Raw genomic sequence first — 538,760 nt, forward strand, 5'->3', positions numbered from 1 at the left:
AAAAGTTATATGTAGAAGAAGAAGAAGTCTATACTGAAATAGTAAAAAAGGCCTGGCAGCAAAGTGGGGGGCAGGGGCGGAATCCAAAATGGTGCAAGTAAAAGAAAGCTCTCTGTCACTAAGCAGTTTTAGGTACATAAAACCTGTTTTTTATTTATATTCTTAAAGATTTTGTAAAGAAGCTTGCCGGGAAATCCAGTCAAAAGCTCATCAAAATGGAGGTGTCACATTACAATAAGCCATAGGCACAGTGCAGTTTTAAATAACGAAGGATGCATTTCCAGAAAGCCTTTATATCGCAATTAAATTACAGTCGTACTTCTGGTTAAGAACTTAATTCGTTCCAGAGGTCCGTTCTTAACCTGAAACTGTTTTTAACCTGAGGTACCACTTTAGCTAAAGGGGCCTCCCGCTGCTGCCACACTGCCAGCACACGATTTCTGTTTTCATCCTGAGGTAAAGTTCTTAACCTGAGGCACTACTTCCGGGTTAGTGGAGTCTATAACCTGAAGTGTTTGTAACCCGAAGCATTGTAACCTGAGGTACCACTGTTATGATCCACCATCCAGTTTTCCAAATCATGCTTGAGTAGCGCAGATGACAGGAAATCAATATATAGGTACAGCAAAAAGTCATAAATACATCAAGATTTACATTATATGGAAAAGTAATCAACAGAAGGGTTGGAATTCACAAAAGGAACATGAATCGTACCACAGAGTGACAAATTTGAGGGGCGTAGGCCACAGGTGAGCAGAAGGTAGATCTGAATCTCCCGGAAGATCTCTGGATGATTTGCAGTAGATCCATAATGGTTTCCGACTCACAATTGTTTTAACATTCGCAATAACGAAAAGGTCTCTTTACCCAAGCCTGGCTGCCAACATGAAGGAATCTTGAGGGAAAAGGAAATGGATTTATGTGTCAAAGGAATGCAGTGATTCCTGATACTGAAATCACTCTTGTGGCTCAGATATGCCGGATTTTAAGTGGTTGCTCCCTCGGATCACTATTTTGCACTTGGTTTCTGGTGGTGAACCTTGGGGATCTATTAAAACACAAAGTATATTTTTCGCTCTCTAAGACGCACCTTTCCCCTCCTAAAAAGTAGGGAAATGTGTGTGTGTCTTATGGAGCGAATGCAGGCGGGAGGCTCTGCTCAGTGCTCCCTTTAAAGAGTCGCGTTTTCCTCCTAGGGGAAAAGCCCCCAAGAGCCTGACACACACTCCGCGCACTCTTTAAAGGGAGCGCGGCTCTTTTTATATATATATTTATTCATTTTCCATACCAAATTATACATTCAAAACATCTTATTTACATCCAAATTCTCCTTATTGACTTCCGTCATCCCGCCAGAAAATCCTTCCTAGTACTTACTTTCTCCACATTTCTTAAATTTAAATTTACACTACAATATTATTTAATTTATCTTATACTCTCATAATGGGACGCGGGTGGCGCTGTGGGTTAAAGCCTCAACGCCTAGGACTTGCCGATCAAAAGGTCGGCGGTTCGAATCCCCGCGGCGGGGTGCACTCCTGTCGTTCAGTCCCAGCGCCTGCCAACCCAGCAGTTCGAAAGCACCTTCGGGTGCAAGTAGATAAATAGGGACCGCTTACCAGCAGGAAGGTAAACGGCGTTCCGTGTGTTGCGCTGGCTCGCCAGATGCAGCTTGTCACGCTGGCCACGTGACCCGGAAGTGTCTGCGGACAGCGCTGGCTCCCGGCCTATAGAGTGAGATGAGCGCACAACCCTAGAGTCTGGCAAGACTGGCCCGTACGGGCAGGGGTACCTTTACCTTTATACTCTCATAATATTCTAATTTTTCTCTTCACAGAACTTCCTGAAAACTTACAAATGTTATCTGATTATCACTTAATTTTTGCATATATTCAACAAATTTTGTCCAGTCTTCTGTGAATCTTTGGTCACGTCGGTTCCGGATCCTTCCTGTTAAAAAGGGATCGCGGCTCTTGGGGGAGCCTTAGCCACACGCAGCCTCTCGCGGGCAGGGGGTGAAGGCTCCCCTTGCCCAGGAGACGCTGTGCGCTGCTAAACAAGAAGCCAGGGCAGCGAGCTGGTGGAGCTTTCATCCCCGTGCCCTGCGGAGGCTTCGTGGAGCTATCCAAAAGCCAGAACAGCTAGCGCTCCCTCTAGCTGTTCCAGCTTCTGGCTTAGCCGCATGTGGCTCTGTCCCTTCCCCCACCTCCCAGAAAAGCCCCCCAAGAGCCGCGCTCCCTTTAAAGAGCGTGCGGCTCTTGCGGGAGGTGGGGGGAAATCCAGTAGGCTTGCTTTCACTGAAGCCAGAAGGGCAAGAGGGATCGGTGCGCACCAATCCCACTTGCTCTCCTGGCTTCAGGGATAGCCCCGCAAGGCCTCATGAGCGAAGATGGAAGAGCGCTCCCTCTTAGCTCAAGATGCTTTGCGTTGCTTTTTTATTTCTTGTTTTCCTCCCCTAAAAACTAGGTGTGTCTTATGGTCCGGTGCGTCTAATGCAGTGAAAAATATGGTAGATTCCCACAGGCCTGCAGGACATTCACCCCGTTGTAGTGAATGCCACGATACTGCTCTCCTCCCTCTATATCAACCTAACAAAAATGAGTTAAGTTTCTCACGTTTATCCTCTTTGTAAATCAGTAGCTTGTTTTAATGTGTGCATACCAATGTATGCACTATTATGTGTACATTAATAAAGGATATTTTGATGCATGCCCTTATGTTTGTTTCCGTTGCAAAGACAAAAACATCTTATGAATGCAGGAAGAAAACCCTGCGGACAGCCGACATAATCCAGTTTCTGCAGTCAGTTGTCATTTGATTCGGCTGCAGGGTTGTACAGTATTGGTATGGTATTACCAGCATTCACAATTCTAATAATACTTACCATCAAATGCATTTTTTGCTGTCCATGTCATCTAAGTACTGTAGTTGGGAGATTCCCCCGCTTTCCTGTCTAGTGCTATTTGTTCGCGTACGAAAGGTACGGTATGTGACAAAGTTTCCCCCTAGTGGAAAAAAACGAGATCAACTTTGGTCTTCTGCAAAGCCTTGCACTTTCTGCTGAAAGTGCTACAAGCATATCTCTCAAATGTGCTCCTGGTTGTTAAAGAGGTCGGCTGACTGCTATAAAATCAAGCAATACATTCATTAATTTCAGCATATACATTTAGGTAGAATGTGGGCATTTCCATATTTGCGCTCATATTATCTGCTCAGACAACGCAAGTCGGATACAAAATACATCAGATCTGAGTCCTGGGGAACAAAGAACGTCGTCATTGTGTGAATGTCACTTATTTTCTGCTTCCACAAATATCCCCCGTCTGTTATGCAAACATTCATTCATACAAACATAAAAGGGACTTTGCTTCATGAATTGCATCCTAAGGAACATCATTTTTGTGTGTGTCAGTCTGCTGCCAGGGAAGAAAGCACTCTACTTGCCTCTAGATCTTTGCTCCTAGTTCTGCCACCAAAGCATTGTAGAATCACAGAATAGTAGAGATGGAAGGGACCCCAAGAATCATCTAGTCCAGCCCCACTGCAGTGCAGGAATCTCAGCTAAAGCATCCATGACAGATGGCCACCCATCTGGTGAAAAACCTCCAAGGAAGGAGACTCCACAACCTCCCGAGGGAGACTGCTCCAATGTGGAACAGCTCTGACTCATAAAGTTCTTCCTGAATTTTAGTCGGAATCTCCTTCCTTGTAACTTGAAGCCATTGGTTTGGGTCCTACCCTCCAGAGCAGGAGAAAACAAGCTTGTTCCCTCTTTCTTCCATGAGACAGCCTTTGAGATATTTGACGATGGCTATCGTATCTCCTCCTCCTCCCTGGAGGAGCCTCTTGAGAGTCCCATGGACTGCAAGAAGATCAAACCTATCCATTCTGAAGGAAATCAGCCCTGAGTGCTCACTGGAAGGACAGATCCTGAAGCTGAGGCTCCAATACTTTGGCCACCTGATGTTGGGAAAGATGGAGGGCACAAGGAGAAGGGGACGAGGGAGGACGAGATGGTTGGACAGTGTTCTCGAAGCTACCAGTATGAGTTTGACTAAATTGCGGGAGGCAGTTGAAGACAGAAGTGCCTGGCGTGCTCTGGTCCATGGGGTCACAAAGAGTCAGACATGACTAAACAACAACAACAACAACAACAACAACAACAACAACAACAACAACAACAGTACAGTGGTACCTCGGGTTACATACGCTTCAGGTTACAGACGCTTCAGGTTACAGACTCTGCTAACCCAGAAATAGCACCTCAGGTTAAGAACTTTGCTTCAGGATGATGTAAGTTAAGTGATGAATTAATATGTTAAAATACTTAATGTGAAGATTTAAGGATGTTAATGTGTAAGTTAATTTATTTTCAGAACTGTGATTTAGAAAACCGTTAAAAGGACATGCAATGAAATTCAACCAAGGGGAAACGAGGAAGTCACTTAACAATGTTGTTGTTGTTGTTGTTAGTCGTTTAGTCGTGTCCGACTCTTCGTGACCCCATGGACCAGAGCACGCCAGGCACCTCTGTCCTCCACTACCTCCTGCAGTTTGGTCAAACTCATGCTGGTAACCTCGAAAACACTATCCAACCATCTCGTCCTCTGTCGCCCCCTTCTCCTTAAGTGTAATTTTCAATAAGGCTATGATTTATGTTTGTTTGTTTTATGTGTTTGTTTATAATGTTGTGAAAACCAATAAAAACTTTTTTTTAAAAAAAGGTACCACAGTATTAGGTAAAATAGAAACATCACCACCCGACCCCACCCCCACCCATCTTCCCCCCTCCACCTCTTTCCCTCTTTTCTTCCTAATGTCTCAGCAAATGAAACTGATTTGTAAAAAGGTTACATGGGGAAAAATAATAATATGAGAGGCATTGCACACACTTTTGTAGATCAAGAAAATCTTTAATAAAAAATAACAACAACAATCATTGATGATGATGATGAAAGAGGCTCCGCACAGCAGCAGGATAGGTGCGAGGTCCCCAGTGGCATAGCGTGGGGGGTGCAGGGGGGGCCGGCCGCACCGGGCGCAACATCTGGGGGTTAGGGTTAGGGGGCGCAAATCCACGGGTTAGGGGACGCAAATCCACGGGTTAGGGGGCGCAAATTACTTGCCTTGCCCCGGGTGCTGACAACCCACGTTACGCCACTTGAGGTCCCTCGTCGCAGGAGGTGCTCGGCTTTAATTAAATAACAACAACAATCATTGATAATTATTATGAAAGTTGGAGACGGAGTTGTTGGATACTAAAGGTAAAAATTTATCTAAAATGTACAAGTTATTGTTGGAGTGGCATACAAAAGATGAACAACTTAAATCTGTGATGATAGATTGGGCAAGAGATGTAGGATAGGACATAATATAATGTTTGAGGATTGGGAAAGATTGTGGAAGAAAGGGGTCAAGTTCACCACATGTACTGTGTTAAAGGAAAATATAATGAAAATGATGTACAGATGGTATTTGACTCCTGTAAACGTAGCAAAGATATATCATAACTGTGACAATCTATGGACCTGCCCCAATGTGAAAGACTTCTGGGAAAAGATTCATAATCAATTGAAAAAAATGTTGAAATATACATTGATAAATAAACCAGAGGCCTTTCTTCTTGGACTAACCTGTTTGGAATTGCCCAAGAAAGATGTTAAATTATTTTTGTATGCCACAACTGCTGCTTGTATTTTGTTAGCTAAAAAGTGGAAAACGCAAGAATTACCAACAATAGAAGAATGGCAGATGAAGATGATGGATTTTTCGGAGCTAGCTGACCTGTATTGTTACTGACCTCTATTGGTCTGTCACCCCCCCCAACTGTATTACCTGGGTTATGAAGGTGCCCAAAAGATGTTAAAGCAAAGATTATGGGATAATGCACACAGTGACTTGCGATCTCGATCACACGCAGTCTGTAGTCCGCTGGCAGTAGGGGTACAATATGGGCATGCCTTTAAGTTAACATCTTACATTAAAAACCTGACAGTACCAAATTATCGAAGGCTTTTCACCAAAGCCAGACTAAACGTCTTTCCTTCTGCAGTGTTGGATGGCAGGTTGAGAGGAGTTCCCTACCAGGACAGATTTTGCTCGTGTGCCCAAGACATCGATTCCATAAAACACATTTTGTTGCACTGTGCAAAATATGAGCAAGCCAGGGCTGAACTGATACTACCCTTGCTGGTACCTTTCCCGGGAAATTCAGAGGCTCACTATGTCAGGTTCCTATTGGAAGACCGGACAAATGCTAGAACATTAGCAGTGGCAAAGTTTTTATCGGTGGTTGCAAGAACAAATAATCCCTATATTCTGAACAAAATGTTTGTTTAACTTGAAGCAGTGGCGTAGCGTGGGGGGTGCAGGGGGGGCCGGCCGCACCGGGCGCAACATATGGGGTTAGGGCAAATCCACAGGTTAGGGGGCGCAAATCCATGGGTTAGGGGGCGCAAATCCACGGGTTAGGGGGCGCAAATTACTTGCCTTGCCCCGGGTGCTGACAACCCACGCTACGCCACTGACCTGAAGGTAGGCTATATGAATTGTGTATTGCTTTGTAATGATTTGTTGGGTCTCTGGACCGTAATAAAGATTGATGATGATGTTACTGATTTGTACAAATGTTACATGGGGGAAAAATAATATGAGAGACATTGCACACACTTTTGTAGATCAAGAAAATCTTTAATTAAAAAAAAAACCAGCAGCAATCATTGATGATGATGATGATGAAAGAGGCTCCGCACAGCATCAGGGCAGGTGCGAGGTCCCTCGCGCGCCCGGCCCTCCCAGCCGCGCTCGTGCGGCCCTCGGCCGCTTCCGGCCGCTCCCCAGTGAGGCTGCGCGCTGGCGCTGGCATGCCGAATGGCTGAGGCGCCTGGCGCTGCTGCTGCTGCTGCTCCTTCTTCCCGCGACGGCAGACGGGCAGCTCCGAGCCGGGCGGGGGAAAGCGGACCCACTCCCTGCTGCTGCTGCTGCTGTCACCGGAGCCGCTCAGCGCCATGGTCTCCTGGATCATCTCCAGGCTAGTGGTGTGAGTAGCCCGCGCGGGGGTGTCTCCCGCCGCGCGCCCTGCGCTTTTGGGGAACCCCCAGCCTTTTTGCAAGCGTGGTGGGCCATAGGATTGCATGGGGTTTTGGGTGTCTCTGTCTCCCGTGCGCAACGCAGCTTTCCACCCAACGCGCCCCGGGCTAAGAATATCTGCCCATCTAATTATAGCCTTTCCTTCGCAGGCTGCCGCCGGTGCCTAGATTTTTTTCTTTTCCCTTTCTTGCGCTCAGCAGCAGGAGATCGGCGTGGGTTTGGGGTTGGTTTTTTTAAATACAGCAAAGGGAAGATGTCCGTTTTTGGGTTGCTTTTTAAAAAGCACCCCACAAAATCCTATATTGGCTTGGCGCTGCCGGGTAGGGGTAAAGCCAGGACGGATGCACGCGAAAGCGGGGTTGCTTTTTGCAGCGTTTCCCCTCTGCAAATGGGGACAAAAATCGAATATTGGGAAGGGCGGCAGGGAAATTGACGCTTTGTTGCTGGCAATACCTATTTCTGTGGGGTGGGGGCTCGCTAGAGGGCGCTGTCTGGAGCCATCCCATGGGAGGTGGGAGCAGAGAGAGAGGGGTCCTAATTTATTTTTTGGTTAAGCACTGTTTACCTTACATGATTAAAATGGGGGGGGGGAAGCATCTGTGGGGTTCCCCTGTCTTTGAAACCAAAACAAAAGAAAAACCCATAGCCTTTCTGGAAAAGTGGAGAATTCTCCTGCTTCAACATAGGCGTCGATGGTGATCTTCACATGTTATGGGGTACCCAGGCATGCGTACAGGAATCCCTGGGAAATTCTCCCCAGGAAGCAAACAATGGAGTCTGTTTCCATGACCATTTGCATCTAGAAAGGGAAGGGAGTCGGCCTACAACATGTGCCCGCAACATGAAACCGGTTATCTTCACAGATGCTGCTTTTGTAAAAGAAATGTAGCTTGCCAAAGTTAGGAGAGCAACAGAATGAACCCGAATGTGGATTTTCCTTGGGCTTCCTCTTCTAGGATGCTGAAGGCAATTTGTTGTTGGAGGCCCAGCGCCACCTTTGTCTGGAGAGATGTGCTAGGATAACGCCCGGTTCATCCACCTGGCTTCTGTCTCTGCCCACCAGTCCGAAAGATGGGAAGAGGGTGGGATTGATTTTTGAGCTTCCTCTCTGTGAGCCTTTTGATGGCGGGTCATGGCAAGGGTTGGAAGAACAGAAGCCGGCAAGTTATATGATCCTGATCAATCTGCAGCTGTCATTTTCTGTGGTTGAGTTTGCACTTTGCTAGGGTGAACCATGTTAAATATCAGATGGGTATTTTGCAAACAAGATAAGTCCTTTGCTGATCTTTTTAAAAAATAAGATGCCACTTTAAGGTTTTGTTCTGAAAAGCTGTGTTTTCTCTTTCTCTCTCCACATAATTTACATAGTATTTCCAAGTGTGTGATTGGCATAGTATTTCTAAGCTCATGTTTAAAGATGCTGTTCCACTCTTCTTTGTTTTGGGCATAATTTCGAATACAGTCTCTCATTTGACTTTTAAACTCAGGCTCATTTTTAAACGTCTAGTATTAATCTGTTTGCAGTATTTGCCTCCTCCCATCTTGTGGAGCTTTGTTGAAATAGTGTCGATTGGTGTGTGGTTCTGGAAAACAAAGGCAGCCCAAGGAACGGCCGTATTATGAGTGAGGTCATACATCACACAGTTTGAAAGGCGTGGGGTGCGGTGAGGAAGAGAACAGCATCAGTGCACCTACAGTTCTTTGTTGCACATGGTCTGCAAGCAGCAAAAGTATGACGCGACATCAGGACTTGTAGGAATAAAACACAAAGTTGCTTGACGGTGCAGAATAGCCCTCATTAAATACTACGTAGAGCAGGGGTCAGCAAACGTTTTCAGCAGGGGGCCGGTCCACTCTCCTTCAGACCTTGTGGGGGGCCGGACTATATTTTTTTTGGGGGGGGAATGAACGAATTCCTATACCCCACAAATAACCCAGAGATGCATTTTAAATAAAAGGACACATTCTACTCATGTAAAAACAAGCTGATTCCCAGACCGTCCGTGGGCCGAATTGAGAAGGTGATTGGGCCGGATCCGGCCCCTGGGCCTTAGTTTGCCTACCCATGACATAGAGGAAACGATTTCTTACAGTACAGACCACCCCTAGATTCCCTTTCTGAATGTGCTAGGTTGTGTGTTAATGGGGTGTGAAGGCAGTCTTCAGGTCATACAAATTTGGGTTAGGGTTTAAATGGAATTGTTCTGAAATATAAACATTTGATCGAAGTAGCCTCCCAAAGCCTGCTCCCCATTGCAATGAACATATGGCTAATTCAGAGCATGGCCATTTGAAGCAAATGTGGAAAGTTCCAAGGGAGGAATGCACAAGAATGCTAAAAGTTTAAAGTGCTCATTGAGTCCCAGCCAGGGTCTGTTGGCTCTGAAGCCTGATGTTGGGAATATTCTTAAAGCGGCAGTTGGGAGAAATGCAAAAATCAAAGGAAACTGTAGAATCATAGAATTGTAGAGGGTCATCTCGTCCAGTACCCCTGCTATGCAGGAATCTCAGCTAAAGCATAGCTGAGTTGCCCCACAAGAAAAAAACAAGGTCTTAAACAGACAATCAGCATAACTAGCAGCAGAGAACAGACATCTACCATTTCTGGTTGTCAGGAGTCCAGGTTCCCAGCCTGATAACACAGTAAGCGTAGGTAATTAAAAAGGAGGATTTATTGCAAAAACAAACAGATAGCTCCGGACGGTTCTAACAAAGCCTCCGGCGTCATCACTCAAGATGACCCTTCTGAAGATTTCTTCCGGTGTTGACAGAAGATATTGAACTTACAACTCTTACGTCTCTTGTTTTGCTTCCTGTCTAGTAGCCCTCCCATTCGCCGACTCTTCGGACTTATTGGTTTAGCTCTAACCTCTTCCTGTTCTGAACATGCTATCTGTGTGTTTGTTCATGCCTGTTTGAGCTTCCGGCAAGCTTTGACCGTATTCTATTCTGCTCTCAGCTACTGCCTTATCAACCTGCCCTTCAAGGTCAGGAAGAGCCAAAGTCTGCAGCTGCCGGCTTTCCCCTGCTTGTCTAACATCTAAGCCTCTCTGTTCTTGGCTGCCTTCTGCAGTTGGCTGCAAACCTTCGCTAGGAGCTGGCTCATTCCTGACACTGATTGACCTGGTAACGTAGCCATGGTGGGACCTGGGTAGTCCTGGCCTTTGAGAAACTTGTATTCCAGGTTTATCCCTCTGTTGCTTCTCAATGGCCAAACCTGTGGTCCATATGTTGGCAGACCTGGCATCAGGACAACATCTTCCCACTCACTGCTGAAAGTTATTTCCCAGCCTCCCTTCACCTTCTCCATCCCTTAATTCATTGCACTGCTGCTATAGTCAGCTACACAGCTCTCTTTCCACTGCAGTTCCCATAAAAACGAAACCCCAAAGTGCCAGGTTAACAATGCCAGACTACGCTTCAGGATTGGCATACACTGTCTCCTACCCATCTTCAGCAAAAACAACACTGGGTTACTTTTCTGGGCTGGCGTAACACATACTCTCTCAGCCACAGTCATTCTCTCTGCGACATGGGTATAGTAGCAGTGGACTTTTATCTGCATTGGCATTAACAGATTAATTTGTTAAATATTTATCAAGTCAAAAAGAAATCACATTTGGGGGGGGGGTAGGAAATAAGGCCTTAGCTAGAAAGAACACGAGTTCCTGACTTTGCTGCTACTTTTTTGTTTGGAGTCGACACACTGATTCCCTGAAGAAGAAGAAGAGTTTGGATTTGATATCCCGCCTTTCACTCCCTTTAAGGAGTCTCAAAGCGGCTAACATTCTCCTTTCCCTTCCTCCCCCACAACAAACACTCTGTGAGGTGAGTGGGGCTGAGAGACTTCAAGGAAGCGTGACTGGCCCAAGGTCACCCAGCAGCTGCATGTGGAGGAGCGGAGACGCGAACCCGGTTCCCCAGATTAGCAGACTACCGCTCTTAACCACTACACCACACTGGCTCCTGTCATAGCTACAATAAAACCCTAGATATTTGACTTGTTTTCTATGGAGCAGCTATCACTTCTCTAGTAGGGAAGACCAGCAGAATACAGTGGTACCTTGGTTTACGAACTTACTCCATTCTGGAAGTCCGTTCTTAAACCAAAACCGTTCTTAATCTGAGGCACGCTTTCCCTAATGAGGCCTCCGGCCGCCGGTGCCCTTCCACCGTTCGGATTCCGTTCTTAGACCGAGGTAATGTTCTCAAACCAAGACACTATTTCCGGTTTTGTGGAGTTTGTAAACCAAATCATTCTTAAACTGGACTGTTCTTAAACTGAGGTACCACTGTATGCTTAAAAGCAAAGCAAGGGTCTGTATTGGGCTTTCCTCTTCAGCCTTCCCTAATTGGCTAGATCTGCTTTCCTAAATCTTAGTCATTGCTATGGCTTCATTCATTGGCTAAAAACACTGAAAGGTGGAAGCAGACTGGTTTATCGCAAAACAAATGAGGAGGGTAAAGTGCCTGGACATTTTGCCTCAGATCTCAGGTTATGCAAATGCTAAAAGTTTGTAACTATTTTTTTAAATAAAAAAATGGGAATCTGGGGAATCACAGTCCATCTGATGGAGCAGAGCGACTGTGTCCCCCCACCAAACCCCATGGACATTCACGATGGCCACAGAATCCCCATCCTTGCTCTGTACAGATAATTAGGAGACAAGCAAGGTACTGTAACTGGAAGGAGCAGGAATTTGGCAACGCAGGATGGACACAAAGCTGAACAACTACATTGGGAGCTAGGAGCAACAATGGCCAAAACCAGACAAACTGGAAGTGTTGTTGTTGTTGTTGTTTATTAAATAATAAATAATAATAAATAAATATTAAATAATAACCTTGGGTTACATACGCTTCAGGTTACATACGCTTCAGGTTACAGACTCTGCTAACCCAGAAATAGTACCTCGGGTTAAGAACTTTGCTTCAGGATGAGAACAGAAATCACGCAGTGGCAGCGGGAGGCCCCATTAGCTATAGTGGTACTTCAGCTTAAGAACAGTTTCAGGTTAAGAACAGACCTCCGGAACGAATTAAGTACTTAACCTGAGGTACCACTGTAGTAATAATAATAATAATAATAATAATAATAATAATAATAATATTTATACTCAGCCCTCCCTGGCCACCCTTCATTTGAGGATCACAGGGCAGTTTACAATACAAAAACACAAAAATGCATAGCATAGTAACAAACAATAACAATATTACACCTCCACCCACAGTAGGAGTGTTGTTATGAGTCCTTATCTTTGGCTCTGGGCACCATATTTCCTGTCTTCGCTCCTTTTTCTTTTTTTTAAAAAAACCTGCTAACAGAACAACTGGACTTGCTGCAATGTGTATTGCCAGGGAGCCCTCCAGTCATCATCTGAATTTGTGAAGAGGCCTCATCCTGTATCAATGAGTAGAATAAGCAAATTTTGTACAAATTTGAATCACGGGCCATATAGAACCTTTAAATATCTAGCAGCAGCCCTGGGCCAAAGTAGGACGTTCTGAAGGGAGGAAAGACCATTTATGCCACCCACCAGTTGATTTTGGGAGCGTCTAGTCCAGCCTCCCCCAACCTGGCGTCCTCCAGATGGTTTGGTCATTGGCCAGGCTGTCTGGGACTGAAGGGCAGCCGTTGAGGGAAGGCTGATGTAGCCCCATTCAACCTACCTCAAACTATCCAGACCCTTGAGGTGCGGGGCTTTACAGGTTTTAGGGGTGAGGCTGTACGTAGCCAACCTTTCCGAGTTAGCGGGCACACTTGGAATTTTCATTATGGTTGCCATTAATTTGATTTGAACTGATTTTATAATGAATTGATTTTAGAATGCTGTATTATTTTACTGTTGTTAGCCGCTCTGAGCCCAGCTTTGGCTGGGGAGGGCGGGGTGTAGATAAAATTTTATTATTATTATTATTTTATGAAGTGGCGTGGGCGCCGGTCACAAAATGGCTGCTATGGAAGTGTGGCATCAAACAAAATGGCTGCCTCATCTAGAAGCAGACAAGAGAGAGCCGCAAGACAGTGTAGGCATATTCTCAGAAAAGGGGCAAAAAGGCACCTATTGCTGCCCTTACTCAGAGAGAGATACTCTTTTTTCAGAACAGAAGAAAGGGAGGGGGTCCAGTTCTGGAATTCAATGTCATGTGAACCGGTTTAAGGGAGTGTGTCAATGCGAGGCAGTGTCAACCATTGCACATGGTGGCTTTTTGAGGGGAAGTTCATTGAGACTACTTGTGGGTGTCAGAGGAGGTTGTTGTTGTTTAGTCGTTTAGTCGTGTCCGACTCTTCGTGACCCCCTGGACCAGAGCATGCCAGGCACTCCTGTCTTCCACTGCCTCCCGCAGTTTGGTCAAACTCATGCTGGTAGCTTCAAGAACACTATCCAACCATCTCGTCCTCTGTCGTCCCCTTCTCCTTGTGCCCTCCATCTTTCCCAGCATCAGGGTTTTTTCAAGGGAGTCTTCTCTTCTCATGAGGTGGCCAAAGTCTTGGAGCCTCAGCTTCAGGATCTGTCCTTCCAGTGAGCACTCAGGGCTGATTACCTTAAGAATTGATAGGTTTGATCTTCTTGCAGTCCATGGGACTCTCAAGAATCGCCTCCAGCACCATAATTCAAAAGCATCAATTCTTCGGCAATCAGCCTTCTTGATGGTCCAGCTCTCACTTCCATACATCACTACTGGGAAAACGATAGCTTTAACTCTACGGACCTTTGTTGGCAAGGTGATGTCTCCGCTTTTTAAGGTGCTGTCTGGGTTTGTCATTGCTTTTCTCCCAAGAAGCAGGCGTCTTTTAATTTCATGGAGGTACATAGGAGGTACTGGTGAGCATACTGGGGCCCTCAGACACCATACTGGCAACCTCTGCTCTGTGTTCACTGGGAAGAATGATGGTCTCCTAAGAGGAGCCTCCTTTAAGGCGATGAAAGGCGCTCACAGAGGCTGTGTGATGTGCACCACAGTGAGCCCCTCCCCACTCTGATTTTCCATTAGTTCCAGCACAATCGTTTTTGCATTTAATCACGTTCCTCTATATCTGCTTTCTGCAAATGAAAGCTAGCTTTTCAAATCTGTATCCTTGTCTGGGTTCTGCTGCATCGTCGGTCTATTCAAATATTGTGGAGACGCCGTAAGGAAATGTAGGGCAATCTGAGCCCCGTTCAGTTAAACTGCCTCTGTCTTTCTTTGTGTGATTTAATTTTTAATGTGTTCCATGTGTGCTGAGGTCTGGTCTTAACCTACACAGATTTCTGGTCTCTTCCATCCTGTAGCTGCATCCTTAATAAAACAGATCAGCTGACAGATGAACCAGAAACTGATTTCGGAACTATGGCTAAAAATTTATGTTTGCTTTGTTGGAAGTCTTTGTTCTATCTTTCTGAGGACTGCAGATTGCTTGTGGAGCTTATGGCAATTACTATCCTGTTCACTGAGCGATGGATTACGTTAGGTTTCCCTGAAGCATCTTTAGATTGGAAGTTGATAAGACAAGGCAGTCCCCATCATGCCATATTATGTTGACACAGCACATTCCAGCACCACGTAATAGTAAATTTAATCAAACCTACCCTCTTATGTCAAGCTTCTGTAGATAATTTCACTCGCAGCAGTGCCATTGCTTTTAATTCTAACAGATTATGTTCATTACATTACTACCCTAGTATAGATGTTAAAAGGATACAAATTTCTTCCATTTCAACCAAAGGTTTCTTGAGGTTTTGATTGATCTTGGATCTGAGTTTTCATATCATTCGAGAACCAGATGATAGGAACTGGGTAGGGGTATCATCTTTTGTCCCTTTCGGGAATTTCCTCATTCTTCATACATGCTTGTCAAAATCCTAGTCTTTTGTCAATTTAATTGCTCAGTGATGGATGGGAGGACCAGAAGGTGGAAGGAGAAAGGGGTGGCTCTTTCTTTTGTATTCTCAGCTTTGCTGCACACTCAACAAACTTCTGTCTGCTTCCCTCCCCAACTCAACAGCTGCATCAATGATGGGAATGGGTTGGGGCAAAGACACCTCCTTGTTTGGGGGAAGTGAAATACCTGAAACATTTGCCCTCACAACGTTGGCATTGCGTTCAGGAAGGACTGACTGTCTGACCTCCCAGTTGAACTATTGTGGTTCCTTATTCTCCCAAACCTAGGAGAGGGCCGGGACTAAAGGTAAACATAAAGGGACCCCTGACCATTAGGTCCAGTTGTGGCCGACTCTGGGGTTGCGGCGCTCATCTCGCTTTATTGGCTGAGGCAGCCGGCGTACAGCTTCCGGGTCATGTGGCCAGCATGACTAAGCCGCTTCTGGCAAACCAGAGCAGTGCATGGAAACGCCGTTTACCTTCCCGCCGGAGCAGTACCTATTTATCTACCTGCACTTTGATGTGCTTTCAAACTGTTAGGTTGGCAGGAGCTGGGACCGAGCAATGGGAGCTCACCCCGTCACGGGGATTCGAACCACCAACCTTCTGATCGGCAAGCCCTAGGCTCTGTGGTTTAACCCACAGCGCCACCCGCATCCCATGGGTCAGGACTAATGCGTCTCAAATAAATGTCTTCCTTGCCAACGAAGATCATGGAATGGAAGTATATTAAATTGGGAACAGGCCGTAGCTTCGTGGTAGAGCCCATGACTTGCACGCAGAAGCTTCTAGGTTAAACCCCTGGCTTCTCCAGCTAGGAAAAGGAATATTCCCTGCCTGTAACCGTGGGGTGGCCACTGCCAGTCAGTTGACAGTACTGAGCCAGGTAGGCCAATGGTAAAAGCCTGCTTTCCATCTCTTTGTAGGTTTCGGTTTCTTGCAATGACTGCAAATGCCCCAAGGGTGACAGAGAGCAAAAATGTTGATGGGGATGGTTTGTGTGTCTATGTATTATTTATTTATAATCTAGTTAATTTGGTGGACAGGGGAGAGGGGAAGAAGGGATGGGACCACCCACCATTTACGCCGCTCCGTATCCATCTGCTCTGCACGGACCATCTGTATCCCCCGCCATCACTCCTGTCTCTGTTGCCATCCATCACTGAAGTCATCGCTGTGGCTGGGGCAAGGGAATGCTGGGAATTAGCTTGATAAATATTGCATAGCCTGAGCTCCGTAGCACTATATAGCTTTCTGAGGAAGGTTTCAGGAGAGTGTTCCTCTTTACCCCCTCCTCAAATCCTTTTGCTCCTCTTCCCTTCCCCCTGGTAATCAAGTCCTCACATTTGGATCCGACTGTCAGCTGCAAGCAAGAATCCTTCAGTGCTATGTAGCACAACTGGAGTGGGTGGTGTTGGTTCAGGAGGGCAGGAAGGAAAAGAAGGTCTCCCCCCCGCCCTTTTTGGAAAACCAAATGTCCTGTAAATCCACATCAGGGTAAAGTGTTTTGGTTGGCCAAGTGATGGTAGCTCCATAATGTAGATTTCTTAAAATTTATTTTGCGCCAACCTTTTCTTTTCGTGTCACTGTTCCCTGTTGTTATGTACTGAGTGAATAGGATCCAAAATGCAGCCGTCTGATTGGTCCTAGAACAATAGGATTAAGAATGCAGCAGTCTGATTGGTCCTAGAACAATGCAGCAGTATGATTGGTCTGCAGGAGCCACCCAATCCGGCTCCAGATGGAAGTGAATCCACAACCTGATTGGCCTACAGGAGAATTCCGGAATTAGCCAATCACGTGCAGCCCATTGTGTAAATAATGTATATAAAGCAGATACTTTGAGGGGACATTCATTCCTCCTCACCACTATGAGCTGAATAAAGAGCATGAAATCCACTCTCGACTCAGAGTATATTTCACCAGGAAAGGAGGAGTACCTTCACCCATTATCAACTTTTCCTCACTTGGAGATTGTTTTCAGAAGACCTGCGCCTGTACTTGCCCATGAGACCTAATTAGTTTGGGTACCTTCTCAGTGGTAGCCCCATGCCTGAGGAAGTTAGTTCCCAAAAGAGGTTCTTCTGACCTCTTGTTGCAAGCCTGGAATTTATTTAAAAAATTTTATTATGCCTTCTGTTGGGACTTACAGATCTTGACGGATTCCTGAACGTTCTGGGGCATCTACCCTTGGGAAGAGCAAATGATGTTGTTGAGGATCTTGTCTCATTACAAAACGTTGAGATGCAGAGGGTTATTGATCACTCCTGAGTGCCCTCCCTGATGCCAAGGGGCCCTGCAATCCAAATTGTGTCCAAGGGAACTGTGGGTGTTGGACCAGGTTGTGTGACTGCCAAGAGTGTCGGTGGTATAGATCTCACTCCAAGGCTGACTGAGCATTGGTTAGAAGCCATAATTGCGCCTAACATATGGTAATAAGGGCAGTGAATAAGTCCTCCTTTGCTGACCACTGAGGCCAAGTAATTGTCCAACGTAACTTTTGCAGTTTGTCCAGAAATTGGTCTCACCGGCTGATAGGAGGTGAGTTGAGGCCTGATGCCATTGCTTGGTCCACCATTTTAAGGATAGGATTGCTCCGCTCTATGGTGATTTAGATATTATTGTGACAGTCCCAGCTGTAGTTCCAATGCTGCTTCTCACCTGACAGAAAGAAATATTACCCTTCCGTGCTGTGGATAATGAGAGCATCCGTTTTTGTCTTCTCTTTACCTTTGAATAGAATTTCAGCTGTGCAATTGACATATATATGCTGACTGAGAAGCTTTATTTTGTGTGTGTGTGTGTGTGTGTCACCCTAAGAAATCTCCCCCAAAGTACCATCTGTAGGGAGAACATCATGCTCAGCGATGATCTCTGTGTTCTGAGAGAGCCATGGGTTAGATTTTGTTTTTTTAAGTGGCTATTGTGTACGCGAGGTAGAAGCAGGGTTGTTGTAAAAACACAGCTACGTTTCCTAAGTTTTCATTCATCCCCGAGGAAAAAAATTGTGTACGCAACCGCGAGCGTGCTTATTGCAACATACTGGAAGAATGACAGACTCCCTACCAGAGTTGAATGGTTATCCAAATTGACAGAATATGCGGAATTAGCCTCTCTTTCGGAAAGAATCGGAGACAAGCCCAGACAGGAGTTCATTCTAGATTTTCAAAAATTATTTGAAAAGCAGTTGTAATCTAAACACGGTAGTTGCCTTTGAATGATTTCTGTCAATAATACATATGATGGAATATGATATCGAAATAGAAAAGAGATTTTTTTACAAAATAGTCATGATAAATTAAAGCAAGATGTTTGATATAAAGGAAAATACGGAGAGGATGGGAAGTCATAGGTTTGTGTAGAAAGCACATAGTTGAAACTGTATATATTTTTTGTGATATCTTTATTGGACTGACTGAAATGAAGATGATTATGTGTTGTGTATATATATGGAAAATGAATAATAAAGCATTTAATTTTTTAAAAAAGTTTTCATTCAGAAAAATAAGGAAAGTGGGGAGGGGAGAGGTTGCTTTCCATCAGAATAAGCCAACAGGCTTGAGTCGCTAACTGCTGCAAATGAAATAACCAGAATAACTGAGAAATGTATTCTTGGCAGCTCCACAAGTTTTTTTTTTAGTGGAGCATTAGAGGGAACATCATAACAATTACTGCCTTCCAAATGAGCGGCCTTCTTCCCAGGTGGCAGATGTCTCTCTGTGCCATGCACAAAACAATATCTGTTGCCTCAGGGTAGCTTTGGGGCTCTGCACCCATCTCCCTGAGAAGCGGATCCTAGTCCATGTGCAAGATTGTGCATGCTAGATTTTATTCACTAAAACATTCCCTTTTGCCAGTGAAGCAGAAGAACTGTCTGTTACTTTACTTTTTTGCAGTGCAAGGCCCATGCAACCTTTCTCTGAAGTCCTATGCTAATTAAGGCTTACTCCAAAGTAAATGCGCACAGGATTGCAGCTTTAACCTCTCTTCCCCTCCAGAGTGATTACATTACTCTAATTTCAGTGCTGCAGAGATAGCTTAGGAAAGAGAGTGAATATTTATGTAAAGGGGACGGAGCTTAATTGATTGCTTATGATCTCATCTTAGTGATGCTGCTTTTGTTAAAAGCGTTACTGGAAACTGCAAGGGAGGAAGAAATGGTCTGTAATTTTCTGCTACCCAGAAAAGCCTTAGAAACACCAGGTAGATGTACATTTTAGCACCAGAGGGGGAGATCTACAATGGTGTCTTTTTGTTTAAGTTCACAAACATTTGTTCTGGGGGTAGCTTTTCTGGTGTTCGCCATTGTTTTTCCTTCAAAATTTTAATGCATGATGACTTCCCTTACTGGAAAGGTATAGTGGGAAGCGTTCCGCTTCCTAAAAATGAAATGAAATGATAAATTATAGCCTTTGTAGAAAGTTCTCAAGATGGTATGAGCATGGCAGGGAAGAGGGTGTTTTTGGACCGTCTGAAAGGGTCAGGAACAATAAATCAGTAGATACCTGTGACCAGTGTTTTACTCTAAGGTAAATTCCAATATTGCAGATAGTCCCAAGGGCAACACTAGAGAGGAGTCGGAACAGTCCAATGGTCAAATACAGTACAAGGAGATACAGTGGTACCTTGGTTCTCAAACGCCTTGGTACTCAAACAACTTGGAACCCAAACACTGCGAACCCGAAAGCAAGTGTTCCGCTTTGCGAATTTTTTTCGGAAGCTGAACATGCTCCGTTTTGAATGTTACACTTCCGATTTGAGCGTTATGCTGAGGTCTGTCTGTTTTTGCTATTTATTTTGCATTTTGGTTTTTGCGGCTTTTTTGTTTTGTTTTTGTGACTGTGTGGAACCCAGTTCAGCTACTGATTGATTGATTGATTGTGACTACAGTAGATTGTTTATTGCTTTCATTTTATGGATCAATGGCCTTGTATAGATAGATTCATGTTAAATTGCTGGTTTTGGGGTTGTTTTTAAAAGTCTGGAACGGATTAATCCATTTTGCATTACTTTCTATGGGAAAGCGCGCCTTGGTTTTGGAATGCTTTGGTTTTGGAACAGACTTCCAGAACGGATTAAGTTTGAGAACCAAGGTACCACTGTAAGTTCAAAGTCAAACCGTAAGGCCAGGTTCCCATCTATGAAGAAGATCTAAGATTGGAATCCTGGGGTTATTCCTACATGGAGTAATTTAAACTAGATACTTTCAGTATTGCAGATTACTAGTGTTCTCGAAGAGAACTTGTGTGTTCTGTGTAGACTCTTCTTTCCACATCTTATGACTCTGCTGAAAGCATTTTATACAGAATTGGTAGCAAATGTAATAACAACTGTGAAATTTAATATCGAAAGGATGTAGAAACCAGTTGACGTTTTCACAATTAACCGTTTGTTGAGTAAGTCTTGGGAAGCTCTGCATACGGAACAGGATAGCTATGTTATGAAAGCTACAAGTGATGTAAATAAATCTGTTGAGGAAATATGGAAGCCATTTTAAAAGAAGTTTTGCAGTAGAATATATGGGGAGTAATGATATATCTGATACAAATCACAAATTATCAGTGCAATTATCAGTGCACCCGGGACGCGGGTGGCGCTATGGGTAAAACCTCAGCGCCTAGGACTTGCCGATCACATGGTCGGCGGTTCGAATCCCCGCGACGGGGTGCGCTCCCGTCGTTCGGTCCCAGCGCCTGCCAACCTAGCAGTTCGAAAGCACCCCTGGGTGCAAGTAGATAAATAGGGACCGCTTACCAGCGGGAAGGTAAACGGCGTTCCGTGTGCTGCGCTGGCTCACCAGATGCAGCTTGTCATGCTGGCCACGTGACCCGGAAGTGTCTGCGGACAGCGATGGCTCCCGGCCTTTAGAGTGAGATGAGCGCACAACCCTAGAGTCTGTCAAGACTGGCCCGTATGGGCAGGGGTACCTTTACCTTTAATGATATATCTGATACAAATCACAAATTATCAGTGCAAAATTACAAGGCTTTTCAAAAGTGCATTGTCAGTCCTGAGTACAGTTTCTAGACTTCAGTTTTTCACAGTTATTGTTAGTGGATAACACCCAGACATGCATTATGGATGCAGGGGTAAACAAAGCAAATTCTTTCTTTTTTTAAAGGACATGTTACCACCCTCTGGTGTCAACAGTATTCTTAATATTCCCAGGGTTTGTGAATGCAACAACTTAATTTTGTATCTTGTGTGTGCGTGTGTGTGTTTCATTTCAATTTTCATGCAATTGTATTGTTTTCTCTTTGTTTTTTGTTTCGGTATGTTGTTGAACTGTATGCTTTTGATTGAATTAGTAAAAAAGAAATATAAAAAAAGAAAAAGAAGAGAGCAGGCAGGCAGCCAGGCTAAAGCTGTCTGTGTATATCATGCCTGCACTGCTTTGACCTACTGAGCTGTTAAAACCTCTTGATTTTGCTGCCAACCTTGGATAAGGAAAAGACAGCAGCTGTTATGCACCTGGTAGGACACATTGCTGCTGTAGGGCTGCATTGACTGAATAACAAGTTGTGCAGGCCTGCTATTGATTAAACGTATTCTGAAGGATACCACACACACAAAAATGAATGCGGTGGCATTTGGCTTCTTTAACACAAGCTAAGCTCTATGGAAATAGTAATATTTGCTGCAGGAAGTGTGGAAAATGCTGGTGGTATTATTATTATTATTATTATTATTATCCTGCCCAGCCACTCTGGGCGGCTCCCAGCAGATTAAAAACAGAATAAAACATCAAATATTAAAAACTTCCCTAAACAGGGCTGTCTTCTAAAAGTCAGGTAGTTGTTTATTTCCTTATCACAGGGGTCAGCAACCTTTTAAAGCAGGGGGCCGGTCCACTGTCCCTTAGACCTTGTGGGGGGCCGGAGTATTTTTTTTGGGGGGGGAAATGAACGAATTCCTATGCCCCACAAATAACCCAGAGATGCATTTTAAATAAAAGGACACATTCTACTCATGTAAAAACATGCTGATTCCCGGACCGTCTGTGGGCCGGATTTAGAAGGCGATTGGGCTGGATTTGGCCCCTGGGCCTTAGGTTGCCTACCCATGCCTTAGTATCTGATGGGAGGGCATTCCACAGGGCGGGTGCCACTACCGAGAAGGCCCTCTGCCTGGTTCCCTGTAACCTCACTTCTCGCAGTGAGGGAACCCCCAGAAGGTAGAGCTGCTGGACTGTCGGGTTAGGTGGATCAGTAGAATTGTCTCACCTGGATAAGGCGACTTTGAATGTACAGTGGTGCCTCGCAAGACGAAAAGAATCCGTTCTGCGAGTCTCTTCGTCTTGCGGTTTTTTCGTCTTGCGAAGCAAGCCCATTAGCGGCTTAGCGGCTTAGCGCTATTAGCGGCTTAGCGGGCTTAGCGGATCAGCTGATAAGTGGCTTAGCGGCTTAGCAGGTCAGCTGATAAGCGGCTTAGCGGATCAGCTGATAAGCGGCTTAGCGATCAGCTGTTTAGCGGCTTAGCGGATCAGCTGTTTAGCGGCTTAGCGGCTTGGGAAAAGGGGGGGGAGGAGGAAAAAAACCCTGCAGGAACTCGCAAGACATTTTCGTCTTGCGAAGCAAGCCCATAGGAAATTCATTTTGCGAAGCACCTCCAAAACGGAAAACCCTTTCGTCTAGCGGGTTTTCCGTCTTGCGAGGCATTCGTCTTGCGGGGCACCACTGTATTTCCCAGTTTGCTTCCAGTTGTGGTCTCTGTTGCTAATGTCTGGAAGCACAGTGATCACAACAACAGTAATAAATGTGGTAGCAACGATAATGCACTCAGAGACATTTTGATTATAAGCGAGATTCATTTTGCTTAAATGTTGACTCTCTTGAAAGTTCTGCCTAGGGTCCTTGGAACAAAAAGCAGAAATTGATGAGGAGCCTCTAACCCCATGGTTTCCAGTGTGGGGCAATTTGATTTTTAAGGGGGGCAATTCGAGAATGAGTTATTAACAGTTAACGGCCTTTTAGGCTTCCTCCACGTGAATAGGAGTTCAGTTTTTGAATAATAAGAATGATATATCATGGGGGGTGGGATCAGGATTTTAGAGATGGGGCATGGCCAAAAAAGGAAAGGAGTTGCCTGGTTAAAAACAAAGAATGTTTACTAGTCTCCTGAAGACTGAAGATACAGACTTCTGAGGAAGGAGAGCACTTATGGGAAGCTCAACATTATTTGGAAATTCTGTTCACAAAATGCTTTTTTTTTTTAACCCTTCATCTTATTTAATTTTCAGGTTTTCTTTTTTTTTAAAATGCTTTTTATTGAGTTTTCTTTAACATACACAAACAAAATAAATACTCTAAAATTCAACAATCATACGTCTACTTATTTTCTAAATACTCTGTTGTGCACAGACTTCCCTCCCTCCCTTCAACAGGCTTTCATATTGAATTTCCTCTTTTTTCGCAGGTTCTTAGTAGCATCCTATACACATCACAAAATTTATTTTAATCCTACTACAGTCTTTAAGCTTCTATGGTTATTGCCTATATACTCAACAAATTTACTCCATTTTTGAACTTTGTTTCCTCTTGGTTACGGATCCTGTGAGTCAGTTTTGCTAATTCTACATATTCAGCCATTTTTGTCTGCCACTCCATTAGTATTGGTATTTCCTGAGTTGTCCATTTTGGGGCTACTAAGATTCTGGCGGCAGGCGTAGCATACATAAATAGTCTCTGATCTGCTTATTTCATCTCCTATCTCCTAGGAAGGAACTTTCAGGTTTTCTACATGACTGAAATGCAAATCTTGTTGTTAGGATTCTCTCCTACCTTTTTTGATCTTATATTTGGATTTATATTCCTATTATAATTTTTACTACGCATTCAAATTTTGTATTTTTATGTTGTGAACCACCCTGTGGTCTTCGGATGAAAGGTGGTATCCAATTTTAATTAATTAATCATAATAATATTAGTAATGAAAGAGAGTTGCTGTTTCTTTCAGAGAATTAATTAATTAATTATTATTATTATTATTATTATTATTATTATTATTATTTATTATTTGTACCCCGCTCATCTGGCTGGGTTTCCCCAGCCACTCTGGGCGGCTTCCAACAAAGACAAAAATTACACTAAAATGTCACACATTAAAAACTTCCCTTTTTAAAGGAAAGCTAAACAACATTACCGTATTTTTTGCTCTATAAGACTCACTTTTTCCCTCCTAAAAAGTAAGGGGAAATGTGTGTGCGTCTTATGGAGCGAATGCAGGCTGCGCAGCTATCCCAGAAGCCAGAACAGCAAGAGGAATTGCTGCTTTCACTGCGCAGCGATCCCTCTTGCTGTTCTGGCTTCTGAGATTCAGAATATTTTTTTTCTTGTTTTCCTCCTCCAAAAACTAGGTGCGTCTTGTGGTCTGGTGCGTCTTATAGAGCGAAAAATACGGCAATTTATGTGTGACAATTGCTTTCCTGAAACATTTAAAGGAGGCTGGGATTTTTTAATAAAGCTTGGGTGACGAAGAAGATGAGTCTTGTTTCAGGTTTGCTAGAGGCAGCCCTTTCCAGCAAAGAGGCTCTTCATCAGCTTGCTTTTAACCATATGTGAATTCTGGGGAAGGGTAATTCAATTCTCTGCTCTGCATAAAAGGCGTTGGGTTGAGTGGAAGCTAAGACGAGAAGCTTGGCTCTCAGATGTACTGGGAAGAACGGGGTGGGCTAAGGTCATTTCAGTGTCTATAACCTCTGAATGGACAAGCTCACCTGTTCGCCAGCGTCCAACAACTGATGTCCAGTCACTCAAGTCAGAATGATGCAGAGACCCCTTCTAAAAGACAGGTCTTGCTTCAAGACAGCCGTGGCTGCTTAAATTAGAAACAGGTTTCCCTTTCAGCTCTAGCTGGCTGAGCTTTTAGGGGCTAGGTGTCTGAAGCAGCTAAAGATTGTGTAAAGAAAAGGCAGATTTCTTAATTATTCTTAGAAAAAGAAATAAAATTCAATAGGGGTAATTTTTCGTGTAGAACAACTGCTTTAGAGTATTGGTTTTATTTGCAATAAATATACACCCCCCACCTTATTTATGATCACATCTTCTCTGAACTTCCTCCAGAGATTTTTATTGTGACTGCCATGAGGAATTACTGTAATTTTTTAAACCCTGTAATTAATTAAATGACACAGCTTTCTCCCATGTCCACATTGCTTTACAAACCATTTCATATTAGTTTTCTTTTACATTCTGTTAGGGTTGCAAGCTGATTTATGAAATATTAGTCACCATAATGTTGGTCAAATGATTGATCTATTTATATTTGCAAATATTCACACATTCACTAAACAGGTAATCCCCTCCCCCCTTTAAATAGCTCACATGTGCATATCTTGGAACATCATTCACTCACACAGACATATACACACACTCGTATTTTAAAGCAAAAACTTAATCTGAAGATTCACATTCCGAAGCTAAAGCAAAAGATCAAAGGACGAAAACTCAGTTTTTGTAAGGTTAGCAGCCTGTTTCAGTGCTTTTTGAACACTACTGTTCTCTGTTGCTGATTTTATTCTGATCTTGTTTTGATTTCCTATAAAATGTGGGTGGGACAGGAAAGAGAGTGTGGCTTTGAGATTTGTGGGGAGGAGATTTTAATTTATTTTATTTTTGACATTCTCATTTAGAGTGCTGTACAGTGGTACCTCGGGTTAAGAACTTAATTCATTTTGGAGGTCTGTTCTTAACCTGAAACTGTTCTTAACCTGAAGCACCACTTTAGCTAATGGGGCCTCCTGCTGCCGCTGCGTCGCTGCTGCACGATTTCTATTCTCATCTTGAAGCAAAGTTCTTAACCCGAGGTAATATTTTTGGGTTAGCGGAGTTAGTAACCTGAAGCGTATGTAACCTGAAGTGTATGTAACCTGAGGTACCACTGTATTCTTATTGGAGGAGCCTCCACTGCGCACACATTCCAAAAACAACTACTTCTGCTATGAACTTAAGAATGGTATCAAAGGAACCATCTCTCCCCCAAACTTGCCCAAGTTCTGAGATATCCAGGTGAGGCCGTTCTCACAGTTCTGTCGCCTTCACAGGCAATTCTGGTGAAAATGTGAGAGAGGGCCTTCTCAGTGGCTGCTCCCTGGCTTTAAAACTCCTTTCCTAGAGCAGCTAGACCAGGGCTTGGCAACATTTTTCGAGACCGGGCCAGTCCACTCCCCGTCAGACCTCTCAGTGGGCAGGAGTGTGCGTGCACTCAAGCTATTTCCGGCACTCTTCTGGGTCAGAAGAGTGTTGGAAATAGCGTGTGTGCATGCTCACGGGTGCTCCTCCGTCCCAGAAATGCGCCAGAAATAGCGCATACGCTATTTCAGGCACACTTCTACGATGCAGGAGTGCCCGTGCGCATGCACACACGCTATTTCCAGCACTCTTCCGACCCGGAAGTCGGTCCCTGCAGCAAGAAAAAAATGGTGCCACGGGGGGGGGGAGCACGGAATCCCTACGCCGATCCACAGAACAGCTGTGGGTTGGTTCCAGGAAGCTCATGGGCCGTAACCGGCCCATGGGCCTTAGGTTGCCAACCTCTGAGCTAGACTAACTCCCTTCTTCTTGTCCTTTCATTCTGTCAGGATTCTGGGAACTGACTGCTTTTAAGAAAATAACTCTTTAACAGTGTGCTGTACAGTGGAAACTTGGTTCCCGAACTTAATCCCTTCCGGGAGTCCGTTCCGGGAGTCTGTTCGATTCCCGAAACAGTTCGGGAACCAAGTGCAGCAGCTTCCTGCAGCCAATTAGAAGCCGCACCGGGCGTTCGGCTTCCAAAGAAAGTTTGAAAACCAGAACAATTACTTCCAGTTTTCGTTCGTTCGGGAGCCAGAACGTTTGGCTCCCAAGGCGTTTGGGAACCGAGGTTCCACTGTACCATTTCTAAAATTATTATTATCTGCATTTTAGTATATATGGCTTTCTAAACTGTTTTGATTCCACAGATAGATTAATTACTTCTTAACAATAATCTTGTATACATGGTTAGCTGTGTGCATTTTATCTGTATTTGTTTCAATTTTTGTGAGCCATGTTGAGTCCCAGTTTTAGGGGAGAGGCGAGATATAAACAAATTTAAATGGTACTGGTAATAGGAAACAGGGACTCATAGCTTGCCCCCCAGAACACAAATTGAAATATTGCACTAGCATTTGTTTAGATGAGAAGTTTACATCTTCTCTGTTCTGGTTTTGGGGAAACACAGTTTTGTTTTGCCAGGAACCTATGAAGAACTTGTTATCCCAGCAGTGCTGTAAACTTAGGAGGCTCTCAGAAGCTCAAATACCAAGAGGTTCCACCACCATGGCAACCAGGGAAGCAAAGCTCAGATGGGTTGCGGTGTCATTAGGAAAGCCATGAAACATTTTTTTAATAAAACTTACTTGGTTTAGTGATAATAATAATAATAATAATAATAATAATAATAATAATAATAATAATTTATTATTTGTACCCAGCCCATCTGGCTGGGTTTCCCCAGCCACTCTGGGCGGCTTCCACAAAGACCAAAAATACACTAAAATGTCACACATTAAAAACTTCCCTCAACAGGGCTGCCTTCAGATGTCTTCTGAATGTCAGGTAGTTGTTTATCTCTTTGACATCTGATGGGAGGGCGTTCCACAGGGCGGGCGCCACTACCGAGAAGGCCCTTTGCCTGGTTCCCTGTAGTTTTGCTTCTTGCAATGAGGGAACCGCCAGAAGGCCCTCGGCGCTGGATCTCAGCAGAACGATGGGGGTGGAGACGCTCCTTCAGGTATACTAGGCCGAGGCCGTTTAGGGCTTTAAAGGTCAGCACCAACACTTTGAATTGTGCTCGGAAACGTACTGGGAGCCAATGTAGGTCTTTCAAGACCGGTGTTATGTGGTCTCAGTGGTCGCCCCCAGTCACCAGTCTGGCTGCCACATTCTGGATTAGTTGTAGTTTCCGAGTCACCTTCAAAGGTAGCCCCACATAGAGCGCATTGCAGTAGTCCAAGCGGGAGATAACTAGAGCATGCACCACTCTGGCGAGACAGTCCGTGGGCAGGTAGGGTCTAAGCTAAGGTGTAGAATCCCAGTCAAATTTAAAACCATGTTATGACACAATTAAAGTGGTGCCTCACAAGATGAATGCCTCGCAAGACAAAAAACCCGCTAGACGAAAGGGTTTTTTGTTTTTTGAGCTGCTTCGCAAGACGATTTTCCCTGTGGGCTTGCTTCGCAAGACGGAAACGTCTTGCAAGTTTGTTTCCTTTTTCTTAACACCATTAATACAGTTGCGACTTGACTTCGAGGAGCAACTCATAGCACGCGGTGTGGTAGCCTTTTTTGAGGTTTTTGAAGACTTTGGTGATTTTTGAAGCTTTTCCAAAGCTTTCCCGACACCGTGCTTCGCAAGACGAAAAAAATTGCAAGACGACAAAACTCGCGGAACGAATTAATTTCGTCTTGCGAGGCACCACTGTATTTAGAATTTCTCAATGTGGAGAGAGTGCTGGCATTGACCATGACTTTTTTCTTTTCTTTTTGTTATCTATATTTTTGATAACTATATTCTGGTTGAACTTTCCTCATGAGATTGCAGGGCAGTAGCCTTGCTTTTTCTTAGGTTGGCACAGGTAAAATAATATTGTGTATTATTGCTGGAGAGTCTGTGAGAATGGTGGTTTTTAAGAACAGGAATTGTTCTGCCAAAGTTTACCGTTTCAGATTATTGGGTTTCTCTTCAACAAATCCTTTTGCATACATTGTGCTTCTGTATTTTGGTTAAGACCCCTTTGGATACTTTGGATACTTTCTGATTTAAAGTGCTAAGGGAAAAGCGACTGGTGTTCCTCTTAGCACAGCATCGCAGATTCTTCCACAAACAGGGAGTGGACTTGTATGAACGCCTATTCAGTGTGTTTCAGAAACGTTCCAGTAATTTGTTTAAAGCAAAATGTAATTAAATAGTGAATAATTTAATAATTGAAGAATGTTTAATTAGACGACCAATGCATATTAGCAGGCACTCTAGACTGGTGTTGTGAGCCATATTAGTAATCAACATCCCTGTTCAACAGAAGGAGACAATCTCAGCATTAAGCTTGCAGCTAGAGCAGTGGTGTAGCTCTTTCACATTTGATAAAGCTCTTTGAGGAGGCACAAAACAGACACACACACACACCCAGGAAAAATTGAAATGTACCCAAATCGTTTAAATTTTGTTTACAGCTTCTCTTTATTCTCCTTTGGCCCCATTTTTAATTGTTTTCCTTACAAGGTGATCCCAGGCAATCGAGGATAGTGAAAATGTGTTGACATAATGGGGCCGCATAACCATTCAGATACGTCTATGAGACAACATCACGGAGAAAAAAACCTTCACCTTGCCATCCCTCAGAATGGAAGAGGGAATGAATGCCGGTTGCTGTGACACTTTTAGGTCTTGCCATACTGTATTTGCAGTTTAGCATCCAACAGAACAAGAGGGAGCATTGGCCTGGTTGCTTTAACAGTGGGGCCGTGTTCATCCTCTCCCTGATCACACAGTCTCTTGTGACCCCGCCAAAAGTGACTTGGACACTGACGCATAGCGAGTGGGCCAAGCTAGGTTGTGAAAGCCATTGATGCGGATGGCAGAGGTGCTGCACCCAGGCCCCGATGCCAGGCTTGAACCTTCCAGTCAGATTCCCCTGAGAGGCCAACACCTTCACTGCCAAAGAGTTCACCCCAAAGCCAAAGCAGGCAATGCACTTTGCGGGAAATAGGAGATGGAGTGGTAGGCTCCAAGTGACAAGGCTACCCCTTTCCATCCTCAGGAAGGAGAGGAACATAGGAGGGGTTATACAGTGGTACCTCAGGTTAAGTACTTACTTCGTTCCGTAGGTCCGTTCTTAACCTGAAACTGTACTTAACCTGAAGCACCACTTTAGCTATTGGGGCCTCCTGCTGCCGCCGCGCCGCCAGAGTACGATTTCTGTTCTCATCCTGAAGCAATGTTCTTAACCTGAAGCACTATTTCTGGGTTAGCGGAGTCTGTAACCTGAAGCGTATGTAACCTGAAGCGTATGTAACCCGAGGTACCACTGTATAAGCTCTCCGTTGAGTGGGTCTCCTTGGAACAAGTTGTCTGCTTGCTGTGAACTGTCCACGGTACTGAAGAACCTGTGTCTGGTTGACATTGTTTGTCTAGTACAGCGGTACCTCTGGATGCAAACGGGATCTGTTCCGGAGCATCTGCTTGTGTGCAGGTCCCAATTTGACGCTTCTGTACATGTGCATGACATCATTTTGAGCGCATGCGTGAACGGTGAAACCCGGAAGTAACACGTTCCGTTACTTCCGGGTCGCCGCGGAGCACAACCCAAAAACCCTCAACCTGAAGCATATTTAACCCGAGGTATGACTATAGTTTATGGGTAGGCAAACTAAGGCCCGGGGGCCGGATCCGGCCCAATCGCCTTCTAAAGCTGGCCTACGGACGGTCTGGGAATCAGCATGTTTTTACATGAGTAGAATGTGTCCTTTTATTTAAAATGCATCTCTGGGTTATTTGTGGGGCACAGGAATTCGTTCATCCCCCCCCCCAAAAAAAAATATAGTACGGCCCCCGACAAGGTCTGAGGGACAGTGGACCGGCCCCCTGCTGAAAAAGTTTGCTGACCCCTGGCTCTAGTTCATGTTTACTGACCTAGCCTGCGCATTATTAACTGCCTTTGGCATCAATGACTAGACCACTTTTTGGAGCTGCTTTCTCCAAATCTTTCAACGTGCTCAGCCTCACCAGGATTGGGCCTGGCCTAGTGCAAAAAGTGTACCCTTTGTTTACTTAAAACACTTGCATGCCACATACAGTGGAGCCTCGGTTGTCAAACGTAATCTGTTCCGGAAGACCGTTTGACAACAACAGCGCAATTCCTTTTTAAAAATGGAGAAACGCACCTTGGAAGCTATTCGACTTCCGAGGCGCGTTCAAAAATGGAAGCATTCACTTCCTGGTTGTCGGCGTTTGGGTACTGAATTGTTCGGCTTCTGAGCCGTTCGACAACTGAGGTTCCACTGTATTTTTTAACCCCACAAAACTTTGAGATACAGTGGTGCCTCGCAAGACGAAAATAATCCGTTCCGCGAGTCTCTTCGTCTAGCGGTTTTTTCGTCTTGCGAAGCAACCCTATTAGCGGCTTAGCGGATTAGCGCTATTAGCGGCTTAGCGGCTATTAAAGGCTTAGCGGCTTAGCGGCTAAAAGGCTATTAGCGGCTTAGCGGCTTAGAAAAAGGGGGGGGAGCGGGAAAAAATCGCAAGACGTTTCCGTCTTGTGAAGCAAGCCCATAGGGAAAATCGTCTTGCGAAGCGCATCGAACACGGAAAACCCTTTCGTCTAGCGGGTTTTTCGTCTTGCGAGGCATTCGTCTTGCGGGGCACCACTGTACCTTACAACAATTAAGTAGCCAAATCCTTTCACGGTATCCTGAAACAGATTGCCGGGGGTGTGGTGTGGAAATGCCCACAAAACAAAAGGCCCCCTGATTTAACTCCTTTGCATGGCGACTTACCTCAAGTCCCCCTTGCTTGAGTGCTGTCCCCTTTTACCAGCTACACTCCTTTGCACTTTCCCTCTCATGCTATATTTTCTCCCTGACACAAACAGTATGCACAAACCGCATACACTGATATAGGGGTGGGGAACATTTTTCCTCTGAAAGACCAGTACGAATAACTCCCTCCTGAGGGTGCTGTATATGACAGAAGTCGCTTTTGAGCCATTGTTACTGCTGGGAAAGCAAAAGAAAATTGCATTGGAGTTCCAGTCACAGAATTCCAATGTAACATGTAGTCTGACTCTTAGAGACATATGTAAACACAGCAGGGAGCACTCCTCACACTTCTTCAATGGGAAACAGTCCAGGGCTTTGCCATATATAACCATTTTCCACAGAGCCTATAAATCCAGCTGTCTCCGTAAGGCCAAGTTAGTTTCTGTTGTTAGGATAAACGAAAGGAGCAAATGTTAGTTGTCAAACGCTGGAGTCTTATTTTGCAGGAAACAAGAACATGAGATAGCAACAAGCCAAGCTCATGAAGGAGAAAAATGAACTGGAAAAAAGTGTGGTACAGTTATAATTTAGGAGAGAGGGAGAGAGAGAAAAATCTGGTCAGGCTTTTTAGAGGCCTTTTATGCTTCTTTGGGGTGTAAGATTTTATTTAAACAAATGTTTGGGATAGATATTTCACTATTTAAAAAAAGGTAAAGGTAAAGGACCCCTGACAGTTAAGTCGGGCTCATCTCGCTTTACTGGCCGAGGGAGCCGATGTTTGTCCACAGACAGTTTTTCCAGGTCATGTGGCCAGCATGACTAAGCCGCTTCTGGCGAAACCAGAGCAACGCACGGAAACACCGTTTACCTTCCCGCTGAAGCAGTACCTATTTATCTACTTGCACTGGCATGCTTTCGAACTGCTAGGTTGGCAGGAGCTGGGACCGAGCAACAGGAGCTCACCCCGTTGCAGGGATTTGAACCGCCGACCTTGCGATCGGCAAGCCCTAGGCTCAGTTGTTTAGACCAAAGCGAGGCTAACCGTTCTTGGCAATGTCTCTGCTACGCCACAAACCCTCTTGTGTAACTTTGAATAAGTAGAACGTTTGATAAAACGTTCTTTTATTTTATATAAATTAATGCAGTATAAATATTTTACCACCACCATGCGTCTACTGACAGTAACTGACTCTGATTGAATTCTGAACTTTACTGACAACCAGGGTGGGCGAGAAAGATATCTTTTTGCTGAACTCGTACCAGATTGATTGTACAGCAAGGATAGCTAATCTGTGTTAAGCCGTTTTGAACATGCACCCTTAGGGCAAACTGGATGTGACAGAACTGCCACATTTGTTTGGTCAGATGTGCTTCTTCACATACCAAGTGAGGAGAGGAGTGTGCAGGAAGTAAGGAGGGAAGTAAGGAGGGGCTGATCCCTTTACCTCGGTGCATTCTGTTTAATAACTTTTCTCCCACCTCCCTTCCCGGATCAATTTCGGTATTGGAGCCAGGCTGGCGGGAAAGTGCCTGAAATGATGGAGTGTGGGGAGGTCAGGTCAATACCTTCACAGTCTTGTTAGTGCTAACCCATATATAAAGGTAATGGGGTTGGGGGGAATGGAGAAGAGAAAGTAAGGGAGCAAATGAATATAACCCCAGCTTTCTTGGTGTGGGCCAGAGTGCCCACACCTAGTGCCTACAATTGGTGTGGCTGCCTAATTGCAACATCAGCCACACCAATTGTGGGAACATGGTAACCCCAAAGATAGATTACTGCAATGCATTATAAGAAGAGTTTGGATTTGATATCCCGCTTTATCACTACCCGAAGGAGTCTCAAAGCGGCTAACATTCTCCTTTCCCTTCCTCCCCAACAACAAACACTCTGTGAGGTGAGTGGGGCTGAGAGACTTCAGAGAAGCGTGACTAGCCCAAGGTCACCCAGCAGCTGCATGTGGAGGAGCGGAGACACGAACCCGGTTCCCCAGATTACAAATCTACTGCTCTTAACCACTACACCACACTGGCTCTTATACACAGGGCTGCCTCTGAAGACGGTTTGGAAACTTCAGCTAATGCAGAATTCAGCGGCCAGGCTGCTCACTGGAACAAGACGGTTTGAGTATATTACACCGATCCTGGACCAACTGCACTGGCTACCGATTAGTTTCTGGGTCCAATTCAAAGTGCTGGTTGTGACCTATAAAGCCTTAACGGCTCAGGACCACAATACCTCAAGGACCGCCTCTTGCCATATGAACCTTCCTGGACCCTGAGATCATCCTCTGAGGTCCTTCTACATGTGCCTTCTTGAGAGGTCCAGAGGGTGGCAACATGAGAACGGGGCCTTCTCTGCAGTGGCTCCCCGTCTGTGGAATGTTCTCCCCAGGGAAGTTCGCCTGACACCTTCATTATGCACCTTGAGGCACCAGGCCTTAACTAGGCCTTTGACTGATCTGACTGACATTCTATGCCCTTTTAAAATGTGGTTTTTTATGGGGGAGCGGTTATTGGGTTGTTGTTTTTATTTTGATTATATATTTTGTGGTTTTATATTTTGATTTTGTTCTTGAGACCTCCGGGAATAGGATGGTGTATAAATTCAATAAATAATAATAATAATCAGTTTCTGCCTGCTCTTTAAGGGAAGGAGGACCTGGAAACGCAAGTCCTATGTTTCCACTCTTCAGACTGGCTCTGTCCTGCCGGGGACTGTGGGTTTTACCTATTCTGTAGCTGCGGAGTGATGGCGGCAGCAGCTGACAGAGTGCTTCGCTTCCACCCCTTTCTACCTTCTTCCCACCCGTAGTGCACATTCATTGTACAGTGGTACCTCGGGTGACATACGCTTCAGGTTACAGACTCTGCTAACCCAGAAATAGTACCTCAGGTTGAGAATGAGAACAGAAGTACCTCAGGTTGAGGATGAGAGCAGAAATCGCAGGATGGCGGCGGGAGGCCCCATTAGCTTAAGTGGTGCTTCAGGTTAAGAACAGTTTCAGGTTAAGAACGGACCTCCAGAACAAATTAAGTACATAACCAGAGGTACCACTGTACTTGCTGTAACATCTAAACAAGGCTCACAGAGCACTTTAAGTGAGTGACTGCTTCTGGTAAAGTCTGTACTGTGATTTGCATCTTGCTCCACAATGCTTAGGGCGAATTCCACGTATTAGCAACCTGCTTTCATTATACATATGTGTTTGGACGGGTTATTTGTGCAAAATTCCTTTTTCTTCCTGGTTCCTATTATAAAAATCCCCCCTTGTGTGCGTCCTATGAGGCCACAGAGAAATAGCCCCACACTCTCTACCCTGTCATCTGCGTGATGGGCTCCCTGGAAAGAGTTTTCACCATGCTATAGCTGTGTTGTGATTGGCTGCAGAGTTAGTCTGAATCCTGTGTTCCAGCATGATGGCATGAAGGGGCAGAGCAGTGGGTGTTGTTGTTTTTAGCTTGCTGTTGAATTCAGCGCTGTGGTCTAAACCACTGAGCCTCTTGGGCTTGCTGATCGGAAGGTCGGCAGTTCAAATCCCCACAACAGAGTGAGCTCCTGTTGCTCTGTCCCAGCTCCTGCCGAACTAGCAGTTCGAAAGTACACTAGTGCAAGTAGATAAATAGGTACTGCTGTGGCAGGAAGGTAAACGGTGTTTCCGTGCGCTCTGGTTTCTGTCATGGTGTTCCGTTGCGCCAGAAGCAGTTTAGTCATGCTGGCCACATGACCCGGAAAGCTGTCTGCGGACAAACGCCGGCTCCCTTGGTCTGAAGGCGAGATGAGCGGCGCAACCCCATAGTTGCCTTTGACTGGACTTAACCGCCCAGGGGTCCTTTACCTTTTACCTTGTTGTTTTTAGCTTGCTGTCGAATTCAGTGGGATCATTTTCCATTTTCCCATATTCAGCCCTTTTATTGGTGAACATTACACTGACATGGTGTCAAGAGCAAGATCTGAGGGAGTTTGGAATTTAGCATAAGCTTGCTCCTCCCCTGTAAGACATCCAGCATGGCTCTTCGGTAGCTTCTTCTTCTTCTTTGGCGATCACTTGTAGCCGAGTAAGATTGTCTTCCATAAACAAGGTTTTAGCAATGAGTCTGTAAGTGACTATGGAGGCCAATTCTGGACCCACACATCCTTCCACAGTGGGGATATTGGTTCCTGGGCGGGAGCTGATCACGGTGTGGACTGGAAATGGGAATAATCTGGGATAGCTTCGCACTGTAGTAAGTAGTCTAGTAAGAGTACTTACATCAAATCCTAAAGCACTCCAGCCAGCATTACTGAACTGTAGGATTGGGCAACCCATGGCTATGATTTCTCTAAAGTCAAAATTTTAGAATTTTTCATAGATTTCATGAATTAAATTTCTGCACAGTTTTTTTTTGCTTGCCTCATGTTGAAAAGAACTTCATTAATATAAACCTCTGAGGGATGCATCAACAAGCACCCTTCAAGCACATTTTAAATGTCCTGGAATGGTAAGTTCCAGGATAATATATGGCTTTCTGCTTTATTTACTGGAGTTTGGTCATATTTGGGCATTGGGATGCTGTTTTATTGCACTTACTGCCCAGTTTTAATGCAATTACTTTGTTATATGTTCTGTTCTTAAGTGTTCTTCAGTAATAAGCTATCAGTAGAACAGCAGAAACTGAAAAACAAATACTCTTGATCATGGCCATCAACTGGATTGCTGAAAGCAGTCAGATTCTAGAGCAGTGTTCCCCAACCTTCGGCCTCCAGCTGTTTTTGGACTACAACTCCCATCATCCCTCACTAGCAAGACCAGTGGTCAAGGATGATGGGAATTGTAGTCCAAAAACAGCTGGAGGCCAAAGGTTGGGGAACACTGTTCTAGAGCACTCATTAGCTGGCACGGAGCCAGTGTCTTGGTGTGGAGTTTGACCCCATTAAGAAAAGGCATGTGCTTTCTAGCCAGAGCTGTGTACAACTCAGCCACTATTAGTGTCTCCATTTTCCTGGACCAAGCTTAAATTTACGCAGTCTGTTGGTGACCTCAAGCAGTCATTCGGAGTGACGCTGCCTTACCTGACACAAAGAGAAAGAAGAAATATAACTGTGTGTCATCAGTATGCTGACCCAATACTGAAAGCCACCTAGATAGAGATCCAGGAGACTCAACCGAGTCACACCATCCCTGCCATTACAGGTACTCTACCAGATTGATCAAGTTGTGAATCCTGGCCGGAAGCCAGACGGAAATGAATCTAGACAATCACTTTCAGCTGAAAGCACTTGGAGCTGATTTGCCACGTCAGGCTTCAGCAACTTGGCCGGGAATGATTACTTAAAAGCTGGCCTATAATTCCCTAATACCACGGGGATGTGAGAATGCCTTCTTTAATGGGATTATGACTCCTCCTTGAAGAACAGCTGGTCTTCCTGGTGCAATGCATTAATGAAAGTCAAGTTAGAATTGGACTGATTGCCTTGGTAAGCCTTCAGAAACCAAGATGAACAGGGTCAAGCAGAACATCTGTACATCTAATATATATCTGTAGAAAAGGAGTGTTGGCAGCTTGGTTTAGTAGTGTTCTTCTCCTGATAAGTGCAGCTTTGTGTGTTATCCTTACTTGATCTCTCAGTGGCTTTTGATACCATGGTATCCTTCTGAGCCAATGTAGTGGGATGGGTAATGGACACACTGTTCTACAGTGGTTCTGATGCTATATCCAGGATCAGCTTCAGATAATAGCAGTGGGTGATGGTCTTTTGGCCTCCTGGTAGTTGTGCTGTAGGGTAGTTTTGTCTCCAGTGCTATTTAACATCTATATGAAGCCAATGGGAGTGGTCATTGGGAGAGATGTCAAGCAAGGTGTCACCAGCATGCTGATGGTCCCCAGCTCTACTTCTCTGCAACATCTGAATCAGGTGAGGCTATGCAAGGCCTGAACCAATGCTTGGACTCAACCGAGAACTGGATGAGGACCAGTATCCCGGCAAGACAGAAGCACTGTGGTTGGTTGGTTATTGAGCCAATTACTTATTTGCATGGGGTTGTACTGCTCCAGAAAGAGCAGGTTCATAATCTGAGGATGCTCCTGAAGGCCCAGGTGACCTCAGTGGCCAGGAATATCTTCTATCCACTTCAGCTAGTAAGACGACTGCAGCATTTTCTGGACCAGGGTAGCCTTACCACTGTTGTCCATTCACTGGAAGCCTACAGTCTGGATTACTGCAATGTACTCTATATGGGGCTGCCCTTGTGGAGGGTCTGAAAACTGTAGCTGGTGTGAAATGCAGTGGTGTGACTGCTCACTGCGGCAGGATATTGCCAACACATTACCCCACAGTCAAAATAATTGAACTGGCTATCAATTAGCTACCATGCTAAGTTGATTTTGTGTTGATTTTGGTGTATGATGCCCTGTACAATTTGGGACCAGGATACCCAAATAGATCATCTCACCCCATATGTATCGTGAGGGCCTCCTGCAGACGCCATCTTTATCTGGAGGTCCATTCTGCATAATGTAGGAACCAAGCCTTTAGTATAGTAGCACCTGGTCTTTGGAATTCCCTGCCCTTGAAAAATTAGACAGGAGCCATCTCATTTGCTGCACTGGACACTCGGGAGGAAGAGTGGGATATATTTTTAAAAGATGAATGAAATGAAATGAAAGGAAATACTTTAATGTCACTTGTACAACTTGTATACAGTGAGATTACACGAGCACCCCCCCCCCACTCAGCTCTCTTAGTCTTAATTCCCCTCGTTTACTGAGGCATACCCACCAAACCCACAAGTCAGTTGCCCTGTTGTTATCTTTTCATTCAGCAGCCTAACAGCCCACGGATAGAAGCTGTTCTTTACCCTGTTGGTGCGACTAATCAGGCTTCTATATCTTCTGCCTGAGGGCAGGAGATCAAGAAAGTGCCAGCCAGGGTGTGAATCATCCCTGAGAATTTCCTTCACTCTCCTGAGGCAACGTTCTTCTGCTATTTCATCCAGCGGATTCACGGGACAGCCCATAATATCTTGTGCTGTATTCACCACCCTCTGTAGGCATTCCTATCAGTTGATGTCAAACCAGCGTACCACACCGTGATGCAGTATGAAAGGACACTTTCTATTGTTGACCAGTAGAAGGAGATCATCAAATGTTGATTGACATTGTTCTTCTGCAGTACTCTGAGGAGAGAATTTAATTTAATTTAATTTAATCTGGATTCTACACGTATGTAGTTTTGTTCTCGCTGAAAGGAGTTAAACTGAGGCAGGAATTAAGAGTAAAATATTTCAGAGAAAATGTCCCTGAAGTGGCCATTACTTCTCAAAAAGATACATTTCCCGGTGGCAGAAAATGATCTTTGCTCTTTTCCCCCTTTTCCAGGCTTGTGTTTGGCACTCTTTATCCTGCATATTACTCATACAAAGCTGTAAAATCAAAGGATATTAAAGAATATGTAAGTATCACTTCTGGGATTATCAAGGTAAACCTAGGTTTCCGTTCGCAAAATGCCTCCCAGTGGATTTTACCTGGCTCTTTAGGCAGAATGAAGAACTTAACATGCTTCAGAGTTTCAGATTTGATTTCCCTATATATTTGGTGCTAAATAATCAGCGCACATCTTCCACCATTTTGCCTCACCTGAGAAAAGAAGAAATGTTTGTAAAAGCAAATTCTATATTAGCTAACCTGGAGACTATTTAAAAACACATATGCTAGGTATAAAGTCCCATTGAATGATGCTTTTGTGTAGCTCTTACATAAAATACCATTAAAAAACAAAAAGTAGTGGGAAGCCTGCATGACGTACATCTTTCTTGTATGCCTTCAACTCCCTACTTAAATGGTTAAATTCTGTATTCCCAAATTCAATTTAAATAGGGTCATCATGGTGGTTTAGGTAATTTATAGAGGTGTATTGGATGTTAAATGGGACGCGTAGATAAATAGGGACCGCTTACTAGCGGGAAGGTAAATGGCGTTTCCGTGTGCTGCGCTGGCTCGCCATATGCAGCTTTGTCACGCTGGCCACGTGACCCGGAAGTGTCTCCGGACAGCGCTGGCTCCCGGCCTATAGAGTGAGATGGGCGCACAACCCCAGAGTCTGTCAAGACTGGCCCGTATGGGCAGGGGTACCTTTACCTTTACCTTTTATTGGATGTTAACACCAGTGCTGAACACAATTTGGGCAGCCATTTTGTCATTAGTTAAAAAACAAGAACCGTCGATACAGAGTTCATGAACAGTTATTGCCTGTTAATGTTAATAAAATGTTATTAGCATGGCCCTTCCCAACTACAGTGAACTTAACTGCACCTCTTAGCATACATTTAGGCTGGTATACCCAACTCTAACCTTCAGATAGCAGGAATTAGGCATTCAGTAGCTAATTTTGTAGTAACCAGGTTCTGGGGGACAGTAAAATAATGTTTGCGAATACTGGGTGCAGTGATACAAAACCGATATGGGAATTCATTGAAATTGTGATAGTCGTATTTACAAGGCAAGGCTAGACTGAGGCTAAGTAGCTAAGCTGAAATGAATGAACAGCTAAATATTCTCAGTAGTTTATAAGAGAGGGGATCATAGAAATATCGTGCAATATGGAGGTATATAAATAGCAGGTGTTATGTAATATAAGGACTTATCCTTGTAACTTTTGCATAGCTGTCATTGGAGAAGTTTGGGGTTAATTGGGATTATCATATCCATTTCAGCATAAGAGTGCACAGAGAATATTCAGAATTGCAGACGTGATCGCTTGTGGCACCAACAAATGTTGTGGCCAGGAGCCTTACTCTGTGAACACTTCTTTTGGAGATGAGTTGCCTATAGTTTACTCCTTCTTGGAGGCATAAACTGTGTTCTGTTAGGCCCACACTTGTAACTGGAGATAGCTCCTAGTGCCCTCTTCCCATTCCGTCACTTAGGAATAAATCTAAAGATACTTCAAGACTCTTGTACAACTCTTGAATTACAAGAATGGCCAGGAATGCCTGCACTTAGTGACTCACTTGAACTGATGTATTTGTTATATAGTCACTGCATACAGTTTTTAGATACTTTCTAAAAACAGTTCTAGGCTAATAATGAAAACTCAAGTTCTTAATTTTTAAACAGTGTGAACTAACTATTAAGCTTAATAACGCATTACAAAATGAAACATTGGTTTGTACAAGTAACCTAGATTGAAATTTGGTGAATGGTGTGAGTTTGACCTCTCCTCCACAAGAACGTTGAAATATGATTTATAAATCTAAATGCAATTCAGTGCAATTTGAAAACAAGTTCAGAGCCTCTATTTCATCTATTTCATTTCCTATCAGTTTCTTGGGTCTTAGGACACATTCATATCATATAATTAAAGCGGTGTTATACCACTGTAACAGTCATAGCTTCCCCCAAAGGATTCTGGGAGCTGAAGTTAAGGGCCCTCAGAGAGGTACAATTCTCAGCACCCTTGAACTACATTGTGGTATTCAGCTAAGTGTTGCTCACAAGTAGACCCACTGAAATTAATGAACATGACCAAGTTCCATAAATTTCAGTGGGTTGTCCTTACCTAATACTTAGCTGGATACCACCCACAGAATTCTCAAGAGTCTTCATGTCTGTTAAGGGTATGAGAGAGCTCTAAATGTGTGCTGTGGGTGTGACCATAGTTTATTGTGCCAAATGACCCTTGTTCAAATCACTCTTTTTCATTTATTCCTAAGAATTGACATTTTGGTGCCCAAGGCAGAAAATCTGAAGGCACCTGTGCCTCATGCTTACAGAGTATATAGTAATAAAAACAATAATACTGGTGCCTCAAAATTTGCCGCCTGAGGTAAACCAACATGACTTGGCCCAATGGTAGGACTGGCCCTGGCCCTGAGGGAATGAGGCCTGGGAGAAAGAAGCAATACCCACAATCGTTAGGAAGTGCTAAACGAACATTTGCTTATAACCATTCTTGTGCTTTCTTCCTAGGTAAAATGGATGATGTATTGGATCATATTTGCACTCTTCACAACAGCAGAGACATTCACGGACATTTTTCTTTGCTGGTTAGTATCCCGCCCAGATGCTTCCTTCCCTCCCTCCCCAAAAAACAAAAGCAGGGAAAAACAAATGTTTTTGAAAGGAGCAAAAGTTCAAGATAATACTAGACGCTGCTCAATAGCACCAGGCGCACCAGGTGCTTATCTTAGAAGCTGGACATTTCCTGTCAGAAATGCCACATTAGTGTGGTACACGAGGGGTTTGGGGTGCGTGTTATAAATTGGATGGGAAATGCTGTGCAGGGAAATGGCTGCAAAGAGTTTAATGTGATGGGTCTGCTGTAGTGAATGGGAAGCTGCAAATCCAGCTGCCACATTTGGCTCTGAGTACTGGTACTGGAGGCACGGTACTTGGGACATGGGTGGTGCAGTGGGTTAAACCACAGAGCCTAGGACTTGCCGATCAGAAGGTTGGTGGTTCGAATCCCTGCAAAGGGGTGAGCTCCCGTTGTTCGGTCCCTGCTCCTGCCAACCTAGCAGTTTGTTGTTGGTTTTTTTAAATGATATTTATTAAAGGTTTAACAGTTACAGAAAAAAGAAAAAAGAAACAATAAAAAGTTAAACAAAACAACACCTTACAATACATCAAAAATGAAAACAAAAACAAAAAACAATACAGTAAAACTACAAAAAAATAAACAAAAACATTTAAAAACACATCCAATATTTCCGTATCTTTATCTTTCATTTACTTGTTTCATCAACCTCCTCACACCTCCCTTTTTTGTATTCTAGTTCAATTATTTATTTCAGCAAATCCTTTCCATCTTTCTCAATTTTTGTTCTATAATTTATCTTAACACAATCTGACCTTAAATTTTACACTTTGGCCCATTAACAATCTATTTTTACTTAATTCTTTATAACATTTCTGCTAAAACCATATAACTTCATTCCAGCATCCTTCTAACATACATTAATTTTACAATATTTCTGTAAATATACTTTAAATTTTTTCCAATCTTCTTCCACCGACTCTTCTCCCTAGCAGTTTGAAAGCATGCCAGTGCAAATAGATAAATAGGTATCACTGCGGCGGGAAGGTAAATGGCATTTCCGTGCGCTGCTCTGTTTCGCCAGAAGCGGCTTAGTCATGCTGGCCACATGACCCGGAAGCTGTACGCCGGCTCCCTCAGCCAATAAAGCAAGATGAGCGCCGCAACCCCAGAGTTGGTCACGACTGGACCTAATGGAGAGCACCCAGCAAAGTGGGTTGTGGAGGATTAGTTTTAAAAAAGGGCAAAGCAGACAAATTGAAAGTGCTCCACTCTGAGTGTAGTCATATGTGGAAGAGCATAACATTTGTCTGAGGCCGAATCTAGTTTCAAGAAGAAAAACTGAATCTATGATAAGAATAAATGAGAATGGAACAAAGAGGATGCAGAGTGCACACAGTAGAGAGAGGCACAGAAGATAGAATCTCCTCTCTGCCATCGGCAAACTCACTAGCGTTGCCCAAGGATGGTCCACTGTTGCATCTTACCATTCTTCAAGGCAAGAGCCCTCAGTGATGATTGTGGTGGAATGAAGAACTCAGATCATACTGTGGGGAGAAATAGCCAAACCAGCCCAAGCCGAGCTACTGGGAAGGAGATTGCCACCACCTTATTGCATCCCACTTGTGGCCAGAATCAGTAACCAGTCAGGGTGCTCTCTTCACAGCCACCCTTAGTTCTTCTTGATCCATTGACCTCCCAGGTGGGTGGGCTGGCAGTGACAAGGGAAGTTGGAACAGAGCCAGAAGGAAGAAGAAGTTGGCTGGGCCTTCTGGCTCATGTGGTGATCAGAGTTCCCCTTCTGACATAGCTGCAGTACACTTAACTTGTGTGTGCTTGCTTGCATGAATATGTGCTAAAAGCGTCAAGGAAGCAGGCCCTTGACTTTTCATGCCCCAAGCTTATAGTATTAGTTGGCCTTGGGAAAGTCATGGCAGGCTGTGGTGGAAGAGGAGGTGCTTGGGGGGGAGGAAAGTGGGAAGAGAACATGAAGAATCTGAAGTGGAGAGCAAGCAGGTTGCTGGCACTCGTTTGGCTGCAGGAATTGCCAGAGGGAGGAATACAAGGCGCCATCTTAGGGACTCCACTCTGGATTTCTGAAGGGTTTGCTCCCTAGCCTTTTCTTCTGCCAAAGATATCCCGCAAGGCAGCAGAAGTTTAGGGCCAGAGCTTTCCTTCTCCTAGATGGGCTACCTTCCCAGGTTGAGCTGGTAGAAGGAAAAATTCAGGGAAGTTTTTAATGTGTGACATTTTAATGTATTTTTAATCTTTGTTGGAAGCCACCCAGAGTGGCTGGGGAAACCCAGCCAGATGGGTGGGGTACAAATACAGTGATACCTCAGGTTAAGTACTTAATTCGTTCCGGAGGTCCGTTCTTAACCTGAAACTGTTCTTAACCTGAAGCACCACTTTAGCTAATGGGGCCTCCTGCTGCCGCCGTGCTGCCGGAGCACGATTTCTGTTCTTATCCTGAAGCAAAGTTCTTAACCTGAAGCACTATTTCTGGGTTAGTGGAGTGTGTAACCTGAAGGATATGTAACCCGAGGTACCACTGTAATAAATTATTATTATTATTATTATTATTTATTAGGATAGGGCTCTTGAAGAAGGAAGCAGGAGGGAGAAAAGGCGCAAACAAGGATAAAGATATTGTGCTTTTCGTCTGTGTGCCCTGTTTTCCATTCCTTGTTTGCCTGTACTTATTGAGTTAGTTTGTTCTCCCACCCATTTCCCTGTTGCGATAGACGTTTGAGTTTATTGGTGTGGTGGTGGAAACAGTCCGTGAAAACCACCACCAGCTGAACAAACTGGAGCTTCCTGTTTTCCTGCTCTTTCTTTCTTTTTTTTAATAATAATATTTATTAAAGTTTTACAGTAATACAAAAGAAACAAAAAGAAAAAAAGAAAAAATAAGATACAAAAAAACCCCAGAAAAAATAGAATAACAATTAAAAACAAATCAGTATTTCCATATCTTAACTTTCGTTCACTTGTTTCCCGGACCTCCTCACACCTCCCTTTTTTGCATCCCAAATCAATTAATTAGTTCAGCAAATCCTTTCCCTCTTTGTTCTTATCCTAATCCTTTTTCTTAGTATATTTTTACTTCAAATTCCCATCTATTAACAATCCATTTTTACATAAACCTTAATAACATTACTGCTAAAACCACTTTCCACATTCCAACATCATTCTAACATTCATTAATTTTGCAATATTTCTGTAAATAGTCTTTAAATTTCTTCCAATCTTCTTCCACCGACTCTTCTCCCTGGTCTCGGATTCTGCCAGTCATCTCCGCCAGTTCCATATAGTCCATCACCTTCATCTGCCATCCTTCCAGTGTGGGTAGATCTTGTGTCCTGTTTTCCTGCTCTTTCAAGCATGAGTTGAAGGCCTCCCAGATGCTGCTGGATTATAATATCCATCAACCCGACTGTGACCATTCTCCCTGGTCTCGGATTCTGCCAGTCATCTCCGCCAGTTCCATATAGTCCATCACCTTCATCTGCCATCCTTCCAGTGTGGGTAGATCTTGTGTCCTGTTTTCCTGCTCTTTCAAGCATGAGTTGAAGGCCTCCCAGATGCTGCTGGATTATAATATCCATCAACCCGACTGTGACCATTGGCCATGCTGGCTGGGGTTGGTGGGACTCCGACATCAGCTGCAGGGCCACATGTTACCCACCCCTGGCCTAGAGGAAGAATTTAACAGCCCTGCAGAATCTGATATATTTGTTTTTGTGCTGAGGTGCTTTGGCTGTACATTAGGATGTATGGAAATGATTTGTTGGCTTGTTGGCTTCCTAGACCTTTTAGAAATAAAATAAAAAAATGTATGGCAGGTCTGCAAAGTCAGTCTAGCACTCACAGAGGAGAGAGCTATAATTTAGATTTGTTATGAGACTCTGCAGTTGCATCATCAGCCAAGAAGGCCTGAATTGCTTAGAAGAAGAAAGAGAGAAATGGTGCTGTGAGGAACCTCGTTTTGTTGTTATTTGAGTGGGGATGGAGAACAATATGAAGAGATGACTGAACTTTTGAGATCAGTTAAGGGATTCTTGTTGGGAAGCGGGTGGCGCTGTGGGTTAAACCACAGAGCCTAGGACTTGCCGATCAGAAGGTCGGCGGTTCAAATCCCCGCAACTGGGTAAGCGCCCATTGCTCAGTCCCTGCTCCTGCCAACCTAGCAGTTTGACAGCACGTCAAAGTGCAAGTAGATAAATAGGTACCGCTCCGGTGGGAAGGTAAACGGCATTTCCGTGCGCTGCTCTGGTTGGCCAGAAGCGGCTTAGTCATGCTGGCCACATGACCCAGAAGCTGTACGCCGGCTCCCTCAGCCAATAAAGCGAGATGAGCGCCGCAACCCCAGAGTCGGCCACGACTGGACCTAATGGTCAGGGGTCCCTTTACCCTTTACCTTTAAGGGATTCTTGATTTGTCTAACAGAGTTAAAGATATTAGCAAAGGGGAGGGGGAAGGGGAGAAACTTCTAAAACAGGGATGACCAACCTTTCTTCAGGCAGTGGCCACGTTGACCAATGGACAACCCTCCATCAACCACGTGGGCATGGCTGAAGCGTGAAAATGGGTGCAGCCAAAACATAATAATAGGCAACATGGAAACCATAGTTCTCAAAGCTGCCTTCTGAAAGGCTTTCTTATAAGCTGTTTTACACTATTTTAAATCCTTTTTGGGTATCCGTCACTAAATTCAGATTTTAAAAGGACAGGGTTTTTTTTGGGGGGGGGGCCTTGGTGGAGCACAGTTCGTGGGTTAGCCACCCCTGCTACAAATGCATTTGGTCCCATCAGCAATTGGCCACGTAAAACAACAACCGTAATGCTGCCTTTGAAAGGAACAGGTCAGCACTTTTTCATCAAGTATCAATGCAGCTATCCAAGAAACTCACTGGCAATATATCCTCCTCTAGTTCCTGGCTCTCTCTCTCTCTCTCTCGATTAAGTGGAAGGATGGTTGCACCAAAATGTAACTTGGCACTCCAAGATTATTATTTTTAAAGTAATGCTACCATATTTCAAGACCAATGTAATATACTCCTATTTTTGACCTTTAAAGACCTTCACGGCCTAGGACTCTCGTACCTACGGGACCGCCTCTCCCGGTATGCCCCACAGAGGACCTTAATAAATAGCAACACCCTAGTGGTCCCGGGCCCTAAGGAAGTTAGATTAGCCTCAACCAGAGCCAGGGCCTTTTCAACACTGGCTCCAGCCTGGTGGAACGCTCTGTCCAGGGCCCTGCGGGATCTGCTTTCTTTCCGCAGGGCCTGTAAGACAGAGTTGTTCCACCTGGCCTTTGGCTTAGAATCAGTTTGACTCCCTACCCCTCTTTCTTTCTTTATTCCTTTCTCCTCCTGTGATGAGACTGCATTTTAAAGTTTTAATGTTGTATTTTAATCTTGTTTTTAAGTTGTATTTCAATCAACTTGTTTTATTATTGGTTGTTAGCTGCCCTGAGCCCAGTCTTGGCTGGGGAGAGCAGGGCATAAATAATAATAATAATAATAATAATAATAATAATAATAATAATAATAATAATGTATATCTATATCTCTATATCTAATGTGCTAGATTTTCATTCTGGATTATGCTCTGATTGTCAAGAGTGTTGATTCTTAAATGTTGGAGGAGGCCTAAATGTACAACTTCCTGTGGGTAAATATGCTCTTTTCTTTTCCTTCAGGTTCCCATTTTATTACGAACTCAAAATAGCTTTTGTAGCTTGGCTGCTGTCTCCTTACACAAAGGGCTCCAGCCTCCTGTATAGGAAATTTGTGCACCCCACACTGTCCTCGAAAGAAAAGGTAATTGCAACTGTTTCTCACTACTGTAGTTGGGGGTAGTGATTATTGCAGAAGAACAATTTAGGCTACAATTCCATCCATACTTATCTTGGAGTAAGCTCAATTGGGCTTGTTTCTGAGTAGATATGTCTAGGGCATGTCATTTTCATGTAATATTTCAATATTCTGCTATTCTCTCTTGATAAGGTGGTTCTTTCACCTCAGTCAGATTTTTGCATCTGTTTGTGTTGCTTTGCAAAGCTCAGAGCTGCTGAATCCAAAACTACTCGTTTCTCACAAATTACTATAAACATCGTTACTGAAAAAATTGTCCCTACTGAGATGAGGAAATGATGGTCAAATGTACCTGGAGCTATTGGACTTAAACACTTTCAGGTGGTCTGGTAGCTTGGTTTCTAATAAAAATAAAGTATCCACATATTGTTTTATTAGTTTAACAAATGTACAGGCCACCATTCAAAATTTCTCCATGGCAGCCATTTAATAGAATTAAAAACCACATAAAATAACATAATTATAATCATAATAACAGTAATAACATATTTCAGATCCTTGTATATCATTAATTAGTTTCGATATATCACAGCCAATCGGTAAAGCTGTAAAGAGCTTAAGGCCAGGATAGCTCAAAGACCAGCTCATTTCCTATGAACCAGCCCATAGACTGAAATTCTCTTTTAAGGTCTTGTTATATGTTCCACCACCAAAAGAGGTTCATTTGGTGGGAATCTGACTGGCTTTGTCTTGGCTATGGACTTCCCTCCCAAAGGAGGTGCAACTAGCTCCATCCTTTGTGACATGCAAGGCAGGTGGTAAAAACATCATTATTCCTTGTGGCTTTCAGTATGATTGGAGATTTTCAATTCTGCTTTTGTTTATTTTGATGTTTTAGTCATAGTTTTTGTCACCTGAAGGTGTTTGGTTTGGCTTTATTCTTTTATGTAAACCGCTCTGGGCCCTTAATTTTTTATTTATTTATAAATAAGCAAACAGCTTGGTAGACGTATCAGCTTCGCCTCCAGGGCAGGTGCCAAAACCTCTTCCTCAAGATAGGCTATAAGATTGCTCCTTCTCAGACTGGGCCTCAGCCAGGCTTGGGAGAATGCAAAGCCCCAGAGGTAGCCTTCTGATTTACCTGTATCTATACAGGCCCCAGGGACGCTTGTGGCGCTGTGGGTTAAACCACAGAGCCTAGGACTTGCCGATCAGAAGGTCGGCGGTTCGAATCCCTGCAACGGGGTGAGCTCCCGTTGCTCGGTCCCTGCTCCTGCCAACCTAACAGTTCGAAAGCACGTCAAAGTGCAAGTAGATCAATAGGTACCGCTCCGGCGGGAAGGTAAACGGCCTTTCCGTGCGCTACTCTGGTTTGCCAGAAGTGGCTTAGTCATGCTGGCCACATGACCCGGAAGCTGTACGCCGGCTCTCTCGGCCAATAAAACGAGATGAGCGCCGCAACCCCAGAGTCGGTCACAACTGCACCTAATGGTCAGGGGTCCCTTTACTCATGGTCAGATTATTGGCAAACTTTTTTTAAAGCTGCATTTAAAGTGTGTCGTTTCTAATGCTTACAACATATGGAAAACATGAATGAGGAGAGGTGAATTCTTTCTCATCTTCCCTTTTCCACACTCTGTTGCTTCAACAGCAGAGAGGGAGAAAAGAAGGTAGATTCGGCTCCCCTCACCTGCACACCCTTTTGCATATAAAAATCCCTCAACACTTTGCGTAGTAACTGGGGAGACACATGAATAAACAAGCATGGCTGCCCTTCTTGCAAGTGGTTCGACCCAGAATTGTCTCTGAAGGTGTCTGAGGACAGAGAATGAATGCAAAAGTACTTTGGAGGAGCCTCGAGGCGAAATCCCTTTTGATTGTGTTTTTATTTTATTTATATATATTTTTTGTCTTCCATGATAGGAAATAGATGACTGCCTAGTCCAAGCAAAAGATCGAAGCTATGATGCCCTGGTGCATTTTGGGAAGCGGGGGCTAAATGTTGCAGCCACAGCTGCTGTGATGGCAGCTTCCAAGGTAACCAGTGGGATAACGAAGGATACAGTGGTTGTGTTAACATCACAAGTCTATGTTCCTAGCCAGTGGCAATCAGTGCCTGAGACATAACGCTCAGGGCAGAATGCTCTTAATTCTTTAACTTTTTATGTACAGACCTCTTGTGACTAATAAACAGAGCAAGACTATAGAAATCTGGAATTGCACAATCTTGGCACCACCTGCACTATTTCAAGCAGGATTATACCACTTTATAATCAGTCACGGCTTCCCCCAAAGGAATCCTGGGAAATTCAGTTTGTTAAGGACGCTGAGAGGAAGCCCCCTTTCCCCTCACAGTGCTACAACTCCAAAAATTACCTGGGAAGAGGGTTTTATTGTTAAACCACACTGGGAATTGTAACTCTGTGAGGTGAACAGAAGTCTTCTAACAATTATCAGTACCTTTCAGAAACTGCACTTCCCAAGATTCTTTGAGGGAAGTGATGGCTATTTACAAACATCCCAGAGTCTCATTCAGACTTCTACTGACTTGTCCTTTTGGATAACTGGCAGCAAATGAGTTTACTGGGCTCAGAATTTATAAAGAGATATTTTACAGAATGTAGCCCAAATGGTACACAAATCCAACCGAGAAACACTTGGTTCTTTCAGAAACTGGAATCGATCATATGAACTCTTGTCTAACAATACTGGAGTATTAGTTACTTGATACAACTGAATTATTTTATTAAGATTCACTTATTGCACGTATTTATTAGTAATGACCTCTTACAATTATTGCAATTAAATATGATGCAACTGTGGTCCATTAAAATGGTCACCTGCTGGCATAAAGGAGAGTCTCCTCTTAATATGGCCACTTTGTCCCTTTGGCAAAGGGTGTTCATGCTTTCAAGTTATGAAACCTCAGGAAACATTAGTTTTAGCCTGAGATGTGGTGCTCTTTCTCGTCAATATTGTCAATGTAAAACAGAGAGACACTGTCACACCGAACAAGCATTCTAGGCAAGGTTGCTTTTGTCATTTTGATTTGCAGACTCTGCAAATGCAAAAAATTAATCTGAAGAATTTATGATATGAGGTAGAGGGCCTAAGGGTTTGATATATATCAGGGTGGGGAGCATTTTTTCAGGCAGAGAGCCACATTCCTTTCTGGGCAACCTTCTGGAGGCCACATGGCAGTGGTGGGTGGAGCCATAGTTGACAGTGAGAGGATCAACGAATGTAAACTTTGACTAGTAGGCTAGCCAATGAAGAGTGTGGCTTGGGGAGTCTTGAGGGTCACATATCGTAGGTCTTGAGAGCTGCTTTTGGCCCCTGAGCTTGAGATCACATTCATCCGGTGCTATACCAGCTGCACTGGCTCCCGGTGGAGTACAGGATCAGGTTTAAGGAGCTGGTTTTAACCTTTAAGGCCCTATACGGCCTAGGACCCTCGTACCTACGGGACCGCCTCTCCTAGTATGTCCCACAGAGGAACTTACGATCTGCAAACAAAAACATCTTGGAGGTCCCAGGCCACAGAGAGGTTAGGCTGGCCTCAACCAGAGCCAGGGCTTTTTCGGCTGTGGCTCCGATTTGGTGGAACGCTCTGCCACAAGAAATTAGGACCCTGCGGGACTTGACATCTTTCTGCAGGGCCTGCAAGACAGAGCTGTTCCGCCAAGCCTTTGGCCAGAGCACAGCCTGACTCCCTCCTCTGGCAATCTTCACAGAACGCTACCCAATGGTTGCCATCAATTTGATTTGAAGTAATTTTTTAATGAAATGATTTTAAAATCTTGTCTTATTTTATTGTTGTTAGCCGCCCTGAGCCCGGCTTCAGCTGGGGAGGGCGGGATATAAAGAAATTTTTATTATTATTATTTATTATTATCCCTGTTAATAGATTCGCCACTTGACACTGTGTTTAAGCTTTTTGTGAATTGTTACGAAGTGGAATTATGCTTTCCTATACGGAAACAGTTTGAAATTCTGGCCACTTCCAGGTTGCCACTATTTTGCGGGTGGGATTCAGTGGCATACTGGCAAATTCAGGTTGCACAGTCAAAGTGGATTTGGCCCACCTACTCCCTCCCCTGAAATGTGACTTCTTGTAGTAAAGAATGGGAGAGGAAAATGCACTGAAAATTCTGTGGTGATACTAGTTTGATGTGACATCTTACAACATCCCTGCGAACAAGGTGCTTCCCTCCCTTGCTGCCTGTGTCACCCCACTGCCGCCGCCAGAGAAGCTGCACAGACATTGGCACCGATTTCAGGTGAGGTCTCAAGAAATCGGGTGATTTCAGTGAGATCTCGCCTGAAATTGGTGGTGGTGCCAGTGCCGCTTCTCTGCCAGATGTGGAGGCGGCAGGATGTCCACGGGGGCACCGCCTTGAGGGCTTCCTCCACTAGAGGCAGTGGCTTCACCCAACCTAATGGCTGTGCTGGCCTTGCCTGTAAATAAACCAGAGTGGCTTCTCAATAAACAGGTCACCTGAAAGTGACCTGAGTCGGTTAGTGTTTGCAAATGCCTGAAGGTCCTTAAGTACTGTAAGTAGATATAAAGAGGTGGAGTCTCCAGTGTATTACGTTCAGCATTACTCTAAACCAGGCGTAGGCAAACTCGGCCTTCCAGATGTTTTGGGACTACAACTCCCATCATCCCTAGCTAGCAGGACCAGTGGTCAGGGATGATGGGAATTGTAGTCCCAAAAACATCTGGAGGGCCGAATTTGCCTATGCCTGCTCTAAACATTCTAGTGGACTACAGATAATATTAGGCCAAGAAAATCCGAGTGCAGAGCTACGCCACTGCCACACGAGCAACAGAACCTGGAATGATAGCAGCAAGATCACCCACAGTCTCTTAGCACCAAAGTCCACCTGTGACTTCGTTCACCTTTGCTGTGGAGTATTCTCAGAATTTCTCTGTGTCGTCATGTGTTGCCACAATGGGGTCTCTTTTTCACCTGCCAGATCTCCCAGCTCCTTCAGTTTCTCTTGTATTTGGACCTGAAAGAAGGGCAGGTAACCCTGTCAGTGTTTCTGTTAACTGCTAAACTAACCACCATGATTGGAAAATGTAGCATTTATTGCGTGTTGAGTCCCACAGTGCCACCCCAAAAAATTCACACTTCACACTTCAATTTTTTGTTTAAGGTTTTTGGCATAATTTTTGGCCACAACTTTATTCAATACAAAAATTGTGAGTGGTTGCTTAGGCATTGGTTATGACTATCTGTCCTTGCCCCCAAAGGACAGAGCTGGCACTTCCGGACACCACCAGAAGCCAGCGTGGGAAACAAGTATTGGGTGAGAAATGAGGCTGGGAATCAATCCAACACTTCTCACCCTCATGTTCCGGTGGGGCTTGCACGGCCCAAGCCCGGCTCCACGGACAGGACGAAAGAATGGCAAGCCCCTGGATTCCTTTAACGGAATTCCCTTTCCGCATCATTTGGAGGGATAGGCACTTACCCCTCCAAGAACCAATTAACCAATGCCTAACCGCCAACCTTACAAGTTGTGACGATTTGCTACGTAGTAGGCAAAAACCAAATGGCACCAGCCAATCAGCCAGATGGCAAAATTCCTACTAGGCCCCCGCACCAAGGCGGACGACCCCATGACAGGCAATAGCAAGGTCAATGAAACCATAAACCACCCTATAAAAGGGAGGGGGGGCGGGTGATCCGGTGCAAAACGGCCAAGAGGCCGTCCCATCGTCCAGCTCCTATATTTATATCCTCTGACCCCTCCTCCGAATTGCAACACTCAAAAATCCCCAGCAACCCAATTAACCCTATAAGAGTTTGGGTTCTAACAAATTTGCCTAGTCATGCGACAGTGGCCTGTTCCCCCAACCGCAACACGTGCTCTCTGCTAGTGAGAACACGCTTTACTAAACAACAACAACAACAACAAAAAAAGTGTTGTGGTTACTATTGGGACTAACTTACAGAGTACTGACTTTGGCTTAGTTTCCCTTCTGTGGCTTTTGTGTATTCAGCTTTAAAGTCTAACTCGGGTTTTACTAGCAAAAGCAAACCATTACTTCTATTCTGATCCAAAATACAGAGCTGGGGACAGCTTTCAATGTATGGCAAGAAGATCCATTAGAAATATTAGCTTACATTTAATTGTCTGTTGTCAAAGATGGTAATGTTCATTCTTCAACCCAGCCAAGGGTGCATTCCACATACAGTGGTACCTTGGTTTAGAAACTTAATCCGTTCCGGAAGTCTGTTCTTAAACCAAAGCGTTCTTAAACCAAGGCGTGCTTTCCCATAGCAGCAGGGAACTCAATTTACAAATGGAACGCACTCAACAGGAAGCGGAACATGTTCTGCTTCCAAGGCAAAGTTCACAAACCAAAACACCTACTTCCGGGTTTGCAGCGTTCTTAATCCAAGATGTTCATAAACTAAGCTGTTCTTAAACCAAGGTGCCACTGTATTTGATTTCCCAGGAGCACATGTGACTTAAGAAGAAATTCAAGTTTCATGAAGGTTTCCCTACTGAAGTGACTTCAGTACTGGGAGATTCAAGCATGGATTAAACTCAACAAGGAAGGAAGCCCTTACTTCACCTTGTGCTAAACACTGCATTTTTGGTTGGGGCCTCTGAGGACAATCCACCAGCAAGTTCTTTTGCAGAAGCCCCATTCAGTGCAGTGCCTGTTTTATAGGAGATTGCATAGAAATATATATATATATGCTATATTGTGCCTTTTGTGTTTTGTATCTGGTTTTAATCACAGTACCTTCAATGATCTTTGTTTAACATCAGATATCTTTTTTAATCCAAACTAAAATGTTAATCTAGATAAAAACACAGATCCAGAGGAAAAGAAGAGAGAGAAAAGATGGAGGTAGAGAGAGATAGAAAAAGAATTGAAAGAGATTTTTAAAAAATGAAGTTAAGAAACTGAAGAACTTCTGATTCTTCATCTGGCAGCTATATATAAACATTATTCAACTCATTCACTCCAATATAACACCCAGCAAGACTACTTTATGTAAACCAACATTATCTTCAACCTTCAAACCCAAATGTCATTAATTCATTTTCTTTTACACGCAAAATTCTATGAGAGGTTTCCAATCTTTAGTAAATATTAACAATGGCTTTTCTCTGAGTAAACATACCAATTTCACTATATCAGCTAAGCCCAATAATTTTAATAACCATTCCTCCATAGTTGACAATTAGTCTTTCAATCTTTGTGCATATTAAAATCTCACTGCTGTAATCATATATTGGAACACAACCATCTTTAGAGGTACCCCTAAAAAAATCACACCTCTGAATGCTGCACAAAATTTGGGCTGAATACTTTAACCCAGCACTAATATGGCAAAGAGTTAAGTACTATCCCAGGCATAAGGAAAAATAAGTCCTGAGGAAGATGATGTTGCTTTGTACAGCAACCCTCTCAGAACTGAAACTAAAGAAATTTCAGACACCTATTTCAGATGACAAAGAGTTTTGCACACCTTGAAAACATGCTGTTTTTCAGGAACAGCCTGGTAAGATAAGAAAAAGATTCAGAAGGCATCTGTGCCTGTTGGAATAATAAAGAGGAATTCATTGAACATGTTTTATGTTACCTTTTCAATTTTACCGTATTTTTTGCTCTATAAGGCTCACTTTTTCCCTCCTAAAAAGTAAGGGGAAATGTGTGTGCGTCTTATGGAGCGAATGCAGGCTGCGCAGCTATTCCAGAAGCCAGAACAGCAAGAGGGATTGCTGCTTTCACTGCGCAACGATCCCTCTTGCTGTTCTGGCTTCTGAGATTCAGGATATTTTTTTTCTTGTTTTCCTCCTCCAAAAACTAGGTGCGTCTTGTGGTCTGGTGCGTCTTATAGAGCGAAAAATATGGTAATCCAGGAAAAAATGGTCTGTCTCAGTGTAAGTCTGTATGTTGCTGATAGATTGATTGTCCTCTTCATGTTCTGAAGTTGTGCAGAAATGCAATAAATTAATCGCTTAAGGTACTCCGTGTCTCTTTGTCTGTTTTCATAGGGCCAGGGCGCTCTGTCGGAGAGGCTCCGCAGCTTCAGCATGCAAGATCTCACCACAATTAGGGGAGAGAGCAGCAGCAGCACTGTGAGTCCGCCACCTCCTGCCCCCTCAGTTTCAGCGCGGACAAGTAGCAAGCAGAGTCACCCCAAAACGTCCAAAAGTGCATCAGAAAGTATTGGACGCTCAGGTCAGTGCAAGAGTTGATTTCCCCCCTCTCTGCATCGGTTACCTAAAAGGAGCAAGAATTAAGCATGAGAACTGTAGAAGACTCCCCACATATCTCTGGTCTTTACCAAGGGTTTGAACTTTTTGCGTGGCAGCCCCTTCACCGTAGAGCTGCTTGCCAATAGAGGTTCCACAAGAGTCCTCCCTGTTTGTATTTAGATGCCCCATACACACACACACACGAGGGATGCGGGTGGCGCTGTGGGTTAAACCACAGAGCCTAGGACTTGCTGATCGGAAGGTCGGCGGTTCGAATCCCCACAACGGGGTGAGCTCCTGTTGCTCGGTCCCTGCTCCTGCCAACCTAGCAGTTCAAAAGCACGTCAAAGTGAAAGTAGATAACTAGGTATCACTCCGGCGGGAAGGTAAACGGCACTTCCATGCGCTGCTCTGGTTCGCCAGAAGAGGCTTAGTCATGCTGGCCACATGACCCGGAAGCTGTACGCTGGCTCCCTCGGCCTATAGAGCGAGATGAGCGCTGCAACCCCAGAGTTGTCCCCGACTGGACCTAACGGTCAGGGGTCCCTTTACCTTTACCTTATACACATACACACACACCGCACACATATACCTATACCTGTACCCATACACACACACCCTCTGTTTGTCAGACAGGCCTTTCAAACCTGAGATTCTTTGCCAAACAGCTTTCCATTGATACACCTGCCATTTTTCAATGGTTTCCCCTGGTTTTCGGGTTGGGATGTTTTAGCTGAATTGTGATGTTTTTGTCAGAATTTTAAAGACTGGAATAAAGTGGACCTAGAAAGTGCAATCTCCTACCATATTCACCTCTAGCACTGCCATCCTCCCCCTTTTCTACCCATTAACTGAAGACCCAAACTGTTCTCAGATATTAACTTTTGTAGTAAGTCCAAATAACATGTTTCCATTTTTACATTGTCATTCATTCCATTGGTTGTTGTTGTTTTTTTTTTTGGGTGGAGGGGGGCCTCGATGTTACCTACTACATAGTTGGGTACAGTATTATTGCTGCCACGAACGATGTTGGGATTTTTATGTTTGCAAAATGCAAAAATTGTTTAGTTGGATAATATTGTATTGGAGAGACATAAGGAAACTCTGTGTTTCAAATGGAATCTGTCAGTCGTCACCCTAGAATCTAGGGCATGGTTATAGGACTGAGGTGACCATTTGAGCAACTGCCACTTAAAATCTAATTCAATTAGAATTAATAAAAAGTAACTTTAGACTTTGATATTTGCATGTTTGCTGTTGCACATTGACTTACCCTGTCTTATCACAAAATTTCACTCTATGGGCTTGCAGCCATCTATTTCAGTATGCACTTAGCAGATCCGTAAGGGCTAGGGGGATGCAGTGTCGGGCCTCTGCCTCCTCTTCTATATTTATCATGTTCAGGAGACCTACCAAAGTAATAAATTTAATCTGGTCCAAGAAATAACATGCTCACCTGCTCTTTCTAAAATGTTATCACTGTTGTTCTGGGTCGGTTAGGGCTTCTGCTGCAGCAGAGCTGCCCTGAGATGTGCAGGTGAAGGGCGGTATACAAATTTTAAAAATAATACTAATATAATGATTCATATAGTGCCCACATTGTGCTTAGGGTGGTTCAGAAGTTTCTTTTTGCGTGGCGAGTTCCCGCCCCCCACCAAGGATAAATAAAGACACCAGACACCAGAATTAAGGTTAAATGGGTGAATTAGGCCACAACTTTATTGAATTCAGGAATGAGAGGCATTGGCTTAGGCATTGGTCCTATCGACTATCCGGCTCCAGCCCATTTGCTGGAGACACGGGAAGGGTTAGCACCATAGAGGGGGAGTCTCCTGCTGAGGCACGTCAACTGGGGGCTAGCCGGCAAAAGAGGGCGAGCCCTGGCCGCGCCGGCCCTAAATAGGGCAGGCCACGCCCCCCAGCCACCCGATTGGCTGGCTTTGTGGACGACGCGGCCGGGATTCCCCTGCTCTCGCGGGGTCTGAAAACCAGCTCACGTGGGGTGGGCGTGAAGCCCGCAACCCCACCTCCTGGCCAGGTCCGGAAGTGGCTTTGCCCAGAGACATCTCAACTGAAGAACTCCAGTTGCTGTGGACTGAAGAACTTGGGGATAAGGGTTGCTTTCTCTGTCCCTGGAATGAAAAGGAGCCGATGGTTTTGTGTTTGTAATGCAAGTTGCATTGGGCAAAACTACATGTAAATGGCACTTGATTTGCTAAATCCAGTATTTAGCAAGTCTAACGGTGACCTGAGTTGCAAAACCAAATTTACGGTGAAGCACCTAGTAATTTTAGGCACTCAGAATGTGACAAAGATGCTGACAAAACACAGACAAGTAGAATATACTCAATACTGTGCAGTAGTGACAAGCTCCCTGATATCCAGAAGTAGATTTAAAAAGTCACTGTCACTCCCCTTCCCTGGGTAGTAATCTATCTGAAGCCACAATAATTGGCTGACCAGGCTCATTGCAGCTGTCTTTCTGCCTTTAAAGGGAGTGTTAAATGTACAAAGCAACTGCATACAGGGTGCATTCAAGTACATCTGTAAACAAGACTAAGTTTCACTCAGAGCAGACCAACTGCAATTAATGGACATGACTGTTAGGTCCATTAATTGCATTGGATTTGCTCCGAGTAAATTTATAATAATAATAATTTTATTATTTATGCCCTGCCCATCTGACTGGCCTGCCCCAGCCACTCTGGGTGGCTTCCAGCATATATAAAAACATGATAAAATGTTAAACAATAAAAGAACCTTCCCCTATACTTGGTTGAATACTGTGTTTCCGAACTCTGTGGAGTGAACCCCACCTTAACAGTGCGTTGGCCATGTGTACTTATCAGGGATTTGAATGCTGATTCAGTCATTCTGTTTTGCTTTTTTGCTCCTGCCATGCTCTCTGCATCCCCTGAATGTTTATTCATTTGAATGTTCAGCTGTCGGTTTTGTTTTCTTAAAGAAAAGAAAGAAAAGGGAAATCCATCTTTTTAAAAAATTGCCAAACAACATGTGGAATAAGCAGAGGTGGAGGGTTTGTGGCATTGCTGGGGCCAGCCAGTCAGCTCATCCCTAGTGATGAAATGGTTTGTCCTTCTCGGTCCTGTGGTGGATATTCTTCTACAGCAGGCCTAGGCAAACTTGGTCCTCCAGATGTTTTGGGACTACAACTCCCATCACCCCTGACCACTGGTCCTCTTACCTAGGGATGATGGGAGTTGTAGTCCCAAAACATCTGGCGGGCCGAGTTTGCCTATGCCTGTTCTACAGCAGCCTGACTGCTCAGCTAATGCACGCTTTATATGGAGCCCAGGTTAACATTCAGAGGGAATAGATGCAGTGGGCTGTGAAATATTGTGCGATGATATCAATCTTCACATATCAACGCAGGCCACGTTTTATTATCTGTATGGGCAGGCAAAGATGAGCACACACAGCCTGTGCGCAGCACATTGCACTATAAGCAGCTCATACTATAGGCGCATGCATTGTTCCTATCACATACATACAAAATAGGTTATCTCTCCATATTATCTCACATTCTCCATAAGAGTAAATAGATAATAACCAGAAGCCTGTATCAAAAGAGTTAGCTGATTGAAGCATATGAATGGGTGGTGTCAGTTTGCTTGCACAGTGGGACTTTCAGTTTCTTTTCGGCCCTGCTCCGGCCCCCAAAATCTGATTCTTTAATGCCTCAGTTTTGTTACTTGCTGTAAAAAAAGAAAGAAAGATGGCTTTAACAAACAACTGCATTTTTTCTGGTATCCTGAGCAGACTTCTCTGAAGTATCCGGTGATGTAAAAAAATAATACCTGTGTGTGAGATAACATACACAAAGACTGCTTGTCAATGCCTTCAGCATAATCAAATGGTTATAATGTTGGGTAAAATAGATACTCAAGCAAGCCTTGCAGTTTGTGAAAGCACAATTATAGTTTTATCAATTAGGTGTGCAGTGCGGTACTCAGGGGGTCAATGAGCTTTATAGAGGCTTGCAGAATGAATTTCTGGGTGTGCTTTATTTTTGTGGCCGAATGGATGATAGAATTTGCCAGGGACTCTTCAATCAGCCTTGGGCAACCCGCTCCTTCTCCAGTTTGTTTTATTTGTGAATTGGTAATAATAATACCCATTGGCCTGCCCCACTTTGATAATTAATGAGATAATAATTGTATGAGTACTTTGTTGCCTTCTGACAAATAGCATCCTATGTGTGTGCACTTAACTATTTCCACTGTTAATTACAGTGGTGCCTCGCAAGACGAAATTAATTCGTTCCGCAAGTTTTTCCTTCTTGCGAGTTTTTCGTCTTGCGAAGCACGGTTTCCCATAGGAATGCATTGAAAATCAATCAATGCGTTCCTATGGAAACCGCCTTCAGACCAGGTCCGGGGACAGTCTGTCCCCCGACCTCTTCTGAACGCTGGGGGGGGGGGACAAGGGCTTTTCTTCCCACCCCCAGCATTTTAAAAAAACCCGGGACAGCGGAGGACTTCTCCGCTGTCCGGGGCGATTTTAAAATGCTGGCGGGCGGCAGCGAAGCCTCCGCTGCCGCCCGCCAGCATTTTAAAAAACCCCGGGACAGCGGAGGACTTCTCCGCTGTCCCGGGGCGATTTAAAAGCCCCCGGGAAGGCAGGCAGGGGGGAGCAAAGACTTTTGCCCCCCGCCGGCCTTCAGAAGAGGTCCTGGACCTCTTCTGAAGGCCGGCGGGGGGCAAAAGTCTTTGCTCCCCCCCGCCTGCCTTCAAAAGGCGTCCGGGATAGCGGAGAAACAAAGGCTGGCGGCGGGAGGAGGTGTCCCCGCCCTGCCGCCAGGCTTCGGAGGAGGTCCGAGGACAGTGGGGAAGATGCGCTGCGCTTCCCCGCTGTCCCGGAGATTTCCCTATGGGCTTTCGTCTTGCGAAGGAAGCCCATAGGGAAATTCGTTTTGCGAAGCGCCTCCAAAACGGAAAACCCTTTCGTCTAGCGGGTTTTCCGTCTTGCGAGGCGTTCGTCTTGCGGGGCACCACTGTACATGGGGCAGATGCTATGTATCCGTCTCTTATGTAGTTGAGTATATAAATGGAGCATAGCTTAACCTTATCTGTTCTTCGGCCTCCAAAATGGCTTGGGGGGAAATGAACTTAAGTGCTTTACCACCCCTCCCATCTCGGCATGATAAGCTCTTAATATATGGCTCCTTTTCCAGCGTGTGCATGTTGTTCGGTTTGCCGCATTGTCCAAGGTGAGTACTGGATTCCTCTTCTGAAATCCATGCGCCCTTTGTGAAACCTTAGTTCCCATTCCTTGCAGTTGCTGTGCCCTAACTGGGGGTTTTATTACTGACAACCAAATTTAAAATGTATGCACCTTAATGCATGTGGTTTTAATCGGTGCCCTTTGCAATGAGCTGTGTGCCTTGCCGAGACTTCGGAGTGTTGTAATTGTGTAAGCATTGTACAGAAAAATGGGGTTGTTTCATAAGGTATTTTAACACTGATGTTTAGTATGTGCTTTGCTTTAATTCCCGCTGAAGGAAGGATTACTCAGATTATCAGGTGCCATCACAAAGTCAGGGCTGGCTTGAATTTGGACGGTTCAATATTAGCTTTAGATTTTGCAGCCTCTTTCAGATTGATCCAGTCACAAAAACGGCCCCTGATAGCATGTGCAACATGTGCATCAAGGCGCTTGTTTGCAAAGGTTTCCAATGTTTCAAAATCCACTGTAGGACACAACCTTTATTGGGATGAAACAAGATGTCACAAAATAGTGAGCAAGCTTTCATCTTCTCCAGAACTCTTCCTCGGGCTGGATGTTAAACAAATTGTGTATGTAAGGGGGGAGGCTGTCTTGCTGTTAAAGTCATATATCTGCATCTGCGTACACACAATACCTTTTAAAGCACAGTCTTTCCCTCAAAGAATTCTGGGCACCGTAGTTCACTGGCACAGTGAAGGGGCCTAGATTAGGCCAGTTGGCATCAAGGATTGGAATCAATCCCCCAGTTTAAGGGGTTTCTGCTGGCTACTGTTGGCAGTGATACTGGCGCCAGTACCTTCTAAGTAAGGAAGAAAGAAGGCAGCGATGATTCCTGTTCCAAAGTAACCATCACAATCAGCACTGCTTCTGTTCCGCTGCAGTTCAGTTTCTGCCAAACACTGTGTTATTCATCTCGCTGTCCACTGATATAAGTTGCGTGACTTGCATGATATGTTGTGTAACTATTTACATAACTTGCTTAACATACGTTCATTTCAATGTAAAGGAAGCACTGAAAACATTTAAAAACAAAACGAAAAAACACCCCAGTCTCTAGTAATGTACCGTTTGCAGACTTAAAAAGAACAACGATGTGAATGAATGCCAGTTGCATTTGCCTGACTGATTTCTGTTCCTGACCGCAGATGAATACACAGACCACAGAAATTTCTGCTTCCTTTTTTGTTATTGTTGGAATTCCTATTTTCGTCTGACTACCATTTGGGTGGGCACATTGGGCGACTCCTCACTGGAGGCATTTGGCTAAGCTATGTGAGAGCTCTGTGTGTTTGAATGGAATGGGTAAGCGTGTGTTTCTTGGTGTTGATATAAAAGTGTGGGGTTTTTTGTGTGGGTTTGTTTTTGTGTCTGCAAGTACCGTATTTTTCGCTCTATAAGACCAGACCATAAGACGCACCTAGTTTTTGGAGGAGGAAAGCAAGAAAAAAAATATCCTGAATCTCAGAAGCCAGAACAACAAGAGGGATCGCTGCGCAGCGAAAGCAGCGATCCCTCTTGCTGTTCTGGCTTCTGGGATAGCTGCACAGCCTGCATTCACTCCATAAGACGCACACACATTTCCCCTTACTTTTTAGGAGGGGAAAAGTGAGTCTTATAGAGCAAAAAATACGGTAGGTGGTAAATATTCTAGGCACTTGATTCCTTGAAATGAGCTAAATTAGTTGTCATAATATGCATAATTTCCCTTGGTGTTCTACTTTGCATTGATATTGAGTTCCCTTCCATGTATCCTCTTGGTCTGCGACTTGGTTCTCTGCCTTGCATGACTTGCTTTGCATGAGTTTGAGTTCTTTGCCATGGATTCACTGCCTGTTCTTTGGAATGGAAGCTCTTGGTCTCAGTGGCACCCACCTGTAAAATGGTATCAAGGGACTTGTGCAAGCACATGTGTAATTTAAAGAGTTTACTGCTGAGCTGCACACTTTCACATTCCTAGGCTCTGCCCCTGAAGCTCGCCTCGATACTAGAATTTTCCATCTTTGCTCTTGCTTTTTGAAACAGGATGCCAAATGTGATGGACCTTGGTCTAATTCAGCAAGGCCATTATAAACGAGAAGCGTTGCAAAGGCTTCAGGAGGAATGATTAGATTAAATAAGGGCTGGAAAGTGAATCTGGGATTTAGCTCACATCAGTAGTGATTTTAGGAAGAGCTGCTCCAGTGGGAAAGTATTGGAAACCATTGCGCATTATAGCTGATGATTACTTCTGGATATAATCTGAATGAATATTCAGTTTAGGAATCCGTTTTTCAGAGTTCACTTGTGGCAGATATTAAGAAAATGGCCCAGCAATGTCCAAATGGACACCACCAGATTATAATATAAGAATGAGCAGCTATAAGCCCAATGGTAAATCTGGATCCCATCCATTGTTGTTAAAAGCCATTATATTTGAGACAAAACTTAGACAAGATTCATTTATGGGGAAGCAAATAGAAATATGATGACATCATTTCCAAACTTCTTTAGCCTTAAAATACTTTAGTGTTTGCTTAGTTTGTTTTGTCTAGAAACTAGTAAAGAGAAAAGATATTGTTGATAATTACGTAAAAGGGGTAACAGATTTTTTTAAAAAAACAGTACCATCTCTGTTTCTTAAGTAAAAACCACTTGTTAGAAGATGCTGGTCTCTACAAAGCATGAAGAGTGGTTTCATTTGCTTTCTTTGCACAAAATACAGACGCTATTTTGTTTAAAGTAATGCTATTGACTGTACTGGTGACTCCTAACTTAAATGTTTTAGCTGTTTAATTAATCCTCTACATTTTCTATTATTTCAAATGTTAAGGTACTGTAGAATGAGCTGATGAGAAATCTTATTGATAAGGCAGTGGCTAAAATAGTAAAATTGAGCTGACTTGAATAGTTTAAAAATGAATGCTATTTGTGGCCATCTCAAAAAAAGGGGGGGGGGGGAGACTATTGAGTTCAGTTGATGATGCTATTTCCCCTGCCAAGTACTTTCTATTTACTGTTTTTTCTTTCTTTCCTTATGTAAATATTTTGGGATATGGATGTAAGTGTTACTGGATTGCATGGCTTGGACAGACTTCCAAGTAAATAGTCATAGGGTTTGCACTGCTCAACTAAGAATCGCTTCTTTCTCACCCTTAATTTTTTTAGTAGTATATAGGTTGTTCCTAATTGTGTGCAGTGTGCCCGGAAATCCTTCTCTAATCACTGACTTTCTAGATTTTATTTTGTTCTAATAGATGGGCCTCATTTCATCTGACTGCTCTGTGCTGGCTTTTTGGCTTACCAGCAAAGCGGTTGTAGGCAAATGGCTTATGTAGTTTTCTTCTGATTAAAGTATATATTACGCTGTGTGAACCAGCAATGTTTGTGTAGCAATTGATGCTCGCTGTAGCCTAACTGAAGTGTGAAAATCTGCCTAGATTTTGTTTTTCTTGGCGACTTGAGGAGCAGAAAGCATGAGGCTTTCAAATGTGACTTACTGCTGCATAGAAATCCAAATGTAACACCTGTTTATAGTACCTGATCCCTTTACAGCCCTTTAGCTCCTGGATATGAACTTACCTACATTCATTAGAGACTGATGACATATAAAGCAAAGTAAGTCCTTCAGCCACACACAAGTGACAATCTTATATTACAGTAAATCCCTAAGAAGAGCTTTGCTGTCAAATCAAAGTTGCTCCAGCAACTTATTCTCAACAGTGGCTAGGCATATTGTTTACATGGGGTTTATTTTCATTAAAAATCATAGATAATAACTGGTCATACACCTGTCCTCCATTTTAAAAGTCATTTAGTTTCTGCTTTGTGTGGTAAAAGAACTTTATGTCAATTTCATGGCCGATTCTGAGATCAAGTTTTAAAGAAGGAAAAAATATACCTGTCTGCTTTCTTCACCCAGTGCATAATTTAAAAAAACCTCTATCAAGACCCCACTTTAATTGCCTTTGGCTTTCTAAAGCAAAAGCCCCAATCACTTTAGCCTTTCTTCCAATAACAGTATAATTCACCCAATGTGCGTTTCTTATACTTGCACTGAATCTCATTTGCAATTTATTGAAGTTTGAAGTGGAATAAAATGACGTTTCCCCCTGAATTGATACAACACACACAGCTCCAGTCTTGGTGTTCCTGGCAAATGTTCTCCCAGGGCTATGCTCCTTCTGTTTTCACAGCTTTTACACGGCAGAGAGCATTGGCAACCAAATTCTGCTTACCAGACTTACGATAATGCAAATGCACCTTCAGGCAGTTTGTGGATTCATGTCCACAAGCAACATTTTGGATTCTGCTTTGTAAACAGACACCGTGGTTCATGTACATTGTGGTTTACTTGTTTATTATAAGTATGCCTAAACCGGTTTTGTACAGCTGTGGTTGTGAAATTTGACTTGCTGGAAACTGACATTAATGCAGAACATACAGAACATTGCTGTGTTGAAGGATAGGAAGAGAGTGGACATTAATATTGTTCACCTTTTAGAAATAATATGCAAATCAGATTTTATCTTTGTAATGTTTGTGTGTTTCATTGGATTATTTAGAATAGAATCATAGAATCATAGAGTTGGAATAGACCACAAGGGCCATCGAGTCCAACCCCCTGCCAAGCAGGAAACACCATCAGAGCACTCCTGACATATGGTTGTCAAGCCTCTGCTTAAAGACCTCCAAAGAAGGAGACTCCACCACACTCCTTGGCAGCAAATTCCACTGTCGAACAGCTCTTACTGTCAGGAAGTTCTTCCTAATGTTTAGGTGGAATCTTCTTTCTTGTAGTTTGGATCCATTGCTCCGTGTCCGCTTCTCTGGAGCAGCAGAAAACAGCCTTTCTCCCTCCTCTATATGACATCCTTTTATATATTTGAACATGGCTATCATATCACCCCTTAACCTCCTCTTCTCCAGGCTAAACATGCCCAGCTCCCTTAGCCGTTCCTCATAAGGCATCGTTTCCAGGCCTTTGACCATTTTGGTTGCCCTCCTCTGGACACGTTCCAGTTTGTCAGTGTCCTTCTTGAATTTAGTTGTCTATGTTTCTATATAGGCCAATTTTGTGCCAGTTCAGTGGGTCTAGGCATAACAAAGATGGGCTGGTGCCAAGAAGGTTACTTGCCTATTGCCAAAAAACAGGAACAGCATCACAAAAAAGGACATTTGCATGTGTGCGTTTATATGCAAATTTAAGCAATTATTACTCTGATTTCAATAGGAATGCAATGCATTCCACCATAACTGGATAAACTTGTGGCTAGGTGGTCTGTGTGTTCGCTCAGTCTGCTGTTCAGCTGTTTGTTGATGGGCACATTCAAAGCCCCTGCCCTCCTTACAGCTCTTTCTAATTAAATTGGACGTAGATTGGATAGCTCTTCAAACAGAGGACTGAAAAGTATGGCTCAGGGCCACCCTGAGTGCTTCCCACCTCCCTGACCAGTCTAGGGACAGTGCTTCAGTGTTGGATAAGAGGAAGCGTTGGACACCTACAGTGTCTTCATAAATTTACGGGGTCTTCACAACCGGAAGCAAGCAGATTTCTAAATAGGAAAACAGCTTGTATCTAAACTCACACCAGGTTTCTGATGAACGTAACTCCACCCTAAGTATGTAATAACGCTCAGCTTTCTCTGCATTCCCTGACTCAAATTTCAATGAAGTGTTTCTTTGGTTCCCATCAGCAGAAAGGTAACACCCTCCAAAGTTAGGAGTGAAAAGCCAGTCAAGGAACATCAATGTTTCTTTATTGAAGACTCTGACCACCCAATGGTTGGCTTCAAGACAGCCAAACTCACAGCATTATTCTCAGTACCCATTGCTATGAGAGGTTAATCTTTACATTGTACGCAGAACACACTATTCAGAATTTGTTCATGCCATCAGGAACATTTTATAGCATTCTGTGTTTGTCAACAGTGTTTGCCTGGACTATAATTGAGCACCGATTTGGCAGGTAGGGATGGCATAAATATGCCCAGTGGCACTTTTTGTTCCACTACACTAGATTAGGCAATTATTCCTGATTAACTTTCTCAGTTCAGTAAACTATGCTCCATTTGGTTTTGTTATACAGGAACTAAAATTATTCAGATCTAGCCATCCCTATGACCCCCCTTTTAAATCCACAAATAAATGAAGGCATCTATAACAGTTAAGTCCTAAACATACCTGCTCAGAAGTAAGCCCATTGAGTCCAATGGAACTTACTCCCAAATTAGCACAGGGTGACAGCCTAAATTCATAATAATCATGGGTGTTGCATTGAAATCTTCTTAAGCAACTCAAGCTGACAACTAAAAATTGTTCCTGGTGTGTGCCTTTTAACCCCGCTTATATTATTAACCCCGGCAAATGCATGGGTGGGGCAACAGTTGGCGTTACTCCATTAGCTGACCACCATCTCTGACCTTTCCATCTCCTCTTTCTCTTCACCATTTAGATCTTAAATGGCTGTTCTAAGTGGTTGAACTAGAGGTTGAGGCAGAGAGTGAAAGGCCACCTGAGGCAAACTGTGAACCAACGGAAGTTGTGTTCTCAGATGATGAAGAGAACGACTCATTGGATAGCACATCCAAGGCTAAAACACCTAAAAAGAAGGATCCCGTCATTGAGGTATTTTCACATTGGAAATGGGATTAAGAACGCAGGTGCCTGACTTCCACAAATGCTATTTTCTTTTGCGATGGGACGGTTGTTGAGGCTGGCCCTGAATCCAATAGAATTATAAAACTGTATGTAGGTCATCTTAGGCCAAGAGTGAGGAACCTGTGGCCCTCTGGATGATGGAGAACTACAACTCCCATCACCCCCAGCAAGCATGCTGACTGAGGCTGATGGGAGTTGGAGTCCAGTAACATATGGAGGACCACAGATTCCCCACCCCTGTCCTAGACACATCTATCCAGAACTGGAATGTGTCCTTTGAATTATGGGAGTGGAATGTCCTCACATTTAAATAGTATAGAGACGTTTTAAAAAGGTGCATATTTATTTCTCAATCAACCAGTGTTCTAGGATTGGAAAACCTTCATTTTAAGGGAGAAACCTATTTCAAATCCACTCTCCCCACCACCGAAAGGTGTATAAACAGTTAAGGCTCTTGCCTTTCCTTATCGTCTGTGCCATGTAAGCAGCAAAGAAACTGTTCAGTGTCACAGATTATAAAGGTAAAGGGACCCCTGAGCATTAGGTCCAATTGTGGCCGACTCTGGGGTTGTGGTGCTCATCTCGCTTTATTGGCCGAGTGAGCCGGCGTACAGCTTCCGGGTCATGTGGCCAGCATGACTAAGCCGCTTCTGGCAAACCAGAGCAGCGCATGCAAACGCCAGTAGTTTTCCCCATAATGCCCCAATAGAGTAGCCTAAAACTGTCAGAGCAGCTAACAACAAACCTGTAATGTTAGACCGTTCTTCTCTTGGTTTGCAGTCTGTGATAACTCACTGATGGATCTCAGAACAGAATGTGTTCACCACCCTTTGAGGAAATGAACCAAACCATGGACTGCCACTGAAGTCACATTATGGGTTATAAGAGTCAAATAACTACGCTGTAGGAAACATATAGGGACGCGGGTGGCGCTGTGGGTTAAACCACAGAGTCTAGGGCTTGCCGATCAGAAGGTTGGCGGTTCGAATCCCTGCGAATGGGGTGAGCTCCCGTTGCTCGGTCCCTGCTCCTGCCAACCTAGCAGTTCGAAAGCACATCAAAGTGCAAGTAGATAAATGGGTACCACTCCAGCGGGAAGGTAAACGGTGTTTCCGTGTGCTGCTCTGGTTCGCCAGAAGTGGCTTAGTCATGCTGGCCACATGACCCAGAAGCTGTACGCCGGCTCCCTCGGCCAATAAAGGGAGATGAGCGCCGCAACCCCAGTCGGCCACGACTGGACCTAATGGTCAGGGGTCCCTTTACCTTTAGGAAACATATATACCAGGGGTCAGCAACCTTTTCCAGCCGTTGGCCGGTCCACCGTCCCTTAGACCATGTGGTGGGCCAGACTATATTTTGGAGAGAGAAAAATGAACTAATTCCTATGACCCACAAATAACCCAGAGATGCATTTTAAATAAAAGCACACATTCTACTCGTGTAAAAACATGCTGATTCCCAGACTGTCTGCAGGCCAGATTGATAAGGCGATTGGGCTGCATCTGGCCCCCGGGCCTTAGGTTGCCTACCCCTGATATATACATTTTAAAGATGGGGAATAAACACAGAGATGTATTGATCAGTATGAATTCTCTCAACTCTCCTTTGTGGAGGCCCTCAGTAAAGTGCTCACCAGTCGTCCCTCCCTACATGGGTGGACTTACCTGGCAGCGAGGGTCAGAGCAGCAGGTGGCCATTGAGTTCCCTCACATTCCTCTGGAGTGACACTATATATGTGGGGCATTGCGATAAATTAAAACTTACTTATCAAACCTTTATTAGGCATTATACAAATAAAACCATAGAAGAGAAAATAAGATATAAAAGCCTTAAAATATATATAAAAAGGCAGCAGTTGGCTACATACATATATATATATATGCATATAGAGTCAGTGGTTTTCCTTGTTAACCTGCTCCTTGGAGAACTGCTACCAAAAACTCGGCTACCCCCGCCGTTACCCTTTGGTCAACGTCGGATAGGCAGAATCCCACACATTCACCTTGCTGGGGTTCCGGACCACCCAAAAGAGGGGACAGCACGCGTTGACGGAGCGTACTGTACAATGGGCAATGAGAGAGAATATGCTCTACGGTGTCCGGGACATTCATAGAACATCTGCAGAATCTCTTGTTTCTAGGAATGTTTTGATATCTTCCCCTGACAAATGCTGAGGGAAAAACATTCAAACGGGCCAGCATAAAAGCCCTACGTTGGGCTGGGATTATTAATTTAGTGACGTAATTGGCTCTGCTGTCTAAGATATTTAAATCATAGAATATGGGGGAGCAAATTTTGTTTACAGCTGCCATAATATTTTGTCTCTCGACATCCTTTAGTCTAGTTAGGATATTATGGAAAATGTATTGCTCATTAGAATTGTACAGGGGCTCCAGCTCGATGCCTAAAGATTCAATCTTTTTTTCGAGGTACTGATACCATCTTGATTTATAGGAGTCTTTGAGCAAATCAGCGAGCAGACTTGATGGAGGGCAGCGAAAATGGCAGCGTAACCAGTACTTTATTGAGGTGGACCAGGCCCAATATTCCATTGTGTGTATGCCTATTTCTGCACACATTGTTTCATATTTGATCACAGCTGGGAGTCCAAGAATACGTCTCAGAAAGCTGGAGTGAATCTTTTTTAAATCACTGTTATATGCTTGGACCCATAGCGGGATTCCATAGAGTATCTGGGATTGCACTTTAAATTAAAACGGTGACTCACAGACTCAGACATCAGGGCAAGTGTCAGGTGTTGGCGGGCCCTGCCTGAGAGCTTGTGGCCTTGACAGCTGCCCAAGAGTGTCAGGAGCTGATGCCAGGCCTGGCAGCTCCCCTCCTTCCCTTTGTCTTACAGCTCATACGGGATGCTGCCCCCTTCCCCGCCTACCGGCTTCCGCTGCTGCAGTTTCTTCAGGACAAATAATTTTATTTTAGGAAGCAGGCTCCACGCAGCTTCCGTTTGGCAATCACACCTGCTGCATTACTTGCTCATACAGTGGATCAGTTTGCTAATAATAATAATAATAATAATAATAATAATAATAATAATAATAATAGAAGAAGGAACCTCATATGCAAAGTACTCAGCCCAGCCCAGCTTCATGCAGTCTCGCAGTTTAAGGGGAGTTAGAACAATAAAACAATAAAACAAAACAACAAATTAAAACAACAAAACGGAGCACAAAAAGGAATTAAAAAGTAAAATGGAAGAGGGAATAAAAACAGGTGCTAAGAATTGGTTATATAGCAGAGATTTGCCTTAGAGTTGTCCTTAGAGCTCTAAACACTGCTCCAACCACTTGGCAGCCATCGTGGTCCGTGCTCCTCATACGTTTTTGTAATACAGTGGACGCTCGGGTTGCGAACGTGATCCGTGCGGGAGGCACATTCGCAACCCGCAGCGCAGCATCTGCGCATGGGTGCATCATGAATCGGCGCTTCTGCACATGCGCAAAGCACGATTTAGTGCTTCTGCACATGCGCAAGTGCCGAAACCCGGAAGTAACCCGTTCCGGTACTTCTAGGTTCGGCGCGGTACACAACCCGAAAACACGCAGCCTGAAGCGTCTGTAACCCAAGGTATGACTGCATATAAGATTTTCAGCAGACCATTGATAGGATGGCCTCCACAGTAGTACCTCGAGTTACATACGCTTCAGGTTACATACGTTTCAGGTTACAGACTCCGCTAAACCCAGAATTACCTCAGGTTAAGAACTTTGCTTCAGGATAAGAACAGAAATTGGGCGGTGGCGGCACAGCGGCAGCAGGAGACCCCATTAGCTAAAGTGGTGCTTCAGGTTAAGAACAGTTTCAGGTTAAGAACAGACCTCCGGAACGAATTAAGTATTTAACCCGAGGTACCACTGTACAATAGTAGGGACGCGGGTGGCGCTGTGGGTAAAAGCCTCAGCGCCTAGGGCTTGCCAATCGAAAGGTCGGTGGTTCGAATCCCCGCGGCGGGGTGCGCTCCCGTTGTTCGGTCCCAGCGCCTGCCAACCTAGCAGTTCGAAAGCACTCCCGGGTGCAAGTAGATAAATAGGGACCGCTTACTAGTGGGAAGGTAAACGGCGTTTCCGTGTGCGGCTCTGGCTCGCCAGAACACTGCCCGTACATTTTGCCTCACATCTTGGGTCCCCCAAGTGCTAGCAATATTAATTTAAATGAAAGAAAGCTGAGGATCAAGGGGTTGCGGCTTATCCAGGGAACACAGCTGCCCCTCCTTGCAAGCACCCATGGTGGTGCAATGCTTCGCTAGTCTCATCTGATTTCCTACCTAATATCAGTGAGCCACAGCAGTTGTGCCTCAAGTGTGGGAAAGGGAACGGAATGTGTTGTGTGATACCATAAAAGTGTACCTGCATAGCTGCTTGGTTCCATTTGTGGGGGCATTAGAGTTGATATGATTATGGTGAGACTGTTGCTATGGACTTTGTAGGAGCGGCTATGTTAGCTCTCCATTCTGGTAGCATTATTATTATTACGCTTTGGCATTGTAGCTGGTGGGAAAGCCTACGATTCTAATCGTGCTGGTATAAGCCCCAGCACAGCAGCAGCTAATTGAGGTTAGATCATAGGATTGTCCTGCCATCTCATTCATGGGTAGGCAAACTAAGGCCCGGGGGCCAGATCAGGCCCAGTTGCCTTTGAAATCTGGCCCGCGGACGGTCCGGGAATCAGTGTGTTTTTACATGAGTAGAATGTGTCCTTTTATTTAAAATGCATCTCTGGGTTACTTGTGAGGCATAGGAATTTGTTCTCTCTCTCTTTTTTTCCTCTTCAAAATATAGTCCGGCCCCCCACAAGGTCTGAGGGACAGTGGACTGGCCCCCTGCTGAAAAAGTTTGCTGACCCCTGGTCTAATTCTTGATTTGAATGCTTGCTTTCAATAAATCTTTAGTTTAATAACAGGCCTTTGCTGTGCAAATTACAACTTGCCCCCCAAAATGTGATATCCATAGCATGGAAAATAACACAGGCACCAGTACCGTATTTTTCGCTCTATAGGACGCACTTCAAAAATGAAGGGGAAATGTGTGTGCATCCTATGGAGCGAAGAAGCCATAGCCCCGCGACCCTCTCCCAGCTGGAGAGGTGACGCGCGGCTATGGCAGGAGCCTCTATAGCCGCGCGTCACCTCTTCAACCGGGAGAGCGCGCGCGGGGCTAAAGAAGCCATAGCCCTGCGACCCTCTCCCAGCTGGAGAGGTGACGCGCGACTGGCAGCAGCCTCTCCGCTGCGCCTTTCCGCTTCTCCCCGACCTGCTCTTTGGGGCTGGTGGTGGGCTTCCCCCCGCCAGCCCCAAAGAGCAGGTGGAAAGGAACCTGAAGCCTGGAGAGCGAGAGGGGTCCATGCGCACCGACCCCTTTCGCTCTCCAGGCTTCCAAGGTAGCCGCCTGAAGGCGATTAAATGGCACCTTGTTTTAGAGGGGGAAAACCAAAGGGGCAAAATTCTCCCCCTCTCTCCGCAACGCCTCCTGCTGCTTCGCTGAAGGGGCGCTGGGCAGAGAGGGAGAGAATTTTTTTCCCTTGTTTCCCCCCCTCTAAAACAAGGTGCGACCTATTGTCTGGTGCGTCCTATAGAGCGAAAAATACGGTACCTCCCAAGAGCTCACAGTGTGGGAGAAAATTTGTTATATGAGTTTTAAAATGGTAATATGTTGATGGACAGGTTCTGCTCTTAGTGTGGCAAACAGGTTAGTCTGATGAGCCTTTCTGAATTAATATAATGGAATATTTATCAGAATAAAAGATTCTGATAAATGAAGCACCTAACCTAACCATTCAGTCTGCATCCGATTCTAATTAAGTAGCTGAAGACACCGTACAAACAAATGTCATATTTTGAGGCCTAAGGAACAAAATAAATACATTTTTTTCAACTACTCAGATATTAGTCTGTTTTCTGTTAGTGAATATTTATACAGTCAGAGATGTCAGCAAATGCCAGGTTAAGTTTCAGTAACGTGTATTCTGTTGTAATGAGACTTAAGGAGGGATTAGCTGACACTGAAAGCAATTCCTGAACCATTGCTATGTTAGCATTGTTTCATGAAAAAGTCAGCAACCTAAAATGGAATTAGTGTATTATGACGCGGCCTCATCAGATATGAGAAAATATCCATGTGAAAGTATATTGGAGCGGAGAGACAAGAAGTAAGCAAGCAAATGGGAGCAGGGGTGGTGGTGGTAGGAAACTGTACTACTTTTTGTACATTTGTACCATTTACAGTGGTAAAGGTAAGGGGACCCCTGACCACTAGGTCCAGTCGTGGCTGACTCTGGGGTTGCGGCGCTCATCTCGCTTTATTGGCCAAGGGAGCCGGCGTACAGCTTCCGGGTCATGTGGCCAGCATGACTAAGCCGCTTCTGGCGAACCAGAGCAGCGCACGGAAACGCCATTTACCTTCCCGCTGGAGCAGTACCTATTGATCTACTTGCACTTTGATGTGCTTTCAAACTGCTAGGTTGGCAGGAGCAGGGACCGAGCAACGGGAGCTCACCCTGTCACTGGGATTCGAACCGCCGACCTTCTGATCGGCAAGTCCTAGGCTCTGTGGTTTAACCCACAGCACCACCCGCGGTACACCACTTGAAAAAATGTGTGTGTGAGCTGCCTTCCCAGTTGCTCAAAACAAGATTCACCACCACCAATACATATTGCAGTTCTGGAAGGAAGCGAAGGCAGTCAATGGCAGGAATTTCATTTCTTTGGCCTGAGAAATCAATAACCCCAACTAGTTTATTATGGCTTTCACTCAAAGGCACCTGCTTATTTATCAAGTGCATGGATATGTTCTGTATACGTGGACTGAGGTACCGGGGAGAATAAAGCAAAATAGCAATAGGAAAAAAGTTCTGTGTTCCTTGCCATGTTGTATGATGAGGCTGAGGCTCACTGTGTTGGATTCTCTGCCAATATGGTGCTGAAAGGAGCAAATTTGTTAGATAATCAACAAGCTGTTAAGTCCACTCTCATCCTTTCTGCCGCTGGGAGAGATCATTAGGCGGGTTGAAATGGGTGTTTATCAGTTCGTGGATGATACCCAGCTCTACCTCTCTTTTAAATCAGAACTAGTGAAGGCGTTGAATGTTCTGTGTTAGTGTCTGGAGGCAATTGGAGGATGGATGGTGGCTAACGGATTGAGGTTGAATCTTGACAAGACAGAAGTACTGTTTTTGGGGGGACAGGGGGCGGGCGGGTGTGGAGGACTCCCTGGTCCTGAATGGAGCAACTGTGCCCCTGAAGGACCAGGTGCGCAGCCTGGGAGTCATTCCGGACTCGCAGCTGTCCATGGAGGTGCAGGTCAATTCTGTGTCCAGAGCAGCTGTCTACCATCTCCATCTGGTATGCAGGCTGAGACCCTACCTGTCCACAGACTGTCTCGCCAAAGTGGTGCATGCTCTAGTTATCTCCTGCTTGGACTACTGCAATGTGCTTTACATTGGGCCTACCTTTGAAGGTGACCCAGAAACTACAACTAATCCAGAATGCGGCAGTCAGACTGGTGACTGGGAGCGGCCACCAGGACCATATAACACTGGTCCTGAAAGACCTACCATTGGCTCCCAGTATGTTTCTGAACACAATTCAAAGTGTTGGTGCTGACCTTTAAAGCCCTAAACGGCCTTGGCCCAGTATACCTGAAGGAGCATCTCCACCCCCATCGTTCAGCCCAGACACTGAGATCCAGCTCTGAGGGCCTTCTGGCGGTTCTCTCACTGCGAGAGGTGAGGTGACGGGGAACCCAACAGAGGGCCTTCTCGGTAGTGGTGCCCTCCCATCAGATGTCAAGGAAATAAACAACTATCTGACTTTTAGAAGACATCTGAAGGCAACGCTGTATCGGGATATTTTTAATGTCTAATGTTTTACCATTTTTAATGTGCTGTAAGCTGCCCAGAGTGGTTGGGGAAACCCAGCCAGATGGGCGGGGTATAAATAATAAAATGATGATGATGATGATGATGATGATGTAGATGTAGCTCTGTTTATCAGCCTGACAAGATCCAATAAAGTATTCCACCCCCCATCTTTTGGGATGCCTTGGATTTATACCAGCGCAGAGGACATTATTTTGGTGCTAAACATTAGAATCGTAGAGCTGTAGACTTGGAAGGGACCACGACCGTTCGGGGAGGCCGGGGCAGCCTTACGCCTGTTCTGGAGCTGAAGATCCTCACTTGCTAAATTCCTGCACAAATTGACTCGCATCCCTGGTGGCTAAATGAATGGAAAGACTAACCAACGCTGCATTTTGTTTTCGACAGGCACCGCCTAGGACCCTTAGACCTCGTTTCAGGAAAAAAAGTACCTCATCCTCAACCACTGAAACCATGTGAGCGTGATGAGCCATTAGCACCGAAATCCACGGAATGTCTCTCTTCTGCCTTAAAAGATCTACTCCGTTAATAATGTAGGGGGAAAAACAGTGGTGAGATGGATGTGCTTTTGATACTGCGACGTTATAAACATGGCCTTTCTCGCTTCCCTTTCCATTTGCTGTGGGTTCCCTGACCGTTTCTGTGGCATTGCAAACCCAGAAGGCAAAAGCAACCCCCCTGGATTTCTTTGCAGAGTAGCAGCTCTTTCAGCTATGCTAGTGAGGCTGTACATTTGTAATTACTCCTTACATCAGCTTAGTTTTTAGCTCTGTGAGTGCAACCAGGAAAATAATTATTCACCCGTTCTAAATACTTGGATCCATCCTATTTATTTTGGGCTTCATAATGTATAGAGTGGCAGGGGCCACAGATTTTTCTACCCAAGCGTTCTCCATCATATCTTTATTACAAGACTGTGAATGATATGACAAATCATGAATTCTTTTCACTGTACAGGTGTTAGACATGAGCTTAATCGCCTTCCCCGCCCCCTGTAAATTTTATTTATTGTAACTCAGATACTGTGTGTACTCCTGAAAAAAATAGAGCCAGAGGATTTTAGAGAAGGAGGAACTCACAGATGCGTGCGCACACATACACACATGTACGTATTATCACAAGATATGGGAGCAGAGGCACTTTGGTTTCGACGACAGTGATTGGCTGAGGCTGGCATCCTAAGCATAATTACCCGGATGAAAGTCATGCTGAAATCAGTCAGACTTTGTAAACAGAATTAGGATTGTATTGTTAAGTATATTATGCATAAAAGAAACTAACGCTGTAACTCTTGGCCAACTTAATGAACATGCCTGCAGCATGGAGTCATAATAAATGCTAGGAGGTAAACCAGAATCACATTAGCAAAGTGTGGGTTGGCCTATGTGAAAGTCAGCCATGTCTACACATGGGATTTTAATCCTAACATTTTCCCACCAGGTGTGTAGGCATTTCTTTCAGAGAAAGATAGTGGAAGGCTGTAACCAAACTCCCTCACATAATGCAAAGATTTTGGCTGTAGTTAGCTTCTGGTAGAGTTCACAATAGTCTGTAGATCCCACGGTGCGTTTGTAATTTTAGAGAGGTACAAAATGAGGAAACAGTACTAGGATTTGTGTATTCGTGCTTCAGATTGGTGTCTCTTGTAAGTGTTGAGCATGTAAAATCTAGTTCTGTAGACAATTGTATGTGTTAATTAGAATATTTAATATTGTAGAATATAAAAGATCTTGCCACTGAGATCAGATGGGTAGACTGCGAATGATACTACTGACCTCCTTCATGTGTAGCAGGGATTTCTGTGGCTGTGTTTCAGGTTCCAAGATTAGCACTATGAAATGTCTGTTAAATATTTTTGTTTTGGGTTTAAGAATCCATATCCTAGCCTCCCTTCATGCTTCTTAAATGTTAATTTGGAACTTCTCAAATTTTTTGAAAAGCCTTAAAAAAATCCAACCATTGCATAAGCATGTATCAGCATGGTTACTGCCGTGCAAGAAAACAAAAACAGATGTCTCCAACAGTTACCATATTTGGATCCGATGCCATTTCAGTCAACAAATGAATAATTTAGATGGCAGCTAGAAAATATTCAGTTGTAGCAGAAAAGCTCGATTTTGGGGGAGTTCAGCTAGCATATTTGTTGAGCAGTTTTTTGAAGTCTGTATACATTCACGCACAGAATTCCAAGTTGTCTGCGACATCAGCAAAATGACATTATCTTGCAAGCAGATAACTTTTGCCAATATATACCGCTATGTGTGACAGAATAAAATGAGAAAGTGGCAATTTTGTATTTAATTATGCCAAAAAGACACATTTGTAAATTTCTCCTCGCATGCTCATTCTACCTAAAGCGAACCGACGTCTATCTGACCGGCTGTTTTACTGACAAGTATGACTGTTCTGGACTTCCTGTTGTTTAGTGCTAAGGTGAAACTCTCTGAATTGCCTTATCTCTCAAATTAAATTCACTGTAAGGAGAAAAAAAAAATCACTGGTAGTTGTGCTAATCAATCAGTTGAACTGTGTTATCTGTGTATAGATCAGTGAGAAACATGAATGGCTAAATAAGTGTAGCACTTATGTTCCATATATTTTTAAAATCTGCAATACAATGGAAGCAGGTTGTTCACAGCCTTGGCTGAGACATGTGCATCAAAACATATCAGCTTCCAGCATTTTGAACACTCAAGACTTGTACTCTCTACCAATTTACTAGGGCTATCCATTTTATTTTCAGTAGAAGGCTCCTATATAATTTAATTTCATGCACACATTGGGGATTAATACGCTCTACTGTCTTGCTTTGGTTCTCTAGTCTTACCTCCTCGGACCAATACTGGGGGTCAGCTTTGCATAGCCAACTTTAGCTTCCACAATGCTCTGTTTCTGCCAGTTTTTGCATTACAGATGTAAAACCATAGAACAGAGGCGGACTTTGGTACTCTTTGGTAACAGGGCGTCCTGCGAGAGCCCCAAATTTGGTGCCCCCAAGTGGTTCTTCTCAATTTTGTACCCACTCGGCTCATTGCCCTGTGTCGGGGAACTGCCTGCATCACCCCAAATCCAGTGCTACATAGAATCATAGAGTTAGAAGGGACCCCAGGGAGAGAACAGTGAGCCACACAAGGGGCAATGCAAGACTGTGGTTCCAGCACAATACTGCTTCTGTTGCTACAATTCTAGTATTGTAAAACGATGAGGAGGGTTCCCAAAGATGTAACTGTAAAATGTTCTTTATGGTAGGAAAATAGCCAACTTCACAAGAGAACAGGCTATTATGGCTTAGTTGCGTATGCCCATGTTATCAGTACTGATCTAATTACCAAAGTTTCTCACCCTTCACTATTCATGGGGATAGACCATAGTTGAGCACAAGCTTTGGTTCCACCTCCTACCTGCAGAAGGTACCCGTTTCAATCCCTGGCCCCTCCAGTTTATGTTCATGTGACATACCTCTGCCACAGACTCTGGAGAGCCGTTGCCTGCCAGTGTAGACAGTACTGAGTCTACTCTGGTATGAGGCACAAGGTCCGACTAGGTGACGCTCAGGGTCCTTTTCAACTCTATAGTTCTGTGACCATTGGCCTATCTAGCCAATGGCTGGTGGCAGCAGGAAAAATATTTCATTTCAATGTAAATCAGAGAACTTCAGTCACTTTTAAAACTAAAACACTGGGGGGGAAATGCTGAACATAAAGCTGGGATGCTCTCTAGCCAGTTGTAAACAACCTGCTACCTTCAAGCTGTACTCTGCAAGGTAATTGTACTCTTAAGTAGCTGATACATGTACTTGTGCCTAAATGCTTGTTAATTAGTCTCTTTTGCAGGTTTTTTTTGCAAGTACCTGCTTTGCACTTGGCACACTATTTGAAATTGTCAAGAGCACTGTATTTTAGAGAGTAACGCAAGTGGCCAATATCTGAGGCTGGTAACGGGGCACTTAATATTTATTTGTTTCCACTGATCCATAGCAAAGACATGCTAGGCTAGAACGTTGAAAAATGCATTGTAAGATCACATACTACAACAGTATTCCAAAGGTCAATGTTTTGTTATAATGCTTGATATACATCTTGAAAATAAAGTCTTAAATTTTTCTTTTAAAAAAAGGAATGGGTCTTCTGTTCAAAGTAGGCGAAACTGTTATAATCACACTTCTAATATTGCAGTATTATAATATTATTGTAGTGTTCTGATTTCTGTAGTTGTTCGTAGTGTCCTAATTCTTGTAGTTGTTTATCTCCACTATATGCTATCGTTGTAATGCATGAGTAGGCCCAATCGCCTTCTAAATCCTGCCTGTGGACGGTCTGGGAATCAGCGTGTTTTTACATGAGTAGAATGTGTCCTTTTATTTAAAATGCATCTCTGGGTTATTTGTGGGGCATAGGAATTCGTTCACCCCCCCTCCATATAGTCCGCCACCCCCAAAGTCTGAGGGACAGTGAAACGGCCCCCTGCTGAAAAAGTTTGCTGACCCCTGTTGTAAGGGGAATCTTCATAGATTAGCAAACTGATAGTCTACTACTGCGACATTGTTCTACAGTGGTGAGATTTTGGTTCCCCACCTCAAGCCAACAAGATTCACTGAGTGATTTTGCACCAGTCATTCTCTCTCAGCCTAGCCTATTCCATTGGTTGTTGTGGGGAGAGGAAAATCATGTATGTTAAAATTAAATGGAACTCCTTGTGCCTTGTGAATAATTGCAAGGCTACTTGAGGAAATGGCTGGGATTTGTTTGTCTTGATGGAAAGAAGGAAGACTTCATTAATCAGTAAGAGCCTTAAATTGGTAATATGACTGAAGATTTCTACTAGTATCTTGAATGATTCTGATAAATCATTTGAAACAGGTATCAAGTACATACATTCACACATTTTTGTGTGTGTGTCTATTTGTGTTCTCACATATAAATAAACCAACAATTAAACAGAAAAGTATAATATGAGACAACCATCAGTAGTGGAAATTTCATCATTTCCACGACTGCCCAAGGAGTTACAGCATCTCTCTTGTGATTTAAAAGTAATAATTACTGCAAAGCTGAATTTTTTTATAAGCCAGCCATTAATTAATCATCAAAGACTTTATCAGCTTGCCGCCTTTAAGACAATCCATGTGCTTAAATTTTGCACTTCTATTCAGCAGAAATAATTTAGCTGAGCAAGGTTAAATGCTTATTTTATACAGTCCCAAGATTTAAAACTGTAGCTATAACTATTTAAAACAGTTTTGAGGCATATAATTTATATTCCACAATCAATGAAAGTATATTTATGCATTCTGCAGCTATCACCCTTTGCTAATAAAACAAAAGAATTATGCAATCAATCTTTAGAGTAATCAGATCAATGGTTTATTTTGCACCAGTAATTTAACATAAACTGTTCATTTGCTTGTTAGACAGATGTATGGAAAAGTAATCAACCTGAACCATTAATATTTGGACTGGCATACAAAGATCTGCAGGTGTGCATTTGACAATTTATAACTTCAAGTTTGTACGATCATGGTATTTTTGGTAGGGGTCATCAATGTACCAGTTTCTTCTTTTCCAGAAGGAAGATGTCATTTTATCAAGGAGCTTAGACTGTGTTTTATTGCAGAACACATGTTGCCTCAAGCGCCTCCTCCGCCTATAATTTTTTTTCCACAGCCGTTTCTTGTAACCAGCCTGTCATCAAAGAGTAAAAGATTTAATTCTTCAAACATATGAATGGCTATCCACAAAATAAATACATAATCATCACACAAGTAGATTTTCATATAGCCTGTTCTGTCCTTCATTTTTTAATTCTTGTACTTTTCTAAGCTACAATTGCAAAAGCAGCACCTCTCCCACACACCGGCATATCATGCTGTCAAGACAATAACATTCAATGAAGAAAATGTTACCCTTCTCCTTAGCCAAAGGCCACAATGCAATCTGAGAAATCTGTGAATCACAGGTTTTACAGTTTTCCTTTTTCCTTTTCGCACGCCGAATTTGATGAGGGTTCTTACTTGCTGATGAAGGATACTTGGGAGCAGTGGTGTTACACTGAAATTTATAGGAAATCAAGAAAATATGAAGTTAGATCTAACAGCTGTGACCTGTTTAATTTAGCATTTGACTAATCAATGTCTCAATAGCACAGAAATCTTATCCCAAAATCCTTGAAAGGACAAAAACTAAACATCTCAGCAATGCTCCGTGAATAGCAGAAGTCACAAAAATGTTCAAATGTCTCCTTAAAATTACTTCTGTTATATAAGAATTCAAACTAGTGCACTGTGGATGAAGAGGATGTAACACACGCTCACCTCCAAAGTATGTTTGTATGATCACACCACAATATTGTTGTTGCTCCCATTAATTCCCACCCTGACCTTACCAAAGTGGCAGACTTTGGTACCCTGTGCAAAGTCAAAATTTGCCCACTTCTCTGTGATCAAACCCAATTCTATCCCATGTTGTTTCTCTCATGTTCCTTGAACAGTAGAAATGCGGGAAATTGCATGAGATACGGGAGGTGGGAGCATGCATCCCCATAACGGCTCTAGCATGCACATAGGGGAGAAGGAACTGGGATCTTACTTTGTTAGTACTAACACTAAGCCTCATCAATACCTGCTTCAGAATGCAAATTTGGTGCATTAATACATGCCTACCAACGGGCTAGTCCTACCCCCATAATTGGCTTCTGGCACAAATAACAACCCAATGGGCAAATGGGAGGGAAAAGAAGAAAGAAAATGGACTAATGCGTCCTTCCTTGTTTATGTGGCTTTGGCAGCTGCAGTATGAATAATATTGGAAAATGTACTTTTCCCAAGCTCCAGAAAGCAGAGATGGATTGGGGGGTGGGGGAGGCATCCTGGGAAAATAGCATTGGCCCTACCCCAAACGACTGAGGAACTGTAGTCACAGCTTAGCAACTACCAGGGCCTCTTAGGTAGGAGGTTTGAAGACTGGCAAGTACACTTAGAACTCGTAAGGGAAACATATATTTTCTTCAGTGTGTTGTAGTTTCATGCAAATTACTAATCCCAAACTGAATCAAGCACAGAGGAATCACCTCTAACTACTGTTAATATTTTGACATCTTAGCCAAAGTACACATATAACCTAATACAGTGGTATCTCTGGTTACGAACGTAATTCGTTCCGGAGGTCAGTTCTTAAGCTGAAACCGTTCTTATCCTGAGGCGCGCTTTTGCTAATGGGGCCTCCTGCTACACGCGCACCTCCGGTGCACGATTTCCGTTCGCATCCTGGGGCAAAGTTCGCAACCAGGAGCACCTACTTCCAGGTTAGAAGAGCTCGTAACCTGAAGCGTTCATAACCAGAGGTACCACTGTACACTGTGAAACACATGAGCAATACACTAGGAATCCTGTTACTACTATTAGTAAGGAAACTGGGGGAATAGGGACTTTCCCCAGCATTTTACACTACTATCCGTCGTTGTTCAGTCGTCTTAGTCATGCTCGACTCTCTGTGACCCCATGAACCAGAGCATGCCTTGGAATTTCTTCTCAAAGCTTCTCCTTTTGTCCATGGAGTGTTCATGGCAAAATACTGGAGCGGGTTGCCAGTTCCTTCTCCATAGACTACTATTATGCCTATATAATGGAACACATGGTGCTTTTACGGACAATCAAGCAAATACTAGCTCCAGCTCAAAATCTGTAAAAATCTAAATTTCAACAGTGAAGAGGGGAGAACATGCAGGATACAGTTACACATACTTTGACTTTTTTATGGTTGGGGACCAGGTAGAAGGGTTTAAAACAAAATCTGTATGAAGGATTAAATTTTGTTAAATTGTGTCTACCTGTTCAAAATTGAGACTGAATGTCCATAAGACCCACTTCCAACAGAGAGAAGAGGTTTTCTGGTGGAGATTGTTGATATCGTCCTGTGGCTGATGTGAAGTGAAGACAACCAAGAAATCGGGCGGATGCTGTAAGAACTATTACTGGCCAAAGGGACCAAAGGGCAGAAGGATCTTAAAACCCCTAGAGAAATAAGAGAAAACATTAAGAAAAGCAAGCAGACCATGTATCAAGAAATGGAACCAGGAACTGCCTTTATCTAGCTTCTCCCTGTTCTGGACTTCTCTAAGTGAGTGTTGATTATTATGAGACTGATGGAGCCAGGTGAAGACCCATCTCAGAGCTTACCAGCTTAATTTTCCTCTCACCAAGAGAGAGCAGGAGGCAGGCAAAGATTACCTCAGATGTCATACTTCACAGCCTGCTTCTCCTACCCTGCCACCCTAGAAGATTGTCTAGGGCAATCCTGGGTCACAACTCCCATCATTCCTAGACAGCATGGTCAGGGATGATGGAAGTGGCAGCTCAATAACATCTGGGGAGTTCAATAACATCTGGGGACCCAAGGTTGAGAAAGGATGGTCTGGGGCTGTCAACTGTCCTGTGGAAAGGATCCCAATGGCTTTTAATGGCTCATTGTGGGGTTTTTCTTTAATGTAGTTTAATGTTTCCTGTAAATTGCCTTGGAAGGATTAGAATCATGGAAGGCAGACTATAAATAAATTGATGAAAAGAATAATTAAAAATATATATTGGGGTGAAGAGTCAATGTGGAAGGGCAATCAACCAAATGAGTGTGTGCTAATAGGACTTTATTATTTAAATAATAATAAACCCACTACAAGACTTCATCAGATCAATGCCAGTTTTCTTTTGTAATCATTAATAATATGACTCAAAGTTGGTGAGATTTCTTGCTTACAGCATTTCACATTAAGCGAACTGCTATGATTAGTCAAAGCACTAACACTCAGACGCAAGGAAAGTGATGGTCAGTTTCCAAAAGCAGCATTGCGTCGCAGTTATCCTGCAAGATTTCATCACAACCCCCATTCCTGCTTGAAACAGCAGCAACCTTAAGATGAAAGTCTTCAGGTCCTACTTTTATTGCTGCTCATCATTTTAACCTGCTTCAGCCTCTGCTGGGAGCCAATGCTATTATACCTATAGTCTCCGTTTCTTTTTCTTTCTTTCTTTTTGCAATAGCTAGTTTAGGGTGACCTAGTGACGGCCAGCCTTTCTTCCAAATTTGGACCTGTGGAGGTAGCTCCAAAATCGGTTGGCAACTGTGTGGTCCGAGCGGGGTCAAACCAGCAAGTCCCCCATACCACCCTTTAAAGCCCTAATTGGCCTCAGTCCAGTATACCCGAAGGAGCTTCTCCACCCCCATCGTTCAGCCCAGACACTGAGGTCCAGCTCCGAGGGCCTTCTGGCGGTTCCCTCACTGCGAGACGCCAAGTTACAGGGAACCAGGCAGAGGGCCTTCTCAGTAGTGGCACCTGCCCTGTGGAACGCCCTCCCATCAGATGTCAAAGCGATAAACAACTACAGTGGTACCTCGGGTTAAGTACTTAATTCGTTCCGGAGGTCCGTTCTTAACCTGAAACTGTTCTTAACCTGAAGCCCCAATTTAGCTAATGGGGCCTCCTGCTGCTGCAGGAGCACGATTTCTGTCCTCATCCTGAAGCAAAGCACTTAACCTGAGGTACTATTTCTGGGTTAGCGGAGTCTGTAACCTGAAGCGTATGTAACCCGAGGTACCACTGTATCTGACTTTTAGAAGACATCTGATGGCAGCCCTGTTCAGGGAAGCTTTTAATGTTTAATAGGTTATTGTACTTTAATATTCTGTTGGAAGCCGCCCGGAGTGGCTGGGGAAACCCAGCCAGATGGGCGGGGTATAATTATTATTATTATTATTATTATTATTATTATTATTATTATTATTATTATTTCCTAACCAGGAGCTCCAAGTCCCACTGCCAAGCATCACCTGCAACAAAATAATCCGAATAATCAAATAGGGCCAACGATTTATTATTGGCGCTCTCTCTCTTCCTGCGTGTTCCTGGCTCGGTGCTAAAGCGAGGCAACCGCTAAAGCGGTGCCTGCAGTGCAGCCCAAGGGGGGATGCAGGAGCGTTGACTCTCTCCCCGCCTGTCACTCACACGACGACACCCGCCCCACCCCGTGCGACCCTCAGTCAACGTTGCTTCCCCCGACCCCCATTACTGACCTGGGAGCCTCCGCGCCGCAGCGAGCGCCGCCATGTTGGCTCCTCCGCCCGCCCGCTACGGCATCCACGGAGGGTCAATGCGAAGCAGAAAGCAAAGGCGCGCGCGGAGCGCCCCGCCCTGGCCCCGCCCCCTTCGCTGCCTTATCAAGGGAGGATCGGCTGGTCGTCGCCCGCCAAAGGGAAGCGTTCCCGGCTCAGCTCAGAAATGCTGGCTTTTTGCGGTTTTAGTTTGGGAAACGATAGACCCCGAAATCGAGTTTTGCGCGTGGCAAATTTGCTGCTGCTTCTTCTTTTTTCAATTTTTTAAAATTGTTTTTCACAACATTATAAACAAACACATAAGACAAACGAACATAAAACATAGCCTTATTGAAAATTACACTTAATAACATTGTTAGGTGACTTCCTCGCTTCCCTTGGGTCTGCATAAAAGGCGGATCTAGACGGATCCTCATGGATCCTCCACTTTTTAAAAATTAATTCCAACAAATGCAGTGTCAAATCACACCTAGAAGGCACCCCTACAAACTGGACTATAAAAAACGTGGATCCAACACTTTGCCGCGCTACAGCACCACAAAAACATGGATCCGAGGCACGGATCCTCATGAATTCATATGATTTTTATATTGAAACAAAATAAAAACACCATGCTACTGTAGACCACATCTTAGTCGGTAGGAGGAACCAAAAAAATCACGCATCCACTGTTTCGTGGCGCCGCAATGGCGCAAAAACATGGTTAAAAAACACGGATCCTCATGAATCCTCATGATTTTTGCACTAGATCAGCCCAAACTCACTGTCAAATTGTAGCACCCTGCTTGTGGTTAACGCTTAGCTGGAATGAAATATTCAACGCAGCAACAGAGAAATTAAAATAATAATTTATTTGTCAGACAAATAAATGTGAGGCACAGTGGTATATGATTACCAAGCTCTGGCCTGGCCTCCTGCCATTATGGCCAGCACTTATATTTCCTTAATCCAGCCCCCTTTGCTTCTCCTCTGGCTGCATCTGTCCAACCAGCCTGGTTGGAATTCCTATTGGCTGATTGGTATGACCAATCACAAAAATACACTCATTTCCTATTGCCTTTTATGGGAGACAAAGAGCTATATTTCCTTCCATTTATAATTGGCAAACAAGTATTAATATATCTTTACATGTGTCTCAACAAGGAATCTTAATTACCAGCTCACCTCTTTGCCCTCCTTGCCCTCTAAAACAAATGGTTAATCTTAAATTTTTATCTTAAACATATGTCAAGGATCTTGAGTTTCACATCAACATTGAAAGATCTACTTCATATGAAGGTTTCTAAACAAATGTCTGACAACCATATATATCAGAACTGCTCGGATGGCGTCTCATTTCTGGCAGGGGGGCTAGGCTCATCTGCCCCCCTGGTCTCCTACAGCAATATGACTCTATGAAATAAGAATTTAACATTTCTTTCTTTCTAGATCCTTTGCATAATTACATTTAAACCAATATATTTAAGATAATATATTTCATACATTATCATAGGTAACCTTTTAAAAGAATAAAGCTTCTCAAAGTAGAAGGGAAGGAACTCAGTAAAAAACAGCTTTTAAAAGGAACCTCTTCAGTTCACCCCCCCCTTTCACCCTCCTTTCCAGCCTCAAAATAAAATAGGAAATAAAAAGCCTCTTCCTCTGTTCATACTCCAGCTAGTTGTTTTCCATTAGCTCTTCCTCAAACTCTCTCAGTTTAAGAAAGAAACAGTTTTAAAAGACTTCCCAAAAATGCTTTAAAAAGACTTCCCAAAAAGCCTCTCTTTCTGCCAGCTAGATGCTTCTCCATTTGGTCTTGGCCTTTTAACCTTAGAAAGAAGATCTGGCTCAAGTTTAAGGCACATGGTTTTATTTTCCGTAACCTTGCTCTTTAACCTGTAATTCCAGCTTTTATGACTTTGAGAATTGTTTTCTGCTATAAATCAAAGGGGGGGCCCCTTGTCTTAGGAGAATGGCCAAGGTTTTCTCTATAAACAGTTGGCCTTCTTGCCTGGCATGAAACATTTGAAAATCTAAGCCCATTTAATTTAGGAACCTGATCAAATATAAGCCAATATATGCCTTGATTAAAAATGCAGTCTATATTCAGATGCCACATTCCCCCCTTTCAAGCTCAAGGACCTGGCTACAAAGCGTCCTTGATAGCTTGATCTTCCTAAGTTAAAGCTCTGTATAGGGCCATGATATGAGGTAGAGTTTCATTCGAAATCATCTTGCTAATTGTACGTCTAAAACATGAGATGATACATGGCATCATACATAAAACCATTATTACTACCGTCAAGAAAAACAAGCAAGACAATAGTATCCCTTTGAGTCCTGTGACATTAAGTAACCAATTGGTGAGCCATCCCATATCCCATCCTTCCCATGTTTATACTGGGACATGTGCTATATTCTCCATCTTTGTAGCCAACACACGGATTGCCTCACCATTATCAGAAATGTTAAAGCAACAGGCATTCCCTGTCAAGTTCAAGACTCCACATAGACCTCCCTGCTTGGCAAGTACATAATCCATTCCCATTTTCAGCTGCAAAATAGCGGCTCTACTTTCATCCAGCTGTTATGCAATAAGTCTCAAACTCTGGGCCATTGCATTGGTTACAAGTTCCACTACTGCTTGTAATCGAATTATTCTGTTTAGATTATAAATAGGATCCCGTGCCCCTTGTATGAGCTCACCAGGATTCCAGGAGGCAGGATCATAATAGGCTATAATGCGCTCTGGTGGCCAATCATTAGTACCGCTCCAACTTTGGGTACTTCCTCCTGCTATACGAGAAATATCAGCATTCCTTCGTGTTCGCTTAGCTGAACTAGTGGGCAAATCCACATTGGTGGTAATACCCATCCCAGGAAACAAGTCCCACTCCATTTGGAAGGGAGTTTCTTGTATGCCCATTCTCCACATATCCACCACAACCATCGGGTCTGAGGTTTTTTTGGTATGTGGAGTGTATAAGGCGAAATATCAAAAGGGGTATAGAGTTCACAGTGCAGTATGTTAGATTGCCTTTCTCTGTCACAGTTATGTTCCATACCACTTTCCATGCATGAATAAAAGGAGGTGCACAGGGCAAGGTATTCCGAGTTCGATAGGTAGTACCGTGTGCCCAGGTATGACTATTCTTAATATAATCCCAAGTATAGTGACAATGAGAAGAGCCTATCATGGTAGAATCAGCTGCATCTGATGATTTATGTACACAGAATTCCCCTTGTACAGGTATAGTTGAGTTCCATCCGGGGAAATTCTGTACTTCTGTTTGGTGTGGCATTTCGCTTACCATACCAATGGCATTTAATGGTATCAGTAATAAGGGCATACCTCCCTCTGAATCATCTGGCCCAAGAGAGCAAACAAGGCAATTGGTCCTATTTGCCACATTGCCTACCATTTCAGCTAAGCCTACCCACATATTGTGGTCATGGCTGAATCCATATTTAACAAATTTGGTCAGATTCAAGGACCCTTCCCCTTACCAAGGGATCAGGATTAATAATAAAATCATGTTGATGTCTAGCATATGCATTCCTTCCACAAAAGATTACCTTATTGTGATAGCATAAAACTATTAGTCCCAATATAATTCCCCCAGTGACAGAAATGGGGAACTACCAAGACCAAAACATATATCCCAAGGATCCCCAATGTGTAATATCTCTGATAATTGTTCCACAAGGGGGCAGTCAATCAATTGTATAAGAGAATCTTCCCGCTCACAGTCGCTGGTTCAGACGCTCCTCAAGCTTCAGGCGTGCGCAGGTCAGCCAGCTTCCAAGTTGTGGCTGCAGCAGGCCGGTCGTCTAATGTTGCCCGTGACCTAACCCGTTACCGGTAGGGCTAGATACAGGGGTTTTTAGAAAGAGTCAGTTTTAAAGGATTAGAGGGGTCACCTTTGCACGTCCAACTGCCTTCAGACTTCTTCAAACGAGAGTGATGAATCCAGGGGGTCACCTCAGCTACCTTCACCGCTGTTGGAGTAGAAAGCAAGACGGTGTAAGGTCTACGCCACTTAGGTGCAAGTGGATCACGTTTTCCACTCTTTCACCCATATGCTATGCCAGCCTGGAGCTGATGAATCGGCTTGGCAATGCTGCACGGCGTGTGCTTGAGGGCCCACCTGTTAAGAAAAAAACAACAACAAACAAACAAACACGGGAGAGAGACAAAAACACGGGAGAGAGATTGCACTTATCCCTGTGTCACATGGTCTCCTATTTGTTTGAGGTCAGTTGGAATATCCTGAACAAAGGAGGGCGGCCTCCCATACAGGAGCTCAAAAGGTGACAACTTAAGTCTTTTTGTGGGTGCGCACCGAACACGAAACAGTGTTATGGGTAACACATCTACCCTCCTGAAACTTTAGACACATTAGTGGGCTTCTGGCATGCCCTGCAAATACCTTGCACAAGCGTCTGGCGGTAGGTGGTAAGTCTGGCCAGGTGAATTGCATTGTTTGGATCCCAATTAGGATCTTCCAAGGGAAAGTTGTCTTGGAGATGACGGTCAATATTATAAATATTTCCCACTCTGGCCTGCTCACGCAAATATATCTGTGCCTTTTCAATTATGTCTCTCCTTTCCTCAGTGGTGAAGAGAGTATTACTATTGAAGTCACCAAGTCCATCATAGCCTGAGGTTTTTCTGCGAAAGATGGGGCGTTTTCCAATTCATCAGACTGTAGTTGTGAATGGAATACATTGCAGGGTCGAAGTTCGAGGTGGCCGTGGTCCAGGTTGCCCATTAACCAGCACAGGCTCCTCAAGTGCATCAAATACTCTTCTGAGAGGGGCTACTACGTGACCTTTTTCTTCACTTTGCTCTAGGGGCCTCAAATCATAGGGGATGGTATTTGTCCCAAGGCGTTCTTTTGGCAGCTCTATACGCCTAGCTGTATTGCTTGCTGACCGATTAAGGTCTCCCTGTAACTTCTGTAATAATTCTCTAGGACTTGGATGTACAGGGGTTTGGGGTAGGCAATCAGTTGTTCCACTAAAGGAGACTGTAGATGGAGTTCTACTGGGACTCACAGATGGAATAACCACTTCTGCTTGGGCTTCATTATAGGACTCCAATGCCTCCTGAAGATATTTATCATAATCTATCAAGGAATCAAGTTCTATGACTCCACCCCCATTATTCATTCCACTTTCTTGCCTTGGGGTTACAACTGGTGGAGGGTTTGAATTTGTTTGGCAAGATTCCTTTCCTAGCTTTGGCTTTTACAGCCAATAATTTGCATCGTTGGACTTTGCATTCCCTTATCCATGGAGGATTTTTATTTAATGTGCTCAGCCAGGAATCTATATATGAAAATTGTTCTGGGCACCCTCCAGTTTCTTTGGTGATGTTAGACCAAAGTTTGCTTACTAAATTTATATCAAAGGTTCCTTGAAATGGCCATTCAGTATTTTGTTTTGGCCATTCTAGTTCACATAACGTTCTCAAGCGCTCTGGCGTCCTTTTGACTCCATATGCCCCTGAGAAGGCTTTCTTAAAATTATTTCACATACATTCAAGAGGTGTATTTCCCCCCTTTGAACCCCCAACTCCCATTGTATGGCCCTGTGAAGTATCCACTCAGTCACTCACACACACACCTTACTGGGAAACGAAGTAGCACTCACTCCACACTTAGGTCAGCTACACATTGTACTTTCTCACACATGCAATGCGCAAGATACTTCACTCACACTCTACCTCCCAATCTTCCCTTTTGCCCTACACCAGATCACCATCTGATGTACCCAGCCACCTAGCGTACTCAGTTCCCCTTTACTGAGACGCAGAAGTTTGATCAGGACTTCTCTTCCTCCCAATTAATTGGAGGGCCAAAACCCTTTAGTGCACTTACCCTTAGCTGGTTCCGTTTCCCCCCGGTCCGTCGCCGTCGGTGGGCAGGGTATCAGACAGACGAGACTGCTGCGTTCCCCTGGAAAAAAATTTTCCATTGCGCGCTGAGTAGGCAGTGAGTGATCCTCTGTCTTGTACCCTGCTCAGTAGGCGAAGGGGCTGCGTTCCAGCAGACCACTTATCCGAGTCACAGGGCACCATAAAATGTAGCACCCTGCTTGTGGTTAACGCTTAGCTGGAATGAAATATTCAACGCAGCAACAGAGAAATTAAAATAATAATTTATTTGTCAGACAAATAAATGTGAGGCACAGTGGTATATGATTACCAAGCTCTGGCCTGGCCTCCTGCCATTATGGCCAGCACTTATATTTCCTTAATCCAGCCCCCTTTGCTTCTCCTCTGGCTGCATCTGTCCAACCAGCCTGGTTGGAATTCCTATTGGCTGATTGGTATGACCAATCACAAAAATACACTCATTTCCTATTGCCTTTTATGGGAGACAAAGAGCTATATTTCCTTCCATTTATAATTGGCAAACAAGTATTAATATATCTTTACATGTGTCTCAACAAGGAATCTTAATTACCAGCTCACCTCTTTGCCCTCCTTGCCCTCTAAAACAAATGGTTAATCTTAAATTTTTATCTTAAACATATGTCAAGGATCTTGAGTTTCACATCAACATTGAAAGATCTACTTCATATGAAGGTTTCTAAACAAATGTCTGACAACCATATATATCAGAACTGCTCGGATGGCGTCTCATTTCTGGCAGGGGGGCTAGGCTCATCTGCCCCCCTGGTCTCCTACAGCAATATGACTCTATGAAATAAGAATTTAACATTTCTTTCTTTCTAGATCCTTTGCATAATTACATTTAAACCAATATATTTAAGATAATATATTTCATACATTATCATAGGTAACCTTTTAAAAGAATAAAGCTTCTCAAAGTAGAAGGGAAGGAACTCAGTAAAAAACAGCTTTTAAAAGGAACCTCTTCAGTTCACCCCCCCCTTTCACCCTCCTTTCCAGCCTCAAAATAAAATAGGAAATAAAAAGCCTCTTCCTCTGTTCATACTCCAGCTAGTTGTTTTCCATTAGCTCTTCCTCAAACTCTCTCAGTTTAAGAAAGAAACAGTTTTAAAAGACTTCCCAAAAATGCTTTAAAAAGACTTCCCAAAAAGCCTCTCTTTCTGCCAGCTAGATGCTTCTCCATTTGGTCTTGGCCTTTTAACCTTAGAAAGAAGATCTGGCTCAAGTTTAAGGCACATGGTTTTATTTTCCGTAACCTTGCTCTTTAACCTGTAATTCCAGCTTTTATGACTTTGAGAATTGTTTTCTGCTATAAATCAAAGGGGGGGCCCCTTGTCTTAGGAGAATGGCCAAGGTTTTCTCTATAAACAGTTGGCCTTCTTGCCTGGCATGAAACATTTGAAAATCTAAGCCCATTTAATTTAGGAACCTGATCAAATATAAGCCAATATATGCCTTGATTAAAAATGCAGTCTATATTCAGATGCCACAAAATTACACATCATGTCCAGGGGCACAGCATCCACCACAGAAATCACGGATCCACGGCTTCCTGGCCACACCATGGCCCAAAAATGTGGTTTTCAAGAACGGATCCTCATGGATCCTCACGCTTTTTGCATTGGGCCACCCCAAACTCACTGTCAAATCACACATCATAGCCAGGGGCACAGCCTACACCACAGAAAACCCGGATCCACTCCTGCCTTGCCATACTGTGGCCCAAAAACATGGTTCCGAAGCACAGATCCTAATGGATCCTCATGATTTTTGCACTAGATCAGCCGAAAGTCATCATCAGATCAAACATCATGTCCAGGGGCACAGCCTGCACCACAAAAAACTCAGATCCACGGCTTCCTGGCCACTCCAAGGCCCAAAAACGTGGTTTTGAAGCACGGATCCTCATGGATCCTCACGCTTTTTGCATTGGGCCAACCCAAACTCACTGTCAAATCACACATCATGTCCAGGGGCACTGCCTGCACCACAAAAAACTCGGATCCACTGCTTCCTGGCAACGCCATGGCCCAAAAACGTGGTTTTGAAGCACGGATCCTCATGGATCCTAACTCTTTTTGCATTGGGCCAACCCAAACTCACTGTCAAATCACACATCATAGCAAGGAGCACAGCCTGCACCACAAAAATCATGGATCCACGGCTTCCTGGCCATACCGTGGCCCAAAAACGTGGTTTTAAAGCACGGATCTTCATGGATCCTCACGCTTTTTGCATTGGGCCACCCCAAACTCACTGTCAAATCACACATCATAGCAAGGAGCACACCCTGCACCACAAAAATCACGGACCCATGACTTCCTGGTAAATCCATGGACCAAAAACGTGGTTTTGAAGTACGGATCCTCATGGATCCTCACGCTTTTTGCAATGGGCCACCCTAAACTCACTGTCATATCACACATCATGTCCAGGGGCACAGCCTGCACCACAAAAAACTCAGATCCACGGCTTCCTGGCCACTCCAAGGCCCAAAAACGTGGTTTCGAAGCACGGATCCTCATGGATCCTCACGCTTTTTGCATTGGGCCAACCCAAACTCACTGTCAAATCACACATCATGTCCAGGGGCACAGCTTACACCACAAAAAACTCGGATCCACGGCTTCCTGGCCACTCCATGGCCCAAAAACGTGGTTTTGAAGCACGGATCCTCATGGATCCTCACGCTTTTTGCATTGGGCCACCCCAAATTCACTGTCATATCACACATCATGTCCAGGGGCACAGCCTACACAACAAAAAACTCGGATCCACGGTTATCTGGCAACGCCATGGACCAAAAACGTGGTTTCGAAGCACGGATCCTCATGGATCCTCATTATTTTTGCACTAGATCAGCCCAAAGTCATCATCAGATCAAACATCATGGCCAGGGGCACAGCATCCACCACAAAAATCACGTATCCACGGCTTCCTGGCCATACCGTGGCCCAAAAACGTGGTTTTGAACGTCGGATCCTCACGGATCCTAACGCTTTTTGCATTGGGCCACCCCAAATTCACTGCCAAATTACACATCATGGCCATGGGCACAGCATCCACCACAAAAATCACAGATCCATGGCTTCCTGGCCATACCGTGGCCCAAAAACGTGGTTCCGAACCACGGATCCTCGTGGATCTTCACGCTTTTTGCATTGGGCCACCCCAAACTCACTGTCAAATCACACATCATAGCAAGGAGCACAGCCTGCACCACAAAAATCACGGACCCACGACTTCCTGGTAAATCCATGGCCCAAAAATGTGGTTTCGAAGCACGGATCCTCATGGATCCTCATTATTTTTGCAGTAGATCAGCCCAAAGTCACCATCAGATCAAACATCATGTCCAGGGGCACAGCCTGCACCACAGAAAACTCAGATCCACGGTTATCTGGCAACGGCATGGCCCAAAGACGTGGTTTTGAAGCACGGATCCTCATGGATCCTCACGCTTTTTGCACTAGATCAGCCCAAATTCACCGTCAAATCACACATCATGGCCAGGGGCACAGCCCGGACCACAAAAAACTGAGATCCACGGCTTCCTGGCCATACCGTGGCCCAAAAACGTAGTTTTGAAGCACGGATCCTCATGGATCCTTACGCTTTTCGCATTGGGCCAGGCCAAACTCATCGTCAAATCACACATCATGGCCAGGGGCACACCCTGCACCACAAAAAACTCGGATCCACGGCTTCCTGGCAACTCCATAGCCCAAAAACATGGTTTTGAAGAACGGATCCTCATGGATCCTCATGCTTTTTGGAGCATCTCCACGCCCATTGTTCTGCCCAGACACTGATGTCCAGCACCAAGGGCCTTTTGGTGGTTCCCTCACTGTGAGGAGCAAAGCGACAAGGAACCAGGCAGAGGGCCTTCTTGGTAGTGGTGCCCGCCCTGTGGAATGTCCTCCCATTAGATGTCAAAGAGATAAACAACTACCTGACATTTAGAAGACATCTGACGGCAGCCCTGTTTAGGGACGTTTTTAATGTGTGACTTTTTAATGTATTTTTATTTCATATTTTTTTTGGAAGCCACCCAGAGTGGCTGGGGAAACCCAGCCAGATGGGCAGGTGTAGTGGTTTGGAGTTACTTGTGCGTAAGCCGACCCCGTTTGGGTGCTTGGTTGCCTGGTTTAACCCTTCGGACTGCACAGCCCATCTCCGCTTGACTGCCTCAGTCACTGGCAGAATCTGTCTGTGGGCGTTTCTTAAACCTCTGCCAGCATAAAAGCTGTTTGACACCTAATCGTCTCCGCCTCTCATTGCGCGGGAGTCTCCTGCGCAGGGTGGGCGTGGGTAGCGGGGTGCCTGGGCACTGACCTCCAGGGAAGAATCCCGGAGCCCTTCCACCTCCTCCTCCCCTTGCTCTCCTGGACTCTTGGTGTCACGCGTATTTCCTTCCCCTTCCACCAAGCTGAGTCTCCCCCTTGTGCTGGGACCTTCACCTGCAGAATCTGAGACCCTCTCCTTCTCCCGTGTCTCTGATGTCAGTTCCCTGACAGTGACCAAAATGTAAAAGGTCTGGAATCCAAGCCCTATGAGGAGAGACTTAGGGAGCTGGATTTGTTTAATCTAGAGAAGAGAAGATTAAGGAGTGACATGATAGCCATTTTTAAATATTTGAAGGGATGTCATGTTGAAGAGGGAGCAAGCTTGTTTTCTGCTGTTCTAGAGACTAGGATGCAGAATAATGGATTCAAACTATGGGAAAAGAGATTCCACCTGGGCGTGGTAATCCAGTCAGGGAAAAAGGGAGGCATACTATGTTTAGGGCACTGTTTCCAGCCCCTTCCCCTTTTCGGGGTGAGCATAGTGGATCCTAAAAAGGGCTGCTCAGTCATGGATACAGCTGCTGAGCTGCTCAACTGCCTCATTCCTTGAGTCAGAACGACTGAACGCCCATGTGTCGGTTCATGACTAGGGGCTTCACATTCCTGCCCCCATAGCCATTTAGTGATCGCCATGGGGGGAGGGTTTGGGGGGGTTGGGTTGGGTTTTTGGAAGATGCCTGTGCGTGAATTTGTTTTATGTGTGTAGATCAGTGCACACTGACCAATGCACAGTCTTCGCAGTAGGGCTCTGTTCTGATGGCATGAGTAGTCACGACGAACTGGTGGATCCTATCTGCTGCAGCCTTCATCTGCCTTCACAGCCGTTGTAACACACTGTTTGTTATCACCCGCCTGTTCTGCCATTGAGGACTTCTTGGATCATTCTTTGTCTAGCTCCTTCCCTGTTATGTACTAAGCTTGGATCCTAGAACAATAGGCAAGTAGGATCCTAGAATGCAAGAACTGATTGGCTTGCAGGAAAAGACCAATCAGGCTCCAGGAGGGAAGCAGAATCAGCCAGTCAGACGGGACTCATTGTGTAAATAATGTATATAAAAGCCTGAGGTTTTGGGGGAAATTCAGTCACTGTTTTACAAGCTGCAATACAGAGCATGAAATCACTACAGGACTCTGAGCATATTTAATTTTCTTTGACCTTACCACCTTGGGTGACCCTGCTGGGAGTACGAGATTCCCAACGGCTTCGCTCACAAGGGTCATAGGAATGTGCAAGCCCACTCACCATGACAAGTGAGAGAACTGAGATAGATTGCACTGAGCCCTGGTCTCATTAGACAAAGTGTTCCACCAAAATGGCTCTGGTTGAGGACAGCTGGATATGTTTTGGGCCAGGGACCACCAGTAGGTTGCTGTTAGATGAGCGTCACACTCATGGGGGTGTATTGGAAGATAATTCCCACAGATAAGAAAGGTCACAGACTGTTTAGGGCTTTAAAGATTAGCACCAAAACATTGAACCTGATTTGATACTCCACCTGGAGCCAATCCAGCTGATGAACAACCAACTGAATGTGGGCTCTCCACAAAGTCCAAGTAAGAACTCATGCATCTGCATTTTAGACCATTTGGAGTTTCTGGAGCAGTCTCAAAGGTAGCCCTGCATCTCTCTCTCTCTCTCACTCTCACTCTCACTCTCTCTCTCTCTATCACATTTATACCCTGCACTCCCCAGCTCAGGTGTACAGCAAGTTAAAGTAGTCTAGTACAGTGGTGCCTCACAAGACGAAATTAATTCGTTCCGCGAGTTTTGTCGTCTTGCGATTTTTTTCGTCTTGCGAAGCACGGTGTCGGAAAAGTATTGGGAAAGCTTCAAAAATCACCAAAGTCTTAAAAAACCTCAAAAAAGGCTACCACACCACGTGCTATGAGTTGCTCCTTGAAGTCAAGTCGCAACTGTATTAACGGTGTTAAGAAAAAGGAAACAAACTTGCAAGACGTTTCCGTCTTGCGACGCAAGCCCATAGGGAAAATCGTCTTGCGAAGCAGCTCAAAAAACCAAAAACCCTTTTGTCTTGCGAGTTTTCCGTCTTGCGAGGCATTCGTCTTGCGAGGTACCATTGTATGCAGGTGACTACTGCATGGATCACCATGGCTAGGTTGGAAAGGGACAGGTACAGTGCCAATTGCCTAACCTGACATAGATTCAAAAATTCCAGTTTGGCTACATTTGTGACCAATGCCTCCATAGAGACAGAAGCATCCAGGATCACACCAGGACTCCTGATGGCAGCTACAGGTGACAATTGCGCCCCATGAAGAGCTGGGAGCTGGCAAACCAAACTGAAATTATTCTGGCCCAGCCATTGGACGCCCATCCTTAAAGGATAGAGATTCAGCCGACTCCGTTTCCTCCATCCTAGCACACCCACCTAAAAATTGGCCAATATATCCAGGATAGCATCTGGCCAGGGCCATGAAGCAGTAGATCCATGATGTTTGTGGTCAGATCTGTGGTTATGTACAAGATATGTGAATAAAGGGTGAATTTGGGGTTCCCCAACGCAAAAAGTGTTATGATCCATGAGGATCCATCCTTCAAAACCATGTTTTTGAGCCATGGAGTGGCCAGGAAGCCATGGATCCGTGATTTTTGTGGTGCAGGCTGTGCCCCTGGACATGATGTGTGATTTGACAGTGAGTTTGGCCTGGCCCAATGTAAAAAGTGTGAGGATCCATGAGGATCCATGCTTCAAAACCACGTTTTTGGGCCACGGTATGGCCAGGAAGCCGTGGATCCGTGATTTTTGTGGTGGATGCTGTTCCCCTGGCCATGATGTTTGATCTGATGGTGATTTTGGGCTGGTCTTGTGCAAAAATCATGAGGATCCATGAGGATCCGTGTTTTTTAACCATGTTTTTGCGCCCCTGCGGCCCCACGAAATAGTGGATGCATGATTTTTTTGATGCTGTCTACAGAGTAAGACATGGTCTACAGTATCATGGTGGTTTAATTTAATTTGAATGAAAAAATCATATGAATTCACGAGGATCCGTCTAGATCCGCCTTTTACCTTTTTCCCTTCCCTTTGGTTGAATTTCTGCGTATCCTTTAAACGGTTTTCCAAATCACAGTTCTTATAAAATTTAACATCCTTAGATATTCACATTATGAAATTAAACATATCAATGCACCCCTTAACATAAATAAAATCCTAAGCCAATTAAGTATCTGCAAGCTGTTGTCAATTAATTTAACTTAACATGGCAAATTTGCTTCAGCTCGGAGCTATTTTTCGTTAAGAATTAGGAAATTATTTAACCACCCCCCTTCCCTAAATATGCTCTCTGTTACTGTTTTTGAAAATGCAAAAAAAAAATAAATAATAATAATAACAGCATCCTCCCTTCCTGAATCTGGCACGCTTAACTAAATCTGTACTGATGTTTTAAAGTACTGGATCCCACCCCCCACCCCCACTTAGATTTCGCAGCTTTATCTTTTTGTAAACCACTTTGAGGTTGCTGCTATTGTTGGCTTTTTACAATTATGTATACATTTTATGAAATACAAATTCGTTGTGAGATGGGGCAACTTTTCCCCACACTGTGTCTGGGCTGTCGATTTGATGTTAAAACAGTTTATGTATTTATGTATTTGATGTTATACCGCTCGATTGCAGAAAAACGCACACCCTCAAAGGGCACTTCACTAGTTGCAAAGTTGGAAAGGACCACAAAGGACATCTATAGCCCAACCTCTGCAATGCAGCAATCGAACCCATCACCCTGATATTAAGATTCCCATGCTCTACCGACTGAGCTATCAAGCGTCTTTCTTAAAATACTGGCAAACTTCCCCATAACCAGCAGCCACCGCCCCAGTCCAGCAGCAGGAGGAAGAAATAACACGGCCTCTTTTTTCCCCTAAGGACCCAGAAACACGCAGACACGAAAGGCTGCGCCTACTCTATCATCGTTGCTCTATATGCTGCCTAGGTAGGCGGGCAGATAGCGGCTCGCCTTCCGATTGGCCGCCGCGGCACAGAAGCGCTCCCTCGCCTGCTGCCCGCCCCCTGCATCCGGATTGGCGAGCCTCTTCAGGCGCTCGGCCTCAGGGCGGTTGCGCGCAAAGCGGGGCTGGGAAGAGACAGACGCGCATGCGCGCAGGCCCGCACGCAGCGTAAGGCCCGAGGCTCGCTTTGCCGCCGCTTTCCGTCGAGCGTCTCCCTCAGAGAACCGGCGTCATGCTGCGGGCCTGTCACCGCGCGGGGAGCACAGCGGCTCAGGTGAGGGGAAGGAGAAAGGCGTGAGGGGGAAAGGAAAGGGCAGCAGGAGCCTCCTCGCGCGCGTGACGGAGGCGAAGGGCGACCATGAGCCCGCGCCTGGCCCGTGAGGAGGAGGGAAGACCCGCGAAGGAGCCCATTGGCTGCCCATATTGGGGTGGGGGTGGGGGGCAGCCGGGGGCGTCGGCAGCCGGTACGACTCGCGTGGTTTGTCTTCTTTTCATGAATAAATTCAAGACTACATTTCCCATCATGCACTGCGGGACGCTTGGGTCTTGTCTCTATATCTATATTTCTGCCCGTATCTCTAGCTAGATGCGTGACTGCAAGTCTTACCGGGGCTTTCGTAGTTCTTCATTGCCTCAGAGGCGGGCGGAAGAGAGCGAAGCCGTGAAACGCTCGTGAGAACGCGTGCTCGCGTGCAGAGGCGGTGCTGTGAATGGGCGCTCCCAGTTGCCGTAGGAGGCTGCTGGGCAGGGGCGCCACCGGAGAGAGGGCTGCTGGGTCTTGTAGGCTCCTTGGATGTCACCTCTAAACCCAGAAACAGGGCCTCCACGGGTTTCCCTCACTACATGTTGGGGTTTTCACGTGAAGCAGCGAACTGGCTTCCAGGGGTGTGTCCTTTGGGAAGCAGCGCTGATCCATTTTTTTTAAAAAGCCGGCAAGTCCCTTCTCATAGCTGGTAGAAGGACATGACCTTGCTTTAATTATTCTGTGTCCTAAAGATTACACCGTTTAATATCTGCGGCGAGAAGTGTGCTGGAAAGTCTGCTTCCTCATACATATTAAGCAGGCTTTGGTGGCAGAAAACATTATGCACTTACTCTTGAGATGTTCGTTTGTTTTGCAGGCCACAGTGTCAAAAAGAGATTCTAGGGCTGAGCCTAGTTGCAGAGCAAGGCCTGGCTGCCCCACCTTCTTCTGTCATTATCCATTTAGAGATCTTGAAACTACTATTCTAATTAACTAGTAACAGTTTTGGAAAGTGTAGTGGCGTTGGAGCTTCATACTTGCTGGGTTTTTCTTCAAAGCTTAAAATTATTTTTTTGCAATCAGGTATACCTGCCATTTCTATCATGGAACTCAAGGTGGCTTTCAATGATAAACACGGGCTGTTTGCATTGTATATTTTATCATTTAAGAAGCAGCATCCAAAAATCCCTGTTGAAACAAAGTCTTGCTGGAAAGTGTGCAGCAGTTGGGCCAGATAAACTTCTGTCAGGGTAGGTTCTAGATTCTGGACAGCATAACAGCAAAAACAAAACAAAAACCCAAAAATTTCTTGTGCGCACCCACCACATTTCTAATGTTTGTGGGGGACTCAGAGCAGGGCCTCAGAGGTAGATCTTAATGCCTGGGGAGTTTCCTTTCTGATGGGTTATTATTGAAATAAACTGGTCCTAGACTTGTGCCTTCAAAAGTTAACAATAATAATTGAACTTTGAATTGAGCCAGGAGACAAATTGGTAACCAGTAAAGATGACGCTGGATCATTATAATATCACACACACACATTTTCTGCGGTAATGTTAATTCAGAGCACCTTATAAGCTTTAAGATAATGGTGAACAATAAAACAATGTACCTGTATTAAAAGGGGGGGGGGAACACATGAAAAAAATGCATCCAAAAGAACAGCTTAAAGTGGTAGTGAAAAAAGACACAATGGCACACTTAAAACTTTCCAAGATGTAAGCCCTGCTGAGTATAGTGGCACAAACTCCTGAGTAAACATATGTAGGATTATGCCGATAAAGACCTTGCCTTAAGAACACCCACTGAAATCAGCCCTGTTTCTAACATTCTAAAAATGGACAATGTGGTGCCCCATCAAGCAGTCTGGGCGCCACAATTGAAGAGCCCCACTTATTCCTGCCCACTGAATTCTGATGTTTAGATTAGTGGAGCAAGAGCTTTGGTGGGTGTTCTTAAAGTGTTCTTTTTGTGACTCCTGTTAGAAAATGGACTCAAAGATGAAGTTGGAATGTAGTCCCAGATTGCTTATTACGGAGTCGTTCTTTTTGATTTATTTAGAAAGAAAGAAAGCAAAAAGGGAAATTCAAAGAGACAGCTGTGAAAATGTCTGGGACTATGACCAAGGCTGTAATCCTATATGTACTTAGTAGCAGTGAGCCCCATTGAGCATAATGGGTCTTACGCCTGAATAAATATGCATGGGATTGTACTGTAAAACATAGCCAGTTTATACATACTTTGGTGTAACTCATGTTAAATGTTAGTGGGACTTCGGTAAATGTGCATGTAGCTGCATATGTTGAAATTTCTCACCTTCTCTAGAAAGTACTCAAAATATGTTTTTAAACACCTTAAGTAACTTTCATATATTTTGCTCTTGCTGTTCAATGACAAGACAATCTTACCATCTGGTCTACAGTTCAGCAGAGAGAGGCCTGTGCACTATAAAGTTGCATATAACTGAATGAATTGTAAAGTGAGATTATTGCGTTTCTGTATTCTAGGTTTCTGGGGCACCCTTGGGGTACATTGGGCTGGAAAATACAAGCTACTAAACAACAGAGCTTAGCATGCAGAGTAAAAGCCTTCACACAAATTGACCAAATACTTTATTGTGTGACTATTTTGAAGCCATTGAAGTCTCACAACTGTATGCCAATTCTGACCTTTTGAGCGTGGGTGTTCAAATTCTGGATGCCAATCTGTCTGGCATTTTCAAAGTTATGTTTTCAATTGATGGAAACTCAGTTAGGGTGTGTCATGGAACACAGACTTCTAGAGTTTTCTATTTCCTAACTTCACATATGGTTTTAATGAAGGTTTTGGGCATCTGTTCTTCCTGTGGAAAAACAGAGTTATGCCAACACTTTTAAAGCAGTATTACAGTGCTGTGGGGATTTTTTTAAAAAAAGGTTTTTCCACAGAAAGATATTTGCTTGTTAGTGGCAAACCTTTTTAGATATATTAAAAATGATTGCCAGAATATCAGGGGCTTGTGTGAATATTCTATATAACATTGCAGCAGCTCAGTGAAGGGAATTCTAATTTCAGTAAGTTGTTGCAGTTTTTAGCTAATTAAGTTTTAAAACTAACCTGTATCTGACTGAATTTAATATTGCTATTAATATTTAGATGCCGATATTTACAACCCACAACCCTGCAAGCTTTTTGTGTGTGTATCAATTTAGGTTCTGTAAACTGATTCCAATATTGTTCAGAGTGACTCAATTTATCAGTCGTTTTGAAAGAGATCTCTTGAAAAGAGATAATGTTAGATCATGATTGCAAGACTTCCTCTCAGTAGTAAATAAGGTTCGTAAGCTTTTTAAGATCATGAAATGAGGGATGAAGGTAATCTGCTTTTGTATAATTTTCAGTTAGCGTGTCTGGATCTGAGGCTACAATATTTCATGATCTTGCAATGGAGTTAGTTAGATAAATACGCTACTCGGTTTGTTTAAGTGTATTAATGCAACTGTATCAGTAGTCACTTGCTTGGTTACCTGTGGCAAATAAAAATGGCTTCCAGATGACCAGACAAGGTAGTTTTATTAAATAACAAGGACGTTAATGGTTGGTGTTCCTTCAGAGTGGGCCACAAATTTTCTGTATGGGTATGTGTTGGCAGAAGGGATAATGAGATAATGTTATTTGCAAGTCTCCTCTTAACAAAAAGCAAAGCTGCAGCAACAAAACAATGATTCCGTGGTTCTTTTTGAGCTACGTGGAATGGGTTTGTTAACCACAAGTTTCTTCTTTTTCCTTTAGACTTGTCTGTGTGGCAGAAGTTCAGTCCGTCCATTACGTCTGGGTCGTGGATATGCTACATCTGGAGAATCTGGGTAGGTAGATCTTTTTTAAAAAAAATAAATCCTCAGTAGGGTATTCTTTTTGCTAGATAAACCAGTGCCTAGCAAAACCTTTTTTGTTCATTGAGTCAAAAAAAGTGAACAGTAAATAAAATGTGAGACAGTCTTTTGCCACGTGATTGGGCCCCCTCCACATAGATCAGCTGAGGCCATTCTTCACATCATGTCACCAGCTGGTGTGAATGTGTGAAAGGAATTTATGTGCGGTAGCTAGATTGCGGAGCTGTGTGGCTTTTGCCCTGATGGTGCTTTGACAGTGGCTGGATACTATACCATTATTATTTTAATTACATTTATTTATATCCTGTTCTTCCTCCCAAAGGAGCCCAAGGTGTTAGAGAAAGCCCTTGGGCTTATTAAATGTACAAGGCTAAACATTATTATTTTATTTATTAACTCAATTTATATACCACCCTTTATCAAAGGATCTCTGAGTGGTGTAATGGAATAGAAACTGTAATAAGATCTTCGTCTTATTTACAACTATCCTGTCTATCGAAGTGTCTTGTATTAAATCCCTTTCTGCTTCAGCCTCCTTAATTAAAGGGCCAACATTATTTTAATTGGCTTAGAAAATATTAGACAGCTGTAGCTCTAGGTACTGAACATCTGTAACCCTTGATGCTTTCTGACTTGTACTATAAATTTATTGTTGTATATCAGCATGGATTTTCTTTTTAAACAGTGTCTCTGCAGGCAAAATCATAGGAGCCAGTGTTTTGTTTGTTGGTGGAGGAGTAGGCGGAACTATTTTATATGCTAAGTATGATCCACGCTTCAGAGAAAATGTAGAGAAGACCATCCCTTATTCCAGCAACGTCTTTGACATGGTTCTGGGTCCTTCTTTTAGTATTCCAACACCAAAGAAGCCAGTAAGTTTCTATCTTTGCTTTAATAACACACCTGTCATTTTTCCAATTCTTAAGTTGTGCTTTAGATTTTGCACACTGAGAAACCTAATTGATTAGAAAGTTGGATATCCTATTCACTGTCCTCAGGCTTCATAACCGTGATTCAACTGCTGGGGTCAGAGTTCTTGTTGTAAGCTTTTCATGGGTGTACTGAAAGAGGCTGTGATTTCATGGGTTATGAAGATATACTGCCATCTTACTTAAAATGTATGCTGTTTAAAGCTGCATTTGCACACTTCTATTCCTGATTCTTTTACTCCTATCAAAATATATTGCTTAACTGCCACACCTTTATAGCATTATACACATCTTCATTGGGATAAACTGGTCCTAGAATTGTCAGATTCCATTTCTGAGAGAGTGCTTGCTTATTAGTTTCAGAGGAGAAAGAATTTCACCAAGTGCCTTCTGTTCCCCTTGTAGTCTCGTGTTGACCATGAGTGCCCTTTGTGAGTGCCTTCACATGTGCACACGACCTTTCAGTGTGTTGACATGCTGCACAATGAAAGAAATAATCTAGCCTTGGTATATGTTGTCACTTTGAAATGCTGTATCTCTTCTGCTGCTTTTCTTACGCTGCCCCAAACTGCTTCTTCCATCTTGTGCAGGGTGGGACTGATGGGAGTTGTAATTCAGTAGCATCTGGAAGACCACAAGTTATCTACCCCAGTCTAGTAGATAATAGAATTTTTAAAAACTGTTTTCATTTAGGATTATTATATTCAAATCATTGTCCATTTTTCCAAATGTAGAGATTCATATGAACCTCTCGCTTTTAGGAGTTTTGCATATTTAAGTGGTATATCTGTCTTACAAGCATTCTTCATAGTATGCAATTCAATGAGATTTCTACCCCCCCACACAGATACAGTCGGGTCCATTGAAAATCTCCTCTGTAACAGAGGTAATGAAAGAATCTAAACAACCTGCTGCCAAAACTGCAAAGAGTAAAACAGAAGAACCCTCAACTGCTAGTGAGAAAAAAGAAGGTAAGATATGATACCTTATAGAAATATGCAGGAGGGGGCTGACTTGTTTATGAGCAACTTATGTTTTGGAACTTGAAACTACAGTCATACCTTGGAAGTCAAATGGAATCCGTTTCGGAAGTCCGTTCAACTTCCAAAACGTTTGAAAACCAAAGTGCAGCTTCTGATTGGCTGCAGGATTAAAGAATGTTCCTTTGCAACCTTTCCTTCCAAAAACTCACATACAGTTGCAAAATTCTGCGTTGTGTTCATATGGTGCACATTTATGGTGCAGAAAGCATGGCAATCTAAATTACTAAATTTTATACCTCACCCTTCCGCCGAAAGAAGCCAAGATGGCAAACATCTGCAATAAAAATACAATTTTTTTAAAAAACATGTAAAACATTGTAAAACCATTAAAAACTTCTAAAAACACAATGAAACATGTAACCAAATCATCCGTCTGGATAAGCACACTGAAACAAAAACGTTTTCAGCTGGCGGTTCTTATTGACACCTGTATTAAATAAACCATCCTCCTACAGTATTGACTCAGTATAGAAAATGAGGCCTGTACTGCTGCAGAGACTCCTATATCACCACCATCCACTTATGGAACAACTGAGAGAGAAATAAGCCAGTTAATTTGGACATTCACTTTTAATTTATGCCCAGCCGTTCTGTTTATAGCCTGGTGAGATTGACATGTGCTTGGCAAAATTGGAAGGGTTCTGGTCAGCATGGCATTTATCTTCATTTGAGGTGGGAATGCCCATGGGTAGAATTTTTTTGCGATGAGATACTATAGACATCAGCGTTGTAACTGGACAAACAACTGTTGAAACAGGAAAAATAATCCTTTTTCATTGTTTTATCTGTGGCCGTGTGATTATAGTACTTACAGATTTGATATTCATATCTGTCGCAGCCAGACTTGTGATAACATAACTGTGGAAGTGAAGTAGATCCCCTACTATAGTTCTTGGGTATAGTGAACTTTGGAAAATAGACACTGGGAAGCTTAGACATCAAATCCACATATTTGAAGGGATGTCTTTTTTGCAGAATGAAGTTTTTTATTTTTCATGCTAATAAGCCTGATAGTACAAGGATGATCCCAGCACCACATGACACATTTTGGAAAAATAATTAATGATTGGAGTGTCCAAGAAGGTACGATCATCTCATGTTGTTTGCATATTCCTTACGCATCTTTGTCTGATGAATACGATACTGATGAATTTCTTCTTCCATATTATACCTGCAATGACAGAGAATATTATGTTCCCTTGGTTGTCATATAGTTCTTGCTGTTATTTTTTTGTTTATGGGTGTTGCTGTTTGATACATGCAAACAGTTGTGGTTGTGAATAAAGTTTTTCAAAAATCTCAAGAAAGAAGAGTAAGGACCAAATAAAAGCAGTAAAAGAGGCTCAGAATCTTCAAATTGTTTCCTTTTTTCAAAAGTTACTCCATTCAGATGGTATGTCAGTTTATAAAATTTTTGTCATGGTTTTAATTTATGTTTGCATGCGGATAATTACAGCATGTTCAGAAGCGGCTCAGATAATTTCAGCAACAGGTGAAGCTGTTTCCGTTCCAGCTCCAGGCATGCAGGAGACAGAACAGAGCAAAAGTCATGCGCCTCTTGAAGGAAAACACAAACCTCCTGACCTAGGTATTGTTTGGTTCTTTTTGCAAACTCCTGGCTTCTTTACTTTTGAAATTCTGAAAGAAAAGAACTTTGCAAAACTAGAGTTAAGTTCTGATGAATCCCTTTGTTTGTTCCATTGTTCCCTCTGGTGGCCTTATCAAATTTTAATCAAGATACATGAAGGAAAAGAGAATATATTTGTAAGTGATGATAGAATTCAGCAGGGGTCCAGACATTTTGATTGGCTTCAATAGCCTTGCCAGAATCTCTGTTATAAGGACCTTCCTCCTGCCCTTCAAACAATCTTAATACAGTACATGTTTCTCTGGAAGAGAGTCATTTTTCTTTGCCCAATAAAGCTTACTCCCAGGTCAGGAAGTGACTGTAGAGTTGAAAGCACAGGTGGCTTCCTCATGCCTTGCCTCCATGAGATATTGAAGACAGTTTCTTCTCAGGTCCATATCTTGGAGATGGGAACAGGCAATCATTCTGGGCATTGACTAAGCAAGATGCCCTCAGCATCTTGGCTGCCCACCACAGTCAAGTCCAGTTTGCCTTCTGGGGCCAGAGGAAAACCCACCACCAAAATGGGCAGTCTCAATATATCCCTCTACCTTGAAGTGGGCAGGGATTTTCTCTTTTGTTAGAGCAACCCTTCAAAGGTCTGAATTGGTGCAGAGATGACCCCATTTTCGAAGCTAGAGAGGAAGGCTGGGGCTCTTTGTATTACACTTGTCAGAAGGCGAACAGAAATATGGAACATGGGTGGTTACGTTGTAGTGTTAAATTCTTGCTGATTTCTGAATGTAATGTCCTGGCCGAGCGCATTGTCACCTTTCTGAATTTATTATTGCTACCGTATTTTTCGCTCTATAAGACGCACCAGACCATAAGACGCACCTAGTTTTCGGAGGAGGAAAACAAGAAAAAAATAATTCAGAATCCCAGAAGCCAGAACAGCAAGCGGGATCGCAGCGCAGCGATCCCGCTTGCTGTCCTGGCTTACGGGATAGCTGCGCGCAGCCTCTCCCGGGCAGGGGGATGAAGGCTCCCCCAAGCGCCGCGCTCCCTTTAAAGCAGCTCTTCTCCCTCCTCGAGGAAAAGCCCCCAATAGCCGCACACACACACCGCGTGGCTCCTTAAAGGGAGCGCTGAGCAGAGCCTCCCGTCTTCATAAGACGCACACACATTTCCCCTTACTTTTTAGGAAGGAAAAAGTGCATCTTATGGAGCGAAAAATACAGTAGGTGGATTGGGTTAATCATGGAGCATGACCAGCCAAGGGATCAGTTTGTTGGCAAAATACACTTCTAGAACACTGACCTCTCGGCTGTTTCTTAACAGTGAAATAGCTGCCTCGTGAACAAACTTCTATCAATCTTGGTTTTAGTTTTCAGTGTTTTATTAAAATGCAAACCTTTATATCTAGGTGAAAAACGTGTAAAAGAGAGGCCAGCCGATGAGGTTGCAGCTCGTCTTGCAAAGCAAGATAAAGAGGAACAAGCAAAGGTTTCTGGTATGTAGGCAAACAGTATACCTTGGCAGTTTCAAGTTCGGCTTGCTTTTCAGCTGCAAGAGTAGCTGTGTAATAAAGGTGGCTAGTTTTTTTTGAAGCATTCTATCACTGAAAGCTGTTTTCATAAAATTTCACTTTGCCTTGTCAGCTTTGTTTTGGCATGAAAATGATCTACTTGGGGAGGGGTATACTTTGCCCATGTTTTCAGAAAAACCCTATGAAGAATGTCTGAGTTGCAGTAGTTTAAGCATTTTCCTTTGGAGCGGAACCATCTCTAACCATTTTTCTGCCCTCCCAGAATGTAACTGCAACTTATTTTAGTGTATAGATTTACAAATTATTCAATTCCTGCCCTTAACTGCTCTGCCATGTAAGCAGTAAAACCTGTTTTACAGTTTCACACCTTACATTCACTCGCAGCTTAGGGTCTGTGCAGTAATGCTTTCCCCCAGGTCTTTCAGTTGAAAGCCAATCAAAGCAAAAAAAAAAAAAAAAGGCTTCAATTGTTTCTGGAAAGTGCAGATAGTGGGCACATGCCATATCTCAACAGGAATGCTGTTCCACAAAATAGGAGCAGCTGCACTGAAAGCTCTTATCCAAATTGCTGTGGAGTGGGTTTATCATATTTTTGGAACTTGTGGGAGAAGTTCTCCTGCAGACTGCAATGACCTGGGTATATAGGAATAGCCTGGTCTCTTAAGTAACCTAGTCCTTAGCTGTACATGGTTATATGTGTGGCTCAGAACCATACAGTGGAACCTCGGTTCCCGAATGCCTCCGTTGTCATACGTTTCGGTTCTCAAACGCCAAAAACCCAGAAGTAAATGCTTCCATTTTCAAATGCTTTTCGGAACCTGAACATGTGATGTGGGTTCTGCTGAGTGCAAGAACCTCTTGCAACCAATGAGAAGCCGCGCTTCATTTTTCGAACATTTCAGAAGCCAAGCGGTCTTCCCGAACAGATTTTGTTTGGGAACTGAGGTCCCACTGTAATACATAAACTACCTTTCCCCATATGAACCAACCCAGATCCTGTGATCATAATCTCAGCCCCTTCTTTGTGTGGCTGCTCCGTGAGAGGTCTGGAGGGTGGCAACATGTGAACGGGCCTTTCCTGTGGTGGCTTCCCATTTGTACAATGCTCTCGCCAGGGAGGCTTGCCTACTGGTTTCATTACATATCTTTAGGTGCCAGGCAGAAATGTTCCTCTATAACTAGGCCTTTGTCTGATTAAAAAATCTGTGGCCTTTTTCAAAGTGTGGGAGTTTGTTTCTTTAATTTTGATTTTGCATTTTTATGCTGTAAGCTGCCCATTGATTTTCAGATGAAGGGTTGTATATAAATTTAATCAAGAAAATACAGTAAATTATATGTTGGCTCCAGCATCTTGAACTTGGCTTAGTAGCAGATTGGGCAGTCAATGCAAATGCACAAACGGGGTACTTTGCCCCCAGAAGCAGCCTAGCTGCCATAATCTGAGCCAGCGGCGTGGACCAGACGCGTATGGGAAGAAGGAAATACAAAACCGTGCTATGCAAGGTGAGAAGTGGACAAGCCAAATTGTTTTACTTCTTCTCTCACCAGCTCTTGCAGCGACCTTGGAAAGTGCTTTGAATGGCACTGCTCGTGCAACCGTGCATGCGATTACACTCCAGGAGGCTGCTGTGCAGGCTGTCAATCTTCATGCCCAGAAGTTAAGAGAGGCTATGGATAATTCTGAGGTGTGTGTGTGTTTGCTTAAGTACTTTAAAATGTGACTTATAATTAAATAAATCCAAAGCTACTCTGCTTTCTAATAGGAAAGTGTCGTAGTTATTTGTAATATAGGAAAGGAATTTTACCAGGACTTCACACAAAAAAAGTGTGTGTGAGTGTGTGTGTGTGTGAGAGAGAGAGATTTAAGATCTGTATGAATCTGCCAGGAGAAGTCATCCAGAGTTTTGGAATTGGGTATGTTCTGTATGCAGGCTTCATCCAGCTCTCCTTTTCATCTGACCCAAGTGTAGCTGTGCAGTGAGTAAATGGCTGGATGAAATCTGCCCCCTCTTTGCCAAGATTGCTCACAAGAGACCTGTCATTCGCTTTACCATACCACTCCCCCTTCATGGGATTAGGAACATGACTGTCAGGAAGCCCTTATTTATTGCAGCGATCAGGACTGAAGGAATCAACCCTACTTTGCTGTTACTATGATGTTTCTCCATGGGACAACTGTTGCCAAGAAGATTTGAACTGTTCTTGATAGATACCTATAGATAGGTGTCAAGCTGTTTACTGGCAGGATTCCTGTTATCCATGCTGCTACAATCACCCATGCTCCCTTCCTTCCTGTGTCCACTGTCTGACAATCCTGGGTATCTTCTGTCATCAACACTTGAGGATCCCCTCGTTATTTTGGTTCCAAGGACTGATGTTATGGGTAGTTCTTAATACTGTATCTGTGTCTTTATTTACCTTTATTAATACTAGCTTTTACTCAGTATAATGGCCTTCCACCTAATGCTGATCCCAGCCTCCAGTCTGACTTTGCCTCAAGTGCCTCCATGACCACCTTCCAAAGAAGGGTTTTTGGGAAACCTGCACAGTACCTGTGGGACATTAAGAATGTTCAACCTCAGGACTCTCGCTCTTATTTGCTTTAGTGCAACTTCTCTAACAAGACCTCAGCACCATCTGCAGATGAGCAGCATGTCTCATACGATGAGAATATGATGTTCTTTGAGAGAGAGGAAGATGGAGAGGTCTGGATCCATCACAGCTGCAGACATGACCTGGTGTCCTTGCCAGAATGATTGGTCTCAGCCATTAATGGATGTGGGTGCTAGTTAAGCCCTGCTGTCTTCCTATGACAGTTTTCTGTGATTATGATGGTTTCGTTTTGATATTTTCATATAGTGGTGCCTTGGTTTACAACCATAATCCGTTCCGGAGGTCCGGTTGTAAACCAAAACAGGTTGTAACCCAAGGTGTGCTTTCGCCAATTGGGCCTCCCCCCAAAAATTGGTTGTAATCCAAAACGGTTGTAATCCAAAGTGGTTGCAAACCAAGGTACCACTGTACTTGGTTTCTTCAACTATATCTGAGAAGGTGACTCTCATGATAACTGGAAATTCTTACTCACTGATGGATGGATGGAGTTACCTGTTTCTGTATATACTGCTTCATCAGAGCATGATGTAGGAGGTCTGATCTTCCTTTTCTGCTGCTTATGTTACATCATGCAGACTTATTTTCTGCTTGTGTAGAGAAACGTTTGTAAAAAATACACGTTGCACAGCAAATTTGATGGCAAACTAATCATTTTCCATGTTCTTTGTAAACGTGTAGAATTTATCAGATGAGGAGGCATCTGATAGATTTTTGGCAATTTGTGTAAGTGTGTGCTGATTTCTTAACAAGCAGTTAGAAACCTGAGAAATTGAGGACGATTGTGCATTTTGCTAGGTTCCAAGTGATAAAAAGGCAACTCAGTGGAGGACGTTGGAGGAAGCATTGAAGGATCGTAGAAGAGCTGTGGATGAAGCTGCAGACGTCCTTCTAAAAGCCAAGTAAGATTTCTTAGCTTCAGCAGTAATCCGGTAGAAAGCAAACAATGGGATTTTACGAAATTAAGTTGATAATAATAATAATCACTAAAGGTAAAGGTACCCCTGCCCGTACGGGCCAGTTGTGTCCGACTCTAGGGTTGTGCGCCCATCTCACTTAAGAGGCTGTCCGAAGACACTTCCGGGTCACGTGGCCAGCGTGACGAAGCTGCTCTGGCAAGCCAGCACCAGCGCAGCACACGGAAACGCCGTTTACCTTCTCGCTAGAAAGCGCTACCTATTTATCTACTTGCACCTAAGGGTGCTTTCGAACTGCTAGGTGGGCAGGAGCTGGGACCGAACGATGGGAGCTCACCCCGCCGCGGGGATTCGAACCGCCGACCATACGATCAGCAAGTCCTAGGCGCTGAGGTTTTACCCACAGCACCACCCATGTCCCTAATAATAATAATAATAATAATAATAATAATGACTAATAGAGCCTAATATGGGGCTATGCACGTAAAATAGCTTTTTATGCAGACATCAAGCTTGATGTTCAGTGGTTAGGAATGGTAGGCTCAGCCCTCACCCCAAAATCCCAAACATGCCATGGACTGACAGATTTTATATTTCACGTTTTTCTTTTAACAGACAGTGAATATTAATATAGCTAATTGGTGGCTTCTGATTCTGTTTAGAGAAGAATTGGAGAAAACGAAGGAAGTGATTGATGGTGCAAAGAAGTCTCAGATTCCTGGGGCCAAGCCTCATATCCAAGCTGCAGAAGAGAACCTTCGTCATATGATCGTTGATCTGGACAATGTGGTCAAAAAGGTAAACTTTGGCCAAATTAGCTTTAATGATTTCCAATTGGATGCTTATGAATATCCAGTTGGATGCTTATGAATATGATTTCCAGTTGTATGTTTATTCACATTAAGAATACAACAGAGTACTTGAGTACTTGTGAGATTTTCTTTGGGATATCAGAGCATCTGAGAACTAACCTCATCTTCTAAACTGTTGTATTTGAACCATAAGGAAGTAGAGAGTGGTGAAAAAGTTTTACGACTTTTTTACGTTGGCAGAATCTGTGACTTTGATATGAGTTGTACAGGGCTTGAGGCAATGATAGTCATTGGGTACAGCCAGTGCTTTTTTTTTCCTAAAAAAATGTTTGGGGTACTCTCATTTTCCTACCCATATTGAAATACTGCCCCTCAATGAGGCCAAACTTAGATCCACAAAATGTTTAGGGGTATGTGTCCTCCCAGAACAAAATCATTGGGTACAGCACATAAAGGCACAGCTATACTCAGAGATGGCACTATGCTGCTTTTTCTTGGCCTTGAGCCTAAGATTCTGGGAACCTTTTTGAGTACGGACAACCTCCCATTTACATATGTTCAATATGTGCGCAACTGTGCACACACTTATTGTGCCAAATTTGGAAGCGACCCCCAAAGGGGCATGGTGCGGGCAGAACAGGGTGTTTGCAGAATTTTTCAATTATATTTCATATAGACGCACTTGGGAGTTACCTGTATTTGCTCAGCTCTTTGTCACTCTCCTTAAGATATTTCAAAATCAGTGTTGTGGGCTGTGGCTTTTACAGCTGGTTGCTAATGAAGTATTAGTGACCAATTGTGATCTGGCACAGTAGCTCTCTCTGCATGACTCTCTTAAGCTTCTGGAAACAGGAGAGACTACATCTCTTTTTAGAACTGCTCTTTGTGATTTAACCTAGTAAGCTTGTTCAGGTAATCTGTTTATTAAGCTGAGAACAGCACAAGCCTTTTGCCTGTGCATGGAGCCGCTTTGCTCCTTCCTCTGCACCAGACAAGTAGGAAGCCTCTAATTAACCGTAACCCCCCATTTAACCCAAATTGGAAAACCATGGTTATCAGCTTTGGAAGAAGCTAATAGTAAACCTTAGTTGAATATCCTGGCTTGTAATCACAGAAGCCAGTAATCATTGTTTCCTGGTTTGGATGAAATGGGAAAATGTGGCTAATTTTGAATTTCCTGGTTTTATCACTGTCAAATATATGCAGGCAAGACTTTGTGCTTTAGCTGTTCTTATTTTGTAACTTTTTAAAAATGCATTTTGGTTCTGATTTTTGTAAAGTACCAAACAGAGTAAAAATGTTTAAACCAATGAACCAGTTAGTGGCTGTGCAGTAATTCAATGTCCCTGTTCCTTATCTCCTCTGTCTTCAAGAGGATAAAATGTCTGCCTGTATAGGCTTTCTGTTGAAATGTGATTCCTCTGCCTTTCTTTTATTAGATTCTCTATGCAATGCAAATGTAGTTGCCCTAGTTTGGGCCTTTCAAGTTAGAAAATAAGAAATATTTTGTTTCTGCTCTGAACATTCAGTAAATTCAGATGAGTATATTGTATAAAAGCCCCTGCAACTACCCCTCCCTGCTTTAACTACATGTATGTACAGTTAGACCTTTGCCCTAATTTCCAGCTGAGTATGTAATGCAGTGACTTCTGGTATCAGCAAAGAGTGGCTATTGAATTTGGATGAGTATTAGAATATTATTTCATTTTTAATCTTCATTGTGTTGCCAGCTAGAAATATTTGCAGTGCCTGCCTTCAGAATTTTTTTCCTTTTCTCTGTTTATTCCTTAGGTTCAAGCAGCCCAGTCAGAAGCTAAAATAGTAACTCAGTACCATGAACTTGTAACCAAAGCAAGAGAAGAATTTCAGAAAGAGCTTGATAGTGTTACTCCAGAAGTTCAGTCTGGTTGGAAGGGACTAAGTAAGTAATATGTTTAGTTGTGGTCCTGACCATCTCTACTGGTACGCCAAAGTTTAGAGCACTAAATAAAACTTTCATTGATTTCCCAATTTGGCCCAGGAGCCCATTCCTCACAAAACACACCTAACATAATATGTGATGTCAGGTGTGGGGGCAGGTACAGATAGTTACAAAGGAACAATTAGGAACTTAAAGGGAGCTCTTGATTGCTCCTTTGCAAGGAACTTTGATCAACTATATTATAGTGTTCCTTGTTTGGGAACTTACGGGTTTGGTGCACAGTCACACATATATTGGGCATGGCTAAAACGTTTGCTGCCTTATATATTTGAGCTTTTAATAAGCAGAGCGGGTTAGGGTCAAAAATTAAAATGGGTGAAAGCTAAAAGCATTTAAAAACCACAAATTAGAAGTAAAAGAAAAGTGTGTTTGTTAACCTAGATAAAGTCTGATTGTTTTACAGAAAAAAGGGAGGCGGGATGTACATTTCCTTAATAAATAGAACACATTGTTGTTGGAACAGTAGTTAAGTTATGAGAGTTTGTTTCCTTCACTCTGCTCTCATCTAAGTATTTAATAGAAAGGGTAAAGGAATAACAGATAAACTATGGCTGAATAATACATTTGAAGGGAGTATGTGCCTGTGCTCTCAGTTTATCTGAATTGGGGACACTAAGTTGTACCCTCTCAGAAGGGAGTACAATAATATTTTTAAGGTGGATATCAGCATGCACACTCTAGCACTGTTTGCACTTTTTAAAAAGTGCATGAAACCTGGGCTTTTTGAGTTTGGTGGGGTCTGATAAAGCTTTTCTGAAGGACAGAAGACCTTTTTTGGGGGGGGGACACCAGGCGCCCTTCGCCCTCACCAATTAATGGCTGTAATTAACTTAGATCACTGTAAGCCTCCACACTTCAGGATGGCCCAGATGGTTTTATGAAATGAACCATTCCATGCTGTAAAGGTAAAGGTAAAGGGACCCCTGACCATTAGGTCCAGTCGTGGCCGACTCTGGGGTTGCGGCGCTCATCTTGCTTTATTGGCCAAAGGATCTGGCGTACATCTTCCGAGTCATGTGACCAGCATGACAAAGCCGCTTCTGGCGAACCAGAGCAGCGCACGGAAATGCCTTTACCTTCCTGCCGGAGCGGTACCTATTTATCTACTTGCACTTTGACGTGCTTTCGAACAGCTAGGTTGGCAGGAGCAGGGACCGAGCAACGGGAGCTCACCCCGTCACGGGGATTCGAACCGCTGACCTTCTTATCGGCAAGTCCTAGGCTCTGGTTTAACCCACAGCGCCACCCGCGTCCCTTTTTTGAAGGTCCATGCTGTACTTTCAAGTATATCCTTTATTAATGATTGAATTGTCTGCTTGCACCTGTGTTCTTCCACTCCTGCATGCTTCTAACAGCCCGTTGATCTGCTTCTATAGACATGCTTTAATTTTTCCAAACCTTCATTTTCTCTTGCAGAGATAACTGATATCGGTGAGTTCTTTTCTCATTTCTGCTTTCTGTAAATGCTGTGTGCCTTGTGCATTTCTTCTTGGGAATGGGATGGCAAGTACATGTATCCCAGTTGCTTTAATTGTTTGGATTTTTACTTCTAAGAGTAACTAGAGGCTCTAGTTTGGTGTGCTACTAAAATGATGATGATCTGTTTTGACAGTCACAAGGCTATGAGTGTAGATAATCATCAGTGCACCTCTAGTCATATGTGATGGTGACATGAGTAAAAACATATCCCTAAGCTGTCTGCAGATGACTGTTTTACAGATGGCTGGAATGTAGGACTGAACGTAAAAAACGGTCACTGTTAGACCTATGCCACCAACCTTCATTCCCTTTGAGAAAATCTACTATAGCAGAAGAGTCAGCTATTAAAGCCCCAAAACATCTGTTTCTGCTTACACCAACCCTTCTGTGGACTAAGCAAATTGACCAGTGGGGAGCATGTTGCAGTAAATGCCCATCTTGTATATCACACATGCACATACTACACAAATACTATGCATCGGGTGGTTCGTGCTTCTCAAAGTTAAGTTGTAGCTGACATTGGAGAGAGGCTTGCTTAGGATAAACTAGATACTTGTGTGCTGTAAGAACCTCCAATATCAAACCTACCAGTTTTAACATGAATGCGTTTGCCGGCAGACTTCATCCTTTATTTTCATCCCAAAATATTTGCTGTAGTATTCTTTGCAGCTATTCCATTGTTTCATTTGGCTCTTTGAGAAATAAAAGTACAGTGCACAGATTTACTTCTTAACATTATCTTTTTAACGGTAGTTGGTTGACTCCATGAGACTGTTCAGAAATCCCTGATTTAAGCTCCCTCTCCCAAAGCAATTTTTGTCTTTTCTTTTTCACATGAATCCACAAAGCTCACTGTATATGCTATGTTTTTTGTTTTGTTTTGCTTGAGTTGATCTTTGGGTAAGAAAATACACTTGTAATGTATATTTTTGCTTTTATCTGGTTAGGTCAGTGGGCATCACTTTTTTCCTCCTTCCATTTAATACTAGTCCCAGGCCCCAAAAGCTATTCTGAAATTTTAGACTCAACACAGATGACGTCCTGCTTCTAGGTATAAGAACTATAATGAGAGAAACTTAATTTGGTGAACATTTTCTTTGAAAAACACAGAAACCCCTCTTGGGTTTCAGACCTGGTAGCTTTCTTTTGAATGAACAGCATTATCCTGTGTTCTGAACCAAGGGGAATATGCAGTCATATTTGACCAGTCACATCGGTTTAAAATATTGTCTATTACCTGCTTTGCTCATGCAGATAATTAGATTATAAAGGTCTGATGTCCTTTTTACAGTTTGCTGTATCTAACCGTCTTCTCTCTTCAGCTGGCAAGCTGACAACAGACGACTTGAACTCTCTCATTGCTCATGCTCACCGACGTATAGACCAACTCAACAAGGAGCTGGTGGACTTGCGAGTCCGAGAACAGCAGCACATTGAGACAGCCCTGGAAAAGCAGAAACTGGAAGATAAAAAAGCTTTTGAGTCAGCGGTGGCAAAGGCACTAGAACGTCATAAGAGTGAAATCCAAACTGAACAGGAAAAGAAGGTAAGCACTGTGCTTATTTTCCAGTCTTGTCATGATCGTTCTCTGGGCGTGTATGCATGCAGCTGCACACACAATGCTTTTAGGGAAGAACACAGAACGTTAATTCTGCTGAGTAATATGAGCAGATCTCCGTACAGCTTTGTACACTGTGGATCTGGTTCTTGATAGGTTTTTGGTACATACTTTCAGTTACTTGGTTGCACTGCCCAGGGACCCACCTTAGACACAAGATCCATCTACCAGCAGACACAGTCAAGGGAAGCATTTGGACCAATTAATAAGTGGCGCTGGCTGCAGCAACCAAGACAGCTAAGCAGTTGCTGTGATGCGGGTTGTTCAGAAATAAGGTGCAGTTCCTGGCCAATTTGTGGGAAAAGGCCATACTCTGTGCATCATCAAGCCAGTATGACCATGCACCATTCTAAAAACTCCTTTTAACTGTCTTCTTCGGTCACTAATGAGTCTTGTAAAAATCCTGAAAAAGTTGCTCCTTTAAGAAAATAATGTACCTGCATTTTATTGTAAAAGAAGGAAACATAAGAAAGTGCTCAACAGATTTTTTTTTGTATGCACTCCCTTTAACCTGCCCAGAATATTCACAATGAGACACCTTTTTTTCGCTTTTGCGACTTTTTCAATTAGACTTCAGAGGACAGATTCATTTTAAGCCTGTTTTGCTTTCAAAAGCACTCTTAGCTCTTTTTAAAGATGGGGAAGGCAGTCTGAAATTTCAAAATGGTTGTTGTAGCGACAAGTTCAGCACGTGTATTAGTTCACGTGACACAGCACTGTTTACCAGGGTTTTGTAGATCTCTTAGGGGATAGGACCCATTTCTTAGATAAAATTGCTCTTTGTCCAGTGGCTCAGGTGTGGGTATCTGTTCCTGTAAAATCAGCTAATTACATTGGCCCCTAATAGGCTACAAAGTGGTGACTGCTAGTGACTTTTTGGCAGGTTGAAGAAGCCAGAGAAGTAATGGAGACTGAAATGAGGACTCAGCTGCGCCGGCAGGCTGCTGCACATGCTGATCACTTGAGAGATGTGCTCAAAATCCAAGAGCAAGAACTCAAGCTGCAATTTGACCAGGTGGGATTTGTGATATGATTGTGAAGGGTCCGTTGGCTTTGAGTGTAGCGTTTTGCTTCACTATAGTCTCAAAAGACTTGCCTTTTTAATGCATTTTTAATCTTTTGTTGGAAGCTGCCCAGAGTGGCTGGGGAAACCCAGCCAGATGGGCAGGGTATAAATTATGATGATGATGATGATGATGATGATGATGATGATGATGATGATTATTGCCTACTTAAAATCTTGATCCCAGCCATGATAATGCAGAAGTGCCATTGATCTAAGCTGAAGTTGTTTCTATGTAAGTGCTCAAGATTGTGCATTTGTGGATTTATTTCCGCTGACCTCAGCTAACACATGATTTAATTCCAAGTATATGTGGGACAATATGTTTTATTACATACTCGATGTCCTAAATCTGATTCTAGGCACAAAGGTGGAAAAAATTCTTTGTTGTAGCATGGCCTTTTCTTTTCTCCATCAGGACAGGCTCTACCATAAATCATTTTAAATATTAATGGAAAAAAGACTGTTTCTTGATGCTACAAAGTACACGGCCCCGCTCAAATAGGCACTAAAAATCTGACATCTTTAGAAATGGTTCTTAAGAAGATGATTGCTGGTGTAGCAGCGTTTGAAGCTCCCATTGTTCTAGGTGTGTTTTGCGACAGGGAATTTCATTAATGTGAGCAGTTTCTGAGCTCTGGGCACAGTACTGCACTTAAAATTTCAGGAAACTGCCACTGCTGGAAGTCAAGAGGACCTTTTTCTGCCTTCTCTTCCAGCCACTCTCTGAAGACTGGAGAAGGGACCCTCATAACAATATTAAGGGGGCGGGCAGTGGAAGTATTTTTTTTTGCAGTCTTACAATGAGAACTAGACCATGTGAAAAATGAACATAAGATTTTAGCTGCAGTTCATTCATTTTCAGCTTTGTATTGTTATAAAAGAGTGCACCTAGACACTCCATTGTGGCACCCATAACCTAGGTTTAAGGTGCTGTTTAGCTCCTAGCTTTCATATCTCAGTTTTTAACATTGTGGTGTACTCACCTTGGGAAGATGATAGTGTTCATGAAATCTTATTTTGATACTGTGTTTGGTTTCAGGACTTGTCGGAAAAACTCAGTGAACAAGAAATGCAGTATAAACGCCTTACTCAGGAACAGCTTGACAATTTCACTCTGGACATCAACACAGCCTATGCCAGGCTGAGGGGAATTGAGCAGGCCGTTGAAAGTGAGTATGGGAAATCTGACAGGAGTGTGCTGTCTGGCTAATTTCGTTTTCTGATTGAGTAACCCTGATCTAGGGACGCGGGTGGTGCTGTGGGTTAAACCACAGAGCCTAGGACTTGCCGATCAGAAGGTCGGCGGTTCGAATCCCCGCAACGGGGTGAGCTCCCGTTGCTCAGTGCCTGCTCCTGCCAAACTAGCAGTTCAAAAGCACGTCAAAGTGCAAGTAGATAAATAGGTACCGGCCTGGCGGGAAGGTAAATGGTGTTTCTGTGCGCTGCACTGGTTTGCCAGAAGTGGCTTAGTCATGCTGGCCACATGACCCGGAAGCTGTATGCTGGCTCCCTTGGCCAGTAAAGCGAGATGAGCGCTGGAACCCCAGAGTCAGCCACGACTGGACCTAATGGTCAGGGGTCCCTTTACCCTTTACCTTTAACCCTGATCTATCATACTAGCTCCAAGCATGCCAAAGCCCTGGAACCTGGTGTGGTTGGTTGGAATGGTGAGAGGCAGTCCCTGTAGCTGATCCCTTTGTTGTGCACAAAGAGGCAGATGCTGCCGCTTGCACTGATGGTGGGAACAAATGGTGATCTCCCTCTGCTTCATGTGCGGCTCTCTGATCCTGATGGTATTCAACTACAGTGGTACCTCGGATTAAGAACTTAATTCGTTCTGGAGGTCCGTTCTTATCCTGAAATTGTTCTTAACCTGAGGTACCACTTTAGCTAATGGGGCCTCCCGCCGCGCTGCTGCCATGCAATTTCTGTTCTCATCCTGAAGCAAAGTTCTTAACCCGAGGTACTCTTTCTGGGTTAGCAGAGTCTGTAACCAGAAGCGTCTGTAACCCGAGGTACCACTGTGGTACCTCGGGTTACAGAAGCTTCAGGTTATAGACGCTTCAGGTTACGGACTCCACTAACCCAGAAAGAGTACCTCGGGTTAAGAACTTTGCTTCAGGATGAGAACAGAAATTGTGCGGTGGTGGCGCGGTGGCAGCCCCATTAGCTAAAGTGGTGCTTCAGGTTAAGAACAGATTCAGGTTAAGAACGGACCTCCAGAACAAATTAAGTTTTTAACCAGAGGTACCACTGTATGTTTTACTGAATACACCACTGACCTTATTGGACCTAACTTATTAGTTTCAGAGAGTTTGCTCCACACCAAAATTCTGGCATGACCCTTTTTGAATCGGGAGCGGACTGAAGGACTTTGCAGTGACGTGATACACTCAAGCTGAAAATGCTAGACCCAGATAACTCTGGTTCTTTTTCATTGTATGTGATGTATTCAGGGGAGGCCTCTAGAGTTAATCTCCAGCCACTAAAGAGAGAATTGCCAAACCAAATCAGCAGAGGCTCAGGCACACTTTCCCCCTCTTCTCTATGACAGAATGTGGCGGGAAGGTGCTTCCCTTCTGTAGATAACATCCATAGGTCAACTTGGAAAGGCCAGATCTCAGTAGATGCTTTGCTTGCTCCTGCAGGCTGCCAAATGACCAGTCTGCACAGCAGGATTTGCCAACCTGTTTCCCCCAGGCTTTGGACTAGAACTCCCATCAGCCACAGACAGGTTGGTGGAGCCTGCTATACATAAACAGCTTTAAGCAAACGAAGGCCCACCTTAGTTTGAGAGCTGGTGCAGCGCATGGGATACGAAATTTGAGTTGTGATGTCACTGGCTCAGGTGTATCCTGTTGCAAACCATCATTCTGTCCGAGCCATGCACTGAAGTACAGTGGTACCTCGGGTTACATATGCTTCAGGTTACAGACTCCACTAACCCAGAAATAGTACCTCGGGTTAAGAACTTTGCTTCAGGATGAGAACAGAAATCGTGCTCCAGCGGTGCAGCAGCAGTGGGAGGCCCCATTAGCTAAAGTGGTGCTTCAGGTTAAGAACAGACCTCCGGAATGAATTAAGTACTTAACCAGAGACATCACTGTACTAATCTTGCCCTATGAAGTTACTTCTGTTGGGGTTCTTGAGCTAATGTATGAGCCACTTAATCACTGTTTAAAAGTGGACTTGCTGTTAAGCCACTGTGGGATTTTTTGTTACAGGCCATGCTGTTGCCGAGGAGGAAGCCAGGAAGGCCCATCAGCTGTGGCTTTCGGTTGAAGCTCTGAAGCAAAGCATGAAAACTGCTTCTGGAGACAGCCCCACCGAGCCCCTGGAGAGTGCAGTAGAAGCCATCCAGGCCAGCTGTTCTGACAACACGTTCACCCAGGCCTTAACAGCTGCGCTTCCGCGGGAATCGCTCAGTCGAGGAGTGTACACGGAAGAGGCGCTAAGGGCACGCTTCCACACTGTCCAGAAGCTGGCGAAGAGGGTGGCCTTGATAGACGAAACGAGAAACAGCTTGTATCAATACTTCCTCTCTTACCTGCAATCCCTTCTCCTCATGCACCCTCAGCAGCTGAAGCCGCCTTCTGAGCTAGGCCCCGAAGACCTGGACACATTTAAGTTGCTCTCTTACGCATCCTATTGCATCGAACATGGAGACCTGGAGCTGGCAGCTAAGTTTGTCAATCAGTTGAAAGGGGAATCCAGGAGAGTGGCTCAGGACTGGCTGAATGAAGCTCGGATGACGCTTGAGGCAAAACAAGTGGTGGATATCCTGACTGCCTATGCCACTGCTGTGGGTTTAGGAACAACTCAGGTGGACTGATGCAGATGAGCTATGCAAGGCTGCCGTGTCTTCAGAACCACACAAATGCAAGATTCGTTAACAGTGCCGGGGAGGAAACCAAAGGTTTAGATCTAGGAGGTTTGGAAACCGTACCAGAGTTGTGATGTCACTTGGCAAGACGTGGTGTTCTGTCTCTAGTTTTCTTCTCACTTCGCACCGGTTGCATTTGTATCTCCCCTTCCCCCCCCCCCTCAGCCATTTATCATGTCTGGAATGTTTTTGGTTTTTTTGCAACTTGCATAACAAAATTTTAAGTTTCCAGGTAACTGATCAGGCTTGTGAGCCAACCAAAATAATGTTTATAACCTCTATTACTGATTCACCCACTTGGTGCACTTAAATAAATGGTGTTAAACCCACCACCTTGCTTTTCCTCCCCCCATTTCTGCTTAGATAAGTAATATCCTGAAGGAAAATACAGTGGTGCCCCGCAAGACGAACGCCTCGCAAGACGGAAAACCCGCTAGACGAAAGGGTTTTCCGTTTTGGAGGTGCTTCGCAAAACGAATTTCCCTATGGGCTTGCTTTGCAAGACGACAGCCCATAGGGAAATCTCCGGGACAGCGGGGAAGCGCAGCGCGTCTTCCCCACTGTCCTCGGACCTCCTCCGAAGCCGGGCGGCGGGGAGGGAACACCTCCTCCTGCCGCCCGGCTTCGGAACGATGCTCCAAAGCCGGGCGGCGGGGCGGGAACACCTTCTGAAGGCCGGCGGGGGGCAAAAGTCTTTGTTCCCCCCTGCCTGCCTTCCCGGGAGAGCGGAGAAACGCAGCGCGTTTCTCCGCTGTCCCGGACGGCTTTTGAAGGCAGGCGGGGGGGAGCAAAGACTTTCGCCCCCCGCCCGCCTTCAGAAGAGGTCCAGGACCTCTTCTGAAGGCTGGCGGGGGGCAAAAGTCTTTGTCCCCCCTGCCTGCCTTCCCAGGGGCTTTTAAATCGCCCCGGACAGCGGAGAAGTCCTCCGCTGTCCCGGGGTTTTTTAAAATGCTGGGGCTGGGAAGAAAAGCCCTTGTCCCCCCCCCCCCCCAGCCTTCAGAAGAGGTCGGGGGACAGACTGTCCCCGGACCTGGTCTGAAGGCGGTTTCCATAGGAACACATTAATTGATTTTCAATGCATTCCTATGGGAAACCGTGCATCGCAAGACGAAAAACTCGCAAGACGAAGAGACTTGCGGAACGAATTAATTTCATCTTGCGAGGCACCACTGTAGTTGCTCTTAGGATGTTTACTGGGTTGGTCTACTCCTTATAACTCTCATAAGGTGGAATGTGATAACAGGACTGTGAATTCTGAGTGCAGGAAATGTCGACATCTGGACAAAGTACTGTGAATAGATACTCTGAAGTGTGTAGTCAATCCTGGCTGAAAGCTAAAGGACTGGCTGATTAAGATTCCTGAGAAGGTCAGCAACTTTTTATTTCTTTTCTACCTAATGTAAATATTGCTCTTGGATAACTTGTCAGATACATCTTTTAAGGGTAGCATGCCAGAGCATGGTGCAAATGATGCTCTTGAGCACCTCCCCAATAAGGAAAGCTTACATGAGAGGCTTTTTTTTGTTTGTTTAAACAGGCATGATAGAGGTTATACAGGGTGTAGAAAAAATAGTTGACTTGCAGAGTGCACAGGGGTTACACTCTAGGAACTATGCGTATAACCAAAATCATATATAGTCAATGCAACCCTGGAACTGCCCCCATGTGAGCATCTCTACATTTTTGAAGCTGATGCACTGAGCAGGCCTCGCCTGCCCCCCCAATATCTTGCTTACTGGGCGCTGGGAGACTCCTGTGAGATCCCAGTGCGGAAAGTGCTTTTGCACCTTGCAAGTGTTTACTTTGTGCGATTTCAGCGATTGCCACCAAGCTTGTAAAGATCATGCAAGTTAAATGCACATAAGTTGCAAGTCGACTCGTTTATTTTTACTCCACCCTCTTCATCTTACGAAGCTGAACGGTGGGAAATTGAGAACACATGTACTATTTCACACAGCACATAAGTTATCAAATTAGACAGATTCATTAAGGATAAGGATATTAATGGCTATGCACTACCTCCTTTAGCAGAGACAACGTGCCTCTGAAATCCAGTTCTTGGAAAACACAAGCAGGGAGGTGCTCCTTGCCTTGTTTGTGACTTTTCATAACCAACAGACTGGCCACCGAGAAAGTGGGACTAGATTTGGTCAGATGCAGCACGACTCTTCAGCATGGCCCAGGAGCTATCCCCTTCCCAACAATGGCCAGGGCCTGCAGGGAGATGCTTCATGAATTGAACATTAGAACATAGGGGCTGGAAAAACACCGAGGGACACCCCCCCCCCAAAAAAAAAGGGACAGAGAAAGAACAAGGGGGAAGTACTAGAATAAAAGTAGTGGAAAAGGCAAGGAAAATAGCAAATTAAAACCAGAGCACAAGTCAGATCGAAGACAGCAACATTCACATCTCCTTTAGGCAGGTGACTGAAGCAGCAGGAGGAAGCCTATACAGATTTCCAAGACATGTCCCCACCTTGAGGAAACTGGAGCACAAAACCCTGGATGTCTCATACACCAGAATCCCCACCAGGTACATATTGCCGCACATTCTGTCAAGATCATAATCATAAATAGGAAGCAAGAAAACTGTATTACGCTTTATTTTTAACCATTTTTGTAGAGGCAATGGAATTACTGTCTTTTTGGTCTGCTCCTCTGTTGCAGGTAGGAAATTCTAGCTTTCCAGAGTAAGGTGACATGCAAAGGGGTCAAGTCTCTCCGACACAGGACATGCCTGAGTACAGATGCCCAGTATGGATTAGTCAGCAATCAGGACAGTGAATGTAAAACTAACAACCAGGCAAAGTCCAGTATAGCCATTTTGACTGCCACATGCCAGATCAGAGGCATCCCTTTTTTCAGGAAAGAGAAAGGGGTTCCTTCCCGGTATCTATTCACCATCACTGTTGTCACTGCTTTCTGCTGTCATATCAGCCAGAACTTTCCTGTAAGGAAAAAAGTACAGAGCTCAGAGATAAAATTGTTAAGTGGGTATTATAAAGCCCCATCAAATTACTGGCACAACCCTCCTGTTTCTGGCAGAGCAGTGTCTGATTAAAAATGGTTAGAGGCAGGAGCAATATAAGAGGCAGTTGGGAGTGAAGACTGGACATTGCTTTGAACTCAAAAGTGTTCATCCACAGTTTACCCACTTCCCGAAGCTCACCTTTGCTCTTCAGAGAGCTGAAATTCTTCCAGAGCTCTCCTGGCAAGCTTTGAAGTTGATTGTAAGCTGAAGTCTGCAGCAAACTTTACCAGGTCAAGGGCCTGACTTGGCTCTTTGCTTTGCTTAATGCAATTCAAGACTTCATCCATCACCAAATCACTGCATGAGAGAGAGAGAGAAAAAGAAGCATGGATGCTCCGATGGTATTCATGGTAAGGCTGCATTTAACACGCTATTTTATTCCCAGAACTACAATCTTAAGTGGGGGTGGGGGCAGGGGGAAATAAAAATTTCACAATTGTTTCTGACCCAGGGACTTCAGCCAAGTTTTTTTCATTTATTTCTTGACATATTTATATGCAAGTACCATTTGCTACCAGTACCAAATGCACCCCTTTGCCCCTTATGCAAGCAGAGGTTTGGTCTATCCAACCAAACAAAATGATACCTTCCTTTCTTAAGAAGCTCTGTATGAAAGCTGGGACAAAGATTATACAGCAAATCTGCTGGCAGGAACTCCCAGCTTGAGCTACGCTACTCTTGCATGCAAAGCTCGCTCATACAGTGCTAAGACATTCTTGCTTCAGCACTCAGATGTTTTGGTCTATACTATTGGCTGGAGCTAATGGGAGCTGGTAGTCCAGAACGACTTGAAGGCACCAGATTTAGAGAAAGCCAAGATCAAGGCTACAAAAACCCTAGGCATGAGGAAGTGGTTGTGGTTAGAAGAGCAGCAACAGTACATAATGGAATTTAGCTCTTTGTGCAGAAGGTGTTGGGACAGGAGTCTACTCTAGCTTTCACTGCAGTCTACTCCAGCTTTCACTTCCCTATGTACAGGGATTCTTAAATTCTTTTACAATTAAGTACTGGAAATAAGAGCTCACCAAATGTGCACTGTTTCAGATCCAAATATGTCTCTGCAAAGCACTCAAGATGCAGAAGTCTCTGCCTATCAGGTTTCAAGGTATTTAGGGGCAGATGCTAATCAAGGTGCAACATACAATTCTTCATACTCTTAAGTAGACATGTCAATTGCTGTTTTCACTTTCAGTTTGCACCACAAGCATACCAGGCAGTCAACGTAACACAAGCAACGTGTAAAGAAATACAGAATTTTTTTGATGCAGCAGCTGCAAACACCTCATTATAGTATGCTTGTGAACATAACCCAAGTCAGGAAAGCCCTTGATGGTGGGGTTTGTCCTCCACATGTGGCGGAGCCCAGCAGAAAGCACCATTCGGAGTTGCGGAAAGAGTTAACTAAGGGGAAAAAGGGCTGGGGTTTTTTAGGTCTTTTTGCGGGGCAGAAATAATGAAAGGGAAGAACAGGGACAGATTTAAAGTATCCCCTCTTTTATATGGTAAACAACAGTAGCATTTGGGCATTTAGGCAGCAGATGAACTTACCTGGGGATTCGATTGTGTTTCTTAAACAGCTCCAGCATGTTCCTATTTGAAGAGAAAAGTTCTGAATTGCACTGATTTTTTTAAAATTTCTGTTCTTAATTAAGGAGGGGATATGAACTGTTTCAGTCCTTAGATCAGACCTAACCCATTTCTCATCAACCCCTACTGCAAAAAATGCATTTGGTCAAAAAGGAACTATGCCTGTGAAACACAAATTCTGAACCTAATGCCCTTTTCAATTGTACACATCTTGAATTTAGCACTCAAGTCAAAAGAATGCAAAAGTCATGCTACTAAAGTAAAACATGATGCACTGAAGGTCCCTTCAATGTATGCAACATCCTTTTAAGTACTGAATCACATGGGTGGCCATGGCTTTCCCAAAATGGCCTAATATGTGTAAATAAACCATATGTCATAAAGACACTGCAGTCCCTGCTGTGCCTAATTGTTCAAAAGGAAACACAAGCGCCTCAAACTCCCTGGTATCTTTTCACCGCTCTGCAGATTTTGGGAGGTGGCAAAATCCAAGTTACCCAAGTTACAGACAAATTCTCAAGCTTGCAAAACTGCTACATTAGTCATATATTTCTAAACCAAAACAAAAAGCATTTAAACTACCTGCGACATACTTCCTGATTAATTTTTGTAGGGAATATCAAGGCAGTTAACACATGTCACTGGAGTTAAATATTAACTGAAACCTGAAATATGATACAAATAAGCTTACAAATGTTACATTGGTCACCAATGAATTACCCTTGCTTTACTTACCAGGCTTCCTGCATTCGCCCAGCCCTGGCAAACAATATAGTACAATTACCCAGTGAAGTGGCTGTCCATTCTAGGGTTGTTTGTCTCCTTTCCTGTGCCTCACAGAAAGATTTTATATCTGCAGCACAGTCAGCAAATGCTACTCGAGTCTGAAAAACATTAGACAAACCAAAATGTTTAAGCTCACAAAGGCAGAGGAAGCTATGCAAGCATCTTTTTATACTGTAGCTTTTAGAAGGCGACTCATCCAAGTAAATTCACTTTTTACCTAATGAATAAGTAGGGGGAAAGTTCCAAAGGTACTGGGAATACTGCAGAAAACATCTTCCCATTAAGCTTTTAGCAATAGTGACTTGCGGAGAGAAGCTACTGAAATATACCAATGGTATATTGGAATATAACCAGAGTTGCCTTTCTCCCAGACTCTGGTAAAAACCCACCTTTTTTGCTGGGCTTTTAGTAGCTGATTGGCTGAGTAACTTCACCGTTTTTTACTCAAGCTGCTTACGCAATTTAGGAGAACTGTTTTAATGCTTTTATTTTGTAGTATGTTTCAATACAGTGGTACCTCGGGTTACATACGCTTCAGGTTGCAGACTCCGCTAACCCAGAAATAGTACCTTGGGTTAAGAACTTTGCTTCAGGATGAGAACAGAAATTGTGCTCCGGTGGCAGCAGGAGGCCCCATTAGCTAAAGTGGTGCTTCAGGTTAAGAACAGTTTCAGGTTAAGAACGGACCTCCGGAACGAATTATGTACTTAACCCGAGGTACCACTGTATTACAATATGCTATTGTAAAGTTACGCTGTGACTATTGTTGGTCCAGATGAACCAACTCTCCACACCGCAAGAGTCTCACCTAGACTCACCTCTGGGGGCTGCTTATCTCTGGCCATGAGGGCCAGAACCTCTTCTGTCATAGCAGGTCTGCGGCCATGTCCAAGCTGCTTGATATCTGCAGGGGTAGGGTAAAAGGCAATCAGAAATGAAGCCACAAAAAGCGGCTTCCTGCCCATCCATCCCAGTGGTTTTGCTGTAGGCCACATTTAAAAACTCCTATTATTCTAGCAGTATTTGCATCCTGCTCTAATAACAGAGAACAGATGAACTTTAGCACTAAGCTAATGGAAAATTTTGAAGGTAAAGGTAAAGGGACCTCTGACCATTAGGTCCAGTCGTGACAGACTCTGGGGTTGCAGCACTCATCTCGCTTTACTGGCCAAGGGAGCCGGCGTACAGCTTCCGGGTCATGTGGCCAGCATGACTAAGCCACTTCTGGCGAACCAGAGAAGCGCATGGAAAAGCTGTTTACCTTCCCGCCGGAGTGGTACCTATTTATCTACTTGCACTTTGACGTGCTTTCGAACTGCTAGGTTGGCAGGAGCAGGGACCGAGCAACGGGAGCTCACCCCATCGCGGGGATTCGAACCGCCAACCTTCTGATCGGCAAGCCCTAGGCTCTGTGGTTTAACCCACAGCGCCACGCGCGTCCCATAATGGGAAATTTTGAAACTACCACCCAACTCATCTGAAAGTGCAGCAGCATCTGGGAGCAGGGATTTTTCTTTTCTTTTACATTACTATGCACAGTGTGGATAGAAATGTAGAAGTAATCCTTTTCGCTGCAAAAAATGTGATTGGAATTATCTTAAGGAGAAGCAAAGGGGATAACTTCCCCTCATCAGGCTGGTGACCCCAAACAGTGGCTCTCATCAGATCAGATCTTCAAAGTTTGGTGACTCTAGAAAAGTTAAAACCAACTAATGTATATTGAAATAAATAGAACATAAGAAAGTATTAACCTTTCCAAATCTGGGGAATCATTTCCAAATGGTTCGCTGTGTCCAGTGCATAAAGAAGATCCAGCATCCCTTGAGAGTTTGGGTAAAACATCTGATGAAACAAGCAAAATATTTTGGTCCACTGCAGTTTCAACATAAAAAAAAAAAAAGCTGTAAAGTCAACACACTAATACTTACTGATGGGACCATTTCTTTATACCACTTCATTACAACGTCAAGCTGTTCCATCATGCACAGCAAGGTAAAAAACCTTCCACTGTAGTGAGAGAAAAATAAAATAAGCAAAAACCCAGCACAACTTGAGATTTCAAAAGCTTAAAATACAGGATATGTAACAACCTCAACACTTAATATTAAGCTTATGTGGTTTGCCTATCCAAGTTAAAATGGGCAGCTCATATAATCTGAACTATTCAACTGGCTTGGTGGAACCAGGACGGCTTGATTTACCTTCTAGAAACTGGCAAATCAAGTCAGTTGTGATCAGGAGAGTGTTCCATGAGAAAGGGGGTTCAAAAGGCAACACTTTTCAACATTTCTTCTTCCCTGTTACAATTTCACTCTCTCAAAACAGAAGAGACTCAAAGTATGGCCTCTCCCATACATCTTAGGAGATGTAAAAGGTAAAGGGACCCCTGACCATTAGGTCCAGTCGTGACCGACTCTGGGGTTGTGGCGCTCATCTCGCTTTATTGGCTGAGGGAGCCGGCGTACAGCTTCCGGGTCATGTGGCCAGCATGACTAAGCCGCTTCTGGCGAACCAGAGCAGTGCACGGAAACACCGTTTACCTTCCCGCTGGAGCGGTACCTATTTATCTACTTGCACTTTTATGTGCTTTCGAACTGCTAGGTTGGCAGGAGCTGGGACCGAGCAACGGGAGCTCACACCGTCGCGGGGATTCGAACCACTGATCTTCTGATCGGCAAGTCCTAGGCTCTGTGGTTTAACCCACAGCGCCACCCGCGTCCCTCTCTTAGGAGATGAACTGGTTCCTATTATGTCCCCCAACGTATTATGCCCACATAAAATGCTTTCATTGCAAAAGCGAACATCTTCAACTGAGCCTAGAAGTACAATTGCATCCAAACTGACAGCACATATTCTCATCTTCCTGCTCCTGTAACCCCAGGGAGCACCAAACAATAAATACCAGTAAGTAGTCTGCTGGCCAATGTCTCCCAACATTTTCCTGTTCTCTGCTGTCTCCAGCATGTTATGTAGCTCATAGGCGAGCTGAATATCCTTGAGGTCGAGGCACTGCAATCAAGACACATAGCATGAGCACTCATATTAAAGACATGCAGCACCCTGCCACACAGTGCACCACACAAAAGCTCCCTGCACTTTCATCAGCAAGCAGAGATGGGTATTCCCAAAGCAAAGTTTTGCAAATGATCATGAAACGGCAAGACGTAACAGCCACCCCAAGCTGCTAGGGTAAGAAAGAAGATTCAGATGAGCTACAAGGAGCTATCTTTTTATTTCTTTGGCTCAGCAGGGCACCAATAGTCTAACAGGAATTTGCGGGGTATATTACCATCCATTTCCCAATCTTAACGTCGTGCATCAAAGGGGGAGGAACCGATATATATTTATATTTGGTTCCAAAGTGCCCTGCACTTAAGGCCAAATGATTGTGTTTGAAAAGCAATTGTGCTCCCACATCAAATGTGGAACATCAAAATATTTGTCGATTGTAAACTATATGCTGATCTCCGCCACAAATTTCTAGATCAACTCTATATCTCCAAATGGAAACCAGAGTCAGAGGTCATACAATTTCTATTGCTGGGGAATGATCAGGAGCTGACCAAGTTTGTGGCTAAATATCTCTTATTTGGTTTTTTGTCGTCGAAATACACTGCAGACGTTTGATCTCCCTGGAGACCAAGAGATGTGATGATAGACTGCTCTGTCTCCTTTCTTTTAGCATATGTTTTGTGCCACTGGGGAAGTGGTAATTCTGTACTGATTTGTTTTGTTTTGGATGTTGTAAAAGGTAAAGGTAAAGGGACCCCTGACCATTAGGTCCAGTCGTGGCCGACTCTGGGGTTACGGTGCTCATCTCGCTTTACTGGCCGAGGGAGCCGGCGTACAGCTTCCGGGTCATGTGGCCAGCATGACTAAGCCACTTCTGGCGAACCAGAGCAGCACACGGAAACGCCGTTTACCTTCCTGCCGGAGTGGTACCTATTTATCTACTTGCACTTTGACGTGCTTTCGAACTGCTAGGTTGGCAGGAGCTGGGATCGAGCAACGGGAGCTCACCCCGTCGCGGGGATTCGAACAGCCGACCTTCTGATCAGCAAGTCCTAGGTTCTGTGGTTTAACCCACAGCGCCACCCGCGTCCCTTTTGTATGTTGTATGTGATGCCAATAAAAGGTTTTATGAATACGAGTAAAATATGAAACCTGCTTTAGGTCAGTTTGATCCCAATTCCCACCATCCCCGTATAATCAAACTCTGCTACAACACTCCTCCATCCAATGTTTGGAAGCTGAATCTGCTCCATGTCCATTTAGGTTATTTGTTCCAATACGGTAAGTTAAAGAGCATGATGGAGCATCACAAGGAATAATGGTTTGTAAAATCAAACCAAAAACTTGAAGGAATAGAAAGAGGTATATGTGGAAGAATTGTGCAGCTGTGGATAAAGGGGAATCTGAGTAGAGATTTAGAGGTTTTGTTTTTTTACTATAAAATATTCAAGGGAATTCACAGGTAGATAGAAAGCCATTATAATAGACAACTAAGTGTTAGAAAGCAGGAATCAAATCCACTTACTATTTTCATGGCACTTGGAAAAAAGTTGCCTAAAAAGAAGAAATAGCAAACAATGTTAATCTTTAACATCTAGCAGTGCAGAAGATTAGCACATCTGTCAGGCTTCCTAGCATTACTGAAATAAATTTGAACAGCTAAACAAACCGCTGTCTAAACCTACAGAAGTCTGGTAAAACTGTTCTTTAAGCCAAGGTAATATCTAAGATCATATCTACATGGCAAACATACAAGCTTTATACTATTTTACGGCTTTGACCACAGAATACTGTCCCATCGTAGCTTGGCCAAGTGCTGAGAATTCAGTGTAAAAGAATCCTAATCCTTGCTCTCAACTATTACTCCCAGGTTTTCCTGGGAGGAGACAACTTAAAACTAATTTGATCATAGCGTAGACACCCCCTGCCACCATGAGATATATGACAACCTGTTAACGCTTAGCAGAATAACAAAGGCACAGTACATATGCAACTGCTACCCACCATGATGGCACTTTCAAAATGAGCAGCCTTCAACTAAGCTGGGTGAGATACGGTCAGGGAGCCAAGCCAGCAATAGATCACATGGGGTACGTGAAGTTGACTCTTCATTAGGAGAAACAAGGCCTGCTTAGGGGAGCCAGGCCTAATGAGCACAGCAACTCTTCTTGGTAGGTCTTGCCCCTTTGGGGCAGTTGTAGAGTCTAAAGATCCCTGCATTCCCACAGCTGTCCAAGTCTCCTTCTCTCCCAGGTCCTTTGAAAGAAACCTGAGACTACACCGCCTGTTCCTGCTCCTCCCTCTTCTTACCTCTTCTGGTCCTGGGAGACTGGGGGGAGGGGAGCTTGTCAAAGTAGAAGGGGGAGACCCTGGCTTCTTCACTGGCCCGGCTCATCTGCCTCTTAGCCTCCCTCCTTTCCTGCTTCAGCTTCTGAACTGCTCTCTGCCACAGACTCTCCCCGCTCACTAAACCCTGTTACCCCTTCAGCTTCCATACCTCTTCTTCCCAGTTTTCTCCCCCTGACCACTCACTGTCATCCCACCGCCACTTCCCAGGCTCTGAGCCTTCTTCCCTTGGGGGTTCCCCAGCTGGGGCCACCCACAATTCTTCTGGGTCCAGCCAGTCCAGGACAGATACTATGCAGAGTAAAGCAGGCAAGATGACCCAGATGAGGGCACCACAAGCCCACCAAAAAAATCACTGCATGATTGTTTAGTTGTTTAGTCGTGTCCGACTCTTCGTGACCCCCTGGACCAGAGCACACCAGGCACTCCTGTCTTCCACTTCCTCCCGCAGTTTGGTCAAACTCATGCTGGTAGCTTCGAGAACACTGTCCAACCATCTCGTCCTCTATCGTCCCCTTCTCCTTGTGCCCTCCATCTTTCCCAACATCAGGGTATTTTGCCAGGGAGTCTTCTCTTCTCATGAGGTGGCCAAAGTACTGGAGCCTCAGCTTCAGGATCTGTCCTTCCAGTGAGCACGCAGGGCTGATTTCCTTCAGAATTGAGAGGTTTGATCTTCTTGCAGTCCATGGGACTCTCAAGAGTCTCCTCCAGCACCATAATTCAAAAGCATCAATTCTTCGGCAATCAGCCTTCTTTATGGTCCAGCTCTCACTTCCATACATCACTACAGGGAAAGCCACAGCTTTAACTATACGGACCTTTGTTGGCAAGGTGATGTCTCTGCTTTTTAAGATGCTGCCTAGGTTTGTCATTGCTTTTCTCCCAAGAAGCAGGCGTCTTTTAATTTCGTGACTGCTGTCACCATCTGAGGTGATCATGGAGCCCAATAATTATTGTGGTGTGTGTGCGTGTGCGTGGACTAGACTGCTATTTTTATAGACCCACAACAAATTGTGAAGAACACAGACCTAATATTTTATTTTGCACGGAAAACCAATCATTAGCCCACCACTCACACAAAGTTTTAAAGGCAATTCTTTTTCCATTCATGTAAGTCTCACATAACGCAAGATCACCACAGAATATAGGAGGGAATTCATACCATCGTCTGGGTCCTGTGGGTAAAAACGCTTTCCCTTAATCTCATCCATTACTTCATAGATCATTTCTGTTTCGCCTCGAGAAGATGCCGCTGTAGAATAACAAGACACGCCATGGCGCCATTAAGAACACACATTCAGTAGGCAGATTCTACAATACGTAATCCGTATTTGGAGCTGAGGACTGCTGAACAGCTGGCCAAGAAGGAAATACTATACTTTGAGAATGCCAAATGAAAATGTGACTGCCGTAGCAACCAGTCATTCCACCTCACAAGGTTTTGGGACAGTCAAATGCCAAGAAGGCCCTAAGAGCTGCCAAAGTGCCTGGCAATCTCCCGCTAATAAGAGGGGCAGAATTATCAACAGCTTTCCCACTGCACCCTAGTAACGCATATAATAGTTTTATACCTTAATTAACAGTATTGACCAAATCCTCTAGAGAAACTAGTCTTCAGGAAGACTCCAATAAGACTCCAATTTCTCCAATAAGTGGTACAAACACCATACATTTTGGATGCAATATTTTTATTTAAAAAATTCAGCCTTGCGGCAGGGCAGCATCACTCAGATGCCTCTTTGGTTAAACAGATCTATGCTGTAGCTTAGGAAGAAGGGTCAGAATGCAGGAGTCATGTGGGGGACGTTTCCTGTGTTTAGTGCAAAGCCAGAAGGAGCTTCCACTGCAGCACTTTGGAGGGCTGCGGTTCAAACGTCAAAAGACTACAGAAACAAATTGACTAGATATTGTTCTAATTTAGGAATCACATACCTGGTTTATAAAAGATGCCAAGAAGATGGTCAAAGGTTGCAAGGCTAGGCTCTAAAAACAAACAGAGAGGCATATACTGAACCAGCCAATTCTGACGATGTGGCCAAGATACAAAAATCCATTAATTCATATTCTGCTCACTTGAGTACCCCTAACAGAAACTGAAACTGCTCCCAGAATTCCAGTTTTGTGGAGCAGGTAGTGTGTGTGTGTGGGGGGGGGTGGAACTACATGAATTGCGTATATGCAGTCCGTACATCAGGGGTCACCAACCTATGGCTCAGGAGCCACATAAGGCCTGAGCGACTTGTTTATCCAGCCTGTGGCGACCCCTGCTGCTGCCCGCCCTTACCGGTGTGGTGCGGTGACCCACTTCTGGGTTAGAGGAGCACTGGAAATAGCTTATGCACAGGCCTCCTCTGACCTGGAAGTGCATCAGAAATAGCTTGTGTGCACACATACGAGCGCACGCTCCCCAGCCCTCTACATGATCGTTGCTCGAGACACCGGCCCAAGGCAAGGAAAGCTTGGAGACCCGTGCCCTACATATTCACCACTTGAGAAGCTTTGTTGGGACAATCTTAACAGACAGCTGAGAACCTACCTATATTTAGTGCCTTCATCTCATTTAGTGTGCGAAGGGCCATACTCTTGCCAAAGGCACCACACCACCGTAGAGTCTTCAGGACAGAATTAAAAGTGAGCAGATTTGGCTGTATCTTCTGTTGAGCCATTTGGTTCAGCAAGTCCTATTAACCAAGATGAAACAAAGCAAGCACTGGACTGAAGCTTTTATGAAGATGCAGGGATTTCTCTTCCCTGCCACCCGCACACACACAAACCAAGAGTTGAAATTTAGGCCTTGAGTCCCACAACCACCCTGAATATTGCCTAATAACAAAAGGGCGGGATATAAATTCACCTAAATAAGTATTTGGCATGGTAAAGATACATTAAAAGCTCCTGAATTAGTTATTTCTTCTTACTTCAACAAGTTCCCATCTTTCAGTGTACTTTTCCCGTACTTCTGAAGCTGCGACGATTAACGCATTGAAGGTGTGCACATCAGCTGGAAGAAATGAAAAGTTGTGTTTCAAGCAACTGTACTGAACAAAATGTGCTTTCTTGGTATTTGGCTTTACACCCCACCCCCCGATTATTTGTAAGGCAGCTCAGTGTAAGGCGAAATTCTCTTGCAAGCCCGTTTCCAGGAAGCCAGCCACATGCCAGCGACGCTGGAACGCAGATAGCTCACAATCAGCTCCCATGATCTAGCTGAGGTCCGTACCCCTGCGCCAATCATCATTGCTGCAAACGGAAACCCAGTGTGTCAGAAAGGCAGGCGTCCATCCAAGCACCGCCCAAAGGGAGAAAAATGTATGTGCGTGAAATGTGGCCATATATTTCGGGTAACATGCCACGACACACAGGGGGAAGGGAATGAGAAGGAATGTCCCACTCATAATTAAAAAAATAAAAAAATATTTGTACCCCGCCCTCCCCGGTCAGAGCCAGGCTCAGGGCGGCTAACATCATAAAACTAACACAGTATACAAAGAACATAAAAACAGGCAATCAATTAATTAAAATACATCTTAAAATTAGTTCAGAGTAAATTAAAATCTGGACAGATGGCAGTCCATGGGTAAAATTGAGAGTGGTTAATATTCTCCAGGGCCAGCTGTTACCACTGGTCTTATAAAGAAAGGACCTGTGAGTGGGCCAGGAGGCCTCTTTAATGCTTGTTCTTATACAGAAAGAAAAGAATCAGACTGAACCCCGACCAAAGGCCTGGCGGAACAGCTCCGTCTTGCAGGCCCTGCGGAAAGATGTCAAATCCCGCAGGGCCCTGGTCTCTTGTGGGAGAACGTTCCACCAGGCCAGGGCCACGGCCGAAAAGCCCCTGGCTCTGGTCAAGGCCAGTCTAATCTCCCTGGGGCCTGGGATCTTCAGGGTGTTATTATTTGCAGACCTTAAGGTCCTCCATGGGGCATACCAAAGCATAGTAAGCTGGACACTGAGGTCCAGCTCTGAGGGCCTTCTGGCGGTTCCCTTCCTGCGAGAAGTGAAGATACAGGGAACGAGACAGAGGGCCTTCTTGGTAGTGGCGCCTGCCCTGTGGAGCACCCTCCTGTCAGATGTCAAGGAGATAAACTACTATCTGACTTTTAGAAGACATCTGAAGGCAGCCCTTAGAGAAGTTTTTCATGTTTGATGTTTTATTGTGTTTTAAATATTTGCTGGGAGCTGCCCAGAGTGGCTGGGAAAACTCAGCCAGATGGGCAGGATATAAATAATTTTATATTATTATTATTATTATTATTATTATTATTATTATTATTATTATTATTATTATTAATATGGGGTCCAGCTGGATCAGAACAAAGGCTATCTTGTTAGGATTTTTAACCACCCGTGCTGCTCCAGCAGCAGTGGCACAACGTTTGCTTATATCATGTGAGTGTCTGAGAGCGTGAGACACGAGTAAGAAAGGTTTCAGCAGGTATGGAAAGTTCTCCTTTTGAGAAACTGTTCCAGAGAAAATCTTCTTACAGGTTTCTGGGTCTCACATATGTGTAGAAACACCCCAAGGTACAAAAGGTGCACAGGGCATTTTCATGTGTTATGAGAAAGGTCAGTACAGATTCTGACGCAGTGATTCTTACTAGGAATGTAGAATGCACTACACGACAGGAGAGAGAGGTTCTCCACAGTTTCCCCATCAATGCCAACACAGATGTAGATTCTGACATTGAGAGTGACACTGAAAGCACCACTGAAAGTTCTAGTACAGATGACACTGTTGGGCATCCTGAAGCCAACTAAATGCCCATTTGTTGTTGTTGTTTAGTCATTTAGTTGTGTCCGACTCTTCGTGACCCCCTGGACCAGAGTACGCCAGGCACTCCTGTCTTCCACTGCCTCCCACTGTTTGGTCAAACTCATGCTGGTAGCTTCGAGAACACTGTCCAACCATCTCATCCTCTGTCGTCCCCTTCGCCTTGTGCCCTCCATCTTTCCCAACATCAGGGTCTTTCCCAGGGAGTCTTCTCTTCTCTTGAGGTGGCCAAAGTATTGGAGCCTCAGCTTCACGATCTGTCCTTCCAGTGAGCACTCAGGGCTGATTTCCTTCAGAATGGATTGGTTTGATCTTCTTGCAGTCCATCGGACTCTCAAGAATCTCCTCCAGCACCATAATTCAAAAGCATCAATTCTTCGGCGATCAGCCTTCTTTATGGTCCAGCTTTCATGGACCATAGAAATGCCCATGGAAAGCTCCCAAAAGGCATTCTTCCCACAGGCCATTTTCAGCATGTAGGAAGAATACTGCCTTCTGAAAGTCCATGAATTTGTCCAATCTTCTTTTCATGGAATCATAGAACTGTAGAGTTGGAAGGGACCCAGCCCAGCCCCCTGCAATGCAGGAATCTCAGCTAAAGGATCCTTTTTAAGCCATCCAAGCTGGTGGCTGTCACTACATCTTTTAGGAACAAACTCCATTATGTGAAGTACTTTTGTCTGCCCTGAATCTTCCAGCATTTGGCTTCAGTGGATGGCCCTGGGTTCCAGCATGAGATGGAAAAGCGAGACAGAGAAAACTTCTCTCTGCCTGATTTAAGGTGCTGGTTTTGACCTTTAAAGCCCTTCACGGCCTAGGACCCTCGTACCTACGGGACCGCCTCTCCCGGTATGCCCCATGGAGAGCCTCAAGGTCCATAAATAGCAACACCCTAGAGGTCCCGGGCCCTAAGGAAGTTAGCTTAGCTTCAACCAGAGCCAGGGCCTTTTCAACACTGGCTCCGGCCTGGTGGAACGCTCTGCCTCATGAGACCAGGGCCCTGCAGGATCTGATTTCTTTCCGCAGGGCCTGTAAGACAGAGTTGTTCCGCCTGGCCTTTGGCTTGGAATCAGTTTGATTCCCTCCCCCTCTTTCTTTTTCCTTTCTCCTCCTGCGATGAGGTTTCAATATTTTAATGTTGTATTTTAATTTTGTTTTTAAGTTGTATTCATTCAATTTGTTTTTATTATTGCCTGTTAGCCGCCCTGAGCCCGGCCTTGGCTGGGGAGGGCGGGGTATAAATAAAAATTATTATTATTATTATTATTATTATTATTATTATTATTATTATTATTTCTCCACACCATGCCTTATCTTGCACCACATGTACTACAAAGGCAGGACCGAGCCATTAGGTGTGCAGTTTCAACAATGTGATGCGTGGAATATATGTATATTTAAAAATCCTAGAACTTACCCTTAAGCCTGTTATTCAATAAGTCAGTGTACATGTCAAAAGCTTTTGCAGCTGCTCTATGCTGGAAAGATATGGAGGGGAAGGAGTTAAGATTTTTAGAATTAGAATAAACTTAGGAAAACCAATCTATTAATCTGGAGAAATAACAGAAGCAAGTGCGGAATAAATAATGTTACAACTGTACCTTCACCATTCCTCTGATCATTGTACAATACGAATGTGCATTTTTTTCTGGCATTAGGTTAAATATTCTTTCAGCGTTATTGTTCTCCCTGTTAAGTGGAAAACATTACTTGTATCAACGTGATTTATATCAATATACTTTTACACCTTCTCAAAAGCATGCACACTGTGTATTATTATTTTTTGGTAAGTGATATCAGTTTTTTATTAAAATCCAAACTTAGTTGGATTGCACCCATTGTTGCGCAACATACAATACGACCTTAAAATCAGGAACTGTAAAGACTATACATTTCAGGCAACATGGGTAAAAATCTGCAAATACATGGCACCAAATCTGCAAATTTAGACACCATGGCACAGATGGTCAATCAAGTATGAGTATAGACATATTTCTGCTGCTCTACCACGTACCTGAGGACATGAAACGGCTGTCCTGCTGTACACTCAGTACACACATTTTTATGAGTATATGCCAAACAGTCTTTCACAATTCCCCCATAAAAGTATCCTTAACACTCAGCTATCACATCTGCACCTCTAGGGCATTTCAGGAATGTTATACATGTTCTTTTTAAAAGTCTGCGCACATTTTGGTCACAGTTCCGTGCATCAGAATTGCATCTGATTGCTTGGAAATAAAAAAGACGTTTGCCAAACTTGCCGAACTGTCGCATGAATTTTATAGTTTTTACTTGCTATGGATTTTCCAATTTAAGTTGTATTGTTCCCACGCCATGAGATCTTTGGATAAAGGGAAGGCTATAAACATTTTAAACGAATGAAATTGAGAATTTACTCGGAGGATTAAACAGTACACCATGCTTATACTCAGCTGCCTACCACTATGTGGTCTGAATATTCCTGGCCCCACAATTAATCTTTTTTAAAAAGGGCTAAACGGCATAAAAAACATATTCTGGACTACCTAATAAGAGTACAGATGAAAATATAACAAGGAACTGGTGTCATTTTTCATACCGCCACTTAAGCCCACGGTTCCCATTCTGCCAGTTTCTCCTTTTTTTCCTTTCTTCTGAAGCTTCCTCCTGCAACAAGATTTCCAGGAGCAGTCTTACTAGCATGCCAGAATCACCTCTGCATTCAAAAGCTTAGAAAGCATTTTATCTAAGTTAGTATGCAGGACTGGCACAAAGAGTTATCAGACAGCTAGATATCTTGACAGCAGTTTTAATGTTCCCCCTGTTAGGATATTTCCGTTCCTCCTTAAAAAGGAAGCAGGCTGTTGTGTGTCACAAGCCCGCGTACTTCCTGCTAACAGGGAGTTTCCGTTATGTATATAGCTTTTGTTCCGTCTGTTGCCTCTACACGAAGGCAGGCAGTCATGTTTTTCCTTTGTTCTGACCAACGTTGAATAAATCTGTAAAATATGCTCTCCTGGGTGAATCTTTCGTTGTGGAAACTCTGCAAAAAGGGCGTGCACGAGTCCTGAAATGTGGACAGCTATTTCTGAGGCTCGTGTCGCTAATTGACTGATACTGTTTCCACGGGAGACGATGTGGAGGCATGATGGCCTATGTCTCCCTGGCAGTATCCCAACACCCCCCTCAAGTGAAAGTTGGCAGGAGTTCCTATGGAAACATGTGAAAAGGTGGGTGCTTTCTTCCCTCTCAAGCACTCCATCTCTGAGATTACAGAAACTACAGTAATTTAGAAATATCTTGATCTCATTTCTATTTTCTGTAATGTTATATACCGTATTTTTCGCTGCATAAGACACACTTTTTCCCTCCTAAAAAGTAAGGGGAAATGTCTGTGCGTCTTATGGAGTGAATGTATGGTGATCGCTGGCTCCCTTTCCGGACCCGCCCCCTCGCCCAGGCTTCCATTGTTGAATGTTCTGCAGATGGAGGCTGTTTGTTTCCCCAGTGACATGTGACTGGCTGATTGGATTATCTGTCTTTAAGCTGTAGAAATGGTTCCCTTTCCTTTCTTAAAGAAGCTGCAGAACTGTGAGTTGAACCCCATAAAAACTTTGAGCTGATCCTCAAAAAAATGGGCTTTTCCCCTTTGCAAAAGAAGCTGCACAACTTTGAGCTGATCCTCAAAAAACGGGGCTTTTTCCCTTTTCAAAAGAAGCTGCACAACTGTGAGCTGATCCCCCCAAAAACGGGGCTTTCCCCCTTTCCTCCTCTAAAAACTAGGTGCGTCTTATGGAGCAAAAAATACGATACTATCTGGGTGGAACAACATCCACCCTCTACCATAGTTGCTTACCAGTTGTTCCAATTTGCTGTTATTTTCAGTAGAGTTCAGCTGATCAGGTTCTCTATCGCCATAAAAACATAGGAGATCAAGAAGGCTGTTTGATGTCTCCAGTGATACAGAAGTTCCTGCAGATGGGGGAGAAAGTAAAGTGGAAGCCAGGATTCTAGCTAGCTCACATGTGCATTTACATCACTTGGCGCTCAATGTCTTTGAGCAGAACATGTGAACTGTCTTTATGGACAAGTATCAATTTTTATTTTTTTGGGGGGATCAGGCAATATAATGTCCTGTGATGTAACAGCTGCAAATACGATGCAGTTATCAACATATGGACATGTGTGTGAACTATCCTTCAGAGCGTGATTTTGGTAATACTGCTCAATATAAAATCTAAGCAGTTTACATAAGAATAAAAGTACAGCAAGGTTTAAAAATTGCCCTAAATCAGTAATCACTTTGAAATGCCTCTTATGGATCTACCCAAGGTTTCCTGGACTCTTAACTCTTTTTTTTGTCTTGTACAGTGCTCAGTTTTATTTGTGACATCCAGTTGTGTTGCGTTTTTATCTCATGTTAAATCTAGCTGATAGGAAATTTTATTGAATATCGTTAATTTTTTACTGTTTATGTAAACCACTTAAGAGATTACAGTGGTACCTTGGGTTACATACGCTTCAGGTTACAGACTTCGCTAACCCAGAATTAGTACCTTGGGTTAAGAACTTTGCTTCAGGATGAGAACAGAAATCATGCTCTGGTGGCACGGCAGCAGTGGGAGGCCCCATTAGCTAAAGTGCTGCTTCAGGTTAAGAACAGTTTCAGGTTAAGAACAGACCTCCGGAACGAATTAAGTACTTAACCCGAGGTACCACTTATTATATTAAGCAGTATAATCTTTGTTTATAAAACAGAGAAACGTGCATTTCCACCTAATTATCAGGTGGAACTGCATCTCTGCTGCAGAATCTTCTATGAGTCAGAGCTTCCTCCCTGGGCTGTTGGAGCTGACTTTCATAGGTTTCAGCTCTGAACAAGCTGCCTCCCTTCCTCCTCAGTTCTCAGATGGTGTAACAAATGAATTAGCCTTTTTGTCAGACCTAGTGTTTTGGAGAATTTTTAGCAGAAAATAATTCTACACCTCAGTATAGGAAATGCCAGCCACATTTCATAACAGCTTCAGCCAGGTGCTCTAAGTAATTTCACAGTGCAGTCCTATGGAGTTCAGTAGGCCCTTCTGCCAAGAAGGGTGTACAGGATTGTAAAAGGTAAAGGTAAAGGTACCCCTGCCCGTACGGGCCAGTCGTGACCGACTCTGGGGTTGCGTGCTCATCTCGCTTAAGAGGCCGGGAGCCAGCGCTGTCCGGAGACACTTCCGGGTCACGTGGCCAGCGTGACGAAGCTGCTCTGGCGAGCCAGCACCAGCGCAGCGCACGGAAACGCCGTTACCTTCCCGCTATAAAGCGGTACCTATTTATCTACTTGCACTTAGGGGTGCTTTCGAACTGCTAGGTGGGCAGGAGCTGGGACCGAACGACGGGAGCTCACCCCGTCGCGGGGATTCGAACCGCCGACCATACGATCGGCAAATCCTATCAGGATTGTAGCTTTAGCTAGTACCTGCTTGCATGAGTTGATCATACGTGTCCACCGAAGCTTTTAGTTTTCTGAAACGGATCTGATACTTAAGTGCATCCTCACCCACTTCTTCAAGTTGCAATGGCAACTGTGAGCTGATCCCCCCAAAAAACGGGGCCTTCCCCCTTTCTTCCTCTAAAAACTAGGTGCGTCTTATGGTCAGGTACATCTTATGGAGCAAAAAATACGATACTATCTGGGTGAAACAACATCCACCCTCTACCATGCTTGCTTACCAGTTGTTCCAATTTGCTGTTATTTGATGTACAGGATTGTAGCTTTAGCTAGTACCTGCTTGCATGAGTTGATCATACATGTCCACCGAAGCTTTTAGTTTTCTGAAATGGATCTGATACTTAAGTGCATCCTCACCCACTTCTTCAAGTTGCAATGGCAATTTTTCTGGCATGAGACACTAAAATAAGGGGGAAAGAAGGCAATTGTTTTCAGATGATCTAAAGAAAAGGGAATTCATCAGTGCTTCCTCTAGTGTCCAATAATCATTTCTTTGGCTCTACAACAAAAGAGCAACAAATCCACTCCACCTTCCACACATACCAGCCCCTTGTCTGTCTTGAAAAAAATGGAGGAATGATTGTGCCCTTTATTGCCTTTTAATTTGCTTTGTTTTCCGTTTAAGTCCAGATTAGCATTTATAGCCAACACAGCAATACAGTGGTACCTCTGGAGCTCCGGTACGATCCTGAGGAATTCGCAACCAAAGTTTCCTGTTGTGCACATGCGTGCGGCGCGGTAGAGAAGAGGAGTTGGGATTTGATATCCCACTTTATCACAACCCTAAGGAGTCTCAAAGCTGCCAACAATCTCTTTTCCCTTCCTCCCCCACAACAAACACTCTTGTGAGGTGAGTGGGGCTGAGAGACTTCAGAGAAGTGTGACTAGCCCAAGGTCACCCAGCAGCTGCATGTAGAGGAGCAGGGACGCAAACCCAGTTCACCAGATTACGAGTCTACCGCATAGAGCGCTTCTGCTCATGCGTGCACGGCAAGACCTGGAAAAATACTTCTGGGTTTGCCACGTTCGCATTCTGAAGGATATGCAAGCAGAGGTGTGCGTATCCAGAGGTACCACTGCACTTGATCAGGCAAAGGCCAGGGCAAGGGTGTGCATGATGCTCTCTATCGTACTCCTGTCACAACTCATAGAAAAAGGTTTGTCTATGCAGGATGCTTCTACAGCAGATTAAAGTTCAGTTCTGCTGTGTTCAAGACAATGGAATAATTTTACGAAATGCTCAGAGGACACAGACGTTTTTCTTAGAAACAAGAATTAACGTGTATGATGATAATAAAACCACAAAGCTTACCGGTACGTGAGGTTCAGCTATGTCAATCTCAAAAAGGTTAGGATGTTTGTCAAGAATATATCTGGCTGCATTTTCCCCAGATTCTTTTGATAAGGAAAATAAACGCTAGAAAAAGAATGTATCCATATTATTTTCTTTACTAAAAGTAGAAGTTACCATTCACGATACTGCAGTTTCATAAAACCTACCAAAGGGCCTCTGAATCAAATATATAGTCCTTTTCCTCTCTCATTCTTACTCCCATCAAGTCAAATTTCCAATTTAAAGCTTTTACCATCACATTTCAATCGTTATATATATATTGTTTTGCAGGAAGCAGCAGTGAGGGGGGGCCTTGCCTTATTGGGGGGGGGGGGCTTGCCACTAGGCCTTGAACCCTGCATCAGGGAATTTATTTTACATTTGTCGATAATGTTAAGAAAGAGTCTGTATGAGAAATGGGTTGGGTGCAGGGGGGAGAGAAGTGATAAATATTTCTAGGTAGGGAATTTAAAGAGAGCTATCACCCCACTGCTGCAACACAAAAGCAGTAATACTGGTTCTGTACCCAGTGAAGCCAGTTGTGATCTTTGTGAGAGCTGGACCATAAAGAAGGCTGATCGCCGAAGAATTGATGCTTTTGAATTATGGTGCTGGAGGAGACTCTGGAGAGTCCCATGGACTGCAAGAAGATCAAACCGATCCATTCTGAAGGAAATCAGCCCTGAGTGCTCACTGGAAGGACAGATCATGAAGCTGAGGCTCCAAGACTTTGGCCACCTCATGAGAAGAGAAGACTCCCTGGAAAAGACCCTGATGTTGGGAAAGATGGAGGGCACAAGGAGAAGGGGACAACAGAGGACGAGATGGTTGGATAGTGTTCTTGAAGCTACCAGCATGAGTTTGACCCAACTGCGGGAGGCAGTGGAAGACAGGAGTGCCTGGCGTGCTCTGGTCCAGGGGGTCATGAAGAGTCCGACATGACTAAACGACTAAACAACAACACCCAGTGAAGCTGTCCTGTTATGTTCATGGGCTTCTACCTGCACAATGAGACTTACTCTCCTCTTCTCTTCCCAAATCTGCTCCAGAGGGTTGAGGGAAAACCCAGAACTGGTTGGGAGGAATGTGGAGAAAGTCCTGTTGTACAGGCAGAAGTTCTTGTGTTAACGGGGTGACTTTGGTGGATACAAGCCTCTGAAAATATATCACAGATGTTTAAGGAGTATGACTTAATACACAAATATTATATATAATGTGCAGGACAGGCAGACAGGCTGCCTACTCCATGGACCTGAGGCCCCAAAACAACTTGTGCTGCCGTGTTTTGTTACATGAAGAGTATTTTGGGGTGGGGACTAATCTATGAAGTGATCTGTCACAGAATTCAGCACAAAACCAGCATTTCATCTTCAGACACAGCCCTAACAGTCCCTTTACTGTCAATTTGACTGACAAAACGGGAAGTCCCAACCCTAAAAACACACTTACAAGCATGTAAGTGGCAATGGAACCTTCCATGCATACAAAAGTGCTTGTAACTGTGGACCAGCCTACTAAACATTTTTTTCTAGCAAAATCAGTTTACTTACAAACTCAGTAGTGGTTCGAGGAATAAGATATGGGTCGTCTTGAAACATGTAGTTAGGAGCTGTGGGATCCTGAATAAAGGAGGATGAAGCATTTAAATTGTAGCTTTTGCACCGACAAGATACATGACAGATTAATCTTCCTGCATCGCTGAGGACTACTTTTACTATGCGTTAACCATACATGCGGTTTTCAACCTTTCTGAGTCCGCAGCTCCCTTGACCAACTACATTCTTTCTGCGGCACCTCTGTGGGGCTTGGGAGCCCAGTTATGTCACCCCTTGCCTGCAAAACTGGCAGCCTCTCACCCCTTTTTGAACATCCTGTGAAGTCTTCCCTCAGCCTCCTCTCCCCTCTCCTTGGAAGTCCTCTGGGCACCTGCTTCTGCCGCCCCTGGTCTCTGAGCTGCCCCTATGCCTCCAATAAAGGTGCCTCCTCACACTGCCCCACAGGGGCCTGGGAAGCACCCCCTGGCCAGTCCCAGAGGCACCATTCGCCTGCGGAGGTTGTAGCCAGGGCTGCTGCAACAAACAGCTGTGAAAAGCCTTTGGGAGGCAGAGACACAATAGAGGGAGGGAGGGAAGGAAAAAGGGACAGAGGCCAGTATTGCCCACGGCACCCCTGACCATCATTCAAGGCACCCCAGGGTGCCATAGCGCACTGTTTGAAAACCACTGCATTACACTATTTAGGGTGCCTTATTCATCCATAAAAATGCACCAATGCAGCAAGAAATTTTCCAGTTGGCACTATTCAAGGATTATCCTTCTATGCTGCTCTGTTACTGATTTTTGCAGGAGAGCAGAAAATACAGTGGTACCTCGGGTTAAATATGCTTCAGGTTACATATGCTTCAGGTTACAGACTCAGCTAACCCAGAAATAGTACCTCGGATTAAGAACTTTGCTTCAGCATGAGAACAGAAATCGCACAGTGGCGGCATCGCAGCAGCGGGAGGCCCCATTAGCTAAAGTGGTGCTTCAGGTTAAGAACAGTTTCAGGTTAAGAACGGACCTCCGGAACAAATTAAGTACGTAACCAGATGTACCACTGTATGAGCTCTTGTGTGCTCCAAGCACATCATTCTAAACTGGTGCAAAAATCCATTTGAGATCACTTTTGCACTCTTGATCTTGAAATTATTTTGTTGGAATAATATGCTTACTTCAGTTTGGATAGAATAATATGCACACATCATGCCCTCTATCAGACAGTAGAATTAAAATCAATATTTGAAAACTTGGCAGCAGGGTGGGGGGAGTGATTTTGCACTGCTGGGAGAGTTTTACATGGGGGGGACGGGACCAAGCAGTGTATCATTTCAAAAAAGCACTTACCCTCTTTACAGTTGATGCAAGAGCTTGAAGAACTGCTAACTTATCCCTAAATTTAAGAAAATTAAATATTCAGTTTACAGTACATAACTTATGATACTAAAGAGTTTCCACTATGAAGTAGTGAAGCACAGTATCTGTTCTGCATTTCCAGAAGGTGGTGCCTCCTTGGCACCTCCCCCATATTATCTTGCCGCCCCTGCTTTTTAGTATCTATGTCAGGGTTGGGGAATCTTTCTGACTCCACCGGCCATAACCTTTACAGACTCTGCCTTGTGAACCAAATGCAACAGATAGGCATGGCTCTGTGAATCTTCCCCTTCCTCCAATCCCCAATCTCAAGAGGCTTAAAAGAAGAACTGGAGGAGGCTCACAAAACCTTTTCCAAGGCACCTTGTGCTTTCCTTTTTTAGCCTCTGAAATCACAAACTAAAAGCGAGTAGGGGGCAGACATGGGAAAGGTTTCGCAAGTCTCCCTTCCGCTCCCCTTTTAAGACAGTGATGTCAGCTGAAGGGCAGATGGTCATGGTTTGCAGGGGGCAAATGGTCTTGCGGGCCAAATTGGGAACCCCTGGCAGGCCAAGTTGGTCCCCATCCGTTTTACAATAGCACACTCTGGTCAGTTACTGAAATAAATCAATTCATTTTACAATAGCTATACTTGTTTCATCTTAACTTCCAATAATAAGCGCTGCTTATTACCTTTGACTCCTTAAATGGTTTGGGAACAGGATACCCAAGAGATTGTCTCCTCCCATACAATTCTCCCAACTTGTTAAGATAGGGATGGGAACCTGTGGCTCTCCAGATATTGAAGGATTGCAACTTCCATCATTTTCTGGCCATGTGGCTGGGGAAAATGGAGCTGGGGTCCAATAGCATCTGAAGATTCCTCATCCCTTCTTTAAATTTCTCAAATAAAGCATTAAACGAAACTACTCACCAGGTTTTCTTTCTTGGAAGAGAAATAATTCCTTCGTCAACTTTGAAAAGAACATTATTACAACTATGTTAATAAAGGATACGCATATTTGAATAGACTGAAACTATGAAAGCCTTAATTCGGCAAACAATTATTCATATGCATAGCCACTTTAGCTGAAACATTGCCTATAACAAAATCAAACTTTCGACAAATAGCTTTATCCTAATTGCATTTACTCAGATAGAAGTCCAATTTTTTTTAGTGAAGACATTTCCCCACAGAAATAAGCTTTAAATCACACACTTTTCTCAAGGAAGCACAGTAAACTTTTCGCTGTCGCGAAGCGTTGTTTTTATGAGCTCAAAATTAGTGACAAAAATACTTGTACCTTCAAGATTAGGTGATTTTTTCTGAAGGGCTGCATTTCCTGAGCAGGGCCTACGGAAATCAAATGCATCCATGAAACATGGATTTTAAAAGCACACACACAGTCACTAACATTTTTGAACTAGTAGGCACATTTCAAATTTTCAGAGAGTGCTGGAGGTACCAGGCACAAAATGACTATCACGAAGGGTGTGTGGCATAACACAAAACTACAGAGACAACCACCCCGAACCTCATGCTTACTAAGGGAAGTCAGCAATGTCTTGTTGGTCTTTATTATGGAGATGACACTCTCTCTCTCTCTCTCTCTCTCTCTCTCTCTCTCTCTCTAACACACAGAGACACACACAATGATCCTAGAAACAGGGAGCATTCCTCAGCACCCAGAAAAATATACAAGATATATTTTTCACATTTCACAGAAATCACTGGTAAAGTACCTGCACATTATGCCTCCTTCCCAGGAGGGCTAGAAATTTGGTTCAAAGTTGTTACCGGCATCAATTTTTGTATCGGCAAAAGTGTATTGGATATTGCAGAGTTGGACTATATTAACCTCAGGGCCCCTTCCAACTCTGCAGTTCTATTATTCTAATACAGTGGTACCTCAGGTTAAGTACTTAATTCGTTCTGGAGGTCCGTTCTTAACTTGAAACTGTTCTTAACCTGAAGGACCACTTTAGATAATGGGGCCTTCTGCTGCTGCCGCGCCGCCGGAGCACGATTTCTGTTCTCATCCTGAAGCAAAGTTCTTAACCCGAGGTAATATTTCTGGGTTAGCGGAGTCTGTAACCTGAAGCGTATGTAACCCGAGGTACCACTGTACAAAGAAAGAGACCCCACCACAGAAAATACCCACACCTCTGAAGTTGCAGCAAAGAAATAAAAGATTGTTCAATTGCCCACTTCTTCTGCCCCTTCTCAACCCCAAAGCCCGCTAGATACAGACTCCCCTTTTCCCTGCATCCAGACACTTGGGGTGGGGGTGGCCTTATTATTTCAACATCAGAGCATGTGCCTTGCACGCAGCAAGGTCCTGGGAATGTCAACCCAGGGCACCTCCAGACAGAATCATAGAATCGGAAGGGACCCCAAGGGTCATCTAGTCCAACCCCCTTGTGATACAGGAAACACCAACACACAGTCCTGCACCCAATGTGAAACCACACCGGACCCTGCTCAAGTTTGCAAATACCCTAGCCTAGTAGTAGTTTTATTAATGGGTCACTAGGGGGGCTAAGGGACACGGGTGGTGCTGTGGGTTAAACCACAGAGCCTAGGGCTTGCCGATCGGAAGGTCGGTGGTTCGAATCCCCGCGACGGGGTGAGCTCCCGTTGTTCGGTCCCTGCTCCTGCCAACCTAGCAGTCCGAAAGCACACCAGTGCAAGTAGATAAATAGGTACCACTCCGGCGGGAAGGTAAACAGCGTTTCCGTACGCTGCTCTGGTTTGCCAGAAGCGGCTTAGTCATGCTGGCCACATGACCTGGAAGCTATACACCGGCTCCCTCAGCCAGTAAAGCGAGATGAGCACCGCAACCCCAGAGTCGGCCACGACTGGACCTAATGGTCAGGGGTTCCTTTACCTTTACGGGGGCCAAGGAGAGACTCCTGCCTGAAACCCTTGGAGAGCCACTGCCTGTCAGAGTAGTACGCAATGCTGAGCTGCACGGGCCAGTGGTCCGATTCACAATAATAAAACAGCTTCCTGCGCTCCTATGGGATTGTGGGTTTGAGCCCCACTTTGGACAAAAAGAATCCTGCATCGCGGCGGGTTGGGCTAGATGACCACCAGGGTCCCTTCTGACTCTATGCTTCTGGAGCCTGAGACTCTTAACCTCAAGGTCGCGGGTTCGAGCATCACGTTGGGGAACAAGAATCCTGCATCTCAGGGAGATGGGCTAGGTGACCACCAGGGTCCCTTCCGACTCTACGTTTCTGGAGCCTGAGACTCTTAACCCAGGCGCCCCCAAACTCGGCCCTCCAGCTGTTTTGAGACTACAACTCCCATCATCCCTAGCTAACAGGACCAGTGGTCAGGGATGATGGGAACTGTAGTCCCAAAAACAGCTGGAGGGCCGAGTTTGGGGGCGCCTGTCTTAACCTCAAGGTCGCGGGTTCGAGCGTCACGTTAGGCAAAAAGATTCCTGCATCGCAGGGGGTTGGGCTAGATGACCACCAGAGCCCCTTCAGACTCTACAATTCTGTGAGGGGTCGCTCCGGCCTCTCCACCCTCCCCGGGCGCTTCGTCCTCGCCGTTGCTAGGGCGGCCTGTCCGTTGCCAAGGAGGCCTTTCCGCCTCCACTTCCACCCCCTGCCCGTTTGCTTCCCGCCTCACCTGGCGCCCCTTCCCGCCCCCGAGCCCGGCTGGCCCGCGTGCGGCAGCGGCCTACGGCGCGGAAAGGCCAGCCGCCTCAGCCACCGCGCCGCCATGTCCACGCTGCGCCGCCCTTCGCGGGGCGGAAAGGGAGGAGAGGCCGGGGAGGAAGTGGCGCTTCGCTCCTGCTCCTCCTCCATCTCCTCCTCCCCTCTTCACACGTGCGGCCCTCGCCCTCAGGCTCCTTCCCGTGTCTCTCCTCCTCCTCCTCCTCGCAGGGGCGGCGGGCGGCGACCCCTCTTCCCGGGGCCATGGCGGCGGCGAAGGAGGCGCCGTGGCGGCGGCTGACGGGCCTGTCGTTCGGGATGTACACGGAGGAGGAGATACGGTACGCCCCGCGGCTGGGTAGCAAGACGGTTAAGAGAGTTGGAAAGGGACCCCCGAGGGTCATCTAGGCCAACCCCCTGCGAGGCAGGATACTTTTTTTTGCCCAACGTGGGTCTCGAACCTACGAGCCTGAGATTGAGAGTCAAGGGTGGTAGATGCACACGTGCTACGCGTGATCTGAGCCGAAAGGGCGAGAAGCGAGGATTGGAGGGGACCACGAGGGTCATCTAATAATAATAATAATAATAATAATAATAATAATAATAATAATAATAATAATAATATATTTATACCCCGCCCTACCCAGTCAAGATCTACTCCAATCCCCCTGCGATGCAGGAATCGTGTGCCCAACAACATGCCCAACTATGGGGTGCTAGTAGCATATCTGACTCTTTTTTGCACGGTGCTTTTGGGGAACCCGCTCCCCCTTTGGTTACTCTAGATCACTTTGTTTGTGCCACTGCAGATGTGCCAGCAGAGCTGTTGGTGCAGATATAGGCATTCTCTGAATGTGTTGTTTAGTCGTTTAGACGTGTGCGACTCTTCGTGACCCCGTGGACCAGAGCACGCCAGGCTCTCCTGTCTTCCACTGCCTCCCGCAGTTTGGTCAAACTCATGCTTGTAGCTTCAAGAACACTGTCCAACCATCTCGTCCTCCTTCGTCCCCTTCTCCTTGTGCCCTCCATCTTTCCCAACATCAGGGTCTTTTCCAGGGAGTCTTCTCTTCTCATGAGGTGGCCAAAGTCTTGGAGCATCAGCTTCAGGATCTGTCCTTCCAGTGAGCACTCAGGGCTGATTTCCTCCAGAATGGAGAGGTTTGATCTTCTTGCAGTCCATGGGACTCTCAAGAGTCTCCTCCAGCACCATAATTCAAAAGCATCAATTCTTCGGCGATCAGCCTTCTTTATGGTCCAGCTCTCACTTCCATACATCACTACTGGGAAAACCATAGCTTTGACTATACGGACCTTTGTTGGCAAGGTGATGTCTCTGCTTTTTAAGATGCTGTCTAGGTTTGTCATTGCTTTTCTCCCAAGAAGCAGGCGTATTTTAATTTTGTGACTGCTGTCACCATCTTTGAATGTAAAGGTAAAGGTAAAGGTACCCCTGCTCGTACGGGCCAGTCTTGACAGACTCTAGGGTTGTGCGCCCATCTCACTCTATAGGCCGGGGGCCAGCGCTGTCCGCAGACACTTCCGGGTCACGTGGCCAGCGTGACAAGCTGCATCTGGCGAGCCAGCGCAGCACACGGAACGCCGTTTACCTTCCCGCCAGTAAGCGGTCCCTATTTATCTACTTGCACCCGGGAGTGCTTTCGAACTGCTAGGTTGGCAGGCGCTGGGATCGAGCAACGGGAGCGCACCCCGCCGCGGGGATTCGAACCGCCGACCTTTCGATCGGCAAGTCCTAGGCGCTGAGGCTTTAACCCACAGCGCCACCCGCGTCCCATCTTTGAATGTAGTGCAATCCAATTCAGTTGGGGAAAACGTTTACCATAATTTGTGTACAATACTACTCAGCTATGGGAGAGGCACAACCTATACAGTTGTGCTGCTGTTAACAGCATATATATATATATATATGCAGGTTTTGGTGTCCTCGGGTGTCTTCCCGTGTAAAAGATGGGGTGTCTAGGCGACGTTTCGACGAGGTCTCACTCGTCGAAACGTCGCCTAGACACCCCATCTTTTACACGGGAAGACACCCGAGGACACCAAAACCTGCATTCCTGTACCCGTGAAAATCTACGAAAGCAAATATATATATATATATATATATATACACACACACACACACACGAATGTAAAAATGGGCTGTTAAAATTCATATTCCCCTGCTCCGTTTACATCTTGGACCACCTTTCTAGGTGTCAGAGTTAAACAGTAAAACATTGTGCCAGAAATGTTGCCTGCTTTGAGGCAATTGAAGAATAGTTCTGTGTCACATATCTTGTTGTGGTCTTCCAGCTGGGAGTGTTCCAGTAAAAAAGGCTATTGAATGGACAATCTTCTCTGTGCAAGCAGAATTCCACTAGTGCAGTGGGTCTTCTCCTTCCTCTCCTACCCCCTGTACCCTCAAAATCGGCTCCAGAGCACTGGGGGACAGCAATGTGTGATACAACCTAAAATCTTTGATAGCCGTTCTTATGGGTAAAAAGGTTTGATACAAGCAAAACTAGTACCATTCGCAAAACGACAAACATGTCATGAGAACTCTTTCCTCTCTCTCCTAACTTCACGATTAAAAAAAGTTAGTTGTTATCTCATGGAGTTCAGGGAAATGCAATCCAAAAATGGCTTTGATGCTACGTATCTAACTTTGTTTTTGTGTGTAGGAATCTGAGTGTAAAATCTATAACCAACCCCCTTTTCCTGGATAATGCGGGTACTCCGTCACCAAATGGACTGTACGATTTGTCTTTGGGGCCAACTGACAACAAAGAAGTGTGTGCTACTTGCACGCAGGACTTCAACAACTGCCCAGGTCATCTGGGTCACATAGAACTGCCCCTCACTGTCTACAATCCCCTCTTTTTTGATGTAAGTATATTCATGACATTCCTGATTTCTCATATTCTAGATTCTATGGAATGGGTGGTTGTGCTGCTTCAGGGTTGAAGTTACTGCAGTGTGAAGAATAAATGTATGGTGTGAACACTTCACATTGGTTAATTACCGTCTTTTTCGCTCCATAAGACGCACATTTTCCCCTCCAAAAATTAAGGGTTGCCTTCACTGAAGCCTCTGGAGCGCGGTGGGAGCTCCCGCAGTGCTCCGGAGGCTTTGCGTTCCTTTCGCTGAAGCCTGGAGAGCGAGAGGGGTCAGTGCGCACCGACCCCTCTCGGTCTCCAGGCTTCAAAGATAGCTGCCTCCAGAGCTCCCGCTGCACTCCAGAGGCTTTGGGTTCCTTTCGCTGAAGGGTAAGTGCCCCTTCAGCTAAGGCGCAGTGCCCCTTCAGCTAAGCGGGAGGAGAAATGGAAGGGGCTCCGTTTCTCCTGCCGCTTGGCTGAAGGGGCGCTGCGCAGAGAGGGGGAGTCCCCCCCCCCTTGTTCTCCCCCTCTAAAACAAGGTGCGTCCTATGGTCGGGTGCGTCCTATAGAGCGAAAAATACGGTATAGTCTTCTACCTTTCCGGGTTTTTGGAAGGATTTTAACAAGATTAAATATGAAAGGTGCTTTGAAACTTTAATGAAATATTTCGTAGTGCGATAATAAACTATTTTATCTTCTTCAGAAATTATTCCTTTTGATACGAGGTTCCTGCTTGAGCTGTGCCCACCTGACCTGTCCACGGGCTGTGATTCATTTACTGCTTAACCAGCTGAAGCTTCTAGAAGTAGGGTTGCTTCAAGCAGCCCATGATCTTGAGGCCATCCTAAGCAGGGTAAGTTTGGCTCCTCTTGGTTTTTGTCTGAGAGCATTCAGCATGTTTCTAATTCAATCTTTATTTTAGTTTTTAGATGACAATGCAGACGCACCAGGTGCAGATGTGGAAGAAGTGCTGAGTTTGCACACAAAGGAATTGCTCCAAAATAACCAATTCAGAGAACATGGTGCACATGTAAGTAAGACGAAACAGTATTATAGACCACTATTTATGGTGCTTTGAATAAGCAATCTGCTCTTGCTTCCATGTCTGAGGTAAAGGTAAAGGGACCCCTGACCATTAGGTCCAGTTGTGGCCGACTCTGGGGTTACAGCGCTCATCTCGCTTTATTGGCCGAGGGAGCCGGTGTACAGCTTCCGGGTCATGTGGCCAGCATGACTAAGCCGCTTCTGGCAAACCAGAGTAGCGCACGGAAATGCCATTTACCTTCCCGCCAGAGCGATACCTATTTATCTACTTGCACTTTGACGTGCTTTCGAACTGGTAGGTTGGCAGGAGCAGGGACCAAGCAACAGGAGCTCACATCGTTGCGGGGATTCGAACTGCCGACCTTCTGATCAGCAAGTCCTAGGCTCTGTGGTTTAACCCACAGCGCCACCCGCGTCCCTTTCCATGTTTGAGACAAGCTTGCAATTCCTCTTTATTAAAGTGCCTACCGTTTTGTGGTTATCTTAGGGTAAACACTCTTCTGGACTAGTTCTTGAAAAATTTGCAGTGGCAGATTTACTCAAATTATGTTAAATAGGAAATGAAATTAATAAAAGCATTGCTTTTTTTTAAAACTTCCTACACCACATAGTAATGCAACATAACGGCCGGCTAACAACTGTAGGAGACATATCTTGTTGCTTGTTTAAAGAAAATTAGCTTTTAGTAGAAGCCAAGTGAATTTTGGATTACTGTATCTCTTTCTCCTATTAACTCAGGTATGGTTTTAAAAATCATTTTCCATACCATTATCTCTTGAATAACTTTCACACCATAAGATGACAACATATTAAAGTGAAATATAGTTCATCTGAATTCTTATACACACTTACCTGGCACTTGCAAAGGATTGCATTGTTAGTAGGGCAGGTGAACAGACACTTGGGCTAAATCACTACAAACCTACAGGTAAGGATATACAAATTTGATGTTGCAGGGACTGAGTTGCTTAGCTAACAATCAGTCAAATGGTATCGTTGGATAAAATGATGAGGAAGGGGATAGTGAGCACAAGAGCTACTGTTTTTGTAATATCTCTGTAGTCAAATTGAGAAGATGTTGACTTCCCAATCTGGACAGCCCAGATCAGGCATGAACTCTGCAAAAATGATATACCTGGGAGACAAAATGTTGACAACAGGAACAAAGGCACCTTGGGTCCATTGACAGACCAGCGCATCAAAGAGAATTTAGTATATACTAAATGTACTAATGGGACGCAGGTGGCGCTGTGGGTTAAACCACGGAGCCTAGGACTTGCCGATCAGAAGGTCGGCGGTTCAGATCCCCGTGACGGGGTGAGCTCCCGTTGCTCGGTCGCTGCTCCTGCCAACCTAGCAGTTCGAAAGCACGTCAAAGTGCAAGTAGATAAATAGGTACCACTCTGGCGGGAAGGTAAACGGCGTTTCCGTGCACTGCTCTGGTTCGCAAGAAGCAGCTTGGTCATGCTGGCCACATGACCCGGAAGCTGTCTGTGGACACACGTCGGCTCCCTCGGCCAGATAAAGCAACCCCAAAGTCGGTCACAACTGGACCTAATGGTCAGGGGTCCCTTTACCTTAAATGTACTATGTGGCTAGTCTACTCAAGTAATTTCTGAGTATGCGTCAGTGCAATACATTTTTAGCCATCCTAGTCTTGTATTACTGTATAAGACTAGGTTTTTTTTTACCAAAAACTTAGGTTTAAAATTTGAACTCATCCAAAAAATACCCAGAAAAATACGGTATATTCTGGGCTCAGCATTCCAAACAGTGAAAAGAGTCTTCTGCATAAAAATTGTTTGGATCAATGTACTTGAGTGTAGTGACTGTGAAATGTCAAAACGTTTTTCAACCCAAGAACAAAAATGTTTAGTAATGGGATGTATTTTATGTGTTTTGAAACTTTTAAGTGCAATGAAATAAGGAAACTTGTACAGCCAAATATAATGTGTGAACCAGGTGATCACAGGTATGGTCAATAACCATTCTGTCATAATGGTTAGAATCATTGTTGCAATTGCACTAAATGGCTGGGACCATGATGGTCGAATTCTACATTACATTTGCTGGTGTTTGTGGAAGACTGCCACAACTACGTGAATGATGAATGTTTGAATTGAAAGTGATTAATATGTAGGCTACTGGGAGTTGCGCAAGCCAACAGTGAATTATGTAGCTGTTATTTCTTCCCTCTTAGGTAAAAAACGTATGCGAGTATAGAAGCAAACTTATCTCCCAGTTTTGGAAATCGCACATGGGTTCAAAGAGATGTCCAAACTGCAAGTAAGTATATCCATTTGATCAGAAGCCAATTAACCTTATAAGGCCTGTTTCTTTCCCCTCCCCAGCAATAACTGCTAGAATTCTGTATGCTGCTTTTAACAATTGCAATGTTGTCTTTTTTAACTCTTTCTTCAAGAGCGGGAAGATCGCTCGTCCGAAAAGAGCACAATAGCAAGCTCACTGTGACTTACCCTACCACAGTAATCAAGTCAGGCAAACAGGTGGTTGTGGAGGAAGCAGCAAGTACGTACGCCGATGCATTGAAATGTATTTTCAGAGAAAGTATTCTCATTTACTTTAAAAGCGTTCGATAAATTTTGAAACCCATTGATCGTATTAAGTTCTGAGGATGACCTGATTGTGTAGCATATCTGTGATAGAAAGTTCATGCAAATACTTATTTTTATTTACTTGGAGCTGTTCCTTTGTGACTGGCTATATCAAAGACCCAGTGGGTGGATGCATAGCTAGAATATTCAGAAGTTTTTAGCTTACCACTTGTGTGTGCAGCTTTCCGCTGGGATTGGCTGTAGCTGACTGCTGCTGGTATTGAACAAGTGCAGTTTTTATTAGTTTGTATTTCAATTGTATGATATTCTACAAATAACTTACGATGGAATTTTAATGGTTTTTTTCCAATAAACTTTAACTCCTTAGCCATAGATGAAACCCAGCTGGGAAAACGTGGCTATATGACACCTGCTATTGCCAAAAAACATGTTGAAGCCTTGTGGAAGAATGAAGGTAAGTGATTGGTCCTTATTTATAGTTGGTGCCCAGTCCCAATCTTGGGGTGTGTGTTGCGTCTGTCCATATTTATGGATACAGCATATAGAATCATTCCTGTTGTGGGTTTGATTTTTGTTACGTTTTGAGAATTCCTTGCTCTTGGCATCGAGACATCTCAGATGGTTGAGAGGTGCTACGTTTGCCTCTTCCAAATACTGCGAAAGGGTGTATCCTGTGACATTGGTATCTGGTCTTTTCTGTGGGTAGAAAGAACTGAAAATGTGACTCACTTCTCAAGTTGAGGAACTTGTGCTATATCTAAAATATTTACAGTGTACACCAGGGCTCACCCCAGATGTCGTCGTGCCCAGAGTAGAAAGTTCAAGAACTGCTGCTAATTAGCATGGCGCACAGTCCAACAGGATGCTTTCCTGAGCAGGCGTCATTAAAATAGTTGGGAGCTGTGCAAAAGTTGTGTTCCATGCAGCTTCCGTTTATTTCAATCCCAATGGATTTTGTCTTGTGTGCCAGATTTCGGTGTTGCCCAGTCTGCCAGCCATCATCTTATTTCACAGTTGCATGTGACCCTGTTGCCTTTTGGTTGTGGGTTTTTGCATGGCACTAGAAGATGTTATAAAGGTAAAAGGACCCCTGACCATTAGGTCCAGTCATGGCCGACTCTGGGGTTGCGGCTCTCATCTCGCTTTAATGGCCGAGGGAGCCGGCATACAGCTTCCGGGTCATGTGGCCAGCATGACTAAGCCGCTTCTGGCGAACCAGAGCAGCACACGGAAACGCCTTTACCTTCCCGCCGGAGCGGTACCTTTTTATCTACTTGCACTGGTGTGCTTTCGAACTGCTAGGTTGGCAGGAGCAGGGACCGGGAGCTCACCCCGTCACAGGGATTCGAACCACCGACCTTCTGATCGGCTCTGTGGTTTAACCCACAGTGCCACCCGCGTCACTTCAAAGGTTTTAGGAGGATATAAATTACCGTATGTCCATGCTCACAGCGATGAATACCCAGGAAACTATCAAATGGATTTGTTGAAAACATACCTTGTAGGTGTGTGTTCTGCGAACAGTTTGTATTAACACCTGTTTTTGTGTGTGACAGCTTTGACCTAAATGTAGCAAGGTGCTAATGCTTCTTTCTTCTGTTTTTAGGTTTTTTCCTTTGCAAGCTTCTCTCTGGCATGACAGCCATTGGCGATTCAAGTTTCAATCCTGATATGTTCTTCCTCGATAAACTTGTTGTTCCACCTTCCAGGTAACGAAGCACTTTTGGACTTTATTTCACAATGTGATCCTGAAACTGATTTACAGTTGTGATTTGTATCAGCTCTAGAAAGAGGGCATTGTTTATCTCTGGTTATAGATATCGTCCCGTGAATCGCATTGCAGACCAGATGTTTGCCAATGGTCAGACCGTGAACTTGCAAGCTGTGATGAAGGATGCTCTTCTGACTCGGAAACTTCTGGCTTTCATAGCTCAGGAACAGTGCCAGTCGTTGCAAATTGAAGAAGGAGACCTGAAGACGGTAAGGTCAGGAGGACCTGTTCAGTGTCCGTCGTATCAGTGGAAAATGCATGCGGTTAAAACCCAGTGAGGCTTTTTGACCTCAGTAGTTTTGTTTTGATGTTTCACAGATAAACACAGATAAACAGCCTGTGGAGCCCCTGGACCGTTCTGTCTTGGTGACAATCCCAGGGCAGACTACTGCAGATAAGCTTTACAACATTTGGATTCGTCTTCAGAGCCACATAAATATTGTGTTCGACAGCGACATGGATAAGTTAATGTCTGAAAAGTACCCTGGTGTACGTCAGGTGAGAGCTGCAGAAATATTCAGTGTTTGGTTGAGTATTCTGAAGTTGTTGGAAGGGGTTGATACATTGTGAACTACAGTCGTACCTTGGTTTTCGAACGGCTTAGTTCTCGAATGTTTTGGCTCCCAAACGCCACAAACTCGGAAGTGACTGTTCCTGTTTGTGAACTATTTTTGGAAGCCAAACTCCCAATGGGGCTTCTGATTGGCTGCAGGAGCTTCCTGCAGCCAATCAGAAGCCGTGCTTTGGTTTCCGAACGTTTTGGAAGTCGAATGGACTTCGGGAACGGATTCCATTCGACTTCCAAGGTACGACTGTATTCCTGACACTTATTTTGTGTATTTTAAAAATGCTGTTCAGCAAAACAGCTCCCAGCACAGGTCACAATGAAATATAAAGAACAGAATACCAAGACACTGTAGCAAAACAAACCAGTTCTAATAAAGCCAGCAATTAAGCAGCACTTAAGCTAAGTTAAGAGGCAGAATTTTAAAAGTCTGGGACAATGAAAGAAAACGGTCATTTGGAGCCAAAAAGATAGCAGAGAAGGCCTAACTAGGAGGGCCTAAGGAGTGGTGAGGGATTGTCATAAATGAGGTACCAGCACCAAAAAATAGGTCTGTCAAGTCACTACCCATCTCATCTCAAATATGTTGGGGAGCCCACCCAGATGAGAGTTCTCCACCAGTGACTTCAGGTGGGCTGGCTGATACGGGACCAGACTTCCTTCAGGTATCCAGGTCCCAAGCCATGTTAAGGCTTTGAAGGTAAGCAGCAATGTTTCAAAATGTGCTCTAAAACGAACAAGAAGCCAGTGCAGTTCTTGTAAGTGCTGGCGTGATAGGGTTCCAACTTTCAGTCCCAGTTAGTTTAGAATACAGCTGCTAGGCTTAAAACTAATTTGCAAGCAGCTTTTAAAAATAATGCATTGCGATATCCAATTCTGGATTTTTTCAGAGCATGGATTACCATAACCAATCTTGGCTGATGAAAGTCACACAATGATATACAGGCCACCTGAATCTCTAGTGACAAAGTTGGGTTTAGGAGCATCCCCAGACCTTAAGCCTGATCTTTAAGGGCATGGGAGTAGCCAATACGATGCTTTTGGATGTTGTTAGGCTCCAACTCCCACCATCGCTGACTGCTGGCCATGCTGGCTGGAGTCCAAGATTTGAGAGGCCAGAGTTCCCCCTATGCCTGCTTTAGGGGGAGTAAATCCTCATCTGCTGAACACCATTTCCTTGAGCAGACAAACCACAAGTCCACCGAATGTCCATTTTGTAAGGACTGAGTTTTAGATTATTGGCCCTCATCCAACAGTTCAGAACTTGCCCCATCTCACCTGACTTGAATGTAAATGAGAAGTTGAGTTAGGTGTCATTTGTATATTGAAGGCACCTCACCAGAGGACCTTCCCCAGCAGTTTCATGTAGATTTACTTGAACTTTGATGCTGAAAACCTAAATAGGCAAGAATGAACTGATCCACTGGGTCTTCTACTTTTTTCATTGAACTTTATGAGTTACTTTTGTTGAAATCTACAATTCAATACAATGAATAGTATATCTTATTTTTTCAGACGTACAGCCGGTTACGTCTTGTTTGTTTATTGAATATGTTTCACATAACCAGTGGTTTGTTGTTGTTTTTTGAAAACCTAAATAGGTCAAAATAGTGAAAATGTCTCTCTGTCTCTATCTCCCTCTCCCCCCCCCCCCCACATTTGTGATAAAGTTTCTGGAGAAAAAGGATGGCCTGTTCCGCAAGCATATGATGGGAAAGCGAGTGGATTATGCAGCTCGGTCAGTCATTTGCCCTGACATGTACATTCGGACCAATGAAATTGGCATTCCTATGGTAAGTGAAGCCTACTTAGTACAGAAGGTGGTTTATCATCATGGAGATTTTGGGGGTTGGCATTTTTATACCCTTCCATAATTTTGGAAGATGTTATCCTTTTTAATAATAATAATAATAATAATAATAATAATAATAATAATAATAATAATAGTTCTTGTACCCCACCCATCTGATTGGGTTGCCCCAGCCACTTTGGTGGCTTGCAACGGAATATACAGTGGTACCTTGGTTTACAAACTTAATCCGTTCCAGAAGTCTGTTCTTAAACCAAGGCGTTCTTAAACCAAGGTGTGCTTTCCCATAGCAGCGGGGGAACTCAATTTACACTCAACAGGAAGCGGAACATGTTCTGCTTCCAAGGCAAAGTTCACAAACCGAAACACCTACTTCCGGGTTTTCCAGCATTCTTAATCCAAGTTGTTCATAAACTAAGCTGTTCTTAAACCAAGGTACCACTGTACACAACAAAACATTTAGCATTCAAAGCTTCCTGAAACAGGGCTGCCTTCAGATGTCTATGAAAAGTCATATAATTGTTTTGCTCAACATCTGATGGGAGGGTGTTCTACAGGGGGCATGTAACTACAGTGGTGCCTCGCAAGACGAAAAGAATCCGTTCCACGATTCTCTTCGTCTAGCGGTTTTTTCGTCTTGCGAAGCAACCCCATTAGCGGATTAGCGCTATTAGCGGTTTAGCGGATTAGCGGCTATTAAAGGCTTAGCGGCTGAGCTGCTAAAAGGCTATTAGCGGCTTAGCGGCTTAGAAAAAGGGGGGGAAGCGGGGAAAAAATGGCAAGACTCGCAAGACATTTTCATCTTGCGAAGCAAGCCCATAGGGAAATTCGTCTTGCGAAGCAACTCAAAAACGGAAAACCCTTTCGTCTAGCGGGTTTTCCGTCTTGCGAGGCATTCGTCTTGCGGGGCACCTTACCAAGAAGGCCCTCTGCCTGGTTCCCTGTAACTTCACTTCTTGCAGTGAGGGATCCGCCAGAAGGCCCTTGGAGCTGGACCTTACTTCTAAAGCTGAGAATTTGTGTCTTCTTATATTTCCTCCGAAACATCTTGCAGTGATGATTGGTCAAGTAGGCTTCATTGGGAACACATAATTTTCAGTGACTATGTGCGTATCACCACCAATATACACAGCACTTTGCAAAGTAACACCAGCCAAAAAAAGGACCCAGATGGAGCCAACAAACTAAATGTACAGAGAAGGATGGACTGAAAGAGGAAGAAGAAGGAATGATAAAAGGGAGGGCCAGCTTATTTTGACCTTGCTGCAGTTGTGGGTGAGAGTTAAAGGCCTATGACAGCAAATAATATGTATCTCGCTAGTACACTGATTACTTAGTCTTAGTAAGGAGAATGGAAGTGAATCTCTGCTGTTGTGATACCACGGACAAGAACTTGATCCTTGCCTTTTTCTTTTTCTTTGCTTTTTCTTCGTTGTAGGTGTTTGCTACCAAGCTGACTTATCCTCAGCCTGTAACTCCCTGGAATGTTCAAGAATTGAGGCAGGCGGTCATCAATGGTCCCAATGAGCACCCAGGTGCTTCCATGGTTATCAACGAAGATGGGTCTCGCACGATACTGAGCACAGCCAGTCAGACCCAGAGGGAAGCCATAGCCAAGCAACTCCTGACTCCTTCCACAGGGGCACCGAAACCAGGGCTAAAAATTGTGAGTAGAGTTGCTTCACACGTAAGTTCAGGTTAGCCAACACGGTGCTCTCCAAATGGTTGGAGGTCCAGTGGTCAGGGATGATGGGAGTTGTAGTCCCATCATCCCTGACCGTTGTAGGTGGAGGGCATCATATTGGATAATGTCCCTGACCTAGAAGTTAGGATGGTGAGGTTAAAGAATTAAAAAAAAAAAAACCAACCCCCCTGGCTAGATGATTCAACTTGCATCATTGAAGATTACAGGACTTCTAGCAGTCCACTGCCAAGCTGGCTCCATCAGGTCCAAAACTTAGAGCAAGGGGTGCAGGATAACCTGGTCCCCTCTCAACACCTTCCCCAGTCGAGGGAACACATTTCCCTCCTTAGGCAAATGGAGCATTGCTTTCTGAAACCCCAGTATCAGTCTGAAGAGAAGGTACTGGACCACTAGGTGAAAGGCAGATTCTGGGTTCTCCTTACTTCTCTCTGAATTCTCCTTCCACTTTGGCTGGCTGTGTCCTTTTAAACATGCTTGTTTGGGGGTTGCTTTGTTGGTTTGTTTTCATTTTAATAGTGTATTTTGAGTTCTCATCTTGTTGTGAACTACCCTGTGGTACCTCGGGTTACATCCGCTTCAGGTTACATCCGCTTCAGGTTACAGACTCCGCTAACCCAGAAATAGTACCTCGGGTTAAGAACTTTGCTTCAGGATAAGAACAGAAATCGTGCAGCGGCGGTGCAGCAGCAGCAGCAGGAGGCCCCATTAGCTAAAGTGGTGCTTCAGGTTAAGAACAGTTTCAGGTAAAGTACGGACCTCCAGAACGAATTAAGTACTTAACCTGAGGTACCACTGTATACAGATTAAACAAACGAAACAAGTAACGGACTATGAATAAAAAGATTTCCTAGGAGGTTGTCGTAACAAGACTCCTTCTTCCCCTTCTGTCTCCACTGGCTCCAATCTCACTGCTCAGGTCTGCAATGGATTCCATGAGAGTCCTGTGCCCCATTAGTTTTAGTCAATAGATTCCACCATCAAGTAAGAAGAGGGGAGCGACACAGGTTGCAGCTTCTTAGCCTTTAGGAGGGAAGAAAGGCTTTGTGTCTCCTACTGTGTATTCAGAAAGGATCTTAACTCCCTTGGAAAGATTTCTTTTTTTATGTGGCTGAACTTGAACCTCTTGCAGGTGTGCCGCCATATTAAAAACGGAGATGTCCTTTTGCTGAATCGGCAGCCGACCCTTCACAGACCCTCCATCCAAGCTCATCGAGCCAGGATCCTGCCCGAAGAGAAGGTCCTGAGGCTTCACTATGCCAACTGCAAAGCCTACAACGCTGATTTTGACGGCGACGAAATGAACGCCCACTTCCCTCAGAACGAACTGGGCAGAGCTGAAGCCTACGTCCTGGCGTGTACTGACGAACAGTATCTTGTCCCCAAGGTGAACCGGGGAGCAAATTGTGTTGGACGTTGCTTGATTTCCCCCCTGCTTCCTTGGCGTTTTCCTTCTCTGTTTTTCAGCCGTGCGTTGATAGGAATGATAAGGTGCTTCATAACTCTTTATCTGCCAGTGGAAGAAACAGGATTGTGAACTTACAAAAAACATTGGCGGGCGGGCATTGCCAGTCTTTGGAATTCCCATTGGATGCTCTGGGAGGTCCAGCTGCAATCAATTTGCGTGCCAATCAGTGGAGCACAAGGCCTCTGAATGCAATTCAACTCTGGCTATGCACTGGGAGGGAGCCAGGGTGGTATAATTTTGTAACCGAGCTGTGGTACAACTCGAGGTGGGGTGTTTTTTGGGGGGTGGAGCTTTTGAAAATAAAATCTAAGGCAGCCACTGGCAAAGTGACCAGCTTTGGGATGGGGGTCTGATAATAATGTCCACCGTGGTCTTTTAAAGCATGGTTTTGTTGTTGTTTAGTCGTTTAGTCGTGTCCGACTCTTCGTGACCCCATGGACCAGAGCACGCCAGGCACTCCTGTCTTTGTCCATGGAGTTTTCTTGGCAGGGATGCTGGAGTGGCTTGCCGGTTCCTGCTCCAGGTGGATCACATTTGGTCAAAACTCTCCGCTATGACCTGTCCATCTTGGGTGCCCTGCTTGGCATAGTTCATAGCTTCTCTGAGATATTCAAGCCCCTTCGCCACGGCAAGGCAGTGATCCATGAAGGGGAAGGCATGGTTTAGCAATTGTAAAAATCCAGATGGTATATGTAATGTCTTGAAGGGAGGGGATGGCAAAGTTTATTGCAGTGGCATTGTGCGGGGTGGCGGTGGGAAGAAGAGCAGTTAGCCCAGGCTTCCTCAACCTCGGCCCTCCAGATGTTTTTTGGCCTACAACTCCCATGATCCCTACCTAACAGTGGTCAGGGATGATGGGAATTGTAGTCTCAAAAACATTTGGAGGGCCGAGGTTGAGGAAGCCTGAGTTAGCCCTTTTGCTGCATGACATTTTGAAGAGCAAAATTCCCTTTCTGAGATGCGTTGCAGTCTGGAGAGGCCTTTCACCTTTTTCCACGAGGGGGAGAAAGTGGGTGGTGGTGTTTATTGCAGAAGCAGCCTGTGGGGAAAGGGCTTTTCCTCAGCCTTCCTGCCATTAACTTTGCAGCCTCCCCTAGCGCTTATTTCCTTAAAGGGTCCATGCACTTTCATGCTTCTAAGCCCCAGGATGGTTGCGTTGCCTCACACTTGTAAGCCCCTCTGAGCCACAGTCTCGAAGCCTGTAGTGTGGTGATAATAACAGTGGGCTGCTGATTTTGTCCAAGGTCTTTTCCAAGTTACAGTGGTGCCTCGCAAGACGAAATTAATACGTTCCGCGAGTTTTGTCGTCTTGCGATTTTTTTCGTCTTGCGAAGCACGGTGTCGGGAAAGTTTTGGAAAAGCTTCAAAAACCTCAAAAAGCTTTAAAAACCTCAAAAAAGGCTACCACACCGCGTTCTGTGAGTTGCTCCTCGAAGTCAAGTCGCAACGGTGTTAAGAAAAAGGAAACAAACTTGCAAGACGTTTCCGTCTTGCGAAGCAAGCCCATAGGGAAAATCATCTTGCGAAGCAGCTCAAAAAACAAAAAACCCTTTGGTCTAGCGAGTTTTTTGTCTTGCGAGGCATTCGTCTTGCGAGGTACCACTGTAATTTGTAAATTAATCCTTTAAGTGCAGTGTTTAAAGGAGCTACAGAATTTCCCACTGGGCCTGCTAACATACTGCTTGACACTTCCTTTTCTGTCTTGTTTATTTCTCAGGATGGGCAGCCGCTGGCAGGTTTGATCCAAGATCACATGATCTCTGGTACCAGTATGACCACACGGGGCTGCTTCTTCACTAGAGAACAGTATGTGGAACTTGTGTATCAAGGGCTGGTAGACAAAAAAGGAATGGTGAAGCTTCTCCCTCCGGCCATTATCAAGCCGCAACACTTGTGGACAGGGAAGCAGGTAGGTTAACCAGTACGCCTTAAATAAAATAGTCTGTTCAGAGTTGAACAGTATGATTTAAGGCTTGCCCTTTCACTGAAATAATGGGCACATTTTGTGTGTGTGTGTGTGTGTGTGTGTGTGTGTGTACATATATACATATACGGTGATACCTTCGGTTGCGGATGGGATCCGTTCCAGAGCTCTGGTCGGATCCCGAGGTTTTTGCAACCGGAGGTGCCTGCTCTGTGCATGCGCAGCAGAGCGCTTCTGCGCATGTGTGCACGGCAAAACCTGGAAAAATACTTCCGGGTTTGCCGCGTGCGTATCCTGAAGGATACGTAACCAGAGGTGCTCGTAAGTGGAGGTACTACTTACATATATACATCTTACTTACATATATGCATACTTACATATACAGTGGTGCCTCGCAAGACGAAAAGAATCCGTTCCGCGAGTCTCTTCGTTTTGCGGTTCTTTCGTCTTGCGAAGCAAGCCCATTAGCGGATTAGCGGATTAGCGCTATTAGTGGCTTAGCGGGTTTAGCGGATCAGCTGATAAGCGGCTTAGCAGATCAGCTGTTAAGCGGCTTAGCGGATCAGCTGTTAAGCGACTTAGCGGATCAGCTGATAAGCGGCTTAGCGATCAGCTGTTAAGTGGCTTAGCGGATCAGCTGATAAGCGGCTTAGCGGCTTGGGAAAAAGGGGTGGGGGGGAGAGAAAAAAACCCTGCAGGAACTCGCAAGACATTTTCGTCTTGCGAAGCAAGCCCATAGGAAATTCGTTTTGCGAAGCACCTCCAAAACGGAAAACCCTTTCGTCTAGCGGGTTTTCCGTCTTGCGAGGCATTCGTCTTGCGGGGCACCACTGTACACATCTATCTATCTATCTATCTATCTATCTATCTATCTATCTATCTATCTATCTACATCTCTGGAGTTATTGGATTGTGGTTTTTGTTTGTTTGTATAATGCACTTTTCCCCTTGATAGTGTGAAGGAGCAATCTGTTAGCTATACACCTGATAGACTTGGGTAGAAACAAGAGGAATGAGTCTAGCTGGTTAAGAATATGCCCCATCCCTCCTGCTGCTCTTGGCTGTGTTGCTGCCTGCTGAAACGGGATTGGAGACTCCCCAGTTTTCCTTTTAACGTGCTGGACTTTTCCATTATGTTTTCCCCCACCCGCCCCCATTCTGTATTAAGTCCAGCTTCCTTCCATATTTTTCAGTCTTTTCTCCCCCGCCCATCACGTTTCCCCCCATTTTCCTCCAGCTCCCCTCGCCTTTCCCCCCTAGAATGCGATTCTGTAAGCAGGGGCTTGGCTTTTTTGTTTTTAAGCAGCACCCCCCTTTAGTACATAATAGGTGCTTACTAAATATATTTTTAATTGTTTTCTTTTATAAACCGCCCTTCATCTGAAGATCTCAGGGTGGTTCACAAAATAAAAATACAGGGCAAAAGCACAAAATGAAAAAGTGAAAACACAACAATACCCCACCCCCCCACACACAAAAAAACAATAAGATGGGTGAAGATGGCTAAAACACAGAGATCCTTTTGATAGGTTGCCTGCATCCAAGGCCTTGTTGTTTTTGTGCAGTTCAGCGTTGTATGTATGTGCTTCCTGCTGTTCTAGCCACAAAGGTGAACACACCATTTGCCAACAGGTAGGGGTAGGTAAATGCCTTGAAGGGACCAATTGCATATCAGAGTGAATGCCTTTTCCATTTATAATCGAACCTTGTATTCCATCGCAGGTTGTTTCTACATTGTTAATAAATGTAATTCCAGAGGATCACATTCCACTGAACTTGCTTGGGAAAGCCAAGATTGATGGGAAAGCCTGGATGACAGGCTCTGCCAGTAGAATTCATGGATCGGGTCTTGCCTTTATGTGCGAATCGCAGGTATGGTTCGATGTTTAATAATGTACGGGGTCGACAAGGGTCCCAGAGTTTTGGCTGGCTTTGCTGGCCAGACAGGACAGTCCTTATTGACATAGGAGCATATCCTGATCAATACAGGCAACTCCCCATTTATGCAGGGGTTATATTCCAAAGCACTGCATGTTTAAGTGACATTGTGCATATTTGAAACATCATTGAAACAGAAATAGCCTGCAAATCCCACCTCACCTCTGCCCTGTGCTGCCCCTTTTTGTGACTTTTTGGGTCACTTCTGGGTTCAGCGCGATGCACATATGCGCAGTTGCACACATATTGAACATGAGCAGATGGGGGTTGCCCGTACCTCTGAGGCTCCAGGCCCTGTCTGTCCACCCTGGCTTTATTATTACTATAATGAATTAAATTTCTATACCGTTCTTCATCTGAGGATCACGGAGCAGTTTACAGTATAAATGCAGGTCAAGGATCTGTGCTATTTTGGAAAAACCAAAATGGGCATCTAAAAGTGCACTAAAAGAGGAGGTTTCGGAGTGGGTGTAGTCAAGTCTTGACTTAGAAGTGTTTTATATCTGCCAGGTTGTCATCAGAAATGGAGAGCTGCTCTGTGGGGTGTTGGATAAAGCTCATTATGGTAGCTCTGCCTATGGGCTGGTCCACTGCTGCCATGAGGTCTATGGTGGTGAGACCGGTGGAAAGGTGCTCACAGCTCTGGCTCGGCTCTTCACTGCCTACCTGCAGTTCTACAGAGGTTTTACAATGGGTGAGTAATCCAGTTCTCTTTCCCGTTTCTCTTAAAAAGAAGCACACAGTTGTTTCAGCACCCAAAATATTAATGAAAACATCTCCTAGAATGACACTTCTGCTCTGATCCTTTGTTTGAAAGCAATCTGCATTTAAGGGACGCGGGTGGCGCTGTGGGTTAAACCAGACTTGCCGATCAGAAGGTCAGCGGTTCAAATCCCCGCGACGGGGTGAGCTCCCGTTGCTCGGTCCCTGCTCCTGCCAACCTAGCAGTTCGAAAGCACGTCAAAGTGCAAGTAGATAAATAGGTAACACTCTGGCGGGAAGGTAAACGGCATTTCCGTGTACTGCTCTGGTTCGCCAGAAGCGGCTTAGTCATGCTGGCCACATGACCCGGAAGCTGAACGCTGACTTCCTCGGCCAATAAAGCGAGATGAGCACCACAACCCCAGAGTCGGTCACAACTGGACCTAATGGTCAGGGGTCCCTTTACCTTTACCTTAAGCCAAGCAGAGCAGAAAGTCTGTCTGGGTTTAGCAGAGAAGAGCTTCCTTTCAGGGGGAAACCCCCCTGAAGAAACTGTTGCTGAATCTCAAGTGGGAGAGGGTAAGCACTCAGTTCTATCTTCTCATTCTAGGAGTTGAAGATATCTTGGTCAAACACAGGGCAGACCACAAGAGGCGCAAAATCATTAAAGAAAGCACCCGGTGTGGTACAAAGGTAAGCTGATACTTTTTTTGGGGGGGGGGTCTCACTTCTCCAGGCGCCTTTCATTGTTATCCCTGCCTTGGCCCTCAACACCGCCTTGTTCTTTTCAGGCTGTTCAAGCTGCGTTTAACTTGCCTCAAACCTCATTGGATGAGGAGGTCCGAGGGAAGTGGCAAGACGCCCATCTTCACAAAGACCAGAGAGATTTTAACATGGTCGATCTGAAATTCAAAGAGGAAGTCAACCATTACAGCAATGAGATTAACAAGGTTTGCATCAAGAAATTTGAGATCATCCTAACATAACGTTGGTTCATGTATTGGACCTCTTATCATTCCTGTGCAGTCCACAGAAATATAGATATAGATGCTTAAATACATTTGTTTGAGGAGCTCAGGGGCATATAATATACGAGTTCTCCCATTTTATGATTGGAGCAATTAAGTGGAGTGGGTTAGGCCCAGACCTGCCCAGTGGGCCTTATAGATAGCAAGGGGAGTGGGGGACTCAACCTTTCCTGGTCCTATTCCAGATTCCTGCCCACTTCACCACACTAGCTCTTAACAGACTAATTCATACTGCTTTTTCTCTAAAGAAATTGTAGTTCCAGTAAATAGAAAAGAGAGTTGGTTCTCTATTTTCCCCAATGATTTCTTATTTCCCCCCTGTTTTTTGGTATTGTCATCCTGGCTTAAACAGGATTTTATTCCCCAAAAACTGTAGGTGTGCATGCCTCTTGGACTTCACCGGCGTTTCCCAGAGAATAACTTGCAGCTGATGGTGCAGTCAGGAGCCAAAGGTTCTACTGTGAATACTATGCAGGTAGTGTTTTCAGACAGTGCAATTTAGCTGTAATCTTCAAAGCTGGATCAATATACCTTCCACGTCGTCCAGAATCTGACCCAGGAGTGCTGTGCATAGCCAAGTGATAGCAGTGATTTTGTGACCATTCATTACTACAAATTGTTCTGCTCTGAACATTCTTATTTTAGGACACCAGTGAAGATTAGCTAGCCACCACTCCTGTCTAGATGTTTTCAGTTCCTCTTGTTGGTATTTAAATGCATAAATATCAGAGAGAAATGACAGGGATCTTTTTAGATTATTCTAGTGGGATGAAAACTGCAGGTTACATGACAGAACTTGAATATAAGGAAAATAATAATAATGCTTTAACTCAACATATTTTTAAAGAGCTATAGTTTTATTTGAAGAAGTCAAAGAAGTAAGCTAGTTAATTCTGGTCTGATCTTGTCATTGTATCTCATTGTGTCTCTTTTGGCTTCTTAAAGATTTCTTGCTTGCTGGGCCAGATTGAGTTGGAAGGTCGAAGGCCTCCCTTGATGCCATCCGGCAAATCGTTGCCATGTTTTCAACCTTATGACTTTCCCCCCAGATCAGGGGGGTTTGTGGCTGGCAGGTTCCTCACTGGCATTAAACCGCCCGTAAGTTCTTCTGCCTTGACTCTTTTTCTCTGGGCTACATTTCTCTCATGTGATTTAAATGTACCTTCAAGCTGACATAATCTAATACCATTTTGTCTCTGTTCTGTTGGATATTGCTTTCTGGAGGGCCAGTTTTAAGCAGAGCCTTACGTAGCGTGCTGCTGCCTAGTTACGTGGGGCAAGAGTCCTTTTCTCACAGAGGTTATATTTGTGCTTTAGGAGTACTTCTTCCATTGTATGGCTGGTAGGGAGGGTCTAGTGGACACAGCTGTCAAAACCAGTCGGTCTGGATACCTTCAAAGGTAAGAGCTGCTTTATTACAGTGTTTCTGTTTTTACACTTACCGATGTTACTGCCTCAGGGAGTGGCGTGCAGTGAAATTCTTCATAGGGGAACAGTTAGGGCCAGGGGTGCCAGCTTGCAAAGGCGATTGGAACAGGGGCAACATTGCACACATGAGCAGCACATCTTCCTCCCTAAGGCTTTGGGAAGAAGGCGTCAGGATGCTGGAATTCTGCTGCCTCCTTCCCAAAGTCTACTTGGCTTTGGGAAGGTCTGGGAGGGCTTTTGGACCCTGTCGGAGCATCGTGCCTCCCTCCCTAAACCAGGCAGAAGCGTCCTGGGCTTTGGGAGGGAGGCACCAGACCTTAATACTCTAATTTACTGGGTTCGAATCCCTGCGATGGGGTGAGCTCCCATTGCTCTGTCCCAGCTCCTGCCTACCTAGCAGTTTGAAAGCACACCAGTGCAAGTAGATAAATAGGTACCGCTGCGGTGGGAAGGTAAATGGCATTTCCGTGCGCCCTGGCTCCCGTCATGGTGTTCCCTTGTGCCAGAATGCTGGCCATATGACCCAGAAAGCTGTCTGTGGACAAACGCCGGCTCTCTCAGCCTGAAAGCGAGATGAGCGCCGCAACCCCAGAGTTGCCTTTGACTGGACTTAACCATCCAGGGGTCCTTTATCTTTTACCTTTACCGGGAACATTTAGGGGACTAACCTAGTCCCCCTAGTCCACCACTGTACTGCCTATTTCTAATCAGCAAGGAGGAAACTATTTAGCCGTCTTAAATAAAGTATCTTTCGTGTCAAATTGATCATTAGCGAGCAGGCATTGGGCTGTGCTGTATCCAGTGGCTGCATTTCTAAAGTTTCTTAGTACATCTTTTAAAGACACTGACTTCAGGGTCCCCTAACATTCTCCTCCTCTTGTCACGCTAATCTTTGTGCAGGTGTATCATAAAACATTTGGAAGGGCTGATAGTTCACTATGACCTGACTGTGCGAGACAGCGATGGCAGCCTAGTCCAGTTTCTCTATGGAGAAGATGGCCTAGACATCCCCAAGACACAGTTCTTGCATTCAAAGCAGTTCCCTTTCATCACGGATAACCACAAGGTAGGGTTTTCTGCCTCCATTTATTTCCGTAGACTTTGGAGTGTATCTTCTTCTAAAAAGGACTTATTCCGAAAATGGCATGTTGGCAGGGTTTTCGGGAGAAATGAAATACCATATTTTTTGCTCTATAAAACTCAGTTTTTCCCTCCTAAAAAGGGGAAATGTGTGTGCGTCTTATGGAGCGAATGGAGGCTGCGCAGCTATCCCAGAAGCCAGAACAGCAAGAGGGATCGCTGCTTTCACTGCGCAGCGATCCCTCTTGCTGTTCTGGCTTCTGAGATTCAGAATATATATTTTTTCTTGTTTTCCTCCTCCAAAAACTCGGTGCGTCTTGTGGTCTGGTGCGTCTTATAGAGCGAAAAATACGGTATGTGCAATGGCTGCATAGCGCTGTCTGTCAGAAAAGGCCCTTTCATGGTATGTGACCAGTGTGCCATCCCCATCAACTGCTTTTGTATATTTCTTACAGGTGATAGAGAAATCAAAGCATTTGGATGAAGTGTTGCCGAAAATGGACCCCCAGCAAGCAAACAGCCAGTTCAGATCCATCAAGAGATGGCAGAGCAAGCATCAGCAGTCTTTGAGGAGGGAAGGAGGCTTTTTGCTGTTTTCTCAGGAAATGTTGGCTAGTGTAAAAGCACAGATCCCTGCAGGAGAACTTGTGAATGGCCGAGATCCTGCAACTCTGCAGGTAACTTTCAATACAGATGGGGCTTGTCAACCTAGGAAGGTAGCCCATCATGTTAGGATATAGTTCCGTTCCACCTTAAATGGTCAGGCGTGATTGTTGTGTGTCACATGCCTGTTTACTCCCAGCACTGTTCTCTCGGGGAACTTCCGTTTTGTATATAGCTTTTGTTCCGGCTGTTTTCCTGGACACGGATGCAAGCAGTCATGTTTTTCCCTTGTTTTGATCTACGTTGAATAAAGCTGTAAATATGCTCTTCTGTCTGGAGAAGGAAAATTGATCCTAAACTTCCAGTGCAGGCTTCCTCAACCTCGGCCCTCCAGATGTTTTTGGCCTACAAATCCCATGATCCCTAGCTAGCAGGACCAGTGGTCAGGGATGATGGGGATTGTAGTCTCAAAACATCTTGAGGGGCGAGGCTGAGGAAGCCTGCTCCAGTGCCTTGCAGGATATCTTTGGAAGAAGAAAAGGCTAAGGATTAAACCCTACACAAATCCAGAGTGGAGTCCCTAAGGGGGTTGGATGGCGTCTTGTATGCCTCCTTCTGGCAACTCCTGCAGCCAAGCTGGTGCCAAATGTATTGCTCTGCTTTCCATTGGACCACATCTGCAAGGCCGAGAGGGAGGTCTTGTCATCTGCGCAGCCCATGACCTCCATACACACTGCCCAGGCTTGCACCCCAGGGAGGTCATTTCAGTGCTGCTAATGTGGCGGTTTGACTTCACCCCTAGAGGTGCACTCTATTGTCTCTTGAGATGGATGCCAATAATATTTATATACTGTCCAATTGTCTGGGTGGTTTGCAGTTGATTGTAATGATTCATGAATCCAAAGGTTTTTGTGGTTTATGGTGTTTGTAGTTATAAGGGAAATACCGTATTTTTTGCTCTATAAAACTCACTTTTTCCCTTCTAAAAAGTAAGGGGAAATGTGTGTGCGCAGCTATCACAGAAGCCAGAACAGCAAGAGGGATTTCTGCTTTCACTGCGCAGTGATCCCTCTGTTCTGGCTTCTGAGATTCAGAATATTTTTTTCTTGTTTTCCTCCTCCAAAAACTAGGTGCGTCTTATAGAGCGAAAAATACGGTGATTTGCCTCTGTACCATGTTTTTTTAAAAATTGTTCTTTCAAGTGCAGGAAATCTGTGTACAATATGGGGGGGGGGGGACCTATGCTGCCTTTAATTCTGCTGCCTATTTCAGTTGTTAAAGATGTGGTATGAATTGAGCGAGAAGAAGCGGAGGAAGTATCAAAAGAAGGCAGCGAAGTGTCCTGATCCTAGCCTTGCTGTCTGGCGGCCAGACATCCATTTTGCATCGGTATCGGAAACATTTGAAAGAGAAGTTGAGAATTTCCTCAGAGAGTGGGACGCTCGGAACAACACGAGCTACAGCAAATCTGAACTTTCTTCTCAGAGGTAGCAATTTTTATTTTAAGGCATATGCAAGCACTGCTGCTTCTGTCTTAGGGTCCAGAATGCCTCGTCTATGTATTTAAGTATCTATTAAGCGACATCTTAGGTCTCTGCTTATTGTGAAGAGACAACTGATCGCATCACAAAGTTGCTGCAGATTGTGAACAGGTTATCAACATGTGAGTTTCCTTCGGCACGCTACAATAGTTTCCCGGTGTGGAGTTGAAATGTCTTTATAATCCTGAAAAAGAGAGCCTAAATCTTGAAGATTAACAGTGTTCTAATTCACGAATAGGGATGCGGGTGGCACTGTGAGTTAAACCACAGAGCCTAGGACTTGCTGATCAGAAGGTCAGCGGTTCGAATCCCCGCAATGGGGTGAGCTCCCATTGCTCGGTCCCTGCTCCTGCCAACCTAGCAGTTCGAAGATAAATAGGTACCGTTCCGGCGGGAAGGTAAATGGCGTTTCCGTGCGCTGCTCTGGTTCACCAGAAGTGGCTTAGTCATGCTGGCCACATGACCCGGAAGCTGTACGCCGGCTCCCTTGGCCAATAAAGCGAGATGAGCGCCGCAACCCCAGAGTCGGCCACGACTGGACCTAATGGTCAGGGGTCCCTTTACCTTTACCTTGCCAGGTAACAGCTGCAGAGAGAGTTAAGACGCTGCCACTGAATCTTATGTGGAGCTGGAAAATATGTGCGTATTTTAGAGAGAGGCAAAGAGGGATAGAGGAATGTGCAGCATGATACTCTGTAGGTCTGCTCAGAAGTAAGTCCTCCCAGATTCAATTGTACTTAGTCCTTGGTAATTGTGCATAGGAGTTGTAGTCTAAGTAAGGAGATGGGATAGATGAAGACAGGAATTGCTATTTGAATGATGCACCAAGGCCTTTTAAAGCCTTTACGCCGGCATAGGATGTGGGTGGGTGTCATTTTGACTCTGCTTTAGGCATCAAAACCAGAGCACCCAGATTATGAAATAGAGGACAGTGAAGGCTTTGCTTTTCCAGGGAGTTTTGTTAGAATGGTTGCCTCCTTGAAAGGTTAAAAAGGTAAAGGTACCCCTGCCCGTACGGGCCAGTCTTGACAGACTCTAGGGTTGTGCGCCCATCTCACTCAAGAGGCCGGGGGCCAGCGCTGTCCGGAGACACTTCCGGGTCACGTGGCCAGCGTGACAAGCTGCATCTGGCGAGCCAGCGCAGCACACGGAACGCCGTTTACCTTCCCGCCAGTAAGCGGTCCCTATTTATCTACTTGCACCCGGGGGTGCTTTCGAACTGCTAGGTTGGCAGGCGCTGGGACCGAGCAGCGGGAGCGCACCCCGCCGCGGGGATTCGAACCACGACCTTTCGATCGGCAAGCCCTAGGCGCTGAGGCTTTTACCCACAGCGCCACCCGCGTCCCTTCCTTGAAAGGTTAGTCCGGTGAAATTTGTCGTTTTGACATTTCTGTTTTATTGTAAGTAACTTTTGAGCACATCTTATACAGAAAGGCAGGATACCAAATTCATAAACCAGCTCCTTACTCGGGTGTCCTCAGGTTAAATGACTTGCTGCATTTGAAGTGGCAGCAATCGCTCTGTGACCCAGGAGAAGCTGTTGGCCTCCTTGCTGCTCAGAGTATTGGGGAGCCCTCCACGCAGATGACCCTGAACACCTTTCACTTTGCTGGAAGAGGCGAAATGAACGTCACACTCGGTATCCCGAGGTAAGATAATGTTGTGTTGTTTTGTTTTGTACTTTCTTCTAACCACTTCTCTCTCTAAGCTGTGCTGCACTGAATACAGAAGAAGAAGAGTTTGGATTTGATATCCCACTTTATCACTACCCGAAGGAGTCTCAAAGCGGCTAACAATCTCCTTTCCCTTCCTCCCCCACAACAAACACTCTGTGAGGTGAGTGGGGCTGAGAGACTTCAAAGAAGTGTGACTAGCCCAAGGTCACCCAGCAGCTGCATGTGGAGGAGCGGAGACGCGAACCCGGTTCACCAGATTACGAGTCTATCGCTCTTAACCACTACGCCACACTGGCTCTCAGATAGAAAAAGGCAGAGACTTGCCTTATCATGAAAAATTGAATATGCTAATTTTTTTTATTCTTGCCATTATGGTTCAGTCCCCCCACAATAACTTTAGTTTTCATTGGGAAATGAAAATAATTGCTTTCATTTTTTCCACTGCTCTGCCATCTTGAGTACTTCCTGCCTTCTGGGGAAATTTCAGCCTTTCCCTCCAGTCCCCAGAGGGCAGGAACTAGCGCAATGTTGAGTGTCTGTTCCACTTATAAAGAGAGTAGACTTTCAGCAGGTAAGAGCTCTCTTTTTTAAAAAAATGTTTCTTTAATATCCGTGTGTCTAAACGTTCAATAATTCTTTGCTATAGGTTGCGGGAGATCCTGATGGTGGCTACTGCTAATATTAAAACCCCGATGATGAGTGTTCCTGTACTTAATACCAATAAAGCTCACAAGAAGGTGAAGAGGCTGAAGAAGCAGCTTACCAGAGTATGCTTAGGCGAGGCAAGTCATGCTTTATATGGATTGATTGGTCGTGGAGACACTGTCATGAGCAGAGACTTTTGTGGGTGGGGTGAGCAGTGTGTATCTTCGCGTCTAAGTCTTAGACCTCCCCTCTCCCTTCCTGAAGCCTTTCCTTTCTGGTACAGTGGTACCTTGGGTTACAGACGCTTCAGGTTACAGACACTTCAGGTTACAGACTCCACTAACCCAGAAATAGTACCGCGGGTTAAAAACTTTACTTCAGGATGAGAACAGAAATCATGTGGCAGCAGCCCGGCAGCAGCAGGAGGCCCCATTAGCTAAAGTGGTGCTTCAGGTGAAGAACAGTTTCAGGTTAAGAATGGACCTCCAGAACGAATTAAGTTCGTTCTGGAGGTTAATTCTTAATTTGAAATGAATTAAGTTCTTAACCAGAGGTACCACTGTATTTTAAAGTAACAAAGGGATCATATTTGGGGCTGGTTGCACACCTGAGCATGAGCACTTGATTACTATATAGTGCAGCAAGAGAAGTGGTGTGGTTTTTTTTCTTCCTCTACCCCGTTTTGAAAACTCAGAATGTGTTTTGGATTTTAAAACAACAACAACAACACCATGGCACATATCCTTCTCCAGTGGACTGTAGAGGAGGTTTTTGGAGAGTGGGAAAGTGAAAATAGTTACTTTTTCCTTCCTCCTGAAGCCATCTTGTAAAGGGCAGGGAGGGAGGTTTCATGGTGTGCAACTCACTAACTGCAGCTGTAAAGGTAAAGAGACCCCTGACCGTTAGGTCCAGTCGCAGGCAATTCTGGGGTTGCGGCACTCATCTCGCTTTATTGGCCGAGGGAGCAGGCGTACAGCTTAGGGGTCATGTGGCCAGCATGACTAAGCCACTTCTGGCGAACCAGAACAGCGCACGGAAACGCCGTTTACCTTCCTGCCAGAGTGGTACCTATTTATCTACTTGCACTTGGATGTGCTTTCGAACTCCTAGGTTGGCAGGAGCAGGGACCAAGCAACGGGAGCTCACCCCGTCACGGGGATTCGAACCGCCGACCTTCTGATCGGCAAGACCTAGGCTCTGTGGTTTAACCCACAGCACCACCCGTGTCCCATAACTGCAGCTGTAAGGCACTTTCTAAATTCTCAAGACAATTGCTTTCTGTGCTGTGTGAAAGTTCAGAATCCCAATGGCGCTTCAGATTTGAAAGTCTGCTTTTTTCTGTGTGTGTGTTTTCCTAACGGAAGGTTCACATTCTTGAAAACGGAGCAGGCTAAAATTATTTAGAAAAAAACTTCAGTTTGAAAGAAGGCTAACCCTAGGGAAACTTCAATTGTACTGGCAGCAAGATGGCTTACAAAGATACAGACATCTTCCTAATAGGGTGTTAGAATTTAGACATTCTTCTTACTGTTTCAGGTTTTGCAAAAATTTGACATTGAAGAGTCTTTGTGTTTGGAGGGGATGGTAAGCAAGCATCGTATCTACACCATCAAATTTAGTTTCTTACCATATGAATGCTACCAGGAAGAGAAATGCGTGAAGCCCAGGGACATATTGCATTTTATGGAGTCGAGGTTCGTCCTTTTGTGTTCATTCCTTCTCAAGACTTTTATCTTTGGACTGCAGAGATCTTAAACCTCAAAGCTGTACTTTGCTAATTGTTTAACCATGGTTAGGCATTACTGAGAAGGAGATTGCTTTCCTTCATTCCAATTTTTGACCAGGCATTGGCTATGTACTCTCACTTGAACTGGATTTTCATATTTCCCCACATACTGGCTACCCCTAGTTCAGGAATTTTTCACTAGCCCTATAACCAGATTCTGCATTATTATTATTATTTTTTTATAAAATATTTATTGAAATTTTCAAAACAGAGAGAAAAGAAAAAAATTAAAAACACATAAAGTTTACATTCCTTATTTTCAATAACATCTTTCCCTGACTTCCCCACACCTCCCCTTCTTGTATTCCAGTTCCAATTGTTAGCTCAGCAAGTTCTTGTCCCCAAATTTCACCTTATTATATTTAATTCATTTTAATTAACCAATTTTAACTTATAAACCTCAATTTGTACGTCAATGCTCATTCTTAAAACCCTTTTCTAAGGTCGACCCAAGTTCCCTTCCACGAATTTCCCAATTTTTACACTGATAACAAAACAGAATAAAAAGAAACAAAGTATAATTGTACACCCTTTGGATTCCCAAAGCCCCACCCCCCCCTTTCCCGGTTTCGATCCCCAACGAATGTCCATCAGTCTATCAACTATCAGCCTGGAGACCTCACGTCCGAGGCTCTTAATTCTCTCTCAGTTCCTCTCTGCCGGTTTTTTTGATAGTCCTTTGTATTGAACACCAAATCTCGGAGAAGCCAGATTCTGCATTATTTGAGGCTACCCTCCTACTTATGAAATGAAAACTATAGGTTTCAGAATTACAATAGCTATATTAATTTTAATTATAAAAGAAGAAGAAGAAGAAGAGTTTGGATTTGATATCCCGCCATTCACTCCCTTTAAGGAGTCTCAAAGCGGCTAACATTCTCCTTTCCCTTCCTCCCCCCACAACATACACTCTGTGAGGTGAGTGGGGCTGAGAGACTTCAGAGAAGTGTGACTGGCCCAAGGTCACCCAGCAGCTGCATGTGGAGGAGCGGAGATGCGAACCCGCTCTTACCCACTACACCACACTGGCACAACTTGGCAGGGAAATTCCCTTTGAATTTGTCCTCTGACTTGTCTGGATCCAGACAGGAAGCATGTCCAGCATTGGTTGCAGTGATGCACAGTCTGGAATCCAATTTGAGGCTTTAATTGTGAATGTATTACTCCTTACTCCAGATTCTTTAAAATCTTACTTGAAACAATTAAGAGGAAGAGTTCTAAGTTGGCATCTTACAATACTGTGAGCACTCGAAGAGCAATGCAGAGGGACTTAGAAGGTGATGGGGAAGATGGCGTATCCCAAGAAAACCAGGTAAAAGTCTAGTCCTCTTGAGTCTACTAGTACTGTGAATCCTTGGTAAGGTAAAGGTAAAGGTACCCCTGCCCGTACGGGCCAGTCATGTCTGACTCTAGGGTTGCGCGCCCATCTCACTCTGTAGGCCGGGGGCCAGCGCTGTCCGGAGACACTTCCGGGTCACGTAGCCAGCGTGACGAAGCTGCTCTGGCGAGCCTGCACCAGCGCAGCACACGGAAACGCCGTTTACCTTCCCGCTAGAAAGCGGTACCTATTTATCTACTTGCACTAAGAGTGCTTTCGAACTGCTAGCTGGGCAGGAGCTGGGACTGAACGACGGGAGCTCACCTGTCACAGGGATTCGAACCGCCGACCACACGATCGGCAAGTCCTAGGCTCTGAGGCTTTACCCACAGCGCCACCCGCGCGCGTCCCACGTGAATCGTTGGTAGGCTTTGTAAAAAAAATAAACTCATTTTTATTTGCATAGTTTTGCTCCTGCAATTCATTCTTTCACGTATTACAGTGGTAAACTGCTATCTTAAGTACGCAGGAGTTATTTGAAGTGTCCAGGAATCATTTGTGTAGATATGTTATACAGTATAAGAATAGTTCCTTCTGCCCTTGAATCAAAGTCTTTTTTTCTTGAGCTTTCCCCCCTTGGAAATGTTTCATGCTGCTTTTAGGCACTCATACAGTTGTGCCCAAGGTAAAAACCGATTTAACAAAATGCTGGTCTCGGCATTGCAATTGATGAGAATGACCAGTTGAATTGTTGGTGATTTAAGATTGTTTTCCAGACCTTGGAAGGATCTTAGCTTTACTGCCCTAAGATTCTCCTAGTGGGTCTGCTTCCTCAGGAAGCAATAGAAAGCCTCTCAATTGCTTCCTGTATGATTCTGTTAAGTCATTAGACTGTTGAAATACCGTATTTTTCACTCCATAAGACGCACTTTCCCCCTCCTAAAAAGTAAGGGGAAATGTGTGTGCGTCTTATGGAGCGAATGCAGACGGGAAAAGCCCCCAAGAGCCGCACGCAAGCTCCGCGCGGCTCTTGCAGGCTTTTCTACGAGGTGGGAGAAGGGCAGCGTGTCACTGATGGGCTGCCCTTCTCCCACCTCGTAGAAAAGCCCGCAAGAGCTGCACACCCTTTAAAGAGCATGCGGCTCTTGGGGGCTTTTCCAGGAGGTGGGGGAAGGGACAGAGGGCAGCCCCTCAGTCCCTTCCCCCACCTCCTGGAAAAGCCCCCAAGAGCCCTGCTCCCTTTAGAGAGCCGTGCTGAGCGTGACGGGCTGCCCTTCTCCCTCCTTGTGGAAAAGCCCCCCCACACACACACACTCCACGCGGCTTGTGAAAGGAAGCGCTGAGCATACAGGCTCTGCTCAGCACTACCTTTAAAAATATATTTTTTTCTTGCATTCCCCCTCTAAAAACTAAATGCGTCTTATGGTCAGGTGCGTCTTGTGGAGCGAAAAATACGGTGATCTACCTTCTAGACCTTAACAGCGCTATCAAGTGTGAAATTAAGGAAGCCTTGCCCAGTGGAAGCTTAGTTCTCTGTGGATGCAGAGCGTTCTTATGCCTAGTATTTCTTTCAAGCCTCTCAGTGATATGTCCAAAGTAACCCATGTAAAAGTGTGAATCTTGGGACATGGAAAAGAGTTAAGAGCCTCGGACAGAAGATCACCAGGTTGATGGACCATATGGAATTGATAGAAAGGACTGACAGAATCTGAGACCAGGGAGAAGAGACGGTGAAAGAAGTTTGGAAAAAAGTTTAAAATTTATTTAGAGAAATATTGTAAAATTAAGGAGTGTTAGAAAAATGTTGGAATGAAATTACATGGCTTTAGTAGAAACGTTATAAGGAGTTAAGTTCAAATAAGTTTTAGTGTTTTAATGGTAAGATAAGGTTAAAATAAATCAAGACAATTAAATGACAGAAAACAGTGAAAGATGGAAAGGATTTGCTGAAATAATTAATAACTAGAATACAAAAAAGGGAGGTGTGAGGAGGTCGATGAAACAAGTTAATGAAAGACAAAGATATGGAAATATTGGATGTGTTTTTAATTGTTTTTGCTTTTGTTTTCGTTTTGATGTATTGTGTCTTGTGTTTTTTTTTATGTATTGTATTGATTTGTATTGTTTACTTTTTTCTTTTTTTACTTCTTTCTGTAATCTTCAAACTTTTAATAAATATTATTTTTTTTTAAAAAAAGAATCTTGAGGCCATTCCCCCTTGCAGCTTTTCTCTTTGTTTAGGGTGACGATGAAGCTGTAGGTGAGGAAGGAGGAGGTGGAGGTGCTCCTGATGCTGAAACAGGTGAAGGGGATGATGATGCTACAGATGCAAAAAGAAGAGCAAAGCAGGAGGAGGAGGTAATGATATACTGTTAGGTCCCAGTAGGCTCTGCTTGTTTCAGTAAGAGCCGACTAAGAAAGGCCTTCTGCTCAGGTCAGTTTCTGAAGCAGAAGGAATGGGAGGTGGGATAAAGGGAAGGGTCGAAATACTCAAGGAGCAATATTTTGTCCAAGTAATAAATCCGCTTCATTAAAGATTTGGCTTGCAGTGTTCTGTAATGAGTATATCTTGTCGAGAGAAGTATATGACTCAAAGCAGCTTTATAGGTAAAGGTAAAGGGACCCCTGACCATTAGGTCCAGTCGTGGCCGACTCTGGGGTTGCGGCGCTTATCTCACTTTACTGGCCGAGAGAGCCGGCGTACAGCTTCCGGGTCATGTGGCCAGCATGACTAAGCCGCTTCTGGCGAACCAGAGCAGCGCACGGAAACGCCGCTTACCTTCCCACTGGAGCGGTACCTATTTATCTACTTGCACTTTGACGTGCTTTCGAACTGCTAGGTGGGCAGGAGCAGGGACCGAGCAACGGGAGCTCACCCCGTCACGGGGATTTGAACCGCCAACCTTCTGATCGGCAAGTCCTAGGCTCTGTGGTTTAACCCACAGCGCCACCCATCTAAGCAGCTTTATACCGGTTGCCAAATGACAGCCTGTGTAAGTCATGTTTTTAAACAAGGCTTCACCTGCCTGCTTTTACTTTGGAGGGAAAGCATCCATAGGACCCTGTTCCAGAACCTGCTATTGCTCCAGGGGTCTCACAATTTTTTTCCTTCTGAAAATCACCCCCGAAGGTGCTGTTTGTTGGTTTTTAAGCAGAAAACTAGTGTGGGGTGCTGGTTGGTATCAGGACATTAGGATCAATGGAAGATTCTTTTCTATGGCCCAGTTGAAAGTGAAATTTGAAATTATCCTTGTACACTGGTTCTAGTATTTGGAGATGCAAAACTTGTTTAAACATTTTCCCCTCTCTTTTTTTTTGTTGGTTATGGTTCGCCTCTGGCTGAAGTGTATCTTTCTTGCAGGTTGATTATGAGAGCGATGAGGACAACGAGGTGGATGACGATGATATTCCGGATGAGGAAGAGACACAAGGGTTAGATGAGAGGAGCCCAGAGGGAACGGAATCTCAGGATGAGCATTATGCGCCTTCCTCTAGTCAACAAACTCGGAACAAGAGGAAGAACTTGGATGAATTAGCACAGCAGAGAATTAATGCTGTGCAGGAGAGCAGCGATTCCATAGAGAGTTATGCCTACGACATAAAAAATGAACTGTGGTGTAAGGTAAGGTGGTGGAAGTGTGTGCGTCCAAAAAGTGACATGTTCAAGCTGCGGAACACAAACCATAATGTTGCAATTGACCTATTTATTTGGTTATTTAGCATTTTAGCCCACTTTATCGCAGAGGCTTTAAAGTGGCTTGCAAATAAGAAAAGGTAAACGTTATTTACCAAATACAAACAAATATAGGCATAAAGCTCGAAAAGAAAATGACTAGCTAGTAGAAATCTTATAGAAAAATACTTACACACTATGATAAAATAATAGGAGGGGAAGTGACCATTTGCTTTGTGCAATACAGTGTTCCCACATCAATTTGTGGAGACCTCCTACTTTTGTCATGATTCCAAAAGAGGGTGAATCTCCAGACCTATTTGCTCTGAGATGTTTCAGGAGTGGAAGCCTAAAGGACAGCAGGTCCCAAAGCTCGGCTCACCAACTGCTCTAGCTCATTGGGAGGCTTGTTTTTAAATCACTGTATTAAGAAGTGGGTGTTGTTGTTGTTTAGTCGTGTCCAATTCTTTGTGACCCCATGGACCAGAGCACGCCAGGCACTCCTGTCTTCCACTGCCTCCCGCAGTTTGGTCAAACTCATGCTGGTAGCTTCAAGAACACTGTCCAACCACCTCGTCCTCTGTCGTCCCCTTCTCCTTGTGCCCTCCATCTTTCCCAACATCAGGGTCTTTTCCATGGAGTCTTCTCTTCTCATGAGGTGGCCAAAGTACTGGAGCCTCAGCTTCAGGATCTGTCCTTCCAGTCAGCACTCAGGGCTGATTTCCTTCAGAATGGATCGGTTTGATCTTCCATGGGACTCTCAAGAGTCTCCTCCAGCACCATAATTCAAAAGCATCAATTCTTTGTCGATCAGCCTTCTTTATGGTCCAGCTCTCACTTCCATACATCACAAAAGTGGGTGTTAGGTTTGCTCTTCTCAGTGGATCGAAAAGGCTGCCTTTTAACACAGGATTATATTGTGCCCCCTTCTAGGTCTCACTGAAACTTCCTTTAACGAAGCAGTACTTTGACCTTGCCTCACTTGTGACAACTCTGGCAAACAACACTGTTGTCCAGGAGACGAAAGGGATCACACGGTGTCTCTTAAACGAAACCAGCAATAAGAAAGGAGAGATGGTGCTCACTTTGCAGACCGAAGGGATAAACCTCCCTGAGCTTTTCCGATATGCTGACGTATGTAACGAGGAGCTGTTCTGTGTTTCCTATAGGGTGTCAAAGAAGGAAGGCAATGGGGGAGCCTGTCATGAGAATGGCCTGATATTTTTTTTAAGCTTACCTTACAGCATTTTCCTGGCGGCTTGAGAAGCTTATGCAGATCTCGGTCACACCAAAGCGAAGCGGATAATTGTGCCGCTGATTTCAGTGAGAAGTCCCAGCTTTTGCTTTTGAGTAGAGCGTTGCGATTTTGCCATTGTCAAAATAAAACCGCTTTTGACCTATTGCTTCAGTAGCTGTGAGCAGATTTGAGGAAACGTTTCCTTTTGTGTTTGGGCAAAGTGCCCTGGAAATTGAGTGCCTGATATTTGCAAAAGCTACTGTCAAAGGATAGTAAGAAGCCACAGAAATTCAGTGGAAAGTGGCTCACACTAGTCGAGAGGGGAACAGCACTGTCCATAAGGAGTTCAACCAATATGTGTTAGCATAACTCCAGCGGGTGCAGAATGCCGCAGCGAGACTCCTTACGGGGTCCTCGCTGTGGGATCACATTCACCCGGTACTATACCAGCTGCACTGGCCCCCGGTGGAGTACAGGATCAGGTTTAAGGTGCTGGTTTTAACCTTTAAAGCCCTATACGGCCTAGGACCCTCTTACCTACGGGACCGCCTCTCCTGGTATGTCCCACAGAGGAACTTACGGTCTTCAAATAAAAACATCTTGGAGGTCCCAGGCCACAGAGAGGTTAGGCTGGCCTCAACCAGAGCCAGGGCTTTTTCGGCTGTGGCTCCAATCTGGTGGAACGCTCTGCCACAAGAGCTAAGGCCCTGCGGGATTTGACATCTTTCTGCAGGGCCTGCAAGACAGAGCTGTTCCGCCAAGCCTTTGGCCAGGGCACAGCCTGACCCCCCCTCCTTTGGCAATTTTCTTAGAACTCTACCCAGTGGTTGCCTTCAATTTGATTTGAAGTTATTATTATTATTATTATTATTATTATTATTATTATTAAATGAAATAATTTTAAAATGTTGTCTTATTTTATTGTTGTTAGCTGCCCTGAGCCTGGCTTCAGCTGGGGAGGGCGGGATATAAATAAAATTTTATTATTATTATTATTATTATTATTATTATTAATAATTTCCTGACTCTTGCTGTGAAGAACTTAAGTGTTTTAAGAAAAATTAGAGCAAACTACTTGTAACGGTTTCTGGAATGGAATATGCAAATAATAATTGCAGCAAGTAGGTGTGGTCATGATCAGTCATGCAGTCTGCATCATACACAGCTCTGCCCTAAGTAATTGAGTCACATGCAGTCTGTGGTTTTTAAGGGGCATGTTTAAAATTAATCCCCCTCCGCCCCCCGGTCTGTCCAGCTGCTGCATTTTTATTTGCTTGTCAACAAGCTACATACACATTTCTTGATTAACTCTGTTCAAAAAGTAGCTCACCAGTCAACTGTCCCCTCTCTTTTAGATTTTTGATGTGAACCGGCTTTATTGCAATGATATTCATGCGATGGCTAATACCTATGGCATTGAGGCTGCCTTGAAAGTCCTTGAGAAAGAGATTAAAGATGTGTTTGCTGCATATGGTAAGATGGGGTTTTTTTTTTAAAAAAAATTATTTTTATTGATACAGCAAGAAAAAAAGAAAAAACACAAATACCAAATTACACACAGGAATAACCATAGACACATAATTTTCTTAACAAACAATAAAACATATATTGGTCTTAACACTAAAGACCCAGCCTCCCGTCTATTCCATATCTTGATTTCATATTACTGATTGCCGATACACACTTTTATCGTAATTAAACTTTTTTCTTAATATATCTAATTTCTTATATCTATCTTGCACCTATTACTGAAGTTCCTCGAATGCTGCAACAGTAAGATGGTTTTAGATTGTCAGTTGATCCTAACTGTAGTTGCAAAACATGGCCTATCCGATCAAGCTTTGGGGAGGAAAAAACTCCATTCTGCTTGTATTGGCTGCATTTCCCATTCTCTCATAATCAGTGTGCTCTTACAGGCCAAAGAGATGGTGAGGCTTTAGTAAAGATTTATCAGCATGACTTAAAGGAAGATATTGGAGGACAGGCTCCATTGAAGTCCCCCTTTCATCTCCCTCTTAACGTTTTAGAGAGGCAAAGCTCTAATCTTCCTCCTTGTTTTGACAGGTATTGTGGTTGATCCTCGGCATCTCTCTCTGGTGTCGGACTACATGTGCTTCGAAGGCGTTTACAAGCCACTCAATCGGTTTGGGATACAGTCCAATTCGTCCCCCTTGCAGCAAATGACATTTGAGACGAGCTACAAGTTTCTGAAGGAAGCCACAATGCAGGGTAAATAATCGGGGCAATCAGTGCTATTTCAGTGCCCTATCCAAACCAGATTGCCTGCAGGACCCAGATAATCCACTCTATCCAAGCATACCTGAAGCTACATGGCCACTACCATCACTGCCACCTTTGCCTCAAATAGAATAGTTGTTATCTGCCTAATTAGAAGCAATGGGGGATATGTGGCCTTCCAGGTGTTGGACTGCAATTTCTGTCATTCATGACCCTTGGCCATGTTGCCTAGGGCAGATGGAAAGAAGAGTCCAGCAGCACTGGGGGGTCAGAAGTTCCCGTTCTCTGCTATAGGCAGTTCTGTTATTCTAGAGAAAAAGTATGTATGCAGGCATAGATGATGTGCAAGATCAGTCCCTCAAATTATGAGCCTGGTCACCCTTATGAACACTTTGCATGGAGCTATTTACCTTTTAGGGGACGCGGGTGGCGCTCTGGGTTAAACCACAGAGCCTAGGGCTTGCCGATCAGAAGGTCGGCGGTTCGAATCCCCGCGATGGGGTGAGCTCCCGTTGTTCGGTCCCAGCTCCTGCCAACCTAGCAGTTCGAAAGCACGTCAAAGTGCAAGTAGATAAATAGGTACCGCTCCGACGGGAAGGTAAATAGCGTATCTGTGCGCTGCTCTGGTTCACCAGAAGCGGCTTAGTCATGCTGGCCACATGACCCGGAAGCTGTACGCCGGCGCCCTTGGCCAATAAAGTGAGATGAGCGCCGCAACCCCAGAGTCGGTCACGACTGGACCTAATGGTCAGGGGTCCCTTTACCTTTATTTACCTTTTACCCCAAGTTTAACTATTCAATGGTCATATCTGGTGCCTGCCCCCATCAACACTGACATTGGCAAAAAGTGACTAACTGATCTTGAAATAATAAGAATTTACCTGTCTTTCTCATGAATTTCGAGGTGGGGGTCGGGGAGCAAAAAAATTTTTTGGTTATTGGTTCATTTCCACATTTTATTTCGAAAGCAATTGTCCCTCAGGTGATCACAATTTCTACTGAACACTAGCTGTCTAAATTTGCATTGCTGGTGATAATCACATTTGTGATTTAGCATGAATGAGAATTCTGGGGGACAGTCTTACCACTCAACCGAAACAGGTGTCAAAGCTGGACTTCTTCTTTAAAGACAATTCCATTCAGGCGGAGTGCTTGTTTCTGGAAATAAAGCTTTGTCACCAGAATTAGGACTCCTAGTTAAGATCTCTTGTAACTAGCCATGAGTTGGCACAGTAGTAAAAAAAGACTGGGAAGGGCCAAATTCGCTGCAAGAGCCCACACATTCACAGAGTCTCACTAAGCCATAGTTTGGATTACCATGTCACTGGAACATGTCATTTGCTATCAAAGGATCATTGGTCCCTGCAATATCTGCAGTGTGAAATGGCCTTTGTAGTCTCCAGATCTAGTCAAATGATGTAAGAGGATCTCAGAAGAATTCCTTTTGGAGACCTGTGTCATCTCTGAGATATAGAATTTTTTTAAAAAATAAAGTAATAGCATCTTCTAATACTGTTTTTGGGACGCAGGTGGCGCTGTGGGTAAAAGCCTCAGCGCCTAGGGCTTGCCGATCGAAAGGTCGGCGGTTCGAATCCCCGCGGCGGGGTGCGCTCCCGTTGTTCGGTCCCAGCGCCTGCCAACCTAGCAGTTCGAAAGCACTCTCGGGTGCAAGTAGATAAATAGGGACCGCTTACTGGTGGGAAGGTAAACGGCGTTTCCGTGTGCGGCTCTGGCTCGCCAGAGCAGCGATGTCACGCTGGCCACGTGACCCGGAAGTCTCTCCGGACAGCGCTGGCCCCCAGCCTCTTGAGTGAGATGAGCGCACAACCCTAGAGTCTGTCAAGACTGGCCCGTACGGGCAGGGGTACCTTTACCTTTAATACTGTTTAAGCTTCTACTTAATTGATTTGATAAAAGATGGATCAGCTAAAATGAGATGGATCCTCAGTTTACATCCAACAGCAAGTGGCTATGCTACTCCTACACACACACACACACACACACACACACACACACACACACACAGCGCAAGCCAAGCAAGTGATCTTTCTTATGTCAGACTTCCAAGTCCCAAAATGATTTGTTTTTTATTTGTTTTTTTCCAGGCTCCCACGATGAACTTCAGTCTCCTTCTGCTTGCCTCGTGGTAGGAAAAGTTGTCAAAGGAGGAACAGGCTTGTTTGATCTGAAACAGCCTCTAAAATAGTGTGCCTGCTTTTGCTTAACTTAAAGACTATTAAACTTTTTTTTTTTCCTGGAAAGAAACATGCTGCTATTTTTCTTTGTTTGATTTGGGGCGTTTTCCAGCTGTCATTGAATGTAAATACTACTGTTGACCTTATTGAGTTGATAACTACTTGTGCCTTCTGATCTTCAGGAATTATATTTAATAATAATAATAAAGGTCTTGTGCCCTCAGTTTGTGTTTTTATTTACCTGTGGGTTCATAGACAATATGTTCTGGGTTTGAGATGTGTTACCAGACAGTCTGGCATGAAAGCTCCATGATGCTTTTCCAGCAGGAAGTGAAGGCTCCCTATGTGTTCCTGGTCCCAAGCCTTGCATGCCTGTTTCTGGTTGCCAAGGAAGAACCTTCCTCTGCAGTTTTTTTAGTATTTCCTGGCACCTTGACTTAAACCCCCATTTTTAATTCACCACCAAGGAAGAAGTGAAAATCTACATTAGGAACAATGGGAGAATAAAGATCTACATCAGGATCTGCTGCCCCTGTTGCTCAGTTGCTTGAGCACAAGACTCCTAAACTCAGGTTTGTCGGTTCGAGCCCTAAATTGAGTGAAAGACTCCTGCATTGCAGGGGGTTGGACTAGATGATCCTTGTGGTCTCTTCCAGCTCTGTGATTCTGCTGCCCAAGGCAGTCGCCTCACCTTGCCTCATGAATGGGCCAGGCCGGCCCTGAAAAAGCAGCCCCTTTTTAATTTGGATCTTACGGTAAAGGTAAAGGGACCCCTGACCATTAGGTCCAGTCGTGACCGACTCTGGGCTTGCGGCGCTCATCTCGCTTTATTGGCCGAGGGAGCCGGCGTACAGCTTCCGGGTCATGTGGCCAGCATGACTAAGCCGCTTCTGGCGAACCAGAGCAGCGCATGGAAACACCGTTTACCTTCCCGCCGGAGCGGTACCTATTTATCTACTTGCACTTTGACGTGCTTTGGAACTGCTTACTTCCTGCAAAAAAAAATGGCTACTTATAGATATGCAGGTCAATGGAGCACATGCAGTCGAGCGTTCCATTAGGACTGGGAGAATGAGAGGAAAACAAGTTTAAACCACACTGCAGCCTAACTGGTGTATCTCCTCCAACCTACAACGTAGTTTGCATTGGTAGGGCAATTTTCTTACATATATTAAAAAATTCTCTTGTATGTAAAATTTGGTATGCTTATGTTTGAGACTTAACCTTGATGGAAAAGCTTACCAGAAAAGGTAAAAGGAAGAAGACAACGTAAGAATCTACCAAATCTTTTACAAAACGTGTTTCATTTGCGACGAGGAAAGAAAATGCTTATAAAGCACCCCAAGACACATGAAACCTGTGGTCTGACAATGTTTTAAAATGGGCAGTTATTGAATTTATTATTATTACTATTACAACTGAATGCAGCTGTGGTTGCTATGCAATGGGGCAGGAACTGCCAATTGACTACATGTTTGTTCCTACAGTCAAAAAATTTTTATATCTATTTTATCTGTAAACTGCCTTGAGTCTCTGTCAGGGGAAACGGTGGGTGGTAATAATAATAATAATAATAATAATAATAATAATAATAATAATAATGTGGTACCTCGGGTTACATACGCTTCAGGTTACAGACTCCGCTAACCCAGAAATAGTGCCTCGGGTAAAGAACTTTGCTTCAGGATGAGAACAGAAATCGTGCTCTGGTGGTACGGCAGCCCCATTAGCTAAAGTGGTGCTTCAGGTTAAGAACAGTTTTAGGTTAAGAACGGACCTCCGGAACGAATTAAGTACTTAACCTGAGGTACCACTGTAATAATAATACCTCTATAATTATGTGTATACATATGCAGATTTCTCCTTTCTTTCACCCACCCTAAGCAAGAAATAAGAGAAAGAACATGAACTATATAGCCCTGTGTTCTTTGCCGCTACATATCCTACAGCCCAATTGCAACCGTTACACTATTAATAATAACAAAAAAATTACTCATTTATTGTATTTATATATCATCTCTATCTTACAAGGAGCTCGAGGAAGTACATTATTCTCACAACAACGACCCTGTGAGGTAGGTAAGGCTAAGATATGGTCCAGTGGCCCAAAGTCATGGCTTCGTGGGGATTCGAACCCTTGCCTCCCAAGAGCCATGGATTCCTCTCCGTTTACCCCGGGCAGTCGCCACTTCCGCCAAGCCGCAGAAAGGGCAAAGCCCAAAAAAGTTGGTGATGGGGAAGGACTGAAAGGAACCCGGAAGTCGCATCTGCATAGCCGAGCGTTGTCACTCTAGCATTTCCAACCCTTTCTCTATGGACGGCGCAGGGCTTTTCTCCGCCCCTTCCCTTCCCCAGCTTCAAAGCGGCAGCGGGTTACCTTGCGGAGAAGGCGCCGGGCTGCGACGTGAGCTGCGTAGCGCTGCGCCAGTGGCGTCGTTGGCCCCGCCTCCCCCTCACACACACACCGGAGACCGTTTCTTTATCTCTCTGGGCCGCTGAGGGGAACCAGCCGAGAGGGGTTGAGGTGAGTGAGGAGCGGCCCTCAGGGGGCTGAGTGAGGGCGGGAGAGGGCCGTTAGGGGCCGAGGAGGAAGAGGAGGCCGCGCGTGCCGCCCCCACCCCCCCTCAACGGTTCATTTTTCAAACGCGTGCCCTCCCTGCCCCGTCAGGGAGACCCTTGGGAGAAGAAAGGGTCTCTCGTCTGCGCATGCGCGCGCAACAGGGCCGGCCCACCCGTGAGGCCAGGTGAGGCGACCGCCTCAGGCGGCCGGGTCCTCAGGGTCGGCAGCTCCCGGCGTCCATCTTTTCTTACTCTCAGCCCCCCAGGTTCCTTGCCTCACGCTGTCTTCCCTTGGCAGGGAAGAAGGGGGCGCCCCATTTTAGGGGGTTCGCCTCGGGCAGCCAAATGTCTTGGGAAGGCCCTGTGTCAGTACGAGGGGGAAAACTAAGGAATAAAATGCTATAGAATACAGTGGTACCTCGGGTTACATACGCTTCAGGTTACAGACTCTGCTAACCCAGAAATAATACCTCGGATTCAGAACTTTGCTTCAGGATGAGAACAGAAATCGTGCTCTGGCGGCGCGGCAGCAGCAGGAGGCCCCATTAGCTAACGTGGTGCTTCAGGTTAAGAACAGTTTCAAGTTAAGAACAGACCTCCGGAACGAATTAAGTACAGTGGCACCTCAGGTTAAGTACTTAATTCGTTCCGGAGGTCCGTACTTAACCTGAAACTGTTCTTAAACTGAAGCACCACTTTAGCTAATGGGGCCTCCCGCTGCCGCCGCGCTGCCAGAGCACGATTTCTGTTCTCATCCTGAAGCAAAGTTCTTAACCTGAAGCACTATTTCTGGGTTAGCGGAGTCTGTAACCTGAAGCGTATGTAACCCGAGGTACCACTGTACATAAGCTGTGAGGGGTGGGAAGGAACGCTTAGTTTCATCCCTGGTAACAGATAAGCAACAGCAGCCTCAGGAGCGAAGTGGGTTCTGAAAAGAGGGAGACAGTTGGGGTTTGCCAACCTTTTTTTGCTCCTGCAGAGCTCCTGTGCTTTAGACAGTTGCATGGCAGAGCTTGCCCCAGTTGCAGCCTCGTGCTGGGTATTCCTTCGCCAGCTCTATCCTGGTCATCGCGCTTGCCAATAGCGCAGGATCCCTACCTGGAACAAATAAGATGAACAAGATGCATTTGAATTTGGGGAGAGGGGCGTGCAAGACATTTGCAACGTTTGTGCATTAAAAGTCTTGATTTTCCCCCTCCCCTTGCATACCTACGTAAGGTGCTTTGTTCCTGCATCTCCAGTTGTAGGGGCGCCGTAGAAGTTACTGTTGGGCATTTTGGTCTGGAGTCCTAAGATGGCATACCCATAGAAATATTGAGGAGGAGGAGTTTGGACTTGATACCCCGCCTTTCACTCCCTTTTAAGGAGTCTCAAAGCGGCTAACATTCTCCTTTCCCTTCCTCCCCCACAACAAACACTCTGTGAGGTGAGTGGGGCTGAGAGACTTCAAAGAAGTGTGACTGGCCCAAGGTCACCCAGCAGCTGCATGTGGAGGAGCGGAGACACAAACCCGGTTCCCCAGATTACGAGACTACCGCTCTTAACCACTACACCACACTGGCTAGCGTTAGCAAAACACTCTTCCTGTATGTGTTTTGTTTGCATAGTTCCTATCACCAGCATTCACATTGTGCTCTTTAAGTAATTAAATTTGGCTGATGTGATTTTTATTACTGCATGACAAACCCAGTGAGCTTTGTGACTGCAGAGGCATTTGTGTCTGGTGCTCCTGGATCTAAGCCCAGTACTTAAGCCATTGCACAGTTCCCACCACCTTTTGGAGCCCTGCTTATTTGGTTCATCCCATACTAAGAGTTTTCCTTTACCAAACAAAAGTACTGTTGGTTAGAATTAAGGTAGAAAGAGCCCATTTGTTTTACAGCCTTTTGAATCACTTTCTGCCCTTTTTTTGTTATTATCAGGCCTATTTTAACATTTCGTGCCTTTGGAGTAGCATTACCAAGTCTGGATTCCATGTCTTTCCTTGTAAGTAAACCCGAACGAATTAGGGTGAGTGTCAAACACTTTCACGATTCAATTAGCATTTCTCTGCACGTCCTTTCAAGGTATAGGGCTTGCTTTATGAGACAGAGCTGTGTTGACTTGGGACTCAGCTATACAGCTGCAAATAAAATGTTTTAAGTGTGTTGTAAAGTGCAGTGTATGAATGTGACACTAGATGGCGATGGTGAGCTATGGAAAATCTCATATTTTTCAAAACTTTTTTAAAAAGCATTTTCACAATGTTTTAAATATCTGTATAGATTCCACCCTGCTCACGTTTCCTTTTCAGAAAGCATCTCATCCTGTGAGGGTGATGACAGAAGTTAGGAACTGCACACATTGATTGCAATCCTAAGTGTACTTTCTGGGGAAGAAACACTGCTCTTGAGGAAATATACAGTTAGTTTCAAGCTGGAACTGCTAAGATCAATCGGTTCAAAATTATGATTTGGGTGTGAAGTGGTTCTTTTTAGGTGGACCGTTTTTGACAAAGCTGGCCACTGCTATCTTAAAGAAGATTCATAGCAATAAGCACAATGTCATGCAGTTTAAGCAGCTAGACTTTTTATTTTAATTACCTGCCTAAGCTTTTCTGTTGAATGCCTCAACACATGGGAATATAGGAAGGTGCCTTACTGAGTTAGACCAATGGTCCATCTCACTCAGTATTGTCTGCACTGGCTGGCAGCAGTTCTCCAGGGTTTGGGGCAGGCTTAAATCCCAGCCCTGTCTGGAAATGCTGTGGATTGAACCTGGGACCTTCTGTGCACAAAGCAGATGCTCTGTTACTGAGCTGTGGCCCTTCTCCACACTTCCAGATGGGAGGGCTCTTTGCGTCATTCCCCACCCCAACCCCCATAAAGTCTACAGCCCTCAAACTTCCTGCTTGCTGCTCACACGAATGAGTGGGAATTGGCCAGTTGAGAAGAAGGACTGGACCAGAACTTCTGTTCACAAACCTCCTTTGTTGGTGGTTTGGCAAATGGTCAAGCTTTTAATTACATATACCTTTAAAACAAATATTGCAGCAATGTTTCTAATTTATATGTAACCTTCAATTTGAAAAATGCTTTGCAATCTTCCTTTTGTTTGCTGCTACAGCAACACTGTGCAATAGTTCATTTTCCATTTTAGAGATGAGGAGCTGAGGAGATTTGAGCAAACTACTTTCTCAGTGCATGTCAAAGTTAATATTTGAAGCTGAGTTTTCCAGAACTAAGTGCAGCTCTTTCTTCATACAGGGAAAATTATATAGGCCAGTGAGGCAATGTGTGTTACACTTCTTAGCAGTTTTAAATCTCAGTAGTGTGGAAGTTGAAGCAGGGTAAATGTTTTGCAGTGGTTCAAATAATGTTTTGCAGTGCAGAGCTTTCTATTCAGTGATGTGGGTTTTCTAGAAAGTTTTGGATTGGATAATTTTTTATTGCTCTAAATTGACACTGTGCTGATTTAACATGTTTGTTTAACTTATTTTTTTCCTTTGCTTAATGTGTGTCATCTTAATTTTACATGCTATATAAATATATGAAAGTTGTTGTTTTTTCTCAAAAGTAGCTGTGAAATATTTGACTTGAACAATTCAACAACATACACTTAGCATGGGTTAAATGTTATATTTAAACAAATCCAGACATTTACTTGGCATTACAGTGGTGCCTCGCAAGACGAAATTAATTCGTTCCGCAAGTCTCTTCGTCTTGCGGTTTTTTCGTCTTGCGATGCACGGTTTCCCATAGGAATGCATTGAAAATCAATTAATGCGTTCCTAGGGAAACCGCCTTCAGATCAGGTCCGGGGACAGTCTGTCCCCGGACCTCTTCTGAAGGCTGGGGGGGGGGGACAAGGGCTTTTCTTCCCACCCCCAGCATTTTAAAAAACCCTGGGACAGCGGAGGACTTCTCCGCTGTCCGGGCGATCTTAAAATGCTGGCGGGCGGCATTTTAAAATCGCCCCGGGAGAGCGGAGGACTTCTCCGCTGTCCGGGGCGATTTAAAAGCCCCTGGGAAGGCAGGCAGGGGGGACAAAGACTTTCGCCCCCTGCCCGCCTTCAGAAGGCGTTCCCGCCCCCCGCCCCGCTTCGGAACAGCGTTCCGAAGTGGGGCGGCTGGGGCAGGTCTTCCCGCCCCCCCTCCCCGCTTCGGAACAGCGTTCCGAAGTGGGGCGGCTGGGGCAGGTGTCCCCGCCCCCCCTCCCCGCTTCGGAACAGCGTTCCGAAGTGGGGCGGCTGCGGCAGGTCTTCCCGCCCCCCCTCCCCGCTTCGGAACAGCATTCCGAAGTGGGGCGGCTGGGGCAGGTCTTCCCGCCCCCCCTCCCCGCTTCGGAACAGCGTTCCGAAGTGGGGCGGCTGGGGCAGGTGTCCCCGCCCCCCCTCCCCGCTTCGGAACAGCGTTCCGAAGTGGGGCGGCTGGGGCAGATGTCCCCGCCCCCCCTCCCCACTTCGGAACAGCGTTTTAAAATGCTGGGGGTCGGGAGCGAAGCGCTGCCGACCCCCAGCATTTTTAAATCTCCCCGGGACACGAACGCTTCGCTCCCGACCCCCAGCATTTTAAAATCTCCCCGGGACACGGGGATATTTTAAAATGCTGGGGGTCAGCAGCGAACGCTTCGCTCCCGACCCCCAGCATTTTAAAACCTCCCCTGGACATGGGGAGATTTTAAAATGCTGGGGGTCGGCAGCGAACGCTTCGCTCCCTCCCGCCAGCATTTTAAGATCGCCGGGGCAGGCGGGGGGAAGGCAGGCGGGGGGGAGCAAAGACTTTTGCCCCCCGCCGGCCTTCAGAAGAGGTCCTCTTCTGAAGGCCGGCTGTGGGCGAAAGTCTTTGCTCCCGACCGCCAGCATTTCCCTATGGGCTTTCGTCTTGCGATGCAAGCCCATAGGGAAATTCGTCTTGCGAAGCGCCTCCAAAACAGAAAACCCTTTCGTCTTGCGGGTTTTCCGTCTTGCGAGGCATTCGTCTTGCGGGGTACCACTGTAGTTTTGTTGGAGCACTTATAGGTATTTTAAGACATGGCAACTCAATAACATACACTTAACTTTATGTTATTTCGATGCGGGGGGGGGGGGGGATTAAAGCACTGAAAACTGTTACCATAGTAATTTTAGCTTGCCTGAAGAGTTATACACCTATATATGTATGTGCTTCTTAGAAATCACCTGAGGAAAGTTAATTGCAAGTTTGATTTTAGATTGGACTATAATTTTAACAATCCCAGTTTCCCAATTTAACTTGTATTGTGCTCATTCATTGTGTTACTAATTAATCTTAAGAAGCAATGCATTTCTAACAGGGGAAAAACTTCAACTCCACATTACAGATTCTTTTTATAGGCATGGGGATTTTTGTGTTTTTAGTAAGTTTGTTCCAAGTTGCCACAAAACGATTTTGCTGATTCAGTTAAACTTAGCCATGACTTAGCCTTATTGAAGCCAGTGGAACAAGTTAGACACAATTCAGGACCAAAATAGATGCAATGGGGCCAGCCAGGCTTGTTCACATATTTCTTTCACATACACAGTTTTAACATCAAGAGAAAAATGTGGGTGGGGGGGGAATGAATACTTTATCTCCCTTGCTTCACGTGCTGTTCTTTCTATCTTGGCTTTCCATATTGAAGCTAGGGTGGAATAAAAGTGTCTGAAATTAGGTAAGGGCAGGATGTTGTTACTAAGGAAAGATTTTTGCAAATTGCAAGCCATGAATGAGCAGTGAGAAATCATTCTCCCCTTTCACATAGCAGTTCCCTCCTCTGATCCTGATTTGAGGCAAACCATGTTTTACTGTTTGTCTGAAATGGCACACTAGAGCTTTTGCTTACACTGCATACCCTAGTGTGCTGGTTCAGATAAAACAGCAGGCTGCATGGGGGATTGCATGGGAGGCTTAGGTGTAATATCAAGGCATTATGTCTGAACAATCTCTTTGTTGCTGCATTTTACGTCAACAGAGGTTTTTTCTTTGGTTAAGTGCAATTAAAATAAATGGTGCCACATTAAGTTATGCCTTTGTGGGGTTTATTTTTCTAGCGGTGGATGTCCGAGAAGTTCATTTTTGAGGGCTTGAGGGAGTTGGAACTGTTTGGAGGTAAGTGCTTTAAATGAATCAATTATTTCCTTAGCTGTGCTCCATGTTTCTCAGTGCTGTGAAAGTATTGACAGCACATCTGTAGGTGTAATTTCAGTTCTGATCCTGGAGGAACCTCACAAAGACAAATGGTGTTGGGGAAGATGTAGCTCTTGGCTTAATTTCATGTGACCCACAGAGACAGGGTGGTACAGAGAGAGAGCTATATAATCCTACCGTGATAGAAATGCTGCTCAGTTGGCTTTGGCTCACAATTGGGTTTTCCCATGGGGCAAAGACAACAGGACAAAGGTTCTCTGCTCCTAGTTTACAAAATCTGCCCACTGTTTCATGAGTTGCAGTACCCACTAGGAGCTTCTCTAATGTGGATTGTGCTCTTACCATTTATTTTGACTGGATTTCAATGAGAGACATTTCCAGTGACTCTAATACATTGGTTTGAAACTGTACCTGTTCATGGGAACATTAAGAGATTTCCGCCACAAATTCTGCTTAAATACTCAAGCCTTAAGCGGCTATCATTAACCAGATACGTCCCTCATTCTGTTCTGCAGTAACAAAATTCTGGGTTAGAAATTAAACTGTATTCTTTGAGCCAATTCCAGTGTTCCATGAGCATGAGATTAGAGACCTCCCAAGCCAAACAAATACCCTTTCAGAATGAATGTGCCAGATTGCTTGTTTGGAAAACTAACATATCAAGGGAAAGGCTGGAGTAGAAGTCTTCTTGATATGTAAGCTTTGCCCATGCAGGCAGAATTTTAACATAGGGACACTTTCAAACTAGCAATTGCTTGTTCCCAGATTGCTTGTTCCTTCTCAACAAATTAAACATTAATATCACTGGGTCTGGAGAGCATCCATCAAATAAATCTAAAAGTACTCAAATGTGAAATTGCTGAACTTTAAACAAAAAAATACGTAACACCTCTAAAAGCTGTCTTCATGCCAGGTGATTGGAAAGTATTTTGAATTGCATCTCATTACAACTTACAAAAAGTCTCTAAATAGTAATGACTTGACCATTGAGCCCTAGTGAGTCATTGTCTGAATCTGTCCCAGGTCTCTGAAATTTTAGGGTGACAAGTTGTCTACTATGTCATGTTGCTTCTTTCATGGGTTTTGAGCCTCGTGTGAACCCTCTCCCTTTTTCCTCTTTTTTTTGCATTTGCATCGAGTTCTGATTTCAAGGCCATCTATTGAGCTGCCCTCCTTTAAGCTAGGCATAATTTGACTTTAGGGCAGAAGGCTTTTTTTAGATATCAGCACAAAACATCTATTTGCACTTAATCTGCCCTGACTACTGAATTCGGCCATCCAAACTTAATTTTTCTCCAGTGTTCTTATCACTGGTTCAGTAGGTTATTTCCCTCCCCATATCTTTTAGCACTGACTATTTAAAGTGATTTATTTACAAAAAGCAGATTCAGATGTGCTTGTGGATTGTAAAATCCCCAAATTTAAAGTAGACTCATTGAAATGGATGAGCTTGAAAAATCCATTGATTTCCATATGCCAACTGTGTAAGCTAGTTCAGAACTGGCTCCTGGCTCCAGTTTTGCAGTCCTCATATTTCCCTCTTGCTTGGCTGTGGTTGGGTTGTTGAGGCTCCAACTCACAATAGTGGAGCTGCAAAGCAAGGATCTCAAACTATTTCTTTTTTCCCCTGTGATGGAGAATTGGACACTATACAAATGGCGCTATGCCTCTTGAGGGAAGGGAAGTGTAGCTTGAAGTCTCTTCTCAGTTTAAAGCTGTTTATGTGGATAAGTTTTAGGGGAACAAAATAGCATAAATCAGATCCCCCAAACCAGCAAGGAATTCCTATTTTGTCCAGTAGCAGTGGTCAGAATGACACTAGTGTAGGTTATGATGCCCTTTTGAGGTTATTTGAATATCTCTTGTAAATGAACTGATTCTGGTTTTGTTCTTAATGGGTATCTATTTAAGAAAACACAGTTGAATGAATGATTGATTTCTTTACTCCAGAGCAGCCTCCGGGTGACTCTCGGAGAAAAGTAAGTGACCTTTGTAGGTTGTGGTGCTGTGGCCTATTGCATGGAGATTTGTGGACATTATGACATTTTTTTTCTCCATTTTGCCTTATTTATACATCTAATATTTTCAGCTCTACATTTGTGGGAACAAGGTTTCAACCTGGAAATAAGATTTTGGTGTGTGGCATGTAGATTTATTTTAGCCTTAAATCCTGGATTTTAAATGGTTGTTCTCACTAGTAATGTAAAATTATATGGCTGTTCAGCTGATCTTTTATTTTTTAAAAAATAAAACGATAAAATTACTGTTTAAAAAGAAAATCTGGAAGTGAGATAGTTGAACAGCTATTTAAAAATATTCGAAACCACCCTTTTTCTCAGCCTATGCTCAAATTCAAGAGTTAATGGCCTGCCAAAATCAATTTGCACTATCTTATCACATTTGTGGCCAGAGCTGGAAAAATCCCAGGGACCTGGCCAACTTGCTGACACCTAGGATTATTACTTTTCCATATCAATGGGAATATGTGGAACATCTAGTAGTCTACAGCTACTGTCCTATCCCTAGTTACCTAGATGAAAGCCTCACTGAGTAGACACGTATAGGATTACAGTGTAAAACTAATAATTGCCTGCCTGACTGCAACACACACACACACACACCATTTATTGAACTGTTGTGATGTCATGGAGTGTTCATAAATATTCTACCTCTTCAGGGTATATACATCAGCATTTACAAACTTGCGACAATGTGCAGCTTCTGTGAGAGAAATGAAAGGTCATTTTCACTGGGGGAAATCATGCTATTGAGCAGGAAGGGAAGCCGAGGCCTGTGAAAAGGGCCCAGAAAGCTGGGAAGCTATGACACATGGAATTGTTAGCCAGTGTAGCTAATGAAATGGAGCAGAGTAGGCAGTGAGCTGAGAAACAGGTTTGAGGAAAATAATACAAGAATTGACAGGAAGCTAAGGTAAGGAAGGGCCAAGGAGAAAAGGGGAATGAGGGATGTATTTTATGTGATCTAGCAGTAGAAGGGGCTATATATATATATATACTGTTGACAGGGAAAGAGGGAAAGATAAAGCAGTCAGGCAGGCTGAAAGCTGAGTGAGGATAAAGCAGAGAGAGATATTGGCTGAAGTAGGCCAGGCAGACTGGGTAGTGGAAAAAAATGGTAGAATCTGAGCATATGAAGACTAGTGAAGACTAAGAACTAGAGAAAGTGAAGCTGGGAAAATCTCACATGGGAGTCTAGGGATGGGGTGCTTGTGTTATATTGGTATGGAGAGAATGAACCAGGTAGTATTTGGGGGTTGTGGGCCAAGGATGCTAAAGAGATTGATTGGGAGAAGAGACTGGAGTAGGTGGTCAAATCTTGAGTTGCTAATTTGTACACAAGATTCTTTTTCCAGTCTTGGCTCTGTTTTTTCCAGTCACACTAGTAAAAGTACATCTGATTTTTCCAAACACATTTTATTAAAATATAGGTCCAGCTAAATTTAAGTATCCAAAAAGCCATCTGTTTAGAGGCTAGAGTATTTTATAAATTCAGAAGGAGAAGGGTTTTTTCCTTTCCTGTTTTCTAAATTTCTGCCATTTACACCAAAAAGCGGTCCTGTGTTGAAACCCTTGCAGGCAGCTGTATTTGTTTTTCTTGCAGGGGCTTTTTGTGTGCTGTACTTCACAAGTAGCATTTTAATTTAAGCTTTTTTACTTGTTTATAAAATACCAAGTTCAGTAGAGTTCCTCTGCATGGATAGAATTTTTCAACCAGTTGCTGTTTCTGCGTGGAGATGTAGAAAATACCTTAAGTTTTGGAAGAGGGGGAGGAAATGTCATAATAAACTGTTCTGGGGGAGAGGATCTTGATGTGTAAAAATAGCAGATTAGCTATTTTTTACAATACAAAACTTTATGCTTTACTAACATAACTGCCTTCATCTTAAAAGAGTTTTAGGCTGCAGTCATAAGCACACTTGCCTGAGAGTAAGCCCCATTGAATTCTGTAGGACTTCCTTCTGAGTAAACATAATTAAGGTTGCACTGTTAGACACACAGCTGCCATTATGCTGAAGTCTGACTTTTCCTGTTCATTTTTCATTTCCAGTATCTGAGTTTCTTTGCAGGTTCTCTGTTTTTATTATTACAGGCATTTTCCCATTTATGAAGCGCATTCAGTGTGCATTGTGCTTTTCAGGCAATTGAAGCACAAATAAGGGAAGTGAATAAAAAACAAGGGTTTCTCAGTAAGATTGCAAAGGAAATACAATGACTGTGCACCTTTTGGAAGCTGTGGTAGGAACATACGAACCATTGATCCATCTAGCTTAAGAGCCTTATTTGACTGACAGTGGCTCTCCACATTTCAGTCATAAGTCTTTCCTAGCCCTGTTTATTTCTTCTTTTAGTTAGAGGAGATGAAGATTGAACCTGAGATATTATGGTACCTCCTGTAGGGCGGAAAGTGGTGACAGGAAGTTTTGAAGTTGCATGGCACTTCTAAACCCAGATTTCAAATCTACATGTGGAAATGTTTGCATCTGAAAATTGTAAATTTCTTGGATTTTGATTTTTTGTGTGCTGGTTTTGAGGAAGCAAGCCACAAGGGTGTTCTTGGAGGGAATTTGATTATACGAGGTAGCAAAGGAGACCATACATAATAAGCTGTGAAAGCAGTGACATTTTTGAACTCTGAGCATGATCCTATACATGCCCCCTCTAAAGTAAGTTCCATTGAGTTCATTGGGACTTGTGTATAGTATCCTAAGGTTACAAAAGGCTATAAATGATATTTTGGAGAGATTCTCCAGCATACAAACCACATCCTTCCAATTTGAGTAATGTATATTCAAAAGCGTCATACAGAAAAGCTAATTTTGCCCTGTTAGTCTCTTGCATCTTACTCTTTTCTTTTCCAGACCAATGAAGCAAGCTCAGAATCTATAGCATCCTCCCCGAAAAGGGACACCATGAACTGTTATTTGCCTGACAGCAATTGTTATGAGTTACTGACCATAATAGGTAATGTTTTGACTTTAGTTTTGGGTGTTTCACTTTTCATAGTACTGAAGTTCTCCTCATTTCCTTAGTTGACTTTGTTTATGAGTTGAATAATGTTATCCTTTCTTGAGGTGCTGTTATTTTTAACAGCACTGATATTGGCTGCTGTTTTCTTTCTAGGCATAAAATGACAAATAATTATACAAGAAACATCCTCTTGTAATGCAGTACTGAGACATTAGGGAAACTGGGACACCTCTGGGTGGGTGGGTATTGGGAAGGAGGTGCCAGGCCATGAAGTCGCCCATCATCATCGTCACCTCTCTCATTCCAGGTTCAGCATTTTTGCTGAGTCTGGAGGAAGTTGTTTTGGTTCTTGGGCAATCAAATGCTGCCCTCCCCATGCTATTTCAGGTGAAGCTGGGATTAGGAGTCAGTGTGTTCTGGGGTGAATACAGAATCTCAAAAATGCAGAATTGGACATCTATCAGGTCACTCATACGTGTGGGGTTTGTCCTAATCAGTTGCTGTTGTTCACCTTCCATTCCCTTGCCATTTCTGATGCAGTACAGCAAAGCCCAATGCTCTTTCCACCTGTGCCACTTCCTAAATTCCTTCTAGTCACTTTGAATGGATAAGGTTTTATCATATCTGTCTTGCATTCCTTGCATGTTGAGAAGAACAGGTTCAATTTTTTGGGTAGGGGATATTGCAAGGTATTTATTGTATTCAAGATCCATTTGTGAAACCTGTCCTGCTCTCGTAGACACTGATAATTGTCCAGACACCTCTTCCCTCTTCCCAAACTTATCATGTCCTAAGATGGCAAATTCAGACTTCTTCTGAAGACTTGCTTTTTAAAAAAATTCTGAGCTGATTTTCCAACCCACTGTTTTCCAAGGTGGTTGTTTCACTTATCTTACTCCTTAATTTTATGCATCATACAGCTGCAGGAGTATAATAAATGGGATTAAGAAGTGTGACTACTTCTTAACATTCTGCAGTTATTAACCATGTGTATTACACAAACATTGCATCACCATGAAATTTGCTATGGAGAATTTCATTGGTGAGGTGTGCATTTTGTCTTAATTTCAGAAAAATTACATAGAAAAGGTAGCTTGAGTCATAGCAATTTAATTTTTTTTTAAAAATGTGCATTTGTATTTATTTTATTACATTTATATCCTGCCTTTTTCCCATCATGAAACTCAAGGCAATGCCCATCTGTTTCCCGGGTGATCACTCATTCAGTCACTGACTAGCAGCCCGGAATGGCTGGGGAAACCCAGCCAGATGGGTGGAGTGTTGTTGTTGTTGTTGTTGTTGTTGTTGTTGTTGTTGTTGTATCCAGACCTACTAAGCTTCAGCAAGGAGATGGCCTCCTGAATATTCAGATCATACCTTGTGATGGGTAACATCCTTCATGATTGTTTTTTATCTAATGATGATTTATCATGCAGTCTAAATCATAAAAAAGTGAGCTAGAGCAGGACTAAGTTAGTCACACATAGAATCCATTAAAATCAGTGTGAAAAGTTTGCCAGGACTTAAGTCCCATTGATAAAAGAACATTGTGATAGAATGAATGATTATTATTGTTTCCAGACATTGTTTACTGGCAAAAAATTTTTTTAAAAAAATTATCTTCTTAACCTCCAGGTATTCCACTGTGGTACGCATTTTGTTTGTTTGAAAATTTGTGTTGTAGAAGTTCAGCATTTCCATTTCATTTAACGGAGGGAAGTTATAACAAGCTGGTCATTTGCTTTGTTTTCTGCTAGCTGTTTCTTGGTTTGATTTATAATATAACAAGGCACAAAAAGAAAATGAGTAAGCTGTATATAAATGAACACTATAACATATTAACAAAATGAAATAAGTAGGAAGAAAACTGATAAATTCAGCTTTAGAACCTAGATTAAGATAGGTTTTATCTGAATTCTACCATAATTTCAAAAATAGATAACTGCCAGCAGGAAAATGCTTCAGTTGAGATTTTGTGGAAAGCGTTATTGTGACAAAGAATGCTTCTTATCTTTTCAGGCAAGGGCTTTGAGGAGCTAATGATAGTGAATCTTGCACGGTATAAACCAACAGGAGAGTTTGTCACTGTCCGGAGGATCAACTTAGAGGCCTGCACCAATGAGATGGTGGCATTTTTGCAGGTAGAGATAGCAATCTTGTGCAGTTAGTTTGCTTTGTCCTTAGTTGGAGATGCTTACCTTGGTTCAGTCTGAATTACTATGGCAAATGGCACTCCTTTGCTGACATTCCACTTTCTTAGGGCCCTATGATTCTATATAGTGTTGTTTCATCTGTTAGTGGCTGGGTTGTAGAACTGAACACCTGCAAAGTCTTTGTCTTAAGACTAGAGAGACCAGTGTTTCCCAACCTTTATCCCCGTAGCCCCCTTCCAAACTTGTTTTCTTTCTATGCCCCCCATGGGCATAGCCTAGGGGGGTGGGGTGGGCAGCTGCCCCCCCCATAAGTGAAAATCAATACAAATCTGAGATTCTGCCCCCTAACTAAAATCCTGGCTACACCCATGCCCCCCCCCCATCATACTGGTAGAAAGGTAGCTATTTAAATGTATTGCTTGTAAATAGAACATTTTTAATAATTTTTATAATTTATACAAAATACAATTGCATAAAATGATGAAAACATAATGAAATATTGTTGAAGCACATAGAATCATGGAGCTGGAAGGGACCCCAAGGGTCATCTTTCTAGTGCAACTCCCTGCAATGTAGGAATCTCAGCTAAAGCATCCATGACAGATGGCCATCCAACCTCTACTTAGAAATCTCCAAGGAAGGAGAGTCTAGAACCTCCTGAGAGATATCCGTCTTCCATGTATTATAAAAAGTAAACAACACTTATTTAACCCGAGTTATTTGATACAGAAGGGGAAACCTACAGATACAGTCCAAAAGGCACACAGGGAGTTCGGTATATATGGGGAAATTTTAAAAAGCAAGTGGTCCTCACTGACCTGCTGCAAAAAGATCTTGTCATCCGGAGGAACCCTGGCTGCCTAGATAAAACACTGTAGCCCCACACACCTTTACCTGGGAGTAAGGCCTACTGAACTCAGTGCAGCGTTCTTGTGAGTAGACAGTTATTTACTAGATGCAAGTCAGCAGCACCAGATGACCCACTCAGCTAGAGGCTGGGGTGAATTTCAGCCCGCGCCTTGCAGAGCTGGACAGATGCTGCCGACGGACCCTACGCCCCTCAACAACATCTGAAGGCCCTGATCCTCTAGGTGCTGGAGTGGATTGCACCCTGAACCTTGCAGAGTCAGGCCCAGGCTGCCCTCGGGACCAGCACTGGCGGCAGCAACAAGCAACTCTGGCTTGCCCAGCCACCGCACTTCCCTGACCTGGAGGTTCTGGATCACAGGCTCTGCTGGTCAAATGGGAGCCTCAGTGATCACCCCCTCCTCCTGCCAGAAACAAACCAGGACAGCTCCAAGAAACCACATGTGGCAGAAAGAAGCGCTAGGCCCTGGTAGGCTGCCCCCTTACCCTCTTGTGATAGCCAGCCGATCAGGGTTTTTTAAATGCTTTTCCCCCTTCACTTCTCATGTCCCTCTGTGGCCCCATAGCCTCGTGCTATGCCCCCTCCCCCCCATTTATGTGATTTTCACCTGTGGCCCTCTTGGAATATCCTGCCTCAGACCCCCAGTTGGGAAACACTGAGATAGACAACAAATTCCTGTCCTCCTGAACTTACAAGAAAGGCATTTCCATAACATCTTCCACTGCTAAATTGCTCTTACAGTTGGAAGATTTGGAGCATTAAATAGCTTCTTTATAGTGTAATCCTATGGATGTCTGCTCAGACATAAGTCCCTGGTAAGATAAAAATGACTTCATGATGTGGAGGGGAAGAGTTAGTAGGTGCCAAGCACCACAGAAAGACTCAATATTTTTGTTCATTTTATATTGTAGTTTATTGGTCTGCTTATAATGTAGTAATGCATTATGAATTGCACTGTATTCTCTGTCATCTGAAATGTCAAGTGGTCTTCAAGGGCAACTCCATGGATAGTATATTACAGTAATTAATCTTTGAGATTAACAGTGACCTATCTAACAAGTAGAGGCATTTGCTAGTTGTAGCTGATAAGAAAAGCTTTCATGATAATCCAGGAGCAAAATTAGGTCACGAAGACACTACGGACTGCAAATATGTTCTTTCAATATACTGGGATCCTGTTAACGTGGAGAACACATAGATAATCCATCATTGTCAACTATGACTTACATGGATTTAGTTTCAGATTGTTCCTAAGCACTGGTTTGGAATAGAACTTTATTACTTTTAAATGTTTAAAGGTGATAGCCAATGTAAGTCTTACCCACTGAAATCAAGGAGTTTGGTGTTTTTTTAAGTGCCTGTAAATGTTATATTTGAGCACTCAAGAGTTATACAGGCTGCAAGTCTGAATAAGTTATGAGGAAACTCCCCCGCCCCCCAGTTATTATCTGCCAGCAGCCTCACACCCAGTGTACTTTCCCAATAAACCAAAAATTTGATAGTTTTGAAAGAAGTGGTTAGAATGACGACGATTTTGAAAGGTTCAGTCCGCCACCTTGATTCAAAATGGTGTCCAGTTGTATCCAAGCATAGATGAAAACCCACTGTTTAATCTCAAGATCCATTATGAAAAATTGGGTTACAATATCTTAACAAGTGTCCAAATTCATAGTGAACAGTCAAGCAAGAAACTTTCCAAAGTATATAGTGTATGCATGTATGTATTTCTTTTCCTGTAAAAAGAGAGGGCACCTTCATTTAAGCTGATATCTTTTGATTCACATAATATGTTTTGCTGAGCTGTACCCCAAATATACAAAACACCTGGCCAGCAGAGCTAGTTATTTAAAAACAGTCAAGCTGTCAAGCGATTTACAAGTTTAAACAATAAAAAACCTTGATTAGCTTGTTTCCAAATATTACCTGCTGTATAAATAAAGCTAAGCAAATAAAATTACTAGCAAAATGCTGTTTTATTTCTGACCCTTTGGTTTGGTTTACTCCTGTTACAGTGCAGTGGTGTTTTTATTATTTTATTTGTCTCAGTGATTCATGTGGATTAAGTATTCAAATTCTGATTGTACCCTGAACTGGCAAAAGAAGCAATAAGCCATGATATAAGTTGTGAAGGGGTGTCAATTGGCCATTTGTTTTCCCCCTAGAGTATCCATACCTCTTGAAGTTTCCTTTACTCATTTGTTTTAAAAAAATTGTTGTCTTATAATTTTTTGCTTTCAGGGTGAGCTTCATGTCTCAAAGTTCTTCAGCCACCCAAATCTTGTGCCATATAAAGCAGCCTTCATAGCCGACAATGAACTGTGGGTTGTTACAGCTTTCATGGCCTATGGTAAGTAAAACTTGAACCTTCCTCCACCATTAGACAGGATATAGGTTTAATGTGAGGACACATTCAGACACCCATGATGATCCTATGCACTTAAGGTGCTGTAAATGAGGTGAGGCAGCTTCCTTTTTTTCAGTATTTGCTCTGCATGTGCTCTTTCCAGGAAAGTTTTGTGTTAGCCTCAGAGACAGAGTATTCTGTTAGGCTGTGGGTGGTGAAATTCCAAGTGAGGCCCTTCCCTCTCTGTCTCTCAATCATTTTGAGGTAAGCATAACCCTCAGGAAGGGAAACCTGAAAGCCTTTTAAAAGCAAATGAAGGTTTCAGAGCATCTTCTGCGAAAAAAATTCCCTGTTTGAGGAAAAAGAGAATTTTGTAATGATAGAATTTAGCTTTTGTACCAGCCTTTGGTTCAATCAAATTTAACCTTTCTCTCTACTGATGTCGTCTCTACAAGGGAGGAAGTTTTGTTTGGGGTGGGGTTCTATTAGAGAAAATTGGACCAGAAGTTACTTTAGTCTTCTCAAGTGTAGTTATATGTGCTTGAACCTATTCCCTCTGGCATCTGAAGGCAGGTCTGTGCATGTGTCCGTCTTCTACAAATAATGAGACGAGCAATTGTTAAAACAACTGGGTTTAGTTTTTCTGGAACCATTGAAGTACCTTGTGTTTTTTCTCCTTTTTGTAGGTTCTGCTAAAGATTTAATCTGTACACATTTTATGGATGGGATGAGTGAGCTAGCTATGGCTTATATCCTCCAAGGTGTTTTGAAGGCCCTTGATTACATTCACCATATGGGATATGTTCACAGGTAAGCCCTTTAAGCAATAGGAAGCAAAATTTAACTCTTCTGAAATGAGGCCTAGTATCTCAGCTTCCCACAAAGATTTAGGAAGTTGTAGTCATTTGAGTGCTTTTTTTTAAAAACCGTAGTCCATTGGTAGAGCTGTAGTTTCCTGGACTGCTTGTTTGGTAGGCATTACAGTCAAGTGGAGATGAGGCTGGTTTGAGTTTGTGGTGTAGACAAACAAGAAATGTTAAAATGTCATGGGACAGGAAGCATGATTAGGCAAAAGGAGAATTGACGTTGTCTTGCTCCTGCTTCTTGTCAAAGGGCACAACGCAAACTACCACTGGGGTTTACTGTGTGTTTGCCACATCAGCATGGAATCTATCATACAGAATCTAAGCTGAGCTGAGAGCCTGGTTCTCAATGTAGAAACAGCATGTATGCATGCAGACATTCTATCCTTACTGCTTGCAAAGAAATGTCCCCGTGAAAATTAGTTGTCCTTTTGTGCCATTAATTTTACCTTTTAGTTAGGGTTACTCTGTTAAATTGTGAACCAGGTAGCCTCTCTCTCAAGTCTAGTACAGTGGTGCCTCGCAAGACGAAAAGAATCTGTTCCGCGATTCTCTTCGTCTAGCGGTTTTTTCGTCTTGCGAAGCAACCCCATTAGTGGCTAAGAGGATTGGCGCTATTAGCGATTTAGCGGCTTAGCGGCTTTTAAAGGATTAGCGGCTAAGCTGCTAAAAGGCTATTAGTGGCTTAGTGGCTTTGAAAAAGGGGGGGGAAAGCGGGGGGGGGGAATGGCGAGACTCGCAAGACGTTTTCTTCTTGCGAAGCAAGCCCATAGGGAAATTCGTCTTGCGAAGCGCATCGCAAATGGAAAACCCTTTCGTCTAGCGGGTTTTCCGTCTTGTGAGGCATTCGTCTTGCGGGGCACCACTGTACATAGGTACAGTCTAGATTGCCATGTTTTCATTTGTTACTCCGCATTAGAAGCATGGACTGGACCCTGAACAACAAGTGTGCTCAGCTAGTCTTACTAGGTTTGGTAGGGAAAAGGAAAGTTTCAAGGCTTCTCCCACTTACAGAGAAATAAACATAGATATTGAAGTCTTGCCTCGACTCAGCAATTGCTGAGTATGATACATGACTTCCTATTTGCATATAGTATGTAGTGTTACAGTATACACTTGCATATACTTTAGATTTCCTACATATAAAATTGAGTAGGGTTGGATGGAGGTGTTGGGTGGGGGGTTTGTGGCTGCTTTCTCTCTATCCTCTTTGTATGCAGGAGCGTGAAGGCCAGTCATGTCCTGATTTCTGCAGATGGGAAGGTGTACCTCTCTGGCCTGCGCAGTAACCTAAGCATGATCAGTCATGGTCAGCGTCTCAAAGTAGTTCATGATTTCCCCAAGTATAGCATCAAGGTTCTGCCATGGCTAAGCCCAGAGGTCTTGCAGCAGGTATGTTAGAGTCTTTCTTAGTCTCGTTTACTTAGCCCTCGAGTGTACAGGACGAACGCTTGCCAAATGTGTCTTATTGATAAAACGAATTGTTCTGTGTAATACCCCAACTATGGTAGCTGTTCAGGTAACCTCCCACCTCACCGACTCCACTTTTCTAAAAGAAACACTGAACTTTTACACTGAGGGGCTTGAGCTTAAACCACAGATTAGGGGTGTCACCTCCTCCTCCGTTGAGCAGATCCTGGGGGTCTTTTTGTGTAACGTGGAAGTAGCACTGAAAGCACATATAAAATTGGTACAAGGGCCACAGCTTGGGAGTAGAGCATCTGCTTTGCATGCAGAAGATGCCAGATTCAATCCCTGGCCTCTCTAGGCATGGGTGTAGCCAGGGTGGGGGGCAGCTGCCCCCCTAGATCATGTAAAACAATAGAAATACTTAACTAACTAACTGACCAATCATGTCAGTTCTGCCCCCGCCCAACAAAAGTCCTGCCTCCCCCCAACAAAAATCCTGGCTACACCCATGTCTCCAGGGAGAGAACTTGTATCTGAAACCCTGGAGAGCTGCTGCCAGTCAGTGTAGACCAGGGATAGTCAACTTTTTTATACCTACCGCCTGCTAATACATCTTTCTTGATGGTAAAATTTCCTTACCACCCACCAGTGCTCAATGGAAGGAGGATTCAGCTTGTGCTGTAGAACCCCCTACCACCCACCTAGAATCCTGAAACGCCCACTAGTGGGCGGTAGGGACCAGGTTGACAACCCCTGGTGTAGACAGTACTGAGCTAGAAGGACCCAGTGATCTGACTCGGTATAAGGCAGCTTCCTCCGTTCCTAAAATATTGTCTTTTTGTAGGTAGCAGTGATAGATTCTTTGTTTAATTAATTTCCACCACAGTTTAAACAGGACTCACAATGGATTAAGCACCTTATTTTCATTTTATCCTTTTAGAATCTCCAAGGCTATGACGCAAAATCTGACATCTACAGTGTAGGAATAACAGCCTGTGAGCTGGCAAATGGCCATGTCCCTTTCAAGGATATGCCTGCAACTCAGGTAGGGAATTTTCTGCTCTACTTCAGCCCCCGCCTGTACTATTATCAGAGCCAGGAGGCTAAAAGTATTGCGGCAGTAGCCGTGTTACTGTAGGGCGAGCTTTTCTGCTATACCAAATGCACCTGCTTTCCCCCTCTCTTGTACTTCAGATGCTTTTGGAGAAGCTAAATGGCACTGTCCCTTGCCTGCTGGACACAACGACTATTCCTCCGGAGGAGCTGACCATGAAGCCATCGCGCTCAGGGGTTAGCACTGGGCTGGGGGAAGGCATGGCAGCCAGCAGTGGCAGGGCCTCTAATGGCGAGGCAGCACCACATCCATACCACCGTACCTTCTCGCCCTCCTTCCACCACTTTGTGGAGCAATGCCTACAAAGGAACCCGGACCTGAGGTATAGCAAAAACAAAGAAATCTCACTGACTGAGGAAGGTTTGAAAAGGCTGGTGATGTGGGAGACCTATGTGATGCTTGGTATACATTGAAGCCTTTTTCCTAATAGTATGCTAGTGGGATGGTAGAAGAAGGAAGACCATCACTTGGTAGAATCCATATTCTCTAACCATAACCTAGGTTCTGTCACCAGAACGTGGAAGGCCTGGAAACTCCCTGATTAGGGTGCACAGGGGGTACACTTGATAATTGTAAAGCGTCTGGTGGGGGAGACCGAGCTAAACCATCCCGCAGGGCTTGCTGAATGGATATATCAAAGTAGCTGTTTGCGTATACCTATAAAGCAGATTCTCATAGTGTTGGCTGGTAAAAGGGGAACATTCAAAGTCTTTATCAAACAGATCTGCTCTCAGAAGGTGCAAAGCGATAACAAAGTATGTAAATGTCCTCTCTGCTTGAATGTATTCACCTGTTCCAAATATGCAGATGTAGAATGGCTTTTGTGATCAGTGTTGATACAGTCAGGATAGCCGTTGATGTAGTCATACATGTAGCCACAGCAAGAAACGTCTTCGATGAACTACTAGCCCAGGTTAATAGAGAGGATGGTGCCTTTCAGGTGTTATCAAATGTAGTTGGAACAGGGATTGTATGTCCCTTGCAGTTCCTATTCCCCACTGTTCCTTCATTAACCTGGATATGGACGTTCCGAAACTTTTTCTCATTTGGGGCAGATAGGAAAGCCACAAACAGTGGGCAAGTGTTTCTTATAGCTTCACCATCCTGAAGCTATAAAATATAATATTTACTGCTCTCTCTCCATGCTTATTCCTTCTTGTACTGATACGCCACCCCTTCATGTTATTCTCTTGAACAGGCCAAGCGCAAGTACACTGCTCAACCATTCCTTTTTCAAACAGGTAACACTTTTGCCCCAGTAATATTCTTCCTTTTCCCCCATCATGCTGTAGCAGAAAGCAGAAAGTAGGCCTCCAGAAACCGGGGGGGACGGGGGACCCGTTGCTATTGGAACTTTCTCCTGTGATAATGGGACTTTTCTAGGGTTTTGAAACTCGGAAGCTGCTCTTGGTTTTTATTACAACCCTTGGGTGAATGAGGGCACTTTGATCTGGTGGCGGGCAAGAGGGCCAAGGGATTGCAAGGAACACAAAGCACACCTTGCTACATATGTGCAGTGAGCCAAGGAGATTGTTCCGGCAACTCAGGATTTTTGAGACTTTTTTCCTCCCTTCCTCACTGGCTGTGAGTTGCTCCAACACTATTCTGTCTCTCCCCCAAGCCTTGCTAAGGCTAAAGTATCTACCCCTTAGTAAAAGCACTGGCCCAATCCAACTCTGAAGGTTAGGAAGTTTTTGTTTTTCAGGCTTGTCTGCCTACTGAGAAAATGCATGTAATCCTGCTTATGTAATTGCAATGGCCTTGCTGCTGGCCACTAGCCTGAAACAAATAGCAGTGTCCTTTGGTAATGTCCCTTGCCAGTTATATCATTCAGGCTGTATACAATTTATCAGTGATACCAATGCATGATGGGGGTGGGTGGGGTGGGGGTTTTTTTGAGAGTTTATTTTGTTGTATTGTGCTGAGTTTAAACCACCCTGCACACCACAGCACTGTTTTTATTTTTGCTGACACTGCCGACATTTTGGGGAGGGGAGGGGAGAAATTTGCTTGGCTCCAGCCCAGACATTAGCCATCCCCTATACTAATGAGTTGTTGGATTTGTTTTGGATTACACTGTGAAACCAGATTACCAGGAAGTCAGGGAACTGTTGGGAACCCCCCCCCCCCCCAGTGAGGTTGTCATTCAGAAATGCTGCAAAAGGTGGGAAATGTATGAATATGAGGGTATATTGGAGGAAATAAGAGCAGTTGTGTTTGGATAGAACACCCAATACAAAATTCAACCTGGCTTGACTTTTCCACAAATGCCACCTCCTCGTCCCCTAACAGAAGAGGGCCCTGAGTGATCTATCTAGTCCACTGTCCTATTTCCAACACTGGGCAGTCAAATGCCCCAGAGACACTTACAAACAGGGCATGAAGGCAACAGCCAAGCTCTGTTTGTTCCCAGCAGCTATGGAACTAACGAAAGCCAGAATTCTATTTTATTATTTCAGTGGAGACCACAATAGTCAATGAAACTAACTTAACAGCATGTGCAGAGAATGTCCAAATATTCAAAGTGCAGTTGTATACCCTACCCCATGATTATAATAAGACTGGTGTAAGTTACACTTAACCTCATCACTCTAGCTTGGAGTTGTTAATTCTGCTCAAATTAGCATTTCCCCTTCTCCGTGTGTCTTCCAGATCAAACGCCGTGCCTCTGAAGCGCTTCCTGAACTGCTGTATCCTGTCACACCTATCACCAGCTTTGAAGGCATGCAGGCACAAGATCCTAGTCTTATTTTTGGACTGGTTTCCCATCTGGAGCAGCTTGAGATGGATGACTGGGAGTTCTAGACCTCCAACAGAAGGAAGCATATAAAGTGTAGAAGTTCTTGAGAGAAAGCAAGCTTTCTTCAGGCATGGTTTACTTATGTAACACCACCTCCCTTTCTCACAGAGTCGTGACGTTATACTGCAGTTTACGTCTTCCATAGGAAGGTGGTCTAGATGACACACTGGAGCAAGACCCAGGGAGTATAGACTTGTGGGAGTGCAGCGAGTGCAGTAAGGATGTGGTGCTAGTGACTTCTAGCTCAGCTTTTGGTATGTTTGCATTCAAAATGATGGCCCATTGAACCAGTTTCCCCCTGCCATATCTGTGCTGTTGCAAGAGCCTCCAGGTTTAGGGAGGGTGTTTGGGTGCTCCTTGCTGTAGCTTCCTAGTCAAGGGTTGCCTTTGAGAGAACTGGGAATCAGCTTGGATGGTCATATATTACTTGCAAAGCATTCTTACCCAATGGAAAACTCAACAGCTTTGCAAGACAAAAGTGAAGGTAGCATTTGCAACAGCTGCATCCCATGCTGAATATATCCCCCCCCCCTTTTCCTCCAAAGGATGATGGGAATGGTAGACTTAACCCTATGGTGCTAAAAGTTTCCAACAGCAAACCAGAAAGGCAGGACTCAGTCACTTTCTAGCAATGCCAGCATTTTCCCCTAGTGTAAGTATTGCTGTAATGGCTCACCTCCATCTGTGGATCTGAGTGCTGTGCACTCCTGTTTTTTAAAAAAGAAACACTTAAAATGTACTCTGCTGGAAGAGATGGGTAAGGAGTTTAAGAGATGCTGGTCCTAGCTGTCTCTCCAACACAGGTTGAACGTATTTAAAAAACTCCTCTGTACCTCTGCCAAAATTCTACCCTCTTTTTCTTAGGGGCATGAGTGTTCGTTGTTCACTGTAGCTTTTCATTCTAAAAATGCTTTGCCACTCCAGTTTTAGTTTTCACCTAGGACAAGTGCTGGTTGATGACAAAACTTGCAGAACCTTGAACACTTTCCCCCTGTCTACTACACACTTTGCTGTTCTGAAGTTTCCCCAAATGGTGTAGTGAAGCCTTTTCTTCCTATTTCTCTCCCCGCCCCCAGGGGAGCTGTTTTCTTCTTAATCATTTTCACTCAATCAAGCACTGAGCCAATGCTGCATCTGTCTGGTTGGAGCCGATGCAGGACTTTTATGTATGCCTGTGTGTCTTACACTGTACTTGAACCCCAGTCCATGTTTGCTCTTCTAGTTTTGTTGCCAATTAAAATTTTATGCACTCTTAAATGGTAGAACTTTTGTGTAACATAGCTGTCTTCCTGTTTTCGCTCTGCAAAAAAGATTTATGCACCTGTAATTGGAAGCACAGCTTCTGGGGATACAGTGGTGCCTCGCAAGATGAAATTAATCCATTCCGCGAGTCTCTGCGTCTTGCGGTTTTTTCGTCTTGCGAAGCACGGCTATTAACGGCTTAGCGGCTTTAAGAAAAAGGAAACAAACTCGCAAGAACTCGCAAGACGTTTCGTCTTGCGAAGCAAGCCCATAGGGAAATTCGTCTTGCGGAACGACTCAAAAAACGGAAAACCCTTTTGTCTAGCGAGTTTTTCGTCTTGCGAGGCATTCGTCTTGCGGGGCACCACTGTATGTAGAATGGGTGTCATGCCTAGCAGACTAAACCTATGAATTCTAAAGCCTGGTCTTGCTAACTTAACCAAGGAACTTTTCCTTCTTGTTTCTGCTGAGACAAAGTTCAGTTATTGAAGCAGAATGGAGGTAAGATGGAAAAGGTGATTCACTAAAGCAATGACCTTGCTTTTTATTATAATAAATAGGTCCTATGAAGTATAAACTGGCTTTTTAAAGATAATACATTTATTAGGACTAAGTAGACTATCATGAACTTAGGCTGGATGTTGTGCAGTACAAGAGAAGCCCAATATTGGAGGCTAAAACTCTCCACGCTACGAAAGCAGAACAATGGAATACATTCTTTGCTAGCTATAAAATGGTTTCAAAATGTGAAGGCTGCTGGGATAGAAACAATGCTCCCCCCCCCCCCCCGAATTGTTTTGTTTAACATAAAGTGCCGGGAGCTGTGTGTAGAGAAGCAAGCTAGTCCCTATCACACAGATTCAGTTTACCTGGAAGAACAATGCCTGATAAGCCAACTCATTTGTGTATAAGTTATTTATTCAGCCACAGAACTAGTTTCTGAAGGCAGGGAGGGGGGTGGAGAATGAGGGCTGAGCAATGTCACTGGCTCTTCCACATCATCTGGGAGTCCCTCTTCAGTCTTGCGTTTTTCCAGCTTTGTTATCAGCTCTAGAAAACAAAAGACCAAATATGGGTGAAGATTCCTAACACAAAAGGCCCAAGTCACAAAAAAACGAGTGGAAAACCCCTTTCTTTGGTGTTCACACACTGAATATAAATAATTCCAACCCACAGGATGACAAGACAGATGGGAGAAGCAACACTACCTAGAGTGCTCTTTTGCTTCCAACAGGATAGGCAAGTTTCCCTCAGCCCTAGAGGCCTTATTTTAATTAGTTACAAATATTTAAATTCATTTGAGTTGAGGGTAAAATTTACAGTAAGAGCCTCTGGTTTCTCTCCACCTCCACCCTTCAGGGTGAGGCATCTGTTGAAAAACACTTACTGCCAAGACAAACTACTGTGGTGGGGGAGCTACCTCTTGAGAAGTTTGTAGAACTTGTTGAGAAACAACTTCCTTCTAAAGGGAAGAGCGTATTATGAAATCCTACTTTGGGATAGAGTTCCCCTTTGAAGTGGGCAAATAGCCAAGGCCAGTACACGCACCACCCCGCTTGGAACACTGGTCTGCCTCAAAGGTCACTTGCTCAGGACAGATTGGTTTTTTACAGGAGAATTTCCATCTGACCTTCCCAGTTCTGTCATTGATTCCCTCTGGATCAGGATAGATCGTTTAAGTGTGAGGCAGGTGGCAGCGATGTTGAAAAACGTCTCACTTTAGTTGCAACAACAACATCTAAAGGGATAACTCACAGCGGTGGTAGAGAACCTAATTAGGCCCACAAGTCTGCTTTGGGCAAATCACACTTTTCCTTGTGCCTGACACAAAGTGCAGGGAACCAAAAGTCATGGCTGCAAAGGAATAATCATGCTTTGCGGCTGGTGCTTTTTGAATCTGGCACCCTGCATGGCAGCAGAGTGTGGCCCCAAATTCGAAATGCGCCAAATTAAAGCCATGGTTGCAAAGCATGACTCAGGAATGCATTCCTGGTTTTTTTTCTTTGCAAAGTGCAGCTTGAAGTTGAAAACACCTGATGCCAAGGGATTGACAGACTGGGGAGGCCACCCATCTATCAAAGTGGCTCACGGAAGGGTGGCCCCTTTGGAATCTGGCCCTGCAGTCAAAGGTGGTTCACTGCCCCGACTTTCAGCTTAGAACCAGGGAACCTGAGGGGCTGCTAACCTGTTTATTTTCTGTTGAGGGATTAATGTGGACGCCTCTGCCATTACCTGGGATATTCTGCATAATGCCTATCCATTACAAAACTTCTAAATGGCCTCTGGTTCATCCAACATGTAATTTTGCTGTAGCACAATCAGAATAATAGACCTTTCTACGCTGCACGCCCCACAATGTGACATAATCCAGCACAGGCTAGAGTACCTTTTGCTGGGTTGAAGACACCATTTGTTTGCTTGTCACATACGTAACATCGCTGAGACTTCCGATAATGCTGCAGGGCACATCTCTCACAGAAGTAATGTTTACACCTGAAAAAGCATAAAGCAAAGATAGTCAGCTCCAGCAGCTTTCTAGCAGCATGTCTTACTTGATATTTGTGCCCCACTTTTTGAGGTTGATTTTGTCTCAACTTCAAACAGTTGTACACTGAGAAAACCGCTATTGTGACTGGTTGATGCCAACGGAGTTTGCAGGATGTTAACTCCATGCCCCTAGGGACGTGGGTGGCACTGTGGGTTAAACCACAGAGCCTAGGACTTGCCAATCAGAAGGTCGGCGGTTCGGTGAACTCCCGTTGCTCGGTCCCAGCTCCTGCCAACCTAGCAGTTCGAAAGCACGTCAAAGTGCAAGTAGATAAATAGGTACCGCTCCGGTGGGAAGGTAAACGGCGTTTCCGTGCGCTGCTCTGGTTCACCAGAAGCGGCTTAGTCATGCTGGCCACATGACCCGGAAACTGTACGCCGGCTCCCTCGGCCAATAAAGCGAGATGAGCGCCGCAACCCCAGAGTCGGTCACGACTGCACCTAATGGTCAGGGGTCCCTTTACCTTTTAACTCCATGCCCCAATACAAAGAAGTGTTGTTTTTTCCTGCACTTTTATAGAATTGCAGAATGCTGGCACGCCAGCCAAGATCCTCACTGTGCGTCATCGCCACATTTCTTATTCCATTTTTAAAGTCCCCCGCATAGATCTATGTGGAAAGCTTCCAAGTTTAAACAAAAGGAGTGTCTGGCTCCTCCAGCCATCTTACTTGGTCACCACAGGATTCTTGAAGGAGCTTCTGCAAATGAAGCACTTGAAAGGCAGTTCTTCGTCGTCACTGCTCACCTCGTAGTTTTCATCATCTGCTCAAAAGAAAGAAGTATTTGCTTGGTTCTGCTGCTAACTATAACGGGATGTGACTTATCTCCTGCCCACCCTGTGTAGGAAGCTATATTGCCAGGAATAGGCAAGCCTTCAACATCTAGGCTCCTTTGAAGCCCCCAGCACATAGGATGAAAATATTAGGTTTAATGAGCTTATTAAACTGCCCACTCAAACCATCTGCTCCTGTTCTCCTCCCTCCCGCCCACCCTTTTCTATTAACAGACAGAGAAAGGAGGGGTGCCTTTGCTCCAGCAGTTTAACTAGGCAGATGCCTGGTTCCCAGTACTCTCACAGGCTATCATAAAAGCACAATCCTACTGAATATCTTCCAAGTTTTTACAACAGAAGAGGCCCCACAAAGGTCTAAGGGGGGGTTGTACAAAGAGAAGGCAACTCGTGACCCATGAGCCTTAATGGATGAAATCTTAAGGAGAACTCTGCAAATTGCCCATCTGAACAGCACCACAGCCATGACAAAGTACCAACAAGTAGCAGGAAGGCAACACAGAAAGGAAGCCAGCTGTGTTGCAGTCTTTGCACTTTTAATCAACTAAATGATCTTACAAGAAACTCGCACCAGCTCAAAACAACTGCTATAATCTTTTCATTCAAAGAAGAAAAGTAGCTGCTACTACAATACATGGATTGTTCCTCACTTTTTCCGATTTAATCTCTCACATGCAGTTTGAAACATCAGAAAAGCCTTAGTTAAAACTTGAGCGGTGACTGAAAAGCTTGCAGATTAAAGGGAGAAAAACAAATACTTAGTTCACTATGCCCCCTTAGCTTTGTAGTCTAGTATTGCTTGCTAATTCTGACTCGCAAATATCGCTTGTCCCAGATACCCCTAAACACTCCTTCAAAGTGACTTATCCATCTCTCTGCATAGCAAACTTAACGTATGCTAAATCACCCAAACAAGTTAAAAGGCTGCCTGACCCTCATTTATCCATTTACTTTTTAATCTTTTGAGGAGCTTTTGAACTAGAAGGGGCTATTCTGTTATGCTTTCTCCTGGTGTTGGGCACCCAACTTGAATGAATGAATGAATGAATCTTTATTTGCGTCAGCCATCAGCCATAGCAATAAAACAACAATACCATATACAAAGAATAGAAATAAAAAGTGAATTATATAAAATACATTTTAGGGTTTTGAATCAATAGCCAAATAGTGGATCTTATTCTGATTGCCCCAGCTAAAAATCTTGCAACCTTTGCTGTCATCTGCTCATCTTGATCTGCTAAGAGAAAGGACACTGTGGCAGTGGTTGGGCGACGTGGAATGGCACCCAACTTCCCATCAAACCCAGCCATCAGGTTCCCCAGCCTTGTTTTATACCAAAGTTTTAGGAGGAAAGCAAGCAGATGTTGAGGAAAAAGCAGTTCAGGAAGGCTGATCCCCGAGGGATAATTTTCCCAATGTCCTCAAAATCAGTATCGAAGTTAGACAAAACACGTAAGCATACTTGATAGAATTTAACAATAAAGCTTCAAAATTTGTCTCTAAGGCTTAGATGTCATGCACCTAGTTTATTCTCCAATGCAGCCCAAAGGTAGTATCGATCTTGCCCTCTACACCTCTAAATTTTGTGCCATGCAAATCTGAAAGGCCTATTTCCTAGTCCCTCATTCAAACATCTAAAGCTGAACAACTTCAGGCAAGAGAACAAGGATTGCTCAACATACCATTAACTCCATAGCGTCCCTCATCCAATTCTCGTTCAATCTGCCAGCCATGCTTGTAGTCCGATCGGTCATGGAGGAATTTGCAGCTGTCTATCGGAAAAGCAAACCAATACAACGTGTGAGCATTTTTCAGTGATTTCTGCACAATCTTAAGCAGGTATCACACAGATCCGCTATTAGGAAAGTATATGAAACAGCCATTCACCTCCAAATCCACAAAACCCGGTTTCCTTGTAATCCTTGCAGATGTCAGGTTGGTAGTCCCATCGCACAGTGGCCCTGAGATGCTCTGGGGCTCGTATGGGTCCCTTCCTGAAATGAAGAAGAAAGGCCTTAAAACAGCTGTCGGTGTGCTATGCAGAAGGAGATAATAAGTTGTGATGAAGGAGCAAGGAGAGGTTCAAGTGGTAGTTAGATGGGGAATGGTGAGGGTTTTTTTTAAGTAGGAAGATTTGAAGAACAAATCTGATAAAGAGAAAGGTGGCTTCACATGATATTTCAAAACCTGTTTTTCTTTAACACTGGCTTTTTAAAAAATCTGGAATTTTCAGGAAATCTGTTTCGGTCATCCTGCTATATTTCGGTGGTATTTATTGCTGGCATGTCAGCTGCATGTACTTCTTAGAACAAAGAGAGCATTCTGGGATGCATAGTGATATGCATGTTGACTCACCACAATACTGCAAATCTATGAAGAAGAATTACAGTGGTACCTCGGGTTACATACGCTTTGGGTTACATACGCTTCAGGTTACAGACTCCTCTAACCCAGAAATAGTACCTCGGGTTAAGAACTTTGCTTCAGGATGAGAACAGAAATCGTGCCCCGGTGGTGCGGTGGCAGCAGGAGGCCCCATTAGCTAAAGTGGTGCTTCAGGTTAAGAACAGTTTCAGGTTAAGAACGGACCTCCTGAACGAATTAAGTACTTAACCCGAGGTACCACTGTATACATCTTGGCTGTGAGTCCTGGGAGACTTGCTCCCTGCCTTGCATACGTTTTCCCACCTGGCCTGGGAGGGTGGGGCCCTGACTGACTTCAGCTACAAAAGCTGAGGTGTTGATCAGATTCTTGGGTTGAGGAGCTGTTTAGTTGGGCTTTGATGGGAGCGGGGTTGTTGCTGTTACTGATATTTTTTGTACCTCTATTTTTAGATCTTCTTATGATTTCATGTGGAAACTCTTCAATTTGGTTGTGTACTTTTTTCTGTATTTTATTTATTATGACTGTTTTTGTTATTTGTAATTAAGTAATTTTTTCATGTTGTAAGCTGCCTTGAGCATCATTTTAACACTGGAAAAGTGCCATACAAATTAAATCATGTATATGCAGAGCTTATGCATATACAAATCATGTATATGCATAAGCTGAGAAGTTCTCAACACCATAAGCAACTTAGAAATAGGAGCAGGATTTGTATTTGAAAAAATGCAATGTTAGAAAAAATCAGCCAGCTGGATTTTTCTGAGGCACAAAATTCACCTAGAGCCACCGTGCTGCAAAATGTTTTTCTTTGAGGGTAAGTTTCATGCTTTACTGTCTTACCTTACCATGCCTGAGGAAGCATTCCCCATGGACGTATCCTTTGGCTTCACATACTTTTGGTAATTATTGATCCCACGGTAAATCTTATCGTCTTCCTTCCCTTCAAGTTCCTGAACAGAGACAGGGAGGAAAAGCCACATCAGCAAAAGAGCTTGGTTGACACCAGAGCAGCAGCTTGCTCACATGAAACCAGCTTGAAGCAGCGGCTAAGAGGAGCGCTGGTGAAATACAGACCAGACAGCAGCAGGAAACAGAAACAAGAATAGAACTGAATATTTAAAAATAAATAAATATGTGATGTACCTGGAGGAAGAAATCTGTGAAGGGAATAGGAAGAGGATGGCTGTGATACAAGTGGCCAGAAAGATTATGCTAGCAGCAGTCTCTTGGGGGGAAATAAGGAAGAGGTGCAAAATAAAAATGAGAAATGCCACTAAGAAACTCTTGTCCATTTCTTGAAGGTGTATGAAAACTTGTAGTAAAGGAAGGAACCTTTAAATGGTAAATATATTCACCTTCTGTATTTGCTGGCTCCGTTCAAAAATGGCTTGTGCATCTTTCTCTTTCTCTGTGTCCAGCTCATATATAGCTGTTGCGCCCATGTCCTCCGGACCCACAGGTTTCTAAGATACAAGAATGTTATTAGCAGGGCAACATGGGAAATGAACAATACTAAGCTAGCATTAGACTGTTACTGGAATTAGCGGTTATTCTAGTGATTCATTCAAACAGATGCATGCTCTCTCTAATGCAGGGGTTTGCCAGACTTCAGACTTGGAGAACCTGATATTGATATTATTATTATCATCATCATCATCATCATCATCACAAGCACCTCTAACCAGAGTAAAGTAGTGCCTGGGAGAGGGTGGAGCCAACTGCTGCTGCACCTTATGAGCCTGTCACTGGGATAACCTACAAAGGCAAGTACAAACCATCCCTGGGTTACTTCATAGACCATGGAAGCTGTGAAATCAGCTATTGGCACAGGACAAATGACCGCTGGGAAAAGCGCAGAGAGAAGAAATGCCATGGTGCATCTGTAGCAGCATAATTGGACACCTTCATCTGCCCCAGCTGCAACAAAACATGTCTCTCCTGCATCAGCCTCTACAGCCACAACAGGTGTTGCAACCTTCCAACAGCTTGACCTCACTCCCAAAGAGGCACTCCATTGTCAAAAAGGACAGATGCCAGCAGGGAAGCCATGGCAGAGATTGACACACACACCCTTGCAATTTTACTTGCTATTATTCAAGTGCTTGGCATCAGAAACTCTTGCCAATAAGGTGTGCATCACCTAATGTTGGTTTCGCACACTTTAAACACTCGTACCGCAGATCTTGTAGACTTATATGCAACTCCAATTCTTTTAGACTTGCCCTCGTCATCGCTACTGCTGGACGCATATGAGGTGTGGTCTTTCATGCTTTTCTTGGTCTAGAAGATGGAAAAATCAGTGGGAGTTAACTAAGAAACATTCAAGAGGGGACGTATTCATGGGCACTTGGGGAAACTGCATCACCTTCTGAATCATGGGGTTGGAAACTTCCTTGCGTCTCTCCTTCCTGACCACCGTGCTGCCTTCATCACTGCTGCTCCCTGTTGGGTGGATGGACACAAGCATTATGAAAGTACTAAAACAGGCTGCATCTCCCATGAAAGACCTACGTCCCTTGTTTGGCTACAAGGCCCTCCCACCCCACTGAAATAAGTTTATGTTCCTATGAACAAAGGTAGCCAGCTGCTTTATTCAAGAGGCAATGGCTTACTTTTGTTCCTAAACAACAGCCTGCTAACTCTCTTTCCTATGGCAAAGAATATCCTACTCTTCTATGCCAGAGACAGAAAGAAAACACACACAAGTACACACCTGTCTTATATTGCCAGGGGGAGTAACTAAGAGCAGTGCTCACGCGTCAGTGGCTCCTGCACCTTTAATAGTTGTGCAGGAGATAAAATTTCAGCAGCTGCTAAAACTCCCAATAACTATATATATTTTTCATTAATTCTCAAAAAAAAGGTTATAGGAGATTATGAAAATAGCAATGTTATCCAATAGGATCTGGTGACAATATACATAGTCCATATACAATTATAGATCACTGTTGAACACACAAGAGACATAAAATAAAACCTAAATAAACGAACCACAGGTACATGGATGTGTGGAAGGCAGGGACTAGAACTATTTTTAACATGGACATAGTGGTTAAACAAGACAATTACAACCTACAAAACACTATTTAGAAGCCGGTCAGCTGTTTTTCTGAACGTATTACGTTTCCCCCTTGGCTTTTAATGTATCTGTACAGCATATGTGTTTGAGGGGGTTTTGTCCCTTTGTTTTGGTCTGTTGTTACGTTGCTTTGGGCTGCCCTGGGCAAGATAAAAGAATTCAACAAGTAAAGAAACAAGGCGGTCATTAAAAAAGCAAACACTGATAAAAATTGTGTGCGTGTGTGACACACGTATATACAATGCAAATAATTGCAATAAAAACAGTTCTCCGAGCGTTTTTCAATGGCAGCCCCATCATACAGTACAACAAGGAAGCTTAGCCTAGCTGCCGCCCCTTGGTCGACCCACCCCCAGCGCCGACCGGCTGGGTCTCTCACCGGGCTCCTGGTCGCTGCCCGGCCTTTTGCGCTGGCCCCTCCCGGGCGCGGGGCGACGCTTCTTGAAGAGGAAGCTGCAAACGGGCTGAGGGGCCGCCATCGCAAGTACGAAGCCTCACCGGAAGCGGAAGAGCTGAGATACCTCTCTATCCACCTCCTCCCGGACAGCGGCCAATCGGCCAAAATTCTACCTGGGCGTACGGACAGTGAGGCGGCGCTCTACCGCTCGTCAGCTCTATCGTTGTGACGTAGTGGAATGTGATTGTTATGATTTTTTAAACTAGACTCGCACGTAACTGAGAGCTTCCGAGTTCGCTTCGGGATCCTTCCCAATTCTCCTCTACCTTAACGATTTTAAGGCTTGCTGTGATCGGGGGGGGGGGGGGTGTGTCCTTCCTTACCCCCCACTTAGCAATAAATACACGATTCCCTGCTCCTTTAAACTATGGGTCATGTGGGAGAAATGCAGTCGTTCTGATGTTTTCGAACATTTGAACATGTTTTTATTGTAATTATTGTTATGGTTGGGTTTTTAACAGATCTTCTTAACCCTGATATTAAGAGTCTCATGCTCTACCGACTGAGCTATCCAAGTCAACTGTATATCTATCTCTTTATAGTTGTAATTCTATCAATGCTTATTTTTATTATTATCGTTTTTTCTATGTTTTTAGCTGTTCCTATTTTTATCTGGAAGCCGCCTTGAGTCCCGTCAGAGGAAAAGGTGGGACATTCTGGCATGCAATAGAGTCCTGGATCAGGGCAGGGCAGACAGTTATAAGTAGATTGCTGCATTCTTTATTTCGCAGGGAAGATGGATGGAAATCCAAGCCAGCCTGTGCTCCCCCTAATAGTTTGCAACAGTAACAACAGACTACGTAAATCACAGGTGGACTTTGGGCTCTCAAATATTTGCAGCGCCCTGTGTGATGCTAAAATTTGGCACCCCCCTCCTCTCGCACTCCATTCTACATCATTGGTGCAGCACACCCAGTGGCGCTAGTGCCCAGTGCAGCCAAACTGGTTGCACTACCCTAAAACCGCTTCTGTTTAAGTGCCCCATTCTCAGCCACCTCACAACCCCAACCTGCCCTGTGAGCTCAGAGGGGAGGCAGAAGCGAGCCAGCTCAGGCAAGAAGGGCTCCCGCTATTTGTTCCTGAAGGGACCCTTGAGCAGCTCGAGATAACACACTGCTCTACTTTTATAACATTTGCTTCTTTTAAGTATTGCTGTGAGCTTGGGGGGTTAGTCTGTATAATGCCTGAGCCTCTTCTAATTCCTGGGTTCCTGGATCCAGCAAGGGTTAAAATCTAATGGGGGATTCCATTGTTCAACTGGTTGGGCAAGTTTGTTTGTGACAAAATGGCCATCATTGTAATAATAATAATAATAATAATAATAATAATAATAATAATACTTGTACCCCGCCCATCTGACCGGGCCTCCCCAGCCACTCTGGACGGCTCCCAACAGATTATTAAAAACATGATAAAGCATCAAACATTAAAAAAAACTTCCCTAAACAGGGCTGCCTTCAGATGTCTTCTAAAAGTCAGATAGTTTTTTATTTCTTTGACATCTGATGGGAGGGCGTTCCACAGGGCAGGCGCCACTACCGAGAAGGCCTGGTTCCCTGTAACTTCACTTCTTGCAGTGAGGGAACCACCAGAAGGCCCTCGGAGCTGGACCTCCGTGTCCGGGCAGAACGATGGGAGTGGAGATGCTCCTTCAGGTATACTGGGCCGAGGCCATTTAGGGCTTTAAAGGTCAGCACCAACACTTTTAATTGTGCTCAGAAATGTACTAGGAGACAATGGAGGTCTTTCAGGACCGGTGTTATGTGGTCTCGGCGGCCACTCCCAGTCCCCAGTCTAGCTGCCGCAGGAAGTTGCCAATTAAGGGCCACCGTTAGAATTAAGGACCACCGTTAGAACTCAGGATGAAAGGGAGAAATGTACTAAGAGGAAGGCACGCTTGGCAAACCCTCACCGTGATCAACACCTGGAAACCTACGTGCCCACTGTGGAAGGACGTGTGGATCCAGAATTGGCCTCCACAGTCATGGACTCACTGTTAAAACTGTGTTCATGGAAGACAATCTTACTTGGCTATGAGTGATCGCCAGAGAAGAAAACCATTAGTATAACAAAATAAGTGATGGCGCCCTCTGACAAATGGGTGAGCCTCCCTTCCCTGCCCGTCTGGTAGTGAGAAAGGAAATAATCTAGAGTGTGAGAGAGGTGAGAACAGGCTGCAGACAGAAGCTGGGGGTCAGAGTCATGCCCGATTTCTGCTACAATCCAAGCCTGTGTCTATGCGAGAAGCAATAACCTCTTTGCATGTTAATGCTGTGAACCCCTCCATCTTAAGCTCAGGTTGTATAGATGTGTCAGTAAACCATATATCCTAAAGACACTGCAGTCTCTTCTGTGCCTCATTCCAAAGGAAATTGAGCTCTGGGTAAGTGCCTGAATTCCCTGGAAATTTGCCCCACTTGGAGTTCGGATGGCATGTAAAAGTATTTTAAATGTGGGAGCAAGCTCAGAAAGGTTGTATATTATATATCTATGTGCAAACTATGGTAGTGATTGACTGTTTTGGTTCTCAGAGCACAGTTTTTCATTTTCTCAAATTATATTTCAACCATTTAAATATTTTCAGATTTCTATATGAAGGATGGACATGAACTCCTGTCTTTGATGCTTACCTTGGGGGAATTCGCTGTTGCAATAAACACTAGACTTATAATAAAGAGATTATGTGGAACCAGTTTCGATAGATCTATATTACTCTCTCTTTTTTCCGGCCACTGGGGCAGAAATGAGAGTTGTCCGTAGACAGATGCAGGCTGCAGCATAAATACCGGTGTTCCAGCTTTTTCTTACTTAGATCTTATGCTATATGAAATATTTGATTTGTTTTAATATGTGTTTTAAAAAAAACTTTTTAAAAAACACAGTTTGCTGCATGCACATTAATGGAACATAGGGCTTCTGAATGCAGTTGAATGCTAGATTTAGGCTGGAAGTTATCTGGATTCACTTTTTGAGACAACCTCCTAGTTAAAAGCTCACTTGCCTTTCCACCCATCTCATCAGTCTGCTTCAAAAATAAAAGATGAGCCATGCCTCAAAGAAAAGAAGGCAAAGGTTCTTGTTTGGGCAGATTTTGCATAACAGGAGTGCAGGCCCATTTCCTCCTTTCCTAGAATCACCCATCCCAATCGGTACCACAGGAGAATAAATGTCTTTGCAATTCTGAGAACAGATACAACACCTTTAGTGAAAACCCTATGAAACCTCTGAAAAGCAAAGTGGACAAATAACAGAAACATGGGGAAGCAGGTATGGTACCATTCCTAACTTTTCTTCAGCATTCACCCTATGGTTTTGTAAACGAAGAATTGAGCGATAGATCTGCCTTTGAAAGTAGGATTGCAGACACTGGTGCCCTCAGGACAGATATTGGGGCTGGTAAGGGCCCCACTTTATTATTATTATTATTATTATTATTATTATTATTATTATTATTATTACTACCCCGCACATCAGGCTGGGTTGCCCCAGCCACTCTAGGCGGCTTCCAACACACACACATCATCATCATCATCATCATACATTAATAGTAACAATAAGATCCTATATAAAAAGTTATAATAACTTTAAAATAAACAACTTATACCAAATACAGCAATATGCAATAAACCGAATGAGACGCAGCAGCGTCTCCAAAGCATGGCAGCACTGGCTGATCACATTTTGAATTAAGTAAGTCAATGAATTAATCTTATCCTCTAAAAATGGCGGGGCGGGGGCATTCAAACGTTAAGTCCCAGAGTCTTAACATTACCTAGCAGCAACGCTAACTGCCGAGAAAGAGCAAATATATCCTACAAAGAAGAGAGAGAACAGATAAAGAGGAAAGGAGACATTTGAAATTTGCACTTTTTAACACTCCTCTCCCCACCTCACTAGCTCAGATAAACTGTTTCCATGACAATATTCCAATATCTAATTCTATATGTGACTAGCCTTTTGTGGAACACTTACAAGTCCTCAAGAAGATTTGTATAGTGCCTGCTCTCTCCTTTAATAAGCATTATACACTTGGAAGAGACCTGCAGGGTCATCTCTGCCAACCCCCTGCAATGCAGGGAGCTCAACCAAGGCATCTATGATAGATAGCTGTCCAACCTCTGCTTAATAGTGGAGTAGCAGAGCTGAAAACAATGCCAGTATATTTCACATATGGGAACCAATGGCTGTGCGGAATAGGAAGGCGGATGTAAGTGCAAGGGGTGGAATATTTGAGGGCAGAATTCATGAAGGTCTGAATTCAGGAACTCATAGGCTTGTCACGGGATGGAATACTCCTCTGCCTGTCTGGGAGGCTTATTCCATGCAGCAGAATGTGGAAGACAGCTGTATGAATCAGACCCCCGCTTTCACAGTTTAAATAGTGCAGCATGTTCCTACTAAAGTGTCAAAAGTGTTTGCTATTTACAGACCAAGGAACTTATTAATATAGAAAACGGTTTGCTGTAAACCATCTGGTACTCCTGATGTTTTCCTTCTCAGCTACTTCCTGTATTTATGGTGTTAGTAAAATTGACATGTGCCTTCATTTTATTTCTAACTACCCACATAGACCTAGTTGAGACGCTCAGGACACAGTTTTGATTATTAAATGATGGTTTGATCTTGTGTCCAGTAATTACTTTCACTTTTTTCCCAATGATTGTTCTTGGTCTTTAAAAAAAAAAGCAGATGGACATTGCAAAATGAGCAATGTGTCCTTGCTGTGCTGTGATTGGCTCCTGAGTTGATAGTCTAATCTGTGTGTGGCTGGGTGGTGATACCTATTGAAGTCCTATTGACTTCTACTTACAACTCCTCTCCCACCCTGTAATAATTTTTCAGTGGCAGGGGAAGATAAGATTCTGAAGATATGGTTACCAGATTTTTTTCCCAATGAATCCGGGGACCCTTTTTTTTTTTTTTTTTTGAAGCTGAGTAGCAACAGGGAGTCAGTAGTGGGGATGGTGAGTCAAAAGACCCTGGGCCCAAGCACACATGCATATTGTATAAAGGTGCAAAGCCCTTCTTTCACACCCTGTGAAACATAAATGTGCAGAGTTTTTAAAAAACTGGGCAATGGCTGCCCACCCACGGCTCCTGAGCCTCCCCTGATCTGTCAAAACAAAGGGGGAAGGAGATCAGAGGAGGCTCGGAAGTCATGGGCGGGAGGTACGCCGTTGCCCAGTTTTAAAAAAACTCTGCGCATTTATGTTTCACACGGTGCGAAAAAAGGGCTTTGCACCTTGCCCGGCAGAGAAACCATGCACCTTGCACCCTTCCTGGGCAATGGCCGCCCGCCCACAACTCCTGAGCCTCCCCCATCAGTCAAAACAAAGGGGGAAGGAGATCTGTACCGCCAGACGTCCCCGGCTCCCCTTCGGCAGTGGCAGCAGCAGTCAGCAGCCAGAGCCAACTGCCACGTTTTCTGGGGACCAATTTGCAAATCTGGGGACATTTCGGGGACGGAATTTGTCCGGGGACAGATTTGCAAATCCGGGGACTGTCCCTGGGAACCAGGGACATCTGGTAGCCCTAGAATAAAATCTCCAATCCTTCCCACCACAGCCACAAATCTGCCTCTTTCTGAAGCCCTTGTGTTGGCACTGTAGTTGTTACACAGCCTTAACATCTTGACTGTTATGATGTTGCTGTTATATCCTACTAAGTCACTGCAATATCCTAACTCCCCATGCTGACATGCATGGAAGATTTAGGGTGCAGTCCTTATTGCACCAGCTGCCATTAGGATGTGGAAGAGATCTGCTGTCCTAGCACATCAGTATCAGTTACACTGCTGCCACGAAGGATGCACTGGTGCAACTCCCCATATGGGCCTGTCAAATACTCCACTGTGCTGCACCAGTGAAGCTATGCTGGTGGAACAGCTAGAAAGGGAAAGAACACACCTATCCTGTATTCATTCAGGCTACGATCATGCCCCCCATTGATAGTGCAATGCTATACAGTGGTACCCCTGGATACGCACACCTCTGGTTGTGTATCCTTCAGGATATGAACGCGGCAAACCCAGAAGCATTTTTTGGGTTTCGCCCCGCACACATGCGCAGAAGTGCTCTACCACGCCATGCGCATGCGCAGAATAGGCACCTCCGGTTGCGAATTCCTCGGGATCCAACCGGAGCTCTGGAAAGGATCCTGTGCGCAACCAGAGGTACCACTGCACTGACCTCAGAGCTGGCACCATTGAGTTCAACGAGAGGAAAAGCAAATTTTAAGAAGTGTTGCTGCCCTCCAATGACTGCCCTATCTACATCACCATGACAGAGAATAGGCTATAGTACAAATTTGAAACTAATCACAGCACACCACCAGGGTATAAACTTCCACACAGGAAGTCTGCAACTTTGGTGATAGGATGTACTACAGCATTGGGCTATATTTTCATGGATGGTCTCAGGTTGTGCACGCAACACACACAATGGATTCTGGCAAGCAGAACTATGGAGAAAGGGCACTTTGTGCCACCAGGCTCTCTCCATAACATTGCAAGGAAATGGAGCACATTGGCGAATAGGATTGCCCTACTGTCGTAATATGTTAACTCCCTGACACAACTGCATGGTAAAGTGGAAGGAAATTAGTTAACTGAACTTAATTTAAATAAATTTGCACAATACTAAAACCTCAACATAGCTTTTTGTGATACTGATGGAAGCTTTAGATAACATAAATTAAATAAAGAAAGATTTACATGCAGTGTTAGAAGGCCATATTTATTTATTTTTAATCCCTGTTATTGTACTATACTAAAGGTAAAGGGACCCCTGACCATTAGGTCCAGTCGTGGCCGACTCTGCGGTTGCGGCACTCTTCTCGCTTTATTGGCTGAGGGAGCCAGCGTACAGCTTCCAGGTCATGTGGCCAGCATAACTAAGCCGCTTCTGGCGAACCAGAGCAGCGCACGGAAACGCCGTTTACCTTCCCGCTGGAGCGGTACCTATTTATCTACTTGCACTTTGACGTGCTTTCGAACTGCTAGGTTGGCAGGAGCAGGGACCGAGCAACAGGAGCTCACCCCATCACGGGGATTTGAACCGCCAACCTTCTGATCAGCAAGTCCTAGGACTCAGTGCCACCCGCGTCCCTGGTACTATACTAGAACACAATAATAGCCTAAATCTGTATGCCACAGCTAACTCACTGTTCCCCTTATTCACCTTTGCTTCTGTTCATAAATAAATTAAAAGTTGCAACTGATTATGCCAACGAAAGTATGCAGCAGTAGTAACTATATCTGTTTGTTACTAACCCAAGGGGAGGAAAGCAAGGGGTGTTGGGTTCCTGCAAGATAAAACTCAAGGTGTCCTGTTTGCGAAATTGCTCTAAATATATTGCATGTTAGTTGATATTATATCCCATCAGCCGGTGCTTTTTTAAAAAAAATAAAAAATGTTTAGGGGTACTCTCATTTTCCTACTCATAATGAAATACTGCCCCTCAATGAGGCCAAACTTAGATTCACAAAATGTTTAGGGGTATGTGTACCCCTGCGTCACCCCAGAAAAAAAGCACAGTAGAACAGCTCAACAACATCACAACTGGACTGCAGCCTTGTTCCGTGTGATATTGTTTCCATGCCTTATTGTAACTTCAGCCAATATCTAAGGCTACAGAATTTAAACGGAAACATCCACAAATACTTTCCTATTAACTCTGACACACACACACACCCCCTTTCCTCCCATGACTTATAATTATTGTAAGCTCCTCAGGGCAGGGACCTGCCCTTTTGTACTCTGCAAAGTGCCATGATCAGTGATGTCACTAAATAAATACAGTAACGATGAGGGTATTTAATGAGCCTGCCTTCTCTATTATTCTCTTGCAGTTCAGAGATATTTGGAAGTCTTGCAGATTTCTCCTCCCGTCCTCTCCAATCATTGAAGGCGACAAAATGCAAAAATTCCATTTGCACTGCACAACAATAGTGACTTTTAAAGGTGTACTGATAAAAGAGGCTCCTGGGAGGCCAGAGGTACACTGCTGGAACAACTCTTGGGTTGGGGAAACTGGCTAAAAAGTTTTACAATGTTTTAAATGGTTCTACGTAATTTTGGTTCCTCTATTTTTTTGTTGTTGGGTGGGGGTTGTTAAAATGTTTGGTTGGGGTTGGCGGTTATTTTAATTTGGGTATAAGTGTAAGCTGTTTGTTGTTGTTATCATACTCATCATTATTTTTGGTTTCTATTGATTTATTGGTTGGTTTGTTGCCTGTATGGGATATTCTGTTTTTTAATGTTTGATGTTTTGTTGTGTTTTTATATTTGCTGTTAGCCAGCCAGAAGGGATGTGGGTGGCGCTGTGGGTTAAACCAGAGCCTAGGACTAGCAGATCAGAAGGTCGGCAGTTCGAATCCCCGCAACGGGGTGAGCTCCCGTTGCTCAGTCCCAGCTCCTGCCCACCTAGCAGTTCGAAAGCACGTCAAAGTGCAAGTAGATAAATAGGTACTGCTCCGGCGGAAAGGTAAACGGTGTTTCCGTGCGCTGCTCTGGTTCGCCAGAAGCAGCTTAGTCATGCTGGCCACATCACCCGGAAGCTGTACGCCGGCTCCCTCGGCCAATAAAGCGAGATGAGCGCCACAACCCCAGAGTCGGCCACGACTGGACCTAATGGTCAGGGGTCCCTTTACCTTTTTAAGCCAGCCAGAGTGGCTAGGGAAACCAAACAGATGGGTGGGGTATATTTTTTATTAATATTAATATCAATATTAATATCAAAATAATTTTGTTATTATGGCATTGCAGAGTTGCAAGGGATCCCGAGGTTCATCTAGTCCAACCCCAGCATAATAAAAATCCATTGCATATCAGTTCAGTTTAAAAGTGAGGCGAATACGCAAAAAGCCAACATTTCCTGCCTTTTCGACAAACATGGAGAATTCAGTCTCACCCAGAAAGTTGGCTAAATGCATGCTTAGGACAGGGGGGAAAGGAGGCTTTTTCGCACATGGAACAACGGAATCGCCGCTGGGTGTCGCGATGGCCACACTCCGCACCCAGCGGTGGAGAGAAATCGGTTGCAAAGGGGCATCTGTGGTCTGGAGAGAGGAGCCAGAGCATCCGCGCGTCTAGACGCAGGGTAATCTCATTATGGCTTGCTATTCTTTCGCTCGGCGTTTCAATTTGCGCGCGCCGCCTCGCGCACCTCGACGGCGCGGGAGGCGCTTTGCAAATCACCCCGCCTGTCACCCTATATATATTTTGCAACCCCCAAATAGAACGGTTTGCTTGCAGGCACCCAGCCACCCCATGGATGCAGTGCGGGCGGGCGGGGGGGGGGGGGAGACAGACCTTCTCTTCGTGTTGGGGGGCGGGGGCATCCTTTGGGGGGGGGCACCTTTTGTCCCGATAGCGGGGGGGGGAGAGACTTTGCTTCCCCTCCCCATGGCTAGTCCTACCCCACAGAGCAAGAGCAGAAGACTCCCCTCTCCCCAAACCGCCCCCCCCCCCGCGTTGATGGAGGCGGCGGCAAGAAGGGAGATGAAAGGGGGGTGGGCGTCGGGGGCGGAGAAAGTGAGGGGGGGGGTTCGCTGCTGCGCGCGCACGCGGAGCACAAAGGAGACGCCGAGAGGAGGAGCGCCGCGCTTTGTGCGCCGGAGACCTCTTGAGGGGAAGCCGCCACAGGCAAGACACGCGCGCGCGCATTCACACGGACACCCGTACCCGGCTTGGGCCGCGCTGCGCCTACCTTCCTCCTCCTCCTCCTCGGCGGCCGAGAGAGAGAGAAGCTCCTCCTCGGGGAGCCCCTGGGTGGGTGAGTCCCTCGTCTTTCCCCCCCTCACGGCGGGCGGAGGCCGCTCCTCCGGGGTCGGCGGGCCGAGCGAGAGCTTTGGCCGCCTGAGGCGGAGCGGCCAAAGGGCGCCCTTCTCTCCCCGAAGCCAGCGCCCAGCCCCATTTCGGCACCTCAAAGGGAATGGGGGGAGGGAAACAAAGCACCCCTCCCCTCCCCACCCCAGGCAATTCTTCCATTCTGTGGAAAAATCTCAACGGTTTCAACGAGACGAAGGGACGTTGGCCGCCGCCTCACTCCTGCCTCACGGCAGGGCCGGCCCTGCCCAGCCCCGTTTGGAGGGGGCTTTTCATGGGAGAGGACCGCCTGCCCATAATATAACCGTTATTTCTGGGGTGAGGATGAGGCAGCTCCTAGGGAATGAGGTCCACCTTCAGCCACCTCAATAAAATATTCGAGGGGGTCCCCTCCCCCCAGTGGTGTAGCGTGGGGGGTGCAGGGGGGGCAGCCGCACAGGGCGCAACATCTGGGGGTTAGGGGGCGCAAATCCACGGGTTAGGGGGCGCAAATCCACGGGTTAGGGGGTGCAAATTACTTGCCTTGCCCCGGGTGCTGACAACCCATGCTACGCCACTGCCTCCCCCCCCAAAAAAAAAGTTGAGGGGGAATTCCCATCCAAATAGCATGGGTGCGCTACGTCATGGGATTGATGATGCGGGGTGGGGCTTACCCGGTCCCCCCCCCCCAAGTTGGCACCCCTGAGATGGGGTGTGTATTCAGGTAGGGTGGGGTGTTTTGCCTCCCCCTTGCAAAAGATGGGGAGGTGGCTCCTCTGTGCCTGAACACAAAGAGATGGTGTTTGGGGGGGCATTCCTGCTGTGTCTCTCTTTGTGCTGAGTGCCACAGGAAGGTGCTGGGTGCTGCACCTAGGATCCCGGGGCTTTGCACACCCCTTGTCCTGGGGAACTGCCCAGGATGGAGGCATCGAAGATAAAGGGAGCAGGGCAAATGATTCGGAGAGAAACCGCTGGCCTCCTTTGGGTGGGTTTAGCCTTTGACCTTCGGTCTTTGATGCTCGCTGCAGACGCAGCATCAGCAATGCTCCTTCTGTTTCTGTTTCCCACATTGCTTGGGGAAGTAGCTCCTCGAGCCTCTGTCTAGTGAATTTTGAGTGAGGAAGGGGTCTGGCTTGCTTCAGATAGGTGGTCACTTCTTTTGACTTGGAACCGCTCCCTCCTAGTTCCCAGGCCAGGCCAGCCTTGTGTGTGCAGCTATAGCCAGCCTGAGACAAGGAGGAAGAACACATTTGTATATGCAAAGAGGAGCGTGGTTCTTTATCATCACATGCGCCAGCGGTGGAAGCTGGTTCAAAAGTTGAATTAATTAGGACTGTCTCACACCCATTTTTAAAGGCACAAATATGCAAAGCTGCAACTTATTTGCAAGTGCATGATGGAACTTGGGTGGTGAAGACCACTAGCACCAGGTTGGACGAATTTTAGTGCAACTCCTCTAAGAGTTGCTTTTTTGCTTCTGCAAAACAGATTGAAAACAAACTGATAGGAGGGGGAGTAACTCAGGGATGGTATCCTCATTTCACAATTAACTTAGATCAGGTTTCCTCAACCTTGGCCCTCCAGATGTTTTGAGACTACAATTCCCATCATCCCTGACCGCTGGTCCTGCTAGCTAGGGATCATGGGAGTTGAAGGCCAAAAACATCTAGAGGGCCGAGGTTAAGGAAGCCTGACTTAGATTTTATGAATGTTGTGGGCATTTTTGGGGATTCCAGCTGGAAAGTGGAATGCAATTTGCAAATACACTTGGACATGTTCTCAAGCTTCTATCAACATGGTAAACCGTTCTAAGAGTTGAGGAATGAATCCTGGCAAGACCTTATTTGGAGTGTTCAGTTCTGGATATTGCAGGTCAGAAAAAGCTGTAACACAATTTGATTTTAAAGGGCAGATATGATGCGGAGAGGCTGAAAGAGTAGAATATATAGAAAAAATGACAAAAACAATATGCTAACAGTTTCCAAATATTTAATATTCCAGTCAAACTATAGGCAAGAAGAAGTGGCTTTGATCTTGGTTCAGTAATAGAAAAAAAATGTAGTGTAAGAAAGTGCATAGACAAGGCAAGATCTTCTTCCTTGGAGGTTTTAACACAAGGTTAGACAGGCGCCTGTCAGTAATACTATTTTGATGTCGAAGGGTTGGGCTGCAGGTATCTTGGTATCCAACTCTTTCTTTTGAGTGCTGCTATGCGGGTGGCGCTGTTGGTTAAACCAGAGCCTAGGACTTGCCGATCAGAAGGTCGGCGGTTCGAATCCCCGCGACGGGGTGAGCTCCCGTTGCTCGGTCCCTGCTGCTGCCAACCTAGCAGTTCAAAAGCACGTTAAAGTGCAAGTAGATAAATAGGTACAGTGGTGCCTCGCAAGACGAAAAGAATCCGTTCCGCGATTCTCTTCATCTAGCAGTTTTTTCGTCTTGCGAAGCAACCCTATTAGCGGCTAAGCGGATTAGCGCTATTAGCGGCTTAGCGGCTTAGCGGCTATTAAAGGATTAGCGGCTAAGCTGCTAAAAGGCTATTAGCGGCTTAGCGGCTTAGAAAAAGGGGGGGGAGCGAAAAAAAATCGCAAGACTAGCAAGACCTTTCGTCTTGCGAAGCAAGCCCATAGGGAAAATCGTCTTGCGAAGCAACTCAGAAACGGAAAACCCTTTCATCTAGCGGGTTTTCCGTCTTGTGAGGCATTCGTCTTGCGGGGCACCACTGTACCGCTCTGGCGGGAAGGTAAATGGCATTTCCGTGCGCTGCTCTGGTTCGCCAGAAGCGGCTTAGTCATGCTGGCCACATGACCTGGAAGCTGTACACCGGCTCCCTCGGCCAATAAAGCGAGATGAGCGCAGCAACCCCAGAGTCGGCCACAACTGGACCAAATGGTCAGGGGTCCCTTTACCTTTATGCACCAACAGGGAGCTATCTTTACACAGTCATACCTTGGATCCCAAACGCCTTGCAAGTCGAACGTATTGGCTCCCGAACGCCGCAAACCCATAACTGAATGTTCCGGTTTGCAAACGTTCTTTGGAACCTGAACGTCCGACGCGGCTTATGCGGCTTGCAGTTGGCCTGAGGAGCTTCCTGCAGACAATCGGAAGCCGCGCCTTGGTTTCCTAATGTTTTGGAAGTGGAACGGAGGTACGACTGTATGTTCTAAAAGACACAGATCTCTTAAAAAGCTCTCAAAAAATATAGGCAGACTGTAAGCAATGACTATGGTCAGAAGGCACTCTGCCCATACTTAGCAAAACTATCATCTTTGTCTAGATAATGTGCAATGTGGAACACTTGCATTGCAGATGCCGAGAATGGTTTCTTAAAGAGTTTTGGAAATTGACCAGCATTTCTCTGCAACGTTTGCTGAATCTATTGGTGGCTTTCTTGTCACCATGCTGGCTTGTGAAACTGTTTTGATAAAGCTGTGGTGAAGGAGGTTTCGTCTATCAATAGCCATCACCCTGTTTGCAGAATGGATGGAATTATTAGTCGTGACAGCCTACTGCAGGAATGGGAAACCTGTGGCTCTCCAGTTGTTTGTTGAACTACACTTCCACTCATTCTGGACCACGTTGGCTGGGAACTAGAGTCAAAGAGCATCTGGAAGGTCACATGTGCCTCATCCTTCATAGAGCATAGTACATCTCAGCATACTAGATGCTGGGGACAAACAGCAGGTATCTCCACCACCTTCATGTCCTGTTTGTGGGATTCCATAGGCAACTGGCTGGCTACTTTGGGAGCAAAATGCTAAACTAGTTTACCGATAGCAGGGCAGTTCTTAAGAAGAGACTTCTTGGTTTCTGATCCTCTTTGCATGCATGATTTCTTCTCTCTCCTGCACACCCTTTCCTCTGCCAGAAAGGAGGATGTGTAGCAACATCTTGTTTCCTTTTAAGTACATAATGAAATGCTTTCTTCTGTTCTCTTTCTGTGGCAAATAGTCCCATCTTCCCTTGCCCTCAAACTATTCATTTTGTACACCTTGCTTGGAACGAAATCCATTTAGTTGAATGTGTTTGGGTCTTGCTACTGTAGCTCAGTAGTTGGTGAGTTAGTATACTAATTATTGAGCAAATCCCAGTCTAGCTGTGTCACTTCATCAAACCTTGTGGCTTTCCCAGTAGCTCTCAGACACAATAGTTGTGTCTTACTTACAAATGGCTACACTTTGAGACTTATTAAGTGGCATGTTTTTCCGAGAGCAACTTTTCCTTTGGGCTTCTAGGTGCCATTTGGACCTGAAACAATTACAGTTCACTTTCTTAAGTTGAGTCAGGGAGGAAACATTTCAACTTGACAGGGCACTGCAAGGGACCTCCAGGTGGCCATAATGGAACATCAAAGGGAAGCTGCTGAATTATAGTTCATCAAGAGGTTAAATGCTTTCACATGGACTAAACTGATGCGACAGATTTTTATTATATGGTACTGGGGCTGGACTAGATGATCCTTGGGGTACCTTACAAGTCTACGATTCTAGGATTCTGTGTGGGTTAATTGGCTTACCAATGGCAGGGTATCTGTGTTATCAACACAACAGGTTTTTTTTGTTAATGGCACTGCTAAGAATGCAGTTATCACCCTCTGTAATTTTCTGCATTTCCTTCTGACCTCACTGAAAACATCTCCCTCCACCCTATTCACAGACACACACTCTGAATAACATGTCATGCACTTGATGAAATGTACTGTAGTTCACAAAAGATAATGCCCGGTGTTCAAAATTCCCATTGTTCTAGGCCAGGGGTCTGCAACCTTTAAGACAAAAAGAGCCACTTGGACCTGTTTCCAAAGGGGAAAAAAACTGGGAGCCGCAAAACCATTGCGACATTTAAAACAAATATATCTCCGGAGCTGCGATCTGACAGCGGGCGGGAAGGTGACGTCGGGACGGTGCGTGGCTAACGCACGCACCGCCCCCATGCGACGTCACAGCCAGTACAGCGCCCGCCACAGTGGGGAGTGTCGGGGCGCACAATGCGCCTCCTCCCCTCGCTAGTATCTGCCCCGGAGCCGCGGCAAAGGTGTAAAAGAGCCACATGCGGCTCCGGAGCCGTGGGTTGCAGACCCCTGTTCTAGGCGCATTTTGCGACAGGGAATTTTATTAGCACAAGCAGTTTCTGAGCTCTGGGTACAGTACTGCACCTAAGATTTCAGATTTAAACTGCGGAGTGGAAGGAAAGGAGGATCTTTTTCTGCCTCCCCACTTCCGGCTACTTTCTGAAGAATATTAGGGGCGTGGGCAGAGGAAGGACTAGACCATGTGAAAAATGAACATAATATTTTAGCTGCAATTCATTCATTTTCAGCTTTGTGTTCTTGTTATAAAAAAAGTGCTCCTAGACATTCCGTTGTTGCACCCATAACCTAGGTTTAAGGTGCCATTTAGCTCCTAGCTTTCATATCTCAGTTTCTAACACTGATAATGCCATAATAAATGTGTTAAGTCTTTAAGCTTCCACGGGACTCTTTGTTGTTTTATAACTTACTTTCGTAACCAAACCTTTATTAGGCATTGCAAATATAGGCCATCATAAAACATCCATATATAAAATGTTAAAATATATACAAATAAGCAGCCATATAAATATATGTAATAATGAGGATTTTCATTGGAGTATCTCCTGTTACATAGTTCACCACTCTGAGAGATACTATTTATTGATAAAAACTTAGCCACCCTTGCAATTACTTCCAGGTTAATATCAGACAGATAGAATCTGATATTTTCATGGTGCCGTGATGTTAGACTACCCAAAAAACAGGGATAGTACATGTTTGCATAGCTGGTTGTACAATAGAGTGTAGAAAATAATATGTTTTACTGTGTCCGGCACAGTATACTGTGTATACTTAGTTATGCACACATTGTCTCCTACTTGATTGAACTTGGAGCCACAGGATACTTCTCAAGAAACTTGAGTGCATCTTATCTAAATCACTATTATATGCTTGTATCCAGTTGCTTTATAACACGGTTACCAAATGCCTATGTGTCTTTAGGACCCAAACTGCAATACTGTCTTTAAACTAGGGATGGTTAACTTGTGGTTCCCTAGGTTTTGCTGGAGTCTAATTCCAAGAATGGAAGAGCTGTGTCTTAGTGGAAGAGCATATGCTTTGCATACAGAAGGTCCCAGTTTAGTTCTCAGTATCTCCAGGCATGGCTGGGAGACACCTTTGTCCGAAACCTTGGAGAGCCACTACCAGTCAGAGAAGAAAATTGTGAGCTAGATGGGTCAATAGTTTGACTCAGTATAAGGCAGGTTCCTGTTTTCCTAGACCCAGCCAGCATGGCTAATATTCAGGGGTAGTGGGAGTCCAACAACACCTGGAAGACTGCAGGTTCCTCACCCTTGCCTTAAACCCAAACCTCATTTCCAGTTAGTTCTTAAGGTCTGCACCAATCATGTATAAAGTGGACAGTTTGTTTTGAAGAACAAAAGGAGTGAAGAGTGAGGTGCAATCTCCTAACTGCTACCTAACTCTCTGCAGAACCTCGTCCTAGGCACCTTTTTCAGCTAGACTCTTCTTGTACTCTTAGGGAACAGGCTGTAGAGAGGTAAACCAGGCGTATTCCTTTGCCCCATATACTGTATTTTTCGCTCTATAAGACGCACCAGACCACAAGGCGCACCTAGTTTTTGGAGGAGGAAAATAAGAAAAAAAATATTCTGAATCCCAGAAGCCAGAACAGCAAGAGGGATCGCTGCGCAGTGAAAGCAGCAATCCCTCTTGCTGTTCTGGCTTCTGGGATAGCTGTGCAGCCTGCATTCGCTCCATAAGACGCACACACATTTCCCCTTACTTTTTAGGAGGGAAAAAGTGAGTCTTATAGAGCAAAAAATACGGTACACCTTTATACACAGAACTGTTACTGTCATGCAGGATTTGAACTTTAGTGCCTTTTAATGGTTAAATATTTATATAAGAAATATATACCGGTAACCTGGAAAAGAACAGTGAACGTTCAGAAGCGTTTATCTACTTGTAATAAACCCCTTGTGTTAAAAAGGATAAGCAGGCTCTGTGAAAGTAAAATGCAACAGAAAATGAGTTAAGGAAAACTTGACCTGAATAGCAGGTATGTCTTTTGTTTCATAAGAATCAAGAATGTTGAACAGCATGTGGTTGCCTTTGATTGCTATCACCCTTGCATGAACCGGAGGGGGAACGTGTTCTTTCTTTTAAGCTAACAGTTAATGGGCTATGAGCAGTGGTTGCGCCAGGTTATTTTGCGCCCCAGGCCAGGCTTACTACTTGAACTCCCCCCCCAAAAAAAAATGCTAACTTCAGTTTTCAAAAACAGATGTATTGTAGAAAAAAATGAAAAGCACAAAACTTGAAACTGCTACGTTTATTTTAAATTGCAAGAATTAGTAATAACAGCAGCCTTTGATTATCTTTCTCAAATACAAAAGAAAATGTTTTAGCACACAAATCATTGTGAATAGCCTTGTGAATTGTGACATTAAAAGTTAAATCTCTTTAAAGTTTCAGTTTCAAACACATCAGAATCTCACTTTGCATGACTTTTCCTTTGAAGATTTTGCCATCTGTTCCTTCAGGTCAAGTGCTGGTGCCTGGGCATGTTCAACTGATATAAGTTTCAGCTTTGAGAAACAGTGTACAGTGGTACCTCGGTTTAAGAACAGTCCTGTTTACGAACGATTCGGTTTACGAACTCCACAAAACCGGAAGTAGTATTCCGGTTTTCGAACTTTACCTCGGTCTACAAATGGAAAGCGAATGGTGGAAGGGCACCAGCGGCGGGAGGCCTCTTTAGGGAAAGTGCGCCTCGGTTTAAGAACAGATTCGGTTTAAGAACGGACTTCAGGAACGGATTAAGTACGTAAACCGAGGTACCACTGTACAACACTTGCCACCGACACTGGAAGTGTGAGTAGGATCCTTAGAACAACAGAAATGTTAGACCCATTATCCAGGAGTTTTTGTTGTAATATGAAAATAAATACTTCTTGTAGAAGTCTTTGAGCTATTGCTATAAGTTCACTGCACAGATCTTCAGCATTAACATCTTTGTTTCCATTGTGTAGCAATGATTTTTCCAAATTCTTGCAGGCCTTAAATACGTCTTCAGTAGATTCTTTTGTTGATACTTTATATATCATACAGGAAACAAAATAGGGAATTATATTGTTGAAGCTGTAAGAATACAATAGATTGTATGCCATGTCTATAGCTGGGCGATATTTTGATAAATTGTCTGAAACCAGTGTGGCGATCAGATTGTGATATGGATATGACTTTTTGAGCTGGCAAGACATCGCGGCTGGCTCCCCAGCTGCTGACAGCACAGCACACCTCACTCCCATCCGACTGCTTACCTGTGCTGTGCTGGGGAGCTGCAATGTATTGCCAGCTCAAATTGCTTGCAGATGGCAAAGGCGCAGGCAGACAGAACCTGAGAAGGCGCTCGCCCGGAACCTTCTCAGGCTCGGTTCGCCTGCCTGCCTCCACCGCCTCCTCTGCCCAGGTGGACTGCCTCTTTCTCCTGGTCAGTCACTCCATTGCTGCCCCTGGGCTTCTTTACCAGCATCTCTGCATGCTCCCTGCTGATACCCTTGGAATTCCCACTCCCCCCCCCCCAGTAGGTTATTCTGACTATGCAATAAGAGGAAATCCCAGAAGTGCCAGGGGTATTTAATCGTGTGGAAGAGAAGCATTTGTGTATTGCAGGGACAGTCAGAGGACAGTTTGAGGGCTATACAATAAGAATATTTATAGAGAGTTATTTTTTGGGGGAGGTGTAGCTGTTGTTTTGTATATTTTAGATCTTGTGATTTATGTGGAAATATTTCAGTTTGGTTGTGTGTGTTTTAATGTTTTATTTATTGTTTATGACTACTTTTGTTATGTTGCAAAGTGTTTTTTTTCATGTTGTAAGCTGCCTTGAGCATGGTTTGAGCTGTGGAAAAGCGACATAAAAATAAAAGCTCTGTCTGTATGGCCATAAATGTGTTCTTTTCAGTCTTCTTTTCCCAAGATTTAGCGAAGACGGTTAGAATATATAATACTGGTTCTTGCTTGTCAGCAGAAATGTTTTTCTTAACACAGTTCAACAAATTAAATATAGGATCTAAATAAATGCTTGTCTGAAACATTTCACCAATTGCTCCACCTCCTCTTCCAATGTTTTCTTGGTTTTTTGCATCTCTACAATATTTAAGAGGATATGCTGCCATATGTGGAGATGCTAGGATGTGTGAAAGATAAGCTAATGCGGCACATGTGTGAGAATGGAACAGCTGTGCGGAGAGGAAGGTTTTGGATATGTCTGTTTGAGAAAAAATGGAAGTTCTTAACAGAGAGGGTTGGTGTAACTTGAAAGTTTGCATCCTTCATTTTGAATAGGGATTGGTCTTAGTACTGCCTCTATCCTTTCTAAATTATAGTACAGTGGACCCTCCGGATACAAACTTAATTCATTCTGGGGGTCCCCGTTTGCACCCCAAAAATTACGTAAATAGAGGCGTGCTTCTGCGCACATGCACAGTGCGCTTAAACACTTCTGCGCATGCATGCGGCGCGATTGAGCGCTTCTGCGCATGTGCGCGCGGTGCATGGCTGCAACTCAAAGATTCCGTATCCAGAGGGATACGTAAGTAGAGGTACAGCTGTACATGGTGGTCCGTCGCTAATGCTTAAGAAAGCTTTAATTGTGGTGGCAGTAGTCACTGGCCTTGTTATGAGCCTCTTTTGCTCTGGACCTTACTTGATTGGCGAAATGCAGGGGACTTTGGTTTGGCCTCTCTTTTGCCCATGTGGTGTCTAACCCTGAGACCTTTGATCTTGTCATGACTGATTGTGTGACGTTTGAGCCATGCGGCTCAGCAGAGAGAGCAGGAAACAACAAGCCAACCACAGAAGGGAGCGGAAATGAATCAGATTTCTCAAGCAGCCTGAAAGTCTTGCAGAACAGTGCTATATTGTGAGGACCCAGGTGGCAAAGAGAGGAGGCCTTGATAATCTGCTTGTGAAGACTGGAGTGTCATCAGGTATGACAGTATACCGCCTTACATGTACCTGTGATGGACCAGTCAATAGTAGAGAGTCAAGTGGCAAGTAAGATGCAGGCAAAGTGAAACTAGGTAGGATGCTTCAGCAACAGTTTTACTGGAAAGGCAAGAGGCTTAACAAAGTGAGGAGACAGAGAGGAGCTCTGTTCTGTTTATGTGGTCGAAGGCGTAGAAATGGGATTTTGGGAAATGCTGTTTTTGAATAACGAAGTACAGGATACCATACAACTTTGCTCATTAATAGGCGTGATAATTCAGTTTAGGAAATTTTACTGCTCATGTTTTGATGGTTACTGTTTTATGATATGTTTTTGTAGGAGTAATTTATTAATGAATGAACTAAAATTAGATTACTTACATATTGATAGGTATGTATTTGAATGCTCATATGTTTGCATAGATACTGATGACTGCTTTATGTATTCTATTGCTCTATTTCAGACAAAATGCATTAAAGCTTGGAAAATAAATTAATGGCAGTTTGCGAACTGCAGAGCTTTCGTAGGAATGTCAGGGTGAACCAGATTCCTGGGTTTTGCAGCTCAGGATCAGAAGTATTGTTCCAATGCAAAGAGGCTGCATTAGCTGTTTTCCCCCCCTCCTAGGTATCGTGAGGCGCCAACTTAAGCCATACCAGCAGGATAGAATTGGCCAACTCAAGGGAGTGAAGCTGCAGACCTGTGTGGGGGAAACATAGAGTTATGTTCCAAGCCAAGGGACCAGCCAGTACAGCCTCCGCTAATGTATGTATTGTAATCAAGATTTCAGATTGAAGAGGTTGCTGCTACTTCCTGGGGGGGTGGGGTGGGGGGGTGGGTTGAGGGGAGATGACATGTGCCTCACAGTCCAATTCTATGCATGCCTGCTTCGAAGTAGGTACCCCTGAGTTCCATGAGATTTACTCCCAGGTAAGTGTGTAAGGGACTGCACCTTTGCTTATTCAAATTGGCAGGGGGTTGGACTCGATGGCCCTTGTGGTCTATTCCAACTCTATGATTCTATGAAATATAAAACTGACATGCTAGTCTGTTGCAGCAAAAGCACCCAAAAGATGGCACTTTAAAGTCTAGCAAATTATTATGGCATAAGCATTCACAGACTAGAATCTTAACTTCATCAGATGCATGGAAAGTAATCTTCCATTGGAAATAATATTTAACCAAAACAAAGGAGAAGGGCCCCAAGGATGTAACTAAAAACAAACAAAATCAGAGGAACCCTAAAAAGGTATAAAAGTGATTTACAAATTGACAAAACAAAGCAACATGCAAAGTGAACATATACAAATATAAGCAGTAGCCACTGTTGCATAACAATTTCTCCAAACACTTCAAGTTACGATAATCAGATTGCTTGCTTTGCATCCTGTTTCTCACTTCATCAGAACAAATGGAAAGTTTCTCACAGATAGCAGTTGTAGACTCCCACGCAAGGGCTATGTGTCTGGGACAATTTAATTAAAACTTAAACGTATGCAAAACAATCACAGTGACCATTTGCAGCAGCAGCAGCAGCAGCAGCGTTAATTAATGATAGCACAAGCTATGCATTGCTTGCTTGCTTGCTTAATGAACACTTGCTTGGGACAGGAACTCACTACAGTGGTACCTCGGGTTACAGACACTTCATGTTATGTGATTTCGGGTTACGCACCATGCCGAACCCGGAAGTACCGGAACAGGTTACTTCTGGGTTTCTGTGCCTGTGCAGAAGTGCTAAATCGCGCTTTGTGCAAGCGCAGAAGTGTCGAATTGCAGTTTGTAGCCATTTGGGCATGTTAGCAGTACTAAGATAACTGCTGTTGTGAACGGTCATTATGCATATTTTGAATTCATTTAAGCCCCAGACTGTTCTTTTTACATTTTATGGTCATTTCCTCCTTTCATTCCAGTTGATTAACCTTAAGCATTGCACCTGGTGAAAGTTTTTCATTTTAGAATTCTGCTTTATTTGTAGCACTTGACTGCATAGACACTTGGCTCAAGTTGATGTAATGCTCCATTTTGGATGCTTCTTGCAATAGGACTAGTAAACCTTGGATGTGAGAATCGTTAAAAATTATTAGTTCATTTTCTCATGTCTGTTCACCATATTTTAGTATGTTTTTTATGTTTTACTAATCAGGATAACTGATTTTTGTTACATCAATATTTTTGTGGGGTTCCTCTCTTTCTAAGGAGTCTGTTTTTCATTCGGCATGTTTGACATTTTTATTGATGTTAAAATATTGCAGAAAACTTTACAAAAAGAAATAAGTTTTACTTAATGTGAATTTGATATATTTTCTTATATTATTTATTCTATTTCTAAATAATTTGAAAAAAGATACAAATAATGATAACAATTAAAATTCATCCTAGAAACAGAAAACTACCTTAATATGGCTATTAATGTCTTAAAACTATCCTATTCATTCTGTTCATATACTTGCAGTGCCCTTGAAAAAGGAGTTTTCTGAAATGCACTGGACTTACAATAAATTGCATTTCTGTTCCCTGGAGTCCTCCCCACTCCACTTTTCTTCCTTTGCCAGTTAGTGATACTATCCAAGATCTGTGGTTGTTTTTACACAAAAGTTGATGTCATAATAAATTCATCAGACTGAAATCCTGTATCTTTTACTGGGGAGTCAGCCCATTGAATTCAAACTCAGTGGGACTTACTTCTGGGTAGACATGTAGAATATTGCACTGTCAGCCTTTAAGGTGCCAGAAGACACGGTTGTTTTCAAAATTTATGTTCACTTATCCTTCCAATGAATCCTGTGGATTGTAGTTTGTGGAAGCAATTATCTGTTCTTAAATTCTAGTATTCTTTGGAAAATCAATGTGAGTTAAACAGGACTCGCATAGTTACATTCCAACTCTAAGAAATAATCTCCCTTTAAGGGGGTTATTGAGACCTTGTTTATGGTAGTTGTCTGCCTTGAGCCCAAACAGTGCATTACATAATGGTCTAGGAAGAAAGTGTGAAATGGGACATAAATATGAAATTCTAAAACTGCTTAAAAAGTGGCAGTATCAAAGCTTACAATTGTGATTCTATGGGTTCTGCGATCTCTTTCTATTCCCCATTGTTTCTTAATGCAGATCATAACATGATGCTCTCTACTCTGTATAATTCTCAATTGCATTTTCCCTCTCCTCTTTCTTTAGGAGGCAAAGAGCAACTCAGGGGCATCCACCGTGCAGAGATCCAAGGTAATTACCACCCCAGTTTTTACCTTTGGGCATGAATGTTTCCCCAGAGGGTGTGGGGACAATCAAATAAAAACACAGCACAACAACCCCTGCAACTCCTCTTTGCTTCAGAAGCAGCCTTGTACCATCGCTGTAGAAAATGACAATTTTACTGGCCTCAGCATCCTTGGAACTTATTAACTGAATGTGCAATTCTTTTTGATCATTCTTTAAAGAAGCAAAAAAACCCTGTTATTGATTATCCTTTTTAGAGGCTTCTAAGGCACCTATTAGTATATAAATTGCTTTATAGTTCTTATCTCAGCTGCTGACTCAGTTGGATCTTTAAAGCTTTCCCATCACCTCATTGGTAATGAGGCAAACGGCTCCATCGCTGTAGCTCACGTTCCTGCATCCTGTTGTTGGGGTAACTTTGTTTATGGATCTTCAGAGGATGCACACCATATGCATGCGACAGTACCAAAAGCAAAATAATTCAGCTCCAGGCTCAAATTACACATTATGTAGTCTGCTGAGAATGTAACGCAGCTCGCGGGAGGGAGGGGTGCATGGAGAAAGAGGCTGCCTTTGCCTTTCCCCTCCGGTCCTTGCTCAGATTGTAATTGCACCCCTTCAGGGACAAACTAGAGAGGATATGTGAAATGCGTAAATGCAGCTACCACTGGTGGAGATTGGCATCAAAACCATGCCATATAGGGGTGGGAGGAGAGGTCTAACCATTCCCTTGCATGCTGCACTCCCAATTAAAACTCATCCCTCTTTCCCAAGTTGATCCCAGGAGGAAGCTTCCGCTGGCACAGACTACTTTGGGTTTGAAGCTCCTCCCCCTCAATAGAAACACAGAACTTCAGTTCTAACACGGAGAGGGAAGGGCTGTTGCTCTAGGCATGCGATCTCCAGGCAGGGCTGCGTGGGACTCCTGCCCTGACACCTTAGAGAGCTGCTGCCTTGATGTGGTGGACCAATACCCTGCATAAGGCAGCTTCTAATGCAGTTTGAGCTGCAATGTGGCAGCAATAGATAAACACTTAACAAGGTGGAAAGAACCAGCTGAACTTGCTTTTTAGTGTGCATTCACATGTTATGTTTTTGTGACGTTTTCTCCTTTTCATTATTTTTTATCTGCTGATAATTGGTCAAATGCCTGCTTTGGATGGGGCCATATTCCTCTGAAGGAGCAGATTTGTAGTCTGGGGATGCTCTGGATCCATCTAAGTTGCTAGAGCCTTTGGTGACCTCATTGACTAGGAGAGGTTACCAGCTTTGGTTAGTGAGAGATGCTGCAGCCATTCCTGGGCTGGGGTAGCCTGACCACCAATGTCTTTGTGCTGGGCCCCTCCACATTGGGGCTGTCCTTGAGGCTGACTCAGAAGCTAGTGCAAAATGTGATGACTCAGCTGCTGGATGGGGCAGAAATTAACCATATTACACCAGTGCTGAAAGAATTACACCAGCTGCCTATTAGCTACTGGGCTGAATTGATGGTGCAAGTACTGGTATACAGAACCCTTTACAGCATGGAACCAGGATACATAAAAGGATACATCTTAGGAGGTCCGCTTCACATTACTTTGGAAACAAGCCTTCAGTTTGGCAGAACTCCATCCCATTATATATCACTCGAGGATCATCTCTATTGTCATTTAAGTTAGGATTGAAGACTTTCCTCTCTCAACAAGCCTTCTAAGTGGAGTTTGTTATCTTGGGTGGTATTTGTATTGGATTTAAAACTGATTTTAGCAGTTGTTGTTTCTAGATGTTTTTAAATGCGTAGTTGTTTTATATATTTGGATATACTGTGAGATTACATTGTGCTTTTGCTGCTGTCACTCAGTCTTTCAGCTTGAAGGCCCAGGTGAAGGAGACATGCAGTGCCTGCCAGAAAACTGTCTATCCCATGGAGCGCCTCGTGGCCGATAAATTTGTCTTCCACAACAGCTGTTTCTGTTGCAAGCACTGCCACACCAAGCTCAGGTGAGAAGGGCAGGGGAAGCAAAACTTTGCAATTGGGGAAGGTGAAGAGGATTTGGGGATGGGAGGCTAGGTGGTTGGGTTCATGTCACACTCTCCCCACCAATCTCCTCTTTATGGTAGGCCTACTTGCACCCCAGAAAACCAGTGAGGAACTGGGGACAAGCACAAGACGAACCAGAAATGTTGGTTGAATAAGAAACCCATTTACTTCCTTTATGAAATTTCATGTTCTCCAGATGCTGTACTGAGGTTCACAGCAGTCTGTCCACAATGTGGGATTGAGGTAGAGGACAGTTTTTCTTTCGGCAGTGACAACTGCTCTGAAGTTTGAATCTTGATCAGAAGAGGGTGAGAGGTTTGGTCTGAAAGGCACATACATAAGACCACACTTTTTTGTTTCAGCTTTATGCAGTTGTGAATATTGACACAGATTTAAAGAGTAGGATGAGAGGGCACTACTCCTCCCTTTCCTGCTCTGCCAAGGTGATGAGGGCAAATTAAGGGATTAAACATACCTGTCTGTTGAAAAGTACCATTCAGTCCATTAGGGTTTACTCTCAGGTATGTAGATATAGGATTGTAGACTAAATGCCAAGTTTATGCAACTAAACACCCTTTAGGTCTTACAGTTAGGAGAACAGAAGTCATCACTTTGAGATTAGTTGGAAGGAATCTTTTTAAATTATGAAAACCTTGCCACAATGCAATCAATTTCTATAAATTCTTCTAAGGTTGCCTTTTCTTGCAAATGTGACTTTCTTGGACCAATTCATTTTGGCCACATTTTTAAGAGATGGTAAGCTTAAGAGTTATAGGGACCTCTCATTCTGATGAGATTTCCATGTAAAACAAAAACGCTGGTGTAAGCTCAGCCTTTTAACAAAGAAGGGGCAGTGGCAGGGACAAACTAGCCTTCATGCCTCATTCTCTTATGTTCTCTTCTGTTGTGTTTCTTCAGTCTTTTTCCTAGGTGGGCTTTAACATGTGCTTTCCCTTCCTTCCAGTTTGGGTAGTTATGCAGCTCTACACGGGGAATTCTACTGCAAGCCACACTTCCAGCAGCTATTCAAGAGCAAAGGCAACTATGACGAGGGCTTTGGGCGCAAGCAACACAAGCAACTCTGGCTGCAGAAAGAGGTGGAGAACGGGACCGATACAGCATGACAAAGCAGGCCCCAATTTCCCCACTTTGAGAGCCCTGGTATGGGGATGAACTGAGCTGATGGAAAGCAGTGGAGCTTGCAAGGGTTGCTGGGAGCAGGGAAAGCCAGGCAGAAACAAGAGGATGGTTCCAGTGTTGTGGGAGCAATGCTACCTGCATATCTGGGAACCCCAGACACTGTGCTCATGGAGGGGTGAGAGTGGAGGATCTTGAACAAATCATGTAAGAGCAGGCACACCAGCATGCTGGTGGGGGACAGGGGTTGCATGAATGAAGCAACAGATATTGGGGCTTGTATTTCCAGACTTCTTTAATGTGATTGCATCTGTGATATAAGCTCCTGAGCAGGAGAGATCCATGTTTACCACACCGTCTCCTGTGCACTACCATGTGGAATGCAAACTCTCCCCTCACTTGTCACACATCTTGCAAACTCAACTACAGATCCCATGAAACAGCCTAGATTGGGGAAATTGCCAGGTTACAATTTCCTTTGTCATAGAACCTTGGGCCAGAGAAACCTTTCCAACACGCTTTAGTTAATGCCTACTACACCTTATGTTTACAATCCAATCCCATCCCATCCAGTTATGGAGTGGCAAAGGAGAATGGCTCTATTAAAATATCTGGTTGTCTGGATAAACATGAATCCCGCTTTTAAAGGAAATTTTATGATGGGGCAGGGCACACAGTAAATGCTGACTATTAATTTGGCCAAAATTCATTTCTACCTCTCCCTTTATTTAAAACAATCCCAGATTAGCCTGTGCTTTTCCTGCTGGGAGACTGTGTGCTTCTGCTGCAGAGATCACACTCATAGATAGTCCTGTGAGGAAATATATGCATGCTAAGAAAGCATGGATAGAGAACATGCTGCTTTCCAGAGCAACCAGTTTTCTATTGTGACGAAAGGGAGGGAGAAGCAATCCTGGAGAAACGGAGGGCGAGTGTGGAGATAATGCAACAATGACTGAAATGTGCATACCAATCCAGTTTTGAACACGAAACAGGAATTGGATGGGATTCCAAACCTTGCACCTTCATTTTCATCAGCTCGGTTCTGCCCAAACATTTAGCCTTAAATCCTGGGGAAGCATTCAATGTCTATCTTTTATATTTGCCTTTTTCAGTGGTACGTGGTTAAGCTGAAGCACAAACTCGTGGTGGTGTGTCCAGAGTTGCGCTGTCTGCTGTCTTATTTTTGTAATATAAGTTTTCTGAACCTTTCTTGCTTCATGTTGTTCTGTGAAAGAGTTTGAGGTGGTGAAATTTACAACTTATCCCATTACATGCAAGTTTCCCTACTCAAATACTGGCATGAATTATGCACAGGAAAACAAAGCAGCCATTTTGTTTTATATATATTAAAAACAACTCAGTTGTTTCCTGATGTAAGGAAAGCTATGATGCAACACAGACTGCAATATGGAGGTGACCCAGCATTGACAAATTTTGCAGCGGCTGCTGGAGCAGAGAGAGGAAGATATAAGGTAGATGAAGTAACTTAACTGTGTCTGCATTCCACAACAGACAGAAAGGTAGATGCTCACAAGAGCTCCCACCACAATCCAGTTAGTCTATAAGGCATCAGATATTACAGAGACTTCTAGTGTTGAGACACTCATAAATTGCATTCCACTCCACTTTGCAGAAAAGGAATAGCGTATACCATGATAAAGTTGGGAAGGTTGATGGTGGAGGGAACGGGAACTCCTTGCCATATAGACAAGAGCAGAGACCTTTTAGCTGCCTCTAAATAATCCAAGCATCCAAACAACAGAGGTACTTACAAAACAGTACTAGCCAAAAATTTTATTTTATTGTAAATAAAAGTTATACTTTGGCCCGGCTTTGCACTGCAAGCCCCGGTCAGTATAGATATTTATAAAAACAGAAAGACACAAGTGGTTCAAGGTCTTCTGTACACTCCAGGTTCAGTTGATAAAACTTCACAATGCTGCTGCTGGCTTATGAGGCACACATGGTCCACTTGTTAAAAATACTTAAGTCCCCCCCCCTTTAGGTTTCAATAAATCAAACCACTTATTCCAATACAGACAATTTAAATCTATAGGGAATACTCTGGATTGCAGATCAGCAGATTGAGAAGCAAAATGTGCAATCTTCTAGTTTCCACATGGCAATTTCACAATCATGCTGCTGTGCTGTAGAGGCAGCAATCTTGGTAGAAGCAAACTCTGCAAAAGTCAGTGGGACTTCCTTTCAACTGCTTTGGACTATAATGTAATAAAGGTATATTCTTCTCTAAAACTTTACCCTGAAATCAGATATTAGAACAGCCCCCATATCACACATCCAAGAATGCAGCTGTTCTTCTAAAGGCCAATAAGAGAAGAAATAAAGGCTGTCTGGCAATGGTAGCTTTCTTCAATGCAAAAAGCTATTTTAAGATGTGTTTGAATCATTCACACCCACAGTAACTAAGACAGAATAATCCTGTTTAGCAGAACATTAAGAGGGTGAACCTGGAGGATACAGAATCGTCACGCCAAGCCCAAAACACCATTATTTTCTTTCCTCACATATGGTTACAATTCCATCTGGGAAAATTTGCAATTTATCCTTCAGCAACCTGTTTTCTCATCTGCACCCATGGGGACAAGAAACTTACTGAAAGCAAAAGTGCAAATGAAAGTATCAGGGGGCCACAAAGTGCTTGAAAATGAGTATGAACAGATTAATGGGGCTTTATACTACAGAAGGAATTTACTTTCTTACTGGAAATGGTTGGAGGGGGTAAGTTACTGGCCATTTTTTGGTAAGTGATTTAGCTGCAATTTTAGGGACAAATCAATCCTTCTAAATTGGTTTGAGTAGTAAATCAATCCATATGCAACAAGCCAATGTCAAATCCAGGTTGAAGACATCCAATAAAGGTTATGCAAATAGATGTGCCCATCCAGTAACTTAAGTAAGATTTACACTGGTGATACTGTGCGCTGCAACAATTTAATCAGATTTGTAATAAACCTAACCAGGTCTCCTGGAGAAAGCCTATGGATAGATTGCTCATAAAACAACCCATTCCAGATATTTTATTTTTGGGATCTATGCTATTTCTATGAAACGAATTCAACATTCCCACTGGCCCAATGGGTGCATGAGGAAACAAAGAGGTATTTTGGCTTAACACATTTTGTTATAAAACTATATTCAAATTTTCTGCAAAACCAGCTGCTTCTCTCCCCACTTTTAAAATTCATGAAGGTGTCAATTTCTTTCCCATCCCATAACAGTTGCTATACATAATCTATAAAAATCAACAAATACAGCATAAATAAAAAAAGATAAGAGGCACCATCATTTGTTTACATGATGTAAAAAGCATAACAAATAGGGAATGATATACACACATTTGTAAAAGTGCATTGCTGACCATACAAGTAATGCTTTGGCTTATTTCTTAGGCTTAATCAGAGGCTCTGGGTCTGGGTTCTGGAGTGTATCATACAAAGGTGGAGCCCAGCCAACATAATCACATTATTGGAGACAGGTGGAGGGAGAGCCTGTTGCCGGGCATTTGCCAAGTCACAGGATACACAGACCACAATTTGGGCTGAGGGTGGGCATGTTTCAGGACAACAAACATTTCAGGCCTCTCTTCAAGTCCTTCAAACATGTTGGCAGGTGAGATAAAGGGGGTGCGTGAGAGAATCACTGCAGGTTTTTTGAGCCTCCATTACCTGAAAGGAACAAATCACGCTATGTACTTCCTTAAATCCTGGATTGCCCCATCAGAAAACAGCATCCAGTCTTAAAAGTAGCATTGTGGAAGCCTTAAACCAGGCATGGCCAAACTTGGCCCTCCAGCTGTTTTGGGACAACAACTCCCATCATCCCTAGGTAACAGGACCAGTGGTCAGGGTCATGCCTGCCTTAAACAGAGCGGAGAAGCTACATTTACACCTTATCACTGCTACAAGGAAAGAACTCTTACCTTTGCTACATTTTATTCACATGGTGACTGCATTCTGCTTCAAATATACTGCTGCAGGTCCACTGGAAGCATTGCCTAGTACTGGCTGTTAACCAACATGTCAAGCTGGTAGGCTGCCAGCTTGTGATTTAAGTAAACATCTGTAGCCCTGTAAAAAGCTGAGAGATGATAGCAATCCTCAACTCTGCAGAGACGAAAACAGCTGGCTACCCTAAGACGGTGTCAATGTGCCTGTCGTAAATGACTCTTGGCTGGAAAGAGGAGGGATAAATTTTACCTCTTTTAAAGGCTAAGAACAGGTGATTGGAAGCATGACACAACAGAAGTACACATTCTTTTTGCAGCACAACACATTGGTCAAATTGCTCAGCTATCCTAGGAAGTGCATTTTTTGAAGCGAATATTTATGGAATGTGAGCAGGTCCTTACGTTACACGGGCCCTGTCTGACTGCATCTGGTTCCCAGTCCGAGGTTTTATACGGCAAAACAAGCAAATTTCCCTTCGCCGCTAAACAGTTAGTTGAAAGAGGATACTGCTTAGATTGCCTGCAATGACTTGTCATGACTTCCCCTTTAAAAATCCCCAGGATTCCTAGCCAAAAGATAATGCAGCATTTGAAATCAGGCCTTGTCCCTTTGTTTCACACAACTGCTAGATTAGATGACTCTATGAAAACACAATCACAAGTACAGCTTTTGCATAAATATCTCCCTCGCCTTTGCTGCTCAGGCATGTGTCTTCCATTTATAAAACTATTTTTATCCAAGATCACATGGAAACCTCAAAACAAATGTCTTTATTAGGCTTAGCAGCAGTCTTTCACCTTTCCCTGAAATAAGATCTTGGCAGCACTGGAAATATCTTTGGTTTGAAGGACTCGCAAAAAACTGAGTATGGCACCGGCGGCTGTTCTGCAGAAAATACCTGGGTGGAAGAAGACATCTAACAGATATAGAAGAGCCTGAAGCTTCAAAGGAACAGCATTTTCATAGGAAAGCTATTAACTGCTGCATGATAGGCCAGCTGTATTAAACTCCCAATGCAGGGCTCTTTCTCATCAGCTGCAAGCAATAGCTATCCTACAGCACCCCTGTCTATATCCAGCATGTGATACTCTGTGCTAAAACAATCCATAAAAATGTCACATTCCATGATCTCAATAAATTATGCAAATAAAGTAAAAATCTGTATATATTCTTGTTTTTGATGATTTATTTGGCTTTTGCTCTTTGTGCAAGGGCACTAAGCACATGCCACAACTGCTGTATCCTGCTCAGCCCCCTGTGACTTCTAAGAAGTCACCAGGCCCCTCTCAAACCCTCCACATTTAGAGTTTCTCTGCAGCCATGAAGACCAGAAACTTGTTTTGAAAAGAATTAAATTAAAATAAATAAAAGTTAGAAATACTGAATCTTAGGATGCTGATTTTTGTGCCAGATAATAAATCCTGTGTTAGCACAGTTATTGCATAGACACAGTCCTGAATTGCACCTTCAGACAGCCCTGTCAAAATGAAGCTCGATTCCCTCGTTTCATTCAGGGGCCACTGTTGTGTAGGCCTCGTTGTGCTTGTGTTCCACTGTAACCCCCATCTCATCATCCAGAAATGTGGATAGGAGAGAGTTAAAAGGCAAACAGAAAGAAAGTACAACTCTGCCTCCAGCTCCTTGGGTTTGTCATTATATAAAAAAACAACACTATTCACATATTCTTCTAAATCAATATTTTCTGAACACTTTCAGATGCTGAATACTTAATAAAATATATAATAATTATTATATATAATAACTGAGTCCATGTTCTCTGTGGCACTTGACAATAGTCCTGGGGAACTGAAACACAGAATGCTAGCCAACACACATTTTTGTAGCTTTTAGAAGCTATCACAAGTTCTGACACCACAAGCCCCCTTCCACTTTGGACCAGCTTCTGATACACAGCTACATTCAAGTGAGGTGGTTCCTAAGCCGCTCCCGGCTCATGTGCTTGTGGGAAGCGTGCCACTAAACCTTCCATGGCGGCAGCACAGGTAAGGACAGAGATGCAGATGTAGGTTGCACAGCTACTAGAAGCATCAATCCAAAGAAGAATCTATCCAAATAAAAGCAACTGACGTCCCTGCCTTGCTCCTCAAACACCAACCGGCTCTCTAGGCAAATAAGACAGCTGTGCCAGCACTTATTTGGAGCTGCTGCTCAGATAAGGGCCACAGCACAGCATCCTCCCAAGGAGAAAATGCTAAAAGCCAAGGAAGAAGTACTGTTTCTGGGGAGGGCAATTCAGTATGGGAGCTGTGCAAAGGGATGCTGGAGCAGCTCTTCAGCTGAGGGTCTCTGCCGGGCTTCTACAAAGATCCGCTTTATAAAGTCCCGGCAAGTTTCTGAAATGTGGGAAGGCAGCTGGGGGTTAGTTGGCTGTGTGGCAATCTTGAAAATGGCTGCCATGGCTTCATACTCTGCCCAGGGCGGCTTCTCTGTTAGCATCTCCACAACAGTACAGGCAAGGCTCCTGGGGATGGGAGAACATAGAATTCAATTATCTGTATTAGAAAAAGGAAAGGCAGTGCTGGAGTTTCTTGTGGCAGTTCCCGTGACACCCACACAACGGGCACAATCGAGATAAATTAAGGAGGAGAAGTGGAGTTAGCCTGTTGCAACCTAAAAACAACAGCAAGGAAGCTTGTGGCACCTTACTAACAAATAAATTGGGGCATAAGCGTTTGTGAATCATTTAGGAGGATCAGGACATAGAGGGCTGAATAGAGAACCAATATCAAACAAAGCTGAAACAGAAAGTGACTCAGAAGCCAGATTATTTTAAAATTCTTCATCTCTTTGGCCAATTCAAACTACGCCAGATCCAACTTTCAATTCTGAACAAAGCTAGAGAAAATGACAAATATTCTTACAACATAACTCAACTGGAGAAATAGCTTTGTCTGGAGATCCACTGAACTTACACACCTCATTTTATTCCTACAGTACACATGTACAGAAGTTAATTCTATCAGAGTTCAGCCCTGGAAATTCAAAGAAAAGGCCACAGAAGAATGGCTTGAAGCTCTTCCAGATGTGGCCACGGCAGGAGCTTTAATTTTTTTTTATTAAAAGAATGTAAGAGGCAGCCCAAATGCCAGCCTTGCAGATATGCGATAAAGGACACACTCAGAAATTTGTCAAGGACACATTTGTAGACACTTGTTTGGCTTCTTAGGAGGAGAGACAAGAATTGAGCATGAAGAACACTTCTCAAGGCATAATTAATTGAAGAAAGGATGAGGTATACATAAAGATAATGATGATGGAAAAACTGCTCTTGGTTCTAAAAGTTCAGCCCCTTATCACTGAAAAGCTACCCTTACACACCTAGAGTTAGTGGTCAGAGGGTCAGCCACCTTTTACAACATAAAATTAATCCTTGCTAGGAAGTGAACTCAGTCCCTGCCCAAACACAGAGCAGATACAAGCAGCTGCAAGACTAACCAAGTATGCCATTTGAGTCAGGGGTATTCTGGACAAAAATGTCACTTTCCTTTTCCAGAAATGTTCCTTGTACTCCTAGTAAGAAGGTTAAAAGCTTATGGACTTCAGGTACACAGAAATCCTGGCTAGAACTATGCACCAAACAAACAGAACAAAGCAACTTCTCACCAGACGTCGGCTTTTCTTCCGTAACCCTCGCCGCTGATCACCTCTGGACTCATCCAATAGGGCGTGCCAGTGACAGAACGGATGCCGGTCCCAGACATGCAGATTGTCTGCAGCCGTTTGCTGGCCCCAAAGTCCCCAAGCTTCACATTGCCAGCCGAGTCCCGGAGAATATTGGCTCCTGAGAAGGGGGAAGGAAGGAGGGAGATGGGGAGGGAGAGGAAGAGGGAAGCAACAGTGATTCAAAGTCTGTCACTAACTCTAATTTGCAGGGTATTAGCAGTCAATACATGAAGAGGGGAGCCAAGAAGAGGAAGAGAGACCAGGTTGAGGGAACTGGCTCAAGTCACGTGGGCATCTCTTACCCTTTATATCCCTATGTACAATCATGTTGCTGTGAAGGTAGCAGACTCCTTCAAGAATCTGCCGAGTGTACTTCCGGGTCACATTTTCCGTCAGTGCACCATAGGCCTTCAGCTGGTCTTTGACAGAACCCTTCACAGGAAAAGCAGGAAAGGTATTGAAGAGGGCTTCAACAACAAGGAAATAATCTTGCAAATCCACTGCAGGTCAGAAGCAGACGGCAATCACTTTCTAGAGGACTAGCTCAATTCTTACCCCTGGCATGTACTCCATGAATATGCTCAGGGTCTTCTCTGCTCGGTCCCTCAAGCACCCATAATACTGGACAATGCGCTCATGCTGAAGGTTCTTCAACAGCTGGATTTCACACTCCAAAGCACTCACTTCCTGCAGGCATGAAGAGAGCCAGTTAGTTCATTGCGCTAAGAATGTGTGTGCCTGCATGCTCCCCCATTGAGGAAGATGTTGTGGTTTGTTAAATCAGTTTCCCATTATGTCCAAACTGGGGGAAACTGTGGGATAAAGTACTCAGGTCCAGACAGCTGACTACTGAACCACATTTGAACTTGGCAGCAGTGACAAGTTCTCAGCAAGAACTTGCCTAGAAATTAGTTTTCCCACTACTTTGACGTTATTAACAATTTCCACTCTGAATTATTTCTATTAGGGTGGCAACCAGATTAACAAAATGGTTACTATTAGCTGATTACTAAGGGTCAAAGACCAGTAAACAGGCAAGTGCTTGGAAAGGTGTTGGTTACTTGTACCAGCCAATGGTAAAGGGAAAGGTGACGTGGTGAAGTTTTGTAAATAATTTGGCAGTCTTGAGTGCAGTGGGATTGCATTTGGGGATTCTAAGGGAAAGAACCAACCATGATATCTTTATACAAACCATGCTTCGTTCGAATGCCTGTTACTTAGCACGGTATTTCCAAATACGAACATTTACTTTAGACAGTGTTCCCAGTGGTATCGTTCAAGTACCTTGCTTGTTTCAGGACTGTCTGGGTCAAACTGGACCTGTTTCGCTGCAAGTTCTCTGGCTGTATCCACATCGTAGCACAAGTACACACGGCCAAATGCACCTTGCCCCAGGAGCTTCCCTCGCCGCCAATTAACTGGGGCACTTGGAGCTGCCAAATACAGAAGGAATTCTCAGTTTATAATGTCATCCTCAAGAATAGTCTTCTACACCCGTCAACAGACGCTATTTATACAGTGGTGCCCCGCAAGACGAATGCCTCGCAAGACGAAAAACCCGCTAGACGAAAGGGTTTTCCGTTTTTCGATGCGCTTCGCAAGACAATTTTCCCTATGGGCTTGCTTTGCAAGACGGAAACGCCTTGCGATTCTTTTCACTCCCCCCCCCCCTTTTTCTAAGCCGCTAAGCCGCTAATAGCCTTTTAGCCGCTAAGCCGCTAAGCCTTTAATAGCCGCTAAGCCTTTAATAGCCTTTTAGCCGCTAAGCCGCTAATAGCGCTAAGCCACTAATAGGGTTGCTTCGCAAGACGAAAAAACCGCTAGACGAAGAGACTCGCGGAACGGATTATTTTCGTCTTGCGAGGCACCACTGTACCTGCATTACTAAATGAAGGAGATAATTCCAGTCTCCAAGCTAGAGATGCCACCTATCAAAGATTCAAGGTGTGGCATATGTTTGGCTCTGATGATAAGAGTTCTTAAAACTTGACTTCTGCTTGATGGGCCTTTAGGACCACAACATCAGCTTTTCACACATTTCTCTTTGTCCATCTGCAGTTTATAAGAACTGATATTAAACATCAAACAGTTTGATGTAGGCGTCACACTCTATCTTGTCAGTAGCCCCAGGAAAGCTCGTAAGCATGACAAGACATAGCATCTCATATTAATGTTCATTCTTAGTACCTGGTAAACAGAAGCTTTATTCCAAACCCTCAGGGTGTAGAGCCACCGAGAGTCAATTTTATCTGTTAAAAAGCCACCTGTGTTAGTGGCCACCCCAAAACCCTGTATCAATTTGAACAAGTGCTTCCTTTTGTCCATCTTGAATGCACTGGAAAGCACAATAGTGCTGCATTTCGCAAATCTGGAACAGACTGCTTACATTTGGTTGGAATGTTCCTCTCTTGCACGGTGAGAGCATTCTCACTGTCCGCGCTCCGCAGGCGCCCCCGGGGGTCCAGATACTGCACTGCTAGGCCAAGGTTCTCCCCATTGGTGCTCAAGGAGCGGCTTGATGGCACTAGTGTGAAGAGGTTACCCTGGTGACGTCGAATACGCGGGAAGGTCCTCCGTCCTGTTAGAAAACGGTATGAAAGAAAAGTTTGCAAATAAAACTGCCTGGATACAGGGTGGGGGTGGGGAATCAGGGCTGGGGACAGAGCAAGAAGCCTTTGCAGGCATGACTTCTGAGTTAGCAAAAACCTAAGCTCTGGACAACTCTGCTCTGGATTAATCTTGTAGTGCACAGGCCAACAACTTGGTTCGCATGCAAGAAACAGAGTTTCTCTCTGTTCTTCTTGAGCTATTCAACTACAGGAAAAGAGAAGGAAGGAAATTCATATTTTCATTTGTATTTGTCACTCCTCCTGCTTCCATTGAGTTCTCCCAAGCAATTTCAAGGAAAGTGAGTCAGAGAAGCAGAGGCCTAGCCAACTAGGGAAATGCAGATAGTTCCCCTTGGGAGAGATGTCTAACGGCAACCCTATCATTAAGATAAAAAGCAGGGTGCTTTCTTGCAGTGCAAGCACACCCACCGTCATTATAATCTTTGTGCTGCATGGAGACATGGTAACGCCGAGGGTAGGTCCCTCCTTTCTCTGCTTTGTCATAGATTTGATTCTCACGATCTGGACAGAGGGAGACAAAGCAAAACAAGTTAGCTTAAGGAACATGCACAGATGAATGACCCAAAGTGGAGGGAAATCCACGAGTCTCATGACTGGAAGAAAAGGTTCGCTAAATATGTTTAAATCTTAAATTCTAGAACCCATTGAACTATGCAGATCACTGAAATCCATCTCCCTTTCCACTGAGATGGCAGGGCAGTTGGCACACAGCACTTTGTCTGAAAAAGGCAGCCCACAGTATAACTTATTAGCTTATTTTCATATTTGCCCTTCTGGTAGTTAAAGTTTCTTCGTTTCAGTCAACCTCCTCCTTACAGGTGGTTTCAGGAGGGAAGAGAAACCAATGCATAAGCACGTATCCTGAAAACTGTTAATGCTCTCCCTGACCCAGCAACATTCAACCGATCAGTGGCAAAGGAATGGGAGAGGCAAACGAGATGTGGCTCCACATCAGTATCTTCCACCCTGATTAGACTGGAAGCCAGGTAACTGCTGGCAAGTGACAGAGAAGTGGTCTGCACATTTCAAAATGTCTTTCTGCAATCAGAAAAGAGAATATAGAATCTTGACTAGGAGCAGCCAACACACAACAGAGAAACAACAAGGTAGGAGTTTCTTTCTCCTGTTATCTGTCAACAACCATCAGCTCAAATAATTATTTTTAAAACTATACAGACATACCTGAAAAATCCTGCCTGTTGTCTGGGAAACTCTGGGCCCTGGACATGCAGGATTTTCTGTAGGAAAGACTGTTTGGAGGGAGAAAGAATTAAGATTTGTACCTATAAACTGGGCTAAGAATGGCCTGTGTTACAACTTAATGTGATGCCCCTCTCACAACTTAGGAAGATGCTGGATAGCCTAAACCTGAATAAATTACAATAATGTATTCACATCCAATGCAGTATTGTGGGATTTCTGCATATAAACATATGCATAACTGAACAGAGAATTTACATAATCTGTTGGGTTCCCCCATCTACAAACTGGATATCACTTTCAGAAAAATTCAGCCAGGGTACATAGCTAAGTGTAAATTTCCCACCCCAAAGATGAAATCAATTTTTAGCATATATTTTAAATTTTACATTTAATCTTTCACATTTTTAAAAATATACGATCCAGTTTCCTCCCTCGTTAGGCAAAATACAGCTTTCCTCATTATAGTAATGCAAGTTATCAAGCTAAACAATCTGGATCCATTCCCATTTGGTTTTTGTCATCAAAGAACCTGATTTGGTTACCCTGATGCAATGCGATAACCTATGACAAGGGGACTGAAACACTACTAGTTATCCTGGACCTCTTGGCAGCTTTCAATATCAGATACCATAGAGCAGGGGCAACCCTGTTCAGGTGTGGCAAGGTACAGGGCAGGTAGCCAAGAGTCAGGAACACGGAGAGCTCATATGGAGCAAGCTTTGGGATGTGGCTGGATATCAGATTCACCTAAGCTGGATACTGGAAAGAAAGATCAGCAAGTGTTGCTTCAGCACTGGTCTTTTATATAGTATGGCAGAGAGTGGTGAAGCCCTGTCTCCTAGGACAAAACCTGATCGTGCTTTAAAGAGGCTGTATTCTATGACATAGGCATGTGCTGCAGAAGGGTGGAATGCTTCCTGTGTCCCCTAAAAATGGAAAAGTGGAAGACTGGCTCCCCTCTTGGACTGCTAGTAGTTATGGGGAAGAGTTATCCAGCACCAAAGAGAGGGGAAAGCTATCTCCTCTAGAATCATAAAATAGAATCATAGAATCATAGAGTTGGAAGAGACCACAAAGGCCATCGAGTCCAACCCCCTGCCAAGCAGGAAACACCATCAGAGCACTCCTGACATATGGTTGTCAAGCCTCTGCTTAAAGACCTCCAAAGAAGGAGACTCCACCACACTCCTTGGCAGCAAATTCCACTGTCGTACAGCTCTTACTGTCAGGAAGTTCAGACAGTATTCAATTGGATTCTGAGGCACGACAGGTTTAGGGGCAATGTGGTTCCAATTCCTACTTAAATTCCAGAAGGTAGTGCTGGAAGAATACGGCTTGTCCTCATGGCATCTGTGCTATAGGGTCCTGCAGGGTTCCCTCTCATCTCCCATACTTTTTAACATCTACATGAAACTGCCGGCCAGGTCATCTAGGGCTCTGAAGTAAGGTGTCATCAGTATACCAATGACTAGTATTTCTCTCATCATATTCAAGGGAAGCGGTAGAGGTGCTGAACCTATGCTTGCAACAGTAAGGGACTGTATGGAGACCAATAAAATGAATTTAGTGGTAAACTAAATCCGTTTTGACTTTGACTACCAAACTTTTAGAAGACATCTGAAGGCAGCCCTGTTTAGGGAAGCTTTTAATGTTTAATAGGTTATTGTATTTTTAGTGTTCTGTTGGAAGCTGCCCAGAGTGGCTGGGGAAACCCAGCCAGATGGCCGGTGTATAAATAATAAATTATTATTATTATTATTATTATTATTATTATTATTATTATTATTATTATTATTATTTACTACAGGGTCTATGCCAGGAATAGACTAACAATATCTGTACTTCCTAAGGGTCCTTGAGTATCTACAATTCACCCACAAATGCCAGAAGCAAAGAAATAGATGTAACTGAATCCCTCTGGATAGCTCAGTCGGTAGAGCACGAGACTCTTAATCTTAGGATCGTGAATTTGAGCCCCACGTTGGGCAAATGATTCCTGCATTGCAGCGGGTTGGACTAGATGACCCTTGTGGCCCCTTCCAACTCTACGATTCTATGAAGAAAAGAGCTAACACAAATGAGACAAGACAAATAACGCTGGAGAGAGAAACACCCCAAGGTTCCCTTGTCAATCTCACATGAAGGAAAATTCCTTAGCAACCCAAACATGCCGAGGAGAAATTGGACGACAGTAAAATCGATTCCAAACCCATTAAGGTCCATACCTGTCTCCTGACTGGCCCAACGACTGACAACTGCCAGAAATAGAGTTTTCAGCACTGCTTAAAGGATCCAGCATCTAGGAGAGGTCACAGAAAGTCAAACTGAATATAATCTAAGACACAATACAATACGAAAAGGCAGAATGGAGAACTCTACCAAGAAAGTTGGGAAAGGGCTGTGGCTCAGACAAGAGCATGTGCTACACAGGTAGATGGTCTCAGGTTCAATCCATGGCATTTCCTGATAAAGCTGGAAGAGACTCTTGTTTGAGACCACAAGAAACTGCTGACAGGGTAGAAATTACTAGGTGGACCAGAGGCCTGACATGGTATAAAGGCAGCTTCTTATGTAATACTCAAAGATGAGGAGCACTTTACTGAACTCACGCATTGTTCATTGGTCTCTGGAATGAATTCTCCTTCACTGTTGATGCTGGTGTAGGATCCCTGACGAGCGATTCGTTGCTGCCTCTCTGGAACATACCCTGGAGGTGGTGAACTTCGACCTGTGGTCTGAGAACCTGAAGATTTTGAAATGCTTATTAAAAGGATGCACAAGGTCAAGAGCACCTGAGCGGAGGAGGGGCAGAATTGTTCTTTCCTGCATTTTTGAAAGACGCAGGGACAACGTTATTCAGAGTAACTGCAAAGAGACAACCGAGAGCCTCAGAGTGTATCCTATGATATTAGATAATTGACAGCCCCATCCACCTGTCAAAAGTGGCTTGTTTGTGAGGGTGGGGCAGTTCTGCATCCAGTCCATTGGCTGGATTCACTTCCCCACCCCTGGAATAGAGAAAAGGCTATTCTTTAGTGTGAATTTCTTCTAAACAAAAGGCCATCATTTTAGACCTGCTGCACTTGACGCTTAGTTCAATTATTTTGTGGAAATTCAAATGTGGGCTGTTGCCAACACAGGAACGCTAGAAGATGTGCTGTCTAAATCCCTTAGAAGTATTTTATCTGTTACAGGATGTGTTTTGGATGCTGCTCTGCAGTTTAAAAGTAGTCTCTCCCCCCTCCCCCTGTTCTCACATTTGACTATTGACTCTGATCAATTTTAACCCTTCTGGCTTCTCTTCTTTAGTTCTGCTTGATTCACATGGAAGCAGTTAGATGAAACTATTAATTTAAGTAATGAATTGCCAACCTTCTCGGCCAAGCATATTTTGAATTTTAAGAGTGTGCTGGAGGTGCCTGTCACAAAATGGCTGCTATGGGGCACAATGTAACTCAAAATTAAAGAGATTAAAGCCATCACTACCTTCTCCACCCTACCCGAGACAACCTCATACTTTGTGTGAGAAGTCACCTATGCCTTGCTGGTTCTGAGAATCTTCGCACTTTATATTGTCAGTATGCTGAAATACCCAACCGCAAGCAGAGCTGCCTCCGTATGACTGTTTCAAATTTTAAAATAAGCCTGCAGATTTCTCTTAAAATTTTGTGTTTAAAGAGCTCCAGGCTACCAAATTTTAAAGGTTAATATATATTTAGCATGTACAGTGGTACCTCGGTTTAAGAACAGCCCTGTTTATGAACTATTTGGTTAAAAAACTCCGCAAAACCGGAAGTAGTGTTCCGGTTAGCGAACTTTACCTCGGTTTACGAACGGAACGGTGGAAGGGCACCGGTGGCGGGTGGCCTCATTAGGGAAAGCGCGCCTCAGTTTAAGAACAGACTTCTGGAACAGATTAAGTTCGTAATCAGAGGTACCACTGTATTCAAAGAGAATTCTTTTTGTTCCTTACAATGAAAACTTGCAATACACTAGCACCATCTTCTGGCTAATGGAGGAAGCAGGAGGCTATGATATTGTGTGAGTCAAGGGTAAGCTCGTTTTCAAACCATGAAATAAGGTTTTCAAATAAGGAATTAAGCCCTCTTTCAGGTTGAGAGTTGATTCTCTTTTTTGCATGGGACACTTTCATCACAATGGCCAAGCTGACCTGTCATAGCACCATCCCTCATTCTTCTGAAGATCACCGAGATAGGAGTGTATCAAATTATTTTATAAGTATTTTTTTCTTTACGCATTGTTTGAAGGCAAACACTTTATCTGCTTAAGGGTTAGTTCCTCATGTCCTTTAAAACTGTGCTTGTAAATCCATTATTACTTCTATCCTGTTTTTCTATAACAGCCTGCACTTGAAGCAAATAAAATGTTAAAACAAACACACACAAATATTCCTTACATTAACAACTAAGCAGCAGCATGAAACCAAGAAAATTTTAAAAATAGCAGAGCAGTATTAGCCTGTCTGAGTGAATAAGTTTTCTAAATCTACCTAAGTGAAGAAAGGAAAGGAAGCCTGCTGCATCTTCCAGAAGATGGCTATTCCAGAGTCTTGGTGCCACCACTGAAAAGGCCTGCCTAACATACTTCCAATGGTAAGGGGTTGGAGAGCAGGTTCTCCAAGGCCAGTCTTAGGTTCCTGGCATCTGTCTGTCTCAGGGGACAATGGAGGAGTATTCCTTTGGGGAGGGGGTGGACTCAGGGGGTAGACAGGCAGAGTCATATCAACAAAGGTGCCCTTGAAATTACCAGGTTCAATGCTATTAAAGCAACTGGAGGAGGAGAGGACAGAAGAGATGTGACCCTGTGGGAAACTCAGTAAACCTGCTGTATCTGGAACTCAGTGCACAGAGTACAGCTGAATGGGACACAGCTGTGGGCAGCCTAAGGAAGGATCAGCCACCTGGGGCCTGCCCATAAAAAGCAAGTCTGGAGTGAGAGACTAAGGTGACACCGGCTGTTTCCAGGGAACTTTTCTCATTGTGAGACTTTTGTGAGTGAGCTGAGAGTTTGTTGGATCCTGAGTGAGAACCCGGAGGCTGAGAGGGGAGGGTGCATCAGAAGGAAAATGAATTGAGATATATATATATTAGCAACTTTGTTTTAATGTAACATTTTTATATGTACAGTGGTGCCTCGCAAGACGAAATTAATTCGTTCCGCAAGTTTTTTCTTCTTGCGAGTTTTTCGTCTTGCGAAGCACGGTTTCCCATAGGAATGCACTGAAAATCAATTAATGCGTTCCTAGGGAAACCGACTTCAGACCAGGTCCGGGGACAGTCTGTCCCCCAACCTCTTCTGAAGGCTGGGGGGGGACGACAAGGGCTTTTCTTCCCACCCCCAGCATTTTAAAAAAACCCCGGGACAGCGGAGGACTTCTCCGCTGTCCGGGGTGATTTAAAAGCCCCTGGGAAGGCAGGCAGGGGGGACAAAGACTTTTGCCCCCCGCCCGCCTTCAGAAGAGGTCCTGGACCTCTTCTGGAGGCCGGTGGGGGGCAAAAGTATTTGCTCCCCCCGCCTGCCTTCAAAAGCCCTCCAGGACAGCGGAGAAACGCGCCGCCCGGGGCAATTTTAAACCCGCTGTCCCGGGTTTTTTTAAATGCTGCCGGGCGTCAGCGCTGCAGCCCGGCAGCATTTTAAAATCACCCCGGACAGCGGAGAAGTCCCCCGCTGTCCCGGGGTTTTTAAAAAACCTCTCCGCCCCCCCCCCCGCCAGGCTTCGGAGCAGCCTTCCGAAGCCTGGCGGCGGGAGGAGCTCCGAGGACAGTGGGGAAGAGGCGCTGCGCTTCCCCGCTGTCCCGGAGATCTCCCTATGGGCTTTCGTCTTGCGAAGGAAGCCCATAGGGAAATTCGTTTTGCGAAGCGCCTCCGCGACGGAAAACCCTTTCATCTAGCGGGTTTTCTGTCTTGCGAGGCGTTCGTCTTGCGGGGCACCACTGTAACTGTTTTTTGTAATATTTTGTTTAAGTTGACTGTTGTTGCTTCAGCTTTTTGTACACCGCTTAGATATTTTGAATATATTAAGTTCTATAGAAATAAAATAATCAATAAAATCAATAATCTATTAAAGATTTCAAAAATAAGCACCTGTGCTTTAAATTGGGCCCAGAAACAAACAGGTAACCAATGTAGTCAATATTAGATCGCTGTCATATGGTACAATTGTTGGCTTCCAGAACATTCTAGTAGCCACTGTTGGTAACAACTGTAGACTCTGGACCATATTTGAAGACAGTCCAACACAGAGAACAGTGCAGTAATCCAATATGGATGAATAAAACTGATTTGGAACAAAAACTGGAATCAGAGCCCAATGTCATGGGCCCCATTGGTCAGGATCCGGCACACACAGTTCCAAGCTCAAGAGGAAGGAGAAGCAGCAGATGGGGGGGGGGGGGCTGGAAGGTCCTCCCCTTGTGGTTTCAAATGTCAGAGAGAAGGAAGAAGATCTGCTGGTTCTCTCCCATGCTGCTGCTGCAGAACCTTATCCGGGAGAAGGAAGGACTTCGGCCAGCCAGAGAGAGAGAGAGGCTGAACAGGAAAAAGTGCTGGCAGTGCTGGCACTAAGAGACAGGTGCCACTTATGAAGTCGAATCAGATGTACCCACCCTGACAGAGCATGCATACATGTGCATAGCAAAACCAAAAGCAGAGAGAGTCTTGCGAGTGAGCTTGCACCACTCCCATCTTTAAAAGCTTGGCAGGAAGGGCATATCAACTGCTGGTACAACATCACAGCTTCCTTTAAGGATATGAACCACTTGGCCTGCTCATGTAACTTAGAACCTTGACTCCTGGACCATATGTTTGCTTGTGGACATGTACTGCTGTTAGACTGAATGAAGACCTCTTCCTTACTTTCAAATAAGAGTTGCTGTCATTGGGTTTGGGGATGGGGGCCTGACACCTAAAACCTAAAGTTTTTTGTTTCAATAATGTTGACTTTCAAGTCAGCAGCAATAGACTGTCCTAGAAGACTGAATTGTCCTCTCATGATTTCTTAATGTTTCTCTCCACATGTATATGTGTGTGTGTGCTCAACTGAAAATGACGGTTCAAATATCTAATAAAAAAGGGAAACTCTAGAGGCTGTAAGTCACAGCCTAAAGTGTTTGGAAGAAGAGAATTGTTGCTAGTATAGACTGAAATTAATGTCAAAAATTTGGCTTCCAGGCCACTAGTACTCACTGATGGACAAGTGCCTGCTTCTTGTTTCAGGTGGCTGGAAGGCAGTGTTCACATCTCCCATGGATTGAGAAGTTTTGATTCTGACTTGCTTTGGCATTCCGGAATGGGATGATGAACTGGTCTGTTAGGGAGGTAGGGAGAAAAAAAATAAGCAATTTGAGTTTGGAGGGACTTAATATTTTAATTCCAAGGACAAGCAGCCCAGGGAGGAAAAAAAGGATCGTTTTCAATTGTTGGGTTTTCGATTTATCGCAACAAGGCTCTGAGTGGAACAGGAGACCAAACCCACCTTGTGGACTAGGCATCGCTGCTTTGCTTAATGACTGGTAAGGGCTTATAGCAAAAATGAGACTGCAGCACATTATATTATTTTTACTTACATGGTTTCTGTCCTGAGACAGCAGTAATATTCTAAGGCGTTTCACATTTGCACTTCGGTCTAACAGATCTATTGCCTTATCGAGGTCATCTTGACTTTTCAAAGGAATAGATAACTACAATGCAAGAAAACAGGCACTCAGTTAGTAAAAAAATGACATTTTAAATCCTGCAGGCAACAAAGGGATGAAATAGTGAGACAGCAAGATAGAAATTTAAATGCTCTTAGGTTGAATTATGTATACCTACTTGAGAGTAAGCCCAGTGAACTAACAGACTTACTCTGAATTAAACTTACAAAGGCTCAAGGCTGTAAACAAGTTATAGTACCCCTGAATATCCGGATATATTTCTGGTTGTGTTATTTTTGCGGGCAGGTAATATTCCACCCACACAATCTTCTTGATACAGACTGCAAAAAACTCAAAACCGTCTCAGAAGGGGTGGAGTGGGGGTCAGAGAGAGGAGAGAATAGAATAGAACAGACCTTTATTGTCACTACACCACCTGTGTGCAGTGCATTTAAACGAGCCCCCCTCCCCCCCATACACTCAGTCTTGTTAGCACTCTGTGTGCTTGTTGGAAGTCAATTGCACCACTAATTTTTTTTTTCATTCAGCAGCCCAACAGCCCACGGGTGTTAACCTGTTGGTGTGGCTGACTATACTTCTGTATCTCCTGCCTGAAGGTAGGAGATTAAAGAGGTGCTGGCCAGGGTGTGAGCCGTCCCTAAGAATTTCCCTCCTGAAGCAGATACAATACAGTAGTACCTCTGGACGTGAACGGGATCCGTTCCGGAGCCCCGTTCGCATCCAGAAGCAAATGCAACCCGCGCCCGCGTGTCGTGATTTGCCGCTTTTGCGCATGACGTCCTTTTGACCGTCTGTGCGAGCGGCGGAACCCGGAAGTAATGTGCTCCGTTACTTCCGGGTCACCACAGCGCGCAACCCGAAAATACTTATCCCGAAGCTACTTCAACCCGAGGTATGACTGTACTTAACATCTGTTTAGTGATTTCAAGTGTTTCAAATGCTATGTATTATCTCGCTCTAATCTTTAAAAAACATTCCTGTTAAGGGTAAGTCAGTGCGTTGTATCCAGACTTTGTCATGCTTGGAGTTGGCTCAATGAACTCAATTCTGTAAGCATGACTAAGTTTGGATACAACACAGTACAACTATTTGCCACATTGCAGACTGCGGTGGTGCAAATGAACGGGCAAGGTTTCCATCTGCTCTGCCACCTGAAAAGGAGCCGGTAAAGGGCTCATATATTCAGCCCACAAATACACTTGCAAACTGCCAATACTCTTTGGTAATAATGTCCCCTCATGGGACTACCTTGATCTGGGCAAGTGTGTTAGTTGTCCATGTGAAAAGCTACTTTTGCCTCTTTTCATGCCCCACCCTTGCCAAGGTGTTTGGATTTTTCATCGTGGTGGTATTTCTCCTTGGATCTGAATAGCACTGTTTGAGAAGAAAATGTGGGCGTATTTTGGTACCTCGTTATTCATGTAATGGAGATCTAGCGGCTGCCCAAAAACCGTTTTCACTTTCTGCTGCACATCTTCATAGTGGACAGGCCGGGCAAAAGCGATAATTCTGAATGAGACAGAAAGATACTGATAATACAAGCAGAATGAGCTCTAAACAATCCATGCAACAAAAGCAGTTACATAAGCAGCAGTGTTTCCCCTAAACTGTTAACCAACCATGTGCTGAGATTCTTAGGTGCTCATCAGCTTCACACATATGATAATTGTGCGTGAGAACTGACAAAATATCAATTTAGAAGATATTCTGGCATATAAACAGTATATATGTTAATATACAACAAACATGAAAAAGCAAGCAAACAGAATTAAGAAAAATAAACATATGCTACTCTATACAGCATGTGTGTGATACCCTTGCAGTAATGCAAAAATATTATATGGCTGTATACTAATTGTGAAATTTGACTTTCCAAAGCCTAATAAATAGTGACCACAGTTCAAAAAATCTATTTTATTGTTCATTTTGGGTTCTTTGATCGTATGTTAATTTGATCATATTTATAATTGTCCAGATTTTTCCAAACCAGTTTACTATTTTTGTGGGACCTCCAGCTCTCCATTTTTGGCACTGCAAATTTTGGTAAGTTAACTATTATTTTGAGATCTACGCTTTGTACTTGATCTTCCAAGCATTCGAAAAATATTGCTTGAGCTCTCCATTAGTTGCATGTTGGAAAGCAAAGTTAACTTAAAAACCTACTATGTTCAACCATCTAAAAATGCTGTCTTCATTATTAAAAAAACCCACACACAACTCAGTAGTCTACAACATTTTTTATACAGTAATGAGAAACCAATCCAATAATAAACTGAAATTATAATACTTGGACACTGTGCACATAGCTTGGCTCACATCTGCACTGAAACTCCTTATGAAAGGCAAAGAGCTCATTAAACACGCATAAGCATTTGAGCTTCCCCACCCCGCCACTGGGTTTTTTCAGAGCAGCAAAGTCATGATGGATTGGGGTAATTTTAGGCAGACCATTCCCGACTTAAATATTTGTGGTCAGATCTGGCAGCTTTGCTGAAATCAAACACATAGAAATGCATTTTGAGAGCAAGTCTTACATAGCTGCATAATTACTGCTTGCATACAATTGAGCTTTTCTTTTCAGTGGGTATGTAAGACAGCCATACCCTACCGAGTCCCCCATGCCATTTCAAAGACACCTGCTTGACCAGGAAAACATACAAGATGATCGCTAAGGGGGCTGGGGTTTCACTTCCAAGTTAGTTGCAGCACTGTGCTGTGTTGCAGCGTGGATCAGGCTGCTCCTGTTGTTGACAAGGATGAACTTGCAGTGCCCCCATGTTACTGGAAATGTAGCATCTCCTGGGTGGGGCTGCTTGTACATATTTGTCATTTTGAATTTCAAAGTGACGGTTGCATTCAGCTAGGTTTTACTTCAAGATCCACTGAAATTAATTTACCTAAGCTATTCACGCCCAATCACTTCAGTGGCTATAATCACAGTATGACCAACCCTAGATGCAACTCAAACTCTTTTTTTAATCACACAATCTTTGTATTATCTCTTTGAATATTTATGTTTGAATGCAATTATGTTTTATATATATATTCAGAGAAAACCACCACCATCCCACTTAACTTAAAAATTATATTTATGGTATCGAAAGGGTTTGGAAGGTTTTTTTTTACTGTGTTATGTTCATTTCATCTGGCCTCCTATTCTGATTCCTAAAAATATTGATGTACCACTATATCTTTAAAAAAAAAACCAAGCAGTTTACAGTTTATTTATATTTAATGAAAGCACATTAACATTTAAAATCAGAGTCCATCAACTATTATGTAAATGTATTTTATTAATTGGCTGCATAAGTGTGGCAGTATAGAAAAGTCTTCACCAGGTGTTTAAAGGCTGAAACAGAAAGCATCTGCCCCCAAACGTATAATCCCTACAAAACATGTAAATGTAAACCAACATGGTGCCCTCCAGATATGGTTGGACGACATCTCCCATTATTTGTGACCACTAGTCATGTAGACTGGGGCTGATGAGAATTGGACTAACCCCTGGAGGTCACCATATTTGGGAATAAGCTGTACTGAGTTCAGAGGGTAAGACAAATAAACATGTATTGAACTCACAGGGACTTACTTCTGAACAGAAATGTCTACTGGCATCCTATGTCAAGAATATCAAATGCCCCCAGAAATCTGGAATATTTCTGCACAGGACTCACACATAAAATGTTTGTGCCTAGGAACTGAAGTTGGCTCTGCACAACCAACATCTTAAAGCTATAATGCTGGCGTTCACAGATCAGAAGGTAAACAGTCTGCATACCAGTTACTCTGTACTCCCCTCACATAACCCCACAGAAGAACAGGGATCCACATTTGGGCCATATATTCAAGATTGTGGATTAATGCGTGAGCTACCCTGATGTTCTTATGTAAAATGTGGGCAGATCTTTTTTGACCCTTTTCTTGCTTAGTTAGAACTTTAAGACTGGATACCACCCAATGTTTCTTCCTTAGAGAAGGCCTACTGAAATCAATGGACAACCACTGATTTCAAGGTGTCTACTCTGAATATCGCTTAATTTTAACTATGCATGACAGGGAGGTACAGGGAACCACATCTGGTGTCGTAAAGACAAGGTGAGTTAAGGTGACATTTTAGGGGAGGGTAAGTGACACCTGTTTATTTAATTAGGGTGGTATATAAATTCAATAAATAATAATAATTAAAACAGCTCTAGCTAATAAGGATACATCAAGGTCACTGCCTGTAGGAGCCAAACTCGGTAACATATTGTAACTCAGGAGAGAAATTCTAGGAGTTCAAAGTCCATAGAAAGGCTACTGTTCAGCACTACCCCAGCTAACGAACCCTACTTATGTATTTTTAGTTATTAATTGTTAATAAAAATGGTTACTTAATACAAATCAAATACACACAAACAAACAGTACATTCTGTATTATTTTTCATTGCTCTCCTAACAAATTGAGTCAGGTTATCTAATGGGTATCATAAACATTTGCAATTTCTACTGGATTCCAAATACAACTACCTTATAAAGAATGTATTAGTCAGCATGTTGGTTCCTCTAATTTATCCCTATCTAATTTATCACCGGTTATCAAGAATTCTTTAGCAAACAACTAATCCCTTCATTAAAACCAGATTCAAATTATACTAAGCACACAAAATGTACCCAAAATATAGTTAAGTATGTGAAAATAAGACAAAAACTTACCGCTTTTCTCCATTATATTCAAACTTTATCCGGATGTCATTCTGCCAAAGAAGAGATTGTTAGTTCACCAGCTACATGTTTGGGCATTTCCTTCCTTCCACAAAACAATAAAATATATTAGTGAGTTAACTACAGAGCAGAAGTTGTGGATTTGTTTGGATTTGCTGTAACTACTCTGTGCAGTTAATTTTAATTTCTTCCCTTTCATGAACCCTGTTTGGTAAGCTATAATGTAATTTCCAACACAGGACTTAAGACTATATGGCAAAACTGAGGTTAAGTCTCAGGGCACTTTGGGATTTTGAAGGGGGAAAAAAGACATGTAGCTCCAGATTGTGGGTCAAACTAACTCTGATGCTAAGTGTACCATGTTTTTTGGTTTTAAATATCATCCACATCTTCAGAATATGGATGGTTTTATTGGGGTGAAATCAGAGGCCAATGTCTTTGCAGGACCAGACCTTCTTCTGTGTTCTCCTGTAAGGAAGGAGAAGGGGGTTCTCAAGATGGCTGCTGGATAGATCCCAGAATGTTCAAACCTTTGGGGCTTTTGGAGAGTGTGCTACTAAGGCTTCCATTCCAAGGAGGACTGGAATAAATGTGGAGGAAATTCATTTAGGCCCCCCCCCCCCCCAGCAAGGTATCATGGAAAGATTGCTACATCTCTGAAAAATTGTAGCTGAAATGCAGCACAACAGTGGAGCGTCTCAGCCATGAAACGAGTCTTGGCACTATCTTGGCCAGAGGTCACATGTGAGTAAGGATTATGAACCCCGCAGCTTCCTCATAACCTACAGCCACACTGAACGAAGTGTCCCAAGGTTCCTTTCAATGTATATCTTATGCATGCCTCCTCATGTTGGGTATGGCAGGAGGTTTGAGCACGGAATGTTCTTGTTTTGTTAACATATTTTAAAGGTAAAGGGACCCCTGACCATTAGGTCCAGTTGTGACCGACTCTGGGGTTGCGGCGCTCATCTCGCTTTATTGGCCGAGGGAGCCGGCGTACAGCTTCCGGGTCATGTGGCCAGCATGACTAAGCCGCTTCTGGCGAACCAGAGCAGCGCACGGAAACGCCGTTTACCTTCCCGCCGGAGCAGTACCTATTTATCTACTTGCACTTTGACGTGCTTTCGAACTGCTAGGTTGGCAGGAGCAGGGACTGAGCAACAGGAGCTCACCCCATCGCGGGGATTCAAACCTTGACCTTCTGATCAGCAAGTCCTAGACTCTGTGGTTTAACCCACAGCGCCACCCGCGTCCCTTAACATTTTTTACACACACCTAAAAATATAAATGTCTCCTCAATTTCTAACAGTACAGGACGGGGGGAAAGTTTGCTTACCTGAGCCTTTTTGTCCTCTGCTGCACACACACACTGGTTGCTCAGGACAGCTGAGTTGCTGGTACTGTGCTTTTTCTTAAATGGGAAGAAAAAATACAGTGCTACATTTGTAAATGAAAAAGGGAAAGCTGGACTTATAATTATGCTCCCTTCTGGTCAGCAAGCAGGAGGCAGCAAGCATTAACTGCACCCTGTCCAAAAGATGACTTGACCTCATTTCCAAGGAAGAGACCCATCTCAATTTCAGCAGAATCAATGTTACTAATAATTCAAGCCATCTGGAAAGCTACATAACCCACCATGACAAACAGGAGTGAAACATGAAAAAGATAGAACTCTCTGGACAGAAAGGCATCCAAATTGGTCCCTAGGTGAGGTTGGGACTGCATTCACACAAGCACAACTCTCTCCTATCACATGTCTTCCCAGTGTGAGTGAGTGAGGCTGCCTGCTCTCCAGCCCGCTGACCAGAGAATCTCATATTCTCTGTCTGGAAGCAAGAAAAGCAGGCAGCAAAAGAATGTCCAAAATAAGGCTTAGCGCTCAAGTTAGGATAAGAGGAATTATAGTTGCTGTAGCAAGGTGGCTCACCTGTGTGCCTCCAGATGCTGCTGAACTAAAATTCCCAGCACTCCTAGCCATTAAAGTATTTTTTGCTCTATAAGACTCACTTTTTCCATCCTAAAAAGTAAGGGGAAATGTGTGTGCGTCTTATGGAGCGGATGCAGGCTGCGCAGCTATCCCAGAAGCCAGAACAGCAAGAGGGATTGCTGCTTTCATTGTGAAGCGATCCCTCTTGCTGTTCTGGCTTCTGAGATCCAGAATTTTTTTTCCCTTGTTTTCCTCCTCCAAAAACTAGGTGCGTCTTGTGGTCTGGTGCTTCTTATAGAGCAAAAAATACGGTAATCATGTTGGCTGGGGCTGATGGGATTTGTGGTTCAGCAACATCTGGAGGCACACATTAGTCAGCCCTGGTTTACAGTATTAGCTGAAGGGCTCTCCATGAAAGAAGGCATCTGCAGTGGCCAAGGAATTAAGTTTGAATAGCTATGTTGAACTTTCACTGTGGTCAAAAAATCTCAGAAGAGCTGGGCAGATGAGTTTTCCTGCCACTGATTAGATTTTGAGCAAAGGGCTTAGCAATGAAAGAGGAGTTTAACCATGAAGGCTTGGAGCATTTATTATTGCAATAATCAGGAATGTTTCTTTGAAGGCAAAAGGAGAAAGCACTCTCTCTCTCTCTCTGTTAGACTGCTTATTTATAAGATACACTTCAGAGTGAGACTCCCAGGGTGGTATACAATTTAAATAAGAAAAGAAAACCTTAATAAAAGCACAGGAGCAGTAGCTGGCACTGCCATCTGTGGGAGTAGGAGATAATTCTTTGCTGCCCTGGTCTAATGCTTGCTGATGAAGGAAAAATTAAAATTACCTGTGCAATAATAAGAAAAGCACTTGGAAGGCTAAAATCAGAGGCAGGGAAAAGGAAAAGGAAATCCAAAGCAAACATTCTAATCTCTAAATAACAAGACCACCCAACAAACGGCAAACATAAGGCACCACCTTCTGACCTGCCTTGGTTTTTATTAGGGTAAAATTGTGAAATCCATTTGGCTCAGCAGGCATTATGTTAATAACAGCCAATTACAAGGCAGGCAAAACAGCAGCTTTCAGGAACATACTACCTACCTGTCTGTTTGAATGTGGAGAGTCTTTGGTTTTCATGCTTTCAAAACCAGACAATCTGGGGCGCCGGCTCATCTTGAGTGCAACCAAATCCTTCATGATAGATTTCAAGGCCTCCTGTTCATCTGTAACAATAAATGAGGAATTTTTTTGAGCAGACAACTTTTGGATGGAGAGGGATCTCTTTCTTTCTTTCTTTCTTTCTTTCTTTCTTTCTTTCTTTCTTTCTTTTTGCTCTCAGTCCAATACACATCACACAAAGATGTTTTACATTCCTTGCAAATACAGTGGTACCTCTGGATGCAAACGGGATCTGTTCTGGAGCCCTGTTTGCATCCTGAATAAAATGTAACACGCGACTGTACGCAGGTCGCATTTCGCCGCTTCCGCGCATGACATCATTTTGAGCGTCTGCGCATGCAGCGAAACCCAGAAGTAACACACTCAGTTACTTCCAGGTCGCCGTGGAGCGTAACCTGAAAACGCTCAACCTGAAGCATATTTAACCCGAGTTATGACTGTACACTACACTAAACTACATTTGCCTTTAAACATTTGGATCTCAAAAATAGCAAGACTGATTCAATATTACCCAACACTAGTTAGGGTCATTTTCCATTTCTTATGCTTGTGCATCTACCCTAGCCTGTCTCTGCTTCCTCCTCTTCAGTACTTCCAAAATTTGCCTTTTCCTAACTACCGTATCTACTGGGGCGGGGAGAGAACCACTTTGTTGTGCTTTCCCTAGAAAACACTACCTAGTCGGCCTTCCTTTGGCACTTTCTCCTTTTGATCAGTTCAGCAGGTACATGTGAAACTAACCTCTTTAACTTTCAACTCAGGTTTCCTCTTGCTTTTCACAACAACACTGAGGTCTTAAAGCTTTTCACCTCTCCATTCTTGCCCCTATCTTCCCTTATTGTACTTCCACCCCTCCACTCAGTTAATCTATTTGTGGCTTTTGCACCTTCTGGCAAGTCTGCTTCCAAAGCCTGGAACAGTTCTCCCACTTCTCTACACATCAAGCTAAGGTCTTTTCTTTGTAAAGCCTTTCCAATACCATCATATTAACTCCTTTTCAAAACTGCTGTCAGAACATTTTATCAAACATTGCCTTTCACTGACTTTTTAGAGGCATTAAATGCTAAAGAATGGTAACAAGGTCACATCTTAGTTCCATGCAATCTGCAGTAAACAGTTGGCCATGTATATTAAATACTAGTCTGAGCATCTTCTCTTCTCGATAAGAGCACATGGCTGCATTTTGCTTTTAAGCTAGACAGTCTTTGCTTTGCATTGTAAGAACACCTGACATATAAATGGAGAGTCCTTAATGGTTCAATAAAAATGGATCCTTTTTACTCAATGTGGTATAGATTTCTCTCCTATGCTAACTCAACTGAACAGCCCACTAAACTCCCTGCTCTACAGACATGTATGTGGATAGGTTTTACTGAGAACTAAATTGGCCCACCTTTTTCTTCTCATATGCAACAACTGAATGCGGCACTGCATTTTCTGTAGTTTACTGGGATTGAATTGGCTATTTTCTGTAGCTTATTGGGGTTTTTACCCTGCCTCTGCCTCTGTATTTTATTTTTCTACTTTTACATGTCTTTTTATTTGCCACATCCATCATTTTTATTGTACAGTAATACTTTGGTCCTTGAACAGAATCCGTTCCGGAAGTCTGCTCGACTTCCGAAAATGTACAATAACCAAGGCGCAGCTTCTGATTGGCTGCAGAGCTTCCTGCACTCAACTGGAAGCAGTGCAAGCTGCGTCGGACATTCAGCTTCCAAAAAACATTTGCAAACCAGAATACTCACTTCTGGGTTTGCGGCGTTTGGGAGCCAAAACATTCAAGTTGCAAGGCATTCCAGAACCAAGGTACAACTGTATTCTATATGTTTATTCCACTAGAGATCTACAGCCACTGTGTCAATATCTTGTTTCACTAATTACAGGAAACCCTTCAAAATACTTATTCAATGGCCTGCTCATCCATTATCAAAGAATATACAGAGGCACTACAGTCATATAGTTAATTACATAGTCTGTGTCTCTTATGCATTCAATGATCCCTATTAGCAACAGTGATGATACAAGTCCCACCAAACTCAATGCAACTTATATCTGAATAATCACATATAGGATTGTGTGTTAGACTGCTTGTTTGTCTGCCAGCAGGTGTTAGAATAACGGTTATATAAGCAATCATATCAGCAGCCCAGTGTCAAAATAATTGTTTTGCAAATCCAGCTGTTCAAGTAAACATCTCACAACTGCAGTATGGAATATAAATTAAGGGGTTTTGGTTTGGTTTTGCCAAAAAGTAATTGGGAAGTTAGAAAGTTTATTGGGTGGTGTGTTACAGTATGGTTACAGTGAAGCTGTGCTGGCAATTACATAAAGAATGCCGCAAAAACAAGGCAGGTTCCCAGATCCCATTTTCATGTTCGGATTGGATTCCTCTTCACTGTCCAGTAAAGACATTAAGATCAAGAAGAGTAACCTGGTTAGTTATTGGTTTGTGGCGGGCTTTTTCAATGCTGGCACTGATGTTGTGAAATATATGCCCTGATTAAAAATGAGAGGTCCCATTGTATTGAAAAGACACTTTTTACCCAGGCATTCCCTTGATCTCTCAGCCAGTCCTATTTAAATTGCTATGCTGTTTTAATGTGATTGTTTTACTTCATATTTTAATTGAACTGTTTCACTGTGTATTTTAACAATTTTGCATTTTTATGGTGCATTTTAACAATGTTGCGCAGTTGGTTTTTACATTTGTAAGCTGCTTATAGGCCTTATAACTATGTAAATAAATAAAGGGTACATTAGGCCAATAAGATCACACAGTGAACTTTAGGGTCAAGTGGGGACGTGAACCTGAGTGTGCCTAGCCCTAGTCCAACATTCTAAATACTACATCAAAGTGGTTTCTACAGTTCAGGGCAAAAGGCAGGGTTATTGTAAGAGGTCTTGCAAAAGTATATCATCAGAATATGTGATGATGTACCACCGAAGATGCACTATGCCAGGTGCTGCATAAATCAGAAGTGGGGAAGTGAAGTAATATATTAGAGACATGCCAAAGGAGTGGCAACACTTAATGCAATCTCAATTATATCAAATAGGCCCAAGGTTTTCACTGCTGCAGAGATGCAGATCTGTGGTCACAAACCATGAGTATTAACTAAAAAATGTATTCAGGACCATCCTCCTCCACAGAAAACAAATTAGCCTGCCCCAGCACGTGTTGAAAAAGGACCAGCTCTTTTTATACTCCCATAGGGCTGTCAATTGCTCAATGGCTGCAATTCTAGACCCACTTGTCATAAAGGGAGGGCTCAAACTGAATTCCAGTTAAAAAGCGAATTGCTTAATCTGCAATTAGTTACGTATCTAGTATCAAATTTCATGTTATCCCATTCCTGCCACCACTCATGTGTAGCTTTGATTTTTCTGTTACCAACTAGACTGGGGAGCTGTCCAACAGGCCAGAGAGCTTAATGTTTTTAGCAATGTGCTCTTCAATTTCTTCTTCATTCCTTGTTGTCAGTTTGTATTCCTTTTAGCGAAGTTTGTGTTCCTTCTTGTTCTCATTTGAACAAGACTGATATTTTCTGAAGGAATCCTTATTACCTCTAGTGGCTCCCTTGATTTATCTCTCAGGTGGAAGATGAAGATGCCTAATCGGCTACCTTCATGCCTTCCAGGTGTCTCTAGTCCTTCACAGGAGATGATGTGTTGGTAGAGCACACCAGAAAGCATGGGAGCTGGACTCCCAGTTTCCTGGGAAGATTATTTACCACAGGGTTTTGGGGCGTTTACCGTTGTGTTTGGGTCTCCAAGGCAGTTAAGGTAAAGGTAAAGGTAAAGGTACCCCTGCCCATACGGGCCAGTCTTGCCAGACTCTAGGGTTGTGCGCTCATCTCACTCTATAGGCCGGGAGCCAGCGCTGTCCGCAGACACTTCCGGGTCACGTGGCCAGCGTGACAAGCTGCATCTGGCGAGCCAGCGCAGCACACGGAACGCCGTTTACCTTCCCGCTGGTAAGCGGTCCCTATTTATCTACTTGCACCCGGGGGTGCTTTCGAACTGCTAGGTTGGCAGGGACTGGGACCTAACGACGGGAGCGCACCCCGCCGCGGGGATTCGAACCGCCGACCATGCAATCGGCAAGTCCTAGGCGCTGAGGTTTTACCCACAGCGCCACCCGCGTCCTCGCTCCAAGGCAGTTAGTGTGAGGCAAACTAAAGCATCTGCATTTGAAGTTGTTCTCCATGTCTACTCTTGCTCAGATGACCTCAATGAATTGGAATCTGTAATGTACTTTCAGCCAGTTTAGTTTTAGATCACAGACAGGGAACAAATTAGATTTCTGAGCTTCTATACTGCAAAAAAATCCATTATCTATGAAGTAAAATGCATTTCATCATACACGGTTTTGTCAGTAAAGCAACTTTCTACTATACAAAGGACCTGAATGTTCCCATCAATATACTATTAGAAACTGGCATGACCAACTACAGGATTTTGTATTTTTAAAGTGAGTTTCTTTGTATATTATATAATCTTAATAAAACGCAGTCATCCTAAGACTGAAACTATGTAAAGAAAAAAATCTTTGTTTTTAGGACAAGACTAAGCACTGCTGAGACAAGATCCCTCTATACCAGGGGTTGGCAAGCATGGGCCGGCACAGTGCGACGCCAGAAACCGCTTCTGCGTGTTCCCAGACACTGAAAACTGTGCCTGCGCAGAAGCTATTTTTGGCGTCTGGGCATGCGCAGAAGCGATTTCCGGTGCGCAGACATGCGCAGATGCATGGGGATTTGCCGAGCGGGCAGCTTGGTTCGGAGGCGGCTCATGGGCCGGTTAACCGACCCTCATGGGCTGCTTCCGGCCCATGGGCCTTAGGTTGCCGACCTCTGCTCTATACCGTATATTAATCTTATGCTCCTCTACCACCCGCCTCCTACATGGCCAACATAAACTTTGCACTCCAATGCAAAAAAATCGTTTTTTACAAAAAAGCTAAGTATTGCAAGAAACCTAGAACACAAGGTAATATGGCTGAATTGACTTTCTGGGGTGGGGGAAGGAACATTTAAAACAACATCTTATTAAGACAGTGATGGACACAAATGCTTCTTCGTGCTTTCCTTATAATTGTTGATCTACAATATTAACTTTCTGACCCATGAAAAGCTATACTTGTCCACTCCTCTGTTTCATGTACAGCTACAATTAAGGCCTGCCTAGAAGTCAAAGTAGGGAAATATTACATGTAACCTGACAAATGTCATGGATTCATTTTCATGTCTGTGACAATGAACAGATAATGCAGAAATGACTCTAAATGAAGGTTTGGCAGTGGTTGAACACTGTAGAGAGGCAGAATTTTGCAAGGTCTCCAGTAGGTCTGGGAGAAACAGTTCAGCTTTGTGCTGGAATGATGTTGTTCAGGAAATGCTTTTCATGTTTTAAAATCCACACTCCACTTTATATCATTGATAAAAAGGAACTGGTACATACAAGGAAAGCTACTGTGTTGTGTCAAATGTTTCTTTTGGTTAACATTTAGAACTCAACATTTCTTCTTCAACAAGGATGCAAACTAACAAAACTATAAACTAAGAAGAGTAGAAACACTTCCAGAACTTTTGTAAATACCGGAAGCCTGCAGACCAATATGCTTGTGCAAGAAAGGAAAACTGAGCAATATTCATTTATTTGTCTTACAAGAATTCTGACTCAGAAAAGTCAAGCTTTAAGGCACCTGGGAACCTCCTACAAAATAGACAGATGTAATTTCAAATGAATAAAATCCACAGATACATTAACTCTATGCTTCAATTCATGCTTATACAGATGCAAGTTCCCGGTGTTCAATTGGGCTTATTCCATGATATAGCAAAGTAGGGACAAGCTTTTATGATGTTATTTGAAGTGTGGGATGGGATCTTTATCTTGTGAACTGCCCTGATTATCTTGTGGACCACTCTGAAATCTTCAGATGAAGAACAGTATATAAATTTAATAAATCATCTTCATCATCATCACAAATCCTGTTTAAGTGAGAACCTGAATGACATAAACCAAATAGAGCTAGCACTACTCAGCTATGTCAAACAACTGTCACATCTTTATGCGAAAGTGAATCACATTCATGACAAGCATTATTTCTTTAAAAGCATACTGTGCTATTTGTAAACAAGCTGTTGCTCTATAATAGACCAGTGTTTCCCAACCGGTGTTCCGCGGCACACTGGTGTGCCGTGAGACCTTGCCTGGTGTGCCGTGGGAGGGAGGCGGGAGAGGCGGGGCGGCGGCGGCATCTCCTGCTGGATGCAAATCCAAACATGGCGGGCGCCTCCCTCGCTCCTTTGTAGGCGGACCATCGAGAGAGAAAGAAAAGGAGGCGAAAGAGCGAGAGAAGGCGCCTGCGCGGAAAGAGGAGCGAGCAGTGCGCCTGCGTGCCGCGGCGCCCGAGATCGCTTCTCCCCACCGCCCCTTGCTTCAAAAGAGGTCCGGGGACAGCGGGAAGCGCTTCGCGCTGCCCCCGGACCTCTTTTGAAGCAAGGCTTTGCGGGGAGAAGCGATCTCCCCGCAGCCCCTTGCTTCAAAAGAGGTCCGGGGGCAGCGGGAAGCGCAGCGCTTCTTCCCCGCTGCCCCCGGACCTCTTTTGAAGCAAGGGGCTGCGGGGAGATCGCTTCTCCCGGTGCTAAGAAGCGGGGCGGGGTGCGAGGTTCCTGCCCCACCGCCCCGCTTCGGAACGCTGCTCCGAAGCGGGGCGGTGGGGCGGGAACACCTGTCCCAGCCGCCCCGCTTCAGAGCGCTGCTCCGAAGCGGGGCGGTGGGGCGGGAACCTCGCACCCAGCCGCCGGGCATCGGAACGATGCCCCGATGCCGGGCGGTGGGGCGGGAACCTCTCCCCCCGCCGCCGGGCATCGGAACGATGCCCCGATGCCGGGCGGTGGGGCGGGAACCTCTCCCCCCGCCGCCCAGCATCGGAACGATGCCCCAATGCCGGGCGGTGGGGCGGGAACCTCGCACCCCGCCGCCGGGCATCGGAACGAGGTCCTGGACCTCTTCTGAAGGCAGGCGGGGGCAAAAGTCTTTGCTCCCCCCGCCTGCCTTCCCGGGACAGCGGAGACTTCTCCGCTGCCCCGGGCGATCTTAAAATGCTGGCGGGCGGGAGCGAAGCGTTCGCTGCCGACCCCCAGCATTTTAAAATCTCCTCGGGGGAGCGGAGACTTCGCTCCCGCCCGCCAGCATTTTAAAATCGCCCCGGGACAGCAGGGGCTTTTAAAATGCTGGCGGTCGGCAGCAAAGCCCTCCTGTCCCCGGAGCTTGCGGGGCGGGAGGTGGGAAGAAGGGCTTTTCTTCCCACCGCCAGCCTTCAGAACAGCCTTCTGAAGGCTGGCAGTGGGAAGAAAAGCCCTTGTCCCCCCCCCCCCCAGCCTTCAGAAGAGGTCGGGGGACAGACTGTCCCCGGACCTGGTCTGAAGGCGGTTTCCCTAGGAACGCATTAATTGATTTTCAATGCATTCCTATGGGAAACCGTGCATCGCAAGACGAAAAACTCGCAAGACGAAGAGACTTGCGGAACGAATTAATTTCGTCTTGCGAGGCACCACTGTACTTTTTATATAGTCAATATAGGCACAGAGTTAAATTTTTTAACATTTTCTAATGGTGGTGTGCCTCGAGATTTTTTTCATGAAAGAAGTGTGCCTTTGCCCAAAAAAGGTTGGGAAACACTGTAATAGACTAATCTTTATATAGTGGTACCTCCGGTTACAAACTTAATTCGTTCCTGAGGTCCGTTCTTATCCTGAAACCATGCTTAACATGAGGCCCGGGCCTCCGGCGTGCAACTTCCACTCACATCCTGGGGCAAAGTTTGCTTCCAGGAGCACCTATTTCTGGGTTAGCAGAGCTCGTTACCCGAAGTGCTCGCAAGGAGGATGGTTCGTAACCAGAGGTATTACTGTAGACTGTAAGTTAAAAAGACAGATTGGAAAAGTAGATGAGTAACTGCACAATCCTTAGTATTTACTCAGAAGTAAATCTCTAGGAACTTATTTTGCAGTCAGTGTGCTTATGATTGTGACCTGAATCTCAACACTGTAGTGGAAAGTTAAATTTCTCTCTTGCAGAAAAAGGAATGCATTTGAGGTGCTGCTGACCCCTTTTATGTAATAAAGAATGACATTCTCAAACCCATGTTTCCAAACTTGGCTTTACCCATGGAAATAAATGCTTCTGACCTTGCAATGTATACTATGTTTTTAAACATTTAAGCCATTACAGAAAGTGCACTAAGTTTCAATTTACTGGCAGAAATAGACTGTTAAAAATGTAATACTGAAGGAGGGTGAGACATTAGAGGAAAACTGAGAAATACTGGAATCTACCTTTGGATCTTGGAAGAATTATAAATCTAAATCAATTATAGGATGAACTGTAAAGCTAATAAAGGTAATTAAAAATCCTGTTTGCTAATTTTTGTGAATATAGCATAATATCGTTTATCTTAATGTTAATGGATTCAACAACTCAGTCTAAAATGGAAGATAGCCAGATCTACTATATATTTTGGAAAGTTGTTTATCTACTATGCTTTTGGACCTTATAAGATATCCTTAAGATGGTTTCTGAGATCAAGAAGCAGGTTTTCATCTATGTTTGGCACCATTCTGAATCAAAATGGTGGACTGAAACTTTCAAACTGCACTGTTTTTAAATTCCACTGATGTTTTGTTTTCTTATAATTTCAAAGCAACACCAAGTACAAGGCTGCAAGTAGTTTATAAAGAAATGATATCATGGAAATCCCTGAAAATGACTGAAATGTTGAAAGAGGAAACTCAGCTGTTGAAATAAAAAAATTGACGCCTGTCATAGCTAGACAAGTAACTTTGTCTTTAGAGTTGTTAACAGGCAAGAAAATACAATTTAGTGCTTGACTCACTTTACTTCCTGTAATTTAACTATGTTTGTAGGTATTTTTTTCAAGATCTAAAAGTTATTTCTAAATTTCAGCACTGGCAATGCAGTTTGTCTACTTAAGGCTGTAGAAATAAGTCCTGCGTACTGAGCGTATTTTCTACATTTCTCTCCAGGCCAATGTTGAATAGTTGGGCTGAGAGGTTTCCATCTATTTTATCATGATTTTCTTCACAAATAGTTAAATAAAAAAATTATATATTGGAATTAGGTTGTAGTCTTTTGAACATTAGTCACCTTTGGGGAAAATTAGTTTGGACCTCCTGCTTTCTTCAGCGAAGATAAGCCAAATGGTTGCCATGGAAATATCTTTCTATTTCAGCAACTTTATTATTGGAACACTGATGTGTTTTACTTGCATGAATGAGTACTCCAACCATGTGTTGTATTATTTAAGCTTTTTTTATTACTCTTTTTTTGCTATTATAGCATTGTCAATGACCAAATAACGTTCTTGGGTACTCTGTTCATGGAAGGTGCCTCCCACCAATTTTAGGTGATCCTCTTTCCTTCTTCAACACTATGCAACAGCCCATAAAATTCAGGAGGATACCACAGTCCTCAGGAAAGGTTTTGTTAAATTGTTTTTATTAAAGATTTTCTTTATAAGGGGCTAATAGGCTGTTGGAGAGGAGATTGGCCTAAAAAGTCACTTTCTACCATCTTCTTCCAAGTCATTCCCCCCCCCCAAACGGGGTCACTGAACTCTCAATCATATCAATCATTTGGGGTTGAGAAAAGCTAAACTGGGTTTTATTTACTTTTAACTGGAATTCATAATGAAACCAGATTTTTGGCATCTAGGCTTCTTCATAAAGAACTCAGAATGATTATTTGTTTCCTCATTCAACAGCATGCATGAGAAATGATCCGATACAACATTCAATTATAATATACAGATGCCACTTTCTTATTAATAGATATGGTTGTATCCAACGAAGTTATCTCATTAGTGCAAGGACTTACTCTCCTTGCATCCCCTCCAAATTTGCTCTAGAGGGGAACCCCCCCCCAACAGTGCACGGGTAGAAAAGTCCTGTTGCAAAGGTGGGAATCTTTGTACTAACTGACCAGCTTTGTTGTATACAGCCCACAGTGCAAAAATCCAAAATCTGTCAACATAAAAAATGCATATGGCCTGTCAGAGTTGATTACCCCTTCCATAAACCCAGAAGGTTTTATGTTGGGGTTGTTGTTCTTTAATAAAAAAAACTGAGTAAAAGTCTCTCTCTGTTCAAAGGGGGAGCATGAATGGGAGAAAACCGCATTATTCCAATTATAGAACACAGCCTAACTTCTAACAGTTTCCAACTCCATATTTTGATTCCAATACTTGAGAATAAACTCAATGGTGCTCATTTCTAAGTAAATATACATAGATTCACCTTGTAATATACATCAAGCATGAAGTTACCAGATCACTGTGGCTAGGCCATGGGTAGGCAAACTAAGGCCCAGGGCCCAGATCCGGCCTAATCGCTTTCTAAATCTGGGCCGCAGACGGTCCAGGAATCAGCGTGTTTTTACATGAGTAGAATGTGTCCTTTTATTTAAAATGCATCTCTGAGTTGTTTGTGGGGCCTGCCTGGTGTTTTTTACATGAGTAGAATGTGTGCTTTTATTTAAAATGCATCTGTAGGTTATTTATGGGGCATAGGAATTGGTTCATCCCCCCCCTCCAAAAAAATATAGTCTGCCCCCCCACAAGGTCTGAGGGACAGAGGACTGGCCCCCTGCTGAAAAAGTTTGCTGACCCCTGGGCTAGGCTATACCTGTCCAGGAACAGGCACAACAGGTGAACCAACTGAAGCCCTTTATCTTCCCATTTGTTGTTTTTTAACACACATACACACTTCAGCTTGCAATTTGATCTGGTTTTCTACTTCTTCTCTACTGTCCCGTCCCCCCCCCCCGCTATAATTTTGTATGCTGTTACATTAGTCTGGAGTTTTGTAAGCTGCCCTGCACTTTTTTTGAAGGGCAGGATATAAATTTACCAACTAACTGAAGTTCTGTTGCACTCTATGGGAGGTAGAATGAACCTTTGGTCTCAATTTAGCAAGGCCCCCCCTTGCATCCTTAATTATTTATTGTTTTATTTAAGATGATTAACAGAAAGACTAAGTAGTACCTACAAGACCACACAGTTTATGAACTGAACAAAAAGCCTCTTAAATTAAAATATTGCAAAACCACCTAACAGCTATGAAAATGTAACTACATCCATAACCTAGATCAGGTTTTTGTCTCCAACTGTGCAGACACAAAATTTGGCATTAGTTGAATGTTTGCGAGAGGAAAGCCCAACATGCAAGCTCCAAATGATCAAGGCACCAATATAACCAGGTGTCATCATAGGAGCTCTGAATGATCTTAATTCAGGTTTTCCATATTGAAGGCATTTTCACTGTAGATTTTAAAATCCCTTCAGTTGACATAAGTACTTGCTTACAGATTTACTCACACACTAAAAAGCATGGTAAGTCCTCTTCATACTGTATTTTAGGTGAGCTTCCACTTTTCTACACACTTCTTATCAGTGAGTGGATCCATTTCTATGCCCAGCTAAAAGGCACAGGACCAACACTACATGATTTATTATCTTCAATATATTTTTCAAGTAGTGGTGGTGTCATCTATAACCTGTGGCTGAATCTGAACAAACACCTTGTATTATACCTGATGAAGTAATTTTAGGGCAATGCCAACTTTGTTGGAAAATGCATGCTTCCTCATATCACAAAGAACTGATTTTCTGAAGGTTTCCTAGATTTTAAAACAGAGAGCATGTGTCACTCTCCCATGGCACATAACTCCCACCAGTTCATTCCTCTTTAGGTTCAGAGTGCATCCCACTTTTGGGTCACTGTAGCATTAGCCAAGAGATTCAGTTTGCATATTTTAATATTTTCAGGACAGGTAGTACGCAAAACAGCCAAAGCTCAGAATTCAGCTAATTCACACGAACCACAACAAATTACATTATGCCAACCTCTGAGGAGTATCTCATTTAAAAGTATAACACTTCCAGCCTAAAATAAATAACTTTTGTGCTATTACCTCCTTTAATCATATACAACTTCACCTAAAATGTGAACAAAGTGGACTAGAGCCTTTGGAGTATTTGTTCAAACACAATCTCCTCTCTCTCATTCACACAAACACATTTAGTGTGTTTCAAACTGTAGCATAGGGAGGTTAATACATACATGATTTTTGCAAGACCAAAATTCAAGTTTCATCCATCCTGCAAGCCACCCCAATCTAATCTGACTGAAAATGTTGTATGCCTTAGGCAACTCCTTTAACAAATGAACAGCACATCCTCAACCCCTGCAGAACTCAAGACCTACTGAGCTACCAACATTTTAAAAGTACTGTCTAGATTTTTCTCAATTTTATTGTTTCATCTCCTTGAGGTTCCTTCTCCTTACAATCAAGTGGTGTGTAGATTTTACGAAACAAATAAAGTGAAATAATGAATAAATAAATAAAACAGCAAAAACATAACAAGACATACTAAGCTACCCAATCCTTGCCAGGACAGAGAAAAGAGAACACTATTATACTTTGCCTGTGATTCACTCCTCAAAGCATTTCAACAACGGGTGCTTGCAAACCAAAAGTTAAGCTAGTTCAAGGATGGAGATCACCTGTTGCCCTCCAGCATCGACAAGAGCCACAGGTCCCGTCCCCCACTGTTCTGGCGACAGTTATCATGTGGCCATTAACACAACCAGACCCTGCCAAATAGCAGTGCTAAATATAAGATCAGTGCCTCTGGCTGTAAGGTTGGTGGTTCGAGCCCACTCAGGGAAGGCTGCAGGCTGCAGGCAGGATGCCTGCTTTGCAAGGGGGTTGGACTAGAGGACCCTCGGGGATCGCTTCCCACTCTACGATCCCCCCCTCCCACCAGGGAAAACCAAACAAACTGTGCCCGTCCTTCTTGCTACTCTGGAGATGATGCTACTCATCTAGAGATGATGGATGGCGGCTAACAGATTGAGGTTGAATCCTGACAAGACAGAAGTACTGTTTTGGGGGGACAGGAGATGGGCGGGTGTAGAGGACTCCCTGGTCCTGAATGGGGTAACTGTGCCCCTGAAGGACCAGGTGCGCAGCCTGGAAGTCATTCTGGACTCACAGCTGTCCATGGAGGCGCAGGTCAATTCTGTGTCCAGGGCAGCTGTTTATCAGCTCCACCTGGTACGCAGGCTGAGACCCTAGCTGCCCGCAGACTGGTACGCAGGCTCTAGTTATCTCTCACTTGGACTACTGCAATACGCTCTATGTGGGGCTACCTTTGAAGGTGACCCGGGAACTACAACTGATCCAGAATGCGGCAGCTAGACTGGTTACTGGAAGCAGCCACCGAGACCACGTAACACCGGTCTTGAAAGACCTACACTGGCTTCCAGTACGTTTCCGAGCACAATTCAAAGAGTTGGTGCTGACCTTTAAAGCCCTAAATGGCCTCGGACCTGTATACCTGAAGGAGCGTCTCCACCTCCATCGTTCTGCCCGGACACTGAGGTCCAGCGCCGAGGTCCTTCTGGCGGTTCCCTCGCTACGAGAAGCCAAGTTACAGGGAACCAGGCAGAGGGCCTTCTTGGTAGTGGCACCCACCCTGTGGAACGCCCTCCCACCAGATGTCAAAGAGAAAAATAACTACCAAACTTTTAGAAGACATCTGAAGGCAGCCCTGTTTAGGGAAGCTTTTAATGTTTAATGGGTTATTGCATTTTAGTGTTTTGTCGGAAGCCGCCCAGAGTGGCTGGGGAAGCCCAGCCAGATGGGCGGGGTATAAATAATAAATTATTATTATTATTATTACTATTATTATTATTTCTCGAGTTTGACCGACTTCCTCCCACGGTATTACCTCCCCCTCCTCAACAGGAAAGCGCGCGCACCCTCAGCGAAGCATATTTAACCCCTTACATCCCTCAGCAGCCCCCCCCCATCCCTATTAAAGGCAGCCCCCTCCATCAGGGCTTCCTTGACGACTCCCCCCCCCCCCAACGCCGCCCTGACGTCAATACGTCGTCGGCCTGACGCCCGCAGCTCCCCTCACAACGGCCACCGGCCGAGTTCCCTCACCCATCTTGGCGGCCGGTTGGGGAGGGGGCGGGGGAAGCGCCTCTGGGGAAGTGGGCGCCGTCAGCCGGTCGCCCCCCGCCGCCCGCTCTTCCTTCGCTCCGTCTTTCCCCTCCGCGCCGCGCCGCTTCCTTTTCCTCCCCTCACAGCAGCCGCCTCCGCCTCCGCCTCCGCCGCCTCATTCCAAGGCTTGGGCCTCAGGTGCCCACTTCGGCCAAGTCCTTCCGAAGGCCGCGGGCGGACGGGCAGGCAGCGGCTCCTCCTCCTCCTCCTCCCGCGCCCGCCTTCCGTCGGTCTGTTCGACTTCTTCCTTCGGCGACGCAAAGACTCCCCTCTCGGCGCGGAGGTTCTGAGGCAAAGCCTCGTAACCGCTCGCGCATGCGCGCTGCCTTGGCTTGAAACACACGCGCGCGCGCACTCACAAAACCGCCCACCCCCGAAACGTTTTTTTTTTCCCGTCCCTCAGAGAAGGCAGGAAGCGCGCGTGCGCATTCGCGGAGTAAGGCGGAGCCTCTGCCGCAACTGTCAATTGTAACGAGAGAAGCGGGTAATAGGAGGAAGATCTCGGCCAATCAGGCTATTTCCTTTGCGCCCCACCCACCTCTTTCACCCTCCCAAACGCACGTGGGCAGTCTGGTCCCAAGTCTCGAAAGGGGCATTTATCCTCGTGAACTCCTACAAGAGCAGCCTAGCCAGGATTTTTGTTGGGGGTGGGGAGGGCAGGACTTGGTTGGAGGGGACAGGGCTTTTGTTGGGGGAGGGCAGAACCGATGTGATTGGTCAGTTAGTTAAGAATTTCTATCGTTTTACTTAGGGGGGCCGCTAAGCCAGTGAAGATCAGTACATATTTGAAGGTGCAGCTCCCGTCACCACCAATAAAATTCATAGTGAGGCCTCCACACCCTATACAAATGCAACCAGTTTGTTAAGTTTGGTTTGTGAGTTGTTTTGGGTTGCCTTGGGCAAGACCCAGCGACTAACAAATTATTATTATTAATCTATTTGGTAGAACTAGTTACCTTGCAATCCTAACCACGCCAACTCATCGTCAGCCCTATTGAATTCAGTAAGGCTTATTCCTAAATAGGTAAACTCCTATTATACATTTCTTCAAAAGCTTTTAGCTTTTATAAGACTCTTGTAGAACAGTTTGTTATTTTAAGATCCAGCAGTTAACTGATAGCATTTATGGAATGTTTTCATGTTACCAACTTTGCCATCTTTTCAGTGACAGCAAAGCCTTTATTCTCCAGATCATTTGCTCATCCTCATGCTGGAAGCTGGTGGATATTTCATTTGTGTCTTTTTTATTATTATTATTACCATTTTTTACTCTGTTTTTGTATTGTTTTAATGAACTTCCCATTGCATATTGTGTCTTTGCCTTTTAAGGTACTGTAAATTGCTGTAGGACTTCTTTTGGGTGTGCAAGAGATGTAATACTGTATACTACCTGAATGATAATAAACTTACTAGTACCTTTCCGGTGTGTTTTTAAAAGTTTTTAACAATGCCAAAGAGACCTTGTTTTCTAACCTCACACAAACATATTTATCCAATGATCCTGCTCCTTTCTACATCAGCATTTCAAGTTGACGGGAAGTTCAGAATGGCTTCTACTGGGGGTCACACCATAAACAACCCTTATAAGCCTCTTTCTTGTCTAGCAATGTGTCGTTGCAAGACAGGAACAGAAAATGCAATTCCTGCACATTAGCATTCATTTGTAAGGCTAGATTTTTTCCCCCCAAAATAAAGGCTTCTGGCCAGTTTCATTTATAGACTTGTATGATGGATTATTTTATAAATGGCACACTTTCATATTTCTAGAACCATGGAAAAATACATTTTTAAGACTATTCTCTCGTTAAGTGAATATTTAACAAGATAAAAAGAACTGTCTGGGTTTTATTCATGCCTTCCCCCTTACATCACCATGCATTTTAGAAATGTTCCATTTTATTAAAACGTAAGAAAGGCAGAATACACACAAAAACTAGGAATGGAACAAACAAAAGTATACAGAGAAAGGAAGTTCAGTATCTTTAAAATTCCAGCATTCTACTTCAAACCGTTTAAAAAACTTGTCTTAAATTTTTACAGTGTTTAATATAATTCCAGAAAGCAGGTGTTCAAAGATCAAGATAAGTCCATCTCATTATAATTTCTCCATAAAAATCAACTGGAAATATTGCAACAAGTTAGCTATTGTCCGCCACATAAGGTAAGATTAACTCTAGTTCAGTAACAACTTTCCCCAATAACATTGGGTAAGAATATATATATGTAACACTCTATAGAGTGGGGTGGGAGAAAGAAAATAACACAAGTAGAGTCAGTGCTATTGCTTATTTGAAAAGAACAAAAGAAAGCAAAAATGAGTCTGGAACTTTATACAGTCATGCTACAAAGTTGACATCTTTCGGAAATCACACTGGGGAGTACAGTACATAAGCTAACATCTTACCGTTTAGTATTGATTAGTAAAAAAATTCAGCTCATATTCATATTCTGTACACTAAAAACATCTTTGTTCCTTTCAAAAAACAGATACCACGAGTTCATACTCCATCACATAACCAATAACCCAGCCCCTCCCAGCATCACTCTGATAGTGAATTACAGACCTGTTTCTTTACTGAGCACATCCTTAAGTCTCCCATGTGCCCATGTTTGAAGTGCCTTAGGACCAGTGCTATGCAGCCCATGGTCAAGTGCCTTTAACCAGTACTGTCCAACTCCTATTAACAGATTAAAATTAACATTTGGATTTAATCTAGTCCCTTGATTTCCATGGGACTAAAAAAAAACTACCACCACAAGAATCTACTTTCTATGTACTAGCTAGTTAAGTCGGCTGAGGGAGGGAAGAGGAGAAAAGATGAGAAAGTCAGGCATTTAATTCTCTCTCATACTTCATGTTCGTCTTCGGGCAAGAACAACCAGTACTGTTGAAACAAAGACATTTATACACCAGTTACCACATTTCCCCACTAATGTACTCAAGTACTATAAAACAAATAACCAATAGGTTTGTCACATTTCATTATGTACATCACTGGTGGTTAACATCTGAAAGTCTTCTCAACACACTTCCCCTCCTCCAGTGCCTCATGTAACTGTGGAAAAATGGTTTGATACACCATTTGGGGGCTCCTCTCTGAATTCTGCAGGAGCCAGCTTGGCCAGCCTACAAGAGCTTCTGAGAAGGGGGTGGAAACAATCACAAATACATTCTTTTTTAATGTGTCAGAGAAGACCTACCATAAGCCTCAGTGTGCCTTGATATGGGAATAAGAGGCAACATCCCACCATAGCTATGTAAAAGAGAAGCTTGTGTATTTCATAATGAATTACACATGTCTAGTCATAGTAATGTTCCAAGAAAAACAATGCCGTCCCATATTAACATCATATACAAGTTAAAGCTTCATTCCAGAAAGTTTCTGCAAGAGCCAGCTGTTATCCTGTCACTGCTCCTGAAACATCACGTTTTCCACACTACCTTAAGAAGGATTTTTGCATTTTTCTGGATAGTGCTAGGATAAAAGCTGCTCTTAGAAGGTGGGAAGCAACACTATTCCTAGGAAAATGCTTGTTGCCTCTTGGAGTCGAGTAAGATCACCTGTGGCTGAAGTCCTTACATTTTTGTGAGGGGTAGGCAACACACACAGTGCAAAGCTAGGAACTGTACTTATCCAACTAGATGCTATGTTGGCATCAACACTGTATACAGTTTTATTTTAGAGGCCTTTGTCATACAGAGGAGAGAGAGAGAGAAGCAAATCTAATAACCAGTGGTTCACAAAGTTAAAGCTTCGCTTCAGGAAGTTTCTGCAAGAGCCAGCTAGGCTTTGTGACTGCGACTGCTCCCTTATAGTTGAAGAACATTTTTAATAGTAATGGACTTTTAGTTACAGAGACCTTACAAGATTCAGCACTAGTATCAAGAGAAATTTGACTTGCCATGGGCAGGGGAAGGGGTAGAGAAGATATGTGTGAAAATTTACTTAACAGAAAGTTAACTTCACATCCCATTACTATAACTCTGAACAGTTTTTAGGCATCTGCAGCAGCAACATATTATTTCTGCTAGGGTGTCATTCTGCCAGTTGGTGTCATTACTCATTCAATACAAATACTCAACACAAATGGCTGACATATATACATAACTTTAATTGAAAGTAATAATAAATTCCCAGAGGGTCTGAAAGGCTCAGCATATCCCTGCATTTAAGTCACAGGGTGAGGGTGGGGTGGGGAAAGAGGGAGACGACAGCAACATTTACCCATCAATGCCAGTTCAGAGTCTTCCTAGAATAGCCAGTGGCACTTTCTAGATGGAGTTTTGTTCTTAAAAATTTATAGGAGAGCAAAGACCACCATCCAGTTCCATTTTTCCCCCTCAGTGCCCAACTGTTTTTACACTCTCAAGATTTCCAGGCAGTTGTTGTAACAGATTGCTATCCAGTCCGGCTGAGTTGATGCCCACTGTACATTGTTGATTTCGCCTTCTGCTGTGTAGGCCAGGATTGGATCCTCAATGGCACGAGGCATTTGCTGGATATCCCAGATAAGTGCTTGATGGTCATCCGCTAACAAAGATGAAATGTAGAATCAGAGGTAAAAGAAACCACCTTTCGCACAAATATTCAGTGGTCCATGTACTCAGGAATGAAATGGACACAAAACCACATAAACAAAAGTTTAAAGAGTATAATTTGACTTTTATCTATGATTGGGTTTTGACTCCTGACACATTTTACATATATCATTTTCTCAAATGCGGACCATCTGTTATCTAATATTTTTTGTTAATTCTTGTAATGGACAGTAAGACTGAACTGCTAAGGGAAAGTAATCAAAAAGGGTTTTTTAAAAAATCCAGAAATTCTTACACCTTTCCTTATGGAAATGCTTCAAAACCTAGAAATTTGCTAATCTTTTTGCTGCATAAGGATTTATATTCATTAGTAGATTCAGAGCAAGAAGAGTCATATACGCCACTCCTTCCATATTTGAAAGCATTTGCAACATATGGCTGGTACCCAATATGGTGTTTTTTTTAATTAAATGAAAGCAAGTGGATTAACTTTCTTCATAATATTTTTTTCCTACCACTTACATTTTAGGGTTGCTTTAAAGCTCCCATAGCTTGAAGTAAGCCTGAGTATAATGGACTTTACTTTTCACGAAAATTATTCATAAAAAGTAGCTGTAATGGTCAAGACAAAGTATATTAACAAGATACTCTGAATTAGAGAAGAGCACAAACGCCAACCAAACAAAGCAGATTACTATTTTAAGTTCATACACATACTTTGAAGGGAACTTGAAACACCCATATGAAAAGAAGGGGTGACAAGAATCATTCATCCTTACCAGCTGTGCAGATATGACAAGAAGAGTGTGGTGCCCAAGCAATGCCATTGACACATGCTCTGTGGTTGTTCAGTCTGGCAACAGGTGTACAAGGAACTCTGACATCTAAAATCACCACCTTAGTGGAGAAAACAAATACAAAGAATAGTGAAGTTTTATACTGCCTCTGATGAAGCCACAGAGACTTTTTATAAATGGTATTTCATTACTTACTATACTATTTTCAGAGCACAATACATATGTGCTGTACCCCTATCTTGTCAAGTATACCCTTTTCATTGCAAATGAATACAATGTTTTTATACCTCCTCTAATAGTGAGAGAAATATATATATAGTATTAGTGCCTGATGAGCCACATGTTACAAAGGGGCACTGAGATTATCAATCAGCATTTTATGTATTGTTATGTCCAGTTCACATATTAGAACTTTAAAATAATTGAGAAACTAACACAAAAGCTTTATCAAATACAGACTCCTGTTTCTGCAGTGTACCTGCTCAGGACACTATGCCCCATTACTTTAGCTAAGTCAGCCTGTCAACCCTACAAAAGAATTGTGTGGCCAAAAACAGAATATCTCATACTGACATGTCAACATGGGGATCATTACTTCTTCTAGACCTCAAGCTGTTCATGGTAGCTACCAGCATCTCAGTATGGCTGCTATCTCCTTTTTAACATAAGGACACGTGTCTGACTGCTTTCCTCCATGCCACTGTGTGCCAAGGCTGCAAGGAATCCCAGAAACAAAAATGCCCTATGGCTTTATACAGGTATCCAGAAAACGTGCCTATCAAGACCAAGAGTCTAAGTAGCGTTGAGTGTCAATACCATCCAAGAGCAAATCCAAGAAGTGTACTTGCCACCCTCACAGAACACTGGCTCACCTCCATGCCATCCATTGCCATTGTTGCAAGATAATTCGGGTCCTGTTTATTCCAGCAAAGGCGAAGCAAAGGATGGTGTTGAGGATCCTCATATATAATTGTACTATGTTCCAGGTGCCGCAGATCAAACATTCTCACTGAGCCATCAGCACCAACAGAAGCAAACATGTCTCTCCCACCTCCTGCACGGCTGAATGCAATATCATAGACCTGCTCATACACCAAAGGCAGAGAAAAATGACAAAATACAATATTGCCTCTAATACCAAGATTTTTGCTTCACGCCGAACAAAGTTTTATCATGCAAACCCAGATGTACAGCAGCCATGTCATAGAAATCCCTAAAAGTAGATAAAAAAGGGGCTGAGCACACAATCAGAAGCTAGGGCACTGCCACCCCTCTCCCTGTGAAAGTGAGCTTTGTCTACTTCTTATGCAAAATATTTAATTTTTTTGTATACATCCCCCTGAACAGCTGAATTACAGTGGTACCTCTAGTTACAAACTTAATTCGTTCCGGAGGTCCGTTCTTAACCTGAAACTATTTTTAACTAGAGGTGTGCTTTCGCTAATGGGGCCTCCTGCTGCCGCTGTGCCATCGGCACACGATTTCCGTTCTCATCCTGGGGCAAAGTACTCAACTTGAAGTAACTCCTCCAGGTTAGTGGAGTTTGTAACCTGAAGCATTTGTAACTCGAGGTACCACTGTACTTTGAGGGAAAAAGAAGAATTTGGTTCTGGAGAACTAATAGCATACACACAGACACAAATACACTCACTTGCCAGGTAAGCCACTATTCCCATTTTATAAACTGGAACAATTTTTTACTAATTGCACAAGTCTGAAATCCCAAAATGGAGAAACCAAGAGAAAAAGTGCACCATCACCTCTTTATCATGGGCAATCAACTGGGTCTTGACATGGCCCGACACCAAATTCACTCTTCCCAAGACCTGGCCAGTCTCCAAACCCCAGATAGTGCAAGTTGTGTCAATACTAGAGGTACCTGGGGTGGGGAGGAAAAACACCAATGTTAACAACTCTTCTTTGGTGCAATGAATAAACAACAATACACAACACCTTATGCTATTCATAATGCTTGACCTAAAAGATGACTTGCCTTCTTCGTTCTCCTTTTATACATAAAGCAAACTAACTGGATGTGTTTGATATAGTTAATATATTCCCTTTTAAGATACAGGTGTAATCTTCAGTCATTTTTCAAGTGTTAATTAGTTTTCTTGGTTTCAACGAATATTTCAATGGGGGAGGAGAGGGGGGGAAAAGCCCCATCATTGTGCCAGCTCTCTGCTACAGTAAAGAGGCCTGGATTGGGCTCACTTCTGTTACGTGCCAGCAGCAGGGCCAGCTTGAGATCCAGTGTTGCCTGTGTGTAGACCCCACCCTGGAAGTTCCCTCCAGTGGAAATACTGCCAATGATAGCTTCCACCAGCCATTTTGACAAAGGCATGTTGCAGCACTCCTTTGCAATGGTGTTCCTTTGCTAACAGAGGCTGTGGGTACTGGAAAGGGTTAGACCTGTGGGATGGGGGAGACACACAACCACTTGCCCCAAATCCCTTCCAGTACAGTGAATTGAGGGTTTTGATTGCTCTGCCCAACTCTTTACGTAACTGGGAAGTGCATTTATTAAAGTTACTAATTATACTGCCCAATAACTGAAATTCCCTGTGTGGCTTACTATAAAGGTTAAGCCCATAAAACAGTACAATATGAATAAAATCACCAAGGGATAACGGCTGTGTAAAAGATCCAAAGAATGCTAGAACACTGGGAGAATAATTTTTTAAGGGTCTTCGCCTGGCGGTGAAGAGACCACTGAACAGGTACTAAGAGAGCCTCTCTGGACAGGGCATTCGACAACTGGAGCAACACCACTGAAAAGTCTCTTTAGGGAAGTATGGGATAGCCATTAAATACAAAGTAGGCCAACACAGAAGCCTGTCTCTTGGACAACATAATTCATATAGAAAGCCTAACCTGTTAGGCCCTAACAGGTGGATGCTTCTAGACTTTTGGTTTATAAATGTACCATTAAAAGTGTTAGATTGACAGCTTAGATCATCTGCACAATAGCAAAGACAATTCCTGGCCAATTCAACTAATATTAAAACTTATCTGATGTAGACTTTAACTCGACAACAGCCTTTCAAAAACTTTGGCATATACCGTAATCCCAAACTATCTTCGTTAGATTAAAAACACTTATATCAGGAAGGAATGCTTCTGTGGAAACCTTTATTTACCTTCAAGGCCCCTATCAAAATGAGCTTCCTGAAAAAGAGATCCACCAACAGCCATTACCCAAACTAAATTCTGTCTGGCAATGTTATCCATTTTACTACCAAAGCTCTGCCAAATTAAGCATTTCAGTCTTACCCAGCAGATAAGGATCCACTTCATTCCAGTCAAAGGATGTCAATGGAGCACAGAAATCAGAATTCTTGTTGTTGTTCAGCAAACACTCTAGCCTGGTCTCTGTTTCACCCACCTGCACAAAAATTACAAGTATTGGTCATCATTCCAAATCTTCATAGTATTTCACTGCAGCAAAAGTGCAAGTGAAGAGACAGTGCAGCTATTCATTGCGATTTAAATAGGTTCTGCATTATGTTCAAATCATGGATTCTATTATTTTCGTTAAGACACGTGTAAATCAAATAAGGTCTGACCAAGACCTACTTCTTGGCTACAGAACATTAAACCTAAAAGGGAAGCCTAGTTACTGTTTTGTTCTGAACTACAGTCAGCTCCCATTCCTTCTAAGTGTGATAAATACCACGGCTATATGCGAAAATTTTCATTGTTGGGACAATTTATAACTCATGCAACACACTGGCAATGCAAGATCATATGGCATTGTTTTAAAGTTCTATATCTCATAAAACATGGCAAACATAACAAGAACAATGTCAAACGTCATGCTTTCAAGGTCAAGGAAACCAACAGATGTGTTATCATGATTGTCAATTATAATTAAGTCAGCAGGAATAGAGCTTTATTTTTCATTTTCCATACACAAGGAGTGGGAAGACTAAGCTTGTGGAAGCTACTTTGGGTGTTGTTGTTTTTAGTAATAGCAAAGTTCACCAATGACAGGTAGGTGAAAAATTGTAGCCAGGGGGCAGATATAAATTTAGAATTAAGCAATAGTCTGTCTTCAAGCATATTCCCATGAATTGGTTTGTAGTACCAGAAATAAGCTTACAATCTTTTCACATAAAATACTACAATAAGGCTTCCCTCCTCAGTTTTCTTAATTCCAGCAGTCTAATTTAGGTCTGGGGTAGGATCGGGCAAAGAGAAGAGAAAGTCTCATGGGCTTTGCTATTTTTAAAACAACTGAGTCAGACACTTTTGCCAATCTACAGCAAATCACCCAGCAATTTACCACTAGATCCCAATTTATTTTCTGCCCATCTACATAATACATTAGAGTAGACTACAGCTCCAGTTGTAGAACACTGAATTTAGAAGTTCTTAATAAACATTTACAAATAGAACAACGCATACCAAGTACTATGTTTGTCTACTACTTATAGCAGTTGGTCAGACTACTCACACAACATTCTCAGGGCCCACTGGTTATCCTAGCCCCAGGAAAACACCTTCTAAAAACAAGTCAACTTACTCTCCAGACACGCAAGTAGTCACCACTTGTTGCCAAAAGGTCTGGATATACCCCTTTGGTATCTGGGATCCACATGAGCTTGGTAGTAGGATATGGGTGATCAAAGGTATTCCGGCAAATGAACTCAGAGCTTTCCTCATCCAACCCAACAAGTTGGACCTATAAGAAAAAATATTTCAAGCAAGCTATCAAACAAACTATAACATTAAGCTCAGGGAAGAGAACTGATGGCCTCTAGAAGTTATTAGACTACAAGTCTCATCAGCCCCAGCCTGCATGGTCAAGGATGATTCAGAGTTGCAGTTCAGAAATATCTGGAGGGCCACAGATGCCCAACCTTTCATACTCTGCTACAAGGACCACCTCGCCCTGTATGAACCTACAGGGAACATACGGTCATCATCTGAGGCCCTTCTTTGTGTGCCTCCTCCATGAGAGGCCAAAAGGGTGGAAACATGAGAACGGGCCTTTTCTGCAGTGGCTCCCCACTTATGGAATGCTCTCCCTGGCATATTCATTACCTATCCTTAGGTGTCAGGCAAAAGCTTTCCTCTATAACCAGACATTTCGCCTTTAACTGTAAGAAGGGGGTGGGATGTTTTAAACATATTAATTCCCCCCTTGGTTGTAATGTATCTCTGTGGAAAGGGTTGTTGCTGGTTTTTTGGTCCTTTTTTTTTGGGGGGGGGGGGGTGTAAGTTGCTTTCTCGAAGCTACCAGCATGAGTTTGACCCAACTGCGGGAGGCAGTGGAAGACAGAAGTGCCTGGCGTGCTCTGGTCCATGGGGTCACGAAGAGTCGGACACGACTAAACAACAACAAAGTTGCTTTGAGCAAGATAAAGTGCCCCCTCCGACAAATTCAATAAACAACAATAATTCGGGAGTGTCCATACCTGCCTTGGGCTTTTTCTCCCCGAGGGCAAAAATAAAATAGCCAACTTCTACCACTATTGAGATGCAGGTGGCCTAGCCTATTCTCTTCCCCGCCCCCAAATCCACCCACCTCCCCAAATGGTCAGAGTCCCTACACCAAGCCTTTCACAGTGGGTTAGAGTGTGCATGGAGTTTGCAGGTTCGATCCCCTACAGGACAGCTGCATATTGCTGCAATTCAGGGGTGGGACTAGATGACCCTCACAGGGCCCCTTTCCAACGCTCCTATGAATTATATCTATGAACCTTGGTGTCCCTCGATGCTGCTGGGCTGCAACTTTCGCTCTCTTTAGCCAGCATGGCCAGTAGTCAGGGATGGGGGGGGGGGAACTGTAGCTCAAGAACAGAGAACCCTAGAACAGGCATGGGCAAACTCGGCCCTCCAGCTGTTTTGGGACTACAATTCCCATCATCCCTGACCACTGATCCTGTTAGGTAGGGGTGATAGGAGTTGTAGTCTCAAAACAGCTGGAGCGCCGAGTTTGCCTATGCCTGTTCTAGGGTTCTGTGCTCTTGAGCTACAGTTTTGAGACTACAACTCCCATCATCCCTGACCACTGGTCCTGTTAGCTAGGGATGATGGGAGCTGTAGTCCCAAAACATCTGGAGGGCTGAGTTTGCTTATGCCTGCACTGGAAGAGCAGAGCCAGAAGGGACCCTGAGGCCCAACTCCCCCCCCCCCCATCCCCAATAACTTCGGGGACCCCAAGGCCGCCCTATACCTTCCTCGAAACATCTGCAGGTGAAGCAGAAGGCGCGCAGGTGCTGCTCCGCCGCGCAACACCTTCGGGGGACAACCAAACCCCCTCCTGAGTTACCTCAGCCGGCGCTTGGCAACGGAGAGCGCGGCCAAGCCTGCGAGGGAGGCCGGGCAACTGCCCCAGGCGGCTCTTGGCCTCTTCGCAAGCCTGCGGCGGAGCAGGGAAGGGCCGCCGGGGTCCGACTGAGGCGCGAAGGCCCGAGGCGGCCCCGAACCCCCGACCACCCCCGGGCTGACGAGGCCTCCTCGCCCGCCGGACCCCCCTCAGCCGCCCACCTTGTTGTTGTATTCCTCCACGAAGCTGCCGAGCGCCAGCCTGAAGCGCTTGTCGGGCCTGACGCTCCAGTTCATGGCGTAGACGGTCCATGGCGCCTCGTACTTGTAGATCTCCTTGCGCTTCCCGTGCAGCGACATGGCGGGCGAGGCTCGCTCCGTCAGCCCCTCACGGCAACCAGCGACCTCCCCCCGCCGACCGTCGTTCTTCACCTCACACAAACGACTACGGCGAAGCCGCCCCCACCCCGCTCCTCCATCGGGGGTCGATTCAAACTCCGGGCTCTCGTTGGCTGCCCGCGACGCCACTCCGCCGGCTGCTCGCTCCTCATTGGCTTCCCGTAAGCGTCGGCTCGCTCAAACACCCTCCTCCATTCCAAGCCCCGCGGCCCAATGAGATTTCTTTCCCCGCCCCGTACTGGCCACGATGAAAGTTGGCCATTAGCGAGGAGAGGTGTCGCTCTTTTCCTAAGCCCGCCTCTCCGGCAAAAATTTCAGCCTGTGCGAGGGGACGGTTTAGCAGCAGCCAGATCGGGAGAAAAGCAGTAGACGTGGAAAATGTAGAGTCGCATCTCGGGTGTCTGGAATGGGAGCTTGCGGGTTCTTTCGGCGTCGTTTTTGTTTCCCCAGCTGCCCATATGAAGAAATGCAGAATCTAGGGGTTTTATATACTTTGATTGAGCAGGAACCTATCCGGCAAAAACAAAAAGTAGCCTCAAAGGTGGAAGTTCAGTGCTGTCTCCAAGTAATGCCTCGTTTCTTGTGGAAAATTGAGTTTTTATTTGATAATTCTCTTTTTTAAATATCTTTTTTTTAAAAGTGTTTTGCATATGTAAATACCAATGCAGCTCATTGTCCGCATACTGCAGTTTAGGCGGCTATGACTGAGAAAAGTCTTAACAATAGCTCTGCAATGTTGCAACAGCCCTTGTCCCCACATTGCAAACTGAGGCTAGGAGTGATTTATGACAGCACTAAAATGCGATCCACTATTAATTTTGCAAGTTAGAAGTAGGGTCTGGGGCTGAGAAGTATAGTTCAGTAGTATTATTTAGTCTCTTGATTGGGTTTTTTTTTAAATGTGAAATGATGTTTAGGATAGTTACCAGATTTTTTTCAATTAATCCAGGGACACTTTTCAATTTCAATTGATTTTGTATGGGGACTGATTTGTAAATCCAGGGACTGTCCCCAGGAAATGGGGACATCTGAAAACCTTAGTTTAGGAAGAGTATTGAATAGCTGATTGCAGCCTTTACCTCTCCATCTGCTATGGGATCTCTGCTTTCCACTTCTGAAAGAAATAGCTGTAAATCCATAAAAATGGTCCATCTGGAAAATGTTAATCACCCCCTTTCCCAGCACTACTGCTATCAAACTTATCGCCCTTCCCCCCGCTCAGATACTGTACCCCACCTCCAAACATGTTTTATCATGTTGATGTTTCATTGTGTTTTTAATATTCTATTCTAAACCACAGAGCCTAGGGCTTGCCGTTCAGAAGGTTCGCAGTTCGAATCCCCATGACGGGGTGAGCTCCCATTGTTTGGTCCCTGCTCCTGCCAACCTAGCAGTTCGAAAGCACGTCAAAGTGCAAGTAGATAAATAGGTACTGCTCTGGCGGGAAGGTAAACGGCGTTTCCGTGCGCTGCTCTGGTTCGCCAGAAGCAGCTTGGTCATGCTGGCCACATGACCCGGAAGTTGTACGGCGGCTCCCTTGGCCAATAAAGCGAGATGAGCGCCGCAACCCCACTGTCGTCTGCGACTGGATCTAACGGTCAGGGGTCCCTTTACCTTTATTATTCTATTGGGAGCTGCCTAGAGTGGCTGGGGAAGCCCAGCCAGATTGGGGAGGGTATAAATTATAAATCATTATTAATATTATCATCAGCATTATCATCATCACCACACACCTGTGGTTTGAGCCTTAGTGGTTAACAGTGCTTTAAAATCCTGCAGAAAAAGTTAAAACGCTTTCTGTTATAAACACTTTGTGTTTTAGTTGGCTTGGTCTGGGATTATATAGGTATATATGTTTCACAATAAAAGTAAAACTACAGTGGTACCTCGGTTTTTGAACATCTCCATTGATGAACATTTTGGTTTTCGAACGCCGTAAATGCTTCGGTTTTCGAACATGCCTCGGAAGTCGAACATGCCACACGGCTTCTGTATTGAGTTTTCCGTATTGAGTTTTTGGTTTTCGAACGTTTCAGAACTTGGAACGGTCTTCCGGAATGGATTACGTTTGAAAACCAAGGCACCACTGTATTTAAATTGTCTGAACCAAAGCCCACCACTTGCAGAAGCATCATGCTCCAGGGTTTTTAATGGTTGTGTTCTGCGGCATGTCACTGACGCAATAACAGCGCATCAGTGGTGGATTTATACTGGAGCACAACAAAAATAAGACAAAACCACCAACCTGGGACGTTTGTGGTGTGAAAAACTACAGGATTTCAGCAGGAAACTACAGGGCATGATTCTGCTTTTGTCTTCCCCTTCTCTTAAGAAAAAACACCAACCCTTCTCAGTGTTTGCCCCCCACCCACAGAGCCCAGACATAGGGAGCCATCAGGCCAGAGTAGGTGTCAAAATAATCTTTATTAACAAAGTGTACACTAACACTCCTGAGAAAGAAAAAAAGAGAAAATGCTCACAGTTATTATTATTTTTCCTGCTACTCTCACTGGGAGATTAATATGTTATTTTGGATAGGTGGCCTAGGGCCATTGCAGCATCTAACTGAGGGGTGAAAATGAGGTGGGTTTGAGGGGTCAGTTACAATGATTCTATGCAATGCTATGGCATGGGGATTCAATTGGGAAAGGCGAATACACACATACAAAAAGTGATCTGTTTGGTTTGTTTCCTTCTTTCCAGGCTTTTCTGAAGTTGTGCTTAAACCAGCCTTGCAGATCTGTACAAAAAAAAAATTACAGCTCACTTGCACACTTGCATTTTGCATAGTGGCTGGCGCAAAGAACGGCAAGGTACTGTCCAGAATAACCTTTTACCCTAAGTTGATGTGCTAACCACAAAACTGGCTGTTCCTGGAATGTTTTCCAACGCCAGGTAAATCTGGAATGTTGCAAAAGTCTGGGAAATATATTTTCAGAACAGGTTCCCTCCACCCCAGTTTGTTAGAATAGTGTCACTCAGCCCTCCTTTGCAAATTGGTAGGCAACACATGAGACAATTCACCCCGTTAACACAGACCCAAATGTGTTTGTTGCGTTGCACTAGGGATTCTACACCTGACTTTACCAGCTCATTTCATACAATGAAGATGCAGTTGTATGCATGCTTTTTTCTGGGAGTAAGCCCCACCAGACTCTGCAAAACATAGCTCTGAGTAAACAAATACAATCAGGGCTACAGACAACATATTAATATGTTGGGGTTGGCTGTAGAATTTGGGGCAGGGCTCAGAGGGGCTGTCAGAAGGCCAGGGACTGCGTCCTTCAGAAGCGAGCCTGAGTACAAACAGCAAGCCCAAAATCTTGTTGGCAGCCCCGTATGAAATTGTGCTACACATTTCCCCCTTTTATCCTGCACTTCATCTGTCAAGGTGTACACTCTCTTCTTTTTCTCAACAGAGATTTATGTCCATGCAAGAAAAATGTAATATATGAAGTTGCCCTCAATATGCACTAGGGCAGATCGTTAAATGGTTCGTTATATCCCCATGTACAAAGTTGCAGCATCGTTTTACTCTTCCTTCCTTACTTCACAGGGTCCTCCTGCACAATGACTAGAATCTTCAGACACGAGTTGTAAGTATCAAAGAAAGACACAATCATTCTTGGTCTCCTACAACCCAAGAGAAGGTTAAGTTCTTAGCAGTCTCCTCGTCTTCCTCCAGACAAAATTTCCTATCATTACTTTATTACATTATGGAAGTGCTCCAGTGTCCCGCCATACTAGTTCCCATTCAAACACTGACAGAGGCAGACCCCAACAGTTAACAGATGCAAGATTGGGGATGTGGAGGAAAAAGTCAACCAGCCATTCTTCTTGGAGTCGGGTGGGGTAAGAGAAATATGCACCTGAAGTCTACTCTATGGAGTACCATTTCTGAAATCAATCACCTTGGAAGCCAACCCACTATTAAACTGCCCCCGTTTCAGAGAGGACAGGGAATGGCAACAAGTCCCATCACCTTGAGCCATGAGTACTGTCCTCCAAGTGCAACAAGTAAAAACAGCTAAAGCAACTTCTCAGTTCAGGGTCCTCTTGACTTGGCTTTGGGCTCAACTGGATTCTTAACTCCCAGGAAGCAAAGGGTCAGAGAGGTGTCTCTGAATGTCCAAGTGCTCAGAAGGTGCCTCAAGGTGCTCAGGAAGGGAAGGGAAACGGGATCCTTGGGAAAGTCCCTGGTTGCCCGGTGCCCTCCGGTGAGGCTCGAGGTTTGGCAGGGTCTGTGAGCAATGCTCTTGCTCAGAGCTGATTGTCATGGTCTCGTCAGAAGCCACAGTCAGGTGCACACCACTTGACAACGAGTCCCTGGATTTCAGCTGCAGCTTCTCGATTTCTGAGTCGCTCGGAGTCTGGTGAGGGAGGGGAAAGGGAACAAAGTTAAAACTCCTTCACCAGCGAGTGGCATGTGTTTGGGTTGGCTCAAAGTCCCCCTGTAGGAATCTGAGAATTTCAAGTTGCAGTTGGGGGAAAAAAGGGGGGGGGGGTTACACGCCTCATGAGTGGCTTGGGAAGGGGGGAGAAAGTGGATTCAGTTCACATTTAGAGACAAATTTATCAAACACTGACTTTCCAAAACAATATGAGAACCAAAATATATCGCCACCCTTAAAAGTTCACACTCATCCAACTTATTCCAATGCAGTTTTCCCATCTGGTTTCAACAGAAATGCATATATTAGAGGGAAATGTGCCTTAAAATGCATATATTTGTGAGATTTATGTACAAAATGTATTAGGAGATACTGCTTGCAAAATGCGTACATTAGTTTAAAAACTGCATACAAAAATGAGAGACATTTGCACTGAAATGCTTAAGAATTTCCATGAGAATTATTTGGGGGGGGGGGGTGTCCGCAAATTGCCGCAGAAATGTGGTAATCTGAATTTAAGATTGGAAAAATGAGAAACTCTGAGAACCGAAACTGACAGATCTTTCCACCCCTACTCTTGACTGCAGAAATATGCATAGAAGCACGATACCCAAGAAACACTACCTGCTTAGTAACAAGGAGGCAAGTTCAATACAAAACTTTCACTATTCTATCAGATCTCCTTGTTTACACAGCAAGGGGTATATTTTGAAGAGCACGGTACAACATTTGTCTCTGTTTTCTGTAGATAACTGAACGCACATGCCTACTTTTCCACAAGTCCCACCCCCCCTACAGAATTTAAAGTTCTTTGCTGCAGTATATGTAGTCCAGGGGTCCACAAACTTTTTTTGGGGGGGGGGGCTGGTCCACTGTTCCTCAGACCTTGTGGCTTCCTCCAGCTAATCCAAAGCTGTGCTAGCACCGCAGAAGTCAGTCCCCACATGCCAAGGCCTCTGTGCTGTACTGGTTTAGCTTGGGGACTGACGAAGCGGGCGGCAGGGTCCACGGGCCGGATTTACGAGCCTGGTGGGCCGCATCCGGACCCTGAGCCATAGTTTGCCGACCCCTGATGTAGTCCCTTAGTTCCATGCACATTGCTGTACTAGCTTGGTCCTTCCACCCCCCGTGATGTACCCCCAAATACAGAGGTACCTCTGGTTACGTACTTAATTCGTTCTGGAGGTCCGTTCTTAACCTAAAACCGTTCTTAACCTGAGGTACCACTTTAGCTAATGGGGCCTCCCACTGCTGCGCGATTTCTGTTCTCATCCTGAAGCAAAGTTCTCAACCCGAGGTACTCTTTCTGGGTTAGCGGAGTCTGTAACCTGAAGCGCCTGTAACCTGAGGTACCACTGTACTTTTCCGGCCTGGCTTTGAAGCCAGGCGCTTTCTCTCACCAGCCTCACTGCAAATGAAGGACTTTGATTCCTGCAACTCACCTCCTTTGTGGGAGTCAGTTCCTCTTCCCCTAGCGGAGTTTCGGGTTCTGTGCTCCTCAGGCTCATGCTATACAAAGCCAGGTTGTGGGAGGATGGCGAGATAGTGCTATATGCAGGGGGCACTTGAGACAGCTGTCGCTGCAGCAGCTGCAGGATGAGGTTCAGGTCAGAGGACATCCTGGACTCCAGCCTACAAGAGAGATCATGACATTTTAGCCTGAAGCATACTGAGCGAGCGAGGAAGGTGTGTGTGAGACTATCCCAAAGACTGCCTAAGTCTAGTTTGAGCAAGGTGTTAGTCCCTGACATAACCAGCAGGGTGAATCTGTGCAACACCGAGGGCTATTTTTTTAAAAAAAGGGTTTTATTTCAGATTTCCAGAAGCAGGTTCGTCCAGTAACTTGGGCCACATACTGTTCATATAAGTAGAGTCAGCTTGGATGAGTAGCATATAACATGGGTGCCAGAAACTTGCAGCCTTTCTGAGGTCCAGCGCCGAGGGCCTTCTGGCGGTTCCCTCATTGCGAGAAGTGAGGTTACAGGGAACCAGGCAGAGGGCCTTCTCGGTAGTGGCGCCCACCCTGTGGAATGCCCTCCCTTCAGATGTGAAGGAAATATTCAGCTATCTTCTTTTTAAAAGACATCTGAAGGCAGCCCTGTTTAGGGAAGTTTTTAATATTTAATGCTGTATAGTTTTTAACACTTGGTTGGAAGCCGCCCAGAGTGGCTGGGGAAACTCAGGCAGATGGGCGGGGTATAAATAATAAATTATTATTATTATTATTATTATTATTATTATTATTATTATTATTATTATTATTATTCTGAAGCAGCAAAGTGCACTTCCCTGATTCGAAAACCCCTCGCAGCTGCAGTTCACAAACTCATGTGCTATATATAGCTAACAAACTATACTTCCCAGGATCTTCTGGGGAAAGCCATGACTGCGATTCAGAATAAGTGACTCAGAAACAGAGTAAGATATGTAAGGAAACGTCCCTGCCTTTGAAGTTTGCAAGAAAAAGTTAATTTTATTCATTTGATATAATTTATATACAGTGGCACCTCCGGTTGTGCACAGGATCCATTCCGGAGCTCTGGTTGGATCCCAAGATGTGTGTATCCGGAGGTGCGGCTTCTGCGCATGACGCACGGCAAAACCTGGAAAAATACTTCTGGGTTTGCCGTGCACATATCCCGAAGGATACATATCCAGAGGTGAACATAAGTAGAGGTACCACTGTACTGCTGGATTGTAAAAAATAAAATAAAAACAAAACTCAAAGCGGTCTGCAAAAGATAAAACGGTAAAATCTAGAAAAATCCACAACCCTACTTTAAAACATACAAAAGTTAAAAGACTAGAATATTTTTACAAGGTGCAGAACAAAGTGCAATGCAAGTGCCTGCTTGGTCTCAATAAGCAGGGAGTTCCAAAGTGCAGGAGGCACTGCCACACTAAACGATCAAGTTCTTAAAAATGTAGAATGAGTAGTCTGTTGCACCTGGACCCAAGTTGTCAAGGGCTTTATGTACTAACACTTGGAACGTGGCCCGGTAGCAGATTGGGAATCAGTGTAGATCTCTGAGTACAGGTGACTGTATCACGGATGCTTTAGGAACAGGTAATAATAATAATAATAATAATAATAATAATAATAATAATTTTTATTTATACCCCGCCCTCCCCAGCCAAGACCAGGCTCAGGGTGGCTAACAAGCAATAATAAAAATAAGTTGAATGAATACAACTTAAAAACAAAATTAAAATACAACATTAAAATATTGAAACATTAAATGTTAAAATGTAGTCTCATCGCAGGAGGAGAAAGGAAAAGAAAAAAAGAAAGAGGGAGAGGGAATCAAATTGGCTCCAAGCCAAAGGCCTGGCGGAACAACTCTGTCTTACAGGCCCTGCAGAAAGAAATCAGATCCTGCAGGGCCCTGGTCTCATGAACACTGTGGTACAGTGGACACTCAGGTTGCGAACGTGATCTGTGTGGGAGACACGTTCGCAACCCAGAGTGCTGCGTCTGCGCGAGCACCGAAACCCGGAAGTAACCCGTTCTGGTACTTCCGGGTTTCAGCGCATCGATAACCCAAAAACGCACAACCTGAAGCGTCTGTAACCAGAGGTATGACTGTAATTGGCTTTAGATAGGAGGTTGGAACACACCATCTACCTTGCAGTTTTATTTAAGTTCCTGCAACTTGGGGTTCTTCATAGAATTCATGCCCTATTGGAACCTCCAAGCAATGGCGTTTACCTGCCGAGCTGTGCCTGCAGGCACTCCAGCTTGGATTCAATCTGCCGCGGTCTGTCATCAGAGTTGGGAGGCATGTCCAAAGGGCTGTGAACCAATGACATGTGCTGGAGAGGCTCCGTAAGGGAATTAGGCCTCTTGTCTTCCCAGAATGTGAACAGGTTGGAGACATCCAATGGCGTTGCTGAGGGACAGAAAAGGAGATGGATGCAATAAGCGCCTGTCTTAGTCAGCTGGGGTTTTCAGCCAACTACCATTATAACACCTGATAATAATTATTATTATTACTGTTTATTAAATTTATTTGTTTAATTTTTTTTAAAGCAACTTACAAGTTAAAACACAAAGATACCGTAAAACAGACAGAAGCAGTAAGACCATGCATTGCACATTATAAAACGTTATTGTAAAATCAAGACAGTGTCCTATTGGTATGAACCTGGCAAAGAGAATTTATATTTATTTATCCCAGTATGTTTCCGAGCACAATTCAAAGTGTTGGTGCTGACCTTTAAAGCCCTAAACGGTCTCGGTCCTGTATACCTGAAGGAGCGTCTCCACCCCCATCGTTCAGCCCGTACACTGAGATCCAGCGGTTCCCCCATTGTGAGAAGTGAGGTTACAGGGAACCAGACAGAGGGCCTTCTCGGTAGTGGCGCCCACCCTGTGGAACACCCTCCCTTCAGATGTGAAGGAAATAAGTAGCTATCCTATCTTTAAAAGACATCTGTAGGCAGCCCTGTTCAGGGAAGTTTTTAATATTTAACGCTGTATTGTTTTTAACACTTGATTGGGAGCCGCCCAGAGTGGCTGGGGAAACTCAGCCAGATGGTCGGGGTATAAATAATAAATAATAATAATTATAATTATAATAATAATAATAATTATTATTATTATTTAGTGAAGGTAACAGTTGGGGTCAAAGTGGGAATGACTGCCCAGACAACAGTGATGATGGAAACAGTGGTAAGCAGGCCTCACACCAGCATCTGAGGTGGCACAATCACACTAAACAAATATTTTTACTTTAAAAATAGACCAGTGGAACTTATTCCCTAGTTAGTGTGTTTGGCCTCAGAAGCAAACACCATTTTATTCCGGCAGTCGTGACGGTGCTATGATTGAAGCAAGTAAAATGCAGAATTGCACATATTTCTTTTTTAAAAAATCAGGTTTGAGGAAGCAACAGAAACAGTTAGAAAGCATGAAAGACCAGTGAGTGAGGAAGAAGAGAAATGTGAATTGTGTGCTTTCCAGCTGAGGCAATATACATGGCCATCTAAAAGGGGTGATTCCCTGAGAACATGGGTAGGGAAACTAAGGCCTCGGGGCCGGATCCGGCCCAATCACCTTCTAAATCAGGCCTGCAGATGGTCCTGGAATCAGTGTGTTTTTACATGAGTAGAATGTGTGCTTTTATTTAAAATGTATCTCTGGATTATTTGTGGGGCATAGGAATTGGTTCATCCCCCCCCCCCTTAAAATATAGTCCGGTCCCCCACAAGGTCTGAGGGACAGTGGACTGGCTCCCTGCTGAAAAAGTTTGCTGACTCCTGCCTGAGACCATTAAGCCCAGTGTCTAAAATTACTTAGCTGCCCCACTGCCTCCAAAAGAGGAATCGTGTAATTGAATTAATTTCCTTTTCAGAGAGTAGTTTAAGACTTATGTGTATTTAGGTAAAGGTAAAGGTACCCCTGACTGTTAGGTCCAGTGGTGGATGACTCTGGGGTTGTGGCGCTCATCTCGCTTTACAGGCCGAGGGAGCTGCCATTTGTCCACAGACAGTTTTTCTGGGTCATGTGGCCAGCATGACTAAGCCGCTTCTGGAGAACCAGAGCAGCGCACGGAAACGCCATTTACCTTCCCACCGGAGTGGTACCTATTTATCTACTTGCACTTTGACATGCTTTTGAACTGCTAGGTGGGCAGGAGCAGGGACCAAACAACGGGGGCTCACCCCGTCACGGGATCATAAATCCCATTAAACTCAGAGGGACTTAAATGAGAAGTCCACATGCATAGGCTCCGATTACATCAGCCACACAAGGCTGTCTCTCCTACTGTGTATCTTCAAGAACTCAACCTCCACATGCCCACACTTTCCATTGGTGGTGTGGTGGGATGATGAGCTGCTTGTGCGTAAAATGCAAGTCCCTCAGAGTTTGATCAGGTTTTCAAACCTCTGCCTGTGACGGAGCCCCTCCGGCATGGCTGCGTCAATCGCTAGTAGAATCCGAAAGTGGTTGCTTTCGGAAACGTTTCCAACATAAAAGCTCTTTCACGGAAACACGTCTTCTGGACTCTCTGCGTGACAGTTTCCGGCGAGGCGTGGGTGTCCCTATAGGAGGTCCTGAGACCTCTCCACTGTTTTCGCTGGAAACGTCTCTGAGCCACCCCTCCGACTCACTTTCCCTGGAAGTTCCTGCTCGCCCCCTACTGGTTCCCTCTTCAGCTGCTCCGTCTCTTTCAACCTGAGGGAGCCTTTGCACCTCCTGTCCTTCCGATGGCAGTTCCCTGACATCCACCTCCCCTCCAGGGCCCCCTTCACCCCCTCCCGTCTCCTCCCCTCCGGGCTGGGAGGAAGTAAAACCCCTGAAAGAACCTTCCTCATCGTCCGAAGTTTCGAACACTTCCCTCCACCTGCTACTGTCCCTCGTCTCTCGATACTCCTCGTCTTCGGAGTCTATTCCCTCTTCCAACTCCGACTCCGTGAATCCTTCCATTTCCTGTTCCTCGTCGGTGGTGCCGAAGTACTCCCTCCTAAACCTTTCTACCGGCTGTGGTTTCCTAGGGAATCTTTGGTGGAACGTTTCTGTTAAAACCTCGTCATTGACCTCCCCTGCAGTCACCCAGGTGTTTTCTGACTCCGGTTCCCCTTCCCACGCCACCAAATACTCTACCTGATTTCCCTTCCACCTGGAATCGAGGATTTCCGCTACATGGTTGCTGCGTTCCCTCTCTTCCAAGGCTGGTCCCCTGACGTGCTCCCCTTCACGTCCCCCCCTGTATGGTGACAGTAACGACCTGTGGAACACTGGGTGCAATTTCATGTGGTTGGGTAACCGGAGTTTGAAAGCCACCGGGTTGACCTGCTGAATGACCTCAAAGGGTCCCAATCTTCTGGGCCTCAATTTCTTACAACCCCCTTTGAACGGCAACCCTTGGGTTGACAGCCACACTTGATCCCCCACCCTTATGGTTTCACCTTCCCTTCTGTTCTTGTCTGCCTGCTTCTTATATTGTGCCTTGGCCCTTTCTAAGTTGAGCTGGAGCTGATGATGGATCGCTTCCATCTCTTCTACAAAATGTTCAGCCGCTGGAACGCTCCATCTCTCCCCTCCCTCCCCTGGAAATGCCCTGGGGTGACACCCGTAATTAGCCAAAAAGGGGCTCATCCCTGTGGACACATTCTCCGCATTATTGTAGGCAAATTCTGCCAGCGCCAACTTTTCGACCCAATCGTTCTCTCTGTCATTGACATAACACCTCAGATATTGTTGAAGAATGCCATTTGCTCTTTCCGCCTGCCCGTTGGTTTCAGGATGCCGGGCCGTTGAAAAATTGACTTCCACGTGCAGCAAGCTCATGAGCTTCCTCCAGAACCTGGAAGTAAATTGTTTGCCGCGGTCCGAGATCACCCTCAAGGGAGCCCCGTGCAACCTAAAGATGTGTTCTACAAACAACTTCGCTGTTTCTTCCGCTGTGACTGCATGTGAGCATGCTACAAAGTGGCACATCTTTGTTAACAGGTCTACTACTACCATGATGGCTGTTTTCCCCTTGGACTTCGGCAGATCCGTCATAAAATCTATTGATACCGCTTCCCAAGGCCGTTCTGGTGTGGGTAATGGTTCTAATAACCCTGCCGGCGCCCGTCTTTCCCCTTTGGCTCGCTGACATTGGTCACACCCTCTTACATACTCCCTTACATCTTCCCTCACCTTGGGCCACCAGAATTCCCTGGTAACCAACCACATGGTCTTGTGTTGCCCAAAATGTCCCGCCGTGGGGCTATCGTGCAACTGCTTGAGTACTCTCCCCCTCAATTCACCTTCGGGTATATACAGTGCCCCTTTGTAATACAATGCCCCATTTCTTTCCTCAAAACCTTCGGGGCTCTCGCCCTCCCCCCTGAGTCCTCTGAGCTTATCCTGGGCATATTCATCATTTTCCGTTTCCTCTACCAGTTCTCGTTGCCCCACCAGCGCCGCCCCACACACCCAGCGGTCCTCAGGGATGACATGTCTCTCTTCAATCGCCCCCTCCCCCTCCCAATACTCTGGTTTGCGTGAGAGAGCGTCCGCCCTGACGTTTTCTGGACCTGGCACATAACAAATTTCAAAGTTGAATTTAGAGAATTCCTGTGCCCATCTCACTTGTCGTTGGTTGAGCACTCGAGCTGTTCTCCAATACTCTAAATTCTTGTGGTCGGTGCACACTTGCACCTTGTGTTGCGCCCCAATTAATAAATGTCTCCACCTCCGGAACGCTTCGTGAATGGCAAGTAGTTCCCTGTCATACACCGTGTAGTTCCTCTCGGATTTATTCAGCTTCCGCGAGAAGAAGGCACACGGTCTCCACTCTGACATACTCCTCCCCGGTTGAAGAAGTACCGCCCCTACCGCCCGGTCGGACGCATCGGTTTCCACTCTCATGGGTTTTCGTAAATCCACATGCAGAAGTTGTTCTTCCGAGGCGAAAGCCCTTTTCAGTTCTTCAAATGCTCGCTCCGCCTCCGCCGTCCAAACAAATTTCTTCTTGCTGCTGAGGCAGTCGGTGATGGGCGCCGTCAAGTGGGCAAAGTTCTTGATGAACTTCCGATAAAAGTTCCCAAACCCCAAGAATCTTTGCACATCCTTCTTGGTCTTCGGTGTCTTCCATTCCAGTACCGCTTGGACCTTGCCTGGATCCATGGCCAATCCCTTGTCTGACAAGCGGTACCCCAGGAATTCCACCTCCTTGGTATGAAACTGGCACTTCTCCAGTTTCACCCACAGCTGGTTGGCTTGCAGCCTGCCCAACACTTCTCGAACGTCCCTCACATGCTGCTCCTCATCCTCCGAATACACCAACACGTCGTCTAAAAAGGCCACACAGTTCTTGTAGAGCAAAGGCCCCAGAACGTGGTTAATAAACGCTTGAAAGCACGCGGAGCCTCCTTGTAGACCGAAGGGCATAACGAGGTATTCAAAGGCTCCCAAAGGGGTGAACATGGTGGTCTTCCATTCATCTCCCTTCCTTATGCGTATCAGATTGTACGCCCCCCGCAGGTCCAGCTTTGTAAAAATCTTTCCCTTCCTTACCCTGGTCAAAATGTCATCAATTCGGGGCATAGGGAAAGCCAGGGGTTCCGACACTGCATTCAAGGCCCTGAAGTCACACACAAGTCTCGGCTTATCTGTGTTTTTTTTGTCCACAAAAAACACTGGGCTGCCCCCCACCGCTCGGGACTCTCTGATGAAACCTCGCTTCAGGTTTTTGTCAATGAACTCCCTCAGCTCCTGCATCTCCCTGTCGGACATGGCGTACAGCTTGCCCACTGGGAGTTGGGCCCCAGGGAGTAGGTTGATTTGACAGTCAAAGGGTCTATGCGGCGGCAGTTTGTCTGCTTCCCTTTCGCTGAATACGTTGCTCAGATCTGCGTATTGCGGGGGCACCTTCCCTCTGCCCATTACTTCCATCCCGGCTAGGGTGACTCTGTCTCCGCCCTGAACCTTCCCCTGCTTGCAGTGTTCTAGGCAATGCGCTGACCCAAAGGAGACCACCCTCTGATGCCAGCCCACTAGCGGATCGTGTAGCGCCAGCCAGCTCATCCCCAAGATGATGGGAGCTCCTCCCAAGGTGGCCACATTAAACGCTATCCGTTCGGTGTGCCTTGCCACCCTCATTATCATCGGGACAGTCTGTTGGCTAACTTCTCCTCCCAACAGCTCTCTGCCATCAATCGTGGTCACCTGCAAGGGATTACTTAAAGGGATGGTCTGTATCTGGTGCTCAGCTGCAAACTCCTTACTCATAAAATTACAGGAGCTGCCTGAATCCAAAAGCGCCTTGACCTGTAGGGGGTGTCCATTTGGCAGCTCTAGTGACACTTCTATCACTAAAGCAGGTCTGGGTGGTTCTGGCGTGGGCACTTTCACTGCTCTTTGGCCTGGCTGCTGTGCCCCGACGGTGGCAGCCAGGCGTTGGCTTTTACTTGCTCCTTGTTTTCCTCCTCCCTTTCCCCCACAGCTCCTGCCATCCCTTGCCATTCCTTTCTTTGTGGGCAGACTCTGGCAAAGTGCCCTGGCTGTTGGCAGAGATAACATTTCTTGGCGCTCTTTCCCTCCTTCTTCCGCCCTTCACTGGGATTTGAAACTGCGCGCGCCCGCGCTGTTCCAACTTCCATCGGCTCTGCCGGCGGGAAAGGTGGCTCTGGAATGTCCGGAATGCGCAGTTCCCTCCAACGTTCTCCTTTCCCTTCCCGCCTTTCCAAAGCTCTCGCTTCCTGGCGCGCTCCTATGGCCAGCGCGGATTTGGTCAGCTGGTCCATAGACTCCGCCCTTGGCCCCCGGGAAAGTTCATCTTTAACGGCCGAAGAAAGCCCCTCTTCAAAAAGCATTTGGATGGGTTCCGCTGATAGGTCCCACCCCAATTTATGAATCAGCATAGTAAACTCAGTCCAGTACTCACGGACAGATCGGCTCCCCTGTTTGCAAGCCATTAACTGCCTTCGTACCACCCCCTGCTCAATGTCACTGGAAAACATCAGGTCCATGGCACGAAAAAACTTCCTCGTGTCCTTTAGTATCTCATTATTCACTGCCATCAGGGGTCGAACCCAATCCTTCGCCCCCCCTTCGAGATGGCCAATTACAAAAGCCACTCGCGATTCCTCGTCGGGGAAGTCATCATACTGCAGGTTGAGAGCGTATTGCATCTCAGTTCTAAAGGCATGATAGTTTCTGGGATCTCCCCCGAATTTCTGCACCAATCCTGGCACCTTTCTGGCTATCGAGGTGGTTTTCTCCTTTCCCTTTTCTGCATCCTGAGCCCTCCTCTCCTCAAGCCTCGCCGTTTGCATGGCCAGCTGGATCTCCAACGCCCTGTACCTTTCTTCCAGGCTTGGACCTCCTCCAGCTGCTCCTGCTCCTCCGGTTCCGGCTGGGTCGCTCATGATGCCGCTGCTTGCACAAGCTGGCTTTCAGTGACTTTCGGATTGCTGTGGTGGGATGATGAGCTGCTTGTGCGTAAAATGCAAGTCCCTCAGAGTTTGATCAGGTTTTCAAACCTCTGCCTGTGACGGAGCCCCTCCGGCATGGCTGCGTCAATCGCTAGTAGAATCCGAAAGTGGTTGCTTTCGGAAACGTTTCCAACATAAAAGCTCTTTCACGGAAACACGTCTTCTGGACTCTCTGCGTGACAGTTTCCGGCGAGGCGTGGGTGTCCCTATAGGAGGTCCTGAGACCTCTCCACTGTTTTCGCTGGAAACGTCTCTGAGCCACCCCTCCGACTCACTTTCCCTGGAAGTTCCTGCTCGCCCCCTACTGGTTCCCTCTTCAGCTGCTCCGTCTCTTTCAACCTGAGGGAGCCTTTGCACCTCCTGTCCTTCCGATGGCAGTTCCCTGACAGGTGGTTGAGCTGCAAAACCCTTCCTTTGCAGGTTGGAGGAATGTTGAAGCACAGGACCTTGTAGGGCAGCCTTTCTCAAACTTTCTTCTCTGGGCTACGCTTCCAGAATAAAAATTTGCTCACACCACACCACTTTTAAAAAAAATTGATAAGAAATATATCGGAAAACAAAAATGGAACAACTCCTAGCAGTGCTTTATTTAGAACACAGAACACAACTACTTTATAATATAACCACAGGACATCCAAAGGCAGCTACATAAGAACATGAATCATTCCCAAAATATGATAAACGAGCCTCTTACATACGTACCTCAGGTACGTATACAAACCCAAAGGGAGGTGTGAGCTTGCTTTTGCCTGGTAATCTCATTTATGTTAGGTCTAGTTTGAAACAAACAAACTCTCATCTCCTCATCAACTCAAAGAAGCCTTTCTCTTTTCTGATCTTTCATATTTGTCATGAGTTGAAAATCCCTGTTCACAACAATATGTCGTGGAGAACTGTAGAATAGCCAATGAAAAGAGCCATGGATACTGTTTATGGTTGTATATCCTAACTTCACTAGGGAGCAGGTGGTGCTGTGGTCTAAACCTCTAAGCCTCTTGGGCTTGCTGATCAGAAGGTCGTCGGTTTGAATCCGCGCGGCAGGGTGAGCTCCTGTTGCTCTGTCCCATCTCCTGCCAACCTAGCAGTTCAAAAGCACACCAGTGCGAGTAGATAAATAGGTACCGCTGCAGTGGGAAGGTAAATGACATTTCTGTATGCTCTGGTTTCCGTCACAGTGTCCTGTTGCGCCAGAAGCGGTTGAGTCATGCTGGCCACATGACCCGGAAAGCTGTCTGCGGACAAACGCCGGCTGAAGTGAGATGAGCACCGCACCCCATAGTTGCCTTTGACTGGACTTAATCGTCTAGGGGTCCTTTACCTTTACTACACTGAAACGTTTAAATGTTTCTTTGATTGCCCTTGAATCTTCCTGCCGCATTAGCCGCCCTCTCCCTTTGAGAACCACTGCTGTAGGGCAATGACCATCGAGCCGTCAGAGGGCACCTTAAATTACAATTTCCAGGATTTCGGGCCTATCAGTGAATCTGTAAGCTCCTTAACCCTTCTCTTAAGCTTAATGTTTTTGAGCCTAAAATTATATTTCATCAGCCTCTCACAGATGGAAAGCAGCAGGAATGTCTAATTAACACTCAGCGGTACAACGGTAATCCTCTGTGGCACCGTGCCCTGCTGGCACGATCCCATATCCATTCCCGCAGCGGCCAAACAAACAGGGCAGGACTTTTGAGGCAGACTATCAGATAATCATGTAATTCAGGCCAAGCAGATTATCTTACTATAATTTACCCAACCGGAGCCCCCAGTTACCCGTACCTGCATAGGACAGGCTGTCATCAGTCACCAGTTTGTCCACGTCAATGGCATCAGGGACCAGGTTTACCACAGCTGGGGCGTATTTGGCCTTTTCACCGTTTGTGAAAGATTCGTTCTTCGTGGGGCTAGGCATCTTGGCCTCCTCTTCACTGGTCTGGGAGCAGGGTGTGGTAGTGCTGCACATATCATCCCAATGGTCCTTGCTGTGCGGACGCTGCAACTGTGTGAGCTCTGAGTACGCGTGGTACTGCTCAGGATCTGAGATGCCTGCGTCCAAGTTATCCGAGTCTGCAGAGGCAGCAAAGAATGCGGGTAAGCTTAATATGGGGAGCCAATGGCTGTGACCTAGCTGCTTGCAGAATCTATACAGCAACAAAATGCTCACGTCAAGTCCACTTCCTCACTTCCCCTATATTAAATACAGTTCTCCACTTTTTACAGCAATTTTTTTTTTAAAAAATGAAGAACACCTCATGAAAATCCATTAGCGCTTTAGTGCTAATTTCTCCTAACGGGACAGCTTTGACTAAAGTGCACATTTCTGTAAGCGATTTCCCCTAATATAATGCATCTGTGTGCAGTGGTACCTCAGGTTAAGCACTTAATTCATTCCAGAGGTCCATACTTATCCTGAAACTGTTCTTAACCTGAAGCACCACTTTAGCTAATGGAGTCTCCTGCTGCTGACGCGCTGCTGGAGCACGATTTCTGTTCTCATCTGGAAGCAAAGTTTTTAACCTGAGGTAATATTTCTGGGTTAGCGGAGTCTATAACCTGAAGCGTATGTAACCCGAGGTACCACTGTATGTTATTTTCGCCAATATCTTCATTTTCATGCACACTTCAACCTAATGTATGCATTTTTTTGGTAAATACCGTTTGGTTGAACAACAGGGTCACAAGGGTAAATGTGAATTTTGAAAGGTAGCTGTGTTTCTCTTTGCACGTTGTTTCAGCAGGTGCAAATTTGATAGGTTTGGCTTTACCTGTGTGCTGAACTGAGTTATGATGATTATTTAGTGAATTTATATACTGCCCTACACCCAGAAGTCTCAGGGCGGTTCACAGAAAAGATCAACATAAAAACCACAATATATATAATCAAAATAAAAACAACAATCCAGTAACATCCCTCCCCTCCAAGAAAACCCACATTCTAAAAGGGCATAGGATGTCAATCAGATCAACAAAAGGCCTGGTTAAAAAGGAACATTTTTGCCTGGCTCCTAAAGCTGTATTTCTTCCCCTCCCCAACTTCCTCCTCCTCCTCTAACCATCACATTTCCAAAAAACCCAACAACCTCACAAGGCCTGTGGAGAGAATTGCTGTGATGGGCACAGATATAAGAAACCTTTAAAGCGACTTAGATAAGCTCATATGGGTTTATCAGCAGCCAAGAAAGCTGCGTGACTCTCCATGTTAAGAGGCACATACTTTTGATCTCTAGAGGAAGGAACAGCAGAGGTAGAACCCAACTCCATCTTGACCTGCACTGTTAACTTTCCCAGAGCAACTGTCCTGCCACTATCAGAGGCGACGGCACTAGACGAACCTTTGAACTGGCTCAGGACAACATCTCTTAAGTTTTAGTAATGGGAACGGTCAAGAGGTGGCAGCAATGGGCCTTCTATCTTCCTCGGTCCATTGCTCCACTCTGAACGGAGCAATCCTGTAATGTTTCCTGAGAGATTGACTCACCTATTTTGTTCGCTTTGCAGAGGGAATGCTTACGGCGCCGGGCTCGACGATAGTTGCATGCATATTCCTCACTGAGGGGGGACCGAGGAACACTGTCTGCCTGAGAGAGAAAAGTAATAGTCACAAACCCTCCAGCATTTCTCCGATGAAAATAGGGATGTCCTATTCCATCATCATCATCATACCCCGCCCATCTGACGGAGTTGCCCTAGCTACTCTGGGTGGCGTCCAACATATATAAATCATGGTAAAACTATACAAGGCTGCCTCCAGGTGTCTTCTAAAAGGTAAAGAGGCCCCTGACCATTAGGTCCAGTTGTGACCGACTCTGGGGTTGCGACGCTCATCTCGCTTTATTGGCCAAGGGAGCCGGCGTACAGCTTCCGGGTCATGTGGCCAGCATGACTAAGCCACTTCTAGCGAACCAGAGCAGTGCACGGAAATGCCGTTTTCCTTCCCGCTGGAGTGGTGCCTATGTATCTACTTGCACTTTGAGCTGCTTTTGAACTGCTAGGTTGGCAGGAGCAGGAACCGAGCAATGGGAGCTCACCCCATCGCGGGGATTTGAACCGCTGACCTTCTGATCAGCAAGTCCTAGGCTCTGTGGTTTAACCCACAGTGCCACCCGCGTCCCTTTCAGGTGTCTTCTAAAGGTTGCATAATTACTTATCTTCTCGGGTCCCATAACTCCATACCCTCCAACATTTCTCAGATAAAAAATAGGGACATCCTAAGGAAAAGCGGGACATGCCGGGATCAGTCAGAAACTGGGATGGCTTCTGTAAATCCAGGACTGTCCCTGGAAAATAGGGACACTTGGAGGTTCCCATGGTTTCCCTACATCTTGCTTCATACCACTCACTTCATTCTTCCTGCCTAAATATTCTGCTTCTCCTAAGCAATTTGCCGTGCAGAGACTTTTAGCTGTGTCCTAGCCTCAGTTAGCTTTCCTTTCCCTTCCCCAGACCTCCCTCTCTCTCTTCCTCGCCAACCCTCCATCTTCTACCACCAGCCCCACCAGATACTCACATCTCTCAGGTTGAAAGTTATCTCCAGATTGCTCCAGAAGTTATCTGAGAAGGCTGGATACATATCCAAGACTTCCAGGAGGTCCTCGCGCTGGATTTTGTGCAAGTCGCAGTAGGTGAGGGCTCGGACATCTGCATTGGATTTCCCAGGCCTGGCGTAGAGGCTGATAGGTTCCCCAAATATGTCGTTCTTCCCTGCACAACGTAGGAAATCCTGTTAGAATGCAACAACTTTCCTGCTATTCTGGGAGAGAGACCAATGGTCCACTCAACTTGCAAGTGTGTTAGCGATGATGGAAGTGTTACAAAAATGGGCTGCGGGGCCCATAGATTTTGGCTCTGAGGTCCAGCCCTAGCTGCACCTCTGGATTTTACAGGGGGAGGAGAACCTCCACAGCAGAGCTGTTCTTTCCTCTGAGTGGAAATGGGGATATACTGTATTTTTCGCTCTATAAGACGCACCAGACCATAAGACACACCTTTAGAGGAGGAAAACAAGAAAGCAACGCAAAGCCTCTTGAGTGAAGAGGCAGGAGCGCTCCGGCTACGTTCAAGAGGCTTTGCATGGCTATCCCTAAAACCAGAAGAGCAAAAGGGATCAGTGCGCACCGATCCCTCTTGCTCTTCTGGCTTCAGCGATAGCTGCGCAGTCTACATTCGCTCCATAAGACACACACACATTTCCCCTTACTTTTTAGGAGGGGGAAAGTGCGTCTTATAGAGCGAAAAATACGGTACAAACTGTCTCTTCTGGTTTCAAAGTTCCCTGCCAGGAAACACTCAGAGATCCTGCATTTCAGGAGGTTGGATTAGATCGCCCTCATGACTCCTTCCAATTCTAATCATTTTAAGTAATTTTTTCTTAAGAATATCTTTAAAATTACACAGACAATGTAAATCTTCTGACAGATATAGAACCTTGAAAACAAAGAAAATGTATAGCAAATTTTGTCTGCATAAAAAAAAGGGGGGAGAGTAGAATAACAAAAATGAAATGTCAAAACAAAAAAAATTCCTTCCAGTAGCACCTTAAAGACCAACTAAGTTAGTTCTTGGTATGAGCTTTCGTGTGCATGCACACTTCTTAATGAAATGTGTACAGATTAACAAACTGTAATACAGCACAATGGGAAAAAGTCTAATTTTTATGGTGTGTCTACGTTGGGTATGTATGTAGGTATGTATATATTGTATGTATGGTATATTGAAGTGTATTGTTTAAGCTTTATGTAAATTGATATATAATAAAGACTATTTACAAAACAATTCTACCGTTCTATGATTGTACACAATTTGCCACGGCTGCCCGAGGGCAACTGCTGCTTCCTACAATTGAACAGGCCTTCCAGCCCACCCTTCCCAGAGAGAATTCTTTTACCTAGGATGGCCACCACAATGTCCTCCTTGAGGATCTCGATGGAGCCTCGCGAGATGAAATAGAGAGTGGTGAGGACATCTCCATAATGCACCAGTGTATCCCCAGGTGGTGCATGGGTTGTCTTGAACTTCATGGCCAAGGCCCGCAGGCAGCCTTTGCTAGCTCCTCGGAAGGCCTTGCAGTTTTGGAGCAGGGTGCGGTTGAGGTGGAGGCAGATATCAGCTTGCAGGCAGTCGGGGAAGCCTTTCAGCACCTGAGTGGGAATGAAAGCAGGCCTATGTGAGTGGGTGGGATCTATGAAAGGGGATGCTGTCTCTCTCTTCTCACTGCTCCATCTTATCCCACAACCATGCCCTGTGCAGGAATTGATTCAACTTGCAGTATATAAACAGATAAAATTAAGGTGGAAGCCTGTTTTTGAAATGCTGATCTGTAATGAACTAAGGCAGAAGGTATGCGAGTGGCGCTGTGGGTTAAACCACAGAGCCTAGGACTTGCTGATCAGAAGGTCAGCAGTTCGAATCCCCACAACGGGATGAGCTCCCGTTGCTCGGTCCCTGCTCCTGCCAACCTAGCTGTTTGAAAGCACGTCAAAGTGCAAGTAGATAAATAGGTACCGCTCCGGCAGGAAGGTAAACGGCGTTTCCGTGCGCTGCTCTGGTTCGCTAGAAGTGGCTTAGTCATGCTGGCCACATGACCCGGAAGCTGTACGCCGGCTCCCTCGGCCTATAGAGCGAGATGAGCGCCACAACCCCAGAGTCGGCCACGACTGGACCTAATGGTCAGGGGTCCCTTTACCTTTAATGAACTAAGGCAAAGGCTTTTCATGAGCTCACAGAGACGTTCCCAAACTGTTCTGCTGAGGCACAGGCCAAATGTTGTTTGCTTGCCAATTATCTGTCTTTTTCTATTCTCTTCCTGCACCCCTAGATTTCCAGCTTTTGATCAAAATGTTTCTTCAGAGAAGAAATAAATGAATCAAAGGTGGGTTACCTGGTAGCCATTATGAAGGAATTTGACTTAGCTGCTGTTATAAGAAAAAACTGCTCCTTTTCCCTTATGGGGTAGTGAAGAGCCCATATAGAGTCCTTATGTAGATTATCGGTAGGAGAAAATAACAGAGGCCAACCAGAGAATATTGAGAAGCAAAACAGCTAGTAAGCATGGTCTTTATTAAACTGTTGCAACAGGGTGCTCATCCCCCCTTGCAAGAGAGAGGAGGAACCCAGAACAACAGTGCGCAAGCCCTTATAGAGACTTGAAATTGCCACCCTGTAGCTCAAGACCACCCCCAATACATCATACATACATCATAGAAGGGGCAGTCTACAGCAGAATCCTGTCTGGCAGCAAACCTGTTAATGGGTTTACCTGGTCAGGCTGGCCATTCTATTGTGATGATAAATATTTAATTCCTGAGTCCAGGTCACAGGCTCACCCTATTCATACCCAAATGTGCCTGTAAGGCAGGATTTGTGAGCACAGAGACAATGGAGAGGCTTTTCCCATTTCCATCCAAACTGCAGAGGAATGTTTGAGGTCACTGAAAGAGTCAAAATGGCTTTAGGACTGTTCCTGTACTGTTTCAGACATGTGGTTTATATATTTATGTATGTGTTTGCCTGGTACATTTATTAACATTTATTTTATATCTTAGACCTTATAATTCTCATAACAGCTGCCCTAGAGTATTTGTACTGAGCTTGCTTGAAAGGATAGGTACATATTATACGGGAACATCAATTTTTATGGGCTTTTAAAACTGGGCTGTTTTTTATTGGTTGTTGTGTATTATATATGGGCATGCATATTTCCCCTGTCTGTTGCATATCTTTCTGTCCATTGGGGATTATAGGACTTGTTCAGCAGGTAGAGCATCAGACTCTTAATATCAGGGTTGTCGGTTTGAGCCCCACATCGGGCAAAGGATACCTGCATTGCATGGTCTTTTCCAACTCTACAGGTATATGATTCTAACTAGCACTGACTGCCAAGGTTCAACTATCCATTGTGGATGTTAGAAATGGCACATGTCTTGCCTAAAGCCTGGAAAACTAAAAGTAGTAGTAGTAAAGGTAAAAGGTAAAGGTACCCCTGCCCGTACGGGCCAGTCTTGACAGACTCTAGGGTTGTGCGCCCATCTCACTTAAGAGGCCGGGGGCCAGCGCTGTCCGGAGACACTTCCGGGTCACGTGGCCAGCGTGACAAAGCTGCATCTGGTGAGCCAGCGCCGCACACGGAAATGCCGTTTAGCTTCCCGCTAGTAAGCGGTCCCTATTTATCTACTTGCACTTTGACGTGCTTTCGAACTGCTAGGTTGGCAGGCGCTGGGACCGAGCAACGGGAGCGCACCCCGCCGCGGGGATTCGAACCGCCGACCTTTCGATCGGCAAGCCCTAGGCGCTGAGGCTTTTACCCACAGCGCCACCCGCGTCCCGCAGTAGTAGTAATAATGATGATGATGATGATGATGTTATTATTTATACCCGCCCATCTGGCTGGGTTTCCTCAGACACTCTGGGCAGCTTCCATCAGAATATAAAAACATAATAAAACATCAGACATTAAAAACTTCCCGATACAGGGCTGCCTTCAAAACTTCCTTGAGCCTGGAACCCAAGGGCAGGAAAATGTAATTGAGGAATGGAGTCTATATCAATAGGTAGCCATTCCGGAGTGGTTTTTTATTTTTATTTTTTATTAAGGATCACAGAAACAAAGGGGAAAGGGCTGTCTGCCTTAGTTTTCTGCTAATAATTATTTTTGTCTTGTCCTCTTCTGTGCCAAGTTATATTTCTTGCTCATTGCTATGTCTTGTTGCAATGAGTTCCCTCAGACCAAGAATGCACTGCATGAAATTCTTTTCGTGGTTTCAATTTTAATTGTCGCAAACAAATTCCACGCACCTTCCAAATCTGTGCTATCACTCGCTATTTCAGCAAACCAGTTTCTGCAGTATAAGGAAAGGGCCCGGCAGCTACAGTTTTACAACTTATTTAATTCTGATAGAGATCTCTGAGCAATATTGACAAAGATGGATGCATATGGCTCATCTTGACAATCCGTGGATTGCAGGGGGAGGGGCATAATTGAGTAGCAAACTGGAATTAAGGTTTTCGGTTTAGTCAGTTTTCCAAGAGTTTGCTTTAAAGCAGTCCTTCCCAACCTGGTGCCTTCTAGGTGTGTACACACACACACACACACACACAGACACACACACACCTGAAAACAACTGCAACAAACACACACAAAACAATCCAGATTAGTTCATTCAAAAAATGCTGCAAAATAAAGTGCAGAGTTATTCTGGCAAATTTAAACATCACCGCTTTCCCCCACTTAAATCATACATTTGGAAGTCATAACTTAAGGTTTATCCCACAGCTTTATGGGAATGTGGTGGGAATGTAGAGAAGTTAAAAAAAAAGGGAAATGATATATAATGAATTGAAAAAAAATGTTTAAAATGACATTTGTAAAAAACCCAGAAGCATTTTTGTTAGGGATTGTAGGACAAGACCTGCCAACGAAAACAAAGAACTTATTTATGTATGCTACAACAGCGGCAAGAGTCTTGATAGCACAAGGATGGAAGAATGAGGAAATCCCAACGAAAGAACAGCAGCAAGAAAAATTGATGAGCTATGCAGAGTTGGCTAAATTGACATATAAATTGCAGAACAAGGACAACTGTGACTTTAAGGAAGAATGGGAGCTTTTTACAAATTACCTAAAAAGACAACAAAATGAACTGGATTCCTTGGCAGTTTTTGAATAAACACACACAAATTTATTATCTATGTTAGATAGATTATGTAAGGATATGCACAATTTTATAACATGCAGAGAATAATATGTGCTGAGAAATCAAAGAGTAGCTGAGGGAAGATAATGTATGCGATTATATGGTTTGATAATTTGTTATGTTGAAATTGCTAATAAAAATATTTTTTTTAAAAAAAAATGTGGTTGGCATTATTACAGGGGATCTCCTTTGCTCCATATTGGCGATGAATGCACTCCTTGTTCCCTCCAGATGTTCTGGACTACAGTTCTAGACAGCCACCCCAACTAGCAAGATTGTGGTATCTGGAGCTGCTGGGATTTGTAGCCCTAAACATTTGAAGTGGGGGCACCAAGTTGGTGAAGGCTGCCTTAGGTTGTAATGTGGAAAGTCACCACCACCACCAAGTGAGAACTGCTCTGCCTTCCTTCAAGGGATGTATAGTGAGGGCTTCCTCTTCAAACGCTACTTTGCGCTTTGCTATTGATCCCCTTCACTCCCTTTCCCAACAGACTAATTAAAATGGATTGAAGTTTATTTAGGCACCATCCTATTCAGTTTCTGCTTAGCAACCAGCCATGTGGAGGAAAAGCTGGATCAATAGGGCTCTGGAGCCTCTTCCTCACACCCAGGAAAAAACAGACCCAGCTTAGAATTATAGCCTTTAGGTTTCCAGCTCAATGTCATTCCTTGCGAACTGGCTCAACAAGGCATGTCTGTTTGACCGGGGGACTCTTACCATCACTTTAAGGTCCCCTCAAATTATGTTTCTCTGGCTAGGATTTGCAGCCACAATGGGAGAATGAAGATGCCTACTTAGTCCTCAGCTCCAGTTTGCTTCCAGCACTATTTATTTTGTTTGTTGCCAATATCCATCTTGTTACGTTTCAAGCCAATTCACACAATCAATGTGTGCGTAGTTAGCATATAGACTGAATAGATCTGGGCCATAGCTGTCAACTTACAGATTTGAAAATAAGGGACCAGCAGCCTCGAAAATAAGGGATCAGCAGCCAAAATAAGGGATTTTGCTTGGCTTATACATCAATCCACCACTGATGGAGCCATGCTGCTTTGGCTGCCACTGACTGTGTTTTGCAGGGGGTTGGGCTACATGATCCTAAGGGTCTACAACTCCGACCAAAGAAGAGTGGCAGACAAAACTGATGAACGACGTCGAGATGGCAAAGCTTACAGGCAGAATTAGAAACCAAGAAGAGGACCTCTTTAATAAAGAATGGGGAAAGTTTATAATTTATTTGAAAAGCCATTGTCAAGAGTTACATACATTGGCAGAAAACTTTGAACTATGGATGGACAAATGATTTATAAAAATAGAGTTATGAAAGGGATGCAGAGGGGGAAATAACTACATTAAGATGCTGCACTGGTTGGAGGGGATGCTAAGCAGCACGTTGGGGCTGCTGCCGTCCTGGCGCGAGGAGTTCCATTGGCTCTTCCCCACCCGAGAGAGAGGGAGGGAGGGAGGGAGGGAGGGAGGGAGGGAGAGAGACTCTTGCCCACGCCGCCCGCGAGCCCGGCATGAAGCGGTTGCAGTGCTGCCACGGCCGCTGAAGCGCTGCCCTTCTGCGTCCCTCTCCATCCCCTCCTCTTCCTCCTCCCTCAGGCCGCCTCCTCAGCCGCCTCCGCCTTCCCCTGGCAGCGTGGCGGAAGTCTCGCAAGAGAGGGGCTGCCTGCCCGCCCACCGCCACCCGTCTCTTCACGACGCACCCCTGAGGGGGAAAAGGGAGAGACGGAGACGCGACAGCTCGTGTGTGCGCTCTCTCTCGCGGTGGAGGACCCCGAGCCGCTGCTTCCCTCCCGAGCCAGGAGAGCATGAAACCCGGGAAATTTAAGGGACATCATCAATAAGGGACAGCAGCGGGACACAGCACTGGGATAAGGGAGTTTCCCGCCAAATAAGGGACGGTTGACAGCTATGATCTGGGCTGAGTTCCACACATACTGAAACCATCTTGCATCTTACTTCACACACCATTTCAGACATTACCACGCTGCTGCCAAACACGATGCTTGCGCAATAGAGGCCGACCAGGTATCAAGGCAGTTTTGTAGGCAAACGGCCTCTGAATTCAGCCTCGATCCATACAAAACACATATGAACTACAACATAGGCCTGTCCCTACAATGAGTACAAACGCAACCTTTTAAAGGTTTTAGGACACGTGCAGATTCCATTGTTTCTAAACTTCCAATTTACATCCGATAGAAAAAAACAGTTTAATAAGCCTTTCCTTTGTAACTTAATTTTATTTTATTTATTAAAAAATGGGAGAGCTGCAGTTCGATGAAATGATTTTTAACGGATTGAGTACACGAGTTTTGGTTGATTAACTGATCTGCCAATTTTGCACGCAAGATTTATGTTGTAAGACGCATACCTGTAGAAGGGAAGGGTGCACGCTTTCTAAGGTGGTGCTTAGCGTATGCACTTTTTATAAACTTTTGTATTAATGAATGTATAATATATAATATACAGTATTTTACTGCCCAGTCCTACAAAAGCTGGAAAGAATTCTAACTGAGTAGGCCACTGGATCAGTTTTCATCCCAGCTGGCCATTGTAACAACTTTGGAGCTTTAAGAACTAGTGTTAAGAGTTTGCAGTTTTCCTCTTCTTTCCACCTCTCTTTTTAAATTTTGCCCCATGCCTTTTTATTGTAGGCCTCAGGGTAGGGACTGTCTTTCTTTCATTTTCTTTCTTTTTTGTTCATTGGTCTGTAAACTGCCCTGGGGGTCTTTTTTTGATTGAAGAGCAGCATAAAAATGCTTAAAGCAAATAAGTAAACACAACGTGGCTTACTTTTCAGTAGACACACGTAGGATTGTACTTTAGATGCTGCTGCCAGACTTCTTCATCTTTTAAGGGTCAACAAATGTATCTGATTTGCATGCATAAATGTACAATTTACAACACAGTCCTTCAAGTGGCAATCTCTGAGACCAAGCATTTGCCCCTTAGCTGCCTTGGGGTGCTATCTCTGAAGTGAAAAAGCAGGGTGGAAATGTAAAGAATTCCTCTTCTCAACACCAAACCACAGAGGAGACCCCACCACACACAGTCTTCTGTTTTTGACTGATAAATAAATATTGCTTTATTTTTTTGCTGTCAGACTTGTGAGGATTTTCTGCCCTGGCTGTCAAGTATTACACTTTATCAGAATATACCGTATTTTTCGCTCCATAAGACGCACCTGACCACTGTGATCCACGCGACGGTCACCTCCAGACTGGATTATTGTAACTCGCTCTACGTGGGGCTGCCCTTGAGACTGACCCAGAAACTTCAGCAGGTGCAGAATGCTGCAGCGAGACTCCTTACGAGGTCTTCGCTGCGAGATCACATTCACCCGGTGCTATACCAGCTGCACTGGCTCCCGGTGGAGTACAGGATCAGGTTTAAGGTGCTGGTTTTAACCTTTAAAGCCCTATACGGCCTAGGACCCTCGTACCTACGGGACCGCCTCTCCTGGTATGCCCCACAGAGAAACTTACGGTCTTCAAATAAAAACATCTTGAAGGTCCCAGGCCACAGAGAAGTTAGGCTGGCCTCAACTAGAGCCAGGGCTTTTTCGGCTGTGGCTCCAATCTGGTGGAACACTCTGTCACAAGAGACCAGGGCCCTGCGGGACTTGATATCTTTCCGCAGGACCTGCAAGACAGAGCTGTTCCACCAGGCCTTTGGCCCAATGGTTGCCAGTGGCTTGAATTAATTAATTTTATAATGAATGATTTTAGAGTGTTGTTTATGCTGTACTTTTGTACTGTTTTATTGTTGTTAGCCGCCCTGAGCCCAGCTTCGGCTGGGGAGGGCGGGATATAAATAAAATTTATTATTATTATTATTATAAGACGCAACTAGTTTTTAGAGGAGGAAAACAAGAAAAAAAATATTCGGAACGAAACAGTGGATGTATGATTTTTGTGGTTCATGCTGTGGCCACAGACATGTGATTTGACGGTGAGTTTGGGGTAGCCCAATGCAAAAATCCTGAGAATCCATGTGGACCCGTGCTTTGTAACCATGTTTTTGCGCCATTGCATGATCTGCTTTTCACCCCTGGGCAATTTGGCTCCAGGGACCATGCATTTGCTCCATAAGACGCATAGACATTTCCCCTTACTTTTTAGGAAGAAAAAAGTGTGTCTTATGGAGCGAAAATGCGGTACTTTATGAGATCTTTGGGAGGCAGACTGGACAGCCAAGGAGTTCCAGCCAATCTTGTGAAGGGAGGAACCCGGGTAAAATCCAGGTGTATTCTGAAATTTGCAGAAACCTATCTACCTAGCTATCTTAGGCTGTCTATTGAGCTGTCCAGTTACATAGCTAACAATCTCTCATCTCCAAGGTTGCTACACAACCTACATCATCTCTGACTCACCGCATTCATGTCGATTCCATTGGTGTAGGACCAAGCATGCTGGAAATACTCCTCAAGCCGCTGGCGCAGCGGGTTCGGGATTTGGTGGAAGCGGATGAATTCCTTCACCCTCAGCATCTGGGTATGGTAGCGAGCCGTGCCCGAGTACAGGCGCTGTATGATGGCAGAGACATTGCCAAAAATGCTGGCGTACATGAGAGCTGAAACAAGAGGACATGGGTAAGCATTAAGGGCGAAGGGACCATTCTTTGGGATGGTGGTACCCGAGTGTGAAGTGTTGGAGCCCCACCTCAACATGCATTGTAGGCATGTATTGCCTACAATATTTTACTGATGACACTGCCCTGAGTGCTCACAGATTCATCAGGAGATCACTTGTGAACACTAAGAGAGATGGTGGATCATTTTTTTAAAGATTGAAGTACTCAGTGTTCATGTTTGTTTGGGAGCTATGCTGCCTGATCTGGAAGCCTAAACCAAGGGTAACCAACTTCCACCATCTCAATTCGAAAATGTCTACTATTAACGTAAGGCAGAGCTGGAAAACCTGTTCCCCTCCAGATGTTGTCGAAGCCCCATCCAGCATAACCAATGGTCAGGGATGATGGACCCTGTAGCCCTATAACATCTGGAGAGTACTGGCTACTTCTGCACCAAAGCTTCATCACAGATGTTTGGAGAGAGTTCTTGGTCCCTTGTTCATCACCAGAAGGGAAAGGGGAGGTGGGAAAGGGCACATATTTGCATAACAATTGCTATGTGTAGATATAAAGGTAAAGGTAAAGGGACCCCTGACCATTAGGTCCAGTCACGGCCGACTCTGGGGTTGCGGCGCTCATCTCATTTTATTGGCTGAGGGAGCCAGCGTACAGCTTCCAGGTCATGTGGCCAGCATGACTAAGCCGCTTCTGGCGAACCAGAGCAGCGCACGGAAACACCGTTTACCTTCCCGCCGGAGTGGTACCTATTGATCTACTTGCACTTTGACGTGCTTTCGAACTGCTAGGTTGGCAGGAGCAGGGACCGAGCAACGGGAGCTCACCCCGTCACGGGGATTTGAACCGCCGACCTTCTGATCGGCAAGTCCTAGGCTCTGTGGTTTAACCCACAGCGCCACCCGTGCCCCATGTGTAGATATATGCATATGCTAATTCAGAAATCTTTTTTGCCTGGCTGGGATAAGTCCTTAACTTCTTACAGTGACTCTTGATTTCCCAGATGGAAAGTCTACTGGGAGCAGGTAAAATTTATATTCAGAAAGGAATGTGACCCAGGCAGGAAAATCCTCCGGCACCCCTGGGTCAATGGAAGGGCTCGGAAGCACTTACACCCAATCAGCATGACACAGATGGAGAAGATCTTCTCGGAGTTGGTGTTGGGAGAGACATTGCCAAAGCCCACGCTGGTGAGGCTACTGAAGGTGAAGTATAGGGCTGTCACGTATTTGTCCTTGATGGAGGGGCCGGAAGAGAGGTCGCTGTCATTGTAGCGCTTGCCGATCTGGTCGCCGAGGTTGTCCAGCCACCCAATCTTATGCTCCATGTAGGGCCGCTCCACGTTGCCGATGGCATACCAGATGCAGGCCAGCCAGTGGGCGATGAGGGCAAAAGTGCACATGAGCAGGAAGAGCACAGCGGCCCCGTACTCGGAATAGCGGTCCAGCTTGCGGGCAACTCTCACCAGGCGCAAGAGTCGCGCTGTCTTCAGCAACCCTATCAAGGTGGTTGTCTGGAGAGGGGATGAAGAAAGAAAGGAAGAAGGAAGGAAGGAAGGAAGGAAGGAAGGAAGGAAGGAAGGAAGGAAGGAAGGAAGGAGTAGTAACGAGACATTTGAATACTATTTGCAATTTTTTAAAAAAGTGTGAGAGTGACAGGAAGGTGTTGAATCTGAAAACTGTAATGCAGGAAGCACTATGACTACACCAAAACAGAAACCATTACTTTAGAAGAATGGCAGATGAAGATGTTGGAGTTTTTGGAGCTGGCCGACCTGACTGGGAGAATCCGCAATCAGAAAGAAGAGGAGTACCAAGAAGATTGGAAGAAATTTAGACTATTTAGCTAAATATTGTCATATAAGATAATGAGAAGATACTTGAAAGTATCTGATAGGCCTAGGACTGAAACAAGAACGTTGTATAATAATATGGATTTAAGTTAAAAAAGAAAAGAGATGAAAGTAGTTAGTTAAAGGAGTTAATTGTATTAGAAAGAGGATTTTGGAGAACTGTTACAAAGGAGATACAATGAAATTCAGTTAGGGGGAATCGAGGAAGTCAGACTACAATGAAAGTTAACTTGGATTTTGGAAGTAATCACTGTTTATATTATTTTTTCTTTTTCTTTTAGTATTATAAGATGTTTTGTTTTATGTTTCTTATATGTTATACTTGTTATAAATGTGGAAAATTAATAATTTTTTTTTGAAAAAACCACAGAAACCATTACTCTACAGTCACTGTGGTGTTTTATTTTTCCTAAAGTGAAGTGTATTATAAGTCCCACTTCATTTATTTCCCCTCCATTTCTTAATGCATCTTTGTGCAGACTTTATTATGATACTCCTGCAACCACTTCTTGAGCCCCAAATCTACACTTTTGGGAGTTTTAGGGCTCTTTCCAACAGGGGAAAAACACACACAACAACCATGGATAAACTTACATTTTTAAAAAAAATCACGGAATTCTGGTCTTACTTGGCACATTCTGCCTGAAACCATTTACAGGTTCCAGAGGTCGCCAAAGGCTTTGCTTCTCCTAACCATAGGACCGCACTCCTGACCTCCTGCCGGACACACTGCCCTGTTTGGCTGGAGGGAGATGGGGAAGGGCAAAGCAGGGGTGGAGCCAATCCTGTACTCCTGCTGCTGTGTCCACACCATGCTGACCTCCCCACATTTTAGCCCCTTCCCCTCTTCCTCCAGGTAAGCAGAGCAGTGTGGATGATTGGAAGCCGCTGTGTTCTACTGATATAACTGGCATGGAACTTTGGGAACAGGATACCTGAAAATTTGCATTCTCCTGCATATACGGCTGCCCAAACCTTGCCCCCAAATTCTTTTCAGAGGGTCTATGTCGGATTCCCCCCACCAAAGTGAAGTGAAGCAGGTGACTAACAGGATAAGCGCCTTCTTTCTTGGTGGTGGGGTCCCCCCCCCCACTTGTGGAATGCCTCTCTGGCCATTCTGGCCCCAGGGGAAAATTTCTGTCATTCTCTCAGACCTTTAAAAACAGACATACAGTGGTACCTCGGGTTAAGTACTTAATTCGTCCGTTCTTAACCTGAAACTGTTCTTAACCTGAAGCACCACTTTAGCCAATGGGGCCTCCCACTGCGGACGCGCCACCAGAGCACGATTTCTGTTCTCATCCTGAAGCAAAGTTCTTAACCCGAGGTACTATTTCTGGGTTAGCGGAGTCTGTAACCTGAAGCGTATGTAACCCGAGGTACCACTGTACCCGTTTTTGCCGTTTTGTAATTCCTTTTCTCATCTGGTTTTGCTCTCCTCTCTATTGCAAACATTTAGGCTGCAAGTTATGGTGTTGATATTCAGCTATTGGAACTGCGTTTTAATTTTATCATGTCATTTTATGTTTTTGAGCCCCTTAGAGAGAAAAAATGTCATTGGATGGCCTTATATAGCTAGTTGGCAGCAGAGCATTCCTCAGCATGGTGGCAGCGGCGAGTGAACTTGTGCATTGCCCATCACTTCCAAAGCCCTATTTTCCCATGCTGGCCAGGGCAGGAAATGGGGACCTGTCCTTTTTTTTCTCCCAATGGATCTCTGCTTTGTAAAATTTCCCCCCTTGAAACCACTGGGGGATGAGGGATTAACTCTACCATCTCCAAGGTGGAATTGCTGGTGATGAGACCAACCTGGGGCCTCTCAGATGAATGAAGGCAGCTTGGTCCTGCCTCTGCCCCATCCCCAGAGTGCCTTGTTCCAGGGTCTAATGCAAGCTCTTGCTGATGAAGACACAATATGTGGTGGCTGCACAATATTATTTGAGTGAGGATATCAGGAACCTCCATGTGTCTCCTCACTTGGGAAGCTCTTCTCCGTTGGAAGAGAGGCACTCCTGCCACATCCTATTCCCCTCCAGCCAATGGATCTGGGAATTTGGATTGCTGTACAATATGTATTTAGGGACGCGGGTGGCGCTGTGGTCTAAACCACAGAGCCTAGGGCTTGCCTATCAGAAGGTCGGTGGTTCGAATCCCTGCGACGGGGTGAGCTCCCGTTGCTCGGTCCCTGCTCCTGCCAACCTAGCAGTTCGAAAGCACGTCAACGTACAAGTAGATAAATAGGTACCGCTCCGGTGGGAAGGTAAACGGCGTTTCCGTGCGCTGCTCTGGTTTGCCAGAAGCGGCTTAGTCATGCTGGCCACATGACCCGGAAGCTGTACGGTGGCTCCCTCGGCCGATAAAGCGAGATGAGTGCCACAACCCCAGAGTCGTCCGCAACTGGACCTAATGGTCAGGGGTCCCTTTACCTTTACAATATGTGATTACGGTGGTGAGAGTTTTATATGCACAAAGATAGAAAGACTCATCGTTACCAACCATGGAGGAATGGTTACTGAAATTATTAGGCTTAGCTGAGATGGCAAGAATGGCATGTTTAATCAGAGAAAAGTCATTGTCAACATTTACTAAAGATTGGAAACCTCTCATAGACTTTTTGCGTGAAAAAGAAAAAGAAATAATGGCATTTGGGTTTGAAGGCTGAAGATAATGTTGGTTTATAGAAAGTAGTCTTGCTGGGTGTTATATTGGAGTGGATGCTATGAATAATGTTCATATACAGCTGACAGACAAAGAATCTTTAGTTTCTTTCTCTCTTTAAATCCTTCTTCTATCTCTATCTCTTTCTCTCTCCTCCCTTCTTTTTTCTTTCTTTTCCTCAGGATCTATGTTTTATCTACAATAATGTTTTAGTCTGGACAAAAAAGATATTTGATAATAATCTTTGTAAATAATAATTTTTACAAAATCTAATAAAATTTATTTTAAAAAGTAAAGAACAGTGGTACCTCGGGTTAAGTACTTAATTCGTTCCAGAGGTCCATTCTTAACCTGAAACTGTTCTTAACCTGAGGTACCACTTTAGCTAATGGGGCCTCCCGCTGCGCCACCAGAGCACGGTTTCTGTTCTCATCCTGAAGCAAAGTTCTTAACCTGAAGCACTATTTCTGGGTTAGGGGAGTCTGTAACCTGAAGCGTATGTAACCTGAAGCGTATGTAACCTGAGGTACCACTGTAAGTGTGTTAGGTGCCCTTCATGCTGAGGCCTAGAGAACTCTTGACAAACAAGAGCTCCTTTCCTCACGAGATTTCTGTGATTCCCCTAAAGATCCGTGGAGGACATGTGTATGGCCAGCTCTGTCCCACCCCTGTCCCCACCCCCTAGGTATAGGGACATCTCTCTCAGGACAACACCCCTTCACAGTTCCAGTGTGTGCACCCAACTTTTCTCCAAAATGTGAAGGCAAAATAGTGCGGACGAATAAAACCGCTGCCCGCCTTACCTCATCTGATCCAGAGCGGAAGATGAGCAAGTCGAAGGGGATGGCAGCCACCATGTCGATGAGAAACCAGCCTTTGAAGTAGTGGATGGCGATCTTTGCTGGGTGGCTTACTACCTCGTCGTTGATATTGACATAAGTGGTGCGGAAGTTGATGATGATGTCAACGATAAACATGATGTCTACAATGAGGTCGATGATGTAGAGTGGGTCGCACGAGTAGCCGCAGTCCGAGGGATTCTCCTCCTGCTCTTCGTTCAGCAGGAAGGCGGCAGAGTAGGGTGTGAAAACGGCCGTGTAGATGACCAGCAAGAGGATCAGCCAGTCCCACACGGCCTTGAAGGGGCTGTAGTGGAGGATGGTCCATCGGTGGATGCGGGGTGCCTGCAGCTTGTACTCAGGGAGGACATCGGCTCCCAGGGACAGGACCTGCCAGGAAAAACAGACATCACAGAATTGTAGGATTGGGAGGGACCCCGTGGGTCATCGATTCCAACCTCCTGCAATGCAGGAATCTCAGCTAATAATAATAATAATAATAATAATAATAATAATAATAATAATAATTTTTATTTATATCCCGCCCTCCCCAGCCGAAGCTGGGCTCAGGGCGGCTAACAACAATAAAACAGTACAAAAGTACAGCATAAACAACATTCTAAAATCATTCATTATAAAATTAATTAATTCAAGCCACTGGCAACCATTGGGCCAGAGCTCCGCTAAGATTGCCGAGGGAGGGAGTCAGGCTGTGCCCTGGCCAAAGGCCTGGTGGAACAGCTCTGTCTTGCAGGCCCTGCGGAAAGATGTCAAGTCCCGCAGGGCCCTGGTCTCTTGTGACAGAGTGTTCCACCAGATCGGAGCCACAGCCGAAAAAGCCCTGGCTCTAGTTGAGGCCAGCCTAACTTCTCTGTGGCCTGGGACCTTCAAGATGTTTTTATTTGAAGACCGTAAGTTTCTCTGTGGGGCATACCAGGAGAGGCGGTCCCGTAGGTACAAGGGTCCTAGGCCGTATAGGGCTTTAAAGGTTAAAACCAGCACCTTAAACCTGATCCTGTACCCCACTGGGAGCCAGTGCAGCTGGTATAGCACCGGGTGAATGTGATCTCGCAGCGAAGACCTCGTAAGGAGTCTCGCTGCAGTATTCTGCACCCGCTGGAGTTTCTGGGTCAGTCTCAAGGGCAGCCCCACGTAGAGCGAGTTACAATAATCCAGTCTGGAGGTGACCGTCGCATGGATCACAGTGGCTAGGTCAGGGCGAGAGAGGTAAGGAGCCAACTGCTTAGCTTGGCGGAGATGGAAAAATGCCGCCTTTGTTATAGCTGCAATCTGCGCCTCCATGGAAAGGGAGGTGTCGAAGATTACACACAAACTCTTAACGGACGGTGCTGGCACTAATTGCGCTTCCGCAAGAGATGGGAGTTGCCCCCCAATCCCATATCCCTAAGGCATCTAGGGACAGGTGGCCACCCAACCTCTGCTTAAAAACCTCCAAGGAAGGAGAGTCCACAACCTCCTGAGGGAGACTGCTCCGCTGTTGAATGCTCATCAGTGAGTGATGTGAACTATAGATGGCAGCTGTGAGGATCCATATAAAACAGGCACATTTGCGCCGTAGTACAGTTTGTGTGTCCTGCACTGGGTGTGTGAGTGTGTTCCAGTCTTTGGAATCTGACATACACTTGTAGATCAAGAGCAAATACTGGGAAACAGCAGCGAAATATGTGTCTCTGTGTAGAAAAGGGCCATAAGAATGTCTGTGAGGGCCATAAGAATGGAATGCTTCTTCACCATTTTCTTAAAAATAAAAAAAATCTTATTTTCCATGCTAAACATTTAGAAGAAGAAGAAGAAGAAGAAGAAGAAGAAGAAGAAGAGGAGGAGGAGGAGGAGTTTGGATTTGATATCCCGCTTTATCACTACCCGAAGGAGTCTCAAAGCGGCTAACATTCTCCTTTCCCTTCCTCCCCCACAACAAACACTCTGTGAGGTGAGTGGGGCTGAGAGACTTCAAAGAAGTGTGATTAGCCCAAGGTCACCCAGCAGCTGCATGTGGAGGAGCGGAGACGCGAACCCGGTTCCCCAGATTACGAGTCCACCGCTCTTAACCACTACACCACACTGGCTCTCTTTAGACCTTATATATATAGAGAGAGAGATGGGACGCGGGTGGCGCTGTGGGTAAAAGCCTCAGCGCCTAGGGCTTGCCGATCGAAAGGTCGGCGGTTCGAATCCCCGCGGCGGGGTGCGCTCCCGTTGCTCAGTCCCAGCGCCTGCCAACCTAGCAGTTCGAAAGCACCCCCGGGTGCAAGTAGGTAAATAGGGACCGCTTTCTAGCGGGAAGGTAAACGGCGTTTCCGTGTGCGGCTCTGGCTCGCCAGAGCAGCGATGTCACGCTGGCCACGTGACCCGGAAGTGTCTCCGGACAGCGCTGGCCCCCGGCCTCTTGAGTGAGATGGGTGCACAACCCTAGAGTCGGACACGACTGGCCCGCATGGGCAGGGGTACCTTTACCTTTATATATATATATAGAGAGAGAGAGACAACCTAGTCTCACTCTAGAAAGCATGAGGTAAAAATAATGCAAAGAAAGAAAATAAGTCCTCATTCCCATCCCTCTGGAAGTCCTGCCAAATAGCCTCTCCAGCTTCTAAAACTTGCCTACCGAATACTGACTCCTTTATTTCAATGTACGGTATATTGAAAGACCTCAAGGGGAGCGGGTGGCGTTGTGGTCTAAACCACTGAGCCTCTTGGGCTTGCTGTTTGGAAGGTTGGCGGTTCGAATCCCCACAATGGGGTGAGCTCCCGTTACTCTGTCCCAGCTCCTGCCAACCTAGCAGTTCAAAAAGTGAGAGTAGATAAATAGGTACCGCTGCAGCTGGAATGCACTCTGGTTTCTGTCACGGTGTCCCGTTGTGCCAGAAGCGGTTTAGTCATGCTGGCCACGTGACCCGTAAAACTGTGGACAAACGCCGTCTCCCTCGGCCTGAAAGCAACCCCATAGTCGCCTCTGACGGGACTTAACTGTCCAGGGGTCCTTTACCTTTTCTTTTTACCTATTAGAAGAACAGCCACCCAGAAATGTATTTTGCCCCCCTTGGCCTGTGCCTTTGGTGGGGGTCAACCTAGCCAACCCCGGGTATGTTCCTGCAGCCATCCACCCCAAGCCAGATTAGTAGATCCATCTTTTGGTCCCAGTACCACAGCTGCTTCTACAACCACATGGCGGTTGTGATCTGACCTACTTTCTTCCAGTAGCAAACTCAAAGGCACAAAGACGTCATTAGTCACAAAAACTAACACAGCGACACCAACAGTCATCCCTGCAGCTTCCCCAGCAACTTTCTGCCATATACCAAGTCCTCAGGACCTTGGCTGGCTATAATCCCAAATATCACTGCTCAGGAAATTCACCTGAATGGAAGTATGGAAGCCAGTTTGCACCCACTGGATGGATGGCTCTGTTAGTTTTCTCTTTTTTCCAATCTCCGGTTCGGTTTGCTACTTTTCTACATCAGTTTGCAATTAAAAACAACAAGAACTCCTCATGAAAATCCACCAGCATGTGAGTTTCCCCTAATATACACAGTTTTGTACACAAATTTGCCAGGTATGCACATGTCTGCAAACCATTTCCCCTAACAACATGCACTTTTGTATGTTCATATTTTATGAACAAAATATGCACATTTTTTTGTACGTGGTTGGAGAACTGGGTACAGTGGTACCTCGCAAGACGAATGCCTCGCAAGACAAAAAACTCGCTAGACGAAAGGGTTTTTTGTTTTTTGAGCTGCTTCGCAAGACGATTTTCCCTATGGGCTTGCTTCGCAAGACGGAAACGTCTTGCAAGTTTGTTTCCTTTTTCTTAACACCGTTAATACAGTTGCGACTTGACTTCGAGGAGCAACTCATAGAACGCGGTGTGGTAGCCTTTTTTGAGGTTTTTAAAGACTTTGGTGATTTTTGAAGCTTTTCCAAAGCTTTCCGGACACCGTGCTTCGCAAGACGAAAAAAATCGCAAGACGACAAAACTCGTGGAACGAATTAATTTCGTCTTGCGAGGCACCACTGTACCAAAATTTGGAAAAGGGTGAATATTGAAAGACAGGTGCATTTTGGTTCTATATTGTTTCAGGAAGTGGGATTTACTTAGCCTCTTCCTTTTTCCCACCCCCTGCACAAGCACACACCCAAGTATCTGTGTGAAGGGAATAAACCATTTGCAAGGAAAAGAGATGGGAGTCCTGGTGAACAAAGCGGGAAAGGATAGTCATGGGTTGGCAAACTAAGGCCCGGGGGCCGGATCCAGCCCAATCGCCTTCTAAATCCAGCCCACGGACAGTCCAGGATTCAGCGTTTTTTACATGAGTAGAATGTGCCCTTTTATTTAAAATGCATCTCTAGGTTATTTGTGGGGCATAGGAATTTGTTCATTCCCCCCCAAAAAAAATATAGTCCAGCTCCCCACAAGGTCTGAGGGACAGTGGACTGGCCCCCTGCTGGAACAGTTTGCTGAATAAAACTTGAATAAAACATTGGTGGGGCCCAGGTAAACCCTGCCCCACATAATCAATCACAAAACGAGGCACACACACAACATTTGAATGGCAATTCCCATCAACTTTTGGGGGGTGGCCCCCTCAAATATTTTATGGTGCCGAAGGGACCTTGGCCCCTAGGAGTTGGCTCCAATGATCACATTGGTAGCTCACTAGGGAAGACCAACCCAATCTGGTTTAAAATATTACTCCCGGAAGATGGGGTTGTTCTCTCTGGATGTAACTGACAAATTGGCATGTTTTTGTTTTGTTTGTGTTTACTGTGGGAAAACCAATAAAATACATTTTTTTTTAAAGTCCTCTCTGGAAAGCAAAACCTCCCCTAGATGGAAAAAGAGAATGATAATCAGAAATAGAACCCAGATCTCTCTCCCGTAACAAGCACCCTGACCTATACAGCCTCAAGAGCCTACGGTCAAGATAGCAGCCAGAAGAAAAACACGCCATGGGTTATTTGTGTCCTAGCCACCAATATGAACTCTTCTGTACCGTCTAACCACACGTGCAGAACCAAAGCTTAGCAATGTGGAACAACAAAGATAGCCATGGTCTCTCATGAGACAAAGTTGAGGGGAAACATGCAAACACGCCTGAGGCCTTGTAGGTCTGTAGCCTGGACCCACAGCCAGGTGATTGACTCAGACATGCCTCAAAATGGCTTCCATTTTACCACATGTCCCTGACAGGCGTTTGATTGATTGCAAGTCCGTTTGCCCCTCCTTAGGTAGGTGGCTTTGCAGGTGGGCCTTCACTGTGAACTGGTCTATTGCAGGCCAGATCACCCTCCTGCCGCCAAATCAATCAATGGTGGCATGAATTTGGGGGCGCTGGCCTGGGCACAGGAACAACTGACCAATAATGGGATAAATCCCCAGCCTGTGGGGCCTTTCGCCCTCTCTCTTGCAGTGCCAGTTCTTCCACCCACCCTCCCGCAGATTAGGGTTTTTGGTTTTTTTGCGGATGGTACGGCCTTGCCAGGGACAAAGTCAGTCGCCTGTTTTAGGGGCCGAGAAAAAAGCACACCAAGAACTCAGGCCAATGTAAGTTTCAATAGTGGGAGTGGTAAAAGGTAAAGGTACCCCTGCCCGTACGGGCCAGTCTTGACAGACTTTAGGGTTGTGCGCCCATCTCACTCAAGAGGCCGGGGGCCAGCGCTGTCCGGAGACACTTCCGGGTCACGTGGCCAGCGTGACAAAGCCGCATCTGGCGAGCCAGCGCAGCACACGGAAACGCTGTTTACCTTCCCGCCAGTAAGTGGCCCCTATTTATCTACTTGCACCCGGAGGTGCTTTTGAACTGCTAGGTTGGCAGGCGCTGGGACCGAGCAACGGGAGCGCACCCCGCCGCGGGGATTCGAACTGCCGACCTTTTGATCGGCAAGCCCTAGGCGCTGAGGCTTTTACCCACAGCGCCACCCGCGTCCCCCAGTGGGAGTGGTCCCTACTCGCAAATCAATAGTCAATAGTAACAAAAACTAATCCATTCAAAAGTATGTATTCTGACAAGGATTACAAACTCAAATAGAGATTACAAACTCTAACAGAGATCACAAACTCATAAAGATATGTATAACACAATAACTCATTACAGAATTAGAGATATGAGTTTATGAGTTCATGTTAGTCCATAGTCAGATTCGACGTGGAGGTCTTCGTTTCAATCATTGAGCAGAAGTCAGAAATCAATTATGGATTAGAAACCAGGACAGGGCCCTGTTTCGATGTATTCGATGGTGTGCTTTTTTCTTGGTATATTTAATAACAAGAACTCCAACTTATTTAACGCTTGTTTTAGGGGCCGGGCAGGAATTTCCCCCATCTGGCAAATTGGCACTGCCATTTGGGTTTTTGCCTACCTCAAAGCAATCGTCACAACTTTGTAAGGCGGATAGGCACTGGGTAAGCCTAGTCTTGGTTGGAGGGGAGGTGGCAGCCTCTGCCTGCCCCTCCATGGTTAAGGGTATCCTGTTGGATGGGGGCTAGGGGAGGCAATGGGTTTTTCCACAAGTGTCAATGGAAAGTTCCTTTCCTGCACTAAGTCACTGGGGTGCGGGTAGGGTGGATTTTCATGGGGACCACGACAGGAAGAGAAAGTATTCAGTCCTCTCACCATGTACTGTGGTCCTGATCCTGATCATCTTCTCTTGCACTGCAAAAATCTAGACTTCTCAAATGCAATCATGCATTTAACTTCACGTCTAATAGTTTCACACTCACTGTATTTATACTAGCAAGGGCATTTTCTGTCAAAAAAGCACGTTCAAAAGTTGCAGAACACAGAACTTCTCCAGGTATTTGGTGCAATCTGGGGGTTTGCCAAGCCTAGGAATAAAGAGGGCGCGAATTTTGTTTGCCAGCTCTTGAAAGCATATTTATTCACCTAGGCCACTGAGAGTTATTGATACCTGGCCTTGAGAACTGTTCTGCTTACTGACTTCATGGCTGCATTTTAATCTGCCCTTCTTGTAATTTGTTTTTATTGGTTCTGCGTTGTGTTTATTGATGGTCTTTTAAGGCGGCAAGCTGCCTTGGAATCGGTACAGAAGGCAGTTTATAAATGTTGAAAAATCAGTAACGTAACTGAAAGGATAACGCTCCTTTTGCAGAGCAGCCATTGGCTCTCCCTTCCTCCTCCCTTCCCCATATTTCTCCTGCATCCCTTTCAAGTGAAATAAACGGATGGATGCTTGAAGACACACAAGAGTGAGGTCAAGGAGCAAACTAACCTTGTGAAAACTTTCCATTTTCTTATCCAATAAGTTCAAAGTGCTTGCTTGGGTGGAGGATGACTCCCACACAGCTGGCTCTTGTCACATCTGCTGCTGTGTCAGTCATTCTGGGGCTGTACCATTGAGGGCACTCATACCCAGGTGCCACATGGTGGGAGCCAGTGAACTCATGATGGGGACACACAGCCCCAGCACACTCAACCTGCATCACCGAGCAGTCCAAAGTCAGGCCAGGCACAGAGAGAGCTAATACACAGCCATCACTTCCGCAGCTTGTCCAGCCCTGGAGTTTCTGAACTGGAGCTGCTGCAGCCATATCCCCACCTTCAGCTGACTACTATCAGCTCCCTTCCTTCCAAATGTCTCCTTGAGAGAAGGGCCTTACTGTTAGTTTCTGTTCTTATCACTGAGCAGCTGCGTGGAGTCACAGGACTCTGTTTACATTCCAGAGACCTTCCTGTCTTACGGGAAAAGGAGACGGGATGTGACGTTAGTGGTTTCCTTTCTTTGGGTTGCTCTCTGCTTTCATAGAGAGAGGGTGTCTTTTCTGTTCTCCGTAGTTTAGAAATAAAACTCTTTACAGTGTAGCCAAACCTCTTGTCTCTTCCCTGTGCTGGGAACCCTGCTGGATAGAATGAGCTTGAGGCCTTATCAAAGGCTCAGGTCATTAAACACGCCGGAGGCGATTTCAAAGGCTCGGCTCGGAGGAAGATGAGGCCTTATCGGCTTGGCTGAGCGGAGTTCCGACAGTTACTCCCGAGGAAACCATTAATCTGGATGGGTCCTTGCCTGTAATTGGGTACATCTCCAGATGGGCCTGGTTTCCATCTAACACATGACCTGTCCCTCGGGCTGGGCACCCATTCAGCCTCAAAGTCAGAGGCAGAACTAACCTTGGGTGTGATCAGCCCCTCCTAGGTCTTGCTGCAGGACCCTTGTCCCGATGTGTAGCCTGACCCAGGCTTGATGAAAGGCATGCTCCTCCTGGTCCTCTTCTGGTGAGGAATCCCTTGGCTGAGGTAGGCAGTGGACTTTGTACACACATCCACACAGTGACATAGCATGGGTTGCCAATGCCCGGGGCCGTGTGAAGTGGGGTGGGTGGGAGGGAGGGAGGAAAACAGCTGGAGTATGCCTAACAGCGTCTGCGTCACCCAGGAGATCAACAGCCACAGAGATGAAAATAAGAGTTGTTCCATTGTTTCGATAGGTTAATTCCTGGTTCACATGGAGGAGCTGTATTAAGGCAGCACTGGGTGTTGAAATTCTGCACCCCTAACAATTTTGCATCCAGGGCAACCACCCTTTGGCCCCTCCCCAAGCTACACCACTGCCTCCACATCCTGTACAGCTGCCACTACCTATCGGGTACCTTGCCTTGCAAGTCCATCTTTGCTCTGACAAGTGGGGGTGTCAATACAGAACACTTCAATCAAGTAAAAAAGGTGTTACTCACTTTAATAACTTAAATGTGCTTTTATGGTGTATGTACCCATGTAAGTAATTATGCAGGTTCTTACTTTACCGTAGGCCTATAATGCCTGCATCAACACTCTATATAGTGTTATAAGTTTGTGGGTACCGAATCCCTCAGATCCCTGGATCCAGTAAGTGTTTGAAGCTAACCAAGCCAGGCTAGCTTCCCAAACCCCTGGATTCAGCAAATGTTAATATATAAGCCAGGCTAGCTTCCTGTTGAGGCGATTGCCTGGGTGATGGGCCATTCAGAGAACAAAAGGAAAGAGGGCTCTGTGCTCACTTAGTTAGTGGGCAGGGCAAAAGCTGGGGTTTAGAGCAGTTTGCAGTTATGAGAGCTGGAGGGGAAAGGCAGCAAGCTGGAAAGGCAGAGAGCAAGTCATGCCTGACCTCTGCTTGAATCCAAGGCTGTGGCTATGGGAGAAATAAGACCATTTTGGGGAGTTGATGCTGCAAACCCCTCCATCATAGGCTCAGGTTGTGTGTGTGTAAATAAACCATATATCATAAAGACACTACAGTCTCTGCTGTGCCTCATTTCCAAAAGGAAACATGAACCCTGGGTAAGTGCTTGGAACCCAGGACTCTCACACCGTTCGAAGACTGAGGCAGCATGCAACAATATTTTATAAGCCGCTGTTAGATTTCTACTGAACCGTCCTCAAATAATGTGCTATGTGTAATCAATGGCAAATGGCATGAGCGGGGAGTTAATGCGCAGCTCAGAACAGAACATGCTGCTAGGAAGCAACAGGCAATGTTAGCTTAATTCCAAAGTGCGGTATTCTAACATTTCAAAATGAAGTTGGCCAAGGATGTCCAGCCTGGTCCCTGCAAAGTGTGATCTCAGTCTGGAAGATCATGGGTTTTACAGGACACTCTGCTGACAGTCTATGGTCATGATAACAAAGTGTGCGAAAGAAGGAGACTTCAGCAGCAGACCTCCTGATAGCTGAATAATAGAATTGCAGAGCTGGAAGGGACCATAAGGGTCATCTAGCCCAACCGCCTGCGATGCAGGAATCCTTTGGACCCACGATCCTCAGATTACAGCCTCAAGCTCTACCGACTGAGCTATCCACAGGGAAAGAGTATAAGAGAAGCAGGGTCTGGTATGTTGTCAAATTGGATGGGTTCATGCAATCGATCCAATTTGAAACCATACCAGACCCTGCTTCTCTTATACTCTTTCCCTGTGGATAGCTCAGCACGAACCACGTCCTACTGCACTGTGAGCAGTATGAGCAAGAAAGGGATCAACTGATCAAACCCTTACTAGCAAATTTGCCGGGGAAATCTGAAGCCTCCCATATTAAATACCTTCTGGAGGATAGGTCAAATGATATTACACTGACCGTGGCAAAGTTTCTTTCGGAGGTCGCAAGAAACAAAGACCATCATGCTCTAGACCAGAGGTCGGCAACCTAAGGCCCATGAGCCACAAGCGGCCCATGGAGGTCGTTTAACCAGCCCATGGACCCCCACTGCCCGCTTGGGGACCCCCGCTGCCCGCTCAGTCGGCTCCCGTGCACCGCGCTAAACTGGCACGGAGCAGAGTGGGGACCGCCTTCCGCAACGCTGGCCGGCTTCCCATTGGTTGCAGGAAGCTCCTTCAGCCAATGGGAAGCTGCACACACCTCCTCCACGCCAGAAGAAGCACCGGAAATAGCGTATGCGCATGTGTGTGTGTGTGTGTGTGTGTGTGTGTGCACACTCCAGCCCACTGCAGCACCGTGAACTGGCCCAAGCCAAAAAAACTTTGCCAACCCCTGCTCTAGACATAACAAAATGACTACAGTATTGATTTAGAACAGTGGTTTGCAGAGGGGCATAGTCCAGAGGGGAAAAGCTGGGAAATACTGGGTGACGAGCAGCTAGAAGAAGAAACACCAGGAGAGAGACAGCTGGCAGATTCAGTGTCCTTGGAAAGCATTCCTGACCCCCTTTGCCTAAGACTAGACAGGCTTTGAGAGTGATAGAACAGAGAGCGCAGCAGCAACAAACTTAGAATACCCGATGTAGGAGTGACATAGATTAATGGGGATGGAGGGGGTAAACCTTTACTGGGAGCAACGCCATTTCTAGAGAGATATGCATTCCTTAGTTTCTTTAATAATCACAGCAAGAGACAAACTGGTAAGAACACTCCTTTCGTTTGATCTGCTTCTTTACTGACACCAGGGGAGGGATCCAATTCCCAGAAGCCTGACAGTGCACTTGTGCTGTTGGAAGAAGGTACTTAAGTTTTGGGTGGAGGCGTGGCCACCCGTTGCTCCAAGAGCCCAGCTCGACACATAAGCCCAGGAAGGACCTTTCATCTAAGGGCTCATCCACCCTCGTTTTTGCTCTGCCGCATTCCCCCGGGGAAAACCTGGGGTTCAGCGCTGAATTGGAACAAACAACAATCCGTTTTTCTGCGGATGGCCATTTGTTCCAATTTAGAAATAATCCATGCGTTTTCCAGGGGAAAGCAGTGGGGCAAAGACAAAACTACTTGGACCCACGCCTAGAAAACATGGGATGAGAGGAAACCGCTTGGAGGGCCCCTCTGCCACCAGGTTCCTAAAATGTAAACATTCTCCTTAGTTTAAGAGATTGCACCTACCTTCCTGCAACAGCGAGCAAGTTTATAAGCTCTGCCAATCGTCACAAGGCTCCAAATTCTCAAGAGCTCAAAAGTGAGTTTCACAGACCCTTCGCAAAACTCCAGTTAACCTTTAAAAGCAGACCTAATTGTAGGTTCCTTTTTCGTGGCAATTGCATTATTTTTTTAAGGTGTTGGGGCAGTGAGTCATGTGGTAGTCCAAGGTTCATTTGTGAAATAAGATTTGTTTTCCATTTATTTTTGTTTGATATTGTTTTAAAATTAATTTTCATTTATAACAATCCAATAAAAGCCACATTAGTGCAATACCAAATTATAATACTATTTAAAAAAAGCCATGTTTTCCATTTATTTTTAAGGCTTAATTTCTGGCCTCTTATTGCTCAGGAGATGGGGAGAGGGTAAACGCCAAGCCCCAAGAAACTGGTGTATAGCAAACATCATTTAACCTAGCTATCGCTGCTATTCGAGCACACATAGCAAACCTTTCTGAAATATCCCACAAGTTTGCCCATCGCGGTCTGTATCCTATAGATGTGTGCACATAGTTCCTGGGTCCAGGGAAGTACTTGGAGAAGGAACTTTCCGTAGAGGTGAGTGAGAGGAGGAAGGCAGTGTGGACCTAAATAAAGTTATTCCTGATTGGATTTACGTGAAGTGCTTGGAGTCTGATTCGAAGAAAAGCAACCTGCTCAGGAACAACACAGGAAGTTCACAAGGAACACACAACAGAGTTCTCCATCTCCAACTGTTAAAACCCCAGGCTGTTCTGACCATGAATACTGTTACAAAAGTTCTGTGCTTTCCCCTTTATGCCAAGCGGTGGCAAGACCCAGGCACTCACCCAGGGTATGTGTTCCTTTGGAGGATTGAGACACAGCAGAGACTGTCATAGCTTCAGAAATTTATATTTATATTTATATTTATATTTATATTTATATTTATATTTATATTTATACCCCGCCCTCCCCAGCCAAGACTGGGCTCAGGGCTGCTAACAACCAATAATAAATAAACAAGTTGATTAAAATACAATTTAAAAAACAAGATTAAAATACAACATTAAAACATTAGGATGCAGCCTCTTCACAGGAGGAGAAAGGAAAAAGGAAGAGTGGGAGGGAATCAAACGGATTCTAAGCCAAAGGTCAGGTGGAACAACTCTGTCTTACAGGCCCTGCGGAAAGAAATCAGATCCCGCAGGGCCCTGGTCTCAATGGACAGAATGTTCCACCAGGCCGGAGCCAGTGTTGAGAAGCCCCTGGCTCTGGTTGAGGCTAATCTAACTTCCTTAGGGCCCATAGACCTTAAGGTCCTCCATGGGGCATACCAGGAGGGGCGGTCCCGTAGGTACGAGGGTCCTAGGCCACAAAGGGCTTTAAAGGTCAAAACCAGCACCTTAAATCTGACCCTGTACTCCACCGGGAGCCAGTGCAGCTGGAAAAGCACTGGGTGAATATGCTCCCATGGCAGAGACCCCGCGAGGAGCCTCGCTGCAGCATTCTGCACCCGCTGGAGTTTCTGGGACAGCTTCAAGGGCAGCCCCGCGTAGAACAAATTACAGTAGTCAAGCCTGGAGGATCACTGTGGCCAGGTCGGGGTGGGAAAGGTAATAAATATGGTTTATTCGCCTATTTACACCTACAGTCTGCCAGGAGGGAGTCCAGCATCTTACAGCACGGTCATTTCAAGAGGGGTCCTGACTGGTATCATAATGCCTCTTGTAAGAGTCTTAAGGCAGAAGTCAAGAGGAGGCAGCAGACAACCAGGAGAGGCTCCTTTAGTGCTGTGCAGTTATTGAATTGGACAAAGGCTTACTGGGAAGAAGAAACATAACTATGTCTGATTCCCCATCACTGGGGGAATACCAGTTGCTACCCAGGTTTGCCTGCATCCCTAGATGAAACAGAGGCACCATGCCTTCATACAGATTTTTCTTATGGGCCAACACAGCTAACCTTTACTTTTTAATACAGCCTTCCTCTTATTTCAGAATGAAAGAACTTACATTCATGCATGAGTACAAGAGGGATGGTCTGCTTACGATTAGTTACTCAAGAATACCAACAATCTAGAATATCCTCTATGACTACCTCTACCCCCGATCCTGACCGATTTTTGCACACATCTTACTTGTGCAAGGCCATCTTGATCTGTTGCACATGTTGGGTATTTTGATATGCTGGTGCAACACTACAACTCATGGTTGAGTGACCCCTGCAGTGGCGTAGCATAGTGGGGGGGGGCAGGGGGCCGTGGCCCTGGGTGCAAAATTCTGAGGGGGTACAACCAGGCGCCCCCATGCAGGCCCCAGCTTCCAAGGGGAGCCCTGGCCTGGCGAAGGTGGTACAGCAGCTCAGGCCCACAGCGAATGGGTACAGATGGAAGTAGGCAGTGTGGCTTGGCCCAGAACTCCTCTTTGCAGGAATCGGGGGGATTTGCCTGCCAAGGGCCACATCGGCCGGCCGAGCTCCCCTCTGTGTGGGCAGGCAGGCAGTGCACCATAGCCCCGCATTGCTCTGGTGGAGGTCCTCCAGCAGCATCAGCAGCTAACCCACTGCGGGTGTCGGCAACCCACGCTATGCCACTGGACCCCTGTACCTGATGAGACCCATTTTGCTCAACATATGCCACAAACCAGGGTGGTGCAGAGCACTAGGAAAAATCCTATCCTTCTCCACATGAACATGAGCCCTCCTTGCAGTGGCAACATGCTCTGATAAGAAGCCGAAGTATTACCGTATTTTTCGCTCTATAAGACGCACCAGACCACAAGACGCACCTAGTTTTTGGAGGAGGAAAACAAGGAAAAAAATATTCTGAATCTCAGAAGCCAGAACAGCAAGGGGGATCGCTGCGCAGTGAAAGCAGCGATCCCTCTTGCTGTTCCGGCTTCTGGGATAGCTGCACAGCCTGCATTCGCTCCATAAGACGCACACACATTTCCCCTTACTTTTTAGGAGGGAAAAAGTGAGTCTTATAGAGCAAAAAATACGGTAATTTAAGAAAACACAAAAATACTGAGTGACAAAGCTTGCTGGATGTTAAGAAACAGGTTGTCTCACTGCAATGGCTGAAGAAACAGCATTGCACTGCATTTTGCAGGTAGATTTTTCCTCCGGTATACGGCAAGAATAAAATAACTTCTCCCTGTTGGGTCTGCAGTCAAGTTCAGATCCCATCCATGGCAATGAGATGGCTCCTCTCTCAGTCTCTCATACAAGCATACACGCATATGCAGGAGACATCGGACTGCAAAGGGCATTTGGTAGCCTGGTAGAGATTAATCAAAACCAATCAATCACTGGTCTCTGGATTGAGAGGAAAGCACCAATCAAGAGACAAGAGGCCAGCTACGTGGCTCTTGAGGGAGGGGCCAGGGAATAGGAAAAAGTGACCAAAATCCAATTGTTCCAAGAGGCAGTGGGAAGGTTGAGTGCGCAACCCTGGAGATGGGAGTCATGGAGGTCTGGGAAGCCGGGCAACAGATCCAAGATGTTCATAACGAGTTAGCCAAATTCTGAACACAAAAACCTCATTGAAGCAGGCTGAAAGGCTCATATTGATTTCAGCGAGGTTTGCCTCGTGCCCTGTATACTTGCGGTGCCCGATAAATTACATCGTGACACACTGTAACAGAGACAGACCCTGACTGTTTCACCCATGCTCCCTGGAATTGGAATACACGCACACATGAGAGTCCCCGATCTTGATATGGGACTGTGCGGGTGAAGAAATGTGGTATAGAACCACTGCATCAGTTTAACTGCTGCAGAAGGACTGCAAAAGCACACATGCACCAATGAGGCAGATTTAGGCCACATTCACCCTGCACATTTAAAGCACTATGATACCTTGATGTTTTGGAAGATTCTCTCTCTCTCTCTTTAAATTACAATTCTGTATTTGATGTGCAAGACTAATGCTGCAGGAAAAGAGACTTACGGTGGTACCTCAGGTTAAGTACCGTATTTTTTGCCCTATAGGACGCACTGGCCCATAGGACGCACCTCGTTTTTTGGGGGGGAAATGAATAAAAAAAATTTATTACCGACGCCTCTCGCTCTCCAGGCTTCAGCGAAAGCCTGCATTCGCCCCACAGGACGCACACACATTTCCCCTTCATTTTTGGAGGGGGAAAAGTGCGTCCTATAGGGCAAAAAATACGGTACTTAATTTGTTCCGGAGGTCTGTTCTTAACCTGAAACTGTTCTTAACCTGAAGCACCACTTTAGCTAATGGGGCCTCCTGCTGCTGCCGTGCCGCCGGAGCACGATTTCTGTTCTCATCCTGAAGCATAGTTCTTAACCCGAGGTAATATTTCTGGGTTAGCGGAGTCTGTAACCTGAAGCGTCTGTAACCTGAAGCATCTGTAACCCGAGGTACCACTGTATATAAACCCTTTACCCGGTGGGGGGTAAAAGTAACTTTGGGATTCAGGAGAAGAATGGTGCAAGAGAGATGGGCTTGTCTTCCACTTCAAACTGCAGCTATAAAAAAAAATCCCATAAAAGAACCATGGCACAACTTGTGAAATGTACTGCCATCACAAAGGTCCCCGCTGCCCATTAAACTGCCTGCCAACTCTATGGCTTCCTTTTCCCCACACTGACTTGAAAAAAATAATAATGGGTGGTTTTGCATTTTCCTTTAAAACAAACTCTATTCTTTCCTGACATTTTTCTTTTCTTTAGTACAGGTATATATCGGTCAGATGCCAGTAACCAGCATGTTCAACATCTCCAGCAGTAAGTAAACACCCAGCCGCCATAATTCCGTTCTCTTAATGTTTTCATATTGCATTATTTCATCAATGGTTTGTCTTTGCTTTTTGACTTCCTTCTTACCCTTGTCCCACTCCTTTGCAAATGCGCAGTTTCACCGAAGTGCTCAGTTTGCCTTGCCCTCTTAGCAAATGCTCTTTTTTCATTCATAGTGTACTATTCCTAACATTCTTAACAGGTTAAATCTTTCAGAAACATAAAGAACTTGTGCATCTTCTCTATGCCCCTTTACTACCTAATATTATCCGTCTAGAAGCACATGAAAAAGGAAGGCATTTCTGGGATTTCTACGGCATTACCTACAGGGATACTATGAATATGATGATTATATTCCTCTCCCAAACCCTCTTCCTCAGTCACCTCCAGAAATAAGCAGAACTTCCTGATCAGTGTGTGTAGTTTCTAAAAAGGGATTCTTCTTCTTTTTCTCAGTTTACCACTGATAAACTCTCTCTACACCCGAATAACGTTCACAGTGTTGACCCCGCAACAAGCAATTTCCTATGCAATCGGGGAAAACGTGTGTTGCAATATAGGGATGAGTGAATGTGTCAATTTTCTCTCAGCTTCTCATTTTTCCACCTTTATGTTCAGTTCCCCACATTTCCAAATCAGTTTGTAGATTTCTTTTTCTAGCAAAGCCCTCGTGAAAATTCATCAGCATGTTAGTGCAAATTTCTGCATGCAATTTTGCCTGATATACACAACGTTGCAAAGCAATTTTCCCCAAAACAAATCATCTCCGCATCTTGTCTTTCACCGGTACATGTATATTTATGTACATGCACATGCACACTTTACCCAATTTATATGCATGTTTCTACACATTACTTTGCTGGAGAATTGCGCTGCAAAATTCAGAGAAGTGCGAGTTTTGAAGAATGGCTGTTTCGGCTCTCATATTGTTTCATGGACAAATTTGCCTTTAAATGTGAACAGCCTTGAAGTTCTCCCTCACCCCTATCATTATCCACACAGCGCTATAAAAATGAGTGAAACAGTTAGAGGAGTTTGCAGCAAATGCCACAGGAAGTGTGCACCCAGTGCTATTTTGCCCACCAAGTGTCTTCATTCAAATGCTCAAAGGTTTAGAAAAACGCGAGAGCCGTGCAGCAGAGAAATAAATAGCGGGGGTTTGACCGGAGTCCCACAAATCTAATAACTGTGGGTTTTGGCAAATGGTGGGGTAGGACTTTAGTCCCTTGTCCTTTTGCACTGAGTCTCACCCTGCAGGAAGGCATCATCACCAATGAATTCTTGATGATATTCTGATGCCTACCTGAGCCTTGGCATAGCGACAACTCATTATCCTACCTGTGCAAAAGGGGGCCCAGAACAGCAGTGAGGTTTGCATGGAAAATGAAGGATGCTTGCCCCCTGGAAATCTGACTTATGACCAGCTTCCATCATAAGTTTTTTTTTTTGTCCTCCCTGTGTAAAGAACGATGCTTAAACCCCGACACATATGCACCCAACCCCTCCAAACCGTTTTCTCTCATCACTCACCGGCTTCAGCTTGAGTTTCAGACTCATTTCTCTCTGTGTGATGGAAGTAAGTGCTGCCTGTGTGAGCCGGGGAGCGAGACTCAGGGAGGGGAGAGGGGAGTGGTGCAGTGCTCCCTAGCCTAGACACTGGGTTGCTTACATCACTCCCCAGAATGGCGGGAAAGAGCTGTGATCACACTCAGAAAGACACTACACAGGCACACACGCTTCCCGACTTACATGCATGTGGTAAGCAGGGGTTAGTTAGTAGTACTTTTGGAAACTCTTCAAATACCATGACCCTCTCTCCTGTTTTCCACCACAAATAATAATAATAATAATAATAATAATAATAATAATAATAATAATACTTGTACCCCGCCCATCTGGCCAGGCCTCCCCAGCCACTCTGGGCAGCTCCCAACAGATTATTAAAAACATGATAAAGCATCAAACATAAAAAAACTTCCCTAAACAGGGCTGCCTTCAGATGTCTTCTAAAAGTCAGATAGTTGTTTATTTCCTTGACATCTGATGGGAGGGCGTTCCACAGGGCGGGCGCCACTACTGAAAAGGTCCTCTGCCTGGTTCCCTGTAACCTTACATCTAGCAGTGACGGAACCACCGGAAGGCCCTCAGAGCGGGACCTCAGTGTCTGGGCTGAACAATTGGGGTGGAGACGCTCCTTCAGGTATACAGGGCCGAGGCTGTTTAGGGCTTTAAAGGTCAGCACCAACATTCTGAATTGTGCTCGGAAACACACTGGGAGCCAATGAAGGTCTTTCAACCGGTGTTATATAGTCTCAGAGGCCACTCCCAGACATACATTTACCTTAGATCCCAACTTTCAGTGCAAGGCTGGATCCGGTGTGATCTTTTTCCTCTTAAGAGGTATGCACCTGGTGAAACGTGGCCAAGATGGAATGAAATACAAAACACACAGAACAAATGCCACACACATTTTGCAGGGAAGACCCACAGTTTGATCTACCAGCTGCCAACACCTCCTTGCAGAATCATCACAACGTTAAATGTGTTTTGCTCACGCGCTTTGGGAGGGCACAGCGAAAAGCCTCTTCAAATGGGGAACAAGTCAGGGCCACGTTTGAGGAAAGTGCTACCAATGCTACTCCTGTTTACACTCTTCAGCTCCATTTCAGGATGAACCCCAAACCTTCGTATTTTCTGTCAGTTACAATTGCAGACATTCTCAAACCTATCTCCACAACCGAGAAGCCTAGAATCCACCAACATGAGCAGAAATTGGCCTTTGGCATGCCAGCAGGAAAGTGTATCAGAAGCATAATTCTATAACATGGTGTCTGATGCACCCAGCTGACCCATCATGGGTTGAGCAGCAACATCCTATGATTGTGTGAACAGGCTCCTTCCTCCCACACCCTTTAAAAAATAAAGACTGAGACACTGGTGAAATGGTGAGGACCCTACAGGGTTTCTATTCTTTCCTGTTTCTTTCATAAAAAGGTAAAGGTAAAGGTACCCCTGACTGTTAGGTCCAGTAGCGGATGACTCTGGGGCTGCACCGCTCATCTCGCTTTATTGGCTGAGGGAGCTGGCGTACAGGTTCCGGGTCATGTGGCCAGCATGACTAAGCCGCTTCTGGCAAACCAGAGCAGCACACGGAAACACAGTTTATCTTCCCGCCGGGGCGGTACCTATTTATCTATTTGCACTTTGACGTGCTTTCGAACTGCTAGGTGGGCAGGAGCAGGAACCGAACAACGGGAGCTCACCCCGTCACGGGGATTCGAACCACCAACCTTCTGATCGGGAAGCCCTAGGCTCTGTGGTTTAGACCACAGCGCCACCTGCGTCCCTGTTTCTTTCATAGAATCACATAATTGTATTGTTGGAAGGTACCTCTGAGGGCCATCTAGTCCAAAACACTGCAATGCAGGAATCTCAACTAATTCGTCCATGACAGGTGGCCACCCAGCCTCTTAAAAAACGCCAAAGGGAGTCCATTCCACTGTCAAACAGCTCTTTGTGCTCCTTGCTAATCAGCAGACTGGCAAGCTATGCACCATGATATCATAGCAACCCCCACAGATTGAGAAAAGTTCTCTAGCGAAACTGCCTGTATGCTTACTGGCCACAAATGCTGGGGATGGGAGCGATCTCTAAGACTCTCCATATGAACTGAATATTAGTTTATGTGACCCACACGCTATCAAGATCCCGTGCCTTTACCTAAGGATCTTGGGGCATCTTCCTCGAACCTTTTTCGCCTGCAGAACTAATGGCTGATGTTTACTGGCATGATGATGACTGTGGCAGATCCACGACAGCGGAGTGTTCATAGACTCTGCCCTTTCTGTCCAGCCTTCAGCAATGTCCTGTCAGCTCTAATCCTGTCACCTCCAGCCAGCTAATGACCCAGTATTGACAAGTTGGTGTCGCTACTGATCAGGCATCAATCCTGTTGCCTAGCAGCAGCTCCTGTGCTGCAACTGTTCCTGTCCTCCCTGCTCCCTGGCACCAACCCATACAAAGTCTAAGTCAATGCACTGAGAAAGCACCATGCCCTGGAGGTTGCTTCAAAGAGTTTAGGGGGAGCTATGTGCCCAGCAAAGCTTAAGACCAACCTCATGAGGTCAAATGGGTGAGAAGTCCACTAGGCTGCCATTGCTATTAAAAGTGTAAGATATGCCCTCCTGGACCAAAGCAAAACTCGGTTTAGTCCTCTTTCCTACAGTAGATGGCCGGGTGCCTCCAGGAAGAGCCAAAGCAGGTTAGTACGAAGTTGGCCCTGCCCATGTTTTTTGTACGTAGCATCTAGTACTCAGGGATACACTGTCCCTGAACATGGGAGTTTCTCTTGAGCAACTACAGCAGTAGAAAGATCCATGACTTTGCTTAATCCAGGGCTGGGTGAGGAAACCTTTGACCCTCCAGATGTTCTAGTTACAGGTAGGTAGCTGTGTTGGTCTGCCGTAGTCGAAACAAAATAAAAAAGTTCCTTCCAGTAGCACCTTGGAGACCAACTAAGTTTGTTATTGGTATGAGCTTTCATGTGCACGCACACTTCTTCAGATACACCGAAACAGAAGTCACCAGACCCTTATATATAGCGAGAGGGTGGGGAGGGGTATTACTCAGAAGGGTGGTGGGAATGGGTGATTGGCTGATAGGTGTGGTAAACCTGTTGACGACTGTTAAGGACTGCAATTGGTCTTACAGGAAAAAGCAACGGGTGAGATGGCTAAAAATAGCTTTATATAATGAAGATAAGAATCCAATGTCTCTATTCAGACCAGGTCTCTCCATGGTTTTAAAGTTTGGTAATAAGTTGCAATTCAGCAACTTCTCTTTCCAGTCTATTTCTGAAATTCTTTTGTAATAAGACAGCTACTTTGAGATCTTGTATAGAATGTCCTGGGAGATTGAAGTGCTCTCCTACTGGTTTCTCTGTCTTCATTCCTCCAGATGTTGTTGAAGTACAACTGCCACCAACCCTGACCATGCATGGTGGAGCTGATGGGAGTTGTAATCCAACAAAGCCTGGAGGGTCACCCACCCCTGGATTAAACAAAGTTATGGATCTTTCTACTGCTGTCTAATCCATAATAATAATAATAATAATAATAATAATAATAATAGTAATAATAAATGCACCCAATACCATCTAAGCTTATGGCCCTCGTGTGCTCTCACATTTCCCTCCTATGTTCCTGTACATACAAGCAGGTAATAATCCAGATATTTAAAGACTAGGTTAAAAGCTGAAGCGGTTAAGGATACATCTTCTCCATTCTTCCTTGTTTCATTTCATTTTGTATCATTTTGGCCTACTTGTTGTCCTGGCATCAATTCACCTTTGGCTCCCGCACTCTAAACCTGGTGGTTGGAACGTTGAGGGATCCACATACCTGTGTGACCTTTTCAGTGACATTCTGTGTGCGCTCTGTCACCTTGTGGGGTGCGATGATTTCAATCTCCGTGGTAGAGCCTGAGCGATGTTTCTCTAGGTTGAACTCCACAAAGTTGAGGGTGAACTGGGGGATCTGACTGATTGTCCTGTATCTCATAAGGTCGGAGTCTGAGGTGGAATTCTGGTTGGGCTTGACATGGGACGCCTCTGAAGGGGAAACAGGGAGGAAGGGAATTAAAATTTCATCGCCAGCTGGTCAATAAAATTCACAACTGATGGCATCAGTGCCTAGGACTCCACATATGCAGGAAGTCCGAACAGCTCACTTTCTACTGCCAAGCAGATAGGAGAACAAGATCATGAGATCATTCTCGCCCCCCAACATATGGGACACTGCGGTTTTGCTTTGGTGGTATTTACCAGAAATATAATGTTTTGAGATAAGGGACCTATATTCTATTCTGTGAGGTGGTGATACTTTGAATTAGGCAAGCAGCACTGTGAAACGAGCGACAATATAGCAAAATTCAACTCTGGTCAAGGACGGTAGGATGTCTAGTCAAACATCCAGAGGGTCACATTGGCCCCATCCCTGTTGTAAAGTCCTCCCTATCCAGTTTAGTATAAATAGATGGTAGTGGGCATCTTGCTCAAATCCCTAACAGATACAAGAAGAGTTGAAAATATGTTACACAACTGAGTAGGGTCATAAAATACATAATTTTGTGGAATCAGCCCAGGAGCAGATATTCTTCAAACTTCTGTCCCTTTCCGCTCCCTCCCAGTTTAATGCTGCCTGCTGTACTGTTAATGTCAAGGGGCTGGTCACTTCTGTGGGTTAAACCACAGAGCCTAGGACTTGCCGATCAGAAGGTCAGTGGTTCGAATGCCCGCAACGGGGTGAGCTCCCGTTGCTCGGTCTCTGCTCCTGCCAACCTAGCAGTTCGAAAGCACGTCAAAGTGCAAGTAGATAAATAGTGGGAAGGTAAACAGTGTTTCCATGTGCTGCTCTGGTTCGCCAGAAGCGGCTTAGTCATGCTGGCCATATGACCTGGAAGCTGTACGCCGGCTCCCTCGGCCAATAAAGCGAGATGAGCGCCGCAACCCCAGAGTCATCCGCAACTGGACCTAATGGTCAGGGGTCCCTTTACCTTACTGTACTGTTAATGTCAAGGGGCTGGTCACTTCCCCTTCTAAATTAAATAATTCTGGCTTCCCCACAAGCTGGAGAATATTATGGTGCCAGCTATAATCACAGAGGTTATTTGGTCCATCGCTTTTGGCAATGGCAGGGTGGCTGCTCATTGATTATTTTTATGAATACTAAAAAGAGAGACCTGTGAGGTGCCAGATTAAAAATAAGGGCCTATCCAAGATGTAGGTCTGGCCTGGCTAATTTGCAGCGTCTTGAAATCGTGAGTTGTGCTATGGCATCTATTTAACATTTCCTGGCTATTGTTTAGGCTCTCCAACCAAGTATATGTTTGGGAGCATGGAGCAAAATCGGAAGAGAGCCAGAAGCTGTTTCCCATTTGCTCCTGCCCTCACACAGGAATGAACGTGCCTTTCCCCTCTCCATTTCTTGTCTCCTTCTGTATGTAGGGCACAGGGAGAAGGGGCAGGGAACTGAACTCCAGTTTCCTTCAGAACTCCCAACATTCAATTGAGAGATCTACCATACAATGAACTGGACCCTTGATACACAAGAACTTCTTTAAGTGGGTTTGCTTCCCTACAAAAAAAGGGCTTTCTAAAAGCCAAGGAAGAAATGTTTAGACATTGTCAGGTGTGCAGATAACAACGCTGTCGTCAGCTTACTAAATTGGGGAGCCCCATGCCTAGCCGCCTTCTGCAAGGATTATCAGGCCCAAAAAGTGAACACAATCAACAACAGCCCAATGGAACATAGTAGTTAGAATGAGTACTTGGGCATGCATGCTTTCCCCCTACCTGAGTTTGCCCTCCTTTCCCTGAATTTTCTCTGGAACTCAGACCTTGCAGCCTCCAAACTCTCCAAGGAGGAGACCTGGCGGAGGCTATGGAAGCTGCCCCCAAGATGGAACCGGCCCAAACCCCTGGCAGGGCGCGACCCTCGGAGCCCTAGAGAAGGCAGCTCTTGCGCTGGGGCGGAGTGTCGCACTTCAGTGTCAGATGCCGTCTCCAGGCTCGATCTCCTCTCCTTCCCCAGCAGTGCTTCGGTCTCAGATTGGACACAGTTCTCCATGGACACAGTCTTCAACTCCCTCAGCTTTAAGGAGTCCCCTCCAGGCTTTAAGACAGCCAGGAAGAAAGCGTTTCATTAAGAGGAGCTCTTGAATGTTTAAAAGCAACAGAAGAGGGGAGGAACAAAGGAAGGAGAAAGGAATGGGAGGTCCTGGGCAATGGGCTGATCTCCACATTGGAGTATCTTCTCAGCGCAAGTCATTCCACTGCCTGGTTGCAAATATTTGGATGGGTGACTGACTGCCTGGGAGCCTCAAGCATGGCCATGCCTTTGGTTCCATGATGGAAGAAAGGCAGGATAGGAATGCAAGGCAATATATACATAAATATGCATCTTTCCATGTGATACTGGTGCTTCACATTTACACATACTCAAAGCATTTCACATGCATTATCTCAGTAATCTCCTCCCAACTGCTCTCTAGGTAGGCCAGTACTATCACTCCCATATTACAGATAGGGACAATAAGACTGTGAGACCAGTGCCTTACCTAAAGCCTACCTAAAGCTTTAGTGTCAGAGGTGATTTGAACCAGGATCGTCTTGGTTTTTTAGCTCAAGGCTCATCCACACTTTCGCTTGACCCACATTTTGACCATATCATGTACTGAGTAATTCCTCCTAATCCAATGTCTTTTTTGTTGTTGTTCCACCATTGTCGCCTGGGAAAATCTGATATTACCTGATGAATTGAAGCTTGATTAAATAAAATCTGTCTTTGGATTTTTCTGTACATTTGATAAGATCTGAGTCAGTGGGTAAGATCATCTGTCCTCAAGGCACAGCCACGGAACAACAAGAAAAGGCCTCAGACCCAGGGGGAATTAATCGCTAAACAATACTCTCATAATCAGTGCACTGCATGTCACCATTACTTTAAAGGAACAATATACCTCTAGTTCTTATTCACTTTTTTCACTAATGGTGAATTTATATAACCAGGTCTCCCCCCCCCCCTCCACTGAGAAAATGTCAGTAGAAGTCAATATTCCCTGCAATTCTCCTACAGTTACCTGTTCTTTAAGACATATTCCCATAGGTGAAATCACGATATGACCACAGGGAATGCAATCATTGAAACTAGCACAGCATTTTCTATGGCTAAATTTCAGTTTTATCCTGGCAACCTGCAAGTATTTAAAGAAGATGGATTTTTTATGTCCATGGTGTCTGCCTGTACGTGGCCACATTTCTCCGTAAACACTAGCCATATGCAGTCTCTCCGAGAGAGTTAAAAAAAAGGGGGGGGGGACTGGAATAAGGGTGAAAAAAGGTGTCTACCTCCTACTAAAATGCTGTTCATTTATGAGATCACTACTACCAGGGCCTGGCATCTTTACACTGCTTATGGTGCCTTCATTACCGTAAAGAAAGCAGCTCTCTAGCAGTTGCTGCTAACGTACAGGTGGTGTGATTAATATTGGCTTGTTGCAAGGAATGCTACAGAGGGCATCAATTCATTATCATTATAGGGAGTGGAGGGGAGAAAATGTGTGCTTGCTCCTAATGAATGTGTTTGCAGCTAGGACAGATTCTTTAGGAAGTAAAAGCCAATAGCCTCCCCTACTAATTCTGAGTCAGTAATGCAGATGAGTCAGGTGGGAGAAAGACCTGGCTCACGGAGGGTTCAGTTCTGGGGCTTATGCAAAAGCCCGTGCCTTGACATGAGCCAAGGGATTTGCTTTAAATAAATTAGGACATCTGGGTTTTTCCCCCTCCCCGGCTGCAATATCTATGCAAGAGTATCCACACCCCCACCCCAAGATCTTTGGGGTGGGTGTGTATGCGGTGGACAGACAGAAAGCACCAAGATCTCCAGACAATGGAAGCACCATCCGGGCCAAAACAGTTATGCATCAACACGACATGTTGCAACTTTCCCTATCATGTTGTCCTGGTAGCAGAATGGAGCCTTTCCAAAGGGAACCCGTTTATCTGGAGATGCAGTCATTTGCAGCAGGAACACGGCAATATATGGGGGCAGTCATAGTGGTAGCAATCTGCTCATAACTCGGGTAGAGTCCTCAATCAGGTTTCCGGGCACCGTGGACAATTTTAACGCAGTGGCCATGCAGAAAACGATAATCTGCTTCCACTCATACACACCCTCCCTTGGAATATCACAGGAGGAACTTGTGGGAGATTAGAAGCCAAACCTAACAAATGCATCTTCTTACTAGTTAGCATGAGAAGGGGCTACTTCCATAGAGCTGCGCTGCCGATAGGCAGATACCAAGACCATAGAAATACAATTGGTAGAGAGGGCTCTGTGTGATGTCATTTCCCCTCCGCTCCTGGAGAGGAAGGAGCATGTAGTGTTTACCTGCTTCTTCCTCCCTCCCTCCTTTTCATTTGGCCAGTGTTGGGTACAGACATATCTCTGCTTGCTCCAGCTTTTGGCACATGCCCAAACTAGTAATACAGTAAATATAAGTATTTTGCCAGCATCGTTTTTACTGCTACTGCTGCTGTGAACTAATGCGTCTTATTTTTAAACTTTACAAGTTGTTGCCTGATTCTTTGCAAAGCAGGATAGGGAAGAGAAGCCAGCTTACTTCATAGATGGAGTTGCTCAAAACAGCCCAATTTCCATGCTTTTAATTTTTGCTGCCAAAGGTGAGATTGTTAAACTGTATTCAACCCACACACATGGGCACTTGGAGGGATAAACTGCAACTGATATATCCTCTTCCTACCGTCACTGGGCTCTCCCTGTCCCTTTTCCTGGTCCTGAAAAGATGTGTAAACTCAGATCATTCCTCCACATTAGAATTGCTGTTCTCCAGAGAAGTACTGCCACTGTTCATTCCATACACAAATTTCATATATTTGTTTTTAAGTTCAGTGCATAGCTGTCAACTTTCAGATTTGAAAATAAGGGATCAGCAGCCTCACCTGTCCTGGGGACAGTCTAAGGGATATCTAACAATCCGGGATAGGCGCGGGAAGCAGCGGGAAACGGCGCTGGAATAAGGGAATTTCCCACAAAAAAAGGGAAGGTTGACAGCTATGGTTCAGTGGGGCTGTCAGGGCAGGGCTTGGGGCCAGAGATCTAGGGTCACACTCTGCAGAAGGATCAGAACGGTTCCCCCAAACAGAGCAGGGCACGCTGAACATTACCACCTAAATTGGGGTTCCTGATGCAAGACCATTAAAATCTAAATTACCTAACTGCACTGCTGCTGAAGTTAAATGATTACCTGCAACCATCTCTTTAACCAAATAATATAGCTATCCAAATTACATCATCACATAAGCAATGAGGTGGAGTGGTTATCACAGTGTCAGACCAGGACAACCTGGGTTCAGATCCCCACTCAGCCATGATGCTCCCTAGGAGACATTGGGCCTAATCGACCTCACAGGGTTGTTGTAAATATAAAATGGGGGGTGGCAAAGAACCATGTATGCCACCCTCATCCCATTGGAGGGTGGGCTGGATAAACTGAATTGAAATAAGTCTGTCTGCACGAACGGACACCTTGCTGGGTTTATGAAAATACTGAAACCAAGCACCTTTATTGATATTTCCAATAAAAAACAAACAAACCCAGCAACAACAATCTAACCCCCCTGTTTCTCCAATACTGTTCTCTACTACCCCAGGTACAGTGGTGCCCCGCAAGACGAATGCCTCACAAGACGAAAAACTCGCTAGACGAAAGGGTTTTCCGTTTTTTGAGTCGTTCCGCAAGATGAATTTCCCTATGGGCTTGCTTCGCAAGACGAAACATCTTGCGAGTTCTTGCGAGTTTGTTTCCTTTTCTTAAAGCCGCTAAGCTGTTAATAGCTGCTAAGCCGTTAATTAGCCGCTAAGCCGCTAATAGCCGTGCTTCGCAAGACGAAAAAACCGCAAGACAAAGAGACTCGCGGAACGGATTAATTTCGTCTTGCGAGGCACCACTGTATGATGAAAAGCCTGCTAGCTCCCTACTTCCCATGGAATTCTCCTTTCCTAATTCCGTGGAGTGGTTGAATTAAGTATACTGGATGGAAAGTTTCTGGTTTTGTTAGTTTCAAGCCTAAGGAACCTTTTAAAAAGACAAGAGAAGATATTATGCACTAAAAATAATTTTAAAACAGGTAGTTGGGGGAATTGACACCAGCCAATACGTTCCTGCGCCAGTCACATCAAACCTACACAAATCTATCACAGCAATGCTGGTAACAGTACTGGGGACTAGTTTTGGTGGTGACTTAGCATGACCTGAATCTATAAGAAAACCCGCCAAATTTGTTTGACCCCCCATACCGTAGCAAGCCAAAAGGAAAGAAGAAGGTAGGTAGAAGGAAGAAGAAGGAGGAAGAAGGAGGAAGGAGGAGGAGGAGGAGGAGGAAGAAGAAGAAGAAGAAGAAGAAGAAGAAGAAGAAGAAGAAGAAGAAGAAGAAGAAGAAGACATGTACTATTAGCACTGGACAGGGGTAGAGAATATGTGGCCCTCTAGGTGCTGTTGGACTCCAACTCCCATAAGCCTTAGCCAGCATGGCCAATGGTCAGGAATGATGGGAGCTGCAGTCCAGCAGCATTTGCAAGGCCACAGGCTCCCCACCCCTGACGTGGGATCTTCGCAGCTCATGCAATCTGCCAGCCTCTCCCTTGGTGTGTTGTTCCTAATACCATGTGCTTTTGTTTTCAACATGCCTTGAGCATTTAATGGCAGGGAGTAGCCTTCTACCCATGTCTAGAACCTTTGAGATGCAGAGATAGGGACTTCTACATACCTATGGGAAATCTACATCCTAGATACCTTCAGAGCATAGTATTCCAAATAGCCGAAACTAACGTCTCAAGCAACGCCAGAGCTGCCCAGTTACTCTCTAGAAAATGCAGCGATCCTCTGCGTATCTTTATCCTGGTTAAAAAACAAAACCTAAAACCTTTGGCAGTGCAGCTGAAACCTCCCGTCTGGTGTTACCTGGAACGTTTTCAGCCGGGAGGATCAGAAGAACAGCACTCTCTCAACAAGCAACTGATGACGAGTTAAAAAGAGGCTTGCTTCTTTCTCTAGCAACTATTCTAGGCACAATTGTTCTCACTTCGAATGCACCATTAATTTTTAATTAATTAATATTTTTACTCAGAGTGCAGGGAAGAGTAACAAGACGCCACATGAGCCTCGTCGCTGCCATGCAGACGTTTGCCATAGGTTCGCCAGCATTTGGATTCTAGTTTTTTTGTGTGCGTGCCTAAATGTGATTATAGTAAGTTACCTGGGTAAAAGGGATGCAGTTTCATCACCACAACTCCTTTCTAATCAACCAGCACAATTGGTCCCCCCCCACTCCGTTTACACAATTCTCTTTGTCTTTTAAGATTCTGTGACTGCTGCGCTTTGTGTTATATCCTCAGGAAATCTATGATTCAGATTGCCCTTGGTTTTTGTTTTTTTCCTAAGCAGAGATAACAGCAGCCAGCAGGGAGTCTGAATTAGATCAAGATCACACTGCTAAGGGAGGTTCTCCTCCCTCCCCCCTCTAAATCCTCTCCCCTCACAGACCATTTTCTCAATTAAAATCACACACGCATGCCAAAGCTGTTATTTTACCCCATGGAGCAAGCAGCAGCAGCAGCAGCAGGTCTCTCTCTCTCTCTCTCTCTCTCTCTCTCTCTCTCTCTCTCTCTCTCTGTGTGTGTGTGTGTGTGAACTGTGAAAATGGCACAGAGAGGACGAGAAAGCCTCTTCCCACAGTTCCATGTTCCAAATTCCCACCATTTTATATATGTATTAAAAATGCAGGAGAACCCGATCACACATCTAGGGTGGCCAGATACAAAATTGATTCCTGCATTGCACGGGGTTGGGCTAGATGACCCCACGGTGTCCCTTCCAGCTCTACATTTCTATGATTCTATGAAAAGGGGACTGGGCTCCTAGTTCTTTAATAGTTGTGCAGACTAGGGTATTTTGGCAGGTGCAGCTTGACAATCCCTTCCTCTGCAGAGAAATTAAAGGTTCAAGAGTCCATCCTGCCCCATGCCTTTTTGCATATCTCCCCCCCCCCTTCCCATCTACAACGGCTCTGGCGACATTCTTGGCAGTAGCCTCTGCCCTCTAATGGCCTGATTTAGAATGGCTTAAATTAAAAGCGTATCAACCTCAATGCCTGCACTTGCTTAGGCTCAAACCAGACATCTTTAGCATTATGAATTCCAAACACATCTGGTTGTTGGAATGCATTAAATACTAGGTACCAGTGGGCATGGGAACGGGCTGATTTTCATCTAGATTGTCGCTCTTGAGAAAGGGAGGTCTAACTCTTCCCTACAGCCTCCAACTGTCCCTATTTTCCAGGGACAGTCCCAGATTTACAGAAGCTTTCCTGCTTTCTAACCTGATCCCGGAATGTCCCGCTTTTCCTTAGGACGTCCCTGTTTTCATTGGAGAAATGTTGGGGGGTATGGAGTTATGTGACCCTTGAGGAGATAGGTAACTACCGTATTTTTTCCTCTATAAGACTCACTTTTTCCCTCCTAAAAAGTAAGGGGAAATGTGTGTGGGTCTTATGGAGCGAATGCAGGCTGTGCAGCTATCCCACAAGCCAGAACAGCAAGAGGGATTGCTGCTTTCACTACACAGCTGTTCTGGCTTCTGAGATTCAGGATATTTTTTTTATTGCCTTCCTACTCCAAAAACTAGGTGCGTCTTGTGGTCTGGTGCGTCTTATAGAGCGAAAAATACGGTATCTCCTTTAGAAGACATCTGAAGGCAGCCCTGTATGGGGATTTTTTTAATGTATAATTTTTTTTTAAAAAAATGTTTTTATATCTGTTGGAAGCCACCGCACCCAGCTGGGGCATCCCAGTCAGATTGGCAGGGTATAAATATAATAATAATAATAATAATAATAATAATAAGAAGAAGAAGAAGAAGAAGAAGAAGAAGAAGACATTCCTATTTTCATCGGAGAAATGTTGCAGTGTGTGTCTTCCCCCCTCAGCTGCAGCCACAATGAAAACTGCGCTGCCACAAGGCAAGGAGCCTTAGGGGAGAAGCTCCTACAGATTCCCTTGGCGCAGGAACAGCAAGAGCATGCCCCAAAGACTGGGAGCTTCAGGGATCACAACATGCCTCAGCTTCCACAGGCCAGAGACTGAGGGTTCATCCATGCGCCCCCCCCCCGGTTCCACTACTTTCCCCCAGGGAAAACCACTCCCCAGAGCTTGCTCAGAGCAAACAGCAATTCAAGTTCTCTGCGGACTGCCTTTCGTATTGATTTATCGCCAAAGAGCGGGTTTTCCCTGGGAAAGGAGCAGAGCAAGGGGGAAACTGCTCAGATCCGTAATTTCTAGGCATGAGACAAGCCGTAGTGTGGATGAGTCCTGAGAGTGCTTCTACACTAGATACCGTATTTTTTGCCCTATAAGACTCACTTTTTCCCTCCTAAAAAGTAAGGGGAAATGTGTGTGCGTCTTATGGAGCGAATGCAGGCTGCGCAGCTATCCCAGAAGCCAGAACAGCAAGAGGGATCGCTGCTTTCACTGCGCAGCGATCCCTCTTGCTGTTCTGGCTTCTGAGATTCAGAATATTTTTTTCCTTGTTTTCCTCCTCCAAAAACTAGGTGCGTCTTGTGGTCTGGTGCGTCTTATAGAGCAAAAAATACGGTACTTAGTGCGGAATTGCCATCAGCCAATCATTGTCTTCCCCATGCTTCTTCCAGCTTTTCTCAGATGCCCAAAACGCCGGCTTTCCCCCCAGAAGAATGAAAGAGCAGTGCAATCTCCGCAGGAAACCCACTGGGGAAATCTGGCACTATGATGTTTAAAAATTACTTTAGTGCTACTCTTCTGTCCTTTTGACTTGGGCAGGAACCTTATCAGGAAAGTGAACCTGCTCTTCACACATTCACTACAATCTTCGTGACGGGTGCCATTCGATAGCACCACTTTTTATTTTTCCAAAACATTTAAAAAATCAGCGCTCAATTACTAACTTTTATTTGCAGATTTAAATTCTGGTGGACGCTTGCTGAGTTTCAAATGGGCTTGCCCACAGCACCTATTCCATGCCCAGTGGTGTGGATGGAACATGTGTCAACAATGAAAAAGCACAATAGTCTCATAAGGGAGGACAGTCAACTGCAATTTTGCTTGAGGTTTGCCAGAGGAGAGCAATGAATGGGTAGCACTAGAAGCCACACGTCTGGATGCAGCCTGGTATGGTACAGGTGGTGCCATGCCCTTGTGGGATGTGCCGGACAGGATCGAATGTTTTCAAGCCTATCCTCCCGGGATTTTGACTGCTCCTGTCACATTGTCCTGGCCTAGCCACAAGGAGACCTTGGCTCTTTTTCCTAATGTGCAGACGGAAGGTGTAGCAGGAGAGCCGAGGAACAGGGTTGGGGTTGGGGTGGGGTGCTAACCAAATAGGTGGGCTTATCATTATTATACAAAGTCTACGGTGAATGATTACCTTTCCATAGTCAATGGCTACTCCATCAAACTCAGTGGCAGTCAGAGATTTCCGCCGCAGTGTGAGACGTTGTAGGGGCGGGAGACTAAACTTCAAGCTCGTATTTTGACCTTGTTAAGAAAAGAAAAAGAAACACACACACACACAAAACAAAAAGACACAAAAAAACCCCCCAAATGTAACCTATCTGCAACATGCAACAGGCAAGGCATGGGGGGCTGGGGAAGGACCGTCAGGTTCAAAGACTGAAAAGCACACCTACAGATATGCGCAGCTGGCACAGTTGCATTGTGTTCTACCAGCTAGTTTTGCCGCATCTGGCAAAAAGCTTAGGAAAGTCTCGGAAGAAGTCACAGTGGTCCCAAGTCTCTGGGCAACAATGCAAATTCTAGAGAGGAAGCAATGTTGTCCACTTAGAGACTTTTCCTTCCAAGCCACCACATAGACATCGTATTCCTTCGCTGGATTCTCAAGGCAACTGAATTCATAGACATGCCAGGCTAAAGAGGCGTCCAGAATTGGCAGCTAAAAATACTTCCTGTGTAGCTCTGGAAGACAGAAGAGCAACCCCTTTCCCATGCTACACACCTAATGATAGAATATGCAGGACAGAATCTCTAGCTGCGGCTTAATATTATCTGGTGCCTTGCTTGTACAAGGAGAATAGTGGCTTCATGTATGGAAGGGGATCTTTAGATCCAAGTTATGGTACCATTTCTTGACAAAACTGTTGTGGGAGGAAATTCCCGCCCTTCCATTACAGCTTTCAGACAATGGCTTTTTCCGGTGATCACTGTATTTTTCTGGGTGATGAGCATGCTGGCTTGCCAAGCAGCTGCTATCTAGACATCAACTGTGCCAGTTCCTTTACAGGGCAGCGGCTAGTCCAAACAAATTAACAGGATTGACAGGAGGAGGAGGAGGGGGAGGGAAATGGGTGGACAGTAACAGTCCTGCAAATCCAGCAACAATACCTTAACAACTTAATATACGTATAGCAACACAATTACCTCTTCTGGATATTGGGTGAATACAAGCAAACAAGTTATCCATTGGGAATTTGCCTTTTACCATGCGGTTACCTGGTTATGTATTTATGAAAACACGGCATGATTTCCTAACTCTTGCCTTGAGAGACAACCGAGTGTGTCTCAGGGGGGAAAGTCAAAAGGCTGGGGAATCGCAGCGCCTGCTGTGGCTGCAGAGATGCGTAACTTGTAGCTGCTGCCTCCTGCATTGTTTTTGCTGTGTTAGAGGCACCAAAGTGACCTCTGCAGCTAGGAACAACCACTGCTGCCTCCAAGCAGAGGCAGATTTAGGGCAGCATGACCAGTTTGATTGCACTAGGCGTGGAGCCTTGGGGATGCCACTGGAGACGCCTCAACTGTTATTCAGAATGGAGCGCGAGAGGCAGCAGGGGGCACCAAATGCTACCACTGCACAAGGCGCTACTGAAATTTGAGGCCCCAAGGTCCACCACTGCTCCAGGCTGCTGTCCCTTGAGGTGGTCGCCTCATTCCCCCTAACAGCAATTTTAATAAAACATCAGAACATCAAAAATAAAAATAAAAAAATGCTTCTGACTACAAGGTGAGGAGGGCGTAGAGAGACCAAGGAAGTGAACAGATACATTCTGTGATTGTGCCTTCCTTCTGTTGTAGGGTCTTGGGATATCTGTCTTGCTGCTGTCAGTAGACAGGATTCCCAACCAGAGTGGCCACTGGGTTGACCAAATCTGGTGATTTTGTACTTATTGGCATAACAGGATCCTCACCCTTCCTCTGCATTCACCCACAAAATACTAGAGTAGGTAAAGTTATACTTTTTAATTGGGACAATTGCTGTATTATACCTTGGGTTTCTTTTTAAAAAATAGTTAAGTACAAACAATACAAATAAACAACAACAACGAAGAAGAAGAAGAGGTCATTACAGAAAGTTGTGTTAGCACAAGCAAGGATCAATACATGTAAGGTATCCAAGACAACAACAAAAAGTCACATATATTATCCCAAGAAGACTCTTCCCAAGTGATCAATATGAAGAGGGCCATTTTATGCACGGGTTTCTGCTATTGACATACAAAACACAATGCTATTTCAGGTAGTATACTGAGTCTGCTTTGTGGTTTGACTAGGCCTTTAGAGAGATGGGTCTGTGGTTTAATTTTTCTTCCCAACTGAGATGCCAAACTCACTGCTACCAAATTTCTTCAGAATCATTTCCTGGAGCCAGTGGTGCCAATTTGAATAAAATTTGGGGGGGGGGGAGGAGGCAAGTAAGCTCTGCCCCCCATAACTGATCACATAATGTAGCACACACACACACTCTATTTGAATGGTAATGCCCATCAACTCCCTCAAATATTTTATTGGGGTGGTGGCGAAGGGACATCGGCCCCTAAAAGTTGGCTCCTATGCCTGGAGTTTTTCATTGCTGGGCTATTTCAAACCTGGTGGCTATTATCAAGAAAAATAACCCAGTTCCTTATGTGAAAGGTCCTTTTGCACCCCATCAAAATTGATAAAAGTAATAGCCTATATGAAGGTGCCCAAAAGATGTTAAAGCAAAGATTATGGGATAATGCACACAGTGACTTGCGATCTCAATCACACGCAGTCTGTAGTCCGCTGGCAGTAGGGGTACAATATGGGCATGTCTTTAAGTTAACATCTTACATTAAAAACCTGACAGTACCAAACTATCGAAGGCTTTTCACCAAAGCCAGACTAAACGTCTTTCCTTCTGCAGTGTTGGATGGCAGGTTGAGAGGAGTTCCCTACCAGGACAGACTTTGCTCGAGTGCACAAGACATCGATTCCATAAAACACATTTTGTTGCACTGTGCAAAATATGAGCAAGCCAGGGCTGAACTGATACTACCCTTGCTGGTACCTTTCCCGGGAAAATCAGAGGCTCACTATGTCAGGTTCCTATTGGAAGACTGGACAAATGCTAGAACATTAGCAGTGGCAAAGTTTTTATCGGTGGTTGCAAGAACCAATGATCCCTATATTCTGAACAAAATGCTTGTTTAACCTGGACAAAGCTGCAACTGGCGAGCCAGCGCAGCACACGGAAACGCCGTTTACCTTCCCGCCAGTAAGCGGTCCCTATTTATCTACTTGGACCTGGGGGTGCTTTCAAACTGCTAGGTTAGCAGGCGCTGGGACCGAGCAACGGGAGCGCACCCCGCCGCGGGGGTTCGAACCGCCAACCTTTCGATCGGCAAGCCCTAGGCGCTGAGGCTTTTACCCACAGCGCCACCCGCGTCCCCCCTTTTATGCTTAGCTTTGATTTATTCTTATAGTGTAAGTTAAACAATATATTTGAATAGCTCTCTTCACTGAAACTATGATGGATGCTGAGTTGCACCTATTTGGGTGGATCATAGAAACATTATAGGTAATGTATACCTGCTTTACCACCTTGTGATCTGTTGTTAAGTGTAATCTAGAAGTAGGGGGCAGGGTCTGTGAATCACATACCCTTGAGGAGAAAGCTCTCTCCTCCCATTACCCTCATGGGAGTGACACTGTTCATATGATACAATACGCTATCTTTATTGTCATTGTCCCATACAGAACAATGAAATTGAGCAATGCACCATTGCTCTGCACTACATGGAACAGGTTTATTGATGCTGCCTAGTAGCCAGCATAGGGACGCGGGTGGCGCTGTGGTCTAAATGACAGAGCCTAGGGCTTGCCGATCAGAAGGTCGGCGGTTCGAATCCCCGCGGCAGGGTGAGCTCCCGTTGCTCGGTCCCTGCTCCTGCCAACCTAGCAGTTCGAAAGCACGTCAAAGTGCAAGTAGATAAATAGGTACCACTCCGGTGGGAAGGTAAACGGCGTTTCCGTGCGCTGCTCTGGTTCGCCAGAAGCGGCTTAGTCATGCTGGCCACATGACCCAGAAGCTGTATGCCTGCTCCTTCGGCCAGTAAAGCGAGATGAGCGCTCCAACCCCAGAGTCGGCCACGACTGGACCTAATGGTCAGGGGTCCCTTTACCTTTACCTTTAGTACCCAGCATAAGACAAGGGGTTGGACTAGATGACTCTCAAGGTTCCTTCCAGCTCTACAATTCTATCATTCTATGATCTTGCTTCTTTTGGAATGCTTCAGCATTGTGGATCCTAGTTGCAAAGCATCGCTTGCATTCATTGCACCAAGGCAATTTTCTTGCAACACTGACATTATGCCCTTCTGCTTTATAAGACTGACCTAGTGCAGCAGTTAATTCCCCCTGGCCTCAAAATTTTTGGCCACGGATGCAGCGAGGCTTCTGGGCTGCAAGTATATGAGCAGCAGTTCTGTACAAATGCATGTTCTAAAACAGGAACATTGGAACCTGCCTTATGTCGAGTCAGACCAGTGACTCATCTAGTTCAGTGTTGTCTACACTGAATGGCAGTATCATTCCAGACTTCAGACAGGAAACATCACCAGCCCTCCCTGGAGATGTTGGGGGTTGAACCTTGAAACATCTGCATCCACAGCTGTTGCTTCACCACTGAGCTCTGGCCATTAGAGGACTGTGGAATCAATTCATTAATCTATTTCTCTTTACAGTGGTACCTCTGGAGGCGAACGGAATCCGTTCCAGAGCCCCGTTTGCATCCAGAAGCGAACGCAACCCGTGTCCGCGGGTCGTGATTCGCCACTTCTGCGCATGTCATTTTGACTGTCTGCACATGCGCGAGCGGCGAAACCCGGAAGTAACACGCTCCGTTACTTCCGGGTTGCCGCAGCGTGCAACCCGAAAATACTTATCCCGAAGCTACTTCAACCCAAGGTATGACTGTATTCTGATTGATGTATACATTAAGCAAAGTTGGGTTGCTTGCTGCAGTTATTCGTTTACCCGTAACCTTTTGCAACAGACTGCAAAATTAAAACCAAAAGGATTCCATATTATGTTTTAAATGTGATTCTTTTGAATTGTTTTCCAGCTTCCTTCCAGAATCTAACCCAAAACAGACAAGTTGTTTTCAGGTTATATCAATGCCTATGCTATATCCTCAGCTCCTCCTTATAATAACTTTTTTTTGTTGTTGTATATTTTAGAGTGTGGGGCGTTATATTATTATCTTGATTTGTGATGTAATAGTTTGTAGTTTCCCTTTTAAGAAAGCACAAATATTTAAAAAAGAAATAGTTTGTGAGAAACCCAGATTTAAGAACTCCAAACCCCTAAAATCCTTCAGTTTGTTTAGCGTATATGTATAGATACAGATGCCCAAAATGTTTCTACAACTTGACAGGCAAAGACGAAGGGAGCCTGCAAAGATCTCTGTAACTGTGCTAAACACAAGATATACATGTCTACTCCAAAGTAAGTCCCATTGAGTTCAGTGGGGCTTACTCTCAGGGAAGAATGCCTGGGATTACAACCTTAGTAATTTAAGTTCTTTTTCATAAAAGGCTTATAGTACAATTTCTAGCTTTTGACTGAATCAAGTTAGCTTTTCCCAGTGCTCCCCCCTAAAAAAATGTTCAGGGATACCCTCATTTTGACTCAAGAAAATAACCATTTTATAGTTCAAATCGGGGAAAATAAATACAGTAAATGGACAAATGTACAAAGATTCACAAAATGTTTAGGGGTATGCGTACCCCTGCAACCCTCCAGGAAAAAAGCGCTAGCTTTTCCTAATCTTAACATCTGCTACATATTAGTTGAACATGTTTGGGAATGCACAGAGGTGGGAAATGCTTCTTCCACAAGTACAAAGACTCATTGAGTCTACTGCTAATTTATACTGCAGCCTTATCACAAATGCATCAGATCACACACTTCCGAACCTTAGAACAAGAACTTCCAAGCCCAGCCTGCACAGCAAAACGGGATTGCTATGTTCCATTCATTTCCTTAATTTACTGAGTTCTTTTGAAAACCCCAGGGGCTGGAGTAATTTTACACATAACGCCTCCTAGTAGAATTCAAAGCTGCTGCCAGCTGAATTAATCCTGAGCTAAGGCAATTTATTTATTGGGACACGGGTGGCGCTGTGGGTAAAACCTCAGTGCCTAGGACTTGCCGATCGTATGGTCGGTGGTTCGAATCCCCGTGGCGGGGTGAGCTCCCGTCTTTCGGTCCCAGCTCCTGCCCACCTAGCAGTTCGAAAGCACCCCTAAGTGCAAGTAGATAAATAGGTACCGCTTTATAGCGGGAAGGTAAACGGTGTTTCCGTGTGCTGCGCTGGTGCAGGCTCGCCAGAGCAGCTTCGTCACGCTGGCCACGTGACCTGGAAGTGTCTCCGGACAGCGCTGGCTCCTGGCCTCTTAAGTGAGATGAGCGCACAGCCCTAGAGTCGGACACGACTGGCCCGCATGGGCAGGGGTACCTTTACCTTTACCTTTACCTTTACCTTTAAGGCAATTTATTACTTTGTCCCTGAATCTAAGGGTACATCTGCACTGGAAACCAGAACTGGTTTTATACTGGCTGTCATCTTCCTCTATGACGAACCCTGGAAATTGTTTTGAGAAGGTGTGGGGAATTCTGTCAAATAATTCCTAGTTCTTTCACAGAGATCCAAACCCACCCCCCTTCTACAAATGCTGTTGAGTTGCCTAATTCTCCAAGTTGCACACAACATCTGGAATCAACAGCAGTCTTGGCCTGGTTGAAAGTCATTCTTATTCTTACTGGATCGCTGTAGACTGCCACCTGCTACTTCTCCCCATTTCCCCAGTCATTCCTAGCATATGTGGGAAAACCTAGACTTACACACACTGAGTAGATGGGACAATATCGTGAGCTCTCTGGAGCTCACACTTCTTGGTTGAGAAGTATGAGTTTGATGACATGTCTAGTTACGGCTGCAGGGAGTTGCTAATAGAGGCCTCCTGACTACAGGCACCTTGGCAATCCATGCTTGAGGAAATTTGTATGGCCAGCTCAAAGAATTTTGATGTTTATGTTAAGAACCTTGTCCATGATTTGATACTCTTATCCTCTTGTTCTCTCTTTCTTCTATGAGGGATTGGTTTTCTCGTTGCCCCCTCCAAAAGCTTTGGGACATCTCACATAGCGACCTGCGATCCCGATCTTATGTAATTTGTAGCCCAGTCGCAGCTGGAATCCAATACGGGTACGACTTTCAGATATCCTCATACCTTAGGAATTTGTCTGTAACTACCTATTGGCTATTTACCAAAGCCAGACCAGCGGCGTAGCGTGGGTTATCAGCACCCGGGGCAAGGCAAGTAATTTGCGCCCCCTAACCCGGGGCAAGGCAAGTAATTTGCGCCCCCTAACCCGGGGCAAGGCAAGTACAGTAAATTACTCTCCCAAGCAGCAGCAGCGAGGCTTCTCTTTCCCCCGCGCTCTCCTGGAGCTGCCTCTTTTCTTTCCTTTTTCCCCTTTCTCCAAGGCTTTTCGCTTTCTCTCCTAAATTGATTCCTCCTCCACACCACAGCGTTTCCTGGCTGCTCCCCCCCCCCTCTCCTCCTCGCTCTGCTTGCCTTTCCCTGCCCTGCCTGAGGGCGCCCTGAGGAGACTCCGCTCTCCTTTTTGACCAGGCGAGGTGGAAAAAAGGGGGAAAAGTCTCTTCCCACCCCCTCGCCAGACTCCCTGCTCGGCTCGGCTCACTACCCAGGCGGCCAGTGGAGAGAGTCTTGAGCCGCTTAATTCCCAGCAAGGAATTAGCAGGCTCGCTCCACCTCCTCCTCCTCCCGACTTTGCTGCTGCTGCTGCTGCGCGGCTTTTTTCCTCTACCGACGGCACGCTGTGCCTTGGAGAGGTTCCCGCTTCCTCGAGGGGGGCCGGCCAAACGCGCCCCCCAAAATGTTGCGCCCGGTGCGGCCGGCACCCCTGGCACCCCCCACGCTACGCCACTGAGCCAGACTAAATGTATTTCCCTTGGAATTTCTGAATGGTAGACTGAGAGGCATCCCTTATCAGAATAGGCTTTGTTTACGTTCTCAGGGCATTGATTGTATGAAGCATATCCTACTGCATTGTGGGCAATATGAGCAAACAAGGGATCAACTGATCAAACCCTTACTGGCAAATTTGCTGGGGAAATCTGAAGCCTCCCATATTAAATACCTTTTGGAAGACAGATCAAATGATATTACACTGGTCGTGGCAAAGTTTCTTTCGGAGGATATAAGAAACAAAGATTATGCCCTAGATAAAACAAAATAACTGCCTTGGTTTCTTCCATCTGTCTTTCTGGCCGTTTTAACTGTATCTAGTTTTGAAATTGTTTTGTGGGTCTTTGGACCGCAATAAAGTTTTGATTTGATTTGATTTGTTGCCTCCCCACCTAAGGACACCCTTCCTTCCCAATGCACCATCTTAGAGAATTCACTTCCTATGGCTGTAGAGTTTTGAAGATCTTCCTCTGACAAAACATTCTCCCACAGTTGCCAGTGTGGTCGCAACTCACTCAACGCGGCCACATACAAAGAGGTATCTGCATGCCATACTATCAGCGCCATGTTCATGCCAAGTTCCAGAGAAAATTCAGAGATTCCATTTACCACCCACTTGCTGAAATTCCACCCCCTCACCTCCATAGACTCCGCCCCCCCACCTCAAACTACCATGTGCCTTTGCCCAAGGTAAAGGATTCTGAGCCACTTTGGGCTTCTCACCTGTTCGCCATCCTTGGGACAAGCGCTGGTGTAGACTCTGCCGGGCACTTTTGGCAATGAGAGCTGCCAGGTCTTCAAAGTTCAAGATGAACATGATGACGACTCCTTCTTCATTCTTGACCGGGACCACATCCACCAAACACCGGATACAGGATGCTGCCATGAAAAAAAAACATGACACAATGAATGAAGATGAGATGGAGAAGAAGCTCAGCCAGCAAGGAATGCATCACCCAGCCATCGCCAGTGTTAGATTATACTCAGCTCAAAACTGTTTTTTAATGATGTCATTGTATCATCACCATCTGTTTATTTGTATGCCACTTTTCCACAAAATTGTGCCCAAAGTGGCTCACAACATCTCATGTGATCAATGGTTTTTTTTTATTTAAGAAAAGCATATCAGAAACAATTAGAAACAATAATATCAATAATAATTATAATAATAATAATCCATGCACATTTATTGGGACGCGGGTGGCGCTGTGGGTAAAAGCCTCAGCGCCTAGGGCTTGCCGATTGAAAGGTCGGCGGTTCGAATCCCCGCAGGGGGGTGCGCTCCCGTCGCTCGGTCCCAGCGCCTGCCAACCTAGCAGTTCGAAAGCACCCCCGGGTGCAAGTAGATAAATAGGGACCGCTTACCAGCGGGAAGGTAAAACGGCATTTCCGTGTGCTGCGCTGGCTCGCCAGATGCAGCTTGTCACGCTGGCCACGTGACCCAGAAGTGTCTGCAGACAGCGCTGGCTCCCGGCCTATAGAGTGAGATGAGCGCACAACCCTAGAGTCTGTCAAGACTGGCCCGTACGGGCAGGGGTACCTTTACCTTTACCTTATGCACATTTATAATAATAATAATCCATGCACATAATAATAATCCATGCACATGTGTAATTCAATTCCACACTGTCCCTGGATGCCCTCAATGTTCAAGAAGCTGTATGTGAGACAGGGTTGCTGTGTTCTGGTGAAATATCCCAGTACCAATAGTTTGGAAAGAGCACAAACTTGCAGCCTACAGAAAACAAGCTGCACTGATGTTACAAGAAACAAACACAGTAAATTAGCTAAAGGGAGGAACTGGTGCTGTTTTGCATCACAGTTACAAGTTATATGTCCCTATGGATGATGCTGTGACAGTGATGCTGTCTGAGAGGATGGGTATTGCAACCAAGACCTTTTGGTAAATTAATCTTTCTGTACGATCATGTACAGGACACGGGTGGTGCTGTGGGTTAAACCACAGAGCCCAGGACTTGCCGATCAGAAGGTTGGCGGTTCGAATCTCCGCAATGGGGTGAGCTCCCGTTGCTTGGTCCCTGCTCCTGTCAACCTAGCAGTTTGAAAGCACACCAAAGAGCAAGTAGATAAAGAGGTACCACTCCAGCGGGAAGGTAAACGTCATTTCAGTGTGCTGCTCTGGTTCGCCAGAAGCGGCTTAGTCATGCTGGCCACATGACCCGGAAGCTGTACGCCGGCTCCCTCGGCCAATAAAGCAAGATGAGCGCCGCAACCCCAGAGTCGGCCATGACTGGACCTAATGGTCAGGGGTCCCTTTACCTTTATGATCATGTATGATCATGTGTAGACAGGAGAAGGACAACAGAACGATGACTCTCCCCTAGCATTCTCTTGCAAGGTCCTCACCCCAAAACGTATTATCATGTGGTGAATTCAGCAGAGCTTCACATTCTGAAAAGCACCATAGAATCATAGAATCATAGAGTTGGAAGAGACCACAAGGGCCATCGAGTCCAACCCCCTGCCAAGCAGGAAACACCATCAGAGCACTCCTGACATATGGTTGTCAAGCCTCTGCTTAAAGATCTCCAAAGAAGGAGACTCCACCACACTCCTTGGCAGCAAATTCCACTGTCGAACAGCTCTTACTGTCAGGAAGTTCTTCCTAATGTTTAGGTGGAATCTTCTTTCTTGTAGTTTGGATCCATTGCTCCGTGTCCGCTTCTCTGGAGCAGCAGAAAACAGCCTTTCTCCCTCCTCTATGTGACATCCTTTTATATATTTGAACATGGCTATCATATCACCCCTTAACCTCCTCTTCTCCAGGCTAAACATGCCCAGCTCCCTTAGCCGTTCCTCATAAGGCATCGTTTCCAGGCCTTTGACCATTTTGGTTGCCCTCCTCTGGACACGTTCGAGTTTGTCAGTGTCCTTCTTGAACTGTGGTGCCCAGAACTGGACACAGTACTCCAGGTGAGGTCTGACCAGAGCAGAATACAGTGGCACTATTACTTCCCTTGATCTAGATGCTATACCACCTCATTTAAAATTCAGCCATATGCAGCACAGGGATTGGGAACCTCTGGCACGCTGGATGCCACTAGACTCCAACTGCTATCCATCCTGGATGGGGTAGACAATGACCAGGGATGACAGAAGTTGTAGACCAGGCATAGGCAAACCTCAGCCCTCCAGATGTTTGGGACTACAGTTCCCATCATCCCTGACCACTGGTCCTGTTAGCTAGGGATGATGGGAATTGTAGTCCCAAACATCTGGAGGGCTGGAGTTTGCCTATGCCTGCTGTAGACCAACAACATCTGGATGGCTACACCCCTGCTCTATTAAGGGGTGGTAGCTTCACGCAGTTCTTTGAACCCCAGGACCAATTAACTTTGCCATGAGAACATAGCCAGCCAATTACTCACTGGAGTTAATGAAAGTTATGTCTGATTATTTTTTTAAAAAATAACACGGAGGCAATGAGAGCTACTTCTAATGCAGGGTTTAGATTTCAAAACCAAGGAAAGCAGCTTCTTGTTACAGCTCTCGAGTAACCAAGAAAAGTAGAAGTAAGAGTAGTCATAGTAGCAGTAATTTGGCTTACAACCAAAACAATGCTAAAATATGGTATCTTCTAAGCAGCTTGAACCACAACACAGCACAAAACAGTCTGGATTTAGCTCACTGATTATAGTCTCTCTCTGATGAAAAAAGTAACATGTGAAATAGCCCTTTCTTTGGCATGTTGTCTTCCCCACGTGACAATGATTTGCCTGTTCATTTGTGCCGCTACGGCTGCGGTGATGGTGGTAACAGATGCTACACTACTACACACAATCGAACAAAATGCACTCTCAGGGCCAAACAACATGTGATGCTTAGATGTGTCTTTGTACCTAGTGTGTGTGTGTGTTGATTTTTTTTAATGCAGATTGTATTATATTGCATGGCTGCATGAAAATGCCAAAATTTTCAGAGGCAAATATTATTTTGACCTAACACACCTACTATATGGAATTTGACAAGTGGACAATGTAAATGGATTCTCTGTGCCCTTACTATGGACAAAAGACTGATATTGCTGCATTGGAAAGTTAAATGTACGGCTCCATTTATTCAATGCATTGAAGACCTCTCTACAGTTGCAACCCAGAGACACCAACATGCCTCCCACATTGAGGGGGCCTAGCGTCGTGTGACATCATGTGCCCCTCCACACAACACGTGAGTGCTTGGGCGGCAGCGGGGGGTGGGGTGGGGAGGAGTACAGAGGGCAATCTTAACCTGTGCTGTTCCGGGAGTCCGTTTGAGTCCTAGAACTGTTTGAAAACCAAGATTGGCTGCAGGAGCTACATGGGTCGATGATCTGACTAACTGCACTGGCAGAAGACAACCTGCCCTTTGACCTGGCAAGAAAGAGCTGCTATGTTTACTGGACCAAGTGGGGATCAAATGGGAGGAAATGAAGAAATGAAGACTAGACAGGATATTCCTTCTGCCCTTCTCCGCCCAGTCTTTCCCCCCCTCAATGCATCTTCCAGTGACACAGTTAGTCCCCGGGTTGTGTAAGGCACATATTTCTTATCTCAACGGCTCAAGCAATTGCACAGGGGACAAGGCTTAACATAGCACCCGGCCCTACGTAGCGCTGATTCTATGCTTTCCCTGGCAGCGCTCCCTCTTCATCTGTCGCCGCTGCAGCGGGAGGAGAGCGGATGAGATTGCTTTTGCCCATGCAGTTTTAAAGAGCTCAGGTTCCCATAGGCAGGAGCAGATGGCCAGAGTCTCAGAACTTCAAAATCTACAGTGACGTCAGCTACACACAATGCAAGTTGCTGCTGGGAGGGGAAGGGGGGAGGAAGGGGGGGGGGTTGTATCCATTTAAATCCAGGCTCTGTGATTTTAAAATCTATTTAAGAACCAGGTGGTTTAGAAGCCAGGGGAGGGGGGGGTCAACGATGAAATTACCAGTATTTAGGGAACGGGCTTTAGCACATCATAAGCAAGGAGCACATAGCAGCCTCAATCACAGTGGCGTTCTTGTTTTGATTTATTGTTTTAGCTAAAGGTTGTAATGGGGGGAAATTAGCAGTCCACAAAAGGCTCAAAATATTGAGGTCCAAGTGACTTTTTACAGGCTTTATTAGGGGGAAAAAACATATGCTGCCAGCAGAGGGCACTGTCTCCAGGGGAAAAAGTGGTGGAATTAGTCATAGGAAAGGTTTTATCAGTAGTTGTTAATATCTGCAGCATTGCTGAGTACCAGGGTGCACAAGTCTGCAGTAGCACTCTGTTTAAAGTACCTCTAAATTGAGGGAGAAGTGAAATGAAAGGAGTGGCACCAGTAATGCTCAGGTACACAGCATTAACAGGAGAGGTCTTAGCTGCATGTTGGGCAAATGGGATAACTGGCCCTAGGTGATACTGTATTTGCTGGAGGTATAGTTCTGGGGCCTCTTCCTCTCTTGGGGACTGTAACTTGGTAGACCCTCTACCCTAGAAATAGCATATCAATGCCTCCATCTTCCCGACATGTTCATTGTGGGTTGTGAATTCAACTGAGGCAGGGGTCAGCAAACTTTTTCAGCAGGGGGTGGTCCACTGTCCCTCAGACCTTGTGGGGAGCCGGACTATATTTTTTTGGGGGGAGGGGGAATTATTCAAGGGCACCACGTGCCCCGGTGGCTGCTTACCTGTGTCTCGCGAGCGGCAGGGGCTGGCGGTGCTGGTGGCGGAGGGCGGCGCATGAAAGGGTTCCAGAGATGGGCTGCTTAAATGGCGGTGGCTGCTGCTGCTGGCACCAACAAAGCCCAGCCCCCTTCCTCCTCTAGGCAGGGCAGGGAGAAGCCAGGAGGAGGGAGGGAGGCGGCGGCGGTGCTGAGTGAGGAAGAGGGAAAGAACGTGCACGCTGGCGATCCACACGGCGATTCCCGGACCGTCCGCGGGCCAGATCCAGAAGGCAATTGGGCCTGATCCGGCCCACGGACCTTAGTTTGCCGACCCATGAACTAAGGTATACTCAGCGAACACCCACGGAAATGAATGAATCTATATTAATTGTGTCATCTCACTGGGTCTACGCTTGAGTAGGACTAACACTGGCTGCAGCATTATTACACTAACAATTGTTTGCTGAGCTGAGGGACACATACATGTGCAGAAACTGAACTATTCCAGACCAAATAAGCCAAACTAGGGGTGAAGGCAAAAGGGCTTTGGGTGGCACAGATGTCTCAGCTGAAACTTTTTCCGGTTTCCTTCTCTGATCACCCACTGGCTCAGGCAGGGTCTGATTTACGTATGGTCGCCATACATTCAAAATTTCCAGGTCATACCTGGAATACTGCAGTCGAAAGCAGTGTTCAGGCGGAAATCTGGATGTATGGCAACCCATGTCGAGGAGTGTCGTTTTTGCCAATTTCTCTGAAGAATAACTCAAAAACGTCATTTTTTTAAAAAAGCAATTTTGCCAAAATAGCTCAACAACTTTTGTGTCTAGATTTTCATTTTTTGAAATATGGCAACCCTAGATTTACGGAGCCCCTGTTCTGATTCTGAGTGGTGCCTGATAAGTGATGGTAGGGATTAATAGAAATCTGGCACCTAAATCTAGGAAATGGAACTAGATCTCAAAACAAAACTACACAACCAGAGGTCTCAGGGTTGACAGAAAGTTAGAGAAAGGGGCAAGAAGGCTAAGTCATCTCTCTTGTGTTCTGCTTCCCCAGCTACTTCCACCCCTGAGAAACTTAAAATGCAGCCCTTGGGGGGCAATTTTCCTTAGGACAAGAGAGCAAAAGATTGTAATGATGGACTGGACAGGAGCACAGCAGGCAAGAGCATGCAGAAATTGGTGCAGGGTCCAAGTACAGCCCACTAGATGGCTTTTTTTGCCATCCTCAGTTTCCAGCATTGCAAAGGCTCCTTCGGACACCAGTGCTTCTTCTAGCTGCAGCTGTGTCTTTTGAGAAAGCCTTGCTATGTAGCCGAGTTGTTGTTGTTTAGTTTTTTAGTCGTGTCCGACTCTTCGTGACCCCATGGACCAGAGCACACCAGGTACTTCTGTCTTCCACTACCTCCCGCAGTTTGGTCAAACCCATGCTGGTAGCTACGAGAACACTGTCCAACCATCTCGTCCTCTGTCGTCCCCTTCTCCTTGTGCCCTCCATCTTTCCCAACATCAGGGTCTTTCCCATGGAGTCTTCTCACGAGGTGGCCAAAGTATTGGAGCCTCAGCTTCACGATCTGTCCTTCCAGTGAGCACTCAGGGCTGATTTCCTTAAGAATGGAGAGGTTGGATCTTCTTGCAGTCCATGGGACTCTCAAGAGTCTCCTCCAGCATCATAATTCAAAAACATCCATTCTTCGGTGATCAGCCTTCTTTATGGTCCAGCTCTCACTTCCATACATCACTACTGGGAAAACTATAGCCGAGTAGCCAAAACTAAATGTAAGGCTTCCTTGTTTAAGTGACACAGGCATGTAATCAACCTTGATTACTCCCGCTATTAGGTTCCATCCCGAATGAACAAGGGCTCCAGGGAGAAAGTGAAGCCCCTACTCACAACGAAATGCCTTTCCCATCAGGATATTTTTAAAAAGTGTAAGGGGCAGCCATGGATCCATATTTTGTTGCACTAGAAAAACCCAGATGAGCGAGAGATAGGATGCAAGGGAAGAATATCAAGGTGTTTTATTCTGATTCACACAGAGGCAGCAGCCCAGTACAGTGGTACCTTGGGTTAAGAACTTAATTCGTTCTGGAGGTCCATTCTTAACCCGAAACTGTTCTTAACGTGAGGTACCACTTTAGCTATTGGGGCCTCCTGCTGCCACCGCGGCGCAATTTCTGTTCTCATCCTGAAGCAAAGTTCTTAACCCAAGGTACTATTTCTGGGTTAGCAGAGTCTGTAACCTGAAGCATCTGTAACCTGAAGTACAGAGGTACCACTGTAGATTGATAAGCCATTTTCTGGCTCAGTTCCTGTGATGTTAGTGAAGCAATCCCCAGTGGCGTAGCGTGGGGGGTGCAGGGGGGGCCGGCCGCACCGGGCGCAACATCTGGGGTTAGGGCAAATCCACAGGTTAGGGGGCGCAAATCCACGGGTTAGGGGGCGCAAATTACTTGCCTTGCCCCGGGTGCTGACAACCCACGCTACGCCACTGGCAATCCCCATAGGATGGCACAATGAGAAATGCTGGGAAAACTTAACTTAAATAGGAAGAGTGTGAACAGCAGGCTGTTTACAGGAAGGTTATCAAGACTAGAGAAAGGGATGGAAAGAAGAGAATAACCAAAACAGCAATTAAAGCAGAAAATAAATGGAGCAAAACTAACTGATGTTGTCAGGAAAGGTTTGGCTTCTTGGACCATGGTCTCCACTTCCTGGAGGAAGGACTTCAAGCAAGAGATGGGCTGCACCTCACAGCAGCTGGCAAGAATGTATTTGCTAAGAGTCTCACGAAACTGATCAGGAAGAGTTTGGATTTGATATCCCGCCTTTCACTCCCTTTAAGATAAGAAGATCCAGCAGGACTTTCTTAAGTTCTTAAAAAAGGTCCTCCAAATGACAACCAAAGCAAGATTGTTTTTTGCTCTTGCCACATTCAGACCCAGGAGGAAACCATAAGAGGCAGAGCAGGGATCTCAGGGCTCATTCAGACACCTGTTTGCACAGCAATTTCTAAGCACAGGTCCATGATTTACACAGTGCATGTGATTTGTCCTGCCGCTTTCCCCAGGAAAACTCACTGTTTACTGCTGAATTGGAACTAACGTCAACCCGATTGACATTTGTTCCAATTCAGTGATAAACAGAATTGGGGAAAGCAGCGGGATGAAAAAACACATAACCCTCTCAGACACAGAACTAGAAATCTGTGCCTAGAAATCGGGACTCAAATGGAAGTCTGGATAAGGCAAAGGAAAAGAGCCATTCCTTTGGGCAAGTATGTAGGCTCCAAAACTTGTTGTCGTTTAGTCGTGTCCGACTCTTCGTGACCCCATGGACCAGAGCACACCAGGCACTCCTGTCTTCTACTGCCTCCCGCAGTTTGGTCAAACTCATGCTGGTAGCTTCGAGAACACTGTCCAACCATCTCGTCCTCTGTCGTCCCCTTCTCCTTGTGCTCTCCATCTTTCCCAACAGGATCTTTTCCAGGGAGTCTTCTCTTCTCATGAGATGGCCAAAGTATTGGAGCCTCAGCTTCAGGATCTGTCCTTCCAGTGAGCACTCAGGGCTGATTTCCTTCAGAATGGATAGGTTTGATCGTCTTGCAGTCCATGGGACTCTCAAGAGTCTCCTCCAGCACCATAATTCAAAAGCATCAATTCTTTGGCGATCAGCCTTCTTTATGGTCCAGCTCTCACTTCCATACATCACTACTGGGAAAACCATAGCTTTAACTATATGGACCTTTGTTGGCAAGGTGATGTCTCTGCTTTTTAAGATGCTGTCTAGGCTCCAAAACTAGTCAATTCAAAACATACTCAGATGAAATACAAGCTGGATGCTGGAGTTCTGATGTAACATGCTTGTTTCCAAAAAGCCTCACATCGTAGGAGGTGAAATGACACACAGTCTTGTGTACCAGCCACAGCTTCTAAAAAGGTTATCCAGGGGCACATTAGAGTACACAATCCGCAGGTTTGTTTCAGTACAAACACATCTACAAACACTTGCTGAAAGCTCATTCGCATCTTCTCTTTTCCGTTTTTGGACGGTATTTGCATTGTTTTTGATGTTCCCAACATCACAGTTTTCTGCCCACACAATCAAGCCTCCCTGGTGTCTGGCATATCACACCACCTGGGGGGCAAAGGTGCTAGATCTCTCCTTCACTGCAATTAAAAATGTTATTCCTGCTTTTATCATTTTTGACTTACAGCCAAAAGACAAACGCAAATTGTTTTGTGTAGGGACTCCAGTGGCTGGATCATCTTTGACAAGCAGCACATGCACACGCAATTCCCACAACAGACTGGAGATTCAGGAGGAATCATAGAATTTGGTTTTGGATGTTCTGAACCTCATGAAATAGAAGAGAGACTATGGTGTCCAATCCCCTGTTTTTGAGGTTGAATGAACTGTTATCATGAATGCCAGATAAATTGCAATTAATCAGTAGACACAGATTCTTTCCACACCAGGGTTCTTTATGCTGTGGAGTCATTGCTATTCCACAGTCAGCTTGAAGCAGAATTAAAACGGTAGTTCCATAAGCACTTAATTATAGCAGTATATTGCCTATTACAATACTACATTGTCCCCCTGTGTCTGTAATGGGCGGACTTCTGTTGTCTGCATGAAAACATAGACACACACACAAGACAACTGGCTCAGGTTTTACTTTTACTTTTTAGTGTGTTATATAATTCTTCAAGACAGAATTCACTTATGTTCAGCTAATGTAGGAATGTCAAAATATTGTGCACAGCTAATGAGTTGTTGTTAAAATCTGTATACCGCCCTATACCCGCAGGTCTAAGGGCAGTTCACAACATAAACTCACAATATAAAAAGACAAAATACAACTGTTCTGGGGCACGATCATTTAGGGTATCTAGAAATTTTACCATGTATATAGCCAGTCTATGTGAGGTTCCAATAGTGATGTATGGAAGTGAGAGCTGGACCATAAAGAAGGCTGATCGCAGAGGAATTGATGCTTTTGAATTATGGTGCTGGAGGAGACTCTTGAGAGTCCCATGGACTGCAAGAAGAACAAACCTATCCATTCTTAAGGAAATCAGCCCTGAGTGCTCACTGGAAGGACAGATCCTGAAGCTGAGGCTCCAATACTTTGGCCACCTCATGAGAAGAGAAGACTCCCTGGAAAAGACCCTGATGTTGGGAAAGATTGAGGGCAGAAGGAGAAGGACACGACAGAGGACGAGATGGTTGGATAGTGTTCTCGAAGCTACCAGCATGAGTTTGACCAAACTGCGGAGGCAGTGGAAGACAGGAGTGCCTGGTGTGCTCTGGTCCATGGGGTCACGAAGAGTCGGACACGACTAAATGACTAAACAACAACAACATGTGAGGTTAAAGTAATCCATGACTACAGTGGTACCTCGCAAGACGAATGCCTCGCAAGACGGAAAACCCGCAAGACGAAAGGGTTTTTGTTTTTTGAGCTGCTTCGCAAGATGATTTTCCCTATGGGCTTGCTTCGCAAGACAGAAACGTCTTGCAAGTTTGTTTCCTTTTTCTTAACACCGTTAATACAGTTGCTACTTGACTTCGAGGAGCAACTCATAGAACGCGGTGTGGTAGCCTTTTTTGAGGTTTTTAAAGACTTTGGTGATGTTTGAAGCTTTTCCAAAACTTTCCCCACACCGTGCTTCGCAAGACGAAAAAAATCGCAAGACGACAAAACTCTCGGAACGAATTAATTTCGTCTTGCGAGGCACCACTGTATATTTTCTCTTTTGGTTGCTTTCTTGCTTTCATCACAAGATCTCCCTGAGCATTTTGTTCAGGGGAACAATAGAATATCCCCAATAGTAAATTACCTTTGGGGCCCAGTATCACCACCCAGAGTGATTCTGTGGAGGAATCTGCCCCTTTGGGGATTTCTAGCTTGCTGGATTTGACATACAGAGTGACACCACCTCCTTCCCTGTCCTTTCTTGTCTGCATCAAGAGACAATGGAGTGTGTATCCAGGAGTGAAGTCAAACTACTACGTTCGCAGCACCAAAGTGACCTCCCCGGGGCACAAGCCTGGTTTGCAGAGGGTCACAGCTCAGAGATAGAAGAGGGGCAAAGCTGGGAAATAATGGGAGAAGCAGAGCCGAAACAGCTGGCTGACACGTTATCACTAGAGAGCATTCCAGACCCTCCCCCTTCCCCCCAAACCCAGTGAGCAATGAAAGTAGGAGAGCAGAGAGCTAAGAGACAATTGGCCCTAGGCAGCCACCGTAAGGGGGGTGGAGCTGTTGATGACTGCAAAGGGAAATGGGGAGGAGATTACTCGGAGCAACGCCATTACCAAAGAGGCTGCATTTCTACTCCTCTCTCTGTGAATATTGAATAAAGACATTGGCAAGAGCTTCTTGTGTGGGACGTGGGTGGCACTGTGGGTTAAACCACAGAGCCTAGGACTTGCCGATCAGAAGGTCGGCGGTTTGAATCCCCGTGACGGGGTAAGTTCCCGTTGCTCAGTCCCTGCTCCTGCTAACCTAGCAGTTCGAAAGCACGTCAAAGTGCAAGTAGATAAATAGGTACCGCTCCGGCGGGAAGGTAAACGGCGTTTCCGTGCGCTGCTCTGGTTCGCCAGAAGCGGCTTAGTCATGCAGGCCACATGACCCGGAAGCTGTCTGTGGACAAACGCCGGCTCCCTCGGCCAGTAAAGCAAGATGAGCACCGCAACCCCAGAGTCATCTGCGACTGGACCTAATGGCCAGGGGTCCCTTTACCTTTACCTTTAAGAGCTTCTTGTCTTTCCATTACAGTGGTACCTCAGGTTACATACGCTTCAGGTTACATACGCTTCAGGTTACAGACTCCACTAAACCAGAAATAGTGCTTCAGGTTAAGAACTTTGCTTCAGGATGAGAACAGAAATCGTGCTCTGGCGACGCAGCGGCAGCAGAAGGCCCCATTAGTTAAAGTGGTGCTTCAGATTAAGAACAGTTTCAGGTTAAGTACGGACCTCCGGAACGAATTAAGTACTTAACCCGAGGTACCACTGTAATGCAATAATAATGCATTTCTACTCCTCTCTCTGTGAATACTGAATAAAGACATTGGTAAGAGCTTCTTGTCTTCCCATTACTGGCAGCCTGCTATGAGGGGGGCGGGGTCAGATTCTCTGAAGCCTGACAGCAGTGTGGCTGGAAGTCTTGGGCTGCCCAGACGACAAGACACCGCTCTTGGTCTCACTGATGTGTCCAAAGAAAAGTGGAGCAAAAGATTTGACAACAGTTTGGCTGTAGGAGTTGCTGGAAGGAGGCACACAAGGTGCTATCCATCTTAAGGACTCCAGTCTGGTGGGGATATCTTCGAGAGAAGAAAGGGCTAAGGAGTAAACTCTATCCTTCCTATAGAGTTCAAATCCAGAGATAACCACGTCCCACCAGTTCTCTCCAGTCTACTCCTTTGCATTGCAAAACCATCTGTCCCCTGTGCCCAACACCAGGTGTTTTCTTGCTGGACAGGAATACTGGAGAGGGAGAGAGAGTTGGACCACAGCTATTCCCTCTCCCCAAACCTCAAGCCTATCTTGGTATTGGGCTGAAAGCCCAGGTGGACACAGCTGAGAGACGCCAGCTCTTCCAAGCTCATTTACCCAGTTTTCAATAATGCAAATCAGGTTGGGCTCTTCATCCGTGATTAAATGGATGGTAGATATTTTATTATGGACTGACCTAAATGTGTCAATTTAATCAGGTAGAGTGTTTTCCATGAACACTGAAACCCATCCTCTACATCCATTCCTAAATTGTTCTTCCACGTATATGTTTTGCAATCCCAATTCATGCAGTTATAATTAAATTATTAATCACCCCCTTTTGTTTACTGTGCACTAATCTGCTGCATAACCTCAGGGAGAACTTAAAGGTGACATAATGCAAAAAGCAGAGTCGTGTCTAATGACCCTGAAATGTTTCCGCTTTTAATTTGTATCAACAGTGTGTTTAACCTCATTAAGGGGGAAAATAAGTGCACCTCTTCTAGGGAAAAAATATCTTCCACCCATTTCCACAGAAGCTTCTAAAGCTTTCCTTTTCTACTTTCCCCTCAAGCTAAATTAATATATCTTAGAACCTGGATAGCAAACATATTTCTCTTTTTTATTTTACTCATGGGTTTTGCATATAGAGGCAAGTCTCCTGTGTATTGAGTACTGTACTGAATATTAATCAGGAAATGCCTTACTTGGAAGTGTTGGAAGAGAAGAGGTCTTCATTACCCACATTTTTGAGCATTTAATGCTATTACACAATTTCTCTGTCCTCACACCTCGTGCTTTCCCAGGTCCACAGATTCTGCATTAATACAGGTATTCTTCATTGTAAAACATAGCTGTCATGAGAGGGAGATGTCCAGTTGTTTCCCACTTTTAAAAACACTGTGCGAAATGATGGATTTATTAAAGTACAATGTGGCCAAATATATACACCACAACAGTGCATCTAGGGGAAATGTTAAGTCATTGTTCCTGTGTTCTTTAACAGCTCTCCTGATTGGTCCATCAACAAACTTGCCATGGCCACAATCTGAAAACCCCCAGAGTAAATTGAAATCTTACAGGCGTTCATACCTCCTTTGGTAGAAAAATATTGAAAACTCTCCTTGATCTGCTTCCGTGGTTAACATTTTTGTGAAATCTCTCTTTCCCATGCGAGAGGTTGATCAGTGGGACTATACAAGGGTAGGAAAATAAAACAATAATTTAGATTATTATTTAAATGGGTTCGGTTATTTTAGTGTGTTTGTGTGTGTGTGATTTATCAATTGTGTTGGTGGGTCAGTGGGGACAGGGGAGAAAGAAGGAAAAATCTCCCCTCCTTTAAAGCAAGCAGATCCAAGGCAGCTATGGTAGTTTTTCCCTGGCAAGCTCTGTGCTTTACTTCCACCCACACTGCAGATCAGATCCAGCAGCAATGCAACCCCAGCCAGCCAGCCAGCCAAATTTTTAAACTGCTCCTCTGTCAGAGAAATGGTTCAAAATCACAGAAGAGGCTGGTGTCACAGGGCAAGATTAATTAGACCTAGGAACATGCTTTCGTTTTTTAGTAGCAGAAAAAGGTATTGTTAATTGCGTCACTTGTGAGAAGGGGATAAAGAAAAGCGGGGGAAAGGGAGCATAAACTCTGGCTGTTTACAAGCAATGAAGGAAACGGCTGCAGCGATGTGCAGTGGTATAGAAAGGAGGAAATGGCAATGGTATAGATGTGCAATGGTACAGAAATCGTCAGCAAACATACTGGCAGCTGTCTCACTGACCACCCCTTCTGCCACATAGAATACAGTGGTACCTCGGGTTACAGACGCTTCAGTTTACAGACGCTTCAGGTTACAGACTCCGCTAACCCGGAAGTAGTACCTCGGGTTAAGAACTTTACCTCAGGATGAGAACAGAAATCGTGTGGCAGCAGCGGGAGGCCCCATTAGCTAAAGCGGTACCTCAGGTTAAGAACAGTTTCAGGTTAAGAACGGACCTCCAGAACGAATTAAGTTCTTAACCCGAGGTACCACTGTAGACAGTGACCCTCGGGGTCCCTTCTGTGTCTCAAAATCACTTTTCCAGTCCACGCTGGGAAGAGTGGCACTGCGATTTCTTTCATAAATCAAAAAAGTGTCCAGAAAAAGATGGAAGGACGACTTGGAAAACCCTTGATTGGAACGGTTTGGCAGCAACACCATCTGCAACCAGTGAAGGATTATTTACAGTGGTACCTCGGGTTAAGAACTTAATTAGTTCTGGAGGTCTGTCCTTAACCTGAAACTGTTCTTAACCTGAAGCACCACTTTAGCTAATGGGGCCTCCCGCTGCTGCCGCGCCGCTGGAGCCCAATTTCTGTTCTCATCCTGAAGCAAAGTTCTTAACCCGAGGTACTATTTCTGGGTTAGCAGAGCCTGTAACCTGAAGCGTATGTAACCCGAGGTACCACTGTATTCATTTTTTTACCCTTCCAATCCTCCAAAACAACCAAGGTGGGATAGCTCAGTTGGTGGAGCACGAGATGTCTAATCTCAAGGTCGTGGGTTCAAGCCCCACACTGGGCAAAAGATTCCTGAGTTGCGGGGGGTTGGACTAGATGACCCGTGTGGTCCCTTTCCAACTCTACAATTCTATGATTCTACACATGGCCTACCATTTCAATTTTATCCTGAAAACAACCCTGGCTGGGCTGAGAGATAGTGACTGGCCCAAGATCACTCACTGTGCATTATGGCTGAACTGGGGTTTGATCCAGAATTTTCCAGGTTCGAGCCTAACACTTGAATCGGTGCACTACAAGATGTCAGCTTCGGAAAAAACAGCTAGTATGGAAGAATAAGCAATAGTGATGACATACATACAGCAATTCCATAAGGGGATATAATTCTACATTATAAATTATTCTTAGTAATGGATACACATGTTTATTAATTACACTTTCTTCAGTCAGCATCTCTTTTATGAGTTTGGATCAACATTCTACAGCTTTGTAGGGGAAACTGAATAAAGTGTGTTAGTCCATATTTATGCTTGCTGATTAATTCCAGGCTGGCAATTGTGATAGCATGCCCATCGGATACCTTGACCTCAAACCCAAGGGAGTATTTGCTAGTATATTCCCTCTTCTGTGTACATTACCTATGGGACCACCTCTCCTGGTATGTCCCACGGAGGACTTTACTGTCTTCAAGCAAAAACATCTTGGAGGTCCCGGGCCACAGGGAGGTTAGGCTGGCCTCAACCAGAGCCAGGGCCTTTTCGGCTGTGGCCCCGATCTGGTGGAACGCTCTGTCACAAGAGACTAGGGCCCTGTCGGACTTGACATCTTTCCGCAGGGCCTGCAAGACAGAGCTGTTCCCCCAGGCTTTTGGCCAAGGCACAGTCTGACCCCCTCCTTTGGTAACCCTCATAGAACTCTAGTCCAATGGTTGCCATTAATTTGATTTTGAATTGATTTTAAAATGAATTGATTTTAGAATGCTGTTACTTTTATTGCTGTTAGCCACTCTGAGCTAAATATAATTATAATTATTATTATTATTTTGTGAGACGTCAAACTCCCCAAAACGGCCTTTTAGGATATCGCAGCACCTCTGATGTCTTAATGGGGGGTTTTTCTTTTTTTCTGGGAAACCTGTTCCACGAGGACAAGTTATCAGCCATCAACAGGAATTCCAACGCAAATCCATTATATTCATCTTTTTGACACTAAAAGCTAGCTAGCTACAATCAGCTGCTGTTTAGGGTTGGTGTTAGCCCAAGACATTTTGCTGCCTGAAGCAAAGGGCAAGATGGCCATTCCATACACAGAATCCAATCAGATAGGGAGTTGACTCTTAATGGGACATCATCATCCACCAGAGGGCTAGTTTAGGATATGTACAGGGATAGCTTAGGGCAAAAGTAGTGGGACTGCTGCCACCCCCTGGCATTCACCTACTGAGCCAGCTGCCTCACTTTGCCTAACAGGAGGGCCGGCCGTGCTTAGGATAATAAGATCTACAGATGAACCATAATAGGGTTATTGCTGGGTCTTTTGCTCATTCACAACACATTTACATTTTAAAGCACTTTCGTTCAGTCTTCCTCCCTTAAAACGTCTCCTAAATTGTGTCCATGATCTTATCTCAGACCCCGCCAAGTCTCCCTATTTTCCAGGGACAGTCCCGGATTTACAGAAGCTGTCCAAGTTTCTGATTTGATCCTGGAATGTCCCATTCTTCCTTTGGAAATCTCTATTTTCATGAGAGGGTATTGTAGGATGTCCCTATTTTCATCGGAGAAATGTTGGAGGGTATGGAGCCATCCAACCCCCAAGGCTTTTAATGTTAATTAATAATAATAATAATAATAATAATAATAATAATAATAATAATATATTTATACCCCGCCCATCTGGCTGGGCTTCCCCAGCCACTCTGGGCGGCTTCCAACCAAATATAAAAATACAGTAATACATCAAATATTAAAAGCTTCCCTGAACAGGGCTGCCTTCAGATGTCTTCTAAAAGTTTGGTAGTTGTTCTCTTTGACATCTGGTGGGAGGGCGTTCCACAGGGCGTGTGCCACTACCAAGAAGGCCCTCTGCCTGGTTCCCTGTAACTTGGCTTCTCACAGTGAGGAAACCACCAGAAGGACCTCGGAGCTGGACCTCAGTGTCTGGGTAGAACGATGGGGGTGGAGACGCTCCTTCAGATAATGTTTAATGTTTTATTATGTTTTAATATATGTTGGAAGCCGCTCAGAGTGGCTGGGGCAAACCAGTCAGATGGGCAGGATATAAATAGTAAAAAAAATTATGATGGAATAGGATGTCCCCATTTTCATCGGAGAAATGTTGGAGGGTATGTTATCTGCCATAACGACACTGCCTCAGCTCATGCAGATGTAAATGAACACAGGGTGCCTTGCCCAAAAACATGTGGGCTTGGCTATACAATAACACCAATCAATCAGAAATCAGGGCTTTGAATAACGATCCACTCAACAACTTCAATTCATTCTTTGGTGAATTATGAAGTCTACTTAAACGGGTGGCCTCAGAACAAGGTATTCTACCATCTATTCCACATCCACTGTGTCAGCTGGGTTTGCATCCTGTTTACTCCACTGGTGATAAATAGGTGGATTCTGTTTCCATCCAACCCTCCTTTACCACTTGACCTTGATAAAAGGACAAGCACTTAGCATTTAATAACATAAAATATCATCACAGTAGAGCTTTTGTGCGCCCCCCTTCCTCCCCCACTTGCTCAGTAGGATCAGGATTCTTCCAATGTATTTATCCGTATCGTCGGTATTAAACTAATCAGGGAAACAGGGGAGTTTCCAGAGGCTGGACATGAGAATATGCAAATTAAAAAGGGAGCTATTAATCTTTCCCTGTGAGCTATTTTGAAATCTTTCCCTCCATTCATTCATTCCGAACGTCTATTGGCCTGCTAGAGGATTTAATCTCAAAGGCTTCATAGCAAGACTAAAGCTAAATCTATACCAGCGTTACGTAATGGAAGCAGCAGGGAAGGATGCCTGTAGAGGCCCTGGTAGTTAGAAAGAAGGATAGCATTTCCCAGATGCGATTAAGCATTCCCGGTGGCTCATCAAAAACCAGCTGGGTACAGTCCTAAAATGGATTTTTATGGACATGCCCAATTTCCAAGGCACGCCACTCAAAACAGGTGAAAGTTCTTGCCTGCTTTGCATGTTTCTGGGTTTCAGAGGAACAACTGACCAATGCAACAAGTGCATTATTGTGAATTGCTATTTCATGAAGTTTAGCCCCTGGTGCTGCCTGGCTGCTGGTTAAAGGTAAAGGTAAAGGGGACCCCTGACCATTAGGTTCAGTCGTGACCGACTCTGGGGTTGCGGCGCTCATCTCGCTTTATTGGCCGAGGGAGCCGGCGTACAGCTTCCGGGTCATGTGGCCAGCATGGCTAAGCCGCTTCTGGCGAACCAGAGCAGCGCACGGAAACGCCGTTTACCTTCCCGCCAGAGCGGTACCTATTTATCTACTTGCACTCTGACGTGCTTTCGAACTGCTAGGTTGGCAGGAGCAGGACCGAGCATCGGGAGCTCACCCCGTCATGGGGATTCGAACCACTGACCTTCTGATCAGCAGGCCCTAGGCTCTGTGGTTTAACACACAGCGCCACCCGTGGTGATAAATACCTTGTGATGTGTCATTTTCCTTTCTACTGCTGTGGAAGGAATTGCTTGCTGGAAAGTAAAGTGCGTGGGGGGGTCCTAGTTCTGCCTGTTTTCTCTATTTTGTCACAGAGATGACTGTTGCTAGCTAGGCATACAAAAGCAAAGGCATTGGCCTTTACTTTTTCATTCCCCATGGACAAAGCTTGTCAAATTATAGGCAAACAGAGCATTCTTTAGTTTTGGTGTGGTTAAAAAAGGATTCACTTAATCTCCCCTTTTGTTTTGTGATCAGTTTATATGAAAATAGCACACAACATAAAGGTGCACATAAGCAAGGATACTATGAAATGACAACAGATCCAGATTTTTGTGTGTGCGCTGGACAGATTTTCTTTTTTTCTTTTTAAAAGGAACTGCTTTTAACTTTTTGGCAAAAAATCATGGACTTTGCAGGCAAGGTAGATCCTTCCAAAGGGATCACAGCTACCACATTTCAGATGGAAAGCTGTAGTGGTTTTCCTGCAAGAGCAACCTATACAGTGTTTGGATGATTAAAAAAGATTAATTTAATCAGCCCTATTGTTTTGTGAGCAATTTATATGAAAATGGCAGAGATCATACAGGTGCCCATAGGTAAGAAATTTGCTAAATTTCAGAAGCACTGATGGACATTTTTTGTGCAAGGTGCATTTCACGAGGGGTGAGCTCTGGATTCATTTCACTCTCTCTTGTTTCGTGGGCAATTATTTTAGTATGAAAATGGCATACGTTGTAGAGATGCTCTTAGGCAGGTAACCTGTAAAATTGCAAAGAGGTAGATATAGATGTAGGGGCTAGGAATGTAATGTAAGAAAAACAGCAACCAGCTTCAAGTTTTTGGCACCAAAAGTAGCAGGAACTAAGTGCAAAGCTGATTTGACAGGAGTGGATATGTGGGCATGCAGAAGAAAGACGGACTTTAACATCCAGTATTTTCCAACTATCACCACTACCTAAACTAGCAAAGAACACAGAACAGTTTGCTTTTCTTCAACATTCCTTCCCCCAAACACTGTGATGGGAAAGCCCTGGTAAAACAATGCCTTCTGATTAGAAGCCAGACCCATAAATTACAAAATAGCTCTCTCTTCTCCCTCTGGTTTATTCCATATCGGCCAAGTTTGGGGAGAAATGTTTCAGTTTTTGCAGACACTCTGTAATGTTCTTTCAATGTCCAAATCTCCAAAGCACCATTAATTGCTTCAGAGGTCTTGTTTCAGCTTGGAGATGTTCCAAATATGCCTTAAGCAGCTCACTTGGGTTCAGGATTTGGCTTGGCACATTCCAACTAAACACCTATGGTGATAATGACATTACAAAATATTGTCACATTTTTGTAAGGTTGTGTTGGCAGAGCCGTTGGTTCTCTCATTCACAAGTGATTGATTGGGCTGTAAATCTTAAACACAACTCAAGAGGCAATAGTGGTTTACAACAATGCCATTAGCAGCGGGGGTAGTCCCAGAAAAACAAACCAAATTGCATATTTAGAACGTATCAAATGCGCTCCTTCACTTATGAACGTTTTCAATGCCTAGTATTTCTCCCCCTGCAGAAATATTTGCTTGTATAATAAAACTCACTTTATCTCAAAGGGCTGCTGGGTATATAAATACTGCAAGGAGTTTGGGTGACCAAGGCAGATGAGGAGGGTGGAAATTTGTGTTGTCACAGATTAGCTAATGACCAATCTCCTCCACAGGAAATGTGGCAGTTGTACAATCATACATTTTTTTGCACCTAGACATCTGTTCATTTTAATGTGCACCATGCGTTTCCTACTTGATTATCAGAGGGCTCAGTCAATCAGCTACTTTGGTTTCCCAGCATATCCTGGCAATAATGATAAACTGAATATCTTCTCAGGGCGCGCGCACACACCATAAACCAACCCCGCTTGCTCGGTTTCATAGCCAGTGCAAGTAATATCACTCTGAAAGTCAAGGTCTGACCTTATCTCACCATTATACCAGTGGGCCTCATAGAGATAGGATGAAGTATGTATTTTCTCCTTTCATTCTTTTAAGACTGCAAGTAATTATCAGTTGCTATTGAGAAGCTGCCTATTGTCTTTGTCCATGGAGTTTTCTTGGCAGGGATACTGGAGTGGCTTGCCAGTTCCTGCTCCAGGTAGATCACGTTTGGTCAAAACTCTCCACTATGACTTGTCCATCTTGGGTGCCCTGCTCGGCATAGTTCATAGCTTCTCTGAGCTATTCAAGCCCCTTCGCCACGGCAAGGCTGTTTGACCAAACTGCGGGAGGCAGTGGAAGACAGGAGTGCCTGGCGTGCTCTGGTCCATGGGGTCACGAAGAGTCGGACACGACTAAACAACAACAACAATTGAGAAGTTGCAGGATTATCTTACGTTGGAAATGTAGGGAACATGAGGGGTTATTCCATCATATGTGGTGGACTTGTACTAATTGGGATATGATATACAATGAACTAAAAAAATGTTTAAAAGTACATTTCCAAAAAGACCAGAGGCCTTCTTACTAGGCATTATTAGGGATAAAATCCCCAATAAAGACCATAACATATTTCTTTATGCCACAACGGCTGCAAGAATACTTTTAGCTCAGAAATGGAAACAACAAGAAATACCAACACTAAGTGAATGGAAGATTAAGATGATGGAATACACAGAACTGGCAAAACTGACCTGGAAGATCCGAGACTAGCAAGACCAATTGTTCAAAAGAGACTGGAGTAAATTTATAATATACTTAAAAGAACATTGTAAAAATCTAACAACGCTAACAGGATTGAGTTAAAGGTTTTTGCAAACAGACTCTGTAACTTATTTACAATTACGTAGTATGTTGAATTGAGGGACGCGGCTGGCGCTGTGGTCTAAATCACAGAGCCTAGGACTTGCCGATTAGAAGGTCGGTGGTTCGAATCCCTGCAATGGGGTGAGCTCCCGTTGCTCGGTCCCTGCTCCTGCCAACCTAGCAGTTCGAAAGCACGTCAAAGTGCAAGTAGATAAATAGGTACTGCTCCGGCGGGAAGGTAAACAGCGTTTCCGTGTGCTGCTCTGGTTCACCAGAAGCGGCTTAGTCATGCTGGCCACATGACCCGGAAGCTGTCTGCGGACAAACGCCAGCTCCCTCGGCCTATAGAGCGAGATGAGTACGCAACCCCAGAGTCGGTCACGACTGGACCTAATGGTCAGGGGTCCCTTTACCTTTTAGTATGTTGAATTAAGCAAGATAAAGTAAATAAGACGAAATAGAAATGCGAAAAAGACAGGAAAGGTAATTAGAAAGCTATCTAGAGGGAAGGAAGGAAGAAGTGGACTGGAGAGAGAATATATGGAAGGATAAGAAATGTTGTTTTTTGTACTGAAATGGAAAACTAAAATATGGCCTTCCAAGTGAGTTCCAACATTTCCCTTTCCCCCCAGCATAGGAAAAGACCACATATTTGGGAAGCTTAAAAATGGTTTACTTACAAACTCTCCAAAGGTCAGGTTCGCGTGCTTCAGAAATGTTGCACAGGCAGTAAAGCGTAGTTACAAAGGGGTGAAAGTTCCTAGATATAGGAACTCAAGAGTAGTTCGCGAAGGCCACTGAAGCTGAGCTGGAGCAACCAGCTTGGACCTCTTCACATGCTGAGCTACTCAAGAAGGCATGATTATCTATTTCCTCCCAAGGAAGTGAGGGGAAGTGACATAGCTAAGCCTAGCTGGACAGCTTCCTCTATGGTATTAACCCCTTCATGTGTTAATGTGACTTAAGCATATTGCCTATTTGAGGCTGGTTATTGTTAAGTTGTGGGTGAACATATCAGACGACACAGCAATTCTTCAAACAGCTCTTGTTTATTCACAGGCCAGAGCAGAACTGAACTGAAGGGTTCAGCCAGCCTGCTTATATAGAGCGCCACTACAACGCAACAGTAACCACTTTCTGTAACTATCCAATCACTGAAGGTCACTTTCAATCCCTTATTTGCATATGTGGACCTGAGTGAAAACTATCTACAGTATCCCCCTGCTGGCCCAGGGTGAGAACTTCAGTACATAACAGTTATCCCACAGTTTGAAAGCTGAAACAAGAAGGCACCTGCCAAATCTCTATTCCACAAGACTACCACGCCGATGACACTACAGTCTCTCTTTCTTGTTATCAAATGAGCCTCACCAACTCGGGGAACAAGCAGTTCATAAAAATAAGTTACGTGGCCAAGATAGTGCCTGTACTGCCACCACTTTGCCATAGTAGCTAGAAGCTCTGTTTAAACTTTACATTTGTACCTAACTTTAAAGAAAACCTAAAGATCGGGTGGTACTGGCCACACATTGCCTCGCTCTGAGGAAGGACTCTTCCGCTTGGTCCTCTCTCACAGTGAGGCCATGTGGAGAGGAAGAAGGTGAGCAAGCCACTGCTAGCACTGATGGTGTAGTGAATAATAATAATTATTATTTTGGAGGAGGGGGAGACAGCAGAAGGAGGGGGAAGAGGTGGCCATGAGAGAGGAGGAAGAAGAGTCAGGGTTGCAGCTTCTTATTTATTTATTTCAACAATTTATATGCCACTTAAAACCATCGTTTCTAAGCTTTTTCCCCCAGCTGCAATTCAGTTCCGGCACCTCTCAGATGGGTGCCATTGCCATTACAGTGGTACCTCGGGTTAAGTACTTAATTCGTTCCGGAGGTCCGTTCTTAACCTGAAACTGTTCTTAACATGAAGCACCACTTTAACTAATGGGGCCTCCCGCTGCTGCCGCGCCGCCGGAGCACGATTTCTGTTCTCACCCTGAAGCAAAGTTCTTAACCCGAGGTACTATTTCTGGGTTAGCGGACTTTGTAACCTGAAGCGTATGTAACCCGAAGCGTATGTAACCCGAGGTACCACTGTATAAGAGAACAAGGGAGGCGTTCATGGTGAGTTCCGGCACCTCTTTTTCTAGAAAAATAGCACTGTTTCTAAGCGTTGTCTACAAAAGAGATGTGATAGAGATACAATCAGTTAAAATTGACCATGAAATCAGGAAAGCTAACTTAAGGTGCCTGCAAAGCCATCACCAAGCACCTGACGTTTAACAGGGAGGCAGCCTGACTGATCTCAGCTGTGAGGGAGCGCCAAAGACTTGGGTCCACGTTACTGAATGAGCTACGGGTCTTGCGCCAACCTTGGGGGTGGTTCGCTCACTTTTTATGGGGCAGCCATACAAGCGAACCACCGAATCATTGCCCTTGTGTTTACAAGAACCAAACAGTACCTTACTCACAGGGGCTGTTAGCCCCAATGCTACCCTTCAGTCTTTTTTCAAAGAGGCTGTTTTACGTGTGAAGAAGAAGAAGAAGAAGAAGAAGAAGAAGAAGAAGGGGAAGAAGAGGAGGAGTTTGGATTTGATATCCCGCCTTTCACTCCCATTAAGGAGTCTCAAAGCGGCTAACATTCTCCTTTCCCTTCCTCTCCCACAACAAACACTCTGTGAAGTGAGTGGGGCTGAGAGACTTCAGAGAAGTGTGACTGGCCCAAGGTCACCCAGCAGCTGCATGTGGAGGAGCGGAGACGCGAACCCGGTTCCCCAGATTACGAGACTACCGCTCTTAACCACTACACCACACTGGCTCTCAGTGTAGCAGTGTTTGGGCCAGTTTCCTCAACGCCTTTTAGCCCTAGAGACTTTTTAACAAATTAGTCAATATGCACCTTTCTTTCTCCCTCCTCCTCCTATTTAGGTGAGAGAGGGAGAAAGAGAAAAAGGAAGAATTTTCATCAGGCAGCGGTGCAATCTTTCAGGAACATAATTGTTGGTTTAAGCCCTTCCCTTTCGCTGCTTTCAGCTGGTGACTCCATTTCTATCCTGCCGCCTGGTCTGCGCCTGCCTGCTGTGTCAAGGCTGTGGTTCTGGCAAGTGCCATTTTTAGCATCCCAGTCCCCCCCTTCTCCTCCTTAAAAAAAAAAAGGAATTTTAAATGGGTGCTGTTACACAAAAGTGAGATTGCAACAAATTAAAATTAAAAAACACAGAGGAAAGGAAATGAAGGGAAGGGGTGAGAGAGCAACTTCTTGCAACATCTTACGGAACTAATCAGTGGATTCTTTGGGAGAAATGGGGAAGAAGGAAGCAGCTTGTTAAAACTGATTTTAATCCCAGGAGAGGGTGTGTGAGAGAGGAGAGGTGCGGTGGAGGCAGAATTGACACACAGCTTGTCATCTTCAGTGATACTGCCTCTGCTTATTCATTTGACTTGGAAGCGATAGAGGGATAGGCTGAATTAAACTCAAGCTCAAGGTCACTTGCTTCCCAAGTACAGTTTTCACTCACCCAGAGGGGCTTACACACACACACACACACACACACACACACACACAGAGAGAGAGAGAGAGAGAGAGAGAGAGAGAGAATTGTGTACCTCTCTAGCCTGCTGCAACCCTGACAAACACTAATGCTGCAGTAAATACCGCTGAATTAAAAGGGATTCTGAGAATCCATTCTCTTTCCTTGCTCATATTTGCTGGAGAGAGGCAGAAAAGAATTGCTGCCAACAGGTAGGGAGAAAGAAGGAACACACACCCCTTATTAATATTTTGGGGTGCAACTAAATCAATTTCTTTATTTCAAAAGCTTTGTAACCAGCAATTACCCTTCAGTAAACACATGCTAACATGCTAACTAAATAATTGCTTCCGAAAAAGGAGAAGGCATGGAGGAGGGGTGATTTTTTAAAAGCGGGTGCTCATGTTGGCTGCTCAGGTGAATTGTACTTTTTCTGTTTCCCAACCCACGGAGCAACAAGTTAACAGAACAAGCAGATTAGCACAATCCGCCCTGCAGTGTGGGAATTCCGCTTGTGGCGAACAGCCGAAGATTGGGTAGTGTTGAGAGCCGCCTATCTGGAAGCAGCCAAAGATATCATTCAAAATGTGTGGAGCAGGAATGTGGCAGCTTCTCTGCAAACTCGGGTCACTGCCAAAACAGCTGTGTTATCGGTGATACATATTTTGAACATGATCATTCCTTACACCATCCTCACAAGTTCCCTCTCTACATTCCATAACTTCACATGATGAAGATGAGCTATGATGCTTTAAATGCACACATGAAAATGGAAACAAAACCAACTCCTTTTTTTGCAAGCACACTTGCCAGGAAGCCATGATTGGCTGTAGATTTTGAAAGGAGCCCTAAACATCTTTAGTGGGTGATGCTGTGGGTTAAACCACAGAGCCTAGGACTTGCTGATCAGAAGGTCAGTGGTTCAAATCCCCGCAACGGGGTGATCTCCCATTGCTCGGTCCCTGCTCCTGCCAACCTAGTAGTTCGAAAGCACGTCAAAAGTGCAAGTAGATAAATAGGTACTGCTCCGGCGGGAAAGTAAACGGCGTTTCCATGCGCTGTTCTGGTTCGTCAGAAGCGGCTTAGTCATGCTGGCCACATGACCCAGAAGCTGTACGCCGGCTCCCTCGGCCAATAAAGCGAGATGAGTGCCACAACCCCAGAGTCGGTCACAACTGGACCTAATGGTCAGGGGTCCCTTTACCTTTACCTAGCCTGCTTCTTGTGTGGAGCACTCCATCTGTTGATAGCTGCTGACCAGGAATATCCATAGGAGTAAAACCTCCAAGGCTAATACAGTACTGTAATCCCTTTTTCGGGTCTTTTAACAAATGATTGCAATTGCATTTGGATTTTGGTTTCTGCTAATATTCCCCTTATTTCCAGAACCCCAGTTTTTATACTTAAAGCATTCTAATGTGTTTGATCACAAATACAAGCTTAATGTTCTGAAAGCAGCACGAACAACAACAACTCAGACCAGTGAGCCTGAGAGTTCCCATAGCTCAACTGTCTTAGGTTCCTAATTTTGCAACTCCCCCTCCTTGTGAATCCTACTGTACCCGCTTACTGTTCAACAGTGTTCCACTCCTCTGTCCTCTCCATTATTTTGCAATTATTTTAGACCATCTGACCTAGCATAGGTGGCACTGTTTCAAACTATTAACTGCTGGTGCCAAATGAAATCGGTATTTATACTCATGCAACATTTTGCATAATCTGTGTGATCTGTTTTGTTCATAGTGCATTTGCAGAAATTGGTTTTCACTGGTCTCGAAATGTCGGGGATTTTCATTACATAGCCACTTGCCTGTCTGATTTATATAGGCTATGATCAGCTTTACTCCAGACATCCATCAGCTGATTTTTGCTTGCTTCTCTCTCTCTGTGTGTATGGATGTGTGCAAAAGAACAGTTTGCTGTGCTGGAGGAATCTTCACCAGGGTCTGGAGTGTGTTTTCTGTGACAGAATCCCCAAGTGGAGCAGGACTGAAAGCCCAGAATGCAAACACTGTTTCGTGTTAATGGATAGATAGATCAGTTCAGAAATTGTTCCCATGGGCCTGCCTTTAAAATGTCAGAGCTGCCTCTTCTGCTTAATGATTAGGCTGTCAGACGAAAGGAAAAAAGATAAGTAGCAAAGGGAACCTTTTATTAAACAGATTCCAGTTCTCACCAGAAGAGCATTACAGTACTATTGGAGTTAACTTGCTGAGAGCTATGAGCCCCAGATCCTAGCGACAATGCATGAAAGAAGAGGGGCTTTCCTGCAGAATGTCAACTGCCCAAAATGTTATGTTGTGCACACTCCTATCTCTGAGGGGCAAGAGACTCCAGGCCATGCACCCGGGGGTTAGTTTCCTTGGAATGAAGGGCAACGGAGACTGTGGTGTTTTTAGGTTATATAGTATTATTTACACATAGATAGAACCTGAGCATAGGCTGGAGGGGTTCACAGCATTAACACTCCGATAAATCTTGCCTCCTCCTTAGGTCCCTAGGTAAAGGTAAAGGGACCCCTGACCATTAGGTCCAGTCGTGACTGACTCTGGGGTTGCAGCGCTCATCTCGCTTTATTGGCCGAGGGAGCCGGCGTACAGCTTCTGGGTCATGTGGCCTGCATGACTAAGCCGCTTCTGGCAAACCAGAGCAGCAGACGGAAACACCGTTTACCTTCTCGCCGGAGCGGTACCTATTTATCTACTTGCACTTTGACGTGCTTTCGAACTGCTAGGTTGGCAGGAGCTGGGACCAAGCAATGGGAGCTCACCCCGTCGCGGGGATTCGAACTGCCAACCTTCTGATCGGCAAGTCCTAGGCTCAGTGGTTTAACTCACAGTGGCACCCGCGTCCCAAGTCCATAGGTCGCTATTCTGACACAATTAGTCATGCGTATCTGGGGGAATTCTTGCGGCACTACAGTAAGGGATGTAAGAAGGCATTGGTTTCCGTCTTCATCACATGCAGCACTGTTTCCATTCCACTGCAGTTTGTTTCCCAACAAAATATACATTATTTGTCTTGTTGTCTGCTACGGTAAAACTTTGCATAATCAATTACACAATTAATTATGTTATCAATACATTATTCTACACCATTCAGTCAATGAAAAGAAACACAATACAAATGGGGGGGGGGGCTGGGAGGGACGTCACCACTGACGTAAATTGCAGAGAGCAGCATTTTCTGCTCCCATTTCTGCTTGCATTGGAATTCTCCAACTTCCCCAGCTACAGGGATGGTGGGCAGTGCAGTGAAGTAAGACAGGTAGTATCAGCCTGTTGCCTTGTCTCCCCCTTTCCCTGACCCCAATAAAAGTGAGGGAAATGTAAAGGCTTCAGTTGCCACCGGTGACATCCCCACAGGGCCAAATCTAATTGACTATGTGGTGCCATTACATCATCATGTTCACCAGGTTATGTCAGTTGGCTGGGATATGCAACTCGTCGCGTAGCTAGCAAACGATACAGAAGTCTGGGTTATGCTGGAAGGAAGAAGGAAATGCATGTTGTTGTGCTTTGGGGGAACGGATGCTATTTCACAGACTAGCAATGTCACCATCTCCCCATTCCATGCTCATACAAATACGTCTGTAAAAACAAATCAGAAACAGTTATAGCAGAAATGTCGCCCATTTCCATGACTCTCATCTCACAGTGAAGAGAGCCTGTTGCCGTTTGCCTCTGGAGCTTCCTGCTGCTCAGGTAAGTGGCACTTACGAAACAATAAAAATGGAGAGTGCTTGTTGCTTTCACCTTAGCTTCTTTCAGGCCCGCTGAAGGACTGCAGAAACAGCTTGGGATGAGCTGCCATTAGCAGGGGAGGGGAGGGAGTCTTGTGTCTCTTGACAACTGGGAGGGTGGTATTTGGGGGTCAGATGATAAAGTAAGACCTACAAGAGTTTAGGGACGACTATTCTAGTGTTTACTGGGGGAGCAGAAGCAGCCGTTCCTCTCAGCCGCATTGCTCTTCCATGCTCTCTGGCTGAAGTGACTTAGCTTGTAATTAACCTCAGAGCTGCTATGCTCTGTCATTGTCAAGCCCAGCTGTCAAGCCTCTTGTAAGGAAATTAACTTTTGACTGATCCCCGTGAAGTCTGGATTAGCACTTCTGTTTCAGCTGCACGCAGGAACCGGTGGTTTTTTTCTGTGCTCTCAGATTTAGGGAGGCGTATGCTGGGTGGCCAAGCCTAAAATAGCTGCCGTGGGCACCCACATCCAGTGGCAGTGGGTGTTAACAGGCTGAGGACTTTGTTGTTTAGTCGTGTCCAACTCTTCGTGACCCCATGGACCAGAGCACGCCAGGCACTCCTGTCTTCCACTGCCTCCCGCAGTTTGGTCAAACTCATGCTGGTAGCTTCGAGAACACTATCCAACCATCTCGACCTCTGTCGTCCCCTTCTCCTTGTGCCCTCCATCTTTCCCAACATCAGGGTCTTTTCCAGGGAGTCTTCTCTTCTCACGAGGTGGCCAAAGTATTGGGGCCTCAGCTTCAGGATCTGTCCTTCCAGTGAGCATTCAGGGCTGATTTCCTTAAGAATGGAGAGGTTTGATCTTCTTGCAGTCCATGGGACTCTCAAGAGTCTCCTCCAGCACCATAATTCAAAAGCATCAATTCTTCGGCGATCAGCCTTCTTTATGGTCCAGCTTTCACTTCCATACATCACTACTGGGAAAACCATAGCTTTTACTATACGGACCTTTGTTGGCAAGGTGATGTCTCTGCTTTTTAAGATGCTGTCTAGGTTTGTCATTGCTTTTCTCCCAAGAAGCAGGCGTCTTTTAATTTCGTGGCTGCTGTCACCATCTGCAGTGATCATGGAGTCCAAGAAAGTAAAATCTCTCACTGCCTCCATTTCTTCCCCTTCTATTTGCCAGGAGGTGATGGGCCCAGTGGCCATGATCTTTGTTTTTTTGATGTTGAGCTTCAGACCATATTTTGCACTCTCCTCTTTCACCCTCAATAAAAGGTTCTTTAATTCCTCCTCACTTTCTGCCATCAAGGTTGTGTCATCTGCATATCTGAGGCTGTTGATATTTCTTCCAGCAATCTTAATTCCAGCTAGGGATTCATCCAGCCCAGCCTTTCGCATGATGAATTCTGCATATGTTAAATAAGCAGGACTAGCTGGTTGAGGACTAGCTGCCTAGAATTCAGATTGGAGCACAGTGTTCCCTGCTTGGGGCTGAAATGACCAACATCTGCCTCAGCGACACCTATTCCCAGTGGCAGCTAGTCCATTACAGCAAGTGGAGCACTGTGCCACCACGCTTCACCTGCCCTCTGCCAGCTTCCGCTTGCCCACTTCCTTGCTTCCAACCAGTCTAAGGGGTAGAACTGGGTCTCTCAGCAGTGGCGGACCTGGGTACTCTATAAAGTTCACAGATCCACAGCCATCCCCTCAGTCTGGGCAACTTGTAGCCAAAGGAGGCTGCAGGCTTCTCTCTCTGTACCAACAAACTATTGCCACCGTTTTAGCATCACAATGCTAAGACGTTCTGTCAGTTCGATGAACCTAAACGGCTCAGCAGATCTAGCAAGCAGAAATATAAAAATCGGAAGGATAAATACCCACTGTCTGTTATACAATGGCCCAAGGAACTCGCTGCCTTTGCTACATTATTTTATTATTATGCTGTCTGAAATTATGCTTTGTATTATGCTTTTATTATCAGGCTCTGTAAAATGTGTTCTTAATGTTGTACACCACCCTGGGATCTTTGGATAAAGGGCAGTATATCACTCAAAATAACAACAACAACAACAACATTAATAATAATATTATGGCGCCCTGCGCAAGGCAACAATTTGCCCCCTCTCCAGCCCTTGAGCTACCTTCCCAAAGGTGGGTAAGGAGTCACCCAACTTTAGGAAGGAGCCGTGAGGCTCTAGCAAGGTCCTAGAGCCCTCCTTCCTCCTTTTCCCCAGAACTGGGGAAGCTCTAACTAGGCCTTGGGAAGGAGGCGGGAGGATTCCAGGACCCTGTCAGAACCCACATGCCTCCTTCCCAAAGCCAGGCACCTCACTTTCTGGGCTTTGAGGTGGTGCCCTCTCTCAGCTCAGCGCCCAGTGTGTGCATACCACTCGCACAGCCCTAAATCTGCCCCTGCTCTCAGCCTCCTCAGCCTCCCCTTGTAAAACTCAGGAGGGAGAGTGGGAGGGCAAAAGCAGAATTTGTGTCTCTGCCTCCCATTGGCTTCTCATTCTGTAAGGTGTTTTCTTTGGCTCTCCCTACCTTTTTGCCCTACCATCCCCACTGAGGACTAGTGTGATGGCCTGGGAATCAGATTCAGAGGCTGAACCTGAGGAATCCCAGCTTGCACAGGAGTCCCCGCCTCCAGGGCCGGCTGATTCAAGGGGCTTGAATCGGAAGGGCCCTCACCAGTGCCGGATCCTCAGGAGCAGACACCAGCTGAATCCGCTCTGGCTCCGGAGGTGATTGAGGACCAATTACCTGCGGGTGCTCCTCTCCCAGCCCTGTCAGGGGAAGGTGAGGTTACCTCTGGGTCCAGTAACCCTCCAGCCTCTCCTGAGCTTCAGAGGCTCAGGGCAGAGAGGCGGCGAGTCACCTGTGGGCCGGGAGAGGAGATAAAGGCCAGTAAGCCCAGTCCCAGGTTGTGGGAGCAACATCGTTGGTATCCTGTTCCTGCCGGCACCCTGACCTGCTCTCCTGAGTTCCTGACCACGCCTGACTCCTTGCTTTGGACCTCGCTTCACCCCTGACCGACAGCCTCCTTACCCTCGACCTAGGACCGGACTTAGACCACACTGCATGGTAACCCCCCCAGAACCAGCACAACTAGCCTTCATTGCCTACTTTCCATTCCTTACATTCATTTGGCCCTGCATCCCCCATCCTAATCTCCTTCCTTCCTTCCTTCCCACCCACAGCCCAAGATACCATATATGCGCTCACACATAGGAAGGTAGATCTACATTTGCCTCTCTTGCTCTGCTTCCTCCTGCTGCTCCAAACCCCTCATTAGCCATGTCCCTGTCTCTTCTGGATATGTTTGGCAACCTGCCCATTGTTTTTCCTTTGCCACTGGAACAAGCTGCTGCCTCTGAACAGCCGCCGCCACTCGCTGTTTTGTCTCCGGTGGGCTGTAAAAGCAAGGAAACAACCTTGCAAGCCGCAGAGCAATAAACTGCCAAACGGGGGTCTGGTAGCGTTATGAAACACAGACCAGACGGACTGAAGGTCCGGCTGTCTAATTAAACCTTGGCTGCCAACAACACAGGGTCTTTCCCCTGCCAATAACACTACTTTATAACAGTGGAGCGGGCAATCACAGGCAGAGGGTCGAGCGGAGACAATTATATTCCGCATGCTAGCAGAGCAAGGGTTTTAAAAATAGACATGAAGGCCTCCTCTGGTCTGGCAAAGAAAAAGAGGAAGGAGAGAGAGCTTCGCGATTTGAATGATGAACCTGTTGCTCCTCTTTCGCAGCCGGAAGCATCTCAAAGAAAAGCAGGCCAGCATCGGATCTGGGAAGAGTCTGCTGCACCGTACCTGGGAGGGGAGAATCTCACCTGCCTGTGTTCAGCAAATCCATAAAAGAAGAGGCATACATGCCTTAACTGTCAGTGACTCCCCTGATAGGAAGCATATTTTTTTTAAAAAAACATTGCAGCTACATCCTCTGATCCCCGGATTCTTTTGGTGGGTATGACTGGATTTGACACTGTTTGACCTAGCATACCTCCTCCTCCTTTCTTTTTCTCTGTGCTACTTTCTCTGTGCTATCTTCCACTGCTGCAGTCCCATTTACATGCGCAAACGTGGCGGGCTAGCCTAGTGATGATTTGTGCAGGATAGACAGCCTTAAGGAAGCAGATGGAAGGCGTCTGACAGCCACCTGCTCCACATTTGAACGGAATATGAACAGCGCTTCCTGGGTTGTCTTCTGAACCCTGATGGTTGAAGTCAGGCTCTGCAGAAAGTGTTGGTAACTGAACTGCCTTATTTGCAAGGTTCGCAACTCAGGGCTGCTCAGAAGCAGGAGTTCAGAGTCTGAATACTTGGGCCATACTCAAGGGGAAAGTTCACCATTAATTCACTGTACCCAAATGCAACATACAGAAAGAAAACAGGAGTATTGTGTCACTGCTGGCAGTGCCTAAGGCCACGATGGCAGTCAGTTAAATCAAAGTCCTTCCACATTTGGGGGGGGGGGGTTTAAACGCCATACTGTGTCTTATATTGTGTCTATGGCAGTGCAGTCTAATCAAGATGTTGCTTATTCCCCTTTCGATGGCTCTGCCAGGGGGTCCTGGTGCCTTTGCGGGGTGGGTGTCCAAGCGGGCATCATCCCCATTGGTTAGTTCCTACATCACAAGTGCACTTTTGACCATGTGCAGATCTCAGGTGCTTAGGTGGGCAAGAGGCAAGGATATGGGTCTGTCTTTCATCCTTCCAAGCCAGGAAGGAAGACGAGCAGCCACACAAACATACAAGAAAGGAGGCGGATCAGGCTACCCAGGCTTTTCCTTTTGTGTTCTCTGCTGAGGCTCATCCTCCACTAGCTCCATTATTATTATTATTATTATTATTATTATTATTATTATTATTATTATTATTATTATATTGTGGGTGAACATATCAGACGACACAGCAATTCTTCAAACAGCTCTTGTTTATTCACAGGCCGGAACAGAACTGAACTGAAGGGTTCAGCCAGCCTGCTTATCTAGAGCTCCACTACAACGCAATAGTAACAACTTTCTGTAACTATCCAATCACTGAATGTCACTTTCAATTCCTTATTTGCATATGTGAACCTGAGTGAAAACTATCTACAGTATCCTCCCGATGGCCCAGGGTGAGAACTTCAGTACATAACAATTATTATTATTATTATTATTATTATTATTATTATTATTATTATTAGAATTTATACACCGCCCTATACACGGAGGTCTCAGGGCGGTTGACAAACAAGACCACAACATATAAAATCAAACCAAAAGCAATAACCCAATAACACCCCCCCCCAAAGAACCAGGTTCTAAAAGGGTGCTGGATGTCAATAAGATCAACCAAAGGCCTGGCTAAAAAGAAACATTTCAGCCTGGCACCTAAAGATATACAATGAAGGCGCCAGGCGAACTTTCCTGGGGAGAGCATTTCACAGATGGGGAGCCACTGCAGAGAAGGCCCCGTTCTCGTGTTGCCACCCTCCGGACCTTTCGAGGAGGAGGCACACAAAGGAGGGCATCAGAATATGATCTCAGGGTCCGGGTAGGTTCATATGGGAAGAGGCGCTCCTTGAGGTATTGCCATCCTGAGCCATTTAAGGCTTTATAGGTCAAAACCAGCTCCATACCTTCCTCCTGTTGCTATTACCACAAAAGCCCCCACTTCCAATTTTCTTGGAGCCAATTAAAAAAAATTTTTTTGAGAGAGAGAGGATGGGGTGCACAGATCAATCATTCCGGAGGTACGTTTGCAGAATTATGCCTAACAGAGAGCAAAAGAGTTCTACCCTCTTTTTCCTGTTTGTTTGTTTTTTAAAGTAAAATCCATACCAAGTAAAATTTAAAAACGAATTTCCCTTCTGCAAAGGGCACCCCAAAATCTTTCTTTTGTGGAATTTTTTTTTAAATAAAAAAAATAAGTTGTAGTTTCATCGTTGTAGATCCTGCAGATGGGTTGGATTCGTAAATCATTAAATCATCTCAGAGGGATCATCCCACTTTCAGTTGCACAGTTTCTGCCTTCTTGTCATGAGAAACTTTCCACTCTCATTGGCAAAAGATAATAATAATGACAACAACAACAACAACAACAACAACAACAACAAAACAACATATTATTATTATTATTATTATTATTATTATTATTATTATTATTATTACCCCGCCCATCTGGCTGAGTTTCCCCAGCCACTCTGGGTGGCTCCCAATCGAGTGTTAAAAACAATACAGCATTAAATATTAAAAACTTCCCTAAACAGATTCCTGCATTGAAGGAGGTTGGGCCCTCGTGATGCCTTCCAGCTCTAAAATTCTATGAGATGAAGACAGAGAAATGGGCTTTTGTGGGCTCCATACTGATGCCAGCACTCCTGTTCAAGATGGTTGTTCTGCCAGCCCTTATTTACAAGGGTTTACATACAGTTCCCTCACAGGGTTCCTAGCATAAGCCTGCACAGGATTTCTCCTAGTTGATAAAGGGAGAAAGAGATGGGAGTCTGGAGACCAGATTGCACCTAAGGAACTGTGCACAGTTAATTCATAGTATCTGACTGCAACAAACTGCCCTTTGGCATAGAGTAAAAGTAAAGGGACCCCTGACCGTTAGGTCCAGTCATGGCTGACTCTGGGGTTGCGGCGCTCATCTCGCTTTATTGGCCAAGGGAGCCAGCGTGCAGCTTCCGGGTCATGTGGCCAGTATGACTAAGCCACTTCTGGCAAACCAGAGCAGTGCATGGAAATGCCGTTTACCTTCCCACTGGAGCGGTACCTATTTATCTACTTGCACTTTGACGTGCTTTCGAACTGCTAGGTTGGCAGGAGCAGGGACCAAACAACGAGAGCTCACCCCATCGCGGGGATTCGAACCGCTGACCTTCTGATCAGCAAGTCCTAGGTTCTGTGGTTTAACCCACAGCGCCACCCGCGTCCCTTTTGGCATAGAGTAGGACCCACTATACCAGCAAGGTATTAGGAACCTGAAATTCTGACTTCCTCCTCACTTTTTGCCTATCCACACATTAGTTCATCCCATTGTCCTTTGTACAGCAGAACTTCTATCTCTGAGGAAATGCAACAATCCATCATCTGCCTGGGGTCATTGGACAGGCATGCGGAGGTGTCACCTTGTTTGATGGCAGGAAATCATGCCAGAAGGAATCCATATTGCTTGCCACAGTAGAAAGCAGATAATAATGATATAATAAAAATAATTTATTATTTATATCCCGCCCATCTGGCTGGGTTTCCCCAGCCACCCTGGGCAGCTCCCAATAGAATCTTAAAAACACAATCAAACATTAAAAACTTCCCTAAACAGGGTTGCCTTCAGTTGTTTTCTAAAAGTCAGATAGTGGTTTATTTCCTTGACATCTGATGGCAGGGCATTCCACAGGGCGGGTGCCACTACTGAGAAGGCCCTCTGCCTGGTTCCCTGTAATCTCGCTTCTTGCAGGGAGGGAACCGCCAGAAGGCCCTCAGTGCTGGACCTCAGTGTCCGGGCAGAAGGATAGGGGTGGAGACCCATCTGCTTCATCCAACCAAGTCTCTGTTACACATGCCAGGTGAAGAACACACAGTGATGTCGGGAGAAGCAACCTTTAAATCTGACTTTAGTAGAATCAGATGACTTGGGGTCACAAGGCAGAAGAAGTAGGTCCAGCCACTTGGCTGGCAAATAAATGCATAAATAAAATAGTTGCTTACTGTCTTTCCTGTAGTAGAGGATCTCCAGCTTACACTCATCGGTTCCCAGCAATGCCTGCCCCAGCTGCGCAATGGAGTTGTGCGTTGTGTCCGGCCCGGTGAGGAAGTCGCAGGTGCAGGGGCGCTGCATCACCTCCACCCGGGAGTAGCCAAACATCTCGCAGAAACCATCATTGCAGTAAATGATGGCACAGTTCTCCATCTGAGCATTGGCAATAAGGAACTTGCGGTCTTGGGGTAGAAATAAGAGAGACATGCCAAGGGTTACTGTTATGTACTAAGCTTGGGTCCTAGAACAATAGGCAAGTAGGATCCTAGAATGCAACAACTGATTGGCTTGCAGGAAAAGACCAATCAGGCTCCAGGAGGAAGTTAATCAGCCTATTAGGCTGGTAGGATCATAGAATGCAACAACTGATTGGCTTGCAGGAGAAGACCAATCAGGCTCCAGGAGGGAAGCAGAATCAGCCAATCAGATGGGACTCATTGTGTAAATAATGTATATTTACATTATTACATTACATTATGAGGGTTGGGGGGGGGGGGCAATACAATCACTGTTTTACAAGCTGCAATAAAGAGCATGAAATCACTCCAGGACTCTGAGTATATTTCAGTTACCATGAAGCCATCGACTGGGCAATGCAAAAGATGGATCTAGATGCTGCTGGTGCCAATTCAGAGCATGGAAGTTTCTCTTTTATTTTCTTAAGTATTTACAGTGGTACCCCGCAAGACGAACGCCTCGCGAGACGAAAAACTCGCAAAACGAAAGGTTTTTTCGTTTTCGAGTTGCCTTGCAAGACGAATTTCCCTATGGGCTTGCTTCGCAAAACGAAGCTTGCCCCGGGGACAGCGGGTCTTCTCTTTTGAAGCAAGGGGCGGCGGGGAGATCGCTTCTCCCCACCGCCCCTTGCTTCAAAAGAGGTCTGCCCCAGGACCTCTTTTGAAGCAAGGGGCTGCGGGGAGATCGCTTCTCCCGGTGCTCCGAAGCGGGGTGGGGGGGGGGCGGGAACACCTGCCCCAGCCGCCGGGCTTCGTAGCGCTGCTGCGAAGCCGGGCGGGGGGCGGGAACACCTGCCCCAGCCACCCCGCTTCGGAACGCTGCTCCGAAGCGGGGTGGGGGGGGCGGGAACACCTGCCCCAGCCGCCGGGCTTCGTAGCGCTGCTGCGAAGCCGGGCGGGGGGCGGGAACACCTGCCCCAGCCACCCCGCTTCGGAACGCTGCTCTGAAGCAGGGTGGGGGGGCGGGAACAACTGCCCCAGCCGCCGGGCTTCGTAGCGCTGCTGCGAAGCAGGGCGGGGGGCGGGAACACCTGCCCCAGCCACCCCGCTTCGGAACGCTGCTCCGAAGCGGGGTGGGGGGGCGGGAACACCTGCCCCAGCCGCCGGGCTTCGTAGCGCTGCTGCGAAGCCGGGCGGGGGGGCGGGAACACCTGCCCCAGCCACCCCGCTTCGGAACGCTGCTCCGAAGCGGGGTGGGGGGGCGGGAACACTTGCCCCAGCCACCGGGCTTCGTAGCGCTGCTGCGAAGCCGGGCGGGGGCGGGAACACCTGCCCCAGCCACCCCGCTTCGGAACGCTGCTCCGAAGCGGGGTGGGGGGGCGGGAACACTTGCCCCAGCCACCGGGCTTCGTAGCGCTGCTGCGAAGCCGGGCGGGGGGCGGGAACACCTGCCCCAGCCACCCCGCTTCGGAACGCTGCTCCGAAGCGGGGTGGGGGGGGCGGGAACACTTGCCCTAGCCACCGGGCTTCGTAGCGCTGCTGCGAAGCCGGGCGGGGGGCGGGAACACCTGCCCCAGCCGCCGGGCTTCGTAGCGCTGCTGCGAAGCCGGCCGGGGGGGGGGGCGGGAACACCTTCTGAAGGCGGGCGGGGGGCGAAAGTCTTTGTCCCCCCTGCCTGCCTTCCCAGGGGCTTTTAAATCGCCCCGGACAGCGGAGAAGTCCTCCGCTGTCCCGGGGCGATTTTAAAATGCCGCCCGCCAGCATTTTAAGATCGCCCGGACAGCGGAGAAGTCCTCCGCTGTCCCAGGGTTTTTTAAAATGCTGGGGGTGGGAAGAAAAGCCCTTGTCCCCCCCCCCCCAGCCTTCAGAAGAGGTCCGGGGACAGTCTGTCCCCGGACCTGGTCTGAAGGCGGTTTCCCTAGGAACGCATTAATTGATTTTCAATGCATTCCTATGGGAAACCGTGCATCGCAAGACGAAAAAACCGCAAGACGAAGAGACTTGCGGAACGAATTAATTTCGTCTTGCGAGGCACCACTGTATTACATTTATCGGTCACTTTCTCTTGCCCAGGACAACACAAAGCGACACATGCAAACAAACAAAAACCAAAAACCCCATATATATAAAATAAAATGAAGGGGCAAATAAATACATTAAAAACATCGCACCTAAAAGGCCAGAGTTAATTAAGTGTCCAAGGCCTAGTTATAGAGGAAAGCTTTTTGTCTGGTGCCTAAAGATATATATTAGTGGTTCAGGCGAGTCTCCCTCTGGAGAGCAGTCCAGAAATTGGGAGCCACCTCAGAAAAGGCCTGTTCTCATGTTGTCACCCTCTGAGACTGTAATGGAGGAGACACACAGAGAGGCACGTAAAGAAGGGCCTCAGGTGGTGATTCCCTTCCAACTCTATGATTCTCTGGTCCCTTCCAACTCTATGATTCTATGACAGACAACAGAGAGGCAAGTTGCATACAGGAAGCAGATTATGTAGAGCTTGACCCATGTTGTTAGACAGTCAGGTTTCCTCGTGATTTTCTGAACCTAAGGCAAGAATGGTAGCAATAAGTACCAGCCATCTCTTTCCTGTGCCCAACTTCTCATTGTATTACTCAGAACTACAGTGGTGCCCCGCAAGACGAATGCCTCGCAAGACGAAAAACTCGCTAGACGAAAGGGTTTTCCGTTTTTTGAGTCGTTCCGCAAGACGAATTTCCCTATGGGCTTGCTTCGCAAGACGAAACGTCTTGTGAGTTCTTGCGAGTTTGTTTCCTTTTTCTTAAAGCCGCTAAGCCGTTAATAGCCACTAAGCCGCTTATAGCCGCTAAGCCACTAATAGCCGTGCTTTGCAAGACGAAAAAACCGCAAGACGAAGAGACTCGCGGAACAGATTAATTTTGTCTTGCGAGGCACCACTGTACCTGCTCTGGTGGTAGATGCATGTGATGGGGGTGGGAGTGTTCCTCACATGTTAAAGGTTTTTATGTGTTTGTTTAGTGTTGTTTTGGTTGCAATGGTAGGGAGTACTCCAAAAAAATAAATTCAAAATGGCATGTGGTATATGGCTTTCTTTCTAAATAAGATGTATTTCTAAAGAAGATGTGAATCCTTTTAGTGATGCAATGGCATAAAGTAAAGGTAAAGGTTCCCCTGACCGTTAGGTCCAGTCGCAGATGACTCTGGGGTTGCGCGCTCACCTCGCTCTATAGGCCGAGGGAGCCGGCGTTTGTTTTTCTGGGTCATGTGGCCAGCATGACTAAGCCGCTTCTGGCGACCCAGAGCAGCGCACGGAAACGCCATTTACCTTCACGCCGGAGCAGTACCTATTTATCTACGTGCACTTTTGACGTTGCTAGGTTGTCAGGAGCTGGGACCAAACAATGGGAGCTCGCCCTTCGCGGGGATTCGAACTGCCGACCTTCTGATCGGCAAGCCCTAGGCTCTGTGGTTTAGACCACAGCACCACCCGTGTCCCGTAAAATAAGATGCCAATCCTTTTAGTGAGGCAATGGCATACCATGTAACAAATCAGCTCAGCATCAAATCAACGCCTGCATCTAGCTTTTAACTCACAAGGACTCTCATTTTTACAAGGGTGCTCTACCAACTGGACTATCACAGCTGAGAAGAAGCTTGCAGATGACCAACGCCATGTGGAGAGAAGCCAGGGACACATGAGCGGAATATCTCTTTCTGCAGGGAATAGGGGTACATAGACACCCACATACCTTGGTACAGGTAACTTAGGCAGTGGCGTAGCGTGGGTTGTCAGCACCCGGGGCAAGGCAAGTAATTTGCACCCCCTAACCCGTGGATTTGCGCCCCCTAACCTATGGATTTGCCCTAACCCCAGATGTTGCGCCCGGTGCGGCCGACCCCCCCTGCACCCCCCACGCTACGCCACTGAACTTAGGTATAGCATAACATAATGTAAACTCCACAGATTTCCCGTGGGTGATAATTGCCTAATAAGCAATTTAATACCGGAGACATGGCATATTTATTTACTTCACAAATTTATACCCCACTTGACAGGCACACACAGATCAAAGCGCTGTATGAAAATATAAAACAAGAAAGCCAAGCACAATTTACCACATACGAGAATAAATCATACGAAAAGTTAAAAAGCTGAAGCAGATTAAAACTATCACAACTCTCTAAGCATCTGTCAAAATGAGAATGTTTTTAGCGCCCCTGAGCAAACACTCTGAAGGTGATCTTGAGATGTAGAAAGAAACCAGGAACGGTGACAAAGGAGAGGCACATCCACCAGCCCAAAGAATTGTGGGAATTGTAGTTCACCCCATCAGAGCTACAGTTCCCAGGATTCTAGGGGTGCCTGTTTGCTTTAAATGCCTGGTGTGTGTGCAGCCCAAGTGTTGTAGCAATGGGCTCTGTTATCCTCATGGACAATTATTCATAAGGATCAGCTAAGGAGATGTCAGGGATGTGGGTGGCGCTGTGGGTTAAACCACAGAGCCTAGGACTTGCCAATCAGAAGGTCGGTGGTTCAAATCCCCGTGACGGGGTGAGCTCCCGTTGCTCGGTCCCAGCTCCTGCCAACCTAGCAGTTCGGAAACACGTCAAAGTGCAAGTAGATAAATAGGTACCACTTCAGCGGGAAGGTAAACGGCATTTCCGTGCGCTGCTCTGGTTTGCCAGAATCGGCTTAGTCATGCTGGCCACATGACCCGGAAGCTGTACGCTGGCTGCCTCGGTCAGTAAAGCGAGATGAGCACTGCACCCCAGAGTCGGCCACAACTGGACCTAATGGTCAGGGGTCCCTTTACCATTACCTAAGGAGATGTCAAGTGAAGTAAACATGTGACTGTCTGGTACCACCAATCTGCAGTGGGCCAAGGTATGTATGTATGTATGTATGTATGTATGTATGTATGTATTTCCCGTGCATCTGGCTGGGTTTCCCCAGCGACTCTGGGCGGCTCCCAACAGAATATTAAAACACGATAAAACATCATACATTAAAAACTTCCCTAAGCATTGAAACCAAAGACAATTATTTCAGGCTAAGCAAGGGTAGCTCTGCTGCAGCAGCTGACAAAAGACTTCAAATAAATGAAAGAACACCCAAAAGGCTAGATCTCTTAATATTGTTTTAAGAAACAGCCTTGCCTTGGGAACTGGGAAAAGAAATAGTTTTTAACGTTTGCATTGCTGAAGTGAAATTTAGCCTTCCACTGTGACCATGTGCTTTTCATCATCTCCTTCGAATAACCTCATCATTTTGATCTTTACAGGAAAAGCTGCTCTTCTGTTTCTTGTTCATTTTGCTTTTAAGGCACAGCCAGGTCTCAACAAAGAGGCAACATTTTATTTTAGGTACAATCAATGTCTTTGCTTTAGATTATTAGGTCATGGAACTAGCCAGAGGAGAGGCAACCCTAGACTTAATCCTAAACGATGCCCTAAGCCTGGTGGGACATGTCAGTGTTGCCAAACCAAATCAGAACAGTGACCACAGTGCTATGAAATGCAGCACATACACCAATAGATTGTTACTTAGGTCACATCAGATTTCTAGGTCACAAAAATAAGAATCCTAGCTTCTAAAGAATGAAGGGATCAGCTTTTGCAGGGGTACATGTGTACCCCACAGGCTTCCCCAGGCTGTTTTGGGGAAGTCCTTCCCACCCACCTGACGTCATACATGATGTCAGATGTGGAGCAGGTAAGGAATTACCAGGATATGTACTGAGTTGAATAGGATCCAAAATGCAGCAGTCTGATTGGTCCTAGAACAATAGGATTCAGAATGCAGCAGTCTGATTGGTCCTAGAACAATGCAGCAGTATGATTGGTCTGCAGGAGCCACCCAGTCCAGCTCCAGATGGAAGTGAATCCACAATCTGGTTGGCCTACAGGAGAATTCCGGAATTAGCCAATCACGTGCAGCCCATTGTGTAAATAATGTATATAAAGCAGATATTTTGGGGGAACTTCCATTCCTCCTCACCACAATGAGCTGAATAAAGAGCATGAAATCCACTCTAGACTCTGAGTATATTTCACAGGAGTTTAACAGGCACTCCCAGTTGCTCTTTTACTGGAACCAGGTGCACTCGCAAATGCCCATCAGCTGACGGGAGGGAGGGATGCATCTTGCTAAAGGAGGAGGAAGCAGTTTGCATTTGATGGAAACTTCTTCTTGCTCCCAGTCCTGCTGCTTGAAGCTGCCTCCTGCAGATCCTTCCAAGCTCTGATTTGGGGCCCCCTGAAGCTAGAACTGTTTTGGGGGCCTCTTCACAGCCAGCAATGAGGCTGTTATCAATGGGGTTGTTCCATGACAGATCACTACAAATTTTACGCAAGTTTGAGTTTTTGGGTATCCACTTAAGTACTTTCGTGAGCTCACTGTTATTCCCCTAGGGTCCTAATCTCTGATAAAGGGGGGGGGGGGGAGTTTGACATTAGCCAAAGCAGAGCAGCCAACATACTGCAACACACTGGCGGGTGAAGGTGGCGACGGGGAGAGCGGTCCGCCCTGGGTGCCATCCAGAGGGGTTACATTGTGGCCACCCCCTTGGGACACGAGCTGCCCGCTGTACCCCCTGCGACATGCACCATGCCCCCTGTGGGTGGCATGCCCCCTAGGACATGCACCAGTCACACCCCCGCATGGGTGCTGGAGCAAGTAGCTCTGCCACTGCTGCAACACTCAGCCTTTACAGCATGAGAGCCAGTGTGGTGTAGCGGTTAAGAGCGGTAGTCTTGTAATCTGGGGAACCGGGTTCGCGTCTCTGCTCCTCCACATGCAGCTGCTGGGTGACCTTGGGCTAGTTACACTTCTCTGAAGTCTCTCAGCCCCACTCACCTCACAGAGTGTTTGTTGTGGGGGAGGAAGGGAAAGGAGAATGTTAGCCGCTTTAAGACTCCTTAAAGGGAGTGAAAGGCGGGATATCAAATCCAAACTCCTCCTCTTCTTCTTCATCTGCACTGCTGACTCTCAAACTTTGGGATTGTTGAAATATATCCAACAAAAAATTAATAAATTTTGCCTCATGTGACTCAAATTGGGTGTCCTAGACCCAAATATTTTAAGCAATGTGGAATGAAGTCACTTCTAGGGAACCTCTGAAGCCCTGAAGCTTAAGCTTTATTCATTTCATAGTAGATCTGCCCCTGGGTGGATCTTGCAAGTCTTCCCTTGCTCCCTGTTTCAGCCTGTGAATTTTCTCCCTTCTTGCAGCAGCAGCAGTGGTTAAAAGCAGGGCTTCCCAAACTTTTCGTGCTGGTGACACACTTTTTAGACATGCATCATTTCGTGACACAGTAATTCAGTTTTAGTAGCAAACCGGAGGTTAAACTAACCTCCTTTAAAAGTGCGGGGAGCATTTGTGCAACACATTGACACATGGCAGCCGACACGCTAATGTGCCGTGACACACAGTTTGGAAAGCTCCGGGTTAAAGTGAAGTTGAAAGGGAGATACCCTTAAAAATGGGCAAGAAGGACTAAAAGAAGTTTGCAAAACATATATGAGGTGTTTCGGCAAGTGGAAAGAAGCCTGTTTCTGATATATTGAAATAATTGTTTATTGTTGGCCTTTAGCAATATGTTCTTTGATTCGTAAAAAATTAAGATGAAGAATAAGTAGCTATTTCATTACATAAGAAGACAGAGAATGTGTCAGAGCACCAGACAAAGAAAGGAGGATACAGCGATTGCAGAGAAGTTCCCATCCATCTTTACTGTGAAAAATATTGGACAGATTCCCATTTCTAAATCACTTTTTCCAGAAGGGTGTTCAGAGAACTGAACCAAAAAGAGGCGATGGGAGATAAAGTTCTAGGGCTAACTGCCAAATTAAAACAAACAAATCACCAGCTCCCGACGGCATATACACGCAGCAGTAATCAGAGAACTAAAATGTGAAATTGCTCCTCTCCTAAGAAAAATATGAATCATGTCACTAAGATTGTCCTTCCTTTCTAGAGCGTTGGAAGAAAGCCAACACAACGCCAGTCTTTTTAAAAAAAAGGCAGTCAGCTAGCTCAATGTCTGTTTGGGGGGTAAAGAGGTGGAAAATATTGTTTAGCATTTTAGAAGAACAACTTCGCCCAAGGAGGAATCAATGAGTTCGCCAGAGGGAAGCTTCACCAATCTTGTGTCGTTCCTTGAGAATGTCAATAAGCGTGTGGGGAAGGGTGATGCATTAAGCAACAGTAAACCCGAACTTCCAAAAATCGTTTGGCAAAGTCCTCCTGAGTAACAGCCATGGAATAAGAAGACAGGTCCACTTATGGATCAGGAAATGGTTAAAGAACAGGAAATAGGATAAATGTAAGAATACATAGGGAAGTGGGTGGTGCTGTGGGTTAAACCACAGAGCCTAGGACTTGCCGATCAGAAGGTCAGCGGTTCGAATCCCCGCGACGGGGTGAGCTCCCGTTGCTCGGTCCCTGCTCCTGCCAACCTAGCAGTTCGAAAGCACGTCAAAGTGCAAGTAGATAAATAGGTACCGCTCCAGCGGGAAGGTAAACGGCGTTTCCGTGCGCTGCTCTGGTTCGCCAGAAGCGGCTTAGTCATGCTGGCCACATGACCCGGAAGCTGCATGCCGGCTCCCTTGGCCAATAAAGCGAGATGAGCGCCGCAACCCCAGAGTCGGCCACGACTGGACCTAATGGTCAGGGGTCCATTTACATTTTAAGAATACAATGGAGGCAAATAAGCAGCGGAGTCTCCAAGGATCTGTACTGAAACTAGTGCTATTTCAATCAATGCTATTCGTAAATCATCTGCCAAGACCAGCAAGGAAGCCAATATTGTGGATGGTACCATTCGCCCAACCACCAGGATGGAGAATATCGACACAGATTATAGATAGGTAGCCGTGTTGGTCTGCCATAGTCAAAACAAAAAAATATCCTTCCTTCAGTGTATCTGAAGAAGTGTGCATGCACACGAAAGCTCATACCAAGAACTAACTTAGTTGGTCTTTAAGGTGCTACTGGAAGGAATTTTTTTTGTTTTGACACAGATTATGTTCAGTTTTGCTCTCCCTGTCTCAATCATGAGAAAGTTGGGAAAGGCGCAGATAAGAGCAACTAGTGGTCAGCAGGAGCTTCCTTCCTTACCACTGTGAAGGAAGGTGTAAGCATTTGGATTTTTAAAAAATATTTTTTGGATTTTTTAAAAATAAAAAATAAGATAACTATTGTTTGGGTAGAGGGGGTGGGGACATGGAGAACCTTATACCAGTGGTTCTCAACCAGTGTGCTGTGGCACCCTGGGGTCCCTTGAATGATGGTCAGGGGAGCTGTGGGTAACACTGGCCTCTGTCCCTCTTGCCTTTGCTCCCTCCTCTGATGGCCTCTAGCGTCTCTGCCTCCCAAAGGCTTGCACAGCTGTTTGTTGCAGCAGAAGCTGCCAGGAGGACTCCCAAGGAGAGGGGAGAGGGGAGGAGGCTGAGGGTGTTCAAAAAAGGGTGAGAGGCTGCCAGCTCTGCAGGCAAGGGGTGACATAACTGGACTCCTGAGCCTCACAGGGGTGCCACAGAAAGAATGTTGTTGGTCAAGGGAGCCGTGGACTCAAAAAGGTTACAAATCTCTGACTTATAAAGTTCTGTACAGTGGTACCTCGGGTTACAGACGCTTCAGGTTACAGACTCTGCTAACCCAGAAATAGTACCTCGGGTTAAGAACTTTGCTTCAGGATGAGAACAGAAATCACGCGGCAGCAGGAAGCCCCATTAGCTAAAGCAGTGCTTCAGGTTAAGAACAGTTTCAGGTTAAGAACGGACCTCCAGAACGAATTAAGTTCTTAACCCGAGGTACCACTGTATTGTGTGAGGGGAGTGGAAAGTAAGAACTTTCCCTCCTTCTCCCTATAGTCCTGGAACTTGGGCTTTCTCCGTGAACCTCAAGGGAGCAGGATGGCCGTAGATTCAGGACAAACAGGCAAAACTACTTGTGCATACAAAGCATATTGTTATAGATGGAGGGGGGAGCTCCCCTTACCCCTATAAATGAATAAATAGTAGGATTTGGGGATGTGATGGGAGAAATACAAGCTGAAGAGGAATTCCTGAGCTTTGATGTTGTTTAGTCATTTTGTCGTGTCCGACTCTTCGTGACCCCATGGACGAGAGCACGCCAGGCACTCCTGTCTTCCAGCGTTCCCGCAGTTTGGTCAAACTCATGCTGGTAGCTCCGAGAACACTATCCAACCATCTCGTCCTCTGTCGTCCCCTTCTCCTTGGGCCCTCCATCTTTCCCAACATCAGGGTCTTTTCCAGGGAGTCTTCTCTTCTCATGAGGTGGCCAAAGTACTGGAGCCTCAGCTTCAGGATCTGTCCTTCCAGTGAGCACTCAGGGCTGATTTCCTTAAGAATGGATAGGTTTGAAATTCTTACAGTCCATGGGACTCTCAAGAGTCTCCTCCAGCACCATAATTCAAAAGCATCAATTCTTCGGCGATCAGCCTTCTTTATGGTCCAGCTCTCACTTCCATACATCACTACTGGGAAAAGCTAGCCTATGCAAAAGGACCTGGCCAATCTAGGGCCATTAAGAAACAATACATTGAGATCCACTGACAATGCAAAAGAACTGTTCTCTCCCGCTCGCCCCCCTTGCCCTGATGTGTGAACCGAGGCTGGTGTTTGGAAGGTTGCCAGGGTAGTTGGGTGTGAGATGACAGGGAAAGAGAGTTCTTTAGCAGAATGTTCTGTGAAGAAGAAGGACTGGCATCCATCTTGGGCAGGCAGGCTGAAGGCTGGCTACACTGCTTTTGGGTACAAGCCCTTCTTGAAAAGACCATGCTGGACTCCCTCCAAGCAGACTGAAAGTGTAAATAGGTGAATAGACTATATTTATTAAAGCTACAACAGTCTGGCACAGGGATTCCTCGTCTGGCACAGTTCTGCCGCTTGTAGTTTCATCCATATCCCAAATAATCAAAATCCTTCCCCTCCCCATCTATAACAATATTAAGACTCCAGGCAGCATGTGGCCACATCATTTCACTTTCCCCCAGCTTATAAAACTATAGCACACGAGTGACGGGAATGGTGGTGAAAGGGTACTTTGTACAATGGGAGGACCCTGCTGAAGCAGCAAACAGCTAGCTAAAGTCTTCCCTAACTTAAAAAAAACACACACAGAAGAGACCTATGGAAAGGGATGCTAAAGAGACTCACTTATGCACAAATGTGGGTGTCCTGGCATTCTGAAGTCACAGCAGAATGACCTCCCCCCCCTTCTATTTCATAGGTTCCACCAGTTTTTGCAGCAAATTAATGACTGGTTTTTGGCTCCACGCAAGAGGGATTTTCAAATCATTACACTACATAACAATGCTGTGTATGTTATGCTGGCAGCACTGCTTCCAAACAAAATTTCTGACCATTAGCTGCTATGGCAACAAATCACCTATACCAGGCCAACCCCATAGGTATTCAAAGGCCTATTCTCTACTTAAAAGAAGCTGGATGTTTTTGAACATGATTTCTGATGTAATAAAAGTGTGATGGGAATGTCTAAATGTACCACCTGGGACTCCTTGGAGTATAGGTGGGATATGGTTGCAATAATAAATGAACAACATAAAATCAAGATGGGGGTGGGGATGCGGGGAAACCCTGTACAGCCACGGGGGGGGGGGGGGGGCTACGACTCGAATTCTCAGGCTGGGATACTCATCTGGACCAAAACAATTTTTTTTTTTGCCTCCCTACTGATTTTGACCCCTTCGTGGATCACTGCCTTGCCGTGGCGAAGGGGCTTGAATAACTCAGAGAAGCTATGAACTATGCCGTGCAGGGCACCCAAGATGAGCAGGTCATAGTGGAGAGTTTTGACCAAACGTGATCCACCTGGAGGAGGAACCGGCAAGCCACTCCAGTATCCCTGCCAAGAAAACTCCATGGACAAAGACAACAGGCATATAATTTGACCAAACTGTGGGAGGCACTGGAAGACAGAGGTGCCTGGCGTGCTCTGGTCCATGGGGTCACAAAGAGTCGGACACGACTAAACAACAACAACAACTGATTTTGTCAGCCATAAAATCAAAATGAATGTTGTGTGCCCAGCAGCATGGCGCAGTTCAACAGTGTATTGGACCAGGAGAAGTGTTGGGTGCAGTGTATTGGACCATGAAGCGTATTGGGCCAGTTACACTAGCTCTCAGCCTTAACCCACCTCAAGGGTTGTTGTAAGCTTAAAATCAGAAGAGGGGAAGAACCATGAACCATGCTCAGAGCTCCTTGGAGGAAGGGTGTGACACCATAAATGTAACAAATAGGAAGCTAATGGCTTACCATTAACAATAGCCATCTTCCCTTTCCATGCCTGAGTGCCTCTTATATGTCAGCATCTGCTTTGGCTGGAGCCGTAGAAAATTATTCAGCACCGAGAGGCCATTTGGAGGATGGCTCTTAGCACAATCCTTAATTAATTTCTGATTACACGTACTGAATTTATCCATCCGCAGTGCAATTCTTTCCAGCTCCTATGCACTCTGCTTCTGCGTAACATTAGGAGCTGAGTTATTTGTCTTTCTCAAAACTCCGATACAGACACTGCTAATGGGACAACTCAAGATGGAGCGGCTGCGTGCCCTACTTTACAAAGGACATGCCTTTGTTTGAAGGGGCTGTCCTGCCCACCCCAAGTCCTGTTTAAAAGATAAAGAACCAAGAAATGTAGAGTTGGAAGGGACCACAAGGGTAATCTAGTCCAACCCCCTGCAATGCAGGAATCTTTTGCCCAACGTGGGGCTTGAACCCACAACCTTGAACTTAAGAGTCTCATACTCTACCGTCTGAGCTGTCCAGTGAGACTTGTTACAACCTTCCACAACCTGGTGCCCCTCCAGAGGTTTCCAGCCTACCACCCCTATCAGCCCCAGCCGGTATGGCCATTGGTTAGGGATGATGGGAGTTGTAGTCCCCAAAAAATTGTGAAGGTTTCACGTTGGGGAAAGCTGTTATAACACGTATTTCTAAATTTGCATATGCAAATTTAGAAATTTAAAAACTCTGCAGCCTCTTATAGTTGTTTTAACTGTGAGTCTTTTAGTTCTTATGCTCTTACAGTTGTTTTAACTGCGTGTTTTTATTTGTTTTTAGTTCTTATCTGTTTTAATTATCAGTTTTTATCCATCCATTATCCGTGTTTAATCTTGTATTTTATTCAGATGTTTTATCCTATATTTGTTTCTTTGTCCTTATCTGCTCCAACATTTATCAGTTAAAAAAATCCTAACTGCTATTTTATTTATATGTTTCTCTTTTGTTTGTTTGTTCTTAGTTTTTTTTATTTTGGTCTGTGACCGTAATAAAGTTCATTCATTCATTCATATGCAGACATGTGTCTTCTCCTATGTTGGGTTTTGACCCTGTATTTCCCTTTTGCATTAAATGGTCACCTTAACTCAAAAGTAAGTGCCTAAGCACATCTGGCTTGCAACCCAGAGAGTCATGTAAACTACCAGCATTTAAGAGGTGCTGTGTTCATGCTTCTTGGACGTCACACCCTTGAAGCCTTTCCACCCAGATGTGTGAAGGCTGACCGTGACTACTGAGTCTTGCGGGAAAGGCAGTCTTGCCACTGCTGAGAGGTACTCTCCTCTTTCTGAACACTTCACACGTTCAAGTGTTGAGTGCTGGCACTGCAGAGTGTTTCTGGGAGCGAGCCCTGGTGATTGTGAACTCAAATTCAGAGCAGATGTTGCCAGATCCCAGATTGAGCACAACAACCTACCAGCTGATGCCTGTGACTCCAGAGCCATTGCCAAAGACAAAGACCTTTCTAAGCGCATGCATGCAAGACAGATGGTGGCTTGAGGTGAACTCATGGTTTCCCACCAATATCATTTCAAACTTAGACTGGGCATACGCTTATTATTAGCACGATTTGGGTGGTCATTACCCAGTCCCAACCCCCCAACAAGGTTGACTCAGAGAAGCAAGTCTTCAGAGTTCCAAAGGATTTAATGGCTGTTATGTATGCTTAGGGTTGCAGCATTTAGAGGAGGGGGTGAGGAGCTGTAGCTCTCCAGCATGGACAATGGTCAGCTGTCATGGGCTGGATAGACCGAGGAGTGGTGGGAGGAACCAACTGGGGAGCCCCCAAGGGAAGAAGGCTCAGAGCCTGGGGATTGGCGGTGGGACAAGGATGAGTGGTCAGTGGAAGAAGAGGGAGCAGACTGAGAAGAGGAGGTGTCAGAGGCTGAAGGGGTAACAGGGCTTAGTGAGCTGGGAGAGTCTGGGGCAGAGAGAAGTCAAGAATCAGAGGCAGAAGTTGAAGCAGGTGAGCAGGCAGAGAGAGGACAAGAGGCAGAGATGAGTCAGGCTGGTGAAAAGTCATGGGTGTCTCCCCCTCCTGCTGCAACAAGATCCCCTGCTCTCCCAGAACCAGAAGAGAGCTGAAACAGGTGGAGCAGTGGCAGGCTTCACGCAGGCGCAGTCTCTGATTGCTTGCAAGAAACTCTGAAGAGGAGAATACATAGTCGGCTGTGGGGAGGCAGGGACTTTTGGTCTCGGCAACTGATTTCATGGAGCAAGACCTACAGGGCAGGTGAAACCTAGTCCAGATCGTGTTTTGCTAATGAAGAGTTAGCTCCAGCTTGGAACTGTGTTATTTACTAACCGGCTTGCTTTGTGACATCAGTGATGATGGAATCCAGCAAAATCTGGAGGACCAAATGTCCCCCTCCACTGTTTTAGAGGTTATCACTTACTGGAGGGAATCATTACTCAGTGAATATATGTTTATACACCTATTTACAAGATTATATATAGGGACATAGTATTACAACATAATATAATTTCTCTATATCCCCCTTCGGTTACCATGTCCTCTAGAGTATGGAGAACAGCACCCAGTGCATAAGATGCTGATCTACAGGACCTTAAAGGCTGCCTTTTCCAATACTTTCCCCCCTCTCATGCTGAGGAGGATGTTCTCCGGATTCTGCTTCATGGTGGTCAACTACTAGGCGCAGAGACTTTTCATTAGTGGCCCCCAAGCTTTACTGTTTTAGATATAGTTGTTCCTTGCTATTTTAGGGCTTATCTACACCTGTTTGCCCCACCACTTCCCCCTGGGGAAATCCAATATTTAGCACTGAATTGGAACAAGTGGCACTCGGGTTATCTGTAGATTGCTGTTTGTTCCGATTTAGTGACAAAGAGCAGGTTTTCCAGGGGAAGGCGTTGGGGCAAAGGCAAAGCCACTTGGATCTGTGCCTATAATGCATGAAACAAAGTGAAAGCTGCTTGGACCCATGCTTTCTAGACAAGGGACAAGTGTGGACTAGCCCTTAGTGATGTTTACCTCAGTGACTGATGGTTTACTTTGATGCTATGGTGTGCTCTTAGGTAAGCCACCTTGAACTTTGTGGAAAAGGCAAGGTATGAGCATGTCAAATTAAAAAGAAAAATGAAATAAAGTATGGGGATTCCTTTGGGATTATGTGTGCATCGTGCACATTGCTGGATGGGTTCTGCCCCCCGTGCCAGAGAAGGTTTTTGCACCGCTTGTACAACCTGCGGAAACCTGTTTCCGCATGCAGTTGGGTCAATAAGCAACTTTTACAGATAAATTGGACCTTAGAGAGAGTCCAGGTGAAAGCTCTGTGCTGAAGCAGAGCACAGCCAAATGTTATGGCCACGTTTGCTTAGCCTGGCATCCAGAAGTGCAACCTGCCAGAGGCTGAGAGGAGGGTATTCCTGCCCCTCTTCCCTTTGGGGCATGGCCACAGCTGTGCTTGCTTGAGCACACTCATTTTGCAGCCAGTCCCCTTTCTCAAAGGGCAATTGCAGAATGTTATCCCTCTGCCCATCCAAATGCATTGCTGCTAAGAAGCCAGCTGGGCTCTGCTCCACGTATCTTGGCAAAGGCACCAGGAGCGGATTAGGTTGCCTACCAATATTTCAGTGAATTAGAGCTTAAAGCAGGGTGGGTAAGAGAGTGGGCAGCTGTGTGTGTGTGTGTGTGTCTGTGTGTGTGTCTGTGTGTTTAGGGGTGGGTGGGGCAAAGGGATGTTGATTTTGAGGTTGGCAGCACAATTCTGTTTACAGAGAAATTGAATTAAAAGTCCTGGACTGGAAACCACAGGCAATGCAAAGCGTCTGCAATGCATGCTCCCAAATGCTCCTTTATTTATTGGGGCGGGGCGCATTATATCATGTCCTGCCTTCGTATTCACAGCACCTCGCAAAACATTTATAACAATAAAATGAAACAAAAATTAACAGCACAATTAGGAACGGAAACAGAGAGACAGGCATTACCGGTAAAAACAGCCATTAAAAACCACGTATCAGCCTGGCAGGTCAAGTGCATGCTAGACTTTTTTTGGGTAGATCAGAGAAAGTAAGGAAAAAGTGGAGCCAAATGGCCAGGAGTTTCATAATATTGGCACAGCCACAAACATGCAACCAGTCCAAATGGGTGCAATATGATCTGACAGGCAAGAACTCATCAAGACCCTCACTGTGCCAACTGAGATTTCCAGAGGCTTTTCAAAGCATTACAGTATATTGCAGGAACCTGATCTGGATGGTCAGGTCAGACATCAGGAATTTATGTAGTTAGTGTGCTGGTCCCAGGGGGGAAGGTACTAATACCGTAGCCAAAGTTCAGTCCTAAGTCACTAGCCGGGTAGAAGTTCACAAGATGAGACGCGAGGTCCGGAACAGGGAGCCGGGCGGGGTCAGGAACACTTGAAGATCAGAGGCAGGAAGCTGGGCAGGAAACAGGAACACTAGAAAGTCCGAAACAGGGAGCCGGGCGAGGAACAGGAACACTGGAAATGCAGATCTAGGTCCAGGTCAGAACAAGTACTCACAACGATGTTGCTCCCGCAACCTGGGACTGGGCTGACTGATCTTTATCTTCTTCTAAGGCCAGGGGCGGTCCCGGCCCCCAGGAGCCCCGCCTCTCCTGGCCTTAAGGCGAGCACTCCTCCTGGGAGAAACCAGTTCCCTTCGCCTCTCTGCCCTAAGCCTCTGCAGTTCAGGAGAGGCCGAAGGGTTACTGGGCCCCGGGGGAGGCTCACCTGTAGACACTGAGTCCTCAAGCACCTCTGGGGCCAGAATGGTTTCACCTGGTGCCTGCTCCTGAGGATCTGGCACAGGTGCAGGCTCCTCAGAATCTAGGGCTTGCCCCAGTTCAGCTGGCCCTGGAGGCGGGGACTCCTGTGCCGGCTGGGATTCCTCCGGTTCACTCTCAGACTCGGAATCCCAGGCCATCACAGTTAGTAAATTATGGTGCTGGAGGAGACTCTTGAGAGTCCCATGGACTGCAAGAAGATCAAACCTATCCATTCTTAAGGAAATCAACCCTGAGTGCTCACTGGAAGGACAGATCCTGAAGCTGAGGCTCCAATACTTTGGCCACCTCATGAGAAGAGAAGACTCCCTGGAAAAGACCCTGATGTTGGGAAAGATGGAGGGCACAAGGAGAAGGGGACGACAGAGGAGGAGATGGTTGGACAGTGTTCTCGAAGCTACCAGCATGAGTTTGACCAAACTGCGGGAGGCAGTGGAAGACAGGAGTGCCTGGCGTGCTCTGGTCCAGGGGGTCACGAAGAGTCGGACATGACTAAATGACTAAAAAACAACAGTGTGCCAAGCTGGGCACACTAGCTGGGCAAAAGCATCCCTTGCCACAGCTACCAGCTGAATATTCAGGAGCAAACCCAGGCCCAGGAGTGCTCTTCCTAGATTACAAATATGAACCCCCCCCCCCCAAAGGAAGTGCTGCTCTACACAAAGCAGACTGTGACACCTGTCCTTTGAATTGGCCCCTTTCCTGTCCAGGAGCAACTGTCATGTCTGGAGCAAGCTTCAATTTCTTGGCTCTCGTCTATTCCATTACCACCTCCAGGCACTGATTCAAAACATCAACAGCGTCCTTGGAATCCAATGGGAGTGAGAGGTAGAGCTCTGTGTCACCTGCATATTGATAACAACACATACTTAAATCCCTGGAAACCTCTCTCAGCAATTCCCTGCACACGTTAAAATAGTAGGGAGGATGGAATCCCCAGGTCATCATAGGTCAAATGCAAATAAATGAGCAGGGGTCCCCAACACTCACTAATGGAAATTCCTATTCAGGAGAGACTAAGACCAACATAAAAAGTGCCTCCCATCCTGTCCAGGTCATGCAGAAAGATATCATGGCTAATGGTACCGGGTGCTGCAGAGAGGTGCAGCAGAACCAACACTAGTTTAGTACTCTATTCCAAACTTAAAACTGGAAAGCGTAATGCTGGTGGTCAACAAAAGAGGTTTAAAGACTCTCTCAAGGCAAATCTTTTAAAAATGTAGTATAAACACCGACAACTGGGAAACACTGGCCTGTGAGCACTCCAATTGGAGAACAGCCTTTGCCAAAGGCTTTGAAGACGCTCAAACTCAGGACAAAAGGGAGAAATGTGCTAAGAGGAAGGCACACTTGGCAAACCCTCACCGTGATCATCTCCCACCTGGAAACCTATGTCCCCACTGTGGAAGGACGTGGGGATCCAGAACTGGCCTTCACAGTCAGTTATGGACTCACTGTTGAAACTGTGTTCATGGAAGACAATCTTACTCGGCTACGAGTGATCACCAAAGAAGAAGCAGATCATTCAACAGGATGGCAAAAGTTGTCTTGGGTCTAAAGCCAGGCCTAGACTGGAATGAGCCTAGAGAATCCGTTCGGTCCAAGAAACTCTGAAACTGAGCTGCCATCACATGTTCTGGTATCCTCTTCAGAAAGCGAATGCTGTAGACTTGCTATAAATTATCCAACACAGTGGGATCCAGAAAGGGTGGCTTCAGTATGGTAACGCGGAAAGACAGTGTACAGGCAACGGCCATTTTGCGCGCATTCAAAGCATTTGCAAGCATGCGTGCATGCATTAGCCACGAACCCGGAAGTGGCAGGGAAAGGGGGCATAACAGGGCTTAATGGGGCAGGGTAGGCTCTGTTGTGTGCAAATTGGGGGTTGCTTGTACAAATTAAATATTAAATGGAACAACAGTCATCTTAAGGCTGAATAGAAGCACTCTCTTCTCTGTGGTGGGAACTTTAGTACAACAGCCTCTGGAAGGCACACCTTTCGCTAACCTTGATGTAGAGTCTACACTCTTGTAGACATATCAACTGCTGCTATGTGACTCTTGTGAATGTGGCCCTTGAGTCATGAATGGAAGACTAGAGAAGCCAAAACAGACTTTGCAGGATTGGTGCCTTTTCCTCCTTGAAGCCCATCTTCCACATCCAGGGAACTACTTTGCTCTGCCTTAAAAGATCTCCAAGACAGCTTCACACATAGACACCAGGTTGTAAAGCCCTGAAGATGAGTGGCGGTTGCTGGGGTACTAATTAGAGACTAAACAATATATTTTGGTTCCATGGATATTATGAGATTCTGCTTCATGGCAAATGGCTCGACTGGAGATTCTTTAAGGTAAGCCTATCATTTGCTCTGAGCCCTCAAGAGAAACATTGAACAGATGATCCTCAGGGGGCAGGCTAGATGGATTTCTGAGCTACAGGGCAATATCAAAACACCAAAATAAATCATGAGGTCTTTTTTTCTGAATTAGATTTCAGAGCCTGCCTGACCTTTGTCTTATCCAGAAAGTTATTCCATCTACACTACCTTGGCATTACATACCCTGCAACAAAAACATCTTGTTCCACCTCTAACGGTCATAAATTGGTGACCAGCACATAAAATAAAAGCCCACTCATAAAGACTAGTGCCAATAAAACAAATAAAGGTGTATAAACTTCCAAAATGAGATACATTTTCTTTGTTTACAGTTTATTTAATGGCTCTAAACTCAATATCAAGAGCAGATGGGTACAGCTTCTCATGCACCATTGTTTGACACACAAACAAGTCAGTAACCTCTTTATCATATTATTCAACAACTTCCAGTCACTTCAACCCAAAGCGTCTTCTTCAGTGGCTCAGAGTTATAAGCAATACATAAAGAGAACATTCAGACTCTCTCATTTGTTTACAAGGGCAGCTACTTTCTCTTAAGCCATCAGGATTCATCTAGGCAAAGCACCTAAGGGAAACTGATGTGTATTGATCAACTTAGAAACTTATACAAAAATGAATGTAGAGTAAGGCTGTGATTCACCTCAGTGGACAAATGAAAACTCCCATTGACTTGAAATGTGTCTGGCACACACAGAGACAGCACAGGTGTGCCTGGGGCTGTGCACACACATGACATTTAAACCACATCTAAGCCCTCCCAAAGAATCATGGGAACTGTAGCTCTGTGAAGAGTAAACAACAGCTCCTGGGAATCTTTTCTCTTTAGGGCTTGGGGTGTGGAGCAATACACTTTAAATTTGCTTTATACATCTGGTGTGTAAGCAGCCTGTAAGTCACAAGTTGGGCAGGATGATATCTACCCTTAGTTATTGGCGACAAGCACCTGAAAATTACCCTTCTGGGTATCGTAAAAGCAGCCAACAACAAATTCAGCTTCCATTGCTGATCTAATTCTTTTTCCTTTCCTTTCCCCCTGGCATTTCATGGCTTCCAGTAGCCATGTGTTCCGCATGTTTAACTGTGTTCAGGTTAAAAAAGAGAGAGCTCCCTTTCGCTAGCTGGCAACTTCACTATTTATTTCACTTGAGGATGTGTACAAATATTTTGGGCTGTATCCAATGTTAGTCCTGCTCAGAGCAAGCCCATTGAAATTAATGGATGTGACTCACTTAAGTACATTAACTTCAATAGGTCTACTGAACTTAGGCTTTATTCTGATGCCAGCAGACACCCCTGTGGTTCAGATAAATAATAGGACTACATTTAACATTTATACAGTATTGGTAGCTTGCATCTTTATTAGCCTCACAATATCCCTGTGAATTAGGTTATTACAAATCTGATTTTTTTTTGAGATGGGAACCTGAGACTTTTGGCAACCATGCTGGGATTTGAGCTCTTGGACCACATTGTGACATCAGCATAGGTTCTTTAGGAGATTTGGGTTTTACGTGGTAGGCCCAATACAGCAAATGAAATTAACATAGAAGACACAGATTTCCTCAGGCCAGTCTCCACAGAATTATGCTGCTACATCCTACAGTCCACTAACGTATGTAGGAAAACCCAAGGCTTAGTCTGTACGCCCATGCACTGCAGATCTGGCAACATATAGGCAGCCTTCTGCTGATCCTGCACTTATCCAGCCAGAATACAGGAAATTCAGATACTGTATTGTGCACAATACCAAAGAAAGAAAGAAAGAAAGAAAGAAAGAAAGAAAGAAAGAAAGAAAGAAAGAAAGAAAGAAAGAAAGAAAAAGTTTGGAGTTGTGTATGTACAACAATGTGCAAAAAATGTGCCATAAGCAGGCATGCACGCAAGTGGCAGGCTGATTGCCTGTGGCTTTATAGTGGTGGTGTTCTGTGAAATTAGACAGTTCTGATGTTTGGGCTAAGGGGCAGGACTTTCTGCTGTAGTGTCAAGCTGCAAAACTTTAGCGGTGCCGTTGTTTTAATGGAAAGTTCTGATTTATGGGATTATTTCTAGCAAGCAGCAATATTATCAAAGGAAAATACTGAAAATACTGATAACATGAGTTACATGGCCAACCTTTCCCACCCACCCCAAAAAACTAAGATCCGGTAAATTTATTGAATAGCATTCCACCACCAACCAAAAGGCCAGGAGACAAGCCTAATTGCCCAGGGATAGATTTTTAACATAACAGCCATTTTTGTTATTTTTGTTTAATTGGATACATTACCCAAAGTCTGTGCTTTTAAAACCAGTGGGATTGATTCCAGGTTTACAATAAAAACCCAAGGCAGTCCCTTTGCAACAATCTGTCACAACACAGGTGCGAGTTGGGCAATGACCAGGGAAGCAGGCTACCTTAATATCCTGGAAGTTTTAAGCAGCAGTACCCAAACTAGAATGAGGAATGCTCTGAAATATACCCAGGCATTAAGCCCCCCCCCTTACTGCCTGCCCCACATTCCACATCAATATCGGCAGGCAAAAGATGGAGCTTCCTCGCACTTGCTAGTTCTGACCTTCAAGCAAAGCAAACACAGAGAAGGGAAGGCAACAGAGACGCGCTACTCACTTTGTCCTTCAAATTTCCTGATGATTGTATCCAAGTAGGTGTTCTGGGGGGCAACGTGCCCCCTCCTGACAGGCATTGTCGAATTGTCGTTCACATCCAATGGCTAAAAAGAAAGTTCCGCTCTGCACAAGAAGATGAGCTGGCTTGGTATGTCCACGCAGTTTCTCTCCCTCTCTCTCTCTCTTGGGTGGGAGAAGAAGACGCGGATCTGTCCTGGCGAAGCCTTGGAGAAGGGGGAAGCCCTCCCGCCCCCTCCTCTAGGTTCCCTTAGTTTGTGGCCAATGCAATTCCATCAAAGGCGGGGGTGGGTCGCTGTGAATCAAGGGGAAAAGAGGAGCGCCAAAGGGAAAGAGATGGGATGGGAGGCACCACGTTTGACTGGGTCCCCCCCCCCCCTTAAAAAGAAAACGACGATGATGCTTAGTCATCAGTGTCCCATTCCATATATGTCTCCCGAAGAGAGTTGTCAGCAGCAACAGCTGTTAATCTGACAATAGCCGGCAGCCACCTCCCATCCCTCTTCTTGGGATGCTAAATAGGCGAGGACCAGAAAGAACTCGCTGCCTCTCTGCTCTAACAGCTCAGCACCGTGGGTGCTGGAGGGGAGGCTTCGGGCTGCCCGGGAGGAGGGTGCGGGCGCGTGGGAGGGGTCTCCTCCTCTCCTCTCCTCTTCCCCCACCCCACCCGTTTCGCCTCCTTCACAGAGCCAGAGGCAAGGCAACGCTTCCCGACCCAGATGAGAGCGGGAGCTGTTCGCAAGCTGTGGTGCTGAAGCGCCCGTCCAAGGGAGAATGCCGCCCCGGGTTGCCGGCTGGTAATCCGGGGGCGGAAGGAAGAGCCGGTGGGGTAGGGCGGGGGCAGCGGGGGGGGAAAGGGGGCAGGGAAGCAGCGGCTGACTCCCAGCAGAAGAAACTTGGGAGATGACATTTTGCTTAGACCGCTTTGTTCAGCATGCTTTTTTGGCACTGCGCTCTCAAGTCTTTTGCTGGGGGTGGGGGGTGAGGGTGAGGGAAGGAGACGTGGAGGAAACAAAGGATTCCTGCCCCCGATCACTCAAGAAGAGATGGAGATCTCACCCCCGCTCCTCAGCAGACACCTTGCCGTCTAGCACTTGGCATCCATCGTAGTAATAAAGCTGCAACAAGATTCAGGGTTTGTTCTAAACATGCTGCTGAAAGCATTTTGTGCAGTGCGGGGGAACTGCAATGAGAACTAAGTTTTTGTGCAGTGGAGCTTATGGGATTTGAAAAGGAGCTGTATTTGTTTAAAAAGACGATAAAACATGTTTGTTCTCAACCTTCATAACCTTATATTAATAGAAGGCTATCATATTCTTCCACCCATCCAAACCTGAACTTTGGTGGTCCTATGACCATCACTTCCACAGTGAAACAGAAACGTCCAAAAACCATAGAATTGTCTAGTTGGAAGGGACCCTGAAGGTTATCTAGTCCAATCCCCTGCAATGCAGGAAACTTTCACCCATGTGGGTCTCGAACTCACAATCCTGAGATGAAGGGTCTCATGCTCCGCCATTGGTTTGGGTCCTACCCTCTGGAGCAGGAGGAAGCAAGCCTGCTTCATCTTCTATGTGACAGCCTTTCAGATATTTGAAGGTGGCTGTCATATCTCCTCTCAGTCTCCTCTTATCCAGGCTAAACATACCCAACTCCCTCAACTGTTCCTCATCAGGCTTGGTTTCCAGAGCCTTCATCATCTTGGTTGCTCTCCTCTGCACACCTTCCAGCTTGTCAATATCCTTCTTAAATGTCTTCCTCATCATCTTCATCTTTGGCGATCACTCATAGCCGAGTAAGATTGTGCTCCATGAATGTGGTCTTAACAGTGTGTCGGTAGGTGACTGTGGAAGCCAATTCTGGATGTAACAGGGTAGCAGTCTCTGCATATCTAAGGGACTCCCCACATACAAAGAATGGTGTTAGTTTGTAAATCATGAAGAAAACAAGTTACCCTCATTTCCCAAACAGCCAGACAAACATCTGTCCTCAGCAACTTCAAGCCCTATACAATACTGAGGGTGAGTTGTGGGCAGGGACATGCAATGGCTAACATGAGTCCCTAATCATTTTTGGTATCCTGAGTGAGGCAGATCAGAGTCAGTAGGATAATAATAATAATAATAATAATAATAATAATAATAATAATAAGTAAAGGTAAAGGGACCCCTGACTGTTAGGTCCAGTTGCGGACAACTCTGGGGTTGCGGCGCTCATCTTGCGTTATTGGCCGAGGGAGCTGGCGTAAAGCTTCCGGGTCATGTGGCCAGCATAACTAAGCAGCTTCTGGCGAACCAGAGCAGCGCACGGAAACGCCATTTACCTTCCCACCAGAGCGGTACCTATTTATCTACTTGCACTGGCGTGCTTTCGAACTGCTAGGTTGGCAGGAGCAGGGACCGAGCAACGGGAGCTCACCCCGTCGCGGGGATTCAAACCACCGACCTTCTGATCGGCAAGTCCTAGGCTCTGTGGTTTAACCTACAGCGCCACCCGTGTCTAATAATAATAATAATAATAATAATAAACAACCTTTATTGTCACTACACCACCTGTGTGTCATGAAGCTTATAAACTCTCTGCACTGTAAGGGGTGGAAGAAAAGGGAAAGGAACAACTTTTCCTTTCCCCTAAATATGAAAACCTCCTCTCTCAGATTTAATAAAACATTAAACATTATAAAACTTCCCTATACAGGGCTGCCTTCAGATGTCTTCTAAAGGTTGTCTAGTTACAGTGGTACCCCGCAAGACGAACGCCTCGCGAGACGAAAAACTCGCAAAACGAAAGGTTTTTTCGTTTTCGAGTTGCCTCGCAAGACGAATTTCCCTATGGGCTTGCTTCGCAAAACGAAGCTTGCCCCGGGGACAGCGGGTCTTCTCTTTTGAAGCAAGGGGCGGCGGGGAGATCGCTTCTCCCCACCGCCCCTTGCTTCAAAAGAGGTCTGCCCCCGGACCTCTTTTGAAGCAAGGGGCTGCGGGGAGATCGCTTCTCCCGGTGCTCGGAAGCTGGGTGGGTGGGGGGGCGGGAACACCTGCCCCAGCCGCCGGGCTTCGTAGCACTGCTGCGAAGCTGGGCGGGGGGCGGGAACACCTGCCCCAGCCACCCCGCTTCGGAACGCTGCTCCGAAGCGGGGTGGGGGGGGGCGGGAACACCTGCCCCAGCCGCCGGGCTTCGTAGCGCTGCTGCGAAGCCGGGCGGGGGGCGGGAACACCTGCCCCAGCCACCCCGCTTCGGAACGCTGCTCCGAAGCGGGGTGGGGGGGCGGGAACACCCGCCCCAGCCGCCGGGCTTCGTAGCGCTGCGAAGCCGGGGGGGGGGGGCGGGAACACCTTCTGAAGGCGGGCGGGGGGCGAAAGTCTTTGTCCCCCCTGCCTGCCTTCCCAGGGGCTTTTAAATCGCCCCGGACAGCGGAGAAGTCCTCCGCTGTCCCGGGGCAATTTTAAAATGCCGCCCGCCAGCATTTTAAGATCGCCCGGACAGCGGAGAAGTCCTCCGCTGTCCCAGGGTTTTTTAAAATGCTGGGGGTGGGAAGAAAAGCCCTTGTTCCCCCCCCCCAGCCTTCAGAAGAGGTCCGGGGACAGTCTGTCCCCGGACCTGGTCTGAAGGCGGTTTCCCTAGGAACGCATTAATTGATTTTCAATGCATTCATATGGGAAACCGTGCATCGCAAGACGAAAAAACCGCAAGACGAAGAGACTTGCAGAACGAATTAATTTCGTCTTGCGAGGCACCACTGTACTTATCTCCTTGGCTCAGAGGTCACATAATTCCATACCCTCCAACATTTCTCCAATGAAAATAGGGACGTCCTAAAGAAAAGCGTCACCTTCCAGGGTCAAATCAGAAACTGGGATGGGTTCTGTAAATCCGGGGCTGTCCCAGGAAAATAGGGACACTTGGAGGGTCTGTTCGTGTCTGGGGATATGCTGCAAAATCTTGTTGTGTGCTTCTGATTATTAATAGTGAATTTTGCATCCCCACACCCATTAGTAGGTGTGCAGGTCACTTACAGGAAAAATCAAGGGGTTTGTCTCTATACTTAGGAGACTTCCACATACATAGAAAAAATAGTTTGTATCTTAAAGAAAAAGAGAACTGAAAGACAGACTACATCCGGAAAGGCCTTTTCTCTTCACCCTTCATTTCGCTCTCTTGCTTTTCTTCCTTCCTGTGTCTCTGACTCAGTTTCTCTTTCATTTTCTGTTCATTCTCAATGCTCCTAACCTCTTCCACAGGAACACAGGACGCATAAGATCCTTGATCTATCTAGCTCAGTATTCACTGCTGGGGATTGAGCCTGAGCTATGGCCCTTCCCCTGTCTGTCTATATCCCTTCCCTCTTCTCTGATCTCATGTTGCTTGTGCAATTATGGAGCTGGGAAGCTTCAAATAAACCCTGGCAAGTTTTGGCTGGAACATTTACTTAGGACCTTGGTATACCAATCAACTCTGGAACTGGAGCATTGTTGGTTCAAGTTCAAATCCATTTGCGGATTCTCGCAAAAGAATTCTCCTTCGGCCTTCCTTTCTAATATTATCTTCACTTCTCTTTTCTTTCAGTCCAAGATTTATGTTGTTTTCTGCACGGTGTCTTGCCAACAGTGTTGAAAGAGGGCAGGAGCAGACAGGTCCAGAATGGCAGTACTAAATTATGGAGAGAAGGATTTTATTCTTTCACTGCTGGGTGTACATATTGTGGAAGCTGGGGCAAAATAGGTAACCTACTAACTAGATTCCACTTACTTTCATCATCGCTGACTGAGATAAGCTAGTAAACAAGTGCGGTGGGGGGGGGGATGGGGAGAAAAACAGCTTGTCAAAGAGCCTTTACTTCACTGAAGCCAGAAATGTTTTTCATTGCATCTGACATGGTACAACAGACCCCGTTCAACAGCAACAGGCTTTGACCAGTAAAACTTATTACCCAATTTCCTTTCCATCATGCCTTCTCCTTCTGTAGCACTGCGGTCATGGACTCCAGATGTGGGTGAGCTGGACTGTGTTTACTATTCTCCTTTGAGAGAAAAAGGGGGTGCATTTTAGTGTTTTTTGGTTTCTATGGAAGCCGCCCAGAGTGGCTGGGGAAACCCAGCCAGATGGGCGGGGTACAAATAATAAATTATTATTATTATTATTATTATTATTATTATTATTATTATTATTAACATGCATTTGCTGATATAGGCCCCTTCCTGACTCAGGCTATGTGTAGCTTGAAACACGACGAGGTTGATTCCTGCCCCCCCCCCGCCCCTTGCTGCATTTAAAATCCCTTTCTTACATTGCTGTACACACCAGAGATGGGGTGAGGATGTCCAATTCACATATGCCTGAAACAGACACTCTTCAGCTTAACTGCAGATTCTGTTTTCTATTCAGATGAAACACGGTTTTAGGCAAAGCGCAGGAGTATTTCTCAAGAAGGTACAGGCTACCAAGGGGTTGTGGCTAATGTTATGCGTACTCAGTGGTGGGAACATGCTGGAGCTGGAGTAAACATGAATACGTGCACTGTTGTGAGTCAAGCAACAGTGCTTGCAATAAATTACCTGAGCCAGTGGGAAGGCTATAGGCAGACCAGCAGCCTGTTCTTCCCTTACTGATTCTTCTTGAGTAACTGCTACCTGTAGATTGTTTTAATATTCTGCAAGATAATTTCATTGGTGTTTCATAAGGCAACAAACCAGTACAACGGTGGAGGGGCAGGAGATAGAAACACAAAGTTCTGTATAGAGAAGAGAAATAGACATTAGTTTTAATCTCTTTTACTCAGTGCATTATCCCTCCATAGTTAGGGTTGCCATATTTTGAAGAGCAAAAAAAGAGGACACATTTGCCAACTTCTACTTTTAACTATGGATAGCTATGACGACTCTAGCCATGAAAACAAGGACTAAGCAGCTGGGCAGCTGGGAGGGGGGGGGTCTGATAACAGCAACTGCTGCTGCTGCTACTACAAGCAAACAATAAACAACAACAATGATTTGATTATTTATAGCCTGCCCTTCTGGCTGGGTTGCCCCAGCCACTTTGGGCGGCTTCCAACACATATAAAAACATAATAAAACATCAAATGTTAAAAACTTCCCAATACAGGGCTGCCTTCAGATGTCTTGGGAAAGTTATATAGTTACTCATCCCCTTGACATCTGAAGGGTGTTCCACAGTGCAGGCGTGACTATCAAGAAGGCCCTCTGCCTGGTTCCATGTAACTTCACTTCTTACAATGAGGGAACCGCCAGAAGGCCCTTGTAGCTGGACCTCAGTGTCTGGACTCAACAATGGGGGTGGAGACACTCCTTCAGGTATACTGAGGTCCAGTGCCGAGGGCCTTCTGGCGATTCCCTCACTGCGAGAAGCCAAGTTACAGGGAACCAGGCAGAGGGCCTTCTCGGTAGTGGCACCCACCCTGTGGAACACCCTCCCACCAGCTGTCAAAGAGAAAAACAACTACCAGACTATTAGAAGACATCTGAAGGCAGCCCTGTTTAGGGAAGCTTTTAATGTTTAATAGACTATTGTATTTTAATATTCTGTTGGAAGCTGCCCAGCCAGATGGGCGGGGTATAAATAACATCATCATCATCATCATCATCATCATTATTATTATTATACTGGGCCGAGGCCATTTAAGGCTTTAAAGCTCAGCACCAACACTCTGAATTGTGCTCAGAAACACACCGGGACCCAGCATAGATCCATTAGGACTGGTATTATATGGTCCTGGCAGCTGCTCCCAGATTTATCTGATTTAGTTTTGTAACTGATAATGGGGAAGCAAATGGTACCAAATGAGTCATGCCTAACTTTGCCCTTGCACCACATGTCTATGTTGTATTAAATGCTCAGAGAGCTCTATATCCCAATCCTTTCCCATCCATCCCATTTTGGATGGACCTCTGGGGTCCTCGCAATGCTGAGCGACTTCCATCCATGCCACAGCTAGCAATAGGGTGACCAGGTCTTTGTGGGTCATCAAAGGATTTGAGGGATTCTCTAAAGTTAGCAGGGCCAGCTTTGGGTCAGGGTTTAGTTGCTCACCGGTGATAACTGAGATGACTTGAAAGATCAGATGTCAGAATCCAGAGGTGCAGGTGCAGTCCTACCATAGACGCAAAGAAGTCCCGCATCCATAGGAAGCTACCTTAGACTGAGTCACAGTGGTCCATCTGTAGCTCCAAATTGTACACTGACTGGCAGGAGCTCTCCAGAGTTTCAGGCAGGGTTGAACCTGACAAATGCAAGACAAATGTTCTGCCACTGAGCTATGGCCATTTCCTGCACAGTCAAGGTTGATGCCCTCTTTCCCTTCATGTCTGGTAAAAAAATCTGGCGAGCCAGGCGCTTGCTGGGATGTTCTGAGCAAGATGAGGGGGCTGGTGTTTTCTGTTTGTTTGTCTTAAGCTAATTAATCAGGATGCTGGCAGCTCAGCTGCTGCACTATGAATAAAATCATCAGAAGCCCCTGGGGAAACAATATAATTTCCATTTCCAGAGACATTATATAGAAGAAGAAGAAAAGTTTACCCTTCTGAGCCCATAGGAGCAGCCATTTCTTTCCCACCCAATGCACCTGGAAATGGAAGCGCCATCCTTTTTCCAAAGGCATTTGAAGACTCAATTTGCAGCATGGCGTGGGAGCAGCTGGCTTGCCTTTGAATTATTTCAGTTTTTAGTCCAAGGAAAGCCACCACCTACCAGCCAGCTCATCTCACAGTAAGACCTCCTGCCACGGATTTGCACACCCAGGCACCCTATTTATTTACTTAATTGGAAGTGGGTAGCTGTTACTGATGAGCTGGGGCAGTTAATTGGAAGGGAAATGATTTTGGAGCAGGATCTGGGTAGGGGAATTAATTGGGAGCAAATTAACTGTAGAGGAACTGATGGGCTGGGCTGCAAATTAATTAAAGTTTTTTTTTTTTAATTATTCGGCGTGATTTGGCTGGGAAATTAATTGTCTTGCCTTCTGAAAAAATTTACCTACTTGAAATGGTTTATAAATTTGCCTCCATGCATTTGAACTAGCTTATGCAAATTGTATGCAAATTTGTACCACCATCCTTTGAAAAGTGGTGCAGATCCTCTTTGTGGGTGGTGTGCAAGTGGACCACCAGCCTACTGCCCATGCTACCCCCTTCCCCTCAAGCACGACTCTTGAGCCCTTTAGGATTTTATAACACTGCTGGGTAAGTTTCTAGGAGGGTGGGAAAGGAAAGGAAAACGTCATCTGTGAATTTCTAATAGTGCTATAAGGTGCCAGTTCCCAACTTCCTGAGAAGCACTCCTGTTAGGGGCTGGAGACTGTTGCAATGCTTTGTTGCAGATCCCCACTGGTAAAGTAGAATCATCTTCCCTTGGCACCAGACCCAGGTTTTATGACTTCTCCGTATTTAACTCACCCCTTCCATTCCCTGTTCCTTCTGGAGCTCCTGCAACACCAGATCCAATAGGCTGCTGCCACTGCGGTCTCCTCCTTGCCAAAATGTCCTTCCTGCTGTTCTCCTTCAGAATGACCTTCAATATATATAGAGAAAACTCTACAGAGTACTCCTCCCCTCTCTGCCTTGCCCAAAGGCCAGAAGAAGAATGGCCATTCTAAGGGTACGCTTTCTTTTCTCGGTTGTTGTACTACATAATTTTTCAGGCATGAAATTGGTCTAAGCGAATTACAGTCCATTACCATCTCTGCATTACAGTTTTCCAGGGATCCTTTCAATTAATATTCCAGGGCACTTCACAAACACAAAAGAGGGGCAAATTCCTTCTGATGTTAGCCTTCAATGCAGAAGCAGAGGCCACAGCAAGTGCCACTTTTCAGTCAGAGTATAGCTTTGGCTTTTTATCTCATGGAACTTTTTATTCCTCTGCTGCATTGCTTGAGGAGGTGTGGGGGGGTGGGCAGGTATGCATTTGGGGGTAGCCCAGGTACAGTTTTAGGCATGCTGCCTTTTGCAAAATAATACAAATACCAGAATTATTTGCCTCGCTTTCCTATTGCTGCTGGAATTCTTGACTATGGCAGTGATGAACCCCAGTAGCTCAGTACTGCCACCTAGCGTGTCTGGGATTTTTCACCCCTGCAGCAAATCCTGAACAGACAACTATCCAGTGTTTTGCTTCTGAATATACAGCCTCAGGTTAATTCTCCCCTATCCAAGTCTAAATTTTGGCCCAAACCAACTAGAATATTTCTAATGTAAGCTCCAAATCATCAGAGAGGTGGAACTAACCTCTAAGCATATTTCTAATTAGTCAAACAGATGCCTGATATCAAAGATGAAACATATTATAACTGAGCCAAACAATTACCATATTTTTTGCTCTATGACTCACTTTTTCCCTCCTAAAAAGTAAGGGGAAATGTGTGTGCGTCTTATGGAGTGAATGCAGGATGTGCAGCTATCCCAGAAGCCAGAACAGCAAGAGGGATCGCTGCTTTCACTGTGCAGTGATCCCTCTTGCTGTTCTGGCTTCTGAGATTCAGAATATTTTTTCCCTTGTTTTCCTCCTCCAAAAACTAGGTGCGTCTTGTGGTCTGGTGTGTCTTATAGAGCGAAAAGTACGGTCTTTGTCTTCACAAAGAGAGTGGATTTTACTGGTCACAGATTTCCAATAAAATGTGAGGTTTCATTTTCAATTGCTTGCCTTCCTGGAACCATCTAATCAGGCATTCAAAGACTGGTTCTCCCCCGCAACATCTTCTTCGGATACATACAAATTGGTAACACAAGGGATTGCAACCATGGGCAAAGTGACTGACTCTCTGTGTCTCTTCGGGTCATGGATTTGATTTTCTATTGCTGCGGTTACATTACATGTTTTCTGGGCCTGCAGAGACAACTGATGTGTGCACAATCTGGAGAAAACTCATGATCAATACATCGCTCACACCAAATCCTTTGATTTCCCTCTTTGCTTCTTTTCATTCACTACCCCTTTCTCTTGAAAGCCTCCCCCCCCCTTTTTTTCTGTTGAAAAAGGCAGGATGTTTGAGAAAGCATCCTGTTTACACAGTGAACCCAACAGACCCCATTACTGTCAGCAAAGTAAATCAACAAGCTGAAATCAAAGCCACTCCTTCCGTAAGTGGAGTGGTTTGGGCAAATCTTTGCATTTCTAAAAGGAGCTTACAAGCCAAATTGTAATTCCTGGGGAAAATAGCTCAGCACAGCAGAAGCAGTAGGGATGAAAAGCATCTTGGTACAAGCAAAATGTAATCTAGAAATGGCAGCTGAAAATGCCAAAACACCTAGACACAACCTGTTGTCCTCTCTCTCGGTACTGGAGACAACTTTCAAAACAATGCTTACTTTTCCAGGTATTAATGTGCAGTGATGTGGGGTAGGAGGGGGGCAGAAGTAGAAAAGTGTATGGGGGGTGATGATCTTAAATAAACATGCTAGATTTTTGAAAGAGAAATAATGGCTTGCCAATCAGGTCAGCGGTTTGAATCCCAGGGTGAGCTCCCGTTGCTTTGTCCCTGCTTCCACCAACCTAGCAGTTCGAAAGCACGTCAAAGTGCAAGCAGATAAATAGGAACCGCTCCGGCGGGAAGGTAAACGCCGTTTCCGTGCACTGCTATGGTTCGCCAGAAGTGGCTTAGTCATGCTGGCCACATGACCCGGAAGATGTACGCCGGCTCCCTTGGCCAATAAAGAGAGATGAGCGCCGCAACCCCAGAGTCGTCTGCGACTGGACCTAATGGTCAGGGGTCCCTTTACCTTTACGCTAAGGTTATGTCAACCTTCATTTGTCTTTAATTTTCCAAGGGTCCTTGGGTGTGACTCCGGGGGCAGGCTTTGGTAATATGGTGCCCTGTGTGAGGCCAAAATTTGGCACCCTTCCACCCAATATTTCTTAATTTCTACAATAATTCCTTTTGGTACAGTTGTAGTTGTTTTTTTGAATTTTGTGCCCCTTCAACTCGGAGCACTGTGTGTGTTTCTGTGTGTGTGCGTGTGCGCGCGCAGTGCCCTAAATCCAGCGCTGGTGGCTTTCATTCTAGATGAATTAACTCAAGCATTATCATTAACAGCCTATCAGTCCTACCTCTTTATGCACTGGAAGAAATCTATTGTTTTAGTATGATGTTAAGCCATATTATGGATGACACAGCAGATATTAAACCGGGATACTGCAAAGGGGTCGTTTGAATGAACAGCGAGATAACTGCAGCAACTAGAGAATCTTACCATCCTTAATGCCACACAGTTTTTGTTGCAGTTTTTAGAAGTTCAGACGTTGCCCGCATTTTAACAGAGAGGGTTTCCTCCCACCGCCACCACCTGAGGCCAGGGTCAGGATATCTCATCTGATCCCTTAAATTAATCTTGACTTGGAAATAGCGTTGCACTTTGCAGAGTTGGGGGGTGGGAGACTGCCAAGAGGGAGCCTTTAAAGGGAGCAGCCGTTTGCGTTTCATCATCAAGCACTAAACACTGAATTGCTTTTCAGTCTAGAGCAATTTTCTCCCTCTTCCGTTACTTGGTGATAGGATGGAAGCATCTTATAAAATATAAATGAAAGACTAGAAGTTCAAGGTTGTAAACTCTGTAGTAAACGAATCCAAACCGTCTTACCAGACTGAGAAGCATTTAGAGGAGCAGCCTCCCCAGTATGTTCAGATAATATGTTTATTTAGCAGTCCAATTAGATGCAAAAAAGAAAAGGTCTAGTATCTGCCAGTTGTACTCAGGGTTGTGAATGATTTGCAGTACTTTCTGTGGACTGAAGTCATTTATCAGGAGCTGTGGTTTAGGTTCATTCTCCTGTAAGTCTGCAACATCAAGGTTTCTGAAAAGAAGGGCAGACTGCTTAAGAAATATTGCTGGCTCGTTTTATGCCCCTTGACTTCCTGCTTGAAACAGAAACCAGAATCTACTTTCGCAGATATCTTACATTTACATTCCATCATTCTTCCACCATCGAACCCAAGTCAGTGTTTATGTAGTCTAAAAAGCACACTGGTGTTATTCCTCATTTCAATCTGAGTAAAGAGAAAAAACAGATCGGAAAAACAGATTCTTTCATCATGTTCATCTCCATCTTGCCTGCCTCCTCCAACACCTGCAGCCCAGAAAACATTCAATTTCCTGACTATCCAAATTTTACTTTATTTTCCTCCAGAAGGAATTTGGTTCCAACTTCCCAGTTTTAAAGATAAAGCAGTTTTCTCCGATGAATCAGCTGGCTTAAATGTTTGCTACATTTTTGGGTGGCGAGGCAGGAAAATATCCAGCACACCCCCTGTCTATTTAATAGAATCATAGACTTGTAGAGTTGGAAGGGACCATGAGGGTCATCTAGTCCAACCCCTGCAATGCGGGACTCTTTTGCCCAGTGTGGGACTTGAACTCACAACCCTGAGATTAAGAGTCCCAGGCTCTACCAAATGAGCTAGGAAATACTAAACTCCTGCCAGCTTCCACTTGAGGATTCCCCCTGCATAATTTACAGTTCCGACTCAGCCCTGCAATCTGTTTTCAAAGCTCATGATTTCTCTCGGTGCATTGGCATTATCTTGCACTGCTGTTGAAAGCTGCCGGGCAGCTCACTTTGGGAACAGTTATGAACCTTTCTGGAATGAGTTCCCCTTGAGAAGCCAGGTCTCAAACTTCTAGGATAGACACAAGTCTTGTGGAACATCGGGCAGGTGTAGGGAGCAAAGGACAAAGGCAATTCTCTTTTACTGCTTGTCGTCTGTGCCTTGAGGAATAATGATGGTGTTATTTCCCCCACTCCAACATCCAACTAGCTTCCCCTTCTATCAGTTTCAGTTCACAGCTGTCCTGCTTCCCTTTAGCAGCAAATGAGGTACAGCAGAGGGGGAGAATCAGATGGGGACATCTCATGGCCATAGAAAGAATTACAAGCAGGGACCTGCTTTGACGATAGCGGTTTATCACTGCCAAATGATCACAGAATCATAGAAATGTGGAGTTAAAAGAGACCCCAAGAATCACCTGGTCCAGGAATCACAGCTGAAGAATTCATTACAGTCTTCTTTTTTCTAGTAGAGATATACAGTACTTGTCTGCATCAGAGCACAGGGTCGTTTGACTGGGCATATGTGCCAAATTAGTTACGTGCTGCGTGGCTCTTTGGATTGGGTGAGTTATTTGATCTGCAGGCAGCTTTCTGGGGGGTACCAGTGTGCCACACATTGGTCTCGACTACGTGCGCTGAACTGGCTCGGTTGCCTTTGATTCCCTTCCAGCTCTTTGATGCAATTATTCAACCCATTTAAAAATCATTGGTATTGTGCCACAAGTCACTCTACAGGTGCGCCTTCCTTGTGTTTGGGCTGGTGCAGCGTTTCCTGTTGCCCTGGAGGAAGAGATGAGCACAGATGTCGCCCCTGGAAGCATCAACCGCCCCCGCCCCGGTCCTCCTTGTGTGGAAGCAGCCTTATGGTGGCAACTCGGCTGCTCTGCCCCAACGGTGCTTTTAATCAACAGACTCCGGGGGGGGGGGGGATCATTTGCTTAATCTTCTTCCTGACTCTCAAGTCCAGGCTGTCAGGATTAAGAGCAAATTCACTTTCTTGCAAGGGACAGACTCAAAACACAGCGCCTAAAGCAATGTTTCCCATCAGTAATGTCTGTGGAACAGCAAACAATGAATGCATCACCCTGTCCAACTGCACACTCAGGAACAGCAGACTTCACACACATACAAAAAAAACCCCCAACCCTACCACAAAAACACAACTAGATTTAGATAAAATTTACCCTTTGAGATTGTAGACGTTTCTGATTTTCAGCTAATAATCTGGCCCTTTTTGGTGTGTCTGCTTCTGATGCAACAAGGCAAAACATAACTAGACACCCTTTGTAAAATGTTTTTGGGTTCTAGACATCCTGAGAGCTGCCAGTTTCTGGTGTCTGTGTGTGTGTGTGTGTGTGTGTGTGTGTGTGTGTGTGTACTTAACCAGCGAGCAGCATTTTCGCTTTCTTTCCTCATACATAGACCTTCTCTGAGGAGCCAACGGCTGGCTTGCAGTCTATTTCGTGCTGTTCCCTTCCCCTTTATCATAAAACGGCAGAGCCACTAAATTTGTGGAGACTGTGATTCATTTTAATTGTCACCCAGGAACCAAACAGATTATTATTTTTTTTAACTGCCTGATGCAAAACATACACAATGTCCTTCCAGCTTTTGGAGAAGCCCAACACAGCTTAATGCTGCATAACATTTAACCTGCTAGAATGGCCACAGTCCATTTATAATTCACCTGCTCCCCAAATGCATATATTCCAAACTTGAGGAAACCCATTGATTCCATGTTGATTTATGATGTCCAGTCAGTCCCATGAGCAAATTGGATCACCTTGCCCGATTCTTCATTCCTCTTCTTCCTTTTTCTTCTTTCAAGAATCCAAATATTTACAATAAAAAAATTGTGTGGGGTTTTTTTTTTTTAAATGCTTTGGCTCTTGCATAATCAAAAGGTTTGATGAAGTAATTAGAAGGAAGAGTCCTCTCATGCCTCTGTTGACACAACTGCCTGCTTCAGGGAGGCTGCCCGTCCCAGCAGCTCACACAAACCAGATCTGTCAGTACATGTGCAGAGTAAATTGTCCACACCTGAAGTAGGCCTTAGGCCACACACAGAGAGATACATGCATGTACATGTACTCACAACCCATGTACATACATGTGCATACACACATTAGTCATGGAACCCTTGTATGCAGGCATGCATTGTGTATATATGCACACAAACATGCATTCACACTCTCTCCAGACCTGTGGGTAAAACAAAGACAGCCTCTGCACATTTCACAAACACACAGCTCATCTGCATTTCTGTTCATGTCCATTGAACACATTATGAATACACATACACACACACTCGCATTCACACTCTCATTAGGACCAGCGCACTCCTCTCTCACACACAGCCGCCCGCAGTCTTTTCGTGCACACTCACACACGGAGGCACAGCAGTTTGGAAGCACCCCAGCTCATTTCAGCTCCATTTCGAAGCCGTCTTTGCCCCCTCGCCTGCTCATGACGCATTTGGCCACCAAAACTATTGTCGTGACGAAGAGGAAGAGCCCGATGATGAGCAAGGTCCACTGGCCTGCTGCGGCGTCACTGCTGCTCAATGACATCCCAAGGAAATTGACTCTGTTATCCCCTTGCATCTGGCCTGGGTGAGAACCAAGAAAAACAGAAAAAGGAAGGGGGCAGCTCAAATGGAATATGGCTTGGGTGGCAAAGGACTCAACAGCTCTTTGCCCTCAGCCAGAAGGGGGTAAGTTGCAATGCAGTTAAATTATTTCAAAACCTGTGGTCCAGTCTAATGATTCTTTGAGTATAGGAACGGCCACCACGGGCCAGTTCCTTGAGCTAATAAAATTAAGAGAGGGAGCCTCCTGCTCCCCTCCCCTCCCACCACCACCATTTCCATGTTATAGGGATTTTGACTCGTTTCAGAGCCTTTCAGTACCCGCAGAGGGCATCCAGGTATATTCTGGCCAGCCCAAAGTCTCTCCATTTCGCTTGTTCTCGTTAGCAAGCCACTCTGTCAGCGGTTGAAAGTAGGTCAGCAAGGCCGCAGCTGACATGTTGCGTTGCCCTGTGATAAGTTCCATGGCGTCGGGCCAGGGTTTGCTGTAGCCCAGCTTCATGGCGTTCCTGCGGAAAGCAAAACAGCGACACAAAGGTGTGTGGGGCGGGTGTGCACATTCACACACAGGACGTGAAGTGGGTGGATGACATGCTGCAACAACCTAAGAACTGCCTCCCTGTCTTCCACTGCAGTGAGATCGATCCCTCTGAGAATCTAACAAGCAGGGTGTAATGTTACCTCGTATTGTTTCGTTCCCAGCATCTGATAGGCCAGCCTTGGGCTCCTGTTATGTACTGAGTTGCAACCTGATTGGCCTACAGGTGAATCCCGGAATTAGCCAATCACGTGCGGCCCATTGTGTAAATAATGTATATAAAGCAGATATTCTGGGGGAACTTTCATTCCTCACTACTATGAGCTGAATAAAGAGCATGAAATCCACACTCGACTCCGAGTATATTTCAGCTTCTTTAGCAGATGTCAGGGACTGGGGCAAAGGAGGAGGAATGATGGAGACCACTGCCCCATCCTGACCCTTCCGAGGAAGAGAAAGAGGAAGACATAGATTTACAACAGGGGTTTGAGGGAGGTTGCAGCTCAGAAGCAGATGAGGGGGAAAGCTGGGGAATAATAGGAGAGACAGAACAACACCCGCTGTCATTAGAAAGCATTTCAGACCCACCATCTCCCAGAACCCGGCGAGTCTTAAAAGTAGGAGAGCAAAGAGCTCAAAGACAGAGGGCACTTAGCTGCACCCGTAGAGGAGGTGATGACGATGACAAATGAGGAAGTGGGAGAGACGGGGGTGGGGGGTTCACTCGGGACAATGCCATTATCCAAGAGGCTGAGTTCTATAGCCTCTCTCTGTACAGTTTGAAATAAAAAAAAAGGACTGTAAGAAGTTTTTCCTTGTCTTTATACTTCGCTGGGCAACCAGCCGGGAGCCGCTGACAGCATCCTGGCTGCACCCCACCAGAATTCAATTTTGCAGTGCTGCCAAGTTGCGGGGCTTATGTAGGATTGCAAGACCTAGAATTGTAACAGGTCCTACTACACCCAAGTTAGGATGGGCTGTGGATATGTCAATTTCAGTTTCACTCCGTTTCTCATTTTTCAGTTCTCCATATTTCCACATCGGTTTTCTTTCTTTTTTTAAAGGGGCTTTATGAGTCAAAACAGGAACACCCAAAGGACTGAGAAGGGGATTGATACCTGAAACTTCTAACCAAAGAGTCAGAGCAGAGCTTTCCAGACTTTTCATGTCGGCGGCACACATTTCAGACACACATCATTTCGCGACACAGTAATTCACTTTTTAACTAGCAAACCAGAGGTGTTAAACTAACCCCTTTCCAGCCCCGGGAGCCGCGCAGGTAGCATTTGCGTGACACACCTCCACACTGCAGCAGCTGACACTCTTAACGTGTCACGACAGTTTGGAAAGCTCTACGGTAGAGTCTTACAGTGTAGCCCCACCCAGCAGATGTGGCTTGTTACTCACGCTAGGATTGTCCCAGCTTTCTTAGACTGGTAGATGTCACATTTGTGCAGGGGTCCTGTGTGACCAGCAGCATTGCACAGGGCCTGGTGGAACTGGAACTGGATAATAAAACTGACAAAGTATCTGGAAGAGAGATGGAACAGGTGAATGGGAGGTCCAAGGTCACACTTGCTCCCGGCACCCCCTCCTCAAGGGCCAGAGCTGAAGACGGGACACTCTTTCTTCTTCTTCTTCTTCTTCTTCTTCTTCTTCTTCTTCTTCTTCTTCTTCTTCTTCTTTATAATCATACTTACTTCCAGGGACGTCGAATAACTTACAAAAAAATCCTTTGGTCGAAAATCTAACTATAACATACATCAAAATCATCCTCCTATTACTTATGCATAACAGTATATTCTTTTGTCCCTACTCATTTATCCTAATTTTTCCCCCTTCCTCCCTCCCCTTTAACCCCTCCCCCCCTCAAATTGTTCTCTCTTCAAATCTTTAACCATGTGCACATATTATGCATTCTAATTTGGATGCTTGGGTTGGGTTCCCCCCGTGCTATCCAATTCCTATAACTTGTCCATTTATTCAAAATCTTTTGACATTTGTTTTCCCATGTATCTTCCGTCATTACCTGTTCAAATATATCAGACTGTATATATTCAAAAACATAGTCATTCCATTTTTCCATTTATCCTTTTCTTTCAATCCTGATGCAATAACAAGCATACCAGCTAAGATCATAATTTTATACCAATCTTGCTCTTTTCTTTCTATTTTACTATTCCCCACTATTCCTGAGATAAGCATTTCTCTATTGACTTCTATCTTAACCTGAAATACATCAGAAGTAACCGTTATAATCTTTTGCCAATATTCCTTCACACAAATACACTCCCACCACATATGTGCATATACCCCTAACTCTTGACCGCGGTGCCAGCACTTAGGACTCAATCCTTTAACTATGTATGCCAGTTGCACTGGGGTTCTATACCATTTCAATAGGAATTTCCTACTTAATGCTTTATATTTATCCATTTTTATTTTATCTGTACTCTTCATCATCTCTTGGACCGTATTCAAATGAAACAGCCCTTAAGATGGGACACTCTGGCCTAACCTTTCCTAATAACTCAGGCCAGGCAGGGAATCACCTCCTTACCGGACATATGGGACATTTGCAGGAATGTGGAATTTTGCCCCTGGGTCGAAATCTTCTTCTGATCTTGGCACAGGAGGACATAAACCTTGGTACTTCAACCTATGCAGTAGGGATAAAAGGAGGAGAGGGAGAGAAGAAGAAGAGTTTGGATTTGATATCCTGCTTTATCACTACCCGAAGGAGTCTCAAAGCAGCTACCCTTCTCCTTTCCCTTCCTCCCCCACAAAAGAAGTGTGCATGCACACGAAAGCTCATACCAAGAACTAACTTAGTTGGTCTTTAAGGTGCTACTGCAAGGAATTTTTTTTGTTTTCCCCCCACAACAAACACCCTGTGAGGTGAGTGGGGCTGAGAGACTTCAAAGAAGTGTGACTAGCCCAGGGTCACCCAGCAGCTGCATGTGGAGGAGCGGAGACGCGAACCCAGTTCACCAGATTACGAGTCCACCGCTCTTAACCGCCACACCACACTGACTCTCCGGAGAGAGAAATCACCAGCCAAAAACCAACACTGAGTGCTGATCTCATGGGGTATCCAACCTAGAACAAGGATGGGAGAACCTGAAGTCTAGGGACCAAACACAGCCCCTCCAGGCCCTTCTCTATAGCTTCTTGGGCTCTTTCCAGGCCACACCTCTCTTGAGTGCTTTTGCATTGCTGGAATATTCCCTTGAATTGTGCTTAATTGCTTGCCTATTTGTGTGTCTTAATTGCTTGCCTATTTGTGTGTCTCTGTGTAGGAACCTCTGGCTTTTGCATGCCCATAAAGTAGTTTACTGTACAAAGGTAAAAGTCAAATTCTTTGCTCCACCCACACTTGCCTCTGGCCCTGCTGCTCACCCCTGGCCTGTAACCCACAAGGTAAAAAAGGTTCCTCTATCCTTGCTCCGGAGGAGCAGGTGTCTTGCTTCGGAACAGGACAGGGCCATTGTGTAGCTGGAGGGGCTTGCTTTTCTTCAGATCCCCCTGGGAATCGTCAACAACCTATTTCCACAATTACTGGCATGCTTTTATTTGCCCCAGAAAGAGACCTACTTTCAATACTTTCTTCATCCCATAGAGCAGGGATGTGGCACCTCTGGGGTTATTGGATTACAACTTCCATCCTCTCCAACATTGGCTGGAGCAGAAGGGAATTGGAATCCAACATCTGGAGGCCCACAGATTCTCCATTCCTACCCTAGATTTTCTGTGGCCAAAATATACACATCATGGACATGTCTGGAAGGGGAATACCTTCCAAAGTAGCACCCTGGGCAACCCCCAGTAAGGGAGGCTCCATTTTAACCTTGAACACCACCTGGGGAAAGTCAGCAATGTTCTACCCACATTTTCAGAAACCAGGCCATGTTTGCTCTTCACCTCCACTCAGTTCTGAGTCAAGCTTGCTCCCAGCATAAGCATATGGGCAGAACTCAGCCATGATGCAGCACAACCAAATGGTCAGATAGTTTCCTTCTCCAGGCAGCTACCTAATACCCACCTAAGATTCCACCATTGTTGATTGTACTCCTCATATGGAATGCGCCCATCAAACACTTTCCATCTCCACTGGTCCATCAAGTAGCCAAAGGGTAGGAAGGCTATCTTATCTAGTGCAATGCTCATCAAGTAGTTGATGTTACTCTCTGGCCAGGAGAAAGAAAGTAACAAGAAGAGTCTTAGACCTCAGTGCTTAACCTTCTGCCCCATCTCTCCTGGTGGTCTTACTACATTCCATGTATCCCACCCTTTACCTCCCAACACCTTATTTATCAAATTCCTAAATCCCACAAGCTCCCACAACCAATCTTACACCTACATCACATGCTTAAACAAGGGCTAGTCAGTCAACATTTATGATGTCTAATTCAGTTTAAGGTAAAGGTAAAGGGACCCCTGACCATTAGGTCCAGTTGTGGCTGACTCTGGGGTTGCGGCACTCATCTCGCTTTATTGGCCGAGGGAGCCGGCGTACAGCTTCTGGGTCATGTGGTCAGCATGACTGAGCCGCTTCTAGCGAACCAGAGCAGCACACAGAAATGCCATTTCCCTTCCCACTGGAGGGAAGTGCTATTTATCTACTAGCACTTTGACGTGCTTTCAAACTGCTAGGTTGGCAGGAGCAGGGACCGAGCAACGGGAGCTCACCCTGTCGCGGGGATTCGAACCGCCGACCTTCTGATCGGCAAGCCCTAGGCTCTGTGGTTTAACCCACAGTGCCACCCGCATCCCTCTATAATTCAGTATATTCCGAGCCAATTTGAAAAGCCAATCTGGGTTGAAAGGCAACACAACAATGGTTAAGTGCATCCCTGCTTTTGAGTCTGTGGGATCTGGGGCAAAGTGTGTTGAGACTTGGTTCTGGGAAGCATATGTCCATTTCAACCACCGCTTTGGCAAATTATAGATATCATGAACACTGGTGTTTTACAAAGCTCAAAATTTCTAAAGAATTGCCGCTGAGAGCACTTTGCAACTATGTGTCCCCATGCGGTCCATTCCTGCTTACCTGGGTTGTCTTCCACCTGATTCAGCAGCTTGATGCTGTACAGGTGTTTTGGAGTAGACACCGACAAGGCCATAACATCTCCGATGGCTTCATGAAATCCTGGGTTGGCCCCATCACGTAGCGAGATGGGTTGGTCCTTGTACTGCAGGAAGTACTGGACATGGCCCATCTCGTGATGAACTGTTATTAGGTCATCCATATTCACAGAGGTGCATTGCTTAATCCTGAAGCAAGAGAAAGATGGGGGAAAGGTGTCACGACCATGTAAAATTAATAGAAGGGAAAGTGAAATGGAAGGGAAATTTAGAGCTGGAAAAGAGGAACAGCCAATTTAGTTCACTCACCAGCCAACCGAGAGTCAGGCATGAGAGCAGGCAGATTGCTGAAAGATTTTTTAATAGAGCAATGGCTCCAGATGATTTATGCAGCCAGATGATTTATGCAAGTGAACAGAGCCACAAATTGCAATGAAGACGTCTGCCTCCCTCTTTCTCACTCACCTGATCCAAAGCTGAAAAACCCACCTGAACCCTGGATATTTTTGGAGCACTACAGCAAATAGCCCAGCAAACAAGGGTGGGAAACAGAGCCATATCTAATCCCAGCAAAGATGTGGCATTGGTGCAGGTGGAAATGTGTGTGGGGGGGGACATGTACACCCTGATTTTGGGGAGAGGCCTATGCAGAGTGGTGCATAGCAAGTCGCATGGTCCAGCCATGTGGGGACCTGGAGAAGCGAACAACCAACTTCAAGAAAAGAGAAGGCAGAATCTCTTCGGGGGGGAGGGGGGATTGTTACGTGGCAGTGGGGGTAAACTCTCTCCCTCTGCCAGAAGAAGAGGAGGAGGAAGAAGAAGAAGAAGAAGAAGAAGAAGAAGAAGAAGAAGAAGAAGAAGAAGAAGAGGAGGAGGAGGAGGAGGAGTTTGGATTTGATATCACGCTTTATCACTACCCAAAGGAGTCTCTAAGCGGCTAACATTCTCCTTTCCCTTCCTCCCCCACAACAAACACTCTATGAGCTGAGTGGGGCTGAGAGACTTCAGAGAAGTGTGACTGGCCCAAGGTCACCCAGCAGCTGCATGTGGAGGAGCGGGGACGTGAACCCGGTTCACCAGATTACGAGACTACCACTCTTAACCACTACACCACACTGGCAGCCAAAGCACAGAAGGGTAAGAGGAAAGCCTCCCCTTTATGGATCTACCCAAGGGTCAAGATGGTGGTGAACCACATGACCACAGGCCCATGGCAGTGGAGGGACAAAGAAGACTCTACTGCCTACAGCCCTTCTCCACCCAGTCACCATGGAAGCACCTGAAGTCCTTGCGGTTGAAGAAGTCCCAGGCTGAGGCATGGCACACCACGTCCCTCCCATCTGTTGGCTTCTCCAGCATGGACTTTTCCCAAAACTCAGGTGGCATAGGGATGAGACCCAGGGATTGGAAGAAGCTGTCAGATTGTTCAAACATCTTCTTTGGTGTCCAGCCCTGCAGAAAGGAGAGCGAGAGCAAATATATAAAAGGATGTCACATAGAGGAGGGAGAAAGGTTGTTTTCTGCTGCTCCAGAGAAGCGGACACGGAGCAATGGATCCAAACTACAAGAAAGAAGATTCCACCTAAACATTAGGAAGAACTTCCTGACAGTAAGAGCTGTTCGACAGTGGAATTTGCTGCCAAGGAGTGTGGTGGAGTCTCCTCCTTTGGAGGTCTTTAAGCAGAGGCTTGACAACCATATGTCAGGAGTGCTCTGATGGTGTTTCCTGCTTGGCAGGGGGTTGGACTCGATGGCCCTTGTGGTCTCTTCCAACTCTATGATTCTATGATTCTATGAGTGTAGAAGAGGCAAGCTGAAAAACCAGCAGAGAGATGGACGAAGAGCACGTAGAATCGGAGAGTTGGAAGGGACCGCGAGGGTCATCTAATCCAACCCCTTGCAATGCAGGGATCTTTTGCTGAATGTGGGGCTCGAACGCAGGACCCTGAAATTAACAGTCGCATGGAACCTGCAAGGTCATTGTGAAAGGCTCGCCCCTTCTGGCTCGATTCTTTCTGCTTCTGCTGCAGCGTAATGTTACCTGCTAGCTGAAAACAGGAAAAAGATCTGCAAAATATTTGGCATGGAAAATCGGGAACGTGATACGTTGACAGATGAGGTGTAGAGCCAAACCCTAAATCAAGGGCGGAATATAGCCCTCCACACTTCTCCATCAGACCCTTTCCTCAGCTGCATTCCTAACATGCCCCTGCTTTGTAGCATCCTTGGGTGTTTCTCCCCACTGGCTGGAATTGAACTCTTGCTTGCCTCAACGAAGGACAGAGAAGGGTGGGTGTATGTGTGTGTGTGTGTGTGTGTAAACAAGCCTGTTGTACAAATTTCTCCACCCACTTTTGCCTCTGGGCCTGCTCACCAATGACATTTGGTCCCCTGAAGGTTGCACAGAAGGGGATGCAGCTATTGAGCTGGAAAAGGTTCTCTGTCCTTTCCCTAAACATTCCCATAATCTAAAAACACCCATGTGTCAAATACAGTACAAAAGCACAAAGGGAGTCATCCTTGGGGCCTGCCCTACCTCTGCAGAATCTCATTGCCATAAAGATTTTGCAAAGTCTAAAAGACCTTCCTCTTGATAGCTGCAGCTGAGCAGATTTGGGATTCCTACAGGTCTGGCTGGGCTGTTACATGCACCAAGAATTCACAGTGGTATATGTCAGATACACAACAAAATATAGTCGTACCTTGGAAGTCGAACGTAATCCGTTCCGGAAGTCCGTTCGACTTCCAAAACATTCGGAAACCAAAGCGCAGCTTCTGATTGGCTGCAGGAAGCTCCTGCAGCCAATCGGAAGCCCCAGAAGCCCTATTGGACGTTCAGCTTCCAAAAGAGCATTCGCAAACTGGAACAGTCACTTCTGGGTTTGCAGTGTTCAGGAGCCAAAACGTTTGAGAACTAAGCTGTTCGAAAACCAAGGTACGATTGTACGGAGAGAAGCAAGAAGTAAGGGCAGAAAACTAGTGGTTTGTTTCTGGCCCACCTGGAATCTCCTTTCCTGGCCTGGAACTGTGGATACTAGGCTGGGGTAGATACCAAGAAAAGGCATTCTACATGCTCTCCGAAGCACCCTCCTCGAGAGCTAACAGTTTCAGTACAGCTAAGGGGAACTGGATGCTACTTCAACAACTCAACAACCTTGAGCCCCACCTTAAAAGGCTGCTAAATAATTCACTCAGATTTTTGCCCTGGGGAGCTTCTAAACAGGATGAAGGTTCAGGCTAGTCCCCAAGAGAAACCGTTTCAAATAATAATTGAATAAAACCTGGCTGCACCAACCTGGCTTTTCATGGCGGGTGTTGCATCCACTTTGATCGCGTTGGGGTAGGGCATGACGAGTTCAAAGATGTTTGACCATGATTGTGCCCACATGTTTCCTAGGAAACAGAAAATAGAGATAATGCATAGGTATTACCACCCAAGGGTAAGACAACAACTAGATCCAACATCCACTTTCTGAAGGAAGAAGGGCTGGGTGCTTCAAGGTGAATTCATATGAATGGAGCCCCCACTAGACAATCAATAACTTTGTTCTCCAATAGCTTCCTTCCCATTTTTAAAGAAGAATAGTTTGGATTTGATATCCCGCTTTATCACTACCCAAAGGAGTCTCAAAGCGGCCAACATTCTCCTTTCCCTTCCTCCCCCACAACAAACACTCTGTGAGGTGAGTGGGGCTGAGAGACTTCAGATAAGTGTGACTGGCCCAAGGTCACCCAGCAGCTGCATGTGGAGGAGCGGAGACGCGAACCCGGTTCACCAGATCACGAGTCTATCGCTCTTAACCACTACACCACACTGGCTCCCACTATATTAGAGGAACAATGTGTATAATAATGGTCTTTCCACTTGATCGAGAAGTGCATGTTTTGCTTCCCATGTCTTCTCTCAAAGTTGGGCTTCAGTTAGAGGAATATCACATTCTGTGAACTGCTCAGAGTGCTATGTTTTGCACCTGGGAGAAATGTGATAAGGTGACATCCCAGAGAGTGCATCCAGTGCTTATTGCCGTTGCCATATAGAAAGCGCTTCTGGAAATGTTACAGACATCTCTTGAATATTCATGAAAGTGTTAGCAGGAGCAAGACAACTCACTCTTTACCCCCCAGCAATTGTTTCGTTTGTTTTTTTAAAAATAAAATAAAAATACGAAAACCCTTAGAGGCTGCTTGTTCCCCATTCCTGTGCTCCAGCACACAAACCATCAAGGGGTGTTTTTTTGGGGGGGGGCGAGAGGGCAAATGGGAACAGTGGGTCATCACTCTGTCCATGCTAAACAAGACTTTCCCCTCCATCCACAATGCGGATTGGAGATCATACTATTCCTACTTAATCAGAGCTTACAGAAGTAAAGGAAAAGTAATGAAAACAGGTCATATTTTGTCTAGCTGTGTAGAACAGCTCTAACTCCATTTCTGCATATCTTCTTCAAGAGTCATTATGCAGCAGCCTTCAAGGCGCCGTCTTATGCTTCCTAAAGAGCTACTAAATGCATCATTGGCCGTCTCGGTGGTGACATCTACAGAGAATTAGAGGCCAGTGAATAGCATTGAAGTGTTAGTTCTGTCTGCTTCCACTGAAAGAATCTGTCTGTTTTGTTTACTGATTATTCCAGAGCTGCAAAGAGGCTACAGCGCTTAAAAAAGCACACCCAGCAACTCCTGCAACCTGGAGGTGAGTGGAATAGCAGGGACATCAACTGGACCAGGGTAAATACGGAACACAGACAAATGTATATACAGTGGTACCTCGGGTTACACATGCTTCAGGTTACAGACTCCGCTAACCCAGAAATACTACCTTTGGTTAAGAACTTTGATTCAGGATGAGAACAGAAATTGTGCTCCGGCGGCACGGCAGCAGCAGGAGGCCCCATTAGCTAAAGTGGTGCTTCAGGTTAAGAACAGTTTCAGGTTAAGAATGGACCTCCGGAACGAATTAAGTACTTAACCCGAGGTACCACTGTAAAGGCATTTATTATTTAGCAAGAAATGATTTAATTAATTATATTGTTTAGTTTATTATTTAGCAAGAAAAATGAACCTTCCCACACACTGCCAGAGCTTAAACGTTCACGATATTAAAGCAGAATAGATATTTGTCACCTCTGAAAGTGGGACCTCTCAGTCAGAAGAGAAGACCCTTCATGAGGTTGAGGTATACCTCTTATAGTTTCAAAAACGACATAAGTCTTTATGACATCTGAATTTTAGACATTATGACTGGACAATCCTTATTTTTGATGTCATATAACGCCTCCTTTCATGATCTCACCTTAGCCCATGCCCCCTGGAGTCCTGCTGAGGGTCCAAAACTAGTCAGCTTCTCCCTTTTTATGTCTTAGCATGTCTGTTAAAGACCCCAATTTTGGTCACTCAAAGTATTTTTTCCATATCCTGTCTCCACGTCTTCTCTAAGGCCACAGCTTTTAGTCATGTCCCATCCTGAACCCAATTTCTTGATAGCCTTTGCAGTTTTGATACCTGATAGTTTCTCAATTCTTCCTGAACTTCTGTGATGCTATAGATAGCAGCTCTTAAGAATTTCAGTAATCCTTCATTGTCACTTTATGTCCTATACACCTAGTTCCAGATTGCTCATCCCAACACCTGGCCTACAGTGTCTGACTTTTGGAAAATGTCACTATTTCTTCCTCTTTCCTCCTAATTCCCCTGAATTTATTTGCAACTCAGCCTTTTCCCCATTCAGATGCATGGGATATAAATATTAAACAACAACAACAACCATTTTAACACTGAAAGCATGTTAAAGGTAAAGGTAAAGGTACCCCTGCCCGTACGGGCCAGTCTTGCCAGACTCTGGGGTTGTGCGCCCATCTCACTCAAGAGGCCGGGGGCCAGCGCTGTCCGGAGACACTTCCGGGTCACGTGGCCAGCGTGACATCGCTGCTCTGGCGAGCCAGAGCCGCACACGGAAACGCCGTTTACCTTCCCGCTAGAAAGCGGTCCCTATTTATCTACTTGCACCCGGGGGTGCTTTCGAACTGCTAGGTTGGCAGGCGCTGGGACCGAGCAACAGGAGCGCACCCCGCTGCGGGGATTCGAACCACCGACCTTTCGATCGGCAAGTCCTAGGCGCTGAGGCTTTTACCCACAGCGCCACCCGCGTCCCACCGTAAGCATGTTAAGGCAACCTTATAATAGTCAGACAAGCTGACTATTAGTTTACGTCAATTAATAGCATCATTGATTATATTTTGCCTCTCTTGATAACTTTTCTCCATGTGTAAGGAACATATTATTTTTCTTGACCCAAGAGCCACTATATGCTATGCTCAACAAATGTGCATTTCGCAAACTATGCTGCAGACCTCCTACAAAATCCTTAATCCTAAAAACCTAGAGTCCTAGACAGTAGACATGGCCTAATACAAGGAAAAGCAACCATGGAGTAAGCCTCCAGTATCACAGAGACAATGGGGAGTTGCCCAGTATTGTCTTCTGGCTCAGGAGTTCGGTGTGGAAAGGCTTACCTAGCAAATGAGCTGGGATAGGGCCCCTGAGGTTGATGTGACCTTCACCATACTTCTTGTAGAGAGCCCGGCGCACATAAGCATGCAGATTGAGGTACAATGGTTGAAGCTCTTCCCAGATTTTCTCCAGAACATCTTCCAAATCCGGTGTTTCATACAGGGATCTCCAGAAAGCACCGTTGTCAGAATGACCTGCACATGAACACGAGAATATAGAAGCCCTTCTTCATCTTCTCCAGTTGTGTCCCCAGGGCTGGTGTTACTGCCTGCGGTGGAGCACCAGGTGACACCCTCCCCCAAAGCCAAGGCAGATCTAGTTATTTTGGCATCTGAGGCAGAACATCTTAAAAGCCCTTCTCCCCTGCCTGGCAGTGAAAATACAACCATAATAAATGAAATCATGAATAGCTTGCTACTCTTTCACCATGAAACCAAAAAATCTGCTTGTCTAAGGCAGCTGATTCATGCCGCTTGATGGTAGGTTTGGCCAGGTGCCCTAAACTGCAATGTTGCAAGCCCATAGCAGGGAATATCCTTTCTAAGCTCCTCATTTAAAGTATCAAAAGGTTCCAGCTCCCCCTTCCCAAGTCTGACATTCTGCCGTGGGAACAGAGTAAGTGAACTTTGTGGACATCTGCATCTATCTGCTTTGCTTTTGAGTAGCTCTGTAGTTTAAACAACAACAACAACGAAGCAAAACGGTGCATGCCTTTGCTCTGGTGGTTAGACCAGTGGACTTTGCTGGAAAGCTTCAGTTACTGATGGCAAGGTAGGCTTTCCACTGAGGGACACTTTCTGCTATTATTCTAATTAGTCACTTTTTTTGCCACAGGCAACTCAAAGCAGCTTACAAAGAAAAGACCACAATGCTTCCCAAGTCTGCATTGACTTTTGAGGCTCACCTCAAACAGTTTGGGTTCCGCATTCGTAAGAGTTATCCTTTGCCCTTACAACCCACTGTTCCCTTTGTGGGAGCAGTCAGCACTGCAAAACATGCTTACCGTTCAATATGGCAGCCGTATTGCTCAGCTCTACGTATTTCTGGTACATGGTTCGGATTTTCTTCCCTGATACATCCCGCCAGCCTTTCCAGGCATTGAGGAGCTCGTTGTAGTCTCTGGAGTGAGCCATGATGTCCGTGAGTTCTAAACAAAGAGCCAAGACAAGCAAGAATTCGGTGTGAGGCTATGCACCATACGTGCTGTAATGTGTATATCTCTCTCCTTTAGCCTGCCTTTGCTCCGTCTGCATTGTGCAGCAGGGGTGGACTTTGGTAACACTCTGGTAATATGGCGCTCTGAGCGAGGCCAAAATTCAGCGGCCCTGATAGATTTTCTCAGTTATGGATCTTCTCAGTTTGGCGCCCCCTTGGCCCGCACTGCCCTAAATCCAACACTGTGTGCAGGCTCACCTATTGAGCTTCCATTATGTTATCTCCAAACAAACATGGTAGACTTCTTTAACTGTGGAGTCACATCCCTCTACCTCCCTTCATATCCTTTCACAAAGCCCACCTGTGCCACAGAGATTTTCCTTCCTACATAATGTGTTTCATAGCCTGTTCTACTCAGTGCTATTTTTCTAGAAAAAGAGGTGTTGGAGTTCACCATGAATGAACGCCTCACTTGTTCTCTTACGATGGCAATGGCGCCCACCTGAGAGGTGCCGGAACTGAATTCCGGTGAGTTCCGGCTGGAAAAAAAAAAGGCCCTGGTTATACTCTTCATCAAGCCACGTCCCCCTCTCTTTGATCTATCTTCAACTCATTACACCCAGGCTGCTCTCATGAACTTCATGTGCCTCATATAGTTTAATGGAAGGAACAATGCTGTTTTGCCCCACTACTTCTCATCCTTTGCTAAAATCCACAGGACTTGAATGAAGCTCATGGCTGAGATATTCAAGACGAACCACACAGTATATAACAAAACAATGGAATTTGCTTCCACAAAAATGTGGTGGTGACCACCAACCCGGTTAGCCTTAAAAGGGGATTAGACAAAACCGTGGAGGATAAAACTACCAATGGCTACTTGTCACGATGTCTATCATAGAATTGTACCGTCAAAAGGGACCCTGAGGGCCATCTCGTCCAACCCCTCTGCAATGCAGGAATTTCAACTAAAGCATCAATGACAGGTGGCCATCCAACCTCTGCTGAAAAACCTCCAGTGAAGGGGAGTCCACCAACTTTCAAGAGAGTCTTCTCCAATGATGTATCAGAGGCCATGTGCCGTGGAATACTATGTTATGTACTGAGCTGAATCCTAGAACAATAGGATCCAGAATGCAGCAGTCTGATTGGTCCGCAGGAGCCATCCAATCCAGCTCCAGGTGGAAGTGAATCAGCAACCTGATTGGCCTGCAGGAGCAGCCAATCAGGCTTCTGGAGGAGGTGAATCTACAACCTGACTGGCCTACACGAGCAGCCCAGAATTAGCCAATCACGTGGGGCCCGTTGTGTAAATAATGTATATATAGCTAGACGTTTTGGAGAAAGTTTCATTCATTGCTACTATGAGCTGAATAAGGAGCACGTAATTCACACTCGACTCTGAGTATATTTCATACTAGTTACCAGGAAGTGAGGAGTGCTTCTTGTGGTCATGTCCTCCTTGTGGTCATGTCCTCCTTGTGGGTTAGCCACCATGGGAACAGGATGCTAGGCTAGACGGACCCTTAGTCTGATCCAGCACAGCTCCTCTTACATCCTTATGACTTCTTAGTAGGGTTTGACTTCTACATCAAAACATTATGGGGCTATCAAAACTACTCAGAAGTTGCAACATACTTCCCCCCAGATATGTGGAGGTTGGTTGTTGATTACACAATGGTGCGGGAAAGCCACTCAGTGCATACTCAAAAGCACCTTCTTCTTATTTTTCCAAGAAAACAAAGTCCTGATAGAATTTGCCCAGCTCTACTTCTCAGGCTGACAAAGTTATCTTGTCCAGTATGTTTTCATGGGCGCTGGGAAATGTGGTGGGAGATGATTCCTATCAGCCAGGAGCATAGCTGGCAAGTGTCCCTTATTTGAAGGGACAGTCCCTTATTCCAGCGCCATGTCCCGCTGCTGTCCCTTATTGATGGATGTCCCTTAAATGATGTCCCTTAAATTTCAAAGGAAGCAGCTCCTCTCCCTCCCTCCCTGCCGGCCAGGGAGGAGGGAGGCTCCAACTGTGTTGCTTGGCTGTGTTGCTCACCCAATAAGAAGTCTAAGAACGACTGGGGGGTGGAGCTTGCATACCTTGTGTGTGGCTAGTTAATGCAAGCTGAGGGGGTTTTTGAATGCTGAATGCCATTTTGTTGCACGTGCTGCTACAAACTTTGCAGTGCAAAGCCAGGCCAGGGGGGCCATCTTAAGTTGAGGCTGCATAGGCCTTGTGGTGCATGTGATTCAGATTCTATTCAGTTGAACCTCTGGTTACAAAGTTGGTTGGACAGTGTTCTCGAAGCTACCAGCATGAGTTTGACCAGATTGCAGGAGGACAGGAAGACTGGAGTGCCTGGAACAGGTGAAGCTGCAGGTCCCTTATTTTGGCTGCTGGTCCCTTATTTTCAAGGCTGCTGGCCCATTATTTTCAAATCTGTAAGTTGACAGCTATGGCCAGGAGATGTATAAATGACTTACCAGGATCCAGGGACTTGCAACTTGTGTTTCCAGTGCAGGCTTTGGCTACGCTGTAAATTGTCTCCATGTCTGAGAGGAGCTGATTATACTGAAAGAAAAAAAAAGGATTGATTTGCTTAGGAGGTAAAATATGGGCTTCTCTCCTCGGCATCATTTGCCTGACAACAAGATCCAAGGACTGTTGGCGGAAACTGTATTATCATGTGCATTTGAATTGAACAGAAATATTTTATTGTTATGGCTTGATCGTGCATCTGCTTTCTGCTTTCATTCCCCAGACAAATACTTGTGTCAACATGCTGGATGAGCCCTGCTATGCTGAATTTGTGCAAGCAATGAAACACAAGTGTGCTCATATTCTGGTGTACTGATGCCTGCCTCTTAGAAAGCTCTTTATTTATGTCTCCAGCTTAATTTTCAACACACTCAATTCCAAGGATCTAGGGCCTCATTACAGAACTGTCCCTTGGGGACTTAACTACACATTATTTATTAATTCCAGGTTTTTAAGTTCTGTTTTCAACAAGTCCCCAAACAGCCCTGCAATTAAAAAAACCCCATAAAACATCCCATACAAACATCATCATTAAGAAAACACATGAACAGCACCCAAGTCAGGATAATAACATCACTCCTTCCACCTTAAACCTCTACCAGATGGAAACCCCCAACAGCTTCATTGAAAGAGAAGAACAGGGCAATTCTGCAGGTCTCCATGGACAGGAAGTTCCATAACCGATTTGCTATGTCCTGGGCCCAATACATTTTGGCACCTGGTGTGAACCACAAGATGGCACCCCTATCTCCCCACCAGGGAAGAAGGGGTGAGTGAAGATCTACATCAGGAACAAGGATGGAATGAAGGTTTTAAAGCAGAGGTTGAGCGGTCATCTGCCGAAGATGCTTTAGCTGAGATTCCTGCATTGCGGGGGGGTTGACCAGATTATCCTTAGGGACCCTTTCAACTCTGCAATTCTACGACTCTATGGTTCGCTCTCACCTCCCTCAGCTGTGCGTCAGGTAGGGCTGCCCGCTCTATGTCACTCAGTTTCTTCAGGATACGTTTTATAGTGGGGTCTTGGAAATCCGTGGGATCAAACATCCGAGCCCGAAGGCCATACTGCAGGGTGTGGTTTGACATTTCCATGTTCTTTTGCAACTGCAAGGCACATATGGGAGAGAGAGGGAGGGGCATTAACACTTGTATCACAGAGGGGGAAAGGACGAGCTCATTCTCTAACTCCAGCACTCCCACAACTGTCTAGTCGCCCCTATTAACAACAACAAACAACAACAACAACAACAATTTATTATTTGTACCCCGCTCATCAGGCTGGGCTTCCCCAGCCACTCTGGGCGGCTTCCAACAAAGATTAAAAACTTCCCTGAACAGGGCTGCCTTCAGATGTCTTCTAAATGTCAGGTACACTGGTACCTCTGGATACGAAGAGGATCCGTTCCGGAGCCCCGTTCGCATCCTGAAGTATATGTAAGATGCAACTGCGTGTCTGCGCATGCGTGGGTCATCGCTTCTGCGCATGTGCATGACGTCATTTTAAGCGTCTGCGCATGCGCAAGCGGCGATACCCAGAAGTAATGCGCTCCGTTACTTCCGGGTCGCCGCAGAGCGCAACCCAAAAAATACTTAACTTGAAGCTACTTCAACCCGAGGTATGACTGTATTTGTTTATCTCTTTGACATCTGATGGGAGGGTGTTCCACAAGGCGGGCGCCACTACCAAAAAGGCCCTCTGCCTAATTCCCTGTAGCTTTGCTTCTCGCAGTGAGGGAACCGCCAGAAGGCCCTCGGCGCTGGACCTCAGTGTCTGGGCAGAACGATGGGGCTGGAGACGCTCCTTCAGGTATACTGGGCCGAGGCGTTTAGGGCTTTCAAGGTCAGCACCAACACTTCAAATTATGCTCGGAAACGTACTGGGAGGCAATGTAGGTCTTTCAGGACCTGTGTTATATGGTCTCAGTGGCTGCCCCCAGTTACCAGTCTAGCTGCCGCATTCTGAATTATTGATGATGATACAATTTATTTCCCACCCTTCCTCGTGAAGGAACCCAGGGCAGCATTCCCTTGGGCTCAGGGCAAACAACAACACTGACCCCACAATCTAGGGTTTCACAGATCTGTCAGTTTCTGTTTATTTCTCTATGTTTGCACATCTGTTTCTGATGTTTTATTTTTTATTAGAAAAGAAGTCCTCATGAGAACTCACCAGCATTTTTGTTCACATTTATCCTGTTATACACAGGATAAATTGTATGCAATTTTCCCTAACACAGACATGTTTTTCAAAGCCACTTCACTAATTTATATGCATCTTCATTTACATATAATGCATATTACTCAGCTGCAGAGCTCTGTTGCAAAATTCAGAGGTGGCTGCATTTCGAAAGCTGGCTGTGTTTCGGTTCACATATTATTTCAGAAAGTGTGAATTAATAAAATATAATAAAAATAAAAATTTATTATTTATACCCCGCCCATCTAGCTGAGTTTCCCCAGCCACTCTGGGCGGCTTCCAGTCGAGTGTTAAAAACAATACAGCATCAAATATTTAAAACTTCCCTAAACAGGGCTGCCTTCAGATGTCTTTTAAAGAGAAGATAGCTGCTTATTTCCTTCACATCTGAAGGGAGGGCGTTCCACAGGGTGGGTGCCACTACCGAGAAGGCCCTCTGTCTGGTTCCCTGTAACCTCACTTCTCACAACAAGGGAACTGCCAGAAGGCCCTCAGCGCTGGATCTCAGTGTCCGGGCTGAACGATGGGGGTGGAGACACTCCTTCAGGTATACAGGACATTGGGTAGGTTCCCCTTTAAATGTGAATTGAACTGAATTGAACCCCACCACCACCACTGACCCTACCACACTGTGCTGGTTCTCCTACCATCATCTGTCTGTTGGGCTCTGTGATGTTGGTGTTGTATGTCCAAGAGGCCTCTGTGTAAGAATTCCATACCACTTCGGCTGTGCTGTTGTAGTCTGCCAGGAATGTTTTAGCCTCGTTTTCATCAGTTATTTTATCTGGAAAAGGTTAAAGGGTGGGGAGGGAGAAACAAAATGCTGGAAAAAGTAGGGAAATTAACCCACCTCCCTGTCTTGTTTCTTTTAGTCTAGCATGTAAACTCCCAGTACCTAATTTCTAAAGAGACAAGTCCCAGGTTCCTGCAGAAATTTTTCATTCTCTGATGGAATCAGAACACCTTTCCCTACCTATGATGTGCAATTATTGGCTGTGGTTACTCATGGATGAAGACAAGACATTCTGAACATGCTCAGGGGACCTATCCTTCTCAATATTATAGTTCGCACTTCTAGGACAAAACCCTGTCACTTAAAACACACTCCAGGGCTGAGACCTGGTAACTCTGAAGACTGACCTGTGGCATTTTCATTCCCTGGCGTCCCCGTCCCCTTAAAGAGAAATGTTAGGAGAAGCCAGCAGGTGAGTGGTAGGTAAGTACTAGCTGAGCATCTACCTTTGCTCATTGGGAAGTTAAAATGAGCACACAGGTGGAGATGCCCAGATTCTAGAATCCGCTGCTCAGCCAATTCACCAGGCGGCAACTCATCCCACCTTCCAATTCATCTGTTACATCAGGAGCATGGAACTCCATTGGTTGGAGAGCCGGTCTCACGATGCTCACAAGGGTTGCACTCCTCATCAGCAGAGAGACATAACAGCTGGCCTCCCACTGCTTTGATAAGGGCTGCATCATTCCCCCTTATCAGTAGACATATCACCCGGTCTTTACAAAGGGGGTCGATACCCCTTAACAGCAAAAGTCAAGCCAGCAGCTCGCTAGCCAAATCTCACTCTCAGAAGGGCTGCTGCCTGGTTCCTGCCCTACCAAGTGCCAGCCCAGAGGCAAAAGAGCAGGTGTTTTAAGGAGCAGTACTTGTGGGGACGCGGGTGGCGCTGTGGGTAAAACGTCAGCGCCTAGGACTTGCCGATCGCATGGTCGGCGGTTCGAATCCCCGTGGCGGGGTGAGCTCCCGTCGTTCGGTCCCAGCTCCTGCCCACCTAGCAGTTCGAAAGCACCCTTAAGTGCAAGTAGATAAATAGGGACCGCTTTATAGCGGGAAGGTAAACGGCGTTTCCGTGTGCTGCTCTGGTGCCGGTTCGCAGGAGCAGCTTCATCACGCTGGCCACGTGACCTGGAAGTGTCTGCGGACAGTGCTGGCTCCTGGTCTCTAGAGTGAGATGAGCGCACAACCCTAGAGTCTGTCAAGACTGGCCTGTACGGGCAGGGGCACCTTTACCTTTTTTTACTTGTGGTTTATCAATGCTAGAAGAAAAGCACAGCCTGCTATCACCCTATTCCTGGTCTCCCTAAAAGTCATCTTGCAGTGAAATCAGTTGTTCACCAGGGCTCTCACAGTCCTCCTCCTCCCACAGACAAACAAGACAAAAACCACTCCATATTCCAGCTGCACCAGCCATTTCTTCCCAGTCGGATGTCCTGTGTTGTTCCCCCTGTATATGCAAGAGACCGCCACTTCCATTCCTATTTTCCACTGCAAAATATAAAACAAGCTGAGTGCCCCCTTGTGGATTATAATTGCCCTGGTCCAATGGCAAAGCCAAGCAGTGAGGTGGTCATCTGGTATCCTCCCTTTTTCTTTGGACACCTGCTACCGTTATGCCCAAGCACCAGGGTCATAGTGAAACCACCCTGCTGCAGGTCTCCCCTTCCCATGATTTTGTGCCTTGAAAACTTTACCAAGCCCTTCTGGGTAGCCCTCTGGGACGGGGGGACGCCACTCAAAGTCCGGCCAGCCCAGCGTTTCATTGGTTCGCTTATTCTGTTCTTCTAGCCACTGAGTAACGGGACTGAAATACTCCAGCAGTGCTGACGCATCCATCTTATTTGTGCCAGTGAGTTGTTGGAGAATATTCTGCCAGGGCTGGGAAGAGCCAACTCTCAGCGCCTCGCTGCAGCGAAGAAAACAAAGAGAGGAATGGGTGGTGATGTAGATGCAGCTACTCGTGTTGACAGCCACTGTGGAAGACCCACGAGACCAGGCAACTCTGGTCTCTGCCTGCTGTGGACTCCCGCACCACACAAGGGATTTGAGGAGACCTTGCCGTTTGGGTTTCTTTTCTTGCCACATCTTCTGAAGCAGCCAGCAACTAGGCAGTGCGAACTGAAGCCAGTGCCAGCACCTGTGGGCAGCTGCCAGTGACCCAACAACCCCTCTTTTTTATTTTATTTTAAAAGTGTGAGTTTTTGCGTTTGTTTTGCCTGGTGCCCTGGATGGCTGGGTCCCGTTAGCATTTAAAATTTCCACTACGCTCCCAGAAGAAGCATGAATCTGGGACATTTTGGGGAAATAAGATGGCAGGTCCTAGCCACCCAGTGTTGCTTGCAGCATCACCACTGCCAGGTAAGCTGGCCAGGGTCTGCTTTGCCCAGCCCGTCCCCACCTGGTGACCAGCCATGAATAGTTGGACTTTTATGTCCTGCAGACTTCTGTGACTCCTTGCTCTGCAAAGCACTTCAATTCCTACTGCTCTTTGCTTGCAAGGTGCTTTGCATTATATGGTCAGTGGGAGTGGTAGGGGTGAGTTCAGCCCTTGGAACTCATGGAATCTGCTTGCCTAGGTGCCTAGGTGGCCACCCCACAAGCGTGATAGGTGTCGGAGGTACCCTTCCATTGAAGAGTGTGGGTGATGCCATTCTTAAGGTCTCTCTCCAACGCTGCATGCTTATATGGTCACCTTTCCCAGGGTACTTGAACATCTGGTTCCCGCTCATGGGTAAGTGCCCAGTGGCATTCAAGCTACGCCAAGATTACGCCAGGGGATCACTTCTGCAACCTGAGTGCGGTCACACCTGTGTGATCGCAGTCCTCAGTTCTGCATGTCACAGCCCTCTTGCTTTTTCCAACACAGCTGTACCCCTTCTTGTTACATCAGGGTGCCAGGAAGGGGGAAATGCCCCCAAGCAGAGAAGTGTTAGCCTAGGTCTTCCCACCCGCTTCTAACGCCATTTAGGTAGGAGACCACGCCTTGCCGTTTCCCCATCTCTCCCTGCTGTCACCTGAGCTTCTGTCCAGCTTCTTTGGATTGGTAGATGTCACAGGTATGTAGATTGCCAGTGTGGTTGGCAGCTTGGCAGAGCGCCTTGTGGAACTGGAACTGCAGGATGAAACTGACAAAGTACCTGTCCCAGACAAAACAAAAATCCATATACTTCTGGTACCCATCAGTTCTTCAGCAGGACACCCACTCCCACCCCCACTGCCTACATACTACTACTACTACTACTACTACTACTACTACTACTACTAACATCACAGCAAATTCTGCCATGCTGAACAAGAGTCAATTTTTGAGGGCATAACGTAAATGAAGCATGGAAGGATCTGCCTGTTTGGTTCTTAGTGTTTTGTTTTTCCATTTTCTGCAGCAAATTGGGGATTATTATTTTTTAAAAAGTTCTCTTGCAGGATTATCAACGTTTTAGGGCAAATGTCTCCTAAATATGCACAATTCCACGAGCAATTTCCACTATTATAAGCACTTCTGCAAACACTGTTTGCACAGCAAAATTCAGATAAGTGTAAATTTCAAAGGACGTCCTTGCTTAGTTTCTGATATTGTTTCAGAAAGTGTGGATTTGATAGTCACCTTTAAATGTGAACAACTCAATACAATTTCTCACCCAGCCTTAAAAAGAATACGCTAGTCAAGAACTCTCTGCAAGTCCTGCATTTCTAAAGCAGCTGGGGGGAGGAGTAGCCTTTGGACTTGCAAATGTTATTGGACTCCAACTCCCATGATCCCCAGCTGTGGGTCATTCTGTCTTGGGGGTAGCAGAAGGACAACAGGAACTGGAGGGTCAAAGGCTCCTCGTTCTTATACTAAAGAGTATGGAGTTCAGAATTGATTTTGGGGGACCTAACTCCATGCAGCCTTCCTCTGCCACTAGGGTGTGTCATTTTAGGGGGTGAAACTTAATTTCTGCAAATTTCTTCAGTGTAGGGTCTTGAAAATATGTTTTTGGGTGTGAGGAATTCAAATCTGCTATTTATTTTTTGTGTGTGACTGAGCAACATTTAGCTTGCTAAGTCTAGGTTTGATGGAGAAGCACATAAACTGCTTTTGGAAAACCAGAGTTTCAATTTTACCTTCTGAAAATGTCGGATAATGATTACTAATAATAATATAACTGCAAGTACTTTTCAAAATTTTAATGGTCTCTATGTAATTTTACACACGTTTTACTTTCCAGGCAAAACTAAATTATATTAATTTAACCAATACATATATATATATTGAATTCCCATGTCATATTACAACTTTTTAGCACCGCTCATTTTGGGAATTCGAAAGTTGAAAAATTCAACACATCCTTCTCTACCACCTTAGATCTGCTTGTCAGAACCTTCAGGTAGTTCAACACTGCAGAACATTGCAATGTACTTGACGTTCCATGAATAATGAAGGCATATACACCAGCCTCACTCAAGAGCATTAGTGAAGCTCACCATGTTTCATTTACACATTCCACATCTCCCAACTCTTTCAGCTCCCAGTACCTGATATAAGGTGTGTTGCCAGGTATATGATATTTAGCACCAGGGTCGAAGTTGGTTTCATCTCTTGCAACAGGAGGGCAAATTCCCTGGTATTTTGTTCTGGAGAAAAGTCAGCCATGTGGGCAGAGAAGAAACGGAACAGCATTAGCACAAGTCTCTAGAAATAAAGCAGATTCCAGGTTGTTTGTTCTTAATCTAGATTTGATGCTGATCATGGGTATGCCGTTTATTATTTATATTTATTTATCGCATGTCTATATCACGTTTATCTTCCAAGGAGCTCAAAGTGGTGTACTTGGTTTTCCCCCCACCCCATTTTCATCCTCACAACAACCCTGTGAGGTAAACCAAGAGTGTTGGAAACACGCCTGGGAAGGCCACCAACTTCCCAAGACTCCGGGGCGTCTCTCCGGTGGTCCTCCCTGGCTATAAATCTCCTTCAGCCCAGAGAGACTGGTGATAAGCGACCTCTCCCTCCTGAGAGGAGCACACTTGTCTTCTTGCATATCATAGCAGAAGAAAGAGTCAATCGTAGTTCTAAACTACCGTATTTTTTGCTCTATAAGACTCACTTTTCCCCTCCTTAAAAGTAAGGGGAAGTATGTGTGCATCTTACGGAGCGAATGCAGGCTGCGCAGCTATCCCAGAAGCCAGAACAGCAAGAGGGATTGCTGCTTTCACTGCGCAGCGATCCCTATTGCTGTTCTGGCTTCTGAGATTCAGAATATTTTTTTTCTTGTTTTCCTCCTCCAAAAACTAGGTGCGTCTTGTGGTCTGGTGCATCTTATAGAGCGAAAAATACGGTACTTTATTTTACAGTCTGTATACAGAGAATCCATCAGCATGTCTGTGCTCTTTGAGCACCAGTACAGAACCTGCATAACAATCAGAAGTTAAAGTAACTTCCAACAGTACTCCAACAGTACTGAGACTTCCTCTCTCATGCTCTCTCATACACTCACATGATATAACCAAACATAGTGCTACTGCTGGAGCAGCATGGATGGATAAAAATCCTAACAAAGAGATAGCGACTGGCCCAAGGTCACCCAGTGAGCTTCATGGTTGAGTGGGGATTCGAACCCTGGCCTCCCTGGTCATAGTCCAACACTCTAACCCAGAGCTTTCTGAACTGTGTGTTGTGACATGTTGGTGTGTCGGCTGCAGTGTGTACCTGTGTCATGTGAACGGTCCCTGTGCTCCTTCTGGGGCTGGAAAGGGTTAGGCTTAACTTCCAGTTTGCTAGTCAAACTGAATTACTGTGTCGCGAAATGATGCAAAACTGAATTACAGTCATACCTCATGTTACGTCCACTTCATGTTACGTTCTTTCAGGTTACATCCCGCGGCGACCCGGAAGTACCGAAAAGGGTTACTTCCGGGTTTCGCCGCTCGCGCATGTGCAGAAGTGCAAAATTACATCATGTGCATGTGCAGAAGCGGTGAATTGCAACCTGTGTGTGCGCAGACGCGCCATTGCAGGTTGCGCTCTTTTCATGTTGAGAACAGGCCTCTGGAATGGATCCCGTTTGCAACCAGAGGTACCACTGTAACTGTGTCGCGAAATAATGCATGTGCAAAAAGTGTGTCACCAATTTGAAAAGTTTGGAAAGCTCTGGTCTAACCATTATGCCACACTGGTTCTCTTGCCTTGCACCCAGTTACCCCTTCTTTCTCTGTCACCGCATCATGGATTACTCTGCCTCCAACCCACATGGTTGGCTGTTTGGGAGTGCCTGATGTGATGACATCATGCCACCCATTTTCCTTACTAAGCACCACAGTTTATGAACTGAAACTCATGTCAATCAATGTCCGATCAACATGCATACAGGTGCGTGCATTTCTCTCTTCCTCCAGTAATTTATATTTTTCTCAGACCATCTTCCTATCTGCTAGTGAGGGAGGAGCTCCCTCCACCATGGGCTGAGCAAGATCCAGCTGTTCAGCCCCACTTCCTTGCCTCAAGAGATCATCAGTGGACTGCTGCCTAGTAGGCAAAAGCCGAAGGGCAACACCAGGGCAGGGAATGCCACCTGAATAGTCCTGGCAACAGAGAAGTCACCATATTATTTCTGTTCCTGACTTGAATATGACTTTTATAGGGAGCGGGTGGCGCTGTGGTCTAAACCACTGAGTCTCCTGGGCTTACCGATTGGAAGGTCAGTAGTTCGAGTCTGCACAACTGGGAGAGCTCCCGTTGCTCTGTCCCAGCTCCTGCCAACCTAGCAATTCAAAAGCACGCCAGCGCAAGTAGATAAATAGGTACCACTGCAACGGGAAGGTAAACAGCGTTTCCATGCGCTGTGGCACTCATCACGGTGTCCCGTTGTGCCAGAAGTGGTTTGGTCATGCTGGCCACATGACCTGGAAAGCTGTCTGCACACAAACGCTGGCTCCCTCGGCCTGAAGTGAGATGAGCGCCGCACCCCATAGTCAAGATGACTGGACTCAACTGTCCAGGGGTCCTTTACCTTTACCTACCTCTGTAGGTTTGAGGATTATTTGGGAAACTGCTTTGAAAACCTCTCGGGGTTATAGAGTGTGGAATATAAGCAATATAACTGAATAAATTCCTGAATATTTTTCCTTCTTAACTTTGTGTATACTCACATATACTCATAAATTTATTTCTCTTTCCCTCTCCTGTCTCCGTCTGTCTGTCTCTCTCTCATACACACAGTTGTTGAGAAGATATATGGGTCCCTCAAGCAAACATGGATTTCCTCCTTCCCAATTTTGAAATTCAGTCCTGTCACCCAAAATCAGCTTGGGGAACCCCTCCCCTCACACAGTTCTTTGAAACAATGGCGTCCCTTGCTCAGCCATCATGGCAGCCCTTCACCCGCCACAGTTGCACTGCTGAGGGGGGTCTTTACCTCAAGTACCACCAGTCATAGTTGTAGCGGTTGGGAGGGGTGCGCCCACTGAAGACATTCCATCGCCACTGGTCTATCAAGTAGCCAAAGGGCAGGAAGGCGATCTTCTCCAGGGCCATTTTTAATAGGTAGTTGATGTCGCTCTCTGCAAAGAAGAAGGGAAAGGGGAAAGAAGACTCGGAGCTGGAATAAGAGCAGAATAAGCACCCTGCAGATCTTGTGCCACAAGTCAAGAGCAGAGTAAGCAGCTTGAGATGACTTGGGCAACTGACCCACAAGCCTCGGGGCACAAAGACCCGCCTGACTTTATAGGAAATTCCTTTCCAACCCAACAGATGGTAGCAGTCAGACCTTGAGCATGCACAAAACTGCCCTCTGGGTTGCCCAAGGGGAACAGGTGTGGATATGAAGGGCTCCCCAATCCCTAACAGCAATAAAGAGTGGAGAGCAAATTTTGGGTTTTGGCATGGCCAAACTTGGCCCTCCAGATGCTTTGGGACTACAATTCCCATCATCCCTGACCACTGGTCCTGTTAGCTAGGGATCATGGGAGTTGTAGTCTTAAAAACATCTGGAGGGCAAGTTTGGCCATGCCTGGTCTTGGATCTTCTCTTTCTTCTTCAGCAGCTAGGAAGCCCTGGAGTGATACAAGTCTGTCTCCACGTCCCGAAAGCAACTAATCTCAGCTGGAAACCTGACCCTTGAGAAATGTCCCATCAACTCTATCAATTACCTATTCACCACAGTTCTCCTACATCACCCACAGTGCTCAACGGTTACCTATATCCTCAGTGGCTTGGTCAAGCAGCCCAATTTTCTTGAGGTGGGTGGGAGTGGAGACGGACAAGCCCATGACATCGCCAATGGCTTCATGAAAGCCAGGGTTGGCCCCACTGCGGAAGGAGATGGGCTGGTCCTTGTACTGCAGGTAGTATTCAATATGCCCCATCTCATGGTGTACTGTGAAGAGCTGCTCCATGGTGACGGTTGTGCACTGCTTTATCCTGCAAAGTATGGAGCAGAAAGGTGAGGATGCAACATTGGTTCTGTTAAAATGCACCAGTTGAGCTAATAGGGCACCTGCTTGACAGACTGGAAGGGTTGTTCCTGCTTCCCTTTCACACACGGAGTCCTCAGAAGAGTTGAAAAGGAAATCCCTCTTCAGTTTCCCTGCACAGGGCACTGAGCCAAGGGGGTGCTAAGCCATCATCACGACCCTATATTTATACAGGTACCTATTTAGAAGATCCATTAAAAATAGCAACTGCACCAAAAGGAAATACAGTCATACCTTGGGTTGAAGTTGCTTCAGGTTGAGCGCTTTCGGGTTGCGCTCCACGGCGATCCGGAAGTAACGGAACACGTTACTTCCAGGTTTCACTGCTTGTGCATACGCATATGGTCAAAATGATGTAACACGCATGCACGGAAGCAGCGAATTGCAACCCGTGCACGCGCAGACACGGGTTGCATTTACTTCAGGATGCTAACGGGGCTCCAGAACAGATCCTGTTAGTATCCAGAGATACCACTGTATTGTGAAAATAAGAAGTATTTGTCCTCAGCAAATCTTGTCCTCCCTCAGGGCACCTTATTACCAAGGTCTTCCCCTGCCCTCTTGTCAATATAGAATTTAAATTGTTTAAAGCTCCCACAGGTGTAATCCTTGGAACACCAGTCCTTCTTGGTAGCTTTGTGAGGGATTCAAAGCCGTCTTAACATATTAAGAGCTCCCACACACTATAGTTCCCAGGGTTCTCCAGGAAAGATTTAGCACACGGAAAAGGTTTTCAGAACTGGTTTATACGTTTAGTAGATTTATCGCTGATACACGCTATAAATTTAAAGCACATTCAATGCACATTGAAGGCACATGGCTTCCTCCTAAGACTCTTGTGAACCGCAGTTTGTTAAGGGTACTGAGATCTGTAGCTCTGAGAGGAGGAAACTAGTACCTATTATCATTTTTCATTTCATTTCTAGACCGCCTAAATTGAACCACATGTTGTTACTAAAACTGGACGTTGATATTTTTTCAAAGACCTATGTTTCTTTAAAAGGATCTGCATAAATGCACTCTGTGGTTCTCTTCCAAGAAGGCATTTGGTTCACCCTTTCCAAAGCAAGGCCCTTTCACATGCAGTAGGCACCTGAAATCTTTGCGGTTGTAGAAGTCCCAGGCCGACGCATGGCACACCACCTCTCGGCCATCTGTTGGCTTCTCCAGCATAGAATCCTTCCAGAATTCAGGTGGCATCTCAATCATGCCAAGTGAGGTGAAGAATGCGTCCGCCTCCCGGAACATGCGCGTTGCGTTCCAATTCTAGGAAAGGACCCACCCACAGAATGAGATAGCATGCATTTTCTTGGATCCAGACATAGCCATGCTTAATGAAATCAGTTTTTGTTTAGTCGTTTAGTTGTGTCCAACTCTTCATGACCCCATGGACCAGAGCACGCCAGGCACTCCTGTCTTCCACTGCCTCCCGCAGTTGGGTCAAGCTCATGTTAGTAGCTTTGAGAACACTGCCCAACCATCTAGTCCTCTGTCGTCCACTTCTCCTTGTACCCTAAGTCTTTCCCAACATCAGGGGCTTCAGCTGTCGCTAATTCAAGACTCACTGATTTCAATGGATCTACTATTCTAAGCATGGTAAATTGAGATTCAACCCATAATAGATAACAATACAGGCATTCTCTTTTTGGGAGTACTCATTATTCCCCTAAGGTGTGCACTTATTCTGCAGCATCTCACTGCAAAATGGCAGCAATACCACCCCACCCCCAGTGATGTTTAGGTATGTACCGTATTTTTTGCTCTATAAGACTCACTTTTTCCCTCCTAAAAAGTAAGGGGAAATGTGTGTGCGTCTTATTGAGCGAATGCAGGCTGCGCAGCTATCCCAGAAGCCAGAACAGCAAGAGGGATTGCTGCTTTCACTGTGCAGAAATCCCTCTTGCTGTTCTGGCTTCTGAGATTAAGAATATTTTTTTCTTGTTTTCCTCCTCCAAAAACTAGGTGCGTCTTGTGGTCTGGTGCGTCTTATAGAGCGAAAAATACGGTAGCTGTTTTCACTCGCAACCCCTGCTGTCTATATGAAGGCTGCAGTCAAAGCAGCAAACGTGTAAGAAGAAAAGCGTATGTAATAACAACACGGGTGACCTTACTTGCTGCCTCATGGTATTGGTGACATCAAGGTTGGGCTTATTTGGGTAAGGAATCATCATATCGTAAATGTTGTTCCATTGCTGCGCCCACATGTTACCTGCAGGGGGCAAAGCAGCACAGCTTAGCTTGAGGCGAACAGTTCGTTTCAGCCTTTTCTACCACAAGGAATAATAGCAAGAAGAAGCTTATGATGCAATATCACCGGGAAGCTATATTTGTCAATTTTCCACATTTGGGGCATGGAAGCAAAAAAACAACAACTGTGGTTTCCTTCCCAAGTCTTGTTAGATCCCATAGGGCAGTGTTTCCCAACCTTGTGCCTCCAGCTGTTTTTGGCCTACAATTCCCATCATCCCTTGCCACTGGTCTTGCTAGTCAGGGATGATGGGAGTTGTAGGCCAAAAACATCTGGAGGCACAAGGTTGGGAAACACTGCCATAGGGCCATTGAAGATATCACATTAATTACCGTGTTTTTTGCTCTATAAGACTCACTTTTCCCCTCCTAAAAAGTAAGGGGAAATGTGTGTGCGTCTTATGGAGCGAATGCAGGCTGCGCAGCTATCCCAGAAGCCAGAACAGCAAGAGGGATTGCTGCTTTCACTGCGCAGCGATCCCTCTTGCTGTTCTGGCTTCTGAGATTCAGAATTTATTTTTTTCTTGTTTTCCTCCTCCAAAAACTAGGTGCGTCTTGTGGTCTGGTGCGTCTTATAGAGCGAAAAATACGGTATGTTATTAGTAGCTGGGGGTGGGTAGTCTGAACAGCTTCAGGACTATGGGGCAACCATGATAGTTTCCCTGGTTTGCAAATTATAGAATTGTAGAATTATGACCCCAAGGATCATGTCGTTGAGGCTTCCTCAAACTCGGCCCTCCAGAGGTTTTGAGACTGCAATTCCCATCATCCCTGACCATTGGTCCTGCTGGCAAGGGATCATGGGAGTTGTAGGCCCAAAACATGTGGAGGGCCAAGTTTGAGGAAGCCTGATGTAGTCCAAACCCCTGCTATGCAGGAATATTCAGCAGTCCCTTATGGGGATCAAACCTGCAACCTTGGCACTATCAGCACCATGCTCTCTAAACAACTAAGAAACCCAGGCTGGCCAAAGTTCCAGGAAGACTGGCAGCACCTACTCCAAGGCTTTTATGAGAGCGAGAGATTATGCTTCTTGTGAACATTATTCTCCCACCCTTTGGAAGATGCATTTTGGAAGCACTGTCTCAAACTCATAGGGGTGCCACAGAAATAATGTAGTTGGGTCAAGAGAGCGGTGGACTCAAAAAGGTGGGAAACCTCTGGCCTAGGCTCTGGCAACCTCTAGGTTGGGTTATTGCAACACATTATAAATGGGGCTACCTTTGAAGATGGTTCAGAAACTGCAACTGGTGTAGAATTTGCTGTCCAGATTGTTGACCAGGACAGGCGAAACTTACACCAATTCTTCCACAACTGCACTGGCTACAAATTAGTTTCCAGGCTCCATTCAAAGTGCAGGGGAGCTGTGTAAGACCCCAATACATCAAGGACCACATCTCTTCATACAAGTCCAATCCTTTGATCGTCATCTGAGGCCCTTCACTGTGTCCCCCTGTGCGCACAGGTCTGGAGGGTGGCAACGTGAGAATAGGCCTTTTCAGTGATGGTTCTCCCCTTGTGGAATGTTCTCCCCATACGGAGGCTCTACTGACTACTGACTGAGCTATGATCCCGTAATCTTTACCTGTTTTTAGGTGCCATACAATTCCCCCCCCCCTTTTACCTGGACTTTTAGCCCTTGATGTAATGGTGTATTGTTGTTGTTTTAAAGCATTTGTGGCTTCTTGTAGTGGAATAGGATCTTTAAGACCAGAGTTTTATTGCTATAGATGTTGGTTTTGTTTGTTGCAATTGGTTTGTTCCTATTTCAATTGTGTTACAGACGCTTCAGGTTGCGTGTTTTCGGATTGCGCACCGCGCCAAACCCGGAAGTTCTGGAACAGGTTACTTCTGGGTTTCATGCACAGAAAAACTAAATCGCGCTTTGCGCATGTGCAGAAGCGCTGAATCGCAACCCACATGTGCGCAGAGACAGCGCGTGGGTTGCGAACGCTGCGGGTTGTGAACGTGACTTCTGCACAGATCACACTCGCAACCCGAGTGTCCACTGTGAGAAAAGCGACTAGATCATCATCATCATCATCATCATCATCATCTCTAGCACTGATGAGACTCAATAGAAATGGACCTGTTCACTCTTAGGCATGACAGCTTCAAGCAGCCCAACTGGTCAGCCTGTGTAGAGTGTGGCAGGACACTTCATGCCTTCAGAAATGAGCCATCATGATTTTCTCTAGCACGACCTCCACTTCATCCCCTTTTTATTGCCATCTTACCCAGTAAGTGAGCTGGAATGGGGCCTTTCAGGTTGACGTACGTAGGGCCGTACCGCTCATACAGTTTCCTCCTGACAAAAGCATGCAGGTTTAGATAAAGGGGCTCCAGCTGATGATAGAGTTGTTCCAGGTCATCCTCAAAAGTTGGTGAATCATACCAGGAACGCCAATAGGCACCGGTATCCTTGAAGCCTGGACGCCAACAAGAGCACAGAACCCAAAGGAAGTCACACGTGCATAATCTCAACAGAAGGTTGGAGAATCATTCCCCCACCACATCATATACCCATGTTGTTCAATGTCTGTCTGTTCTTAAGGCACAGAGCACACAACCACAAACTGAAAGCCAATTCACATGATCATTTTTGGCATGGTTGTTGTTAAGTTGTGGGTGAACATATCAGACGACACAGCGATTCTTCAAACAGCTCTTGTTTATTCACAGGCCAGAACAGAACTGAACTGAAGGGTTCAGCCAGCCTGCTTATATAGAGCTCCACTACAACGCAACAGTAACCACTTTCTGTAACTATCCAATCACTGAACGTCACTTTCAATCCCTTATTTGCATAACTATCTACAGTATCCCCCTGCTGGCCCAGGGTGAGAACTTCAGTACATAACAGTTGTGTGGCGGGGTAAGTCAAAATTCATTGTTGCAGTGATGACCCTCTCCTAAACACGTTGACACATGCTCACCATTCCCTCCAATATTTTCAAAATGGGATGGAAATCAGTTGAGAATGTGCGTGCTGAGGTAACACACCATAAATCATCAGATCACAGTGACTTCACTCTGGCATTGCAGAACCATTCTCCAAATGGGTCCTCTTTTAGGAAACATGGGGAATACATTTCTAAAAGGAGGGCAGTACGGAGAGCTACAATATTCAAGCCTTCTCTGAAGCATTCAATCACCTTTTTTTGCCTAAGCTAAAATGCCCCAGCTGCATGCCGCTTTCTTCGCAAGGCAGTCTTTCTGTTAAGTTGTGGGTGAACATATCAGACAACACAGCAATTCTTCAAACAGCTCTTCTTTATTCAGAGGCCAGAACACAACTGAACTGAAGGGCTCAGTCAGCCTGCTTATATAGAGCTCCAGTACAACGTTACTGTAGCAACTTTCTAAAACTATCCAATCACTGAACGTCACTTTCGATCCTTCATTTGCATAACTATCTACAGTATCCCCCTGCTGGTCCAGGGTGAGAACTTCAGTACATAACACTTTCGATCCCATGAGTGACCTATTTCCTATTTCCATCCCCCAATCCATATTTAAAGCATCTCACCATCCATTTTGTAGGCCTCGTTGCTCAGTTCAACAAATTCCTGATACTTGGGCCGCTGAGGATTGCCGGCTGCGTTGTGCCACCCTTCCCAGGCATAGAGCAGTTTCCTGTAATTGCGAGAGGTGGCCATGATGTCCGTTATCTCTGAGAAGTGAGTGCGGGAGAAGAGACCAGAAACAAAAAAAACAAAAAACACAGAAAATGGTCATAGGTTGAAAAGAACCCATTTTGTGGGTGATGTGCCTCATCGTAAGGGCAGTGCTATTTATTCAGTATTATTGTTCAGGGACAAAGGGGTCCCCTCCCCTCAAGTTTGGGGCTATTTTTGATTCAGTAGTAGATTGCGAAGCATCTCAACAGCACTAGTTTCTGTCTCTCAAATTGGGAAACACTAATTCTGGGTTTGCTGGCAGCTGAGCGCTTGTAACTTCTCTCAAAAGTGCCCTAGTTTTTGAAATACAGTGTTACCTTGGGTTACATACACTTCAGGTTACATACGCTTCAGGTTACATACGCTTCAGGTTACAGACTCCGCTAACCTTGGGTTAAGAACTTTGCTTCAGGATGAGAACAGTGCTCCGGGGGTGTGGCGGCAGCAGGAGGCCCCATTAGCTAAAGTGGTGCTTCAGGTTAAGAACAGTTTGAGGTTAAGAACAGACCTCCGGAACGAATTAAGTACTTAACCCGAGGTACCACTGAATGTAAATCTTTGGACACAGCTGCTACACATAATTTCTATTCTAGCCTTTATCAATGTACAATGATACATTTCGTGGCCAAATAAATGGCTGAAACACATTAAAGGAAGACATCATTTTTAAGGGATCCAAATCAATCAGGCTCTTCAACTCTTGCAGTGTCAAGAGTTGTGAGGGCAAAATGGTCTCACACTTGAAAAATAAGCATACTGTTGAACAGGAGTTGAGAACTTGTGGGTCTCTGAGTGTTTTAGGACTACAGCTCACACTATCCCTCACCATTGACTGCGTTAGCTTCCTAGAGTGGCTAGGAGTTGGAATACAACAACAACAACAACAACAACAGGATGGCCACATGTTCCACAAGTGCTGTAGAATATGAACCAAGACAATCTGTGGCACGATAAGCACCACGTAAATATTTGTAAACATCAAAGCAAGCATGTGACATTTTACGCCACTACAATGTCACAGTTACCTGTGACCATGGGACTTGTGGTATTTCTGACACAGCCCTCAGATCTCAACAAATCACCTCCCCCTTGAGGTGCTCCCGTGTTGAAAGCAGTCACGTAGATTGGGGTGTGGGAGGGTTACGCTAATGAGAACAAGAAGATACACACCTGGTTCTAGAGCCCAGCAGCTGGAATTCTGATTTGGCAGACATACTTTGGAAGTGGAGTAGATATTGTCCATCTCACTCAGAATAGTGTTATACTTAGAAAGGAAAGAGAAATAGTCCAGGTTAGTGTGACAGTCCCATACCTGCTAGTTCTACGAAGTCACTCCTTTTCGGCCCAGCCACAGTGTCACCTGTTCCACACCTCAGGTCTGCTTTGTACCCTATGATCTATCACAGTTTCAACAGAGAATGGCTGCCAGGTGGCAACAGCAAGGACACCCAGGGAGGCTGCCTCAAACACAAGCTTCCTGAGTAGTGTTCAAAATTATTTATTTTATGATGAGCTTGAAACTTAGGTGTCTGTAGCCAGCCAAGTCAGGAACGGGACCAAAAACACCTTCGTTTTCTCTGCAATCTTGCATTATTGAAAGTACAAAACTATTGGGCAAGTCGCTTTTGTTTCAGCATAAAAGTCTGCTGTTCTCACATGACTTTGATGTGGCGATGCTGCCTGCACCATCAAGATCCTGATCAGGCCACCCTACATGCCATGGAGTGGGAGTCAGGACTCTGGTGTTCTCACCACCATAACCTGGCCAAGGCATGCATGGTCAAAGGAATAAGAGGAGGCAGGTCTGAAATTCAAAGTGGGCTGGGAGAAAATGGGAAATGCAAAGTGGGTGGCAGGGGGCAGTAGAGGTGTACAGAATCAACCCTTCACAGTTTAAAAAGCGATGGGAGGGGAGGGTGCTGAGCAAGGACAGATAATGGCGGAATTTGGAAATGAGGAGGCCAGCATTGCATCGGCCTTTAGGGCAGAGGTGGATTTTGGGCGGTGCGACCAGTTCCACCACACTGGGCGCTGCAACTATGACATAGTGAATTGAGCAGGATGGAAGACGAGAGGCACAGGGGGTGCTCAGTTTTGGAGTCTCTGAAAGGCTAAAGTCCACCTCTGTTTAGGGTAAGGTACATAAGAGAAGAAAGGAGCTCTTGGGGGGGGGAGGCACAGTAGTGGGAGAAGGGAGTCATGTTAGGATGAGGGCTGATTGCTGGAAGAAAAGGTTGTGAAGCGTGCCTGCATTCAGGGCACATGAGAACATGAAAGAGAGCAAAAGGAGTTAGCAAGTGCTTTGATGTTAGATGAGCATCTCCAGTAGGTATAATACTCCGGGGCAGGGAGTAAGACTGGGCACCAACAAAGGTCCGTATAGTTAAAGCTATGGTTTTCCCAGTAGTGATGTATGGAAGTGAGAGCTGGACCATAAAGAAGGCTGATCACCGAAGAATTGATGCTTTTGAATTATGGTGCTGGAGGAGACTCTTGAGAGTCCCATGGACTGCAAGAAGATCAAACCTATCCATTCTGAAGGAAATCAGCCCTGAGTGCTCATTGGAAGGACAGATCCTGAAGCTAAGGCTCCAATACTTTGGCCACCTCATGAGAAGAAAAGACTCCCTGGAAAAGACCCTGATGTTAAGAAAGATGGAGGGCACAAGGAGAAGGGGATGACAGAGGACGAGATGGTTGGGCAGTGTTCTCAAAGTTACCAGCATGAGTTTGACCAAACTGCGGGAGGCAGTGGAAGACAGGAGTGCCTGGCGTGCTCTGGTCCATGGGGTCACGAAGAGTTGGACACGAATAAACGACTACAATTATTTATACCCCGCCTATTTGGCTGGGTTTCCCCAGCCACTCTGGGCGGCTTCCAACAGAATATTAAAATACAATAATCCGTCAAACATTAAAAGCTTCCCTAAACAGGGCTGCCTTCAGATGTCTTCCAAAAGTCTGGTAGTTATTTTTCTCTTTGACACCTGGTGGGAGGGCGTTCCACAGGGCGGGCGCCACTACCGAGAAGGCCCTCTGCCTGGTTCCCTGTAACTTGGCTTCTCGCAGTGAGGGAACCGCCAGAAAGCCCTCGGCGCTGGACCTCAATCTCTGGGCAGAACGATGGGGGTGGAGACGCTCCTTCAGGTATACTGGACCGAGGCCGTTTAGCACCAACACTTTGAATTGTGCTCGGAAAAGAGGTCAATTAGAGCAGTAGGGTTCATAAGGTGCATTGCAGCCAATCACCTGGGACACGTGGGCCTTCTTGGTGGCTGTGTCTTTCATTAATAGGTAGTGAAGGGTCAACTCGCCAGGATTTGGGGCTGTGAACTCCCATTCTGACACACCCTTTGCGCCTTTTCAGTGCAGAATCCCAGGTGGCCAGAATGGGTATTTGGTACCACTGGCTGATGGTGTGCTAACAAAGCTGAGCTAGTCCCCGGAGAAGCTCGGCAGCAAAGCTTTGCATGCAGAAGGTTGCAGGTTCAACCCCTGAGATCCCCAATTACGGCTGGGAAGGAACCCTCCTTGAACCCCTGGAAGGCTACTGCTCCAAGTCAGCGCCAACAATGTGTAGCTCAGTGGTCCGACTCACTAAAGGCATCTTCCAGTGCTCCTCTAACACAGAGTTAAAGTTAGTAAAAGACTATTTATATAAAAGACACCAAACAAAAGCCACTTCAGTAGAATCCCTAGCTTGCAGATGTACTCTGCTATGCAGCTGTTTTATTTTTAATCTTTCCTTATATCAACTCAAAAATAAACAAAGTTCAGATTGGTTTTCCATTCACAAAACAAGCTTTGGATGGGTTGGGATATGTTTACCCTGAAAGTACAAGGAACAACTTTATGACAGTTTCTTTGGGGGGGGGGGAGGCAAAATGAAATATTTGTCATCATTGCAACTACAGCCTCAGCTACAGTTCCCATGTTTTTTTTAGTTTTGTTTTTGTCTTTTTTAAAAAAATCAATTCCACAAACTGGCTTCTTGCCCTGGGAACCAGACTGGCAGGAGTAAATTAAGCTCACGTATTCTTCCTTATCAAGCAGGAGAATGAGGAGTAGGGTCTTTTTTTGGGGGGGGGGGTGTAATTTGTTCTTTCTTGGCTACAACTAAGCATCTTAGCTGTATCATTACCCATATAGGAACAGCAGGAAGATAATATTCAAATCCATCCCTTTTCAAGTCAATGGCAGAGCTTTATGTTGTTTGAAAATAAAAACATCAATAATAACAGCCCCCGTGAAGTATGCTAGTCGTAACTGGAATAGCTGACAATTCTTTTCCATCCTCCCCCCCCCAAAAAAAACCACACCTTATAATGAAAGTTTTTCTAGGTAAAGATATAAAAAAGAGGAATAATACAGTAATATGCTTTCCTTTAACGTATGATAGAATGTGCTATCTTCACACACTGTTTGCTCCCTTATTTAAGCTTGCATTGTTTTGTGGTTATTATGCATACAGACATGTGGGAGAGGGGGGAGCAAGGCCGATATCTGATGCCCCCCCCCAGCCCTTGCTCTGCCACCCCAAAGCTGGAGAAGTGGGAACCTGGGCTTTGGGAAGGAGGCACAAAGCTCTGCAGGGCCCTAGAGCCCTCCCACCTCCTTCCCAAAGCTTGGAAAGCACTAACTAGGCTTTGGGATGGAGACGGGAGGACTCTAGGACCTGTCAAAGCCTCACAGCTTGGGAAGGCAGCGCAAGCGCTTGAAGGGGCCACCAAGAAAAGGCCTTGTGGGCGGAATGTGGTGCTCAGACTGTGTGTAGGATCACCTTGGTAATACAACATGTTTCTTAGGAATGTAGACTGATGGATTTATGGGAAAGTAGGGACGCAGGTGGCGCTGTGGTCTAAACCACTGAGCCTAGGGCTTGCTGATCAGAAGGTCGGCGGTTCGAATCCCCATGACGGGGTGAGCTCCCGTTGCTCTGTCCCAGCTCCTGCCAACCTAGCAGTTTGAAAGCACAAGTAGATAAATAAGTACCACTGTGGCAGGAAGGTAAATGGTGTTTCCGTGCGCTGCTCTGGTTTCAACAGAAGCAGCTTAGTCATGCTGGCCACATGACCCGGGAAAACTGTCTGTGGACAAATGTCAGCTCCCTTGGCCAGTAAAGCGAGATGAGTGCCACAACCCCAGAGTCGTTCGCGACTGGACTTAACTGTCAGGGGTCCTTTACCTTTACCTTTTTAGGCATCTATAACATGTTAGGGACGCGGGTGGCGCTGTGGGTAAAACCTCAGTGCCTAGGGCTTGCCGATCGTATGGTCGGCGGTTCAAATCCTCGCGGCGGGGTGAGCTCCCGTCTTTCGGTCCCAGCTCCTGCCCACCTAGCAGTTCGAAAGCACCCCTAAGTGCAAGTAGATAAATAGGTACCGCTTTATAGCGGGAAGGTAAACGGCGTTTCCGTGTGCTGCGCTGGTGCTGGCTCGCCAGAGCAGCTTCGTCACGCTGGCCACGTGACCCGGAAGTGTCTCCGGACAGCGCTGGCCCCCGGCCTCTTAAGTGAGATGGGCGCACAACCCTAGAGTCGGACACGACTGGCCCGTACGGGCAGGGGTACCTTTACCTTTACCTTTAACATGTTGGCATGCAAAGGATAATGCCCCCTTTTTTTCTTCTCTCTTTTCTTTCCTGTGTTATAAATTACATTTTTCAAACTTTCAAACTTTTATTCAGCAGTTGGGAATTTTGCAACGAACCAAACAGTTAATAATAACATGCTTTTTAAAAAAGCTTTCTTTTTTCGTTTAATAAAAATGATTTCATTTTTTTAAAGAAAAGAAATCCGGTCCGTTTTATGTTCCCATATTCTGCTGGTACATACCGGTAAATTTACGGCAACAGCATCCCATTTGGACCGGGACCCTGAGGCTGAGGAAATGATGCATAAACGCCGCAGCCATTTTCCCACTGAAAATCACTCCTCAAAGCTGCTGTTTGCCCATTGGGGGGAAACTGTTAACCACTGCTATGCTGCCACAATTGTTAAAATTTAGAAACGAGGGACCACCTAGTTTGACCTTGGATTTAAACAACAGGGATTCCCATACAGGGATGATGGTCAGATCACTCTATCCACAGAACTCAAAAAAAGGACTGAGGGACTCTCTTTCCAGTTTGAAGCAACCTCACTGTGAAATTGCTTTACATGCTCCACTAGACTAGTTGGAAAGAATTAGCCGCAGAACACTAAGAAGAGGCAAAGAGGATAGATTACTAGCAGGAGGGGATAAGAACTCCTTTGAGCTCTCTCTCTCTCGCTCTCTGGCTTGGCAGGATTTGCTGTTAAATGCTTCACTTATCTCCATGGCATATTTGGGAAACTTAGCAGGAATCTAGCCTCTATGGCCAGTCTCTCTGACACAAGTCACTAGTCCTCGAGAGGCAGCCCTGCAGTAGCGTACATGCATTCTTTGGTCTCTCCCTCCAACCTTACCATGACTTCTGGATGCTGCATATGAACTAAGATGAAGAATAACACAAATGGCTCCCTTGGCGGAGACTTCAACACCAGGCTGCAAATGCTATATCCCCTGACTTGGAAGTAAGCCCTGTTGAGCCTAATGGGACTTCTGAGTAGACCTATATAAAATTGCACTGTTAATGCAGTTTGTGGAGTCCCAAAAGGCTGGAGCTGGAACATACTTTACCTTAAAGGTAAAGGTACCCCTGCCCGTACGGGCCAGTCTTGACAGACTCTAGGGTTGTGCGCCCATCTCACTCAAGAGGCCAGGGGCCAGCGCTGTCCGGAGACACTTCCGGGTCACGTGGCCAGCGTGACATCGCTGCTCTGGCGAGCCAGAGCCGCACACAGAACGCCGTTGACCTTCCTGCTAGTAAGCGGTCCCTATTTATCTACTTGCACCCGGGGGTGCTTTTGAACTGCTAGGTTGGCAGGCGCTGGGACCGAACAACGGGAGCACACCCTGCCGCGGGGATTCGAACCGCCGACCTTTCGATCGGCAAGCCCTAGGCGCTGAGGCTTTTACCCACAGCGCCACCCGCGTCCCATACTTTACCTTACCCCAGCACATAATCAGCTTCCTCAGAGATGTCACTAGGAATTTATTTATGTATTTGTAGTTTATTTATTTTAACAATGTATATACTGCTTAAGGGACACGGGTGGCACTGTGGGTTAAACCACAGAGCCTAGGACTTGCCGATCAGGAGGTCAGCGGTTCGAATCCCCATGATGGGGTGAGCTCCCGTTGCTCGGTCCCTGCTCCTGCCAACCTAGCAGTTCGAAAGCACGTCAAAGTGCAAGTAGATAAATAGGTACCGCTCCGGCAGGAAGGTAAACAGCGTTTCCGTGCGCTGCTCCGGTTTGCCAGAAGCGGCTTAGTCATGCTGGAAGCTGTACGCCGGCTCCGGCGGCCAATAAAGAGAGATGAGCGCCGCAACCCCAGAGTCAGCCACAACTGGACCTAATGGCCAGGGGCCCCTTTACCTTACATATACTGCTTGGTATGTAAGTCTGAATCATCCATACCCATCGCACAGGTGTAGACTCCCTTTGTCTGGAGTTGTGTCCTTACCCGTTGCCGCTTATCCATGGGTAGGTTGGAGGGTCCCAGAGTCTGGATGGATCTGACGATTTCCTTCAGCTGAGGATCAGTGAAGTTCTGCCAGATGCTGCCAAAGCTCTCCTTCGCTTTCTTCCCCCAAACCTCTGTGAATTCTTGCTCCTTCAAAGAGGCTGCTACCTGCAAAGGGGTGGTGGTGGAATACATAGATACAGGTAAGCACACAGTTTTTGGGTACCTTCAACGGTCCATCTTGGTTGGTCCCAGACAGACTGGCAGCCACCAAAACCTTGGCACTAGCGCTGTGCTGAAATCTGCCCTGCAGTTTCTGAAAGGTCTTGCAAAGCAGCCATTTCCTTTTTGGGGGGTTGTTTTGGTCTCATTCTCAATACATTTTAGAATTTCTTCAGACTTCTGATAGAAGCGGGGTTTTGAGTGTACCTTATTATTATTGCAAGGAGGTCAAGCGTGGCAGGTGCATTTTTCTTCTGCTGCTTCCCTGGCTGCCCACATGTTCTCATCTGAAACGCAACATGGGAAGGAGCGACCTCATGAAGTATGTGCACCTGGGAGGGCTGCAGGGTGCAGACCACCACTGGCAAGCTGATTTGTTGCATGGGCGAAAGGGTGCTTCAGAGCACCCCTCTGCCACCCCAAAAGTAAAGTAATTGCAACAAAAGCCCTGCACTTGGCTCATGAGAATTTCACTAAAATTTTCTCCCCCTTCTGAAAAATTTTAATTGCAATTTATTGTCTCATTAAGTGACTGTGTGTGTGTGTGTGTGTGTGTGTGTGTGTGTGTTCAGCATACCACTGCCTGCCATTGCTGAATTTTCCAGTCCTTAAAAATCAGGAAAGGAGATTGTGGTAGCTCCTTTGTGCTCTTTCCTCAGGATAGCAAAAGCACAGTGACAGAATCATAGAACTGTAGAGTTGGGAGGGACCCTGAGGATCATCTAGTCCAACCCCCTGCAATGCAGGAATATGCAGCTGTCCCATGCAGGGATTCGAACCTGCAACCTTGGCATTATCAGCACCACACTGTAACCAACTGAGCTAAATGATTAGTTTTGGCTGGCTTTGAAGCACCTATGGGCACTGGCAGTGGAGTTGGGGAATTTCATCCTCTCCATGATTATTGCAGTTTCAGGTTTAAACCAACAGCACACTTTTTAGACATGGATCTTCCACAATATTTCTTTATTATCAACATTACCTTTTCAAATTTTGCAAGAAGGCCTTTTCATCCAACAATAAGCAATAATTTACAATGTAATAAGTAAAAGCTTTCTCACATTTAACAGAGACTGTACCCTTCTGTCAGTATCTTTACTGAAATTTTGAAATATAACAGCAAAACGGTTGGCAGCTATTTTTATTTTTTATAATAGGGGGTGAATCCGTTATCACCTAAATCCTTCCTTCTTTTCTCCTGTAATACTTTTAAATACCGTATTTTTCGCTCTATAAGACACACCAGACCACAAGACGCACCTAGTTTTTGGAGGAGGAAAACAAGAAAAAAATATATTCTGAATCCCAGAAGCCAGAACAGCAAGAGGGATCGCTGCGCAGTGAAAGCAGTGATCCCTCTTGCTGTTCTGGCTTCTGGAATAGCTGCGCAGCCTGCATTCACTCCATAAGACGCACACACATTTCCCCTTACTTTTTAGGAGGGAAAAAGTGAGTCTTATAGAGCAAAAAATACAGTATATATTTTTAAGAAGCCCAAAAGAGAGCAGTAGCAGCATAATCTGCCAGATACAGTTCTCATCAAAGATCAAGGAGTTAGGGAGTAGGAAGATCAGAAATGCCCCCACTTCCCCAGGGACTGCCCAGAATAACCCAAAACCTACAGATGGAGGAAACCCTTATCATAATGAAACTGGAAAGAAGCAGATCAGATCAAAACAGGTGGCGTGGGTGAATTGTACAGATGCAAACACATTAAAAATATATATATATTGTACACTCGGTTCTAAATGCACATTTCACTGAAGATATGTATAAGCCAAGGTAGAAATATGGACAGCTTCCCACTCCCCTCCCCACCCCCTGAAATGAATAAATGAGGGCTCTATTTCTAGTACAGTGGTACCTCGGATTACTTACGCTTCAGGTTACAGACTCCGCTAACCCAGAAATAGTACCTCGGGTTAAGAACTTTGCTTCAGGATGAGAACAGAAATTGTACTCCAGCGGCGCGGCAGCAGCAGGAGGCCCCATTAGCTAAAGTGGTGCTTCAAGTTAAGAACGGTTTCAGGTTAAGAACGGACCTCCGGAACAAATTAAGTACATAACCAAAGGTACCAATGTATAGGGGAACTCTTTAAGTGTTTTGTAGCAGGAGGGTCTAGGACAGAGCCCTGGATCAGAGTGATAATCCAAAAGGCTTACTACCATTGTAGCTTCCTAGTTGATTCCACACTAGTGATATAGTCTGCAACCACTTGCTTGTTATGTGAAATCCAGGCAATGTTATGGCCAACCTGCTGCATTTAAATTGTTGTGGCTGCTGTTGTCCTCCCATCATTTTCAGGCCTATGGTGATGATTCCTACCTGCCTCCCCCCCCCCCCGCCTCCGCCAATGCAACTGCGGCGCCAGCTTGTATTGGAGTTTTTATATACCGTATTTTTTGCTCCATAAGACTCACTTTTCCCCTCCTGAGCAGCGATCCCTCTTGCTGTTCTGGCTTCTGAGATTCAGAATCTTTTTTTTCTTGTTTTCCTCCTCTAAAAACTAGGTGCGTCTTGTGGTCTGGTGTGTCTTATAGTGTGAAAAATACGGTATATTTTTTAGGGCTTCTGTGTCTCAATCAGAAACTTTCACTTTGTAGCTTCTGTCTCTAATTGCTTCCTGTTCAGGTCGGCGTTGCTTTAGTGCCATTGACCATTAACTGGTTGGTTCCTGTTCCCTGCAGGAGAGTGGCTTGATTTACTGAGGTTTTCCTTTTCCTTTATGAAAGTGTGAAATGTCAGTATTTCGCCATAAAATAAAAAAAGGAAAAAACAATGAGAGGGAAAGACTGTTTGAAGCGCTCCACCCCCACCCCAAGGAATGAGATCTTACTAATTAAAGGGCAGCTCATCACTAATGCCATGCCACTTTAACAGGAAGCAATTGGAGTCAAAAGCTGCAAGGAAGAAGTGTTTAATCAAAGTTGCAGGGTGCTGCTGAATGCTGTTTGCTTTTGACTAGGGATGGTGTAGAAATTTGATTCAATCTGCATTTAAAGATGAATCACATTTTCCAAAACAGGAAGAGAAAACAAACCACAGCCGTCCTTTTTAATCTCCATCAAGTAACGTGTACAAAAAGGCATATTCAGTGGTACCTCAGGTTAAGTACTTAATTTGTTCTGGAGGTCTGTTCTTAACCTGAAACTGTTCTTAACCTGAAGCACCACTTTAGCTAATGGGGCCTCCTGCTGCTGCTGCAGCCCCGGAGCACAATTTCTGTTCTTATCCTGAAGCAAAGTTCTTAACCTGAAGCACTATTTCTGGGTTAGCGGAGTCTGTAACCTGAAGCATATGTAACCTGAAGCGTATGTAACCCGAGGTACCACTATATTAGTGAAAATGACATACAACAACTCATTATATTAAGGAAAAATGGTCTGCAGAAATATGTATATTAGACAAAATCGCATAGAAAATATGTATATTTGGAGAGATTTGCACTAAAATGTGGATGAATTTTGATGAGATTTTGTTTGTTTGAATGGCAAACTAATGTGGAAATGTGAACTTAAGGCTGGAACAATGAAAAATAGAGAGAGCCCAGAACTGCCAATTTCACCCATCCCTACTTCTGAGTAAACAGGATAAAAGGATCACCCTTTTAAATTCCACTTCTAGCTGACGACAGAAAAGGAATCAAATCAGCTGTAACCTCTGTGTCTGGATACCTCAAGGATACGAAAGAATAGGTCCTCAAAATGTAACAAGAAGTCCACAAGTGTAAGAGTTCCCAATCTCATACAAAAACTGCATGCTAGAGTAAACTGAAGTCCAGGAAAAATATAGCTACCAAATCAGAAGGTGGTGGATGGATGCTAACTTTGTTACCAGGAAATGTGCTTCCTTGCAGATTAGGAGGCAATTTCCAAAAATAACATGCCACTTCATAGGGAAAACAAACTCCCAATGTAGCAGGTAATTGAGAGTTACGAAACAACAAACAGAAAGCCTGAAGAGAAATATGGGCAAACCGTGCCAAAAATAAATAGAAAGGAAATCCTGTGTACCAAGCCTATTTGCATGCAGAAATCCATCAGTTACAGTACATCATTTTTTGCTTAAGATAAGAGTGTCCCCTCCTCCACCACAGCTTTGAAAGGCTAGGGTGATAGAACTGAAGGATTCCAAGAAAATAGGGATTTGTGGCAGAGCTGCAGTCTGCAACCACACTAATTACTGAGCCTATGACCACATTTCCATCTATTTATTTGTTCCATCGCAGTTCTAACCTGCCCTTTTGCCATAAGGTCCCAGGGTGTGTTACACAAAATAAAAATAACACAATATTAAAATCTACTTTGGCCACCTCATAAGAAGAGAAGACTCCCTGGAAAAGACCCTGATGTTGGGAAAGATGGAGGGCACAAGGAGAAGGGGACGAGAGAGGACGAGACGGTTGGACAGTGTTCTTGAAGCTACAAACATGAGTCTGACCAAACTGCGGGAGGCAGTGGAAGGCAGGAGTGCCTGGCGTGCTCTGGTCCATGGGGTCACGAAGAGTCGGACACGACTAAACGACTAAACAACAACAACAACAACAAAATCAGCTAGGGGGTGGAATTAATAGCCATATTTCAGCAGCTTGCTTCATAAACCTAAACAATCCTGTTGTCAACTTGCTGTCTTGCCCAGCCAGACCTCCACCCCTGAAATTTTTTTATTCCCAGCCAAAGCCAGCCGACAGTCCATACAGCACACATTACAGTGGTACCTCGGGTTACATAAGCTTCAGGTTACATACGCTTCAGGTTACAGACTCTGCTAACCCAGAAATAGTGCTTCAGGTTAAGAACTGTGCTTCAGGATGAGAACAGAAATCGTGCTCCGGCGGCGTGGACGGAGGAAGCAGCAGCAGGAGGCCCCATTAGCTAAAGTGATGCTTCAGGTTAAGAACAGTTTCAGGTTAAGTACGGACCTCCGGAACAAATTAAGTACTTAACCCAAAGTACCACTGTATCTGGGCCGTGTAGCTGTGCCTTAAAAATATATTTATTTTTTGGGTGCTAGGACACAAATGGTCCAAGATAATCTGGATTAGGACCCTAGTTTTGATGGTAGAGGGCTTTGGCCCTTTGCTCCTGGTTGCGGCCTTTATCAAGATTGTGCCTGCAACTGTATTCCCCCTCAATAGTCCCAAGTCCTCTCATGTTGTTTGCGTATCGCAAAAACAGCACAATAAAATGTCAGTAATATCTACAACATATGGTTCATCATCAGTGGCCAGCACAGAAGTTTTTGGTTCATGAATTAGTTTAAACAAAAAACAAAACAAAGGGGAAGCAGGATAGAACAGAGTTAACAGATAACATTCAACATCGTGTAGCTGAATGCCTCATCAGGAGCATTTATGGTTGTGCTTAGGTTATGTATGAGTAATAGTCATTTTTTCCTATTAGGTTACCAATGAATCTTCACTTTGAACCCACTTCCTGTGTTCATTAGTAGAACAACACCATATATATGTTTGAATATAAATGTAGATCAACCATGTTGAGCAAAACACTGATGCGTGGATTGTTCATTTCCTGAAGTACTGGCATATGTTGTGAAATTAACCCACACATAGATCTTTCTTGATCTATCTATGTGTCAACCATAGCTTATTTGTTATTCTCTCAAGGACGGCGGTTTCCCAGACTGGCCTATCCTTGTGCCAGAAAGGACTTCCCCGTTTCTGGTTGTGTTGTATCTAGCCTCTTATAATAAATGGTTTATTAATTCTTTATTAATCCACACTGTTGTCTTGAAATATATTTGATGAAGCCAATCTCAGCTGCCTTTATTATCTGTAGAGATACTTTGCCAGCAACCAGCTGATGGGCTAGAAATATAGACTTCACAATGGTGATGCCTAATCTTATACCTCATTAGCCTTTATTTACAGCTTCTCCACCAATCTCTGACAGGGCCACCTTGTCTTATTTTAATCCCCAGTGGGAGCACTGGTACAGTATGATGCCATCAGCTCGCTCTGTAGTTAGTATAAAACTGGCTACACGGCCTCAAAACAGTCTAAATCCCCAATCAATGTAAACTGTCTTCAGTGCCTGAGAGCAAAATAAATAAATCATGATCACAGTCACAAACTGTAGCCACTTAAAGTGAGGAGAGAAATCTGGATTCATAAATAGGTGATCTAGAGTTGACTGGCAGGGATGGAAAGGTCTTGGGGGGCAGCACCAGATCTGACCAGCTCATCCACCCCACAGATTTGCTTACTTGGCAATCCACACCACAATTCAGCATAAGCAGAGAGCATGAACCCAGCAGAAAGCAGATTGCAGACCAAATAGCTTCAGATGGCTCCATAAAATGAGTCAAGCCACGTCCTGCAATTGGAAGTCAAGACTAGAGCTCACCTATACTTCCTCTTGACCCACGCCTAGAAAGTGTGGGTACAAGCAGTTTGCGTTTGACTCATGCTTTCTAGGCCCAGATCCAAGTGGTTTTCCCCTTGCTCTGCTCCTTTCCTAGGGAAACCCCGCTCTTTAGCTCTGAATTGGTATTAATAATGGTATTATAAACTGGTATTGTTATAATTAGGCTATTATTGGACTGTACAGTCATATCTTGGAAGCCAAATGCCTTGGTTCTCGAACAAATCGGCTCCTGTACGATCGAAACCTGGAAGTGAGTGTTCCGGTTTTCGAACGATTTTCAGAAGCCGAACGTCCAGCGCGGCTTCCAATTTGCTGCAGGACGCTCCTGCAGCCAATCAGAAGCCACGCTTTGGTTTTTGAAGGGCTCCTGGAGTCGAACGGACTCCCAAAACGCATTCTGTTCGAAAACCAAGGTACCACTGTAATTGAAAACTAATAAAACTTATTATAAAAAATAGGAAACGATGAAGCAAATATTGTCATTTATATACATCAAAAGTCATCAGGAAATTTTTGAACTTGAAGTTATTGCTCTAACAGACAACGTGCTTTCTTTAAAAAGAAATTTTATCTTTGAGTTTAACCTCTGCATTAAGGGTGACCAAACAGAGCAAGTCTCATATTGTGCCTGAAGATAACATTTAGAAAGATATCTATTGGAAGAGTTTCAGAATTTAAAAAAGAGTTAATTATAGCATTCTGGACTTGGACCACAGTTAAAGTGCAACTTCTGCATAAATAAGAGTTGACGAAGGGCTAGGGGAGGAAACTGTGTTATAAAAAAATTCTGTAGAGATTCCAAATTCATAATTTGCAAATCATCCCAGCCCATTTTCCTGCCCCAAACAAAACCTGAACCATTTATTTTGCTTCCATCTATATTTTTTTTCCCATTAAGTTCCCTTAAAGGCTGGAAGTGATATACTGAAATTTTCATTACTTCCCCAAATTTGCATAACAGTTATAAATTGGTTATACAAAATGATTCTACTGAAAACCACATCAATTTTAGTGCAAACATACCCCCCCCAAAATTGCCATCGTGTGTAACTTGCTAAGTTTAAAGTAAGGTTATCTATATTTCAAGGTGTGTGTGCGTTAACTGCATCCTGTATTTTGTTATTCCAGAATAAAATGAACAAAATTATTATTCTGTTGCCTGCCTTCTCTGACCCTTATTATATTAGTTCGTTTAACCATATGAGCTATGATTAACCTAAGGTTACCAGAGGGACGCGGGTGGCGCTGTGGGTAAAAGCCTCAGCGCCTAGGGCTTGCCGATCGAAAGGTCGGCGGTTCGAATCCCCGCGGCGGGGTGCGCTCCCGTTGCTCGGTCCCAGCGCCTGCCAACCTAGCAGTTCGAAAGTACCCCCAGGTGCAAGTAGATAAATAGGGACCGCTTACTGGCGGGAAGGTAAACGGCGTTTCCATGTGCTGCGCTGGCTCGCCAGATGCAGCTTTGTCACGCTGGCCACGTGACCCGGAAGTGTCTCCGGACAGCGCTGGCCCCCGGCCTCTTGAGTGAGATGGGCGCACAACCCCAGAGTCTGTCAAGACTGGCCCGTATGGGCAGGGGTACCTTTACCTTTACCTTTTTTAAGGTTACCAGATTTTTTCCAATGAATCTGGGGACACTTTTCAACTTCAATAGATTTTGTATGGGGACTGATTTGTAAATCCGGGAAAAGGGGACGTCTGGTAACCTTAGATTAACCATCACAATGTGAATTCCCTGTCCCCTTTTTTAACCAACCAGAATTTATTGATTTTTTTTTGCTGTACTTTCATGAAGGTGTAGCTTATAAATGTTTAAATAAATCAGCGTTCCATATCTTTGTCTCTCTAAGAGTCTCGTGATAGCGAGGAATCTGGCTTTTCCCACTCTTAACATATAACTATCCAGAGTTCTGCCAATAGGCAGTTATCTATACTGTATTAGTGTTAGCTAACTTGCACCGTAGGTGATTTCTATCAGCTGAATCACATGCCATAGCTAAAGTTCACAAAAGCCACATAAAGATGTTTATTGGGGCCTTACTACTTTGTTGAGCAAGATGGTGGAAGGTCACACAATTGTCAGAAGTATTTTGGCCCTATGTGACTGCAGCTTGTTTAGTGTATAAAACAGGTGTCCTGCCAGACAGAGGGAGGGGGAAGAGGATGCTATTTACGGTAACCTCATCTGTCACAATACACCTATTGTTAGTTACTTTTAGGTAAAGGTAAAGGGACCCCTGATCATTAGGGTCCAGTGGTGGCTGACTCCGGGGTTGCAGCGCTCATCTTGCTTTATTGGCTGAGGGAGCCGGCGTACAGCTTCCGGGTCATGTGGCCAGCATGACTGAGCCGCTTCTGGCGAACCAGAGCAGCGCATGGAAACGCCGTTTACCTTCCCGCCGGAGCGGTACCTATTTATCTACTTGCACTTTGATGTGCTTTCGAACTGCTAGGTTGGCAGGAGCAGGGACCAAGCGACGGGAGCTCATCCCGTCGCGGGGATTCGAACCGGCGACCTTCTGATCGGCAAGTCCTAGGCTCTGTGGTGTAACTCACAACACCACCCGTGTCCAAGAGACAAATTAGGAATGGCTTATGGACTGCAGACAGGATGAAGCTGTTTTGAGAAACAACAAACTATGCATCAAACAGTAGTACCTTCCAGAAAGAACAGAATACATATGCACTTTGAATATCATTGTGGGAATGTGGATTAATAGCCCAGCAGTGGAAATGCAGTCACTGTGCAAGAAACAGCTCTAGACTACCTAGACTTGTTGGAAGGGCATGCCTGGAAAATGTATACGCCACCAGCCCTCACTTCTATTTGTTCTTTGGCAAGCCATGTCACTTTGCTGTCCCGTTAAAACACACAATTAAACAATCTCTTCCTCTGTTAGCTCCTAGATCCTGTATGCAAGCTGGAAAGAGTTCGTTCTTCATTGTGAGCGCTAACATTGAAGGAAGTTCCCTTCCTGTGCTTGTACATCAAAAGAGGAGGCTGCAAAGAGTTCAGAGGAGGCAGGCTGGGAGCCAGACATTTGCAGCAATTCTCAGACTGCCACCTCCATGCTAGCAATCAACTGCAACGGCCCACAAAGCAGGCTGCTGCTGCTGTTTAATGTTTAATCTTTTCTGAGGACATCTTTGCTTTTTGCACAGAGTGCACTTTCAAATCTGCATTACCAACCATGAGAACTGAATTTGACTTGTGGGCGCACTCTGGATTAATTAACCTGGAACAGAAGGCTAAGATATCAAAAACAGAAATCTGCTTTTAGTGTGTGGCAAAACTTCCTCGTCACTCATGACCTGCTCCCCTTGGACACAGACCTTCCAGCCACAGCTTGGAGAAGAAGAACAGGGTGGAAAATACAGCCCAGTGATTCCATACCATTTGACTTCACACTACATGCCCTGGCTGGCATGCTTACTTGAGTAAGAACGTAGGGCTAAAACTTGCAGACCAAATGTAAGAGTTCTTCCAATTTGGTATATTGTGTGGGTTAAAGCACAGAGCCTAGGGCTTGCCGATCAGAAGGTTGGCGGTTCAAATCCCCACAACGGGGTGAGCTCCCGTTGCTCGGTCCCTGCTCCTGCCAACCTAGCAGTTCGAAAGCACGTCAAAGGGCAAGTAGATAAATAGGTACCACTCCGGCGGGAAGATAAACGGCGTTTCCGTGCGCTGCTCTGGTTCGCCAGAGGCGGCTTAGTCATGCTGGCCACATGACCCGGAAGCTGTACGCCGGCTCCCTCAGCTAATAAAGCGAGATGAGCACCGCAACCCCTGGACCTAATGGTCAGGGGTCCCTTTACCTTTACCTTTATTCCACAGTGGTCAGACAGATCTGTCTAGGCAACCCACAAACAGCACACTAGAGAGCATAACAAGAGCCCTTCTTGATCTCACCCAACTTGTTCCTTCTACTAGGTGGCCAAGCAGCTGCCTACGGGAAGCCCACAAACAGGACACAAGAGCAACAGCTTCCTCCTGCTGTTGTTTTCCAGAAGCTTGTATTTGGAATCAGGGTCCATTCTGAGAAGTAACACCATCCCAAAATCAGGTTCTGCTTTGCAGGGTTGGAAGAAAAAGATGGAGTGAATAGGGCCCTTGATTCACAGGAGCACCATAATCATGACAACTTTAAGGTATCTATGTTGAAAAGGTTGGGATGCAACTCAGCTTGTACCTAATGCTGGTGGGGAAATGGAGATAGAGGGGTGTACCTCCAAGCTCCCTAGACAACCTCACTGTCCTTTGCCAGTGCTGACCTCTCGTTTGATCCTAGACTGGTTGCTGCCCTAACTTGCTTCCCTGCTCGTACTTCTGAAGTCAAGAAAGAGGAGGAGATATCTTCTTGTGCCTCTCTCATAAGAATGTAAGATGAGCCTGCTGGATGAGCCCAAAGACCACAGCATCCTGTTCTCACGGTGGCCAACTACATGCCTGTGGGAAACCAAGAACACAAGAGCACTATCCCTTTGTGCGGTTTCTAGTAACTTGGCATTCATTTCTGAAGCATACTACCTTCGGCTGCGGGCACACGGCATAGCTGCCAAAGCTAGCACCAACTGATAGCCAGTGTGGTGTAGTGGTTAAGAGCGGTAGTCTTGTAATCTGGTGAACCGGGTTCGATTCCCCGCTCCTCTACATGCAGCTGCTAGGTGACCTTGGGCTAGTCACACTTCTCTGAAGTCTCTCAGCTCCACTCACCTCACAGAGTGTTTGTTGTGGGGGAGGAAGGGAAAGGAGATTGTTAGCCACTTTGAGACTCCTTAGGATAGTGATAAAGTGGGATATCAAATCAAAACTCTTCTTCTTCTTCCTCCATGAATTCCTCCAGTTCTCTTTCAAACCTGCTCAGGTTGGTGGCAATCATTGCCTTCCATGGGAGTTGAGCTGAACTGTGTGCTGTGTGAAGGAACACTTTCTCCTGCAGAGGTCAAAGGGCAAGCACGGCTCCTCTGCATCTCCAACTTAGTTAGAACAGGAAGTCTTCATTATCCAATTATGTATTACTTATAATAAGCTTTCTTATCTTTCAGTCTTAAAGTCTGAGTGCGGTTGCTTTGAATTAAGGCAACAACTATTTGATACGCAGCCAGCTTTTCTTTTTTTATAAACTGCTCTGAGGTCTTTAGTTTTTTCTTTTTTCCTCACAATCAAGCAGTATATAAATTTTATAATACAAATAAAAGGTGTGCTAACTCTGCAAAGTAATTCAACAGTGCACACACATACATTAACAAAAATAGCATTTTTTTCTTTTAATAATGTGTTAGTCGAAATCAATGGTAATGGGCAGTACTAAATATTATTGTGGTTGGGGGTGAGGTGTCGCTGCAAGAATAATAATAATGTGTACCACTCAAGTTAGTGGCAGCTGTGTAAACATTATGGTAGCATCCTGTGAATGAAGCTTCAGCAAGCGAGAATTAATTAAAACCAACCTGAGATCAAAGGGACGCGGGAGGCACTGTGGGTTAAACCACAGAGCCTAGGGCTTGCCGATCAGAAGGTCGGCAGTTCGAATCCCCACAACGGGGTGAGCTCCCGTTGCTCGGTCCCTGCTCCTGCCAACCTAGCCATTCGAAAGCACGAAGTGTAAGTAGATAAATAGGTACCGCTCCGGCGGGAAGGTAAACGGTGTTTCCGTGCGCTGCTTTGGTTCACCAGAAGCGGCTTAGTCATGCTGGCCACATGACCTGGAAGCTGTACGCCGGCTCCCTCAGCCAATAAAGCGAGATGAGCACCGCAACTCCACAGTCAGCCACGACTGGACCTAATGGTCAGGGGTCCCTTTACCTTTACCTGAGATCAAATATGACAATCCTTTCAGTTGAACATGAAATTGCAGAACAAATAAATTTCAGCCAAGTGATCATTTCCCCCCCCTGCAATTAAACCTTGGAGGGTTACATCCTAAATAAATCTGTATAATACTGTGATTTTTTTCCATATTCTTTTTAGTGTTCTGTGAGATCTAATAAGCATACATTCCATTTTCCATTTTCTGATTTATTCTAGTAATACTGTCATATATTATTAAATAGTCTACATTACATGGATTTACTTGTTTATCATTTTGTCGCAGCTGCTGTTAATTTTTTATGTCGTAAAATATGCGGTTGGCTTAGGGACAGAAGAGCTGGTATAATGTAGTTGTTAAAGCAGTGGTGTCCAAACTTTTTCCAGAGAGGGACAGATTTGATGAAGTGAAGGGCCATGAGGGCCAACCAAAGGGCCAGCCAAAGTTGTTGACCTTTTTTTAGGATTGATGTTGTTGAGGGGTTTTTTAGGATTTTACCACAGAAAATAAACTGCCGCAGGGGCCAGATTAAACCAACCGGCGAGCTGGATTAGGCCCCTGAGACGGACATTGGACATGCCTGAGTTAAAGCATCAGACTAGGACCTGGAACACCAGGATTCAAATTTGCACACAACACACACACCCAAACCATGAAGGTCATTGAATGACCTTCGACCAGTCACTCACTCTCAGCCTAACCTACCTCACAGGATTGTTGTAAGGATAAAATGGGGAGGAGAATTATGTCCACCATCTTGAGCTCCTTGGAGGAAACACTGGGTGGAAATGTAATAAATAAATAAGTATTTCATATTGTTTGCTCCAGGTGCCAAGATACAAATTATGGCCCTGCTGCCTTGGGTCCTGGAGGAGGCAGTCATAGATAGCCTTATCACCCTTGTCTAACCCCCCTTTTAAAGCCACCTAAAGCTGACAGCCAACACATCTTGTGGCAATGAGTTCCGCAGTTCAGATAGGCAGACTCCTCTTCTTTCTCTTAAATCTCCCACTAAGCAGCTTCACTGGACGGCCCGAAGTTCTAGCATTATGAAAGAGGGAGGAAATCCTATCTCCGTCCATTTTCTCCACACCACGCAGACTTATGGAACCCTCTATATATGCCTGTCCTTAAATCCCCTGCTTCCTAAACGGAAGGAAGTCACCGCTCTTGCAACCATTCTTCATTGGAGAAGTGAACCACAACCAATCATTCTGGTTCCTCGTTTCTGTACCTTTTCCAGCCCTACAATGTGCTTTTTTGAGATGCAGCAGGATGAACAGGGATTGCTGTTGTTTAGTCGTGTCCGACTCTTCGTGGCCCTATGGACCAGAGCACGCCCCAGTTCATGCAGGTTCCATTTAACCACCAGCCCTTATCATCTCCCCTAAGCATCCAAACTTCTATCTAAACATCCTCCCCCTCAACAATATTTTATAGTAATGAATATCACCAATTAGTTCTCAATTAGATAGAGAGGTAAAGGTAAAGGGACCCCTGACCATTAGGTCCAGTCGTGACCGACTCTGGGGTTGCGGCCCTCATCTTGCTTTATTGGCCGAGGGAGCCGGCGTTTGTCCGCAGACAGCTTCTGGGTCATGTGACCAGCAGGACTAAGCCGCTTCTGGCGAACCAGAGCAGCACACGGAAACGCCGTTTACCTTCCCGCCGGAGCGGTACCTATTTATCTACTTGCACTTTGACGTGCTTTCGAACTGCTAGGTGGGCAGGAGCAGGGACCGAGGGACGGGAGCTCATGCCGTTGCGGGGATTTGAACCGCTGACCTCCTGATCGGCAAGTCCTAGGCTCTGTGGTTTAACCCACAGCGCCATGTGCGTCCCTTTTAGACAGAGAGGTATTCTAGCCAAATTACCTGGCTTACTGGTTTTTACACTCTCCCCCACAATCCCTCACCACCTCATTCCTATGCAGGCTCAGTCCAGGAAGAGAAGAAGCCACAAGAGATCAACGCCTCAGTAGGAGGAATCAGGTTCTGCGTGGGACTTCAGGCAGCGTGTGGGGGGAACAATAGCTGCGCACCAAGAACGCACAATACCGTTAAACGGTGCTTGAAGTACAGCCACCCCCTCAAATAATTCTGGGCGCTGTAGTTTGTTAAGCACTGCTGGGAATTGTAACTCTGTGAGGGAGAAACTACAGCGCCCATAATTCTTTGAGGGAAACAATGAGCGCCGAATGAGCTTTGAAGGTGTAGCTGTGTCCACAGCTCTCCATCGCTGCGTTTTCTGAATTCTCAGTTTGGGGTCATTAAGGAAATCAGCCCTGAGTGCTCACTGGAAGGACAGATCGTGAAGCTGAGGCTCCAATACTTTAGCCACCTCATGAGAAGAGAGGAATCCCTGGAAAAGACCCTGATGTTGGGAAAGATGGAGGGCACAAGGAGAAGGGGATGACAGAGGACGAGATGGTTGGACAGTGTTCTCGAAGCTACCAACATGAGTTTGACCAAACTGTGGGAGGCAGTGGAAGACAGGAGTGCCTGGCGTGCTCTGGTCCATGGGGTCACGAAGAGTCGGACACGACTAAATGACTAAACAACAACAACAAGCACCCTCAGGGAAACCTTTCTCAGTTTCTCCGTCTGCAAAATGGAACACCAACCGCATCACGAGGAGGAGCAATGGCATACAAAGGCAGGGCATGCAAAAATAAATGCTGACTACCACAGCTGATTATCCTTAATGTCATGGCAGTACTCCCAACAGGTACTGTATACAGGATATAAAAGGCTACCAGAAAAGCCCACTGCAGCAGACGTCTGACTCAATGTTAAAATGAACAAGAGGGGGTCAGATCGGGAGGCAGCGGAAAAAAGCATCAAGACAGGGAAACCCCAGGCTAGTCCAGGCTTTGCTCAAGATCCAGAATTGGCTCCAGGGTCCTGAAGTTAGAAGCAACAGATATTATTCCGTGACAGTAATATAATGTAAATTTACACACACACATATATGTATATATGTTGGCACTTTGGCACCAGAGGCAACTGATAAGGAGATAAACTGCTCTGTTCACTGTGGCAGGGTAGAACAGGGATGTCAACTTGAATAAAATATTGAGGGTGGGGGACACACACAGGTAAGCTCCGCCTGCAGAACTGATCACATGACATGGCGCATGTGTACCATTTGAACGGCAACACCCATCAACTTTGGAGAGGCGACCCCCTCAAATATTTTATTGGGGGGGGGTGGTGACCAAAGGCTCCTCGGCCCCTAGGATTTGGCTCCTATGGGGCAGAAGGAGAGCTTTAGGCCCAACTGAAGGTGGATATTTCGCCCCATAGGAGCCAACTCCTAAGGGCTGTGGGGGCTTCTGTTCCCCCCACAATAAAACATTTGAGGGGGCTGACCCCCACAAAGTTGATGGGCATTGCCATTCAAATAGTGTCATGCGGTTGCCTATGCTTACCTGGGGGGGTCCCACAATATTTTATTCAAGTTGGCACCCCTGTTTGCCCAGGCTGGCGCTGTGACCTTTCAGCCTGGCTCAAGTGCCAAAGTTACAGAAGGAGGGCCAAAGGAAGGACGCAGAAAAGTGAGAAAGATGCACCCGAAAGAAAAGTCAGGGTGGGCAGGGGCTTCGCCTCAGGTGTCTGCTTGGGCGGCCGGAGCTTACCTGCTGCTGGGAGTTAAAGTCTGTCAGGTTGGTGTTGTAATTCCAGCTGGCGGAGACGCTCTCGAAGAAGACCGTCTCGCCGGTGCTGTTGTAGTCCTGGGCGAACTGCACGGCTCCCTCCTCGGTGTGGTTGTATTCTCCGGGCATGAGGGGCTCCTCCAGGGCGAGCGCCCCTCCGCCGCCGCCGAGGAAGAGCAGCAGCAGCAGGAAGGTGGTGACAGGAGGCATCTCGGCGCCAGACGAGGCCGTCCCCGCCAAGAGCGCCGGCTTATAAAGCTGCCGCCGGCTCCCCGGAGACCCTGCCCACGGCCGCGCCTGCCTCGCTCCTCGGAGCAGATAAGCGCCCAGGCTGCCCTCGGGGGCTCGCCGCCGCTGCCCGCTCGCCCGCCGCAAGGGTGGCCCCTCGCCTTGCCAAAGTCCGCTCCGGCGCCTCGCCGCCGTCACGGGCAAAACAAACGCGCGCCCAGGCGAAGAGGGCGCGCGAGAGAGAGCGCGAGGCGCGGAGAGCTGGAGGAGAAGCTTGGGCGCCCGTCCTCAGGAATGGCCGGGAGATGGGAAGTCGGCGGGGTGGGGTGGGAGTCCGGAGGAAGAGAAGGGACTTCAGGGCGGGAAGAGGCGCCTCGAAGAGCCCGCTGCTCTCCGGCCGGAGGAGAGCGGCGGCGAGCCGGACGCAGCTCGCCTGCTCTCCTCAGAGGAAAGCATTCCAGTGGAGGGAGCGAGCGAGCGAGCGAGCGCTGCCTTCCTCGCCTTGCCAAATTGGCCTCCAAGTCGCTGCCAGGTCTGGGCTCCGGCCTCTCGCCCGCGCTCGGGGTTTCCCTCGCGGCACCGCGAGACCCCGCTCCTGGGGGGCGACGCCAGAGGGCGGGAAATTCACACACACACCAAAACATCCTGAGGCAAGGCAGGCACCAAAGGAGCAACGGGGGAGAGGCGCTTTCTCCTCAGAAAGCCACAAGGGTCCAGGGACAGGAAGGAGTGAGGTGAGGGACCCTTGCCTCCCCCCTCCGGCACCGCATGGAATCGTCCACTGATTGGGTCAGAGGGGGAAAAGGTGATGTGGGGAACCTGTGTGGCCCCTCCAGGTGTTGCCCCAGAACGACTGCCAGCACCAGCACTGGCCATGTTGGCTGGGACCAGGGCTTCTTTTGTGACAGGATCCAGTACCAGCACCTCTTCCCCACCTCCTGCCCGTGGCAGCCATTTTGTGGTGGTCCCCATGGCACTTGAGTACCAGGACTTTAAGCGATGGCTGAGGCCAGGGGTGCCAACTTGAATGAGATATTGGAAGAGGGAGGTAAGTCCCACCCCACATAATTGATCGCAAGACATGGTGCATGGACACCATTTGAATGGCAGTGTCTGTTAACTGGGGGGGGGGGGTGCTCAAATATTTTATGGAGGGGGGAAAGGGACCTCAGCTCCTAGGAGTTGGGCTCCTATGACTGAGGCTGAAGAGAATTCTGGTCCAGTAACATCCAGAAGGCCACAGGTTTTCCCAACCTTGCTGGAAGGAAGTGTGGTCACCATGTGTGCACCTCAACATTGTCGGTGCCTCAGCTACCTGTCTCTCACAATCATTTCCCCTTCACCTCTCTGAGAGAGCATTTTCCTCCCTCCAGGGTTTCCTCAGAGGCACCGTTGCATATTCAAGAACCAGGGGTTTCTTATCCATAGAGGCTAGTGGCGCTAGGCGCCGGGGCGCCAAGTTCTGGAGGGCACCAGGGAAGAGGCGCCTCCCGGCATCAGCTCACTGCCCTCACCCGCCTCTGCCATGCTGCACCAAAGCAGCGCCACACCCAGAGCCTCCGTCTGCCATGGCCACCGTGGCATGAAGTGGCCAGCTGAGCCGGGAGGCACTGAGTCTGGCCTCAGCCTCTGCCTCTTCCCTGCCAGAGGAGCCGCCCTCCAGCTGCTGCCCGCCTCCTCCAGGCCCGCCGGCAGCGTCGTCCTCCCTAAAAAACTCTGGGAAAGGGGGGGGCGACAGAGGGAGCTTTGCACCGCGGCACCGGATATGCTTAATATGGCCCTGTCAAGAACCTGAAAAAAGCCCTCCTGGATCAAGCAAAGAACCATCTCATCTAGCATTCTGTTCTGACTGTGGCCAACCAGATGAAGATGATAATTTTATTATTTGTACCCTAACCATCCGACTGGGTTGCCACAGCCGCTCTAGGTGGCTCCCAACAAAATATTGGAAACCAATGCTCCCGAGAAGCTCACAATCAGGACAAGAACATAACGACCCTCTCCCGCTTATGTTCCTCAGTGACTGGAAGCTACTGCTTCTAACGCTATAGGTGATATAGCCATCTTCAGTAGTAGTCACTGAAAACCTCACCTTTGCAAGCTGTCCAAATATGGTTTGGGGTGGCTTTGTTCAAACACAGTTCCCAAAAGGTGCCTGGTGTGCATAACAGGTGCATCAACTGGGGCCGCACATGATGGGTGCCCGGTGCATGCGTATCATGCCACACTGTCATGACATCACTGCAACACAATGTTCTGATGTCACGGCACCACACCATGACACGCGACGCGCTTGCATGCTCCGGTGCTGTGGTGGCGGCTGGGCTAGGGCCTGCACCTCTGCTGTGGGGCCTCTGTTGAAGTACATCCATGGCTGCAGCAGGCCTCAACAGAGGCCCCACGGTGGAGGCGCAGGCTCTGGGCCAGTTGCCACCGCGGTGCCAGAGCACCAGAGGTAAGGCGGTAGGCACCACCGGCTTGCAGAGCACGGTGGGCAGTGCATGGCTTTTTCTTCCAGCCGGAACTCACCAAAATTCAGTTCTGGCACTTCTCATTGCCATTATAACAAGAACAACAACAACAACAATCTTTATTACGGTCCAGAGACCAACAAAACATTACAAATCAATACAAAGTTCATACAGCCTCAGGTAAAGGTAAAGGTACCCCTGCCCGTACGGGCCAGTCTTGACAGACTCTGGGGTTGTGCGCCCATCTCACTCAAGAGGCCAGGGGCCAGCGCTGTCCGCAGACACTTCCGGGTCACGTGGCCAGCGTGACAAAGCTGCATCTGGCGAGCCAGCGCAGCACACGGAAACGCCGTTTACCTTCCCGCCAGTAAGCGGTCCCTATTTATCTACTTGCACCCGGGGGTGCTTTCGAACTGCTAGGTTGGCAGGTGCTGGGACCGAACAACGGGAGCGCACCCCGCCGCGGGGATAAGAACCGCCGACCATGCGATCGGCAAGCCCTAGGCGCTGAGGCTTTTACCCACAGCGTCACCCGCGTCCCATCCTCATACAGCCTACCTCCAGGTTAATCAAGCACTTTGTTTGGAATATACCGCTCATTTGTTCTTGCAACCACCGATAAAAACTTTGCCACTGCCAACGTTCTAGCTTTTGTCCGGTCTTCCAGTAGGAACCTGACATAGTGAGCCTCTGACTTTCCCGGGAGAGGCACCAGCAAGGGTAGTATCAGTTCAGCCCTGGCCTGCTCATACTTCGCACAATGTAACAAAATATGATTTATGGAATCGATGTCTTGAGCACACGAGCAAAGTCTGTCCTGGTAGGGAACTCCTCTCACATTGCCATTATAAGAGAACAAGGGAGACGTTCGTTGGAGCTCTGACACCTTTTTCTAGAAAAATAAGGTAAAGGGACCCCTGACCATTAGGTCCAGTTGTGACTGACTCTGGGGTTGCGGCGCTCATCTTGCTTTGCTGGCCGAGAGAGCCGGCGTACAGCTTCCGGGTCATGTGGCCAGCATGACTAAGCCGCTTCTGGCGAACCAGAGCAGCGCACGGAAACGCCGTTTACCTTCCTGCCGGAGCGGTACCTATTTATCTACTTGCACTTTGACGTGCTTTCGGACTGCTAGGTTGGCAGGAGCAGGGACCGAGCAATGAGAGCTCACTCCGTCGCAGGGATTCGAACCACTGACCTCCTGATCGGCAAGTCCTAGGCTCTGTGGTTTAACCCACAGTGCCACCCGCGTCCCTTCTAGAAAAATAGAACTGGCTTAAAAAGAAATGAGAGAGGGGAACCACGTGCCAAAAGAGAAAGAAAAAATTAATGTCTTGCCAAGGATGTCAGACCATGATAATGGAAAAGATGAGTGTCCATTGCGAAGCACGAAGCTCGTACCAAACTATGCACCACTGAGGCCAATTCCTGGGGGTCCGAGCACACAATTTTTTTTTGCTGTGGCTGCCTTGCCTCTGTCACTGCCACCTCCACCCGCTGCCACCTGCTGCCTGCTGGATGGAGCCAGGTTCTCAATAAAGGAGATGACAATAAATCCAAACCATCTTTCAGTCTCAAAGCTGCAACAAGAGGCATCCCAAGGCTGATTCCTACTTAAGAGGAAGAACTATGGACCAGGAAGGGAGGTGTAGCCAGATTGTTTAGTTGCTGCTAATATAACAGCCTCCATAGATTGGCTCCTAGTCCTACAAATTTCTGGACAGCTCTTCTCCTGCACATAAAACCCTCAGACTGTTGGACAGCTCCCTCGCTTAGCTGGATTATGACACATTCCTAATATTTGGGGACACAAATGCTTCTTAATGTGACAATTGTCCCATTAAATACTATCTGAACTAGGATGAAGCGCCCTTCTGGATCTCCTATGGAGTCTAACACTATGCAGTCTAGGTCTTGATTATTATTGTTCCCATTCTTTTCGTTTTTGTGTTGGGTAAAGCAGTGTACACTTTGCCTTTGAAATCATGGGTTCTAGAACAATGGTTCTCAATGGTTTTTCACCCTGAAAATTGGTGTGGGAGTCTTGGTGGGCAGCTTAATAAACATAATTTTTTGTTTTGGAAATCAAAGTACACACACAGCCTGTGTTTTAACATCATTATAAAAATTATGGATCCTAGCCCTGTTCAGTAATTTCATATGGGTCAAAAATGTCTTAAACTCCATCATATATATATATATAGAGAGAGAGAGAGAGAGAGAGTGTGTGTGTGTGTGTGTGTGTGTGTGTGTGTGTGTGTGTAGGATTGCATACAGATATTCTTGACTATTCTGCAAACTCTCCATGGACCTCTCATGAATGGAGTGTGGACAACCAGTGGTCCATAGGCACAGTATGAGAACCTCTGATGCAGAAGATGGATGTCCCTTCCCCTAATTGTGTCTCCTGAAAGAAAGGCACTCCTGGTTTTTCCCATTTCAGCAGTCTGCCACTTTTTCTTCAAATTATAAAGTCCTTTAAAACTGATTGTGATAAATGCTCTTTTAATGTCCACTTAATCAATCAATAAATTCTGGACCACCATCCCTCGCATACAGTTTAGGCGGGTGTCCTTGATGAAAGTGATGAGGAATTCTAAGGGAGGCAATTGAGTTTAATTACCTTCTTCTGGCAAGAAGGTATCCCTATGTTCCAAAGAATTAATCAGTCAACTGGAAAACAAAAGAAAATTCAAAGTATAAAATACACCAGTCCCAGCCGCAGTGAAACCAATTATTATTATTTAAATGGCAAGCTAAGAATGATCAATCGTAGCACATCCAAGAGCACTGATAACATTCAGATATTTTACCTCCAGTTCAGTGTATTGTATTAATAAAGTGTATTGGTCCCGTCAAGAAAGATACTCAAAAGAGTCTCTAAAGATGAATCAGGAAACCATCTCACAAGATGGTTAATAAAAACAAGGAACATTTTATCACATGTGGTGGGAATGTAAAAAGGTGAAAAGCTCCTGGGAGATGATATATAATGAGATGAAAAAAATGTTGAAATATACATTTATAAAGAAACCAGAAGCATTTTTACTGGGCATTGTAGGGAGTGATATAAACAGAAAGGAATGTAAGCTCTTTCTATATGCAACAACTGCAGCAAGAATATTATTGGCCCAAAAATGGAAGCAAGAAGAATTACTGACGAAAGAAGAATGGAGGATGAAATTAATGGACTATGCAGAACTGGATAAACTAACAGGAAGGATTCGAAATCGGCGGGACCAGAAATCCACAGAAAACTGGAGTACATTTACGGATTATTTGAAAAGTATTTGTGAAGATCAGACGACGTTTGTAGGTTTGCAAGAAGTTTTGTGAGGAGTATTATTGGAATTATTGCAAAAATGGATAAGGGGGAGGATGATTAGTTAAGATATTTAAAAGTAATATAAATTTAAGAAATGCATAAGAAGTGGTTAAAACGGTGCTGATAGAAGTCCAAAATGATTGTATAAATGACAAAGTTTTGTGGTACATATTATAACTTATATGTTAAAATTAATAAAAAATATTATAAAAAAACCAAGATGGTTAATAAAAACAAGGATGAAATAACACATGGGAAGCCATTTCAGCCTCTGAGTGGTTGTACCAGCAGCATTTATGTTTAAGGGAACTCTAGCAAATCTGCTATCGAAAATCTTTGAAGGTAAAGCATTTAACCAGAGTGAGGAAAATAGCTCTTCTGTATTTGGTTATTGTTTAAAATGTTAAATATAGTTTGCAGTTATTGAAAGCAGAACAGGTCAGGGCCAATGACTGCACATAGTCCACTGACTAGTGCATGCCACTCTTGAACATCTATGTCTCTTGTTCTCTGCTTAACCATAGATTTGGCCTGCACTAGTTCCAGTGACATCAGAAAAGAATGAATCTATTGATTCATTCTCCTACATCAGGACAAAATAGTCAACCAGCACCTGATTTGCCAAGAGGAGAAGCGCAGAGGGGAAGATTTGAAGCCATAAAAAAAGTTTTTTTGAGTTTTATTTAATTCACCGGAAAAGAACAAACCGAGGAATGCAAGAAATGAAATTTGACAAAAGGACACACAGTTCCACTGAGTCATACAGACAACTGTAGATAATGGTTAAAAATTCAGGATTATGTAATATTATTATCAAATTTGCCAAACAACCCCAATTGCTGCTGTTCCATGGCTCTGTAAGCTGTTATTAGAAATAGACGTAATAACATTTCATCAGGTAATGTAAAATTTGAAGCCAATAATGAATATAATATATCTATGCCAAACTAATGAGCTAAGATGAGCTCATAAATTAAAAGTAGTACCAGAAAGACTGTGTATGCCCAAAAGAGCTCTAAAAAAATGTTCCAAACAAAACCAGTCACAACTTTTGCAATGCATACTGAAATCACTGCTGGGACAAGTTGACTTCTTTTTATGAATAAAAATAAAAGCAATGCTCTTACCGTATGCACTATGACGACTTTGTTCATTTATCCTGCATGTTCCAGATAGGTAGACTCACGAAAGCAAATCCTGATATTCTTAGAAGAATGGACTTGTTCTATTATATGGTCAGCCACAGTCCAGGATTACCATGGTATTTAAAAAAAATACCATGACCTTTGACTTATCATATTTAATAGCTGGAATTTCATTTCTACAATAATCTGCAAAATCAAATAAGACATTGTAGAAGACCCAAAGAGCTTTGCAAAATCAAAACAGCACTATATGCATATACTAAAATGTAAAGCTTTGGTGGTAATTAAAAGGGTGAGAAGATGCTGAACACAAATTTGAGGGGGTATCAGTTAAATAAAATAGGAGCAATGGTGCATACTTGCCCAAATTCAGAGATGGAAGACTACTCCCGAGAAATGACTGCTATTACTACAATATGCCTGGCCTGATGAGATTTGATATAAACCCTGGATCAAGAAAAACACTATCCATAGTAGTCTGATTCAACTTATTCCATAATCTCTCATGGGGGAGATCAAAGGATGATATTAAACACACACAAAACCCCTGTAAACAGCTTGCCTTTGATTTTGGAAGGTTGTCTTTTTAGTAGATGTGCTTCTTCAATATTAAACATGTACAGTGGTACCTCAGGTTACATACGCTTCAGGTTACATACACTTCAGGTTATACACTCCGCTAACCCAGAAATAGTGCTTCAGGTTAAGAACTTTGCTTCAGGATAAGAACAAAAATCGGGTTCCGACGGTGCGGCAGCAGCAGGAGGCCCCATTAGCTAAAGTGGTGCTTCAGGTTAAGAACAGTTTCAGGTTAAGTACTTAATTCGTTCCGGAGGTCTGTACTTAACCTATACAATTAACTAAAAGAGCACCACCACCACCACCCATATCTACCATCCCTGTTTCCCCCCCAAGCATGTAGTTAGAAACTTATGCACTCTTCTTCTTAATATCCCTGGATGGATATTAACATTTGAACATCTTTCCACCCTAAACTAATTTTTCAACTTCTTCTCTAACACCACCTCCTGGCAAGCTTAATATTTTTTGCAGCCACATGAGTAATCCAGAAGACACGCTCTAGTCCTACTGTTTTGCCATTTCTCAGTTAAAATAAAACATGAAGCTTCCCTTCCAAATCAAAAACAAGTCTGACCTTCAACCCTCCTCCAAGAAGACCTCTTGATCTGATACCTGCATTTTCTGAAAAACATTTTTTGTTCAGCTCCTCAGTTTGTTTAGCTCTGTTAGCTCCTGTAAGTGCTTCTATTTGTGTTCCATGTAGTTTTATTAATTCATTAGGTTTATCATCGTTGTTCTTATCAACAACCCTTATATTTCCTCCAAACTAGATTTTTGTTGATTAGTCGTGTCCGACTCTTCGTGACCCCATGGACCAGAGTATGCCAGGCACTCCTGTCTTCCACTGCCTCCCACAGTTTGGTCAAACTCATGCTGGTAGCTTCGAGGACACTGTCCAACCATCTCGTCCTCTGTCGTCCCCTTCTCCTTGTGATCTTTCCCAACATCAGGGTCTTTTCCAGGGAGTCTTCTCTTCTCCTGAGGTGGAGCCTCAGCTTCAGGATCTGTCCTTCCAGTGAGCACTCAGGGCTGATTTCCTTAAGAATGGATAGGTTTGATCTTCTTGCAGTCCATGGGACTCTCAAGAGTCTCCTCCAGCACCAAAATTCAAAAGCATCAATTCTTTGGCGATCAGCCTTCTTTATGGTCCAGCCCTCACTTCCATACATCACTACTGGGAAAACCATGGCTTTAACTATATGGACCTTTGTAGTTAAGGTGATGTCTCTGCTTTTTAAGATGCTGTCTAGGTTTGTCATTGCTTTTCTCCCAAGAAGCAGGCGTCTTTTAATTTCGTGGCTGCTGCCACCATCTGCAGTGATCATGGAGCCCAAGAAAGTAAAATCTCTCACTGCCAAACTAGATTAGGTTAAGCTATTTTTTCCACACACTACCTTGCCTTTCAAAGTTTCCCCCTGTTGTTGTATAATGCAGTATACACAGTGTGTACAATTTAAGTTTCTCACTTCTTCACATCAAATATCTTCTCCCTCTTCAGCTTTCTTATTTAGTCTCTTTCCAAGTATTCTTCGGTGCAAGTATTGGGGGGGGGGAGAAGGGGGGTGACAGTGGGGTTCCTTTTCTTCCACCCACTAACCCAAAGCCCCAGAATACTGTTCTTCATAATTTTATCCCAACTGCAGTAAACACTGTCCATATAATAACTGGGTCCAGGCAAGAAAAAAAAGGTTTATAGGTCCCCTGCATATACACGCCCCTGCGGGATATCATCATATAATCAAAGAATCATAGAGTTGTAAGGGATTCCACGGGTCAACTTGTCCAACCCCCTGCAATGCAGGAATGTCAACTAAAGCATCCATGACAGATGGCCATCCAACCTCTGCTTAAAAATCCCCGAGGGAGTCCCATTCCACTATTGAAGAAGCTTTTACTGTCAGAAAGTTCTTCCTGATGCTTTAGATGGAATCTCCTTCCTTGTAACTTGGAGCCATCGGTTCCTGTCCAACCCTCCAGAGCAGGAGAAAACAAGCTTGCTCCATCTGTCATGTGACAGCCCTTCAGATGTTTGAAGGTGGCTATCGTATCTCCTTTCCTTTTTACATATATACAGATTTTTATTAGTTTTTTAACATACCATTTTCAACAGTAATTGAACATACAGTGGTACCTCGCAAGACGAATGCCTCGCAAGATGAAAGGGTTTTTGGTTTTTTGAGTTGCTTCGCAAGACGAAAACGTCTTGCAAGTTTGTTTCCTTTTTCTTAAAACCGTTAATACCCAGGGTGCATTGCTTGAAGAGGTGCAGTTGCGACTTGACTTCGAGGAGCAACTCATAGCACGCGGTGTGGTAGCCTGCTGGAGAATGTTGGGGCCACTTCTTAAAATTAAAAAGGTAAAGGTACCCCTGCCCGTACGGGCCAGTCTTGCCAGACTCTAGGGTTGTGCGCTCATCTCACTCTATAGGCCGGGAACCAGCGCTGTCCGCAGACACTTCCAGGTCACGTGGCCAGCGTGACAAGCTGCATCTGGCGAGCCAGCGCAGCACATGGAACGCCGTTTACCTTCCCGTTACTGCAGACTTAATACAGTGGTGCTTCGCAAGACGAAAAATTCGCAAGACGAATAAACTCGCAGAACGAAGTAATTTCGTCTTGCGAGGCACCACTGTACTTTTACATCTTATACAATTTTTTGACTTCCATCAATCCTGCCTGAAAAATTCCCAATCTAATCTCTTAGTATACATTTCTTACTTTCCCTATTTTACATTTAAATCTCTTAACTAATATCTCTATTCTTTTTCTTCTTTGTAACATTTCATATATTTCTCCTTATGAAACTTCTTGTAGTCCTACCAGCGTAATTTGTTGATTACAATTGCTCTTAAAATACTTCATGTTCTTCTTCCAATCTTCTGTAAATCTCTGGTCCCACAGGTTTCGAATCCTTCCTGTCATTTTATCCAATTCTGCATAGTCCATTAATTTTATCTGCCATTCTTCTTTCGTCGGAATTTCTTCTTGCTTCCATTTCTGGGCTATCAATACTCTTGCCGCTGTTGTTGCATATAAAAACAATTTGACATCCTGCCTATTAATATCCTGACTTGTAATACCAGTCTCCTTTCAATCTCCTCTTTTCTAGGCTAAACATACACGGCTCTTTCACCCTTCCCTCATAAGTCTTGGTTTCCAGACCCTTTATCATCTTGGTTGCCCCCCTCTGCACTTGTTTCAGCTTTTCAACATCCTTCTTAAATTGTGGTGCCCAGAACTGGACACAGTATTCCGGATGTGGCCTGGCCAAGGCAGAACTGAGGGGTACTATTACTTCCCTTGATCTGGACACGATACTTCTGTTGATGCAACCTAGAACAGTATTAGCTTTCTTGCTGTTGCTGCATGATCATACTGTTGGCTCATGTTAAGCTTGAGGTCTACCAAGACCCTGATATCCTTTTCACATGTACAGTGGCACCTCGGGTTAAGAACTTAATTCATTCTGGAGGTCCATTCTTAACTTGAAACTGTTCTTAACCTGAGGTACCACTTTAGCTAATGGGCCACACGATTTCTGTTCATATCCTGAAGCAAAGTTCTTAACCCGAGGTACTATTTCTGGGTTAGAGGAGCCTGTAACCTGAAGCGTCTGTAACCTGAGGTACCGCTGTACTACTAGTAAGCCCAGTGTCCACATCTTATCTTTGGCAGGTGGAGTGAGGGAGTAGGACATGGTTGAGACATGTCCATTTTCAGTGGCAGGTATGTGTAGATAATTGCTCAGGTAGAGATAAGTTTACATGCACTCCCTTAGGCACACTTGGGAGTTAAAAAGGTAAAGGTAAAGGTACCCCTGCCCGTACGGGCCAGTCTTGACAGACTCCAGGGTTGTGCGCCCATCTCACTCAAGAGGCCGCGGGCCAGCGCTGTCCGGAGACACTTCCAGGACACTTCCAAGCCAGAGCCGCACACGGAACGCCGTTTACCTTCCCGCTAGTAAGCGGTCCCTATTTATCTACTTGCACCCGGGGGTGCTTTCGAACTGCTAGGTTGGCAGGCGCTGGGACCGAACAATGGGAGCGCACCCCGCCGCGGGGATTCGAACCGCCGACCTTTCGATCGGCAAGCCCTAGGCGCTGAGGCTTTTACCCACAGCGCCACCTCTTTTAACTCCCAAGTGTGCCTTAGGCACACTTGGGAGTTAAAAGAGCACCCCAAAGCTTGTTTTCAGAACTTCAGGACCTGTTGGCAGGGTAAAGGTCAGCTTTAGGGCTAATCTGTCTCTCCCAACAGGATTTGTGAGACCCCCCCCCCCCATGTGATAGACCCATTCATACAAACCAGGTTCTAGTTCTAAGTCCTGATGAGCATTGGCTTAAATTAAACACTTTCCTTTGTTAGGTTAAAGAGACCCTAACGTCTCCTGGTATTTTGTATTTCTGAAGTGGGATTCCTGGAAAACAGTTACCTGGAAGTCCTATTGAAATTAACAGAACTTGCTTTTGAGTAGACATGCTCACGCTCATAATATGTTCCCCTGGCCTAGCATGCCTCAATGTAATCATTATCTGAGACCTTTAATACCAGTGAATATTGCACTATTTTATCATTTTTAATGATGTTTATTGATGTCTTACATAACCAGCTTTAGTGAGCTGCCCTGACAAATGGCTGCACATAAATGCTTTCAATAAATAAGGCGCAGTTCTTAATTAGTCTGCAAAGGCTTATTTATTATTACCTTAAAGGATGACACACACTAAATCAGGGGTCAGCAAACCTTTTCAGTGGAGGGCTGTTCCACTGTCCCTCAGTCCTTGTGGGGGGCCGGACTATATTTTGAGGAAGGGGAAAAAATGAATGAATTCCTATGCCCCACAAATAACCCAGAGATGCATTTTAAATAAAAGCACACATTCTACTCATGTAAAAACATGCTCATTCCCAGACCGTCCGCAGGCCGGATTTAGAAGGCGATTGGGCCGGATCCGGCCCCCGGGCCTTAGTTTGCCTACCCATACACTAAATGCTATGTCCCTAAAAACATCTATTTTCCCCTTTTTTCACTGCATCCAATCAAGGGAAAGAATTTTATATAACTCACATGGTACATTGTGAACTTTCCTCCCAGTAAATAAATAATTTTACAGCCTTTCTATTTTTTTTTCTTGTTGTTCTTCAAACATGTAGCCTCACATGTTCTTTTTTCTTTAGCTGTAGGTATTCACCACCTGTTCACCAATCCTTGCTAGGAGGTGGGGCGAAACCCAAGACAAAGGAAGCAGTGTGAAAAACAGGTGAGTATGCATGTGAAGAAGGGAGAGGGAGAAGCTTCATACTATACATGTAAAGCACATTCAAATGTTCATGGGATCCCCCCCCCCCAACCCTGGGAACTGGAATTTGTTAAGGGTGCTGGGAATTGTTGCATGGGGTATTTTTAGTTTCCCAGGATCCTCTGGAGGAAGTCACATGCTTTGAATGTGTGGTATTTGAATGTGCTTTAAATGTACAGTGGTACCTTGGGTTAAGTACTTATTTCGTTCCGGAGGTCAGTTCTTAACCTGAAACTGTTCTTAACCTGAAGCACCACTTTAGCTAATGGGGCCTACCGCTGTGCCGCCGGAGCACAATTTCTGTTCTCATCCTGAAGCAAAGTTCTTAACCCGAGGTAATATTTCTGGGTTAGCGGAGTCTGTAACCTGAAGTGTATGTAACCTGAAGCGTATGCAACCTGAGGTACCACTGTGTAGTGTGGATCTTGCCAGAGAGAGGGAGGAAGAGATTTTTTAAAGCCGAATAAAGCATCTGTAGTAGATGACAGTCTCTGCTGCTGAATTTTATTTCATTTTTAAAACATTATTTATCATTAGATTTTATTTCTCAGTTTCCGAAAACAAGACTTATGCTAAATAGTAAAAGGAAAATAGAAATTACAATATAAAGCAAAAGAGATATTGAGCTGGGTATTGACCTGAAATACATCACTGAAGAACACGGTAAATAAAATCCATCATTCTATAAACTTATTTGACAGCTATTCCTTATTGCAGCTGCATTTTGAAGCAGCGAGAGGGGGCAGAGATTTGGAAACAACTACCTGCGACTTGGGGGACGCGGGTGGCACTGTGGGTAAAACCTCAGCGCCTAGGACTTGTCGATCGCATGGTCGGCGGTTCAAATCCCCGCGGCGGGGTGCGCTCCCGTCGTTCGGTCCCAGCGCCTGCCAACCTAGCAGTTCGAAAGCACCTCCGGGTGCAAGTAGATAAATAGGGACCGCTTACCAGTGGGAAGGTAAACGGCGTTCCGTGTGCTGCGCTGGCTCGCCAGATGCAGCTTGTCACGCTGGCCACGTGACCCGGAAGTGTCTCCGGACAGCGCTGGCCCCCGGCCTCTTGAGTGAGATGAGCGCACAACCCTAGAGTCTGTCAAGACTGGCCCGTACGGGCAGCGGTACCTTTACCTTTACCTGCGACTTAGTTCGTGTTTATTTGAGCCTGCACTTTTCTAGGAACTAGGTCCTTATTGCCATTGTGGATGGTTTCACTTAGAGCTAAAAGGTGCTCCTCCTGCTTATTTTAATTTTAGGGGAGAAATTTTGTAACCCAGGTTCTATCAGCAAGATCTGTTGGCCATCTGAGTACCAGGTTCTGTTCTGGTCTCATGTTTCTTTGTAGATTTACTCTAGTTTTGTGTTTCTTCATAGAAATGGCAGATTTGGCTAGCCTGTGAAGATTCAGGTCAACCTGAGATGATATTGTTTTGGGGACGAGGCAGTTCTGAATGACCCTGGGTCGGATCTGATGCACCCATAGTAGGGTTGCCATGTTTCAGACAGTGAAAATCCAGACAGAAAAGTTGTTGAGCTTTTTTTTATTTGGGGAGGGGCTTTCTTGGCAAAATTGCAAAAAATAAAAAAAATGCCATTTTTGAGCTATTCTTAAGGAAAATCGGCACTGCAGGCATGGGCTGCCACGCGCCTGGATTTCCCCAGACATTTTATGCTGATTTCTGCCTGGAGACACTACTGCCGACTGCGGTATTGTTGATATGTCTGGGAAATTCCAGACGTATGGCAACGCAGGGCTGTCAAAAGGATGGTGGTCCAGTGGTGAGATGGGCTGGAGGAGGAAGAGTACTGGCAGCCTTCATGTGCCTTTTTCTCCACCTCACCCCTGCTTCTGACCACATGTCCATACCAGATTCCCAAATCAGATTGGAGGTCGGATCATCTTGAGTCAAATTAGGGCCACTCTGAAATGCCAAATCAGATTGGAGGGGGAGGGGTCAATGCACAGTGAAAAGACTGTGTTTTTGTGTGTGTGTGTGTGCGTGTCTGCTTGCTTGCTTGTTGACTATTATTTTCACTCTGAGCATTTGAGACTGAAGCAGAATTCTGCATGCTTAAAAAGCATCCTTTCAGTGATTTCAAAAGACTAGTATCTCCTCACTCATAGCCTATCAGAAGTGAATCTGGTAAGGCAAAAAAAAAAAAAAAAGGTGCTTCCAGTCCCATTTTACTGCATACTGCTGATATAGAATTATACAGTGCTCTTTTTCTGGAGGAACGCAGTGGTACGAAAACCCCTAAACATTTTCTAAATGTACGTTTGACCTCATTGAGGGGCAGTATTTCAATATGAGTAGGAAAATGAGAGAACCCCTAACCATTTTTTTAAAGAAGAAGAAAAAAAGCACTGGGATTATATACTTACCGGTATGTGCGTTTACCTTGTGCAATTATCAACATTTATTCCATATTTGAAACCTTCGAATTCCCATAACACTGCCAACGCCTACAACAGTGTATGTAATACTTCAATCCCAAATCATATGCCTACTTTTAAGATAAATTCGGCTCTGGTAGTAAGGCATCAGACTCATTCTTGTTCTAAGCCCCATAACTTCTATCATTGCTGTCAATGGGTGACAGGAAAGTTTTCACTCCAGTGTGTGGAAGAGAGCCTGAGATCTCTGACTGAGCTATTTTGCCTTTGGGCAAGTCTAGCATTCTGCAATCAAACCTATCCATTCTTAAGGAAATCAGCCCTGAGTGCTCACTGGAAGGACAGATTCTGAAGCTGAGACCAGTGGCGTAGTGTGGGTTGTCAGCACCCGGGGCAAGGCAAGTAATTTGCGCCCCCTAACCCATGGATTTGCGCCCCCTAACCCGTGGATTTGCGCCCCCTAACCCTAACCCCCAGATGTTGTGCCCGGTGCTGCCGGCCCCCCCTGCACCCCCAACGCTACGCCACTGGCTGAGACTCCAATACTTTGGCCACCTCATGAGAAGAGAAGACTCCCTGGAAAAGACCCTGATGTTGGGAAAGATGGAGGGCACAAGGAGATGGGGATGACAGAGGATGAGATGGTTGGACAGTGTTCTCGAAGCTACCAGCATGAGTTTGACTAAACTGCGGGAGGCAGTGGAAGACAGGAGTGCCTGGCGTGCTCTGGTCCATGGGGTCACAAAGAGCCGGACACGACTAAACGACTAAACAACAACAACAACAGGATTCTGCAAAGCCTACTGCTGCCTCTTGTCTCCCTTGCATGGAGTACGTTGGCAATAATGAACTACAGCCACTTCCAGATGACAGATTAGAATAAATCTCTCCCCCAACCCAATTCAATGGCTGCCTGTTTTAAGAGGCAAGGAAAGGCCTTTTCCTCTCATCCATCGATCTTGTTGGAAGCAAGGCAGGGCAGAAAAAGGCTTGTTTTCACCCTCAAGATCTAGAGGCTGTTATCATCCCCAGCCTTCCGCACAAGAACAGATAAATATAGGGTCTATCTCCAGCTACATTCCCCTTTATTGACCGACAGTTGGCATCAAGTTTATCTATGGAAAAGTTGTCTCCACCCACGAGGAGCAAATACCTGCTTCTGTTTACAGGAATGGCTTTATCCAGGGTGAAAGGACGGTGACTTAGGGTTGTTGATTTCCCTTTTGCTTACTTAACTTTTACTGCAACCTTTCAATGTGCGAACAGATCAAAGTTTCACATCTGGTTGATTCAGAGGCAGGGCGGCAGCGGGAACATCTGAGAGCTGGGAACAGACAGTATACTTTCTCCCCAGCATAGTAATTCTTGTGTTTTTTTATTGTCTATTACATATATTGCAAGCTGCCTTGAGAACTTCGGTTAGCCGGTTGGGTATGAATACTTCAATTATTGTTGTTGTTGGCCTCTGTCTATCTCGGGTGACAATGGAGTGTGCCTCTGGGGGTGAAATCAAATCACTGCATTTGCAGCACTGAAGTGACTTATTCTGGGTGCAAGCCTTGGCAGTATGCATGGAGGTCCTGCACTGCCCAGACAACAAGAGCCCTCTCTCGGACTCACTGACATGGTCCAAAGGAAAGGAGAGCAAGGTGTTTGGCACCAGTTTGGCTGCAGCAGTTGCTGGAAGGAGGCATACAAGACACCATCCAACCACCTTAGGGACTCCACTCTGAATTTGTGTAGGGTTTACTCCTTAGCCTTTTCTTCACTGCCTTCACAAGGCAGTGAAGGTTTAGGATCAGAGCTTTCCTTCTCCTAGATGAGCCACCTTCTCAAGTTGACAGCATGCCAGCAGCTTCCAGGAGCCACAGGTGAGAGCTGAGTGCAGAGTGGGGCCCAAAGGTGGACAAAGTGCTCCTAGCAACTAGTACAGTCGTACCTCGGGTTGAAGTTGCTTCAGGTTGAGCGTTTTCAGGTTGCACTCTGCAGCGACCCGGAAGTAATGGAACGCGTTACTTCTGGGTTTCGCCGCTCGCGCATGCGCAGACATTCAAAATGACGTCACGCGCATGCACAGAAGCGGCAAATCTCGGCCCGCGCAGATGCGGGTTGCGTTCGCTTCAGGATGTGAACAGGGCTCCAGAACAGATCCCGTTCGCATCCAGAGGTACCACTGTATTCAGAAACTTACTGTTTCTGACCACAGACATAGAACATAGCCATCCTGGCAAGTATCCATTGACAGCCATTGGTCCTCTTTCAAAGCCACCCAAATTGGCAGCCATTGCTGTATCTTGTGAGAGTGGATTGCATAGTTTAACTATGTGCTCTGTGCGGGGGAGTGACATAGGCTAAGTCCCTATTATATCTCCCCTTACTTGCCTTTCCCCCTAAGCTCCTTATGTTATTGTGATGGACAGCAGAGCCAGACCAGAGTCTGGTGAGACAGCCCCCCTGAAATTCTACCAGAGTGCTGGAGCCTCTCTCTGATGGGCTTCAAAGTCAACTAGCCACAGAAGGGGGACAAACAGCACCTTGGGGCGGGGGTAGAGACTAAAAGGAGCTGTTTCTGAGGGAGAGAGTTAGATGGGGCTGGATTTAAGATGAGAGATAGGGCCATGGTTCAGGTTAAGAGCTAGGGTTTGATTGGGAGTTAGGGAGTGAGATAGAGAGAACTGGTTCTGAGTTAAGTTAAACATCCACACTGAGGAGACTATCTGTAGCAAGAGGACAGAGCCTCACAGCTTGAATGGGGAGACCAGGTTGAGGGTCTGGGGAAGGTATACAGACAGAAGTGTCCTGGGAGGACTGAGTTTGAGCCTGTGGGAATTCAGGCTACCTCTATCTCGGTATAGCCAGGAGGGGAGAGTTCTTCTAGGTACAGAAGACTCCCCACCCAGTAACAAGGGGTGCGGTGATCCCCTGGTGATCAGTTATACCATTTAGAATATCTCAGGTGTGGGATTGTTAAGAGAGTGGGTAACTGAGGAAAAGTGCCCCTCGCTCATGAACCAAAGTATTAAGTTATGAAGGAAACTGTATGGTCCTGAAAGTATTTAACTGCAATGCCTAAGTAACGGAAACCAAGTTGAGCATTTTACCATCTATTCTAGAAACTTGAACCTCTACCACCTGAAGTGTAACAACTGATTTTTGAGTAACCGAAGTTTAAGAAGAGCTGTGCTTATAGTATTGTGTTTAAGCCTGAGACTTCTGCCCAAAAGAACACATTTCCTGACCCACTTTGTTTCATAAACCTCTTTTAATAAAAAAAATTCTTGTTTGTTTAATCAACTCCAGCCTGAGACTCTAATCACTAAGTTTTCCCTCACACAAGTCCCCCATACAATAGCCTGTGGTAAATTGTAGAAATTTGTCTAATTGGTGCACAGTGAGGTGGGTGCACTATGGTATTTAATAAGGGGCAGATAGCAGGAGTGGATCCGCCACATTATTAATTGGTGGTATTAAGTGGTGGGTCCGCTACAGTTTTGCACAGAGATATGCTTTTCTTTGGCTGTTGCCAGTTGTCTAGAATTCTCCTTATTTTGAACTGAATTGCCTCCTGTTCAGAGCTTACAAATAACTCATTGCTAAACGCAAGCATAAAACACAGCTTTCTGATAAACCGAAAGTGGGAGAAGTAAGCAGCTGTATGCTGCTCAAAGAGGTACATTATATGTCCAGAACTCACTCCATGGAGTCTCGTGCAAACTGCAATTACCAGCCCCCAACCTGACCCACCAAAAAAAAGGCACAAAAATGGTTCACAAATCTTATTGTATCAAATCTCACTGAGCTATTGAGCTAGCGTCCAACTAATAGCCTGGCTTAATTAGTAGCTGGCAATTTGTGCGAAGAAATGCTTAATGGCAGTAGATGAGAATGGCATTAGGAATAACAGAGGCAATAATGATGGCATTGCAAATGTTGGGGAGAGTTAAACTTCTTATGAGAAGTCTGGTCTGGCACGTGAAGCATTTGTAATGTGATGGTGGATAAGGAGCAGAGCATGCTGTATGACATTTGCAGGGAAACCAAAATGCTTGTTTACAAAGCTATTGTACTACCAACCTTACTGTACGCTTGTGAAACATGGACCACCTATAAACTCCATCTCCAAGTCCTTGAAAGATTCCATCAATGGTGTCTCCGATTTTTTTTTACACATCACTTGGGAAGACAGGTGAACTAACCCCACTGTACTGGAAGAAGCAAAGATCACCAGTGTCGAAGCAATGATTCTTCAACATCAGCTTCGCTGGATTGGTCATGTGGTTTAGATGCCCGATTATCGTCTTCCAAAGCAATTATTCTATTGCAAACTTAAAAATGGAAAGCGTAATGCTAGTGGTCAACAAAAGCAGTTTAAAGACGCTCTCAAGGCAAATCTTTAAAAATGTAGTAAGGTAAAGGTACCCCTGCCCGTACGGGCCAGTCTTGACAGACTCTGGGGTTGTGCGCCCATCTCACTCAAGAGGCCGGGAGCCAGCGCTGTCCGGAGACACTTCCGGGTCACGTGGCCAGCGTGACAAGCTGCATCTGGTGAGCCAGCACAGCACACGGAACGCCGTTTACCTTCCTGCCAGTAAGTGGTCCCTATTTATCTACTTGCACCCGGGGGTGCTTTCGAACTGCTAGGTTGGCAGGTGCTGGGACCGAGCAGTGGGAGTGCACCCCGCCGCGGGGATTCGAACCGCCGACCTTTCAATCGGCAAGCCCTAGGCGCTGAGGCTTTTACCCACAGCGCCACCCGCATCCAAATGTAGTATATACACCAACAATTGGGAAACATTAGCCTGTGACTGCTCCTATTGGAGAACAGACTTTACGAAAGGTGTCATGGACTTAGAAGATGCTCAAACTCAGGACGAAAGGGAGAAACGTGCTAAGAGGAAGGCACGCTTGGCAAACCCTCACCGTGATCAACTCCCACCCAGAAACCTATGTCCCCACTGTGGAAGGATGTGTGGATCCAGAATTGGCCTCCACAGCCACTTATGGGCTCACTGTTAAGACAGTGTTCATGGAAGACAATCTTACTTGGCTACGAGTGATCGCCAAAGAAGAAGATGATTCATTTAGTGGAAATTACAAGTTTTCCCCAAAAATCTTCCATCTTTCTTCTTTGGTCAGGGATATATGATAGCTATACTTCCTGTTATCAGCTTTCTTTACATCAGAGGAAAGAGTGGGGGGCTCTTCTGCATTTTCCAGAGTTAGGAGAGGCTCAGGGAGTCCCTGAAATGGTTGGGTGGCGTCTTGTACGCCTCCTTCTGGCAACTCCTGCAGCCAAGTTGGTGACAAACCTATTACTCTGCTTTCCTTTGGACCACATCAGCAAGGCAGAGAGGGGGATCTTGTTTTGCTAGCCCAGGACCTCCATGCGCACTGCCCAAGCTTGCGCCCCGGGGAGGTCACTTTGGTGCTCCTAACACAGCAGTTTGACTTCAACCCCTTCCTAAGGGATGCTCCATTGTCTCTCGAGACAGACTAATGCCAACAACAACAGTTGGTGATGATGTAGGAGAAAGCTTTCTCAGCAACTGTTCCCTGTTTGGGGAATCTCCTCCACTTAGAGAAACATAAGGCAGTGATAATGTTGTCATTTTGGTGCCAGGTGAAGGCATGTTCATTTACTCAGATCTTTTTTAGGTTTTTTATGTGGCTGTTTTAGCCTTCTCTATTTAGATTTTTTTTCCTTTCCTTTTTTTAAAAAAAACACGAATCACTTGTTTTTATTCATGGTTGTTTTGATTAACTTCATATAGTACCCCATCCGTGCATAGGCGCAGCAATCAATCAATCAATCAATCAATCAATCAATCAGATAAATGCTTAGACATCAGAAATAAGAGCCACAGTGTTCTCGAAGCTACCAGCATGAGTATGACCAAACTGCGGGAGACAGTGGAAGACAGGAGTGCCTGCCATGCTCTGGTCCATGGGGTCACGAAGAGTCGGACATGACTAAACAGCAACAAAGCATGTAATGGTTAGAGTGTGGGATTGTGGAGACCCAAGTTCAACTCCTCACTCACCCATGAAGCACAACAACTGACCTTGGGCCAATCATAGATGCAGTTGTAAAGGTAAAGGGACCCCTAACCATTAGGTCCAGTCGCGGTTGACTCTGGGGTTGCGGCGCTCATCTCGCTTTATTGGCCAAGGGAGCCGGCGTACAGCTTCTGGGTCATGTGGCCAGCATGACTAAGCCGCTTCTGGCGAGCCAGAGCAGCACACGGAAACGCTGTTTACCTTCCTGCCGAAGCGGTACCTATTTATCTACTTGCACTTTGACGTGCTTTCGAACTGCTAGGTTCGCAGGAGCAGGGACCAAGCAACGGGAGCTCACCCCGTCGCAGGGATTCGAACCACCAACCTTCTGATCGGCAAGTCCTAGGCTCTGTGGTTTAACCCACAGCGCCACCCGCGTCCCTCTAGATGCAGTTGAGGTCATGCTAAATCCTAGCTTAACACGAGGAGACTTAGCCACATCAAGCCTTGGGCTCAATGTGAAAAAATCATCATATTTCATATACACACTCATGGCGTCTGAAGTGGAGGTCATGGACCAGGAATGAGATTTTGAGGTTGCAGTGGATGGCTCAAGGAAGATGTTGATCCAGTGTGTGGCAGCTGTGAAAAAGCCAAATTCCATGCAAGGGATTATCTGGAAAGGAATTAAAGCAACAACAACAATCTGCCAAGACCATAATGCCATTATACAGATCTATGGTGTGACTGCATTCGGAATATTGTGTACAGTTCTGGTTGCTTCACCTCAAAAAGGATATTGTAGTGTCGGAAAAGGTTCAGAGAAGGGCACCCAAAATGACCAAGGGACAAGATAAACTCCCCTATGAGGAAAGTTCACAGCTTTTGGGAGTTTAAAGTTTAGAGAAACTTGGACGTCATTGATATCAAGTAAGAGACGACAAGGTATCAGTTTATAGAAGTATGCCTGGAGAAAGTGGATAAGGAAAAGATTTTTCTCCCTCTCTTATGACATTCGATGAAGCTGAACATTCAGGACAGATAAAAGAAAGTAGTTATTTGCCTAGAACATAGTTAAACTATGGAACTCACCCCCAAAGGAGGCAGTTGTGATGGACAGATCTTGGGTCACCCCCCTTGAGACCTAGAAGCCAATCAGTGCTGGGTGGAGTGCCAAGAAATCAGGAAGGAGTTGAAAGACCCTCATCATTCCAGAGTAATATTGGCAGGGGTGAGGAGAGAAATAACGGCTGCAACAAAAATAATGTGGAGAATATTTGAGAAGAATTCTGCAAAGAGGCTTTCCTTTTCTTTCGGGGACTGAGAAGAAGAAAAATCTCAGATGTTTTCTCCGGATTCAAACCCCGCTTCCCAATAGTTTTCCTTTCCAGCTTGGGTCAATTTCAAGTTGGGCTGCAAAGGAGGAGGGGAAGTCCCTTTAAATCCAGCGCGGAATGGAAGCTCTGCTTCGGGCCTCCAATCAGGAGGGCTTTTACATTTGGTGCCAAATTTAAAAAGCGTCCAATGAAAGCCCTGCTTTCAGAACAACAATTGGGAGTGCACTGTAACACCCTCAGTTGTTCCTTTCCAGCTATGCCTTTACCTGCCCTGGCAAGTGGGCATGGCTGAGGGGAAATGGCCTTGCAGGCCATACTTGGAAAACTTGTTTGGTCCACAGGCCAGAGATTCCCGATGTCTGAGGCACTGGAAAAACCTTTCCCCCCCCCCCCCCACTTCATATGGTGTTTCATTTCTGTGTCCCACAAAGCTACACAATGGGCTTACTTTTTCAGTTTTGTATTCTTCCAATGCTATCAATGCTCTGGTCCATGGGGTCACGAAGAGTCGGACACAACTAAACGACTAAACAACAACAACGCTGCTATCATAATAGGCAAAGGTGCTTCTAGTACACCACAACAAAATCTACAACCAGGTATCTATCTTCATGCCTGCAGCCTTGTTTTCACAGCCTGTCTGTTGTCTGATAATGTTTCTGCTCTCCCTCCCTCCCTCCTGGGACAGAAGATGTCTCCACAGCCCACAAGAAGGTCGTGTGAAGATCTTGCCTTGGTACAGAAACATTTCCTCGATTTAGCATCGGACAAGATGAATTCACACCCTGTATTCCAAACAGTTGTCCGGCAAAGCCACCAACCCCCTGTTTCTCTCAACTTTGCCAGATCTCCAAGAACAGCCTTAAACCACAACTTCCTATGTTTAGGCTCGGCAATTATTCTCACCGCCTTATCAGCATATAACTGGGTTTGTCTCCTGAGCAGATTTAACGTACCGCTTAACGAATCCCTCCTTAGGACAACCATGTTCATATTTTAGGGCTGTGCCTGAGAAAAACAAGCAACGCCAGTAGCTGATCAGAAGAGATAATTAGCTGAAGATATGGGAATTGCTGACTTGTTGTTAAAACCTGCACACTCAGCACAGGCTGAGCTAAGCAGAAGTGACTCCCTGGATATGAAATCCTCCTCTTTTTTCTCCAGTTCTTGATTGCAAGGAAAGCAAGTGGGAGACACTGAACAGCTTTCCTGAAGCAACTGGTGTCTTGTGCTGAAGACAATTATCTGGGGGTGGCAGAACTCATCAAAGAAAAGGAAAAAAAGAGTTACTATCTCCTTCCCTTCACACTGCATGTACCTCTTAAACACCTTAAGATGGTGGGGTCATGCCAGAGGTGGACTCTGGTAATCTTCTATAATATGGCGCCCTGTGCGAGGCCAAAATTTGGTGCCCCCGAATGGATCTTTTCAATTATGGATCTTCTCAATTCTGCACCCCATTGGGCACCCAAGGCAAAGGCAAAGGGACCCCTGACCATTAGGTCCAGTCGTGACCGACTCTGGGGTTGCGGTGCTCATCTTGCTTTATTGGCTGAGGGAGCCGGGGTACAGCTTCCGGGTCATGTGGCCAGCATGACTAAGCCGCTTCTGGCGAACTAGAGCAGCGCATGGAAACACCGTTTACCTTCCCGCCGGAGCGGTACCTATTTATCTACTTGCACTTTGACGAGCTTTTGAACTGCTAGGTTGGCAGGAGCAGGGACTGAGCAACGGGAGCTCACCCCGCCGCAGGGATTCAAACCACTGACCTGCTGATCGGCAAGCCCTAGGCTCTGCAGTTTAACCCACAGCGCCACCCGCGTCCCGTATTGGGCACCCAAGTCACCCTAAATCCAGTGTTGGTCATGCCCAGCCCTATAAGACTGAACAACTGACTTCGCTTGTAGCACCAGAATCTTGAGGTGAAATGAATACAAAAGCAGTTATCCCAGAATAGAGTTGGCACAGCCTGCAAAGTCATCTTCATTTGATAGCAAACCTGGCTGAATTTGGCTAGGCAGTTCTGCCCTAACATTTCTCCCAACCCTAGGCTGCCATGCTCCTCCAAACACTTCCCTCTCAAATTAAAGTCCACCAATAAGTGGAGCAAATAGATTATGAAGAGAAAGATTCTCTTTGAAGAGAGGCAGTTTCAAAGTAGCACTCGCAAGTCATTTACAGTTCTTTAGTGTTGAAATATCACGTCCCCGAAGGGCAAAATGGACAGCACTTACTATTTTCAGAGGATTGGCTCCTTGGGGGCTAAGCGTGGTTATTCAAAGCAGAGGCACAGCTCATTTGCTAGCAAACCCCTGCCTACTCACAACATCATGCCTTCTTCTGCCTATGTCTGCTAATCAAATCACTTCCCCATGTCTCAGTCCCTGTTCTCTATTTCACCCACATGATACGCAGAAACTGTTGTCGTCCTGGCCAGGGACCACATCACATTTACTTTACCTACATTCAGCGGGATGAATCTAGGACAGCGGTAGCCAACTTGGACTCCCGTAACACCTAGAAGTCACCAACTCCTAGCCATTGGCCACACTGGCTGGGACTGATGGGAGTTGTAGTCTTCAACACTTGGTGCAAACCACATTGGCAACCCCAGAGAAAGGCACTACTAGAAAGACACACAGCTTCCATTTGCCCATTGCACAATAAAGCTGTAGGACTCACAGCTTTTCACAGAATCTGCCTCGGCTGCAGTGTATGCAAGACATAAGAGCTAGAACCATTCAGACATTTTCTTTCTTTTGTAAATGCTTGCCAGTCCATAACACAAAGGAAGACATGTGTTACTAGAAAGTGGATCGTTCTTGAAACAAAAACAAAATCTGGTTGGCTGGGAGAACGAGAAGCTAGACTGGCTGATGGGCTATTGGTCAGATCTCACCTGCTCTTCTTGTGTTCTTAACTGGAGTCTTTGGGGATCTGTCGTAACCGTGTACTGCCAGCCACGGCAGAGCTCTGTGGAGGGCGATGCCAGCCAACCAGCCAAGTCTCAGGGGGTACTTGACTGGAGGCAGAGTCCGTATACAAGGTTCAGTCCAGTCCTAAGATCAGGAGTATTTCAGTTCACGTAGTCAGACAATCCAGGGGTCAAGAAAGCCAAGAGTCCAAGGTCATGAGAAGCAGTAAGGTCTGGCCAAGAACGACAAATGTTGTTTCTAGCAACTGACTGAGGCTGGAAACCTTGCTTAAGAAATCTGGAGCCAGCTGGGTCTCATCTGGAGCAAGAAGGCTGATCAGCATCAGGTGGAGTCACTTCACCTTCTGCTCCTTCAGGCTGCTGCTCAGCAGGTGAAGCCGACTCCTGGCCCATGACAGGATCTTGACCAAAATGGTCAGTAGCTTCTTCCATAGATTTCTCCTTCAGCTTTTCTCTATGGGCGCTCAGCAAACACAAGCCAATGGGTCTACTGAATGGCCTCACTCTGCTCAAAGTGCTAAAGAATTGTTCAATGGTGCATGTTGTGACTGGGATAGAAAGTGCTGTAAGGGTGACCATTTTAATAGCAGGGAACAGTTTTGTGCGGTGCAATGGCTCAACAAGGTTCAGGTTGCATATATCATATGATCACGGGTATATTTCTTTGGTACTTTCTCTTTTTTTTTTTTTGGCCCACAACTCATCCCCAAGGTTTTCAAATTTCTAAAGAGCTTAAAGGTCTTTTTCTTCAGTGTGGTATATCTGAGATGGATGTAGTTTCCAACAAACTGTATGCCGTTTTGGTTTTCATCACCAAAACAAGTCGTTGGAGAGGTAATAAGTGAATATAGGTAGGGAATGTAGATGGACCACTGCCTTGTGGACTGGTTGAGATG

General features: G+C 45.2%; 12 protein-coding genes and 1 non-coding gene across 31 annotated transcripts; 5 read left to right on the top strand and 8 right to left on the bottom strand.

The window, feature by feature from the left end:
* The first annotated feature begins 6,823 nt into the window (after positions 1–6,823).
* Positions 6,824–76,041, top strand: REEP1 (receptor accessory protein 1). Of its 4 annotated transcripts, XM_028702200.2 has the most exons (9): positions 6,828–7,039; positions 38,802–38,874; positions 41,391–41,467; positions 47,165–47,285; positions 49,203–49,316; positions 55,308–55,494; positions 60,706–60,741; positions 67,210–67,361; positions 75,672–76,041. In XM_028702200.2, exons 1-9 carry the CDS (start codon positions 7,008–7,010, stop codon positions 75,741–75,743), a joined length of 864 nt encoding a protein of 287 aa, XP_028558033.2. In that variant the 5' UTR covers positions 6,828–7,007; the 3' UTR covers positions 75,744–76,041. The 4 variants fall into 4 exon arrangements, with proteins under 4 accessions (XP_028558035.2, XP_028558033.2, XP_028558034.2 ...); XM_028702201.2 differs by lacking the exon at positions 60,706–60,741; XM_028702202.2 differs by lacking the exons at positions 38,802–38,874; positions 41,391–41,467 and having other exon boundaries at positions 6,824–7,039.
* A 4,583-nt stretch (positions 76,042–80,624) lies between these two features.
* On the bottom strand, positions 80,625–85,498 carry MRPL35 (mitochondrial ribosomal protein L35). Its single transcript, XM_028702203.2, has 4 exons — positions 85,346–85,498; positions 83,109–83,292; positions 81,187–81,331; positions 80,625–80,965 (listed from the first exon to the last, which is right to left on the bottom strand). The coding sequence occupies exons 1-4, from the start codon at positions 85,377–85,379 to the stop codon at positions 80,777–80,779; spliced, it is 552 nt and encodes a 183-aa protein (XP_028558036.1). The 5' UTR covers positions 85,380–85,498; the 3' UTR covers positions 80,625–80,776.
* A 14,227-nt stretch (positions 85,499–99,725) lies between these two features.
* Positions 99,726–123,501, top strand: IMMT (inner membrane mitochondrial protein). Of its 2 annotated transcripts, XM_028704017.2 has the most exons (15): positions 99,726–99,876; positions 103,618–103,691; positions 104,404–104,590; positions 105,495–105,618; positions 107,147–107,278; positions 108,684–108,770; positions 110,355–110,491; positions 112,215–112,318; positions 112,996–113,131; positions 114,937–115,066; positions 116,543–116,557; positions 117,928–118,151; positions 119,107–119,238; positions 120,329–120,458; positions 122,514–123,501. In XM_028704017.2, the coding sequence occupies exons 1-15, from the start codon at positions 99,835–99,837 to the stop codon at positions 123,119–123,121; spliced, it is 2,262 nt and encodes a 753-aa protein (XP_028559850.2). In that variant the 5' UTR covers positions 99,726–99,834; the 3' UTR covers positions 123,122–123,501. The 2 variants fall into 2 exon arrangements, with proteins under 2 accessions (XP_028559850.2, XP_028559851.2); XM_028704018.2 differs by lacking the exon at positions 116,543–116,557.
* A 2,258-nt stretch (positions 123,502–125,759) lies between these two features.
* Positions 125,760–152,193, bottom strand: PTCD3 (pentatricopeptide repeat domain 3). Of its 3 annotated transcripts, none has more exons than XM_077917503.1 (24): positions 152,049–152,192; positions 149,713–149,762; positions 149,343–149,382; positions 148,403–148,448; positions 147,068–147,136; positions 145,497–145,601; positions 144,461–144,584; positions 142,544–142,659; positions 141,287–141,354; positions 140,307–140,394; positions 140,123–140,183; positions 136,853–136,935; positions 136,471–136,615; positions 135,867–135,917; positions 135,097–135,186; positions 133,114–133,142; positions 131,479–131,585; positions 130,505–130,583; positions 130,328–130,418; positions 129,395–129,480; positions 128,526–128,674; positions 127,752–127,793; positions 126,342–126,500; positions 125,760–126,120 (listed from the first exon to the last, which is right to left on the bottom strand). In XM_077917503.1, exons 1-24 carry the CDS (start codon positions 152,141–152,143, stop codon positions 126,066–126,068), a joined length of 2,028 nt encoding a protein of 675 aa, XP_077773629.1. In that variant the 5' UTR covers positions 152,144–152,192; the 3' UTR covers positions 125,760–126,065. The 3 variants fall into 3 exon arrangements, with proteins under 3 accessions (XP_077773629.1, XP_028559852.2, XP_077773630.1); XM_028704019.2 differs by lacking the exon at positions 152,049–152,192 and adding an exon at positions 150,152–150,174; XM_077917504.1 differs by lacking the exon at positions 125,760–126,120 and having other exon boundaries at positions 126,358–126,500; positions 128,575–128,674; positions 152,049–152,193.
* LOC114583772 (small nucleolar RNA SNORD94) lies at positions 137,034–137,178 on the bottom strand. The gene has a single exon (XR_003703601.2). It is a non-coding gene; the product is annotated as a small nucleolar RNA SNORD94 (small nucleolar RNA).
* A 13-nt stretch (positions 152,194–152,206) lies between the features above and the next one.
* On the top strand, positions 152,207–191,118 carry POLR1A (RNA polymerase I subunit A). Its single transcript, XM_077917502.1, has 34 exons — positions 152,207–152,415; positions 154,753–154,957; positions 155,651–155,800; positions 155,870–155,977; positions 158,192–158,277; positions 158,414–158,520; positions 158,935–159,021; positions 160,174–160,276; positions 160,385–160,547; positions 160,657–160,836; positions 162,574–162,696; positions 164,152–164,379; positions 165,548–165,802; positions 167,601–167,792; positions 169,530–169,679; positions 170,256–170,439; positions 171,058–171,140; positions 171,239–171,397; positions 171,852–171,950; positions 172,421–172,573; positions 172,793–172,875; positions 173,804–173,969; positions 174,439–174,660; positions 175,859–176,073; positions 177,609–177,776; positions 178,450–178,585; positions 179,985–180,142; positions 181,411–181,546; positions 183,794–183,910; positions 184,914–185,174; positions 186,159–186,359; positions 187,818–187,935; positions 188,527–188,691; positions 190,806–191,118. The coding sequence occupies exons 1-34, from the start codon at positions 152,339–152,341 to the stop codon at positions 190,904–190,906; spliced, it is 5,139 nt and encodes a 1,712-aa protein (XP_077773628.1). The 5' UTR covers positions 152,207–152,338; the 3' UTR covers positions 190,907–191,118.
* A 2,115-nt stretch (positions 191,119–193,233) lies between these two features.
* STRADA (STE20 related adaptor alpha) lies at positions 193,234–217,376 on the top strand. 8 transcript variants are annotated; one of them, XM_028701511.2, is made up of 13 exons: positions 193,234–193,419; positions 195,377–195,464; positions 199,483–199,540; positions 201,530–201,558; positions 204,459–204,561; positions 206,587–206,708; positions 209,827–209,935; positions 210,619–210,742; positions 212,016–212,187; positions 213,146–213,250; positions 213,400–213,641; positions 214,518–214,560; positions 215,972–217,376. In XM_028701511.2, exons 2-13 carry the CDS (start codon positions 195,429–195,431, stop codon positions 216,122–216,124), a joined length of 1,296 nt encoding a protein of 431 aa, XP_028557344.2. In that variant the 5' UTR covers positions 193,234–193,419; positions 195,377–195,428; the 3' UTR covers positions 216,125–217,376. The 8 variants fall into 8 exon arrangements, 7 of the variants coding, with proteins under 7 accessions (XP_028557344.2, XP_028557347.2, XP_028557343.2 ...); XM_028701514.2 differs by having other exon boundaries at positions 195,377–195,440; XM_028701510.2 differs by lacking the exon at positions 193,234–193,419 and adding an exon at positions 193,620–193,639.
* An 882-nt stretch (positions 217,377–218,258) lies between these two features.
* On the bottom strand, positions 218,259–226,700 carry LOC114581413 (E3 ubiquitin-protein ligase RNF113A). The gene is made up of 10 exons (XM_028701518.2): positions 226,544–226,700; positions 225,451–225,527; positions 225,261–225,365; positions 224,441–224,548; positions 223,926–224,035; positions 222,587–222,693; positions 222,382–222,471; positions 220,578–220,671; positions 219,748–219,854; positions 218,259–218,411 (listed from the first exon to the last, which is right to left on the bottom strand). The coding sequence occupies exons 1-10, from the start codon at positions 226,641–226,643 to the stop codon at positions 218,278–218,280; spliced, it is 1,032 nt and encodes a 343-aa protein (XP_028557351.2). The 5' UTR covers positions 226,644–226,700; the 3' UTR covers positions 218,259–218,277.
* Positions 226,701–235,696: 8,996 nt separating this feature from the next.
* On the top strand, positions 235,697–254,039 carry LIMD2 (LIM domain containing 2). 5 transcript variants are annotated; one of them, XM_028702178.2, is made up of 5 exons: positions 235,697–235,720; positions 247,083–247,220; positions 249,633–249,677; positions 251,512–251,651; positions 252,656–254,039. In XM_028702178.2, the coding sequence occupies exons 2-5, from the start codon at positions 247,179–247,181 to the stop codon at positions 252,813–252,815; spliced, it is 387 nt and encodes a 128-aa protein (XP_028558011.1). In that variant the 5' UTR covers positions 235,697–235,720; positions 247,083–247,178; the 3' UTR covers positions 252,816–254,039. The 5 variants fall into 5 exon arrangements, with proteins under 5 accessions (XP_028558011.1, XP_028558010.1, XP_028558009.1 ...); XM_028702177.2 differs by lacking the exon at positions 235,697–235,720 and adding an exon at positions 236,182–236,391; XM_028702176.2 differs by lacking the exon at positions 235,697–235,720 and adding an exon at positions 236,183–236,395.
* A 571-nt stretch (positions 254,040–254,610) lies between these two features.
* MAP3K3 (mitogen-activated protein kinase kinase kinase 3) lies at positions 254,611–294,220 on the bottom strand. Its single transcript, XM_028702174.2, has 17 exons — positions 293,840–294,220; positions 279,722–279,843; positions 278,033–278,107; positions 276,688–276,728; positions 273,402–273,501; positions 271,903–272,016; positions 271,523–271,643; positions 266,926–267,059; positions 266,542–266,615; positions 264,296–264,363; positions 263,522–263,614; positions 262,870–263,061; positions 261,768–261,916; positions 261,039–261,170; positions 260,786–260,915; positions 260,424–260,601; positions 254,611–259,281 (listed from the first exon to the last, which is right to left on the bottom strand). Exons 1-17 carry the CDS (start codon positions 293,841–293,843, stop codon positions 259,053–259,055), a joined length of 1,956 nt encoding a protein of 651 aa, XP_028558007.1. The 5' UTR covers positions 293,844–294,220; the 3' UTR covers positions 254,611–259,052.
* A 1,557-nt stretch (positions 294,221–295,777) lies between these two features.
* On the bottom strand, positions 295,778–305,995 carry DCAF7 (DDB1 and CUL4 associated factor 7). The gene is made up of 7 exons (XM_028702175.2): positions 305,732–305,995; positions 303,762–303,920; positions 302,510–302,621; positions 300,997–301,115; positions 300,109–300,318; positions 299,219–299,336; positions 295,778–298,431 (listed from the first exon to the last, which is right to left on the bottom strand). Exons 1-7 carry the CDS (start codon positions 305,867–305,869, stop codon positions 298,259–298,261), a joined length of 1,029 nt encoding a protein of 342 aa, XP_028558008.1. The 5' UTR covers positions 305,870–305,995; the 3' UTR covers positions 295,778–298,258.
* Positions 305,996–308,313: 2,318 nt separating this feature from the next.
* On the bottom strand, positions 308,314–440,819 carry KCNH6 (potassium voltage-gated channel subfamily H member 6). 2 transcript variants are annotated; one of them, XM_028703316.2, is made up of 16 exons: positions 440,201–440,819; positions 417,889–418,119; positions 381,593–381,748; positions 372,988–373,097; positions 364,304–364,622; positions 362,352–362,560; positions 340,822–341,247; positions 336,622–337,021; positions 335,294–335,493; positions 327,107–327,359; positions 325,730–325,923; positions 324,701–324,800; positions 323,002–323,289; positions 314,009–314,189; positions 311,742–311,931; positions 308,314–310,278 (listed from the first exon to the last, which is right to left on the bottom strand). In XM_028703316.2, the coding sequence occupies exons 1-16, from the start codon at positions 440,274–440,276 to the stop codon at positions 309,994–309,996; spliced, it is 3,618 nt and encodes a 1,205-aa protein (XP_028559149.2). In that variant the 5' UTR covers positions 440,277–440,819; the 3' UTR covers positions 308,314–309,993. The 2 variants fall into 2 exon arrangements, with proteins under 2 accessions (XP_028559149.2, XP_028559151.2); XM_028703318.2 differs by lacking the exons at positions 364,304–364,622; positions 372,988–373,097 and having other exon boundaries at positions 440,201–440,817.
* A 13,458-nt stretch (positions 440,820–454,277) lies between these two features.
* ACE (angiotensin I converting enzyme) lies at positions 454,278–512,948 on the bottom strand. Its single transcript, XM_028701577.2, has 25 exons — positions 512,140–512,948; positions 496,087–496,254; positions 489,710–489,803; positions 488,389–488,532; positions 487,097–487,288; positions 484,724–484,821; positions 483,706–483,878; positions 482,336–482,559; positions 481,556–481,700; positions 478,677–478,775; positions 477,176–477,298; positions 475,856–476,067; positions 474,019–474,155; positions 472,120–472,278; positions 471,120–471,207; positions 468,490–468,633; positions 467,489–467,680; positions 464,275–464,372; positions 462,259–462,431; positions 460,945–461,168; positions 459,937–460,081; positions 458,455–458,553; positions 457,302–457,424; positions 455,678–455,865; positions 454,278–455,377 (listed from the first exon to the last, which is right to left on the bottom strand). The coding sequence occupies exons 1-25, from the start codon at positions 512,365–512,367 to the stop codon at positions 455,190–455,192; spliced, it is 3,858 nt and encodes a 1,285-aa protein (XP_028557410.2). The 5' UTR covers positions 512,368–512,948; the 3' UTR covers positions 454,278–455,189.
* Between the last annotated feature and the right edge of the window lie 25,812 nt (positions 512,949–538,760).

The sequence above is a fragment of the Podarcis muralis genome, chromosome 13 (assembly GCF_964188315.1).
Source record: "Podarcis muralis chromosome 13, rPodMur119.hap1.1, whole genome shotgun sequence".
Taxonomy (NCBI): Eukaryota; Metazoa; Chordata; class Lepidosauria; order Squamata; family Lacertidae; genus Podarcis; species Podarcis muralis.

Coding starts and splice junctions, on each gene's coding strand:
- LIMD2 (XM_028702178.2), top strand. CDS start 247,179: ATGTTCCAAGCCAAGGGACCAGCCAGTACAGCCTCCGCTAAT. Junction 247,221..249,632: donor CCAGTACAGCCTCCGCTAAT/GTATGTATTGTA, acceptor CTCTTTCTTTAG/GAGGCAAAGAGCAACTCAGG. Junction 249,678..251,511: donor CCACCGTGCAGAGATCCAAG/GTAATTACCACC, acceptor GCTGTCACTCAG/TCTTTCAGCTTGAAGGCCCA.
- POLR1A (XM_077917502.1), top strand. CDS start 152,339: ATGGCGGCGGCGAAGGAGGCGCCGTGGCGGCGGCTGACGGGCCTGTCG. Junction 160,548..160,656: donor AAGAAGGAGACCTGAAGACG/GTAAGGTCAGGA, acceptor GATGTTTCACAG/ATAAACACAGATAAACAGCC. Junction 171,951..172,420: donor CTACTGTGAATACTATGCAG/GTAGTGTTTTCA, acceptor GGCTTCTTAAAG/ATTTCTTGCTTGCTGGGCCA.
- MRPL35 (XM_028702203.2), bottom strand. CDS start 85,379: ATGGCGGCGCTCGCTGCGGCGCGGAGGCTCCCAG. Junction 81,332..83,108: donor TCAGTCTCAATTTTGAACAG/GTAGACACAATT, acceptor TATAAATTTCAG/TGTAACACCACTGCTCCCAA. Junction 80,966..81,186: donor GCCTTTGGCTAAGGAGAAGG/GTAACATTTTCT, acceptor CTTTGATGACAG/GCTGGTTACAAGAAACGGCT.
- PTCD3 (XM_077917503.1), bottom strand. CDS start 152,143: ATGGCGGCGCGGTGGCTGAGGCGGCTGGCCTTTCCGCGCCGTAGGCCG. Junction 148,449..149,342: donor CTTCCAAGAAAGAAAACCTG/GTGAGTAGTTTC, acceptor TCTTAAATTTAG/GGATAAGTTAGCAGTTCTTC. Junction 135,187..135,866: donor TGGCATCTTTTATAAACCAG/GTATGTGATTCC, acceptor GTTATTCTACAG/CGGCATCTTCTCGAGGCGAA.
- LOC114581413 (XM_028701518.2), bottom strand. CDS start 226,643: ATGGCGGCCCCTCAGCCCGTTTGCAGCTTCCTCTTCAAGAAGCGTCGC. Junction 225,366..225,450: donor CCAACCCCATGATTCAGAAG/GTGATGCAGTTT, acceptor TCCATCTTCTAG/ACCAAGAAAAGCATGAAAGA. Junction 220,672..222,381: donor GGGACGCTATGGAGTTAATG/GTATGTTGAGCA, acceptor TCTTTTGAGCAG/ATGATGAAAACTACGAGGTG.
- REEP1 (XM_028702200.2), top strand. CDS start 7,008: ATGGTCTCCTGGATCATCTCCAGGCTAGTGGT. Junction 41,468..47,164: donor ACGGACATTTTTCTTTGCTG/GTTAGTATCCCG, acceptor CTTTTCCTTCAG/GTTCCCATTTTATTACGAAC. Junction 49,317..55,307: donor CTGTGATGGCAGCTTCCAAG/GTAACCAGTGGG, acceptor CTGTTTTCATAG/GGCCAGGGCGCTCTGTCGGA.
- IMMT (XM_028704017.2), top strand. CDS start 99,835: ATGCTGCGGGCCTGTCACCGCGCGGGGAGCACAGCGGCTCAG. Junction 118,152..119,106: donor AAACTGAACAGGAAAAGAAG/GTAAGCACTGTG, acceptor ACTTTTTGGCAG/GTTGAAGAAGCCAGAGAAGT. Junction 120,459..122,513: donor AATTGAGCAGGCCGTTGAAA/GTGAGTATGGGA, acceptor TTTTTGTTACAG/GCCATGCTGTTGCCGAGGAG.
- STRADA (XM_028701511.2), top strand. CDS start 195,429: ATGTCTTTCCTTGTAAGTAAACCCGAACGAATTAGG. Junction 213,642..214,517: donor CAAAGGAACCCGGACCTGAG/GTATAGCAAAAA, acceptor TCTCTTGAACAG/GCCAAGCGCAAGTACACTGC. Junction 214,561..215,971: donor ACCATTCCTTTTTCAAACAG/GTAACACTTTTG, acceptor TGTGTCTTCCAG/ATCAAACGCCGTGCCTCTGA.
- DCAF7 (XM_028702175.2), bottom strand. CDS start 305,869: ATGTCGCTGCACGGGAAGCGCAAGGAGATCTACAAGTACGAGGCGCCA. Junction 303,921..305,731: donor TGGAGGAATACAACAACAAG/GTGGGCGGCTGA, acceptor TTTTTCTTATAG/GTCCAACTTGTTGGGTTGGA. Junction 300,319..300,996: donor TGATTGCCCATGATAAAGAG/GTGATGGTGCAC, acceptor GTGTATGAGCAG/GTCTATGATATTGCATTCAG.
- MAP3K3 (XM_028702174.2), bottom strand. Junction 263,062..263,521: donor GCACAAAGATTATAATGACG/GTGGGTGTGCTT, acceptor GTTTTCTAACAG/GACGGAGGACCTTCCCGCGT. Junction 259,282..260,423: donor GGAAGAAAAGCCGACGTCTG/GTGAGAAGTTGC, acceptor TCCCATCCCCAG/GAGCCTTGCCTGTACTGTTG.
- KCNH6 (XM_028703316.2), bottom strand. CDS start 440,276: ATGCCTGTCAGGAGGGGGCACGTTGCCCCCCAGAACACCTACTTGGAT. Junction 364,623..372,987: donor TAGCCATTGACTATGGAAAG/GTAATCATTCAC, acceptor GCTGTCTTAAAG/CCTGGAGGGGACTCCTTAAA. Junction 337,022..340,821: donor TCCGCTCTGGATCAGATGAG/GTAAGGCGGGCA, acceptor TCCCCTCTCCAG/ACAACCACCTTGATAGGGTT.
- ACE (XM_028701577.2), bottom strand. CDS start 512,367: ATGCCTCCTGTCACCACCTTCCTGCTGCTGCTGCTCTTCCTCGGCGGC. Junction 477,299..478,676: donor GGCAACACACCTTATATCAG/GTACTGGGAGCT, acceptor TGTCTGGGACAG/GTACTTTGTCAGTTTCATCC. Junction 460,082..460,944: donor TCAGGTGGAAGACAACCCAG/GTAAGCAGGAAT, acceptor TCTCCTGGCCAG/AGAGTAACATCAACTACTTG.